This window comes from Anabrus simplex, chromosome 2 (genome assembly GCF_040414725.1).
Source record: "Anabrus simplex isolate iqAnaSimp1 chromosome 2, ASM4041472v1, whole genome shotgun sequence".
Classification (NCBI taxonomy): Eukaryota; Metazoa; Arthropoda; class Insecta; order Orthoptera; family Tettigoniidae; genus Anabrus; species Anabrus simplex.
In genome coordinates this window covers 645,055,612-645,583,648 of record NC_090266.1, presented here as the reverse complement: position 1 = coordinate 645,583,648, position 528,037 = coordinate 645,055,612, and the positions used below count along the sequence as shown (strand labels likewise).

At 40.4% G+C, this 528,037-nt stretch overlaps 2 protein-coding genes across 8 annotated transcripts; both read right to left on the bottom strand.

Moving 5' to 3' along the window:
* Positions 1 to 95,519: 95,519 nt before the first annotated feature.
* LOC136864304 (rho GTPase-activating protein 12) lies at positions 95,520 to 512,994 on the bottom strand. Of its 7 annotated transcripts, XM_067141111.2 has the most exons (16): positions 512,817 to 512,928; positions 506,403 to 506,441; positions 495,769 to 496,813; positions 495,376 to 495,515; positions 444,258 to 444,380; positions 234,571 to 234,672; positions 218,526 to 218,647; positions 203,202 to 203,259; positions 166,721 to 166,855; positions 162,362 to 162,541; positions 160,036 to 160,123; positions 143,315 to 143,449; positions 134,129 to 134,304; positions 112,854 to 112,995; positions 99,296 to 99,401; positions 95,520 to 99,103 (listed from the first exon to the last, which is right to left on the bottom strand). In XM_067141111.2, the coding sequence occupies exons 3-16, from the start codon at positions 496,757 to 496,759 to the stop codon at positions 98,908 to 98,910; spliced, it is 2,694 nt and encodes an 897-aa protein (XP_066997212.2). In that variant the 5' UTR covers positions 496,760 to 496,813; positions 506,403 to 506,441; positions 512,817 to 512,928; the 3' UTR covers positions 95,520 to 98,907. The 7 variants fall into 7 exon arrangements, with proteins under 7 accessions (XP_066997212.2, XP_066997214.2, XP_066997211.2 ...); XM_067141113.2 differs by lacking the exons at positions 506,403 to 506,441; positions 512,817 to 512,928 and adding an exon at positions 512,972 to 512,994; XM_067141110.2 differs by lacking the exon at positions 506,403 to 506,441 and having other exon boundaries at positions 512,817 to 512,939.
* On the bottom strand, positions 255,693 to 258,008 carry LOC136864869 (uncharacterized). Its single transcript, XM_067142297.2, has one exon. The coding sequence runs from the start codon at positions 258,006 to 258,008 to the stop codon at positions 255,693 to 255,695; it is 2,316 nt and encodes a 771-aa protein (XP_066998398.2).
* Positions 512,995 to 528,037: the final 15,043 nt, after the last annotated feature.

The following is a 528,037-nucleotide window of genomic DNA, read 5'->3' as shown; positions in this document are numbered from 1 at the left end:
CCTTTTTCAGTGAAGATATATAGTGAGCAAAGCAGTTCCTCTTAGAATCGATTGCAGGTTCACTCTATTTTAGGTGGATTTTGGATTGAATAAATTTCTTATTTCGTAATGTAATGTCGTTAAGCAATGATCGTAATGTAATATTCCGTCATTTATGCTAATGTTATAAAATGTAGATCGACTTGGTCGAAGTGGACTGGTGAACCAAATTTTCTTGGACCATAACATTCAAGGTCTTTGAGGTTCTAGAAATATCTCGATCCAAGACGGACCTAAGAAGAAAGAATATATATACTATGTATTAGCGTAAGAATAACTAAGTTTAATAGGCATTATTTTCGTTTAAGTAGAAACTCACCCTAAGCACTGTGTTGTCGAGAATGAAGCCGATGAGGAACTGTCTACCGGAAAGGCAGAAAGCAGACTACGAGTATTAGAAGAGGGGCGGAGCATGTTATGTAGGGGAAGGGGGATCGCGATAATGCGAGGTTATTGGTCGGGAGGGCGTGGATTACGGAGGGGATGGTATATGAGCATATTGCGCACCATTTTGTGTACTGGTTGATTTATTGGTCTTTTTAGACTGTTGATCACTGAAATGAGCGTATCAAACAATATCGTGGGTTTTTCGGAAACCTCATTCAGATTATAATTCGGGTTAAAATACTGATCTAATGATATAAAACATTGTTCCGTTATGTCAAGTAAGGGCCCTTTTTCCATTATTTCTACGACGTCAATATCATGGTTGATGTCATGAAAACTGTGTTTATAGTCATTGATGTGTTGTCCTATAGCTGAAAATCTCCTATATTTAATGGCGTTGACGTGCTCATTGTACCTAACCTTAAAGGATCTCCCTGTTTGTCCAATGTATGTACTATTACAGCTGTTACAGTGAAATCTGTATACGCCCGATTTATCATATGGGTTTGGTGCGTTGACCAGTTTAGCGTTATGAAATATGTCGAGATTTCTGTTGTTGGTTTTAAAAGAGATGCTAATCTTATTCTTCAAAATGTTTGTGATTCTATAGACATTAGGGTTAAATGTGAATGTTGAGTAGACTTTTGGTCTAATTATTTCTTTTTGTAGGTTTGATTTCGGTCTGTGCTTGAACTTATAAATTATTCGTTCTATGAAACTACGATTATAGCCGTTATGGGCTGCAATACTACGTATTGTTTTTAGTTCTCTATTTAAGTCTGATTTTGACATGGGAATGCTAAAAGCTCGGTGTATCATACTATTATAGGTTGCTCGCTTTTGGCTGGGTGGGTGTATGGAGTCCTTATGAATGGTTGTAGCGGTGTGTGTTTGTTTTCTATAGATCTTATATTTAAAGGAATGCGGGAGCCGAGTGATTGTTAGATCTAAGAAGTTAAGAGCTCTGTTGTCCTCGGATTCTATTGTAAACTTAATATCTGGATCAATATTATTAAGGTGTGCCAGGGTGGTAGGTGCGTCTGAAAGATGCTGGTCCATAACTATAAACGTATCATCAACAAATCTGATCCACAAGAGAATGTTATTAAATTTCTTATCATTTTCTATTCTAGTATGTTCAAGAAAATCAAGATATATATCAGCCAAAATACCAGACGCTGGTGACCCCATGGCCAGTCCATCTTGTTTGTATATCACTTTGTCGAATGTAAAGTAATTGCTATTAACCAACAGTTTAAGGATGGTCATAAAATCTGCTATTTCTAATTGACTGAGTTTGCTGTAAGTACGTAAGTTTTTTGAAATTATTGGTAGTAATTTTTCTGGTTTTATGTTTGCATACATGTTGATAATATCAAATGAATGCATCGTATAATGGGGTTGCATTTTAAAGTTGTCTAGTTTTTTAACTAATTCTAGAGTGTTCATCGCGGATTTGTTTGCTTGGAAAGTATAGTGTTTTCTTAGGAACTGTTGTACTATCGACCAAACAAATGTACTATTATCTTTAACGCCTAGGAGTTATAAAAGTTTTTAAAGATTGAAAATTGTTATCTGGATGCTCTTTTAACATTTGGTAATATTTAGAAAAACTGACAATAAGCTTTAACTTTAGTCAAATAATTGTATAAAGTCATAATATATCGCATAAAATATGCTACCAATTTTAATATAAGGTTTTATGGTGTATACCAAAAAATTTTTAATAGGCATTGTAAGAATATGTTCATTTTTATATATACATATATGTATGTTGTAAGTTATGTTAATATTGTACTTAGGCCTTGTCACTAAGTTTCCTATGGCTGATGATGGCATACAAATAATGCCGAAACCGGTCCCAATGTTTGAAAGGTAATAAATATGTGATGTGTTAATGACCTCACATTGTTTTTGTATTGAAAAGGTGGACATGACTATCCTCAATTTATAGTGTAAATCTAAATTCAATACGGACCAAAATGAAGTTCTTAACTTTAAAAAAAAAAGAATTCAGCACGACAATTTATAGTTAAAAAAGTGTTTGGTTAAGGTGGACTGAGGCTCACGAGGGGTTTCCCTCAGGACTTTTAACATCCATTGCTGTACTAAGATCTTCGGGTCCAGGTTCAGCGATCCCCAGGGTTACTGAGCTCACCCAAAAGCTAGCCGAAGCCGAACAACATAAAGACACTCATCGGTGCTTTAAAACCAGTTGGGTTTATAAATCCAAACCTCAGTATATGTGTTTGCAATCCATGTTAACGATGTCACTCATCACCACCACCAACACTACTACAACCACTGCTACAGTATTTCTTTCCAGCAACAAGTTCACCGCTCCAGCCCATTACAGGGGTGCCACCTGCCCCAGCACAGAATTTTCACCCACTCATCTCATGATACCTTTGGTGCCTCAGTGTTCATCTACGCCCAGGACTGAAGTCAAACACCAGAACTCCAGCCCGGTCTATGATGACTCATCGCGGAAGAAAGCCCTGGAAGCCACGCCAGCTATTGCATCCGGGGAACAAGGATCTGCCACCAGCCCCTCCAACTCTGAATATCAGCTCTTCAAGGGAATTTCCTTCCATCTCCCTCGCTCGTCGCCATGTCACCAATCCCCACACTCTCCAGAGACCTCTAGTTGGCACCCATAGCTTCCTGATACTGAACCCTACCTCCGCATTCCCCGAAATATTTTTAACACTCTTTCCAGGTTCAACATGCAATGACATGAAATAGCTGACATCCGCCCCACGGCCAACGGGGTGATAGTAAATGTCAACAGGGATGATGCTGTCCACCAACTCTCGTACTCCATTGGAGCTACACTCCTAGGTTCCTCCTCTCCCCTCCACCACCATCAAAACACCACCCCTCCCCAATCACAGCCTTTTTAGTTGTGTCATCCCCGAGGAATATTTAACAGTCTTCACAATTTTATGTATTTGTTCCGGTCAACCAATAGTTGTATTAAATACAGTTGGACTCACACCTGTTACAGTTAAATTTGTCCAAGATTGAAACTATGTGCATTTTAAACAGATTTTGTTGCATTTGTTGATTGAATTTTTATCTCAAGTTATTTATGTTTTTGTATACGTTTTCTTTGTGTTATTTTAGCTGATGATGCCCTCTAGGCTAGCTCAAAACATGTCCTTTGTAGCTTTTTATACAGATCATTTATCACATGGCAAACATGTATTGAACAGGTGAACTTTTTACAATTAAATTATTTTAGAATTATATCTTAGATATTTAAAGTCAACATGGAACCAGAATGAAGTTCATTACTTGTAATAATAATGCTAACCAGGCATATCAAAATGCAAATTTGTTTTTTAAATATTACAATCAAAGTTGCTAAAATCGGCAAAGATATTTTCTTTTTAAAACAATGTCTCAGAGATTACGTGATCCAAAACTTCTTAAGTTGCAATCTCAACAAAAGCAAAAGCACAAGTTGGGAATGAAGAACTCAATCAAAAGTCAACACATACCGTATAAGAAGATAAAGTTTCTTTGTAAAAAGAAATCTAGTCTCATTGCAAAATTGTATGACACTCGTCCCCGAGGAAGCCATCATCACCGAACTGAAGGCAGAGGGCGTTCTGGCAAGGAAAGCCTTCCGCATCAGGAATGCCAGTTTACCTCACCTTTATGGTGAGGATCCTACTCCACACCACCAGGGATGTCGACTGGGTTCTCAGCAACGGAGTGTCTATCTACCGTCGCCATCGCAGAGTGGAACCCTCACGTGCCCCGGCCCCTCAGTCCATCAGATGTGAATGGTGCCTGGTCTACAACCAGCACACTACTACATACTGCACCGCCGAACATCTGGTGTGTGATCACTGCTCTGAGCCGCATCCCACCTTCCGCGTTGTCCCAATGTCCAACGCCCCCCAAATGTAACACCTGTGGGGGAACCCCATCCCACTTACTCCCGCCAATGTAAATCCCGCCTTGCCCCTCCCGAGGATCGTCCCTCTTCCCACTTCCAACCTTAAAAGTCATCATCTGCTTTATCACCATTTCCCTCCTCAACATCCATTATTCCACCGTCCTCCAGTCCTTGCTCAGCTCCAAGCAGCTGCCAACCAGACCTTATACATTGACTTCCAGATATCCCACTCTGGCCTCAACACCCATTTCAACACCCCCCCGAAACATTAGTTTGTTAATGGCCCTAGTCCCTTCCAGAAACCAGTCACCTACGCCCATCTCCATCATCTTCCTCAATATCCAATGTTTCCACTCCAAGCGTCTCCACCTCTAAGCTCTCACCACCCAATACCCCTTACATGTCCTCCTCCTTAATGAAACCATGCTGTGTCCCCATCAGTTTGCCCACCTCCCTGGCTTTACATTTCACCGCACTGACCACCCCCATGACGTAGGCCCCGCTCATCCCTTCCTATTCGTAACCACACCCCACCTCATCCACTTTCCTTCCCCGAATCTATCGCTGTAACCGTTTACTTCCAATCCCGAATCCTTCACCACGCTACCATATACCATCGGTCACACATTCCCTTACCCCTAGACTATCTCACCTATCTCTCAGACACCTTCCCCCACTTCCTGCTCCTCGCTGACCTCAACTTCACCTACCGATCCCACCATGAACTTAATGACCTACAATCTCTTCGTAGTGATAGAGACCGATCCCTCGTCCCCATCCCAGGCCACATCCTCCCCACTCCAACGCCATACTGGATGCCATCATAGCCTACAACTTCCTCGTTCACCTCCTGAAAGTCCAACTCCTATCCAGCATCGGCAGCGATCACCTTCCCATCTTCCTCCAGATTCCTTCCACCAACAACCGCCCTACCCCTCCACCAACAATCCCCATCGTTAATTTTTCAAAAGCAGACTGGCTATCATATCGTACCCATCTGTCTCAAGCCCTAGATAACCCTGCTCTTCCCCTCTCTGACCAACAATCCGTCGACCACCTTAAGACATTCATCCTTTCTGCTATTGCCTCTGCTTCTGATTCTGGTACCCCAACCACACTCAGATACCCCTCACAGCACAGACTTCCAGCACACTTTGTCTGCCTACAGAAGCTCTTCCAGGCCTATCTCCAAGAATTCACGTCCTCCCATGACCCATATTTCATTTGCCTTCACCCCCAAACACTCTGATCCATCCACAAATATCTTGCCGTCCATTCCCGCTGTTCCTGGGCCCAAACCTGCACAACCCTCAATTCTCTTCACACCCATTCCTCTAAATACTGGCAAAAACTCAATAGTCTCCAAGGTTCCAAGTCCAGACCCCTATATCGATTCTCCATCACGGCATAGCTCCAGCGAACACCATGGAAAAACTGAAGATCTTTGCCGAACACTTTCACAACTACTTCAACACACATCTTGATTCCGATTTTGACTGCAGTGACTGAAAACTCTACCTTACCTTAGTCTCCTCCTTGCCACTCATTCCCCTTCACTTCCCATACCCTTTCCAATCACCCCCTACACATGCCCATCACACCATCCGAAATTCAATCTATCCACTCTAAATCCCAGCACACTGCCCCAGGATCTGACAAAATCCGTTACCTTCATATCCGTCAAGCCCCATTACCCCTTCTAACCATCCTGACTACTCTCTATACCTTCATCCTCAGAACCGGCTTTTATCCTATCTCCTGGAAACACACTACCACGCTCCTCTTTCCAAAATCTGACAAACCACTTACCGCACTTGACTCCTATCGCCTCATCATCCTCATCACTGTCCTTGCCAAAATCCTAGACCGTCGTCTCCACCCCCACCTCCAAACTAACCATTTGCTCCCCCTTTGCAATTCGGCCTTGTCCAGATCACTTTGAATGATTTCAACCGCACCTGTCCTACACTCGTCATCACTTTTAACTTCTACATTGCCTTTGACTCCATCTGGCACTGTGCACTCCTGTTCAAACTCCAATTCTTTGCTATTACAATTTCCTACGTCTGGCTCATTTCATTATATCTCTCCAATCGAACCACCCAAATTTCCACCAACCACCAGCTTTCCTCATCCTTCCCCTCAACCTAGGTGTTCCCCAAGGTTCTCCGCTCTCCCCCTCATCTTCATACTGTTCATTGCAGACATTCCCCAACCTCTCCAACAACTTCAACTGTTCCAATTTGCCGATGACACTGCGATCCTCGCTCCTCTCTATTCCGTTCAGTCCATTAACAGCGAAGTCCAACCCTACCTAAATTCCTTCATATCCCGGTGTGATCAGTGCCAACTCAAGCTTAATCCTACCAAAATCCAAGTCATTCTCTTCTGTCGCCGTTGTGGTATGTCCAGAAGCACCCATGATTCCAACCAACTTCAACTCCTCATTCGCGACACCCCTATCCGAACTCAACCCATCCTTAAATACCGTGGCATACATTTCGACCAGCATCTCACCTTCTGCTCCCATTTCCTTCACCTCAAAACTGCCACCCGTGCTCGCCTGGAGCGTCACTTGGTCAGCACCTGGTGGGATCTTAATCCCTCCCTCCTCATCCTCACCTACAAGACTTTTGTTCGACCCCCTGTCATCTACGGCTTTACCGCCTGGGCAGCTGTGTCCCATTGCCAACCTAATCTTCCCCCCCCCCCCCTCATTTCCTTCGAATGTTGTAATGTCCACCATGCGCTCCGCCTTCCGTTCACCTACCATACTTCTGATCTTTATAACATCTTCCCCTTCCCAAAACTAGACACCTTCATCCTCACCCACTTCCAATGAGCCCTAGCCCGACATCATCCCCACCTGAACCATCTCCTCCGTGGTCCACCCCTCCCTCCCCGCACTTCATCCCCCCAACCTAAGATGGTGACTATGCAAAGACTGTGAAGGGAACCCTAAAATCGATTCCTACCTGCCCCTACACATACACTCACACTCCAGGTCTCACTAGGCAATTCCAACAAGCGTGAGGGTCTAGGATATCATCCTTCCTGTTCACCCTCCATATCATCACACTATGTACTTAAATCATTCAGTTCAATTATATGTCTATTGTATATTCTATGTTTTCTTTTCCCTCTCCTTGCAGTATACATCTTATATTATTATCCATTATGAATACATGACTTGCTTATTAAGATCTATTATTTCAGTACCTATTGGAGAATAATTAATTTAGAATATTATAACCCTAATCAAATTAATTATATAACATATATACACTGACTGACAGAGCAAATGCAACGCCAAGGAGGAGTGGTTCGAAAGGGATGAAAGTTGGGGAAAAAACAGAGACGGCACGGACGAATAATTGATGTTTATTTCAAACCGATATGCAGGTTACACAATGCGCACGGCATCGACTCAGTAGGATGTAGGACTAACGCGAGCGGCGATGCACGCAGAAACACGTCGAGGTACAGAGTCAATAAGAGTGCGGATGGTGTCCTGAGGGATGGTTCTCCATTCTCTGTCAACCATTTGCCACAGTTGGTCGTCCGTACGAGGCTGGGGCAGAGTTTGCAAACGGCGTCCAATGAGATCCCACACGTGTTCGATTGGTGAGAGATCCGGAGAGTACGCTGGCCACGGAAGCATCTGTACACCTCGTAGAGCCTGTTGGGAGATGCGATCAGTGTGTGGGCGGGCATTATCCTGCTGAAACAGAGCACTGGGCAGCCCCTGAAGGTACGGGAGTGCCACCGGCCGCAGCACATGCTGCACGTAGCGGTGGGCATTTAACGTGCCTTGAATACGCACTAGAGGTGACGTGGAATCATACGCAATAGCGCCCCAAACCATGATGCCGCGTTGTCTAGCGGTAGGGCGCTCCACAGTTACGGCCGGATTTGACCTTTCTCCACGCCGACGCCACACGCGTCTGCGGTGACTATCACTGACAGAACAGAAGCGTGACTCATCGGAGAACACGACGTTCCGCCATTCCCTCATCCAAGTCGCTCTAGCCCGGCACCATGCCAGGCGTGCACGTCTATGCTGTGGAGTCAATGGTAGTCTTCTGAGCGGACGCCGGGAGTGCAGGCCTCCTTCAACCAATCGACGGGAAATTGTTCTGGTCGATATTGGAACAGCCAGGGTGTCTTGCACATGCTGAAGAATGGCGGTTGACGTGGCGTGCGGGGCTGCAACCGCTTGGCGGCGGATGCGCCGATCCTCACGTGCTGACGTCACTCGGGCTGCGCCTGGACCCCTCGCACGTGCCACATGTCCCTGCGCCAACCATCTTCGCCACAGGCGCTGCACCGTGGACACATTCCTATGGGTATCGGCTGCGATTTGACGAAGCGACCAACCTGCCCTTCTCAGCCCGATCACCATACCCCTCGTAAAGTCGTCTGTCTGCTGGAAATGCCTCCGTTGACGGCGGCCTGGCATTCTTAGCTATACACGTGTCCTGTGGCACACGACAACACGTTCTACAATGACTGTCGGCTGAGAAATCACGGTACGAAGTGGGCCATTCGCCAACGCCGTGTCCCACTTATCGTTCGCTACGTGCGCAGCACAGCGGCGCATTTCACATCATGAGCATGCCTCAGTGACGTCAGTCTACCCTGCAATTGGCATAAAGTTCTGACAACTCCTTCTTGGTATTGCATTTGCTCTGTCAGTCAGTGTATATATATATATATATAAAACATATATATATATAAATTATATAACATTGTACTTGTTAAATAGAAAAGGTTATGTGTATCCATTAATAAGAATGTTTATGTATTGTAAATTATATTATTATTATTATTATTATTATTATTATTATTATTATTATTATTATTATTATTATTATTATTATTATTATTATTATTACCGCGTTTTGATGGTAGGTAGAGGTGTAAGAAGGTGCGGGCATGAATGGGTCTCAAACTACGGAATCAAAGTTAACGTAAAATTTAACAAGGTTATATTTTCTTTTCAATATTAAGTAATAACAAAGAACAGGTACTTAGTAGCCGAAACACAATTTGAAATGTACAATTGCAGGGGTTACAGAGTTTGGGCTTCGAGCCCTGAGTTCACAATTTTTGAGCAACTAGCCCAACTTTCCGATATACAAATTTTAACAAAGGGGCAGAAGACCCCAATCAAACCCTGGAGCACTTGCTCCAAATTACACAGTAAAGCCTCCTCGAGGCACACAACACTCCGTTTCCAAAAGAGCCACTCGCTCTTTCATTTAAGCCTTTCCCAGGCCACACCAAACTCCACCTTCAAGTTGTCCGTCAACGGACATAAACACAGGGGTAAAATACCCAATCTACTGAGGTCTATTAAATGAAAAGCAGGTTAATTAAATGACCTCTAAAACAATTTGGGAGGAGGCGAGCTTGCACTCCTAATACACTTTGATTTTAAGACCTCCTCTGGCTCTTAGGCCACTGATGCAAGGGCTAATCCCATACTACAGAGGTGACTTAGAAAAGAACAATTTGTTTTACATTATCGAAGAATAGGTTGAGAAAAATAAGTTCACCTCAAAACAATATGAGTGGGAGCTCGAGAGGGTTAGCACTCTCTATCCCAGAATGTAGCTTTACAAGAGAATCGAAGAAAAGAGTAGTTACATTTTAGGAAAAGGTTACATGGTAGAACGCTTCGCACCCGCCCCGAGAGTTAAACTGCTGAGCAAGAAAAGAAAGAATTTATTAATCGGCCATTACCTTATTGTTGACCGCTGCAGAAGAAAGAGGCGCTACCCGCCTCCTGCGATGTACTTAATACACTGAAAGATGGAACAGAAGTGGCACGGAGACCCAAAAATCAGCAGTTTATAACCTCTCGTGGAAGGTTCTAGGCGTTAGGGGAATGAAAACACCCGCCCACAATTATTTTATTGGCTAGGACCCCGCAATCGATTCAAGTTGGGGGAAGATACATCTGATTGGATAGAAATTAATTTAAGAAATTCGGGATTGGCTACATGCAAAACAAGGGGAAAGAGAGGGGTATACAGCCAACTTAAGCAAAGAACAAACATTTGAAATAAAAATTTCTTCAACAAAATAGTTCTTTGACTCCGCACTAGGTTGCACTATTGTTGATCTTCAGTAGTGTCCTCTAGAAGAGAAAGTTCACACTTCTTACTTCAAGCTAAACAAAAACACATCAAAAGTGACACAGTTCAAAAACTCAAAATTTTCCACGTGGTGACATCTTTTGAGAAAGTAGAGAATTAATAGAGTAGATAAAGTTCAACCTTCCTCCAGAAGAGGAGTTTCAACTGGCGCAACTTTTAAATAAACGGTGTAGAGGTGTACCGCCCGGTACAGACCTCCCCCCCCAAAAGTTCCTCCAGGGGTGACGCATGAGATCAGTTTGAAACAAAGTCCAAGTAATGATGTTGATATGAAGATAGATAGCAGGAGCATTTACAAGATTTCTTAATTCAGTTTCAAAATGTTGTTGTTGCAGGTGAATGAAAGTCTTTATGTTTGTAGAATTTGAATTTCTGAAGATAAACTTTTACTACTTAAAAGTGAAGAAAATTTTGCAATGTCCACCAATTATTGTTGTTGAATTCCCAAGTGTAATTATTGCTTATGGTGACTGTCCATGTAGTTGATGTAGATTAAGTTGGATGGCCAGACCGGCCGTTGCAGCTTGCGTCCAACGGAGGCCGCTCGGACCCCTCAAGTACCCTGAGATACCGCTCGCCCGCACTATGAGGGGAGCAGAGGTGTTGAAATACGCCGCGCCCGCGGTGAACATATACAGTCTGCGGGCCAGTAGCAGGTCGTGCGCCGCACATCAGCCTTGGCCGGGAGGAGAGCTCCGGCTCGCCGTACACATGTCGTCCTCGCTGGAGAGGAGGGGGCCCATCCCCCTCCCCAGTTGCTGCACGGCGCTGCGCGGCTGCGGGGGCACTGAAACATAAAAGCTCGGCGGCAAAATTGTGTTGGACCATCATCTTTTTTTTTGAGGGCACAGGCATGTAGATTGAGGGGCCAGCGGCGTGGCGATATCCATGGCATTTCATCTAAGCCAGCCACTGTATTTAGTGGAGCAGGAGACGGGAGCGTGGTAATGGCCGTGACAAGGACAGGATGGCAGTTTAACAATCGGGGGAGGTTTACAGAAATGCTTACATATAAAATAAAATAGAAGGAGCAGAATGCCTTAAAAGTGGAACTCAAAAAAAAAATATAACCATCATATTCCTATCAAATTATATGAAGCAAGTTGACACAAAATTTACACCGGTTTCACCTGGGACAGGTGAACCCTAAATATCCTCTCGGTGGCTGGATTGCTTACTAACAATGTAACCGGTGTGAGAAAATCGAGAATGATGCATGGCCCATGGAATCTGGGGGCAAGCTTGCCCGCGGGAACAAAATTTTTGACCATAACCTGGTCACCTACCTTCAAAGGGGTGGATCTCCGTCCACGATCATACCTTTCCCTAACCTTTTCATGAGACACTTTAAGATTGGCTTTAGCCTTCTTCCAAAGATCTTTAATGTTATCCGGATCTATTGTCTCGGGTAGAATGTCATTCAGAGACCAGAGGTTAGAGAGCGGCGAGTTGGGAACAAACTTGAACATCAAAGAAGCTGGAGTAAACTTGTGAGATTCATGAACCGCCGAATTCAAAGCAAAAGCTATCCAATGCAGGGACGTGTCCCACCTGGAATGATCTTCATGATGATAGGCAATAAGTGCAGACCTGAGATTACGGTTAACCCGTTCAGCCAGAGATGGTTGAGGGTAATAAGCAGAAGTAGTTACATGAGAGATGGACAAGTCAAAACAGAATTTACGAAAAAGATTTGATGTGAACGCCTTAGCATTATCAGATACAATATATTGGCACGGACCAAAAGAAGCAAAAATGGAATTTAGACAGGTAATGGTGGACTGAGCGGTAGCCAGCTTAGTCGGAAATAACCAAGAAAATCTGGTAAAACCATCTACACATACAAAGATGAACTTGTTGGCATTACCCTTTGACTGGGGGAAGGGTCCTACATAATCAATATACAGGCGTTCCATGGGGCGCGACGCTTGATGCGAAGACAAAAGGCCTACCTTGGTGGACATGGTGGGTTTACTCAGCAAACATGATTTACAAGCTTTTACAAGTTCACGGATTTCACCGTCCATACCTTTCCAGATGAACATTTCACGAATCTTTTCACGGGTTTTAAAGATTCCAAGATGCCCTCCTAATGGGGTCTCATGATAATACTTGAAGATCATAGGTACCAGAACGGCTGGAACGACAACTTTCATCATCTTATCATGCCTCGATGGGCAACATAGAACACCATTCCTCAGAACATAAGGGACAACCTGTTCCCCAGAAGAAAGTGTTTCCATTATCGGAGCCAGCGTCGGATCTTCACGTTGGTATTTCTCAATATCTCTAAAAAGCATGGGAGCATCTGTTAGGATGGCATTAACCTCGGATAGTATGGACTCGGAAGGTGATGAACTGTCGACCGGTTCGTGGGTCTCGACCTTGTTTGAAAACATACGGCTGAGTCCATCAGCAACAACATTTTCAGTACCTCTGATATGCCTGATATCGAATTGGAAGGCAGAAATACGAATGGCCCAACGGGCTATACGACCAGTACGACGCGGCCTACCTAAGACCCAGCTTAAGGCTTGATTATCTGTTTCCAGGTCGAATTTGACATGTTCCAGATAGAGACGGAACTTCTCTAAGGCGAGTAAGACTGCCAAACCTTCGAGCTCATAGATGGAATACTTGGCTTCTTGAGCCGACAAAGTCCTAGATGCATAGGCGATGGGTCGCCTCCCTAGTTCAGTCTCTTGAAGAAGGACTGCAGCTACTGCTGACGACGACGCGTCCGTTTGGACGATGAATTTCTTTGAGAAATCAGGCATAGCAAGGACAGGGGCATTACAGAGAGCTAATTTCAGATCTTCAAAAGCGGCTTGTTGAGAAGGTCCCCACTCGAATTTGATGCCTTTCCTACGAAGAAGGTTTAAGGGCGCCGCTCTATTAGCAAAGTTAGGAATGAACTTTCTGAAGAAATTCACAATACCAATAAACCTGGCGATGCCTTTAATGTCCTTGTGAGGTTTAAAATCACGGATGGCCTGTGTTCTAGAATGATCGACTGCTACACCATCAGGAGACACAATATGCCCTAGGAAAGACATAGAGGGCTTAGCAAAGGCAACCTTGGACAACTTAACAGTTAACCCAGCCTTACGAAGGCGATTCAGAACTTCTCGCAGATGATCTAGATGTTCTTCGAAGGTCTCCGAAAACACGACGACATCATCCAAGTAGTGATATAAGTATTCAAATTTGATGTCGGAGAAGACCCTATCTAGTAGCCTAGTGAGCACAGCTGCCCCCGTGGGGAGCCCGAAAGGCACGCGGTTGTATTCGTATAAATTCCAGTCCGTGGCAAACGCTGTAAGGTGTTTAGACTCTTCGACCAGGGGAATTTGATTATAGGCCTGATTCAAGTCCAAGATAGTGAAGAACTTGGCCTTACGAAACCATGAAAAACAAGAATGAAGGTCAGGAAGGGGCACAGATTGCAACACCACCTTCCGATTGAGAGCCCTGTAATCAATGACAGGCCTGAAGCCTCCTTGGGGTTTCGGGACTAGAAAAATAGGCGATGAATACGCCGACTTAGAGGGCCTAATAATACCATCCTTCAACATCTGATCGATGATTTCTCTCAGAGCCTTCATTTTAGGTGGAGATAGCCTATAAGGTGGAAAACGGACAGGAATCGAATCCGTGACCTCAATTTTGTATTCAATAAGATCAGTAACACCAAGAGTATCAGTGAATACCTCTGGAAATGACTGACATAATTTACGAATACTATTAGCCTGCTCCTCAGGTAGATGTCTAAGGTCTAACAACATCTCATCCTGGGTAGGCGAAATAGAGAAACATGACACAGAATTACACGTTAATAGTGGGATTTTACAACTAGAAGCAAATTTGAATGTGCACGACCTAGACTGGAGATCGAGCACAAGACCAGTGTGAGAAATAAAGTCCGCTCCCAGTATGATGGGGCAAGACAAGTGCTTAGCCACAAACAGTTTGATTTTCCATGTAAACTTAAAAATACGAATTTTGACCAGTAAAGAACCTAGAATTTCTAATGGAGATGTATTAGCCGAAACATATTTAACAGGAGAAGAGTCATAGACAGGTAATTTACAAACAGATTTCAATTTGGAGTACCATTCAGCCGAAATAATGGAACAAACACTGCCTGAATCTAATAGAGCAGTTATAGGTTCGTTATTTATCTCAATCTTAAGAAAAGGAACAGGTGCGGGGATATCCGCCGCAATCCTAAGATACTCTTTGGGGCATTCAAAAGATGTATTCGAAGACTTATCGTTCCCTGAATTCTCGACCTTTTTGCCAGGGGCTGAGCCTTGGGAAGATGGATTAGTTGACTCAGCCGAAGCCACTAGTCACTTTTGACTGTTGTTGGAAGTTACCCCAGAAGTTGAGCAGGAGGGGGTGCTATTCGAATTGGGACAATTCTTGGAGATATGTGAGAAAGCCCCACATTTAAAACAGCCCTGTGATGAACCAGCTCCATTATTTGCCCTACTAGACTTGATCAGAGGACACTTATTGCGCAGATGGTCAGGCGACCCGCAAGCATAACATTTACGAGGGGTGACTGATCGGCGAGGTGGAGGCCGAGTGTTACTAAAGGAAGGCGGGGGTTCTTTCGCAACACGCAAGGAATCGGCGTATCTAACTCCTTCCGCTGAGACGGCCAATGCTTCAAGTTCCGAGAAAGTTTGCGGGCATGCCGCGAAACACAAATATGACCTGTAGGGTGGGGAGATCCCTTCAACAATAGCTTGCACGATCTGATCCTCAGGGAAGTGGAGAGCAAACACCCTAGTATAAAACTTAATGTCCTGTATGAAATCAGCCAAGTTTTCATCCAAGCGCTGTACCCGATAATAGTATTTCTGAATCAGAGATGACCTCGCGCGGGCAGGAATGAAATTTGCAAGCAAGTGTGCGTGAAAATCTTCAATAGATGACTGTTCAGCAATAGCTCTTACTATTTTATCTGAGAGAACACCAATAGCATAAGGATAGATAATTTGCAAAATTTGACAAGGGGAAAGAGAAAACACAAGGGCGTGATCCTGAAATTCAACTAGAAATCTTAAAAATGAAATTACATCACTGGTGGTGTTAACAGAAAACTTAGAAATACCTCTGAGCAACATTGCCAATGGATGAGGCAAGCTGCTAAACCCGGGTGACATAGTAGGTAAAGGTTTCAATGGTAAGGAAGTTAATTCAGAACGGATGTTACTCAACGATGCACGGCGTTCGGATTCGGTGTCCAATGGGGCCGGGATAGTTTGAGCAGCAACGGTTATCCTATTGACTTCTCCCTTGGGAGGCGCTTCCTCACTACCTGCATTCACTATGGTGGGCTGATCAGATTTGGGAGGGACTTCCCCAGTTAACAATTGAGTGACTTTACTAGACAATTCAGAAATAGTTTCAAGGAGCGTATTAGCTTCCTTCCTCTGAACGTCATTCACCTTTAGAGACAACAGATCATTAACTCTATTTGAAAAGTGATATAGTCTGCCTTGCACACGCTTAATTTGATTAGGAGACGGATCATTTTCATCAAAAAAACTAACTACAGATGCTAGCCCCGAAATATTCTCGACGATCGTGGAAAGAGAGTCATCAATTTCTTTCTCTCCCAAATTGGGGATGGAAATGGGCAAATCAAGGGACTCTCTAAGTTTGTTAGTGTCGATAGCAACCGTGCCTCCAGATTGCACGTTTCTAATAGTTAATTCGTAGATCAACTCCTCTTTGCGCAAATAGTTAAGGAGGAGAACATCGCGAGGGCCGGGCATGATGACGGAAAAATTTTGAACAACCTCAATAAAAAATTTCCAGCAACTGAGAAAATGGTTAGAGTTCGGATCAAAACAGTGTTTAGCCGTCAAAAGGGGCTAAATTGAGACCCATTCAACCACGCTCTGCTACCACTTGTTACCGCGTTTTGATGGTAGGTAGAGGTGTAAGAAGGTGCGGGCATGAATGGGTCTCAAACTACGGAATCAAAGTTAACGTAAAATTTAACAAGGTTATATTTTCTTTTCAATATTAAGTAATAACAAAGAACAGGTACTTAGTAGCCGAAACACAATTTGAAATGTACAATTGCAGGGGTTACAGAGTTTGGGCTTCGAGCCCTGAGTTCACAATTTTTGAGCAACTAGCCCAACTTTCCGATATACAAATTTTAACAAAGGGGCAGAAGACCCCAATCAAACCCTGGAGCACTTGCTCCAAATTACACAGTAAAGCCTCCTCGAGGCACACAACACTCCGTTTCCAAAAGAGCCACTCGCTCTTTCATTTAAGCCTTTCCCAGGCCACACCAAACTCCACCTTCAAGTTGTCCGTCAACGGACATAAACACAGGGGTAAAATACCCAATCTACTGAGGTCTATTAAATGAAAAGCAGGTTAATTAAATGACCTCTAAAACAATTTGGGAGGAGGCGAGCTTGCACTCCTAATACACTTTGATTTTAAGACCTCCTCTGGCTCTTAGGCCACTGATGCAAGGGCTAATCCCATACTACAGAGGTGACTTAGAAAAGAACAATTTGTTTTACATTATCGAAGAATAGGTTGAGAAAAATAAGTTCACCTCAAAACAATATGAGTGGGAGCTCGAGAGGGTTAGCACTCTCTATCCCAGAATGTAGCTTTACAAGAGAATCGAAGAAAAGAGTAGTTACATTTTAGGAAAAGGTTACATGGTAGAACGCTTCGCACCCGCCCCGAGAGTTAAACTGCTGAGCAAGAAAAGAAAGAATTTATTAATCGGCCATTACCTTATTGTTGACCGCTGCAGAAGAAAGAGGCGCTACCCGCCTCCTGCGATGTACTTAATACACTGAAAGATGGAACAGAAGTGGCACGGAGACCCAAAAATCAGCAGTTTATAACCTCTCGTGGAAGGTTCTAGGCGTTAGGGGAATGAAAACACCCGCCCACAATTATTTTATTGGCTAGGACCCCGCAATCGATTCAAGTTGGGGGAAGATACATCTGATTGGATAGAAATTAATTTAAGAAATTCGGGATTGGCTACATGCAAAACAAGGGGAAAGAGAGGGGTATACAGCCAACTTAAGCAAAGAACAAACATTTGAAATAAAAATTTCTTCAACAAAATAGTTCTTTGACTCCGCACTAGGTTGCACTATTGTTGATCTTCAGTAGTGTCCTCTAGAAGAGAAAGTTCACACTTCTTACTTCAAGCTAAACAAAAACACATCAAAAGTGACACAGTTCAAAAACTCAAAATTTTCCACGTGGTGACATCTTCTGAGAAAGTAGAGAATTAATAGAGTAGATAAAGTTCAACCTTCCTCCAGAAGAGGAGTTTCAACTGGCGCAACTTTTAAATAAACGGTGTAGAGGTGTACCGCCCGGTACAATTATTATTATTATTATTATTATTATTATTATTATTATTATTATTATTATTATTATTATTATTATTATTATTATTATTATTATTATTACGTAGGTGGATCAAACGTGGGCACAGCGGAGAAAGGGACAGACACTGCCCACACGTCTGTTAGGCAGATCGCTGTGGTGTCTCGTCTAGTATTGTGTGAATAGCGGCCCAATGCAATGGCGCGTCAACTGGACGTTCACTCCAAATATGAGGTGCGTGCGACAATCCTATTCCTATGGGCCAAAAGGAAGAATTGCACGGACATTCATCGTGAAATTAGTGCTGTGTATGGGGAGCGGGCCATTTCCCGACAAGGTATCGTAAAGTGGTGTCAGCAATTCGAAGCCGCACACACGGATATCACGGACAACCATCGCGAAGGCAGGCCCGCAACCTACAGGACCCGTGCAAAGGTCAACAGTGTGAATGCGATCATTAGACAGAACCGGCGCATTAAACTGAGAGAAATCGTGACGCAGCTGAACATGTCGTATGGCAGTGTGTTCGCCATTGTTCACGATGACCTTGGATATCGTAAGCTGTGTCAAGGAAGGGTCCCACGTCTTCTCACCGATGAGCACAAGGGACAACGTTTCCAATCCTCCCTGGCATTTTTGCAACGCTATGCCGCAGACGGCAACGGGTTTCTGTGGCGAATCGTCACAGGCGACGAAACGTGGGTCCACCACTTCATCCCCGAAACGAAGCGAACATCAATGGAATGGGTGCACCCCTCATCACCACAACGAAAGAAGGCCAAAGTTCAACCTTCAGCCGGTAAGGTTATGACGACAGTGTTCTTTGACATGGAGGGTTTGCTGCACGTGGAATTCATGCCGAAAGGAAGGACGATCAACGCGGCGTTGTATTGTCAAACGTTGCACCGGTTGCGTAAAGCGATTAAAGAGAAGCGCCGGGGGAAAATGAGCGCCGGTGTGATTTTGTTGCACGATAACGCAACACCTCACAAGGCCCGCCAAACGAGAGAACTGCTGCAGCGTTTCAAGTGGGAGGTCTGGCAACATCCACCCTACAGTTCCGACCTAGCGCATGTGACTTTCATCTGTTCGGTAAGCTCAAAACGGAGCTCGGTGGTCGACGTTTCTAGACCGATGAGTAGGTGAAGGCCGTTGTCTCCGAGTGGTTACAGAACGTTGGAGGAAATTTCTATGCTTCCGGCATCGACAAGTTGGTTGTGCGTTCGCAGAAATGTTTGGAGTCTCTTGGAAACTATGTGGAAAAGTGACGTTACAGTGTATGTAGTAATAGTCGTGTTGCTGTTGTATAGGTGTTGTAATAAATGGCCATAATAGGGAAGTGCAACTTATTTTCTGATCTCCCCTCGTATTATTAACGTATCCACACAGATGCACACAAGATGCGGTCAGTTGGTACAATTAATTTTATTCACATATATACACATTAACACACACACATGTAACCTTAATCACAGTCTCACAACAAACACTTGTTGTTGTTGTTGGTGATGGTTTTTGGGCTTTTATCAGAGTAATTTTGCCCAGTCTACAATCCTTTACTTGCTGAATAACACTTCTAAAAATTGAACACTCCAATCTATGAAAAGGCTTCGTTTTGAAGGAACTCACAACACTATATTCTAGGGATGGGCGCGACTGAAGCCTGGAATCGAGAGCGTCGACTCCATCGACGCCGAACACCGGTCTCGGTTCGCATGAAGCCTCTCGACTCCAAGTTAACTTGATGCGCATTGCGGGGCCGCACGGTCGCTTCGCATGAAGCCTCGCGACTCGAAGCAACGACTCTCATTGCGAGGCTGCTTGCGTGTCGAGGCGCGGAAATTAACACGAAACATCATACACATAGAGATCATACATGTTGCTGCTCATTTGGCCATTGGGTTTTTTAAGAGTATTGTAGAGTGAAGTACGGTATCGTTAACGAAGATGACGAGCGTAATGGTGTAGATGAAATAAAATTAAACGCGTCATGTCAGAAAGTATCGGCATAGCTGACCACGTACATTTAATTTCACTTCTTTATTTTTCGTGATCAGGAAATTGATAAACAGATATCGATGGTAAATCATTATGAATTGCACATGAACAATGAAAACAAATCTAATATGGGTAAATCCTCTAACATGATTCGAACATAGATTACACCATTAAAAGCCTCCGTAGCTCAAGCGGCAGCGCGTTGGCCTCTCACCGCTGGATTCCGTGGTATAAATCCCGGTCACTCCACGTGAGATTTGTTTTTAATCGGTTACTCCGATTTTCCCTGTCATCTTCCATTCTAGCAACAATCTTCAACATCATTTCATTTTATCCGTCAGTCATTCATCATTGCCCCAGAGGAGTGCGACAGGCCTCGGCAACCGGTACAATTCCTATCCTCGCCGCAGGATGGGGGCTTCATTCATTCCATTCCTGACCCGGTCACTGACTGGAAAACAGGTTGTAGGTTATCATTATAATTCAAGGACCACGTTAAGTCTTGTTGCATTATTATTATTATTATTAGTAGTAGTAGTAGTATACACAAAAAACCCTTTTCGCTACAGCCCTGGTAGGCCTTGGCCTACCAAGTGACCTCTGCCCTGTTCGAAGGCCAGTAGATTACGACGTGACGTGTGTTCAGCACAACGAATCCTCTCGACCGTTATTCTTGGCTTTCTAGACCCGGTCTCTACCTCAATGTGATCACGAAACATGAGATACAGGTAAAAATCCCTGACCTGGCCGGAATCGATCCCGGGGCCTCCCTAGACTGCGGAGGCGGCTATTATGACGCACAATGTTTGGTAAAATATTTGTTGTAAAATCGTACTCTAAGCATTCGCTTCTTTTTTCCTCTTTTACGCCCCAGACCAGGGGTATTAATCATTTACAATTAAAAACCTAACCCGGCCGAGAATCGAACCCGGGACCGCCGCGTGACAGGCGCACGCGTTGCCCCCCCCCCACACACACACACCGCGGAGCTGAACTCGTTGAGTCAATATTGGCGATAATGTAAAAGTATACTGTCAGATTATTATTACCACTACAATTATCGTCATCATTATCATCATCGTCGCAAAAATAGACCTACAACATTAACCACTAACGATGATAAAATCCCGAAACAATATTTAATGTTTGCTGGCTAATAATCATCTTGTATTCATCGTATCACGAGTTCCTCTTCTTCCTGTTTGGGGGGGGGGGGGAGGTTGGGTCTTTTGAATGTTACCCAGTCACAAATCAGGGGTATAATTATCCTGTGTTTTGTTTAAAAAGTGTCCACACATAACTAATTCAATAATAAACGACTCTCATATTTACCTACATCACTCATATATCTACACGCTTATGTCTGCAAGCTATGAACCTAATCGTAAACAGTTGTCAAAATGTTAATGACAAAAGAATGCAGGAGTGTAAGGCCTTTGGGAAAAAACAAAAGGAGATCGTTTGTTTACAAAATTACATTAGCGTGATCAAGAAACTGGTTTATAAGTTTAAGTATGTCGGAAGAAGGTTCGAATAATAAACAAGAAACACTTGTTGGCAAAGGTATGTGCAATTGTACTAATTGCTTGAATAAGATATGTTGGGAGGAAGAATACAGAGGACATTGGAAAAGCAGATGATTACTATCGCCTTCGGGGTTTCCACATGTACAGTAAGGGAGGTTAGAGATGATAAAACGATATTTATATGATGGGGTTAGTCAGTAGCGTAGCCAGGATTTCAGTTTGGGGGTGGGGGGGGGGGGCATTCATCCAGAATTTTATTTTGATAGGTGTCCAAAATTCCAGAATGTAGGTGGTGTAGAATACCTAAAAAGGAAATGAGTGTCCTTGGATCCAAATAAGAGTGGTGGATTCGTGCGGATTCCGGAAGCTAATATAATCTCCTCTTCTTCTTCCCCCACTATTACACATCTCTGGGGTCGCGGGTGCGAACTGTGTCGCACATGTGGATTGGGCCCTGTTTTACGGCCGGATGTCTTCCCGACCAAATCAAACCCCATGGCACTATAGCCCTTGAAAGGCCTTGGCCTACCAAGCGACCGCTGCTCAGCCCAAAGGCCTGCAGATTACGAGGTGTCGTGTGGTCAGCACGACGAATCCTCTCGGCCGTTATTCTTGGCTTTCTAGACCGGGGCCGCTATCTCACCGTCAGATAGCTCCTCAATTCTAATCACGTAGGCTGAGTGGACCTGCCGGGAATCGAACCCGGGACCTCCGGGTAAGAAGCAGGCACGCTACCCCTACACCACGGGGCCGGCGCCGACGCCAACCCTATATGGAGGGATATAATCACTGTTGTGTCTTTCTTTGGTAGTTGTAGTGTAGTATGTTATCTGAATATGAAGAGGAAAGTGTTGGGACAAACACCCAGTCCCAGAGCCAGGAGAATTAATCAGACGCGATAAACAATGTATATATTTCCAGAATTTAGCTAACAAACTACATTCTAATCGCGCATGGGACCAACTTATAGTTCTGGGAATAGGAAAACGTCAACAGAGACAGACAACTCCTGGCATTCCACTTGACGAACTGAACGATTACTTTAGTAGAATAAATATTCATCCTACCCCAATTAACTGCACCGACTCACCGCCCACCCCTCCAGCAAATCCACCATTCACATTTCACAGTGTAACAGAAAATCAGGTTAAAAAGGCTTTGTACTCGATTAAATCAAAGACTACAGGTGTAGATGATATTCCTATTACTTTTATTCATAACATTATGGGTGCTGACCTGCCTATACTGACGCATATACTGAAATACTGTTTACTAAACGGAACTTTCCCTCCTGTCTGGAAAACAGCCAATATTATACCGGTACCTGAGAGTTTAGATCCACAATCACCCTCTGACTATCGTCCTATGTCCATACTCCCTGCGCTTTTTAAAGCCTTTGAACGTTTAGTATACGAGTAAGTTCTGGAATACCTAAATAAAAATGCTCTTTTTGACCCTTTGCCATCTGGATTTAAGAAGGGTCACAGTACCTCGACAGCACTTTTGAAGGTTACTGAAAACTTCAGGAACGCTATGGACAACCGACTGCTCACTATACTTATTCTTCTTGACTTCAGTAGCGCCTTTGACACTATAGTAATTCCGACTGAAAATGAAAATGAATGAAAACCTACTACCTGTTTTCCAGTCAGTGACCGGGTCAGGGATGTAAGGAATGAATCATATATAGGCTGTTATTACGATGGGGTCGCCACTCCCAAAGTGATATATTACTGAATGATAGATGCTACGAAATGAGAATGGAGAGTGTTGCTGGAATGAAAGATGACAGGGAAAACCGGAGTACCCGGAGAAAAACCTGTCCCGCCTCCACTTTGTCCAGCACAAATCTCACATGGAATGACCGGGATTTGAACCACGGTATCCAGCGGTGAGAGGCCGACGCGCTGCCGTCTGAGCCACGGAGTAATTCCGACTATGATAAAGAAAATGGAACTGCTAAATTTCGACCTGGTTGTGCTTAAGGTTTTTAATTCTTATTTGAGTAACCGTCAACAGCGTGTAACAGTAAACGATAAGGCCTCTAAATGGAAAATAAAACTTAGTGTTGCCCCAAAGGGCAGTATTCTAGGTGCCCTAATTTTCTGTATTTATATCAATGACATACCTTCTGTGACAAGAAATAACACACACCATCTCTATGCTGATGATCTTCAAATATTTCGACACTGTAAGACAAGATATTAACAATGACCACCGACGACTCAGTGTATAGCACAACGAAACTCTCTTATACTAAGCTGCACAAAATCTCAGGCAATCATAATTGGATCACGAAAATTACTGAGTTGCTCAAACAATGTCGCAATCCCGCCTATTCTACTGAATGGTAACATTATTCCCTACAGTAAAACGGTTAAAAATCTCGGCGTAATGATGAATGAAACAGTTGATTGGTCTGATCACACGAAATAAATATGTAAAAAGATTTTTGGAGTTCTTCCCCTTATTTAACGGCAGAGGTATGTATTTCCATTTGAGATACGGGCCAAACTAATACAGACACTCATTCTCCCTATTCTTGATTATCGTGACGTTGTTTTAGTTGACACGACGAGAAATGAAACACTTAAACTTCAACGAGCACTGAATTCCTGCCTGCGATTTATTTACAATATAGGGTACGATGTTCATATCACCCCATACTATCAGGCTGTCTCATGGCTGATGTCTGATAAACGTCGGCAGCTACACACTTTAACGATGGTGTATAGAGTGGTAGCTGAAAGTCAGTCACTGTATATTTCTTCTAAATTCATCTTTTTATCATTTATTTCACAACTTAAATACACGTTCAAGATTCATTCTTTCTATTCCACTGTGCCACACAAATAAAATTAATAGATCATTTGTGGTGACTGTCGCCAGATTATGGAATACCCTGCCAGCTCAGGTCAGAGAAACTAGCTTTTTAAAAATCACGATTTAAGGTCACTGCCGAGACTACCTGCTGAGGACAGTTGACTGAATGGTTGGAGTTTGAATGTGTGCGTGCATGAGGATTAGTCATTTTTAAGAGCTTTTAATATTAATTAGATTTAATATTTAGTTAATAATTTATTTAAATTTATTTTCAATTCTATTAATTTATGTAGTTTTTACTATTTTAAGTATCTCAGTATTTGATTTAAGATTCTGATTAGTATGTGCTTAAGTGTATGAGGGGGCCTGGAGCCCTAACTTCATCACTGTACAGATGCCACTAATAAATAACTAAACAAACAAAATATAAAATATAGAATGTAAAGCGTATGGGTATAGATATTTTGTTAGTTGGTCAAGAAAAATACACATCACAACATACGCTAGGTAGGGCTTACCTTGTCCTATTGGTTTATCTCGCAGCTGTGAGCTTTCATCTGGGAGATAGTAGATTCGAACCCCACTGTCGGCAGCCCTGAAAATGGTTTCCCGTGGTTTCCCATTTTCACACCAAGCAATTGCTGGGGCTGTACCTTAATTATTAAGGCCATGGCCGCTTCCTTCCCACCCCTAGGCATTTCCTATCCCACCGTCGCCATAAGACCTATCTTTGTCGGTGTGACGTAAAGCAAACTGTTAATTACTTTCCCTCGCAAGCCTGGTATACACAATATAGTACCGTAGTATAATGTTACAGCCGCCTCCGTGGTATAGTGGTTAGCGTGATTAGCTGCCACCCCCGGAGGCCCGGGTTCGATTCCCGGCTCTGCCACGAAATTTGAAAAGTGGTACGAGGGCTGGAACGGGGTCCACTCAGCCTCGGGAGGTCAACTGAGTAGAGGTGGGTTCGATTCCCACCTCAGCCATCCTCGAAGTGGTTTTCCGTGGTTTCCCACTTCTCCTCCAGGCGAATGCCGGGATGGTACCTAACTTAAGGCCACGGCCGCTTCCTTCCCTCTTCCTTGCCTATCCCTTCCAATCTTCCCATCCCTCCACAAGGCCCCTGTTCAGCATAGCAGGTGAGGCCGCCTGGGCGAGGTACTGGTCATACTCCCCAGTTGTATCCCCCGACCAAGAGTCTGAAGCTCCAGGACACTGCCCTTGAGGCGGTAGAGGTGGGATCCCTCGCTAAGTCCGAGGGAAAAACCGAACCTGGAGGGTAAACAGATGATGATGATGATGAGTATAAAGTTACAGTTTTTTGATGCTAATATTCGTATGTATATTTTTTATTAACGTGCCAGAAACCAAGGACACAGAGCGGTTGCCATTTCAACACCGTTTTAAGGGCCACCGACCCAAGACGGGATTTGAACCTGTGAACTCTGACTCAGAAGGACAGTGACTCAACCTACTGAGCCACATGAAAATGAGGCGTTTGTGATTATTGTTATAAATAGATGCAGTTAGTATTTTTATAAGGGTTTTATGAGGATCATTTATTAAGGCGTAGGGCCTACAGTTTCCAACTGTCCTAAATGCACGAGGCCGGACAGAAGAACTAGCTGGAAGCTAAAGAGCCTTGCAGGGGTGTCGCTTCCTTCTCTGTTCACTTTTCCAAACCGAACTCCATGGCGTAACAGCCCCGAAGGGCCATCACCTACCAAGCGACCGCTGTTCAGCCCGGAGGCCTGCAGATTACGAGGTGTCGTGTGGTCAGCACGACGAATCCTCTCTACCGTTATTCTTGGCTTTCTAGACCGGGGCCGCCATCTCACCGTCAGATAGCGTGTAGTAACAAAGTGGTTCCTTTTTATAAGAAGACAAATTAAATGAAGATTCTATTTCCTCGCAAACGAAGAACGATATTACCATTTTTACGATCAGTTTCAATAATGCAGCCGGTTTATGTTAAGAGTACAGAAGCTATGATTGTACATGGTAACAATCAAATCCATCAATATCTACTGAAGATCCGTCACCGCACTCGGTAGGACCGGGTTTCTTTTCATATCCACCGGGCGAGTTGGCCGTGCGGTTAGAGGCGCAGAGCTGTGTGCTTGTATCTGGGAGATAGTGGGTTCAAACCCCACTGTCGGCAGCCCTAAAGATGGTTTTTCGTGGTTTCCCATTTTCACACCAGGCAAATGCAGGGCTGTACCTTAATTAAGGCCACGGCCGCTTCCTTCCCGCTCTTAGCACTTTCCTTTCCCATCGTCGTAAAGCAAATTCTAAATCAAAATTTAAAAATATTTTCACAACCCCTTCCGAGGAAAAGTTGTATCCACGCTACTGGCCTGGACTGAAATTATTTTGTGGGTACGCCACTGCATCCACTCACCATTTAAGGTACATGGTAAGCCCGAGGAATGGTTGGATACTCAAAATACACCACCATAAATGAAAGGATTATGTCTCAAAAGTCTATGAAGAAATGTAAGGGACGAGATCTAGTGCTTTAAGTGGAATCCGTTTCAATAGAACGTGACTTCCCATTTTTAAAATGTTTCATGCTTCGACTGCGATTCAAGCCTGGGCCGTCCTGGTGAGAAGATAGAACCACTGGAACTGAGTTATCACGCCCGCCAAATACAATCCTGTCACAGTCTTCCCAACGCTGCAGCTTAAAAATAGCACATCTCTCAACCACGGTACAACCCGAGGATCCCTAGGACATTGTTGTCTCCGGGAACTGATGTGCAAAATCTGACACGATGTTGCAAGCTTGCAACTGTTTCTGCTCGTGGCCCCCGTTATCTCGATGATCACGTTCCGCCCCCTACTGAGTAATCCCTTGCTAATTGTCCTTTTCCTCCTGTCTTGACATTTGTCAACACACTGTTACATCCGAAATACTGAGACCTCTACAGGGAAATGTCCCCGCGCATCACAATCCTAAGTGTTTTCCTTTCATTCAAGCAGTACAAATATGAAGAATTATATATGGCCCTATTGAGCCTTGCTAGTAGATTCTTTGTCGCTACGTTAATGTAACATTTCGGCGTAAAATTTTAAGTTGTTCGTTCCGTACGTAAAACAACGGCTGATCCTCGCTCTAGTTTCGGGAAACATTTTGGGGAGGCCGGCTCCCCTGCCCCCCCCCCCCCTTAACTACGCCAGTGGGGTTGGTGCATGATTAAAACGTAATCGTATAATGTTGATAATATGTCGTCGTGTGTATGAGCCTTTTAGATACCAAGGTTTCAGTGGAATATTTGGTTGTAACTGACAATAGAATTGTCCTTTCGTACGTGAGGTATGTTGCCACATATTCTGCCAAGTTTGCAAAGCGTCACGTTTTAGAATAGGAAAATAATCAGTAAGAGGAGTCTCTATCCTAAGAGGTTCTGAAGGGGAGTTACTAGCTTCTTTCGCGGCAGGATCAGCTTTGTCGTTACTTGGGTGCGCTGAATGTCCATTTATCCATATTAAAGTAAGATAGATACCCGGATTATCGAGTTGATACAGAAGGTGTTTAACATTATATAAATATCCATTATACGACTGTATATTGGTACCGGTACTTAGAGCTTGTAGCACGGTTTGGGAGTCAGTAAAATGTTTACTTTTTTGAAGGAATGTTGTTGGACATATAATAATGCTTGCCTAATTGTAAAGAGTTCAGCTGTAAGGATAGAGACATTATTCTGGAGATGATACTGAAAGCTTGTAAACGTGTTGGAGTAAAAAAAGGCCGCTTCCACGCCTCGCTGGGATTTCGATCCATCTGTATAAATGTTGACATCACATCCGACTGACGAGATTTTGAGCTTCTTATTCGACGAAGTAAATAATGAGGTACTTATCGAGCCATTTGGGGTAATGGATGGGGAAGTAATAATAATATGGGGAATAAAGTTTAAACTATCGTAAGGAAAAGAATGCATTGGCAACTGAGGAGAACGTAGTAATGAGAAGCGAAGAAAATTCATCTCAACATAAGCCTGACATAAAGCAGGAGTTCTTCCGTTTTTTGGAGGGCGTTGGCGATAGTATTCGTGGAGAAGTTGCAGCTTCGGTATGAGGGTGGAACGGGATAGGGCGAGGTGTTTCAGGATATTTTTTTGCAAGCATTAGGCGTCTAATAACAAGGGGACATTCACTTGTTTCGACAAGTAGCGCATTAGTGGGAGTTGTTTTTAGGGCACCGATGCAACGTGTTAAGGCTTGATGTTGGATTACATTGAGTTGAGATAATGTGCTTTCCGACGCTGTATCAATAATATGAGCGCTGTAGTCCAAATATGAGCGTATAGTTGCCCGATAGAGCCCTAACGCAATTGAGGGTTATGCTCCCCACTGACGTCTCGTTACTGTTTTTAGAATTTTGAGATAACTATCTGCTTTTCGTCGTAAGGTCTGTATGTGTTGTTTCCAAGTTAGATTACGATCGAGAAGTATGCCTAAATAGGTATGGTGGGTGGTGAAAGGAATACTGAAGCCATCAAAGGAAATAGGACTATTATCAAATGAGCGTTTGTGTGTGAATACCATTGCAGCGCACTTTGAAATAGAAAGTTGTAGGTCATGTGTGTTGAACCAAGTTAATATTTTGCTCATAACAGTTGCTATTGCTTGTCTGCATTCATCAATGCTTGTATGTGTAACATAGATGAAAAAGTCGTCAGCAAAAGCTAAAACTCTAGCAAACGGTGTTATGATCTGTTCTAAGTTACTCATATATAGGGCAAATAATATGCCGCTTAATATTGCACCTTGAGGCAAGCTATGCGATGTCTGTCGACTCGGAATATGGTATTGTGGTGATTTAATCGTTAATGTGCGATACGAAAATAATTAATGCAACATAAATAAGAATTTGAAAGGAAATCCTTTCGCAGCCAGTTTTTTCCCATAGGAGGTGTAACGGTACCGAATCAGAGGCACCTTTTATATCGAGAAATATAGCAATAGTGCTATGTTTTCTCCAGCGGGATAGCAGAATATCGAGAAGAAGTATATTCATCGGATCTTGGGTATTACGACCTTTTGTGAAGGCATATTGGAATTTGGGAAAAAGATTGTAATAGTCTAACAACCATACTAGTCGCCGTAGTATGATTTTACAAAAGGTTTTGCGTATGCAAGAACTCAGTACTATTCCGCGGAAATTCTCGGGAGTATCGGGAAATTTATGTGGTTTCAGTAGGGGTTTTAAATGAAAATCGTTCCATTGAGTGGGGATATGTGCAGTGTGTAAAATACCATTATAATAATTAAGGAGTAGAAGTTGTGCCTGAGGTGGAAGTAGTCGAAGCATGGTGTAAGTTATGGAATCCGGACTGGGGGAAGAACTGTTTGCAGATAACAGCACAGCTCGTAGTTCATTTAATTGTATTGGTTGTATTAAAGTAGAAAATTGAGGGTGCGTCGTGTAGGAGGGGGACGGGAGTTGAGGTATCGTATAATCTGGCGTGATGGAATTAGAAAGGAACAGAGAATGTCTCGCGTTATAGGTAGTTGTGATTCATGATGAGAGGCTCTTGTAATCATTCGTATAGCATTCCACAAATGGGTCGCCGGTACACGAGAAGTTAATGATGATATGAATGCTCTCCAGGCATCTCTCCTTTTAGTATTAAATATAAGTTTAATTTTAGCGATATGGCGCTTGATATTTAAATAATTTCCTTGCAATAATGATTGACGATAAGTTTTAAATAAAATCTTGCGTTGTTTAATGAGTTCATGACACTCTTTATCCCACCAATGTATAATTTGACGCGGTTGGGGGGAAGACAAAAGTATGGGTTTAAATGGATGATAAGTATTTAGATAATTATTAAGGATTATAAGAAGAGTTGAAAATGAAAGATTATGACCGCGCTCATTTATAAATGAATTATTTAAGTACGCAATGTATGTATCGTTATTAAAATTTCTAAAAGATCGTATGTTACTGGCTTGTTCTACTAATCGCAGCGAGCTTCGTGGTTTACCAATAACATAAGTAACGATAATTGGGAAATGGTCGCTCGTATGAGTATCTGATAAAGTGTGCCAAGTAATCTTTGGGACCACAGATGTACGACATAAAGTTAAGTCTATGACGCTGGGGGGAGATGCGTGAGGGGAGATTCGCGTGGGAGAACCGTCATTAAGGATCGTAAAATTATGCTGTTGAGAAGCAAAAAGGAGATGTGAACCTTTCAGTGTGTCATGTATACTTTCCCATTCTGTATGGTGTCAATTGAGGTCACCAAACTCAATGACATGTGATAAAGAATCAAATTGCGAAAAAAGTGGGACCATTGTGTTGTCGAAATATAAATATCAGGGGGACAGTAAATATTAACTAAATGTGCATCATTATGTATGATGCCAAGAACATAAGTTTGGGGGATTTGATTGTGGATTGGAAAAGGCAGACAGGAAAAGGAGTTGTGTATATATATCGCTACGCCAGCAGAGCAGAGGCCATCTTGTCGTACAATATTATATCCCGGGAGAGAAACGTGGGATTGTGGGGTAAACCATGTTTCTTGAATCATAAGAATATGAGCCAAAGTTTCATGAATAAGTAATTGTAGTTTATGTTTTTAGAAATTACACTCCTAGCATTCCATTGTAGGATATTTATCATATCACGAGTTACCAAGGGAGGAACGTGGAACTATAATTCCAAGCAGTTCCGATAATAGTTGATAGATGGCGTTACTGCATCAGTGGAGTCGACACTGGAGTCGAGAGTGTCGGTTCCAGAGGTAGCAGTCTCGACTCTTCGCGACTCCGTTCGCAGCCCATCCCTACTATATTCCACTATTTCACTATCACAGAATACTCCAAACATATGAGTAACCACCCCAGTGGAATCAGAAGTATCTATATGAATACGATCCAAAAATAACCACATGAAATTTTATAACACCATATTTGCCTCATCCAAAAACGTATTTATGACGTTGATTATATCAGCAGAAGGATTACATAGCAAACAAGAAACACTGGTTGGAAAAACATGCTTAAGGCGCTCTAGACTACTAATCTTTCCACGATGAGACACATATATGGGGCACTGAAAAAGTAGGTGATTCGCGTCTCCATTACTAGAACCACACAAACAGTTTGGTTCCTGTGTCAATGGAACCTAAATTTGTATTGGGGCGTAAGAGCATGATTAAACCTTAACCTGATAATGTTTGTAATATGTCTTCTGGAATATGTACCTCTCGTATACCATGGCTTCACCGGGATAGGGGATAGTTGTCTGTAGTTGATAATAAAAAGTACCTTTGACTTGTGCAGTGTGTTGCCATTCGTCCTGCCATTCATTACGAGCAGAATATTTAATCACAGAAAGATAACCTGACAAAGGAACGATATTATTAGAAAGCGGAACAGGGAGGCGAGAAGCTTGTAAAAGCATATAAAGAAGGCTTTTAACGTAATATACATACCAGTTATGAGATAGAGCATAGGAGGTCAGCGACTGCAAAGCGCTCAGCGCATCCGTGTATATCGTAACTCGTTTATAGTCATGCCGCTGAATAAAATGTAAAGCTTGTTGGGTAGCGAATAATTCCGCGGTAAAGATCAAACAATCACTAGGTAAACCATATTTTTCCTTAATATTTATGGATGGTATACAGAATGCGGTTTCAACTCCATTGGTATGCTTGGCACCGTCTGTGTATAGCCTATATCTATGCTCGGAGGAATACAAGAAAGTTTCAACTTTTTAGCGGGCAAATGATCTGGATCCTGAGCAGGCCCCGATTTCAAGTTGTTAGCGCCCTGGGCAAACAATATTTAGCCGCCCTCCCCCCACCACTCGTTTTTCTGTTCCTCTAAAGAATATAATCGTTTACAAATTAAAGACTACATTTTTCAAGATCATAAGTTTTAAAACACCACATTATGCAAATTAAGTTAATTCTCATAATTCAATTTATCAAGCCAAATGAAGGTAACAGCCAAATAAGAATCATGCTGTTTTTATTTCTATTTAAAAAGCCGTTGGTTCAATTTGATAGTTTGTAAGTAAATCATTTTAGAAATAAGACACATCTAAATTATCATTAATTTATTGTAATATATTTCGATCACATTTAAAAATACAAGTTTTGTTTATAGGCTACTTGTATAATTATAATATGACTTTACGTAAAAGATTTTTTCCTAGCAAACTCTTGAACAGTTTCATCAAAGGTGGTTTTCAAGGTTAAATCTTTTAACTTTTCATTAAGAAGTGTTGCCCTCTTAGCATTTTTTACTCTGCTTAAAACTGAAAAATCCCTTTCTGCAGTATAGTTGGTTATTGGTAAGGTCAAAAACATCCTAATTGGAATTTCAAGGTTGGGAAAAGTACTTGACAAATTGTTTTGTTTAATATAAGAATACACTTAGGCAAGTTTTGGAATCCCTCGAGTTCAACTACATTTGAAAATTTACACACTCATTTACATAATCTTGACTGATGTCTTCAGGGTACAGCGAACTAAGTTTCAAAGCAGTGTTCTTCACTTCTAATGATTCGGATGAGCAAATCAGTAGTAGAGGTAACAGTTGAAATTTGAAAGCTACGACTTCATATGCTTCTTTTCTTATTGCTAAGTTTACTATAAATGTGCCCATTATTTTAAGGAACACATTATTTTTAAAATTTGTTCTTTCATCTAGGTCTACTTCAATCCCACGTGTTTCATCTGCAAATATTTTCCATTTTCTTACCCTTGAGTAGCTTGGAACATCACATCCACCTATTTTCAAAGCAGTTTGCTCATATATGTAAAACTCATCCCTTTTCGCTTTGATGAATCCTTACAGTGTTTTCAATTGTTTTACTCCTCTCTCACTATTAAGATGTTCATACTCCTAGTTTTTAGAACACTTGTCAACTTTTTCCAAAATGTCGTTCCACACAACTGACAGAAAAGTGGTCTCGAAATTCTGAAATTTAGTTTCAAAGTTTTGTGCGTTAAGTCTACAAGCAGGTTTTACACTGGAGTCTTCAGATAGTTGCCTCAACGACTGTCGTATTTCTTACCTTTTACCAAAGCTCTGACAGCGGCTGCTCTTGCAGACCATCTAGTTTCTGATAAAGATTTGACCACTGGCGTACCGTTTCTTGCCAATAATTGCTTCAAAATATTCCACCTCTACGTTGACACAGAAAAGTAATTTTACAACTTTTGGACGAAGCCAAAGAAAACTACTGTGGCAGTGCAGCATTCTGCGGCAGGCGAACCAACAAGATTTAATGAATGTGCTGCACACGGTATGTATTCAGCAAAGGGACTTTGCTGCTTTATTAGGGACTGAAGAGCTGAGTAAGCTCCTAACATATTGGAAGCATTTACATAACTTTGGTCCCTACAAGACTTGATGTTGATTTCAAAAGTCTCAAGACACTGAACTACAGCTATTTCTAGTCCAGCATATGTATGTGATATTCCAGGCAGATGCTTAATGAGTCGTTCTACAGGCTTTGGCTCTGTTTGAGGTACATATCGTAAAACAATAGCCAACTGGTCAGTGTGAGAGCGATAATGCGTCGAATCTACAATGAGAGAGTAGTATCTAGCTTCTTTTACTTCACCAACTACAGTTTTAAGCACACAATTCCCTATTACTTCAATAAATTCATTACATATTTGAGAAGACAGCTTTGAGATGAGCCCTTGACCTTTGTTACCATATTTCCCGATGTGCTGGGCAAGGAAAGGGTCATATTCACTGATTAACTCGAGGCATCCAAGATATAACCATGTGAAGTTGATCAAAAATCCTCATTTGTCTCATTGGAAAGGTAAACCCCTAACTGCCAAAAATCGTACAACAGAAACTATTCTTGAGAATATACTTCGCCAGTAGTTTACCTCTTCTTCATACTGAGTAAACACAATTGTATCCACCTGCATTAACTGTTTTTGTCTGAAGATGAACGTAAGAACATTACGCCTGTGGTCATGAGAATGTTCATGATGTTTCAGTAGTTCGTAGCTGTGTTTCCAGTCAGTAAAACCGGTAGAAAATTAGTTTTTGCATAGTCTGGTTGAAATAAACAGCATTGAATACAGAATACTTTCCCAGTTGACTGTGAATACAATAACCAATCTCATAAAACAACGTCCCCACTAGGAAGAGTACTCTTAAACATGTTTTGAGACATCATTGGGGTAATCACATAAATGGGATTGTAAATAAAGGGTACAGATCTCTGCACATGGTTATGAGGGTATTTAGGGGTTGTAGTAAGGATGTAAAGGAGAGTGCATATAAGTCTCTGTTAAGACCCCAGCTAGAGTATGGTTCCAGTGTATGGGACACTCACCAGGATTACTTGATTCAAGAACTGGAAAAAATCCAAAGAAAAGCAGCTCGATTTGTTCTGGGTGATTTCCGACAAAAGAGTAGCGTTACAAAAATGTTGCAATGTTTGGGTTGGGAAGAATTGAGAGAAAGAAGAAGAGCTGCTCGACTAAGTGGTATGTTCCGAGCTGTCAGCAGAGAGATGGCGTGGAATGACATTAGTAGACGAATAAGTTTGAATGGCGTTTATAAAAGTAAGAAAGATCACAATATGAAGATAAAGTTGGAATTCAAGAGGACAAACAGGGGCAAATATTCATTTATAGGAAGGGGAGTTAGGGATTGGAATAACTTACCAAGGGAGATGTTCAATAAATTTCCAATTTCTTTGAAATCATTTAGGAAAAGTCTAGAAAAGCAACAGATAGGGAATCTGCCACCTGGGCGACTGCCCTAAATGCAGATCAGTATTGATTGATTGATTGATTGATTGATTGATTGATTGATTGATTGAATATTCTTTTACCATCATTGTAAGTTCGCAGAGATTTCGAAAAATCCACCATTACGTTTTGTTTTGGACATTGTCAACTACTGAATTTAATCGGCATTCCAAGTAGCAGGATCATCTATAGAAAATGAATTAGGTAAGGTCACTTCAGGTTGTAATTGTGAAATAGTTCCAAAAGGCTGTTGGACAACTTCAGGCTCATCGTTCAATTTAATACTAACACAGGGCCGATGAGGCTGTGTATCTTGGCCTTGTAAGTCTTCTTATGTAAAGTTAAATGGGACCGATGACGAAGTCGAAGGTTTTATTAAGTCATCATGGCATTCCGATTTCAAGATTGGAGTTGAACGAGTTAAAGTAAAGAACTTCCCCATTTTTGGCACTTTATTAAGTAGTTCAAGTTCGTCACTCGGCTTTTTAGCAGCGCGGTTTTTGTATTCAGCACCACTAAACTTTTTACTCGTGGTTAAATACTGAAACACATGTAAGAATTACACGAGACAATGAGTTGGCTAGGTGAGATTATCAGGTTGATGGTGAGCGGATGTAAACAACAATACGCACATGAACCGTCACGAGCCAATGACGGACAGGGCAGTGGCTGTCTAGACTGACAGGGTTGCCAAGGCACCAACTACAATTGCCCATCCAGCGCCCGCACGAGTTAAACAATACCTTTATTGTTTGCAGTTATTTAATTTTCTTCATAAAATTTTAATGTTGTTGTTGTGTATTCAGCCCGAAGGCTGGTTTGATCCTCTGCAGCTCCACTGTCAGCTGTAATAAATAGCCTAGACGTCACTGAAGAGGCGTACTAGGGAAATGAGGTAGTTTCCCGTTGCTTTCCTCACCGAACCAGCTCTTGCTATTACATATCAGTCTGCCAATCCCACTGAAATGCATGCGCCAACCGACCCTATGAGCGATATTTTCACACCATTCATAACAGGGACTGGCTGCATAAGGAATGGTATTACTAGCATCACTCATACCTCAGTCACTTTCATATTGTCAAAGCCAAGGATGAGACTAAGACAGGCCAATGCAAGTAACAAATTTGATATAGCCCATACCAGAAGACATAGTGCACTGTAAACACTACATCTCGCCAGCAAAGGCCTAAAATTTAAATATATAGATTAAATTCATGTTTTAAAGTTTAGTTTAAAGTGCTTTATATAGGCTAATACACAGTCTAGCTCGAGCGGTCGAGGAGAGAAGTCGTGTAGAGTAGTGCGTGCGGTGAACATGGTTGGCATCGAGCAGTACCGGGCCGCTGTTGGCAAATCGCAGGCGAAGAGGAAGAAGGAGAACAAGAATGGATTGGTGATAAGTAAGGACGGGTTAAAAATGAGTGAAGCGGTGCTGGTAGTGGCAGTGATAGCGGTGCTACTGGTTATTGTGGGGGGGGGGTGGAATTAAACCCAGGCCCAAATACCAGTGAAAAATATATCACAGAGGATTTGGCCGCACTCAGGGTGGTTGTGAGTGAAGTCATGCAGGAGAAATGCCAGTGGGAGAAAGTGCAGGAAATAAAGGACATGATGGAGGAGCAGTGAAAGGAGATAGGCAACATGAAAAAACGGCTGGAAACGAGGACGGAGGAATCAAGCAGAAGAGTTGATAATAATGAGAAAGAAATCGAGTTATTGAGAGGGGAAGTGAAATATTTGAAAGAGGAGATGATGAGGATGAAGAAAGAAGGGGAGGAGTACAAGCAGGAGAGATGGAAGAAAGCCATATTTATATATGGAGTTGAGGAAGATGTGAGGGAGGACAAGATGGAACTGATAGACAAGGTGATCGAAGTTATACGTGATACAATGAAGATAAATTTCAGTAGTATTGACATAGACGATGTAGAGAGAATTGGTAAAACTAAAGGTCGGAGGCCAATTAGGGTAAAAATTTTATCTACCCTAATGGCAGAAATTGTGTTAGGTAACAGTAAGAATTTACAGGGACAGAAAATAAGGGTGAAAAGAGACATGGGAAGAGAAGGAAGTGAAAATATGAGGATCTTGAATAGGCACCTATGGAGAGCGAGGAACCATGGGGCTAAAGGCCAGAATAAGAGCTCTGAGGTTGGAGGTGACAAACGGGCGATGGGTTAGAGTACATTCAGTGACGAAGCTAAAGGAGATGGACGAAAACGAGAGGGTTGAGGGTGGTGAGATGACAAGGCAAGTTGGGAAGAAGAAAGAAGAAAAGAAGAGGAGGAGAGACGTGGCAGGAGAGGAGAGCATCTCAAAAGAGAATGGGCAGTGCAGCCGGGAGACAGAAGATCAAGATAGTGAAGTGGACGGTGGGAGTGAGCAGCAAGAAACTGGGAGAGTAGAGTGTAGTGCTGCAGTGAGCAAGAAAGGACAAGGGAAGGTGGATTCAGAAGTCCAAAATAGTGAGGAGGTGAGTGGGGGTGAGCAGCAAGAATCGGTGAGAGCGGAGTGCAGTGGTGTAGTGAACAAGAAAGGACAAGAGGAGACAGATCGACAGGAAGGTAAAAAAAATTATGAGTAAAGTCAGAAGTAGGAGCTTAAAAGACATATGGGGAAAAGTACGTAAAGGGATGGAAGATACAGAGGGTATGGAACGGTATAGGTTGGTTAAAGAAGGAGGAATGGAGATGAGGGATGAAAGGTCGATAACTACTAGAAGTAAGAATAGAGGGGGAGTCCTAGAAGGGAGGGAGGGAAAGTTATAACTATATTGGAAAATAGGATGTGTGAATATTGAGAGACTAAGGAACAAATTAGGAAACAAGAAAGTTCAGGAAGTAATTGAAAGTTTTGATGTTGTGGCACTCTTGGAGACGTGGCTGGAAACAGGGAGGGAGATTTCATGGAAGGGGTTTGTGATAAAATATAAATATAGAAGAAAAGAGAGGAATAAGGGACGAGCACCAGGAGGGATGATAGTTCTAATTAGGGAAGAAATTAGTGAAAGAGTAGAGGATATAGAGACCGATATGTTGGAAACCATATGGTTGAGATTGAATATGGGAGGGGGTGAGGGAAGGAGGAAGAAAATAAATCTAGCTTTTGTTTACTGCCATCCTAGTAATTCAGCATATGCAAATAAATATTTTTTGAAGAATTATTGGTAGATATTGGTAGGATAAGGGGAATGTTTCCAGGTGAAGAGGATATGTTGTTATTCGGGGAGGATGGAATGTGTTTGTTGGAAAGTAGAAGGAGTGAGGACAAAATTACAAATAGTTATGGAGAGAAGCTCCTAGAGATGTGTGCTGTGGGAAATTTGTATATTCTGAATGGGTGGATAGAGGGTGACAGGACGGGGAAATTGACATATGTTACTGAGAAGGGTGGTAGTGTGATAGATATGGTTTTAAGTTCGGAAGGGATGATTGAGGAGGTTGTAAGAATGGAAATAAGAGACTGGATTGAATCACACCATTTCCCGGTGAGGGTTATGCTGAAAAGGGGGGAAGAGAAGTGTACAATGAAGGAAGATGAGGCAAATGATAAACGAGGAAGTGGTTATAATAAGTATAAATGGACAGAGAAGGTGGGCCGGGATTGGAATAGGGTAGTAAAAGAGGAGTTACAACTTCTGAAGTATGGGTGGGAAGGGGCGTTAGAAGAGAATAATACTGATAAAGCCTTGGAATTGCTGCTACATCCAATAAAGATAATAGCGCAGAAGGCGAAAGCTAGAAAGGGAAATAAGAAAGAGGGAGAGGAATGGTTTAATAGGGAGTGTGAAGGAATGCGGAGAAAGGTGATGGACGCGTTAGGAGAATATAGAAGGAAAGGTGGGAGCCAAGAAAGGGAGTTTTTCTGTAGATTGAGGAAGGAGTATAAAAAGAAAATTTGTGAGACAAAAAAGACGTGGTTAGAGGAACAAATGGAAGCCATAAATAATGACTGCAAGACAAATAATTTTGAGAGAGTTTGGGACAAGATTAATAAAATTATTAAGGGTGGAAGGAATATAGAGAAAACGAGTATTGAGGAAGTGCAATGGGTCAGACACTTTGATGAATTACTAGGGAAAAAGGGGGATGAAAGTTGGAGAGGTTCGGGAGAAGAAGTAATTTGGAGGAATAGGAGAGTGGCAATCTATGACCTGGATAAAGAAATCACAAGGGAGGAAATCCTGAGAGTGATAAGCAGAGCCAGAGCGAAGTCGGCCGGGGGGTGTAATGGTATAAATAACAAGTTTTGGAAGGAAATTACAAAAATGAGATAATGATAGAGGGCATGGTTAAACTATTCAATAAGATATTTGAGGGAGGTAATTACCCTAAGGAATGGGAAACAGGAATTATATGCCCTATATACAAGGGGAAGGGTAGTAGGAACAATGTGAACAGTTATAGAGGTATATCTCTGTTGGATTCTTTGAGTAAAATATATACCGGGGTGTTAGCGAACAGAATAAGCGGGTGGGCGGAAGAAAATGAAATTTTGACAGATTACCAAGGGGGATTTAGGAAAAAGAAAAGAACAGTGGATAATATAATGATAGTAAAGACTATTCTAGAAAAGTATAAGAATATGGCTAGAAGTACGGTTTATGTAGCAGCAATAGATTTTGAGAAAGCTTTTGACAAGGTGAATAGAGAGGCCCTATTAGAGAAATTAGGCAGGCTAGGGATTTCGGAGAAGATGTTGAGGGCAGTGGAAGGAATATGTAGGGTTGTCAGGTTGTTTATTTTATTTATCAACGATATTTTAGATGGGTTTGGGGCAGAAAATTGGGCTGTGCGGGTGATTAATGGTTTAGAGGTACCAGGACTGATATTTGCAGATGATGTGTTATTGATGACGATAACTTCAGGGGCGATGAATAGGGCCTTAAAGTCAGTGACGCTATTTGCGAGGAAATGGGGACTGAGAATTAATGGAAATAAGTCTAAAATATTAGTAGTCCAGGTGGACAAAAGAAGAAAGATAGAAGGTAATTGGGTAATTCTGGGAGAAAGACTGGAACAGGTAAGGAAGTTGGAATATCTAGGAGTTATTTTTAATGATAGAGGAACGTGGAATGACTAGATCAAAAGGGTGAAATATAGAGGATTGGCAGCCTTAGCCTCAGTCAGAAATTTGCTAGCCAAATACCCGGGGATCAGTTATAAAACACTGAGGCTAGTGTTGAGGTCGGTAATTTTTGGGAGGGTATTATACGGCGCAGAAGTTTGGGGGCTGGATGAGAAAAGAGAGGAACTAAGAAGGATTGTTAGTAGTTTTGCTAAGTTAGTAATGGGCTTACCGAGGTGTACAGCAAATGTAGGGGCGGAATTAATGTGTGGGGAAAATTTGGAATCAGAGGGTGTGAAAAGAATAGTTAGATACTGGATGAATTTAAAAAGACAGGAAGGTGGGAGGGTATTACAGGCAGCGTATGAACAGCAATGTAAGAGCATGTATAGGGGTGGATGGTTAGAAAAAATAAAGGGATATTTGGAGAGGATAGGATTAGGACACCTGTGGGGGGAGGTTTGGTCGAAGACAGAAGTGCGAGGGATGAAGATACTGGAAAGGAGAATTAGAGATATCCATAGGCAGAAATTATTGGGGGAAAGCAGACTAAGAAACTCGCTGACTGTTTTGACGAAAATAGAGGAGATAGCAGGGTTGAATATTAGATACGTTGATAGGTCAAAACGGTATGGGATGATGTGGTGGCTTTTAGGTTTGCAAAGGAATACAGGGTGGCTACAGGCGAGGGATAAGACAGGGTGTGTACTTTGCGGAGATGTGAATGATGATTTTCACTTGCTAAGAGACTGTAAGGTAACGAGGGAGATAAGACATGGATTATTGAGTGCCGAGCATCGGGAAATATTGGGGAGAGGGGATGAGAACGCAATCCTGAGATGGATTATTAAACAATGGGAAAAAGGGGGTGAAATGAACAGGTATTTATGTGCGACAAAAAGGCCTGCGAGAGTAAAATGAAGGAGAGTGAGTTAGAGGGTGGGCAGGGAATAGGGGGGTGGAATAGTTATGTATATAAGGGAAGGGGATAGTATGATAAAATTCTAATGGATTAGAGAATATAGGGGTCGAGTACTTAGTTATGTGGAGTTGGGTAATGATACGGGATTGCATGGTCTGTTTGTTTTAAAGTTGGCTGGAATGCAAGTGCTGAAATGCTGAGTGTTGTTGTTTGATTTATTGATTAGGTGTAGGTCAGGAACAATAATGTGACGCAAGTACAGAGCATAATAATGACACTGGATGAGCATGTTTGAACATTGAGTGAGTGACTGCTACAGCTAATGACTGCTAGAAGAATACTATATTATTCTTATTATTATTATCCTTATCATTATTATTATTATTATTATTATTATTATTATTATTATTATTATTATTATTATTCTTTATTATTTATTTTACTCTGCATGTGAACATGTATAGGGGCGAAGTCGCCTGTTATGTTCAATAAATGTATGTATATAGGCTAATAAGATAATTGGAATAAAGTAAAAATAATTTGAGTGTAATGAATTTAAGACGTAATTCACACAGGCCATAATTACTCGATCCGCCAGCCGCCGCCCCTCAAAAACCGGCGTCGTGGGCAAATGCCCAGTTCACCCATTTGTAAATCGGGGCTTGATCCTGAGTACGTATGACAGCAGAATATATGCTGCGGGGAGGCCAGATTATCTGTGGCCGATAACGAAGAACAGAATACGGCAAAGTGTAGGGTATTAAGGTTACGCTTTGCAGTACTGTATCTTATAACTACTTTAAAGTATTAAAGGCATGATATAAAGCAGGCAGTCTTTGCAAACCTTGACGCCGGTTGGAAAAATACTCATAAAGGAGTTGCAATTTCGGGATTAAAGGGTGCCTCGTAAGAGAATAACTGTTTCAAAATCCTTCATAAATAGAGCAAAAAGAATGCCGCTCAGTATATCTCCCTGATGTAGGCCTGTATTCACCTGACGAGGACGTATTGTATATTGTGAAGGTTTGAAAGGCAATGTTCGATATATAAGTAGGTGTCTAAGAATGGTAATAATACCCACAGGTATTTTAAGAGATGCAAGTTTATCCCATAGGATATTCAGAGTACAGAGTCATAGGCCCGTTGGATATCTAGAAAAACTGCAATCGTGCTGTGCTTCCTATGACGGGCTAATAACGAACATATTAAACGCATCATATGAACTTCGTCCCTTGAAAAAGGCATATTGATATTGCGGCGTTAGACCATAATACTCTAATACCCATATAAGCCTCCTAAGTAAAATATTTAAAAATACTTTACGAATACACGGTCCGAAAACTATACTGCGGTAATTGTGCGGTTCAGAGGGTAATTGCCTATTTTTAAGAATGTGTATAAGAAAAAACTCATTCCATGTAGGACGCGTAATAAAAGTACGAAAGATATCATTATACATCTCTAATAATGCTTTCTTGGCTCGAATCGGTAATAGTTTAAACATCTGATACGATACATTATCAGGACCTGGAGATGAATTCGAACAAGTTTGAAAGACCCCTTCTAATTCCTGGTGGTCACGCGGCTGTAGTAGCACTGAAAACCGTGTGTCATGCATTTCTTATAAAGGGACATAATTAGATACGACATAATTGGGAGTCTCACGGACAAGAAAATCTGATGACACCTGTCGTGGAATTGTCATTGGAGGGGCATGTTGCGCAACTCTTGTTAACGCCCGTATAGCATTCCACAAAGTTGTGATAGAAACTTGACGAGTAAGTGAAGATATAAACTCTCGCCAAGCTAAACGTCGCTTTTTATGTAAACTTTTTCGAGTGTATGCTATATAATGTTTAAGCCGGAAATAATTTTGAGGTGTGGAGTGTTGCTTATAATGGTAGAACAAACGTTTGCGAGCTTGCGTCAACAAATGGCATTCTTCGTCCCACCATTTAATTTTCTGAGGTCTCCTATAAGTGGGGGGGGGGGGGAGGATTTTATTATGGGATGATGCAAATTAATATAATGTTGTAAAATTTGAAGTAGTGATTGGTAAGTTAACAGGTTATTAGGTATTCGTCGTAATCTATCTTCAGGCCAGATTATCTGTGGCCGATAACAAACACTTCACTTCGAGGATATCGACAAAGCCGCCATTATTATGAACAACTGAATAACACAGCACATAGAGGTTGCAACCTTGGAACACAAATAAAACAGTTGACTGCATACAAGCATGTCACTTCAATATGGAGACTGTGTTTACGGCATGTCAAACCAACAACTCTCTTCCAACAAAAAACAATAACTAACTTCAGAGACTCATTCCACAACTTTAGGTTTATGTTTACGTAAATGTTACTTTACGTTTAAGTTTCTAGAAAGATACATTACAAAAAATATCTTCGTGGAACTTCTAGTGTGTCCAATACATATATTACAATGTATAGAATATTCTCAATTGTTCTAGTGTCCATACCATTCTGGAAGTTACAGTGTGTTTCACAATTACGGATTACAATGTATATATACAGGTAAGAGTAAATTACATACTATTGATTTACAGGTATTTACATTAACGGAACTGATATCAATGTATATGTACACCATATGTTCCATGACATAACCTCACATATAATACGATCATTCGACAACGTAAATAATAGTAACACTAATACTGAATTGATATGACACTTCACGATCATAAAATAATATTAATAATAGAAAAAATATTCGAGCTCCATTTCTACATTAGTTAACCATGGGTAAGAAAACATTGTTTTCAAGTTATACGTGTCATCGCACTTGCGTCAATATCCCCCCTATAACTTGAAACAATCTCCACAGTTTGTCACACAGGTCGACGCTGCCTTGGACGTAGGTTGTATCTTCTTTCTTCCTCGATGTTGCTGGTTGTGGTCTCCTCCTCTTCTTGATTAGCATGTGCCGTGTCGGGGGTCGGGGTTGCCACCCTGCCAGCCTCTTCCTCGATGATAGTTGATGTGTTCTCCTCCCAATAACCAGATGGTGCTGTGTCATTAGTAGCCTCTCCTCCAGGCTTATTCTGTATGCGCAGCGGTTGGGTGACTCGCCGCAAGTCCGATGCGTGGACCTTGACAGGAGGGTTGGTTTTCAGTAAGTAGACCCCATGGCCCAGCTGTTTATCCACCTCGAAGAGACCTACCCACTTAGGTGCGAGACCTGCGTGAAACACTCCAATCTTATTACTGACTGGGTGGTTACGTCGCAGTACTTGTTGCCTGGTAGGAAGATCTGCATCTCTTCCACATCTGGGTAAGGGATCTCTTTTCAAATAAAAGTGTTTATAAAATCCTCCTTATCAATACAAATCAACTCATCTGTTAGATGAAACAGAGTCTATACATGTTTCAGCCTACTCAAGGTCATCTTCAGTAGCAGAACAATTATTGCATAACACAAGCAAATTAAAAATCTTGGTGAAGTGAAATGACAGTGATCATGATTAATGAATTATTTTATTTGTAATCATTTATTTGTAAAGTGACAACCGTCAATACGGAATGAGATTTATAACTTGCTAAGGGATCTCTTCCCGGCCAAAGCTTGCTTCTCCTTGATGTTCTGCTGCTCCTGCCACTCTGTCTGGGAAACAGTTGCATCATCTTGACCCGAAGTGGATGGTGGACGAATCTCCCGATCCCCAGTGCCGTACAGCTGTCGACCAAGAAACAGCTCTGCTGGGGAATAGCCGGTGACACGGTTGATGTGTCGTCGCAGGGCAAAGAGTGGCTGCGGTATATGACGGTCCCATAGCCGATGTTCTTTGTCTATTAGGTGGACTCGTAGCATCTTTTTCAGTTCCTGGTTCCATCGTTCCGTCGGACTTGCCCTTGGGTTATAGATAGGAGTGGTCCAGAGCTCTACACTCCACTCCGTCATCATATGCTGCCACTTCCTCGACGTGAACTGACTCCCGTTGTCTGACAGAATGCACCGTGGATAACCGTAGCGGCTGAACACCTCGTCTTGTAGCAGGCTGGTGATGTGTCCCGTGGTGGCTTCAGGTACCCGAAAGGCCTCACGCATCTTGTGAAGAGGTCAATGATTACTAGGAGTCCTGTTTTACCCCGTGGTGTTCTGGGGTAAGGACCAATCAAGTCCGGGGCTATGACTTCAAACGGGCGTTGTGGCCGTCTTCCTCGTTGACTGGAATCTGCCTTCCGGTTGCTCGCCTTGGTGCAGGCACAGATGTAGCACCCCTTCACGTAGTCAAGGGTGTCTTTCCGCATGTTGACCCAGAAGAATCTTCGTTGGGTAGACTGATATGTCTCTTCACCTCTTGGGTGTCCGGCTTCCGTGCTGTCGTGGAACTTCTCGAGGATGTCCGTCATGTGCTGTCTGGGGATCACCACTACTGCAGGCATGTCGAAGAGGTGCGACCTGTACATAAGAGTCCTCTGTCAAAACGAAAGTTCTTGAAGCACATATTGATTTCCTTCGGGACAAGTAGACTATCGGTGTTCTGTCTCCTAATCCACTGCGTCATGGTTCTACAGGGCTTAATACCAATATAAATGGTCCATTATTGGACATTATAAATTTTCCAGCTAGCTCATTCTTGGCTGCCAGCGTTTCGCCCTCGTGTGCTAGGGTGGGCTCATCAGTTGGTACCTAGCACACCTACCAATACGCTGGCTAGTGCATACCGTGGAGGCCACTGCGTAGGCTAACTGGAGCCACCGGCAGTGCCAATGCACTAAGAGACTTTGTCTCATCACTAAAAATTGATGCCTGCTTGGCCATCAGATGATATAGATGTTGATTCCCATAGGGAATCTGAAATATTTGTCCTGAATGAGCAAATTTATAATACCAATATAAATGGTCCGTTATTGGACATTATAAATTTTCCAGCTAGCTCATTCTTGGCTGCCAGCGTTTCGCCCTCGTGTGCTAGGGTGGGCTCATCAGTTGGTACCTAGCACACCTACCAATACGCTGGCTAGTGCATACCGTGGAGGCCACTGCGTAGGCTAACTGGAGCCACCGGCAGTGCCAATGCACTAAGAGACTTTGTCTCATCACTAAAAATTGATGCCTGCTTGGCCATCAGATGATATAGATGTTGATTCCCATAGGGAATCTGAAATATTTGTCCTGAATGAGCAAATGTATAATACCAATATAAATGGTCCGTTATTGGACATTATAAATTTTCCAGCTAGCTCATTCTTGGCTGCCAGCGTTTCGCCCTCGTGTGCTAGGGTGGGCTCATCAGTTGGTACCTAGCACACCTACCAATACGCTGGCTAGTGCATACCGTGGAGGCCACTGCGTAGGCTAACTGGAGCCACCGGCAGTGCCAATGCACTAAGAGACTTTGTCTCATCACAAAAAATTGATGCCTGCTTGGCCATCAGATGATATAGATGTTGATTCCCATAGGGAATCTGAAATATTTGTCCTGAATGAGCAAATTTATAATACCAATATAAATGGTCCGTTATTGGACATTATAAATTTTCCAGCTAGCTCATTCTTGGCTGCCAGCGTTTCGCCCTCGTGTGCTAGGGTGGGCTCATCAGTTGGTACCTAGCACACCTACCAATACGCTGGCTAGTGCATACCGTGGAGGCCACTGCGTAGGCTAACTGGAGCCACCGGCAGTGCCAATGCACTAAGAGACTTTGTCTCATCACTAAAAATTGATGCCTGCTTGGCCATCAGATGATATAGATGTTGATTCCCATAGGGAATCTGAAATATTTGTCCTGAATGAGCAAATTTATAATACCAATATAAATGGTCCGTTATTGGACATTATAAATTTTCCAGCTAGCTCATTCTTGGCTGCCAGCGTTTCGCCCTCGTGTGCTAGGGTGGGCTCATCAGTTGGTACCTAGCACACCTACCAATACGCTGGCTAGTGCATACCGTGGAGGCCACTGCGTAGGCTAACTGGAGCCACCGGCAGTGCCAATGCACTAAGAGACTTTGTCTCATCACTAAAAATTGATGCCTGCTTGGCCATCAGATGATATAGATGTTGATTCCCATAGGGAATCTGAAATATTTGTCCTGAATGAGCAAATGTATAATACCAATATAAATGGTCCGTTATTGGACATTATAAATTTTCCAGCTAGCTCATTCTTGGCTGCCAGCGTTTCGCCCTCGTGTGCTAGGGTGGGCTCATCAGTTGGTACCTAGCACACCTACCAATACGCTGGCTAGTGCATACCGTGGAGGCCACTGCGTAGGCTAACTGGAGCCACCGGCAGTGCCAATGCACTAAAAGACTTTGTCTCATCACTAAAAATTGATGCCTGCTTGGCCATCAGATGATATAGATGTTGATTCCCATAGGGAATCTGAAATATTTGTCCTGAATGAGCAAATTTATAATACCAATATAAATGGTCCGTTATTGGACATTATAAATTTTCCAGCTAGCTCATTCTTGGCTGCCAGCGTTTCGCCCTCGTGTGCTAGGGTGGGCTCATCAGTTGGTACCTAGCACACCTACCAATACGCTGGCTAGTGCATACCGTGGAGGCCACTGCGTAGGCTAACTGGAGCCACCGGCAGTGCCAATGCACTAAGAGACTTTGTCTCATCACTAAAAATTGATGCCTGCTTGGCCATCAGATGATATAGATGTTGATTCCCATAGGGAATCTGAAATATTTGTCCTGAATGAGCAAATTTATAATACCAATATAAATGGTCCGTTATTGGACATTATCAATTTTCCAGCTAGCTCATTCTTGGCTGCCAGCGTTTCGCCCTCGTGTGCTAAGGTGGGCTCATCAGTTGGTACCTAGCACACCTACCAATACGCTGGCTAGTGCATACCGTGGAGGCCACTGCGTAGGCTAACTGGAGCCACCGGCAGTGCCAATGCACTAAGAGACTTTGTCTCATCACTAAAAATTGATGCCTGCTTGGCCATCAGATGATATAGATGTTGATTCCCATAGGGAATCTGAAATATTTGTCCTGAATGAGCAAATTTATAATACCAATATAAATGGTCCGTTATTGGACATTATAAATTTTCCAGCTAGCTCATTCTTGGCTGCCAGCGTTTCGCCCTCGTGTGCTAGGGTGGGCTCATCAGTTGGTACCTAGCACACCTACCAATACGCTGGCTAGTGCATACCGTGGAGGCCACTGCGTAGGCTAACTGGAGCCACCGGCAGTGCCAATGCACTAAGAGACTTTGTCTCATCACTAAAAATTGATGCCTGCTTGGCCATCAGATGATATAGATGTTGATTCCCATAGGGAATCTGAAATATTTGTCCTGAATGAGCAAATTTATAATACCATATAACGGACCATTTATATTGGTATTATAAATTTGCTCATTCAGGACAAATATTTCAGATTCCCTATGGGAATCAACATCTATATCATCTGATGGCCAAGCAGGCATCAATTTTTAGTGATGAGACAAAGTCTCTTAGTGCATTGGCACTGCCGGTGGCTCCAGTTAGCCTACGCAGTGGCCTCCACGGTATGCACTAGCCAGCGTATTGGTAGGTGTGCTAGGTACCAACTGATGAGCCCACCCTAGCACACGAGGGCGAAACGCTGGCAGCCAAGAATGAGCTAGCTGGAAAATTTATAATGTCCAATAACGGACCATTTATATTGGTATTATAAATTTGCTCATTCAGGACAAATATTTCAGATTCCCTATGGGAATCAACATCTATATCATCTGATGGCCAAGCAGGCATCAATTTTTAGTGATGAGACAATGTCTCTTAGTGCATTGGCACTGCCGGTGGCTCCAGTTAGCCTACGCAGTGGCCTCCACGGTATGCACTAGCCAGCGTATTGGTAGGTGTGCTAGGTACCAACTGATGAGCCCACCCTAGCACACGAGGGCGAAACGCTGGCAGCCAAGAATGAGCTAGCTGGAAAATTTATAATGTCCAATAACGGACCATTTATATTGGTATTATAAATTTGCTCATTCAGGACAAATATTTCAGATTCCCTATGGGAATCAACATCTATATCATCTGATGGCCAAGCAGGCATCAATTTTTAGTGATGAGACACAGTCTCTTAGTGCATTGGCACTGCCGGTGGCTCCAGTTAGCCTACGCAGTGGCCTCCACGGTATGCACTAGCCAGCGTATTGGTAGGTGTGCTAGGTACCAACTGATGAGCCCACCCTAGCACACGAGGGCGAAACGCTGGCAGCCAAGAATGAGCTAGCTGGAAAATTTATAATGTCCAATAACGGACCATTTATATTGGTATTATAAATTTGCTCATTCAGGACAAATATTTCAGATTCCCTATGGGAATCAACATCTATATCATCTGATGGCCAAGCAGGCATCAATTTTTAGTGATGAGACAAAGTCTCTTAGTGCATTGGCACTGCCGGTGGCTCCAGTTAGCCTACGCAGTGGCCTCCACGGTATGCACTAGCCAGCGTATTGGTAGGTGTGCTAGGTACCAACTGATGAGCCCACTCTAGCACACGAGGGCGAAACGCTGGCAGCCAAGAATGAGCTAGCTGGAAAATTTATAATGTCCAATAACGGACCATTTATATTGGTATTATAAATTTGCTCATTCAGGACAAATATTTCAGATTCCCTATGGGAATCAACATCTATATCATCTGATGGCCAAGCAGGCATCAATTTTTAGTGATGAGACAAAGTCTCTTAGTGCATTGGCACTGCCGGTGGCTCCAGTTAGCCTACGCAGTGGCCTCCACGGTATGCACTAGCCAGCGTATTGGTAGGTGTGCTAGGTACCAACTGATGAGCCCACCTTAGCACACGAGGGCGAAACGCTGGCAGCCAAGAATGAGCTAGCTGGAAAATTGATAATGTCCAATAACGGACCATTTATATTGGTATTATAAATTTGCTCATTCAGGACAAATATTTCAGATTCCCTATGGGAATCAACATCTATATCATCTGATGGCCAAGCAGGCATCAATTTTTAGTGATGAGACAAAGTCTCTTAGTGCATTGGCACTGCCGGTGGCTCCAGTTAGCCTACGCAGTGGCCTCCACGGTATGCACTAGCCAGCGTATTGGTAGGTGTGCTAGGTACCAACTGATGAGCCCACCCTAGCACACGAGGGCGAAACGCTGGCAGCCAAGAATGAGCTAGCTGGAAAATTTATAATGTCCAATAACGGACCATTTATATTGGTATTATAAATTTGCTCATTCAGGACAAATATTTCAGATTCCCTATGGGAATCAACATCTATATCATCTGATGGCCAAGCAGGCATCAATTTTTAGTGATGAGACAAAGTCTTTTAGTGCATTGGCACTGCCGGTGGCTCCAGTTAGCCTACGCAGTGGCCTCCACGGTATGCACTAGCCAGCGTATTGGTAGGTGTGCTAGGTACCAACTGATGAGCCCACCCTAGCACACGAGGGCGAAACGCTGGCAGCCAAGAATGAGCTAGCTGGAAAATTTATAATGTCCAATAACGGACCATTTATATTGGTATTATAAATTTGCTCATTCAGGACAAATATTTCAGATTCCCTATGGGAATCAACATCTATATCATCTGATGGCCAAGCAGGCATCAATTTTTAGTGATGAGACAAAGTCTCTTAGTGCATTGGCACTGCCGGTGGCTCCAGTTAGCCTACGCAGTGGCCTCCACGGTATGCACTAGCCAGCGTATTGGTAGGTGTGCTAGGTACCAACTGATGAGCCCACCCTAGCACACGAGGGCGAAACGCTGGCAGCCAAGAATGAGCTAGCTGGAAAATTTATAATGTCCAATAACGGACCATTTATATTGGTATTATAAATTTGCTCATTCAGGACAAATATTTCAGATTCTCTATGGGAATCAACATCTATATCATCTGATGGCCAAGCAGGCATCAATTTTTAGTGATGAGACAAAGTCTCTTAGTGCATTGGCACTGCCGGTGGCTCCAGTTAGCCTACGCAGTGGCCTCCACGGTATGCACTAGCCAGCGTATTGGTAGGTGTGCTAGGTACCAAATGATGAGCCCACCCTAGCACACGAGGGCGAAACGCTGGCAGCCAAGAATGAGCTAGCTGGAAAATTTATAATGTCCAGTAACGGACCATTTATATTGGTATTATAAATTTGCTCATTCAGGACAAATGTTTCAGATTCCCTATGGGAATCAACATCTATATCATCTACAGGGCTTGTCTTGTTCCTGCCACTGTTTGATCACTCCCAGATCAAGTTCCTTCTTGATGGTCATAAGAACAGGTTCCTTAGGTTCACTCTCGAATTTCTGTAGGAACTCCCTCTCGACAATGGTGCTCCTAGCTTCAGGTTCCATCGCCGGGTGCCTAGATAAGCTGTCTGCCCCTATGTTCGTTGGTCCTGGGACGTGACACATATCGAAACCAAATTCTGCAATTAACAGAATCAGTAGATCAGTTTAGATTTTGAGCCAGACACTGAGTTCAAACATTTGAGAGCAGCGTTATCAGTGTAGAGCTGGAACTTCCCTCCGAGTAGCCTCTGAATTTACCCATGGCCCACACCACGCCCAAGGCTTCCTTCTCGGCAGTACAGTAGCGTAGCTCGGTGGGAGATTTTGAGATATTGAGCCAGAGACCGAGTTCAATCATTTGATAGCGGCGTTATCGGTGTAGAGCTGGAACTTCCTTCCCTCCAAGTAGCCTCTGAATTTGCCCATGGCCCACACCACGCCCAAGACTTCCTTCCTGACAGTACAGTAGCGTAGCTGGTGGGAGATAGCTTCCTGCTAGCATACTCAATTATGTCCCTTCCGCCATCACTCCGCTCCTGGAAGAACAGTGCTCCTAAGCCGGAGTCGCTGGCGTCCATCTGCAGGCACATCTTCCGTTGATGTTCGGGATGGGCTAGACCGCGAGCGTTGCATATTGCAGCCTTAATGCCTTGGAATGCTGCCTCTTCCTTGCTGGCCCATCGGAACGGGCGTTTGTTATGGAGTAGATCGGTGAGTGGTATTGCCTTCTCTTCAAAGTGTGGCACAAAACTGCTATACCATCCGCACAAGCCAAGGAACTGCCATACTTGTCGCTTGGTCCACAGGCGTTCAGCTTCTTCGATAGCTCAATTCCTCTCCAGTTTCCTTTGTAAGACTTCAGAGGTTAGGACATGGCCACGATATTCTACGCGGGACTGGGCGAAGTGGCACTTCTCCAGTTGGCACGTCAGTCCATGAATCTTCAGTCGTTCCGGCACTTTCCTCAGATGTACAAGGTGTTCTTGAAAATTCTTCCTGTGAATTAAAATGTAGTCGTTATAGACTTGGCAAAAATCTCCGACATATCCTGACAATAACTTATCCATCAGTCGCATGAAGGTGGCAGGAGCATTCATCAATCCCAAGGGCATTCCTGCAAACCGGTACAATCTTCTCGGTGACATGAAAGCGTTCATTGGCCTAGAACTTACCTCGACGTCCACTTGCCAGTATCCGGAGTTGAGATCCAGCTTGCTAAACATTCTAGAACCACTTACTTGATTCAGCGAGACTTTCCAGATCAGGCATCGGGTAGGCATCACTAACGGTCTTCTCGTTCAACCTGCTGCGGTCCACACACAGTCGATACTCACCATTCTTCTTCTCCTTCTTCTTCTTCTTCCTCGGTAGGACGTTAGGTGAAGCCCAACATGATGTAGACGGTTCGATGAGACCTTGCCCTTCCATCTACTGAATCTTCTGGATGACGAAGTTGCGCTTATCTGGGTGGATTGGATATGGACATTGCTTGATAGGTGAGGAAGCGCTGAATTCATTGGTGTGTGTTACCGTGGTAGTCCGTCCTATCTTATTGGTGATGACTTCCGAAAAGTCCTTCAAGATGTGTCTCAGCTCCTCTTCTTCACTGGGCCGAAGACGTGTTACCTGGATATCTCCCAGGTTTACGTCAACTTCCGTATCCTTGCGAGTCCGGAGATTTCCATCGTTCCAGGTGACCCACAGACGCCTGTCTTTTCCCAAAAAGACTTCATGAGCTGCATAGTCTAGGATCACCTTGTATTCCACCAGGAAGTCATGACCAAATATGATGACCGGTATCAGGTTCTGAATCATTGCAACATCAATTACGATAGGAATGGTCATGCATTTAGCGGTTAGGTTAGTCTGACCTTGGATGGAATATGTTATCCCGTCCGCTGCTCCCACTGCCCTTCCGAGATGGTGAGACTTCATAGGCGGTAGTGAACTGGCAACAGGTTCGTTGACAAATGAATGGCTTGCATGGCTGTTGAGTATGGCTGAAAAATTCTCGTTGCCAAGCCTTAAGATGATAGCTGGGCGGGGTTGGACTATTCTACTCACTATCTGACCGATCCCTCTCCTACTTGACCAGGGTTGCTCATTTGTCAGTTCCTGAGGCACCTTCATGCTCCCGGTCCCATCCCCCCTTAATCCAGAATGGGCCGGACCTAGTTTCTCCAACGTCGTGATTGGGCACGTGTTCTTGAGGTGTCCCGCCCTTTCACACTGGTAGCACTTCCTAGCTGTACTGGTCTCTTCCGTAACTTTGCTCGTAAGTTCCTCCTCCAGCTGGGTGATGATTCTGCGTAGATCATCAAAGGATCTTGGTTCTGATACTTTCACAAGGCGCCGAATCTTATCGTGGAGTAGCTCTGTGATATCTGGTAAGATCTCCTTTTCGCTCCCTTTCGGATGCAGACGCTTGAAGAGTTGGTACTTCTGTAGGACGAAGGCGCTAGCTGTCATGCCATTGGGTTGTGCCTCAGTCAGTAGCTTCCTTTTCACGGAGCTCTTCAGCCCTTCGGAATTAAACCTAGCGAGGTATTCCCTCTTGAAGTCCGTCCAGTTTAAATTTCATCCCTTCAAGTTGTTTCAGCAAGTAGCGGCTTGCCCCTTTAATCGCGGTGTATTGAGTTGCACGAAGATGTCCTCTGGTAAACTAGTTCTTCCTAATAGGTTGACCGATCCCTCGACGAAGCTAGTCTGGTTCTCCTCCAGTCGCCCGTAGAATTCCGGAAGGCTCTCAATGATCACCTTCGGGTTTAGGTGTCCTGTACTGCCGGTTAGGTTTGAGGAGGTTACAGGTGTGGCGGTATGTCCTGTTTGAGTCAATCTATTTTCCACTGCGTGAAGGATGCTTTCCCTTATATTCTTCACATCTACCTTGATGGTCAAAATCAGGTTTTCTGTCCTTCCTACGTCAGCAGAAATACGGCTTCCAAGATTTCCCTCGACGGCAGATATATGACTTTCAAAATTTCCCTCGATGTTAGAAATCCTCCGCTCAACCTGTTGTTTTATGCCGGGAACCTGGATTTCCACCCTCTCCTTGATGTCCAAGATATCCCCTTCCAGCTGACTTTTGACCTGATGTCCGATATCTGCTGCGTTAATTGATTGGTGGCGCCGCCAATTTGTAATGAAATTTTGTCATTTACGGTTGATATTTTTGATTCTAGGCCCTGTTCCACATTGTAAACCTTTGTGTACACTTATGATATTTGTTCGGTTAAAATTGAATTAGTTCGAGAAATTTCGTCTGAAATTTTGTCTGAAAGTTTGTCATTTACGTCTGAATTTTTTTATTTTGGTCTGCAATTTTTTCATTTAGGCCAGAATTGACGTCTGAAATTTGGTTAGAAAGTTTGCCGTTCTGTTCCGTAATGAGTGCCTGGATCATGGTCATTAAGTTAGAACACATTTTGGTTATATTTACCTCTTCTTCTGTCTCCGAATCTTCATCAACTTCAATGAAAGACTTTTCCGGATCTCCTCCCTTCTCCACGAGATCATCCCGCAGTTGCGTCTGTAGCGATTTCTTCTTCTCGTTCGTCGGGCGTTTCCTCATGGTAAGTTCGTCTTTGAGCTGTTTGAGCGACATATTCCCTAAAATGACTTGCATTTAGAACTACTACACTAGTATTCACTGGTACATTTTTACGTCCTGTTACGGTCGCCAGTTAACGTATCCACACAGATGCACACGAGATGCTGTCAGTTGGTAGAATTAATTTTATTCGCATATATACACAAAAATATAACGTTAATCACAGTATCACTACAAACACTTCACTTCGAGGATATCAACAAAGCCGCCATTATTAAAAACAACTGAATAACACAGCACATAGTGGTTACAACCTTGGAACACAAATAAAACAGTTGACTGCGTACAAGCTTGTCACTTCAATATGGAGACTGCGTTTGCGGCATGTCAAACCAACAACTCTCTTCCAACAACAAACAATAACTGATTTCAGTAACTCGTTCCACAAATTTATATATATCCTGGCCAGGTTTCTAGAAAGATACATTACAAAAATATCTTTGCGAAACTTCTAGAGTGTCTAATATATAGATTACAATGTATAGAATATTCTCAATTGTTCTAGTGTCCATACCATTCTGGAAATTACAGTGTGTTTCACAATTACGGATTACAGTGTATATATACAGGTAAGAATAAATTACATAATATTAAATTACAGGTATTTACATTAACGGAAAATATCAACGTCTATGTACACCATATGTTCCATGACATAACCTCACACGTAATAGTAATACTAATACTAAATTAATGTAACACTTCACGATCGTAAAATAATAATAATAATAATAATAATAATAATAATAATAATAATAATAATAATAATAATAATAATAATAATAATAATAATAATAATAATAATAATAATAATAATAATCGAAAAATAATAATAATATTCGAGCTCGATTTCAAACATTAGTTACGCATGGGTAAGAGAACATTGTTTTCAAGTTATACTTGTCATCGCACTTGCGTCATACTATTTATGAATCTTCACTTATATTAACAAAACAAAAACAAATGTTATGTATTACCCTATTATTCTGCACTTGTATTAAAAACACATTTAAAAAACAAATTATGAAAACAGAAAACTAAAAATAAACAAATATAAAATTTCCCCGGACACCTCCGTCTTCTTCACTTCAAATTTAACTCTTCCTAATGCCATTGCTCCTTCCCCAACCCGCCGAAACTCATGGCCATGGTGTAGGCGTAACCTTCAGGGAGAGGAATGAAAACTTAGGAAAATAAAAAAGCCTCCGTGGCATCCTTGGGTCAGCATTAATCTAACGCCGAAATCAGTGACCGTAAGCATCCCTCTTTGAATACGTTACCTGATAGGTGGAGCTAACATTACCAAGAGGTTTCTACTTTAGGACTGCCATCGTACAACAGAAGAAGAACTGTTTGTCACTTCAATTTAGTGCGGGGCTTCGACCCCTAGTCACCAGTAAACAGCTAAATCTCGGGTTCGGTGACTCCCTGACACGCTAGGGTTCACCCAAAGAGTATATAACGACTGCCCTCAGAGACGGTGATTTTTTACATAGCGTACACAATGGATACCATTTCAACAAACTGTGCCCCCACTTCCACTACTACCACCACCATCACCACCACAAACGCCGCCAGTTCCAACATCAACAGTGCTGCAAACACCACAAGCACCACTGCCCATCGCTCCGTTATGTGCTCCTCCGAAGACCAACAACCTCCTCGTCACCTACTAGTTCAGCCAGCCCCAACACAACGGGACTCTACTCGAGTACAATACAAATATATATGTCCACATCACGCTCCAGAATCTGATCCTCCCAGAAAACTGGCGGTCACTTCTACTACTCCGGGCTCGAATCAAGGTTTACCACAGTTCACCGACAATGTGCCACCAGCAGGACCCTACCAAGGACTACATTCCAACACCGATAATTCCACTACAGCAGCCGACTTCATCAAGGAGCAGCGCTCAATGGAGACAGCACCTCCTCAATCACTGACTTCCCCCCTCTCCCAAGCACCCCGACCGATCTCAAATGCTAGATTCCTTCAACATTACCCCCAGGGCACCCATAGCTTTCTCCTTAAAATCCCAGCCCCCAGTTCCGCTCTTCCCAAGCCATATTCCGCACTCCACATCGATGTTATATGAAGAGAGAAGAGATAGCAGACATCAGACATACCTCCAACGGATATATCAAAAAAGTCAATGGTGAGGAGGCTGCTTCTACACTGGTAAATACCATAGCAGCTGCACAAATAGGTTCATCTTCCCCTTTCCAGTACCTCTCCCAACCCTGCATCAAGACTTCTCCCCCACCCTCCAGATATAGTCTTTTTAGTTGTGTGATCAACGGGGTCGACCCGGAACTCACTGACGATATTATCCTCTACGAACTTAATGGAGAGAACGTCCCAGTACAAAAAGTCTTCTGAATTAGGAATGAGTTTTGGCCGGCCTTCCGGGTTTGCGTCCTCCTCCCTACAACGGCTGATGTGGATAAATTGTTAATACAGGAGTCTCCAATTTTAAACATTACCGATTGGAACCATCCAAGGCCCCCACCTCAGCTAATACGTTATGAACACAGTCTTATATACAATCAACACAGCACCGCTCAATGCTGAGCCCAACAACTGGTCTGTGGGCACTGCGCCCAACCTCGCCCTACCAACCATTGTCCTAACACCCAGGCACCACCTATCTGTAAAACCTGTTCTCAACGTCGCCCACCTCTTCACGCCTATGTAAAGCTCGCTCTCCCCCTCCTGAAAACCGTCCTGAACTTGTTGCTTCCATCAGAATCATCGACCCCCTCCATCCAAATCCCAGTTTGTTCCCCCATCAATAGAAGATATTGTCCGATTTTTTACCCTATCCCTCCTCAACATCTTTCCTTATCACCGCCCCCTCATTCTCATGCACCTTCAAGCTGCCACCAACCAAGTCTTAAACCTCCATCTTCAAACAAGCCACTCTGGTTTAAACTGTCACTTTCAATTCTCCCGCCTCAAATCTCGGATGATGGATAATATAACCCAAAGTAGAAAATACTTCCCTCCCTTCTCCGTCGTTTTCCTCAACGTTCATTCCTTTAGGAAAAAACGCCTTCACATCCAAGCACCCCTACACCAAAATCCCGCTCATGCACTGTTACTCAATGAAACCATGTTCCATCCCTGCCAACCTGCTCACTTACCTGGTTTCACGCTCCGCAGGGCGGACCGCCCAGAATGGGTTGCTCATGGGGTTGCAGCTATCACCGTCCCTACCTCTCTCCCAACGCGTATCCACCTCTAGTATAGACTTCCCGAATCCCTTATCGCAACCATTTATTTCAGATCCAGATTCCTTCATCTAGCCACAATATACAATCGCTTCCACAACCCTCTTCAGACAGACTTCCTCACTTATCTCCATAACTCGTTCCAACATTTCATCCTCCTCGCAGATCTCAATCTACATGGCCAAACAGCCACCGAACTTAATCATATTGACACCTTCCTACACAGCATAGATTCATCATTTACTCCACTCCCAGGACCTTTGCGCCCTTCCTCACAAACCACTCCTGACGCCGTTACCACTTATAATTCCTTTATAAATATCTTACAAGTCTCTTTTCTCCCCAACACAGGGAGTGACCACCTCCCTATATATTCCAAATCCCAATCTATGGGCCCTACACCAACTCCCGCCTGGCGCATCATCACTAATATTTCCAAAGCAAAATGGCCAGGATATACCGTATCCACATTAGCCAATCCCTCAACCAACCACCTCCTCCTTCTCCCACTGACGCAAAATCCGTAGAAACCGTAGCACATTTCATCCATACTACAAAAACCTCAGCCTCCGACGCCCGTATTTCCACCTCCCTTTACACACCCCATGAACCGCGACTCCTGCCTAAATTCCGTCATCTCTAGAAACTATCCCAATACTACCTCTCCGAATTATCCAGAATCCGTGATCCTTACTTTCTCCGGCTCCATCGCCAAACGAGCCGTACAATTACCAATTATCTCCATGCCCACCATCGCCGATCTTGGTCTGACACTTGCACTTCCCTAAACGCTCAACATGCCTCCCCTTCCAAATTTTGGTGTAAGCTCTCTTCTCTTTTCGGCCAACACCACACCCCATCCTACCCCATCCCTCATAATGGCCGATCTCCAAGAAACACCGAGGAAAAACTGGAGACCTTCCCCTCTCACTTTCACAAACACTTTACCCCTACAATCCGTCATTCCATAACCGACCCCACCTTTTATCAAAACCTTCTGTCCTCGCCCTACCTACAACAATCCTCAATACACTCACTCACACCCCACGTCCTAAACAGCGCGATAACAGTCACAGTTGCCCTATCCCGAAATCTAGACACCGCTCCAGGCCCTGATCACATCCACTACCGACACATCCGCCCAGATCCACCTGAAATCCTTATTCTACTCGCCACCTTATATATATTCATTCTCACCTCTGGTTTTATCCCACCAGTTGGAAACGATCCACCATGCTCCTCTTCCCTAAAGCTGGAAAAGACCTGTCAGACCCAGACACATACCGCCCTATTTGTCTTATAACCATCCTCGCAAAAATCCTGGACAAGATTCTAAATCGCCGTATTCACCCCTACCTTCAGTCCCACAACCTTCTACCACCCGCCCAATGTGGTTTTCGTCCCAAACTTTCCACCTCACACCAGCTCCTCCGTCTCACCCAGTTTATTGCCGATAATTTCAACTTAGCCCACCCAGCCCTCTCATTACTTTTGATTTTAACAAAGCTTTCGATTCCGTTTGGCATCCTGCTGTAATTTATATGCTTCATCTCTTCACCCTTCCTCACTCCATCGTCCGATTCTTTGCCTCTTACCTACACAACAGAACCACCTGCATATCCATCCAAGGCCAGCTCACTCAACCTTTCCCGATGTCTCTAGGAGTTCCTCAGGGCACGCCGCCCTCTCCATTGCTTTTCATTCTCTTTGTAGCCGAAATCTCCCAACAACCCTCCTACGTACAGCTCCTCCAATTCGCTGACAATACAGCAGTCCTTGCCCCCCTTTCATCAGTCTAAGCCATGAACCAAATCCTTCAACCCTACCTGAAATTCATTACCTCCTGGTGTAAGCGTTGGCCTCTACGTATCAACCCCTCAAAAACCCAATCCATCTTACTCCGACCCTGTCGTGGCCGCCTCTCCACCACTCAAAATCCCACACATCTATGCCCCAAAATCTCTAAGACCCCCTTCGTCCCCAACCTACTTTGAAGTACCAACGAATCACCATCGACCAACAACCTGCCCTTTCGTCCTCACTTCCTTACTCTTAAATCCAAGGCTGCCCGCAGATCACAGCTGCTTCGCCGACTGGCCGGCAGAAACTGGGGTCTCAACACCAAACTACTCCTCATTACCTATAAAACCTTTATCAGACCCGCCTATGCAGCCATTGTCCATTCCTATACCACCCGCTTTGCTTGGTTCGCATTGCTCCCCATCTCCCACTTCCCACTCTATCGTACCAAAGAACTCTATAACATATTCCCCTTCCCCAAACTTAACACCCACGTCTACCTCCTGTTTCAAAGATTCCTTGATAAAGCCCTGAATCCCAACAACCCTGTCACATCCCCACTTTGGTCACTACCCTTTAAAATCCCTCTACATACCGTATCCCCACTCCACTTTTACCATATCCTCATCCAACCCACATACCGGCCACCCTCCGTAGAGAAGACTGTGTTTGGGTACACTACGCACTCTCTATGCACACCATTAGCTACCAAGTCCATCTCATAGGTCCCTCTTACTCTTCAATATTACAGTCCCCAAAACACCACATCGACCACCTCACAATTGACCATGAAATAGCACTATCTTTTAGCCACACTGAGCAAACATTAGAACCCAAAATATGTTCCAGCCAAAGAGACAAATCCAGCTTCTTGTTATAATTTAATATTCTGTACATATGTTTATAGTCCCACAATTGTATTATATATAGTTAATATAGATGAATGTTTTCTCACCAATTTCTTTACACACATTACATTCTTAGCAGTTTGTAAATTTAATTTCACTTATTAAACTTTTCACCAGTCTTTACGTATACTGAACATTAAATAGCAGATAGTTCCAAATTGTTCTATATATAGCTGCTATAGATGATTTTTTTTATTTTATAACATTCAATATTCTCTTAGCAGGTTGCAGAATTCATTCAATCCTTTCATCACCAATAAAAGTAATTTCATACTTGTATGTAATTATGTGGCAGTAAATTTACTAGATGTACTTATTTAAAACCTCTCATGTATAATACTGCAGAAAGAAAAAGCCTGAATTATCGTATTATTATATTTTTGTGTATATGCATAATCAAACAAAATCTTCAATATGTAAAATGGCAGAAGACAACAAAACTAATTCGGAAATTTTAAGAAAAAGGCTATTGTACAGAACAACGTGTATACCAAGACTCATTAGCCAAGACGTCCACAATCATATCTCCCATTCCTATCACCTTTATTTACTCTCTCTCACATCTAACACGTTACCTTTTACCCCCTACAACTCTCTTGGCCAAAGAGTAGGTGTTCCCTACTAGGTGGCCCACCTCCCACTTCAGGGGAGGAATGGAAGCTTGAATAGATAGATAGATTGCCTCTATGGTATATACTAACCATGCATCTTGGTAGGTGTGCTAGTTACCACCTAACCGGGTGAGTTGGCCGTAAGGTTAGGGGCGCGCAGCTGTGAGCTTTCATCCGGGAGATAGTGGGTTCGAAGCCCACTTCCTTCCCATTCCTAGGCCTTTCTTATCCCATCGTCGCCATAAGACCTATCTGTGTCGGTGCGACGTAAAACAAATAGCAAAAACAAAAAGAAAGTTACCAACTGATGAGCCCAAATTGGCACATTGGGGCGAAACGCTGGTAAGACAAATGCGTTAGCTGGAAATTTATAATGTACAATAAAGGACCAATTATATTGGTACATAACTTCTTTGTCGGAAATCACCCAGAAGAGATCGTGCTGCTTTCCTTTGATTTTTCTTCTTAGTTCTCGTATCAAGTAGTCCTAGTGATACACTGGAACCATACTCTAACTGCTGCCTTACCAGAGACTTATATGCCCTCTCCTTTAGACCCTTACTATAATAGCTAAACGTTCTCATAACGTATGTGACACGTTTGACAGAAGATTACAAATACAAACATTCATGCCTCTAACATCTTCAATTTTGGAGATATAAGCATCCTCATAAAAGGAATTCAAATTCTTTTCCATACCACCCCCATCCCGTTAAGATGATGCCCCCACCCCGCCTCCAAAAATGCATGTTCCTTTATTTTTAAAGGAGTTTCCAAATACAAATTTTCACGTGTGTAATCTTCATTTTTTGAGATATAAGTTTCTTCATAAAAGGAATTACATTTTTTCACTTCCTTTCACACTTCCCCCTTAAGTGAATTTTTCTAAAACAATATGCGTTTCTTTATTTATAAAGGGGCGTCCAAATACCAATTATCACGACTGTAACATCTTCAGTTTCTGAGATATATGTATCCTCATAAAAGGAATTTGTCTTTGTTTCATCCTCCCCCTATCAAGTTGATTCAAGAGATCTGAATTTTTTCTTAACAGCCTCATTAAAATGACCCAGCTCGGTAGCTGCAGTCGCTTAAGTGCGGCCAGTATCCAGTATTCGGGAAATAGTAGGTTCGAACCCCACTGTCGGCAGCCCTGTAAATGATTTTCCGTGGTTTCCCATTTTCACACCAGGCAAATGCTGGAACTGTACACTAATTAAGGCAATGGGCGCTTCCTTCCCACTCCTAGCCCTTTCCTGTCCAATCGTCGCCATAAGACCTATCTGTGTCAGTGCGACGTAAAGCAACTTGCATTAATATGATAACCGCAATGAAGATCATCCCCTATATTTAAAAAAGTGCAGTGTTCCCCATGAAATACTGTCACTCCATCAACACTATAACTCAAACCGAGAGAATTTTTTTCTCTCGATGAAACTTACAACTTGACTTTCATCCCATTTACATTCATACCATTGTCTGCTGTCCACTCACAACAACGTTTAACCCTCTACTGTATACTGTTGTCATTAGGCAAATATATCTAATATAATCAGAAAGAATGCTTTCCCAGCGCTTGCAAACACAACTGTCACGCTGACTGGCCTGTAATTATCTGCTACATGTTTGTCACTCTTTCCTTTGTACACTGGGATTACTACTACAACTCCCCATTCATTTGGTATTGCTCCCTCACGCAAAACAGTAATGAAATAAGTATTGCAGATATGGCACTATATCCCAACCCATACCCTTTAATATATCCCAAGAAATGCTATCACTTCCAGCTGCCTTTCTAGCTTTCAAATTTTGTAACTTTTTATAAATGTCCTTATTATCACAAATAAATTTCAGCAATTCGCCAGTATTAGTCGCCTCGTCTTTTAGAACATTATCTTTATATTGCAAAAATTCAAAAATTGCCCACCGTTGGGCGTCAAATTATGTGACACCCTTAATTATGCAGTGTCATTGCCCCACAGTTGAGTGACAAATAAATGTGACACTTATTCAGTGGTGAAATTTGGTCCTAAATGTTCCATTAATTATTCATATGTGCAACCAATATCATTCATACTACAACAATCATATTTAACCTATTATAATAACAAATATGTACATCATTTCATTGTAATCAAATCAGCTTAACTATTAAGGCAGAATGCCATAAATAAACCTATCATAAGTGGGTTTGACGCATACTCATATAAATTAACTCGTATCATATCCACTCATATTATATTATTATATTATAGCTTAGCTCGGGCAAAACATAATATTCATATCTCATGGGGTAGGTTCACGCGACAGTTTCACCACTAAATCAGAATTGTCGTACTAAGAATAAGAATACCTGAGACAGACAGGCATCTCGTGCAGTGGTAGTAATTAACTATCATAATGAAGGAATGTGGAAGGACTTCCTAACTATAAATAATAATACTCAAATGTAGGATGGCTGGTTTATTCACATTTCATGTTGTATTGTAGTGGAGGCGCAACGTTATATTGTTGAATGATAAGGTGACTGTAATGAAGGTCTTGAATTATAACAATGGCATATTTAAATAATGGCTTTTTTAAAAGAGATAGCAACATGTCCGTAACATACAATCAAATTTATAACTATTTCTAACGTTAGTTCATTTGAAAGTTCGAATAATCTATACATTGATCAAATCACTGAATGATAGTAAGATCCAATGAATATTTTAAAAAACATCATAAGAAAACGATTGAAAATATGCCATAAAATCGTGGTTTAAATGTTCACATCAATCTACGATTTGAAATACAAGTATACATAATATAACTTAATCTTGGCTATAATTGAATTTAACATCATTTGAATTTTGATGTGAGTTAGTTTGAGTTGGTGAATTATCACTTTCTTCGCCCGCGATTCTAAGAAAATTCCTCACGTCAACACTAGTACTCGCCTTCAGGTTATTACATTTAAACAAATATAAGTTAGCAGTACCTCAATGGCAGCAACATCAAGACACTCATAAAATACGAAAAAAGATTTTTTCGATTTTAAAATAACACACTCAGTTCAATGCAGATGTAGATGTCATGAAATTGAAAAGAATTGATTTCGATGGTTGTACCGGGAGGTACACCTTTACGCCACGTTTTTAAATCCGGCGCCTAAAAGAACTCCTCTACTGGAGGAACCGTGAACTTGAAACTAGACCTACTTAAACCTTTACTCAGAAGATGTCACTACAGAAATCTGATGGAATTTTGTTATTTTGAAGTTTCCTGAACTGACTGTATTTCTACTTGTTTTGTTTGCCCTTCATCAAGAAGTTTGGACTTTCTTCAACACATGTCACTGCTACAAAACTATGATCATGCACCCTGGTGCGAAGTGGAAGAACTTTTGATTTGAAGAAGTTTTGTATTCATAAGTTTTTTATTGATTGATGTTCATTTATTTTTGGGTTGGCAATATTTATCTTTCCTTTTCGCCAGTTTTGAATCCAACCAATCAATAATTTCTGTAATTAATTTTCCGCCTATCACCGGCTTCTTCCTCGATTTTGAGTGTAACTTTTAAATTCACCAATAAAGTGAGAGAGTGTGGCTGATTTATTCATGAAAGGTCTCGAACATTCCCCGAGGGTTTATAAACTGCGGATTTTCTCGTCTCTTGGCCTTTTGATCGTCATCTAACTAAGTGTGTGTGTCAAGCAGGAGGCGGGAGGCGCCTCCTTTATCAGGCAGCAGTTCTTCAACAAGCTAATGGCCATCTAACATCTTATTTTTCTGCTAGCTACGCAGTTTAACCCGAGGGAAAGGTTCTAAACTTTAACTATGTAACCAACTTCTTTAAAATGTAAATCTCCTTTGGGCTCATGTAAAAATTTCATAAATCTTTAACTGTAAATCGGGGATAAAGAGTGATGTACCCTCTCGAGCGCCCCTTCATCTTGGTTTGAGGTGACTACATTTATTGCTACTTTTCATTCTGTAATGTGGTAAATTACTTATACGAGTCACCTCCATAGTTTGGGAATAGCCCCTGTTTCATCGGCCTAGTACCCCTTAGGTTTTAATAATGCATATTTAGGAGTGCAAGTACTCGCCTCCATTTAATGTGTGTTTCGGGCCATTTACTTAACCTGTTTCTTTCCGAACGACCCAATAGGTTGAGTACAAGATACCCCTGTTTCAAATTTGTAAATAGTGCCTTATAAAGCCTGCGATTAGTAGATTTTCATGTAATGTGGCCTTGAGTAGGCTTGGGTGAACTGAGAGCACGTTCGCTGTTTTTTAGTGTTGTAAAAGTGCCTCGGCGAGGCTTGATATTGTGTGTTGGGAGCAAGCGTTCCATCTATTGAGGGATTTCTTCCCTTGTGTAAATTTGTGCTCTTTGTAAATGTGAGCTGGGAACTCGAAAATTGCAAAACTAGGGGCTTGTAGCCCAAGAGAGTTAAAGTACTGTAATCTGGGATTTTTCTATTTTTGTCATTGTTATCTCACTAAGTAAGAATTTGTTATCCTGTTGCTTTTCAAAAATATAACCTTCCATTTCAGTTTTAAATTATTTCTTGACATTGTAGTTAGAGCCATTCACCCCGGCACTTTCTTTCACCTCTGCGTTCCACGTGTAACCTTGGAACAAGTGGTAGCAGAGCGTGGTTGAATGGGTCTCTATTAAGCCCCTTTTGTCGGCCTAGATTTTTCTCAGCCGCTGGAATTTTTTTCTTTTCCAAATTTATAAATTTCTGTCATCATGTCCGGCCCTCTCGAAGTCTTTCATCCCGGCTACTTGCCCAAGGAGGAATTGATTTACGAATTATCTATTAGAAATATTCAATCTGGAGGCACGGTTGCGGAAGATACAACCAAACTGAAAGAGTCATGAGAGTTACCAATTTGTATCCCAACCTAGGGAGAGAAGGATATTGATGAGGCTCTCTCCACTATCACTGACAACAACACTGAGCTAGCATCCGTAGTTAGTTTTTTGAAGTTAGTGATCCTTCTGCTAACCAACTTAAGAGAGTGCAGGCAAGACTGTTCCACATTTATAACAGAGTGAGCGATCTGTTGTCTCTAAAATTAAAGGAAAATCATGCTAAAGAGGCGAGTAATTTAATTGATCATCTATCAAGAATGTCCAGTAGAGTTAGTCAATTGTTAACCGGGGCAGCTACCCCAAAAACCGACCAGGCCACCGTTGTAAACATTGTAAGTGAGGAAGATTCTTCCAAGGGTGAAGAAGGTAGAAAATCCGTGTCAACTCATCAAATTTCTGCCCCATTAGGAAATGAGTCTGATCGCCGAACATCCATTCCACCATTCTTTTTAAATAATGCCGTGTCTGAAGTTTCTTCACCCCCTAGGCCGTTACTTACTATGTCACCCGGGTTCAGTAGTTTGCCTCATCGTTTGGCTATGTTGCTTAGGGGAATTTCTAAATTTTCGATTAATTCTACCAATGATGTCATTTCATTCTTAAGATTCTTAGTTGAATTTCAAGATCACGCTCTAGTGTTTCTTCTTTCTCCTTTTCAAATTCTTCAAATTATTTACCCTTATTCCATAGGTGTCCTCTCGGACAAAATAGTCTGAGCCATAGCTGAACAATCCTCTATAGAAGACTTCCATGCACACCTCCTGGCGAATTTCATTCCGGCTCGAGCTGGGTCATCATTAATTCAAAGGTTCTATTACAGAGTACAGCGACTGGATGAAAATCTTGCCGACTTAATCCAGGACATTAAGTTTTATACAAGGGTATTTGCTCTTCATTTCCCAGGAGATCAAATTGTTCAGACCATTGTGGAAGGGATTTCCCCACCCTACAGATCATACTTGTGTTTTGCGTTGCGTCCTCAAACGTTTGCTCAATTAGAGGCTATGGCGGTCTCAGCCGAAGGAGTTAGGTATGCCGATATATTAAGAGTCGCTAAGGAGCCCCCTCCGTCTTCGTTTCGGCCTTCACCTCGCCGAACTTTCACCACCCGCGAATGCTATGCTTGTGGGTCGGAAGATCATCTCCGTAACAAGTGCCCTTTGATTAAATCCAATGGAACAAAGAATGGAGCAGGAACATCCCAAGGCTGTTTTAAATGTGGCTCGTTTTCTCACACCGCCAAGAATTGCCCTAACGCCAATAGCACCCCCTCCTGTTCAACTTTTGGTGCAACCTCCACCAACTCGAATAATCGAAAGTGACTAGTGGCATCGGCTGAGTCGGCAAAGTCATCTTCCCAAGGCTCAGCCCTGGTTAAAACCACCGAAAGCTCGGAACAGGCTAAAAGTACTTCTAAACCCGCATTTGAATTACCTAAAGAATGCCTTAGGATTGCGTCGGAGACCCCCGCACTGGTACCTTTTCTGAAAGTGGAATTGAATAGTGAGCCCGTTACCGCTCTATTAGATTCTGGGAGTGTTTGTTCGATTATTTCGGCTGATTGGTATTCTAAATTAAAGTCTGTTTGTAAATTTTCTGATTATTGTTCGTCTTCCGTTCAATGCGCTTCGGCTAACTCCTCTCCCTTAGACATTTTAGGGTTTATTTTCGCCAAAATTCGTATTTCTAAATTCACCTGGAAAGTTAAATTGTTTGTGGCTAAGCACTTGTCTTGCCCGGTAATACTGGGAGCGGATTTCATGTCTTCTACTGGTCTAGTGCTCCACATTCAGAGCAAGCCGTGCACTTTCAAATTTGCCAAAAATTGTAAAATTCCCTTGCTTAAACGTAATTCTGCATCATGTTCATCTGTTTCGCCTACTCAGGATGAGATGTTGTTAGACCTTAGACATCTACCTGAGGAGCAGGCTGATAGAATTCGTAAGATGTGTCAGTCGTTTCCTGGTGTCTTTTCTGATACTCTTGATGTTACTGACCTTATTGAATACAAGATTGAGGTTACGGACTCGATCCCCGTTAGGTTTCCACCTTATAGGCTATCTCCTTCTAAAATGAAGGCTCTCAAGGAGATCATCGATCAGATGTTAAAGGATGGTATTATTCGAGCCTCTATGTCGGCGTATTCATCACCTATTTTCCTGGTTCCGAAACCCCAAGATGGATTCAGGCCTGTGATTGACTATAGGGCTTTAAATCGGAAGGTGGTGTTACAATCTGTGTCTCTTCCCGACCTTCACTCTTGTTTTTCATGGTTTCGGAAAGCTAAGTTCTTCACCATCTTAGACCTTAATCAGTCGTATAATCAGATCCCTCTAGACGAGGAATCAAAACATCTTACAGGTTTTGCCACGGATTGGGACTTGTATGAGTACAATCGCGTGCCTTTCGTGCTCCCTGCGGGGTCAGCTGTGTTAACGAGACTGCTAGATAGGGTCTTCTCCGACATCAAATTCGAATACTTGTACCATTACTTTGATGATGTCGTCGTATTTTCTGAGACCTTTGAAGAACTCCTTGATCATTTAAAAGAGGTCCTTAATCGCCTGCGTAAGGCAGGGTTAACGGTGAAGTTATCTAAGGTAGCTTTTGCTAAACCTTCCGTGTCATTCCTAGTGCATATTGTGTCGCCCGATGGTGTTTCGATCGATCATTCTAGAACACAGGCCATCCGTGATTACACACCTCCTAAGGACGTCAAAGGTATTGCCAGGTTCATCGGCATGGTGAATTTGTTCAGGAAATTTATTCCTAACTTCGCTAACAGAGCGGCGCCCTTGAACTTACTCCGTAGGAAAGGCGTCAAATTTGAGTGGGGGCCGTCTCAACACGCCGCTTTTGAAAATCTGAAATTAGCCCTTTGCAACGCCCCTGCCCTTGCTATGTCTAATTTCTCGAAGAAATTCATCGTTCAGACCTACGCCTCGTCGTCGGCGGTGGCTGCTGTGCTTCTTCAAGAAACTGAACTTGGAAGGCGACCCATCGCCTATGCGTCTAGGACAGTCTCGGCTCAAGAAGCCAAGTATTCCATCTATGAACTTGAGGGTTTGACAGTCTTATTTGCATTAGAGAAATTCCACCTCTGTCTGCAACATGTTAAGTTCGACCTAGAAACTGATAACCAAGCCTTAAGTTGGGTCTTAGCTAGGCCGCGTCGTACTGGTCGTATAGCCCGATGGGCCATCAGGATTTCTGCCTTCCAGTTTGACGTTAGGCATATAAGAGGATCTGAAAATGTGGTTGCGGATGGACTAAGCCGCATGTTTGCTCATGATGTAGAGACCTCCGAATTGGAAGATAGTTCTTCTCTTCCCACGCCCATACCTTCGGGCAATAATGCCATTCTAAATGACGCCCCCATGTTGTTTAGGGATATCGAATAATATTAACGTGAAGATCCTGTGCTGGCCCCTATTATGGAAACCCTTTCTTCTGGGGAACATGTCGTCCCTTATGTGTTGAGGAATGGGTTTTTATGTTGCCCGTCGAGGCACGATCAAAAGATGAAAGTGGTGGTTCCAGCTGTCCTTGTGCCTATGATCTTCAAGTACTACCATGAGACCCCATTGGGGGGGCATTTAGGCATCTTCAAAACTCGAGAAAATATCCCTGAGATGTTTATCTGGAAAAGGCATGGGCAGTGAAATTCGTGAATTGGTAAAAACTTGTAAATCTTGTTGGCTTAGTAAGCCCACCTTGTCCACTAAGCTAGGTCTATTATCCTCTCATCAAGCGTCGCGCCCCATGGAACGCCTCTATATCGACTACGTAGGACCCTTCCCCAATCAAAGGGAAATGCCAACAAATTCATTCTCGTGTGTGTAGATGGTTTCACAAATTTTCCTCGTTATTTCCGATTAAGCTGGCTACCGCTCAGTCCACCATTTCTTGTTTGAATACCATATTTGCTTCTTTTGGTCCTCGAACATATATAGTTTCTGATAATGCTAAAGCTTTTCCTCCAACCTCTTCCGTAAATTCTGTTTTGACCTGTCTATATCACACGTAACTACATCTCTGGCTGAGCGGGTCAACCGTAATCATAGATCAGATCTTATTGCATTTCATCATGATGATCATTCCAGGTTGGCCTTTGCTTTGAATTCGGCAGTTTACGAGTCTCCTAAGTTCACTCCAGCTTCTTTGATGTTTAAATTTGTGCCTAACACGCCGCTCTCTAACCTTTGGTCACTTAATGATATTCTACCAGAGACAATATATCCCGATAATATTAGAGATCTATGGAAGAAGGCTAAAGCCAATCTTAACGTTTCTCATGAAAACGTTAGGGAAAGATATGATCGTGGACGGAGACCCACCAATTTAAAAGTAGGAGATCAAGTCATGATAAGAAACTTTGTTCCCGCTGGCAAGCTTGCCCCCAGATTTCATGGGCCGTGCATAATATTGGATTTTTTGACTCCGGTTACCTTACTAGTGAGCAATCCAGCCACGGAGAGGATCTTTAGAGTTCACCTGTCTCAGGCGAAACCTGTGTAACGTCATTGTTAGCTTAGCCATCAGCGTTTAACAGCAGTTTGAAGGTTATATATTTTGGGAGGCCTTCTGCCCCAAATTATTTTATTTTGTTATATATGTAAACTGTATGTACGATCTTCCCCTCTGGTTTTCCTGCTGTTCATTCCTGGGTGGCCATTACTAATCCCCGACTCCTGCATATCCACAACATTGGCATAAATAGTCTTTCACGCCGCCCGGCCCTCAGCATCCCCAACAAAGATCGTACCCTCTAATCTCAAGCCACCAACAACACTTTTCTGTCGCCGAGATCTTACTGTTTCAGTGCCCCCGCAGCCATTCGCCGCCGTACTACCACTGAGGTGGGGTACCGGCCCACTCCACTCCCGTGAAGTCAACTTGTGTACGGCGCGTCGGAATCCATCTCCCGTCAAAGCCTGAAGTGCGGCGCCCCTTTCGCCAATTCATCTGGGGACTGGAAGTATATTTCTAATCTGCGGCGTCCTTTCCCACGACTACCTCTCTCATAGTAGCGGGAGAGGTGTATCTCAGGGTACTTGAGGGGTCCGGGCGACCTCAACGGGACATCGGTAGCGGCGGCAGGACTTGCCGTCAAAAATATCAACATGTATTTCACACTCTACTGCAACAAAAACACTTTAGAGCTGGAGTTTAACAAGTTTCTACCCATCAACAAAAACTTAGAAAATTTTCTTCAGAGTATAATAATAATTTTTTCAAAATTCTTCTGGGTCACCCCTTGGAAGGACATTTGGGGGGAGGTCTGTACCGGGAGGTACACCTCTACGCCGCGCATTTAAATCTTGCGTTTGAAAGAAATCCTCTACTGGAGAAACCGTGAACTTGAAACTAGACCTACTTAAACCTTTACTCAGAAGATGTCACTACAGAAATCTGACGAAATTTTGTTATTTTGAAGTTTCCTGAACTGACTGTATTTCTACTTGTTTTGTTTGCCCTTCATCAAGAAGTTTGGACTTTCTTCAACACATGTCACTGCTACAAAACTATGATCATGCACCCTGGTGCGAAGTGGAAGAACTTTTGACTTGAAAAAGTTTTGTATTCATAAGTTTTTTATTGATTGATGTTCACTTATTTTTGGGTTGGCAATATTTATCTTTCCTTTCCACCAGTTTTGAATCCAACCAATCAATAATTTCTGTAATTAATTTTCCGCCTATCACAGGCTTCTTCCTCGATTTTGAGTGTAACTTTTAAATTCACCAATAAAGTGAGAGGGTGTGGCTGATTTATTCATGAAAGGTCTCGAACATTCCCCGAGGGTTTATAAACTGCGGATTTTCTCGTCTCTTGGCCTTTTGATCGTCATCTAACTAAGTGTGTGTGTCAAGCAGGAGTCGGGAGGCGCCTCCTTCATCAGGCAGCAGTTCTTCAGCAAGGTAATGGCCATTTAACATCTTATTGTTTTGCTAGCTCCGCAGTTTAACTCGAGGGAAAGGTTCGAAACTTTAACTATGTAACCAACTTCTTTAAAATATAAATCTTCTTTGGGCTCATGTAAAAATTTCATAAATCTTTAACTGTAAATCTGGGATATAGAGTGATGTACCCTCTCGAGCTCCCCTTCATCTTGATTTGAGGTGACTACGTTTATTGATACTTTTCATTCTGTAATATGGTAAATTACTTTCTTATACGAGTCACCTCCATAGTTTGGGAATGACCCCTGTTTCATCGGCCTAATGCCCCTTAGGTTTTAATAATGCATATTTAGGAGTGCAAGTACTCGCCTCCATTCAATTTGTGTTTCGGGCCATTTACTTAAGCTGTTTCTTTCCGAACGGCCCAATAGGTTGGGTACAAGATACCCCTGTTTTAAATTTGTAAATCGTGCCTTGTAAGGCCTGTGATTAGTAGATTTTCATGTAATGTGGCCTTGAGTAGGCTTGGGAGAACTGAAAGCACGTTCGCTTTTTTCTAGTGTTGTAAAAGTGTCTCGGGGTGGCTTGATATTGTGTGTTGGGAGCATGCACTCCATGTATTGAGGGATTTCTGCCCTTGTGTAAATTTGTGCTTTTTGTAAATGTGTGGTGCGAACTCAAAAATTGCAAAACTAGGGGCTTGTAGCCAAAGAGAATTAAAGTACTGTAATCTGGGATTTTTCTATTTTTGTCATTGTTATCTCACTAAGTGAGAATTTGTTATCTTGTTGCTTTTCAAAAATATAACCTTCCATTTCAGTTTTAAATTATTTCTTAACATTGTAGTTAGACCCATTCACCCCGGCACCTTGTTTCACCTCTGCGTTCCACAGATAACCCCGTAACAATGATAATTTGCAAATGTGATAACATATCAAAGTAAAGAATGAATTACACCAACATGCAAATAAAGTGACAAGAACATGGCAGCAGCTCGTTCCTAGAATGGATAAAGTACATCCCAAATATTGCAATATGTGTGGCGACACTGGATCAAAGATTCTGGATCACTCCACGATGAAAAGCTGAAGTAATTTATCATGCACATGCATAGTATTACAATGATGCTGGTCAGATTCTGGTAGAAAAGTATCTGTAATAAATTACGATTCTAATATTCCATTTTTTCATATCGAAGATTGCTACATTATATCGCTTCATTGCTATAAACGATCTATTCATTTCTATATTCAAAGACTCTATTCAACAAATGCCCCTCTCATAAATTTCAACTCATAATAACATGTAACTTCAATAACACGTAGATTCAGTAACACGCAGGCTCAATAACACACAGGTTCAATAACATCTAGATCCTCAGTGATTCGTGGAGTCTCAATAGTATGTAGCTAGCACTGTCATCGATTCTCCTGTAAATAAAGTTACCGAACAATCCTGCTATAAATCTGCTGCATAACTCTGAAATAGAATTGCTACTCTACACAGCAATACTGGTACAAATAGAATTTAATATCGTGATGTAGGTATATTTGTTATTTCGGAGATCCTGATTTGCCAGACCCATTTAACATCACCGAAGTTAATATTTACTGACGACTAACATCCAGAAATTCAAAATAATGAATGAGATCTAATTAAATTATTAACATTGCGTGTGGCTTTAGATTACTAATTGAACATATACATCATAGGTATCTTTCTTTATGTTTGATGACACGATATCAATCTCTAGGTATCTTTCTTTATGTTTAATGACACGATATCAATCTCATATTTCGAATATTCTTTCTGCTCTGCTCAATGCAATAGAAAAATATGTACACTATATTCAAATAAAACCTGAAAAAATGTTCTAGCTACAAAAAAAATGAAGAAAGGACGTATCTTATGATGAGCCAGCCACCACTGGGATCGGGTGATGTATTATAGTTCATCTTGGCGTTGTCCTGGTGCCTCACATGTTTATTCCATCTTTACGTAGCATACACTATACAAATAAAACTTCGAGTACATTACGCACTGGAACACTATAGTACACATTATCATTGGCCAAGCACATGTACATCAAGAGTTAATTGAGTGAAATATACACGCAGTCGAGAAATTGTATGACTTCAGTCTTCAAAAAATTATCACAGCTAGTAATCCGTTACTGGTCGCGTCTGTCGTAACCGCGGCGATATCTCAATGTGGAACACGGCGATAAATGTATAAAATGTTTCAAAGCTCAGCGTTTGCGTCTGTTCCTTTCCACGTCCAAGGCAAGAGTGTGTTGTATCAACAATGGGCAGTATAAGCTTGCCGCGTTTGTACAACTTCAGTCGTGTCATAATTTGAAAATCAAGTTTCCATACTCAGTTCCTTTAATTATCCATGTGGTGATTATATCATAAATCATGACGTGAATTAAGAAATTGGTAATATTTAATTTCCTCAAATGTTATAATCAATCATTTCATTTTAATAAATTATTATATTGACGTATCGTAGTTCCATCGTATTTCATAGATTATTATAGATGTAAATTATGTTCACCATGAAGCAAAGATTATTATTTCAAATTGATATGAGAAAAATGTCACATTAATTCATGCTGCTTAAAAAAAGGTGTTGAGGTACGAAATATTTTAAAAAAATATTAATACTGTCTCTATAAAGTAATGATAATGGGACAATTTTCTTCATTCATTCATTCATTCATTCATTCATTCATTCATTCATTCATTCATTCATTCATTCATTCATTCATTCATTCATAGGGCTCATGACAATACAGTCTGCTTCTCAGCTAACAGCTGACAGTATTCTTGCCGCAGTTTGTAGTTCTCCTCTAATAATAAACTTTGAATTGATAAGATCTCTTCTTTAGTATATTTATATTGTAGCCAACAGTCAATGCAATCCTCGCCATCGGATTTCTATTCATTCTCACAATCTTCATGTTATTCCATTATCCAACATGTCTTGAATAATGTCTTTAACTTCAGAGTGATATTTTTCAGGAACTGGATATGATATTGCCGTGTAAGGTGTCCAATTATTAATTAATAATTTGTATTCAAAATTTGGGATGCATCCAAGTTTCTTTCCAAAAATGTATTTGTGACGTTCTAAAATTTCAAATAGGGCTTGTTTTTGTTGTGGAGTTCCTTTAAATTGTTGAACCTTTTTATGGATATCCGTGTTATTCTCGTCTACGTCGCAAGTTTTGATCATCTCCTCGATCATAGCGATTATTGGTTTAATTTCATAGCTAGTGTATTCTCTATGTAATCCATTCGTTTGATAGCTATTTTTGACCTAATAACCTAAAAATATCTTGTTTTCCATTTCTTCTTGTTCATCCCTCGACATATCTAAATGGTCTTGGTTTGTTCCCATGTCCGTATTAGTTTTAACGGGTGCAGTTTTTCTTTCTCTTGCGAATCTGATTTCTTCATTTTCAAGATCAATGATACTATTTATTCTGATGAAGTCTGCTCCAAGGATTACATTGTATCTGAGCCGATTCATAACAACAAATGAGTATTCAATCGTGATATCTCCAATAACCAAATTTAAATATGTTTGTGTCGTACATTCAACAGATTTATCGGGTATTATAGGTACCTCTAATCTTTGTTCGTGGTATAGAGAGAATAGGAATTTTACATCTCTTTTTAGTTCTTGAAATAATGTATTCGATATGACGCTAATGCTGGATCCTGTGTCGATTAAGCAAAATAATTTTATCCCTTGGATTCTAGATGAAATGATGGGTAACCCTAATTTTAATTCTTTTCCTTCACATGGTTCTTCAAGTAATTTGTCAGGTACAATTTCTCGATATTCAATCTATGCAATAAACCAACCTTCCGTATTATTGTTTACATTAGTACGTCATTTGCGTATTTGTTGGAGTTTTTTCTTTTCTTCACGCCCTGACCTTTAATAATATGTTCATGCAGTATTGCCTTTGGGTTGAAATTGAAACTAGTCTTGGTGGCTCTACTTTGTTATAACTGTAAACTTTCATTTCCAAGACAGTCAGTTTCTGTGCTTTGGTTCCCCATGGCTTCTTCCCACCTTTGTCGTTCCTCTCTTTCTTTACGTAGTTCTTCCACGTATTTTCTATTCTCTTTACTCCTAATTTTTTCGTTAGAGGGTGGATTGTTAAATCGTACTTGTCATGGGTTCAAATTTCGTGGCTTTTCATTTCTTCTTCTGTAAGGTCTTTGTGGTTCGCGACTCTGATATGGATGATCCCTTCCTGCATTGCTGCGATCTCTCCACGGATGATTTCTCCATTACTAAGGTTGTCTTCTTCTCTCATTCCATCCCCTATATCTTCCATCGGATTCAGTTCCTCTGTTGTTTCCTCGGAGGTTTTGTTCTCTAGTATTTTGTTCAAGGGTTTGGATTACATATTCAGTTCCTCGGGATATTCTACGGTGGTTGTGTGTTGCTGTTGCATCCAGTTGCCTTAACATTGCCTCTCCTTGTCTGCAGATTGCACAATTGCAGCTGCTAACAGTCTCTGGATTTCGGGTGGAAATTGCCGCTCAACAGCGCGGATTAGTTCGATTTCAGAAATTGATGCGTCTGAGTCTTTCATACGATGAAATCGGAGTAGGAAATGATCTGAATATCGCATTTGACCTGTTGTTGGGTACTATTGAGAATATAGTTCAAAATGTAGATCTTGTTGTGTGTCAGGTCCTCAGAATTTATTTATAAATGCTGTTTTGAATTCTTCAAAGTCAACGAAACTGAAACTGAATGCATGGAACCAGATATTGGAGTTTCCTTACAAATATTATTCAACAATTCTCAATTTTCGTTCTTCAGGGATTTTGTTTGCTTTAAAATATGCTTCCATCTCTCTTATGAATCCTTTGGGAGTCAGACCTATGCCTCCTATAATTTATTTGGTCTGTCGTCATACGTTTTGATGATGTTAATGATTTGCGTTCCACTAGGCGTATTAACTGTCCAATACTCATTCCCATTTATGTTGCTATCGTTAACAATGGTAGGTGTCGATATCCTTTCTGCAACTAGACATTTGGTTGTCCTTTATCGGTCTCCTGGTGTCGATATTAGTAATTTGGTAGATTCATTCGAGATCTTAATTCCTTGGATTTCTTTCTGTATGGTCTGAATGTCTATGTTTCGCCGGTCTACTCTATCTAGTATTTCAGATCTATATTGCTCTGCCTCGTCAGTCAGGAGTTTGACTTTGTCATTTGTCTGGTCCCGTGTGATAATCATGTGTGCCTGCATTGATAAATTGGTGATCTCTATGTCTTTAGTTGTCTTCGCGATCTCGCTGTCTGAACGGTCAGCATACTGGCCTTCGGCCGGGTCGGGGATTTTAACCTTAATTGGTTAATTCCAATGGCACGGGGGCTGGGTATATGTTGTTGTCTTCATTATCATTTCATCCTCGTCACGATGTGCAGGTCGCCTACGGGTGTCAGATAGAAAGGCCTGCATCTGGTGAGCCAAACCCGTCCTGGGATATCCCGGCACTAAAAGCCATACGATATTTCATTTCATCTTAGCTATTTGTTCCAGGCCTCCCTACTATTGCTCTAAACTGTCATCTTGCAGTAGGTTCATTCCTTGTTTAATATTATCTATTTCTTCATTGACTTGTCCCTTAATTATCTTAATATTCTGTACTAATTCTTCTTTTAGAATGTTTAATTTTCCATTGATAGTCTCGTTATTGGCGTTAATGCAGTTGTAGCCTCGTTTCTCAGGTTTACGATGTCGTCCTTTAATTGCATAAAGCTCGTTCCTAGTTCAGAGTGCATCTTATACATCTCCGTTGTGACTAAATTCATTGTTTCCTCCTGTAAGTTCTTGCTTGTTCCAGAGCTTCCTCCTGCCTTTTCTGAGTTTCTTCTAGTGGTGTTTGTGCCTGCTCTTGACTGCTTCGTACAATTTGTACTATCTTCCTTTGTGTCTGTTTTTGTGCCTGTTTCTGTACTTCCCCCTGTCTTTTTTTAGCTTCTTTATGTCTTATTTGAGCTTCTTTATGCGCTATTTGAGCTTCTTCTTGGCTTTTCTGTGCTTCCTCTAATTGTTTCTGTGTTTGCTCCTGATTCTCTTTCATCCTCGTAGCTAAGTCTTCGAGAATAACCTTAGGCTGTGCTATCGTAACCATCTTAGTTTGATCGTGTATTTATAAAGTTCAATATGAATACCAAAGTTCAAAGATTCCTGCACAATCTATAGAACTCGGTACGGTACTGATAAACGGCATTGGATGTTTCCAATCCGTACTATACACAATAATTCAGCAAGTCAAAAGTATGGACTAACAAATTTCCTTCTCCTTATACCAATCTTCATTAATACTATTATTAGCCATCTTAAATATTCCTCCCAAATATTATTATTACCTACTGTCGTGATGTAGTCACACTGTTGGGCTTCAAATAAAAGTAAAAATTCAATAGTGAAATTGCCCGGCGTTGGGCGTCAAATTATGTGACACCCTTAAATATGCAGTCAATGCCCCAAGTTGAGTGACAAATAAATGTGACACTTATTCAGTGGTGAAATTGAGGCCTAAATGTTCCATTAATTATTCATATGCACACCCAATATCATTCATCCTACAGCAACCATGTTTAACCTATTATGAATATAACAAATATGTACATCATTTCATTGTAATCAAATCAGCATCATTATTAAGGCAGAATGTCATAATAAATCTATCATAAGTGGGTTTGACGCATGCTCACATACATTATCTCATATCATATCCTCTCATATTATATTACTATATTATATCTTATTATATTATTGCTTAGCTCTGGCAAAACATAAGATTCATACCACATGGGGTACGTTCTCACGACCGTTTCACCACTAAATCAGAATTGTCATAATAACAAGAAGAAGAATACCTGAGACAGACAGGCATCTCGTGCAGTGGTAGTAATTAACTATCATAATGAAGGAATGTGGAAGGATTTCCTAACTATAAATAATAAACTTAAATGTAGGATGGCTGGTTTATTCACATTTCATGTTGTATTATTGTGGAGACATAACATTACATTGTTGATTGGTAAGGTGACTATAATGGCGGTCTTGAATTATAACAATGGCGTATTTAAACAATGGCTTCTTTAAAAAGAGATAGCAACATGTCCGTAACATACAATCAAATTTATAACTATTTCTAACGTTAGTCCATTTGAAAGTCCGAATAATCTATATATTGATTGAATCACTGAATGATAGTAAGATCCAATGAATATTAAAAATCATCATAAGAAAATTATTTAAAATTTGCCATAAAATTGTGGTTAAGTGTTTACATCAATCTATGATTTGAAATACAAGTATACATAATATAACTTAATCTTGGCTATAATTGAATTTAACATCATTTGAAATTTAGATGTGAGTTAGTTTGAGTTGGTGAATTATCATTTTCTTCGCCCGCGATTCTAAGAAAATTCCTCACGTCAACACTAGTACTCGCCTTCAGGTTATTTCATTTAAACAAATATAAGTTAGCAGTACCTCAATGGCAGCAACATCAAGACACTCATAAAATATGAAAAAAGATTTTTCCCTTTTTAAAATAACACACTCAGTTCAATGCAGATGTAGATGTCATGAAATTGAAAAGGGTTGATTTCGATGATAATTTACATCAAAGTAAAGAATGAATTACACCAACATACTAACATGCAATTAAAATGACAAGAACGTGGCATCAGCTCGTTCCTAGAAGGGATAAAGTACATCCCAAATATTGCAATATGTGTAGCCACACTGGGTCAATGATTCTGGATCACTCCACGATGAAAAGCCGAAGTAATTTACCATGAACATGCATAATATTACAATGATGCTGGTCACTGGATCTGGCCAGCTTCTTGTAGAAATATATCTGTAATAAATAACGAGAGGAGAACTTTACACACGGCTTCTAATATTCCTTTGATTCATATCATAGATTGCTACATTCTATCGCTTTTACATTACTTCATTGCTATATTACATTACTTCATTGCTATAAACGATCTATTTATTTCTATATTCAAAGACTCTATTCAACAAATGCCTCTCTCATAAAATATCAAGTCATAATAACATGTAACTTCAATAACACGTAGATTCAGTAACACGTAGACTCAATAACACATAGATTCAATAACATGTAGATCCTCAGTGATACGTAGATTCTCAATAATATGTAGTTAACACTGTCATCGATTCTCCTGTAAATAAAGTTACCGTACAATCCTGCTATAAATCTGCTGCATAACTCTGAAATAGAATTGCTACTCTACACAGCAATACTGGTAAAAATATAATTTAATATCGTGATGTAGGTATAGTTGTTTTTTCGAAGATCCTAATTTGCCTGACCCATTTAACATCACTTAAGTTAATATTTACTGACGACTAACATCCAGAAATTCAAAATAATGAATGAGATCTAATTAAATTATCAACATTGCGTGTGGCTTTAGATTACTAATTGAACATATACATCATAGGTACCTTTATTTATGTCTGATGACACGATATCAATCTCATATTTCGAATATTATTTCTGCTCTGCTCACTGCAATAGAAAAATATGTACAAAATTCAAATAAAACATGTAAAAGAGTTCTAGCTACAAAATAATGAAGTAAGGACTTATGTTATGATGAGCCAGCCACCATCGGGATCAGGTGATGTATTATAGTCTGTTGTACACTCATACGATGATATCTGAATGTGGAAAACGGTGATAAATATATAAAATGTATTAAAGCTCAGTGCTTGCATCTGTTCCTTTCCACATTCACGGCAAGTGTGTGTTGTATTAACGATGGGCAGTATAAGCTTGCCACGTTTGTACAACTTCAATCGTGTCATATTTTGAATATCGAGTTTCCATACTCAGTTCCTTTAATTATCCATGTGGTGATTATATCATAAATCATGATGTGAATTTAGAAATATTATTTCAATTCCACAAGTTTTATAATCAATCATTCCGTTTTAATAAATTATTATATTGACGTATCGTCGTTCCATCGTATTTCAAAGATTATTATAGATGTAAATAATGTTCTCCATGAAGCAAATATTATTATTTCAAATCGATATGAGGAAGATGTCACAATATCTAACTACCTCTACATATTGCTGACTGAATACTTCCACCTTCTCTAAGTCCTTGCATATACAGTATGTGATCAAAAGTATCCGGACACCCACCAAAACATACGTTTTTCATCTTAGGTGCATTGTGCTACCACCTACTGCCAGGTACTCCATAGCAGCGACCTCAGTAGTCATTAGGCAGAATGGGTTGCCTGTGGTGCACGTTGGAGAGTGGACGTGTGACTGTCGGTGCTAGTATATTACTCCGTGTGGTGCGAGTAGGTTCGGGTGTTCAGTGTTTCGTCTTACTTAGCTTCCTTGGGAGCGGTACGAGGTTTTGTATAATATGTCTTAAATTCTAACTCACTCCCCACATCATGGCGGAGTCGAGTGGGGGACAGAGTATGGAGGAGGAGTCTGTAGAAGTTGATATTCATGAGTACTCTATGGAAAATACACTTGTGTTAAATGACCCAACCCCATCGGATCGTAACCGTGCTTCCTCTACTAAGGTTGATGTGTATGCTCTTAAACCTGAAACGCAGACCTACGATGATACCCATAAAGGCCCCTATCTAGTATTTGTGGAGGCCATTGATGTAAGTAAGAAATTGGGCAGTATACATCCCATGGCTTTGGGAAAACTTTTTTATGACCGTAAATTTTCAGGTGTTACTCAAATTGCTCGGCGAGGTCGCCATAGGATTCAAATTGAGTTTCAGACAAGCACAAAAGCTAATAACTTTCTCACCAATCCTATCTTAAAGGAAAAAATCTTAAAGCGTTTATTCCTTCCGCGTCACTATATAAGATCGGAGTTATTCGAGGAGTTGATAAAAATTTGTCCGTAGAGGAAATTTGTCAGGTTGCTGAATCGACCGCCCCTATCGTTGGAGCTCAGAGAATGAACCGTCGCTCCGTTCAGGATGGCCGGGTCAGTTATATTCCAACTGGCACCATTAAACTCACATTTCGTAGCCAGACTTTACCTGCCTTCGTCTCCATTTATCGGGTTCGTACCCAGGTCGACCCATTTGTCTTTCAACCGACTATCTGTCGGCGATGCCAACGATATGGCCATACCAGAAAAAACTGTAGGGCTCAACTCCCTCGATGTGCCAATTGCGCACAAGATCATGAAACTACAGTATGTAAGAATCCTACCAGATTTTGTCTCAATTGTTCTGGGGAGCATTCCGTGGGATCTCTACAATGCCCAGAACATAAACGACAACTGGCTATGAAAAAACAGCAGGCTTTGGAAGTTTCTCCTTTATCCTCCGAGTCCTTTTTTTACCCCAGTGTCCAATAGATTCAGCTCCCTTTTGACCCTACAACAATTTCCTCCACTCCAGAAATCTGCGCCGGTTCTACAGAATCAGCAGCCCAGAAAACGTAAATTTACGGCGGTTGTCGCATCCCCCACTCCGAGTCCGGATAGGTCACCAGGGTATGATGTCCAGGGATATCGTGCACTCCTCAAAATACCTCCCTCGGCTACGACTGCCGTATCTTCGACTGCCTCTGTATCCGGGACGAACACTCCCTTTCCTTCCCAGCAGGCTGTGTCGCCTGCGACCGTAAAGCCAGAAACATCCCGGGCTTCGAACCCGGTTTCGAAATTAATTCCAGCTATTTCCGATAAACTTGGGGCGTATGCTAAGGCAGCTGAGCACGATGTCACATAGTCAAAAAGGCTCCTTACTCTACAGGAGGAAGTTGTGGCTCTTTTACGCAACCTCGAATCTTCTGTTGCTTCACAGAATAGGTCTACCAGGAATGCCGGTAGTAATGTAACCAAATAACACGTATTCCCTCTGATAATGGTTGTATATCTACCTCATATCCTATTCATTCCCAATTTCGCGGTACCACAATATAGACGTGTTCGATTCTCGATATCTAACCGTAGTTACCTTATCCATTTCTTTTCTATCTCCCACCCGGTGTAGTAGTTTCGATACCTTTCTTTCTCCCCTCGGTGTTGACCCGGTCTGTTTGTGATTAGTAGAAAGTCGCCAAGTATCGGTCGCTTTGGCGTGAAGATTAGTCCCCTTGTGTCCTTGTGTTCTTCCTGTGTAGTCGTGTTGTTTCATTCCTTAATTTCCCACCTTTTTTTACACTTTTGACTTTATTTGTCCACCTCCTCCATACTTTGGTTTCTTTGTTCGGTTACGTGGCTGGGTATACCGCTCTCAAGCGAAGCCCATTAAATAATGTAGACAAGACAAGACAAGACAAGACAAGACAAGACAAGACAAGACAAGACAAGGCAGAAAGGGGCGCTCCGCGGAACTCACGCACTTCAAACGTGGTCAGGTGATGGGGTGTCACTTGTGTCAGAAGTCTGTATGCGATATTTCCACAATCCTAAACATCCCCAGGTTGACTGTTTGTGATGTGATAGTGAAGTGGAAACGTGAAGGGAAACATACAGCACGAAAGAGTACAGGCCGACCTCATCTGTTGACTGATAGAGACCACCGACAGTTGAAGAGGATCGTAAAGTGTAATAGGCAGGCATCTATCCAGACCATCACGCAGGAATTCCAAATTGCATTAGGATCCACTCCAAGTACTATGACAGTTCGGCGGGAGGTGAGAACATTTGGATTTCACGGTCGAGCGGCTGCCCATAAGCCACACACCACGCAGGTTAATGCCAAACGACGCCTCGCTTGGTGTAAGGAGCGCAAACATTGGACGATTGAACAGTGGAAAAACGTTGTGTGGAGTGACGAATCATGGTACACAATGTGGCGATCCGATGGAAGGGTGTGGGTATGGCGAATGCCCGGTAAACGTCATCTGCCAGCGTGTGTAGAGCCAACAGTAAAATTCGGAGGCGGTGGTGTTATGGTGTGGTCGTGCTTTTCATGAAGGGGGCTTGCACCCCTTGTTGTTTTGCGTGGCACTATCACAGCACAGGCCTACATTGATGTTTTAAGCACCTTCTTGCTTCCCACCGTTGAAGAGCACTTTGGGAATGGCGATTGCATCTTTCAACACGTTGAGCACCTGTTCATAATGCACGGCCTGTGGCGGGGTGGTTACACAACATAACATCCCTGTTATGGACTGGCCTGCACAGAGTCCCGACCTGAATCCTATAAAACACCTTTGGGATGTTTTGGAACGCCAACTTCGTGTCAGGTCTCACCAACCGACATTGCTACCTCTCCTCAGTGCAGCGCTCCGTGAAGAATGGGCTGCCATTTCCCCAAGCAACCTTCCAGCACCTGATTGAACGTATGCCTGCGAGAGTGGAAGCTGTCATCAAGGCTAAGGGTCAGCCAACACCATGTTGAATTCCAGCATTATCGATGGAGGGTGCCACGAACTTGTACGTCATGTTCAGCCAGGTGTCTGGATATTTTTGATCACATAGTGTACACTACCCTTGTTCATTAATGTTCGCCGGAATGTCCTTCCTGGAACATCAGCGCCCATATGACAGTTTTTAGGGGGGTACGTAGTATTTTTAATATTTTGGAAGATAAATGGCGACTTGTATTCTGTGGTAGAATAACCCACGGTGTTCCCTGCCTGTTGATGGGGAACGGTACTACCGCTTCTACGTAATACTGACTTTTAAATCATTTTCTTGAAAAGAAAACACCTGACTAGACTAGATTTTTGCCTTTCCCTGACAGCTAAGGTGGGGGGGGGGCGGCGGCCCCACCTTGCCCCCGGGCATGGGCGCCCTTGTCCTGCAACCTACTTCTGCCTTAAAGTGTCTAAACATGTCCTTCTATTGGTCCTTAAAATTATATGGCTGCCAATTATGTTTGCCAACATGTCATCCCTAGCTGATTTTTTTTTTTTTGGCTGAATTCAATTTCCTAGTGAGCTCCTTCAATCTCTCCTTACTCCTGCAACCATTCCTAACTCTATTTCTTTCTAATGCGCACTTCTTTCTTAACCTCTTTATTACTCTGTTATAATATAATGGGTCTTTACAACTCCTCACCACTTTTAAAGGTCATCATCATCATCATCTGTTTACCCTCCAGGTTCGGCTTTTCCCTCGGACTCGGCGAGGGATCCCACCTCTACCGCCTCAAGGGCAGTGTCCTGGAGCTTCAGACTCTTGGTCGGGGGATACAACTGGGGAGAATGACCAGTACCTCGCCCAGGCGGCCTCACCTGCTAAGCTTAACAGGGGCCTTGTGGAGGGATGGGAAGATTGGAAGGGATAGGCAAGGAGGAGGGAAGGAAGCGGCCGTGGCCTTAAGTTAGGTACCATCCCGGCATTCGCCTGGAGGAGAAGTGGGAAACCACGGAAAACCACTTCCAGGATGGCTGAGGTGGGAATCAAACCCACCTCTACTCACTTGACCTCACGAGGCTGAGTGGACCCCGTTCCAGCCCTCGTGCCACTTTTCAAATTTCGTGGCAGAGCCGGGAATCGAACCCGGACCTCCGGGGGTGGCAGCTAATCACGCTAACCACTACACCACAGAGGCGGACACCACTTTTAAAGGTACCGGTACAAATTTGTTTTCACATTCCTCAACAATTGCTTTAAACACATCCCATAGTCTGTTTACACTTTTTATTTTTATTTACGATTTTCCATTGATCATAATTACTTTTTAAGAATTGCCCCATTCCCTTCTTATCAGCCATATGACATTGCCTAATAGACCTTACCATCTATCAGTTCAATTTCCCTACAGAGCACATCTGGTTTTATCAGCAACATGTCTAGAATATTTTTCCATTTACTTGGTTCCATCACTTTCTAATTCAGCTGTCCTTCCCATAGTAACTTATTAACAATTTTTGGTCATGAATTCTGACATTCGCATACCTTCCCCAGTTAACATTTGGCAAGTTCAGATCAATGCAAGTGACTAATCTCATGTTTTAATCCGTATTGAAATCTGTTGATATACAATAATAAAGTTTTATTATGAATCCACCTGTTCAATACATTATAATGTTGTCACATTTAAAATAACTTTTTAACTAATGAAGTTATTTTAACCATATATAACTTTTTAACTAATGAAGTTATTTTTCCATATATAACTTTTTAACTAATGAAGTTATTTTAACCATATACAACTTTTTAACTAATGAAGTTATTTTAACCATACATAACTTTTTAACTAATGAAGTTATTTTAACCATATATAACTTTTTAACTAATGAAGTTATTTTCCATATATAACTTTTTAACTAATGAAGTTATTTTAAACCATATATAACTTTTTAACTAATGAAGTTATTTTAACCATACCGGTATATAACTTTTTAACTAATGAAGTTATTTTAAACCATATATAACTTTTTAACTAATAAAGTTATTTTAAATGTGACAACATTATAATGTATTGAACAGGTGGATTCATAATAAAACTTTATTATTGTATAAGTTCAGATCACCCACTGCAATAACGTTCCTTTCTGTGTTGTCCCCACATAGTTGATTATCTTATCAAATAATTCTGCATCAGTGTCAGCACCAGCCTTGCCAGGTCTGTACACTCCAAAAACATCAAGTTGCCCATTGTCTTTAGAGATGAGTCTTACACCTGGAATTTCATGTTCCACATCCTTAACTTTTTCATAGCCTACATATTCTTCTTCCATCAGTATAATTACTCCCTCTCCTATCGTTCCTAACCTGTCTCTATAGTAAACACTCCAGTTCTGTGAGAAAATTTCTAAATCCATAATATCACTTCACAGCCATGATTTAATTCCTATTATAATATATATCTATCAAATACTTAGTTCTATTCCTTCCTTTTCAATACTTCTACATTTTAACACTAACAATTTTATGTCATCCTTACTTGACTTCACACTTCCTGCTCAACTCCATTTACTTGAATGTATCGCCCTTTAACTCTTCTAAACAAATCCCCTAACTTATATGTACCATTGTGGTTCAAGTGAAGGCCATCTCAGCATAGATCCTTATCTTCTATCCACCCATTAGGACCTACAAATGAAAATCCACAGCCTGTTTCAAGTCATTCGACCAGGTCAGGAATGGAATGAATGAAGCCTCCATTTAGCGGCGAGGACATGAAATGTGCCAGCTGTCGAAGCCTGTCGCACTCCTCTGGGGCAATGATAAACGACTGATAGTGAAATGTTAATGGAGAGTGTTGCTGGAATGTAATATGACAGGGAAAACTGGAGTATCCAAAGAAAAACCTGTAGGACCTACAAATCTCACTCCCAATTTCCCACATATCCATTCTATATTCAATTTAAATCCCAAATCACCCTTCATTCAGTATCCCACTGATAACATTCTCTGCTTATTTAAACTTCTTCCGTGCTGCCGTAACCAGATCCCAAACTATGTTAGTACCTATTCTTGCCTGCCTTATGTTACTGGTTCCAATGTGGAAAATTATCACCTTCTCTTTACCCTCCTCATTCCCTTCTATCTCCCTCAACATCTGCCTTAACCTTATTCCTGGAGAACACTCTACCCTGGTTCCCTTTCCTCACATGCCTGACAATTGAGTCACCCATGACCAGAGCCTCAACCCACCCTCATTAGATCCCTTCCACTCCTGGTCTCACTTAATTTCCCTGACGCCTGCAGAACTCACTTCCACCTCCCTTTTCTCCCTCTCACTACCCTGTTTTACCTCCCTCTTCCTATCCTCTACTCCATTCTATGTTTCCATTTCCTTCTGGTCCCTTTCTTCTTGCCCCACCCTTTCAATGTCACACTTCCCTGATCTCCATCTTCCCTCTGCTGATCTATCTGCAGTAACTCATACAGATTCCTCACCGATACCTTTCCTGGGCATTCTCCCTACTTGCTGAGGAAAACCCTTAACCCTCAATGTTTTTGACCTTAAGACATTAGTCCACATGTCTTCCACATCATCTCCCCTTCCTTCCCCTCCCTCTCACCTACCTACCATATCCTGTACATTGATTGAAATAGACCTATCTTCATTTCTGTCCTCTGTTTCAAGTCTAATTATCTCCCTCAAACTTGCTATCTCTTCCCTCAATCAATCAATACTGATCTGCATTTAGGGCAGTCACCCAGGTGACTGATTCCCTATCTGTTGTTATCCTAGCCTTTTCTTAAATGATTTCAATGTGATTGGAAATTTATTGAACATCTCCCTTGGTAAGTTATCCTATAAATGAATATTTGCCCCAATTTGTCCTCTTGAATTCCAACTTTACCTTCATATTGTGATCTTTCCTACTTTTAAAGACGCCACTCAAACTTATTCGTCTACTAATGTCATTCCACGCTATCTCTCCGCTGACAGCTCGGAACATACCACTTACAAGTAACAACTCTCATTATTGTTCCGTATTGAAGATGACGTTAGGCATAGATATCAAGGATAATTTAATAAAAAACCACCTATTCAATACTTTCCACGTTTAATATGGTTATTCTCTACATGATTTTATGTAGACATTTTTGGTCAGGTACATGTTTCACCCATTATTTTGGGCATCTTCAGCCTGTAAACAACCTTTAGGTCAAGGTTTGGGACCTTTTTAACCAATATAAACATACCAATATATACAATATATACATTATATACAATATATACAAACATAAGTTAATACAGTTAAGTTTTTTGGTCCTAATCTATCTAATATGAAAAATGTCCAAAACTAAAATGGATCTTCTTTTTGGTAAAGAGGATTGCATATCGGGGTTTATGTGACCCCTATATCATATTAAGTTCTTGACGTACCGTGTCTGGTGACAGGATGTGTCGTCAACAATAAGTGGAGATTTGAACTGATTGTTGCTTGTAGGTTGGTCAAGATTGAAAATATAAATGTTCAAAAATAAACATTTTAAGTTAACCAGAATAGAACTGCCAAGTTAATTTAATTTAAATTTATATTTTCAATCTTGACCAACCTACAAGCAACAATCAGTTCAAATCTCCACTTATTGTTGACGACACATCCTGTCACCAGACACGGTACGTCAAGAACTTAATATGATATAGGGGTCACATAAACCCCGATATGCAATCCTCTTTACCGAAAAGAAGATCCATTTTAGTTTTGGACATTTTTCATATTAGATAGAATAGGACCAAAAAACTTAACTGTATTAACTTATGTTTGTATATATTGTATATAATGTATATATTGTATATAGTGTATATATTGGTATGTTTATATTGGTTAAAAAGGTCCCAAACCTTGACCTAAAGGTTGTTTACAGGCTGAAGATGCCCAAAATAATGGGTGAAACATGTACCTGACCAAATAAGTCTACATAAAATCATGTAGAGAATAACCACATTAAACGTGGAAAGTATTGAATAGGTGGTTTTTTATTAAATTATCCTTGATATCTATGCCTAACATACCACTTAGTCGAGCAGCTCGTCTTCTTTCTCCCAGTTCTCCCTCATCCTCCTTAGTTTACACTCACACCCATAGTGCTTATACCTGCCTCTCTCAGCCATTCTTTTATATCTTAAAAGGAATACGAAATAATATGGAAATATCAACAGAAGTAAAATAGGGTATTATACGAATAATAGGGTATTATATGAATAGAAATAGGTATATATGTCAGACGAAGCAAATAATATATACTACACTTAAGATTTAACGATGATAATGCAATTGGGAAACAAACTACACTATAATTGTACTAGTTAAACATATCCTATTATAAAATACTAGGAATAAGAGGCTAAGTGTAGAAATGTATAAATACACTAAATACATATAGTTATGGACAAATTCTTCTTCTTCTTCTTCTTATTATTATTATTATTATTATTACTACTACTACTACGGTACTTGCAAACAGAAAAGGCGAGCAAGATACTGTCTCATAAGAATAGTCACGCTACAATTCTAAACTGTAGTTAATCCTATCCTAATTACAATAGAAGTTTAGTAAGAGCCAAATTTTTGGATATATATTTCCCTTATTACACAAATTTCCTATACTACACAAATATTTCACTATAATAAAATAAGCAAGCTAATTTCTAATAAAAACAACTACACTACAATAATTCTAAACTGCATTCAAATGTATTCTAATTACAAAAGGTTATTAGGCCTACCACGCGCAAACAGAAATGAAATTGCCATTAAAAGTGAAATTCAGAATTGCTCAAGGATTACACAACAAAGCTAAATACATAGACAAATTATTATTACTATTTTATCCTACTATGCTCTAATAGAAATGTAAACTGCCATTAGAATGATGAAATATCAAAAGGGTTAAAATATATCCCCATTCAAAAACTGAATAGAAAAAAAAAAAGAACAAACTTTTGAAATTTTGCATATTTGAAAGAATGGTATATTTCATGGGATAAATAATAATTTGGTGTGGCTATTTCTAGCCGAGTGCAGCCCTTGAAAGGCAGACCCTCCGATGAGGGTGGGCGGCATCTGCCATGTGTAGGTAACTATGTGTTATTGTGGTGGAGGATAGTGTTATGTGTGGGTTGCAGGAATGTTGGGGACAGTACAAACGCCCAGCCCCCGGGCCATTGGAATTAACCGATTAAGGTTAAAATCCCGACCCGGTCGGGAATCGAACCCAGGAGCCTCTGAACTGAAGGCCAGTACGCTGCCCATTCAGCCAACGAGTCGGACATTTCTTGGGATAACGTTGATAAACTAATGCATTTAGTAGGGGACATTAACAACACAGATGCTAATCGTATGTGAAAGAAGCATTAAAATAAATGCATTTGAGGAGTTGCTAGTTGATCTAACAAGTGCCAATTTTTAAATAAAAAATGTTTGCATGCTCCTTAAATTATAAATTGAGCATCTGATGGCATAACTCTGTTTACTTTCCAGTTAACCACTAATAACATTTTAAAGGTTTGCTTTAAAATTATGGAAATTTTCTGAAAACATATATGAATACCTTAAAGGGACTAACTAGATTCTAAATATACAGGGTCTCTCTTATAAACTCAGACCGTCCAGTGGCATTTTTACTTTTTTTTTACAAGTTGCTTTGTGTTGCAGTGACACAAATAGGTCTCATGGTGACGATGGGATGGGAAAGGACTAGGAGTACGAAGGAGGTGGCCGTGGCCTTAATTAAGGTACAGCCCCAGCATTTGCCTGGTGTGAAAATGGGAAACCAGGGAAAACCACCTTCAGGGATGCAAGACAGTGGGGTTCGAACCCACTATCTCCCTAATGCTGGATACTGGCCGCACTAAAGCGACTGCAGCTATAGAGCTTGGTGCATTTTTACTTTCGGAGATCTAAGCAGCTGTACGGGAGGCGCACGCATAGTTCTTGACCTTGTAAGGAGCGAGCACATGCTCGACATAGCATCAGTAGCCAGTCAGAATCTCAGCTGTTAACATGGTGAGATAGTTATCATTGCAACACGGTATTTTCATATGTAAAAGTTATTTCAAGTACGAGTCGGCTCGACGGGTACGCGATGCATTTGTTCAGCAACTTCCAATCACCTTCGGCAGCTCAGATTCATGTAATTGTAAATAAATTGGAAACTACTGGCTCAGTGCTCAATAAAAGACATGTGCCCACATGAACAGTTTTAACAGAGGAAAAGCTAGATGACATTGATGCGAATCTTGAAAAATCACCTAATAAATCACTCACAAAATTAGCACAACAAAGTAGGGGGTTTGGTTTCTTCTGCACACAGAGCTACAAAGCTGTTACACATCAAACCGTACAGGTTTACACGGGCCCATTAATTTAAACCTGCTGATCCAGCCATAAGAGTGAGATATTGAGAGTGGTATCTTGCATCATTGAATGATCATTTATTCGAGCCACAGCTTGTGTTCATTTTGGATGAGGCCTGGTTTCATCTTAATGGTTGTGTGAACAGTCATAACTCTCGCTATTGGTGTGCAGAAAAAAGGATGGCACTTCCAGCATCTTTTATAAGGTAAGATTTCGTATAAGATTGTATACACACTTAAATCAGGGCGGCCACGCGCAACGTAAGTTGGGGTGAGGTAGCTGCTGGAGCACAGAGTACAAACACCGTGCGCTCAGTTTGGGATTATAAAAGAGACCCTGTAGACTCCTGTTCAATTCATAACAAAGGTATCATTCACACTCTAAACTAGCCACAGTTATTCTATCACAGCTGCAACTTTCAATCTCCATCCCCTCACTGAACTTCCTATCCCTATTTTTAAAATTTTTTAAATACAATTTGTTTTACGTTGCCCTATCCCTATCCCAACATGTGCCCACCAGATTAGGTCTGAGGACTACTTGGATAAGAAAATCCTGAACCATTTAACCTCACTATCTCCGCCTTGCATTGAAAGAGTCTTAACATCAATCCAGTGCTGCAGTATAATAATTCGTGCTATCAGTTGTATGCCTCAGAGATTTCGGTTTAATACTCGGCTCTGTAAGATATTTAAGATTGGCAGGTGTGCTAGTGTGTAGTGAAGGTAGGTAGAAACCAGAGCAATTGTAAAGATTTCAAACATTCCTTTTTTCTACAACTCTCACAGTTATTTGTGAGCTTGTTTTTGCATTAGACTAGGTTGACTTTCTACATTAATCAGCTTCCACAGATTTTTTTCCTATTTAAAAAATAATGATCATATTTTAGTTAAAATAAACAATTCAACTGATGGGAGTTACACATACACAAACAAAACAATATACACATTAAATGAGGCAGAATATGTTATTTTTAATGACAAAAACTATGAATAAACAACACTGTAAATATTTACTAGGTTGTAAGGATGTTTATCAATGAATGTTTAAAATTACACTTGTGTCTAGAACAGCTCCACAATGCGCAGCCATGCTTCGAAAGCAATATCAGAGATGGTTTCTAAGATGGAAATACTCTAAAAATATCACACGTTATTGACTTGGGCAGTAATAGTGCCATCAAGTTACATGTAACCATAACTAAACACTAATGGCCTGTAGAGTTCGTCGAGTTCATTCCCAATTTTTAATGTCTTGTTAAGGCCTTCTGCAAGCTATGCTCGCAGTGCAACCAGAATGTAATTTCTGACACTACAGGCTATGTTTGCACTTAAGACTGGAATGTAGTGATGGGCAACGCTCTCGCTCGAGACGTCACAGATCTCGAGACTCTCACGAGAATCTCGAGACTGGTTCTCCCGTGCTGCGATATGTGTGACGTCCCAGTAACCACGAGTGTAAACTTAATAGTATACCATAAGCAGTTATTGCGCAAAATAATGTTCTTTTATGGAAACTAGTGAGCCAACAAATTTTATGAAAAGCCTGGAAAAGTACTGCATATTCAGCTATGAACCCCTTAATACCATTAACAAAAATGAAAACAGAATGTCAGTATCTTAAACTGTTCACAACTTAGTTGAGGTGGACATCTTAGCTGAATAGCCCTGTATAATTTGTGAATAACTGTAGATAGGACGTACACCAATCTGGATACTAGAGGCATTCATTATTCAAACTTTAGAAGGGGAAAGATGTGCTTTGCTACATATGCAACCACCATTTCACATAAATGGAACGTGTAATCTAAAATGCCCTAGTTTGCTCCAATTCTTTCAATAAGGGTGACGGGCAACGCTCTCGAGACCGATTCTCCTGTCCTGCGAGCTGTGCGACGTCCCAGTAACTATGAGTGTAAGCTTGATAGTATATCATCAGCATTTCTCATATGGAAATGTGTGTACCGATATATATTGTCAAAAGCCTAGGAAAGCACTGCATGTTGAAGTATGAGCTCCTGAATACCATTAACGAAAGTGAAAACAGAATGTCGGTATATTAAATGGTTCACGAGTTATTTGAGGTGAACATCTTAGCTAAATAACCGTGTAATTTGTTAATAATTCTAGATAGGATGAACACCTACCTGGATACCTCTTGCAATTGTTGTCGAAAGGGTAGCTTCTTGCGATGTAGACCGGGCCGGAGGTGTTCTGTGACGACTCCTCTTCGTTGATATTATGTGTTTTTTAGTGCCGGATCATCCCAGATGTGTTTTTGCCGACGTATTTTACTTCTTTTGAACAAACAACAGAGCAGGCTGTGCTATGTGACATCTCTTCAAAATAACTTACGTCTTAAAGTTGTCGCGTACAATAAGACGCAAATACTCTATATTTACAAAATATTGGTAAACACAAGCAGTGGTCTTAAAGTTGTCGCGTACAATTAGACGCGAATACTCTATATTTGCAAAATATCAGTAAACACAAGCAGTGGTCGTATGATATTTTGAATGTGGGGTCGATGTATACCTACCTGCTGAAAGAACTGGAGCAAACTCAGTCATTTTAGATTACAGGTTTCACTCATGCGTAACGGTGGTTGCATATGCAGCAAGGTGCATCTTGCCATGTCTTGAGTTCGAAATATGCACGCCTCTGAATTAGAGGGTCTAATATCCCGGTAGGTGTACCTACAGTAGCTGTCAGTTTCTGTACTTACCCTACTAATTCATGTATTTACCACTGCATACAATGCCAGAATGTGTATTCTTTATAATTATGTTATACTGCACCAAAATAGACCTCGGTAGAAATGAAAGAAATTAACGCCCTAGACGCTTATTGACTCGTATTTACAGAATGTAGAAGGCCCGTGGTTGGCTATTTGCATACACGGCACAAACAACATTCAATTCCGTTACCTGTAGGCCTACGACATGCTGCTCGCTACACAATGCTCTCAAGATCTCTCGAAATTTCTCGCAAGAAATAGTGCCTGTGCTAGTCTCAAGAAATATCAAGAAATCTTGAGACCTCATCTCAGATGAGCCATTTCTACTGGAATGTGTTCAATTTGCGTAGATTCATAAAGTAAATTACTGAGTTCCTTTTATCCCTTACCCATGGTCATTTTTCCTTATGCTTCACTCACCCAGCAGTGACAGGTTGTTTAAATGTCCTTTTCCCCCCACCATAAACAAAGGACCTACCAAAACAGTAATCTATCTTAACATGTTCTCAAACACTTATTTTCTTGTAAGTTTCAATCCATCTATCTTTTACCTTACTTTGAAAGCCACGTGAGTTAGTCTCTAATGCTTACAAGTTCTAATTAAATATATTGTGACAGTACTGCAAGACTTCTGCAAATCAGAATTTAAAAAAAAGGAAATCATTATAACTACGTTTCAATGGCTTGCAGACATGGCCATAATTCCTGTACATGTAGCGTGAATAATCTTCACCACCATTTTAGACCCTCCGCTAGTGCTCTGTAATATAAGGGTTGAAAGGTGGACAATATAGAGAAAAATCTACTTTGTAATATTCCATTATATTGAAAAAATATAATGCAGTATATATATGTACATACATACAAATTTTCATTCATAATACATATCATCTAATTTCAGTATGGACATAAGGTTAGCACCATCTCTAATGGGAAAATACATAAAGTATTTAAAAAAGAAACATTTTAACAAGAAACTTCATAGAGCTAGGCAAGGAAACGCATGACCAATATCTAACACTAAGATTTTTGTTGCACTTGGATGATTTACTTTCAAGACAACTGATGTTCCTTAATATTTGAAACAAAACTTCACAGAATAAAGTTGTACGGTATTTTAAAGACTTTTTTAGTTCCTAGGCCATGTTTTACTTTCAAATCTACTCCAAACACACAAACAAGGGTCATCTTTTATTTCATGTCATTTGCAAAAAGAAGGAAGTTCCAAGAATACCAAGAGCAAAACAGCCTTAAATAAAGTGCAGACACCAGCATATCAAAGGCATCAAATCCAACTTATATTTTGTAACTACAATTTATTCCTTGATGAAGGAAAGAATTCAAACATTGAATTTCCATTCTGACTACATTAATCATCTGGTTGAATACAATAGAAATGAATCGTCAGTGATATGCTCCTGTCTACATTCTACATTGTATTATTTATATTAAGAAAAGTGAGAGCTACTTATACTTTATTTTAGATCAAAGTACAGGAAAAGTGATTACTGATTCAATTCAAAATTTAATGAAACAAATTTTGTACCAAGACTGAAATAATTCTACAACTAAAGTGGAAGATAATGGAGAAAATGGAAATAAATCTCAAGACATAATTAAATGCTTGTATGTATTAATACTCAATACAAGAAGAAATGGCATGAAGGGAACCTTGTATATAATGGCATGGGATAAAGGACTCAGCAAGGAAATAATACAAGTACTATTCAAAATAAAAAGGAAAGATCTAGGTAAAGACAAATTGTGAAAGATCTATGGAATGAAAGTAAGCAGTTATCACGAGTGAAAAGGATGGTTCAACAGGTGATGGACAGTAAAGCTCCTTTTAGAATTAACCTCTACTACTTTGGCAAGAAGGCAACAAATTGTCGGTGTACATGTCAATACACAAAATTGAAAAGATGTATGTTCACAGTCTTCATTTCATCCCTGAAGTTCATTTGGCTTTAATCCAAGTTCTTTGAGGCAGTAGCCATATAACTGTCACAACATTTAGTAATTATAAAACTCTTGAGTTTTACAACCTACATTCTTTTAAAGTACCATTCACTTTCATGACCAAAAATTCATAAACTTTCTACTTTCTCTCATACTAATATGACCTAACACTTTCTGGCATAATTATATTTAATATTTTCTCTATTTCTGCCCAATATACTGTAACTGTCAGTCACAAAACAAGGATGATCCTTACATACATATCCTGGGAATTACTTTCTAAGTATACACTTTCTATCGGCTGTTTGCTTCTGGATAACTCACAAAGGTTTTTAAAAATATTTCTGAAATATGCCTCTAACAAAATACTTATGAAGTATTCAGATCACAAGATAACAACCAGTGAATGTCACACATGTAAAGATGTACAATGACATGCAACTAAACATACTGGAGGAAACTGAAAATTTTCTCCAGTATCTGTTTAGAGGGATAAATGATTAAATGCCACATCACTAGAAGCCAAACAGCAGACAATAATTAAAACAATGAGGGCTCCAATATGGAGTTAAGAAGAAAACAGAGGGTACAAATGAGAGCCAACCTCTATTATTTTTAAAAGTAATTTATAATATACAATACACAGCTTGCAAATTCCACTTCCAACAGTCACATTGACAAACAATTCTGTTATTCTTTACTGCGACAATGAACAACTATATATACAATACTTTTGGAACAAGGCTTTATGAGTCTAAATAATTTATTACCTTTCTGTCAGATATTCACATCACAGTCAGGGAACACTGTCTTGAGAATATTTATCTAAAGGATATAGGATCTCCTTACACAATACCACTATCACCCCAGAGGTGAAGTCAATCGAGAGCTTGCTATCTAACACCACAATACAAAATTTGACCCTGGTAGTTTAGGATTGTTAAATGTGACAGTTCTATGTCTGTACATTCACCAGAAAATGAAATAAATCCTGCAAAACAAAATACTGACAGTGTTTCCACCTGTCCAATTAATTATACCAAAAAGTACTGTGAAATGAAAATGAATTAATGTCTCTATCTACGTGGAAAATTAAAAAACATAATGATGCTGTGTAATGTTACAATGCTATTGAGATGCTGGAACACATATTTTAGCACAGTAAATAGAGTTAGAAATGGTGTAGTCATCATAAAATGAATTTACCAAAAAGACTTATTCCTCTCTATTAAAAGCATGGTCCCTGAAGCTTGAGCATATATGTTTCATCAACAAATGTCCTCTCAATATGGAAATCAGAACGAACACAGTAATAGTATGTTTTGGGTGCAATTATAGTTTTCTGACTTAAACTAAATAGCATGTCCCTAAGAAGCAAAGCTGCTAGTATACAACTTTGGTCATCACAAATACTGCGAAATCTTATGCCTGCATATTGATCTCCCTCCTTCTCAACATAATATGAGAAAAATATTTTTATAAGAATACCAAACTGCTATATTCCAATGTGGAACATGTGCACTGCATGTAGGGTAGCACTAAAAGGTATAGTGTCATATACTAACGTGAATAATGACTGCAATATATCTCACACTTAACTGAAGTGATATGAGCGAACTAGAAAGTGTATAACTACCTTCAAAATGGACTCACTCAAAAATTCATGTTTCATAACTGTGCTGTGGTTAGAAGTAATACATAAGATGGTACACCTTTTTTAACAACATATCACATCTAAAATTTGAAATAATTCACTTCTGTTGCCTAGCATTCAGTATTTTACCTTAAATTATTATAGTTATTACATGTCAACAAGAAATTATTAAACATTTCATACAATATCACAGTAAATATATATTGATAAATGTCGAATGAAAGTTTCTAAATTGGTAAGAGAAGACTTGCAACAATCGACATACAACCTGGATCTCATAAAGATGAACTCTAATATGTACATGCATTAGAATGTGAAATAATTTAAGATGTTCAACAATTTCAATTTTTCTTACAATGTATATATACATACTATATATATATTAAAAGTACAATAGTTAAATTACAAATAATACAATAGTTAAATTACAATTAATACTTCATTTTATACAGGTTTATCTGAACAATTTATACACATATACTGACAGATATAAATATCAACAATTTATGCATGTCATCCTCAAAGAATGATCAGAGTAAAATTATTTTTATTCATAATATTCCTAATCAGCACATCACTGATATTCAGGAGTGTGGCAATTTGAAATTCTTAAATATTTCATCAAACTGCAGCAAGAAAAATTCAATCACCAAGTTCTGTTGCATGTACTCCAATGCCATATTCTGATGACACTCCTTCTCACGCCATATAAGCGTTGGTCCAAACACGATTGCCAGGTTGGGAATGTGCATCCGATTGTGTTCTTCATACTCGGTAACCCTACAGAAAATGAAAGAGAGTAGAAATTAAAATCAAGAGAACAAACAAATTAGGAGCAAAGTAAATTTATATTACAATCTACATGAAAGTTATGTTTATTCTGTAAATAACCCGCTAAAGAACCACTACAGATCATCACCACACCATCATCTGCAAGTTCAATTACAATTCCTTTTCTCTTTTTCAACTTACTTCCGTAGATGGCGAAGAAGGAATGCTAACGTATCTCTATTTGGATCAGGCAGCTGCTGTACAATGTCTTGGAACATTCGAATTTTCTTTTTCTTGTCGGAGTTCACTAGAACAGATAGAATCCTATCAGTACAATCAAGGAGCATGAAAGACTCAAAATATCTTACGAGTAAATTTAAACAGTGGAGTGAATTTGACACACAATGGTCAGAATTAATTGTTATGTTCATTTGTGATTCCGACTCCAGTTTTCCCGGTCATCTTTCATTCCAGCAACACTCTCCAATATAATTTCATTTCATCTGTCAGTCATTAATTACTGCCCCAGAGAAGTGTGACAGGCTTCGGCAGCCGGCACAATTCCTATCCTCGCTGCATGTTGGGGGCTTCATTCATCCCATTCCTGCCCTGGTCATTGACTGGAAAACAGGTTGTAGGTTTTAAAAAAAGTTTGTGATTCCTGCAGATTACAGGCTTATTCACCATACAATATACTGTAACTAAATTGAATCCGAGAGCATGGAAATATTTATACATAATTTATTTACTTACTGGATAATAATACTACTACTACTACTAATAATAATAATAATAATAATAATAATAATAATAATACAAACAACTAGAGTAACATGTTGTATGCATGCTTGGACAATAACAAGGAGGTTTTCGAAAAGGCTGATCAGCAGGTGAGCAGATACACAATCTTAAAACAATAATAAAATATCACATGTTGAGAAGCCGAACATAGGTGTGTACATTTGTAGACTTCAGAAAGGTATACGACTCCACTGACTGCAATGTGTTGCTTCAAATAATTGCTGAAATGGGAGTCAATGCTAAACTGCTTAGAGGTAATACGAGCAACCCTAACTAATACCATCTCCGAAGTAAAATTCCAAGGATGCTTCTCTGCCCCACTTGAAATCAAAACAGGTGTTAAGCAGGGAGATATACTTTCACCACTCTTGTTCAACTGTGTACTGGAGAAAGTACTACAGAAAGGGTGTCAGATACAAGATGGAAATTTGTTCAGACCTTTAAGGATTGGGCAAAGAAGAATGGAGTGGAAATCGACTGCTTAGCTTTCGCAGATGATATAGCAATATTGACAGAGAATTTTCAAAGAGCAATAGATGAAATTAACCCATTTGGTGGGCGATGTGGCAAGATCTGCAGTTACAAGTCGCCTGCTCAGCAATGAACGCAGATATATCCATCTATTCTAAACTTTCTTTCTCAGCTGCCTGCCTGCAGAGGTTTATTTCTCTCTCAGCAGTATGTTCTGGATGAGTCTGCCCTCTAATATGAATTTTTTCAACTATGTTCTTCCAATACCAACGTGCTATCCATGAGTTGTATCATAAGGTACGCTACTTACCTCTGGGGAAGAACAACTTACACCCTAATGGCTTTGTGTTGAAGCATGACCTCATCGCCTTATCTTCCCTTGGAAGCAATAATATTGCTGCAGAAGGGGTTTCTGGAGATATGATACTAAACAGACCTCTCTGATGACAAATTAGATCTGTGACCTAATTTATTATCCTCAGTTTTGAGTTTTTCCTCCATGACAGGAGTGTGTTTACTGCAAATCATGGAAGTTATACAGCATGTTTTGCTGACTGGACTTAGTGTTTACAGTGCACTAAGTCTTCTGGTATAGGCTAGAGCAATTTTGTTACTTTCATTCATCTGTTTCTGTCTTATCCTTGGCTTTTATGAAAGTGACTGAGGTATGAGCGATGCTAGTAATGCCATTCCTTATGCAGCCAGTTCCCATTATGAATGATGTGAAAATGTTGCTCGTAGGGTCGGTTGTTGCATGCATTTCAGTGGGCTTGGCAGAAAGATATGTAATAACTTCTGGCTCAGTGAGGAAAGCAACGGGAAACTACCTCATTCCTCATTTCCCTAGTACGCCTTTTCAGTGATGCCTAGGCCATCTACGACAGCTGATGGCAGAGCTGTGGAGGATCCAACCAGCCTTCGGGCTGAGGACTGAACATACACATACATCATCATACGCATGAGTTCCGTGATACAGGTGCAAGTCACGATTTCCTTCTAAACTGCAGGAACTAAGGTTAGATTTGATTCTTTTTCTTACATTTCTTCTGCTAAAATGTCTAACCGGAATTACCCGCCCTTACCATTACAGGAGGATGATTTACGGGCCATGATAAACAAAATGTTGGAATTTAGTAGGGAGGATAGTGATCTTAGTGAAGTTAGTTCTGCCAAACGGGATTTTATAAGTGATGGGAATTTAACTGGACCAAGTACTGCAGGCTCAAATGTTTGGAGTTCAGGCCCAGCTGATGAAAATGAGCAGCAGTAGCAAAATAGACAACACGTAATCGATTCCAGTGTAAGTAGCGATTATGACAGTAATAGTATTGACGATATTAGTGATAATATTCAAACGGTGTAACTTCTTCATCAACATGGACTGAAAATGGATAAATACGGTCCTGGCTTTGATCCAATATTCCATCATGGTGTAAAGGGAGAATTTTTAGGGAAAACAAAACTGAGCAAAATATTTTAATTAATTTTTGATGAAGGGATATGCCAGAATATATATATATTTATGCTCAGCAGAAAATCGCTCTTAAAACCCAGCTTAGTAAGATGAATCAAAGAAGCTGAGACCAAGATTGGGTCTCAACAAATAATAAAATTAAGCTCCTTTGGTGGTGCTATTTGAGAATCCAACCAGCCTTTGAGCTGATGACATAACAAACAAAACATGGAGAAGCTTATACTCCTGATGGTACACCTTTTTCAACAACTAATCACATCCAAAAATTGAAAACAATCCATTTCTGTTGCCTAGTATTCAGTATTTTTTACGTTAAGTTATTGTAGTTATTACATGTCAATGAGAAATTAATATACATTTCATACAATATCAGAGTAAATACATATTGGTAAATGTCAAATAGAAGTTTCTAAATTGGTAAGAGGACACTTGCAACAATTGAAATACAAATTATTATTATTATTATTATTATTATTATTATTATTATTATTATTATTATTATTGATTTTACATCCTACAAACTACTTTTACAATTTTCATGGCTATCGAGGTGCTGGCATTTTATCCTGCAGGAATTATTTTTCTTGCTAGTAAATCTACTTACACGAGGCTGATGCGTTTGAGCACATTCAAAACTACCAAACTGAACCAGGATTGAACCCTTCAACAGTCCACTCAGCCTGGCTTGAAGAGACCTGCTCAGTTGAATTTATCTTCTGAGGGTGCAGAGGAAAGTCTTTGCAACATGTAAAAATTCCCTCTGGTTTGCCTCTTTCGCATGGTAAAAATGAAAAAAGTCTATCAGATGTAATTTATTAGTTCGATCTCCATATTGATGATGTACAATGACAATGAAAACTGAAAAGACTGCTCCTTCTAATAAACAAAAACCTTAAAAGAAGCTTTTATTCAGGACTAGTTTCATCCACTTTCATTGGGCCATCTTTAACTTTACAGATAACTTTAAAACATAAAATAGCACACATTAAAAAACTTATGGTATTTAACAACCATACAGTTAAAGGTGACATTATATTTGACAAAAATTTAACGTAAGTTTCAATATGTAGTCCGTTTGAACTTTGTGAATATTTGTATGAATGTAGAAGTCCTTATCAGTATTGATATATATTAATGCACCTGTGTACAGGATATAATTAAACCATACTCTATCTGACTTCTTCATAAAAAACTATTTACATCACAATGCAACAACCTTTCATTTACTTTATAGTTCAAGTTGATCCTTGTGGAAATTTTTGTTTTTACAAGATGCTTTACGTCGCACCGACACAGATATGTCTTATGGTGACGATGGGACAGGAAAGGGCTAGGACTGGGAAGAAAGCGGTAGTGGCCTTAATTAAGATACTGAAATTGTGAAAGATCTCCCTTTACACAGTAAACAAGTCAACATTTCAATATTATCAATATAGCTTCAAGTAATTTTACCATTAAATCCACATACAGAGCAAAGACTATCAACTTTCAGGCATTCAAGGACGTATTTTAAGACTGTATACATAAGGAGACTGTACATGATGTTTATAAACAAGAATAGAAGTTCAGACATATTCAGGTATATTAGTGTACATTACATTCGACAGTAAACTTAAACAGTAGGGGCAAAAGATCCCGAAAGGTCGACACCCCGAACAAACAGCATTAAAAAAAAAAAATCAACAGTCAAAGTAAAATTTTTCACATGGATCAATACGAACTACAGTATAAACTGAATGAAAGATTGTTACATTATTATGTAAATAGAGTTTTATAAAGAAGTCATATAGAATATGGTTTAATTATATCACATACACAGGTGCATTAATATATGTAGTATAGTCATTAAGCTCTGAGACTGTCTGCATGATGGCGCTGTGGTGCAGTATAGCACATAGGTGGGATAGTGGTATACTATCATGTCGGTTAGTCTCTCGTCCCTGCAAGAGACAGGTGAGTGCATGCACTGGAAGCAGACGTACGGTCGTTGTTGTGACGGTGATTTGAATGCGCCTGTTGGACCTAGACATGTCACAGTTTGAGCAACGGGCAAACATCAATTCTGCCAGAAATTAGGCAAAACCTCTGCCGAAACGTTTGACATTATGCAACAGGTTTACGGTGAGGATGCATTGAGTCGCAGTGTCGTGTTTAGGTGGCACCGACATTTTATACAAGGACGGAACAGTTTAGAAGATGATGAGCACACTGATCGGCCACAAACAGTTCGAACGGAATGCAAGATCCAAGAAGTTGCAACGTTGGTGCATGCTAACCGCTTCCAATCGGTAGACGATCTCACAGCAGCATCAGGGGTCAGCCATGGTACTTGCCAAAAAATTCTGACGGATGAACTCAACATGTCTCGTGTTACCCAGCACAGTGTGCCACGAATTCTGTCGCAAGACCAACGTGATGATCACATGACGATTTGCGGTGACCTCATCAGTAGTGCTGACCATGATCCGACGTTCCTCAACCGGATAATAACTGGAGACGAAACATGGCGTTTCCTTTACGATCCGCAACTGAAACGACAATCCGCTACCTGGAAAACGCCATCATCACCACGACAGAAAAAACCACGACAAGACAGGTCAAAAGGCAAGGTGATGCTGGAACTGTTTTTTGATTCTAATGGAATCGTTCACATGGAATTCCTCCCAGATGGTGCAACGGTAAACAAAACCCGCTACAAGGGGATCCTTGGCCGTTTACGCGATGCAATTCGCCGTAAGCCACCTGGGGTTTGGCGTACAAAGAATTGGCTGTTGCTAGATGACAACGCCCCTACACATCGCTCTGTCCTTGTCCAAGAGGAACTTGCAAGGCAACAGGTGACAGTTTTGCCACACCCTCCGTACTCACCTGATCTCGCACCATGCGATTTTTTCTCTTTCCCTGCCTGAAAGCACTCCTACATGGGCGCAGATTTCAGTCATCCGAAGAGGTCATGATGGCCACAAAAGAAGCCACACGGGACCTTCCTGCCAAATGCTTTCAGTGGTGCTTCCAGCAGCTATACCAAGGTTAGCAAACGTGCATAACGGCCAACGGCAACTATTTTGAGGGTGGATGTGATTCTATGTAGGTGTAATGCGGCATCATGTGCAACATACAGAGTCGTGTGGGTGCCTGTCCTCCAGGCGTCAAGTCTCAGAAGTTAATGACTGTACTACATATATCAGTACTGATAAGGACTTCTAGATTCATACAACTTTTTACAAATTTCAAATGGACTACATATTGCAACCCATGTTAAATTTTTATCAAATATGATGTGTCCTTTTACTTTATGGTTGTTAAATAAGTATTTTAATGTGTGCTAATTTATATTTTAAGTTTTTCTCAGGACTAGGAGTGGTAGACCACACCATAAAAAAGGAAAAAGCACTAAAATGGCAGAAAAAGAGACTAAAAAGAGACAAGGTTTCTAAATAATTAATACAGTCAAATGTTTGATGTTCTCAAGTTTCTGCATTGAAAATTGTGATAAATTATATATACAGTATATTTATTTATTTATTTATTTATTTATTTATTTTGTAATCCCCAACCAAAAAAAGGCTGGCGGAGACCAGAAAAAAAGGCCACACATGCCAATTACCAAATGATGATGAATAGTAGCTTTTTTGTCTGATGTTTTAGGCTGTTTCATTTGTTTCTGGTACCGGACGGGATATGGCCTGTTCATTTATTAAATGAGTATAAGTAAATATAAGTAAGGTATTTATTAAATGAAATACTAATGTTTGAGGAACAAAAGTATAATAACAAACTTTTTTTCATCTTTTACATAAAAAGCCATGTCAAGAAATAAGTTTTGTTGCATTACTGAAAGAAGATAGTAAAACAGGGTAATTTATTCCCATGTGATAGAGACAATGCAGCTGAAACTGTATCTCGATAGCTTTGTCGGTTTTCCACAAGAGAGGGGTTTAAACATCTCAGAGCTTTAAACAAATCACAATCTTTCATTGCTTTTTCAATCAAATATTTGCATCTGAAAACATAATGCTCTTTAGCACTGTCCATGAAAACTAAGAATTATTTTTCCAGATGATGTGAAAGTTCATTTTCAATTTTCTGTGAAGGAACAATATCTTTCAGGGGCATCATATTTTAAGTATTAGAAGGTGGAATCTTCTTTTCAAACCTAACTTGTAACTTACGATGATCCTCCAGCTCATCAAACTAGTGAAAAACAGCTACAACAGCTAATTCAGATGCATCTTCACCAAAAGTTTTTTAGATATGCATCATGAACGATATCAACCAATCCACACAAGCTCTTTAATTAAATCTTCATTGAAATGTCTAGTGAACATTCTTATTCACATTTGGTCCATATGAGCCAAGCTAAGCTCCGCCTGTGGATCAGTGGTAGAGTGTTGGCCTCCAAATCCCAAGATAGCAAGTTCAAACCCAGCAGAGGTAGTCAGACTTTTGAAGGGCGGAGAAACGTCCATTAATCACGATATTGGTATGTAAAAGATCTCTGGAGACACACTTGGTGTTTAGCTGACAAAATTCATTAAAAAACTTAGCTACAGATGCCACCCAAGAGGGATTCGGTTTACTGTGACGTCTAGTAAGCCTAGAGTAAAATGGAATGTCGAAACTTGATAAACAAGCAGCCAGATGGCATCAAATAAAAATGCTTGCACATGGTAGCTGAGGCCATTCAATTATCATCATCATCATCATTATCATACGTTTGAGAACAGGTAGGTTTGAATTACTGATGGCAGAGTGAATTTTTCCATGAAGAGTTATGTGCATAACTTTTCCTGATGAAGAATATCTGCAAATGTCTTCAAAGTATTTCACCTCTCCACTCTGACTCTGACCAATAACTCATCAATATCAGAAGCTCCTTTTTGTCGTCAGTTTAGTCAAAACAGACTGAATACAAGGAGGTTCCCACATCATCTGAGATCATCTGTTGAAAATATGATCCCAGTACATCAGTTATTAAATATTGCATCTTCTTAGGGCTTAAAGAAAAATCAGTTGGAACAATCCCACTGCAAGAGGATGCGGAAAAGTTGCAACACGCAGACTTCATAAACCAAATTCTTACAGATACTGTTGCCACATTCTTTGAACTATATTATAGAGTTTAATAACAGGCAGAGAAGAACTACAGCTTGACTCGGTATCTGCACTTTGGATTGTGTCAGAAGAATCACCGGGATTTGCTGTGAATAAAACTATCTGCCTAAACCCTAGAATATCAGAGGCTAATTTTGTATGTTAAGCATAGTCTGAGTGTTGAAGAGCCCCTTGTTTTGGAAATCTTTTTTACACACACAAAGTTTGCAAAATACTTCAGTTCCACTGTGTCTTGATGCCCATGTTGACAACAAATAACCATTTCTCTCGTTTTTAAGTAGCCAACCGATTCTAAAACTGCACTTCCTCATCATTAACATTTTTGTTCACAGATCAGCAGCCAACCATTTCTATATAAATCCTGAAAGAAAAGGAAAAAATAATAGAAAATGAAAAAAAGTACATTACAAAAAAAACTGTTTTAAACCATTCTGTAACTCAAGGTTAGTTTCGTCAGAGTATCACGAAGATCACGCAGAACAATTTCTGTGTTCATTACATGGATATTCTTACCATAAGAAACTTTCATGATGATGATGAGGTTTGTTGTTTAAAGGGGCCTAATAGCTAGGTCATCAGCCCCTAATGGTACGAGGTGAACAAAACTAAAATTAAAACTTCAAAATGTATCCAGTGACTAGAATCTAAAACGAATGATGATGAAAAAAATGATCGTGGAACAAAACAATCAGTGGATCCAATTCACAATGCCTTCATTACTGGGATGATACTCATACCGGCCCCTCATAGTGGTACTAATCACAGGTAATGTAGACCTCATGGTATGTCACACACAATGGCACCACTCTATGGTGTTTTGCATATAAAGGTACTACTCACAAGCAACGAAGACCCGTGGTGTTCCTCACATAGTGGGAACAATCACGGATGCTGGTATTCCGTGGTGTTCCTCACATAGTGGTACTAATCATACGCAATGTAGACCCACAGTGTATCACACATTATGGCAACGCCCAAAGGCAACATAAACCCATGGTGTCCCTCACATAATGGTACTACTACTCTCAGGCAACACAGACCCATGGTTTTACTCACATAGTGATACTAATCACAGGAACCACCCAAGCCCGTGGTGTTTCTCACTTAGTGGCTCTAATCACAGGCAACATAGACCAATGGTGTTTCTCATAAAGTGGTACTACTCATATAACGCAGACCCATTCTGGACACAGTGGAACCGACCGGTGGAATACACACGATGATCATTATCACAAACAATGCCGAGACCCCTAGTGTTTCTCGCATAATGGTACTGCTCCTCGCAAGGTGGTACTAGTCGCAAGTAACGTCGACCCATGGCGTTCCGCATGTAATGGTACTAATCACAAGTATTCTCATGGTTCTAATTTCATCATCCTTTGGTCGATTCTTATGACAGGCTGGGTATAATGTGGGTGTATTCTTCGTCTGTGTCTCCCACCCACAGGGGATATAAGAAACTTCAGAAGAATGTTAGATTTTGATCAACCTTAAATATAATAAGATAAACCACATATCTTTATTCTATTTAGAGAATAACCAAACCAAACCAAACCAAACCAAACCAAACCAAACCAAACCAAACCAAACCAAACCAAACCAAACCAAACCAAACCTCATGGCACAACAGCCCCAGAGGACCATGGCCTACCAAGCGATCGTTGCTCAGCTCAAAGGCCTGCAGACAATGAGGTGTCGTGGTCAGCACGACGAATCCTCTCAGTCGTTATTCCTAGCTCTCTAGTCCAGAGCCGCCATCTTACCATCAGATAGCTTCTCAATTGTAATCATGTAGGCTGAGTGGACCTCAAACCAGTCCTCAGATACAGGTAAAAATCCCTGACCTGGCTGGGAATCAAAGCAGGGGCCTCCGGGTAAAAGGCAGGCAAATTACCCCTACACCGCAGGGCCAGCTATTTAGAGAATAACACCTCACACAATTCTTCTACTGCAACTACATATTTTTTTAAAATTCTTCACCTGAGAAAGGCAGGAAAGCTAGAGAAGAGATTTATTCTGAAAAAAAAAAAAAAGAGACTTGAGAGACTAACCCCCAAAAAAGAGACTGAGAGCTAGAAAAGAGACCAACTCCTAGGCTGCTCTCTATAACGCTGAAGAAGGCCCAATGAGAGGGGCCCAAACTAGTTCTGAATAAAAGGTAATGCTTTTAAGTATATTTTGTGTTGATGAGGAGGAGCAATCTTTTCAATTTTCATTGTCATGTCTATCAGATGACAGGATGTACATGTATGTCCCAAAGTGTATCACCACAGACTGGCAGAGGTTTTAATACAATGGAAATGTGGATGCCAAGGATTATTGTGCCACAAAAATAATTACTTCAAGTGGGACTCCATGTCTGGAAGCCTACAAGATGCAACAAGTTCAGGTTCAGTTCTTGCCATCATTCTCATAATGTTCTGGAAGAAACAGAAGACAGGCACAATCCAGGTATTATCTTTGAAGGAAACTACGATGGATATGGTGGTATCAAGTTGGGATCATGTACACCCCTCCATGTGTTTGACTGTGTCCCTGTAACTAGTGTTGGCTACTGAATGCATGATTCAAAGCAGTGTATCGATTCATTCAAGTGTCGAGTGAATCGATTCACAGGAACGGCGAGCTCACAGCACACGATTCAGCTTAACTCCCAGCGGACAGTGCTGAGTGGCACACTCGCTGGACGTTGATGGGGAGCCGAGCTTCCGCTGCAGCGACACAGTGAATCATGGCACATCGAAAGAATCATGAAGGAGCACGGCTCAGTGAGACACAAGATACACATGGCTCCTTATTGGAACTGGACACTGGCGGAGAGCCAAGCTTCCGCTGCAGCGAGACATACAGTGAGCCATGGCACACCAAAAGAATCGTGAACGAGCACGGCTCAGTGAGACACAAGATACACACGGCTCCTTATCGGAACTGGACACTGGCGGAGAGCCGAGCTTCCGCTGCAGCGAGACATACAGTGAGCCACAGTACACTGAAAGAATCGTATGCTATAATGGACTCTCGAGCTCAGCTTATTTAAAAATAATACCCACTTGCATTCACTGTCCTCTTCTTACAGGGAGGTTTAAATAATAGATGGATTTATTTGTAGTGTTAAAAAGGTAGTCAAAACATAATTCTGAAGAAGTTAGTAATTAGGTAGGCTACTAGGTTATACTATTTATTAGTTGACATTTGACAATTAAACTCGACTCTAGCCTGCCCTACGATTATGAGTCATGCTCATGACCACTCAAAAGTACCTGTTTTATCTTGGGAAGAACGGCTCAGTATTCTCTCAGTTCATATGTCACATCGTTACACAAGACTTCAATCATATGTGGACAGTAAGTGAGCTGACTGACGCAATAACTTAACCAACAGTATGTTGAATCAGAAAACCAGCGGGCTACTGTACATCTCGGGTAGCCTATACAAAATATGACGATTTTAAAAAATCCTCAGCTGATAGAAAAATACATATTTTCAAAAATGACTGAGCGAATTGGACGTGCAATTAGTATCGCGTAGCTATGCGCTTGCATTCGGGGGATGGTGGGTTTGAATCCCACCGTCGGCAGCTGTTAAGATGGTTTTCCGTAGTTTCCCCATTTTCACATCAGGAAATGCTGGGACTGTACCTTAACTAAGGCCATGGCTGCTACCTTCCTAATACTAGACTTTTCCCATCCTGCATCGCCGGAAACCTTTGACTAGCATTTTTTTCTAAGAAAGGAGTTCATAGTATGAAGACCAGATGGCAGCTGCGAGCACTGAATGCTGTTGCTGCTGTCTTACCAGTACGTACTACACGGATGCAGAAGGAGCAGTGACTAACGTGCCGTGAATCGCATCACTATATCGATTCAGTAACGTGAATGGAATCAAATGAATCGATTCAGTAAAATGAATTGAATGTCCCATCACTACCTGTAACAGACCAGGTGTACAGAGATCTTCCAACAGTATGTCAGGCTTTTTAGGGGTGCAAAGGATGTCAAATCCAGTCCACATCAGGTCGAAATGATAAACGATGAGTGGCACCAGAAGAGACATAGCATACCTCAGTCACCGTGATGTTATTGTTGATAAGTTTTAGGAGCTACTGAATGCTGAAAGACATAAGTCTCTAATGAAGATGTGCTTTAGGAGCTTAGGACATTCTAGGCCGGAACATTTTGTTTCTTTCTAACTTGGCGATACTAGGGCTTTCAACCCCCTCCCCACCAAATTCCCCTTCTGTGAATTTTTTGGTGAATTTTTTGCCTAATACTTCGAGCGATTGTTCCTTCACATTTATCTTCTCATTTCAATAGTCACCTTCATTATCTTCCGCATGAATAGGAGCTAATGATCATGTTGTTTTGCAACTTATAAAAGCAATTACCACCACCAGTTAGTACATTCATTACGTGACAGCTGAACAATATTTTTATGCCACTGAAGGACTTAAAATAAGATATGTTTGTTTGTTTGTTTGTTTGTTTGTTTGTTTGTTAGGTCATCAGACCAAAATCTGGTTGGATCCTCAGATAACAACACCAAAGGTTATGCAGTTATAGGGAAACAGCAAAAATTGATAGTGGGGCCAAATGCAGTGTACTAGGCTGGATGAAGAGTGAGGTAGTTAACCATTGCTTTCCTCACTGGACCAGAAAGTGCTACTGCAGCATGATTGAGCTTATGAATAGTAATTTTCATAACATTCAGATGCACTAATTGAGCTCTGAATGTCATTACTCAGCACTGCCATGGGCAGTGCTGAGTAATGACATTAGCAGCTTCCATACTTCACAGCCATTATGTACACATTTCAGACAGAACTAATGATTTCACGGATACCTGAAAGTAAGGGAGACGTATAATAATCACAAATTGAAATAATTCGTTTTTACAATTTGCACGTAGAGAAATTGCTACTTGGTTGCATCTAGCAGCGGTCATTATAATTGTGTTGAGTTGAGCACAGCTTGCCATCCCTCGCAACACCACGTCACACTCCTCACAAAAGACCTGCATTAAAATATTCAAAAATAATTACAGCAATAAAAATTTATACCAAAATACCTTATTTTAGTTCAAAAATGATACTTTCTTGATGTGGTGCACCAAATTTATTTATTTATTTATTTATTTATTTATTTATTTATTTATTTATTTATTTATTTATTTATTTTTATTTATTTATTTATATTAATTTTTTATTATTTATTATTTTATTTTATTATTTTATTTTTGCCTGTTGATTCTCAATTGGCTGTTTCCAATTGGCTGTTTCCAAAGTTGATCTCCATTTCTCCAGTGCATGTTGGAGGGTCACTGGGTCATGACTTATGAGAACCATGACATCTGCATATAAGATATTCCAAGTAGTAGGCTGTTGTATAATCAGCAGTGCTGAGGGCTGATCCCTGATGAACTCCAACTTTCACTTCAAATTCGTCATTAGTACCTGCTGGACATTGCACTTTTGTTGTGATTTAGTCGTATATATATCCACCACAATTTTGATGTAATATTCAGGTATGTTTTGAGATCAAAATACTGTACTTGCCATATGAGTGCTCAAAGGAAACAGCTAAATTTGTTAAGAAAAGAACAAGGCAAATACAACCTTGACTGGAATACAGTAATCAATAAGTAGTTGGGGAATAAGCAAAATTGAGAGGATCCGTATTTGTACTGACCTGACAGCATCATGATCAATGGTACTGGTTGTGGTGGTGGTAAGTGCTTTTCTAGGATAGGCATGTCATTCAGTGGCATGCCATTTTGTTCAAAACAAGCAAACAATTTTCAGAAAATAGAATCAAAATAAGTAGAATAGTAAAGAACAATTAATAGATTTATATTCCATATGAGCATGGATATAAACAAATTAAAAGTTAAAATACATCATACAATCACCAGTTTCAAGTGCAGTGGTGAACAGCTCAAATGGTATTAATGGTTCTTTGAGCTCCCTGAAGAACAACTTCAGAGCACCGGTGAGCACATGGACATCTTCTTCCCTTTCCAGAACCTGTAAATTGTTCTGGTCCACCTAGAACAGATATGAGGAATCTTAATATAACAGAGTTAAGGGTAGGCTCATTAGGAGCCTTCAGAATCACCAAAGTTAGAAGAACAAACTCGTCCACTCCATATGACAATGTTTTGTGTCTGCATAATTAAGATCATCACCTCCCATCATTCTAAATAACCATACCAAGGCCCTAAACATATCCATAATAATATGGTAAAATACCAAGTTAAATTGAAATATTAATCGAGTCCAAGGTGTACAGTAAAAGGTTATAACATTTATAACTGTTAGGTTATGAATGAATAAATAACAGTTCTAAATTAACTGAGTCAAAACTGGAAAGAAATGGCTTCACATATCACAAAAGGTTATAACATTCTCATATTAGAAAACTTTTACGTAAAAATAAAAATAAATTCAGACACAATATTACATCATTATTGCTTATCTAGAACATTTTCCTTTAATTTACTACACAATTAGTAACGTGATGTTTCTAGACACTTGCTTTTTTTTCTTTTTTTTAATCCACAGCTTTGAATACTGTTTATTATGTGTTGCCTGATAAACGTGCCAGTGTGGTTTCTGTACAGGTGAGTGGACTTGTAATTAATTGCAGCAAGAATTCAGAAGTGGCTTAGCTACTGTGTTGGGTACCATACTGAAATATACTGAAATCTGAAAGGTCAGAGGGAGAGGGGCAAGCCAGTAAACTATTTCTGGGATGATCACCAGTAGGATTTTAATTTGCTTCTGTATCCAAGGTTGAGGGCACCCTGTTCCAGTCTCTCTAAAGCATGTTTCTCCACCATCTTTGTTTTGGGGAATCCTAGAAATATTCAACTAAACCTTGGGGAACCCTGGCTATCTGGCATGTATTTAAACCCAGGGCAGAATGTAAAACAGTGTTGTACAATAGGTAAACCAAATGTCAATGGTATATTTTAAATAAAATTTTACAACAGAATTTATCTTATATTCTGTATACAAATGTATTCATTTCAATTTTACAATTTGTAAAAAGTGTTCATAACAAAAGCAGTATTTATGCAATTATACAAAAGCTTTACAAATAAAAAGATTTATATTAATAATGTCTCAGCAAAGCATTTTTTAAAGATTTATTCCCAGTTAAAAAAAGTGAACAGTACTACAAATGTATAATTCTGTTGACAATGACACTTCAATGTGATATTTAGGCTTGTCTCTTGCAGCACAATAAGTTTATTCTTGGCTATAACTTTGATAAGACAAAAGCACATTTTGTTGTTTGGTTTTAGTGTTTGTCAAACATGAAAACGCTTGTTCACGTAAATGTAGAGATGTGAAGAGTTGGAGTTGTTATGTTTAAAACTTTCTGTGAGATGGCAGGAAACTCTTTCTTCACCAACAACCGGAATACATCACCAGACTGGTCACTGAAATTGACAATGCCCAATCACATTTCAGTTTATCCAACTGCTTTCCTTCAAGCAGGTTGAATAAATGATATAAACTGCTTGGGTACTGTATGAAAGGTTTCCTCATCCAATAATGTTTATGACAACAATTTTCAAAAGAAACATTCTTTTAATTCAGTACAACTGTCAAACTATTTTGTTACAATAAATAGTTTTTTTTAATGTTTCAACATGTTTCGATCTTTATGGTATTTTCCTCAGTTAACAGTAAGAAATCATGAAGAATATAAAGTGCTGTTAGCTGAAGATAACCCCATAAGGCTGGAATGTTCTTTGCTGCAGTGGACATTACAAAGTTCTTGCTTGAATGGTTGTCAATTTGGAAGTTGATATAAGAAGCTGTATTTGAATTGCCTGTATAATGAGAGCAATCTAGATAAGAAAGGAAATGTGAGTAAGAACAAAATAGCTACTTAAGAAAAAAAAAGGTGAATAATTGATATATTGCTCACCAATTCTCTTTTAGCCACAGAGTGGGTTTATTCAGTGTTATAGACAAGTGAATGAGAGTGAGCAGGTGATCGCCTTGAATCAGTGTTAGCGGAGGGGAGTGGTGAAGTGGAGGAATGGGAAAGAGTGACATGAGCGAGGACATTTCATTTACAGTATGTTGATGAAGATTTTAGCAATAATTTCTTACATTATGTCTCTAGATGAGGTAATGTAATAATAATATTAATAATAAACATTTCATATAGTCTTAATCTGTAGTAGAACTGTAGAAAATGAAATCCCATTTACATACCTCCTGTAGTTTGAGGTGCTGCTTTTTTATGGCCAAAAGCATAAAATATACAGGTTTTTTTCACTTGAGAAATCTGGTCACCCTATGCTAGCGCACTATGACACAATAGCAGTGGCTGTTGAAGCAAAGTGGAGAAAACAGTCTCTCATTTTACTAACGAAAACTTGATGTTATAAATTTGTAAGCATTCTGTTTCTCATGCTAAATGTATGCAAGTTCAATAGGCTGTATCTTTTTCAGATCATTAATGACTGGCTGATGGCTGTCTTGTATGAACAGGTGTGAACACCAGTTTGTTTGGAAGTATGGTGGCCAGATTTCAATGAAGATGGTCTGGGAAGTCCATGCACACAGAACACATTTGATATCCAAAACAATACTATGGGAATTCTAGGAACTTTTTAAGAAATTAAAGTTTTTCCCTGTAATATTCAGATGATTTAGAAAATTTTGATGGGAATCATACCTCCCAATTCCATGTAGTTCAGGAGTTTTGCGAAGGATAATAATAATAATAATAATAATAATAATAATAATAATAATAATAATAATAATAATAATAATAATAATAATAATAATGTTATTTGCTTTTACGTCCCACTAACTACTTTTTAAGGTCTTCGGAGACGCCGAGGTGCCGGAATTTAGTCCCGCAGGAGTTCTTTTACATGCCAGTAAATCTACCGACACGGGGCTGTCGTATTTGAGCACCTTCAAATACCACCAGACTGAGCCAGGATCGAACATGCCAAGTTGGGGTTAGAAGGCCAGCGCCTAAGCCGTCTGAGTCACTCAGCCCGGGGTTTTGTGAAGGATACACATTAATAATAATAATAATAATAATAATAATAATAATAATAATAATAATAATAATAATAATAACAACAACAATAATAATGTTATTGTTTTTTACGTCCCACGAACAACTTTTTGACAGTTTTTGGAGATGCCGAGGTGCTGGAATTTTGTTCCACAGGAGTTCTTTTACGTGCCAGTAAATCTACCTACACGAGGCTGATGTATCTGAGCACCTTCAATACCACCGGACTGAGCCAGGGTTGAACCTGCCAAGTTGGGGTCAGAAGGCCAGTGTCTCAACCGTCTGAGCCACTCAACCAGGTGATACACATTAGTGTTTAATGCCATATACAGATTATCATGTTAACACTTTATGAAAAAGTTATAAATATTACTATTCTGAAACTTTATAAGGAAAAATGAAATGAAATGGCGTATGGCTGTCAGTGCCGGGAGTGTCCGAGTACAAGTTCGGCTCGCCATGTGCAGGTCTTTTGAATTGACTCCCGTAGGCGACCTGCGTGTCGTGATGAGGATGAAATGATGATGAGGACGACACATACACCCAGACCCCGTACCAGCTAAATTAACTGAGTATGGTTAAAATTCCTGCCGGGACCCCTGTGACCAAAGGCCAGACGCTAATCATTTAGCCATAGAGCCGGACACTTTATAAGAGTTACTTGTTAACACGTTTTTCATTTACATTATTTGACTCTAGGCTAGCTATCCTGCTTATCTAATAGCTGCACTACTTCCACACAAGAGCAGGTGTGATGCAGAGGTTGGTTAGACTGCTCTTACCATTCGCTGTCATCGGCTTTAACTGGTTTCTAAGTAATTAACTTTTTCCAATAATTCACTTCTGTCTGTGGATGTACTTATTTTTAATGGTTGAACAGACCAATTCTAGCATGAAATAAGCGTCCACACATAATGCACAGGACGTGGTTGTGCTGCATGGAGTTTTCGTGCTTCTCTCCTGGCCTCTTCACATCTGCATCGTTCCCCTTCAAACAGATTGACAGCAGCAGGGATGGGCCGGTGCCAAATTGTATGGTCTTGAGGAAGCATGTCCCAGGTTTGCGGATTGAGACCAGTCATCTTCACAGTGTGCTTACGCTGGTCCTTGAAAGGTTTGGTGCCGGAACAAAGTTCACCATACAGGATTTGGCGTGGAAATCTGGTATCACTCATCCAACGGACGTGATCAATCCATCTACGCTGATGATCAATGATGGATTATTCTATGCTCTTGACAAGCACTTTCTCAAGAACAGCAATGTTGGTGACATGGTCTTCCCTTTTGATCCAAAGATGGATCGAAGTTTTTGTTGGTGGAAGCGCTCAAGCTTTTTCAAGTCAGGTTGGTAAAGGTTCCACGTTTCACAGCTATATAGCAATGTTGTGATGACAACATGAGTTTCGTCTTCACGGTCAGGTCTTTATTCATGAACATCTGGTGTGATAGTCGTCCAAATGCTGCATGGGCTGCACTAATTCTCTTCTCCATATCTTGCTCACAGTTAGAGTGCACAGAAAGGATACCACCCAAGTACTAAAAGTGGTCTAATGCTCCAGTGGATTATCTGAGATGGAGATGTTGAAATGTGGAAGGGTTGTGCCAGGTGAAGGTTGGGCGAGGGCCTTGGTCTTTTGAACTTTAATGGTGAGACCAAAACAATCACATGCACTCTTGTAGCAGTTAACTGACTGTTGCAATTCCTCTGGTGTGAGTGTAGGTGATGCAGCATCATCCGCATACAGCATTCTGCTTACCTCTGTAATCTGGGCGAGGCTCCGGGAGCAAAATCTTGCTAGGTTGAAAAGCCCTCCATCGAAACGATACCTAACCTCCACACCTGGGTTGTCTGTAGAAGAGTCTTATTAGCGACGTATACGTCCTCTCCTTTACATCCTTACTACAACCCCTAAATACCCTCATAACCATATTTAAAAAAAATGTAACCATTGCCATTGATGCTTTAACGGCCTGTATTTACAGACATGATACAGGCTTTTGGCCTTATGCCATGTCAAGGAAATAAGGTGAAATTCTTTATGTTTTGCAGTTCTGTATGTAACTATTATTAACAACCTCATTAATGTGATTACTCCAAGGAAGATCCTTCCTTATATTAACACCTAGGTATTTACAGTCATCCCTATGAGGTAATTTCACCCCCATCAACAAAGTGTTTAAAACTGAGAAGACTTTCCCTCTTGGTGAAACTTTTAACCTGAATTCTCACCCTCGTTTACTATCGTACCATTGTATGTTGTACATCTTGCAACATTACTGAGGTAATTTTTCAGTAGCTCACAATCCTGTACATATTTTTTTACATTGTCCACATACAGCCTTATCTCTGATTCCAGTTCGTTACTCATATCATTTATATATAAGAAACTATAAAGGTCCAATAATACTGCTATGTGGAACCCCCTCTCTTAATCAATGGAGAGAGAGAATCAAATAATGTATAACCTCCTCTAATTCTTTGAGTTCTATTTTCTAAAATTGTAGCCACCCATTCAATCACTCTTTTCATCATCAGTCAAATAGCCCTCATTTCTGTCAGTAGTGGAATCATGAAGGTGTTCTTCAAAGAAGCCTTGGATAAGTCAATAGCAATACAGGCATATCTTCAACTTTACTCACTTATGTTGGTTTATATAGACATAGGACCTTCAGATTTACATGGAATCTGAACCACTCAGGTGAAACTTTTCACTCAAGATGTAACTTTTCATTTCAAAAATCCTACATGCTTTGGCCTGGATTTGAACTGCAGCAGACTTGGTAAGAGGCCAGTATTACAACACAAGTTAGGGTATATGTATAACTGAAAACAATTTGTTCATGTATTATAAACTATGTTATGTATTTAAGTTATATCATGGGTATATGGCTCATGTATTACAGGTTAGGCTAGATATGTTTTCCATAACACATGATGCGTTCACCAAGTGAGCTGGCTGTGCATTTAGGGGTGCACAGTTGTGAGTTTGTATTCGGGAGATAGTGGGTTCAAACCCCATTCTCGGCAGCCCTGAAGATGGTTTTCCATGGTTTCCCATTTTCACACCAGGCAAATGCTGCAGCTGTACCTTAATTACGGCCATGGAAACTTTCTTCCCACTCCTAGACCTTTCCTATCCCATTGTCACCATAAGGCCTATCTGTTTCGGTGTGACATACAGCAACTTGTGAAAAAACTTGATGCATTCAGTCATTCAGGAAACTTCTGGTTATATGTACTGTAATGGTTATAGCGTCCACAATGCCAATTTGAGAGAGACTGGTAACATCACCATTTGACTCGCCCATTTGCTCTTCGACTCTGTGGAAGACTCTGTTATCAGGAAAACAGAGAGAAAGTAAACAAAACGTGGATGTGGATGTGGATGTGGACGGTGTAATTACATCAAGAAGTAGGTATACAGTAAGTGTGTACTCGGAAATCCTGACTTACCGAGGTGTAAGTGATTATCAGAATTAATTAATAAATCTTAGAAGCAAAAACGCTACCGGATTATTCTCATTTACTTATCCAGCCAACGCGCAACAATTGGTGTCAGAATCAGGATCAACTCACAGCTAATACTGTAACTTCTACTGAATGATAAAATGGATAACGAACAGTTTCAGGCTCTTCTTAATAAGTTCACCAAACTGTCACCCAAACGTGATGAACGGGGTGGACAATGCAAATTAGAACGGGAAATGTGCTCTCATGTAATAAAAGTAAAGAGTGACATTATGCAGGATGTTCAGTAACTTGTAGAAAAACTGCTTAAAGAAATACCGCTGATTGTAGAGTGTGGGGTTTGAGACCTGAAAGAGGAAGGGAGTGCCCTGCATATGAGAGTGACAGATACAGAGACTCGTGCTAGGCCCACCAGCAACCACAGCGGCTCAAGTGCCACAAAAGTAAAGCCCTTCATGCTTCGAGGGCACCACTTCTTGGAAGACCTTTTGGGCCCAATTTGAAACCGTGTGCAGGTACAACAGTTGGACATTGGAGGAAAGGGCCGTACACCTAATCGCCGGAATATATGGATCAGCAGTGGAAGTGTTACACAGTCTCCAGCCAGGTGCCACCTACAAAGAGATTGTGGGAGAGTTTGACAACTGATGTGGTGACCACCAGCTGGCAGCCGTGTACTGAGTCCAGCTGAGAAAGAGGACCAAGTGCACTAACAAGACACTGCAGGAGTTTGCACAAGATGTAGGGCAGCTAGCCCACAAGGCTCTAGATGGGCTGCCTAAGGACCACATTCAGCGGGAGAAAGCCTATAATTTTATTCACGGGCTTCACGATACTGAGGTCCGTCAAAGACTGACGCTCAGCAGGGAGCACAACCTCTGGGAGGCCCTGATACTAGCCCTGAGGATGGAAGCAGTGAAGGGAACAGTGGCACCATCGCTAAGGATACAAGCCGTAAGAACAAAGACGTGCCGGAGACTCACCCCGTCACAGGAGAACAACGTACACCACCGTTGAGACTCCTACGATATTACCTGTTGGAACTGCGGCGAGCATGACCACCTGCGAGGGAACTGCCGTGTGGAGGCAGCCCCTGGTCAGGAAAACTAATAAAGGCCAACAAGGAGAGGGGCTCGTCGGCGCCATCACTACGGTCCCCTTGCTTCACGTTAAATGTGGTCACCGAGCAGAGTGACGACAGCTTGGTCGCTGACGGGTGGCTCGGAGACAGGCTGTACTGGATCACGATAGACACGGCGCAGCATTAACCATCGCCAGACCGGACATCACTGAGGGAAACTTAGAGAGGGAACCCAACTGCCCCCAGGTGCTGCGAACGGCTTCTTCTTCTTTTTTTGCTACAGATTTAAGTCGCACCGACACAGATATGTCTTATGGCGACGATGGGATAGGAAAGGCCTAGGAAGTGGAAGGAAGCGGCTGTGGCCTTAATTAAGGTACGGGCCCAGCATTTGCCTGGTGTGAAAATGGGAAACCACGGAAAACCATCTTCAGGGCTGCCGACAGTGGGGCTCGAACCCACTATCTCCCGATTACTGGATACTGGCCGAACTCAGATGAAGAAATGAGCAGAATGGTAACAGATGTCAGAGTAATACCCAACGAGAGCCATAACAGTGACCACTGTCTATTAGAAGTGGACCTGAGAAACTTCTATATGCCAAAAGTACAGAACAGGAAAATGCCAAAAATCAACGTATGGGAACTCCAGAAAACAGATAAGAGAACTGAGTATCAGAACCGGATTAAAATCCTGTTACCAAGAAATGAAAGGAAAAATGGAGAGACAGAATGGACCAGACTAAGGGACACATTGGTTAAGGAAGCAACTGAAGTTTGTGGAATGACAAGTATGAAAACAAGGGAGAAGGAAACACCTTGGTGGAATGAAAGAATGAGAGAGCAATCAGGGAAATAAATATCTTGTGGAATGAAAGGGATCAGGAGAAAAATAAACCGGATCTTACTACAGATGAGGCAAAGATCAGAAACCTCGAACAAATATATCGAAATAAGAAACTGGACATTAAAAGAACAGTTACAGAAGTAAAGGACAAGGCATGGAAAATATTCACTCAGAAACTGGAGTAGGACAGCAGAAGCAATAAGAAAATACTGTATAATGTTATCAGAGGTAAAAGAAAATCAATGAATACCATAAAGGCACTTGAAGACATGAGAGAAATCCTGAAGAACCATTTTGACAACCTACTGAATAGACCAGTTCAAGAACAAAATACAGAACCGGAACTTCCTATCACCTGGACAGAAACTGAGACAGCCTTAAAATCTATGCCTAAAGGGGAATCTTCAGGTGCAGATGAAGTGAATGTGGACATGATAAAGGCAGCAGGCATCCAGGGCAAACAATGGCTGCATAGATTACTAAATGCCATATGGATAAACAACAAGATACCTGCAGATTGGAGTAAGGGCCTTATAATTCCCGTTTAAGAAAGGCAGCAGATGGAAACCCACCAACTATAGTGGAATAATCCAGCTGTGTCATGGGCCAAAAATTGTAACTGACCAAAATTTCTTACTAAAAATTATCAACTAATCTAAAATTGATCTTAAATATGGCTTTTATTAAAAAATTTTAAAATCATCATAGAAGATCATAGAAAGGAGATTGAGAACCATTATTGAACCACAGTTAGAGGAGGAGCAATATGGATTCAGAAGTAACAGATCAACAATGGATCTCATTTTTAGCACCCGCATGCTGATGGAAAAGTACTGGGAGAAAGGCAAGAACCTGGTTATTGTATTCCTGGATATAGAAAAAGCCTATGATTGTGTTATACGAGATAAGATCTGGGAGGGCTTGAGGAAAAGAAATGTGCCTGAAGGACTGGTAAGGAAAATTCAGATGTTGTACACATACTGTACTAGTTGTGTACAAATTGGGGAAGGTCGATCATCATGGTTTGAAACCAAGAGTGGAGTTCAGCCAGGAAGTGCACTGTCCCCACTACTGTTCATCACTGTTACGGACAATATAATGAAGAACGTCAAGGAAAAGTTAAGTGAATTGAATGCAGTGGCCTTTGCTGATGATATCATGATTTGGGGTGAAACAGAAGAGGAAGTAAAGACCAGACTCAACATATGGAAATCCTAGTTCCAGGAATATAATCTCAACATCAGTGAGAGCAAGACAGTGGTGATGGCAGTCAACAAAGATAGGCGTTCACACCAGCTAGGGTGTGTGGATAGTTTTCCATACCTTGGAAGAGTAATTTCCAGTGATAATTTGGTCAGAAAGGAAATTACAAACAGAGTGCAAAAGGGATCAGAATTCTACCAACAAGTAAGAACACTTTTATGGGATGATATGATTCTAAAACCGGCCAAACTGATGTTTAACAGCTATTTCATACCAATATTGACTCTTACCATGAAGCGTGCACCCTCGCAAAAAGAGATTCATCAAGACTGCAAGCATCAGAGATGAAATTTCTTAGATCTACCATCCAGAAGACCAAGATGGACAAGTAATGAAATGAGGAGGTGAGGAAAGAACCCATAATAAAGACATCCCTATTACAGCGAATCGGTACATCCAGACTATGGTGGTACGGGCATGTGATGAGGATGGAGCCTACAAGAACAGCCAGAATAAATTTGGAAAGACAGGTGGGGGGGAAAAGGCCTGCAGGAAGACCTAAAACCCGATGGATGGACATGATGAAGGTTGATCTAGTTACCAGAGGATAGACAGTAGGTGATGTTTTCCATGACAAGTTGTATATGGACAAGAAGAAGTGGAAGAGGCTCATTAACAGGTCAAGGCAGAGTGGTCAGTGCGTAGATGGAAAGGCTGCCCATACAGATACTTGTGGAAGTGCTGGAACTGGAACTGTACAATTATAATGATGATGATAGAGGTGGGGAGACAGGGGACCTACAGCGGGAATATTTCTTTTGCTGCTAAACGTTGGATTAAATAAGCTAGAGTTAGCAGGAAAAGGATAAATTGGCAACGGTGCTTGGAGCACTTCCACAAGTATCTGTATGGGCAGCCTTTCCATCTACGCACTGACCACTCCGCCTTGACATAGGTCCTACGCTTCAGAAACTTGGAAGGACGGACAGCTCGCTGTGTACGTCGTCTTCAGGAGTACAATTTCACCACTGAGCAGTGACAAGGAAGGAAGCTCTGCAACGCCGATGTTCTATCCAGAAGACCACGCCCGGAGAACTGTGCCCACTGCCAGAAAGGGGAAAGACAGGCGGGCATCATGGATGTACGAGCAGTGAGGGCCACCGCCGCTGAAGGTTGGGATCGAGCCGCCCTGAGTTGGAGCAGAGGCCCAAATGGAAGGACATCACAAAACTCATTCCATTCAAGGTTATAAATTTTGTTATTGGTTCGGTATTGAATTAAGATTACATATAATTTACAAAGTTTATTCCACCTACTCAATACTGTACAATAATTGCAATGTCTATAAATACATTACAATATGTTATCAGGGGAATAGTTTCAACCCTATGTGCATCATCATCAGCCTAACTAAGAAACACTTATGGATTTGCCGAAGTGCTAAGACAAAATTACATTGTGGAAATAAAATTTTAAAAGAATGAACTGTGTATGTGATGCGATAATGTACATATAAAATGGTGGAGTGATGAAATGTTATAGATAAAATAATGTTGTACTGATCAAAGACAAACAAAATTTTCAGGTTTTGCATCAATTACAATTTTTTTTTTGCTTTACGGCGCACCGACACAGATAGGTCTTATGGCGACGATGGGGCAGGAAAGGGCTAGGAGTGGGAAGGAAGCGGCCGTGGCCTTAATTAAGGTACAGCCCCAGCATTTGCCTGGTGTGAAAATGGGAAACCACGGAAAACCATTTTCAGGGCTGCCGACAGTGGGATTCGAACCTACTATCTCCCGAATACTGGATACTGGGCGCACTTAAGCGACTGCAGCTATCGAGCTCGGTCAATTACAATTAGACTGTAAGAATAGTATCACACAATTTTTTTTTTTTAAATGATGATTAAAATATGCCTTGTTAGTGAGTATTGTAAAATTGCACTTTAAAAGTGTAAAATGCCGGTTGAATGCAAAGTCCAGATACTTCTATTGAGTTCTAAATTTTGAGTGCATCTTCAGGTAGAGAACTGAAAGTTGAACAATGGCACAGAGGGTGTCTGTCTTGGTTGAGGTCCAATATTTCTGATACAGAAATTAAGTGCAGATAAAACCATATGACATTCTTATAATATAATGGATTCTTGCTGAGGTGTGAGGAAAATTCCCAATCCAAGTAGGTCATTCACATTGCGCACAAGGTTCTAATGGTTTAAATTTTAAAGAAATGCAAGAAAAGTTGTTGATGTTACTGTAGTTCAGCTGTTTTGATACAGAGCGGTCTGGAATCGCAGTGAGTTAGGCTGATGCAAGAGGTTCTACAGTGCTTAGGAATGTGGAAGAACTGTACGACACCCCTCCACCCTCAGTCAGATGGCATGGTGGAGCGCTTTGTAAATATCATGGAGGAGCATCTCAGAAAGGTGGTTTTAGCGCAACGGAAGGTCCCATTCTTCTTGATGGCATATCGAGCGTCCACCCATGAGACGACAGGCATGACACCTGCCAACAAGGACTTTGGAAGGGAGCTCCGCCTGCCATGTGATCTAATGTTCAGGTCGGCACCGAACCAGCAGCAGCCAACAATGGACTTTGTGTGGGAGTTGGTGGATCGACTCAACGACATCCGCGATTATGCCTGACAACATCTGAGGGTGGCCAGTGACCAGATGAAAGCCCGCTACGACTTGTTGCCAAACTCGGCGCGTTTCCAGGAAAGCGAACGAGTGTGTGGAAGACCTGTACGACACGCCTCCACCCTCAGTCAGATGGCATGGTGGAGCGCTTTGTAAATATTGTGGAGGAGCAACTCAGAAAGGTGGTTTCGGCGCAACGGAAGGTCCCATTCTTCTTGATGGCACATCGAGCATCCACCCATGAGACGACGGGCATGACACCTGCCAACATGTGGACGAAAGGGAAGTCAGCGAAACTTCAGGCACAATGGGAAGGAGCATATACAATCGTCACCAGGATCAACGACATCGTCTACAGGATCCAGCGGTCTCCCTGAGAGAAGATTATGGTCGCTCTCCTGGATTGCCTGGCGCCGGATCGTGGAGCAACTCAGGGCAAGCAGCCTTAAGGAGGAGGTACTGTAATGGTTATAGCGTCCGCCATTCCAATTTGAGGGGGACTGGTGACGTCAACATTTGGCCCGTCCGTTTACTCTTCGAGTCTGTGGAAGACTCTGTGATTGGGAAAACAGAGAGAAAGTAAACAGTAGAAAGTGACGTGAATGTGGACGGTGTAATTTCGTCAAGAAGTAGATATATAGTAAATGTGTACCCGAAATTCCTCACTGTGTACCGAGGTGTACGTGATTATTAGAATTAATTAATCAATCTTTGAAGTAAAAACACTACCACATTCTTCTCATTTACTTATTCAGCAAACACTAACAGTATACTACTCAATGGAAGTTAGCTTAAGGTTACATCAAGTTTCTCACTGTAAATTACCGCCTACATTTCCCAACCTGCACAGGGAAACCCCCAGTTGCCTGTGCACTGTTAATGTGAGTGAGCTCTGGACTCTTCATGTACCATGGATATGTATAATGTTCTAGATGTTTGTTGATATCTTTAGGTTATATGCCTTAATGACAAATTTGCTTCAAGACTATTCCAGAATAGGAACTTACCAGGACTTTCCGATGTTATTATAGAACCTTCCAGGTATCTTGAAACAATACTACTTTGTAACAAAGTAAAATGATCTAGCGAATATATATACAAGGGAATTTTAAAGAAATGCAAGAAGAAAAGTTGTTGATGTTACTGTAGTACAGCTGTTTTGACACATGGCGGTCTGGGATCGCAGTGAGTTACGAAAGTTGTGTTGTTGATACTGCTATGGCAAATCAATCATTGTTTAGAAGAGTGATGTGTTGACAACTAGTTGTTCATGTAGCGAGCTGTCATAGATCAGTCGTGCCATTCTAGATAGTGCTTCGCACACCAACTGTAAATTAATGCGTATATATTTCAAGAGTTATTGTATTTGTGTTAAGTGAGAGTGTAGGCAGTGATAGTGGTGTTAGTATTTTTAAATCTATCTATCGCTGCAGCTACATTAAATTGGCGACCGTGACAGGACCATTGTGTACAACATAAAGGGTTGAAATTAAGGTTATCGCAGACAGTGAAGAGTGATTTTATGTACTGATTGTGACGACTTTTAAGGCAGTGGAATCATTCAAAGACTTCCCAATCAGCCAGCTAATGGGAGTTATAGGAGTGCAGATTTTCTACCACCATCACAAAATCAGATGTAATTATAAGACTCCAAGAACGGCTGATTGCTTATGGATTAAATCCAGACAAATTTTACATTTAGCAGGATGATGAGGGAGGATCATCAATGTGAGGGGAGGCTGTAAGCATTGAAACTATGTTTACTAACCTAATGTCTGTTGTTCAGGGGTCAAATTCGCAACTCTTGCACCAGATCTCACAAGTGGTACTAATTTCACAAAACCGATTAAAATGGGTTGAGGAAAATATTTTTACTTTCACTGAGGATGTAGGAATTCACCTTTGTAACATGATAGAGGCCATCCTTTCCACTCTCGAGGAAGATGTAGAAGTTTGCTGTGATGATATAATAAAGACCGTTCTACACACCATGGACGACAGGTTATCCCAGATCAGTCTGATAATTTCATCTTCACCGAGCTCGATAGCTGCAATCGCTTAAGTGCGGCCAGTATCTAGTAATCGGGAGATAGTGGGTTCGAGTCCCACTGTTGGCAGCCTTGAAGATGGTTTTCCGTGGTTTCCCATTTTCACACCAGGCAAATGCCGGGGCTGTAACATAATTAAGGCCACGGCTGCTTCCTTCCAACTCCTAGGCCTTTCCTATCCTATCGTCGCCATAGGACTTATCTGTGTCAGTGCGACGTAAAGCAAATAGTTTCATCTTCGAATCTATTAGAAAATCCTGGGTACTTTGATCCTAAGGCTATAAAGGAGAGTCTATCTGAGTTTTACGGGAGATTAGAGATTGGAGGAGAATTCAACTGGTTTCATCAAGGGGGATGTTTTTTTACTAAGGCGAGCTAACTTGCCAGAAGACATTTATGTACAAACTCACACCACAACTGCAAGAGCAAGGTGGAACCCAGTGGAATAATTTGAAGGGTTTGAATTTAAGCTGGAATGATTTTAAGAGTGAGTTTCTTGCGAGATTCGATTCTGATGGTGTGAAAAGTGCTTTGAATAAGAAGCTTGTAACTGATACCTAACCCTGTGGCATGCGAGCAAGTGCATTTGTTATTCAAAAGTATCAACTTATTAAGAGATATTCCGATGAGAATGAAGGCATATTAAAATAATAATCTTACTGATTTTCTGTACCACTAACTACTTTTACGGTTTTCGGAGATGTTGAGGTGCCTGAATTTTGTCCCACAGGAGACCTTTAACGTGCCAGTAAATCTACCAAAATGAGGCTGATGCATTTGAGCACCTTCAAATACCACCGGACTGCAGTGGCGCGCAGTGAACACATAAGTTACCCCAGCTGCAAAAAATGTTTTTGAAATACAAGCAATCATAGCCCATTACACTCTCTACAGTCAACATTACGATTTTATAGGGCTGCATTTTTTGTGGAAAGGTCTACCTGAGAAAGGTCTTTCAAAAATATTTTCAACCACACACTCGCACATATTTCCAAACTGATATTTACGGCAGTGAGGACACCATCATAACTTATACTATAGCAGATTTTAAACAATGTACTTACAGTTTCACCCGGTGATGCTTCGTGATAATATACTCAAGGTTTTCACAAAAACACACTGGGACTAAGTATTTGTTTTTAATGGTGACTTGGGGGCAGGCATACAGAAATATGCTTTACCATATCCAGTACTATAGCAACAACAAGAATGGCTCTGCATTATGTTATACAAAACACAGGCACTTTTATCTTAATGATTAGAAAAAACACAATTTTAAATATGTGTTATTGCAGCAGTTCAGAAACCCAGCTCTCAATATACCTAGTTTTATTTAAAAAATTTACCTGTTATGGATGGTGTACTAAATGATTAGAATAATAACAAGCAAGATTTTATGGAACTTTACTTGAACAATTTCTCTTCAGAAGAAGTTTTAAGACCGGGCGAGTTGGCCATGTGGTTAGGAGCGCACAGCTGTGAGCTCGCATCCGGGAGATAGTGGGTTCGCACCCCACTGTCGGCCGCCTTGAAGATGGTTTTCCATGGTTTCCCATTTTCACACCAGGCAAATGCTGGGGCTGTACCTTAATTAAGGCCACGACCGCTTTCTTCCCATTCTTAGGCTTTTCCTGTCCCATCATCGCCATAAGACCTATCTGTGTCGGTGTGACGTAAAGCAAATAACAACAAACAAACAAAATTAAAGAAAAGCGTTTTAGACTGAAACAAAAATATAACTGTTGGCAATTTAAGCATAAACAAGTTTTAATGTGAACATGTACCTTTTACCTAAATTATATGTCTTAGAGTAAGGTCTCTTTTAGGGATTTTGAAATTTTAATGATCGCTGAAGAAGATAATGCTCTAGTTCTCGAAACATGAATATCAGTATGTATTACGTACAGTAAATATACATATATATAATTGTATATGAAGAGGAATAGCCATAAGATCAGCTGATATAGTTGGGATGGACAGTATGGAACACTCATCGATTTTATAATAACAGACTTAGAATGGGGAAGATACACCATGAATACGAAGATAATCCCCAGTAAAAGTATGGAAGGTGATAATAGATGATTAATTGTGGAATTAAAACAAGTAAAAATCCCTAAAATTGCATTGAGGAAGAAACTAAAGATCAGGATTTGGGAATTGGAGGAGGAGGATAAAAGAATGGCATTCCAAGATTGTATAAAAAGGAAGCTGCCCTACACGGAAATACAAAGTGGAGAAGAAGAGTGGGACAATTTAAGACAGACATTTGTGGAAGTAGCAACTGAGGTATGTGGGAAAACAAAAGCAAAGGTTAAAAGGAAAGGAGACACGGTGGTGGACAGGCAAAATAAAAAAAAGAGGTAAAAGAAATTAACAACGCGAAGAAAGAAATTGATAAGGAAACACAAAAAACGTTTCAAAGGGATGAGAATAAGATAGAAAGGTTACATGTGGAATACAAAAGAATGAGGCTACAAATAAAGAGGAGTATCAAGAAAGAAAAGGAGAAATGTTGGGGAGAGTTTACCAACAAAATTGAACAAGATAGTCGAGGAAATCAGAAACTATTATACAGAGTAATAAAATCAAAAAGAATAAATCATGAAAAGATCAAGGCATTAGAGAGAGAAGAAGGATTCATAGAATATGACGAAAGGGGTCTTCAGAAGGTGATGGCAAAGTATTTTGAAAAACTTTATAATGAGGATTACTGCTCGGAGGAAGAAGGAGATAAGAAAAAGGAAGTAACAGATGGAAAAAAAGAAGAGAACCAGATAACATGGTTGGAACTTAAAAGGGCAGTGAAAGCAATGACCAAAGATAAAGCAAGTGGAAAAGACGAATTCAATGCTGATATGATTAAGGCAGCAGGAAGCATTGGACTACAGTGGCTATACAGAGTCCTCAATGCCATATGGAAGGATGAAAGGATACCTGAAGACTGGCAACAAGGAAGCATTGTGTAACTGTTCAAAAAATGAAATAGGAAGAAATGTGAAAATTTAGAGGTATAACCCTATTATCACATGGGCTAAAAATAATGGAGAGTCATAGATAAAAGACTGATATAATAGAAAAACAGTTAGAGGAAGAACAATATGGCTTTAGTCCAAATAGATCAACAATAGACTTGATATTTACAATGCGAACAATAATGGAAAAACATCTCAAAAGGAACAAGGAAATCATATTTGTATTTTTGGATTCGAAAAACTTACGATACAGTTAAGAGAAAACATGTATGAGAATGCCTACTGAAAAGGAATGTGCCAAAATCATTAATTAAGAAGATAAAAATGTTGTATTATGAGAGTAAAAGCAGTGTACAAGTGGGGAGTGGTGACTCGGAAACATTTTATACAAAGAAACGTCTCAAGCAAAGAAGCGCACTGTCACCATTATTGTTTATTATACTGATGGATGAAATCATAAAACATGTAAAACAGAGTATCAGTAGTGATGAAGTTAATGCTTTGGTATTTGCAGATGATGGGGTGATTTGGGGAAAGGGAGAAAAGGAAGTAAAAAGGAGACTGGTCATTTGGAATGAAAATCTGAAGGAGTTTGGAATGGTAGTTAGTAAAAAGAAAACTGTAGTCATGCACTGTGGAAAAGAGAAAAAGAGAAGCCAAGTGAACATAGACAGAACAGTTAAAGAATGTAGAATAGTTTACGTATCTGGGTAGCATTATTAATGGAAGTAATGAAATCAAAACTGAAATTAATAACAGACTAAGTAAAGGTACAACATTTTATCATCAAGTCAGAGAGCTTTTATGGGATGACAAAGAACCCAAGAGAACGAAATTAACATTATATAAACAGTATTTATTACCAATTGTAACATACGGACTAGAAATGCTGGTAACTAATAAGAGACAAGATAGTAAGATTCAAGCAGTAGAAATTAAATTTCATCGGTTAAAAAGACTAGAAGAGATAGAATTCAAAATATTAAAATCAGAGAAGAGCTAAATATAGAACCGTTAGTACAGAAGATACAGAAAGCAACACTGAGATGGTTTGGACATGTAAAAAGAATGGGAAAGGAATGGGTAGAAAGAAGGGAATTGGAAAGAGAAGTTAAGGGAAAGAGACCAGTTGGAAGACCGAGAAGGTGGATGGATCAGATTTGGAAGGACATTACAGAAGCTGGACTATGTGGTGGAAGTAATGGAGCAGGAAAAGTGGAAGGACAGAAAGGAGTGGAAGAGGCTTGTTAACCACACCCGGGCGACTGGAGTGGGACATTGATGATGATATATTGGCAAGACGGACCTTACTGCTGCTTTGCAGATCAATGGTAAATTACTGTGTATATACCATATTTCTCTGAATCCAAGACGACCCCCACTTCTTCCTCTAAAAAATATCAGGATTAAAAAGTGCTTTGTGAAAGCATATGAATGCCTTTCTTGTACACTGTGCATTTTTAGACTATCTTTGACTTCACGCCAACACTGAACACTGCCTTTAGTTATGCCGTATTTTCCTGCAGCTGCACAAATATTATTTGTTTCAACGAGTGTAATAACCATTCAATTAAACTTGGCATCATAATATCGTAAAGAACCCGCTGCAAATATGCTGGCAATACCTGTTCCACGTCTCTACATTATGACAATCAATTAGGAAAATACTCTCGCTGTGTATAAAACTGTTACTTTTACTACGTGTCAGGTACAACCAGCTGCCGCTAGACACGTCTCGCTTGCCGGCTTCGGTCAACTTCAGCGGCTAGCGATGTGTAATGAAGACGCGGACGTTGAAGGTCGAGTTTATTGCACCATGGTATGGCAATTCTGCCCTTGCGTTTTTCATGCACATACCTCACAATTTCATCTTCGACTTGACGCAAGTGTGATCAACTGATATAATTTTAAAAACAATATTCTCTCACCCATGGGTAAATAATGCAAGTATTGAGCTTGAATTATTATTATTATTATTATTATTATTATTATTATTATTATTATTATTTTACAATTATGAATATGATGATTATTATGACTCGTGATGTGCATCCACTTATTACAGTAGAAGTCCGATAGACCACAGGGCACTTTGATATGTACGTTCACTACACTACTGCACTACTGTAATACGGATCCTAGATCGCAAGAAAAAATACTGTAGCGAAATGAAATGAAATGGTGTATGGCTTTTATTGCCGGGAGTGTCCACGGACATGTTCGGCTTGCCAGGTGCAGGTCTTTTTTTCTGATTTGATGCCCGTAGGCGACCTGCGCGTCATGATGAAGATGAAATGATGATGAAGACAACACATACACCCAGCTCCCATGCCAGTTAAATTAACCGATGATGGTTAAAATTCCCGACCCTGCCAGGAATCGAAACCGGGACCCCTGCGACCAAACAGCCAACAATGCCGATTGTGTCTAACAATACCAGACGCATAGTGGACACTTCTGGGTGATTTTGAATTGCGCCACACACTTTAACCGTCGCAAACGTAAAAAAATAACATTATGTATGTTTATCTGAAGTTAAGGTGAAATAAATAAGTGTACCAACTGACAGCATTTTGTGTGCGTCTTTGTGGATACATCATTGGTGACCGTGGGACAGGACGTAAGATCTTACGAGTGAATACGAGTGTAGCGTGAAATATATCAAAATGCAAGTGATACTAGAAATTTAAAAAAAAAAAATTTTTTGCTAGGGGCTTTACGTCGCACCGACACAGATAGGTCTTATGGCAACGATGGGATAGGAAAGGCCTAGGAATTGGAAGGAAGCAGCCGTGGCCTTAATTAAGGTACAGCCCCTTTGCCTGGTGTGAAAATGGGAAACCACAGAAAACCATTTTCAGGGCTGCCGATAGTGGGATTCGAACCTACTATCTTCCGGATGCAAGCTCACAGCCGCGCGCCTCTACGCGCACGGCCAACTTGTCCGGTGATACTAAAAAATATGTCACTGAAGCAGCTCAAAGACGAACTCACAAAGAGAAATCTCCCGACGAACGGAAAAAAGAAATTGCTGCAGACACGGTTACGGGAAGATCTCGCTGAAGAAGGAGAAGATCCTGAAAAGTTTTTCATCAAAGTCGACGAAGATCCAGATGAAACATCTGAAGATGAGGTAAATATTCCCAAAATGCGTTCTAACTTAACCATGATGCAGCCACTAAATGAGAAAATTTCGGACGTAAATGACATACTTTCAGACAAAATTTCTCAAGCTAACTCAGTTTTAACCGGACAAATATCACAAGTGTACACGCGGGTTTACAAAGTTGAACAGGACCTATAATCGAAAAATTCATGCTCTAACATCCAGAATAACGTATCTTTGACACTAGATGGTTGTAGAATGTTCTTTATATTTTAACTATGTATTAGGCACTCTAGAATTTACGAGAAAAGGTGTTGTGTAACATCATTCTAGAAGCCTGGCCAGGCAACCTATACAAAGAGACAGTCTTGATGGTGGAGCTGAGTTATTGTTTAACAGGAGTTGTTTTGATGAGACGTGTGTAGAAGTTGTGTTTGAAGTATGTGAACTGGTTTTGTAGAGTTGGTAGCTGACATGCAGTGGTTGCACTCTCCTTGTGCTTCGTGATAGGCAGTTGTTAAAAATGGTGGTTTGTGGATGTGTGTGTTTAATGTGAAGTTAAGTTATAAATAAATTAATGTACGAAAATGACAGCATTTAGTGTGCATCTTTGTGAATACATCAATATGAAGTGAGACTACAAATCTGCAGTACATTCTGTACAGTGTTTACTTTAATATATAACAAAACTTGGCTAAACTATACCAGTAAAAGATTCAATTACTAAAACACTTCAATAGATAACACAGAAGATACTTACTTCCAACCGGATTTTCTGAACATGAGACAGATTTCCTGAAGCTCGATACAAACCATCTGTCTTCATATTTTCCTCTTTTCCTTCAATTGCGTTAATGCACAATTGAACAAATTTTGGAATGCGAGGGTGTTCCAAAGGACACACTTTTTCCAAGTGGTTGTCAAACACAGGTTCATCTAAAAGATGGCAAACACTAATAAATATGTAAGAAGGAATAATAAATAAAGCAAAACTCCTGAATTGTTGTTAAATGGAAATATATGGTTTAAATGAAGGACTGATGATATGAACAACATAATACATAGGAGCACAAAATGAAAGAGTCTTACAAGACAAATTTCATAAACAGCGTTCATGGTCTACAATAGGAATTTTATTTATACATGCATTTATGTATTTAACCATGATGAAATTACTAATAATTCTATGCATTTGAGTAGGCAATACTTTTGGTTTATGCACCAATTAATAAAAGCTTTGACGTGGTTGCTTATAAGCACTGTACATTATAAATAAGACAATTAAAATTATTGTTTAGGTCACAATTACAAAGAAACTAGACAAAATAAGGTTAACATTACTTGCAAAGCAATTTTGGAAACAAACTGCACTTAACAGAATTTTAATAATGTTGACAGTATGCACATAAACATAAATTTCCTAGTACTATTTAATGTCCCTGGTTGACTTCAGGAGTGTTTACAGTAATTCATTTACAAATATTTTGCAGCATACAATGTTAAAAGCCATAGTAGTCTATAATAAAAATATATAGTATCTACATCATTATGAGCATGCGGTACAGTAATTGAAATGAAGCGAGACCTGTCATCCACAGTACATTTTGGATAGTGTTTACTTTAATGTCATACACATAAGGTTTGTTCCAACAAGCAGTTTGTGTATGGTTTTGTACTGATTCATGGACTGATGTAAGCGCAAGCATGAGCTAGGTACTCATTGGGAACCGTCGCTACACAGCAGACTGTTGGAACGGTTAGTGTTCGATCAAGAAAAACTACAATGCACGTGTTCACGATTATGCGGGAGATTCGTGAACAGTGCATTTATGAGAATAAATAAACAGTTCTTGTTGTTCTGCTTCTGCTCTTTGATAGATATATTATGGAAAAAACAAGCTTTCTAATCAAATGTGCAATGAGTTGAATTTCTCTCAATTTTATGTGATATAATGGACTGAGTGGGTTCAAACCCCAGTTTCAGCAGCCCTGAATATGGTTTTTCTGTGGTTTTCAATTTTCACACCAGGCAAATGCTGGAAATGTGCCTTAAATAAGGCCATAGTCGCTTCCTTCCCACTCCTAGCCCTTTCATATCCCATTCAATCATACAATCAATCACTATTGATCTGCATTTAGGGCAGTCACCCAGGTGGCAGATTCCCTATCTGTTGTTTTCCTAGCCTTTTCTTAAATGATCGCAAAGAAATTGGAAAATTATTGAACATTTCCCTTGGTAAGATATTCCAATCCCTAACTCCCCTTCCTATAACGAATATTTGCCCCAATTTGTCCTCTTGAATTCCAACTTTATCTTCATATTGTGATCTTTCCTACTTTTAAAGACACCACTCAAACTTATTCATCTACTGATGTCCTCCCACGCCATCTCTCCACTGACAGCTCGGACCATACCACTTAATTGGAATATTGTACTGTACTGATTAGGTGGTCAAATTAATAAATTAACTTATTGTTAATTGTATTGATTAGGTGGTCCAATTAATAAATTAACTTATTGTTATTATTCCAATCAAATATCATCAATACGGTTCAAAAATGATATTTATCACATGTAACATACCACTTAATCGAGCAGCTCGTCTCCTTTCTCCCAAGTCTTCCCAGCCCAAACTTTGCAAAATTTTTGTAAAGCTACTCTTTTGTCGGAAATCACCCAGAACAAATCGAGCTGCTTTTCTTTGGATTTTTTCCAGTTCCTGAATCAGGTAATCCTGGTGAGGGTCCCATACACTGGAACCATACTCTAGTTGGGGTCTTACCAGAGACTTATATGCCCTCTCCTTTACATCCTTACTACAACCCCTAAATACCCTCATAACAATGTGCAGAGATCTGTACCCTTTATTAACAATCATATGTATGTGATTACTCCAATGAAGGTCTTTTCGCCGGGCTGAGTGGCTCAGACGGTTAAGGCGCTGGCCTTCTAACCCCAACTTGGCAGGTTCGATCCTGGCTCAGTCCGGTGGTATTTGAAGGTGCTCAAATACGACAGCCTTGTGTCAGTAGATTTACTGGCACGTAAAGAACTCCTGTGGGACTAAATTCTGGCACCTCGGCGTTTCCGAAGACCGTAAAAGTAGTTAGTGGGATGTAAAGCAAATATTATTATTATTATTATTATTATTATTATTATTATTATTATTATTATTATTATTATTATTATTATTATTATTATTATTAAGGTCTTTTCTTATATTAACACCTAGGTACTTACAATGATCCCCAAAAGGAACTTTCAGCCCATCAACACAGTAATTAAAACTGAGAGGACTTTTCCTATTTGTGAAACTGACAACCTGACTTTTAACCCGTTTATCATCATACCATTGCCCACCGTCCATCTCACAACACTATCGAGGTCACCCTGCAGCCGCACACAATCTTGTAACCTATGACTCACCATAAGACTTATCTGTGTCGGTGCATCGTAAAGCAACTTGTTAGAAATAAAACAACCGTCTGAAGTTTTTGTTTTAATATCATAAAAATGTGTTCACTGACATATCTGCTTCTAGACAGTCTCACATTATAATTAATTTGATGTTCATTCAGTTGGCTTCTGTCTTTGAAGGGGGTTAGTAGATTCGTCTTCAGAGGATAGCCACTGTCACCTAAAAGATAATACAAACAATATTTTTCTTCGAAATTATTGCTAAGAGATGAATTTTTAAATACTCTGCTATCATGCATAGAACCAAGATTACCCAGAAATACATCCAAATTTTTTTGCCTGTGGTCACAAACAGCTTACATCTGAAAATTAAAACTACTATAAATAATCAAATGATGTACCAGTATATTCATTCATTAACAGTGGTTTACTATGGTGACATAGCCTATTTCGATAAATAAAAAAATTAAAAAATATCTCTACGGAATAGTGTCCTTTTCTATTTAGGTATGAGTCAGGATCGCTTGCAGGTTTATCAATTTCAAGGTGATAACCATTTATGGCACCTATGACTCCGGAAATTCATTATCTCTAAAATGTTGCTCGATATTTTTCTTTTTCATCCTCTGTACGCCATGTTATCACTTGTAGAGATAAGTTGCTAATAAAGACTGTCAGCCGTTTGACAATTTTATGCAGAGAGGTCAGAGGAATGTCAGATCTACCTGCTTCTTTTTTAACAAGTTGCTTTATGTTGCACTGACACAGACAGGTCTTATGGTGATTATGGGATAGGAATAGGAAATAAGAAACAGCCCCAGCATTTGCCTGGTATGAAAATGGGAAACAATGGAAAACCATCTTCAGGACTGCCAACAGTGGGGTTCAAACACTCTATCTCCCAAATGCAAGCTCACAGCTGCACGCCCCCTAACTGCACGGCACAACTATCTACAACATCCTGGAAACTTGCAATCTGATGCCCAATGAGCAATAGGAAAATTTGAACCTATTCTGGAAAAGCCAAACTAATGATTATTATTATTGCAACTGCAGAAAACTTGACTCAGTGCAGAAAGTTTTCCATATTGGCCAGACTGATGTTTGTACTGGTCATTTACTTCATATCTTTCTGCATTATTCTCAATGTGTGTGTGTGTGTGCGTGCGTGTGCGTGCGTGCGAGAGATAATATAAAATTTTGGTTACTAAATTATTTATTTCACTACATGTAACTTTTTTCAATTGGTTTTGTGTCGCACCGGCACAGGTCTTGTGGTGACAATGGGACATGAAAGGGCTAGAAGTGGGAAGGAAGCGGTCATGGTCTTAATTAAGGTACAGGCCAACTTGCTCGGTATGTAACTTTTACACATAACTGCAAACAAGTTAAAAAAAATTTTTTTAAAAACCCTGCCCTGGGTTATGGGTGAAGTCCTCAATGGCATCTACGGAGGAGATGAACTCTGGTACGGTGGAGATGCGGAGATGGCGGAAGGGGCAAACACGAAGCGTCTGTACACCAGAGGAGCGGCTACGAAAGGTATCTGTCTCCACGTTGGGGGGGCCTAATTTTGAACCTAGCAGTAGGTATAAAAAGCCTTTGGGTGTGGCGAGCCCATCGTAACAATAGCCTATATGGATAAAGCAGATATGGTGCCTCGGAAAAGGCTAGGACATCCCCTGCTAAAAGCAACGCGCAGCTCTTTGGGTGCTGGGGGAACTGTGAGAAGTGGGCAACCAGCACCAAACTACATCAAGACTGCGACAGTAAATGACCTAACACTGATGGGAAAGACAGAAGAACTGGTTGACTTCATGAAAGAAAAAGATATAGCCATACTTGGACTGTGTGAGACCAAGAAGAGGGGTATGGGAGAGATTCCTCTGAAAGAAGGATACAGGCTGTATTAAAGCAGAGGACCTGAAGCAAAAAATAGAGTGGCCATCATACTTAGAAAAGAAATCCAAGAATATGTGGAATCTAGAAAATGCGTCAGTGATAGGATGATGGTGATGAGATTCCAGTTTGAAAATGGCATGAAAGATCTATTCCACTTGTATGCTCCACAAACGGGTTGCATAGATGAACATCTAGATTACTTTTCAGAGGAAGTGGAGAGAGAGAGATAGAAGATAAGGAACTGCTATCGATGGGAGAACTAAATGCACAAGTTGGAATGGAAGGACAAGGAAAGGAAGATGTTGTAGGGCCCTTTGGATATGGAAATGTAAATCCAGAAGGCGAGTTGTTGCTGGTATTTTGCATGAGGAACCAAATGATTGTTGGAAACACCTGGTTTAGGAAGAAGAATAGTCAGAAGATTACAAGGTATGGATGGGGAGACAGATGAACAAAGACCATGATTGATTATATAATCATCAAAAAAGAACATCAGAAGAAACTTTTACATGTTACAGCCACGCCTGAAGAAGCCTTTGGTGGAGATCATAGAGTGGTGATAGGAAAACTGAAAGTGGGAAAGATTGAAAAACCCCCATTAAGAAGAGAGAAAAGAATAAGTATGGAAGTTGAAGGAGAAAAGAATACAAGAAGAATTTCAAAGGGAAATAATGCCCTTGGTACCCAGGATGGAGATGGGGAATGTTGAAGATGAATGGAAAAGATTTAAGGAAGCACTGGTTGGATGTGCAGAAAAGGTATGTGGTAGAACATCAGGAAATGTGAAAGACAAAGACACACACTGGTGGAATGAAAGGGTAAAGATTAAAGTGAAGGAAGAAAATGACATGAAAAGCATGGAAAACATCTAAGACTGAAGAAAGTAGAAGAATATATGTGGAGGCAAAGAATTTGGCAAAGAAAGTAGTGGAGGAAGGAAAGAGGAAAAGCTGGGCCTTATTCACACAGAAATTGAGAAATGATATGCAGGGCAGCAAGAAATTACTGTATAGTATCTTACGAAACACAAAGAGAGATCAAGTAAACACCAGATTTGTGAAGGATGAAGGCGGCATAATATTAACAAAGCCAGAAGAGATAAGAAATAGATGGAGAGAGTATTTTCAGAAGTTGCTGAACAGGAGAACTAATGATAGTCATTCAATGGACCACCATGAAAGGCAATTAGTTGATGAAGAAATGGATAAAGACATTACAATGAATGAAATTGAAATGGCAATAAGAAGGATGAAGAATGGAAAAACTGCTGGAATAGATGCAATTTCAGTGGAGATGATAAAGGCAGCTGGAGCTGTAGGCCTGCAGTGGACATATCAAGTTCTCAGGATTGTCTGGGAGAATAAGGAGGTCCCTGAGGATTGGCGAAAAGGGATAATCATCCCAATTTTCAAGAAAGGCGATAAGAAAGTATTGAAGAACTACAGGGGAATTACCCTGATATTCCATGTTGCTAAGATAGTGGACAGAATACTGGAAAGTAGCACAAGGTTGAGGGTTGAAAATCAGATACAGGAAAATCAGTTTGGTTTCAGAAGTGGGAGGTCAACAACAGAGCTCATTTTCATTATGAGACAACTAATGGAAAAGCAATGGGAGTATGGGAATGATATGGTGATGACATTCAATGACACTGAAAATGCATATGACAGTGTCCCCAGAACTAAAGTTTGGGACAGTCTGGTGCAAAAAGGAATTGGACAGGGATTAATAAAAATGATCATGGCAATGTACAAGGAATGTTGTAGTTGCATGCAAACTCAAGTTGGTAGGACAAGTTGGTTCAAAATCACTAGTGGGCAGAGACAGGGAAGTGTTCTATCACCAATCCTGTTTACAATAATAATGAATAACATCATGAGAATAGCAAAAGCAGCATATGGAGGAAGAGAAATGAACATGTTGTTATTTGCAGATGATATTGTGATTTGGGGAGAAGAGGGCATGAATGTTCAAGAACAATTGGATGTGGTGAATGGGAAGATCGAAGAATGTGGATTGAAAGTAAGAGTGGAAAAGAGTAAAACTCTTGTTATGACTAAAGGGGAGAAAGAAGGGAAAGGTCAGATTAGACTTGCAGACAAGCCCCTGGAAGTAGCAGAGACGTTCAAATACCTGGGGAATGTATTAATTGAGAATGCTCGACTGGATGCTGAAATTAGTAAGAGGATTCAAGCTGGAAGTGGTTTCTATCATAGTGTAAGAAAAATGTTATGGGACAAAGATGTGCCAATGGAAGCAAAGGAAACTATGTACAAGATGTATTACGTACCCGTAACAGCTTACGGAGCAGAAACTTGGACAATGGCAAAGAAGGATGAGAGTCGAATACAGGCAGCCGAAATGAAATACTTGAGGAGTATTATACAGAAGATTAGAAGAGACAAAATAAAGAATGAGAAAATCCGGGAAGAAATTGGAGTGGAAAAAACGAATGATAGAATAGAGAAGAGCCGATTAAGATGGTTTGGGCACATAAAGCGAATGAGTGATGAAAGAATGTCAGAAAAGGTGATGGAAACGCAAATGCAAGGAAGGAGAGGCCGCGGACGACCACGATCGAGATGGAAGGACACAATCCAACACAGTATTAGAGAAAGAAACCTGGACTGGGACACAGTGTTGGAGGAGGAGTGGTGGAAAGACCGAAGGAATTGGAGAGGAACCATATTTGCCCCTACCCGGCTACAGCTGGATAATGGGAAACAATGATGATGATGATGATGATGATGATGAGTGGGGCATTTTTCTTCTAGAGAGGGAGAGGGAGAGAGAGAGAGAGAGAGAGAGAGAGATTTTGGTTACTAAATTATTTATTTCACTACATGTAACTTTTTTTTTCAATTGGTTTTACATTGCACCGACACAGACATGTCTTATGGTGATGATGGGATATGAAAGGGCTAGGAGTGGGAAGGAAGTGGCCATGGCCTTAATTAAGGTACAGGCCAACTTGCTCGGTATGTAACTTTTAAACGTAATTGCAAACAAGTAAAAAAAAAACTTGCTTAAATAATGTTCATTTTTTGCTTTTGGGATATTGTAATGTATCTACAGATCATCTTCACTGGATTTTGTGTCCACTAAAACATCAGAATCACTTTCAATATCATCATTCATTATTCTTATTTGAATTTAACGTGTCGCCTGCTCCCGCCAGCGGTTGATGACCGATCAGCTACTCACAGCTATAGACCACAATGAACAGCTCACCGTTATTTTGGTGTACATCTCTGACAAACAGTTCTTGTTCTAAACCATGTGCTGCTTTGCTAGTCAGCAAACCGTTTCATGGATGTTCTACAGTCTGTTGGAACGACCAACTCGAAGTCCGTGTTCGATTTTGAAGTTAGTTGGAATGCTCTTCCCTTATTGCGCATGCATCAGACAGTTTGCAAACTGTTTCTGATCGTATTGGAACAAACCTATAATATATACCAGTATAACAAAAGTTGGCAAAAGTAGTAGTAGTAGTAGTAGTAGTAGTAGTAGTAGTAGTAGTAGTAGTAGTAGTAGTAGTAGTAGTAGTAGTAGTAGTAGTAGTAGTAGTAGTAGTAGTAGTAGTAGTAGTAGTAGTAGTAGTAGTAGTAGTAGTAGTAGTAGTAGTAGTAGTAGTAGTAGTAGTAGTAGTAGTAGTAGTAGTAGTAGTAGTAGTAGTAGTAGTAGTAGTAGTAGTAGTAGTAGTAGTAGTAGTAGTAGTAGTAGTAGTAGTAGTAGTAGTAGTAGTAGTAGTAGTAGTAGTAGTAGTAGTAGTAGTAGTAGTAGTAGTAGTAGTAGTAGTAGTAGTAGTAGTAGTAGTAGTAGTAGTAGTAGTAGTAGTAGTAGTAGTAGTAGTAGTAGTAGTAGTAGTAGTAGTAGTAGTAGTAGTAGTAGTAGTAGTAGTAGTAGTAGTAGTAGTAGTAGTAGTAGTAGTAGTAGTAGTAGTAGTAGTAGTAGTAGTAGTAGTAGTAGTAGTAGTAGTAGTAGTAGTAGTAGTAGTAGTAGTAGTAGTAGTAGTAGTAGTAGTAGTAAAAGATTCCATTATTATAAAACTGCAATAAATAACACAAAATATATCTTGGCTTCAAGCAGAGAACCAGAATAGCATGTTTAAAATGTGCTATTTACACTTGAAGGCATTGTGTCGTGTATTGCAGGGTTAAAAAGATATTAGTATCCAATATTCATAGCTTGACAAACAATTCTCAAAACACACTTTTACATGTCTCGCATAATGGATAGCAATCAAAATAATTAAAAATCCTGCCATACACAACACAATGTCTTCAAGTCTAAACAGCACACCTGAAAAATCTGGTCCTGTGTCCCCCTTTTGTGTGTACTCTATTCATGCATGCTTAGATGGTAATTTTTTTTATTTTTATAAATGATCGGGTCTTCAGTCTGCCTAAACTAACTCTGAGTAAATACATTTATAAACTAGCTGGAAGAGAAAACATATGGTATCAGCATTATATCTGCAAAAGAAACAACTTAAAATAGAATGACATGTTTCGTTCTTGAAAGAACACACACATTTATATATATAACAAAAATTACCGGGTAAGCATGCATGGATAGGATATTTCTCAAATACTTCAAGGAAGAACAATCAATGACTGTGAGTACCTTTATAGATCCCCTTTCTGGCCAAAGTCTCTCGGGTTGGGCGACGGTGAAAGAAGCGTTTTAGACGATTACGGATCTTGGTTTGTTCTTCATAACTAGACAGTTGATCTTCTGTGCTGCCTTCATGGTTCTTACCTGTTTAAAAATTTACATTTAGTAACTGCTGTAGTCAAGTGTTAGCACAATCAATTTCTATACATGTAGCCCTAGTCTTAGTCTATATGGAATAGAAATGAAACATTCAAATTTTTCAATTCCACCGGAAGTGTCACATCAATATGGTATTTTTGTAACACCAAATTCATATTGCCAGTGATGTAGCTCCTTTAAAACACTAGATAACATGAGATCTCTGAAGTTAAGCCATATTGGGCGTGATCACCACATGGATGGGTAGCCTGCTGTTGGCTATAGGAGTGGAAAGGAACTGGCCATCCCTACTGCAAGTAAAGTGTAGTTCAGGATGACAGATCTGTGACCTCTGGCATAGCCGGGGTACCATAGGTCGCCAATGTCCAGATTTGGGCAGGACACTTGGATTTTTATTTTAATTCATACTGCATTTGCGAATGTTGCAGTTTCACTGAAACATGCATTCCAAGTTTCTACATCTTAAGAATTATGACATGACTTGGAGATAATTTGACCTAGAACAGGTGAGGAGTAGTGTGATATCATAGAACATATCTGGGCAAGCCTAATCCACTTAACAAGCAACCTGCAAAGTCAGCACACAAGGATACTGAGAGCACTGGTGGATGCTGATTCTCAGACAGATACTGAATATGGCTCATTTGTACTTTAGACTACAGTAAATAATAAATTACAAGATTTTGCTTCTAATTACATTTCTTTCAAATCTGCATGATATAAAAGAGTGACAGACAAATGAATCCTGACCTCCCGCTGTGCCATCTCTCGTAGTTTATGCAAAATAGTGTTGACAGATTTTCTGATGTTGGCAGAATTTCCCGACATATAGATGATTTATGGAACAGTTTCCTACTTCCTGACTAAAGATGAAAATTTCCCAAATTTCCTGCCCCCCCTCCCCCCCTTATGATGACAAGTAAAAACTTACTGTTTAGCAGCTTCAATTTGGCACAACACAATTACGGCTACTTCACTGGTATAATCGATACAATTTCTTCGACTAGGTTCGTGTTAATAATACCAATATAAATGGTCCGTTATTGGACATTATAAATTTTCCAGCTAACTCATTCTTGGTTGCCAGCGTTTCGCCCTCATGTGCTGTCATTCAAGACAGATATTTCAGATTCCGTATGGGAATCAACATCTATATCATCATAGGTTCGTGTTATCGATCACACGTACGCAAATCGATAATTGAATGACGACTCAATGAGAAAGGGGAAATCTGAAAACGCACTTGCTGAAAGAGTTGGTTGTTTTGTGGTTTCAGGTTTGTTTTAGTCTGTTGGTTTTGTTTAATCGAATTCAAGTTCTGCAAAAATTCAGGAAAACAACATTCTGAATATGATATTCATAATGTGATAGATATTGATATACCCTCGTATTAAAAATAGGCCAACAATATCTTGATAAAAGTATATACTAATTTAATTTTCACAACATTTTGTATCTTTCATTAAACAACCAATGATCATTTCATTTAGTATATTATGAATGAGGACTTTCAAACTAAAAAGCATAGGTTTCCCTAATTTTTGGCAAAAATTTAGGAATTTCCTTATTTATGAAATATCCAACAACCTTATTTCCAAACCTATAAATGCTCATGCATGCCCCAGAATGTTTTCAGGTAGAATATTCATTTAAAGCAATGTGCTATAGCTGTTATGTAATAAGAAAATTTTCCAGATTGCAGTGAACAGTATTCTGTAAGAAAGAATTCAGCTCCCAGATGAAACCACCTTTACAGTACTCTGTTTTCAGACTGAATTTGCTGTATGGGAGTGAAAGTAGGGTGGACTCAGGATATCTTATTCATAAGTTTGAACTGATGGACAGGAACGAGAATAATTGTTGGTACAAACAGGTGGGAACAATTACAAGAGGATACTCAAAATGAGGAGATAAAGGCTAAGTAAGGAATAAACTTTAGGAAAGAAGCTACGCAAAAACCAACTTAAGTGGTGGGTCAGGTGAAGTGAATGGAGAATGACAGGTTACCTTGGAGAATAATGGACTCGGCAATGGAGAGCAAGAGAAGTAGATTTTTGCTAGTTGCAATAACACGTCAAAGGTTTTCAGATAGGGATGGTCCAGGATTGGGCAGGTAGCAGATGTGTTCTTAATTACGCTACAGTCCCAGGATCTGCCACGAGTGGAAATGGAAAATCATCTTCAAGGCCGACAATGGAATTCAAACCCACTATTTCCACTATTTGAACCCACTACATCCAATATTTAAACTGCAGCTGAGACATCAAAATCTGTGTTCCTGCATGACAATGAAGACATGTTACTCTTCAATAAGCGCAGTGACCATTGCACATATCTTTTACTTTTTTCAATATGCTTTACGTTGCACTGACATAAACAGGTCTTTCGGCGACTATAGGACAGGAAAGGCCTAGGAGTGGGAAGGAAGCGGCTGTGGCCTTAATTAAGGTACAGCCCAGCATTTTCCTGGTGTGAAAATGGGAAAGCATTGAAAACCCTCTTCAGTGCTCCCAACAGTGGGATTTGAACCCACTATGTCCCAGATGCAAGCTTACAGCTGCGCGCCTCTAACCACACGGCCAATTTGCCTGGTCCTGCACATTTCTTTGACAGCGACAATGGTTAGAAGAAACTTAACAAGTTTTCCTTCATGCATGAATTCTTGACATTTCAGTGGACCTGAATTCCTTAACGTGTTGTTCTTTGCATTACTGATGAATCTCCTCATACATCCTATAATTCCTAACATCACAGAATATGTAAAAATCATACATATTCCTAGGTTTATTACAGTCAGATTTTTCTCAGATGTTTTCTTCTTTTCAGTTGAGGCTATACTTTCATATAATTCATCAAAGTTGGACGGCCACTTTTCTCCTATAAGCTATAGCCATTCTGCCCCCTCGCACCATTTTGATTTCACCAGTTCAGAGGGAAAATAGCCACGACATGCCAAATGATCTGGATTTTGCATAGCAGAGATATGCATCTAGTCTCCAGGATTTGTCAATCTGTGGATTTCTTGCACTCTGTTTCCCCAAAAATATTTCCCAGTTCCTCCATAGGGGAGTTCAACTGAAAATATTGTAACGGTTATAGCGTCCGCCATGCCAAGTTGCTACGCGCCGAGCTCGTCACCCATCGCCCCACCCCCTTAGGCTCGAGCGCGCCAATCGCGAGCAACATTTAAGTGCTGGGCGGGCCCTTCTCTCTTCTGTCCTTGGTCGCGCCGCATGGGACGACGGAAATTACTCGACGATTAATCTGGAGTCTTCCATCTCGCGAGGTTCCTGGAGACATCTAGCATCCGGACTGTTCTGGAAGGCCCAGAGCGGGTATATAAGGAGAGGAGTAACTTGGAGTGACAGTCAGTCAGTCAGTCAGTCAGTGAGAGTTAGACGGAGTTAGTGAGTAAGAGTGAGTGAGAGCGAGTGAGTTCTCTGGAGCGCAGTCAGTGATGGCCTGGGAGAGTGCAGCCTGATGAATTATCTGCCTGTTGGAGCCGAGGACTCATGCCTGTTACCCTGACGTCGTGTGTGTGTGTTCGCGTCCCTTGTGGCTGGCTGCTGGAGAAGAACCTTGGGTGTTCTGGAGCGGCGAAGAAGGGAACACTGTGTGACGACGTGTGTAGTCTGCGAACGGGGTTCGACGGATTGAGTGAACAGCGGATACTATCCCGACCTGCGAGACTGACGTGTAGGCTGTGAACCGTGACAGCGCTAATGAGTGTGACTGAGTGAGTGTAGTGTAAATAATCGGGGACTCTGTGTGTGTGTGTGTGTGTGTGTGTGTGTGTGTGTGTGTGTGTGTGTGTGTGTGTGTGTGTGTGTGTGTGTGTGTGTGTGTCATTGTAGATGGAACATGAGAAACTAAGAGAGAGAGAGAGAGAGAGAGAGAGAGAGAGAGAGAGAGAGCAAACCGTATAAGTATGTAATCGTGTGCTTGTGTAAGTTGTGGCTCGGCTATCGTCTGTGTGTGTGTAAATCTGTAATTGTAGTGCTTAGTTAATAAATCTTAGCAATAGGATGCTACCAGGTGCTGTACTCATTTATTCATTTATTTACCCTGCCAACACGTTACAATATTCTTTATATTCTCTAGTGAAAGTGTAGTCTTAACTAAAGAGGCAAAGTGGCTTCCAATAAGGTAACCCAAGACCTCTAGCCCTGTTACCATTACATTCAATGGAGCTACACATGCCTTGGCTAGCAATAGTTGTATCACCACTCCACTACCTGCCTCAGTTCTCAAATAAGCTACTTCCGCATATGCAGGTAGACTTGCAAAGTATGTAGCAACCTGTAGTTCATATTGATTTCACCACCAGTAGCTAGATGCTGCACCTTTATTTTCCTCAATGATGGTGATGATGATGACAATAATAATGATGTTATGTGCCAGCACCGTGGCAGCCCCTTTCGGTATTTCCAGGAAGGGGCTAGTGACTCAGACGATCTGGGATCTCCCAGCCAACTTGTAGGGTGGGGCCGGCCTTTCCGTGTATTGTTCTCATCGGCTGGCTTACCTGCGAGTTTCTTGGAGATTCAATGGGAATGTTCCGCCTCTAGCCACATCGAGAATCTTCTGGTTCCCATCACCCGAGCTATAAAAAGAAAAGTTAGTCACGGACAGCCAGTCAGAACTGGGCTTCGTGGTGGAGCTGTAGTGAGTGTCGGGCTCTGTGGTGGAGTCTCTGTTGGTGCTGGATTCTGAGTCAGTGGGTTGGGGTTTGATGGCTGGACTGAGGGCAACAGAGGTGTTGGCTGTCACAAGTGTCCCACCGGACTGAACGAGGAACTGTTGTTGTGGTGTCAGTTAGTCCAGTGAGTAGGTGGGCTGGAGACGGTGTACGGAACGGAAGATTGTATACTATCTGAGAGTACTGTGTGTTTGTGTATTTCTGTGGACTGAGGATCACCGTGAGTCAGCGAGGGAAGCTGCTATCGTGAGTGTGAGGGTAAGTGGACCTGTGTTAATATTCGCTGTTATGAGTATCGTCCTGCTGCTGAATACTGTTGAGCTGTTCCTGTCTGGTTGTTCACTGCATGTGAATGTGTGAATTACTGGACTGTCTGTGAAGCCGAACCAACGAACATTCATCGTGTGTCGAGTGGCCCGTAGCCCCGTGTTCAGATCCAGCTGTCTACACACAGCTGCTGTATGAGGTGACTGGACTTGGGGAAGTGAAAGTAAGGATTAATGAGAGAGAGAGAGAGAGAGAGAGAGCAAAATTATGAGTAATAAAACAGACGGACTTTTATTTGTAACAATAACAATAATAATAGTAATAACAATAATAATAGTTTTATGTCCCACTAACTACGTTTATGGTTTTCGGAGATGCCGAGGTGCCAGAATGTAAGCCCGCAGGAGTTCTTTTACGTGCCAGTAAATCTACTGACACAAGGCTGTCGTATTTGAGCACCTTCAAATACCACCGGACTGAGCCAGGATCGAACCTGCCAAGTTGCAATCAGAAGGCCAGCACCTCAACCGTCTGAGCCACTCAGTCCAACAATAAGATTTCTTGATATTGGTTATGAAATTCCCTTGCAAGATCAGGTGGGAATAGTGAATCTGAAGGTAATTTAACTGGATTTTTTGCAGGACTTACATGTCATAAGTTATGAATTTCATTATGATCCGTATTGACAATTGATCACTATCACTTTGATAGGACTTGCATGTTGTGTTTCTTTGCCACAACTTTCCCAATAATATCTTAAATGCCAATAGAAAAAGACAAAGAAAAACTCATTAATTCAAAAATCCTTTGTACTATTGCAAGAATAACCCTCTTTGTAAGTACTTCAAAAGTAACTATCACTAACATACCAAGTCTCTTATTCCACTTGAGGCCTAAAACATTAGTGTAGACTTCAGGAGTTGTTTCACAACTTCAACCAATGTTTTCTTCATTTGGCAGTGTGTGTTTGCCTAATATCTCAGATTTATCTTGGCTTCAGTCAAAAGGCAAGTACTAATGTTGTGAAACTTTTCATGTTCCTCTACAGAATGAAGTGATGTAATACAATTGTCAGCATACAAAGATTTCTTCAATATCTCTGCTACAGCTGCATCCTCTCCACTTATGTTCAACAGCTTCTAAGATGAAAGGGCTGGATGAGATCCCAAATACTATCCTCTTGTGCCTGTTATACTGAAGTTTCTTCTTTGTGTGAACCTCTCAACCCACCATAGAGAAACAGTAAAAAGCCTCTGTGTTCCTCCTGTAATTCAGTCATCTGGAAAATCTTTTGAAAATTATCTGAAATTACTCCAATTGTTTTCTCAAGAAATCTCATTATGACCTCAGGAATTGTTTGGATAAAGTTGGGCTACTTCTCTAAACAGTTATTGAGCAATATTCTCCAAGCTGTACAGAACATACAGGAGTGGCTGAACTACTCAAAGTTGGGCTACTTCTCTAAACAGTTATTGAGCAATATTCTCCAAGCTGTACAGAACATACAGGAGTGGTTGAACTACTCAAAGTTGGGCTACTTCTCTAAACAGTTATTGAGCAATATTCTCCAAGCTGTACAGAACATACAGGAGTGGTTGAACTACTCAAAGTTAGGCTACTTCTCTAAACAGTTATTGAGCAATATTCTCCAAGCTGTACAGAACATACAGGAGTGGTTGAACTACTCAAAGTTGGGCTACTTCTCTAAACAGTTATTAAGCAATATTCTCCTAGCAGAGCATACAGGAGTGGTTGAACTACTCTCTGGTATGGAGAATAATGGCAATTCCTGAGTAATTCCTCTGCTGGTACATCTTCTATGAACTCTTCCAATGCTGAAAAAGGGTTGCTTTCTCCAACTTGCTGACACTCTTCTAAGGTGCAAATCTGATACTGGAAAGCCCAGAATGTCCTTCAGCCCATGGCAGTGCAATCAGATAACAACTGTCTTTATTCCTTTTCAGCATGTTTCCTGGTCTCAAGAAACAACCGACGACTTTACTTTTGTAGGATTCTGAATGCCAAAAGTTTCAGGACTCCATAACTCCATAATCACTATGCACCATTGTAATTGGCACTATTTAACATTACAACAGCTGATGGAATCAACATAACAGAAGGAGTGGATGTTGCGTATTACACGCTGATGCACAGTGGGCCAGGACTGTAATGTATCAAGACAAAATTACAAAATACAACATTTTCCTGTTTCCATTTCTTCCTTTCCATACTGCAGTCAAATAACCAGGGATAATTTACTTTCAACCCTGGTGATGACATATAAACAGATATGGCTAGAAATAACACTCCTTACCTCCCCTTTCTGGAAGAGGCTGTCTGGCTGTTTTAGCAGCAAAATTCGCTGGCCACTAACACAGTATCGGTGGACGATAGTGAATATCTGAAGTAGGGACAAGTAAGTTACAAGTGTGCAACTTCATATTAATTTTATTGAAAGATAACTATTTTCATCACTATTATGTAATATGAAGAGCACGTGAAATTCTAACTTTACAACATTTATAGAGAGTTATAAAAATGTATCCGAACATTCCTGCCTGCAGATTGATACCATAATGTAGAGTAATTCATGAATATTACGGCTAATGTCTCAGTACATGCACTTTCTTGCACTCTTGGTAGAAAAATAACTCTATTCGCAATGGCTCGTGCTCCATCACAACCCATAATAACACACCATGAGCTGTGTTAAGTGTTGTGGGACAAGAAACAGATTTGAAATGAACTAGTGGATTATATATTATCTAAGATGAACATTCAGGACTGCTATTCAGATGTTTTATAGTACCTTAAATTGACATGAGTGTTTTCAAATACAAATTTCAAGGGCGATGGAAACAAAGTTATAAGATGAAAGACGGGGTTTTAAGAAAAATTCTAATTGGCTAGCAAAGGATTTACATATTTCTAAAGAAGTTTACCTCCACTAATCTTCAAACGAATAGTTCAATTTCATCCACCGCCAGATTTAGAAGGCCTAGAAAACTGTTTGGAGATAGCAGATTGAGAAGTAAACGGAGAAGGTAAGATACTATAATACATCATAATTGAATTATGACCAAGGCAGATGGCAAAATATGCAATGCTTTGGCAGCTGCTTCTTTGCAGGTTTGCAACATATGCGGCAGTACATCAAAAACAATTAATGCCATTAATGTAGCGGACTGCATTAGTATTGGCACTATGAATTATTCTTTTGGATTTTCTCCTCTGTATGTCTGGATCCAACTGTTTGAGCGCATTTCACACATTGCATACAGGAACGATATTCGAAAATGGCAAGCAACGAATACTGAACAAAAAACAATGGTTGAAGAGAAAAATCATATAATTCAACAGAGATTTTGATCCAAAATGGGACTGATAATTGATGAACCAAGAGCAGGAGGCAGTGGCACTTCAAACAACAGAAATGCAGTTTGCCTTTTTGTTGTTGTTTAGAACTATGCATTACAGGCTGAAATTACAGGTATCAGTGAAGAACTTTTTCAAACGTTTTCTCACTATATTAAGGACCAGATCAAGTGGTTATGGAGCAAACACTGAGGCTTTCGACAAGTATGCTCTGGAAACTGCAAAATTATAATTAGACATGTATTCATTATTTTACATGCCTCCTTCTGTCCACAAAATTTTAATCCATGGTGCAAATGTAATACAGTTCGTTACAATGCCAACTGGAATGCTATCACAAGAAGACATAGAAGCAAGAAATAAGCACTTCCGAAGGTACAAGTTAGAGCCTTGCATGAAAGTTCTCACAAAGGACTACTATGCAGGATGTTTTTAATCTCCTACTACAAAGTTCTGATCCCAAACTTTCACAGCTAACTACAGTATCAAGGAGCAAGAAGAAGAGAACATTAATATTGGAAGTCCGTTGTATGCTGAAGGAACGAAGAGTAACCAGTGCCACATCTGAGTAGGAAGGTGACATGCACAGTAACGAATGTGATGATGATGATGATGATGATGATGATGAAAGTGACCAGGACAGTGATGAAGATGATGATCTTCCTACAAATGACTAATGTAACAGATATCTATCACAGTTCCAAATAGATAATTTTGGTTGCTTCTAAAATGTAACATTTGTGATGGCTGACAACTGTGCTCAGGGGAATTTGTTGATTTTCTTTCTCTTTTTGTGCGACTTTTATGTTAGCTCGCCTTATTTAATCACGCCATACAATATTAAATCATTATAGTACCTATTCAAACCGTATTTTATGCTAAGTAATTTTGTCCCGTTAGAATTGAATTCTGGCCCACTGTGCAATGACATGGTTTTATGATCAAGTACCGTAAGAGAGAAGATCTACAAACAGCAATAGAACGGCTAGAGGATTGAGCAAAAGAAAATGACTTCAAAATCAACAGAAACAAAACTGTTGTGATGATCAACAGAAAGGGAGGGAGAATGGCAGTCGAAGACATGATAATCCTCCACAGATAGGAACTACAAAGAGTCAACTATTTTCAGTATCTGGGGATAAACCTTGCAGATGATCGGACTATCTTTCAAATTCCATGCTCTAGAGAGTATAATTGCTGCTATACGGGGAATATATAGTATAATGGACCTAGGAAAAGTTTCTCTAACAACAATAATGGAACTATTCAGGGCAAAAGTAATGCCAATAGTCACATATGGCACTGGACTAATATGGGAATACCTTAAAATATCGGAACTCGCAGCAATAGACTCGGTTAAAACAAGATACCTAAAACTAACCTTGGACATCACAAAATCAGCACCATCACGATTAGCCTATGAGCTAGCAAAGGAAACCTTCTTTATTGAGGACATTAAAATTAAAATGCTACTACCATTTTCACTACAGGTGACAGAACACATCCAACAGAGGGAGGAAAATAGAACCGAGATATTTGAAGAGTTCTATGCATCGGATGACATGATAGATAGAAGTTAGGTGGGAAAAGTATGTAGCAGCATAACTATCACATGACTAGCTGTCCATGGATTCCACCACAAGTTCTATAAAAATCCCTATTTCCACCAACCAAATGAAACTGTGTCTTGCAAACTATGCCAGAGAAAATGCAAAAGATATCATCCTGACAAGTGCAAAAATTGTACAAAGTCTTTGAATGAATGTAGTTAAGAATAAAGTAATTTTAAGCACCTTCGTGCATGTCTCCACAAATTAAACAGTTTATCAGATGTTACACCCTTTGTATGACTATTTGGCTGCAATAAACGTATTATTGTAATCATGGGACTGGCCATGCTAGTTTCAGAAGGCTCTTCAAGTCTCTGTCTCTCACCTCCAAGTGTTGACCCATTTCTCAAATAATAATAATAATAATAACAACAACAACAACAACAACACCTTAACCAACACATAAAATTGATAATGATGACTTTTGTTGTTTCAAGGGGCCTAACATCTAGGTCATAGCCCACACAACATATTAGCAATAGCAGTAAGTCAATTTGACAATGGAATAACATTCCCTGTTAATATGTTTGCATACACATCCATTTCAATAAACAACTCAGTCTCAGGATAGCTTTCCCCAATATCTTCTCTTCTTTTCCCTCAGCTCTTCCGTCAGCTCTGTAGAACTCTTTGATAAACAAGGAATGGACGGACAAAATTTCTCTGTATCTTTCACTTAGATTTCATGGAAGCATCCCCCTCAGTTTCTGTACTTTTAAGTTGTACCTTGTAGGTTCACTTTGGAAGTGTGAGTGCCTCAAAACAGGATACCAAACATGCTCTTTAGGCTTTAAAAGATCTTCAATTTTTGTAAGGAAGACAAAATTGAAAATCTGGACCTCATACATTTCTTGCTTTACAACAAAAAGGCAGAGTAACTACTAATTATGTATTTGTTGAGGATCAGTTGAAAAATATTAAACTTCAAAAATACAAAATTGTAATGCCAGGAGCATTTTCTGTGTTGCATGGAAAAATGCAATAAGAATATCTATACAGCAAAAAGTGATTGACCAATATTCTCAACATTTTGTGTGATAATTTCTCTTTTGTAATATAAAGCCATCTCTTTTCAGTTTTGACTCAATTACTTTATAACTGGTAGGTTTTTCAATCTGTCAAAACTAATTTTGAGTAATAAATATGAGACCTGTGGAATATGTCTCTTTCAAAGAAACCTTTACTATGTGGTGTAAAATATTATTGTAGAATATTTTATTTGTATTCCTTTTATCTATCTAAATTTGGAAATGTAACTACTAAATTGTAAAGGGTTATTATTGTTGAGTGATATTTTGTAATGTTCTGGAAATTTTCGTGACACGGACTTTCGGAACAGGGTGTGTCTGCCCCTGTCGATTCTAGAAGCATGTTTTTACTTTTCTTTTCTTTCGGTTTTGTAAACAGTGTAATTAGTAAATTAATTTTATTTTCCTCGGGGTTTGCCTCCAGTAACTTTGTATCACTTGATGCACGCTAGTTTTTCCTCTGCCCTGCATCAGAAGTGTTTTTGGTGTGGAAGCAAGTTTAAATGGCCTCTGTGTCAAGTTGAAGTATTTCCCTTTGTTTCCATTATGTGGTGCGATTGTCTGAAAATGCGTTACCTTTCACTTAATATTGTATTTGTATCATGTGGTTCCTATTAGCCTTAAACGTTGTATTCTGGAAGTTGCATTATGTTAAGGTATCTTTGGTTAGCCTCTTTGACTTAAAAGAAAAGCCCTTGGTTAATTACATCTAATTTGTTGCTTTGAGATATCGTAACTGGATTTTTGAATTGATGGATTTTGTTTCGAATTTTCTTTGTAATGTTTATTTTGAAAAAAAAAAAAAAAATTAACTGATCAAGGGATCACCATTGATTTTTCTTAAAATCTGCAACCTACGTATTCCCATGGCCTGGTGAGGTTCCCACGCCTGCTCCATACCCTTTCCTATAGTCGTCACATTGCCCAACCTGATGTTCCTTTGTTTATACTTGATGCAGTTTATCTGATGTTTTGGTTTATGCTAAAATGCTGTGTAATTTAACTTTTCCTTTTCTTTACTATGTGTTGTGTAACCACTGGAATCCGGTTACAAAATATATAAACTAGAATTAATTAATTAAAATAGAATGAATAGAATTAATAGAATTAATTAATTCATTTCTTTTTCAGGCATAATTCTGTTACCATATGTTTTCTTTTGCAGGTAGTTTATAAATGTATTACTCAAAATTAGTTTTGGCAGACTGATGAACCTAACAGTTATACACATAAAATGTAAAATATTTGATGATTTCTCATAATACTACATGTTAGTCAATAACATTTGGCACTGACAGCTCTAGAAAACTGTAGAAGTTCAAAATTTTGGTCATGACTCCTCTTAACTTGGTTCTAAAAAACTTGAAGAAAAAATGAATCAAGCAATGTAATATGATTGATAACCTCAAAACTAACGAGAGGCACTTACGTAGAATGCAAGCCAGGTAGAAAATATAAAATTAGAAAGAGAGTGGACCATTTCTAGGACTCCAGCAGTTATCTCTCAATCTTAAAATACACTCAACAAATGCAATAGAAATCTGTGTTTAAAATGTACATAGCTTCAAACTTGGACGAATTTAGTTGTAAGTGTGGGTCCAACCGTATTTAATACAACTATTGGTTGACTGGAGGAAATAGCTAAAAATTGTGAAGACTGTTAAATGTTGTTCTATTTGTCATGCTTCTGTAAACGGAGTGAAATTTTGAAAAATCCGTTACATATCTTCACGGAGAATACAAGTATAGCCAGGATTTCCTCTTTCCTCCAGCCCTGTGCTTGTATAGATCAAGTTAGGTCGGTGTTGACCTCCACACTGACTGGCGACCATTCTGAAGTTTTTTCAGTCGCCTCGGTATTAAATATGGTTGGACCCACACTTACAACTAAATTTGTCCAAGTTTGAAGCTACTGTATGTACATTTTAAACACAGATTTCCATTGCATTTGTTGATTGTATTTTATCTCAAGTTTTTTATGTACCACTGTTTTTTGTATATGTCTTTCTTCTTTATGTTATTTTAGCCGATGATGATCTCTAGGCTAGGTCGAAGCATGTCCTAGGTAGCTTTGTAGACAGACCATTTATCAAATGGCAAACGTGTATTGAACAGGTAGATTTTATACAATTAAATTCTCTTAGAATTTTATCTTAGATATTTAAAGTCAATATGGAACTGGAATGAAGTTCATTACTTGTAATGAAATAATTTGTTACACTGTAGGAAGGAAGTGAATTTGCCAGCCAAATAATCTTCTTTTAGGTACTCTTTGTGTATGAGTGTGAAAACTATATAAACACCAGTTATCTAGAGCAACAAATATGAAAATAACAAGAATGATTGCTGGTATAAACAGGATAAGCAATGGCAGGATGGTATACATAATGAAGACCAAGGTAACAAGTTTAAGGTTTTATGTTATCACAGCCACATGCCACCCAAAATTGAAATGTGAAATTTCATTTCTTTAATCTCATGTGCATTGTCTGGAATTCAAACGGTGGCTGCCTTGGTAAGAAGCCAGTGACAATGTCTTTCAGTTATCACACCACATAATGATGAGGTAAAAGCTATATTAGGAAAGAACGAGAAAGATGAAGCTCTGCTTATGAACTGCTTTCAGCAGTACAGCTACACGAGGCAAACAGAAAATGGTAGTTTATGTAAGAGAAGAATGGACTCAGTCATTTAGGGTACAGTGGTGTTCATTAAAATATCGTGGCCAGTAATATTCATTTCAGGCAAGGAAATCAGTACAGCCCTCAGAACTGCCCAGTATACTCTCTCTCTCTGGTCAGATCCATGCTGAGGCACAACACATGGACACACCCAAAGAGCAAGGGGAGATGGAGAGAGTAAATGACAGGAGATCTAACATGAACAAACATGCGCAGAGGGGAAGGTACTTGTTTTCCCACCTGCTCACACGTCAACTTGGCTCACCTTTGAATATGCACTAAAGAGGGGAATGAAGAAGGAACCATACAGGCTTGTGTATCAGTTCACTGGGAGTCAAATTCTCCTATTTCTTTGCAATTCTTTGGTATGAAGGCTAGCTGAAATGTTAGCAGTCTGAAACATGACCTTATTGTCAATTCCCTCTGGTAGCTCAGTTGAAAGAACGGTGGACTGTAGAGGAGAAAACTGAATCAAGGTACAGCAAAGCTAATGCTGTGAGCTTGCAGTTGAAATGAACAGTATTCTGTAAGAAAGAAGTCAGCTCCCAGATGAAACTATCTTTACACCGGACCTGTTTTCAAACCAACTTTGCTGTATGGTAGTGAAAGCTGGGTACACTCAGGATAAGTTAGAAGTAACAGATATGAAAGTAGAGAGAATGATCGCTGGTACAAACAGGTGGGATCAATGGGAAGAGGGTACTTGGAATGAGGAAATAATGGCTAATTTAAGCATGGGCTCAATGGATGAAGCTGTACACAAACTGGCTTCAGTGGTGGGGTCATGTGAAACGAATGGAAGAGGACAGGTTATCTAGGAGAAGAGTGGATTCGGTCAGTGTAGGATAAGAGAAGCAGAGGGAGATCAAGGCAAAGATGGTTAGACTTGGTTTCTAATGATTTAAGGATAAGAAATATGGAACTACATAAGGCCACAGAGCTAGTTACAAACATGGGATTGTGGAGGCGTGTAGAAAATTCACAGAGGCTTGCAGACTGAATGCTGAAAGGCATAACAGTCTACATGATATGTTCAGTATGTATGTATGTAAAGTATTTATATATGTATGTTTGTAAAAATTATGTAATGTATGACTTCAGTCAATTTATTTTATGTACTCTGTATATGCTATGTGAGTTGAGAAAAATATAAGTTGTACTATTGTGGAGTCTTCAGTAAGGAAAAACCCAGTCTCAAAGTGAACAAGGAAGACAGCCTCTTTGAAGGTCTGATAGTTTGAGAAACACTTATTGAACTACAATAGATAGAGCTTCCATTTCTGCATTTTAACAGGCTTTATTTTCTGCTATGGAAACACAAGTGTTCTGCTCTCTGTATAAATTCTAATATATGGTAGTCACAGTCAGTTGTCTTTGTTCTAAACGAGGAGTACTGGGATTCATTTTTTCCAACAGTAGAAACATACTGTAGCCAAGGCTCAGTCTTGAGTTATCTTGGCTCTCTACAATTGGCAGGGGGTTCTCTCAAAATAATTTGTTCCCTACATTATTTATGCAATCACTTGATTACAGCAATCAAAAAATCAATAATCATAAGCTGAAACTGATTCTGCTGAAGGCAATTTAATCTGACAAGAAAGCAGACAAATAAATGCATAATCGAGTTGTTGACAATTACTAATATTAAAGCAGAAATAAACATACCTGAAAAATGTTAGATGACATTACAGAAGAGACACCTAAACTCTGATAATGATGGAATGCTTCAGAGCATGAACTACTCTCTACACACCCCTCCATACGTTAGGTACCATATGTCTTAATATAAGGTGTTAAAAAACTATAAAGGATCTAATAAATTTTCATACAACTCTAAATACAATGTGAGACTAATACAATTTTCTATGATAATTTATTGAACAATTATTTCTTGTACTTACACACACACACAAACCATGAATAACTAAATACTTTGTGTGTCTCTGTTTTCAATACATACTTCTCACAGTACGATTCACCCAATATGTTTTAGAGGTATGTATCATTTTTCATAGTGTCCTGATATCTGTCAAGAGTTCTCACTTCAAAGCAACAGCTGGCCATGTATTGTAACATAGTACCAGGTGGAAGATAGTGTTATCACTGAACTTTGGAATCAATCATTCAATGCACAGTGTTTATATGCAGAAAGCAGATGCACTATCAATGTAATCTTAATACAGCAGCAGCTGTACAGAATACTGTATTTAAAAAAAAAAAAAAAATACTGGTTCAAAATCATAAATTCTTTAGCAACTGTACCATAAACTTTCTTCAGCTTATCCCAGAGATCGCTGGAACCACCCAGGCTCATTTTGGTTTTGGCTGGGGGTTTAAGGCCGGATGCCCTTCCTGACGCCACATGATTCTCAAGATGAAAATCTCGACCCACGATTGGCCGGGATTCAAACCTCAGCCTTCTTGGTGGGAAGCCAGCACCTAAGCCACTGAGCTAACCACGCCCTCCCACAACTGTATCATAACCTTACATAAATATGAATTTTAACAGAAGTTGAAATTTAAAAAACATTTAAAAGAAATATTCCATTAATGAAAATTTTAGAGCTCATTCTGCATCCTACTCACACTACTAAACAGAAATAGGGGGTGAACTGTTAAACTCATCATTCATCATCATACTGTTTATCTGACTGTGATAAGAGTCCAAGTTTCCAGCTGTATGTAAATGTGATATTCACTTATTTTAGGAGTGTGATGTAGCAGTAATATGAATAAACAAAGATTACTTAAGGGACTGATAAGACTTCATTGTATGAGGTAAGATTATCATTGTCTGGAGTGAGCCACTCAATTTTGGCTCCCTGCAATGACCTAAAGACATATCACTCATTCATAAGAAGGGAAATTATTCTGGAAAGGTAAATTCAAAGAAAAATTTGACTTAACTTACTTCTAAGTGATCTTGATCGTACCAGTGATGAACACCTATTCTCTTCACCTGGAGAGTGTGGAGTCAATAATTTAGTAGAGTTCTTGTCCTAAAAAATAGCATTAGTACAAATTATCCATGGCTCAATGTATCTTATTCCTTGTTTAATAATGGGCTTTTTTTTTTTTTTTTTTTTTTTTTTTTTACAGGTATGTTATAATGTCATATTTGTACTGAAGTTGTGTATTTGACAGACTGAAAAGCTTTTAAGTTATATTTGGATGCGAAGCAAGGGAAAAAGCGAGATGAATCCTCTGATTTGGGCATAATAGATTATTCTATATGAAAATGAAAAATGAAAACCTACAACCTGTTTTCCAGTCATTGACCGGGTCAGGGATGAAATGAATGAAGCAGATAAAGGCTATTAGTACGATGGGGTCGCCACTCCCAAAGTGAGATTATTCTATACTTTTACCATAATTATGTGGTCTTACAAAGTACCATTTCATAAAATATCTCAAAATGTAATCTTAATACAGCAGCAGCTGTATTTAAAAAATTAAAATACTGGTTCAAAATCATAAATTATAAAATCATAAACAAGTTTAAAACAACTAGACTCCCCTGGATATTGTAGGGCTATTTCTAGCCAAGTGCAATCCTTGTAATGCAGACCCTCCAATGAGGGTGGGTGGCATCTGCCATGTGTAGGTAACTGCGTGTTATTGTGGTGGAGGATAGTGTTATGTGTGGTGTGCGAGTTGCAGGGATGTTGGGGACAGCACAAACACCCAGCCCCCGGACCATTGGAATTAACCAATGAAGGTTAAAATCCCCGACCCGGCCAAGACTCGAATCCGGGACCCTCTGAACAGAGGGAAATTATTCAGCCAACGAGTCGGACATTATTATTACTATAATTATTATTATAATTATTATTATTATTATCTGAGTGACTCACAGATCAGGACATGAAATACACACATATGGAAGATTAGAATGGTGCAACACTCATGGTAATGTTATGGACTACTGAAGGTGGAGAATGGAGGAGAGAACTACTAAAGGAAAAGTGGAAAGGAGTGGCCAGGTGGGGGCTGTGAAATGTTATCCTACTTTGTTATCTGCATGTACGAAGCATGTCTTTTAAGTAAGTACCGTTTTTAAATACGGCCGCTGCAGCGCTTCCATCGTCGTTCAGAGCATGCACGCTCAGTACGTACATCTGTAGGTTGGCCACAGATGCCATTACAGAAGCATTCACCCATATTTACATTTGTTTGTGCATATTGAAAATGCCTCTGACAATTAACGGTCCCACCGAGTGTGAAGTACGCGCTGTGATTCGTTTTCTAGATGCAAAAGGCATGAAAGCTGTTGAAATTCATTGGCAGATTAGTGAAGTTGTATGGAGAACACACTATGAGTGAAGGAATGGTAAGAAAATGGGTAAGAGAATTTAAAGAAGGCCATACTAATGTTCATGACGAGAAGCGCAGTGGATGACCGTCTGTCATTATTGAAGACTTGGTGCAAGAAGTTAATGCAAAGGTTCAAGAAAACAGATGCTTTGTGATTTTGTCATTAAGTTATAGGTTGTCTGAAATTCCAAGGAGTATTCTTTACGAAATTGTGTCAGTACACTAAGATTATCAGAAGTTGTGCTCATGCTGGATACCGAGATGCTGACAGAGGTGCACAAAACCAAGCACGTAGGCAGGGCTTTGACTTCCCTTGAGCGGTACAGTAATGGAGGTAATGCTTTCCTGAGCTGAATTGTCAATTTGATTGTCCTCCGAATAGTCCTGACCTACCACTTGTTCCTGCACTTGGAAAAAAAAAGCATTTGGGAGGCCAGTGCCACAATAATGATGATGAAATAAAAACAACCGCGCTGCTGTGGTTGTCACATCAGGAGGCAGATTTCTACAAGGATGGAATTCAGATGCTGGTTTCATGATATAACAAGTGCCTTAATATGCTTGGAACTTATGTTGAGAAGTTTAAGGTACATGCTTACATGTAGAAAAATAATTGTTAAAAAAATTGCATTACTTTTTTCCTATATAAAAATGGTACTTACTTAAAAAACATGCCTCATATATATCTTCTAGGTAAGTCACTCTTTCTGTCCCTATTTCTCTTCCAGTACAATTTAATGCCTATATTCCATCACTGTTTACTTAATGAATGTGGACATCTTTGGTTATCAACTATTTTACAGCATCCTTTGAAGTAATCAATTTACATCATTTAAGTCATAAAATACTACAGTATGGCTAGATTGAAGAAAGAGCAACCTACTGTTTGACCATTCTTCATTCACATGGTCCTCACCACTTACCAGGCTTTCAAGTGCTTGTTTAATGGCTGAACACCAGTCACAAGCTAGCTGAGTGTCTTCAGCCTGGCAAAGAACTTGAAGGCCAGCAGTACTGACCAGGAACACATTTTTCCTTTTGGACATCTTATCTCCAGACTCCAGAACTACTTCACTCAATTCCATGACAAGCTCTGGCTGTACCTGAAAATATTCAGTGTGTCTAGTAGGAGTAAAAATGGCCACCCTCCAGAAAATGTTGCTGTCACTTTATTTATTATTTAAAAAAATACAATTTTCTTTACATCACACTGACACAGATTGGTCTCATGGTGATGATCGGATAGGAATGTGTTAGGAGTGGGAAGGAAGCAGCCATGGCCTTAATTAAGGTACAGCCCGAGCATTTGCCTGGTGTGGAAATGGGAAACCACGGGAAACCATCTTCAGGGCTGCCGAGAATAGGGTTTGAACCCACTATCTCCCGAATGGAAGTTCACAGCTACTGTCACTTTGTTTGACGATGATAAGGCTGCTTGTTGTTTAAATGGGTCTAACATCTCGGTCATCGGCCCCTAATGAGACAAAATGTAATGACAATTTAAAAGTCTAATATCATCCACTGACCAGAATTCAAAACGTGATGACGAAGAATGAATGGATAAATATGAATTTAGAACAATCAGTGGATCTGACCCGCAATGCCCCACATTCCCAGAAACTAGCGTAAAACAATATTATTACTGACAAAGTGACTGCTCCTAAAGCACAATCCTGAATCGATGACACTTGTTGTCTAAAGGAGTCCAAAATCCAGGTCATCAGCTCCTCATAATGGTACTTATTGCTATTAAAGTAGAACCATGGTATTTATCATGTTGCGGTACTAATCAAAAGTAGCATAGAGTTGGTATGCCACACATTATGGTACTACCCACAGGTAATGTAATATGCACATGTAACTCTGACCTATGGTGTTTCTCATATTGCAGCGCCACTTACAGGCAACACAAACCTATGCTGTTCCTCACACAGGTGTACTAAACACAAGGACTCATACTAACCCGTGGTGTTCCTCACATAGTGGTACTAATCAGGGGACTGTAAAACCCATCCTGATTCACACTCTTTTGCTACTAATCACAAACCAATTGTGTACCTAACATAGTGGTACTACTCGCAAGTAAAGGCGACCCATGGTGTTCCCTGCATGATGGTACTAATTACAAGTAGTCTCATGGTTCTAATTTGATCATCCTTCGGCCACCCCTTTTAGCCACCTCTTACGGCAGGTAGGTGTGGGTGTATTCTTTGTCTGCATCCCCCACCCACAGGGGGTTGTTTGTTTGGTCGGCGAGAGGTATTTTATTTCACTCAAGTCCGCCGGCAAGCCGGTTAAGACCCCCCTATCCGCCACCTGGGATGCGCCACGTGGGAGTATTACCTCTCCCCCTGCTACGCCAGCCTAGTAGGTTTGTGGGCCACTTTGTTAAGAGGTTGGAAACATTTTGATTATTAGCTTAGTGAGCTACTGCATAACTTGTATTACATTAGTCCCAGTAACACAGGAGTGTCTATTTACATAAATAAAATAAAATGGCTGCTTACTTTTATGTTGAAGGATCCCTTCTCTCTGTGAAATATTCTTGATAAATGAAAGGAAAGACAGCATTTTAAATCAGACTTTAAAACAATTAAATATATCTTGATTGAAGAATAATTTAACATTTCATAAAACTTATTTAACCAATGTGGACATGTGTCTACTGAGGACATGCCCATCATTCCTACAGTCTACCATGTCACTGTTCAATATTCATCTAAATCTTCTGAAAGCTGGAGTGTCCCACAATACTTCTGACCAAAAATGGGTTCTGTGCCTGCTGAGACCATAGGCAGGCTGGCAGGCAGGCATAGTGGAAATAAATTTTTGTAATATATGAGAATTTTAATGGTATGTCAAAAAGGTACCAACATGAAGTCACTGCAATGCAAAATGTAAGTAAAAGTTACCTGAAAATTATCATCATACTCAGAAAACAGGCTTTACAATGGATAAGGCAACTCAACTACCCCAATTCTTGTTTGTTGACTGGGTCAAACTTGTCCGAGGTACAAGACCACAATACTATCAAAGAAGTAGCCTATTATTCCAAGTCAAAATGCATTTTTTTTCTTTAACACTATTATCCCTTTACCTAGCAATATGTATACTCAATTGAATAATTCTCTCAAGTCACATATTCCTTTCTTTTGATTTACTTTATGGAATCAATGGTTTCCCCCTCTACTTCCTTATGTGTCTGTCCTGTGTTCCTAGTCTTTTCCCACCTGCGTTCATCTTCATATTTTTGTCACTACTTTTTTCCAGTGTTTATCCAGCTTTCTTCTTCTCATCTTATCTTATATTGTTCACCAAGACTTAAGATCTGTCAAAATGGGCTGTCAGTGGGTGTTGAAGAATGCTCTCCAGATGAAACTGGGAAGCAGAAATGAGCTCATCAGGGCTGGGAAGAAATGGTTGTTGAAGAACTGGGATTAATGAGGAGAGGATCTATCTATTTGAAGATGGCAGTGTACGAAAATGTGGAGAATGTCCTAGTTTTCAACAAACAAAAGTGTTGAAATGACATGATAATTTTGATACACTGACTGTAAAGGATTCATAAATTTTTGCTTCCATATTTACCTTTACTTTTCTTCAATACACATGGTACTTTTTCCCCTGCAATTACTTTGCTTATTTCATCAGTAGTATAATGAATTTATACCTACTAAAGCAATACAACAGCAAAATGTCTTATATTTGAACACAGATTTTGAAAATTTGTGTTCTCAATTACTGTTTCACAAAATAAATTGTGAGATTAATATCATTAAGTCATTTCTGATGTCAATATATTTTTAAAAATCTAACATGATAAATCTGTAATCTTTCTAATGCTAGTGATGATTTCTACATTATGGATCAAATTTGTTATCAATCATTTTAATTAAGTGTTCACGTGCTCCTGTATACCTGAAAAGAAGCCCCCACTGCCACTAACTACTTTTATAGTTGTTTTGGGGTCTATCTAAGACAATAAAAAAATTAATTAAAAACTTTTAAATTAGAGTTATATTTCTTTTCTCGATTAACTTTTGGTTTCATTTCAAAGACAAACTTTATAGATCAGGTACAAAAGTTCATAAGATAGGGTAATAATTTAAGAATGTTGAATAACAATTAAAAAATTGATTAAAAACCTTGAGCTTGAAGCTCCCTAATTATACAGTACATTTTCCATGAGCGCTGTGGCTCCTTTCAAGAAAGATGTCAAGGATGGGCTTCTGGCTCGAAGTTGCAGAAGCTAATCCTATGCTACTGAGGTGACTAGATGGAGGAAAGTTAAGTTACAAAGGTTACAAAATCATAGTCACCTCAAAATCAAGTTGAGAGGGAATACGAGAGGGTATCACACTCTCTATTCCCTAATTTCAGCTACGTTCTTTTCGGCTTGTTTGAAATTTACATTATAAGTAGAAATTTACATTTTTGGAAATTTAAGGTTATGTTATTAAAGATTGGAAAGCTTCCCCTCGAGCTAGCTTTCAGAGGCTATCACTTAGTTATATAATTGTCGCCATTACCTTAAGCTGATGGAATACTCGATGATGGGCAAGACACCCCCGCCTCTATTAACACACACTCAGTAGACTGGACGATCAATAAGACAAACTGGTCGGAAAATGTGCCAGCTTTTATACCCGAGAGGAAGGTTCCAGAGAGCTCTGGGCTAAAGCCCAACACACCCCCAATTTTCATTGGGTAATTAAATAGCTACAAGACAGATCTTATTGGTTAAAAAATAAATATACAAAATTTTCTATTGGCCAGCATCCAAAGTTGGAGGGAAGAGATAGACACACAATGATGATAAACAATGACACACCCAAAACAAGAAATAAACAACTCAGTTTAGTAAACTTTAAAATAACAAATTACTTTGCAATCTTAATAATCCCTCTTCACACCAGAGGGCATGACATAAGTTTTATAGTAGAGACCTCTGCAGAGAAAAGTCCAAACTTCTTGTACTAGTTGTTGCAACCTTCATATATCAGATGGCATTCTTCAAGGCTTTTCATTTGAAAGAACGGGGCGGGTGTACCTCACGGTACAATATTTTTCGGAGATGCCAAGGTGCACGAAAATTTGGCCCATGAGAGTTGTTGTGCATGCTTATAAATCTATCAACATAAATCCTATTTACAACTCTAACCCCAAGATTAACATACTTTACAGCATAACCAGGAATTAAGGTGAACTAGAAAGAAATTAATGCAGAATCCTCTAGACCACAACATGGGCTCTATTACTAACTAATTATATGATTTACTCACAGATTTTGAATCCTTGTAGAACACCAAAAATTGTTCTCTCAGAACAACATGACCAACTGCCCAGTTCTTTCGGACCTTCTTGCCGTTTTCAGTTATTTTGGTGCGGTTTAGAGGGCCCTCCTTCAAAACACCTGACTGTAAATGATAAAGGAGATATCATAAGACATGAAATAACCTGATCATTTAATTTTAACCACCATCCAATTTAAGGCATGCAGAACTGTAGTTCTCAAAGGTAGCCATGGGGTACAATATAAGAAATGGTAAAAAACAAGTGATAAATCAAGTCCCATATATATAATATGACAGGAGCATGTATAGGAACATGTAATAGGATAAATTCTAGTAGAAATGAGGAAAGGGAAAATATGGACGCATTCAAAAGAGCCGTAAAAGAGGTGGTGGAAGAAGTTGGCCCTTTTGAGCAAATTAAAAATATGATTAAAGAACAAACCAGGGAGTTTGGAAAAATGGAGGTATGGTTAAGAGAAAAAACGGAAGATATAACAGCACAAGTGAGACATAACACCGAAGAAGTTGTAACATTAAGGGAAAAAATAGGACGATTAGAAGAGGAGAACTTGAAGCTGAAAGTAGAAGTGGAAGCCAATACTTTATATCGAAGAAAGAAGTGCTTATTTATATATGGTGTGCCTGAGGAGTTGAGAGAAGACAAAGTACTTACAACTTATAAAGTAGTGGACTTAATACAGGGGAAATTGAAACTTAACTTTAGTGAAGTAGATATAGACGATGTGCAGAGGGTGGGAAAAATTAGGGGCAACAGGCCTATCAACTAGAACTGTTTTCTACGTTGATGGCTGATGCTGTGATAAGAAATGTGAGTAATGTGCAGAGAGAGAAAATATGGATCAAGAGAGACGTGGGATGGGAGGCGATTAGGAACGAGAAAATACTCAGAAAACACAAGATTCGTGCAATAAATCAAGGGTTGAGAGCGACTATTAAAGGGCAGGAACTAGTGGTAGCAGGCAGAAATTGGAAGAGAATCTGGTCTGTAAATAGATTGATTGACTTAGACAGGAGGATAAAAGAAGACGAAGAAAAAGTGAGTAGTGCAACGAAAGGTGGGGAAGTGAGGCGAGATATCAGTAACAGTGTGCAGTGTGAAGAGGGTCAGGGAGAGGTGCCAAGTGAAAATGTGATCATAAACAGTGAAGAAGCCCAGGGAGAGGTGCCAAGTGAAAAGGTAACCATAAACAGTGAAGAAGAAAGGCAGGGGAGTGAAAGCAGCGAAGTAAGAGAAGCACAGGGTAAAAAGGTGACATCAGAGGCAACCAGGGGATGTCTCAATCTGAGTTGGGATAGAGGCATGGGCAGAAGGCTGGGAAACGAACAGAGTTGGAGCAGAGGGAGAAATAGAGACTTAACGGTCATGTGGGGAGCTATGAAAAGTAATGAGGGTATTGTAACAAGAAGCAAAAACAATAATAAAGTGAGTAAATAAGTAATTAAGAGATGGAGGTGTTGTTTGTGGAGTTGGAAGTTATGATGGTATTTATTGGTGGAGGCTGAAATGTGGTGATGGAGAAGTGGTATGTAAGTTAGTTATGATGTGTTATATGAGGTGGAGTTGGTGTTATATTGCTGAAATGTGGTGTTGGAAGTTATTGAGGGCTTGGTATTTATGATTATGTGTTATGATTAAGTTAGGAGATGTTATATTGTTGAAAGGTGGTGTTGGAGAAGTGGTGATATAAGATGGTGGATGGCAGAAGGTGAGTGTTATTGTCGAAGAAGTAGAGGTGGTATAAATGTGGTCTTGGAAAGGGCGGAGACGGATAAGTTATTGAGGGCTATTGCTGAAATGTGGTATTGGAGAAGTGGTGGTATAAGATGGTTGAAATGTGGGAGAAGTGATATGTAGAGTTATTGAGGGCTTGGTATTTATGTTTATGTGTTATGATTAAGTTATGATGTGTCATATTGCTGAAATGAGGTGTTGGAGAAGTGGTGGTATAAAATGGTGGAAGTTATTGAGGACTGTGTTATATTGCTGAAATGTGGTGTTGGAAGTTATTGAGGGCTTGGTATTTATGATTATGTGTTATGATTAAGTTAGGAGGTGTTATATTGTTGAAATGTGGTGTTGGAGAAGTGGTGATAAAAAATGGTGGATGGTAGAAGGTGAGTGTTATTGTCGAACAAGTAGAGGTGGTATATGTTGAAATGTGGTGTTGGAGAAGTATGGAGAAGTGGTGGTGTACTCATGAGTAAGTTGTAAGTGAAGGCAGTTTAGTATTTAATCTGATTATTTATTACTGAATTTTTTTGGATGAAGAGGTGGTATATGAGGTGGAGCTGGTGCTATATTGCTGAAATGTGGTCTTGGAAAGGGCGGAGATGGATAAGTTATTGAGGGCTATTGCTGAAATGTGGTATTGGAGAAGTGGTGGTATAAGATGGTTGAAATGTGGTGATGGAGAAGTGATATGTAGAGTTATTGAGGGCTTGGTATTTATGATCATGTGTTATGATTAAAGTTATGATGTGTCATATTGCTGAAATGAGGTGTTGGAGAAGTGGTGGTATAAAATGGTTGAAGTTATTGAGGACTATTGTTGAAATGTGGTGAGAAGTGGTGTTATTTTGCAAATTTTAGAGTTTGTAAATTTTGATTTGGTGGTGTATCTGAAATGGAAACTGTGTCGAGTACTTAGTTAAGTATGTGGAGTTGGGTAATGATTTGGGATTGCATGAAGGCAAGGTCTTTCTGTTTGTGTTAGAGTTGGTTGGAATGCAAGTGCTGAAATGCTGAGTGGTGTTGTTTGAAGTATTGATTACGTGTAGGTCAGGAACAATAATGTGACGCAAGTGCAGTGCGCAATAAGGACACTTGATGAGCATGTTTGAACATTGAGTAAGTGACTGCTACAGCTAATGACTGCTAGGAATAATGTTATTATATATATATATATATATATATATATATATATATATATATATTATTATTATTATTATTATTATTATTATCTTTATCATTATTTCTCTCTTGATTCTGGGGTTTTAATTCAACGGAATGAGGAGCATGGCACGAGGTTCTGAGGATGACTGCTGTGGTGACTCTATTTTGGGGGTTGTACGTTTCCGGAGTATCCAACGAACCTCATGGCATGCCCAGGGGATACGGTAATTCCTTTCCTTACCCTTTTTTGTGATAGGAGTTGTCCATTATTATTATTATTATTATTATTATTATTATTATTATTATTATTATTATTATTATTATTATTGAGATTTGATTATTTTATTTATTGTTGTGAACATGGTGGCTTACGATTAGGAGTGGAATGGTGAGAGGGAAAGCATTGTAATCTGGTTGGATTTTGGGGCCTTCAGGAGGTCTCCACGGGAAGGGCCGGTCGAGTCATCATTGGGTTGGCGGCCTTCTTCTCACCAGGGGTGATGATTCGGCCGGACGGTAGGTTATTATGTGGTGTTTGTTCTGTTTGTGTTTGTTTATATGGTGGAGTGTAGTGGCTTAGGTTGGATTATTTTATTGTGAACATGTATTTGGGGCTGAACGCCTGTTATGTTCATGAATAAATACTTCTATATATACTTCTATGTAATAGGATAAACAGAATGACAAGCTGGGGAGTGAAGAGGAGTAAACCAAGTGAGTTGGCTGCTCTGCTTGAGTCACATACTGTAGCAGTAAGCTTGCATTAGGGAAATAGCAGGTCAAATCCTACTGTCTGCAGCCCAAAAGATGGTTTTTGGTGGTTTTCCATTTTCAAACTAGGCAAATGCTGGGGCCGTATGTTAACTAACACCACAGCCACTACCTCCCCTTATCCTTGCATTGCTGAAAACCTTTGATGTGTTGGTGCAACTCAAAACCACTAGGGGTGGGGGAAAGAAAAAGAGAATAAGTAACAGAAAGAGGAGACCAGGACAAAAATGAAAATGCAAAAAAGACAAAGAAAATCTCTGGATCCATTATTGGAATCCTGTTCTCCTGTGTGTGTCCTGAATTTACAGTAATTTACCACTTGCTTCACCTTCATCTTTTTGTTTCCTCCCTTTTGCAGTGTACATGCTTCTTTCTTCTTATCCTACAATTTCCACATCAGGACACAACATCTGTCAAAGGGTTTTGAAACCTGTCCTTTTGATGAGGCTGGGAAACAGAAATAAGCCTGTAGGGAGCTAAGGAGAAATGGATGTAGAAGGAAGGTTAAAAGAGGTACTTAAGATATTTAGCACTCATGTTACTTATACTCTAACGCAGGGCCTCTCAAACGCCCAAACTCTCACGCGTGCAAACCGAGGCGCAGAGGTTCCGTGCACAGTGCATCGGTCTGACTCGACTCAAATGGGCTTGACTTGGATGGTGTAGTGTGCTGAGAGCAACCAAGCGTTCGGTGGTAGACGGCTCATTTATCAGTGAAATAGATAAGCGCAAGACAACAACATAATCATGGAGCAACCTGTTTCGACAAAAGCAAACACTTCCGTAAGTATTTCAATCGAACTGCGACTTTCGTACTTCTTTTCTCAGTCGTGACGATAAAGCCAAATGCTTAATCTGTGGACTTTAATTACATGATAATTAAAAAGATCTATTCTTCAATACAAAGGCTTTGCTCGAATTCTATGATAATTTGTCGAAGGAAAATTTCCTAAGCTGCATCGAGAAGCAGCTAAGATTATTTCTATGTTTGGTTCCACATGCATATGTGAGAGTTTTTTTTTTCTGTTTTGACTTGTATGAAAACTAAATTGCGTGCGAGTATTTCTTTCTTTCTTTCTTTCTTTCTTTCTTTCTTTCTTTCTTAATCTGCTTACCCTCCAGGGTTGGTTTTTCCCTCGGACTCAGTGAGGGATCCCACCTCTACCGCTTCAAGGGCAGTGTCCTGGAGCACAAGACATTGGGTCAGGGGATACAACTGGGGAGAATGACCAGTACCTCGCCCAGGCAGCCTCACCTGCTATGCTGAACAGAGGCCTTGGTGGGGAATGGGAAGTTTGGAAGGGATAGACAAGAAAAAGGGAAGGAAGCAGCCGTGGCCTTAGGTTAGGTACCATCCTGGCATTTGCCTGGAGAAGTGGAAAACCACGAAAAACTACTTCCAGGATGGCTGAGGTGGGAAACAAACCCACCTCTACTCAACTGACCTCCCGAGGCTGGGTGAACCCCATTCCAGCCCTCGTACCACTTTTCAAATTTTGTGGCAAAGCCGGGAATCAAACCCGGGCCTCCGGGGGTGGCAGCTAATCACACTAACCACTATACCACAGAGACGGAATTCAATTATTTCTGATTGTAATTTAAAGAACGCTCTCATAATTGCTGTCAGTCGATCCCTTGTTACAGATATTACTGGTATAACTGCAAAGAAAAAGGAAAAGAAGAGCTAGAGAAGATAAATTGTTTGCTCAAACCAAATTGAGTGTTTTAACACCGGTAACATTGTCCAATACAATAGAATGTCTCCGCTCAACGCATATAAACATTTCGCAGTGAGGGGAGAATCAGTGGGGAAGGTGAAAAAGGCAGAGACAGGCCGAAGGGGTGAGACAGATGTACGGAAAGAGGAGTGGGGGTTTGCACTCTGGTCAACCTAGTGAAGTCGTCTCCTGCACCTTGCGCTGTGCAGTGCACGGGTGCATGCACCCTGAGAGGCCCTGCTCTAATGGTTTTCGCTGATTCATAAAGAATGAAGTCATCTCTTGTACCGATTCACTAGTATTGTTATCACATGTTGTCATTTCGAAGGATGACAGCTCAGTGATATTATTGCTGGCTTTCCACCAAGTGACTGCAGTTTGAATCCCAGTCAACATATGCAAGATATTTGAAATAAAAAGTTATGTTCTTATGGTTTGGAATCCATGTAAAACTGGAGGCCCCGTGGCTATGATCACAATATCAACTGTCATAGGTAAGACATCCTAACTCTTGTAAAACCTACAATTATTATGTTTAATATAATTTAATTATCTTTTATTAAATGTTAAATATGACTAATACATGGTTTCCCTGTAAATATGTGTTATAAATTTATAAAACCTCAAATACGTATTGTGTATAAGTTTAACCTCAAAATCTATATAGTCAAAAGCTGTAGAAAACTCTATAATGTTTGTATATTAGGTGTATTCTGCTATAATTTAGTAGATATGAAGGATTCTGGAAACTTACTGTAAGGTATATGATACATATATATATATATATATATTTGTAAGGAGCACTCGAATGAGGGAAATAAAGAGACTAAGAAGGAGGTGCAGGTTGGAAAGAAATAGAGTTAGAAATGGCTGTGGAAATAAGGAGAAATTGAAGGAACTTACTAGGAAATTGAATATAGCAAAGAAGTCAGCTAAGGATAACATGATGGCAAGCATAATTGGTGGCCATACTAATTTTAGTGAAAAATGGAAGAGTATGTATAGGTACTTTAAGGCAGAAACAGGTTCCAAGGAGGACATTCCAGGAATCATTAATAAACAAGGGGAGTGTGTATGCAAGGATCTTCAAAAGTCAGAAGTATTCAGCTAGCAGTATGTAAAGATTGTTGGTTACAAGGATAATGTCCAGGATTCCAGCAAGATATAGCCGATATCCTGGATTCATTAGGTCAAATGGACTGTATCGCGATTGACCTGTCTAAGGCATTTGATAGGGTAGATCATGGGAGACTACTGGCAAAAATGAGTGCAATTGGACTTGACAAAAGAGTGACTGAATGGGTGGCTATATTTCTAGAAAATAGATCTCAGAAAATTAGAGTAGGTGAAGCTTTATCTGTCCCTGTAAAAATTAAAGAGCGGAATTTCTCAAGGCAGTATTATTGGACCTTCATGTTTTCTTATATATATCAATGATATGTGTAAAGAAGTTGAATCAGAGATAAGGCTTTTCGCAGAAGATGTGATTCTGTACAGAGAAATAAATAAGTTACAAGATTGTGAGCAACTGCAAAATGACCTCGATAATGTTGTGAGATGGACAGTAGGCAATGGTATGATGATAAACGGGGATAAAAGTCAGGTTGTGAGTTTCACAAATAGGAAAAGTCCTCTCACTTTTAATTACTGCATTCATGGGGTGAAAGTTACCTTTGGGGATCATTGTAAATACCTAGGTATTAATATAAGAAAAGATCTTCATTGGGGTAATCACATAAATGGAATTGTAAATAAAGGGTACAGATCTCTGCACATGGTTATGAGAGTCTTTAGGGGTTGTAGTAAGGATGTAAAGGAGAGAGCATATTTGTCTCTGGTGAAATCCCAACTAGAGTATAGTTCCAGTGTATGGGACCCTTACCAGGATTACTTGATTCAGAAACTGGAAAAAATCCAAAGAAAAGCAGCTCTATTTGTTCTGGGCAGTTTCCGACAAAAGAGTAACGTTTACAAAAATGTTGCAAAGTTTGGACTGGGAAGACTTGGGAAAAAGGAGACGAGCTGCTCGACTAAGTGGTATGTTCCGAGCTGTCAGTGGAGAGATGGCATGGGAGGACATCAGTAGACGAATAAGTTTGGATGGTGTCTTTAAAAGTAGGAAAGATCACAATATGAAGATAAAGTTAGAATTCAAGAGGACAAATTGGGGCAAGTATTCGTTTACAGGAAGGGGAGTTAGGGATTGGAATAACTTACCAAGGGAGATGTTCAATAAATTTCCAATTTCTTTGCAATCATTTAAGAAAAGGCTAGGAAAACAACAGATAGGGAATCTGCCACCTGGGCGATTGCCCTAAATGCAGATCAGTAGTGATTGATTGATTGATTGATTGATTGATTGATTGATTGATTGATTGAGTATTAAGTTTGTTGTGTTAATTTACATTTTGCTGTATTCTGTTAAGAGTTTTTAGTCTGTTTTTGCACTTTAGCAGATGGTAGCGATCGCACTTTTCCTCACACAGTGTACAAACACAGTCATTTGTTGGGTTGCGGAGTTTTTTCTTTGCGCATATTTTGTGGTGGAAGCCATGTATCGTATATCGTGTTATGACATGTCTTTGTTCTTGAAGTTGTTTGGTCCAGTTACAATCGATCATGGCGACATTGCCGTGGAATTCGGGGACTATTTCAGTACGTTTCTTAAGAAGTGTTTTCTGAAATTCTTGGAATGGGCCAGTAGATGGCAGTGGTAGATTGAGTCGTAGATCTTCAATGAAGTAGGTTTCCCGTGCCAGTACGTAAACAAGTCTGGAAGGGTGCCAGTTTACCTACTCCTAGGGCCTTCTTGAGGAATCTTTCTTTGACTCTTTCTATCCTCTCCAAGTCACCGATTGTCAGCTTGTCCCATTGTTATTTAGATTCCGTATGTGACAATTGGGGTTATTGCGGTCTTGAATAAAGTCACCGCTGTGTTAAGAGATAACATAACCGGGCGAGTTGGCCGTGCGCGTAGAGGCGCGTGGTTGTGAGCTTGCATCCGGGAGATAGTAGGTTCGAATCCCACTATCGGCAGCCCTGAAGATGGTTTTCCGTGGTTTCCCATTTTCACACCAGGCAAATGCTGGGGCTGTACCTTAATTAAGGCCACGGCCGCTTCCTTCCAACTCCTAGGCCTTTCCTATCCCATCGTCGCCATAAGACCTATCTGTGTCGGTGCGACGTAAAGCCCCTAGCAAAAAAAAAAAGAGATAACATAGATATATTCTTGATATTGTGAATGGATCTGATTGCTGCTGTCGTTCCGTCTATGACGTGGTTATTGAAGGATGTCATGCTCGTTCGGAACGTGATGCCCGCGTATTTGAATTTCTTGACTATTCCTAGTGTTTTATTTTTTTAATGATACAGCGTCGTCCTTGGCCATCTTCCCACCTTTTCTGAACACCATCTGTACTGTCTTTTCCTGGTTAATTTCAAATTTGTTATCCGAAGCCCAAGCTTCTAACTTCATCATTGTCGTCTGTAATTCTGCCTTTGAGCTCGATCCCAGTGCCATATCATCAGCGTACATTATTAGAGTAGTCTCAGGAAAGTCTGTCATTATTTGTGTGATATCTGCCGTTGCTACGTTGAATAGTAGCGAACTTAGGGGGTCTCCTTGGGGTACCCCATTTGTTTGAATTACTTTCCCTGTTGAGGATGCTCCATCTTCAATTTTGATTAGGCTGTAGTCTAGTATGGTCTCAATGATTCTCACGAGCGTGTTGTCACCAATCATTTGTTTTAATTTTCCTATCAAGGTATCTCTGTTGATAAGATCAAAAGCCTTCTCATAGACAACAAAGACAACATAGTACTTCCCTTTTGGTTGCCTCAGTGCCTCTTCTACTTTTTCTTTTAGGTATTCTGCGGCTTGTAACATGCTTTTTCCTTTGTGGAAGCCTAGTTGCCATTCTGGTATGAATGGGTCTATTTCGTTATTCAGGTGATTCGCTACAATAGTTGCAAATGCTTTCTATAGATTGCTTTCTAGAGTTATACCTCTATATGAGTTGGGGTTGTCAGTTTCTCCTTTTCCTTTGTAGAGTATCTTCAGCGTTGCCGTTCTCTATTCACCAAACTTCCAATATTTTGTCTAATTTTAGACATTTGTTGAATAGTTCTGTCCAAAGCTGTCGTAAATAGTCTTGAGTACTTTTTAAGTGTTCTATATATATGTTGACCGGCCCTGCTGTCTTCCCCTTTTATCCTTTACTGATTGCCATCTGTACTCCCCCCATGGTTAGTCTAATTTCGTGTTCTGGATTGACAGAGTGGTCTACGGTGTCGCATGTTTCCCTGCTGTCTCTGTTTAGAAGCACTGAGAAGTGTTTTTCCCATGTTTCCATTGGTATTTCCCATGCTCTGCACGCTTACTTTTTCTTGAGGGCAGCGAATGGGTCTATTTCTGCTTCGACTACAAGCTTCTGGGCTTCTGCTTCCAGATATTCAGCTCGCTTTTCTTTTAGAAGTTTTCTGTGATTCCTTCTTTTGATGGAGTATGCTTCCAAGTAATCAGCGGTCTTCATTTTTCTGAGTGAGTATAATGTATGTAAAATGTATTTTCGTCTATATAGCACTGTCTGTCAAAACATTTTTGTGCTCTCCTTTCTTTTGCAGGCAAAGCGGCTTCCTGTACCAGATTTGCAGCAATTTCTACTGCTTCATCTAGGTGTCCTCGAGCTACAAGTGCTCTTGCTTTTTGTATATTCGGGTGGTCTTGCAGTTTCGTTCTATCAATATTTCTTGAAAGCATGATGCCCTCATCATCGGGGATTAGCGATTTCTGTGTTTCTTTGCGTTCAATTTGTATGCAGATGGGTATATGTTTTCTGATTGGTGTTGACCCTGAGGACCATAGACCTTCCTGCTTCTTTATTATAAATCTTTCTCCTCTGTAGAATACAAGATCGATTGCGCTGGAGCCATTTGGAGCAAAGTATGTTTTAAGAACTTTTTTATCATTGTGAAAACCTCTTCTCTCAGGATTTGGATAGCTATCTCTGATTTTGCATTCGGCTTGTCTATCCTGCAGTTGAGGTCACCCATGATTATCACTTTTTTCACAGTATTTACTTTCCCTGTAGCATTAGGTACTGATTCTACTACATCTTCTATTGGATTATCTGGTGAGGTTTATTACCTGGTAAGGATTATTATCCAGATACATGTAGAGACAATAGGAATGTTGGAGAGATTTCCATGTGTATTGGTAAACAGTAATCGAAAGTTCGAGCTGGATCCATTACTGGGATACTCCATTCGACTAGCTGGTCGATCAATGTTTTGAGTGTGTTCCATTTGAGTGTTGTAAGAACCCTTCCAGAAATCGATAATTCTAGACGGTTGATTGAACAGTATATACAGTGGCGATCAAAATAACAGAGCCACCTCTATTGACGGGATTAAGAACTAGGATATCTATTACTTCGCAAAATCTCCACGAGTACTGTGTTGTCAGTCCCTTTTAGCTAACATCAGGGAAGACGTCGCTGCTATCTGTAGTCATGCAAAAGGAAGCGTATGAGCTAGACGTGCGAAAAGAGGCATAAAGGTAAGAATATTATGGGTCAAAATAATAGAGCCGTTTTACAGAAGTTCCGTTCAAATTGATTTTTGCAGTTGTTTTGGGGGCTAGCGATATTATTTGTCAACAAACCTCCACTCAATATTATTTTGTATGTAAATTGACGTTTGGTTTTGTTTACATTCTTCTAGATGGGTTATGAATTTCATTTTGTTGGTCCGTACTGAACTGAGAATAACATATGAATAGTAACACAGTAAGGTTTCCACCTATTCAGTACTAATATGTATTTACAATGTTATAAATTACATGGAACTAGTTTCGACCCGCCTAGGGGTCATCATCAGCCATATTAAAGCATACATAAGTATTTTGTCGAATCCTAAAAACATGTTATTTTTAACTGTAATAATCATATGGATTTTATAATTTATAAAGTGAAGTTTGGTAATGAGATGAGAAATGTTAGTATGGTACAGGTGAGTAGTAAATAATAATATATGTACAAACAAGTTTGGAACAAAGTACTAGTGGGGTGCTTAGAGTTGTAAAATATAACCTCGTGGATGTCAGTAGTCCTCGTACTAAAGAAACAATGTAAAATGACACATATAAACATATATACAAGTATGTACAAAGTCTGGAGAGTAAAGAGTGATACTCTTTTAATGTTGAGTTGGCTTGACACTGATCACTTAAGCGGAGAAATTAGGTATTTGGTGTATTAAATCTGTGTTGGTCAGTTGCGTTGTTGGTTGTTGGACGTGAAGTTGTTTTTGAATTTCTGGTTGAGAAGAAGGTGGAAACTGCGCGTGGATATATTGATTCTCAGTTCTTAGCGGAAACCAAATTGGACCTGTTTAAATGGAGAAAGTCAGTAAAAACAAAAATGGAGATAGGAAAAGGTTAACATAAAGTGAAAGGACGCTTACCTCGCGCTGCGGTGTGTGTAGTATAGCTGATGATGTGCGATTGGTGGCGGGGAGAGAAGTGTGGGCAGAGAGGAGGGCAGGCGCGTGCGGGTTAGGAGGGGGTTAGGAAGAGTGGGGGTGGCTTGGGGTGAGGTGGGGGTGGGGAGCTTTTAAGGCGGGGCTGAAGGGTGCGGGAAAAAGGGTAATTGTCTCGGAAAAGTACCTTTGATTAGACTTAGGATTGAGTTTTGGTTGGCTGCATTATTGTTTCTGAGGAAAGTGATGAATAGATCGAAGAGTATGTTGGGTTTCTCTGAAATTTCATTGAGATTGTGACTGGCGTTGAAGTATTGGTCTAGGTGTATGTAGTAATTTTCCATTATGTTGAGTAAAGGGCCCTTGTTTGCTAATTCGAAGATGTCCATGTCCTGTTCGATATTGGTGAAATTATGGTTATAATCATGCATGTGTTGGCCGATGGCTGAAAACCTGTTGTATTTTATTGCATTAGTGTGTTCGTGGTATCTGGTATTGAAGTTTCTACCGGTTTGTCCGATGTAGGATTTTTCACAGGTGTTGCATTTGATCCTGTAAACTCCTGATTTTACAAAACTGCTGGTCTTGTTGATGTGTGAAGTATTGTGTAAGACGTTCGTGTTCTTATTGTTGGTTTTGAAGGCTATTTTAACGCCTTGTTTCTTGAAGGTATTGGTTAACTTGTAGATATCATTGTTGAACGTGAAGGTGGAGAATGTTAGAGGTTTAGTCACTTCTTTTTTGAGGGTAGTTTTAGGGCGATGTTTTTGTTTATTGATTATCCTTTCTATAAAATGATTGCTGAAGCCGTTGTATTTTGCAATTCCGCGAATTGTGTTAAGTTCGTTCTTTAGATCTTTCTTGGACATAGGTATGCTGAAGGCTCGGTGAACTAGGTTGTTGTATGTGGCTCGTTTGTGGGACTGGGGGTGCACTGAATCTTGGCGAATGGTGGAGGCTGTTTGAGTAGGTTTTCTGAATATTTTATAACTGAAAGAATCTGAGTTTCTAGTGATAGTTAAATCTAGGAAGTTGATTTTTTGATTTGATTCGGATTCTAGTGTGAATTTGATATGAGAATCAATAGTGTTGAGTTTTAAGAGGGTGGTGGAGGCATTAATTGATTGCTCATTCATGATTACGAAGACATCGTCAACATATCTGGCCCAAAAGAGAATGTTTTCAAATTCATTGTCAATTTTGGTGTGTTCGAGGAAGTCCAGGTATATTTCTGCTAAGATGCCTGAGGCCGGTGATCCCATTGCCAAACCATCTTGTTGATATATAACATTGTCGAAAGTGAAGAAGTTGTTGTTGATGATTAGTTTTAATACTGTGATAAAGTCTTGTGTCTCTAGTTTGCTTAAGTGGCTGTTTTTGTTTAAATTGTTTTTAATTATTGGAATTAATTTTGATACTTGTATGCTTGGGTACATGTTTACAATATCGAAAGAGTGGATGGAGTAATCCGGTTGCAAATTGAAATTGTTAAGTTTTTCTACTAGCTCTGATGTGTTTTTAATGGACTTTTTGGATAAAAATTGATAATTTTTTTTCTTAGGAAACGTTGGATGAATTGTGATAATTTGTATAAGGGGCTTGGTCTATAGTTGATAATTGGGCGGATGGGAACTCCAGCTTTGTGTATCTTGGGGAGAGCTTTAGCGGTGGGGAGTCCTGGGTTCATATGTATGAGTTTGGATTTTTCCTGTTCAGTGAATAAAAATGAAGTGTTTTTTAGAGTTTGTTTAAGTACTCTTTGAATTTTTTGGGTGGGGTCCTTTTTGATTATAGAAAATGAGCTGTCTGTGAAAAAGTTTTTTGTTTTTTCAATATATGCTTTTTTATCCATGATAACTGTTGCATTGCCTTTGTCAGCTTTGGTTACGATGAGTTCGTTGTCTTTGATTTTCTTTTTGAGGGCGTATATGCGTTTTTGTTCAGCTATTTTGTCTCTATTATTGAGCTTATTTGCGGGGTTGGTTAGGTTGGAGAGGATATTGTTCAGTTTCCTTTTAACATCGGTTCTAACCTCATTTTGCGTATCTTCCGGCATTTTGCTAATGGCTAGCTCCGATTCTGTGATCATAGTAGCGGCTATGTTGAGGCTGTTCAAATTGGGCCAGTTGTGTTTCGGTCCTTTGGATAAAGTTGAGTGTTCAATATCACTTAAGGGCGTGTTTGATAGATTTACGACCGCTGGATGAAGCTGCGAACAATCGAACGTGTTTCTGTTGGAGTTTCTAGTTTGAAGGTTATGTAGTTGGGAGTTCTTTAACCTGTTGAGTTTATTCTCCAAGTTTGACTGTTTTCTGGCTAGTTCGTGGAATAATTTGTTCTCTACTTGTTGGTAGAAAAGTGTCCATTGTGCGTTTGAAAGTAGTTTAGTCGCTGCGAGGTGAGCGTCATATAATTTCTGATTCAAAAAAGATTTCTTTCTGTGCAAGAATTTAATTTCGTCTCTTAACCATATTTTGTTGGTTTTGTTTTGAGTTTTGATGGTTTGAGGTGAAATCCGATGTTTCTTTTTATTGCTTCTTAGAAAATTAGGTGTCAAGTTAAGTGATATACATTGTTTTAGGAAGTCGACGTCTTTGCGTAGTTTGGCTATCTTTAATTTTAGGCCTAGATATTGAAAGGCTTTCTGTTTTGCCTGGTAGGCTACATCATCAAGGGTTATGAATTTCATTTTGTTGGTCCGTACTGAACTGAGAATAACATATGAATAGTAACACAGTAAGGTTTCCACCTATTCAGTACTAATATGTATTTACAATGTTATAAATTACATGGAACTAGTTTCGACCCGCGGCGGGTTACCCCACGAAGTACTAATGCACTCCTATGCAGAAACGACTGTTCCTGTAAATTTCATAAGACTGAGATCAAGTACAAAATATTTGTGTCAATTGGCTCTATTTTATTGACCATGTGGTCTGGTATTCCTTTGAATATTATTGATTAGTTCGAGTTGTGTTATCTATATAACTGACTGTGGTACAATGTGACTCTGTTGTAATGGTTCCTGTACAACGTAAAATTTTGTTTCCATCATAGTACAAACATGTCTAGTAATAAATTTGCACTTAATTCTTAACCACTGCCAGGTGGCTCTATTATTTTGACCACCACTGTATATTGAGCTGTCAGTCAGTGAGGTAGTCAGTTCAAGAGAGTGTGTGTTATAGTGAGCGAGTCAGTGTTCTTGATATCTGTACTTGTAAGAATCGACTTCAGGGTACTCAGCTATTAAGTGTTCTAGCGTCACTTGCTATTGTGTGTAATTGTGTGTTGTGACTTACAATGACAATAAAGTAGTTTACACAAAGAAGTGAACATGTTCTTGTGTGATATTTATTTACATCAAATAAAATCGCATTTGAGAGCAATACAACATTCATCCCTTCATTTCATATTCCCTGTTATTCCATCTAAAACATTCCTCTACTTATCCTAGTTACTTCAGAGGTCACTTGATCCATCCTAGCTCATTTTAGATTTTGACCAGTGGTTTAATGCCAGATGCCATGTGATTATTCAGGTGAAAATTCCATCATAGGACACAATGAACCTGGGCTTGTACAGCTAAACCACTGCAGTAATCATATTTGCTGTTCCATTAACCAATCTAATCAATGTATGTATGTACAGTCTTCAGGCCTAAGGCTGGTTGGATCCTAAACAACTCCACCATCATTTGTCATACACGGCCTAGCCATCACTGAAGAGGCGTGCTAGGGAAATGAGGAGTGAGGTAGTTTCCGGTTGCTTCCCTCACCAAGCCAGAAGTTGCTATTACATATCAGTCTGCCAAGCCCACTGAAATGCATGCACCAACTGACCCTATGAGCAACATTTTCACACCATTCATAGCAGAGACTGGCTGCAGAAGGAATGGCATTACTAGCATTGCTCATACCTCAGTCACTTTCATATTGTCAAAGCCAAGGATAAGACAGAGGCAGATCAATGAAAGTAATAAAATTGCTCTAGCCTATACCAGAAGATATAGTGCACTGTAAACACTAGGTCCTGCCAGCAAAGGCATATCTGATCAATAGCTGATGTATTTATCTTTCTGGTAATTTATACATTTACTAATTTCTGAATAGTTTACTTCAGCAAGCTGCTCAAAATTGAGCAGAAATATTCTACCGTTCTACAAATTACTAGACTAGCAATGTATCATCCAACCCAGTATCACTCCTTGCTGAGACCATTTATTACCATATTTATTTTGTATGATAGATGGATCTGATATGGGAATTCTTTTCATTACAGCCTATTCAGCTGCAGCTATTACAGAAATTTCACTAATACCAGAGTCTCACTTTTGGTGTGAGGCGAACTTCCAAAATATAGAGGAGCAAACAAAAATAGTACATTTTAAGTTATAAAATAGATTTTATTGAACAAAAAATTTTCCAATATGATTTGATACAGTACCTTTTAAAAACTAAATGGGTTAAGTAAAAAGGTCTTTTGTAGCGGTCTAGAGGGCGCTATATCATGTGCTGCAGCACAAGACAAAAGGTTATGACATTTGCTTAAAAATGGAGATAATAAAAATAGTTTTCCACCATAATTATTTAAGATATCTAGCAGTTTAATATATTTTTTGAAAAATCTTCTAGTGGCAATTTCCTATATGTTTACAGAAAACTGATTATTTAAATTAAGAAAAGGCCATCCTAGTGTCATTTTTCATTTAATAGTTTGTTTCTTTGTATATATTACACCTGTATGTGAATTTCATTAATTTACAACTTTCACAATAATATGAATTTTGCAAAGTTAGGTGGTTATAGCCAAAATATCTTTCATTGAGTATCTAATATCAAAATATATTTTTTGCATTTTGGTAATGTTAGTGAAATAGGGGACCAGGTGACATATTTTGAAATTTATATATATATTTTTATACAACTGGCTTTACGTTACACTAACACAGGCAGGTCTTATGGCGACGATGGAACAGGAGAGGGCTAGGGGTGGGAAGGTAACAGCCAAGGCCTTAATTAAGTTACAGCCCAAGCACTTCCCTGCTGTGAAAATGGGAAACCACAGAACACCATCTTCAGGGCTGCCCACAGGGGCGTTCGAACCCACTATCTCCCAAATGCAAGCTCACAACTGCACACCCCTAAATGCACAGCCAACTCGTTTGGTTTTTCATTATCACTTTCCCTTTCAAGTCTATATGTTACCAGTTTTTTTTTTTTTTTTTTTTTAATGTAGAGGAGGAGTTTCTTTTTTCTTTTACAGTTTTGGAATAATTACCTACCTAATGTTGCCATCTGACATAATATTTTAAGGAATAATTTGAGATTTCAGTATAAATATATTCACTAATACATACTTCTTAAAATGGAAAAAAAAAAAAAAAATTGCTCCTATAGAAAACTTCATTATAAAAGGGTTAATATTTCATAAATTATGTACACAAATAAATGAACAGATCTTATTTTTCAGCAAATTTAAGTATCAGATTATGTCTACTTACAATAGTAAATAGCTGCATAAATCTGTTAAAAATCCCTTCATCCTCACACTCCAATAAACTACAACGATGAGCGATTGAATTAGAGAAACCTGACTAGTTGCGTGTAGCACCCCTTTTCACCCTGATGACGATGGCAATGTGGCTTGGCAGGGACTCCACAAGATACAGAAAGCGTGGGAAGTCATGCTGTTCCATGACCACTGCACAGCCTCCTGTAATGCACACAGATTGTTTGGACAACATCCTAGACGTGCTCAATAGGGCAGAGGTCGGATGACCTTAGGGACCAGGCAATCATCCTCATGTCCATGGAGTGTTCATTGAATCAATCAGTCATTGTTTAGGAGTGACTGGATGGTGCATTGTCTACAGGTCTCCTGCAGTGTGCTAGAGGTGAACGAATGGGTGGACATAATCTGACAGAAGGTTCTTGTATTTTCTGAAGGTGAGGGGCACTGTTAGATGTACCAGGGGTCCAATTTCATCCTATGTGAACAGTCCCCATATAATGATATAACCACTTCTGGCCTGAACTATACTCTGCTGACAAGAAGAATCCATTAGATTACTTGGAGATGCACTCGTACCTCCCATTGGCATGTACAAACTAGTACCATGACTTATTTGTCCTGCCAATCTTTCTCTAAGCTTTGAGCATTCAATGGTGGTGTTCCTGTGCCACTGTTATTCTTTGTGTCTTGTGACGTGTGGTGAGCAGTGGGAAGGTGACTTCTGTACCTCCCTGTGAGGAGGTGGTCCTAGGCAGTATTGTTGCTGGCACTTTGTTGTTATCCAGCTTTGAATTCAAGAGCAATATATTGCACTATCTGCTCTTACCAATAATTCAACGGTGATGCCTATCATCAACACGATTCACTCCTTGGCAGTTGACCCTGGCTATGGTGGTTTTGCCCAAATCTACATATTCATGGTACACTCTGGACATGATGGACCATGGAAAGCACATTTTCTACATTACTTTGGAGATGGAATAGCCCATATGTATGGCACCGACAGCCTGGTCATGATCAAATGCACCAAAATCTTGTGTCTTAACCATCCTGTGTTCAACTGTTACTGACACAGCCAGTATGAGATCTGAGGACATTGCAGTCGTATATCATGCTGAACTATTACATTCGCCAGGCCAAGCCAGCACCATTTTGTCAAAACAGCAGCTATCTTTAATTCAATTGCTCATGAGTGTATAACACTTAACTCAAATGTATTTTACAAAAACATTTATTATTGTTATTTATATATTTTACAATATGTTTTCAAAAAATTGTGGGTCTGTTAAAATGTTAGATTAAAATCCAACAGACACGAGATCACAATTAAAACTATCATTATTAATAAGTAGCAAGTTAACTGGTAGTTGAAATAATGTGAAGGTGAGACTTTATTTTTTTTCCTCCATTTATGACAAAGATGATCCTTTAGATGGAGAAAACAAACAGAACTAAAATGATTATGATAGGAAAAAGGTGCCCCACGTCTGCCACGTCTGTTGGATTTCCCCTCAAAATTTCTGTGCCTCTGAATGTGTACTAAACCTGTTGAGTTTCCCCTGTGTTAGAGGTTCTCTTTGCAAGCCTTATTTTCGTGTTTCTGAGTCAGGATTTAGCCTTTTGATAATTGGCTGGCTTAGGCAAGAGTTTTGCCAGTACAATTACTGAAAGGAAAATTACAAATGATGAAATAATTTGTTTTAGTAACCATGAACTATTTAAAAATAATTTAAAAATAATTAATTTTAATTTATAAACATGAGCACGACAGGTATGTGGTACAAAATCTAGTATGACACTGAAGAATTAGAGACTACAAACTGAGTGTGGAAAAGTAGGCTGGACTTGCGCACTTGGTTCGATCCTGACTAATTGCCTCAGTGGCGGGCAGGTAGGGCCCTACTCAGTGACGTCACTTACGACTGTGCCAGGATAACTTGGCCCTCCCAAAGCTAGTGGTTTCTGTATCAGCTGTCAAGTGCTCCCACAGTCACCTCACAGGTGGCACCCGATTGGAGGCTGTGAAATACCTCCGCTGCTTGCCCTTGTAACCTGGCAATCAGGTGTACAGCTTTCTCCTCCAGCGTCCAACTGCTGTGTACGCAGATGGTCTCAAGCTAGGTCCGGAACATCCTCTAGGAAGTGGTCCTGTGATCTCATTTCAGACCTCCCTAATGGCTCCTTACATAAAGCAGACCGAACAAACTTCAGTAGTTCGGTTCTACCAGCGATCGAGATGGTTCAGTTCTGTGAGTGACAGTGCTGTGGAGTGAATGCAGTGGAGCACTGCGAGTGCTGTTGTCTGTGAACTGATGGTGAATGCAGAACAGTGCATCTGAGCGACAAGGGACAGTGAACGAAGACCGCCGTGAGTGTACGGAATCATGTTCAGAATTGTGAGACTGTGTTGTGCACACACAAACTGTGAACTGTGAGGGCACGATAGTTGTACAGTGAGTTTAATTGTGAACTGTCCTACGGCCCAAGTGACAGTCGCAGAAGTGTGTGTAGTGTAATTGTTTTAGTTTGTAAGTGTCAGAGTGAATAATCAGTGTGACTGAACCATGAGAATAGAGTGAGGGCGTGAACTGTACAATTGTGTGCCTACGTAGTTGTATAATTACGTAATTATTAGAGTTAATAAATCCTAGAGCAAATCCTACCAGTTGTGTATTCTGTATTTACGCAAATAACCCCCGCATATTAAAAAAAAAAAAAAAAAAAGAATTGAGGCACCAAATTGGGGTGTGGGTTTTATTTGTGTCAATGTTGGCAACACGCTCCTGGCTCACCTAGTTTTCGATATTGGGTGTACAATTATGCTTTGTATAACCGCAGATGGAAGAAAACTGCCCTATATGCCATATTTAAACAGAAAACATTTCAGACTTTTAATTTAAAACTGCCTTCACATTAAAAAAATATTATTTTACACATTATTTAAATTCAAAATTTCTCTGTGTCAAGACTGAATGCGTCTTCCGGGACATGCAGGGATAGCTTTCTGCACTTTCACTCACTTCGGTGTGTTGACAGTTTCATAGCTGCTAAGTTCGAGCAAAATCGTAATTCTTCTGTATTCAGAGTTTTAAGGAACGCTACAGCATCGGGTAACAGGCAGTGCGTGAAGAAGCAGAATCCGCGAACACTGGTGATTCTCTTTGGCGATGCCGACAGTTGGCGAGTCGTACCAACACAGATAGGTCTTATCGCAACGATGGGATAGGAAAGGCCTAGGAATGGGAAGGAAGAGGCCGTGGCCTTAATTAAGGTACAGCCCCAGAATTTGCCTGGTGTGAAAATGGGAAACCATGGAAAACCATCTTCAGGGCTGCCGACAGTGGAATTTGAATCCACTATCTCCCAGATGCAAGCTCACAGCCGCGCGCCCCTAACCGCACAGCCAACTTCCCTGGTAGTTGGCGAAAAAGCATGGCTCATAATTATAATCAATTTGTACGCAACGAACAATATTGTCAATGCCAATGAAACTGCATTGGTTTTTTTATGCCTAGCTCAAACAGAAAAGGACATGGGGTCACTGTAATGTGTTGCAATGCAGACGGAAGCGAAAGACTTCCTCCCCTTGACATAGGAAAGTTTGATAAGCCACGATGTTTTAAGGGCATCAGGTACTTTCCGTGCAAATACAAGGCATCTAAAAATGCATACAGTACAATAATCAAATTAATAAAGTACATGCACAGGGTAGCCAGCGTAGACTTCTCATCTTTGAAATTTTTTCTTTTTTTCTTTCGTTGCGTGAGGTTATGTTTGTCAGTGAGTTATCCAAGTAAATGCACCTTGTTGGATACATTTTGGAAATAGTTCTTTTCCATTGCATTTGAAAGGTTTAAACTCTGAATCAATGTTAATTGCATGCAGTAACGGATATTAGAATATTTTTTGATGCGGCAATGGTTGGAATGTCTAAAGTACAAGTTGGCGGTAAATTCAAAATCACGTAATTTGAAGTCCGATTTATGCGTCCCAACAACTTTGAATTAACGAGGTTTTACCATATCGCCAAACTAATATCCGAGTACACCGGTGTGTCTGTTTCAACTGTTTACATTGCACGGAAAAGAATTATCCACCACCGGTCGTGTTAATTTCTGCGTAAAGAAAGGACCGTATGTGAAAAGTGTTTTAGACATGGTGTGTAACGAATTTGTAAGTAATTTAGGAGAGGATACTAGTGATGCAACAGATAACAAATTTTTTGACCTACAGGGAATCGAGCCTACTGCAAGTTAAATAATTTTCAAGGCAAATATATTTTTAGAGCAGTGATAATATATTTCTCAAAATATGTTCAAGCAAAGCAGCTATATACGTAAATTTACACGTTCATATTTGTGTAAAGACCACGTGGACCTTGCGGAGTGATACAAAATGTTTGTGCATGCCTATGTTACTCTTTCAATAGAAGGAATTTTAGTCCATTTAAATTTTTCAAAACGAGCCTTCCTAAAACTAAGGTGCGGGGATTATTCATCGGCGGGGATTATTTGCGTAAATACGGTATTTACTTATTCCGCCAATATGTTACAACTGGTGTTAGAAGTGCAATAAATTGGTAGTGTATATTGCAGTCTGTATTGATCTCTAGTGAGCTGGCAAAATGGATACTGAACAGCTTCAGCTTCTTCACAATAAGATTACAAGTTAATTCAAGAATGAACTAATCCAGTCAAAATGAACTTAAAAAGTGAACTTAAATAGGACCGACCTGAATGTAGGATCATGAGCAAATTCAAATCTAAAGGAAATTAAGAGTAGACATTCTTAATTAGAATGGGGAGCGTGCTCTCTCGAAACAAAGTTAAAGAGTGACATTATGCAGGATGTAAATGCACTAGTTGAAAAGCTATTTAAAGCAATACTGCAGGTTGTGGAATCCAGAGTTCTAGGCTGAGGGAGAAATTGAGTGCTGTACATGGAAGAATGATGGCTATGGAGACTTGCAAGAAGCAGACCGGCAGTGATGGCGGCTCCAACATCATTAAGGTGCTGTGCTACGATGGGACCACTTCCTAGAGGATGTTCCGGACCTAGCTTGAGACCATCTGCGTACACAGCAGTTGGACGCTGGAGGAGAAAGCTGTACACCTGATTGCCAGGTTACAAGGGCAAGCAGCGGAGGTATTTCACAGCCTCCAATCGGGTGCCACCTGTGAGGTGACTGTGGGAGCACTTGACAGCTGATACAGAAACCACTAGCAGCAGCCGCTTACTGAGTCCGTCTAAGGAAGAGGAGCCACTATGCCAATGAGATACTACAGGAATTCACTGGCTAGGTGGAACAGCTAGCCCTCAAGGCTCTGGACAAGCTGCCTCAAGATCATATCCAATGCAAGGCAATCTATATTTTCATCGATGAGCTTCGTGATGCAGAGATCAATCAAAGGCTGATGCTTAGCGTGGAGCATAACCTCAGGGAGGGCCCTGACAACTGCCCTGAGAATGGTGAAAGTGAAGGGAACCAAGGCACCGGCATCAACGATAAGTGCCGTGATGAGGGAGAATGCACCGGAGGCTCCCCCAGTAATAGGAGAGCTACGCACACCACCGCCGAAGCCCCCACAAAATCACGTACTGGAAATGCAGCAAGCGCAGCCATCTGCAGAGGAACTGCTATGTGGAGGTGGCCCCTGATAAGGAAACAATCAAGGGCCAATAAAGAGAAGGGCTCATCGGCACTGTTACTAACATCCCCTCACTTCACATTACAAGAGGTCTCCAAGCGGAACGATGACAGCTTGATCGCTGATGGGTGGCATGAGACAGATCGTGCGGGATCACGACAGGCATGGGGACCACTTTAATCATCACCAGGCCAGACATCGCCAGAAAGGGGAGCCTGACTGCCCCTATGAGCTGCGAACAGCTTCGGCCTGAAGGAGGTGCTACTCAACCTGATGCTGGGAGAGCAACACCTACAAGTCTGGGCCTTCGTGCTGCCATTACAGATGAGGTCATCTTGGGACAACGACAAGCTACAGGCGTACGAGGCACTGTCGACATCAAACAATGTATGCTGTGGCTTGAGAGGCAAGGGATAATGCTTTGATGCCCAAGAGCACAACCCTGAGTAGCGAGATCAACCCTACCCATGAAGAGGTGATTACCTGCCAACAGCGAGGTAATGGTGATGGCATGGCTGGAGGGACCCATACTAAGAGATAGTGTGCTCATGGAACCTGGACTGACGGCCATCAGACAAGGACTTTACTTGGCCAGGATGCTCATTCCAGTATGAAGCCGAGTGCTGGTACGAATCCTGAATTCGACATTGCGGGATCATATGATACCCAGCAGGACCAGGCTTGGGACATGTGAGCCAGTGACGTGTGTCATACCAGTGGACGATGAAGATACACATGCCCCAGAAGCAGATGAAGGTTCTGACAAGCTCTGGAAGGTTGTTTCCAATGTCTGGAAGCATCTGGAGGCAGGATAAATCACAGAGCTAAAAGAACTATTCCACGAATTCTGGGACTCTTCAGTGTTACAGAAGGTGACAACAGAAGGACAGACTGGGTGTACCATCGCATAAACACTGGCGACGCCATCCCAAACTGGCAACTAACTTGTAGGGTACCCGTGGCAAAGAAGGTGAAATTCAATTGGAAGCTGGTTGACATGAAACACGGGGAGTCATAGAAGAGTCAAACAGCCCATGGACATCACCAGTGGTCCTGGTGAAGAACAAGAATAAGAATAAGAAGAGGGCGAGCAATGTTTCTGCATCGATTACCGCACATTGAATTATGTTACGAAGAAGGACGGCTTTGTGTCACCCCGGACACATGATACCCTTTGTTGATATTTAGAGATGATACCCTGGATATGCTATCAGGAGCTCAGTGGTTTTTAACCTTGGATTCAAGTCTGGGTACTGGCAAGTGGCGCTCCACCTAAGAGACACAGAGGAGACAGCGTTCTCTGCCAGCCAAGGGCTGTACCAGTTCACCACAGTGCCCTTCAGCATCTGCAATGCGCCAGAGACCTTTGAGTGACTGAGTAAAATGCTGTCTAAAGCCGAGTGGAATTACTGTGTGACAAGTCAGAAACTACTGGCCATTGTGAAGACCTTGGAACACTTCCACAAGTACCTGTATGAGCAGCCATTCTGCCTGCACACCAACCACTCCACTCTGACCTGGCGTCTGTACTGAGAGGGCTAATGCATGATGCCTGTCTCATGAAACCTGGAGGGGCAGACAGCTCTCTGGATACAATGCCTCCAAGAGGACGACTTCACCACCACGCACCAACAAGGAAGGAGACACTGCAACACCGATGCTCTGTCCAGAAGGCTATGTTCCAAGAGCTGTGCACCTGCCAGGAGGTGGAGAGGCAGGTGGGCACTGTGGGTATCCAGGACATGAGGGCTGCCGCTGAAGGCTGGGATAGAGCCATCCTAAGGAGGGAACAGCTGAAGGACGACGACATCGGGTAGATTCTGTGGGCCATGTAGACATTCCTCAAAACCAGCAACAAACTGCTAACCTACAAGTGGGAGCCTACCGACAGCAAGAAGCAGATTGCCCAGCTGATAATCCTCCGAAGTATGAGGAAAGAAGTGGTGACCGAGTGCATGAGGGCACCGCTGCCAGCCACCAGAGAGTGAACAAATCTTTAGACCCTCCCTGACAGCGTTACTACTGGGAGCATTTGAGAAATTATGTCAAGAGGACGTGTCAGATGTGTGACACCTGTGCTACGAACCTAGACCCACGTATCAGGAGTACGAGTAAGTTGCTGCTATACAATGTAGGAGCACCTTTTGAGAGAATTGCCATTGATATCACTGGGTTATTTCCAAAAAGCCGATGTCAGGAATCGCTATCTACTCCTGACCAAGGATTACTTCACCAAGTGGCCAGAGGTCTAAGTTATCCCTGACCAAGATGCATTGACAGTAGCCGACGTCCCAGTGATGAACTTCTACTGCTAGTTTGGTGCACTGAAGGAACTACACAGCAACCAGGGCAGGAACTTAGGAGTTGAGGCCGCTGCAAGAGGTTTTACAACGTCTGGATGTTTGGAAGACCTGCATGATGCATCCTCACCCTCAGTTGATCGGCAGGGTGGAGTATTTCAAAAAGACCACCGAGGAGCACTAGAGGGACTGGGATTATAAGGTCCTTCCTAATATCTTATCGTGCGTCCACCTATGAGATGATGGGCGTGACACCTGCCAACATGGAAGGGAGTTAAGCCAGCCATGCGACCTGATGTTTGGATTGGCACCAGACAGGAGCCGCCAGCAATAGACTGTATGTGGGAGATGGTGGACCAGCTCAATGATAACATTATTTATTGTAATTAAGGGATTTTCCACCTTTTCAATACATTTATTGTTGTTTTGTCTATATCAAGAACAAACACATATTTAGAACAACATTTGAAAAGTATCTGTTTCGTCTCTCTATATGACTATGACCGACAAACTTTGAGGGTAGTCAATGACAGGATGAAAGCCTGCTACAACATGCTAGTGAACTCTGTGGGCTTCCAGGAAGGCTGCCTGCACCACTCCAGTCTTGTGAACCTCTTCCTTGCCACATCAGTTCTTTTTTACACTCATCATCATACAATAAGTTTTGTTCATTTTCCCTTCTCTTTCTTGGAAGGGTCAGAAGGCCAGCGCCTCTCAGCCTGGCTTTTGTTCAATATTTTAGTTATTATTCCTAACATCTGACTTATTACTTAGCCCTTTCCAGAATTCATAAGTAACTCCCCTAATAGCACCTGATCTATTCCCTTTCCTTTTTCTAATACTTCATCCATAGTTATTGGATCGCCTAGTACAGGCAGTGTTCTCTACATGTATAAGTGTATCAGTCTCAGCTTTGTTTGTTTTCCATGTACCTTTACGCCCTAGATACCACTTGAAATGCACTAACCACATACAGAAGGATCTCTGGACCTAAGGATAGATTTCTGCAGGAAGAAGTACGAAGATTTAATGATTGAAAATAGAAAGAACTGGCAGGCCAAAGAGGTACAATTTAAGTAGGTATTATAAAGAAAACTAAACTGAGAAAGTATGGAACAGAATAAACATAATTTGTAAAGAAAACTAAACAAAAGTAGTAAGCAAGCTACTGATCTTTCAACCATTCTTATAGTTTCATTTAAGTTATTATTGTCCATCATATTCTCAATACCTAACTCCAAATTTTTTAAATGTTTTGACTCATAATAATACCTAAATTCATCTCTATGTTCCCCTCTCCATCTACTATATACCAGAGTTGCTCAGCTGGATGCTCATCGAGGCTAGCCCAGTGCGGGCGGGTCTGACGTAAATGTGGGCAGCTTACGTAGCAACCATATGTCACAGTGAAGTGAGAGAGCAAACACACTTCGGCTTTGAAGGGGAGTGGAGTAGTGATGTGCGACTGTATGAAGCTCCCCTCCTCTGCTCAGCAAAATGTTGACTGCGGTAGAGATTTATAAAAATTTAATAAATGAAAACACTATAATGGCAAGAAAACCATCCTTTTAAAGATATTCTGGTTTAATTTATACTGCACTCGATATAAACAGTCAGTCTTATTTTCTTATATTTATACATTCAAAGAAAACTCGCATGTTATTTATTTTATTTTTTTACAATTTACAAAGATACAGGGTTTGAGCGTACAGGATACAATTTACAATTCCTTGAATAAGAATGAGAGTATTTCCATCAAAAAAGTTCAATTCCTATTATTCATTCAGCAAAACGTAATATATTTTCATAATTCAACAAGTTTTCTGCTTGATTTTGCACAGTGTTGTAGTGTTATGTGTCTTTCCCTGTCCACTGAATTTCTGAAAATAGTATTTAATATTTATCAGGAGTCTGATGATAATACCGAGGAGTTTCATCATATACTATCCAAGATTAAAGCATAACAATGTAAACGCATCTACGTAATAGATACAGTATGTCTTCAAATAAATAACCTAACTGATGTTATTGCCCATAAGCATGATTGGATTGTTTGTGAGTTTATCAGATAATTTCAACCGAAGCAACCACAAGCCACAGTTTATCCACCTGTACTCCATATTATGTTAAGAAATGGTTTTAAAGCACCTCTTAAAATATAACAGTGAAAGTTATAATTCATTACGTACAGTACAAAAAGTATTTGAACTTGTAGCCCTAACTCTTTATTGTGAAAATGGAAATTCTCAGCCAGTTTCTAGTCATTTGACCAGATTAGGAATAGAATGAATGAAGCCCCCATATAGCGGCGAGAATAGGAATTGTGCTGGCTGCCGATGCTTGTCGCACTCCTCTGGGGGCAATGATTAATCTGTTTTGTCCAGCACAAATCTCACATGGAAGGACCGAGATTTGAACCACAGAACCCAGCAGTGAGAGGCCGGTACGCTGCTTTGTGATCCACCGGAGACTCTTAACTCTTTACTGTATCTGGTCAAACTACATCAAAATCAAAATCTCTTTATTTGCAAATGAGGTGTCTACCTCGGTGGCAAATGGTACACTAAAATACATTACTGTCAAGCACTAAATTTTAAATTAACAGGAGACGAAGAAAATTTTCCTAGAATACAATATTATACAATTTACGCTAATAATTTTTTCTATTAAACACACACATCATCCTTAATAAATTTATATTGTTTACAAAATTCTACTTATAATATCTTACAAACATAGTTAACTCATATACAGTACGGTATGTGAAATTACTTCTAATAATACTATACAACTGGTATAAGATTAAAATTAACATTGAATTTATTTACATATTTATATTTTACCCATTTTGGAACCTAAGTAGCATAACGACCTGCTGCGTCTTAACCAGAGCCCCTTTTGCCACCACTTTTCAGAGTTCCTCAAGGGCCTTCACAGCTACCGTAGCGGTCCCAGGGCCCTCGAAGTCCCCACTGTACTTCACCCCTACAGGCAGTCCCCCTACTTGGGCTGTCCAAACTCCTTAGACCAGGGGATGGAATTAATTTAATCACACACATTTATTATTTACAATATCCTGCACTGGTCGAATGCCCTCTAACATTTCATTTATTATCTCTGTTGTTGTTTATTCTCTTCTTGAATATCTGTACAGATTTTGGAAAAGGATCAAACATTACCCCTGGTAAACTGTTCCACTCCTTCACGCCCTTCCCAATGAAAGAAAATTTACCCCAATCGCTTCTGCTAAAATTCCTTCTAATTTTGTACTTGTGGTCAGTTCTACCAATATAATTATTTTCCAACCGAAGCCTCTCACGGATATCTCCCCATGCTTCTTCTCCTGTATAGGCTCTATATAATCCTATAAGTCTAGTTTTCTCCCTTCTCTTACTTAAAGTTTCCCACCCAAGTTCCTTTAACATTTCTGATACACTACTCTTTCTCCTGAAATCCCCTGTTACAAACCTTGCTGCTTTCCTCTGCACACCATCTAGTTCTTTTATTAGGTATTCTTGGTGAGGATCCCAAACACTGTTTGCATATTCCAATAATGGACGAACCATACTTAAGTAACTTTTTTCTTTTAATTCTTTGTTGCATCCTTTAAGTAGCCGCATTATGACATGTAACGATCTGTATGCTTTCCCAACAATGTTATCAACATGACCCTTCCAGTGCAAATTACTTTCAAATCTCACACCTAAGTATTTGCACTTGCCATCTTTTGGGATAACTACCTCATCCAAAGTATATTCAAATTCAGTTTTAAAGCTCCTGTTTGTAAATGTTGTAACAGTTGATTTGTCTCCATTAATCTTCATATCATTTTCTTCAACCCATTCTTGGATACTGTCAAGGTCCCTTTGTAATTCTGAACAATCCTCAATGTTATTTATTTCCCTATAAACAATTATGTCATCTGCATACAATCTTATTTTCGATGTTATATTGTTCCCTAAATCATTTGCGTATATTAAGAAAAGTAACGGACCGATTATACTACCCTGTGCAATTCCCTTCCAGACTTTCTCTTCCTGTGATATATTATTTCCTACTTTGACTTTCTGAACCCTTGAATTTAGAAATGTTCGTATCCAACGTATAACCCTTACATCCAATCCTATTCCCTCCAATTTCTTTAATAATATTCCATGTTCCACTCTATCAAAGGCTTTGGAAAGATCTATGGCTATGCAATCTAACTGGCCTCCTGAATCTAACTGATCTGATATGTCCTGCTGAAATCCCACCAGTTGTGCTTCGCAAGAAAATTTCTTTCTAAATCCATACTGGCTCCTCATGAACCAATTTTTATCATCACATATCCCTCTGATGTACTTTGCTATTAACCTCTCCAGTATTTTACAAACTATACTGGTCAGGCTGATTGGTCTGTAGTTCTCTGGTTTCCTTTTATCACCCTTTCCTTTATAAATTGGTATTATTATAGATTCCTTCCATTCCTTTGGTATCACACTATTATTTATGACATAGTCAAAGAGAAATTTTAAATAAGGCACTATATACCACCCCATTGTCTTTAATACCTCCCCAGTAATTTGATCACTTCCTGCTGCTTTTCCTTGCTGAAGCAGTTGGATTTCTCTGAAAATATCTTCATTTGTGAATGAGACGCTTCTTGTTTCCCTCTGTGTCTCTCCCTCTCTATCTTCTGTTACGGTTTCCAAGTCCTGACAATCTTCTACTGAATCTCGGAATTCCCTACTAAAGAGGTTTGCTTTCTCAGTATCTGTTAAATAGTGTTCACCCCCTTCTCCCACCATTGTAGGAATTTGGATTCCTTTTCCTTTTTGATTCCTAATATATGAAAACAGCTTTTTCCATTTCCCTTTGTGGTCATTACCCTCTTGAAGAATGCCATTCATATAATTCTCTTTTGCTTCCTTTTTCACTCTATTCAGTTCCCTCATTAGCTGTTTTCTAGTTTCTCTATTCTCCCTACCTTCTTTGATTTTCCTGTTTACTATTCTACATTTTCTTTTTAATTTTCTTATTTCCCTTGTGTAATAAACAGGGTCTGAGGTCATTTTACCCTTCTTAACAGGTACAAATCTCTTCTCTCCTTCCCAAATGATTCCTTTAAATTTAGCCCAAAGTGTATCCACATTATTCCCTTCACTTATCCAACAACTGAATTGTGATTTAAGGTAAGTCCCAAATTCATCAACTTTAGTTTTTCTGTATAATTTCTTGTCTTTTGTGACCCTCTTATTAAGCATTTTTGGTACGAGTCCTACATCCATTATTACAGCCTTATGGTCACCTATTCCTTCAATTACCTCAGTTTTATCAACAATTCCCCATGGTTTAACCAAGAATACATCTAGCAAGTTATTGAGACGAGTTGGTTCTTGTACTACTTGTGTAAATCCTCCCTCCCAAATTAACTTATTTGCCAGTTTCTGTTCATGGGCTTCACTTGCAGCTCCATTCCATTCAACTTCAGGCAAGTTTAGATCTCCCCCAATTATTACCGTATCATTATTGTTTTTATGAGTATAATCTATTATTTTCTCAAATATTTCCATGTCTCTTTCCTCTCTTCCAGGCCTATATGTTCCTATAATTCCCACCTCCTTCATATTATCACAAACTAATTTTATTCCTAATATTTCATCCCTTTCATCAGTAAACCATTCATGCGAACAATAAGTTTCCTTCACCAGAATAAATACCCCTCCTCCCTTTTTATCTCCTCAGTCTCTACGATAGACTGTATACCCTTCTGGAAATACTTCTGTATTACCCACCCCTTCTCTCAACCACGATTCCACTCCTATCACCACATCCGTCTCATAAGATTCCATCAATGTACCGAATTTTAATTGTTTATTTACTACACTCTGACAGTTTACCAAGAGCAATCTCAGACCTCCTTTCTCCCTAAAACTTGACTGTTGCAATTGGGTAACATTTGACTTATGAGTTGAGAACTTCCCTGGAACCCAGATCCTTGTACATAGATCTTGATTTAAGGGTCTGGGTTTTCTGGCAAGTTTCCCTGTATGTGCCAGTTTAGTGGTATGGCTTTTCTTAAGTACAGATTAGTTTGCAAATCTCTGTTGATAATTGTAGCAATTTGTCTACAGAGAGTTGCTTTTCCATAGTCCGTCTCGTTGGCCGAATGGTCAGCGTACTGGCCTTCGGTTCAGAGGGTCCCGGGTTCGATTCCCGGCCGGGTCGGGGATTTTAATCGCTTCTGATTAATTCTTCTGGCTCGGGGACTGGGTGTATATGTCCGTTCCAACACTCTCTTCATCATATTCAGACAACATACTACACTACCAACCACCACAGAAACACGCAATAGTGCTTACATCCCATCCATAGAGGGTTGGCGTCAGGAAGGGCATCCGGCCGTAAAACAGGGCCAAATCCACACGTGCGACGCAGTTCGCACCCGCGACCCCACAGGTGTGGGAAAAGCGGCAGGAAAAGAAGAAAGAAAAGAAGAAGAGTTGCTTTTCCATTACCATTTAGATGTAACCCATGTCTAGTGAACATTTGCCTGCCAAGACCTAAAGTATCTACTACATAGACATTTCTAAAACTCTTACATAATCTCTTGATTGTTATATTTACATCATGTACAGCTTTGTTCACACATGAGTCCTCTAAAAGGTCATACCTGGGTGGCACATTTACTACAATTACTTTTGAGTCAGGTAGTTTGGAAATCTTACCTCTGAGAGTCGTAATTAGTTCCTCACCTTCATTTGCAGCAATGTCATTTGTACCACTCACAATCACCACATAATTGTCCTTCTCTAACACAGGATCACAACTTGAAAGGACGTCTTCAGTTTTGGCACCTGGTTTTATTAGTCCTAAAACCTCAGTCTCTGGATTCTGCAGCTCATCCTTGATGCCTTCTGCCATACCCCGCCCTTGACTGTCTGCGTAGAGATGAATCTTTGGCGATCTTGACTTTCGGTTGGTTTTCTTCTTCTGTAGCTTACCTCCACTGGATTTAAAATTATTTGGAAAACTTGGCGTGTCTTCTTCTGGAACTTGCTGCAATAACTGAAATCTATTTTGGCACTGCAAAGAGTTTTTTCCCGGTTTTAAGTTGTACGTAGTTTCTCCCATATGTTTAACATTAGGTCTAAAATGGCCACGCGTCACTTCCGTCCACGGCGATCTTTCTTCTACAATGTCTTCTTTATCTTCCAGTTTCTTTATTCTGTCCTTTAAGCTTTCATTTTCATGTTTCAGAGCGTGTAAGTCCTCTTGTAGCACTCCTAAAATCTTAATTATAGTTTCGTAAGTCTCTCTTTCTTGTTGTTCTGCCTCACTATCAGTTTGTTTACACTCGGGACACAGCCACTCACTTTCTTCAATATCAGTCCTATTTACAATATTTGCACAACGAAAATGGTACCATTCATCACACTTACGACACAGAATCCCATTTTTAACTACTCTTCTGCATTTGTCACATTTTTCACTGCATCATACACCATTATCTACTACGGATATCACAGACTCACACACAGTAGTCGCCATCTTGGTCTCTCATGAACTGATATGAACAGAATTAACTTATTTCTTATAATGTAAATTGAACATGATGTGGATTTCTGCCCTCTTTCTTTCATTATATTCTGCCTCCATTACAAAATTGGGTACCACCACAGTGATCGATAGTGACTGGGAGAACTTAGCTCAACCTTCATGGTCTGTGATATAACCACATCACTGTGACTGAAAAGCATACACACATCGTCAGCCTGCCCGCCCACTTACAAAGCTGTGCGCCCGCAGGACGAAATGCCCATCGCGAGCACTCTGATCTATACCTTACCAACTGTTTGTATACATTATTAGTTTGTTGTTTTTCTTTTGATTTTCCTTCATCTGTCAGTAATAGAATAACAATTGAGAAATGATGAGACACTGCTTAGTTCTTTATGTCTTTAATATAATTTGTGATATCTGAAGCCAGCTCATTTCAGTTTCAATTAAGTTAATTTAGAACTGTTAGGTTCTTCAGTCTGCCAAAATTAATTTATAAACTACCTGAAAAAAACATATGGTAACAGAATTATATCTGAAAAAGAAACATCTTAATTAAAATAGAATATGTTTCGTTCTTGAAAGAACATCATTAGATTCTATCAGCCACACTCAAAAATATTAAGAAATATAGAAACATTTATATTTATTTCTGTTTAAATCCTTAAAAACTTGTAATATGGAACTTACGTTAATGAAGTCCTCATTTTTCTCCACTCTAGCATAAAATGCTAGTTGTTGCAATACCAGTACTCTGTTGGTGCGAGTCCAGCTCGCTAGTCAGTTTGTTAACCTTCTGCCATGCCATGCCCCACTGGTGAGGACTTCATTAAGATAGTCAGATTTCATGTTTTAAGGATTTAAACAGAAATAAATATAAACGTTTATACTTTTCTAAATATTTCTGAGTGTGATTTGATATAATCTGATGATGTTCTTTCAAAAACGAAACACACCAGTCTATTTTAATTAACACATTGAAGACCATGTCTTAAGGTGGCATATGAGCATGCAGACTGCCATATTTTGAAGGTTTTAAAAAATTGTAGAAAATAGTAGGTAGGCTGCAATTTTAACATATTTATATCATCAAAAAATTAAAAGTGCCTATTTTACAGATTAAAAAGTTGCATTAAGATCTACTGAATACTTTTCACATTACACATTTTCCAACGGTATGCCTTTTACAACAACAACAAGAAAAAGTCTGACAACAAATTCTTACACATAATGAGCTTAAGTGTGGATTAGTTTTAAGCATTCAGGTACACAAAGTGCTACAGAACACATTGGACACCACCAGCATGTCTCCTTTCTCATTACTTCCCATTTTCTGCTTTTCCTTTATCTGCAAAGACTTTACAAGTGCACGTTGGTTGTGCTTTCTTTTCTCTTGGAGGAATCCTCTCATCAAAATGCTGTCCTAGCAATCTGTTGGAGGCTGTACTTGATCCTAGTTGCTGGTGAACTCTGTTCCAGATTTTACTACAAGAGCTTCACCTAACTCAACCATGAACTGTTGTAGGTGGCAATTTTTTCTCGTACTCGCATCCTGCATTTCCCGGTACAACACAAATGCATTTGTGAATGCCATAATAAACATATGGAAGAACAGTTTTTTCTACCATTTCAGTTGCTTTCTTCCAAAGGGATAATATGCTATCATTTGTTCACTCCTGTCTACCCTTGTTTTATTCATATTGTATTCAAGAACAGCATTTAGTTTGGATTTAATTTTAGGGCCTTCTCTTGTGTGAACAACAACATCAGAAGAGGTCACCTTGTGTCATTCCACTTCAAACGAAGAAGATTATTTCTGTGCATAAATACTAATTCGTCTCTCTGTATCTTCTTCTGAACAATGATATTCTGAGGCACCTCCTTTATGTTGGGCATACGAGTTCCTACAGCTTTTGTCTTCCTTTCCCATAAAAAGTTACAAACTGCAGGGGAGCTATAATATCTGTCCATGTAAACAGTATGACCTTTGTCCAAGTAGTTTGCTAGAAGTGGAATAATACCAGTATCTGTAGCACCTTTTCCAGAATAGACTTCCATTTTCAAAAGAAGATCTACCAGAGTGGCCTTGTCAACATCATGACACCGGGCATAGCATCTCACTTAGGCATATGACATTGCTAATTGGACCCTGGAGGACTAGTGACATGTAGCTTGGTCCATTGAGTCACTGTTCCAGTTGTTTGAAGCTGATGGTAGGGTTTGGATACAGCACAGGCCCTGTGAAGCCATGCACCCTACTTGTCAATAAGGCACCAGACAGGCTGGTGTTAGTTCCATACTGGTGTGGGGTATGTTTACATGGCAAGGGCTGGATATTGACACAAGTGTGATAAACTGATATAACCTGAAAACAATATTCTCTCACACATGGGTAAATAACCCAAGTATCAAGCTCAAATTATTATTATTATTATTATTTTATGATTATGATTGTTATTATGACTTACAATGTATGGCTATGAAGTTTATCCATCCATTTAGTATTAGTATTATTATTATTTATGCAGTCGAATGATCACATTGTTTGTGAGGTTATGTCATGAAATGTGCTGTATATAGACATTTACATGAGTTCAGTTAATATAAGAACCTGTAATTAATAGTATATAATTTATTATTACCTGTATATATGATGTGAAATCTGTTACACTATTGTATAACACATTGTAATATCCAGAATGGCACTAGGTAAGACGAGATGATCGTAGAATATTCTTTACAACTATGTTGTTAGGCACTCGAGAACTTACTAGAAGGTATTTTGTAACATATCTTTCTAGAAGCCTGGCCAAACTTACAGGTCCAGGAATTGGTTTGAGGAATATTCTGGAGAATTTCCATGACTACCGTAGCCATTGCATTAGTCTGATATGAACCCTGCGAAGCACTTTTGGGAAGTGGTGGTGAGGTCCATTCATACCCATGACCCTACACCTACAAACGGCAGGAAGCTGTGGGTAGCTATCCTAACGGCATGAGTTAGAAACTCTCCACAAGTGTTTCTTCCATTAGTGGATTTGATGCCATGACAAGTTGCTGCACTTGACTGAGCTAGATGAGGGCCTACATGATACCAGATTCCTATCCCATGACCTTTTTGGCATGTCAGCGTGATATATGTATTGTCCTTGTGCCTGCAAAAATCGCTATATCAACTTTGGCAGGTATGGTTCTGTCATCCATGGTTTAATACTGTGAGAGTTACCTCAATGAATGCTCGTTCTTAGATATATGTAGTATGGGTCAGTATTTCTCCGATATCATTATCATCGCACAGTGGTTCTCGCAGGTGCAACGGTGATATATAAACTACTATCCTAGATTTAGTCCCGGTCTAGAAAGCCAAGAATAACGGCCGAGAGGATCTGTCATGCTGACCACATGACACCTTGTAATCTGCAGGCCTTTGGGTTGAGCAGCGGTCGCTTAGTAGGCCATGACCTTTCAGGGCTGTTGCGCCATGGGGTTTGGTTTGGTTTGGTTTGGTTCATAGATTTAGTACATAACTACTTCTCATTCACTCTGTTCCTTCAATAGTTACAAAATACAAAACAACACGTGACTAACCTGGTCTAGCAGAAAGTTTCTTGGTATGGAAGATGATCTATTTGAGCTCTCTCTCTGCCTGGAAAAGAGAAGAAGAAAGTCAAATGTTTTTAAATTATCACAGCTGGTCACCAATGAGTCAAAAATTTCAGAGATTAGGATCATAAATGTTTGAAAGACAGAACAACACATTACTGAAACAGCAAGATAACCTAAGAAAGTCTAGATATTGTACCTGTCTATTGTGGCTGTAATTACAAAGGAATTATCATTATTGTATTGACAAGCTCAATGAACTTGAAATACATTTGAATGACCTGGTCAAACACCTGGTAGCGAGACTCTGAGAGCGAGCAAGTCATCCGCCCGTGCTGATAAGAAGAGGAGGAGATTATTTCTCTCTCTATCTCTCTCTCTCTCTCTCTCTCTCTCTTTCTCCATCAACCAGTACAGGACTTGACTGAAAGTCAGCTGACCTGAAGACGGGGGTAACCATGAGCAGAGCTACGTTTTCAAATCGAAAGTTTCTGAATATTCCAAAGTGAAATAAATTTAACCAATAAACATTTACATAGGGAATGTTAACCAACTAGCAGTAGTAATTTATGGATACAACTAAAAGACAAAGTTTTTATATACAATGCGAGGGGTTGTATGACCTCTCTATTCTACATAATTCTTAGCTGGAAATTAATGTTCTTATTGAGCTGTGGAAAAATGTTTACCAAGGCAACATTTTTTTCTTTTCGTGACGATGAAACAGTTCAAGTTAGAACCCTCTTGCAGTAAATTTCTAGTAATTTCAAAATGGAAGTCTGTATAATTGTATCAAGAATAGTTCTATCCAAGCAACAACTACAATTCAGTGGAGTGCCGAATGAAGAAAGCCGTGCTTAACTCACCATATCAGCAAGGACAGTCTAGGCAGAGAACTTTGCAGCGACTGAACCCAGCTCCATTTGTCAGCTAAATGTTTTCTAGTCTATGTAATTAGTAACCAGAAAGTCTGTGTCGTGGGAAATTTAAGACATAAATGCAGCACATTGTAATATCTTTCTAGGAATTCAAGTTAAGTACCGTATTTTGTTAACCAGAAACTGTACTAGGAACAATTGTGGTGTGCTCCATACTAATATTTGTGTTAGTTTTTGGCAACCAATTTTCAAGGAAATTGGTACCATGATGGAAATTCAATGAGGACTGTATTCAACTCAACTAGCCTAGGATCAATGCTGGATAGATATAGTGAGTGCATTTGTAGTCGGCACGGCCAACTAAATCAGATTTATTCATTTTTTTTTTTTTTGCTAGTTGCTTTACGTCGCACCGACACAGATAGGTCTTACGGCGACGATGGGGCAGGGAAGGGCTAGGAGTGGGAAGGAAGCGGCCGTGGCCTTAATTAAGGTACAGCCCCAGCATTTGCCTGGTGTGAAAATGGGAAACCACGGAAAACCATTTTCAGGGCTGCCGACAGTGGGGTTCGAACCTACTATCTCCCGAATACTGGATACTGGCCGCACTTAAGCGACTGCAGCTATCGAGCTCGATTAAATCCGATTTACACAGCCCGTGCAATGAAGCAGTCTATCCAAGTACAAGGATGAGGTCATCTGCCAACCTGATAATCTAGGCAGAGGGAATCCAGCTCCATCAACCAAAATTAAGTACCATTTTGTAATTTATTTATTTCCTTTCCATACATACAGTAAAAGTATGATCTATCTAATTCAGTAGATATTTTCTATTCAAATAGTAGCAGTATTGATTCTTTTCTTACTCTATTTTGGTGTTAGTTAAATAGTGTAAATCTATCTTTGATTTGAGTGCTCATTCTGTCTTCAAGAAAAGAACCACTAGGACATCTGTGATTAATAATAATTCCATTTAATAATAAATTCAAGCCCCATTACTAATTCTCAAATTTAATGGAATATTTCAATATCAGAAGGTGGCAACGTTTTGTAGGATAACTACATACTTCAGTACACGAATTCCTAAGTCAGTGTTCTTCTAATCTAATCCTATTATAGGAAGGAAACTCAACTGATAATAAACATACAGTAATGGTAAGGTGGAAATCAAATTGGGAAGTTTAAAATAGTTTCTTGAGCCAATAAAAATACGTAGTATTTTTTATAAAACTACTGTACATGTAAATGCTCAGTTCTCTGTTGTAAGATACAGAATGATAGTAATCCATTTTTATGAACTGAAGGCAAAAGGTACGCAGCAAATGATAATGATTTGACTACGTACTGTCATGTGAGCAAGAGTTAGTTGTTAGGTTTAATAACTGTTCAAACAGGGGCTGAACAATTGTCAATGCATTGATTAAATGTTAATCCCGGTTAAAAGAATTATTATTGATAGCATTGTGTAATTATACTTCTTCCTAATAATTAATGGAGTTCATTGAAATAGGTAAAGAAATTCAGCCAAGTGATTTCTTATTTCATTTAATCATAAAGTTCATTAGTGAATGGTGAGCAGAGGAAAAACAAGTAGGATCATTACTATATTTAACAACAATTAAGACTAATAATTTCAATGATAATACTCAACAGGTAAGTTATATAAAGGAAAGCACTTAGAAGTTGTGTAGTTCATGCATGTGTAGTGTAGTTTATGATGATGTGTGATCATATTTCTGTCATTTCATGATGTTTTATGCAGATTTCTTAAGCACTGTGTACCCTATTTAACCAAAATAGTGTGATAAAATTATTAATTATTTTCCAATTAGTTAAGTTCAACATAGTCAAATAAATTATACTTTGATCTAGGGAAAGTAAAGAACAGCCAAAGAAATATCAAACCATGTGACAGAAATAATGTTATAATTTATAAGAAGGTAATTTACTTTATCCAGTGGTAGAATAAGAAGGTTCTAAACTAGACTAATAATCTAGATCATTAATCATGCATTAGAGTTGATTCTTCTTAATAACACTAATGAAAATGGTGTAGGACATTTAACGATTAAATTACACTCTAAAAATCAGAATGAGAATTAAAGTGGCGATTAAAAATCCATTAAACTGAAGTGGAATCTTAACATGCCAATTCTTGAATTGAATAAGAATGTATTTCTTAATTCTTAAGTAATTAAACCACTATAATGTAAATAAGATACTGTGAATAGTTAGTTACAAGAAGTGGAATGTTTGATACCTAAGTCAGTTATTAGTGTACATTGTGCATAAGAAAGCAATGTAACTATCTTAAAGATAATGGTGTTAAAATTTAACAACTGTAAAAGGATATTAACTTAAATCAAGTCAATTAAATATGACACATGGTTGAAATGTACATTTATTCAGACTTGATGTATGAAAGAATGTAATTTGACCACATGGAGGTGTTATTTTTGTCAAGGTTAGACACATTAATTAGTTATTCCAACTAATGAAAGCTATTTCTGGTTGAATTTTAGTTTTCTTTAAGCAGTATGAGGACAACTATGAAGGAGATGCATCAAATTCTGTCCAATCAATTTCCTATTTGTATAAAATCCACAGGAAGTGAAGCTTTCAGAGTTTGTTAAATTCATGATCAAAAGTTTACCCAGAGAAGAATATTACTGATTTTGTGTTTGTTGTAATAAAAGTCCACGAGTGTTGTATATTTTTCTTTCATTTATGCCATGAGCCTACTTTGTCTCATATCCCCATTGTTGCATAAATTTTAATAGATGTCCCAAAATGGCAAAATTGACCTCACGAGTATACCACACCCAGAGTGCCTTGTGTTCGCCTGACTGAGGAATCCATCTCTCTAAAAAAAATAGCCAAAGGAATACTCACGAAAGTGAGATTCAGCACCTCCAATACTGAGGTTATAACTTTATCCAAGTTAAAATCATGAATAAACCAATTACACCGAGAAGAATAAATTAATATTGCCATCAAATTAAATTACCATGTGCCACATGAATAAGAGCGATAAATCCAAGAATGCCACAAAAGTACGGATACCAAATCCAATTTAGCTACATTTGCCACATCATCGGCCCAAAGTACGATCAAATATTAAATCCCCATGCTTTGTTGAGCCCTTTCGTTGCTTAGCGCCAAATAAATTGATCACCAAAACAACTAGACCATAGGCCCTGTAAGTTAAAGAATTCACCTCTTTTCACCCTGCTAAATTAATTTCTGACTACACTTTTTGCTTCAGCACTTAATGAATCTGACAGGAGTCTACTCATTCATCACGGAATGCAAGGACCACATTAGCTGCGAGGTTACAATATGCTGGATTCTTTAAAAAAAAAAAAAAACACCACTCACTAATTACAAATCCCTAAAGCTTCGAACAAGTTAGCCTGATGTTTTAAAGTGACCATTTATCTTAGTGTACTTTTAGCTTTTCAGTCAGTCAAACACACAAGTTCAAAATATAATATACCGGGTGGTTCACCAGCCCCTTATTCTTTTCTGAGGTAGGTAACCCAACTAACGCATATATCACAGTCATTAAAAAAACATTAGTACCTGTTCCTTTATGGCCTTAGTACAACTACACTGTTTATATAAGTTTATATAATGCTCGTGAATATGGTAGAAATCATTAGTGGCAGTGTTATATCTATTATTTAAACTATAATGAATGTGTAAAACAATCACAGCTGTGAATAACACTTTCTTACATTTGGACAGGAAGTGTATATAAGGACTACAACACGCTACCTATGCACCACGGCTCTCGGTAGCTAAGGTGGCTAAATCATGCATCACTGCTATTGTATCAGCCCAGCTGTCTGGTAGTAGGTTCGATTCACAGGCTGATACATTTTTTTCTCCATAAATGCTGTTTGCAGTGACTGTAATATGACCACATGTCATTCTGGTCCATAGAATACCGAGCTCGATAGCTGCAGTGCTTAAGTGCGGCCAGTATCCAGTATTCGGAAGATAGTAGGTTCGAACCCCACTGTTGGCAGCCCTGAAAATGGTTTTCCGTGGTTTCCCATTTTCACACCAGGCAAATGCTGGGGGTGTACCTTAATTAAGGCCACGACCGCTTCCTTCCAACTTCTAGCCCTTCCCTCTCCCATCGTCGCCATAAGACCTATCTGTGTCGGTGCGACGTTAAGCAACTAGCAAAAAAGAAAAGTTCCATAGAATGAATATTTATTTGGTCCTGAAAAGGACCATTTTTATCAGATGTTAAGTAGCCAGGTTTGACTACGACATGATGGTTTGTAGGTAGGAAGTAGGATACCCTACATAATCAGTGTAACAAGTGTTCGAAATGTTGACCACCGTAGTTTATGCAGATTTCTGCATGACATTTTAAAGACATTCTAAGTGTGGCCAGTATCCAGTATTCGGGAGATAGTGGGGCTCGAACCCCACTGTCAGCATCCCTGAAGATGGTTTTCTGTGGTTTTCCATTTTCACACCAGGCAAATGAAGGGGCTGTGCCTTTCACGGTTGCTTCCTTCCCACTCCTAGTCCTTTCCTGTCCCATCGTCTCCATTAAGACCTATCTGTGTCAGTGCTACTTAAAGCAGCTTGAAAGAAGAAAAAAGACACTCTTGCACTTTGTAACATGTGAGGTGTAACAGCTTGGCACGCCTTGGTGATCAGTTGCCGAAGGTGACCAGGATCGTCAGGCTCCTGTGCATACACTACCTGCTTTAACCCTGGAACCGGCAAGCAGTTTACCTGCAAGCGGCAAGCATTTAGAAAAGTTTTGCAAGCAACTTTTAAAAATTTCATAAAAATGTTGTTTTCCAATTTATTTTTATGTATAACATGTCATTTTATTCAGAAAAGGATGAAGAATACTATAGTAGGAAATAAAGCTTACCAATTTTGTATCCTGAAGCAGTATGGGGGAAGTATCTAACACACGCTAAGAATTCCAAAATAATCCGAAAGTTCTGGACAACGTGTACGTAAAAACTAATATTATATGACAATTTTATTATATACAAAATTTTCACAATTTTATGCTGATTAAAAATATGTAGAAAGGTTTCACTACATTGAAATATTGTAAAGTAAAATAGAACTGAAATAACACAACCACATCGCACCAAAACGTGAGTCTACTTAGTCAGATTCATCCTCGCTACCTTTGGGGTGGCTCCTCTTTCTTCCTGCTTTAATAGGCCTCCAAAATGTTCTAATTTATGGAAGTACCATTTATGGACACCACAATTACATCTTGGGCACCAGAAGTGGGTGCGTGACTTTTTCCTGCAGTCGAACACACAGGGCACAACCGCAGTTTCTTCCTTGGGAGGCGTACCAGCTGATGTCCCATTTCTCCTGAAGGTCCAGGTGGAATGTTTTGAAGAGTTTCTTCATCTAAAAGACCTTCGACAATACTAATCATAAATTCCTCATGTTCAAGGGGTTCGTCGGTGTTCAAACTATAGAGTATGTAGGCATGAAAAATTACCATTACCAACAGGTTATAGAATATTTCTTTCCAGTCGAAACGTTTTAGTGACATGACTTTAGAAAAATATGGAAATATTTGCGATTTTGAAGCGCACCACTATTTTTCAATATTATTATTAGGGTTTAGACCCATATTTATAACTAGAGACATGATTTTTTTCATTTTTGATACTGTAACGTCAACCCATCTTTGCAAACAAGAATGCGGACCCATATTTCCGTAATTCGTTTTATTTCGAATAATTTCCTGTGCGTATTTATTAGTTTCACTCACTAAAAGATTCCAGATAGCATTGGAGAAAAACAAATTGAAATGTGTTAGAGGAGGACTGTTTCTCGGAGGGCGATTTCGTACACCTGCGTTTCGAACCTTGAACTTCTCTTCCACTTTTATTTTTGGCTCTGGAGGATAAACTCTTGTCCACTTCGGTTCTGTTTGTTCAAATGCATTACCGTCATTATCATTATTATCATCAGTGGCTGGTTCATTGTTTTCCACATCATCATCAATATCAGTGTCAACATCACTTAGCCTAGGCTCATATAACTCGCCACTACCTGACGAATTATTGTCAAAATCATTGTCAATTCCTTCTAAAAGTACGTCACTATCACCTTCGCCGTCCAGATCAAACAAAAATTTACGAATTTCACTACTTCCTGACAATTCACTAATTTTGCACCACGAAAGGAAATACATATCGGACAACCACAGCAAGCACAACAGAAGGACGCTCTGCAAAGAGTTCTAGTTTTTCCAAGTGTATGCCGCACACACTGTCACACTAAACTACTTCAAAATTGTGCTGTATTTATAAAGTAGAGTTTCCTCTTCAACATGATGCAAGATATGTCATAATGATGTTGAATGTCAAGGCGCTATCTCGAAATTAGTCAGCGCTGGCGTAATGCATCTCGATAGCGACTCTGCCGGTTGAGTAACAGGGAAATGAGTCGCGATCGCGACGACTGCCGGTTCCAGGGTTAAGTGATCTCACAGGAAGAAGTCAAGTGGGGTTAGATCAGGTGATCTGGTGGGCCAGTGAATGGGTCCGCCCCTTCCTATCCATTTATTTGGACATGAAGCATGAAGATAGTTCCAGACAACTACTGATCCATGAGGTGGAGGCCTGTCCTGTTGAAACCACATTCATAATCGCTCGCGGAGTGGTGCATTCTCCAGCAACTGTGGGAGTTCATTTTGAAGGAAATGAAGGTAGTATGCTCCCATTAGATGTCCGTCAAAGAAATATGGTCCGATGAGATAGTCACCCAAGATCCCACACCAGACATTTACCCCGCCCCCCTCCCCTCCTGCACTTGAAATAGGCCCTGTCTTACACAATGGGGATTATCCACGCTCCAATAGTGCATATTGTGCTTATGCACGACACCATTGTTGTGAAATTGTGGTTTGTCTGAAAACAGAACTATTGACCATAAAGGCTGCATTATTGATCACTCTGTGTAATGCCCACTGACAAAATGTTACTTTAGCATCAAAATCACGTCCAGGGAGCTGTCTGGTGTAACTGCAGATGGTATGGTGAAATTTATTGTTATGCAGTATACGCATGACTGATGACCGGCTGATGTTAGCCTGTTCTGCAAGTGGCCCTGTATTAATATGAGGATTATTATGTCAGCGTTGAAAACAGCCTCTTCATTTGGACCAGATGTTATAGGAGCATCTCTAATGGAAGTTATCCTTCCAAGCGCCCCTGTCAACCACAATCCTTGTTCAAAGTTTCGGAACATGTTGGTAGTCGTAGTAGTCTTCTATCAGGAAAACGCTTGTGATAGAGACATTGCGAATGAACTGCGTTTTGCCTTGCTTCCCCATAAATGAACAACATATCAACGTACTAGTCACTGGAATACACTGTGAGTGAATGAATATGTGCTGTGATGTGACCTCGTAGGTGTGGATTATTATTTGTGCGCGCTGGACTGGGGAGGTTGTGGATTCGAATCCCATGCTGGCAGTCCTCGGTTTCCCATTTTCACCACCAGGCAAATGCCAGGACGGTACCTTCCCAATCCTTACCCCACCCATCCTTAAGGGAAAGACACCAAATCAGAGCGAATACCTTAAAACCAATTGAAAAAAAAAAAAAAAAAAAACTGATTATTATTGTATCCCCGCTAAAATGGAGCATCTCTGTTGTTCAAAAAATTTGCCTTACGCTGGATTCGAACCACTACGCTGCCGATAGTCACACACCTTGTGTTCCAGCCCTTAACCGATTCGGCCATGAAGACAACATATGTTTTTTTTTTGTTTTTTTTTGCTAGTTGCTTTACGTCGCACCGACACAGAGAGGTCTTATGGCGACGATGGGACGGGAAAGGGCTAGGAGTGGGAAGGAAGTGGCCGTGGCCTTAATTGAGGTACAGCCCCAGCATTTGCCTGGTGTGAAAATGGGAAACCACGGAAAACCATTTTCAGGGCTGCCGACAGTGGGGTTCGAACCTACTATCTCCCAAATACTGGATACTGGCCACACTTAAGCGACTGCAGCTGTCGAGCTCGGTAACATATATGTTAATTGCTAGAGGTTTAGCACTTACTGTATGTATGGCTGTTTCACCTCGAAAGTTAATATCCGTGTTGAAGTCTTCAATGATGTTTTACAATGTTCATTTACCTTCTTTACATTACCGAATATGTGGCATATCCTATTAATTCAATCATATTACAGGTACCCGTTTCATTTCAAGGCGCAATAAATCACACGTTTGCAGTATGGTCCTTCGTATTCGGCGCAGAATTGTGCATAGTAGTTTTCCCTTTGCTAAGTCCATGGATCAATTGACAGTGATGACACTTGGGTAGCAGAGAGCCTTATCGACCATAAGGAGAAATTTCAAGTTATTTGGTGTTCATAAAACTAAATTATAAGGATCTTTAGGTTATACGCATTATTTGGGTTGCCTATCAGTGAAAAATAAGGGGCTGGTGAACCACTCGGTATATAACATTACACCTGTAAAATATACACACTATAAAACAACATTTTCAAAAACCAAGGTATAAAACTAGCCTTTAGAATGAACAACACACTGCAAAGACACATCAGTGAATGGAACTTTAAAAAAAAAAGTCTCCAAATCAGGAGTTTATGAACTCAAATGTCAAGAACCAAGCTGCAACGCCACACATATATATGCCAAACAAAACATGATTTCCACACCAGGTACAAAGAACAGAAAAATGCAACTAGATACAATCGGCATTCAGCCTTCGGAGAACACACATGATAACTCACACCATTTCACTGACAATGGCACAGATCTAAAAGCCTTACACATCGAAAATAGAAATAAATCTTTGAACATTAAAGAGGCTATCAAAATTTACATCGCAAAACAAGAAAAAGCCATTCAAACCAACCTCAATGAACACACACATTTAAATAATTCACCTCTTTTCACCCGATTAAATTAATTTCTGACTACATTTTTTTTGCTTTAGCGCTAAATGAATTCAACAGGAGTCTACTCTGACTTAAATGTCTGGAATGTGGATTAGGATATTCTTATCTATGGTAAATTTCCTGAATTTACGCAGCATCTTCGCCAACCAAGACTTTTTATAGGTTATAATTTATCACTAAAAATAAGGTCTTAAATGTTACATTTAATTCAATTCCATACTTTAATTCATCAAAATCATTAACATACATTTACTGCCTAATACACAAAAGTGCATTATAAGATGAAGAGCCCCCCTCCCTCTCCCCTCTCCATTATACAGAACCAATGCACATGCATTCCCCTCTCCATGAAACAGTTATTGCCTACAAAATTTCTTCTCACTCCCCCCCCCCACAGAGACCAAAACTGGCAATAAACAAGTGATGTCAGTCCAGACACAGTTGCTGAAGATAATGGATGACAGCATCTAAGATAAGTACAAGAAAATTTCCATAATTTACTAAAGTGACAGTTTGTTCACATTTGTTCATAGCATGACTAGTTCATAATCTATGATTACTTTAAGCAATGTAAACAATATTGTACATATATCCACATGATTTAAAGTGACTTGATAGAATATGAGGATGTTCATGTAGAACAAAACATGTCATTCTTTATTTAATAGTGTGTTTTTTGTATGATTTAGTGTTATACTGTATATTAACTCCACCATTGTCCAGTCCCTAGTCTGGAATGGGAAAGGAGGAGGGTTAGCTGGCTTGGCAACCAGCTGTAAAAACTGCTAATGCCGAGTGTCGAGCAGCGGTAAATAACTCAAACCCCCATAGAGGCCAACGGCCTCGGGCGGATGAGCCCCTTTGGGTGGGGTGATGGTCCCCTCAGTGTAGGAAATGACACTGGAACCCATCATCTTTGTTTTAGGCCCAACGACAGTACGGACGGAAGAAGAAGTCATGGTACTAGAACCTGCACGTCGCATTTCATATGTGCCGCAGGGTATAGTTCCGAGAACATAGTGTGTGGGTCACTTCCTTGCAAGCTGCGATCCACCTTAAACAAGATACCGCTTGGGGCACTTTTTCCTGCTGTCACGCCCTTCAACTCAAGTCCAACGGCGATGGGATAAGGATGGTGGAGGTAGGTTTTCGGGTTGCTTGAAACTGGAAGCCTTTAGTTCGGACCTGCACATTGGCAGCAGATATGTGATGGTCATCTTTCTGAGACCCCGTGACTATTCAGGAATTTGGTCCTGCATCTGTGTTTGGGCAGGCCTATTTAGGATCACTGCTGCCCATCCTGAATGGGGAAGGCCCTAGAAAATTTGGGCTAAACATCGGTAGTCACACTTTCAGCTGGCTGGGAGGCCGCACCCAGCGGGTCACCCCTTATGGGATTGAAAAACGAAGATTACCAAAACTTTGAATATAGGAACCTGGAATGTTTGAACCCTACTTGATTTGAAAGACAATAACAGACCTGAGAGAAGAACAGCGCTTGTCACCCATGAGCTTCGACGAATGAACATTGAAACCAAACTGTCCAGCGAAGGTAAACTTACAGAGTTCAGCTCAGGTTACACAATCTTCTGGAAGGGAAAAGATGAGAGAGAACACCGCGTTCATGGTGTTAAATTCACTGTAAAGACCACATTGGTGAATGATTATCAAACTGTCAGCGAAAGAATTATGACTCTCCAAATTCCAGTCTCTGGAGCTAAATCCATGACCCTCATCTCTGCATATGCTCCCACCTTGGATGCTGATGTAGAAGCTAAAGACCAATTCTACAACCTGCTGAGCGCTACCATCACCGAAGTACCACCAAGAGACAAGCTCTTACTACTTGGTTATTTTAATGCCAGAGTTTGTAAAGATCACCAATTATGGAGCAATGTGATGGGAAAACATGGACTTGGCAACTGTAATGCCAATGGTCTGCTGCTCCTTGGTTTATGTGCTGAACATGAACTCTTCATTACCAATACTCAGTTCCGCCTGCCTAATCGCTACAAGACCTTTTGGATGCATCCTCACTCAGAGCACTCACACATCCTTGACTGGGATGCATCCTCGCTCAGAGCACTGGCACATCCTTGACTATGTCATCACCAGGCAATGTGATAAAAAAAAAGATGTCCTTGTTACAAGGACCGCAAAAAATGTTGACGATTGCTGGACAGATCATAAGCTCCTTTTTTGCCGGTTGAGAATCCCACACAAACTGGCTAGTCATCCAGTCAGCAGTGATAGTACAAATCAGGAGTGGGTCATACTTCAGAAGTCCATCACTGTGTCAGCTGAGGAAACAACTGATTTTGTGAGGAAAAAAAGACAAGGCTGGCTTGATGAAAATAATGAAGAAGTGTCTGAAGTGTCTGATCAATGCCTAATGGGAAGCCCATCTATCCTATCTACAAGATCCGTCTTCCAATGTGAAGAAATCACATTTCTAGGAAATTAAAGAAAAATGTCAGGCACAAATTAGGGAAATCAAGAATAACTGGTGGCAACAAAAATCTGAAGAACTGCAATGACTATCTGATGCCCAAATGACCTGAAGAACTTCTATGCTGGCATAAAGGAGATATATGGTCCAATTCGATCTTCATCGGAGTTATTGAAGACTGCTGACAACTCCATCATTTTAACTGATAATGGAGAAATTTTAGTGTGTTGGAAGGAACATTTCTCTGCGCTTCTAAATCATGCCTCCAATATTGCTGAGGACTTTCTTCATAATGTCCCTCAGCAGCCCCAACAACCATGGATGGCAGTTCCACCTACATACAGAGATTTCATCAAAGCACTCAATCAATTAAAACCAAGAAAGGCTCCTGTTCCTGATAACATCCCTTTGAAACTGATACAAAATAGAGGTATACCCCTGAAGACTACACTTTTCACACTCATCCTCTTGATTTGGGAAACTCGAGAAGTACCTGACGACTTGAAGAATGCTACCATCATCACTATATTCAAGAAAGGCAATCGTAGTGTACGTGGGAACTACCGTGGTATATTGCTTTTTTCAACTGCAGGTAACATTCTCGCAAGAATTCTATTAAACTGGCTCCAAGTTATCTTAGAGAGGATTTTGCCTGAGTCTCAATGTGGTTTCCGAACCTCCAGAGGCACAACTGATGTGATCTTCTGTGCTAGACAACTCCAGGAAAAATGCAGAGAGCAACAGCAGCCTCTGTATTTAGTTTTCTATGGTCTGGAAAAAGCCTATGATTCAGTACCAAGATCTGCTATGTGGAATGTATTGAGACATTTTGGATGTCCTGAACATTATGTGGAATTGGTTCAAGCTCTTCATGATGGCATGTCTGCACAGATTCTTCATGGTAACACAGTATCAGATTCATTCCCAATCACTCATGGATTGAAACAAGGCTGTGTGCTTGCTCCTACACTCTTTGCACTGTACATGGCCACCATGCTGCATGAATCATCTGCAAACAACTTAGGCATGGAGATTAAATTTTATTTTGATGGAGGCCTTTTCAATCTGGCAAGACTTTGCTCACAAAGACGTACTCTGGTTACCCGGGTGACAGAACTGCAGTATGCCGATGACACCGCATGTCCTGCCCTAACACCTGCAGATCTACAACAGTCAGTCAACTGCTTTAAAACTGCATGCGATCACTTTGGTCTTGCCATTAATGTGAAAGAAAAAAAAAGGTACTTGCACAGCCTGCCCCAGGATGAACTCTTCCTGAGTTCAGTATCTCCATCTTAGATACAACACTGGAGCAGGTTGATCACTTTTCATATCTTGGAAGCATCTTGTCTAAACGGTGTACCTGCGAACAAGATGTTGATAAAAGAATTGGGGCTGCTCATGCAGCATTCGGACGGTTAATGCACAGAGTCTTCATGAATAATGACCTAAAACTGCATATCAAACTCATGGTGACCAAAGCTGTTGTAATTTCTACGCTTCTGTATGGCTGTGAAACTTGGACACTCTCTTGCCGTGATATCAAAAAACATGAGCACTTCCACCAACAAAAACTGAGATACAGTACATCTTGAATATTAATTGGGAGGACTATGTGACCAACACTGCAGTTCTCAACAAAGTGCAGTTAAATAGCATTGAGGCAACAATCATCGCTCATCAACTGAGATGGTTAGGCTATGTTCACCGCATGAGTGATACCAGGCGTCCCTGCCAAATTCTTTATGATGAACTTTGCTCTGGCGGTAGACCTCGTGGAGACCCTATTAAGCGTTCTAAGGACCAGCTGAAACACATCATGAAGACAACTGGTATAAATATACAAAGATGGGAGGAATGTGCTGTGGACCGTTCACTGTGGCGGAATACTACATCCACCGCTGTCAACTTGTTTGAAAGAGAACACCGCAGACATCAAGAGGCCAAGCGACAAGCAAGAAAGCTTCATCAATTACAACCCCACCCCCCTCCATCCACTCAATGTGATTTGTGTGGGCGTATGTTTTATGGCAAGATTGGTCTGTTCAGTCATTGCAAACACATGCATAAACTGAGTTGAACCACTCACTTTATGCAGGAAGAAGTTATATATACTCGGATAGAGTTACAGCCGACGATGGTACTGTACATTGTATTTAACCAAGGCACAAGTGTCATGCACCCGCACGACAGTTCTGCAGTGAGATTTGCAGAACCCCAAAAATTTATGCAACTTACTGGCATAACTGTACTGGGGCAAGATTACACTTGCGCCTTGTTCAAATAAGTTTGCATTCTAACCTATTTGTGCCTATAATTACTATCTTTAGTCATTACTGTGTGTTATGTACACAAGATCTAGGTTCAAGCAATCACGTGCAGTTGTGTGCAGGATATGATCTTGGATAGAAGAGTTAATTTTTTGTGATAAGACCTATTGGGTACCATGATTACTTTAATTGTTTTTTTTTTTGGAACTGTTTATTTTAAAGTTCCAAACCTTCAATGAACTTTTAAGTATGACTTAAAATTAAGTCAATGTTACCTTACAAACAAAGAAACCCCATGGTGCTACAGCACTGATAAGCTTCAGCCTGCTAAGTGACCACTACTAGGCCCGAGCAAGAGAGAAAGAAAACTCACAGATTCCACAATACATGTATTATTATTATTATTGTGGTAAAGTTTACCATGCATTTACTTCTCTCTTCTGATTTTCTTGCATACAAAGAACACTTAATTTAGTACTCATAGTATTAAAAGTCAGTTGATAATGTTTATAATATATTTAAAGGTTTCCACGAAGTACAGTCTCATCTCAAGACTTTATTTACAATACTTTCAGAATATACTGTCAAGGAGATATTAACAGATACAGTTTTCCAGTTTTGGTTCGACTGAATCCTTAATACAGAGATCATTAACAACACAATAAGACAAAAGGGACTAATATATGAAACAGAAGGACATAGCAACTTCAGCAACAACATGTTTTTTTTTTCCAAATCAAAAATTAATTTTTCCAGTAGAAGAAATCACTTACTTTTTGTCTGTTACCAGCAGAGATCGAGCTTTTGTAATTCTGGAAGTAGATCTCTTCTCTCCTTCCTTAACACGCAGTAATGGATCAACCGGCACATCAAGAGCAGATTTCTTCACAGAAACCTACAGATGAATAAAATATAAGCAGTTATCATTTGGTTCTACAATTGCATCAGGTGCCTAGGAACTTGGAAAAGAAAAAAGATATATATATACATCAACCAAGCAATTTCCTGCAATAAGAGTACAAAATCTAGAGAAAAGCCTCAGATACTATACACACTGACAGTACAAAGATTAAACCTTCTTTGAGGACAAAGCTACAGCTAATGTGTAATAGGCATTGTTCTTTTAAGGATTAATGCTACTCTAAACAATAAAAGACAAATTCAAGGATAATCTGATGGAGTAGGTAGCAAGAGAACAAGTTTAAACATGTAACTGCATTACTCTAAATAATCTATAATAAAAACAAAAATATTCAACAATCAGTATGACCAAATAAAATTTACAAACATGAGAAACCAGTTGTTAATAGCATAATAAAATGACAGGAATTTTCTGTAGTACCTCGAACATTGACTGGTGGCTGCTGCAAGATGGATGGTGTGTGAGTTACATTCAGTGAATATAACAAAATACCTTTGAGGAGGTAAATTCACAGGTCTTACAGAGACTTTGTACACATTCAAGTCATAATAATACAACAAAATTGTTTCACATTTCCATATTGAACACTCCCACTCTTTCTAAACTTACTCACTTGAATGCACAATTTGGTAAAAAGAAAAGGAGGTCTATATTAAAGATATCCTAAAATCTCATCTAGAGGTAAATAATAATACAGTGCCCAGAAAAAGTCTTGCATATTATGATTTCACATGCTATGTCATGGTACTTCAAACATGTTTACAGTATACACTGAAGGCCAATGTCCAAGACAGATAGCAATAGTAAACCTCCAGTAACCATTTGTTACTTCCTGAACAAATATCTATTTGTCTAATAGGAGGTATCATAAATTATGATTTTCATTTCTGTGTTGATGTATAACTTATATAATAGGAATTATTTGAGGGATGTTCCACCATTCAACAAAATTCATATTATTTATTAAGTGAAAACTGATTTTGATTCCCTTGGAATCATCATCAGTTCACAGTAAATAAACAAATAAATTAACCCTTTATAGGGCAAAAGACTGGGGGTATGAAAAAAATATATTTTATTGTTAATTTGTACATGAAATATATGTATGACTAGGGATGTACAACTAGTTTATGGATTTACACCTTATTTCATAAAATATGGGGTGGGAAATTATTATCCTACTGACCGTTCCAGATAGGTAATGTTTGTGTGTGGGCAGTGGGATAATAATTTCCCACTTAAAGATATTTATGATAATGCGCTCATTACGTATTAATTACTTTATTGACATCAACATAATACAATAACATAGCCCATGGAATAAAAAATGATAATGAAATCTCTCAAACCTAATTTAGTTTGGATGTAGAAAACTTTGAAAATACTGTTTATGATTTGTGATATGGTTCAAAGCATGATTTACATAACGCAACATGTTACTGCGTTCCTCCTCCTGCTCGGTACTACACTGTGCACAGCGACGATATGCTTTTATGAGCTCAAGCTGCCGATATCTGATAATCTCACCGTATTTTCGTTCATTGCTTGTCCATCAGACCTGTTTGTCCACCTTCTACGCCCGTTCGCTGGAGAATAACCAGGGCGTTTCTTGCTCGAAAATGACCGTATCAGTTCATTTACTAGTTGTGACCTAAACTTCAGGTGTGACGTACCTTTTGTTTTCTTCTCTTTCATTTCTGCTTTGTACACTATGTATGAATTGACAATCATACTGTCCAGGAAGTAATAAAAATCTTGAGCTGCTATCTTCTACACTTCTTGACCTGCCAATAAAAGATAACATGAACCTATAAGACACTATGTATAGGAATTCCAAGCATAATACGTTGTGTGGGTTGACCATTGTTTTTGCTTACCAGAGTTCCTGGACACGGCCTTCACCATCAGAGCCTCCACCTTCTTCCGAGTCCACAGCTTGTTCTTCGGATATTTCATCCAGCCAGACTTCAATCTTTGCTTCCATGTTCAGAGCAGTAGTAATCAGCCTACTACAATTAGTTCCAAAATAATACTGTATAAAATTATTATTATTATTATTATTATTATTATTATTATTATTATTATTATTATTATTACCGAGCTACTATTAGAGGAAACATGCTTTACTTATGTTTACGATTTCAAGCTACTTATTAGGAGAACTAAATAGCACAAATATAGTCCAACCAAAATTAGGACTTGAGCTTACATAAAACCCAAGTACTGACTAAGTGCAAATGACTATAACATCTTTGTCTGTCGTCATATGGGGAAGCTTAAAACAGTTTTAGAATATCGAATTGTAGTAAGTTTGAAAAATATATGAATAATTTTGAAATAGCATCTTACTAAGTTGCAGAGAAACTCTGAAATTACCATTGATTCTGTTATTTGTATTCTGATTGATACAATGGATGGATCATTATTATATCTGTGGCAAAATAGATTTTCTCCTTGAATAAAACATGATAAACTGCATCTCCGAAGTATATACTAACCTTTAGAAGTATTCTGTCTTCAGTATTCCACACCTTCTTACTATAAACATCGTTTCATTGCATCTCAACACAATGAGACTGCCACTGCACGCGCGCTAGGAACCACTGGGATATATACTTCCCACCTAGTGATCTAGGTGGTAGTAGCGATCAGGTTATTAAGTTTGAAATGAAACTGTGCAGCCCTTTTACACTGGCAAGTGGAACTGCATGTTCTGAAACAGCCGGAAAGATAATCTCCCTAAAACCGTTACATATATACGAGGTGGGAAGATAATATCCCAAAGACCTATAAAGAGTTAAAAGATCTTAACAACAATCAAAATGAAATCTCCCTTTAAATATACAGTGACCACTCTGGGACGCAGGTAATTTGATAACATTAACCGATTGACAATAGCAGCCAAAAAATTGATAGGTAGCCTACAGGACCTAGGACCTAGGGAAGGTTTTCATTCCCATCCCCGGAGGGGAGGGGCAGGCCACCTAGAAGGTAATGCCTTCTCTCTGGGCAGGTAGCCTACAGTATTTATTCATAACCTACATGCACTACTATGAAACACTGATTCATAACCTACATGCACTACAATGAAACGGATACCAGTACACAGCACTGCAATACAGTTAACTGTTTTCAGCTATGTAAAATAGTCTCTAATTGTTGTTTGCTTCTGGTTGTCACTCAAAAGTCCATTAATTAATCTTTCATATTCATAATGTGTTGGAAGTCCAATGACTTATGCTGAACACCTCATCACAAGATATCTAGCGCCTGTCACATTTCAGCATTCGTTGGTGTTCGGGAAGTTTCGGCAACATCGTCATCATCAGTATCACTATCTTCTGCTCCGTGTTCTTCACCTCTCATATCTAATTCTGCGGAAGTAAATGCCTCACATATGTCGTCTTCTGTCTGTTTTGCATCAGTAATGATGCCCTCATCTATGTTCATCTATTACTGAAATTCATCTTCCGTTAAGCCTGTTGGACAAAGTTCAATATTCTCCTCTACTTCTGGTAACTCTCTTAAAAATCCCCCATGTCCAAAACAGTTCCTTATTGTATGTGCTGAGACAACATCCCATGACATGGCTAGAAGATGCAGGGCATCGAGAAGGCTGGCTGTTTTGGCAAGGACGTTGGCGCTAGTTTTATGTGAGTCCTCTGTTTTCTTTTTTTTTTTTTTGCTAGTTGCTTTACGTCGCACCGACACAGATAGGTCTTATGGCGACGATGGGACAGGGAAGGGCTAGGAGTGGGAAGGAGGCGGCCGTGGCCTTAATTAAGGTACAGCCCCAGCATTTGCCTGGTGTGAAAATGGGAAACCACAGAAAACCATTTTCAGGGCTGCCGACAGTGGGGTTCGAACCTACTATCTCCCGAATACTGGACACTGGCCGCACTTAAGCGACTGTAGCTATCAAGCTCGGTCCTCTGTTTTCTAAGATTCTTGTGTGCATTTCATGGCGATAATATGCTTTCATGGTGTGAATGATCCCTTGATTGCATGGCTGAATTAATAAAGTCATATTCGCCGGTAAGAAAACCACATTGATGTTCTTCAGCCCACAATTCACAAAGTGCGCTGCACAGTTGTCAACCACCTAAATTATTTCACGGTCAAGCCTATTATCCCACATCAGTAGCCATCAGGGCAGTCATCCATGCATTAAAGTTGGAATGATAGTCCACTGGACTAGTTCATTGAGAGATCATTAGGGAAAACTTCAATACACACGAGATGCCAAATGGGTCATGGCATTGCCTGCATGGCAATTTTTAAGATCTATTACACTTTTCCCAATCACTAACAGTCTTTTCTTTATAGCAGACATACTCACACAGCATAACTGTTATGATATAGATGTTGATTCCCATAGGGAACCTAGAATATTTGTCCTGATGGCCAGGCAGGCATCTATTTTTGGAAATGAGACATAGCTCTCATAGTGCACTGGCACTGCTGGTGGCTTCAAGTAGCCTATGCAGTGGCCTCCACGGTATGCACTAGCCTTGCGTCTTGGGTGGTGTGCTAAGTCCCAACTGATGAGCCTAACTTAGCACACGAGGGCGAAACACAGGCAACCAAGAATGAGTTAGCTGGAAAATTTATAATGTCCAATAACGGACCATTATATTGGTATTAGCATAACTGTTACTCGTTCCTTGGAGGTTTTACAGCCTTTAGGACTTTCATTTTTGAACAAGTGTGTTCAGGCAAGGCGCGATACTACAGTGCAGTCTCATCAGCATTATGCAAACACTCGTGAGGGAATTCAGAAGCAATTTTAGGCCACTCTTCTATCCACCTCCCAGCAGGGACAGAATCAGCGTCCTTCTGCTCACCATGCATCCGTTTGTACATTAGATTTTCTCGTTTCTTCCAAGACAGGCGCCATGTAAAAAAGGGTTTTTAAAAGTTCAGAGTGTTTTCTTTGTATGCACTCTACTCGCATACTTCAGAACAAAATCCTTGAAAACAAATGTGATAACATAAACCGAATTCATGATCACAATAAATGGAAATTTTTTCAATGTGTCAGTATTTGTCCGTACGGGACTTCATAAAGGTGATTATATAATTCAGTTGATAACATTATCCGTGATTACAATAAATGGCGTCTACTGTTTTTACAATGGTTGACATGGGTTATGCGACATAAAACACATTAGTATTTACAGAACGTCGTGGGATCCAGGTCACAGATGACTGCAGTGCGTTTGTACAAAGTTGAACAGAGCTTTAAGATAATGCATAAAAACTTAAGTTGAGGAATACTGTGAGGTTCTGATTTGTTACTGTGGATATAAGAAACATATGTTAAAATGTTCAAATATTTGTAGTTGAATCGTCAATGGAGCATGTATCACACTTGACGATCTTGTAAAGTGTCTATGTTAATACAATTTGCAGTTAAAACGATTAGCTGAGGAGTTGGGGGAACATTCTTCGTTGTTTTGTAACATCTGCTTGGTTGTTGAAACTGTCACTGTTATTGTTGTTGAAATAAAAGTTGAATGATGGTATGGCCGAACACACACATCAGTTCTCATTTTTTTCTTTCTTCTCCTTCCTCAGACATCCACCGTTTACGATAGTGTGCCATACAACCAAGGCCATACCATCATTCAACTTTTACTTCAACAACAATAACAGCAATAGTTTCAACAATCAAGCAGATGTTACAAAACAATGAAGGAAGTTCCCCCAACTCCTCAGCTAATCATTTTAACTGCACATTGTATTAACATAGACACTTTATAGAAGATCGTCAAGTTTGATTTCTTGTTTTTACCCTCCATCGACAATTCAACTACGAATATTTGAACATTTTAACATATGTTTCTTATATCAATAGTAACAAATCAGAACCTCACAGTATTCCTCAACTTCAAGTTTTTATGCATTATCTTAAAGCTCTGTTCAACATTGTACAAACGCACTGCAGTCATCTATGACCTGGATCACAGGACGTTATGTAAATATTAATGTGTTTTATGTCTTTCATGCAGTCTTGACTCAAGGAGTTCTAATTTATCCTTTGTCAGTCCCAGATCACGGACTAAATCATTTAGATCTAGCTGAGTGAACAGAAGAGGGCCCTCATCTGTGCGTACTTCAAATTCAGTATCATCCGTCTCTGCACGGTATCTGTGTTGTCACTGTCGTCCATATCTGATGTCTGCAGAGAGTGTAGTTTAGCTATATCCCGGCTATGTGGAACAGGACAAATCGCTGAGTGAATGTTGTTCTGATACTCAACTCTTCTTGTTTTTCTTATTGAAACCTGTAACCTTACAAGAGCAGAAGTATTAGTCGTTGGTATGATTCTGTTGTTCCCCTCAAACCAAAGGGATACCAAATGGTAATGACTTCTTGTTTACTGCCACCCACCATCGTAAATCTTCTACACATACAACACACACGAGCTGTGGAGCCCATGCTTTATTGACGTCGCCCAGCTTCACTCTGAAATACGCATCATAGACCTTTCTCACGAAGGCAGTAATGTTTCTTCGGTCTTTTCTCAACACAAGTTCACCACAAATATAACGTTCTATAAATATTAATGTGTTTTATGTCATATAACCCATGTCAATCATTGTAAATATATTTAAAGGCAGATTTCATGTTGATTGTTGTTAAGATCCCTTGATTTATTTATTTAGTGTGAACTGATGATGATTCCAAGGGTTTTCACTTAATAAATATTATGTTTATCATACCTGCCAACTTTTACGGTCCATGTGTAAAATTTTTGGAAATTGCAGCATTTTATGGTTTTACGGATGGACGGTGTCATTTTACGACTTCGTGGACAAAAAATTGAAACATTAACATTCGATAATCACTCCACTTCTGTACAATCGATTGTTTGCTTGGGTCGAAGCATGCTTGGTCTTGGTCGAAGGCAAGTCCACGATAGTCGATAACTCATTCTTTGATGTGATTGGTATTTTTAACCGTGTGATGTTTGTGTCGTTATTGGAAGTTAATTTAAAGCCGGGATAACAGTTCTTCCATGTGAATCTTAGGTGTTGACAGGCTCTGCTTCACAAATCCTTTGTTCCACTCCGTTCACTTTTTGTGATTTAACCTATATTCTTTTACCACGTGATTGTTGTTCTTTGTTGGCATCGTAAGGTTATGACATATTTTAATGAAATGTTCGAGTTTTTGTGTTATAACTTCGTGCTTCGCAGTTTCCTGTATTCGTTGGACTAATTACACTCATTCCAGTGATGGTATACTGCTATTAGCGAAGCCCATTAAATTATAAAGAAGAAGAATTACATTCGTTCCACGTGTGTACATTTTTTACCATGTGCATATTCTTTGTTCATGAGGTTGGCGTCGTGTTCATTTAGTGGTTTAAGACTTTGTGTGCTTTGGCATGTTTTAATGAAGTGTTTAACTGCCTTGAGTGTTTCTGTTATAATTTTATGTGACGTTCAGTGATCCGGGTTCCTTTTGATGTTTCAATGGATATAGATATATTTTTTCTCAGACATTTTTATATGCTATATTCCTATTGTAGATAATCATGAATAAATCCAACAAGAAACAGTACTACCAGACATTTAAAGAATCATATTCTGTTGATTTTCCATGCATACTAAAATCAAGAAAGGGAGAAAAATTTGCCTTTTGCACGGTATGTGGGTGTGATATTAATATTGCACATAGTGGAAGAAACGATTTAAGTAATCATGTGAAGTGCGGTAAACATGTAAGTTACATTAAATCGAAGGAAGATAACAAGAAAATCAGCACCTTTTCTGCAAAGTCTGGAAACGTTGACAGTGACATAATTAGGGCCGAGTGTCTGTTTACTTCCTTTTTGGTGGAACACAATGTGCCTTTAAGTGCGGCTGATCATGCTGGTGCTTTATTTAAGATGATGTTTCCCAGATCGGAAGTTGCAAAGAAATACAGTTGTGGTCGTATGAAAACGACATGCATTGTAAATAAAATGGCAAAAAATGCATCTTCTGAAGTTGTTGAGTGCCTTCAGAACGGATCATTTTCTTTGGCAACGGATGGAAGCAATGATATGAATGCCAAGTTGCATCCTATTGTTGTTACCTTCTACGATATTCCACGGGAAAAAGTAGTGAGCACTGTGCTATCCACACCAGCGTTAGAGGGGGACTCAACAGGGCGAAACATAAGTAACCTGATGTTATCACAGCTGAATTCTCATAACATACCAATTGAAAACTATGTGGCTTTCTGCTCTGACAATGCTCCTGTTATGATAGTACAAAAATATGGGATTTCAGCAGTTCTGAAGGAAGTTCAACCAGGTATTGCCATCATAGGTTGCATTTGCCACCTGATTAATCTAACAGCTGAAAAAGGTGCTGGAAGATTACCACTTAAAGTGGATGAGATCCTTGTTGATATATTTTATTTCTTAGAGAAGAGTGTTGAAAGGAAAGAACGCCTTCAGAAATTTCAGAACTTGCACAATAAAGAGGCAAAGAAAATACTAGGTGGTTATCCTTAGGCTGATGTTTGGAGACTATGGGACCAGTGGGATCCGCTTCTTTCTTTCTTCAAGGAGGAAGTAATATTATGTACCCAAAACATTTCCACAAGCTTGACATCTTTCAGAATACCTAGAGTTGAACAAAGTGGATCCAAAGAGTATCAGAAGAAGATAATTCCTGATTCTGCTACTACACATGCCCCAGCATATTCTTCTAAATGTGACAAACCCATCCTGAAGAGCAAGACTTCTGATACAACATGTGAGGAAAAATTGTTTATGTTCCTATCCTCAAACTTGAACAAGGCCTTTTGCACTTTCCTTCCTTGACTACTCCTGTATTTGACAAATTCAATGTTGCCCTTCAGACTTCTTCCCCACAAGTTCACTTTTTATTAGAACTTCTAATGGATTTGCTAAAGCAGTTGTTCACCAGGTTTGTTAAGCCCAAAATTGTCAAAAGCTCCTCATTGCTTAAAGATGAGTACAACTTCATTCAAAATCAAAGAAGTGATGATGAGTTAGTTATTGGCATTCAGACTTCAAACATAGTGAATGATCTCCAGGATACAGATAAATCCCTTTTCTTTTCATCAGTGAGAAACTACTTTTGTACTGCCTGTGACTACATCATCAACAAGTTTCCACTCAAGGATGATGTGTTAAAGCATGCTCAAGAGTCTAGGTTAGACAAAATTGAAGATGCACAGTTTTCTTCCATTCGTTCTTTTTTTTTGGAAAAGTTTCCTATCATGTTATGCAAGGAAGAGAATGAAACTACAGATGAGGTGGTGAATGAGCTTCAGAGGCAGTTCACAGCTCTTCAGGTAGATGACACTTTGGTTGCAAATCAAAATGCTGTGAGCGATTCCAGTTGGGCACAAATATCAAGAATTCGTGGAGCCGATGGACTTCTTAAGTATAATCGAATTTCTAGGGTAATGCTCTCTATTTTCACCATTCCCCATAGCAATGCAGAATGTGAACGTGTTTTCAGCCTTGTGAAGTAAAATAGAATAGAGTTCAGATCATCCATGTCCAATGAATCCCTGGAGTCTATTTCTATTTTGAAGACCAGGAGTTCTGGTCCTTGTTATGACAAAAAATATTTTCTCAAGACGTTTAGCAGAAAGCTAAAAAGACCACAACTATGACTTTAAAGACGAACTAGCGTGTGATTTGCAGTGTGTATTATATTCTTTCTTGCCTGTGTTATGTTAAACAAGTTTGTAAAGCCTTTTTCAATTATTACATATCTGCTTAATTTATCAGGGAAGTCCTGTTATGTATGCTCTAAACTAATATTCACCATGCCTGCTGCTGTTTAACATGGATTTCTTCTTGATTGTTATTTCTTGATTGTTATTTTCATCTACAAATCATTGGCCTATGATGTAAGTAGATTTGATTTCACTGAAATATCCTGTTTAAAGCATGAATTATTGTATTTTGTAGCCCAGAAGTATTATTATTTTTGTCAAGCCGGGGTATGTCGAAAATCCTTAGATTTTTTCGTTGCGCATGAGTTTTACTGATAGCTTATTTCAAAAGTTGGCAGGCATGTATGTATTATATATTGTGTTGAATGGTGGAACATCCCTCAATTAATTCCTATTATATAATAGGAGGTATTGTTATGTTGGTCAGTTTAACAACATCACTTGTAAGGTCGATGGTGTATACACAGCATGTGTACGACTGAGGCACACATGACAGGAGTACTAATTTCTGCTACTGAACAAATTAAAATTGTGACACTGTTGCAAGAAGGATGGTGAGAAGTGGATGACACACCTCATGTTGGAGTGAGTTAGAGTTTGGTAAAAGTTCAGGAAGACAGAAATGGTTGCTGATAGACAACGGGGGTGGATGATCAGTATTGTTTGCTTTCAGCATGCTGTAGACCCACTGCTACTCCCACATCATTCTGCCAGGATCTTTGGAGGGACACCGGAGTGAATGTATCAGATCAGACAGTACAAAATCGGTTGCACAATGAATGACAGATATCAAGAAGGCCACTGTCACAAGCTCCTTTTAAACTACACAATAGGGCAACTCATGTGAAGTGGGCAACAACTTATAGTCATGGCATCAAGAACAGTGAAAGTTTTTTTCTGATGAAGTCACTATCATTATCTAGATGCAATAGCTAATCATCTTAGTATCTTCGTCCCTATATTATTCAGTCAATGTTCTGCCTTTTTTGCAGGCAATCAATACTTGGTACCATAGAGTGCAACAGGAGCATTAGAATTTGGAGATGGTCCAGAGAGAGATGGAACAAGCCCTTCATCTCGTAGCGCATCAGCAGCAATGGGGGTCTGTCATGTTTTGGGGTGTGATCATGTTTGATGTATACCTCTAATTTCTATCTCCAGAGTAAGAGGACTGGTCTGGTATATAGAGAAAACATCCTGTTAGATAATTTGCTGCCATTGTAGACGAGGACTTTACACTAGTGGGTGACTTACGACCATCGAACCAGAGTGGTCAATCAGTTCCTTGAGACACATAGCATACAGTGGCATGCACATTCTGCTGACATAAACTGTGTTGTACATACATAGCATGAAGTGAGGAGAGCAACTGATGATTGTCCTAATCCTCCTGCTAACATTCATCAGCTGGCCAAAGCTGTTATCCAAGAGTTGGATAATCTGTCTCAAAACAAGTTGGATTCTTTGGTGGTGAGTATGCCTCGATGTGTTCAAACATGACTGAGGGCTTGAGGTGGCTACACATAGTATTGAATTGCCACACAATAAGCGATAATTTTGTTTAAAAAATCTCACTATAATAACTTTATTCTTTTGTTGCATTTCTGTTGCTTTTGCATACCTGACAGCATATTGTTGTTCTTTGATATACCCTTCATATACACACAGCAAAATGAAAAGTGCACTACACAAGAATGTGCAAAACTTTTTTGAGCACTGTAATAATAATAATAATAATAATAATAATAATAATAATAATAATAATAATAATAATAATAATAATATAATTATTGTTGTACCAGAGGTACACCTTCTCCGTTCATTTGAACTGCGCGGTTGCTAGAAGGCCATCTGGGTTATGAATCTGAAACTGTGTATTTGAAGAAGTTTGGCCCTTTAATCTTCGGATGTCTCTACTATCGACTTATGTGCCCCCTCTGGCGGGAGGACGGACAATTATTTTTTTTAGGGAATTTAATTTTGTCTAAGTTGGTAAACCTTACGTGTTTGTAAATTGCTTTTTTTATGTGCTAAGGTTATCAGCACTGCTAATGCTTCCTTCTTCCATATGTTATGGACCAAACAGACATTTTTGTAAATATTTTTGTAGCCAATTAAAATTGGGGGTGTATACAGACAGGCATTCTGCCTAGAGAGTTCTGGAACTTCCCCCTCTGCTATATAAGCTGGGCGCTTTTGGGCCATTGTGTCTTCTTCATCGCTCCAGTCAAGAGTGCATACAGTTTTATGTGGAGGCAGGGGCAGCTTTGCCCATCGTTGGAAGGCCCACCAGCTCAAGGTAATGGCAGACATCTTTTAAAAATGCAATAGCTCCAGAAAGTTAACTTGAGGGGAAGGTTTCAAAATTCTTTCTTAATGTAAATTCCCAAAGTTTAATATCATTGTTTAAATGTAAATTTTCAGGCAAGTCTAAGGACTCTATTCAAATCCCTGCTGGGAAAGATATAACTTAGGGAATTAAGAGTGTTCACCCTCTATTAATTCCAATTCAACTTGGTATGGGGGCGACTATGATATTCTAAAACTCTAAATTTTTAACTCTATTTTGGAACTTAATATTTTGCCATCTAGTCACCCTCTGCAGCATAGGCTTAGCCTCTGTAACTTCGGGCCATAAGCCCATATAGGATTTTAAGTGTTTTTCAAAGTGTATTTCAAAAGGAGTGCATGTGTTTTGCCTCCTAGCATTTTGTTCATGGCTGATTCTCTTCAACCTTTTTTCTTTGTATATTTAGGCCATTTAGAATGGGCACTTATTGCCCCTGTTTAAATTCTAATTATTCATAGATGATTGTGGATCAGATTGTCGAGCAGAAATGACAGCAAACACTGTTTATGAAGTCATCTAGTGTTAAAGTTGGATAAGAAACTTGTGCCTTTGAGAGGCTGGACTGTAGTAAATTTTGGAGCTCATTCTCCTAAAGTATAATTGAGTGGAGCAATTATGCTCTTTGATATAGTGTACCTTTAGAGGGATAACGCTCATTCTTTGTCAATTTTGTACCTGATCTGGACTTATAATCCAACCTTATTATATGAGCTGACGAACTCCTGAATTGTTATTATTGTTACTTACTCAGATTATCTATCAAATTTTAAAATTAAAAACAGAAAAAGGATAAGGAATAAAATTTCAAAATTCAGTGTTTTAAACTATACTCTGATCTTTTCTGTCCACCCATTCACCCCGGCACCTTCTTACACCACTGGAAACCACAATATTTCAATAATAATAATAATAATAATAATAATAATAATAATAATAATAATAATAATAATAATAATAATAATAATAATAATAATAATAATACAAACTTCACCATGATCATCACATTCATCAACATATGTTCTGCCCAGTGGCAGGGTCTACTATGTGGCTCTGCAGGTATCATTTCATTCAGTCATGGGCCATGTCAGGGTGTGAATTTACTCTTTTGATGTTGCTATGTTGCAAATCAGTTGACCTTTGCAATGGTATTTGCTTCTACTTACAACAGATGTCTAAATTAGTAGAATGTCACGCTATACAGTACCTCCTCGAACTGACCCAATGCCAATGGATGATGGTCGGATAGATCTTTGATTTCAGAGGATCTTTCATCCAGTAATCCCAGGCAACATTTGTTGTTCATCATTTATTGGCGTTGAAAACACAACTCAACCTAGAGGCGATGGCTAATCATCTCAACATCTTTGTCTCCATATTATGCAGTCAATATTCTGCCTGTTCTTTTTTTTTTTTTTTTTGCAGACAATCAATGTTTAGTACCATAGAGTGCAACAGGGTGGATGATGGTAGGATAGATCTTTGATTTCAGAGGATCTTTCATCCAGTAATCCCAGGCAACATTTGTTGTTCATCATTTCATCCTTACTTACTTACTTATCCGGCGCTACAGCCCTGTGTGAGTCTTGGCCTCTTCTACGATAGTCCACCATCTGCTTCGATCCTGAGCGGCTGGTCTCCATGGACGGATGTTCATTGCCCTCAGGTCGGCTTCAGCTTCATCGCTCCATCTATTACGGGGCCTTCCTTGTCGCCGTCTTTTATCTATTCGGGATTTAACTACTTTCCTTGGCATTCGATCTTCCTCCATTCTTTACACATGGCCAAGCCATCGCAGTCTCTGTGCCTTAATAAATCTAACTATATCCTCCTGGTCTAATATGCTCTGTATTTCAGCATTCGTCCTTATCCTTCAACCATTCTGGTCTTGAATTGGGCCATATATTCGTCTAATAATCTTTCTTTCAAATATTTTTAATTTATTTGCATCATCATCTAAAAGGTTCCAAACTTCTGAGCCATATGTCACTACAGGTCTAATAAGGGTCTTATACATTTTGAATTTTGTAGGTTTAGACAATAGACGAGATTTAAATAATGTAAGATTTGCATAATAGGCCCTGTTTCCAGCTATTATTCTACGATATATCTCCTCACTTATTCTGTTATTGTTTGTCAACATGGTTCCCTAATACTCAACTTCGTACATTCTCAAAACTATGCCCATTTATTTTCAAATTATCTTGACTTCTTCCCCCCTCTATAACAGTCACATGCATATACTTAGATTTACTGTCATTCACCACCAATCCTATCCGTTTTCCTGCTTCCTCCATTTCAAGAAACATTTCCTTCAAATATCCATCATTCCTGGCCATTAACACTACATCATATGCATACACACAAATTTGTTTAGATTTATATACAATATTTCCGGTATCCATAATTTTTTCAAGGACTTGGTTAATTGCCAGATTAAACAAAGTAGCTGCGAGTGCATCACCTTGTCTGACTCCTGTATTAAGAGCAAACTCGTTTCCAATTCTTCCATCCATCATCACCTTTGCCCTTACTTCTCCCAAAGTGATTCTGAACATCCTAATCAGTTTCTGTGGTATTCCTATTGTCTCCATATATTCATAAGCTTATCCTTGTATATACTGTCAAATGCTTGTCTAAAATCTACAAACAACATATGTAGATCTATGTTATGCTCATAGCATTTTTCCATCGTTTGACGTACCACGAATATTTGGCCTACTGTGCTCCTATTTCGCCTGAAGCCACATTGTGCTTTATCCAATCTCTCTTCAGCATATGGAGTCAGATATTGTAATAGGATATTTGAAAATACTTTATAGATGATATTCAGTAATGTAATTCCCCTATAATCATCATTTCATCCATGCTGCATTAATCCTTGCATTCATCTCTTTGGTCAATTGGACATCGTCAGCAACCGCAGACCCAAGATACTTCAACTTCGTTGCTCGCGGCAGGTCCTTCTCATCAATTTGGAAACAAGCTCATAGTTTTACATGATTGATCATGTAGTGATCATAAGCAGGGGATCTTCAGTTTTACATGAAATACAAACCAGATGGACGTGACTTCTCATTTAAAACTTTCCACATGCACTGGCCAGAATTCTATCTTGGACTGCCTTTGTAAAAAGCCATTGATGATGCTACTTCACTATCATGCCTCAGTAATCAACTTGGATTGTTTCTTTTTTTTTTTGTGGGTATGACACATATTCAGTTTTATTTTTGTTTAGTCACAGCTCATGTTGCAACAACCGACCGTTCCATTCTAGAGTTTGGTGTTTTCAGCAGCTGGCATTATGTCGTCAGTGTACAGAAGGATCTGGTGTATCGGTTGATGTAGCTCTGTAGTAACAGTGTCCATCGCAGGATGAACAGAAGTGGTAATAGGGTGAAGCCCTAGTACTGTAGATGCTTGTACAGCACCTTGCATATAGTTTTTTGACACTGGCATAAAGAAGCTGCATCCAACTAACGAGGTACTCTGGAAGACTGGGATATTAAAAACTGGGCTAATAAAGATCATATGTAAAAATCATAACATTTCTGAAGTTATATAGAAAGTAAATAATGTTTCACTCACCCTAGTTTTCAAGACAAGTGTTCTCAACATAAAATTTTCAGCTTCAATACTGGTGTTATTATGATAGTTTGGTCCCTTCAAGGGGTTTTACTAATTAACTCACTATAATCTACCTACATAATAAAACAGGCAAGATACAGCTATATTATGAAAACATTCAATAGTTTTCTTAAAATAACTCTGTCTTTACATAGATTAAAAGAAAATTCATACACAAAATGTGCCATAGCAGACATCTGAAAAAACTTACCTCACTATCATCAACACTGACTTTTGGCAGGGTCCATGAAGATTCCACGCTGTTTTCTTCAAAGAAATATACTCGTCCTTCATGATCAGTAGATGAAAACCACTGTAACACAAAGAAATCGGCACACTTCATAAAAAGATAATGTATGTTGAGCATTCAGCCCGAAGGCTGCTTTGATCCTCAACAGCTCTGCCGTCAGCTGCCATAAACGGCTTAGGATTCACTAAAGAGGCACAGTAGGGAAATGAGGCATGAGGTAGTTTCTCATTGCTTTCCTCACTGAGCCAGAAGTTGCTATTACATATCAGTCTGCCAAGGCCACTAAAATGCACACACCGTTATGGAGGAAAAAGTATATTTCAGTCATGAAAATTGGTTCAACTCTCGCAGGCTGGCTGGGCCAGAAGCAAGTGCGAAGCGCATGCATAGAGACAAATCTTAGTGTTGCTGCTGGTAACAGTCAGCTGTGTGCCTGTGTAGTTTCTCATAATGGTTTATACCTAAGGTTAGCTTTACCATTCTGCTAGTTGAGGCTGTATTAACATACAGATACATTTCAAGTTTAGTATATTTACAATATTTTGAACAACTGCACATGAATATCACTGAGACATGAGTAGTAGTGGGAAGTCCAAGCCTGGTGGTGCAAAATATTTTAAAAAATGGCAGAAAGAGAAGGAGGCTAGGGATGGTGAATTAACGAAAGAGGCAGGGAAAATAACAGCTTTTATTAATTTAAAAAGAAAATTAAATAAAGAAGGTGAAGCAAGTAGTAGCAGTGTTTGTCTGGGCCTTTCTCTTTGACTTACGGCCATGGCTGCTTCCTTCCCATTCCTAGGTCTTTCCTGCCCTATCGTCACCATAAGCCCTATCTATGTCGGTGCAATGTAAAAAAATAAATAAAAAGAACATTTATGTTAAAACCTGTGTCCACCCTTGCAATAATTGTTGAAATGTTGCAACTTCTATTAATGAATTACTCCTCCATGTGGTTCTTCTCTCCTCAATGGTCCACCTACGATTGTGACATCATGCAATACATTGGCAATGGCATTGTACCTGCTGGCTTGTTTACTGTAACTTTCCATTACATCACGTTTCGGTGATGTCATGGGTCTTCCTGGAGTTGTAATTATAGCTTAATAATAATAATAATAATAATAATAATAATAATAATAATAATAATAATAATAATAATAATAATAATAATAATAATAATAATAATAATAATAATAATAATAATAATAATAATAATAATAATAATAATAATAATAATAATAATAATAATAATAATAATAATAATAATAATAATAATAATAATAATAATAATAATAATAATAATAATAATAATAATAATAATAATAATAATAATAATAATAATAATAATAATAATAATAATAATAATAATAATAATAATAATAATAATAATAATAATAATAATAATAATAATAATAATAATAATAATAATAATAATAATAATAATAATAATAATAATAATAATAATAATAATAATAATAATAATAATAATAATAATAATAATAATAAACAGAAACACACAACTGTCACCTCACGTTGAGCAGAGTCAGCGTAAAGGGGAGGTTGATGATCTCACTGCATGTGGTATGAAGACAGGTAACTTACTGCCCTCATGCTCACGCTTCGTCTGATGGCAAGTTAGAATAGTATATCCACTTCATCAGATTCTGATGAGCTTTAAATTGCTTGTGCTGTTCCTGTTGCCATGAATACTGTCGGCTGCAAAATATTATCTTGGGCATCTATGACTGAGTTTTAATGAATTATAACGGGTAAACACCAAATATATCACCAGAGATCTTTTACATGCCAATATAATACAACATAGAATGTCGAATGGACTTTGTTCCGCTCTTCAAAAATCCCATTAAGTCTGCTGGGTTTGAACCCGTACCTTGGGATCTGGAGACCTACACTCTACCACTGATCCACGGAGGGAGCTTTCGAGAAGCCACCTGCACTGAACAGAAGTTAGCTGTATGCTTAAGTATATTATTATTATTATTATTATTATTATTATTATTATTATTATAGATTGTTATGAAAATATCTTAAAGGGTGTTTAATGAATATTAGAAACTTAATAAATTACGTAATTATAATGGAGTTCAAAATGTTGTGCTTTACTGAATGTAGATTGATTTATTTAAGCAGAGTTTTGACTCACCACCACCAGCAGGATGTCCCATGAACCATGCCAGTTAGACACCGACGAGCGATGAACCGACAGCGTAGGACACAAATCCAACTACGAGCTTTTTAACTGCAACAACTTTAATATACACTATTGGAACTGGAATTACCGCCGCTGCTGGCACCAGACTTGCCCTCCAATGGATACTTGTTAAAGGATTTAAAGTGTACTCATTCCGATTATGGGGCCTCAGATGAGTCTCGTATCGTTATTTTTCGTCACTACCTCCCTGTGCCGGGAGTGGGTAATTTGCGCGCCTGCTGCCTTCCTTGGATGTGGTAGCCATTTCTCAGGCTCCCTCTCCGGAATCGAACCCTGATTCTCTGTTACCCGTTACAACCATGGTAGGCGCAGAACCTACCATCGACAGTTGATAAGGCAGACATTACTGGTGAATCTTCTAGGTGCGCATGATTATTGATGTTATTCTAGTTGGCTTTTCTGCAATGTGAATTTCTATTTACTCCTTTATATATAATTTTTTTATTACTTTTGATGTGTAATATTTTAATATCTGTGCTGATGGCAAGTGTGTGATTTTATAGAATTTTATGTTCTTTCAAGAATGTGACAAGTTATTCTATTTTAATTGTTTCTTTATCAGGTATAATCTGTTATTGTTTTCCTTTTTCAGGTATTTTCTAAATTTTATTTATTCATAAAGCAGTTTTGACACACTGAAGAAGCTAACAGTTTTCTTTTTTAAACACGATGGTCAACTTGCCATTGTGTGTGTTGAAAACTGGTAGAAGTCTGGCCTGGTATAATTCAGACCTTGAATTTTATTTCAAATACTGGTAATGTCATAATCAATCAATCACTACTGATCTGCATTTAGGACAGTTGCCCAGGTGGCAGATTCCCTATCTATTGTTTTCCTAGCCTTTTCTTAAATTATTGCAAAGAAATTGGAAATTTATTGAACTCCCTTGGCAAGTTATTCCAATCCCTAACTCGTGTGGTCAGCACAACACATCCTCTCGGCTGTTATTCTGGGCTTCCGAGACCGGGGCCGTCATCTCACCGTCAGATAGCTCCTCAATCCTAACTACGTAGGCTGACTGGACTTCGAACCAGCCCTCAGGTCGAGAGAAAAATCCCTGACCTGGCCGGGAATCGAACCCGGGGCTTCAGGGCGAGAGGCAGGCACGCTACCCCTACACCATGGGGCCGGCTTTAAAAACACCACTCAATCTTATTCATCATTCCACACCATATCTCCACTGACAGCTCGGAACATACCAGTGAAAAAGCTAACCTAGAAAGGAAGCTTCCATGCCATGGGAGAAACTAAAGTCATTTGAAATGGCATTTATGGCCATATTATGGTGAACCATACTAGAAATGTTCAACACAACATCTAAGCTTCAGGATGAAACTCTGTATATGAGGAAAGTTCTAATGTATTATAGCTCTCTCTGAATTAATTTTACAAGATAATTTTGTTTCCTTAGAAAGCCTGGCAAAGAGAAAAATATGGTCTTCAAGAACACATAGCAGATATGCAAAGGAAGAACTTTAGCTCCTGATGAATCCAGAAATGGACAAGTTTTGTTGAACGGCTCCATAAACATCCACATAAACACATTTAGGCCTACTGCCATCCTCGATGTACTGAGGACTGAGTTGAGAAAACACGCTGAAAAATATCACCATTTTCAAAGTACACTTGGATTTCTTGAAGAAATAAAGTTCCAAAAAAGTCTGATGTTTAACACAGTTTTTTCTTCAGTGTTCATTTTCCAGGAACAATGTTACGTGCAAACATTGATCTATTAAAGAGGACTCGAGATAACTTTAAAAAAAAATTAAATTCACTAATATTTCTGCCCTTTTTTGAAATAACCATGACAAAACATTTATTCATAGATAGATTTTAAGAGAAATGAGTTTTACAAGTTACAACTCACGAATTATGATGAAGCAAATGAAACCATTTCCCTTCTTGCTTTTTGTCAAGCAAATACATCATTACCATCATCATAGTTAATTGTTGGTAACAATAGTGAACATTCCAACAACTTATCCCTAATCATACCCTTGTTTTAAATTTATTTTTTACAACTGTTAGGTTCTTCAGTCTGCCAAAACTAATTTTGAGTAATAAATTTATAAACTACCTGATAAAGAAACACATAAGGTAAGGGTATTATACTTCAAAAAGAAATAACTAAGTTGTTTAATCTGAGAACGGTAGCTGTGGGTCACTATGACCCTGCGCACTTATATTTCTGTTAGTCCCATCTCCACCAATGGTAACACTGCAGCGTCCCTCTCACTTCCTTCCTAACTCTCATCCCTCTACACAATGCAATAGTCACCAGTAAGTTCAAACTTACGAGTTGACGAGGATAGTAGCAAAATAAATGAATAAATAAATAGTTTGAGGCAATCACGACCCACTGCGAGCGTGGGAAGAAAATTCAATAGATGGCCCCTAAGAGAATTCTTTCATTTTATGGACATTACAGCTATAAATGCATTCATTGTCTATGCTTGGAATAACAAAGACAGGCATCTCATAAGGTGGCAGTTCCTGATACAACTTGCCAAGGAACTGACCCTTCCTTGCGTGAGATACCGTTTGCAGCCTGGAAATCTTAGCCATAAGTGAAGATCAGAAATAATTCACATCCTGAAAGAAGAGTATCCAATCCCTGAAGAACCTGAAATAGACGAGCACTGTGCCCCAGAACTGGGAACAAAAGTTACCAAACCTGTGCGATCTGCATGAAGTGCATGTGTAGAAACCATGGGGAACTGACCTGCCTAGGCTCCTGGAGAGTGCCTAAAGTAGTGCCTTAGTGCAGTAAGAAACTGTTTTTGTGTAAACTTGCGTATCATCTCCGTTTTTTTTGTAAAATCATCACTTGATTTTGAAGTTCGTTAAGTTTAGTTCATTTTCCCAGATTTATGGCACAGCAAAAGTTCATGTGAAAAACATTGAAAATTTTAGTATGATGTCCATTTGAAAACGAACTTATGTATGGTCTATATTAACCTAGAAAACATTCCAGTGTAATCTTTTTTGTGTTTTTTCAATATTCGAGTAAATATAGTGAATTTTTGGAACATTTACTATTTTTTGTAATTATTTTTCAATAAATTTGTATCTGAATTATAAAGACATAAATAAAGGTATGAGCATTTTTATATTATAAACACTCTGTTAAAGGATATGCAAAAAGAGATTTTACAGAATGTGAGATTTTATATAAAGCAAATCAAATAATAATTTGTGGGTCAAAGTGACCCAACGTGACCATATCAAGATGCACCAAAGGCGCTACCATTGTCGGGTTAAATTTATTACTGAAAATTAGTTTTGATAACAGTTAAAAATTAACCGAGTCAAAACCAAAACGATATTACCAAATAAAGAACTAAAAAAATATCATACTGTGTCAAATTTCACCTCTCCCCTTGGTATCTTCATCAGTTAGTGTGTCCAAGGTTCTTGCCAGGAATTATTACCTGTTCCAGGACCTGTACTTTTAACAAATTAGGCTGTGTGTTGTTCTTTAAGGGTCCCAGGTGTACATTTCCTTTGCCTTGGTCCACATTTGATTTCACTGTCCACTGCCTTCCACCTTAACAAAATTTCTCTCACAGAATGAAAAAGCATAACGATTGTTGAACATGCCCCATTCACCAATAATATTTTTCACCCTAATATGCCCACCGTATCCCTACCAACCTTGACATGTGAGCCCTCAAGGCAGAATTCTCAGAGTGCTCCTCAACATTTAATAGCACACTTATCAAACACACTGACAGGGATATGAAAATAGCTTCCCACTGCATAGTGCGTTTGTAATGGGTTCCCATGTCTGGAGACCACTGGTCGGTTTAAAAGTAAGTTCAAATCTAGAGCATCCACGTAAGGCTACCAAACAACATCAGTGTCAAACAACATGAGTGTCCAGGACTGTCTTCCTTGTGTCCTTAGCTTCATGGTAATCAAAGCCAATAGAAAGGCATTACCCCGACGGGCACTCATCTCACAGTGCAATATAATGATCCTGGGGCAGATAATATCTGCATCAGAGCTAGGTGGTTTCCATAGATGTGCAAAGTGAACCAAAATCAACCAAAACAATCAGAATTGCCTCATGGAATATCAGACCAATGACTGGTAAGAGTTTGGTACTGGAGGAAGAAACAAGATGCACATAAAATGATATCATGCGTGTCCAGGAGATAAAATGGCAAAAACATGGCAAACAAAGACTCTTGAATTCTAAGACCAAAGCTTTCAAACTCCACTACTATGGTGCTGAAAATTGCAAAAACATTGTAGGCATAATCCTTTCAAGCGAAATGCAAATCATAAGGTCAGTGACCAGGTATCAGGTTAGTGATACAAAAAGGAAGTATGGATTACTGTCACTGCATCCAATCCCCACATCAAACGGGACGCTGCTGAGAAGGCGGCTTTCTGGGTGGACCTGGAGAATCTGTTAAAGGGAAAACCAATTTTTTTTATTTGTTTAATGTCCCGCTAACTACTTTTATCGTTTTTGGAATTTTCCCGCAGGTGCCGGAATTTTGTCCTGCTAGATTTCTTTCACATGCAGGTAAATCTACTGACATGAGGCTGATGTATTTGAGCACCTTCAAATACCATAGTACTGAGCCAGGATCGAACCTGGCAACTTGGGCTCAGACAGCCAGTGCCTTAACTATTCGGGGAGAACCGTTCTTCCTTGGAGGTGACGGGAACGCTGAGTGATCAAATCGTGAAGATGAGAGTTGACAAGGTGGCTATGGTTTCGGGGAAAGAAATAAGGAAGGGTTAAGAGATCATTCAATCCGGCAAAGCTCATGATTTGGCTATCCTGAATATATGCTTCAAGAAATAACCTCAACATCTGGTGACCTACAGTAGTGAAGAAAACGACAGCCAGATTATTTAACACCTGTGTTCACAAGAAATGAAAGGCACCCTGAAGGACTGCAAAATCGTACTAGGGGAACCAGTTGCAATACAACATTTATTCCTGTAGTTGGAAATATGCATCAAACACCATGAAAAGCAAAATGGCAAATCAATCAGATTGGAGAAGATCAAATGATTTATGATGAGAAATCCAGAAAATGCACAGTTCATGGGCAGAGTGGTGGAGTATTTGAACAATTGCATTATGGTTACCGATGAATTAGGATCATCTGTGGGAAGCATAATTGTATAAATAACCTATAAAAGTGCAGAAGAAATAAGCTTTCTAAAAGTGAAAATTTTACTGAAATCAGCCAAGTCTATCCTGAGATTACCCTTCATATACAAACTCACAAACTTTCTCTCTCGATAATATTAGTATGGATTGCAACAGGACATATGATTTGGATGCACTGTAGAACCTTATTTATCCGGCTGAAACAGGACCAGGTCCGATTTGGATAACCGAAAAATCTGATAATCCAGGAAAATTTGGTAACAAAATAAATAATAAAATATATTTTTACTGCTCATTTCTTATACTTTTACAATATTATTAGCAATGCAAACCAAAAGACTATGTCTACGCCAATGGAATAACTGCATTGACAGAAACTTATTGATTCAAAACTGGGTTTCCCCAAAGGGATAAATTATTTTCTTTCAAAGTTAATTTGGGTTCACGTACCCATGTTTATTTTTCATAGACAAGCATTACAAGGAAGCACTCTTACAACAATTGTTTTAGATGAAGATGATTTGGTCAACAAGAATTCTACACCATTGATTTTAATTATAGCTGAAAATAATTCCAGAACATTTCAGAATACAGTACGATCTCCATAATCTGGCTGCTCAGTAGTCAGGCACATCCAGTAATCCGGTCTTATTTTCTAGCTGGAACAACTAGATTTGAATGCGACTAATTGTAGTGTGGTGTTCAAAACCATCCACTATCTTCTTTGTTGCCTTTCACTTGGATTATTGTTACAACACACGCTATATGCTGTGGTTCTGTGTTTCTTGTGCAGCCGCATATTTTTGTGAGTGTGTTAAGTATCAACCGTGGTTTGAACAATGCCGAACTTGGAGAAATGCAAGCATAAAACATTATCATTAGGTGAAAAGGTGCTTGTTGTTTAAAGGGGCCTAACATCTCGGTCATCAACCCTAGATGAAAAGTATGATATACATACAGTACATACAATATCAAATTAAGTTTGCATAAATGAATATCTCTGAATATGTAGTTTTTTTTAAAACTATAAAATCAGATGTTATAGCATACAATTTCAATAATCCAGTTTTTCCAGTAATCCAGCACCCATCGAGTTCCGAGAGGGTTGGATTACTGGGATTGTTCTGTATTTCAGATTAAAGAATTTCTGCCTTTCATTGAAATCCTCTATTCAAAGGATCGCTAATTTTAGATTTTAAATGATTAATTTAACATACATACATCCTCATTATAGAATGTTATGCCTTTCAGCATTCAGTCTGCAAGCCTCTGTGAATTTACCAATCACCACCACAATCTTCTATTTGTAACTAGTTCTGTGGCCTCATATAGTTCTATATCTCTTATCTTTAAATCGTTGGAAATTGAGTCGAACTGTTGTTGTCTTGGTCTCCCTCTACCCCTCCATAACAGAGTCCATTATTTTCCTAGGTAACCTATCCTCTTCCATTCACTTTACTGCACCTTGAATCAATCTCAGTTACTATACTACCATCCTGGGAGAACACACATCCTAAATACTTGAAACTATCTACCTGTCCCAGCTTTGTATTCCCAATCTGCCATTCAATTCTCTTGGTTTTCTTACCTACTGACATCAATTTGGTCTTAGAAAGATTAATTTTCATACCATACTCATTGCACCTATTTTCAAGTTCCAAGATATTAGACTACAGGCTTTCGGCACAGTCTGCCATTAAGATCAGGTCGTCAGCATGGGCTAGACTGCTTACTACATTTTCACCTAAGTGAATCCCTCCCTGCCACTTAATACCTTAATGCCTTGTCTAACCCCTGTAAGTATCCTGAACCAAGAACACATTCTGCTGTCAATTCACACTGCAGCCCAACTGTCAACATAAATGCCTCATTCTACTGTCAATTCGCACTGCAGCCCAATTGTCAACATAAATGCCTTTGATTGATTTTAATAATCTACCGTTAATGCCAAAGTCTCCCAGTACTGCGAACCTTTTCCTTCGGTACTCTGTCACATGCCTTCTCTAGATCTATGAAACATAAACATAACTGGCAATTCCTCTCATAGTATTTTTCGATTACCTAACACATACTGAAAATCTGATCCTGACAGTCCCTCTGTGGTCTGAAACCACACTGGTTTTCATCCAGCTTCCTCAGAGTAAGATTAATTTATAAATATTTTCTACATACTGTAATTATTCTTGATAAACTCGATAGCCAAATAAACAAAATCCAGTTAAACAGGATTCTGCTACTAAAAGTTGAAAAATCCTCTTTCCTGATGAGGAATCATAAAGTAATAATGTTTGACCAAGGAGGAATAACTAAACTTTATACTGGCGCTTGAATTAGTTCTAATTCTGTAATTCATAATGACTTGTGACTTGAACATTTGACTCTAAACAAGTACAGTATTTTTCCTATTGTAATCTACTTTAATCTCATTCATTAATGCATTAACATAACAAGAAATGAACAACATCATTACCCTGTTTGAGGTGAATGAAACTCTCCAAGGTTTGTTTAGAAGTTCCCTGATTAATTTAGAAATATTAACTTGGGCCTTTCACTCAACCAATACCTGATAAAATTTATGGCAGGTTATCAATATGAATTCCGAAATTATTTTGCTCCTTCAAATTTGGGTTTTGCAACTGATTTTGTTGTCAATTTTTTTAATATCTGGAGATATTCATACCTTTTTTGAGGTATCTCTGTTCACATAAAATGACTGGCCCACCTCAATCTATTTTCTACCATTCACTTTCATTGAACTAATATAATAAGAATGTACTCTCTGTTCATACACACTTCTTTTTCTACCCTTCTTTCATCTCATGATTAATTTCAAGTGTAAAATTAATTTAGAAATTTTTTACTACATATGCATAAATAAATATCTCTGAATATGTATAGTGTATGTTTTTACTATAAAAGCAGAAGTAATAGCCTACAAATTCCAATAATCCGGCTTTTTCAATAATCCAGCACCCCTCCAGTTTGAAGTTTTGTCTGTCTGCCTCTCTGGATGTCAGTCATTCGGCTTGGACTGAATATTTGCAAAAACTGCTAACTAATTTTTCAAAAAACTTATTGACATTAAAGTAGAGACATCCAAAATTTCCCTGCACTTATTTTTATCTCATTTCATTAAGCAGGAGCTGAGAAATAAAATTTTTAACCTTGGCAACACTGCCTCTCAGGCAGAGAGAAACGAACAATGAGTCGGTAACTTCCCTGACAAGCCACTGATACCATGCCCAGGTCCACTGTATGTTTCTTGTTAGCAATTAGCGGTTGTGTTTGGTACTTCCTTGTCTTCTGCTTGTTTCATGGAATCCAAAGCCATCTGAGTTTTCCATACTACACATGTTCTAAGACCTCAGTTTTACTGGTGTATCACTTGGAGGTGCCAGGCAGTATTAGAGTTTTTTCCCGATCATGGTGTTATATGCCCACTTTCAGTGATTTTCTATGGATTGATGGTTTTTCTACACTCGTATTCTCTTCTTTCTGAAAATAATCAAGTTCTATAATCAAATCAACAGAAACAACCATGTTCCAACATTCCTAAATGATATTTTGTTATAGTTACCAGTGTTTATCAGTTCTATAAATGGCCACAACATTAATTTCCACCCATGCAAAGTCACTGATGAAAGTAAGTTAGTACATAAATCTCACCATTGCACCATTTGTAAAAAAAAAAAAAATTGAAATAAAATAAAATAACAAATAAATAAATAAATAAATAAATAAATAAATAAATAAATAAATAAATAAATAAATAAATAAATAAATAAATAAAGTGGGAGTCTCCATCCTCAGAAGAAAAATTAAACACCAATGAAAACTAGAAAACCTGTATTCTCAATTGCTAGTAAATTATAGTACTTGTGTACTTATAATTCATAGAATACCACCTGGGAGGACATTCCTTCCACACACAATTATGAATGTATCGAAACAACATGGCATACATCTCCGTTGGTTTTCCTTTATGCAGCAAATTCTTGATCATCCTGTTTAATGGAGATCATCATCATCATCATCATCATCATCATCATCATCATCAGCATCATCTGGGTATCCTTCCAGCAGGCCGGGTAGGACTTTTGTGGACAATATGCCTCCATCGGTTCCTGTCATTATAGAGTTCCTCTCCTTTCACATCCTGCAGTATTGTTCCTTTCTCAATTAGGTCTGCATTTATTTGGTCCAGCCACCTTCTTCTGGGATGTCCAACAGGTCTCCTTCCAGGTATTGCCATTTCCAAGTATTGTTTGGGGATTCTAGTCTCTTCCATCCTTTGCACATGCCCAAACCATTTCAACCATGCAATGCATAGTTTTTCTTCCATCGTACAGGTCACTAGCATGTCATTTCTAATGCACTCATTTCTAATTCTGTCTTTTCTTGTTTTCTGCATAGCAGATCATAAAAATTTCAGTTCACATGCTTGCAGTTTGCCGATGTCTCTTTTCAATAACACACACACGGCTCCAGCCCATATGCTATGATTGGCTGGAGGTAAGATTTGAACATTGTTTGTTTGGCTTTTACTGGAACTGTTTTGTCCCACACTAGATTTCGTACCTGATAGAAGAACAAGGAACCTTTTGTCACTCTGTTCTGGATTTCAAATTTAGCACTCCCCTGGTTCGATACAAAACTTCCAAGATAGCTGAAGCTCTCAACACATTCAATTCTCTCTCCATGAAGTTTGAGGTCACATTTGCTGGGTGTTCTACTCAATTTCATTGCTACTGTTTTCTTCTTACTCACAGTTAACTTACATTCCTTAAATTTGTTGACCCAGCAATCTAATTTCCTTTGGACTTCTTGCTCTGTTTCTCCCCAAATGGCAACATCATCTGCAAACACTAATGCATTCAAATCTTCAGGTTCTGCACAGTCAGCAGCCCTGAAGATGGTTTTCCCATGGTTTCATATTTTCACACCAGGAAAATGCTGGGGCTGTACCTTAATTAAGGCCACGGCCGCTTCCTTCCCATTCCTAGGCCTTTCCTGTCCCATCGTCGCCATAAGACCTATCTGTGTCAGTGCGATGTAAAGCAAATAGCAAGAAGGTTCTGCAGCTTTAATTTCTTTAATGATTACATCCATGAGTGCAAGGAAAAGTAGTGGAGATAGTGCACTGCCTTGTTGTACACCTCTTGGTTTGGAACCATTCAGATCTACCATTCCCTATTTGTACACTACTTTCACAGTTTTCATATAGCAATTGGATCTTATGAATTAGAGAACTTGGAGCCCCTAGTTTATGCAGGCATTCCCATATTTTGCTCCTTGGAACACTGTCATAGGCTTTTTCTATATCTAGGAACACTACTATCAGATCTTTCCCTTTTTCCCAGTGCTTTTCCATTAGTTGTCTAACAGCAAAAATTAGGTCTATTGTTGCTCTGTTGCCTCTGAAGCCGTATTGTTCTTCTTCAAACTGATGTTTTATCCTCGTATGATCTTTTCCAATATCTTGAAGCAGTGTGGTAGCAGGGTAATGGAGATCAGAGTTCCCATTTCAGTGCTTTGGTGTGCGTGATAACAGGTTCTGCGACCGCCTTGTCTTCACTCACCTCTACCAAACACACTATATCTGCATCCTACGAAAATGATTTGGCGAAGATATAGACAGGAAATCGGCCGTGGACATGTTACGAAGTTAGAGTCATTGATAATTTCCACTCATGGCATGTAAAACATCAAAATCATTTATGCTAAGGAACAGAAATGGGCCTTTGCCCACTGCTTTGTATATGTGGAAATCAGTTTTGTGGCAATTTATATAGAACCAAATACCAGAAACTATATCAAAATACTGTTTTAGTAATATTAGAACATGCTGGCTTATGTTGATTTGTTGATAGAAGTTAAATACTTCAGAAAGAAAAGAGCTGGAGTGTAAAGAAAATACTGACCCATAAAAGAATCACTGAATGTGAGCTTACAACACCACAATTGCCAAGAAATGCTATGTAACATGTCAGATATATTCACAATGTTTATGTATATCTATGAAAAGAGTAGGGCTATATGGAAATGCTAAAGCAGCTCTGATTGGAATATGAAAATGGAACTTGTAGAATATCTCCTGGTAGACTTTCAACATTCAGAAAACAATGTAACAGAACTAAGTTTAGCAATATCCGCAATGGAGAGGCAAAATATGGCAATGTCCCATCAACAGCTCAGGTTCACTCAATTTTACAGGATATGATAACACGGCCAAGTTAAAGTATGCTTTCTTCATTTTCATGATATCTGGAAGCTGCTCGAAAGGAATGGCGTTTCTGAGAAATTCTCTACTGATGTCATCTAGACAGAAGCCAGATCCATACTACTTTATCTATCCTGGCCCCTACTCCACCTAACCTCCTTAATACAGTATATTAATCACTAATCTGCAGTTATAGTCTGTGCTCTTTACATCATGTACAGACATACATAATACTTTTTTTAAAATAACATATAGTGAAGTAAAGTTTCCTTAAGTGATGATATCAGTCTTATACTACAAATGATAAAATATATGAATACAACCTCCATCACATCATGTCACATATTTATTTAAGACTGACTACAGCATAATTAGTCAGTCACCTCTTATGCTGAAGGTTATGGGATAAGATCTCAGAGTCAGATAGCAATTTAAAAAATGCTTAAATTCTGTCAAAATTTAGTGGCCTTAAGATCAAGAAGACCCTCTGTTCATGTCGGCAAGGAGAGCGAACATACAAATAGTCTCACCCCCCCATGTATTCAATGTTCAGAATGTTAGTGCCACATCTGAACACTCCTCTTTGCCAGCACTATATGTCTGACTGGAAATAATTGCATCACTGAATGTGATTGCATACGATCAAGTATGTGACTGAAATTAGTTCCATTTTAGAAAAGCAACTTAGCATCACTGCCTTTGTGCTTATTAAAGCAAGGGATACACATTTCACATTTCTTTCATGTAAGTTACCCCTTATTGTTATTAGCCTAGATGAAAACTGCTTATGGCTACCATCAACTAGTCAGAAGTTATTTGAGGTGAATAACTTAGGTAGTCCACCCTGTATTTAACAAACATAAATTAAAATATTTTTTGTTCCTTCTAATATATCTTTTCACAATATGAAATGGTAATAATCTGTAAATAGTGAAACAATCACTTTATCAGAATAAGTAACTTAACAGTATTTACAAAAAATTAATGAAATCTTTATAATATAATTGGTTTTATATCCTACTAACTACTCTTACAGTTGTGTCCCATGGGAGTTTGTTTATGTGCCGGTTCATCTACCGACACAGGGTTGATGTATTGGAGCACTTTCAAATACCAACAGACTAAGCCAGGATCGAATCTCCCTAATTGTGCTCAGAAAGTAAGCGCCTTAACTGTATGAGCCACTCAGTCTGGCAAATGAAATCTTTATGAGGACATTTAACAATGAATTTTCATTTCAGTAAATTCTGTGATAATTATGGCCTGGATAATTATGTATTTACATTTTTTTCTATTAACACTAAGATACGATATTTGTGATATGTTGGCGTTTCATGCCTAATACTACCTAAAAAACACAAGTTTTAAAGTTCATATATTTAAATATTTTACTCGTAATTACATTTTCTCACATATTTCACTTATAAGTACAGTACATATATCATTACATATTTGTTAACATTTGAACATTTTCAGGAGTCAACTTCCTGACCATCAAACAAATATTCGTTAATCTTGAAAGATCTTTTTACTTAGATATGAAGCAACAGAAACAAGCAAACAATATTATTTTTATGAGAAGAGCCACAAAAGGGTATAGGGATTGTTAAATGCAATAAAATTACAAGGGAAAAAGTGTGAAAGCTAAAGTTCATTTCACAAGGCAAACAAAATTCTCAAACAAGTCTACGAGAACAGCTGAAACAAAACGTCACTGTAGAATTTAATATATGCAGGTTAGCTGTTAAGTGTATTATTTAAATTGCCAAACTAAGATCTTGAGTATTCAAAAATCATGATATCAATGTTCCAACAAAGATCCTTGTATATAATCCAGTTGTAGTTTCCAGCTTACTGTATGGATCTAAATCCTTGACGTTACAGACAACATATTAAAAAGCTGGAACAATATCACTAGCAAAATTTAAGGAGAATTCTGCATATAGCCTGGCAAGACAGATGCACAATGTCAATGTATTTGAAGAGGCACAGACCACCAGTATAGACATTAATGTTAACAACTGGGAGACCTTAGTCCTGAATTTTTCATCCTGGAGATCATTAGTTTATCACGGCATACTACTTTTTGAAGAAGACCGTAGGCGAATAGCAAATAATAAGAGGCAAAGTAGAAAAGAAAAAAGAGTGAAACAGGAGAACAGTGGCTGCTCTCCTGGGACTATCTGCCATCTCTGCAGCGAATTGTGTGCCTCCCATATTGGGCTGTACAATCACCAATGGACTCACAGATGAAGAGGAGTTCTGCTTGGAAGACCAACCTACATGTTTTCAAGTCTTTTGCTATTGTATTTGTATTGTATTGTTTGTTGTTTAAATGATGTACTGTGGAAATCTGATAAATTGTTCTAGATCTTCCTTACTTTCTATAGTTTAGCGGGCCAGTCGAGGTGTACAGCAGAACAGCTGCAGTGTCAAGGTGAAGATCAGCAACTTACTCTCTCTCACTCCTACTAACCGATGCTCGAGTGGTTTGTCCAACCTCAGGTAGCGTTTGTTTTTATTGATCTTGAGACAAGATAGACCAAACAAATTTTAGTCAATTATTCAGACTGGAGTGAACAGCAAAACTGTAGAGTGACTTTAGCAATTTCAAGGTATTTTCTACTACAAGATGCCAAAGGCAAGAACCTTGCAATACATAAGGTATTTCATAAGAGAATTTGAACATTTTACTATAGGTGGAAAATAACTTTTTTTACCAGGTTTGTTAGAAAAATGTGTCCTGTGAACAACAGTTTCAAGTTTTGCAACTATTATACATGTCACATAATCAGGCCTGTGCTTTGAAAACCAAATCTCCAAAGCAGATGCTGCTGACTCAATCTCAAGCTGCGAATTATCCAAGACATCAACAATCTCAGTTTGCAAGGGATCTGTGTCGTGCTATGATTTGTGCCGATATACCCAGTCAGAAAATTAAAAATCCAATGCTGTGTGAGTTTCTTGAAAAATATACACATGAAGTTGTGCCAGATGAATCTACAATCTATTTGCTTTACGTCGCACCGACACAGATAGGTCTTATGGCGACAATGGGATAGGAAAGGCCTAGGAATGGGAAGGAAGCGGCCGTGGCCTTAATTAAGGTACAGCCCAGCATTTGCCTGGTGTGAAAATGGGAAACCACGGAAAACCATCTTCCGAGCTGCCAACAGTGGGGTTCGAACCCACTATCTCCAGATTACTGGATACTGGCCGCACTTAAGCGACTACAGCTATCGAGCTCGGTAATCTACAATCTGAAAGAACTATATGCATAACTTATAAATGGAAAAAATCAATTCTATTCATTTGGAAATCGGTGATGGTCCCATCTGAATGTCAATTGACAAAGCAACTGATGTACAAGTGAGATATTGGAAATGTGATAGTAGGAGTGTTGAAAGATACTGAGGGGACTAAACCTGTGTTGTTAACTTGTGAGGTGCTACTGAAATGCCACCACCAGACCACTGTAAAGGTCTTCACTGGTGCAATGGGACTTTCGTGGCCTGAAAGAAACGCAGTAGCACTATAAATGTGCAAATCTTTGGGAACTTTGCAAGTTTTTTATCCCAAACTGTTGCATCTTACATGTCTTGTGCATGCCTAGCAGAACTGGATCAATCTAAATTTCCTGGTGTTCATACCAGAGCTGATCAATTCAAAGAGCTTTTTCCTGAGCTCATGCTTCCTCTTCAGCCATTTTTAATGAGATGGGGGAGCTTGGATTCATGCTGTAGGCTACTATGCAAAGAATTTTGGTTTTGTGAAACAAGTTCTGAAGCATTTTGATTCCGAAGATGCAGTTTCTGTGAAAACAACTGACGAAAAGTTTAACAATGTACATCTTGACTGATTTTGCTACATCCAATGCCACTTGTTATGCCTTGCTATTAAATCTTTGGAGATGTTATCTTCAAAACTATCAGACAGCATTGGTGTTGCTCGCTTAGTGGCTCAGTAGCTCAGACGGTTGAGGTGCTTGCCTTCTGAGCCCAACGTGGCAGGTTCGATCCTGGCTCAGTCCAGTGGTATTTGAAAGTGCTCAAATACATCAGCCTTGTGGCGGTAGATTTACTGGTACGTACAAGAACACCTGCTCTACTAAATTTCGGCACCTCGGCATCTCCAAAAACCATAAAAGTAGTTAGTTAGTGGGATGTAAAGCCAATAATACTATTATTAAAATGACTACTCCCAACCAAAGTTTGCATGTCACATTAATGTTTTCATGATTTTCAGGATAATTAATTCAAAATATTTATTCAAATAGAAGAATGAAAATTTCATAACCTCTTCCTTGTCACAAGTTTATTCCAGCTTCATTCTCGACCACGTAACCCCTGTGAGTGGCAGATGGTAGAATAACATCTACAGTATCCCCTGTCTGACATAAGTGGCAATTAAAAAGGGGACCAGAGACTCTCAACTTGTGAGCGTGGGTTGGCAACCACAGTTCAGGTAAGTGAATATGGCATTGCTCCCACTTACTTAGACTCCTCGGATTCATCTTTCTTATCTGACCTTCGTTGGTCAACTTGTGTTCTTTCCCGACTACAGCAGTATTAGGTTGTCGAGGCCTAAGGAGTTTTTTTACTTTCACGCCCTTCATGGCCCTTTCCTTTCTTTTGTTGATACCTTCATTCTTCAAAGTGTTGGAACCCTTCCATTTTCCATCTGATTAGTGTTATAGAGGATGGTTTCCTAGCTGTACTTCCTCTTAAAACAATCACCGCCGTGCGCGTAGAGGCGCGCGGCTGTGAGCTTGCATCCGGGAGATAGTAGGTTCGAATCCCACTATCGGCAGCCCTGAAAATGGTTTTCCGTGGTTTCCCATTTTCACACCAGGCAAATGCTGCGGCTGTACCTTAATTAAGGCCACGGCCGCTTCCTTCCAACTCCTAGGCCTTTCCTATCCCATCGTCGCCATAAGACCTATCTGTGTCGGTGCGACGTAAAGCCCATAGCAAAAAACAATCACCAACACCGCCATCTAGACCACTTTGTACATGATTATCTACTATAAATCTCAACCAGTAGCCTCAACAACCTGCGAGTAAATGAACGAGTCTTGCCAAGCTCTCGATGTGAAAAATTACTAGATTGTAACGATTACTAAAATTTAAAAACTACATTTTGTGAAAAATGATGATTATGAGTAAAAATTACTAAAAACAATAATTACAAGTAACTCAATTACTTCCCAACTCTGTATATATGTACACATATTATATTACATAATTATCTGGGCCCTAATGATGATGGTGATGATGATGATGCTTGCTGCTTTAAGTGGCCAAACGTCAAGGTTGTCAGCTCCCTATTAAAATCTTGCAATTGTTTAAACCTTATCAGCAATAAACGAATATATAAACTTATCCCGTACAGTACTGCATAATTCGTTCCGGCAACATGCTTGTAATCCAAAGCGCTCGTATATCAAAGCAAGTTTTCCCATAAGAAACAATTGAAACGCGGATGATTCGTCCACAACACAAAAATATTTATTCGCATACCATTTCTAAAACAGAATATAACGTAAAACAAATTAAAGCGCACTTTACCTTACCACTGAATCATTGTTGGTGTGAGTGAGACGAGAGATGACATGAGAAAAGTTACTGTGTAGAACGAATTTCACGAACGGAATCAATGCTATCTGTTGGCTCACTGGAATTGTTTTCTTTTCGTGCAACTTTAACGAGGAACCTGTCCAATGACTGTTGCTTTTGCCTCTTTTTGAGGATTTCACAAAAATGTGACCTTGCATTGTCATTGAACTGGTTCATTGCTCGCATTGTTACAGCCGTATTCGGATGGTGTTTCTCTACAAAATTGTGCACTGTTTCCCACATTTTGCACTTCTCCTGAATCTCAGTTGAAGTGAGAGATTCCATTGACTTTTTTCTCTTCCTCTTCCCCGGACGAGATCTCCTCCATAATATCCTCCTGTTGTTCGCGATGCAGGTCCATCAGTTCGTTGGTGGTCAGTTCCTGGCTATGTTCTCCCACCAGCTCTTGAATGTCCACGTCATTCACCTCCAGCCCCATAGTCTTCCCTAAGGACACAATTTCATCAACAATCGGCAGCTCACTGTCACCAACAATCCCCTCAAAGTCATGTCCTAAAACAGAGTCAGGCCACAGCTTTCAGTGTTCTCTTGGTGACTCCATCCCCGGCTTTTTCAATAATCTTCAGGCAGTTCACGATGGGGAAATGATTTCTCCCAAACTCGCGGAGGGTAAGGTTTATTCCTTCAGTCACTTCGAAACATTGCTGAAATAGTGTTTTGGTTTATAGCTTCTTGAAGTTCGAAATGACTTGCTGATCCATAGGCTGGAGTAGTGTTGGGAGGAAGGAACTTACCCTTAACGAACTTGAATTCCTCCAGTAAGTCGTCCTCAAGGCCTCAAAGCCTGGAGGATGAGCAGGAGCATTGTCCATAATCAGCAAGACTTTGAGCAGCGGATTATTTTCTGAAAGGTATTTCTTCACTACAGGACCAAAGACCACGTTCATCCATTCAACAAAGGCACAGGAGAGGGGAAAACGTAGGCGCATGTGACGCTCGTATTGCGGAACCTCACTCGCTTATCAAGTTACAATTTATTTAAAATGTTTGCTCGTCTTGCAAAACACTCGTAGATCAAGTTACTTGCATTCCGAGGTTTCAATGTACATGAAATCAACAACACTACTGCACCACAAGTCATATACAATACCTGTTTATATGCACTGGGATAAACATGGATAAGTAAGAGGTGTGACAGCACAACTAACTTTACTCTTCAGGTGGTTCAAGCATTTCCAAATTATATTGTGTTAATATCGTGTTCTTTACCCATGCAGTTTTATGAAATTGTTATAGGCCAATAACTCGCATACTGTTTATGAAATATTTTACTGAATATCTATAGATCAAGATGTGATGATGACAGATTGCAAAAAGCAGGAAACAAATCCTGCATCATCATCATCATCATCATCATCATCATCATCATCATCATCACCATCATCATCACTATTTAAAGGTCTAGTATATGTTGCTTCCTATATATATATATAACAGACACATAAATGTCATTATGTAGCTAAAGCTAAAATGATCTGTGTTAATGGAAACAACGGGTCATATGTTATTATACTATAATTCCAATATATGAAGATATAAGTTAGGCTATTATTCATTAATTTAAATTCCACAATGACAAGAAATTAGAACTAATGAAAATATGGTTATTAACCTTGGGGATGTCAAAATTAATATTTAATGCATTTACCACAATTGAGTTTTGTACGTTGAAGCATATTGATAAAATTTAAAAAATCACTTTGTCTACAAAATTGAAACTTCAAGAGTATCTTTAACAACGCTTTGGATGGAGATTTTAAAATACTTTTCCACTGACTTTTATAATGGGTGTAGTCAAACAGTTCCTTAAACAGTAACACAAAGGTGGAATGTCATAATGAAGCAGTCAAGCAATAAAATTAATTCTCAATAACATAATGAATAAAGAATATACAGAAATACGATACCTCATCAGACTGTAAACAGTCATCGCCTTGTGAGAAGAAACCAGACCGCTGAAGCTCATTCTTCCAGGCAGCTATATCACTCGACCCACTTCCTTTACGACTTCTATCTAATGAATTATATGATGGATAGATGTCCTCATAAATATTAGAGGCAAAATCTTGTAGAGAAACAACAGGTCTGATTCGCTCCTTTCCAGTTCTTTCAACTGAATTACTAATCTCATCTCCTTCTCCTTTACTTTCAGAACAGGGAGGAAATTCAAAGGACGACACTGGTATTGCTTGAGGCACTGCAACTTCTAGCAGAGAAGAATGTGAATAAGAATCATTCTCAAGAATCGTAGTTGCCACAGGCTCTCCGCATGTCACACTGACATTACTGTCAGAACCTAAGTCACATTTATTAGGCACTATAATATTTTCAGCTGAAGACATACTTATTAGTTGCTTAGTAGAACATAAGTCTGGATATTCAGCACATGAGCAGGCTTTATCTTTTTTAATGGTTGTTTCTGTGAATAGCAGATTATACTGACTGTCAACCAATAATGTTTCACCATCATCTGGAACACCTACAACAGACTTTCTTTCTAGGGTACAGGTATGTGCATTATGACAGTCATGCAAGTTAACTGTTTCAATTTCATGCAGTGTTTTTACTCCAACAGAAATTGCTTGACCAGGTGAAGAATCAACAACCACATTATTTTTCTCTTTTTTCTTTCTTCTCAATGGTGGAATTGGTGGCTTTGTGCCATCATCAAATATGTCATTAATATTGAAATTGTAATGCTCTTTCACTTCCAATGCAGCAGTATCGTTTAAAAAGACATCCGTTTCATCTGACTTGGATATGGGTGATAAGAAAACATCATCTGAAATATTTGAGTTAGCTTCACTTACTGGCTTCTCCTTTCTATTGGGGATCCACTGGGATTTGTAACACTCGAGGGTCTCAGTTATCAAATTATCTGCATTGTTGCACAATAACAGAAACTCTACATCTTGATTTTCCTGGCATTCCACAAATTCACTATTTCTACTGGCATAGCTGTCTTCCATTCCTTGAAGACAGTGCATTATATTTTCAAGATCATGTAGAACATCATCACACTTGTTATTCAGAGGATTTGCAGTATTACACTGATTTGATCCCTCACTCAAAGAAAAGTCCCTGTTATTATCAGTAGCAGTGAAGAGTGCCTGGCATGATGGTTCATTTACACACACTGTACTGGTGCTACCATCAGTACTTTTAATTTCATTCATAAACGACTCACTTTTAACAACCAAAACCACTGAAATATCACTATTTGAACTTTCACTGTTGCTCCTACAAGCCAAACTTGGAGCTGTGGATTTACCTTCTGTCTTAAGAGAATAATGTGCTTGTCTGTCACTTATGTTACTTTCTGGTACCGGTATCTTATCACTTTCGAAAATACCGCATTTTAAACATTCCACCTCGCTACTCTGCGGGCAAAAAGCATCCAATTCATTATTGAGAGTACGCCCCAGCTCCTCCAGGACACTCTGACACAACTTCCTGAATCTCGCCTCCCTCTCTCTATAACAATCTCCCCTACACTGCCACTTTACTCCTCCTACAGTAACGGCGGTGTAACAAGGATTTGCAGTCCATGACTGGTGCACTCCACCACCTGTGGTGCCGTCTATTTCCTCGCCCAAACTAAAAGCACTGACAGTCGAATCGAGTTCTTTTGACTGATACGGGATATCTTCGTCGCATTCCGTATGTTCTATTTGAGGTGTAGTAAAAGGGATAATCTCGGTCGAGTTGTGGTTCTCTTGGTCCAACACCACGCCCCTGTCGTCAACGACAACATCCGCTGAGCTCAGATCCGGTTCTACTATCTGCTGTCCTGATAAAACGTACAAGTCACCACTAGTGTCAGAATCTCGTTCATCTGCGGTCTCTAACTCGACTGAATATCTGGACTCACCCCTCCCCAAATGCCACTTATCGGTAGAGGTATTTTCGCACTCCACGCGCAATTTTAAACCCGTAAGGTCGTCCGAATCGTTCGCATGTCTCAATTCAACTAGCCACAATGCTACGTCCGATGATAACTTTCCTGATATGCTGTGGTCTGTAAGTGGGCTATCACGAAGACGACACGGCAAGGCGACTGGTAGCCACCAACTATATTTCTTCCGAATCTGCTTTTCGAATTCTACGTCTTCAAAAATAGTCTCTCCCACGACATCGTTACAGGAAGTTCTTAAGGGAGTAACTGAGATAGCCATATCTAATTTTTCTTTAACAGTAATTGGTACTGACGCTCAATACGAATGTACGCTCAACGGAACTGTAAAGGGATACATGGCGATAAACGCAGAAAACCGCAACTTCCGTGCACTTTTCACTGTAACCGAACAAACACCACGCCTGATACCTTAAGAAGCAAAGCAGCACTTGTCCTGCACACAGCATAACAGCTCAGTAAGTCGATAATCAAGGACCTGATACTAAATAAACAATGAATACCAGAAAGCGAAATTAATCCACTTGAACAGTAGTAGAGCGAGAGGACAGACTACATTCAATTGCCTGGTCTCCACACACACGCACGACGGCACACAACGCACGCTCACACACTGCTCCCACCAACTAGGCAGCGAGCAGCTACGTACTTTTAACAAGAATATTTCCACCACTTGACTTCACTTACAGATGACTAATACTCACACCGCAGAAAACTACCCAATGTCGTAACAATCAAGCGACAACAGGAATATTACTGACGTTAACATTAAAGTCTAGACATGAAGTAGACCTAGGCCTAATAATTGGTAATTGTAATTAAACTTACCCCAGTTATTTCTGGGGTAGCTAGAGCCAACCAGATTCATTTTGGTTTAATGATTAAGGTCTTATGCCCTTCCTGACACCACGTGATATCTGAGATGGATTTCTATTGTCATCATATGAAACTATGATTAAAATAAAAATCCCAGAGTTTAGAGTACCGTATGAATCAAATCACGATGGGTGGAAAACCTCAGATGAAATCGATGAGCTGGTATTGCAGACGCAAGAGAAATACTGTGTGTGAGATAGAGAGAGAGAGAGAGAGAAAGAGGGGAAGGGAGGACTGCTGTTTTCAGGGGCCTAACATCGAAGACTATCTGTGGGCGTGTATGTGCAAAGCGCAGTTGACCTCCACGGAGACCGTGAGAACAGGAAGTGGTTCTCTTCAGCTCGATCCAGAATTTTTCAATGATGTTGAGAAAGCCCAACCGTCATATTTCGAGGATTCTGTACGAGACCGATATACCTTTTTTTTTTACAATTGGATTTACGTCGCACCGACACAGATAGGTCATATGGCGACGATAGGAGAGGAAAGGGCTAGGAATCGAAAGGAATCATAATAATAATGTTATTTGCTTTACGTCCCACTAACTACTCTTTTACGGTTTTCGGAGACGCAGAGGTGCCGGAATTTAGTCTCGCAGGAGTTCTTTTACGTGCCAGTAAATCTACCGACACGAGGCTGACGTATTTGAGCACATTTAAATACCACCGGACTGAGCCAGGATCGAACCTGCCAAGTTGGGGTCAGAAGGCCAGCGCTTCAACCGTCGGAGCCACTCAGGTCGGTTCAAAGGGAATCACCCGTGGCCTTTAAGGTACAGCCCCAGCACTTTCTTGGTGTAAAAATTGGAACCCACGGAAAACCATATTCAGGGCTGTCGACAGTGGGGTTCGAACCCACTATCTCCCGAATACTGGATACTGGCCGCACTTAAGCGACTGCAGCTATCGAGCTCGGTAACCGATATATCAGGCTGTGAAATTCACATTTCTCATTTCTTTTTTCTTTGCAGCAACACCACCATCATAATTTCAGAACCAACTATGCATCAAAACAATGTGTAATAATAAAAATGTATCAATCTCTTATCCCGTATTCATTAATGATACTCACGGCAGTATGCGTATTGCACTGCTCGAAGAGATCGACAGGCTTTGATCCTCTATGACACGCGTGCCACTACGCGACACGGGAACACGACTTCTTGGCACGCCGCGCCGCACAACACACTAACACATTTTAATGTTTTTAACATGTAATAAAAAGGTCGGCCTCCTCTGTGGTGTAGTGGTTAATGTGATTAGCTGCCACCCCCGGAGGCCCAGGTTCGATTTCCGGCTCCGTCACGAAATTTAAAAAGTGGTACGAGGGCTGTAATTGGGTCCACTCAGCCTCGGAAGGTCAACTTAGTAGAGAGATGTTCGATTCCCACCACAGCCATCTTCGAAGTGGTTTTCCGTGGTTTCCCACTTTTCCTCCAGACAAATGCCAGGATGGTACCTAACTTAAGGCCACGGCCGCTTCCTTCCCTCTTCCTTGTCTATCCCTTCCGATCTTCCAATCATCCCAGTACCAATCAGCATAGCAGGTGAGGGGGCCTGGGCGAGGTACTGCCCCTCCTACCCTGTTGAATCCCACGACCTAAAGTCTCACGCTCCAGTATACTGCCCTTGAGGCGGTAGAGGTGGGATCCCTCGCTGATTCCAAGGGGAAAACCAACCGTGGATGTTAAGAAAGAAAGAAAGAAAGAAAGAAAGAAAGAAAGAAAGAAAGAAAGAATAAATAGGTCGAAAATCTCCCAACATAGCATATTTTAACATTTCGCTTTAATAAAGGTCCGTCAATTTATTCTACGGCCATAATTTTTATAAATTTTATTAGGTTAAAGCAAAAATATATGTTAATCTTAAAATTGGCCTGTGCTTTGTAATGTAATTTTCAGTGATATTTGCAAAATAAAATCACAAAACATTCAGTCAGATGGATTTATATGAAGTCAAATGGGAGGGGGGTGTTGATAAATTTAACGGAAATCAACCGGTGGCAAACTAGACAGTAAAAAACAATAAACACAACCTTAAATGACACGCTAGTCGGAAAAGGTTTGCCATCCCTGGCCTATAGCTTTCCCTGCTGACAATCTGAATCAGGGAAGAACACTGGACTATTCCCCTAAACTAACCGATAATATTCTCAGCTCGACTGAATCACTTTAATTTACTGATAACAGGTTATATTAATATTTTCGCTGTATTACTGACGTTAAAATTAAAGTCTAGGCATGAAGTAGGCCTATGCCTAATTATATTACTCTCGTTATTTCTGGGTCTGCCAAACGACCGCTGCTCAGGCCGAGGGCCTGCAGATTTCAGGGTGTGGTGCGATTAGCACAACGAATCCTCTCGGCCGTTATGTTCGGCTTTCTACACCAGGGCCGCTATATCACCGCCAGATAGGTCTTCAATTGTAATCACGAAGGCTGAGTGGACCTCGAATCTCAGATCAAGGTAAAAATTCCTGACCTGGTCAGGAATCGAAACCGGGGATTCCAGGTAAGAGGCAGGCACGCTACCCCTAAATCGCGGGAACGGTCCCCTTTCCTCTACAGAGCAAAAGCATTAACGCAAATTACAACACATATACGCTAAATCATTATTGTGTTATGAAACACAAATCTTTAGTAGGTACTTACTTCATGTTTGCACAGCACTCTTTTTCTGCACTGAAATACGATCTACTGCAACAGTTAGGTCGAAATCACGAACAATGGATCAATTTACATGGACCCTTAGTAGATCATCCAGTATCTCCATCTTCAGCGAGTTTCTGTAATATGTTTTGAGAACTGAAGCCTCTGGAGGGGTGGAAGGTACAGGCTTCAAATATCCGTACCTCAGCAATTGGTGGGGTAGAGTGGTTAGCTCTACGTCCGGCTGCCTGGTACTTTTGGTACCGAGCTCGATAGCTGCAGTCGCTTAAGTGCGGCCAGTACCCAGTAATCGGGAGATAGTGGGTTCGAGTCCCACTGTCGGCAGCCCTGAAGATGGTTTTCCGTGGTTTCCCATTTTCACACCAGGCAAATGCCGGGGCTGTACCTTAATTAAGGCCACGGCCGCTTCCTTCCAATTCCTAGGCCTTTCCTATCCCATCGTCGCCGTTAGACATATCTGTGTCGGTGCGACGTAAAGCAAAATAAAAAGAAAGGTACTTTTGGTGTAGGCTGAGTGAACCTCAGGAGCATGTGCGCCTCCGGAAGTGAAAATAGCGTTTCTTAAATTTTTCGACTTCCTGACGAGGAATCGAACCCACGTCCTTTCGGGTAAACCGAGCACGCCTTTACCGCTTCGGCCAGGCAGCTTACTGGTAGAATAGCATAAATGTGAGAGACCGAACGATTTGGCTATGCGGTTCGGATCACGTCGCTGAGAGCTTGGATTCGGGGAATGGTGGATTCGAACCAATACCATAGGCAGTCCTAAAGATGGTTTTCCATGGTTTCCCATATTCACACAAAGCAACATACCACGCCCGCCCCCTTCCCAGTTCTAGCCCTTTTCAATCCCATCTTCAGCTAAAGACCTAACTGAGTCGGTGCGACGTTAAAACACTTACAAAAAACATACATATATCTTCAATATATACTGCTTTGCCTTTCAGCGTTCAGTCTGCAAGCCTCTGTGAATTTACTACACGCCTCCACAATTCTCGATTTTTAACTAGTTCTGAGACAACGTTTCCATCCACACCTCTTAACTTTAAATCATCAGAGACTGAGCCTAATCATCGTGGTCTTGGCCTCCCTCTACTTCTCTTATCCTCCATAACCGAGTCCATTATTCCCTTAGGTAGCCTATCCTCTTCCATTCGCCTCACATGTCCCCACCAACGAAGCCAGTTTATGCGTACCACTTCATCCATCGAGTTCATCTCTAACCAAGCTTTTATCTCCTCATTCCGAGTACCCTCTTACCATTGTTCCCACGTGTTTGTACCACCGATCACTTTCGCTACTTTCAAGTCTGTTACTTCTGGCTTATGAATAAGATATCCTGAGTCCACCCAGCTTTCACTCCAGTACAGCAAAGTTGGTCTGAAAACAGACCAGTGTAAAGATAGTTTTGTATGGGAGCCGACTTCATTCTCACAGAATACTACTGATCGCAACTACGAGCTCACTGGATTAGCTTTGCTGAAGCTTGATTCAATCTTTCTTACTATACTGCCGTCTTGGGAGAATACACATGTTAAATACCGGTACTTGAAATGATCTACCTGTTCCAGTGTGGTATACCCAACCTGACATTCAATTGTTTTTCTTCTTCTTTCCGATGTGGCCTGCTAAGGACCACGTGCCAATTTCAATTCAGTTCTTCATTCTTTGTTGTTTTCTCTTCTGCTCCTTCCAATATTCTTTCATTCATTCACTAGGCTGTTTTCTTCTCTCCTCGGATCACTTCGCACCAGGCTTCTTGTTCAATCTTCCTTGGAATACTTCCATACTTACTACCCTCTTTCTAAAAATTTCTCTGTCCAAAGTTTCTTCTTCTCTTATATTATTTCTTCCTAAATCTTTCTTTATTTCTTGAATCCAGCTAGTTGTTGCTTTTTTGTCCCAAAGGTACTTGAAAATCATTTTTGTTAATGTGGAATCATCCATTCTGTAAATATGTCCGAAAAATTGCAATCTCCTTTTTCTTATGGTTTCTGATATGTTTTCCATGTTCCTGTATATTTTATCATTAGATCTTAATTTCCATACTTCTGTTGTTTTAACAGGGCCTAAGATTTTTCTCATTATTCTCCTTTCTAGTACCTCAAGTTTATCTAATCTATAGTACCAGGCATTCACTTGCATATACAGTAAGCATTCCGGTTTCAAATCTGTAGTGTAGTGCCTTATTTTAAGATTTTTAGACAGGCACTTTTTGTTATTAAAAACTTTGTGATACCATATGCTCCTTCTATCCTGTGTACCCTTTCTTCTACTGCAGATTTGTCTAATCCATTTTCTTGAATTATTTCTTCCAGATATTTGAATGTCGTTACTCTTTCTTTACTCTTTAGTCTTAATAGGCTAATTTGCATATCATACTCACTGCACCTATTTTTCAAGTACCAAGAGATTAGACTACAGGCTCTCAGCATAATCTGCCAGTATGAAAATATGACCAAATCATCGGTACGGTATAGGCCAAACTGCTTACGACATTTCCGCCTAACTGAATCCCTCCCTGTCACTTTATACCATTCAGTAGATGATCCATGTAAACTATGAACAACAAAGGTGAAAGATCACATACAGCGTTGTCTAATCCCTGTAAAGTCTTCGAACCAAGAACTCATTCCACCACCAATTCTCACTGCAGCACAATTGTCAACATAAATGCATGACTGCTTTTACTACTCTACCATTAATCCCATAATCCGTCAATACGGCCAACATCTTTTCCCTCGGTACTCTGTCGTATGCCTTCCCTAGATCTACGAAACATAAACTTAACTGTCTATTACTCTCGTAGCATTTTTCAATTACATATTGTATGCTGAAAACCTGATCCCGACAGCCTCTCTGTGGTCTGAAACCACACTGGTTTTCATCAAACTTGCTTTCAACCACTCATCGCACTCTCTCTTCCAAAATGTCAGTGAAAACCTTGCCTGGTATACTGATCAATGAAATATCTCGATAGTTGTTGCAATCCTTTCTGTTCCCTTGCTTATAGACAGGTGCAATTAATTACTGCTTTCGGCTAGTCAGAAGGTACTTTACTAACATTCTAAGCTAATCTTGTTAATCTATGAAGCGATGGCATCCCTGCCTTCCCATTATATTTCACCGTTTCAAGTCTAATTTCATTTATTCCTGCTGCTTTATGACAATGGAGTTTATTTACCATTCTTTCCAATTCCTCAAGCATAACATTATTGTCCTCCTCCCCATAAACTCGGTTGTTCGCCACGTCAACAGAAATAATTCCCTTTACGCTAAAAAAATTTCGAAATATTCCTTCCACTAATTCAGTGATTCCACATCTACTATGAGGTCACATGATTTACCCAAAACACTATTCTTTTCCTTTTTCCCTCCCTTTGTAAGATTTTGTTATTACTGTCCAGAAAGGTTTCCCTGCCGCTTGACTCAGCCTCTCCAGATCATTACAGAAACGTTCCCATGATTTTTTCTTGCATTCAACAATTATTTCATTCGCTCTGTTTTTTCATCTTCGTACAAATCGCTGTCTGCATCAGTCCTTGTTGAGAGCCATTTCTGATATGCCTTCTATTCGCGTTTATAAACTGTTTTCATTTTATCAATCCACCAAGATGTTCGCTTTTTCCCCATCTTTACCCAATGCAGTTACTAGACATTTCCTTGCTGTTTCTATTACAGCATCCCTGTATGCCACCCATTCTCTTTCTATATCCTGAACCTGGTTACTGTCTACCGTTTGGAACTTTTCACAAATCATATCCATTTACTTCTCTCTAATTTCCTTTCCCTGGATATTTTCTAACCTTATTCGTCTGCGGACAGACTTCACCTTGTCTATCCCAGACCTAGAGATACTTAGCTCACTATAGATTAAATAGGGGTCTGTATAATAGAAAAATCCCCGGAATACCCTCACATTCCTAACATATTTTCTGAATTGAAAGTCAGTTAAGACATAGCCTATTATGGATCTGGTGCCCCTATTCTCCCATTGCATAAGCCCCATTAATACTGATAGCTCCCATCGAGACCCATTTCATCCGCCAAGTTGTTTCTAAGGAGCCCCTCGCCTGTCAAATGGAAGTGAGATTCCGTTACTCCCGTAGACCCGAGGCTTTTTTTAAACGTTCAGAGCGTGCTCGTAAAAAAATCTTTGAGCAGGATGCTACCCAACTTACACAAAGCTCCAGTGAGAATATCTCCTCTAACAAGTTAGGGACCACTGGTGGATTGTTAAGTCCTAGTCGCCTGAGCACAAGAAAGCACAAGCTTATGGAAGAAAGAAAGTATAACTGGCTGAGTCAGCAAAGAGGATGCACCTGTGCTAGGAGTAGGCCTATGTGATATTCGGGTACGGGGAGATAACGAGGAAGAGAGAGGAGATTATAAAGTGTACTTGACGGGTGTTAGAAAGGGAAGGACAGAGTATGGGGTAGGGCTGTTTATCAGGAATACCATTGCACGCAACATAGTTTCTGTTAGGCACGTGAATGAGCGAATGATGTGGGTAGATTTGTCAGTGGGAGGAATTAGGACGAGAACTGTCTCAGTGTATTCACCATGTGAGGGTGCAGATGAGGATGAAGTTGACAAGTTTTATGAAGCTTGAGTGACATTGTGGTCAGGGTCAACAGCAAGGATAGAATAGTTCTAATGGGCGATTTCAGTGCGAGAGTTGGAAATGGAAGTGCAGGATACGAAAGGGTGATTGGTAAATGTGGGGAAGATATGGAAGCTAACAGGAATGTGAAGCGTTTGCTGGACTTCTGTGCTAGTATGGGTTTAGCAGTTACGAATACATTCTTCAAGCATAAGACTATTCACCGCTACACATGGGAGGCTAGGGGTACCAGATCCATAATAGACTATATCTTAACCGACTTCAAATTCAGGAAATCTGTTAGGAATGTACGAGTTTTTCGGGAATTTTTCGATGATACAGACCACTATCTGATCTGTAGTAAACTAAGTATCACTAGGCCTAGGGTAGAGAAAGTGAAATCTGTCTGCAAACGAATAAGGGTAGACAATCTCCAGGACGAGGAAATTAGACAGAAGTACATGGATATGATTAGTGAGAAGTTTCGAATAGTAGACAGTAAGCAGGTTCAGGATATAGAAAGTGAATGGGTGGCATACAGGGATGCTGTAGTAGAAACAGCTAGGGAATGCCTAGGAACAACTGTGTGTAAAGATGGGTAAAGGCGAACATCTTGGTGGAATGATGAAGTGAGAGCAGCTTGTAAACGTAAAAAGAAGGCTTATCAGAAATGGCTCCAAACAAGGGACGAGGCAGACAGGGGTTTGTACGTAGATGAAAGAAACAGAGCGAAACAAATAGTTGTTGAATCCAAAAAGAAGTCGAGGGAAGATTTTGGTAATAACCTGGAAAGGCTAGGTCAAGCAGTGGGGAAACCTTTCTGGACAGTAATAAAGAATCTTAGGAAGGGAGGGAAAGAAGAAATGAACAGTGTTTTGAGTAATTCAGGTGAACTCATAATAGATCCCAGGGAATCACTGGAGAGGTGGAAGGAATATTTTGAACATCTTCTCAACGTTAAAGGAAATCTTCCTGGTGGTGTTGCGAACAGCCAAGCTCATGGGGAGGAGGAAAATGATGTTGGTGAAATTACGCTTGAGGAAGTGGAGAGGATGGTAAATAAACTCCATTGTCATAAAGCAGCAGGAATAGATGAAATCAGACCTGAAATGGTGAAGTATAGTGGGAAGGCGGGGATGAAATGGCATCACAGAGTCGTAAGATTAGCATGGAGTGGTGGTAAGGTACCTTCAGATTGGACAAAAGCAGTAATTGCTCCTATCTATAAGCAAGGGAACAGGAAGGATTGCAACAACTATCGAGGTATCTCATAGATTAGTATACCAGGCAAAGTATTCACTGGCATCCTGGAAGGGAGGGTGCGATCAATAGTTGAGACGAAGTTGGATGAAAGCCAGTGTGGTTTCAGACCACAGAGAGGCTGTCAGGATTCGATTTTCAGTATGCGCCAGGTAATTGAGAAATGCTACGAGAGGAATAGGCAGTTGTGTTTATGTTTCGTAGATCTAGAGAAAGCATATGACAGGGTGTGTGTATGTATGTATGTATGTATGTATGTATGTATGTATGTATGTATGTATGTATGTATGTATGTATGTATGTATGTATGTATGTATGTATGTATGTATGTATACTCTGTACTTCGTAATTACACAGTTTCGATTTCTGAGTAGAAAGAATTAAGAAATGCGTGCACAGGGATGAAAAAACAAATAAGCTTGTCGTATTACACGACTGCTGATATCGTGATCACAGCCACAGGACTTCCAGCCTTATGTGGAATCTGAACTTCTTCTTCTTCTTCTTCTTCTTCTTCTTCTTCTTCTTCTTCTTCTTCTTCTTCTTCTTCTTCTTCTACCACTTTTCCTCATCTGTGGGGTCGCGGGTGCGAACTGTGTCTCACATGTGGATTTGGTCCCTTTTACGGCCGGATACCCTTCCTGATGCCAATCCTATATGGAGTGACGTAATTACTATTGCGTGTTTCTGTGCTGGTTGGTAGTGTAGTGTGTTGTCTGACTATGAAGAGGAAAGGGTTGGGACAAACACAAACACTCAGTCCTCAAGCCTGAAGAATTAATCAGATGCGATTAAACTCCCCGTTCCAGCCGGGAATTTAACCCGGGACCCTGTGAACCGAAGGCCTCAACCATTCAGCCAATAAGTCAGACTATGTGGAATTTGAACCATAGCGACGTAACTTTTTTTGTTTCCAAAACTGCACATGCACCGGCCGGGATTCGAACCGCAGCCGCCTTGGTGAGAAGCCAGCGACTAAGCCACATAAAGTTTCCGGCAAACAAACAAACACGTGCGATTTTTTCTTCAAGTTAACGCGGGAAAATCTTTATATAAACTACATGCGTTAGGCCTACATACATAGTTGATTACGATTATACAATGTTATTTGTTTAACGTTTCTTCAATTGCTATACATGTTTACATATGGCAGTGTGTCAAGGATTTGTCCCGCATGAATTCTTTACCAAGTCGGAAGCCAAGGACAAAGAGTTCACATTTAGACATCTTCAAATGCCACCGACCTCAGCCAGGATCACGCCCGCAATCTTGGGAACGGGCGGACATAAGCTGGCCGAAAGCGCCACTGAGCTGATTAGGCGCTATGCTCCTATAGTGAATGTAGCGGAATCAAATCCTTCACACATTCTAAGAACTACGCTAGTAGTTTTACTGGGACGTTAAACAACTTCTTTTCAGGGCAAGATTCCGGAAGTCCACCTTAAGACAAGACCGTGCTACTTCCGTAGTATTAATTAACTTAATTCACCGTCGCCTAAATTGTAGAGGACCAGAGGTATTGGTAGATTAATGTGAGAAATACAGCAGACTTGATGTCACATAGTTTAGTGATGGCAGTGCATCATTTCAAACCAAAGATCCTACTATTGCCGAAAGCACACTACCTATTTCAGAAGTTCTTAGTACAGTAAAATGATTTTAGGTTTTGATCAAATAAACAAACTGTTGCTTTGGGCAACATATGTGACACCATACATAGCATGGCATGCAGAGTAAACGTCAAAAGAAGTTTTTTTTTTGCTAGGGGCTTTACGTCGCACCGACACAGATAGGTCTTATGGCGACGATAGGATGGGAAAGGCCTAGGAGTTGGAAGGAAGCGGCCGTGGCCTTAATTAAGGTACAGCCCCAGCATTTGCCTGGTGTGAAAATGGGAAACCACGGAAAACCATCTTCAGGGCTGCCGATAGTGGGATTCGAACCTACTATCTCCCGGATCAAAAGAAGTTTTCTTGCGTCTATATCTCTTATATCTACTTTGAATGACCTAATCCAGGAATGAAGGGTTTTTAACAAAACTAAATATATTCACGTTTTGGATAATTTATTCTCCCAGATCTCTTTACGTGGTAGTTTATTCAACCATCTTAATACGCACTAGACCCCTATGAGTGAACATTCTTGAACAATCCTAGGAAAAATCCAAGGAAAACCGATAAATATGCGAACAGTACACACGCGCAAATACGTGAGCTTTCATCGCAGTTGGTCTAGAACAGAGGTGCTCGGCAGGGTGCCCAGTGAGGCTAGCCCAGTGCGACCGAGCTGGCGTGACGTAAATGCGGGCAGCTTGCGTAACAAGCACAAGCCACAGTGAAGCAGAGAGCGAACACACTTCGCAGGAAAGCGAGGGAGCATTGAGGTTCCATTGTGATTACGAAATTCTCCTCCAATACTCACCGAAGTGCTGATTGGGATGCATTATTATTTAAAATAAAACTTCATAATCGCAACAACAAAAACAGGCCTTTTCAAGATATTTCGGTTTGATTTATACTGCGCTTGATATAAACAGCTAGCTGCAGTCGCTTAAGTGCGGCCAGTATCCAGTAATCGGGAGATAGTGATTTCGAACCCCACTGTCGGCAGCCCTGAATATGGTTTTCCGTGGTTTCCCATGTTCACACCAGGCAAATGCTGGGGCTGTACCTTAATTAAGGCCACGGCCGCTTCCTTCCCATCCTAGGCCTTTCACTTTCCGCATGAGCTACATGCTTATAATCCATGCCAACAGTTTCAAATAGTATACTTCCGAACCAAAATTTCAAGTTACATGTTTACCCGATAATTTGTTCGACTGCTAGGGGCTTAAATGTAATCACTGTATTTCTTATGGCACTAGGCATTCTGTTTAATTTCACTTTCCGCATCAATCATTGGCAATTAACTTTATGATGTAATTTTTGAAGTGTCAAATGCAGACTTTCAGCCGTAAGAGGCCACGAAATCTATGTAAAACTCACTGTAATTTAATTTAGATGCAAAGTATGAATGGTTGCACTGAATCCCAAAGACTACTGAATGTTCTGAGTTATAACAATTGCATGTGTGAACCCCATTAATTGGTAATTAACAATTCTAATATTTTAGTTATCCAATTTCAGTCATTAATTTATATTCAAAGTTCATGTTAATGAATGATTATTCAGTTGCACAAGCAGAGAATATTGTAGAGTGACATGATTGTCTAGAAACGACGTAGTTAACTAGGGTAAAAAAATATTTAATTAGTTACATTCGGTGAATTAATTAGTGATGACAACTTTGAGCCTCCATAATTAAATCAGTGTAGTTGATTTAGAGAATGAACTGTTGTTTTTTGTATGCTTACTATGAGTTGATGATGGTTACACTTGTTATACAAATGCTTAAGTCAGATTTATATTTTATTTGAATTCCAATTTGTTTAGTGTTTAATCATTTTTATTGGCCATTTCTGTTTTAAATAAAACACATTCAAATCTCAGTCTAGGCCAGTGTTTCCTTTATTTCGGTAGAATAATGCCTAGTAGTCCCGTATCCTCCTATCACATCGCACTTGACAGTCTACTGAACAAGACCACCCCTGGAGAGAAGATACGTCTGCGGTGAACATATTTTATTACAGGGCAGCCGTGGCGGATCCAGAAAGAAGGAATCACCGCAGAGGAAGATGTGCAAAGGATGCAATATCTTGACGGGAAAGGCATTCAGTCAAAATTTAATAGTAATTTGCTGGGCCCTTATTGGGTAGCAAGATTCTTAGCACGACACAAAGAGCACATTAGCATTCGATTAGGCAATAAGATAAAGAGGGCTATAGCAGGTGTTCATCATTCTACTTCGTCCAATTTTCACGATGAACTCACAAAACATTGACTGGAATTATGATGGAAGCAATCTCAGTGATGACGCCCGGAAAAATAGCTACAACTGTAAATATGTTAATAATAATCTCTCTTTGAGTTTAACGCACGCAGCATTTTTCATCCAGGTAGAAAAGAATGTATTCTCGCTTCGCTCTCAAGCCTAAATCCCTCTATAGTTTGTATCAGTGAAACATGGCTTTCAGACACAATGACTCAGAAGTGCTAACAGATTCTTTTGTCCTGTTCCGCAAGGACCGAATCCTAACCACAGGAGGCGGAGTTCTTATTGCTGCAAAACCAGAGTGTAATCTAACTAGACGTCCCGAGTTGGAGACGACCGCTGAATCTGTGTGGGTAGCAAGTACGTGAGGTAGTAATAAATTCCTCATCGGATCAGTGTATCGTGCTCCGAAATCCTCGCAAACGATGAACGATACCTTCCTCTCCTTTCTGGATCGCGTGCAACAAGAAAATAATAATTACGACGCAATTATATTGCCGGTGACTTGAATCTCGAAATGACTTGGTCTAGAAATGCCACCCCAGTGCCAAACAATCCTCTTGCTAATAGTTTTCTCTCCACCTTCTACGACATTTTTCTCCACCATTTACCGAGTGTTTCAAGCGACTCGTATTACTCAAAATTCCCGTTCCACGCTAGACCTGTTCCTTACTCACTATCCATCATCCGTCCAATCCCTGGACATAATAGCTGGATTTTGTGATCACCAAGTTTTAATTACAAGTTTGACCGGCAGAAAACCCTACCTAAAACTCCATTCCAGAACAATATATATTTTTCCCCGCACCAACTGGAAGGATCTTTCCTGTTTTCTATAAAAAAAAACTTCCCATTCCCTTACGTCCTTTACCGGCGATATAAATATCAACGAGATCTGCAAAACCTGGAAAAAAAGTATTTTTAATGCTTCCATCAAGTTGTGCCGAAAGTTTCATCTCTAACAAGCGAAAAACGCCATGGATCACTAAAGAGATAACATCAGGTATTCGAAAGAGAAATTGTTTATACAGGAAATGAAAGGAAAATCCAAATGGCAGTAGGTGGGAGAAGTACAGACTGATGATGATGATGCTTGTTGTTTTAAGGGGCCTAACATCTAGGTCATCGGCTCCTGATGGTACGAAATGAGATGACAAAAATAAAAATCCAAAATCCTCCACTGGCCAGAATTCAAAGCGTGAGGACGAAAAATGAACGGATGGATATGAAGTGAAAACAATCAGTGAAGTGAAATAAATAGGCAGATGCGCCTACAGTTCGCGAAAAAGTATTGTGAAAAGGCAATGGACTTTTGGAACACCATTATTTTTTCTGATGAAACGAAGTTTACACAGTTTGGAACTGGTAGAAGCAGCAAGGTATGGCGGAAGCCAGTCACCGAACGTGAATCTCAATACGTAATCCCCACGGTAAAACATGGAGAAGCGAGTGTTATGGTTTGGGGCTGCATGGCTGCAAATGGAGTGGGGTACCTGCCATTTACTGATGGTATTATGGATGCCAGGATGTACATAGATGTGTTGCGCCATAAATTAAACAGCAGTGCACGCAAGCCTCATCTGGAAGGAGTCTTCCACTTCCAACGGGACAATGATCCTAAGCATTGTGCCAAGATAACCAGTGAATGGTTCTTGTACAACGCCCCAAGAAGACTTCTCACTCCACCGTAGAGTCCAGGTCTCAATCCCATAGAGAACCTGTGGGACCATCTAGGCAAAGAAGTGCAAAATCGCCACCCTACTAGTAAAGAATATCTTAAGGAGATACCCTCAGATGCACGGTCCAACATATCTGAAGCGTACACCGAACGTTTAGTTAACTCAGTGCCAAGACATCTGGAACAGATCATCAAAGCTAAATGCATGCATAAAAAGTATTAAGACTGTGTTTGAACAAAGACTTCGGAAAGTGTTTGAATTATCTACTAGTGTACGAATACTTTTTGTTGTGTTAAAAGAAGAGTTTATTTGTTTATTATGTTGAGCGCTGTAAATCTCATAGCAAATGTACAGATAGGTGTCTTTTCTTTATGCATATGTCTCACTGAATGTGTTTATATTACTTCATGGTGCTTAATATACAAGGTATACATTAAAATGTTGGTGTACGAATACTTTCTGTGGCTACTGTACTCTTTCACTGAAATATCATACCAAGCTTTGTCTTAATACAATTATGGGAAATGGGAGAGAAATTGAATGGGATAAAATGGCGTATAAAAATAAAAGACAGAGACAATGCTTACATTTAAAAGACATACACATGAAGAATATTCTTCACAATACAAAAAGGAAAAGATAGGGGAGTTGTAATAAATAAACAAAAGGTATTCCCATATCATCATAGTAAAATGTTTTAAAGAAAAAAGGAGTGCATTTTGTGAGAAAGAAGTAAATAAAGAAAATGAACGCTTCCTGCACACGAAAATAATTGTATTTGTATAAAATGAAAAACAGAGTATAATCTGAAATAATGCATTAGTTTTCTACAAAAATAATAATTTTACAGCCATTCAAATAATTGGAAGAAATTAAACAGGAGAAAACGGAAACTGTGTGGTTCTTCATTATTTTGTTAATAGAAAAGGTTTTCCATTTCTGGCTTCAAAATAGCTGTCTTGCCCCCTAGTTGCCTTCTTAGGTTGCCCCGATTCTTTGTGAGTTTTAAGGCCCTCCGTGCCCTCTTACTGGTACCTTCTTATCTAAAACCAAACTGTGTCATCTAGTAAGACGGTAGAATAAAAGAACTGAAAACGTATGATGATGATGATGATGATGATGATGTTTGTTGTTTATAGGAGCCTAACAGCTAGGTCATCGCCCCTAATCGTACGAGATGCAACGAAATGAAACGATAATTAAAACTTAAAAATGTATCCACTGACTAAAATATACAATGAATGACGAAAAAATGACCATGAATCCAAAGTAATCAGTGGATCCAATTCATAATGCCTTCTTTTCTGAGATGATGCTTGTTATAAAAAGGGGTCCAAAATCCACTAGTAAAGCAATCACTAATAACGCAGAATAATGGTGTTCCTCCTATAGAGGTACTAATCAGAGGTAAAGTGAACTCATGGTGTTCCTAACCACAGGTAATGCAGACCCATGGTATTTCACACATAAGGGCACCACTCACAAGCAACGCAGACCCATGGTGTTCCTCACATAGTGGGACTAATCACGGGCGCCGGTGTTCCCGTGGTGTTCCTCACACAGTGGAACTAATCACAGGCAACGTATACTGTTGGTGCCGTTCACCTGGTGGTACTAATCAGAGGTAATGAAAACCCACGGCGTATCACACATTATGGTACCATCCACAGGCAACAAAGACCCAAGGCGTTCCTCACACAATGGTACTACTCTCAAGCAACGCAGACCCATGGTGTTCCTCATATAGCGGTACTAATCACGGGCAACAGCCAAACCCGTGGTGTTCATCACATAGCGGTACTAAGCAGAGACGACGTAGACCCGTGGTGTTCTTCATATAGTATTGGTAATACTCATAGGTAACGCAGACCAATTCTGAACACAGGGGAACCGACACATTCCAGCGCAGCGTACGGCAACTTTTCTCGCACGGACATTAGTCCGTGGAGCCGAGTGCCCGCCACCCCGCCTCGGTGGGATACACACGATGGTACTAACCACAGGCAACGCACAGACCCGCAGTGTTCCTCACATAAGGGTACTACTCCTAGGTAAAGTAGATTCATGGTGCTCCTCACGTGATGGTACTAATCGCAAGTTACGTCGACCCATGGTGTTCCTCACGTAATGGTATTAATCACCGGTAGACTTCTTACGATAGTCAGGGGATACCGTGGATGTATTCTTTGTCTGCGTCCCTCACCCACATGTGAAACAGGGAGAGAGAGAGAGAGAGAGAGCGAAGAAGAAGAAGAAGAAGAAAGAAGGCATCCGACACTTCGAAAAATGAAGTACTGGACAAAGACAAGGGTCGTTAAGGGCGTGAAAATGAAAGACTCCCTAGCCCTCGAATACTCTAATACCGTCGGGGTCGGAAAAGAACAAGTGTTGACCACGGGAGGTCGAACAGGAAATATGAATGTGAGGAGCCTGGCACAAGTAAGTGGAAGCGCAGTGCCAGGATTCATCTAAGGGCCCCGTGATCGCTAACCCGCGTTTCCAAGTCGAGAGCCCTGGGGCCCCCTTTACTCACCTCTTACGACAGGCAGGGGATACCGTGGGTGTTTTTCATCTGCGTCCCCCCACCCACAGGAGGTCTGAAAACTTATAACAGTCGCCATCTACTGAAGCATTTTAACGTATGTATGTAACTCCATTGTTTTAGCAGTTTGGAAACACTGAATTACATGAGATATCTGTATTCATGCGAGACTGATCATGATCAGTATTCGAATGGCCCGAGGTGCTGTGTGCTATTAGGTATTGCTGAAAATACGTTTCAGGTCCAGAAGTTATTCAAAGGGGAAAACGTGCTAAGTAGGTCAATCTTTTCTTTTTCACGAACTGCCATGTGGTATAAAAATATTCCTTCTTATTAGGACCATTTTTTCTACATTTATACAGCCGTTGAATTTTAAATAACTGCTGAGTTTATTTCCCATATGGTGTATTATTATTAATTTAATAATATATCTTATCCTCAACAACTACAGTAAAAATAACCTGGCATTAAATACTTATGATCATCAAACTAGGGTGTTTGAAGAACCGTTCCTGTGGAGTTACTGTCAGCGTTGATCAAACACTTGAATGGCATACGCAATGGGGCGGGATTATATCGTGCACATTTCTTCACAATTAAATTACAGTTAATTAATTGTTTTTCTTCATTAGGAGATGCCAGTATAGTCAGAATGTTTAACCATAGAACCATCTTAATCGGTTCAAAAAAAAATGGAACTGGGAGTGACCCCTGAGTTTGTAACGTCACAAGCCACACCTCCTGGAAGACGAACACATGTGACGTGGCCTCGCTCGTTTCTCCGTCATCCTCAGGGTTGGCCAAAATGTACACCCAAACGCTACCCGTTTTCCTTTCCACCCGAATTCTTCTGCTCACGAGTATACAAGGATAGCCAAACGGAGCCACTATCTATTCAAAGCAATGTTGTTCTAAGGGGTCCCGCTACAACAGGAGCAATCATGGATGGTTTGACACTTCTACATTCAATGATTGGTTTGAGAAAGCACTCATCCTTCGTGCAAAATTAATAGGGGAACGAAAAGTATTAAAATTTGGGACAATCTTCCATCCCATTACAGTTGCGACGTCTTGAAGACCTGCAGAGAAAATAACATATCGTTTGTGTGCCTCCTAGCCAATTTAACATATAGTCAGAAACATTTTGTTCGTACAGCTGGAGTGTGAAGTTGGCTCTTTTGTGAAATACATACATATTTGTTCGCACTTTTCTGACAGGAAAATGATAAAATGTATGACCACCTCAGAAAACACAAAAGCTGAACTTTCTTTACAACTTTGCTATTCGTACACTTAATTCTAGGAATTATTCCAAATACAAAACATCAACACCTTCACAAAATTAGTATCGTGTGACATATCCTTTTTCGTCAATATGAGGGCGATTCAAAAGTAAGTTACACTAGCTCGTCGCGAGGGCACGCTGTGTGTCGTGACCGTGACCAATGCGGAGCAGGCTACAGAAACTGTTGGCACGTCCGATAGGAAGGTTGGTGTGGTATCCCGTCGTGTCGTGAGTGCAGAGCGGGCTAGGCTCAATGGCGCGTCGACTGGATGTTCACTCCAAATTGGAGGTGCGCGCAACGATCAGACGTCTATGGGTTAAACGGCTCAGTTCCACGGACATTCATCGTGAAATCACTGTTGTATATGGTGAGCGTGCAATTTCTCGTCCAGGCATTGTAAAGCGGTGTAAGCAATTTGACGCCGGACAAACGGATCACACGGAGGAATATCGCGATGGCAGGCCCGCAACGTCTAGTACCGTTGCAAATGTTGACCGTGTGGATGGGATCATTAGACAGAATCGGCGCATAACACTGTAGGAAACTGCCACCATGCTGAACATTTCGTATGGAGGTGTGTTCTCCATTGTTCATCAGAACTTTGAATTTCGTAAACTGTCACAGATGGGTCCCACGTCTGCTCACCGAAGTTCACAAGAGACAACGTTTCCAATCGTCACTGGCATGTTTGCAACGGTATTCTGTGGAGAGCAACGAGTTTCTGCGGCGAATCATCACAGGGGATGAAACGTGGGTCTATCACTCCCCCCCAACAAAGAGAACACATCGATGGAATGGTTACACACCACATCACCACCACGAAAGTAGGCCAAGGTCCAACCTTAACAGGAAAGGTAATGGGGACAGTGTTCTTTGACATGGAGGGTGTGGTGCACGTAGAATGTAGGTATGTCGAATGGCACGACAATCAACTAGGCTTCGTATTGTCAAACGTGAACCGGTTGCGTAAGGCGAACACAGAAAAGCGACGGAGAAAATTGAGAGCCGGTGTGATTTTATTGCACGACAACGCAACACCTCACACGGCCCACCAAATGTCCGGACTGCTGCAGGGATTCAAGTGGGAGGTATGGTAACATCCTCGATACAGTCCAGATTCAGCGCCATGCGGTTATCATGTGTTCGGTAAGATGGAAAAGGATCTCGGTGGACGATTCCGAAACGATGAGGAGAGGAAAGCAGCTGTCTCCAGGTGGATACACAGCGCTGGAGGGGTTCCTAAGCATCCGGAATCGTAAAGCTGGTTGACCGTCCCGAGAAATATTTACAGTCTCTTGGGGACTATGTGGAAAAGCGAACTTACACTGTATATTGTCATTGTCTTGTTACCTATGTGTAGCTGGTTTCATAAATGGCCATAACTTGGAAATGTAACTTATTTTTGATTCGCCCTCGTAACTTCCTCGCATTTTCTTCGCTTAGAAGTATCTTACATTGCTGTGGACTGTTATTTCATTGTTCTGTAAAGACTCCTCGGAGATCCGATACGGATATACTCTTGCAGCTTCTGACTTTCCTTTTCAAAATCGGCCATTAATGTTCAATTGGATTTAAATCCGCTTACTGAGGAGTTTTGAGTAGATGGGAAGCGTTCCAAATCAGCCAGGTTTTTACAAGTTCCGAAGTATATTTAGGGACATTATCATGAAACATGTAAATACCGTGAAATCCCATTTTTGGGCACCCTCTTTTAAGTTTTCGCCAGTATGTCCTTATGCACAGTTTTGTCCATTCTTTCCTCAATGAAATGCAAATTTCCCTCTCCCTGAGAGGACATACAGCCACATAAAATAATGGAACCACCTCCGTGTTTCATTCTTGGGATAGCATTTTCTTTACGGTAGGCTGTGTTAGGCATTCTCTAAACTTTGTAGCTTCCATCCGAATCAAAAAGATGTATTTTTGTCTCATTGGACCATACAACTCGATCTCAAAAGTCATGCATGACGTTATGAAACATGTTCATTTGCGAACGTCATTATTGAAAGTCTTCTTGCACTGAACTCTGCTACCTCAGCCATTTCTCCACAAAACACGACGTATAGTCTGGTTAGAAAGTTCATTTCCCGCACTGTGTTGTACAAGACTACGCAGTTTTGGTACACTTAACATAGGATCACATCTGATTTGATTCAAAATGTACCTTTCACCCCTTTCACTTAATTTTTTTTATGTTGGTTTTCGTCTCAAAGTTTTCCACGTGCCCTTATATTTGAATCTATTGCCGTTATACTGCATTGCTGAATGCGTTTTACCAACAGTCGTACTTATTTCCCTTATTGATTTCCCCTTAAGAGCAAACTGGACAATTATTTTCCTCAGGTCGTATAAGAGCTCTCTTCTCTTCACCATCTCGCACCAATGCTTCAATGGAGTGGAAGTAAGCTAAAGGTAGGGCTTATATATAACAGGACAGCTTAATACTGAGAGGTGGGACTAACTTGTAAGTGTACGAACAGAAAAGAGATCATGTATCAAAACAGACATCATCATACTTCATCACAGTCTTACCAGAAAAGTGGAAACATATATAAAGACAGAACCAAAAAGTATACGGACACCGCAATCTTCTTAGGTCGTTTACTCGTAGAATTGCATTCATTATACATGTAAACTTCAATACACTATCATACAAAATATCAGGCACATATACCTTCATGAAGTACTGATGAAGGTAAGGAAAACATAACTAACTACTTTAATAAAAAACAGGTAAATCAATAATGGTCCCTTTCTCACGCGTCAAACGTACTCGGACACTGACTGTTCTAGTAAAAAAACACCACTTTGTTATACTACACTGTTATTTCAGTACTTTGTTCGATATTATTTAGCTCCAATTATCTCTCTCAGTCTGCGTTGCAAGGAGTTCACGTAATTGCAGTTCTTGAATGGGACCCCATTCCTTCCGCACTGGCTCGTAGTTCTTGTTTAAGAATGTTCAGGTATATTCTGTGGTTCATTACACTGTCATTAATGTGCAGCTTCCCTACACCGAATGCACCCATGTAGCCCAACGAACATACAGAGCTATCTCCCATGTTTAACGGTTGGAAAGATGTTCTGAGGCTCCAGTTCAGTGTTCGCTTTCCTCCATATCTTCGGCTTTCCAACTGACCAAACTCGTTGAATTTTCACATCAGTATATATCACCTTCAAAGCAAATTCCAGTCGCTTTATCCCGTTCGTTTCATTCACCCAGAACTTCTTCCGTCCGACTCGACCATGGTACTCTTCAGGATTACAAACACGCCGCACTATACACGCAGAAACGGTGACACCTATGTTCTGTAGTTCACAATGGAGTATGGTGGGATCAAGACTTGGGCTACCACTAGACTTAGGTTACCTCTTTTCGATGGTTGGTTTAGTGAACGTCAAGCCTTCAGCGTCTTGAGCTGCAGCCAATAGCCAACGGAGTAGCCTGCTGTGTTGTCATGGCTGCTTCACAAGCTGCTGCCCTGGCCTCTGCTACTGCCAATGCTCAACCCCTGATCAGTGGAGATGGTAGCCTAAGGTTTAGCAAATTAAAGCCCGGCTTTGTGGCTAAATGGATAGAATGCTTGCTGTTGGTACGATGGCCCCGGTTCAATTTTCAGAATCAACCCCCTCATACTGTTAATTTCCCTGGCTTGGGGACTGGGTGTTTATGACGTCTTCGGCATTCATTTCATCCTCATTAGGTCATCACCAAGCCTATACAGATGGCATGCACCATTATTATTATTATTATTATTATTATTATTATTATTATTATTATTATTATTATGAAAAAAATTGTTGAACTTTACAGCGGTCGCACGCATCGTTTACTGGTTAACTAGCTTCTTCGGGAGATGAGTGGTAGTGTCCGACCCAAGATGACGGGTTCGATTCCAACCAACAAAAAAGAACACTAAACCTGAAAGATTGCATTTCATTTTAGCAGATCTACCAATAAAAAGAAAACTATATTGGTCCTATAACAGCAGCCCTGCAGTGACTTCCTACAAGGATGTAGAAGTAAACTGGAGTGAAATACCAGCACTCTGTTATCTATATAATTAAGTCAGAAGTATGAAGTGAGGAAGTATATACGATGAGTAACGCATGGTTGATAGTTAGCAGTAGCGATCAGACGGATCGAAGCCTAACAGATCTATCCACTCAGTCCTTGCTTCTAACCGATATACAGCAGCAAGCCGCGCGAGGTGAGTCGAGGGGAGAGGGACGACAGTCAGAGCTGCAATATCAGTCTCCGATGCCTTGCTCTCATATACGTGCGACGTTTTTTCGCACTGCTTTCAAGTTTTTTAAATGGAACAATATGTCGGATGCTTACATTATAACGTGCTTTAGACTTCCATCATTCTCAATTGAGGTTTGGGCTTCACTGATAACCTTGGTAGCCCTCAGTGTATGCCACTGGTAGTTCAGCTGCAATCTTAGAGCATTGAGATGGGTTTTTTTTTTATTAGATCGGCGGATAACATGCTCATCGTATGGTGTGAGGCTTTGCGGTCGTCCCGATCTTGGGCTGTTTTGGACAGATTTGTCCCTGCCAAATTTGTCTATTACATCGTAAAAAGTTGAACGAGGTCTATTAACAATCTGGCTTACCTCATTCAATGATTTTAATTAATTATATAGCCTTATAATAAATGTTCTTTCATACTGTGTCGTCTCTTTGTGCCTCATTCCATATTTGCTTATTTCTGCTGCTGATTTCACTGCTGTCAACCTGCTGCAACATGTCACACTACAACTCCTGAGGTTCGATATGGTTCTGAAACACGGGAGTGACGGTACAACACTCATTTGTTTCTCTCCTTCATTACGTGTCCGAATACATTTGGAGCATGGAACAGGCCATCTTCTCCAACTGGTGTTTAGTACAAGGTGTACAACTTTGCTTCCGCCGTTTTGTCCCCAACATTGGAGGCTTTAATGAAACAGATTACTTACACATGTATCATTCAAAGTAGTGTCCATCGCTGGCCACGACCTTCTCCAATCTTTCGGGCAGTGTTCGAATCCCTGTCGAAAACATTGTTCATCTTTTGAAGCGATCCACGAATCGATCCAATTTGTGACTTCTTCATGAGATCGGAAGTGCCGGTCAGCCAGGCCATGCGCCACTGATCGAAACAGGTGATAATCAGAGGGAGCAATGTCTGGAGAATACAGCGGGTGGGGTAGGACGTCCCAACATACCCAGGTATGTTTTGGCCTCTTTTGCAACGTGGGGTCGAGCGTTGTCGTGTTGCAAAATCACTTTATCGTGCCTCTCGCTGTATTGCGGCTGTTTGTCTTTCAATGCTCTGCTAAAACGCATTAATTGCGTTCGATAACGAGCACCTGTGATTGTTTCACCGGGGTTTAACACCTCATAGTACACGACGCCGAGCTGGTCCCACCAAATGCAGAGCATGATCTTGGAGCCGTGAATATTCGTTTTTGCCGCCGACGTTGAACCATGGCCGGGATATCCCCATGATTTTTTGCGTTTAGGGTTATCGTAATGAACCCATTTTTCGTCCCCGTTCAACGTCTCTTGGTTTCAACTCATACGGGACCCAAGTTCTTTCTGAATCATGCCCATGGTCTTGAGATGTTTTGAAATGGCTTGCTGTGTCACTCCCACTGATCGTGCCAATTCTCCTTGAGTTTGACGCGAGTCTTCACTCAGCAATGTCTCCAATTCTGCATCTTCGAAAACTTTCTCTCTTCCACCACTATGCCGGTCTTCGACGTTAAAATCACCGTTCTTGAAGCGTTGAAACCACTCACGACACATTCGTCCACTAATAGCGTCCTCATCATACGTACGTGAGTGCATTCGATGAGACTCAGCCGCTGTTTTCTTCATATTGAAACAAAACAGTAACACCTCCCGCAAATGCCGAGAATTTGGCTCGTACACTGCCATGCTCAATCGAGAACAACTTTATGATGCAGACACACATCGACTAAGTTTGAATGGGGTTATGTTGACCGAGGTCCAAGCTAACTGCCTGACGTCTGCGATCTGTTTCGTTCGACCGCTACGTGCCGTTGTCGCCATCCATCGGCAAACGGCGGAAGCAAAGTTGTACACCTTGTATATGACACATGAAAGGGACTGGTACAGAAATCCTGCTTGTTTTAGGAAGTAAGCTCACTAGTAATACATCTGACATTCCAAATTTCACTTCCTACCCATAGGAACAGAAGTATTACCTTTTATACTGAAAACGTTGAAGTATCCGAATACTTCTGTTTCTCCCTGTATAATTATTTCACAAATCAGCCGACTTGTATTCACATTCCAGCTATACAAACAAAACTGTTACTGAATGTATCGCTACCAAATTCTCGATGTTTCATTCTTTGCACCATTCAAGGAATATTGGAAGGAACTTCTCACTGACAAAGGAAGCTTTCGTACCTTCCTATGACAATCATGACGATACCTCCCAGGGCGTACAATCAAGAGACCAAAGTAACTGGTATGGATTGCGGCATTTCACAATCACTTGCAACCGCCAAAACACGGTTTATGAACGTAAGGACGCGATTTGAATTTCACGCGGTCGGCTCGGTTTCGAGGTGTGCAGGATATATATTTTTCTTTTCATCTCCATATTCTCTTTCTCTTCATTTGACAGGAAACGGCACTGCTATTCATTAACATGTACTGATTTCTACAACAAAATATGCTGCATATTATTCCACTAATTACAAAACAAAAATGAGTCCATGTTCAATTAAATGTCTAATACATGAAGCATTTGTTTGAAGATTTCTGAACCGGGAGATTTGGCCGTGAGGTTAGGGGCGCGCGGCTGAGAGCTTTCATGCGGGAGATAGTGGGTTCAAACCCCACTGTCGGCAGCCTTGAATATGGTTTTCCGTGGTTTCCCCATTTTCACACCAGGCAAATGCTGGGGCTGTACCTTAATTAAGGCCACGGCCGCTTCCTTCCCATTTCTAGGCCTTTCCTATCCCATCGTCGCCATAAGACCTATCTGTGTTGGTGCGACGTAAAGCAAATAGCAAAAAAAAAAAAAAAATTCTGAATCTTCACATTCCTTACTTCGCACGGACAAAGAAGAACACAGAAAAAACACAAAATATAACGAAGGGAGAAAATAAGAAGGAAGCTTGACCACCTCGAACCCGATAAGCTCGCGTGGAAGAGACGGAATATCGAGTGCGGTACTATATTTACACATAAACCGGCAACAGTATGCAGGCTATGAAATTTAAAGGGCCATTTTCTTCGCTCAAAAGGACAAATGGCACAAACCCTCGAACACGTATATGTTTATTTTTGACGTACACATTTGGACATAAGTGTTCACACAGCAGTGGAGATATTTGGTATACGCACATACTGGCAACAGTAATTGCTTTTCAAAATAGATATGTAACAGAAATAAATTTCGTTTATAACTGCATTTTTAGTTACAGAATACACAAACTTAAAAGAACTGCTTTGCTAAAAAATAAAGATGCGCGCGTGTATGTGTGACATAAAATTTCCCACAAGAAGTTAAAATACACGTTTGTTACAATTTATGTACGGTTTAGTAACGTGTGTGCATTCACTTGTTGCGTATAACACTTCTTAATATGTTGGGCATTGAACCTACTAATTTTCTTGTGACTTCTTCACCAATAGCATTTCCTTCTTGTAGAAGAAATTCTTTCAGCTGGTTTTTGATGGATGTGTGGTGTTTTCTGATTTGTCGTTCGAGTTCATCCCATAGATGTTCAAATGGGATTAAGGTCGGGGGACTGGGGAGGGTTTTTTTTTTGCAATTGGCTTTACGTCGCACCGACACAGATAGGTCTTACGGCGACGATGAATCAGGAAAGGGCTAGGAGTGGGAAGGAAGCGGCCGTGGCCTTAATTAAGGCACAGCCCCAGCATTTGCCTGGTGTGAAAATGGGAAACCACGGAAAACCATCTTCAGGGCTGCCGACAGTGGGGTTCGAACCCACTATCTCCCGAATACAGGATACTGGCCGCACTTAAGCGACTTCAGCTATCGAGCTTGGTAAGGGGGGAGGGGTTTACAGGCTATGAGGTGTATCATAAACAATCTAATGAAAATGAATGAATGAATGAAAACCTACAACCTGTTTTCCAGTCATTGACCGGGTCAGGGATGGAATGAATGAAGCAGATGTAGGCTATTAGTACGATACATACATACATACATACATACATACATACATACATACATACATACATTTAACGGGAAGGGTGGGAGGGGCTAGAGGGGGCTGAGTGCAGGCGAAGAGATTTTCAAGGTCTGTAAGTAAGGGCATAATTGCGAGTAAATGTTTGCTCACCTGCGTCTAAAGTCTCACACCTTTGACAAATAATACCGAGTGCTCTATCACGCATAATGCACTGCGATAGGCATGAGCTAACTGATCTGTTTCGTTCGAGTACAATTCATCCTGGTACCATCCGACCCAATCGAAGATTATTCTGTATTTCTGAATAATGTACTGTTTTACGGAGACCAAAGTGTTCCAGATTTAACAAGCAAACTGTTTTTGATGGAAAAACTTTGAAACTGTCTGATGTCTATCAATAACAAAATTCTACACGAGCATGCTGGAATTAAATGTTATTGGTTTTACGTCCCACTAACTTCGTTTTACGATCTTAGGAGGCACCGAGGTGCCAGAATTTTCCCTGCAGGAGTTATTTTACGTGCCGGTAAATCTACCGACATGAGTCTAGCGTATTTGAGAACCTCCAAATATCACCAGACTGAGCCGGGATCGAACACGCCTACTTGGGCTCAGAAAGCCAGCGCTTCTACCGTCGAATTCACTCAACCTGACTGTTGGGAATTTACTTATTTATATGAATTTACTCCGGCCATCTCTTCTGAACTACCGGTATACCTGGAAAATATCAACATGAAATTATTTTAAACCTATGGCAATGAAAATTTTATCGAAGGCAGAATAAACTGATATCATAGATATCACATTGAGAGTCTAATAATCAATTATTTTTCATTATAAAGAGAATCAAACTATTTACTTCATTTAAGGAACACCTTATCAGCAGCACGGGTATAGATTACTTCCCAGAGACGGCGTGATAAGAACAACCGTATCCTGTTCCTGTACGTTCACCGCTAAGTTATCGGATCATCAAAGGATATGTTTCAATTATATACCTCGTATTAAGTTCAATTCTGCTAATAAAACACCTTTCTACCATAGAAACATGCACTCATAGTGATTACTTATTGAAAATGTAAATTTACAGAATGTGAATTTTAAATCTGCCTTTAATAACTTCCATAGCATTCGACCACAAATTAGGACAATAACCTAGACGACAAGAAATTGAATTTTGCAATTTTAATGGGGTTTCTTTGTAATTAGCTTTACGTCGCACCGACACAGATAGGTCTTATGTCGACGATGGGATAGAAAAGGCCCAGGAGCGGGAAGGAAGCGGCCGTGGCCTAGTGTCAAAATAGGAAACCACGGAAAACCATTTTCAGGGCTGGCGACAGTAGGGTTCGAACCCACTATCTCCCGAATACTGGCCACACTTAAGCGACTGCAGCTATCGAGCTCGGTTTAATGGCATCTTGTATGTTAAAGAGTGTCTTTCTGAAATAGGCAAGAAATTTGAAAAATCTCGACTGGCCTCACGGTGTCGCAAATTTTTTTCAATAAAATTTTGTTACGGCTAAAATATACCAGATCCCAGCATTACAAGACCGACTATCCAATGGAATTTTACACAATCTTCTATTCACTAGTAATGCCACTAGATATAGATGAGTCTCCGACACTGAAGCACCCTTAAATTCAAAGCGACTGTACCATTACTCGGTCATTTTTGCCGTGAGCAGAGGTGGTGAGATACTTCCATTAACTACTGCCAGTGTGTATCCGTCAATAGCAGGCTAATAATATTACTGCACCCTCTGTAGCGATTACACTGTCGGCTAGCGAGGACATCTAAATATATGGACTCGGTCACTGACTGTCAACTGTGACTTATTCTCGCAGACCGTTGTTGCTAGAACAAAGAAGTTACAAAATTATTTTTCGATCAAAGTTGTTCGCATATTTTCTTACTAACATTTCTTCCTAAAACAAGTATTAAACAGAAGGAAGTAAGATTGGGCCTGCGTGGCTCGGGCGGCAGCGCGCCGGCCTCTTACCGCTGGGTCCCGTGGTTAAAATCCCGGTCACTCCATGTGAGATTCGTGCTGGAGAAAGCGGAGGCGGGACAGGTTTTTCCCCGGGTACTCTGGTTTTCCCTGTCATCATTCATTCCAGCAACACTCTCCAATGTCATTTCATTTCATCTGTCAGTCATTAATCATTGCCCCAGAGGAGTGGGGCACAATTCCTATCCTCGCCGCTAGATGGGGGTTTCACGTATTCCATTCCTGACCCGGCCGTGTGACTAGAAACAGGCTGTGGATTTTCAAGGAAGTAAAATAACTTGTTTGTATTTTCACTAACCCATAACGCTCCAACTCAAAGAAGTAGTTGTGAATATATACCGAAAAATCCAGACTTTCAGACTGTAAACCAGGCATGTTAAAAGGCCCGGTTTCACAGTAAACGCTTAAGCCTTGGATCGGGCTTAAGCGGGAGCTTAAACTCTGGACGAGTTTCACAGTGGGGAGTGCAAATGGTAAGCCGAGCTTATCTGTGACTGACTAAGGGCCGTTTTCCCCAAATGAGTTTAAACTAGGATAATTTTAATCTGGTTAAAGTCTGAGTTTAAACTAACATTCATTTTCCCCATATTGGTTTAAACTTTGTATCAAGTTTAAACCTGGCTCAGAGTTAAACCTTCTATATTGTTGGTTTAAACTGCTGTTTATATTCAACTTTCTTGACATTTTATTAACGTATCTGTGATTTTCCTAATAGAAGGGTTAGTTTTGACTACCAGTACTGCAGCACTTTAATGAAAAACGTACTAAAATTATAACCTAGTATTAGCATTAGAAAAATGGGAGAATTTATTGAAGTCTTTGGTTAAATAGGAAATAATTTTGATGTGCAAGAGAGGTTAAGAAGCCGCGTTCCAACAAAAGTTTACAATGTTGGAAAATCGGATGTAACGGGAGTTCTTTGATGGATTTATAATTCATAAGCGAACAGCAAGGATTGTCTAGTATCGAAGAAGGATTCATTTAAAACGTCAACTGCACGAAATAATGCTATTTCGCTAGAAGCAATGATTCTGGTTGCTTTAAGATATGATGCAGCAGGCATTTTTTTCATTAACAACGGGGACCACAGACCTTAAATTGCAGTCTCCTTATAATATTATATACTGTAAAATACTGTTCGTGGTATGAATACTGTAATGTGAAGCATAAAAATATTCCTACTTAAGTCGTGTAATACGTCCGCTCTTCATGCGGTACCTGGTGGCTGTGGTCGCTAAAGCGTGAAGTCAGTATCGTCCGAATCCGTGACAAGGCGGTTCGAATCTAATTTGTCGAAAATATTTTTACCATCAGAATGTTGACCGGCACGGTAGGAGAGGCGGTGGTATACAATTTCTAATCGCTAGATTATATATTTGTAGGATCAGAAAAACAATAAAGTATTTCATGCTTGCTAGTAAACTTGTAATAGAATAGATTATAGTTAAGAATGTTTCATCGTATCTATTGCCAGCATACCAGCAATAGAAATATTAATGCTATAGGGAGAAGAGTATTATGCATACAGTACGACATATCGCGAACTTGGTTATGTTATAAACGAATATGGAATCAAGTCATACATCTCCAAATTATACATCCTCAGTGGTCTGTCTGCTGGATCCAAGGTTTGTGAGATTGATCCCGGCCGAGGGCGATGGATTTTGATAGGAGATAGATCCCGAGCATGCTTGGAATTTTACTTGAAATTCACATAAATGTTGATTTTCTGAGGAAAGGAATACCGTAGGCCTATTGCTGAAAGACCAGGATTTTAATATTTTAACGTTCCCGTGTGTTCCGTAAGACAATACAGACATCAAAAGACACGTATTAGGCCCACGGTACTTGTTTATGGTAAAACATGACAGAGAAAAATAAGAAATAAAAGTGCGTTCCAATAAATTGTAGACAGCAATAGGTAGAATTATATGATACAACACTTCGCACAAATGTAAACAATTTATTTATCAGTAAAGCTAATATCCCGCCGAATTTGTTCTTTATTCACTACGTACGATAGCATTAATTCGCCACAAACAGCTGATATTATTACAAAAATGTCGGTCATTGAATTACTTGGCTCTGATTGGCCAATTCCAATCGACCATGCCTTCGACTATTCCTTCAGTGCAGCCAACGTTAGCGCCAACGACAGCTCGCCCGTTTAAACTAAACGAGTGTCAGAAATTGGTGGAGAAAATGGACGCAACTTTAAACTAGGTACTAAAGTTAAACGGGTTTAATTTATACCAGGTTTAACTCGATTTGGAGAAAATGGCCCTAAGCTGTATGAAACTGAGGTTTAAGCTAAGGATTCAGTTCAGATGGTAGAGCGCTGGCCTTCTTATAGCCCAACTTGGCAGGTTCGATTCTGTCTCAGTCCTGTGGTGAAGGTGCTCAAATTCATAGTTAGTGGGACGTAAAACCAATAACATTAACATTAAATAACTTATATTTCTGAATATATTTCGAGGCTCGTGAAATAATACAGTTTCCGTGTTCCGATATACAGTAAAAGAGACAAAAATGTCGGTCGGTCACTTGCTTTCTTGGCTTACGCTGCGTGAACCATCAACGATAGACCCCAAGTGTAAGTGTACGAATTGTAGAGCATAGAAACCTCGACAAAAAAGTCCGCGATGGTATATACCTATTTCCAACCGTTTGCCCTCTAGAAGCGATTTTATGCTATACTCAGCAGTAAAATATATAACTCCTTAACATTAAATATTTCGATATTATCCTCGAATTCCTCATCGAAATAAATTGTTTGACCTCCTCCAGTATTTTACAAGGATTACAATAACCTTGTCAGGACATTATTTGCATGAATGGTTCAGAAGTTATGGCCATTTTAGACTGTCGCGGTAATACGTGTCAGCAGGACGGGCGAGTGACCTTTTTAAACTTTATTTTTGTTATGGAATCACATTTTCCGTTCATTTTTCTAAATTATCTTGGCTGATAAACGATGTATAACCTACAAGTCAATCAATCATAGGCTACGGATGTAAACAAAGATGAGAATTGAATCATTGCGCATGCGCAAGCATTACCAACTTCGGAGATGTTCAGCTTAGTAAAGCTGCACATGGTCCCCCTACTGTGAAACTCGTAGTGTTTAAGCCAAAGAGTAAGCCTTGCTTAAGCGGCGTGCGTGGCTTACTAAAGCTTCGGCTTAAACTCAAACTGTGAAACCGGGCCTAAGGTAGCAAGCTGACTGACAGCTCTGCGTGCATGAGAAACAGCTGTTACGAGCGCTAGCCCAGGACTTTTATCAGATAGCGTAAGCCTGGAGGAGTGTATATTACAAGTTCCTCACTACGATACGCCGTGCAATACATGTAAATATTGTTTCATATCAGGACATACATATTTAAATATATTAAACACGGCGTTTGCATACAATGCGCGGAACAGCATGCTTTGTAATCACCGTATACCAGGAAAACAAACAATTACTTTAAAAGTTGCCATGAAGTAAGAGGTACGAAATAAAAGACATCTTTAGGGGCTTGAGATGCTCAACTATCCTATGAATAATTATGAAGCAGAATAATGCTGAATAGTATGCGGCTTATGTATCGCTCCTGTTGCAAAACGTCATGTTTTTTTACAGGCTTCGATAAAAAGTAGCATCTCCCCAAGAAAGCATGTTTGTACAAAAGTACACAAATACACACACACAATAACAAATGACTGTGTCAATCATTATGCCACAGCCATCATGGGTAGAACAAAACAGGTAACTGGAACCTTTTATCAATAAACACACGCAGGTAGAGGGTGTATAATTTAAAACTTCGTAGCAGAGTACCGACTGTAACGGACTCCTCACTTTACCGGCACCTACTGCTATGGAAATCGCCATGCACATAACCTTTTTTTTCCTACTATTAATATGGACTTACCCTCATCTTGATATAACCCGTACTTTCTCTGCAACTGGGACTTACATACTTCAGTGAATTTGGACATCACATACCTTACATGAACTCCACTCTATCCATCTACGATCAGCTATAAACTGACTTCCTTCTCGCCTGTTGACGTCATACGACATCGCCCGGTTTGTTGCGCATGCTGCAGTAACCTCTGGAATCTTCCAGTCATATTTCTTATTTCCCCTCTACTCTACCGTATAAATACCTGGCCTTTCTCTAGATATTTTGAGATGGACTTTGGCCTGTGTGGAGGGAGGAACATCTAACGTCTTCTCCGTCCCTAGGGACATGTGCCCAGGAGTGTCTATTTTCGGGCAGTACTACCTGTTTCATGATGAGGTATGACAAACTGTTAATTTCTTTCTTGTAAATACTTCTAGTTGCATCGGGACCTACATTCCTTTGAAATTCTGACAGGGAGCATGGCATTTCCAGGCCGAGATTTCACTCGTCTTTTCAATATTTAAAGCCTCTATTGACGAACCTAGTGACTACTTTGTTTCTAACTGGTGCGTGTGGTATATTTGCAACTCCGCGACTTCTACACACACTCGTATCTAATCAGTGCTTCGCCATTTGTGTTTCTGAATGTCTTGAAACTCGTTCATTTGAACTATATAGTGATTTACGACTGCATAACAGCGTTACTTAGTGTCAATTCGGGTGGTAACTGAAGTGTTATGACTTGCATATTACTTTCGGACTTTATTTCGAAGATTTCCTGCTGGTATACTATGATTTTGTAACTGTGAACATCTTTTTTTATTCTTGTTGTTACTCTGGGTTTCTCTTCTTATAGCCGTATTTATCCTTTCCTTGTTTGTCCCTTTCCATTCCTGCTTTATTCTCTCTCATTTGCTTTCTTTCTCTTGGATATCTTATTTTTGTGTAATAGATTCGTATTTTGTATATGTGGTTGGGAAAATTCCATATTTGTATATTCTTCTTTTCATGTAAATTTCTAGAGTTTCGATTTAATTATTTCAATATATCTGTTTCCAAATTTGATCATGGTTTCTCATCTATTTTCACCTGTCATGTCCCTTATTTCTCCTCACACTCTCCTTTAATTTTCTAATGTTATTAAGCACTGTTTCCACTGCGCTATGTGTTGTTACTCTGGAATGCTTGTTAGATTCTGATTACCACGGCCTCATTTCTCAATTCGGCATTTACTTCACGGCGTGAATATTACAACCTACTGATTTGAAACTATACGGTGTCATCGATACATTGAGATCTCCCCATGGCACTATTATATATAATATATGCATATAACCCCCCCCCCCACCGACGGATTACACGACGCACAGGAGGGTACAACACTAGTTAACACACTCCATACATTACAGATGAAGACTCGGCGGAGTGTGATGCTCTTTCCTTTTTCTTTTCTGTTTAGTTCACGGAAGTACCGATAGGAGCGTCTTTAGGTGCTAGCACTGTTACGAATGTATTGCGGGGAGAGGTTACGTAAATTGGCCTGGTTTTTCAAAAATAGTGTACAGCTACTAAAGTACCTTCTTTCATTGCCGTACGGGCAGTATGCACCGCGGCCATAGGAAAAGAAGCCTCTCATGACAGACTGGCCTGGATGTGCAAATTTATTTATATATTCACGAAGCACAAGATACAGCTACAGTGAGAAAATTTCACTTCTACTGTTAACAGACTAGGCAATTATAATAAGAGTAAACTTTCATGATAAAATATAACATAACAGAAGATAACAAGATACTGTAAGGTACACAGCCTACTAATAACAACTGTCCGAATCAAAAACCATGAGAATGTCCATGTTCAGAGCCAAGTCGTCGTGGGTCAAGATGGTGGTATAATCACTTCACATCAACTTATCCTTAAGAGACCGTTTACACCCCTCTCGAATATACTTTTACTTGATGATATATCAAGCTCTTGTTTCCTGTTAATATTGTTAGAGAGAGTTGGGAGGGGGATTGTGAAAGATCGTTGAAGTGATGAGTGTTGGCAATGTGGAGATAGTCTTTGGTTCAGATGGAGCGGGAAGGAACACGGAGAGAGAAGGGTGAGACAAGATGTTCCGAGCGGTTATGCCCATTTAAGATCCCGTGAAGGAAACTCAGGTCAGTTACCTGTCGCCTGATGTGCAGCGGTGACACATTTATTGCCCTTAATACCTGCTGCGTACACAGATTTCTGAGCGTGGGGTTTCTATTGTAGCGACGGAGGACACTGCTCTGTGAAACTTGTTAATAATGGTGGGGGAGGTTGTTGTCCAAATTGGAGAACAGTAGTTCAAGAGAGGTTGAATGATCGTGAGGAAGAAGTGACGAAGAGCAGTGGGATCAGAAATTTCTGTGAATCGGTAGAGAATGCCTAGTAATTTCATAGCCTTGGTTGTATATGTTATTTTGTGCTTCTTGAATTGTAATTTTGTATCGAATACTACACCTAAGTCACGCTGTTGCGTAACTACGGCGATGAGCTTGTCGAGTAGGTAATATGATGGCGGTAGAGGAGATTTACGTAGTGTTATGGTCATGTGGCTGCATTTTTTTGGATTTAGGATAAGTTTCCAAGTACGGCATCAGTTCGAGAGGACGTTAAGTGAGGACTGTAGAAAAGCTGCATCTGCTGGATTCCTGATCTCCCTAAATATCTTGCAGTCGTCAGTAAAAAGTAGGGTATTTGCTGTTTCGTTGAGTTTGGACGGCAGATCGTCCATAAACAACTAAAACAGCAAGGGGCCAAGAACACTTCCTTGTGGGACAGCTGAGGTGACTGGTAGCCATAAGGATGCAGTACCTGATATTACTACTCTCTGCCAACGGTTATGTAGGAAGTCAGCAAGACGGGTAAGAAGACTGCCATGTATATTAAATCGTTCAGAGAGTATATGGAGCAGCAGAGGATGGTCTACAGCAGGGCCTCTCAAACGCCCAAAACCTCACGCGTGCAGATCGAGGCGCAAGAGCTCCGTGCACTGTGCACCGGTGCCGCTCGGCATGGCTCGGATCAACGCTTCGTCTCTGGGCTACTCGGCTAAGCTCGGCTCTACTCGGCTCAACTCATCCCGGATTTGGAACGCTACGGCGCAAGTGCGGCAGAGCGAGACAGGTGTGAGGAAAGAGAAAGCGAGCGCTATTGCTCCAAATCGAGGAGTGGAGGGTCTGCACTCTGGTCAACCAAGCCAAGTCGTCTTTTGCACCGTGCACAGAGCATGCACCACGCGCATGCACCCTGAGAGGCCCTGGTCTACAGAATCGAAAGCTTTCGAAATGTCTACGTAGCAGATATAAAGCTGTGATTTAGCTGCAATGGAATGTGACGCAAAACTATGCAGAGTGGCCAGGTTTGTTAGACAAGAGTCACCCGGTAGAAGACCATGCTGATTAGTTGAGTTATAGGGCATAGTGCATGAGAGGAGACACTGGTGTATATTTTTTTCAGAGATAAAGGATAGTTTGGGGAGAACAGAAATTGGTCGGTATGATGAAACATTAAATTTGTTGCCTGATTTGAGAAGTGGGACAATATTTGCCTGTTCTTAGGCAATAGGGAAATAGCCCACGGAAAAACATCTGTTAAACAATTTAGAGAGAGGGACGCAAAGGATGCTGGCAGTTTTTTTTTTTTAAGGAAAAGAGGACCTATAGTGTCGGGACAGGTAGTTTTGTTGGTACGAAGAGTTTGAAGAAGGTTATGAACTTCACTTGGTGTGGTAGTTATGCTTGATAGGGTTCTGTTTGAAACTGTACCTACGTGAGGGAGCGGTTGCTTTTGTGAGTGAGGTGAGAAGTTGGAGATGAAATACCTGTTAAAGAGTTCATTGCGATCGGCGCCGTCTGCTCTTGCATCGTTGTGGTTCACGCTGACAGGAATCCGCTCCGTCCATCTCCGTGTGTTGTTGAGACTCCAGTAGCGCTTGGGACTGCTGCGGACGTTTTCAGTGACTGTGTCTACGTGTGCCTTTTAGTCTCTTCTGACCATAAACCTCGCGTGGCGGCGGATTTTAACGAAGGTATTGTGAGTGTGTGGATTCGGGAAGACTTTCCACAGGCGCCAAGCTCTCTTCTTATTATTTAGTATCAGTAAGGTCTCTTGTGATATCCAGTGTTGACATTTGCTGGAGTAGCCCGTTGTGCAGGTACGAAGTCTTTAATTGCAGCTTGCAGCCAGTCATACAGCAGGTCAAGAGCCGATTCGGTATCAGCTATTTCGAGAAGGCTCCAAGGAAGGCATTCCAGGGCACGATAAATTGCAGGCCAGTCGGCACGGCGCCAGATGTAGGTAGGGCGGGAAGATGTCCTGCTGTGAGGCTTTGATGAGGGGTGGGGTAGGAGGGACTGGTGGTCGCAGAGGAAAATGTTTCTGCTTGGGGTTATTGTTTTTAAGTTCTAATGAGGAGAGGATGTGGTCCAGGGTGTTGGATCCACGGGTTGGGTACATATTAAACTATTTGTCCTCCGAGGCCATTAATAAAACTGTCTATAAAGTATGTGTCACATTTGTTAGCTGACAGTCCGGTAGATGTAGAAGACCACTTTATAGACAAGTTAAAGTCGCCTATTAAAATTACTTCACCGTGAGGGAGAGCTGCAATGACTGAGTCCAGGAACTGTTCAAGGTCACAGAATGGGCTGTTTGGTGGTCTATAGAAACATCTCACAAGTACAGGGCGTCGAGGAAAGAGTAGCTCCACCCACACTAACACATAGTTCCGTTCGAGATCTGTCCTTCGTTTACACAGTAACGCACTGTTCACTGCTAGCATTACTCCACCACCCACAGTAGAGCGATCTCGGCGAAATATGCTGTAATTAGCGCCGAGAGGTAGTTCACTGTCACTAGCCCACGAAAGCCATGTTTAAGTTAAGTCCGATCACGTAAACTTCTCTTAAGTCTGGCAGGGATAGTTCACAGCCAGACAGCTTATTATTTAGGCTTTGCACGTTCTGACAATAGATCTGTTTTCAATTCACAAGTGGTGGGACCGGGGTTTAAATGGATATCTCCCGTCGGTAGTAGGAGGCAAAACAAGCACCTAATCGCTGAGCGACCAGGCCTAGGTTCGTTCGGCTCAGAGCAAATAGGGTGGCGCCTGCAAATATAGGTTATATCATAAAAGAGAGTTTTTAATTGTGTTTTCATTCTGCGTCGGTTGGCAACGGAAGCTGTGAGTTTTGAATTATGGGAATGACGTCATGTCGGCCAATGGCAGTACTATTAGCAGGTCGACTAATGGACAAAGGCGCGTGAAATATTTCATTATAGGTTATAAAAAGACAACGATAGAGGGGAGTTCATACACTACACCCGGACAACTGGAGATGGTCAACGACGACGACGACGATGATGATGATGATGATGATGATGATGATGATGATGATGATAAAAGTAAATGTGCTTTACGGGCAAGTGTGTTGAATGTTATATGGTGGAGTGTGCTAACTAGACGGCTACCCATGGGAGCACAGAGAAGCGGTAACAGCGAGCACAGTGCCCGTATGGCGAGTGGACGTCATCGTCTCAAATACAGTAATCGGCATGATTACACCTACAGACACTAAACGACCGGGCGAGTTGGCCGTGCAGTTAGAGGCGCGCAGTTGTGAGCTTCAATCCAGGAGATAGTGGGTTCGAACCCCACTTCCACTGTCGGTAGCCATGAAAATGGTTTTCCGTGGTTTCCCATTTTTACACCTGGCAAATGCTAGGGCTGTACCGTAATTAAGGTCACGGCAGCTTCCTTCCCACTCCTAGGCCTATTCTATCCCATCGTCGCCATAAGACTTATCTGTGTCGGTGCGATGTAAAGCAACTTGTAAAAAAAAGGGACACTAAACGAAACTGAATTCACCAGCTATATACATGCTCAGTGTAAATAAATAAATAAATAAATAAATAAATAAATAAATAAATAAATAAATAAATAAACTAGTAAATGAAACTGAACTCACCACTGAATTAGACGGGTAAGATCGTAAATGCAATAATTTTCTTTCATTAAGAGCTGACCACGGTGCGAAATCAGAAAGAAATGGAGGTGGGGGAAGAATCACAGGGTTTTACTACTATGGTTTATTTCAGGCAGTACCCGGCGGGGGAGGGGGTATATAATTCCCCAGGAAGTAAATTACCCCCTCCCCAGATGTTTTTGTTTTTGTTTTTTTGCTATTTTGCTTTACGTCGCACCGACACAGATAGGTCTTATGGCGACGATGGGAGAGGAAAGGCCTAGGAAGTGGAAGGAAGCGGCCGTGGCCTTAATTAAGGTACAGCCCCGGCATTTGCCTGGTGTGAAAATGGGAAACCACGGAAAACCATCTTCAGGGCTGCCGACAGTGGGGCTCGAACCCACTATCTCCCGATTACTGGATACTGGCCGCACTTAAGCGACTGCAGCTATCGAGCTCGGTCCCAGATCTATTTGTTTGAATTCTGTTGATAAAAAGAATGATAAACAGCGGATAGTTATTCCGCTTGTACACTCCTTCAGTGAATATTGTCTTATTGGCTACCTATCGGAAACACACCCTCTCCAAGGAGTACAGGAGTGGTGCAAGCTCGAGTTACTTAGAGCGATGACAAGACAGGCGGGCTTCAAGCAATTTATATCTTTGCCCGGGTTTCAGACGGACTTGGCAGAGTGAAACATGAAGAATAGGCCGCAGATTCGGAGTTGCTACCGCTACGTTGCTTTATTGCTCAAGGTCTGGCAGTCATTCTATTATTTCTATATTATATGATGTTTTTATGCACATATGCACAGGAAAAACATTAATTTCAGCAATACAGTATATGTGTTCTACATTTTCCTCATTATTTTATAATTAAATAATCCACCCGGGCAAATTTAGTGGGAAGGAACCTTTGAGATAAAACCGTCGGTGGGGGACACCCCGCCCACGATTTCTCACCCTGGTGCTTACGAATATGAAATACCAGTTTACGGACGAGTTTCCTTCTAACCTCTCCTGTGGGAAAGCTGTTCTCCGTCGCTGTCTTTTTTAATTAGTTACCGAACCACTACTATGCCACTTCTGAACGTAGTGCATGTACCGTTTTGATAGTACTGTAGAACTGGGAAACTGTCTACGGAAGTTTTGAAGGACCCTTTCAACTGGTTTTTTCATCTTGTGCAAATAACACTCGACCAAATATATTCTGTGCTCTAATAATGCACTTAACCATCGCGACAATAACCTCATAACAAACTTTAAAATTCTAAATGTTACTAGCGAACTGCTGCTTCAGATGTTAAGGCTTTTTTTCACGCCAAGCTTCACATAAGCCATATGGCGCTCGCTTGGGGATTTCCGCGGCCTGTGAGCAGAAGTGCGAAGTCTTAAATTATACTCCCTGTATTTCTAGACAGGCAATGCGCTTACAGCAGACAAGGTTTGACACCCGTGCTGTAAACGATGTTTGATGGAAATATGTAAATGTTTAAGCCATAAAGCAGATAATTTCGAGATTATTGATGCTAAGTCTTGGTTGAGACTGGAACTATCAACGGCAGTTAAGGTACGAAAGAAATACGTCTTAGAATTGTTTATTGAATCGTTTTATAAATATATGTCTACACTTCCATTTATTTTATCAATAATTACTGTTTCAGTCACTTAAATACTCTAAGCAGTTTACTATTTAATACATTCGCACACCGATATCTCCTAAAGGACACATAATTTGATCAATTTTACCAGCTATTACACTAATCTTTATTGCTCTCGAACAAGCCTCTTCACTTATTCAAATTTTCCATTGGGGTGAATGTGATTGAGATCCTTATTGCTCTCAAACGAGCCTTTTCACTTATTCAAATTTTCCACTGGGAGGAATGTGATTGAGTAGACCTAAAAAGGTAAACCCTTTCCTTAACATTGTGACAATGCGAAATAAATATGAATTATGATAATCGCTATTTAAAGGAGCCAAATATCGAGATTACCGGTCCAAAAGTATGAAAATCTGATGCCAATAATTCAGTCCAGACTGACATATATAGGCTTATTGGATATATATTTCTGCTTCTTGTTCTCTGTTTCCTTCATATGTGCTCTGGTCTGTCACCAGTATTACAATAAACATGCAACTGGAAGTTTTGAAGGCATTTCTGTTGAAAAAGATTATTCTTATTCCATATTATGGCTTGAGTACTTTCATTCAGATATTCATTCATACGTAAATGAAATACTCGGTATCTCAATACCCATAGTATGATGAAAATCTAGCGACGAACATTAAGGATGAAAAATAAAAAACAAAAGATAAAAAAATGAGTAACAACTATTATTAGTGGAATGCAGACAAGCACAAATAACTAATTGGAATTTTCAGTCCAAGGAAAACAACCAAAAATGGAATACATATTAAATTAAATGTATAATATGGACAGATATATCCGTTCATACTAAACATTATCACCTGTCAATACATCAGTAGCCATTAAAATTGCAACGTCAGGAAGGACACATTTGATCCGACATGTGTACAATTTGAAGATTATAGAGGGTGATAATATGATTAGTCACGCAGCACAGCTTCGTTATAGACCTATGTCAATTTGCTATTAGCTATAGCATTCAAATTCGTTCACAATTAAACTTCGATCTCATATCACCTTCCTCTCAAGAAATGTCCCTAGATCCGCTGGTCGGACATGTCTGAGCTTCCTCCTTTAAAGGCTAGGAGAAGGAGGTTCACAGAATTACATTCTCGTAAAACAGTGCTGGGGCCTACAACTCCTTACACGTGAATCGTATGCAAGACAGGCAAAGGAGGCAGCTCGATATCGGATTTTGTGGCCGCGAGCATCAAAAGAAAGGTGTTCCCTCACTCGGGACTAACACTGATTTCAGCATGCAGAGGTATATAGGATATACATCCTGTGACAATAAAGTTCGGTAAATGAAGTCAGAACGGTCGATCCGACAACACTGGCGACACACAACGCTGCACCTGAGTAGCAACAGGTTTTGACCACCTGCTCCCAACGTTGTTCCGTTGAGCATCGTGTGTGTGCCGTGTAAGACCTGCTTGACACAGTGCGCGTTTAGCGCGTTGGTTCTGAACTGCGAACAGGAACATGAACGACCAAAAGATCAATGTACAATTTTGTTTTAAGCTTGGCAAAACACCGAAAGAAACGCATGCGATGCTGGTTACGTGTTTATGAAGTTCAAGCACTGTCCTTGAAGTGTGTGTACGAGTGGTTCGCCCGTTTTCGAGGAGGTCTGGAAAGTGCTTCTGACAACTCCCGTAGCGGAAGACCGGCGACCGCAGTCAGTGACGAAAACACTGAGAAGGTGAGGACATCAATCACGAACGATCGGCGATTAACTGTGCGCATGATAGCGGATGAACTGCAGATTAACCGGAAGTCCGTGCGACAAATCGTTACCCAGAAGTTAGGGAAGAGAAAAACGTGTTCTGGTCTTGTGCCACATCGCTTGACTAACAATCAGAAGCAGGCACGTTTAGAGGCTTTACAGGATTTTGTCGAAACGGCGGATACAATACCAAATTTCTTGAACTGTATTGTCACTGAGGATGAAACCTGGTGTCTCAGGTACGACCCTGAAACGAAACGGCAAAGCATAGAATGGCGTTCTCCGGGATTCCCTCGTCGGAAAAAGGTCAGAACCGAAAACTCACGCATCAAACTCGCTTTGAAAGTAAAGGGATTTGACGATATTACTCACATCCAACGAAACGTGACGAGGCTTTTGAACACCATCCCAAAGGAAGCCTTCTTGCAAAGTTTCCAGGACATGTATCGCCGATCTCAGCAGTGCATAGTTATGGCAGGGGGCTATTTCGAAGGACAGTAAGGTCACTGTCGTGCATTGTTCATCTATGTTGATAGTACAGGACTATTCATCGAACTTTATTGTCACAGGTTGTACATCCCAACAGCGCTCTGCATACAAATCTAGTTTTTCGGCAACCGGAACAAATAAAGAGTCCTAGGCGCATCTCGCAGGTTACTGATATAGTCATCACAGTGAGCTAAAAATTATCTTTTTTTCTGCTGCTTTGCTATCGCCGTTTTGAATACTCTGAAAGTTAAAATTGTCGAACAATTTTAAAATTTAAGGAAAATGATCAGCCCTTCAAGCCCTTCCATGTGTGTTTCTAGACATAATTGCAGTGTACTAGCGACGTATGCACTGAGCAGCAGAGCAGTAAACTTTACATTAATCGTCTGCAGTTTGTAGTTAACGTGATCTCCCCGTAGTTTATTCGCTAATTGCAGACCTTCATTTTGTAGGTTCTGGAGAAGCATAATGTGGTTCCAAAATGTGTGTTCATCTGTCATACTGATACATAATTTTATTGTCATCCAGGGTATTTCGGACTAGTTTAAACATGTGGCATGGGTCAAGGAAAAAACAAATCGGATAATTTGTCACAGAATGAGGAAAAAATGACAATAAACCATCCTGCTTGATGTTGCATCCTAACTGATTAGCCATGCTTATATGGGGGTGACTCACCTAAAATTTGCACCCCAAATATTTCTGAAATGGAAGGTGCTATTGGTGATCTGTTTTCATAGAAATGAAATGTATCCAAAGGCTTATAATTGTAGCCCATACGGATTTTAATATTTATCATAATGTGTATTTATTTTAGAGTAATTTTTTTCAGATGGAACATGGCCTATTGGCATTAAAAGGATAAAATTAGAGTAAATTATAATGTCGATGGTGTTCTTTCTCAGTTTTCTAATACAAGTAGTTCACTAGCTATCGTAGCTTGAAAATTGTAAATACCGGCAGTTGTTTGATCCATGGGTCAGCACAAACTTAATAAAATAAGTGCTTAAACATTTTTTTTTGGATTCTGAAGAAGAAAGAGAATTGACCTTCAAAAGTTGTGTTCAAAATTAAGACCACCAGCTTCAATACAAGCTTCCAGTCTGCCATGTAAAGACTGATACACGTGTTCTAGAATTAAATCAGAAATTTCAACGCAGGCAGCAATAATACATCGTTTCATATCATCTGGTGTAGTCGGCATGTCCTTGTAAACAGTGTAGAAAATATCTAAAGGGGTCAAATCAGGTGAACGGGCCGGCTAAACTACAGGTCCCCTTCGTCCAATCGAACGATTCGGAAACAATCGGTGAAGATAAGCTGTAGTGCGTCGTACACAATACGGTGGACACCAATCATGCTGATACCACTTGTTTCATCTGGTCTGCAGTGGAACGTTTTCTTTCATCTGTAGAAGCTGGCCTGTTAAGAAGTTGAGATTCTTTTGAGAATCTGGTGCACCTTCTATGAAAAAAAGGCCTATGGAGCTGATGGTTCACTACAACACACCACACATTTACACTCCATGGACGCGGACGTTCCACCTAACGAAGCGACGAAGCCAATGGGGACTGTTCACAAACCAATAGTGCACGTTTCGGAGGATTACTTGGCCATAAATTGTAAGTGCAGCTTCATCACTAAATTAGATACATGATAAATCTGGTATATCTTGCCTTAATGCCCACACATAAAAGTTAACACGATTCTCAAAATCGTTTCCATGCACCTCTTGATGGAGAGAGATGATACGGATGGAACATAGGGCGATGAAGAATGTGTAATTCACTTGCCAAACTCATGCCACTTCCTCGTGCGATTACACGGGAACTAATGTGCGGATCTCCAGCAACAACTGCTAGAACGTTAATTTCACCCTCATCACCAGTCCCTGCTGCTTGACCTAGCCTTTCCAGGTTATTAACAAAATCTTCCCACGACTTCTTCTTGGATTCAACAACTATTTGTTTCACTCTGTTTCTTTCAACTACGTACAATTCCCTCTTTGCATCAGCCCTTGTTTGGAGCCACTTCTGATAATCTTTCTTTTTTACATTTATACGCTGCACTCACTTCATCATTCCACCAATATGTTCGCTTTTGCCAATCTTTACACACAGTTGTTCCTCAGCATTCCTTTGCTGTTGCTACTACAGCATCCCTGTATACCACCCATTCTCTTTCTATATCGTGAACCTACTTTCTTTCCATTGTTCGGAACTTCCCACTTATTATATCCATGTACTTTTTTCCAATTTTCTACCTTTATTCAATTGCAGACACACTTCACTTTCTCTATCCTAGGCCTAGATATAGGCCTACTTAGTTCACTACAGATCAGATAGTGGTTTGTTTCACCGAAAAATTCCCGAAAACCACGAACATTCCTAACAGATTTTCTGAATTCGAAGTCGATTAAGATATAGTCTATTATGGACCTGGGACCCCTAACCTCCTATATGTAGCGGTGAATAATCTTATGCTTATTCCTATTAACTTCCATATCTTCCCCACATTTACCAATCACCCTTCCGTATCCTTCAGTTCTATTTCCAAATCTCGCATTGAAAGCGCCCATTAGCACTATCCTACCCTTGCTATTGACCCCCGACTACGATGTCACTCAATGCTTGATAAAACAATCTTCATCCTCATTTGCACTCTTACATGGTGAATACAATGAGACAATTCTCATCCTAATTCCTCCAACTGCCAAATTTACCCACATCATTCGCTCGTTTTTGTGCCTAATAATTTACTCTGTCGCGTGCAATTGTATTCCTGATGAACAACCAACCCCAGACTCTACCCTTCACTTGTTAACACCCGTCCAGAAGCATCCTCTTTGATGACTCAGCCAGGTCTACTTTTTTCCATAAGCCCCATTAATATTGATACTTCCCCATCGAATTCCATTTCGTTCGCCAAGTTGATTCCAAGGAGTCCCTCGCCTGTCAAATTGGAGTGGGATTCCATTACTCCCATAGGTCCGAGGCTTGCTTAAAATATTCTGAGGTCGATAAATTCATGAAGCAGGATGCTACTCTATTTAAACATAGTCCAAGTGAGGATCTCTCGTCTAACGGGTTAAGGACCAACGGGGCACTGTATAGCTCTAGCCTCCTGAGCACAACGTAGGCCTTGACTCAGAATATGTCCGAGGTGTCCACTCCAATTCCGTAGCAACTGGTAATCCCGAATCTCAGGACCACTTACTAGGCCACTCAGCGTGGTTCACGAACTAATACAGTAACCCACGCCATGAACCATTCTCTCAAACTTCCTAATGTTTACCATTCTTGTTAAAAAGTTTTTAAAATCTATTTTTCTGCATTTAGAGTAGTCGCCCAAGTGGCAGATTCGCTATCTGTTGTGTTCCTAGTTTTTTCTTAAACGAATGCAAAGAAATTGGAAATTTATTTGAACATTTCCCTTGGTAAGTTATTCCAATCACTAACTCCTCTTCTTCCTATAACGAATATTTGCCCCAATTTGTCCTCTAGAATTGCAGCTTTATCTTCATCATGTGATCTTTCCTACTTTTAAAGACACCACTCAAACTTATCCGTCTACGGATGTCATTCCACGCCATCTCTCGACTGACAGCTCGGAACATACCAGACGAGCAATTCGTCTCCTTTCTCCCAAGTCTCCCCCGCGCAAACTTTGCAACATTTTTTGTAACGCTACTCTTTTGTCAGAAATCATCCAGAACAAATCGAGCTGCTTTTCTTTGGATTTTTTTCCAGTTCTTGAATCAAGTAATCCTGGTGAGGGTCCCGTACACTGGAACCATACTCTAGTTGGGGTCTTACCAGATAATTATATGCTCCCTCCTTTACATCCTTACTACAACCCCTAAATATCCTCATAACCATGTCCAGAGATCTGTATTCTTTATTTACAATCATATTTATGTGATTACCCCAAAGAAAAGATTTCCTTATATTAATATCTAGTTATCTACAATAAAATTGTATCCAAAAGGAACTTTCACCCTCTCAATGTAGTAATTAAAACTGTGAGGACATTTCCTGTTGTGAAACTCACAACCTGATTTTAAACCCGTTTATCATCATGCCATTGCCTACTGTCCATCTCACAATATTATCGAGGCCATTCTGCAGTTGTTGACAATCTTTTTAATTTTTATTACTCCATACATATAACACCATCCGCAAAAAGCCTTATCTCTGATTCCACTTCTTTACTCATATCGTTTATATATAAGAAAACAAAGGTCCAAAAATACTGCTTCGAGGAATTACCCTCTTAATTGTTACAGGCGCAGGTAAAGCTTCGCCTACTCTAATTCTCTGAGTTCTATTTTCTAGAAATATAGCCACCCATTCAGTCACTCTTTTATCTAGTCCAATTGCATTCATTTTTGCTAGTAGTTTCCCGTGATCTACCCTACCAAATGCCTTAGGTAGGTCAATCGCGATACAATCCATTTGACAGGATATCTGCTATATCTTGCTGAATCCTAAAAGTTGAGCTTCAGTGGAATAACCTTTGCCAAGCCCGAACTGCCTTCTATAGAACCAGTAATTAATTTCGAAAACATGTCTGATATAATCAGAAAGAATGCTTACATGCAATGCATGTCAAACTTACTGGCCTGTAATTTTCAATTTTATGTCTATCACCCTTTCCGTTATACACAGGGGCTACTATAACAACTCTGCATTCAGTTGGTATAGCTCCTTCATGCAAATAATAATAAAATAAGTACTACTGATATGGTACTATATCAAACCCATTTTCATTAGTATATCCCCCGAAACCTTATCAATACCAGCTGCTTTCCTAGTTTTCAACCTTTGTATCTTATTGTAAATGTCATTGTTATCATAGGTAAATTTTAATACTTCTTTAGTGTTAATCATCCCCTCTATCTGGACATTATTCTTGTAACCAACAATCTTTACATACTGCTGACTGAATACTTCTGCGTTTTGAAGATCCTCGCATACACACTCCCCTTGTTCATTAATGATTTCTGGAAGGTCCTTCTTGGAACCTGTTTCAGCCTTAAAGTACCTATACATACCCTTCCATTTTTCACTAAAATTTGTATGACCGCCAATTATTCCTGCCATCATGTTATCCTTAGCTGACTTCTTTGCTAGATTCAATTTCCTAGTAAGTTCCTTCAATTTCTCCTTACTTCCACAGCCATTTCTAACTCAATTTCTTTCCAACCTGCACCTCCTTAGTCTCTTTACTTCTCTGTTATAATATAATGGGTCTTTACCATTCCTTACCACTTTGAAAGGTACAAACCTCTTTTCAGATTACTCAACAATTGCTTTTAAACCATCCGAGTGTGTTACATTTTTATTTACCTTTTTCCACCGATAATAGCAGAATTCCAACAAAAATATTAAAATTTATATTTTTCTGGGGGACGGGGTAATTAACTTACAAGGGAATTATATACCCCTCTACCCCGCTGGATACTGCCTGAAATAAACACTAGTTTTTAAGCCCTATGATCCTTCTCCTACCCCACCATTTCTCTCTGATTTTGCTAGATTCTCCAGATTTCGCGTCCTGTAAAATAACACAATTTCAATAATTACTAAAATCTGTGCATGGGCTACACATGAGCCCTTGGTTAAACGTTATGTCTGTGAAAACAGCACATCAATAACACCTTCTATTTCAGAAATATTTGGGGTGCGTGTTTTAGGGCATTCACCCTGGATGACCCTATACCTAGTAACCTTGGCATCATTAAAAATTCGCAAGCCACTTGTCTGTTATCATCACAATCTGTGTCCGGCTCCATGGCTAAATGGTTAGCATGCTGGCCTTTGATCACATGGCTCTATTCTCGGTAGGGTCGGGAAATGTAACCATAATTGGTTAATTCCGCTGGCTCGGGGGCTGTGTGTATGTGTCGTCTTCATCATCACTTCATCCTCATCACGACGCGCAGGTCGCCTACGGGCGTGAAATCAAAAGACCTGCATCTGGCGAGCCGAACTTGTCCTCGGACACTCCAGGCACTAAACGCCATACGCCATTTCATTTTTATCACAATCAGTTACAGACACCTAATCGACGTATCCTGTGGTTTTTCGTCCATCCCACTCAACACTAGCACAACATACAAGAGGAAAATCATTGTTAGCCTTTTCTTTCAAAGCGGAAAGTGCTTCCGGACAGAATCCTGGAGATGCATCTACAGATGCGTCCCATTTAGCAAGAGTTCTACGGTGGGGTAATTAATTTTATGTGCTGTTACTCTTATTTAAGCGTTTGTGTGCTGATGTTCACTCCACGAGCCGAAACATGTCCATGTTTGTTTGATGAATGATCGTTTTAGATTATAATATTGTGTATTGATTAGATGGTTAATATATATGGTGAGATTCAGCAGCTCCTTCCAATATCGTTTGCTGCAGCCCAACTAACGTGAACATGGTTATAGGGGTGCTATTCCCCTGCAGGCGTACTCTATGGTACTAATGTTCAGTGAGCACATTTTGCACACGATTCTGAACCCTAGCGAAACGTTCTATCATCCGTTCGCAAAACACGACGCCTTGAAATCATGTAGCAACGTCCTTTTACCATGTAAGTATGTTAATGTGTCGTGCCTCGTGACCGGGTGTAACGAAGAGGGGAATCAATGCATAAAACTACGTAACAGTGCAGTAATTAATGTCTTAAACACCGAACCGGATGGCGTATGTACTCTGCTCACGTCGTACTACCAGCATGTTTCCAGCAGTGTAGGGTAGCGGATGTGGTTAGGCGTTCGCCTGGCAATCGACGGAAAGTGTGGTTCGAATCCTGCATCGTTCAAATATTTTTTCATCGGTATGATGTCTGAATACGTAAACACAGGCCCACGTTTGCCACATTCAAATAGTAGAATGACGCTGTTATTCATCTTGTGCCTTGCGCATACTCCGCTGGTTAGGGTCTGAATGTACTGTAATGTCCGCTGTCATTCGGCATGCTTTCCACAGAGGAATACGTTGACATGCTCCTCATTTATGGGGAGGCAAGACGAGATGCGTGCGAGGCACTACGTCTGTACCAGGAACGGTATCCCGTCTGGCGTCACCATCTGCTACGACATTCAGCCAAGTTGAAAGATGCCTAAGGACAACAGGCGTGATTTCCAACCAGTCACCAGTCCACGATAGGCTCGTTACATCTGGTGGAACAGAAGAGGCCGTTCTGGAGGCAGCTAGTAATAACCCATGTACCGGGCGGTACACCTCCACGCCGCTAATTTAAAATGTGCGCCAGTTGAAACTCCTCTGCTGGAGGAAGTCTGAACTTTATCGAGGGTATTAATTTTCAAGTTTCTCAGAAGATGTCACTACTTGGAAAGTTTGGAGTTTTTGAACTGTGCCACTTTTGATGTATTTTTGTTTTACCGGTAGTAAGAAGTGTGAACTTTCTCTTCTAGAGGACACTACTGAAAAACTACAATGGTGCACCCTAGTGCGATGTGAAAGAACTGTTTTTTGGAGAAATTTTTATTTCAAAAGTTTGTTTCTTGTTAAATTTCTTTCTGTTATTGTTTAAGTTGGCTGTATACCCCTCTCTTTCCCCTTGCTTTGTATTTAGCCAATCCCGAATTTCTTTAATTAATTTCTGACCAATCTGATGTATCTTCCCCCAACTTTGATATGCTGCTTATCCCTAACCAATAAAGTGATTGTGGGCGGGTGTTTTCTTCCCTAAAACGCCTCGAACTTTCCGCGAGAGTATATAAACTGCTGATTTTAGGGGCTCGGTGCCACTTCTGTTCCATCTTTTAGTGTGTAAAGTACATAGCAGGGGGCGGGAAGCGCCTCTTTCTTCGGGCAGCAGCTCAATAACCAGGTAATGGCCTTTTAATATCTTCTTTTCTTGCTAGCTCAGCAGTTTAACTCTCGGGGCGGGTCCGAAGAGTTTCCACCATGTAACCTTTTCCTAAAATGTAACTACTCTTAGCGTCTATTCTCTTTTAAAGCTACATATTGGGATAGAGAGTGCTTAAACCTCTCGAGCTCCCACTCATATTGCTTTGAGTTGAACTTATTTCTCACAACCGATTCTTCCTTAATGTAATGTAAATTGTTCTTTTCTAAAGTCACCTCTGTAGTATGGGATTAGCCCTTGCATCAGTGGCCTAGAGCCAAATTAGGTTTTGAAACAAATACATTAGGAGTGCAGATCGCCTCCTCTCAAATTGTTATTTTAGAGGTCATGTAATTAACCTTTTTCACTTAATAGACCTCAGTAGGTTGGGTATGTTACCCCTGTGTCTATGTCCTGAGAGGACAACTTGAAGGTGGAGTTTGGTGTTGCCTTTGAGAGGCTTAAAGTTTGAGAGCGTGTGACTCTTTCTTGAAAATTGAGTGTTGTATGCCTCGAGGAGGCTTTTCTGTGTAATTTGGAGCAAGTGCTCCTGAACATGAATGGGGTTTTCTGCCCCTCTGGTAAAACTTATTTTGGAGTAAAGTTGGGCTAATTGCCCTAGAAGTGTGAATTCGGGGCTCAAAGCCCAAATACTGAAAATACTGTAATTGCACCTTTTGTTGCCTTGCTACTCTGTACCTGCCGTACTTGTTATTTCTTAATTTTGAAAAGAGAATATAACCTTCTTAAATTTTACATTAACTTTAATTTCGTAGTTTGAGACCCGTTCACACCCGCACCTTCTTTCACCTCTAACTACCACGGCAAACTCCGTAACAAGTGGTAGCAGAGCGTGGTTGAATGGGTCTCAATTTAGCCCCTTTCGACGGCTAAACATTGCCTTGATTCGAACTCTAACAATTGTCTCAGTTGCTGGAATTTTTTTAAATTTTCCTTTTTCAAAATTGTTCTGTCATCATGCCCGGCCCTCGCGATGTTCTCCATCTTAACTATTTGCGCAAGGAGGAGTTGATCTATGAGTTAACTATCAGAAATGTGCAATCTGGAGGCACGGTTGCAGTAGACACAAACAGGCTTAGAGAGTCCCTTGATTTGCCCATTTCCATCCCCACTTTGGGAGAGAAAGAAATTGACGACTCTCTTTCCACGATCACCGAGAATACTACTGGGCTAGCATCGGTAGTTAGTTTTTTGATGAAAATGATCCTTCTCCTAATCAAATTAAGCTTGTGCAAGCCAGGCTATATCATTTTTCAAATAGAGTTAACGATCTGTTGTCTCTAAAATTGAATGACGTTCAGAGGAAGGAAGCTAGTACGTTGCTTGAAAGTATTTCTGAATTATCTAGCAAGGTCACTCAATTGTTGACTGGGGAAGTTCCTCCCAAAATTGATCAACCCACCCCGATGAATGCAGGTAGCGAGGAAGAGCCTCCTAAGGGAGAAGTCAATAGGATAACCGTTGCTGCTCAAACTATCTCTGCCCCATTGGACAACGAGTCTGAACGCCGTAACTCATTGAATAATGTACGTTCTGAATTAACTTCTTTGCCACTTAAACCCTTACCGACTATGTCACCTGGGTTCAGCAGTTTGCCTCATCCATTGGCAATGTTGCGCAGAGGTATCTCGAAGTTTTCTGTCAACACCACCAGTGAAGTTATTTCCTTCTTAAGGTTTTTAGTTGAATTTCAGGATCATGCCCTTGTTTTTTCTCTTTCTCCGTGTCAAATTTTGCAAATCATCTATCCTTATGCAATTGGTATTCTCTCTGACAAAATAGTAAGAGCCATAGCCGAACAGTCATCTATTGAAGATTTTCATGCACACTTACTTGCAAATTTTATTCCCGCCCGCGCGAGGTCATCTCTGATTCAGAAGTACTATTATCGAGTACAGAGATTGGATGAAAATCTGGCTGATTTCATACAAGACATTAAGTTTTATACTAGGGTGTTCACTCTTCATTTTCCTGAAGATCAGATTGTACAGGCTATTGTAGAAGGAATTTCACCATCCTATAGGTCATATTTGTGTTTCGCGGCGTGCCCGCAAACTTTCTCTGAACTTGAAGCGTTGGCCGTCTCAGCGGAAGGAGTGAGATACGCTGATTCCTTGCGTGTCGCGAAAGAACCCCCGCCTTCTTTTAGTAATACTCGGCCTCCACCTCGCCGATCAGTTACACCTCGTAAATGTTATGCTTGCGGGTCGCCTGACCATCTTCGCAATAAGTGTCCACTGATCAAGTCTAGTAGGGCAAATAATGGAGCTGGTTCATCACAAGGCTGTTTTAAATGTGGGGCTTTCTCACATATCGCCAAGAATTGCCCAAACTCAAATAGCACCCCCTCCTGCTCAACTTCTGGTGCAAATTCCACCAATGCCAATAATAAAATGTGACTAGCGGCTTCGGCTGAGTCGACTAATTCTGCTTCCCAAGGCTCAGCCCCTGGCAAAAAGGTCGTAAATTCAGGGAACGTTCAATTTGCAAATCCATCTTTTGAATGCCCCAAAGAGTGTCTTAGGATTGCGGCGGATACCCACGCACCTGTTCCTTTTCTTAAGATTGAGTTAAATAACGAGCCTATAACCGCTCTATTAGATTCAGGCAGTGTTTGTTCAATTATTTCGGACCAATGGTATTCAAAATTGAAGTCTGTTTGTAATTTACCTGACTATGGCTCATCTACTGTTCAATATGTTTCGGCTAATTCATCTCCATTAGAAATTCTAGGTTCTGTACAGGTCAAAATTCGTATTTTTAAATTTACATGGAAAACCAAACTGTTTGTGGCTAAGCACTTGTCTTGCCCCATCATACTGGGAGCGGACTTCATTTCTCACACTGGTCTTGTGCTCGATCTTCAGAGTAGGTCGTGCACTTTCAAATTTGGTTCCAATTGTAAAATCCCCTTGTTAAAATGTAATTCTGCATCATGTTCATCTATTTCGCCTACCCAGGATGAGATGTTGTTAGACCTTAGACATCTACCTGAGGAGCAGGCTGATAGTATTCGTAAGTTGTGTCAATCGTTTCCAGAGATGTTCTCTGATACTCTTGGTGTTACTGACCTTATTGAATACAAAATTGAGGTCACGGATTCGATTCCTGTCCGTTTTTCACCTTATAGGCTATCTCCACCTAAGATGAAGGCTCAGAAAGAAATCATCGATCAGATGTTGAAGGATGGTATTATTAGGCCCTCTAAGTCGGCGTATTCTTCGCCTATTTTTCTAGTCCCGAAACCCCAAGGGGGCTTCAGGCCTGTCATTGATTATAGGGCTCTCAATCGGAAGGTGGTGTTACAATCTGTGCCCCTTCCTGACCTTCATTCTTGTTTTTCATGGTTTCGTAAGGCCAAGTTCTTTACTATCTTGGACCTGAATCAGGCCTACAATCAAATTCCCCTTGCGGAAGAGTCTAAACATCTTACAGCGTTTGCCACGGACTGGAATTTATACGAATACAACCGCGTGCCTTTCGGGCTCCCCACGGGAGCAACTGTACTCACTAGGCTGCTAGATAGGGTCTTCTCCGACATCAAATTTGAGTACTTGTATCACTACTTGGATGATGTCGTCGTATTTTCGGAGACCTTTGAAGAACATCTGGATCATCTGCGAGAAGTTCTCAATCGCCTTCGTAAAGCTGGGTTAACTGTCAAGTTGTCCAAGGTTGCCTTTGCTAAGCCCGCTATGTCATTCTTAGGGCATATTGTGTCACCTGATGGTGTTGCCGTCGATCATTCTAGAACACAGGCCATCCGTGATTTTAAACCTCCCAAGGACATTAAAGGTATCGCCAGGTTCATTGGTATGGTGAATTTCTTCAGGATGTTTATTCCTAACTTCGCTAATAGAGCGGCGCCCTTGAACCTTCTTCGTAGGAAAGGCATCAAATTCGAGTGGGGACCTTCTCAACAAGCCGCTTTTGAAGATCTTAAATTAGCTCTCTGTAATGCCCCTGTACTTGCTATGCCTGATTTCTCAAAGAAATTCATCGTCCAAACCGACGCGTCGTCGTCAGCAGTAGCTGCAGTCCTTCTTCAAGAGACTGAACTAGGGAGGCGACCCATCGCCTATGCATCTAGGACCTTGTCGGCTCAAGAAGCCAAGTATTCCATCTATGAGCTCGAAGGTTTGGCAGTCTTATTTGCCTTGGAAAAGTTCCGTCTCTACCTGGAACATGTCAAATTCGACTTGGAGACAGATAATCAAGCCTTAAGCTGGGTCTTAGGTACGCCGCGTCGTACTGGTCGTATAGCCCGTTGGGCCATCCGTATTTCTGCCTTCCAATTCGATGTCAGGCATGTCCGAGGTACCGAAAATGTTGTCGCTGATGGACTCAGCCGTATGTTTTCCAACGACATCGAGACCCATGAACCGGTCGACAGTTCATCACCTCCCGAGTCCATACTATCTGATGTTAATGCCATCTTAACAGATGCTCCCATGCTCTTTAGGGATATCGAGAAATACCAACGTGAAGATCCGACGCTGGCTCCGATAATGGAAACCCTTTCTTCTGGGGATCATGTCGTCCCTTATGTTCTGAGGAATGGTGTTTTATGTTGCCCATCCAGGCATGATAAGATGATGAAGGTTGTCGTTCCAGCGGTTCTTGTACCTATGATCTTCAAGTATTATCATGAAACCCCATTAGGAGGGCATCTAGGCATCTTTAAAACTCGTGAGAAGATTCGTGAAATGTTCATCTGGAAGGGTATGGACGGTGAAATCCGTGAACTAGTAAAAGCTTGTAAATCTTGTTTGCTTAGTAAACCAACTATGTCCACCAAGGTAGGCCTTTTGTCTTCGCATCAAGCGTCGCGCCCCATGGAACGCCTGTATATTGATTATGTAGGACCCTTCCCCCAGTCAAAGGGAAATGCCAACAAGTTCATCTTCGTATGCGTAGATGGTTTTACAAGATTTTCCTGGTTATTTCCGACTAAGCTGGCTACCGCTCAGTCCACCATTACTTGCCTAAATTCTATTTTTGCTTCTTTTGGTCCGTGCCAATTCATTGTGTCTGATAATGCTAAGGCGTTTACATCAAATCTTTTTCGTAAATTCTGTTTTGACTTGTCCATCTCTCATGTGACGACTTCGGCTTATTACCCTCAACCATCTCTGGCTGAACGGGTTAATCGTAATCTCAGGTCCGCGCTTATTGCCTATCATCATGAAGATCATTCTAGGTGGGACACGTCCCTGCATTGGTTAGCTTTTGCTTTGAATTCGGCGGTTCATGAATCTCACAAATTTACTCCAGCTGCTTTGATGTTCAAGTTCGTTCCCAACACGCCGCTCTCTAACCTCTGGTCTCTGAGTGACATTCTACCTGAGACAATAGATCCGGATAATATCAAAGATCTTTGGAAGAAGGCTAAAGCCAATCTTAAAGTATCTCATGAAAAGGTTAGGGAAAGATATGATCGTGGACGGAGACCCACCAATTTGAAGGTAGGCGACCAAGTGATGGTCAAGAATTTTGTTCCCGCGGGCAAGCTTGCCCCCAGATTTCATGGGCCGTGCATAATTCTCGATTTCCTTACTCCGGTTACGTTGTTATTAAGCAACCCAGCCACCGAGAGGATATTTAGGGTTCACCTGTCGCAGGTGAAACCAGTGTAAATTGGTGTCAACTTGCTTTATATAATTTGAAAGGATTATGAAGGTTATATTTTTTTGAGTTTTCACTTTTAAGGCATTCTGCCCCTTCTATAATATTTTGTTTTATATGTAAGCATTTTTGTAAACCTCCCCCGATTAGTTAAACTGCCATTCTGTCCTTACCACGGCCATTACCACGCTCCCGTCTCCTGCTCCACTACACACAGTGGCTCGCATCTGAAATGAATTGCTGCACGCTGCTGGCCCCTCAACCTCTCCACAATGAATGTACCCTACTATTATTCTGGTCCAACAAAAATTCTGCCGCCTAACTTTAATGTTTCAGTGCCCCCGCAGCCGCGCGGGACTGCGCCGCGTCTGGGATAGAGGAAGGGCCCCCTCGACCCCAGCGAGGACGACATGTGCACGGCGAGCCGGAGCTCTCCTCCCGGCCAAGGCTGATGTGCGGCGCACGACCTGCTACTGGCCCGCAGCCTGTATATGTTCACCGCGGGCGCGGCATGCTTCTACACCTCTGCTCCCCTCATAGTGCGGGCGAGCGGTATCTCAGGGTACTTGAGGGGCCCGGGCGGCCTCCTCTGAACGCAAGCAGTGGCGGCTGGTCTGGCCGTTAAAATCATCAACGTTTGAAGTACATATCCAGCTATATGGACATTCCAGTTCAACTTTACTACCTTTTCTTGGAAATTCAACAGCAATATTTGGCGGACTTTGAAAATTTTCCTCAACTTTAAAAACTAAAGTTATCCTTCTGAATTCAACTTCTACAAACATAAAGACTTTACTTCACCTGTTACAACAAAAATTTTGAAACTGAATCAAACCAAATGAAGAAAATCTTATAAATACTTCTGCAATTAATCTCCATATCAACATCAAAACTTGGACCTTATTTTCAAACAAAAGTTTATGTTCTTCTGTGTTACCCCTTGGAGGAACTTTTTTTGGGGGGGGGGAGGTCTGTACCGGGCGGTACACCTCCACGCCGCTAATTTAAAATGTGCGCCAGTTGAAACTCCTCTGCTGGAGGAAGTCTGAACTTTATCGAGGGTATTAATTTTCAAGTTTCTCAGAAGATGTCACTACTTGGAAAGTTTGGAGTTTTTGAACTGTGCCACTTTTGATGTATTTTTGTTTTACCGGTAGTAAGAAGTGTGAACTTTCTCTTCTAGAGGACACTACTGAAAAACTACAATGGTGCACCCTAGTGCGATGTGAAAGAACTGTTTTTTGGAGAAATTTTTATTTCAAAAGTTTGTTTCTTGTTAAATTTCTTTCTGTTATTGTTTAAGTTGGCTGTATACCCCTCCCTTTCCCCTTGCTTTGTATTTAGCCAATCCCGAATTTCTTTAATTAATTTCTGACCAATCTGATGTATCTTCCCCCAACTTGGATATGCTGCTTATCCCTAACCAATAAAGTGATTGTGGGCGGATGTTTTCTTCCCTAAAACGCCTCGAACTTTCCGCGAGAGTATATAAACTGCTGATTTTAGGGGCTCGGTGCCACTTCTGTTCCATCTTTTAGTGTGTAAAGTACATAGCAGGGGGCGGGAAGCGCCTCTTTCTTCGGGCAGCAGCTCAATAACCAGGTAATGGCCTTTTAATATCTTCTTTTCTTGCTAGCTCAGCAGTTTAACTCTCGGGGCGGGTCCGAAGAGTTTCCACCATGTAACCTTTTCCTAAAATGTAACTACTCTTAGCGTCTATTCTCTTTTAAAGCTACATATTGGGATAGAGAGTGCTTAACCCTCTCGAGCTCCCACTCATATTGCTTTGAGGTGAACTTATTTCTCACAACCGATTCTTCCTTAATGTAATGTAAATTGTTCTTTTCTAAAGTCACCTCTGTAGTATGGGATTAGCCCTTGCATCAGTGGCCTAGAGCCAAATTAGGTTTTGAAACAAATACATTAGGAGTGCAGATCGCCTCCTCTCAAATTGTTATTTTAGAGGTCATGTAATTAACCTTTTTCACTTAATAGACCTCAGTAGGTTGGGTATGTTACCCCTGTGTCTATGTCCTGAGAGGACAACTTGAAGGTGGAGTTTGGTGTGGCCTTTGAGAGGCTTAAAGTTTGAGAGCGTGTGACTCTTTCTTGAAAATTGAGTGTTGTATGCCTCGAGGAGGCTTTTCTGTGTAATTTGGAGCAAGTGCTCCTGAACATGAATGGGGTTTTCTGCCCCTCTGGTAAAACTTATTTTGGAGTAAAGTTGGGCTAATTGCCCTAGAAGTGTGAATTCGGGGCTCGAAGCCCAAATACTGAAAATACTGTAATTGCACCATTTGTTGCCTTGCTACTCTGTACCTGCCGTACTTGTTATTTCTTAATTTTGAAAAGAGAATATAACCTTCTTAAATTTTACATTAACTTTAATTTCGTAGTTTGAGACCCGTTCACACCCGCACCTTCTTTCACCTCTAACTACCACGGAAAACTCCGTAACAACCCACACATCATTACAAGGGCGAATGCACGACAGGTGAACAAAAGCCAGCCGTCCGTATGGCGAACACTGCATGAAGATAAATTTCACTCATACCATCTTGAGCTACATCAAGAGCTCCATGAGCGGGATTTTGAAGCTCGAATGAATTTCTGTCCTTGGCTATTGGGCAGGCTGGACAATGATGCAGCATTGGTATCGCATGTCTTGTTCTCAGACGAATCGCGCTTCCACAATAATGGGAACATCCAATCATCTCAACATGCACTACTGGAGTCCGGACAATCCTCATTGGGTGCGACAGGCGGCCCATCAAGTACGATGGGGAGTGAATGTTTAGTGTGAGATCTTGGGGGATCGCCTGATTGGACCTTATTTCATTGAGGGCCATTGGGCCCACGCTACATGCACTTCCTTCTCCTGGAACTCCCACTGCTGCTGGAGGATGTGCCCTTGCACGATCGTTTGACGATGAGGTTGCAGCAGGATGGAGCTCCACCATATTCGACTTTGCCCATCCGTAACCATCTGAACGAGGAACTGCCAGGAAAATGGATAGGACGAGGAGGCCCTGTTTCTTGGCCCGCAAGATCACCGGATTTAACGTCGTTAGACTATTTCTTGTTGGGACATTTATAGAATGTCGTTTACACTCAAGCGCCAGAAAACCCCGACCAGCTCCGGCGACTCATCACGGACGCCTGCCGGGCAATTACACCTGGAATGCTTCAGCGCGCAAGACGATCTTTCGGACACCGAGCCCCAATGTGCATGAACCAAAACGGTCATCACATCGAGCATTTTTTTTTGCTAGGGGCTTTACGTCGCGCCGACACAGAGAGGTCTTATGGCGACGATGGGATAGGAAAGGCCTAGGAGTTGGAAGGAAGCGGCCGTGGCCTTAATTAAGGTACAGCCCCAGCATTTGCCTGGTGTGAAAATGGGAAACCACGGAAAACCATTTTCAGGGTTGCCGATAGTGGGATTCGAACCTACTATCTCCCGGATGCAAGCTCACAGCCGCGCGCCTCTACGCGCACGGCCAACTCGCCCGGTTATCGAGCATTTGCTGCGATAAACATTGTCAGGGCAGTTGGTTTCCTATTATTTCCGGTCTGTATGTGTCCGGCCTGCTAACTATTCGGCCCTTCTTAGGTCCACTAACAAATTGATTCACACACACAATTTGCATGAGAGCGGGTATTGAACTTACAGTACATTGCGTGCGGTACGTATTAAACAAATATTTCAAATATTTGTAATCTTCGCCCCGGACTCGAACCTCCCACCAGTCTTGTAAGCCCGCTCCACCAAGCCTTTACCAACTACACTACGGTTCCCTACGGCACACTGGGCAGCTTTAGCAAGTATTAGGTTTACTTCGGTCATAATATCAATTTAGTGTTTCGCCAGCGTGCCAGGTTCATATGATCTAGAAGGCACAAGCATGTCTTCCAGTGTTTAATACGAGTATAACATTACAGCGTCCTATCATGGTGAGGCGGTAAATACCGAGATATCCGGTTGTGTTGTCTGAGCATACCGGCAGGGCAGATGTTTTCAGGACGGAATGCATATTGTGGGTCGCATAAAACTACATAGGAATGGGACTTTCATGCCACATGCTTGAAGCCAGGCATGTGGCGTTCGCCCTTGGAAAGGAACCTTTTATACTTTCATATTAGTCGAGCAGGTACAATGGCAGAGTTTACAACTAAAGTATTCGCAGCAGCATACCTCTGCGAGATAATGGCGAAAAAAGAAGAGGAAAAGGCGTTTTAGTGTTCATCCTCTGAACATTCAAAGATATATGATAAGAGCTTTCGAAACCCTCTACACTGACCTACGAGAAGACGAAACACAATTTTTAATTATTTTAGGATGACCCCAAAATCATTCGATGAATTATTTGGAAAAATAGAATGTCAGTTCATTGTCCTTTGTCGATTCATGTATACTGCTGACTAGTCACTTCACATTTAAAACTATTCGGTACTTGCTGATTCCCAAGAATGTGTAGATTCATCTAGGGAAATAGATGATGACCGGCGTTGATGTGGATGATTATTAAGTGAATATGGAATTGACCCGAAGCAGACAAAGTTGTATAAGTTTGGTTTGGGAGGACATAACTCAAGTGGGACTGACCCGAATTGGGTGTGCATTATATGAATCTTTCTTCATACGTAGGGATGATAACTCTGCAGACTTACTCCAACGCCTTATTCCGAAGATCTCGGTTTTTGTATTCTTCGTTACTTGGATCCCATAATACCGATAAGGTCTCACCAGACAGAACGCGGCCTGGCGCCGCTCTTCACAACGGCCTGGAGATGTCAGGCAGAGGGTGGCCTAACAACGGATAGTCAACGTAGTTATTAGCTCTGTTATTTGCAATAATTAAAACATTCCGAAGGAGGAAAAGGGTTCACAAAATTAACAAAAAACGTGAAAATTTGGGGGAATACCACAGACAATGTCGTGAACTTCAGTCCCATTAAGATAGATTTTTCATTTATTTTCGCATGTCTAAACAGTGCTTCGAAGAGCTGTTTCATTTACTTGAACAAAGAATTAGGAAAATTACGACTAACTGGAGGAGACCTATATCCGCAAGATGTAAAGTACAAAATAATATTAAAATTAAATAAAATGAGACTTTAAACTGAAAAATAATATTCAAACTGAATGATTCTGACCACATTAAAAAACACAAAATTACACACTACTACAAATCGAAAACTCAGATATCATTTAACGTATTGTTCGCATTTTCGTAAACTGATTTCAAAATTTCGAAATTTGTATTTGTACTTCGGCTGAGAGTAATGTCATTGGGTTGCATAGAGTAGACAACTTCGTCAGTTGCAAAAGCTGCTTGAGGACTGTATGGAGTGAAATGTTCGGGTAATATTGAACTGTTACTCGACATGCCACTGTGTTGAGTGTATGCTGATACTGAATGTGAAGGGGACATAGATTTTTCCGCGATATCTGCGAGTTCAGCGTCTGCATATAATTGTGTCAGTTTCACTTTTAATGTAGCCTCATTCCTTGGCGAAAAACTTTTAAATGTTTCTGCATAACTTAAGAAAATGTGTTCATCGGCGTCGTATTTGTGTTGTTTTTCAATCTTATTTCGCAAATAGTTGATTACTTTTGTCACGTCATCAGTCGGTTCGTTATGTTGTTTCTTCTGCCTTTAGGGGTCGATGACCTTAGATGTTAGGCCCCTTTAAACAACAAACGTCATCATCATCATCATCATCATCATCACCTTCTGCCTTTTTCGTTGTGGCGACACCACTTCTGAAGATGTGTACGGAATTGCGATGCCATCTATTGGTTCACTGGGCCTTTGGTCTATGCAGTCTACTGAAATTTCATTGGAGGCAGGCTTGTCAACATTCGCCGTTCTCGGACGTTCTTCCAGAGTATGGTCCAAGAATTTCATAAAGTCGGCCTATGGCCACTTTTTACATCTTATCGCCCCATGACCGGTAGAACCTTTATTTAACTTTTTGTATTTAACATACACATCTCTCATGCTCTTCCATTTGGTTTTCACAGCTGCAGCTGACACAAATAAAAAACACTTGCAGGAAAGTACCCGTAGTTGGAAATAGGCCTAACTTGTTTTGTGTGTGTGTATTGTATGTCATGTTATTTATTTTGTTCTTTTCGTTGTTTTATTTGTACTGCATTATACAAAGTATAATATTTTTTCACATACTTAGCTACAGGTGACTCATTCCAAACGATATCATTTTCATTTCGGGTCGGCCGTTCAACAGTCTCCGGAATTGTAGAGGAGGTATGCAAAGAAATTTGGAATGTTTTGCAGCCCTAGTACGTGCCTACGCCAACAGAAGAATTGTAGAAACGAGCTGAGATTGGATACAGGGAAACATTGAATTTTCCTAATTGTGTAGGCAGTACTGACGGCAAACATATACAAATTAAGTGCCCTCCTAATAGTAGCTGAAGGTATTTCTGTTACAAACACATATATTCCATAGTTTTGCTCGCAGTCGTCGATCCCTTTTATACATTTCTTGTAGCTGATATAGGTAGTTACGGACGACAAAGTGATAGTGGTATTTTATGAGCATTCCACTTTTTATTCTGCGTTTATTGATGGAAAAACAATTCTACCTCCAAAACCATTACCTGGCGGGAACATTCCTGTTCCTCATGTACTAACTGGTGATGGAGGTTTCGGTTTGCACACATATTTAATGCGACCTTCCTCAAAAATTGCCATCATTGACGATGTTAGAAAGAAAGTTTTTAATAAACATCTTAGCAAAGCTCGACGTGTCGTCGAAAACGTATTTGGAATATTAACGCAGAAATGACGATTTTTAGGCCTATAGAAGCTAAGGTGGATACTGCTGTACACGTTGAAAAAGCAGCTTCTTGTTTATACAATTATATTTTACACCATCAATCCGATTTCAGCACTGAACCACTTGAGCGTTCGGTAGACGAACCAACCCGCGCATTAGTGTCCAGTAGACCTACAAATCGTAGAGGAAATAATGCTGCGTTTGAAGTCCGAGATCATTTTGTTAATTACTTTAACAGCGAGGCGAGTCGCTGAGAGAAGACAAGAGTATTTGGAGTCTTCTCTGCGTCTCTTAACACATCATTACGCTATCAATGTGCAATAATAAATTTACTTTGTGTGTACATTGTAATAGACTATGCTAAAATATACAAATATTTGAGTTACTTACTGTCTTGTTTTAATTCAACACCATTATCTCTCCATGCCTCCATCTTCTTCACCACATTTTTATAGTCTGGAATCCATATCAAAAAGAAAAACATACTTCTTAACTTCCTCTATCAGTTTCTCGGTATCAATTTTGTGTTAATATCGCTGGCCGTCGCGTTCGAACTGTGTTCCAATTCACATGCTTGGCATGTGGCATGTAACTATAAAAAGGAGCCTTGGGGGCGTGGAGTCTAATGTCCGTGCAAATGAGCGCAGTCCAGGTGAACAACCTTTGCCCTTACCGCACTGTTTCACAAATAATTCCTTATAAATGCCTGAAATATCAGCACGCAGAACAGAACACTCACGTGTAATGAAACTTATTGATTTCAGGTCGCGAAATAAAGTTTTCATAGTTGACCCCTTTATTTTGATTCTAACATTCCTTCTTCGTAAATTTTTAATGATAATTCTCGTACGTCTCAATGAAGCCCCCATCTACCTTATTATTAATTTCAAAGTGAATATTATGGGAGTATGATAGGAGTATGTTGTATTCACATCTCTTCCTGAAATAAAATAGGACATGTTTTCATCTTTTGCAACTGAACCTTGGAAGCTGATAGCTGTAAGTAGCTGTGATAGGCAGGGAATACGTTCAGAACAGCATTCCTTCTCACACTCGGCCCGGATAAATACGTATCATTTACTTGGTCAGGGCTAGAGTGCTCCGTACAAATAAGATTACTCGTATTAACATCAGGTGTCCAGTTATTCCTAACTGCATTCGTCTACAGGGGCCCGACGGTCTGGATGCTTAGGGAACCTACACCAATCCATATGTTAAAACAATGAAGTTCTCTCCATGAGAAAATAAACATGCGTGTCTACCTTTAATATGTACTAGCCTACGAGAAGAAAACTTACCAATGAAAAGCAATGCATTTTCTTTGTTCCTGTCACTTCTACTGTTGCACACATACACACAACAAAGACCTATCATAAATAACGGTTACTCGATGAATACAAACTTATGACTAGCAACTAGCACGCACTGCACCCCCAGCAAGCCGTGATGCTAACCAATATGTCTGTCGGTTGCAAGTGGTCCCGTTTGACCTGACTAAGTGCTACTCAATTATTCTTCTTACCTCCCTAACCCCGGCCCATACTTGGCCTTAAAGTAATTTCGGCTCCTCGTCCCGAGGCAGCGCAGTACTTTTCAGGCACACCTCCAAAGGAGGTGAGCTGCATGTACCATTTTAACCATACACCAGCTCTCCTGTTATTCTTAAATTTGTACGGACTCCTCAGCGTAACGGTTAGCACTATTAGCTGCCATTCTCGAAGGCCCGGGATCGATTCTCGATACTGGTAGGAATTTAAGAATGGTTCTCCACGAACAACTCACGAACAGACCTCGATTTATGGCAGGAAGCGTTCTCGCACAGTGATCAACTTCGAACTGGTCTTCTACCGTAGACTAGACGTAACTGGCAAAAATGTCGGTATATCATCTCGCCTTTAACGTGCTCTCTGCATGTAAAACATCCCCCACAGTTACCTCGCCTCCACCAAATTTCACTGTGGGCATTATACAAGGTGGCATGCTGACATTTGCTGAACCCAAACCTTCCCATTTGACTGCCACATGTTACAGCTTGATTCAGGACTCCAAATCGCGCGTTTCCAGTCGTCCTCGGACCGGTGGCGGCGCTCTTCACATCACCGAACACAGCACTTAGTGTTCACTGGCTAAATATGCGGTTTATAGGCGGGTGCCTAAGCCTTGTATCTTCCCGTAACAGTCACAATATGTGCCACTGCGGAATTCACGAGGGATGGCATCACACGTCATGCGATTTCCTCATACCAATGTCAATAATCAACGGCCCCTGTCTGTCAGTACATGTGGCCTGCTCGGCCATGATTTTGTCTTCTCGTTTTCACCTCACAATCACGTCCCCGACAGTCGCTTTAGGTAACATGAGAAGGGAAGGAATAGCCCTGAATGATTGCTTACTGATGTGGCAACAAAACAATACGTCCGAAGTCACTAAGCTCCCTTGGTCTACCGATTCTACATGTAGGCCTGCTAAGCTCTTATTTACTACAACTTTAGTTTTAGGTACACTTATTGCCACTACATCTACTTCGTGATTAGGGGTATGAATAGGACTGCAGATTAATCTACTATCCTTTATTCCCCTAATAACTGATACAAAAAATATTATATCAACAGAAGCTTCCTTGAAATACAGTATGTGTCTCTGTTATTCGTACATAGTTCAATTTCTTATCAAGTCACGTATATTCACATTAACGATTGAAAAAGTGACATAAAACGTACATTACGGGTAAAAACATGGTTTGTCAATGACAATTCGTTAGTGAAAACCATACTTATTTACATAGAGGCAAGAAGATTTGATATTAATATGCCGGCATCGACAAACGGGTGTATCAGTTGTATTCGTACACATGGACAGGATGATGCCCACCGTTTGGCTGCGATGCACGGAAAAGTCTCAGTGACGGCAATCACGGCATACGACTGGTCAAGTGCGATAGTCTCCTTCCTAGTGTATCCGTGGTGGACATCGGTAGGAGTGGAGATTTAAGTACGGAGCTCAAGAACACTATACTTAAACTGGTAATTAAAGGACTTTCATTACGAAAGATTGAACAGCTGGTCAATAGAACACATTCTAGTGTGCAATATGTGGTTGATACATTTAAATACAAAGGCACTATTAAGAACACGCTAAGGAAACCCAAGAGAAAGTGTTCAACTGAAAGGAAAAAACGGCCTGTTTTTCGGCTTATAAAGTCAGATTCCAAATTAAGTGCACCAGTATTGAGACAACTCACGGAGGAACGAACTGGAAAGAAGATCAGCAACTCCACCATCCGTCGGATCCAGTATCGGCATGGGTACTATGGAAGAATTCCTCGGAAAAGGCCATATGTAAGTATAAAAAAACAGACGGCTTATACTGACATTCGCTAAGGAGCATATACATAAGGAGAAATAATTCTGAAATGATGTTATCTGGTCTGATGAGACAAAAAAACCTTTCTTGGGTCAGATAGCATTCACAGAATATGGAGAAAAATTGGTACAGACAATGTGGCGAATACACTCCCAACCGTAAAATACGGTGGTGGGTCTGTAATGTTTTGGGGCTGTATGTCAGCCAGAGATGTGCGTAACATCGACGGAATAATGAACAAGGAGGGCTATAATGCAATCCCGTGGGCAAACGTTAAACAGAGTGCCGAAAATATGAGGATGCCACCTGTTTATATATTGCAGCATAATAATAAACCAAAATACACTGCTGATGTTGAAAAGACATGGTTGATCTGTAACATTCCTAAGCAGCTTAGAACACCTTCCCAGTCTCCGGATTAAAACCCCATCGAACATCTTTGGGCTACGTTGAAGAGGAATCTCCGCAGGCGTACGAAGGAGGAACTTAAAAGTGTGGTTCTTCAGGAATGGCAGAAAATCAGCCCCGAGATGTGCAAGAAATTAGTGTATTTTATGCGGCGATGATGTCAGGCAATTAAGAAGTCTTGGGGACATTCCACTAGACACTAACATGTTCCAGGAACCCTTTATTTGTTTGTTTATTTCAAGTGTTCAGTTTGCTTGTACGAATAGGAATGATACAAGATTATGGGCGCGCTTTTCTTTATTAGAAGCTGTATGTTTGGTTAACATGATTGCAGACAGATACAGTAGATATATGTTTTCTGAAGGCTTTGTTGAATGTATGTTGAGTGAATAAAATCCTTTTCAGTTTATTATTTTCTGCCAGTGTGGTGAAGTACTAAAGCAAACAGCCCGTACGAATAGAATAGGTACATACTGTACTTCCTCGTCCAAGCCCTAGCTTCGGCTGTAATAGTTACAGAAAATTATCATTAACAAAAAAAAGATCTTACGACGGTGGCATACAAACTGATAACAAAACCAAGTCGAATATAACATGTATTATCGATTATAGGACAGATTACTCTGAAAAGACTAAAACACCGCCAAATTCTTTGAGTTTCAAGAACATAACTATTACTCCCCTACCTCGTAGCACCGAACAGCATCGACTACTACAAAATGTTTTCATTCCTCCCCTGAAGGGGGAGGCGGATCACGTAGACGGTGACGCCGTTTCTCAAGCCAGGAGATTTGTATCAGAGAAGTGCGGAGGTGAGTGGGTTGGCGGCCATGGTCTATACTAGAAACTGTTCCGGCATTCGTCTTAGTGCAGGGGAATGGAAAACCATTCTCAGGACTGCCCACGGTGGGGACCTGCCCTTCTCCGTCTCCAGAATGCAGAGGCGTAGAGCCACGGTGGAACCGTGGCCACTTGAGGGCCGAGGCCCACTCTGCATCCGTCGACGACACAGCATTGACAACAAGGAAAGGTTTTCGGGGAGGGGCGGGACACCTAGAAGGTAACGCCTTCTCTTAGGCCAGGAGATTCGGCGGATTTGGACAGCATCAAGTCCTCAGTCACCTTTTATAGCAGCAGCGGCGGTCGTAACGTCATCTGGGCTCTAGTTTACGTACAGTGGCTGACATAAGTATTCATACAGCCTGATATCGACACGAAATTACTACTTGCCTTATGTACACAGTTCAGATCACCACTAGACATTTAAACGAAACAACGCGAATAAACAGAAAATGTTTGTAAATAATAACGAAGTACGTCATTAGTATGAATTAACCCAGACCCCAATGACATACAGTGACTCGCATAATTATTCAGACAGACGTGATTTATTATATTTACCTTTGTACTGGTGATTTCAGTAATAATACAGCACTGGTATAAATCAAATACAAGTTTCTGTAAGGAATATAAAAACTGAACGTCCATCATTTGTCTAACGAACTCTGTCAATGAAAATATAATTAAAAAACAAAATCAAAGCCAAACCCAATATTGCACAAAAATATTCGGACACTTTTCTTTTTCATCATGATCCTAAGTGTTCGGTATCTGGTAGGCTTTCTTTTCATTTTAATTACTTCCCCGAGTCGACTTGGCATGCTCTCCACTAATTTCGGGGAGTATCTCCCGGATGCAAGCTCACAGCTAGCATTTAGGACGGACGTAAAACAAATAACATTATTATTATTATTTTCAGTGCAATACAGATACAAAGCTAACTGATCTGATGACATGGCCACGAGGTAATCAGGTTTGTTTACAATATGATTGGTTCATACTGAATGTGTTCAAGTGGAAGAGATTTTATTATCTATTAGTTATTTTGTATATTCAGTAATGTTACAATATTACTTCTATTAGCAATTTGGTTGTGTCTGCACCAACAGGCGTGTGTTTGGTAGCCGGAACTCCGATTGCAAAACAATAACAAACAAAAATATTTGAAGAGAAGATTCGAACCACCATAAAACGTAGCGGAGGATAATACCCAACGACGCTATTAAGCCAACTGAGCCACGCTGACAGCTCGCGTTCAACGTTTACTAATCATTTCTGTTTCTACAGTATTTGTCCTGGCTGAGGTCCAATTGAAGTGTGCCTCGAGATGCATCGAGATAGTGACGTCAGGCTCGAATATCTCAAACGAGAGTTATGCCCATCCCTACGTGCTCCTCGAAGATGTATCGAGAGTAGTGACGTCAGTCACGAGTATCTCGAACGAGAGTTTTGCCCATCACTTGACACGGCACTAACTCACTGAATGTTTACGTTCACACTCGCCGTCGCTCTTCTAGACATGACCTCTGCACGACAACTGACTTGTGTCCGAATAATTTTGTTGAAGTACGTTAAATACGGTCTGAGTTTCCAGGGTCACTGGTTCTCTCCCGTTTACTAAAAATACACATTTCAACGTCGTGCTAAATCAATCAAAGTGGGTTCCGTCAGAAACTAGTTTGCGTGTACAATATTTCCTCTGAACCATAGGGCCAGTGTGTAGCAATGATAATAATAATAATAATAATAATAATAATAATAATAATAATAATAATAATAATAATAATAATAATAATAATAATAATAATGTTATTTGCTTTACGTCCCACTAACTACTTTCACGGTTTTCGGAGACGCCGAGGTGCCGGAATTTAGTCCCGCAGGAGTTCTTTTAGGTGCCAGTAAATCTACCGACACGAGGCTGATGTATTTGAGCACCTTCAAATACCACCGGACTGAGCCAGGATCGAACCTGCCACGTTGGGGTCGGAAGGCCAGCGCCTCAACCGTCTAAGCCACTCAGCCCGGCCCAATGAGTAGCAAAGGCTATAATTAACGTATCCGAATAATTATGTGAGTCACTGTAAGTATTCATACACCTAGTTTGTCCTTCAACTGTACGGGCAGTTGATACGTCCCCAACCTCGTTGTACGTCCCCCTCTCTACACAGTGCCCAGCATTTGTTGACTAGACGTCGATAAGCAGTGCACAGCATTGGTACAGAGTACAAGCTGGTATTATTATCCGAATGGGGCGCAAGACCACGGAAACTAAGGTTGCTGAGAGAGAGGTCATGGTACGGCTTCATAATCAAAATAAATCATATCCCGAAATCGCAAATGGCGGTATGTAGAAGCCGTGCTACTGTCCTAAGTGTCATACAGCGATTTAAAATAAACAGAACCCTTGCAAACAGCGAAAGATCAGGCCGACCATACAAACTTATGACTCGATAAAGGAGAATGGCTGTGAAAACAGTCACGAAGAATCCGAAGACATGAGCGACGGAAATAAAGGCCCATATAGAAGAATATTATGGTAAACAAGTCGCAAGTAGAACCATCATAAGAATCCTTCATCGCGCGGAGTATAAAGCTAGGGTCTCCAGAAAGAAACCCTACTTTAGTAAGAAAAAAAAAATAACGCAGCCAGATTGCAGTTAGCCAACGAATATGTAGGAAAAGTTAACTGATTTTGGAACTGTATGTTATTTAGTGTCGATAGTAAATTTAATATATTTCACAATGATGGACGAGTGATGATCCAGAGAAAGCCAAATACTGAGCTGGACATTAAAATATCCAGGCTGCTGTAAAGCATGGAGGAGGTGGAGTAATGGTATGGGGCTACAGGCTGTAACGGTTCAAATCCCGTTACAAGATAATATGTATATTATTATTATTATTATTATTATTATTATTATTATTATTATTATTATTATGTCCGTATTATTATTATTTTATCTATGAGATTACTATTATTTTGTTATAATTATTATTTATAATTGAGTGTATGCATATATACGTATATGTAGATTAACATTAAATACCTGTACAGTGAGAGTTTCGATGTATCAGATGTTGGATATGATGATGTTATATTTTGCACTACTGGCGATTCTGCCAAGTCATTGCTACGTCATGGCTACGTCATCGTGAGCTTTTAGCAATTCGCTCAGAGAGTCGGCCGCCCCAGGGGATTTCCATTACATGCAACGGTTTGAGGCGTTGTGGGAGTATGTCATTGTTATTTCTGGAGATTACGCAGCTGTGTCAACCAACGTCTATAAAAGGTGGGTGCATATTGTAGCGTCAGTCAAGCTCAGGATATCCCCGCATTCTCCGTTGTGCGGATGCGGGCAGGGAATAGGCCAGCCAAGGGCAACCTATTCCTAGTTGCAGTGGCGGACACCCCAGACGCGGACAATCTGCGGAAAATGCGGATGCTCGCGAACATGCTGGTGTCGGTCGAGCCATACCGCCCCCCAGCCACTGGCCCCCAATGTGGAGTGTGTCAGAGGCATGGCCATCCAGGGGCGGCGTGCCGACTGGAGCCCAGATGCCGCAGATGCGCCGCCTCCCACTTGTCCCGCGACTGCCCCCACGGCAACGACCCCGCGTACTCTAAGTGCGCTAACTGCGGGGGAAAACACGCGGCCAACTTTAAAGACTGTCCTAGCCGCAAGGACTACGAAGCCGCCCATCAAGGCAAAGGGCCAAAGGGTAATAAGCGTGGCAACCCTAAGGCCCAAGCAGGCCCCTCAGGCACAGGCGCTTCACGCAAGAAGAACCCAGGCCCATCAGGTACAAAGGACCCTTCAGGTCTCGCAGGCCCGTCAGGCACAACGGGCCAAAAGCAAGGTCCTTCAGACAACCAGCGCCCATCAGGCGGAGGCATTTTAAATTTCAAGCCCGTACGGACGGTAGGCAAGAAAAACCACGGGCCCTCAGCCCAACCAGCCCCCACCACCGTCCGAGCTAAGACCTCAAGTAAGAACAACAAGAAGGCCCAGCCCCAAGAAACCAAACAAAGGCAGGTTAAGTCCACGCCAGCACTTCCCGAGCTACTAGAAGGCCCACCCCAGGCCAGCTCCACCCCCCGCAGAGAACCTGCCGATAGTCAGCCGGCATCCGCACCACCACCCCCCTCGCCCTCACCCCTTACCACACCAATCTCACCAACAACACAGCTACAGGCACAACAGCCAGCGGGGAACATGGCAGTAAAGGCGTTCAGGGAAAGGATAGAAGAAATCCTGAAAACCTTCTTTCCGAACCTGAACCTGTCGGTAGCCATAACCACTGGGGTTATGATGGCCAACATGCTCCCCTACCCCTGGCTAAGGGACCTGGCTAATGCAATCTCCGAACTCCTAACCCTGGATGGCTGAACAACCCAACGAAGATAATAATAATAATAATAATAATAATAATAATAATAACAATAACACGCAGGAGCTTCGAGTTCTAATATGGAATTGCCAGGGCGTCAGGTCCAGGAAATATGAACTCGAAGCCTTCCTAGCCGCGAACTCAATACACGTAGCTCTCCTAACAGAGACCTTCCTCCCTCCGGGGAGGAAGTTCACTATAAGAGGCTACAAAATGCACAGAAGCGATAAGGCTAACAAAGTTGGAGGAGTGGCAGTCCTGGTAAGGAAGGACATCAAGCACATGGAGGTAGACATACCAGAGCTGGTCACGCTAGAGGCATGTGGAATAGCCCTACCAGTGCAGGGAACACTCATAAATGTAATAGCAGCATACTCCAGACCGACAAGCCTTAACACTCAGGACATAGAAACAGTACTAGGGCTAAATCGAAACACAGTGCTAGGAGGCGACTTAAACTCGAAACACGCCACCTGGGGATGCCTGAAACCAAACCCAGCAGGCACAAGGCTGTATGACCACATGCTATCCCAGGACTATGTGGTAACAGCCCCCAGTGAGCCCACGTTCCTAGCACCGAACGATCACGTATCCGACATACTTGACATAGCCCTATTGCGACATATTCCTCAAAGGCATAGCATTAAGGTAGTGAACGACCTGGGGTCGAGGCACCAACCAGTGATATTTACACTAGATGCGAACCCAGAGGAATATGAGAAAAACCCCAGACGCCGGCTCAACTATAAAGCAGCCAACTGGGGCAAATTCGAACGCAAGCTAGACACACTCCTACAGGGAAGCGAAGGCATGCTAATAGACAGCACAGCCCAAATTGACGAAGCAGTCAAAACCCTCGTAGAAGCAATTCAAACAGCCACAACTGCGAGCATACCGCTAAGCAAACACAGAGAAACACCTCTTTTCGAGATTCCAGCGCACATTAAAGAGTTAATACGCAGGCGCAACAGTCACAGGCGTAACTGGGCTCGACATCACAGAGACGAAGACCGCGAGATGAAAAACGAATTAAACACGGAAATACAAAAGCAACTACTCGAATACAGGTCGGAAAAGTGGAACAACCACCTCAAACTTTTCGATACCAACACCAGGCCAGTGTGGAACTTAGCGAGACACTTCACGCGAGAACCACACAACATCCCTACCATCAAGGGACCTAACGGCCCGGTATACGAGAACCGTGACAAAGCCGAAATCATAGCGGACTCCATAGAGGCGGCTTTCACCCCAAACGAAATACCATCTGACCCAGCCTTCATCAGGCAAACTGAGGCAAAGGTAGCAGAATTCCTTGAAAACGCACCTAAGCCGGAGGTTAAGAGGACAAATATACACGAAATTAAGTGGATTATAGGTCATCTTAACTCCAAGAAGGCGCCAGGCCCAGACGAGATCCAGAACATAATAATTAAGAAATTAACTCACAAAGCCCTAACACTACTTACCAGCATCTTCAATGCAATGTTCAGACTACAATACTACCCTGAACAATGGAAAAGGGCTAGGATCCTCGTATTTGGAAAACCAGGCAAAGACAAGTCAGACCCCAACAACTACAGACCCATCAGCCTTCTGGACGCCCTCAGTAAAGTATTCGAGAAAATACTACTGAAAAGGTTAATAGGGCATATCAAGGAAAAAGGCATAATTCGCAACGAGCAGTTTGGCTTTAGGAACGCACATTCTGCCCCACAACTGCTCACTCGATTCATAGAACAAGCCACCATAGGTCTCAACAAACGAAGAGACACAGGAACGGTTTTCCTTGATATCCAGAAAGCATTTGACAAAGTCTGGCACGAAGGCCTACTAGCGAAACTAATAGACCACGAATTCCACCCAGGCTATATAAGACTTATTAAATCTTATCTGGAGGGCCGAGAGTTCAAAGTAGACGTACATAACACGCTGTCAAGTACTCGCAGGATTAGAGCGGGCGTAGCCCAAGGGTCCCTTATCGGCCCAATCCTCTTCGTCCTGTATACAAACGACATGCCTACGACAGAACTCACTACCACACACCTCTACGCTGATGACACCGCTATCTCAGTTCAACATCCACAACTAGCGTGCGCTCGAAAGAGGCTCCAAGTAGCACTAAGAACTCTCGAGCCTTGGCTAACGAAATGGCGCATCAAGGTCAATGTTGACAAGTGCCAAGCAGTGCTGTTCACTAAGAAGAACAGACTCACACGCAAACCAGTCAACATAAAAGCGCTAAAGCTTTTCAACGAAGATATAGTGTGGCATGACAAAGTCAAATACCTAGGAGTAGTCCTAGACAGAAAGCTCACCATGCTACACCACATCAATGATATACAAAGAAAAGCACACATACGACTTAACCAGCTATATCCTATACTGAACAAAAAGTCCAGTATTAAAACGGAAGTAGCCATAAACATGTATAAGGCCTTAATCAGACCAATAATCATGTATGCAGCCCCAGCGTGGGGGTTCACTGCAATGACGAACCTGGATAAGCTGGAATTAATACAAAATAAATGCCTACGAGCAGCGACCAGACTCCCTTTCGACACGCCAATACGCCAACTACGCAGTATTGCGAAAGTCAGCTCAATAAGGCACCAAATACGTAAACAGACACTAAACATGTACAGAAAGTCATGGAGTAATAAGATCAACCCGTTAATAAGCGGGATCGGACGCTACGACGTTGATCTGTACAAAAAGTATCCTACACCGAAAAACATTCTGTTCAGCCACAGGGTTGGGTGGGCGAGGGGCCGATAGCCAACCCACTCCCGCCAAGCTGACACCTATATACCACATACACCCACACACTGCAGACACCTATGTAAATATGTAAATATGTTTCAGCTGTCCTAGACCCAGGGACCAGGCGAGGAAGATTGACAAAAAGTACAACTTAAGAAGACGACGGCAACGCAGCCAGACGGCCAAGGACGTGTCAATCCACCCCCGCCCCCTACAGAGACATGGGAGCGGAACACCAGCCCGCGCCCTATAAACAGCACTAATATCTATCTGTTATCTCTTTCCTATCTAGGTTGTAAGCTGGACATGAGAGCAGGCAAACAGCCGGCACTCCAATGAGAACTTGTATATACATATGCTATTAATAATCTTAGTTTTAGATCTGCAGTGACAAGTGTGTTCAAACAACACCGCATAGAGGGACATCGACAGGAGGAAGAAGATAGCCCCTTGCATGCAAGGCTTGGCTCTAATTCCCCCCTCTCCAAAAGGAGACTTGGCACCAGGGACTGCTGGCTGCTGGACAATGGGACGAACCTGTGGCCCAAAGCCCAGACGCTAGCAGACCCGAGCCGACCCGGCAGTGACAAGAAGGACTGATCCCCATAATAACAAAAATTGCAAGGAATTGGTTTATGTTTTGTGCATGTTACCTGTTCCTAACTAACATAACCTCTGGTCTTCCAGCCCACATCCTTGCATGTGCTATCAAAAGATGTCAGGTTTTACATGTAGGCTCTTTCTTCTTTCTGCCTATGTGGTTTTTCCCTGACCCTTCAATACCATACCTTAACACTATCCAACCAATACAAACTTTGCCGTGGTAGCGAGTCTGACTCGGAAACCGGCAGATACTCCTTGTATCACTTCCCACTCTACCCAGCTATCTCTTTTCTACTTAGAAATTAATAGCATGTCGGAGGCCATGTAGATTGAGTCGATGGTCACGGCGGGGGAGCGGGCTACGGGGGCCCCCCGTAAAAAAAAAAAAAAAGTAGCGTCAGTCATTAGTTAAACGGAAGCTGAACAGTGAAGAAGTCTACTAGATGAAGAGGCCTCAATCGGTCAGTCAAGGAGTGTGAACGAGAGATGGAGAAGACTCAGTGAGCCATTAATCATTGGTCATTGAGAGAGTGAGACCAAAGGTTGGTCGGTCACTTAGTTGAAGACACGGACGCAAGGGCTTACAATGGAGTCAGAGAGGGCAACCCTGAACCTGCCATGAGGTGATACCATATTGACTTACAAAGAAGTCAGATGATATGGAGAAGAAGCAGTCACAAGGATGTATCACCAAGTTAGGCGTGACACATCTACAGTAAACACCAGATCAAAGGAATACGTCGTAATTATACTCAAAGTGTTGAAGGTACAGTCAAGTGAATCAGCGAGGGAAATATTTCGTATAAATTGTTAAATGTCCGGTCAAGAAGAATTCAAATTCATGCCTAGTTTCTTTCATTTGCAACGTCATAATTTCATATTCTAATCTGTTTTATCGCAACAAGACTCGCTATTTTTTGATATATTATTTAAAGAATATATATTGTTCTATCAAACGAATTCATAGTTTTATTTCATTGACAGTAAAATATCTTAACCTCAAAATTAATGGGGAAACCGAACGCCAATCTCCTTTTCCCAGAATTTATATGGTATGTTGTCAAAAGTAAGCTTATTACCCCACACCCTAGAGATAGTCAAGAGTCTCATTCTATTATTGCTGCACTGAGTGGTAGCTGGCGCCCTTCAAATAACGTATGTGTAAGTAAGCAGGTAACAAGTAAGTGTGAGTACAAGGTCCGACGAGTGTGTATTTTATTTAATGAATATTAATTTTCAGATTTTCCATTTTAAATGCAGATATTTCATATTTTTCAAGTTAAATGCAGTTTTATAATATTTGTAAAATTAGTCAGCGACTTAGGAACAACTATCACAAGGCGTAGGAGAACTCGTTTTCATTGATGGAATTATGGACAGATTTGGTTACCTGAATATACTGAAGGGAACTGGGCATTGGGGACAATCTCTATTTCCAACAAGATAATGACCTCAAACATACTGCGGAAATTGTCCGTCTCTTGCTGCTCTATCACACAAAACGTCCGCCTCCGTAGTGTAACGGTTAGCACTATTAGCTGCCATCCTCGGTGGCCTGGGCTCGATTCCCGGTACTGCCAGAAATTTAAGAATGGCAGGAGGGTTGGCATGTAGTTGAAATGGTACATGCAGCTCACCTCCATTGGGGTGTGCCTGAAAAGAGCTGCACCACCTCAGGATGAGGACACGAGTTAAATTTATCACACAAAACACACTTTGAAATCCCTAGCTCTATCCCCAGATCTCAACCCAATCGAGCATTTGTGGAACGAGCTGGGGAAAGAGTAAGGATGAATGATATTACCAGCAAACAAAGGATAAAAGAACTGTCGCTATAAGAATGGAACATAACTGGTTCCGAAATAACGAGGAAATTGGTATATTCCATGCCAAAACGGCTTACACAAGTCATCCATAAGAAGAGAATTCATACAACGTATTAAGAAACGATTTGGTGCAGGTAAGCCTACGTATGTCCCGCACTGAATACATAGAGATGTACGGACACTTTCGATGTAGAGTTATTTAAAGCCTTTATATGAACGAGAAGTTATGCCACTAACCGGCATTGCCTTTGTAGAAACAAGACTTTACGTCTCATCTAAGCAATAGCTACCGCAAATTTATTCGATATGGTGCACTGCAGTGGTCTACAATCCTACGGCGTCATTAATCCACAGTATATACGATGTCCTCGAAAAAGGTTCCAATATTTACAGAGGAGGCAGCACGAACCAAACGAAGAAAAAACAGGTTCTATAAACATTGGTCGCAAACCAAATATCTTCGGAGTTATGGTCCGCTACCACTACTGACAATGATCACGATGTTCCAATAATTTACGGAGGGTCGTGTGGAACAAAAGACGGAAATATGTTCCTATCTAAATATTGGCCGTAAACCTACTAGCATGTTGTGTTATGGTCTTCTTATGTAGGATGGGCATATCTTGCACTCCGAGCACTGTCACGAAACAAATGCGAAACCACAGTATATAGACAATTGATGAAATACATCGCGCGTGTGCATTTGTACTGTATCAAGTAAGAACGAAACATGCTAGTCAACGTATAGTATTCCACTGCGTACTTACGGACCGTATTGCCCTCACATTCAGATAGGTTATTTTCGTCAGCTGTACACTAGTGTTCAAATGGCGCATATTTTGTTGTGACACTGCAGTGCTGTAATTTGTTTTCTCGTCTTTCTTCTCTGACCTTACAGCACGTAATGGAAGCCTATTATTCAACATGGGAAATGGCCAGTATGATCTGTTAATGGCAAGCAAATGGAAGCAATCTAAGGGCACGTGATCGGTATGCTAAAATCCAACACGCCGTACATCATCTGTAAATTTGTTTAGTACCTGTTCCAACGCCTTTTGGAAACGGGATCCTTTGAACCACGAACAAGCGATCGTGGCAGACCTCGAACATTCGTTTTCTTTTTATTTTCTTTTTTTCAATTTGCTTTACGTCGCACCGACACAGACAGGTCTTATGGCGACGATGGGATAGGAAAGGGCTAGAAGTGGCCTTAATTAAGGTACAGTCCCACCATTTGTCTGGTGTGAAAGTGGGAAACCATCTTCAGGGCTGCCGACAGTGGGGGTCGAACCCACTGTCTACCGAATGCAAGCTGACAGCTACGTGACTCAAACCGCGCAGCCACTTACTCGGTAGAGCACGAACAATTCGCACACCACCTGATATGGAGCAATGGAGATTGGAACAGTGGAAGACAATCCTGGTTCGACTGTCCGAAGAATAGCCACAGCTGAAGGCATTGCTAAAAGTGTTGTCTGGACAGTCTTCTACGAACAGTTGCGCTATCCGTAGCATGTGCAGCGCGTCCAAGCTCTGCCACACGATCGGCCCGCAAGATTGCACTTCTGAAAGGATTGCTTCAAACATGTTCCCATGATCTGCATTTCACAGCGAAGGGTTTGCTTATGGACAGGGCCGGTTTCAGGAGAGACGGTAGCGTCAATTTTCATCATGCCCACGTATGGGCCGATTCAAATTCGCATGTAATGGAAGATAATAATAATAATAATAATAATAATAATAATAATAATAATAATAATAATAATAATAATAATAATAATAATAATAATAATTTGCTTTATGTCCCACTCACAACTTAACGGTTTTCGGAGACGCCGAGTTGCCGGGAATTTAGTCCCGCAGGAGTTAATTTACGTGCCAATAAATCTACCGACACGAGGCTGACATATTTGAGCATCTTCAAATACCACCAGACTGAGCCTGGATCGAACCTGCCAAGTTGGGGTCAGAAGGCTAGCGCCTCAACCGCCTGAGTCACTCAGCCCGGCATGAATGAGAAAAAACACCAGCCCAAATTTAGTATCAACGTATGAACAGGCATTCTCGGTAACAGACTGATAGGTCCCTACGTTCTACACAACCGAATGAATGGTCCTACGAATCCTACCTTCCTTCGGGACCAATTACCTGTGTTGCTGGAGAATGTCTTACTACAGGAACAACTGCAAATGTGGTACATGCATGATGGGGTAGGGCGATTTTCATCGTAGGGTTGGAGGACACCTAATACGGGTCATCCATGACCGATGGATTGGTCGGAGAGGACCAATACCTTGGCCTGCCCGTTCGCCTGAACTTAATCCTTTAGATTCGTGGCTTAGGGGACATGTAAAGGCAATTGTGTACACCGCCCCCAAAAATAATGTGGATACACTACGAGAACGTCTGTTCAATGTTTGTGATGCAATCTGTCAACAGCCAGGGGTGTTGCAACGAATGCGTGATTCCATGCGTCACAGGGGCTGCATTGCAATGGATGGAGGTCACATCAAGCACACGTTGTGAATAGTTGAACTGATGGTAGTGGTAACGGACAATAACTCATCTGGTTTGCGACCGATGATTATAGGACACTTTTCCTTCACTTGTTGCGTGCTGCCTCGTCTGTAAATGTTGGAACCTTTTTCTAGGGCACCTGTATAATGCGCTATCTTCCAGCATCGCTTCTAAAAAGCCATGATGCCCACCCACACTTCTTTGTTGTGTTATTGATGTAGATCAGTATCTGCATTTTCGATTCCGTACCAACAGTCTCCAATATGATGGTCTTGTATCTCTTGAAATACGCTGAATATTGTTTTTGATCTGTCGGTCCAATGAGTTGCTGTACCGCATTAAAAATGCTGTCTACGGTAGCTATACGATTCTATAAATATTACAGCAGGTCGCAAAACGGTTACTTATCACTTGCACCGAAAATCTACTTACGAAGTGGTATAATGTTATTGGTTTTACGTCTCGATGATGGTGATGATGATGATGATGCTTGTTGTTTAAAGGGGCCTAACATCGAGGTCATCGGCCCCTAATGGTACGAAATGAAATGGCAACAAAAGGTTCAAAATCATCCACCGACCAAAATGTCATGAAGAATGAATGGATGGACATGAACCCGAAAAAAAGACCAGTGGATCCGACTCAAAAAAGTCACAAATCATAGTATTACTGACCAAGGGACCACTTATAAAGCATAATCCTGAATCGAGGATGCTTGATGTCTAAAGGGGTCCAAAATCCAGGTCTAAGGCCCCTCAGAATGGTACATGTCGCGAATGGTATCTGTCATGTTGGGGTACTAATCAAAAGTAGCGAAGAATCACGGTGTTCCACACAAGATGGTACTACTCACAAGTATTGTACTTCGTACAGGTAACGCAGACCTATGGTGTTTCTCTCACAATGGCGCCACTCATAGCCAACGCAAAAAGATGAGGTTCCTCACCTAGGTGTACTAGTCACGGGTACCAGTATTCCCGTGGTGTTCCTCACATAGCGGGTACTAATCACAGGCAACGCAGACGCACGGTGTCGCTCATATAGTGGTACAACTCACAGGCAACGCCCAGACCCGCGGTGTTGCTCACATGGGTACGACGCACGGGTACTGGAAACCAACACGAGAACCTACTCTTTGCTGCTACTAATCACAAACCTATTTCGTACCAAATATAGTGGTACTACTAGCAAGCACAGGCAACCCATGGTGTTCACCGTGTGATGGTACGAATCAAAAGTAGTTTCATGGTTCTAATTCAATCATCCCTTCGTCGCCCCTTTTAGTCGCCTCTCACTACAGGCAGGGGACACCGTGGGTATATTATTCAGCTGCGTCCCCCACCCACAGGGGGTAGAGTGAAAAAAAGGAAGAAGAAAGGAGGGATCCGTCACTTCGAAAGATGAAGTAACGGACGAAGAAAGGCAAGGGCCACGAAGGGTGTGAAAATGAGAGACTCCCTAGGCCTCGAATGCTCTAATGCCATCGGGGTCGGAAAAGAACAAGAATTGACCAAGGGAGGTCGGACAGGACAGACGAAAGTGAGGAGCCTGGCACAAGTAAGTGGAAGCAATGCACAGACTCAGCTAAGGGCCGCTCCCAAGTTGAGAGCCCCTTGGGTCCCTTTTAGTCGCCTCTTATGACAAGCAGGGATACCGTGGGTGTATTCTACATGTGCGTCCCTCACCCGCAGGGGGTAGTGTGTTTGGTCCGCGAGAGGTATTTTATTTCCCTCAAGTCCGCCGGCAAGCCGGTCCCCCCTATCCGCCACCTGGGACGCGCCACGTGGGAGTATCACCTCTCCCCCTGCTACGCCAGCGTAGTAGGTTCGTGGGGTTTTACATCTCACCAACTAGTTTTATGGTTTTCGGAGACGTCGAGGTACCGGAATTTAGTCCTGCAGGAGTTCTTTTACATGTCAGTAAATCTACCGACACGAGGCTGACTGACGTATTTCAGCACCTTCAAACACCACCGGACTGAGCCAGGATAGAACCTGCCAAGTTGGGGTCAGAAGGCCAGCGCCTCAAACGAAGCGTATACAGGGTTATTCAGCTAAGGTGAAAACCTACAACCTGCTTACCAGTCTTTGACCGGGTCAGGGATGTAATGAATGAAGCATATATAGGCTATTAGTATGATGGGGTCGCCACTCCCAAAGTGATTTATTAATGACTGATAGATGCTATGAAATGATAATGGAGAGTTTTGCTGGAATGAAAGATGACAGGGAAAACCGGAGTACCCGGAGAAATACCTGTCCAGCCTCTGCTTTGTCCAGCACAAATCTCACATGGAGTGACCGGGATTTGAAACCACGGCATCCAGCGGTGAGAGGCCGACGTGCTGCCGTCTAAGCCACGGAGGCTTCAGCTAAGTTGTCCACCCCAAATATCATCTGAACCGTTAAAGATATAGACATTCGGTTTTAAAAGTCTTAAATTGGATTAAGGGGCTCTAAAACACTGCCTAATTTCTCTCCATCACGTACGTAATTACCGAGAAACCGGTAACAACTTGGCGTTTTTAAATGGAAGTATACCAATTTCACCCAATACGACAACTGAAAATCGAGCGACAAGTTCAGTGATGTGCTTATTTTTCAAATCCTACAAGTACTTTTTGAGATACTGAAGAGTTTCTTATGTGTAGGCGTTAAGACAGCGATGCGCCACTTGCTGTGATATCCAGTGCTTGCTGCGTGCCTCACGTCGTGTTGGTAAACACACACAGCTCGTCCTTATCTCGAGCGGGCGCGGAGAATTGTACAGCATTTCGGAGCTATAAAACTTATGTCTCATTGGCGCTGAATCGAAAAAAGACGACATAACGCAGTGAAATCCTAATATTCAAGTGCTTTATTGTCCTTCTCATGAGTACAGAGTGCATGAAATGCAATCACCAACTTCAGTAACCAACGAATGACGTCATTGTTGGGCTCTTTGGTCTTTTTTAAAGCCAACTTGTAAGATCGATGTACTTTAGGAACAGACAGTGGTGGAGTTGGGAATAAATTGCAGCTGGTATGATAACATGCACCCCTGTTTAGGTGAAATGTTTCAGGTATTTTTATATTTTAGAAGCACTGTTTATTCTCCCACTTTTCAACCACCTCCATCTCGCAGGGAAATGTACCTTCGCTCAAAAAGTGGTTGAGTGCATGGTATTATTCAAGTCTCTCCTAGGCACAAACTACCTCGCCTGGTGTACATGTTTCTGGAAAACAACGCATGTTCGAATACACCGAGCGAGATGGTTTAACGCAGGCACATATGTGCGAGGTGATGCTGAGATGTGTTCCGTCCATTTTTGCATCCATTCTTTCCAAAGACCATGTCATTCATTAGATTTTGGAATTAATTTCATGCACTGTACTCATGAGGACAATAAAGTACTTGCCCAAGTATTACAATTTTACTGTGTTATCTCGTCTCTTTTAGATTCAACGTCAGTGAAACAAAAGTTCTGTAACTCCAAAATGCTGTACATCATACTGTTATTCCTCCGTTTCTGCTTGAGTCATGCAACATGCCCTCGACATCATAGCAAATGGCACATCGCTTTCTAATGCCTAAACATATGACACCCTTTAATACCTCAAAAAGTACTCGTCGGTTTTTCAAAATAAGCATATCACTGAACATGTCGCACAATTCTTAGTTGTTCTGTTGGGTGATATTAGTATAGTCCCATTAAAAACAAAGTTGCTACCGGTTTCTCGGTAATTACGTACGCGATGGAGACGAATTGGGCAGTTATACACTTGCTACAACAAGTATTGGCACACCCTACGTTTCCCCAAAATATGTGTATAAAAGAAAATGACATGTGTAACCCTTACTATAATTTATACCGGGCGAGTTGGCCGTGCGCGTAGAGGCGCGCGGCTGTGAGCTTGCATCCGGGAGATAGTAGGTTCGAATCCCACTATCGGCAGCCCTGAAGATGGTTTTCCGTGGTTTCCCATTTTCACAGCAGGCAAATGCTGGGGCTGTACCTTAATTAAGGCCACGACCGCTTCCTTCCAACTCCTAGGCCTTTCCTATCCCATCGTCGCCATAAGACCTATCTATGTCGGTGCGACGTAAAGCCCCTAGCAAAAAAAAAAAAAACTATAATTTACAACCAAACTAAAATGCACTGCCATCACAACAATAAAACAAAAGAAGTATGTAGTTACACAAGGACATCCACTTTAACACTGCAAAGCAAGTATTGGCACAGTATACTACGAAACACAGTAGTTGTTCGTGCGTACGTTTCAGTATCGTGTATGCAAGCCATTAATACGAATGGCAGCCTCCAGACGTTTCGGCATTGAATGCGCCAACTTCCTCGCCGTTTCAGGTACAATTGCCGACCATCCATCTTGTAGAACCCGCTTCAGTTCTTTTTTACCAGATGGACGGCGCTTGGCCTTTTCTCTTCCAAGATGATCCCTCAAATGCTCGATGGGATTCAAATCGGGGCTCTGTGGTGGAGTAAGAAGTTTTCAGGGGGAATTATGCAGTAACCACTCTCGAGTTTCTAAAGCAGTGTGTTTGGGGTCGTTATCCTGTTGGAATGGACGACCCCACTCAGGCCGAGCATGTGTACACTGTTGGACAAATAATCCCGCAACACACCAATGTATTTGTAATGATCCATACGTCCTTCAATAAAGTCCAGCTTTCCAGTTCCCGAGGATGCCATGCACCCCCGAACAATAACATGCTCACCACCATGCTTTACTGATGACACTGGGTATTGTTGGTGTAATTCGGTGTTAGGTTTTCGCCATACTTTGTCCGCCAGAACCAAACAGGTTGAACTTCGACTTGTCTGAGAATATGACAGTGTCCCAGAATTCCAGCGCTTTTCCACAAAATTCCTTGGCAAACGCAAGACGTTTTTTTTCCTATTTGTCTCCGAGATATATGGTTTCTTTTGTGGGGATCTGCCATGTAAATCGGCGCTATGCCAGACATTCCGTACTGTATGTGCACTTACCGGCTTGTTAGATGTTGTGGCGACGTCCGCAGCGAACGAGGCAGCACTTCTTGTCGATTTTTTTGGACTAAAATTACGATGCACCGTCTCTTTCGTTGTGCGAGTATTCGTGGGCAACCTGATCTGGCTTTGTTTTCTGTAGAACCATGTTTCTTATATTTGTGTATAATAGATCGCACAGTGGAGAAACTGATAGTAAGCATTTTAAAGATCTCTCTGTAACTTCTGTCTTGTGAGTGTAGTAACACAATGTTCTCTCGAACGGCAGATGAATGTTGTTCTTTCTTTGGTCCGATGTTGACAGTACCGGTACTGAGCACTACCGCATTACCGTCAGACTGACTGGTAAACGAGCTTTAGTGACGATACAGAAACATGACCTTGTGTTCCATGCTGTTTACACCACCGAGGGGTACGTGGGCTCCACTGTGCCAATAATTATTTGGCGGTTCTAATACTGTATTTTCCTTTGGAAATTGCTCGTTGCTCGTGTCCCTGCATAATATCGTACGTAATATTGTTGAGGTGGTCAATTTAGCTGAATAACCCTGTAGTAAAAACGTTTCCGTACATTGCCCTTCAGTGTACTTTCACAAAATTTCCTATATACAAAACACATCACAACACAACGCATGGTGTTGTGATGGTACATATATCAAACCTTCGAACTGTATTCAGAAAGAAAAGATATTACTGTCATTATTTGTATTAATATTATTTCACTTGTATATTTATACTTAATATTTTATGCTGGAGAGAGCCTCCGTGGCTCAGACGGCAGCGCGTCGGCTTCTCACCGCTGGATACCGTGGTTCAAATCCCGGTCACTCCATGTGAGATTTGTGCTGGACAAAGCGGAGGCGGGGCAGGTTTTTCTCCGGGTACTCCGGTTTTCCCTGTCATCTTTTATTCCAGCAACACTCTCCATTCTCATTTCATAGCATCTATCAGCCATTAATAAATCACTTTGGGAGTGGCGACCCCATCGTACTAATAGCCTATATCTGCTTCATTCATACCATTCCTGACCCGGTCAATGACTGGAAAACAGGTTGCAGGTTTTCATTCATTTTATGCTGGAATGTCTTCATATGTGGTATGATTAATTTGTTTTGTACAAGCGGATGGAAAAACAGTGCTATTTACAACTCGGAAAGTTGCGTGAGTCATGCGGATAGCCCAGAGTCCAATGAGGTGGCCTTGTTGTTATTGCCATGGGACCCGGAAGAGATTCGGGGCGTGGCCTGGTATGGCAAGAGGATCTTCCACTCGTGATTGGATGGCCAGGGATCAATCTCGACGTATCATGTGATAGAAGGGGGAAGCTGAGGTCTATTTAGGCATGTGAGAAAACGACGGAGGACTGGACTTAAAACGGCGGAAGAGAGGAGATGTAACTCTTGTGAAACATGCTCGTCTTAAAATCTTTGGTGGGACGTGAGAGGAGATGTGACTTTTGTGAAAGAGACTTGACTTCAAATTTTGGTGAAACATGTCTTGCCATAAAACTTTTGTGGAACGTGGTTGACGTGAAATTTTGTGTAATGTGATGTGTGGTACTGACCTACAAACTGTGGAGTGCATAGGCACTTGGTATTTTATCACTTGTGGCGGTTTGGTTTCTTATATGTTAGTGAGAACTATGGGCTGCTATATGTCAGACATTCCATCACTTATGTTCTGGAACAAGCGTGTGTTGCTCGAGTGAAAGTATCTTTAAACCAAGTATTAGAATCAATGACTACAGAATTATAAAGGTATAGTATCTGTGTGATATAACAAGTGCCAATTATGCGTATATGCAAGTTGTATTGATACACAGAGACAGTGAAGTGTATTTATGTACATATATGTGCTTTATAATTAATGTTCAACGGATTGACTGCATATGGTAGCTTGGTCCTCGCTTTTCGTTTCCCACTGTTTTTGTTATTGTTATAAATATTGAGTCTTCCAGCAGTATTTTGTGAGTGTATTTTATGTATAATTTGGTGTGTTGATTAGGTGTTCCTACACGGATATTATTCAGAACACAGTTATTGTAGAATCAGCGGAGTTATTGATGAACCTAGGTGCAGTTCCTACCTATTTAGACGTTTTCAGAAGGTTAGGTAAGGCCTGAAGCAGATGCACCAGTACGCAGCTTTATGAACTCGCCTTAGGAGAGAGAATTATCATGCTTTATTAAAATCTGAGGGATCCATTCTGGTGAACTCTGGCACCCATACTACGGAAATTTCGATCAATTATTTTATTAATTTATTTCAATTATTTTACTATTATATTTCAGTTAATTTATATATAATTAAGATTCAGTGTAGCTATAAAAGTTCAATAATTGGTCCAATGAAATTACTTGTAACATCTCCAAATATAACGCATATTATGAACGAAATAAAATAACAAAGCATGTATTACCGATTATAAGGCAAAATAATTCTCCGTTCACTGAATTTTACGTCACTGAGCTTCACTTCAGATCACATTCTTCACAGTTTTAGTGATCCGTCGGGCCTCCTTTAGCCTTGATGATACCGCTCATTCTCTTGAGCATACCTGAGACTAGTTTTAGAGTTGTTTTAGGCTCGATTTATTCCATTCTTCTAGCAATGCCAACTTTAACTATTCCTTGTTCCTGATGTCATGAGCCGTCAATCTCCTTTTTAGTTCCCCCCATAGATGTTCTATGGGGTTCATTTCGGTTGATTGTGGGGGTGTATGAAGTTGTCTTCTGGTGTAAAGCAACTATAGCTTCACATTCAACACTGTATGCTTAGTGTCATTATCGTTCTGAAAGACAAATGATACTCTCAAACTGAGTTTTGCGGCACTCGCGTGAAGATTCTGTTTCAGAATGTCCAGATACTGCCGCCAGTCCATGTTTCCTTTTACAAACACCACCTCCACCATGTTTCACTCCTAGTGTAAGATATTGGCTCCGCAACTGTTGATTTGGTCTCCGCCACACCATAACTCTGTCACCCGAGCCGAATATCCCAAAGATGCTTTCGTCCCCAAATATCACTGAATCCCAGAAGGCCTGCGGTTTGTTAATATGGTATTTTGCGAAGGCTAATCGCTTCTGTCCGCTGACCATACTGACATAGGGCTTTTCCCGAGAAACCCTACAATTATATCCAGCTTTATAAATTATATTACGGATAGTTTGTGCTACTACATTTATTCCGTAATCCCTTTTAAGCATGGCAGCCAACTGTAAGGCACTCATCTTCGGATTTTGCCTTTTACACCTAAAAACGGCGCGTTTGTGGCTAGTTTCTAGTTTCACTGATCGTCCCGAACGACACCTGTTTTCCACAGATATTGTCTGACGGTATTTTTCTAGCACATACTGCACAGAAGACGGTGGTTTCTTAACAGTTTCGGCTATTTTCCTTATGGACTGTCCCTTCGTTCATAACTGCACAATTAACTTTAAAATAGGAAGTGGTATTTCCATCCTGACGAACCTTATGCACTACGCTGCTCTGCATATAGACAACTGAATCTCTTTACCGACTGTTGTTTGAATTTCAAACAAGTAATGAGCATGATTATAGGAACAAGCGCTATGTGTACGGAGACATATTTGACGGTCAAACAGTGCTCTGGGAAGTAGTCCCATGTTTATCTGTACATGCAGTGAGATAACCTCGCCGTTATATGTGAAGACTAGCAAGATACCCTTGCTTCGCTACGGTATTACACTGAAATTTATAATTGAATGCTTATTGTTTTGGATATATAATCCGCCGAAATTCGCGATCCGACTCGTTTTCTGCGAGAATCCGCCAAAATTCGCGATCTGACTCGTTTTCTAATAGATTACGGCAAGTTTCCTCCCATTTTTCAATTTTTCTTTCCAGCAATCGATTTCGTACTTCCCGGGGTAGGTCCAGGTATTCCACCCGGTCAGTTGGGTCCCTAAATCTTTGCCATCTTTTCCTATAAGCATTTTTAATATGGATCAAATTCTTCAGGAGATCCGGCTTGGTGTCGTCTTGGGTGCCTTGGCGGTACTGAACCCGCCGCCGGACTGCGTTCTTAGTCATTACCCGTCCAGGACCCGTTTCCAGCGCGGTCCGCACATTTGACGACGGTCCAGAACATTATTATTATTATTATTATTATTATTATTATTATTATTATTATTATTATTATTATTATTGCCGGCTGCCGAAGCACTCCTCTGGGACAATGGTCGATTAATGACAAATAAAATTAAATACTGGACAGTGTTGCTGGAATGAATTATGACAGGAAAAATCGGAGTAAACGGAGAAAAACCTGTCCCACCTCCGCTTTGTCCAGCACGAATGTCACATGAAGTGACCGGGGTTTGAACCACGGAACCCAGCTGTGAGAGGCCGGCGCGCTGCCGCCTGAGCAACGGAGGCTCCTCATAAGTACAATTTGAACAGTAAAATCAATTGGTCTCACCTCCTCTTACACCCCACGGCCGTTAAGTTTATTAACACCCCCCTCTCAAAAAAATTAAAAGAAGGCGTGTTTTTTTATGTTTAAAGGAGATTCCAAACACCAATGTTCACGTCTATTACCTTCAGTTTTGAGATATAAGTATCCCCATAAAAATAATTCACTTTCTTTCACTTCCTTTCACACTCCCCCCCCCCCCCAAGTGAATTATCCGGCAAAAAATACTGTTTCTTTAATAGTAAAGGATATTCTAAATACCAATTATCACGACTCTAACTTCTTCAGTTTTTGATTTATGTGTCCTCATGAAAGGAATTCAACTTTTTTTTCACTCCCGCCCCCCATGACGGGATCCTCCCAAAACGCGTTTTTCTTTGTTTTTAAAGGAGATCCAAATGCCAATGGTCACGTCTGTAACAACTTTAGTTTTTATTAGATGTATGTATTCTCATACAATTAAGTCAATTAATTTTTCAATACTTTCACCCCCTTCCCCCTCTTCATTGGATTTTCCGAGAATACGTGTTTTTTTTTTACTTTTAAAGCAGATTCCAAATATCAAATTTCACGTCTGTAGCATCTTCATTTTTGAGATATCAGTAGCCTAATTAAAATAATTCATCACCATTTTCAGTCACTTTTACCCCCTCCACCCAAATTTTATTTCCGAAAACCAAAAATACACGTTTCTTTATTTTTAATAGAGATTAAAAACCATTTTTTTACTTCTGTAACGTGTTGAGTTTTTTGAGATACTGTAGAAACTCTCATTTTAAAATTTCACCCCTTTTTAGTTCCCCTTAAATGGAGTTTCCAAAAACAAATCACCAATGTTTCTTTACATTTACAGGAGATTCCAAATACACATTTTTTACGTCTGTAACATTTTACGTTTCTCAGATATTCTGTATATATAGTTTTTCAAACAATTCACCCCAATTTGTCACTCCTGTTTAACCGCCATTAATTGGATTTTCCAAAAACAAAAAATACGTGTTTCTTTATTTTTAAAGAAATCCCATATACAAATTTTCAGTTCTGTAATTTCTTCAGTTTCTGAGATGTATGTATCCTCATTAAAAGCATTCAACCCATTATTCACACTTTTAGACCCCTCCTATTGCGATTTACGGAAAACAAAAAAATATGTGTTCCTTTATTTTTAAAGGAGATTCTAAATACCATTTTTTTACATCTGTATACTTTTAAAGCTTTAAGATGTAGACACACTCATTTAAAAATTCACCCCCCTTTTCACACCCCCCATTATTTGGATTTTCCAAAAACGAAAAAATACCTGTTTCTTCATTTTTAAAGTAGATCCCAAATACCAATTTTTAGGTCTGTAATATCTTCAGGTTCTGAAATATAAGTAGCCTCATTAAAAGCATTCAACCCATTTTTCACCCTTTTCCACCCTTCCTATTGGGATTTTCTGAAAAAAAAACCTGTTTCTTTATTTTTAAAGGAGATTCTAAATACCAATTTTTACATCTACAATCTGTAAAAGTTTTGAGATATAGATACACTCATTTTAAAAATTCAGTCCCTTTTCACCCCCCGCCCCATTAATTGGATTTTCCAAAAACAAAAAGTACGTGTTTCTTTATTCTTAAAGGAGATCCCAAACACTAATTTTCAGGTCTGTAATATCTTCAGGTTGTAAAATATAAGTAGCCTCATTAAAGGCATTCAACCCTTTTTTCACCCTTTTCCACCCTTCCTATTGGGATTTTCCGAAAAAAAAATACGTGTTTCTTTATTTTTAAAGGAGATTTTTAATACCAATTTTTACATCTATAAACTTTAAAAGTTTTGAGACACAGGTACACTCATTTTTAAAATTCAACCCCTTTTCACCCACCCCCCATTAATTGGATTTTCCAAAAACGAAAAAATACCTGTTCCTTTATTTTTAAAGGAGATCCCAAGCACCAATTTTCAGGTCTGTGATATCTTCAGTTTCTGAGATATAAGTAGCCTCATTAAAGGCATGCAATTCCTTCTTCACCCCTTTTCACCCCTCCTATTGGAATTTTCCGAAAACAAAACAAAATACGTGTTTCTTAATTTTAAATGACCGAGCTCGATAGCTGCAGTCGCTTAAGTGCGGCCAGTATCCAGTATTCGGGAGATAGTAGGTTCGAACCCCACTGTCGGCAGCCCTGAAGATGGTTTTCCGTGGTTTCCCATTTTCACACCAGGCAAATGCTGGGGCTGTACCTTAATTAAGGCCACGGCCGCTTCCTTCCACTTCCTAGCCCTTCCCTGTCCCATCGTCGCCATAAGACCTATCTGAGTCGGTGCGACGTAAAGCAAAAAAAAAAAAAAATTAAATGATGATTCTAAATACCATTTTTACATCTGTAAACTTTAAAAGTTTTGAGATATAGATGCACTCATTTTAAAAATTCCACCCCCTTTTCACCCTCCCATTAATTGTTTTTTCTAAAAACAAAAAATACGTCTTTGTTTATTTTTAAAAGAGATCAAAAGTACCAATTTTCAGGTCTGTAATATCTTCAGTTTCTAAGATATAAGTACCGGTATCCTGATTAAAGGCATTCACCCACTTTTTCACCATTTTTCACCCCTGCCATTGGGATTTTCCGAAAACAAAAAAATACGTGTTTCTTTATTTTTAAAGGAGATTCTAAATACCAATGTTTACATCTATAAACTTTTAAAGTTTTGAGATATAGATACACTCATTTTAAAATTTCACCCCCCTTTTCACCCCCTTAGCGACGGAATATCCAAAAACCCTCTATTAGCGAGCATCTACACCTTAATATGAATATATTCCCAAAATTTCATTTCTTTATGTCCAGTAGTTTTGGCTCGGCGATGATGAATCAGTCAGTCAGTCAGGACAAGCTATTATATATATATTGATAAACTGCACACGTAGATAACTTTTTATTAAACAACTTCAAATCCATGTAATACGCATTTGCGCAATACCGTATACATTCGAAATCAAGTGGAAGCTAGTGTACGGAGAGTTATTTTACTCACTGTGCGTCCAGAACCGAACACTGAGGAGGGCATATTTGCGAAAGTGACTTAAAGGAACGGGTGACCCCATTCCCTCCCCCATAAACAGGTAGCCATATTCCGTCCCACGAATATTTGACCTTGAAAGCCATAGTTCAATTGCCTCCCGAATCGAGCTGTAACGCCTGATAGCTGGCAGCCGAATTCGAGTGCAATTTTCCCTCTCACTTACAAATTGTGGACCGGCATGAATACAAATTACTATTATTCGTATCGATTTTGTACATGGTGTGGTTAAAAGTTGTGTTCCTCGCTTAAAATATAAAATGTTTCAATAATATTCGGAAATAAATGCACTTTGAACACTGCAAAATGCGACAGCTTTGACATACTAGGAGATGAGATACTTCGCCTCTGTCGAAGCCACTGATAAGCGACTGAAGTTTACTAATTTTGATAATAGTCTTAGTTGACCTTAGTTCTGCAGTTTGATTCATAGCAGACTTTATTTTTATATCTGTGTCAACCTGTAGTTTCTAGACTTCAATAAAAGTTATTTTTTTACAATTTGCTTTACGTCGCACCGACACAGATAGGTCTTTTTTTTTTGCTAGGGGTTTTACGTCGCACCGACACAGATAGGTATTGTGGCGACGATGGGATAGGAAAGGCCTAGGAGTTGGAAGGAAGCGGCCGTGGCCTTAATTAAGGTACAGCCCCAGCATTTGCCTGGTGTGAAAATGGGAAACCACGGAAAACCATCTTCAGGGCTGCCGATAGTGGGATTCGAACCTACTATCTCCCGGATGCAAGCGCACAGCCGCGCGCCTCTACGCGCACGGCCAACTCGCCCAGTACAGATAGGTCTTATGGCGACGTCGAGACTGGAAAGGGCTATGAGTGGGAAGGAATTGGCCCTGGGGTTCGAAAACACTACTTCCCGAATGCAAGCTGACAGCTACGTGGCCTAAACCACGCAACCACTTTCATAAAAAGTATAAATATCTGGGTGTGGTGAATAAAAACATGAATTAATCTTCGAATGAAAATGGTAGTTTGTTTCACAGCATATTTTAACCAATATAGGTAAATGGCGCAAATACTGCATCTTCAGCTATATAACTGTGATATATATATAATCTCAAAAATTCTATTAGTTTGTTGGAAAATGACATAATGGAAATAAATACATCTGCAAAACAGTCTCCTACTAAACTCGGATCTAGTAAACTTAGCCCATATAATCATCTTAAAACTTTCCAACATGAGAGGAAGGATTTCGGAATCAAGTTGTCAGGCTAATAGTCTGTATTGTTAAGAAAAAACACTGTGCGTTTTATTACTCTAATTTATTTCAGGCTGACTCAATAAATGCACACCCACACCCACACCCACACACACCCACACTCTCTCTCTCTCTCTCTCTCTCTCTCTCTCTCTCTCTCTCTCTCTTTCAGCCATGTATCACCACACTCCCTAATTGCTGTCTATTTGCAAGTCTCTCTTCCTTTTACACAGCAGGCGGTTCGGCCCGTTGTTATTACCCGGGGATGGCTATAATCATTCCTTTCACTTCTCTACGTCCAGTCACCCCATACAGCAACTGCGTGCCGACCGCTGGGTATGAACACAGGACTACTGGCTACACAACACAAGGTGACTGTTGCTTTGTTCGATTCCAGAGGCAGTCCAGTAATTCACACTCAAACACAGCGAACAAATAAACAACAACAGTTTAACAGTGTTAAACAGCTGGACATTACTCCTCACAACACGATTATTAGCACAGTTCTAATTACACTCATGACAGCTGCTCCGGTCACCGCCTCTACGACAATCCTCAGTCCACAGAAGTACACAAACACACAGTACTCTCAGATAGTACACAATCTTCCGTTCCGTCCGCTGTCTTCCGTCCAGCTACTCAATGGACACTCCCAACACAACAACCAAGGCTCCTCCTTCAGACCTCGGCGGGAGAGTAGCGACAGCCAACGCCTCTGTCGCCCTCAGCCCTGCCACCGACGCCCAACACACCGAGTCTCACACTGACTACAGCACTGTGTCCCACACTGACTCCGAGTATAACACTAACTAAACTACGGAGTCCAACACTGACTGCGTGCCCAGCACCGACACTGCCTGACTGTCCGCGGCTAGCCTCCCTTTTTATAGCTCGGGTGATGTGAACCAGAATATTCACGATGTGGCTAAAGGCGGAACAATCTTTCTGCACCTCTAAAAAACTCACAGGTAAGCCAGCCGACGAGAACAATACACGGAAATGTCAGCCATGCTCTCCAGGCCGGCTGACTCACTGGGGTATTTTTCTCCACCGTGCCAACCCTAAATGAAGGCGGCAGACAAAGACATCAGCATTTTGAAATATTGCTTGCATTGCACTGTCTACAGCAATTTCGAAGTCCGCAACTATGTCAGTGGTATTAAAGTTTAAGTCTAACTTACTACACTCATCCACTAAACGTGAGCAAGCTATTATTTCATACGTAGCACAGGATTTATTATACAGAAACATAACCTTTAATGGTATATAACAGCCATTCTCAGAAACACGCAGGATGAATAACAGTAGAAATGTTTCGTACATCAGCGGGAAGTTCCATCAATGTATACACGCGTCATATCATAGAGTAAATTAAGATTTTCTTGAATGAATGAATGAATGAATGAATGAATGAATGAATGAATCAGTCAATCAATCACTACTGATCTGCATTTAGGGCAGTCGCCCAGGTCGCAGATTCCCTATCTGTTGTTTTCCTAGCCTTTTCTTAAATGATCGCAAAGAAACTGGAAAATTATTGAACATTTCCCTTAGTAAGTTATTCCAATCCCAAACTCCCCTTCCTATAAACGAATATTTGCCCCAATTTTTGCCCTCTTGAATTCCAACTTTATCTTCATATTGTGATCTTTCCTAATTTTAAAGACACCACTCAAACTTATTCGTCTACTGATGTCCTCCCACACCATCTCTCCTCTGACAGCTCGGAACATACCATTTCATCGAGCAGCTCGCCTCCTTTCTCCCATATCTTCCCAGCCCAAACTTTGCAACATTTTTGTAACGCTACTCTTTTGTCGGAAATCAACCAGAACAAACAACTAAAACAACAAAAACTAAAACAACAACACAAAACACAACAATTAAAACAACTAAAAATCACAATGTTCTCTTGAGATTAACTGACTAGCAGAAAACAATCTCCATTTGCAGTTGCAATATTCGAAAAGCATTTGTGTATTTTTTGGAGTAGGCGGCCGAATTGACCTACGAACTGTATACATCCCTTTCCTAATGCAGCTGGAGTGCATATGAGGGAAACTGGAAGTGAGATTTCTAGATCCTAATGGGTGGGTAGGAGACAGGGATCTGCGCTCAGATGGCCTTCACTTAAACCGCAGTGATACATATAAGTTAGGAAACTTGTTTAGAAGGGTTATAGGCAGGTACATTTAGGGAAACGGGGTGGCCTAGGGAGGGGTGTTAAGCGAACAGGGAACTGGAAATCAAGTAGGAATGACATAAAAATGTTAGTGCTCAATTGTAGAAGCATTGTAAACAAAGGAATCGAATTAAGTAATTTAATAGATATATACTTAAGGATATTGTAATAGGAATTGAATCATGGCTGAGAAATGATATAATGGACGCAGAAATATTCTCACGGAACTGGAGTGTGTATTGTCGAGATAGGATAGGAATGGTAGGACGGGGAGTATTCATTCTGGTGAAAGAAGAATTTGTAAGCTACGAAAATGTTAAGGATGAAAAACATGAAATTCTGGATGTAAGGCTCATCTCTAAAGATAATAGGCAACTTGATGTCTTTGGAGTGTACAGACCGGGAAAGGGTAGCGCTGACGCTGATTCAGAATTATTTGATAAGATAATCAGCTATGTGGGAAACGATAACGAAAGGAACGTGATTTACCAAATGTCAATTGGGAAGGTAATGCGAACGACAGGAAGCATGAACAACAAATGCCAAATAAGTTTATATGGGAAGAACATCTGATTCAAAAAGTGATGGAACCAACTAGAGGGAAGAATTTTTTGGATGTGGTGCTAATAAAACAAGATGAGTTCTATAGAGAAACCGAAGTAATAGATGGTATTAGTGATCATGAAGCTGTTTTTGTTGTAGTTAAAACTAAATGTGAAAGAAAGGAAGGTATTAAAATTACGACTATTAGGCAGTACCATGTGGCTGATAAAAAAGGCATGAGGGAGTTTTTAAAAAGTAACTATGATCGCTGGAAAATGGTAAATAAAAATGTAAAGAGACTCTGGGATGGGTTTAAAGCAATTGTTGAGGAATGTGAAAATAGGTTTTTACCTTTAAAGGTGGTAAGGAATGGTAAAGATCCACTATATTATCACAGAGAAGTAAGGAGACTAAGAAGGAGTTGCAGGTTGGAATGAAATAAGAGTTAGAAATTGTTATGGAAGTACTGTAAGGAGAAATTGAAGGAACTTACTAGGAAATTGAATCTAGCAAAGAAGTCAGCTAAGGATAACATGATGGCGAGCATAATTGGGGGTCATATAAATTTTAGTGAAAAATGGAAGGGTATGTATAGGTACTTTACGGCAGAAACAGGTTCAAAGAAGGACATTTCAGGAATCATTAATTAACAAGGGGAGTGTGTATGCGAGGATCTCCAAAAGGCAGAAGTATTCAGTCAGCAGTATGTAAAGAATGTTGGTTACAAGGATAATGTCCAGATAGGGGATGTGAGTAAAGTATTAAAATGTACCTATGGTAACAATGACATTTACAGTAAGATACCAAATTTGAAAACTAGAAAAGCAGCTGGAATTGATAAGATTTCTGGGGATATACTAAAGGCAATGGGTTGGGATATACTACCATATCTGAAATACTTATTTGATTATTGTTTGCTTGAAGGAGCTGTACCAAATGAATGGAGAGTTGCTATAGTAGCCCCTGTGTATAAATGAAAGGGTGATAGACATAAAGCTGAAAATTACACGCTAGTCAGTTTGACATGCATTGCATGTAAGCTTTGGGAATGCATTCTTTCTGATTATTATAGACATGTTTGTGAAATTAATAACTGGTTTGGCAGAAGGCAGTTTGGGTTTAGGAAAGGTTATTCCACTGAAGCTCAGCTCGTAGGATTTCAGCAAGATATAGCAAATATCCTGGATTCAGGAAGCCAAATGGACTGTATTGCGATTGACCTATCTAAGGCATTTGATAGGGTAGATCATGGAAGACTACTGGCAAAAATGAGTGCTACTGGACTAGAAAAAAGAGTGACCGAATAGGTGGCTACATTTCTAGAAAACAGAACTCAGAGAATTAGAGTAGGCGAAGCTTTATCAGACCCTGTAATAATTAAGAAGGGAATTCCTCAAGGCAGTATTATTGGACCTTTATGTTTTCTTATATATATCAATGATATGTGTAAAGAAGTGATCTCAGAGATAAGGCTGTTTGCAGATGATGTTCTTTTGTACAGAATAATAAATAAGTTACAAGACTGTGAGCGGCTGCAGGGTGACCTCGATAGTGTTGTGAGACGGACGGTGGGCAATGGTATGATGAAATAAATGAAATGGCGTATGGCTTTTAGTGCCGGGAGTGTCCGAGGACAAGTTCGGCTCGCCAGGTGCAGGTCTTTTGACTTGACTCCCGTAGGCGACCTGCGCGTCGTGATGAGGATGAAATGATGATGAAGACGACACATACACCCAGCCCCTCTGCCAGCAAAATTAACCAATTATGGTTAAAATTCCCGACCCTGCAGAGAATCGAACCCGGGACCCCTGTGACTAAAGGCCAGCACGTTAACAATTTAGCCATGGAGCTGGACAATGGTATGATGATAAACGAGGTAAAAGTAAGGTTGTGAGTTTCACAAATAGGAAAAGTCCTCTCAGTTTTAAGTACTGTGTTGAAAGTTCATTTTGGGGATCATTGTAAGTACCTAGGTGTTAATATAAGAAAAGACCTTCATTGAGGTAATCACATAAATATGATTGTTAATAAAGGGTACAGATCTCTGCACATGGTTATGATGAGTGTATTTAGGGGTTGTAGTAAGGATGTAAAGGAGAGGGCATATAAGTCTCTGGTAAGTCCCCAACTAGAGTATGGTTCCAGTGTATAGGACCCTCACCAGGATTACTTGATTCAAGAACTGGAAGAAATCCTGGGTGATTTCCGACAAAAGAGTAGCGTTACAAAAATGTTGCAAAGTTTGGGCTGGGAAGACTTGGGAGAAAGGAGACGAGCTGCTCGATTAAGTGGTATGTTCCGAGCTGTCAGTGGAGAGATTGCGTGGGAGGACATCAGTAGACGAATAAGTTTGAGTGGTGTCTTTAAAAGTAGGAAAGATCACAATATGAATATAAAGTTGGAATTCAAAAGGACAAATTGGGGCAAATATTCGTTTATAGGAATGGGAGTTATGTGTTGGAATAACTTACCAAGGGAAATGTTCAATAATTTTTCCAATTTCTTTGCGATCATTTAAGAAAAGGCTAGGAAAACAACAGATAGGGAATCTGCCACCTGGGCGACTGCCCTGAATGCAGATCAGTAGTGATTGATTGATTTCAGTTGTAAATAATAATAATAATAATAATAATAATAATAATAATAATAATAATAATAATAATAATAATAATAATAATGTTATAATTTTACATTCCACTAACTATTTTGACGGTTTTCGAAGACGCTGTGATGCCAGAATTTTGTCCTGCAGGAGTTCTTTTACATGCCAGTAAATCTACCGACACGAGGCTGACGTATTTGAGCACCTTCAGTTACCACCGGGCTGAGCCAGGATCGAACCTGCCAAGTTTGTGTCTAGGCCAGCGTCTTAACCGTCTGAGGCACTCAGCCCGGCATAGCAGTCATCGACAGTGATATCTTAGAAGAACTTACCTCATTATATGCAATTTTCCATGGGCCCTATGAAATATATATTTTTTTTCTAGTAGCTTTACGTCGCACCGACAGATAGGTATTATGGCGGCAATGGGATAGGAAAGGCCTAGGAGTTGGAAGGAAGCGACCGTGGCCTTAATTAAGTATATTCCCAACATTTGCCTGGTTTGAAAATGGGAAACCACGGAAAACCATCTTCAGGGCTGCCGACAGTGGGATTCGAACCCACTATCTCCTGGATGCAAACTCACAGCCGCGCGCCAACTCGCCCGGTCTCTGATATATCCTCAATGGCTTTGAGTTATAGCAGAGTTTCGAATTATGCCTCGATTTAAAATATAAAGTTTATGGCAATTATGATTATGATCAACATTTCTCTCTATCATTATTTGTTGGCAGAGAGAAAATACTCGAAGCAGTTTTGATGAAACACTTGCAATTTTTTCTGGCACATGTACCTCTTTTAATATGGCCGAAATCGACATTCAGCCTATTAAGTAGTGTTACGTACATGTAGCACGCGTTGAAGAAATGTGAAGTACAGAACAAAAATGGCCAATCGGACACTAGTGGAATCCGAACCCACAACCTCCCGATTTCTAGGGACTTACCACATTATATGTAATTTTTTCATCGGCCCTCTGATATATCCTCAATAGCTTTGCGTGTCCGGTTGGCCAATTTTGTTCTATACTTAACATCTCTTCACCACGCACTACATGTATGTAACACGACCTAATAGGTTTAAAGTCGATTTCGCTTACAATGCGGTCGTGAAAACTCAATATTCATTGACTTTGCCCACAACGGGTGACTTGCACGCACTCTACAGTGTGATTGCAGTAGTGCCAGACCTGTGACTTGGATCTTTTCCAACAGAACAAGGATGAGCTAGGCCACCACAGCTCAACTGGTAGAGCAACCGACGCGAAATCGGGAGGTTGTGGGTTCGGATCCCATTGGTGACCGGTTGGCCATTTTTGTTCTGCACTTAACATCTCTTCAACACGCACTACATGTACGTAACACGACCTAATAGCGTGAAGGTCGATTTCGATTACAATATAGTCGGGAAAATTCAATATTCATTTTAATACGACCTTTCAGTCTCTTTAATAAACTGAAATTAAAACAGTTATTTAAAACTAAATAATTTCTTTTCTCTCTTACAACTTTAAACTAGACCAGATATTGCACAAACAGGTCTACTGGTGTCTAGTAATGTTGTGAATGACTAACCTCCAGATATTTACTTCACACGCACCACGACGTTCTTAGGTAATTCATAAACGCTGTGACACACACACACACACACACACACACACACACACACACACACACACACACACACACACACACACAAATAAATAAATAAATAAATAAATAAATAAATAAATAAATAAATAAAATGTGCAAGTGGTGACGGAAGGGAACCTCCCGATGTTGACTTCACACGTACACAAATTAAATGAGCAAGTCGTGACGGGAGGGAACCGGGCTATTGAATTGGAGGGAGGTGGGTTGTTCAAGTTTCTAAATAAAATGCGAATGTGAGGAAAGTGATTGTTTTGTTGTTGTTGTTTTTCTGCTATTGGCTTTACGTCGCGCCGACAAGGATAGGTCTCATGGCGACGATGGGATAGGAAAGGCCTAGGAGTTGGAAGGAAGCAGCCGTGGCCTTAATTAAGGTACAATCCTAGCATTTTCCTGATGTGAAAATGGAAAACCATATTAAGGGCTGCCGACAGTGGGATTCGAACCCACTATCTCCCGGATGCAAGCTCACAGCCGCGCGCCCCTAACAGCACGGCCAACACGCCCGGTGCTGTTGCTGTTGTTGTTACCTTCGGAACTTTTCCCTTTGGGAGGGAATAGCGCTGTGAAATGTGGTCTTGGGAGGGAACTGACCCACAACTTAAAGAACATCCCTCGTTTCCGTTTCCTTAGGTGCTTATTACGGCGACTGCACGCACAACTGGACCGTTTATATATGTGTTAACATAAACTAGTTTATGTTCAGGGCAAATATCGCAGTACGTTGAACAATGGCTTCAACCAAGGTAACTCATTCTTTCTTGCTCTCTCGTAGTGAAAAGACGTGTCGTGCTGAAAGTCCGTACGTACCCAAAGTGCAGTAATATGGCGCAAATGCAACATTACGGATACATTTCTAACAGGATGGAACACTCCAGCAACTGCAAGGACCGAGGTGTTTACAGCACTCAACATGTAAGTACAGTGCACCAGGAAATTTTCTCCACAGCATGCCTATAGTCGCGGCCACCAAATTAGGCGGGTCAGAGAAATTAGGCTGTTGCCAAGGTTATGTAGCAACTGGCGAAGAAATATCTAACTGAACACACAATTTCGGAGCGTGAGGCGGATTGTTCTCTCTCAAGCTCCTGATGTTACTTCACACAATGATTCAAAACAAATTATACTACGACTTCAGAAAAGACTGCTGATTTCAGTGGTATAACTATTTTTCATATAAACCACTTTAAATAATTATTAAAAATAAAATCTTGAGGGAGTAAATTTAACTCCGCAGAATCATGTATTGAAAATTTCAGTAAGCGGCCAAGTTTTTATTTCTGCAGCCAATAAAATGTCTGCGGGAAAAATGTAAAAATTTGCCAGGCTTATATTTTTTATCTGAAACATATTTCCGTGAGTCTTGTAGTTTGCCTGGAAAATGGCTCGAAAAGCGATCATGTAAATGTCGCTACCTGAGGCAGTTCGGGGCGCGCGCGCCAGCACAAGGTGCTAGGTTTACATTAATTTACAATGAATTAAGAATCGGTTTCTAGCTACAAGGCAGTCTAAGATTTCTTAGTCACTGTCATCACTCATCTCACTATCTGTCGAGTCGTTATTTGCATTGATGACGAATGGCTCCATGCTTTCGTCCATTACTATTTCCTTGGCCCAATCGTCTGCTTGAAGATTTTCCGGGCGATTGAAGCAGTTTTCCCAATCTTCAGCAGTCACACGGTCGATGGCTTCTGACGTAAGTTTCTCTACGTCCTTTATTTTGAATGTCTTGTTTCTCCCTGCCACTTCTCTCTCGACTTGAGCCCAAATCAATTCAATTGGGTTGTATTGGCAGTGGTAGGGTGGCAACCTTACTACTTCATGGCCCCAAGAGAGAACTAATTCATCAAGTTTTTCTTTGGAGATGAAAGTATTTTTTGGTTGGTTGAATATTTCGCTTCATTAACACATCTCTGGACTGAACGAAGGCTAACATTACACACTGTTGCAGTAAATTCTTGGCTTTTCTTGAAGTTCACAGTCTACAAAGTACTTGATTCGGCCAACTTCTGCACGTATTGCAATACATTCACTATTACGGATTTTGTCTGGCTGGCTAAATCCTTCTTCTTAAGCCCTTCCAACCGATGACGCTTCAGAAGAGTTTCTTGTTCTTTTCTCGCACTTACTTCGTCCTCTTTAGATGATAGACCCGAAGAAACACCAGGCTGAACACATTCACTATCCATCTTTAACAGCACTTACGGTGCGAGCTCAGCAGCTGCATGACAGGGAATGACTCGGGTTAAGGTGGCCTGGAGCGGATGGGCTTCAACTAGACAGCACTGCACTATCAGCGTTCCCAATCCTTGCTCGGAGGTAAGCGACTGTCGACCATCTGTCGCTTCGCCGTTCCCATATCTGACGACAGCGCAGTTTTCCTCACCCGCCTAATTTGGTGGCCGCGACAATAGTTGTGGTCTGCTGTCACAGAAGACATCAAGTTGGCGGCGGCATCCAGACCAGGTCATTGGCACAGCCTTGAATGGCAAAGCCTATATGAAGGGCAGAGAGTCTTGGGAAGATTGGAGAACAGTGAACAGTGCAGTTTGTGTACGTTTAGAATATTTCATTTTGCCACTGGTTGAACGTCGCATTAACAAATCGAAGGTTCTAAGCGATGGAAGGATGGGAAGGTAGTGTTGGTGGCCTTAATTAAGGTACAACGCAGCATTTACCTGGTGCTGAAATCTATATGGTCTGAAACCCTGGTTAGCCGATTCGAGTCCCGTTGGTCGAAAAAACTTTTCACAATCAGAATGTTGGCCAGCAGGGTAGCGGAGGTGGAGGTACACAATTTCTAATCCCAAGATTGCGTGCCAAACCTCTCCGCAGTGAGGGAAATTGAAGCTGTTGATTCGTTCGTCGGATGGAGACGTTAAGCTTTGAGAAGACCCCTTGGTGGTTTTCGAAAGGAGTAGGTTATATGCCGGCACCGGGTTTCACCCTCTCCCTACCTCATCATCATCATCCCATATCCAGACGCGCAGGTCGCCTATGGATGTCAAATAGAAAGACCTGCACCAGACGAGCCGAACATGTCCTTGGATACTCCCGGCACTGAAAGCCATACGAAAGATAGATTACACTACGTAAAAAAATGTTTGCGTTTATTTCTTTGTGTTTCAATGTATAAAACCAACGTGGTGAACGCGATTATGTCGTTAGTTATTTTCAAACGTTGATACTTTTTAAATATTTTAACGTTTCTTAAATTGTGAATTTACCACTTTGGCAATCGTAGTTGATCCAGGCGATCAACACTAGATCGATCTAATGTGATGTTCCAACTTTAATGGTATACATATCGAAGGGTTCAATGTATCGACTACTTTAAAAGGCCAACTGCATCGATAAATATATCGATATATTTCACAAAATCTTTTCCTGTCGTTTGTGAATGTAGATGCAGCTCTTTGGTTATAAGTAACGTTGATTGTTGTCTTTACCGTAAAATGTCAACACCCAGAAGTCTTAAATTGTCAGCAGACACGTTTTGTTATATTTGTGGACGTTACATTGGATCTAAACAAGTGAAGCATAACATTTTGCCCGGTACGAAGTTCTGTGAGGCATCCCGCGACGTTCAACCAGTGGCAAAATGAAATATTCTAAACGTACACACACTGCACTGTTCACTGTTCTCCAATCTTCCCAAAACTCTCTGCCCTTCACATAGGCTTTGTGCATGTTCAAGACCAACAGGTTACATGTTACATGGGCTCGACATATGGCAGCTGTCAGCCTACTTTAGAAAGTAGAAGAATATGTACGCAATTTGCATTTCCCCGAATACGGCGAGAGCCAACAAATCATTACGACAACTGTTATTTTTGCACAGTGGATATTACAAGTTACAAAAGTACCAAGAGTAGAAAAAAAAATATTCCAAATCCTAGCACACCGTCATCTATTGCTCCAACACCACATAGTGAAGCGCTGCCAATTCCATCACCGCCAAAACAGACTACAAGTGAAAAGAACGTAAAGACGAATTTAAGAGATGACTGATTTCAGTTTTAGTGATGCTAGCAATTGGGAACCACAGCTCTTTACTCAACCGAAATTGAATGACTTTGTTACGGACTTGCAACTAACCAAATCAAAGGCTGAACTTCTTGCATCCCGTCTGAAGCAATATAACTCGCTCGATAAATCCTGTAAAATAACAAAATATATAGGAAGTGAGGATTTTGCATGCTTCTACCAAATGTACGGAAATATTTGTTCTTGTAGTGATGTTAATGGTCTCTTCGAACACATTAAGATTCCTCATGAACCAGATCAATGGCATATATTTATAGATAGTTCAAGTAGAAGTCTCAAAGCTGTCCTACTGCACAATGGGAACAAGTTTCCTTCCATGCCAGTAGCTCATTCTGAACAACTTAACGAGAATTATGACATTATGAAGCTGCTCTTGAAAAACCTAAAATATGGGTGTTACAAATGGAACGTTTGTGGTGATTTTAAGATTTTGGAATTTCTTCTGGGGCTTCAAGGTGGCTACAACAAATATTCTTGCTTCCTCTGCCTGTGGGATAGCAAAGCAGATGGTCAGCATTACACCAGGAAAGAATGGCCAAGAAGAAAATAACTCTTTCCAGGTGCACACAACTTACGAAATGAGCCCCTTGTGTCCAGAGAGAAAATTCTGTTACCACCACTCCATATCATACTTGAAATTGCTAAACAATTTATTAATGGTTTAGATAGCAACAGTGAGGCTCTGAGCCTCATCAGACAAACGTTTCCCAAGTTATCTGAAGCAAAAGTAAACGGTGGAATTTTCACCGGACGTCAGATTCGTGTGATGATAAAATCAGAAGAAATGCTTGATGCAATGATTCTTGATGAACGGAATGCTTGGGATGCTTTTGGAATGGTAGTGCAACAGTTTTTGGGCAACAATAGAACTGAGAATAACATGAAACTGATAGAGATGATGATGATGCTTGTTGTTTAAAAGGGCCTAACATCTAGGTCACCGGCCCCTAATGGTAAGAAATGAGACGAAATGTAATAACAAATTAAACGTCCAAAATCCTCCACTGACCAAAATTCAAAACGTGAGGACGAAGAATGAATGGATAGATATGAATTTAAAACAATCAGTGGATCCGACCCGCAATGCCTCACATTCACAGAAACTGACGTAAAACAATAGTATTACTAACCAAGGGACTGCTTCTATAGCATAATACTGAATCGATGATGCTTGTAGTCTAAAAAAGTCGAAAATCCAAGTCATCGGCCTCTCATAATGGTACTTATCGCTAGGAAAGTACAACCATGGTATTTGTCATGTTGCGATACTAATCAAAAATAGCGTAGCCTCGCGGTATTCCACACATTATGGTACTACTCACAGGTAATGAAATTCGCACATGTAATACAGACCTATGGTGTTTCGCACATTGCGGCGCCATTTACAGGCAACGCAAACCTATGGTATTCATCACATACGTGTACTAACCACAGGGACTCGCACTATCCGGAGGTGTTCCTCATACAGTGGGTACTAATCATAGGCAAGCCAGAACCATGGTGTCGCTCACCCATGGTGTCGTTCCTAAAGTGGTACTAATCACAGGTACTGTAAAAGCCAGCAACGCACTCTGTTGCTACTAATCACAAACCTATTTTGTACCTAAAATAGTGGTACTACGCGCAAGTAAAAGTGACCCATGGTGTTCCCCGCGTAGTGGTACTAATCACAAGTAGTTTCATGGTTCTAATACAATCATCCCTTGGTCGCCCCTTTTAGTCGCCTCTTACGACAGGCAGGGGATACCGTAGGTGTATTCTTCGTCTGCGTACCCCACCTACAGGGGGTTGTGTGTTTGGTCCGCGAGAGGTATTTTATTTCCCTCAAGTCCGCCGGCAAGCCGGTTAGGACCCCCCCTATCCGCCACCTGGGACTCGCCACGTGGGAGTATCACCTCTCCCCCTGCTACGCCAGCGTAGTAGGTTCGTGGAACTGATAGAGAATTTGATTCAGAGTTATCATGTACTTGGATGACAAATGTTTTCTCATATTGATTTATTTAGGCCAAATTTAGAAGCTGTAAGTGAAGAACACGGTGAACGCTTTCACCAGCATATTCACTGCATAGAAAGAAAGTATCAGGAACGTTGGACGGTGATATGATAAGAGACTATGTGCGGTGTACAGTATGAGCAAAGGGGTCAGAAGAACATAAGAGGAAAAGCCGTTCTAATGTACATTTTTGAATGTCACCATTGTTGTATGAAGATTCAGTGTTATTCAATATGTTTGCACTTATTTCCAACAAATCTTTGGGTACTGTATGTTAGATTCCTTCTGTAGGACTCTAATTGTATTACTGTAAACAAGCATGCAAAATTAGACGCTTTTAAGAAAATTGAAAAATTCAATATCACATCCAAAATATAAACACCAGAAAAAGTATTTATATTTTCATAATCAGCATCACCAAATTAAGCAATAAACACACAAAAATAAGACAAACAAAAACTTCGTCAAATTTTGTTACGTGGTGATTTTCTGTGTTTTGTGTGTTTCTGATCTCCCTGTGCTTCGCCATGCTCCTGTCTCTCCCAATGAAAGGACGATAGGTTGCTAGTTGTTTTACGTCGCACCGACACAGATAGGCCTTACGGCGACGATGGGACAGGAAAGGGCTAGGAGTGGGAAGGAAGCGGCCGTGGCCTTAATTAAGGTACAGCCCCAGCATTTGCCTGGTGTGAAAATGGGAAACCACGGAAAACCATTTTCAGGGCTGCCGACAGTGGAGTTCGAACCTACTATCTCCCGAATACTGGATACTGGCCGCAGTTAAGCAACGATAGGTTGCCATGCTTCCTGAAATTCTGTGTACGTTTCCTTACTACTTCTTTCTGGTGACGTTTATTTAATTCTTTTTTTTTTTTTTTTTTTTTTTGCTAGTGGATTTACATCGCACCGACACAGATAGGTCTTATGGCGACGATGGGATAGGAAAGGCTTAGGAGTTGCCAGGAAGCGGCCGTGGCCTTAAGCTACAACCCCAGCATTTGCCTGGTGTGAAAATTAATTTAAATTTGGGGGCGCTGAATGTCTATTATCAGAACAACCAGAGTCTGAAAAATAAATTAACTGTGTACTCAGCGATTCTGAATTTAACGAGTTTGATATTTTATGTTTCACTGAAACATGGTTATCGGAATATTCTCGAGTGCTGAACTTCCATTTTCATCTAACTTTTCAGTGTTTTTCAAAAATAGAGGCAAACGTGTTGGTGAGGTTATGAATGCAGGTAGTATTAACCTAAAGGATTGTCAAAGACCCGACCTAGAAACTGAGTGTGAGGCAACCTGGGTTGAGGTAACGACTCCTAGAAGGAAAGACAATATATCTCAACTAAATAATAATTTTTAAGTTTTTCACCTACATTATTAAACCCCGCAATCCTTTTTATAGGAACCCGACTAGATCAAACATCTTGAGCTACTTGGAAATGTCCGACTCGTTGACTGAACGGTCAGCGTGCTGGCCTTCGGATCAGAGGGTCTCAGGTTCGATTCCCGACCGGGTCGGGGATTTTAACCCTCATTGGTTACTTCCAATGGCCCGGGGGCTGGGTGTATGTGCTGTCTCCAACAGCCCTGCAACTCAAACACCACACTATTCTACACCTACACATGGCAGATGCCGTCCACCCTCATCGGAGGGTCTGCCTAATAAGGGCTGCACTCGGCTAGAAATAGCCACACGAAATGAATGAATGAATGAATGAATGAATGAATGAATGAATGAATGAATTAATTAATTACCTGGGAATACTTGACCTGAGAAGCCGTTTACAGTTTTGCGACCTTTGCTATTTACTGTAACCGTTCATGACATCGTCATATGTATATAGAGACATCCTGTATAGAGAATATGCCGTTTTCCGCGCAGTTCTACGTTAAATAGCCGCCAAACGAGGATATTCTTGACGGTTCCGGGACTCGAGCTGCTCGCCGTTGAGTCGCGCGCACCTACTCTCGTTGCGCGCAATTGGAAAAAGGAGGGAGTAAAAACGCTTGTAAGTGGAGTTCGCTCTCTCTCTGAGCGAGAGAACTGGAACAAGAAAGATGTCACATGACTGAGAAGTGAGGTCACGAAACAGCCTCAAAGAAGGCGTCTCAACATATAAGACGATAACACCCCACGTATTCCCCTAAATATCTAGTGGTACCAATGCGTAGCTTTCAACTGTTTCGAGGGTATTAAATCAATAACTCGGAAATACTTGATGGATAATTTCGAGTTACGACTTTGATGAATGAGGAGATTTTATGCGGACTTGTCATGCAGGGAACCATTTTACATAATAAGAATAATAGGAAGTACGCAGATAGTTGATGGCACGAAGAGAGTGAAACCAGATGCCCGACTCTGACAGGACCAGGAAAACTGAAAAATCCCCGGAGTCAAGCTCCACCTACTGAGAATTGATACTGACGCTTTGATGATTGCGGACGAACCCGCGAAGGACTCGGAACGAAAATTGATCAGTGGAAAGAGGGATGTACAGGCTTTAATTTGATATCAAATTCAACGTTTAAATATACCGTCCAACAGACCGTTGCTTGACAAGGGGGCGTGGACTGATTCCCCCTCCAAAAAATAAGGCTTCCCACTATAAAGGCGAGTGGCAAAAAGGGAGTATACACAATATATACAGTGCATTCGGTCTAATCAGCAGACTCGGTTTTTAGTAAACATTCAGTTTCAATATTCAGTGTTTCACATTGTGAAGGTTCTTATTGAACAGTGTTGTGTAGTGGTAAATGACACCACATAGTGAGTGACAGTGCGCTGAGTACCAGATATTCGTTACGTCTTTAATTCAGTTTGTTATGACTCGTATGTGATAAGAAAAAAATTTCTTCAATTATGTGTCAGAGCGACACGGGATTGTAAAAAAGGAGGTGGTCGATTAAAGTAAATTATTACGTGTGTAGCTATGAAATTGATCTGAGTTAGTGTGGTGGATTATGCCAAATTATACGAATTATATAAATGAGGTTAAATGAAGGAAGTAATTAAATACAAAGGTAGTTCAGTAACAGTGTTACAGTAAGGCTTGAACCAACGATAACAGTGAGCGGCTTATCAGCTATCATTTTAGTAGATCGGGCGGCACTCTCCGTATTCTCTTAAACGCAGTGAATTGTACATCTATCAATGACTAGTGAAATGGAGTGGGTCGATTAATGACCAGTAAAAAAAATATTAATACCTAACATAACATTCATGTTCTGTGATAGTGACCGGCTAGTGTGTGACGCTCCGAGATTAAATTATTTGTGGAGAACTGGAGTAAGCAAATGAAAGTATCGATATCGGGCTTCAGGACAAATACCGATATAGGGCTAGGATACTTGAGTTTATAAGCATCCTTAGTCATAACAGAGTTATAATGCATGACACAATTACTGCATTTATGACAAATTAGTTCTTCCTCATTTGCATATTTGACCTTCGAGAGCTTCGAGTTTGAAGAGGACCGGTGAGCGGTCCGCTGTACAGTCACTCCAACGCAGCAGAAAATACTCTATAGCTTCCGACGCCAGACGAGGATTCAACCAACATGCAGGTGAACCGACATAAGACGACTCTGGGGGCCATCGCAAGCGAAGACGTCCTGATGGCAGCTTAAAACCCTGGCTGTACTCCCTGAGGAAAGCTGATTGCAGACATCTGAGTGTTGAGTACATTTGAACTTATTATCGTGATAGTTCAAGTCACAATTCATATAAACAAGTAACTTGCAAGTAAATACTTTGAATATTATTTGACTATAACGAAGTTTCAGAGGGATTATAGTTTTTGTAAGATTTTTTGTGAGACGTGACGTAAATGTAAAGGGATAAATTTCGTAGTATGATTCATTCGTCTTGAAGTTACAATTAAATGCTATGATTCATCATAAGAGTTCCCGATTATTTTTTTATTGCACGTCACTTACTGGTAGAAACTCTTCCTGTCTAGATTTAAGACTGCAAACTCCACGACAACAGAGGTCAACTGTGGGGGTGTAAGTGAATCATGTAGATCGCGATTAGCCGTGATTTTTTTCTCCCTATCTGAAGATTGCTGTAGGATCTTCCATTTAAGCTTGCATGTTTTCGGGATATGAGGAATGAGAAGACCTGATGTGTAAGTTCGTAATTTTGAGAGTGTAGTGATGTTAAATATATGAGTTCCCCTGTTGAATATATATAATTAGGGCGATGTAGAATGCCGCCTTGAGAACAAGATAATTGAGGCCAAATATAGGCTAGTATATGATGTTACGCTGATAATGTTAATGAATCGCAGAGAGAGAGAGAGTGTGTGTTTTTGCGATGATATGAATATTTAAGAATAGCACGTAAAGTCCGGTACTTTGCTCTGTAGGGGAGAAGGGCGGGCTGTCTCGGCTGACTCGCCTGACAGCTTTATGAAGGAATAGTGAGGGGAGACCTCAAACGAAGTTTGTTGACCACTTTGTAAGGAGATACATTAAGTTCGTTCTTTTCTTTCCGTAGTATAACGAAGACATGCATACATCAAGAAATTGACATCGTCGTAAAGATCTCAGATTTGATAAATGAATGAAATCCTCCCATCTTTCTGTTATTTTTTTAATTAAAATAAAAACCGTTATAGGGTTTTCAGGTTGTTATACCCTCACACGCCGAAGTCCGTGGGTTTGAGTCCCAGATTCTGGCGAGGATTGTTGCTCACCCGTGGCAAATGAGATGGGCCATGCAAGATACTGTTCTTTCCATGGAAATGAAGTGCAGAATGTTATATTATTTCTTCAAGTGAATGTTTATTATACGTCATATAATGTAATATACTGGTTGTTGAGTTGCTAGATGTATCGTTTTTTAGGGACACCGTTGAAATGGAATGTCGCGTGTTATATTAACGCATAGGCAATCCCAATGAAACAGGTGTTATGAGGGAGTTAGTACTCCGCACGATAAATTTGACGAGTTCATTAACGTAGACAATGTGACATAACTATCATGTGTTTAAAATGCGCTCAAGAATTTTGTAGTAAACCTCAATTAACATGATCTGAATAAATTGAATGAAATAATTCATGCCGTAAAGAAGATTATGCCTTTGTGAAAGATATGAATAAAGTGTTTTAATATGATATATGATAAGATCTTCCGTGTGCTAAATAGTTCTGAAAGGGGACGCCCTTACGATGTATTTTCAATGATTTGAAGGTTATGAAGTGATAAATGCTAATCTGAGAGAGACAGAAAAGGACATTCAAAGCTCAAACCTAATTTATGAATTAATGTTATTGCATATGTAAATATTCCGGCATATATGTGTGTAGCTTGTTTCCTTAGCTAATTAAAGGTGTTTGTGCAAAAATAGATGATTTTTTCTTCTCATTAGTAGTGTATTCGTATTCCTCTGATATCCGAGACTCTTTCCCCCTACTTAGAATTAAACAGTTTAAGCCCCTTTCCGGACATACCACGTACCCAAGCTCTTGAGCCAGCCGAGGAAAGACTCAAGTAGGGGTGATGGTCTTCGATTCCAGGGACTGTTCGAGGGTCTCGTCAAATAAATCCTTTCAGCCACTTCATAAGCCAATTAAGATAAATTGTTATGCACTGGAACCCTGGACAGGTGCATTACATAAAATAATATGTGATATTGACATTTTCACACGCTATGTGTCCTTCAAACTCAAAATTAAAAGATTCCTTTGAATTCCTCTCCAGCTTTCCATTTTCTTCCTGTCTCTCCAAACCATGCCCTCTATTTTTGTTATTTCTCTTAGCCGATCCTTGCCAGTTATTGTCATTATTCTTGTTACTTTGTTATTGTTTGTTAACTTTACTGTTGATAATATTGGTGTTTATTCGATTGTTATCTTATTAATACTTATCTACATATTGTTATAGGCTATTATTGGTGTAAAATGGCCCACCATGGATTGTATTTAATAAGTAATTAAATAAATTACAGAAACGAAATAGAACAAACCATGAAAGAAGCAAGGACAGAAGAAGAAGTGTATCATTAGACCTCCTCCATATCGCACCACCACCACCACCACCACCACCACCGATGAGAAAATACAGACAGTTAAGAAAGGGCTGGAGACCTTTGGATAACACTTATGCACTCGTTCCTAGCACATGAAATGAACTTCATCCCTCTCTTTCTGATTGCAGTGTGGTCTTTTAATGAGAACACAAGTTATCGCAACAATCAAGAAAGCTGATGGCATCGACTGTGGCAAAGCCAATTCCCGAAGTTGATCAAGTGGAGAGTCCGACTCAGTTACAGTGAATACTCAAAAATGTACTACTACTACTACTACTACTACTACTACTACTACTAATAATAATAATAATAATAATAATAATAATAATAATAATCAAGAAAGCTGATACCACCGACTGTGGCAAAGCCAATTCCCGAAGTTAATCAAGTGGAGAGTCCGACTCAGTCACAGCGGATACTCAAAAATGTAATAGTAGTAATAATAATAATAATGATGGATTTATGTCCCACTACTACATTTGCATCGTTTTCGGAGACGCTGAGGTACCGCAATTTTGTCCAGCGGAGTTCGTTTACGTGCCAGTAAATTTACCAACACGAGGCTCACGTATTTTCCCACTTTTAATACCACTGGACGGAGCCATAATCGAACCAGCGAAATTGGGCTTAGAAGGTCAAAACACTATCGCCCGAGTTACTCAGCCCGGCTGAAAAGTTTATGTTATAAAACTGTCATAAGAAACAAACCAACAGAAATGTGTGAATCATTATCGGAGAATTATGGATCGAACGACACAGACTAGAGCGAAGAATGATTTTGAATTCAAATAAGTTTATGCAAGTCGCACGACATAAGCGAGTGCACTTCAATTCTAACGTGCAGCTACGATTTGCTATGAATTTGATTTGACACTTTAAATAGTAGCACGGCTTGTATATACTACATTTGCGACTTCAGAATATGATTTATTTTGATTATGAAGCCGTACCATAATATCTCTCTCAGCAACCCTAGTCTCTTTGGTCTTGTGCACCATTCGGATAACAATACCAACTTGAGCAACCCTAGTCTCTTTGGTCTTGCGCACCATTCGGATAACAATACCAACTTGCACTTGTACCGGTGCTGTGCACTGCTCATCGACGTCTTAACAACTGCTCGGTACTGAATAGGGGGGGGGGGGATGTATCCACTGCCTGTACAGTTGAAGGACAAACCAGGTGTATGAATAAATATGTCACTGAGTTAATCCAGAGTAATGACGTATTTCATTATTATTTGAAGGGTCGGGGGGAAAAAACAGGTAAGTCACTTTTTCATCGAAACTGAGATATTGTTACAGCCTGCTTCAGAGTGATCATGCCCATCTAGTGAGTGGTCGAAAATTGAAAAATAGCACGCGAGCCAGGAGAAATTAGCACTCAAAGTTTCGCTGTTACGGGAAAGAACTAGGGAAGTCCAGCACAAAAGTTGCTTTTTCTCAAGTTGTACAAATATTGACTCTCCTGCTTTTTTCCCCTGACCCTTCATTTACAAAAAATTTCCGTTTATTCACATTGTGTCGTTTACGATGCTTATTGAGGAAGCATCTCCGTTTAAGTTTTATGATCTGAACTATGTACAAAAGACAAGTAGTAATTTCGTGTCGATATCAACCTGTATGAATACTTATGTCCTCCACTGTAGGTTCTATTAAAATAATCTACATTAATAACTTGGCAAGCACTGCCGTATGAAGGATTGATATATTTTTCTTTAAAATATGGACAGATATCAAATTTGGTCGCAGGAAATTAAGATGAAGGAAAATAACCTTCACCAAGAACTTAGTAAGGCAATTCGTATTTAATTTTAAGACACACATTTAAAGACATGCTCTTTTACTGAAATATCATACCATGCTTTTTCTAAATATAAATATGGGAAATGGGAGAGAAATTAAATGGGATAAAATGACGTATAATAATAAATAAATAGACAATGATTGCATTTGAAAGACATGCAAATGAAGAATATTATTCACAATCCAAAAAAGATAGGCGAGTTGTAATAAATAAAAATAAGATATTCTCATAACATCTTAGTAATATGTCTTCAAGAAACAAAGGAGTGCATTTTGTAAGAAAAAAGTAAATAAATGAAATGAACGTTTCCTGCACACGACAATAATTCTATTTGTATAAAATGAAAAGTATAGTATAATCTTAAATAGAGCACTAGTTTTTCACAAAATAATAATTTTCTAGCCATTCAAATGATTGGAGGAAACTAACAAGGGAAAGATGGAAACAAGGTTTCTTCATTACTTTCTTAATAACAAACGATTTTCATATCTGACTTCTAAAAGAGCTATCTTGTCCTCTAGTTGCTTCTCAAGTTGCCCCGATTTTCTGGCAGTTTTAAGGACCACCGTACCCTCTTCCTGGTATCATCTTATCTAAAACCAAACTGTGTATTCTAGTAAGACGGTAGAGTAAAAGCACTGGAAGCTTTTAAGAGTTTCTAAAAAGTAACTATGATCGGTGGAAAACGGTAAATAAAAATGTGAACAGACTCTGGGATGGGTTTAAAGCAATTGTTGAGGTGAGCTCTTGCCTGGTGTGAAAATGGGAAACCACGGAAAACCATCTTCAGGGCTGCCGACAGTGGAATTCGAAACCACTATCTCTCGAGTGCAAGCTCACAGCTGCGCGCCCTTAACCCCACGGCCACTTCGCCCGGTACAATTAAATGGAAGTACGGCATGATTTTGTAATTAAAACTCATTTTGTATTTAAATACACACTAAGAAACTAGAAGACATTAAAGAGACTGCCAGACTGACGAATGCGCGCGGCAAGCAGGTGAATTATAACTCAGTGGCCACGACCTTGGCAACAAACAAAAAAAACCAAAAAAAAATTGTACCCCTACTACCCTTCCTCACAGCTTATGCAAAGTCTCCACTACTTGCCGTAGTGCTATACAAATTGGCTAGCCGCGACGAACAGCATATTGTGCGTATTTCCGTCAATAATTATGTTAATAATTGAAGAAAGTAAACGAAGGAATTAGCAGATAAGATAACAAGGTTTGTACAAACAGCTTTTTAAAAATAATTCCTAGTTCCAGCTGGCTAAAGTGGAATAGAAATGTAATGTTTACTCCGCAAAGTGGGGGGGGGGGCGACTGTCCCTCCTCACCTCACCCCCTAATCGCCGCTACTGTTTGTAGACACGCCAAAGATGCAGAAAAGGAAATCTAATAACTTATTAATTTACACACGTGTAGACATTCCACTCCATAAGAGCATAAGAGTTGCATGTATGAAACAAAAACTAATACTGTTCGGTGAAGTATGTGTGTAGAAGGTTGCATTCCGACTGTACCATATCAATATGTGGCTGGGAAGCGTGATCAGTCTTAAGCGAAATAACGGATAGGAAATGCATTGTCACATTCCCGGTTTTGGCATAGAAGCGACGATATACTGTAGTATTAAAATATCCCTTCTTATCATGACCATTTTTCTACCTTTATAAAGCCGTTGAATTTTAAGAGTTTATTGATGATGATGATGATGATGATGCTGTTTGTTGTTTAAAGGGGCCTAACAGCTAGGTCATCGGCCCCTAATGGTACGAAATGAGACGAAATGTAATGAGAATTTAAAAATTCGAAATCATCCACTGACCAGAATAAAAAAAACGTGATGATGAAGAATGGAAAGATATGAATTTAAAACAATCAGTGGATCCGACCCAGAAACTATCATAAACACTAGTATTACTGACCAAGGTTCTGCTTCTAAAGCACAATCCTGAATCGAGGATGCTTGTTGTCTAAAGGGGTAAAAAATCCAGGTCAACGGCCCTCATAATGGTACGTATCGCTAGTAAAGTAGAACAATGGTATTTGTCATGTTGCGGTACTAATCAAAATTAGCGCAGACTCACGGTGTTCCATGCGTTATGGTACTACTCACATGTATTGTACTTCGCACAGGTAACGATGATGATTGATGTTTGTTTAAAGGGGCCTAACATCGAGGTCATCGGTCCCTAATGGTACGAAATGAGACGAAATGAAATAACAACTAAAATTCCAAAATCCTCCACTGACCATAATTCAAAGCATGAGGACGAAGAATGAATGGATGGACGGAGATGAATTTAAAACGATCAGTGGATCCGACCCACAGTGCCTCACATGCACAGCAGCTGGCACAAAACAATCGTATTACCGACCAATGGACTGCTCCTATAGCACGATGCTGAATCGATAATGCATATAGTCGAAACGGGTCCGAAATCCAGATCATCAGCTCCTCATAATGGTATTTATCGCTATGAAAGTAGAACCATGCTATGTGTAATGTTGCGGTACTAATCAAAAGTAGCGGAGACTAGCGGTATTCCACACATTATGGTACTATTCACAGGTAGTGTAATGCGCACATGTAACACAGACCTATGGTGTTTCGCACATTCCGGCGCGATTTGCAAGCAACGCAAACCTATGGCGTTCCTCACATTAGTGGACTAACCACAGGAACCCGTACTATCCCGTGGAATTCCTCACATAGTGGGAACTGAGCATAGGTAAGGCAGAACCATGGTGTCGCTAATCCCATGGTATCGTCATATAAGGGTACGAATCACAGGTAATGTAGGACCCACCTCATGATTCACAAATTGTCGCTACTAATCACAAACCTATTGCGTACCTAACATAGTGGTACTACGTGCAAGTAAATGCAACCCATGATGTTCCCTGCGTGATGGTACTAATTACAAGTAGTTTCATGGTTCTAATTGGATCATCCCTTGGTCGCCCCGTTTAGTCGCCTCTTACGACAGGGAGGGGATACCATGGGTGAATTCTTCGTCTGCCTCCCCCACCCACAGGGGGTGTGTGTTTGGTCCGCGAGAGGTATTTTATTTTCTTCAAGTCCGCCGGCAAGCCGGTTAGGACCCCACTATACGCCACCTGGGACGCGCTACATGGGAGTATCACCACTCCCCCTGCTTCGCCTGCGTAGCAGGTTCGTGGCACAGGTAACGCACATAATGGCGCCGCTCATAGGCAACGCAAACCCATGATGTTCCTCACCTAGGTGTACTAATCACGGGCGCCGGTATTCCCGTGGTGTTCCTCATATATTGGGTACAAATCACAGGCAAGGCAGACCCACGGGGTCGCTCATATAGTGGTAAAAATGAAATGGCGTATGGCTTTGTGCCGGGAGTGTCCGAGGAGACAAGTTCGGCTCACCAGATGCAGCTCTTTTGATTTGACACCCGTACACCCAGCCCCCGTGCCAACGAAATTAACCAATTATGGTTAAAATTCCCGACCCCGCCGGGAATCGAACCCGGGTCCCCTGTGACCAAAGGCCAGCACGCAACCCATTTAGCCATGGAGTCGGACCATATAGCGGTACTAATCACAGACAACGCCCAGACCCGTGGTGTTGCTCGCAATGGTACTAATCACGGTTACTGGAGAACCCACACAGACTCACCTTCTGTTGCTACTAATCACAAACCTATTGTGTACCTAACATAGTGGTACAACTCGCAAGTAAAGGATAAATATATTGATATTTACTGAAGAACATTACAGGCTTTCGGCCCAAATACATTTTCCCGATATAAATAAAAAAATAAAAAATATGAACTACATCTACCACGTGGACGCAAAATAAAAATAAACTTCTACAATGCGGACGCTCACAAGGGCAGAAACCGGGCCACAAGCAAGCGCCATCCTCTACACAGCTGACAAAGCTATATCCTCATCATTCCGTCTGATTACAGGCTACTCGCGCGCTGGAAACCAGTACCCCAGGCGCCCCGTCCCTTTCTCCCTCTCGACCTCCATCTATTCACCTTTGTCAACAACCTTTGGGATAGGCCCACCCTATCCCTCCCTCTTCTTAAAAAATACAAAGTCTACTATATGGATGCTCACATGGGCGGAGACCAATCATCATGTGGGCGTCACCCCTATACAAAGTTTACTATGTGGACACTCCCATGGGCGGAAACCAATCCTCATCCTCATGTGAGCGCCCCCTCCGCCTATGACTAACTTATTCTAAACTCCTCTACCGTAATTCTTACACTAGTATTCGGGAGATAGTGGGCTCGAACCCCACTGTCGGCAGCCCTGAAAATGGTTTTCCGTGGTTTTCCATTTCACACCAGGCTGTACCTTAATTAAGGCCACGGCCGCTTCCTTCCCGGTCCTAGCCCTTTCCTGTCCCATCGTCGCCATAAGACCTATCTGTGTCGGTGCGACGTAAAGCCAATAGCAAAAAAATTCTTACACATACTTACTTACTCATGACCTTCAGACCTGCCCTATATTATTCAGTCCTCTTAAAATCAACATTTCCTCCTCAGCAGAACACTGCTTTCCAGCTCCGGTTATTTAGCAATCTGTTATCAGCAGCGCATGTCATTCTTGTTACCTAATCGCCGTATTCACCTACTGACTTAGCAATTCTTAATATGCACTAACCTACTTCTAGGTATATTCCAGATCACTTGTGATTCAACAGTTGAATCATGTTTTTCCTTATCTAACTAACTTACTACTACTACTACTACGACTATGTCTTGCCATATCATTATAAACATGACCTGTCTCTTTTACTTGCACCTTCCAAATTACAATATCTTGCTACTTCCCTACTCATACTTACATTTCACACACCTTTCACATTCACCATGTAACTCCACGTTTAACAATGAGATATAACAGAACCTACTAACTTTTTGTCTTTAACTTAACTAACTTTCACTCACACTTCACATACATTTGTAACCATACTTTTCCTACTTAACTGCACTAATCAACTCTACACGTACAAATCCATATCTCTAAAAATTTTACTTATCACTCATAAACACTCCTCAAATTCATTCTCACTTTGCTCTCTTAACTCTTTAAACTTTCTTTCTATGAACTTTCCTCTTAACTTTATTTCACAAACTCTCCTTACCGCACATAAATACCTGTTTAATTCACCTCCGTTCTCCCATTCTTTGATAATCCAGCCTACGATTTTTGCTCATCCCCTTTTCCTAATAAATCCCGATCATTGGCACTCAAAAGTTCATTTCTTACCTTGCCCGCATCTTTACATTTACCTATTAAGTGTAGATCATTGCCTGACATCCTACACTATGTCTTATATTTACCCTTTGTCCATCCCTTATTCTTGTATATCCCCATCAGCCGCCACAGTAATCCTCCTCTGTTTAACCTATCTACATTCCTAATATTTAACCCTGTCACTTCCATTACTTACTTAAAAATCTAAGCGATCCTCTGTTCCTGCACTCTTCTAACAATGTCTGCTTTGTATATCTCTAATCCTCCTCGAAAGCACCCCCTGACCCCTAATTTCTTTCTTTCAAGCCTCTTCCCACATGTACCCCAATCCCACCAAGTATAATTTAATTTTGTCTACCCAGCACCCCCTTGTACATGTTTTTCTTTTGTTGTTTGTACGCCGCCTGGAGCACCATCCCTCCTTCCCCTCTTTTCAACCCCATCCAGTATTTGACTACTCTTTTCAGACATTCAACCTCTATTTCTTCCCCGCACATTAATTCCACCCCAGCATTCGCTGTGCACTGAGGAAGGCCCATCACTGCCTTACCAAATTTACCAATAATTTGTCTTAAGTCAACTCTCTTTTCCTCCAGCCCCCATACTTCCGCCACATACATTATCCTACCGAATACTACCGATCTTAAGACTAACCTCAAGGTTCTATAGCTAATTCCCAGAAATTTGGCCACTAAAATTTTGATTGAGGCTAAGACTGACATCCCCTTACCCCTCGCTCTTTTGATTTGATCATCCCATGTCCCTTTTCTATTTAATTTTTTTTTTGCTAGGGGCTTTACGTCGCACCGACACAGATAGGTCTTATGGCGACGATGGGATAGGAAAGGCCTAGGAATGGGAAGGAAGCGGCCGTGGCCTTAAGTAAGGTACAGCCCCAGCATTTGCCTGGTGTGAAAATGGGAAACCACGGAAAACCATCTTCAGGGCTGCCGATAGTGGATTCGAACCTATCTCCCGGATGCAAGCTCACAGCCGCGCGCCTCTACGCGCACGGCCAACTCGCCCGGTTTCTATTTAAAAACACTCCTAGATATTCTAATTTAATTGTTCCAACATATCTCCATGTACCATCCAAATCATTTCTTTTTCCTTACCTGTTTGTTTCTGCGTTACTAACACTTTAGATTTGTTCCCGTTAATTTTCAAGCCCATTGCTTTGCATATTCTGACACTGCATTTAAACTTTGCTGCATTCCACCTGCGGTTAATGTCAGCAAAATCACATCGTCTGCAAAATCAATCCCGGTATCTCCAACCATTAAGCACCGGGGCCACCCATTTATTCCCGCCGTGTCCATCCAAAATATCATTGATACATAAAATAAACAATATCGGGAATAATTTACATCCTTGTTTTAAACCCACCTTGAACTCTAAGGGCCTACTCAACCTGTTTTCCTCCAGTTTAACACAGCACCTGACCTCCTTATATATCGCTTCCAATGCACGTATCATCGTCCCCGAAACCCCCAACCTATCCAATTTTTCTACTAACGCCCTTCTATTTACCTTATCAAACGCGTTTTCAAAATCAATTGCCGCCACAAACACTTTGCCTCTTCCCATACTCGTATGTTTCTCTAAAATCGTCTTCACTATCATTATATTGTCTACCGTTCGTTTTCTAAAGCCCCCCTGGTAATCTGACAAAACCGAGTTCTTTTCTGCCCAGTCACTTAACCTATTAGCTAAAACTCCTGTATACATTTTACTTAGGGAATCTAACAGAGATATACCCCTATAATTATTCGGGCTGTTTTCTGTTACCTTTCTTGTATATTGGACAGACAATTCCTGTTTCCCATTCTTTAGGGTACTTACCCCCATCAAAAATATTGTTAAATAATTTTACTATGCCCTCTTTCATCGTCCCAATTTTCCTTACTTCTTTCCAAAACCTATTGCTGATACTATTGCATCCTCCCGCTGACCTACCCCTGATTTTACCTATCACTCCCAAGAATTATTTTGAAATGTCTTTGTCCAGTTCGAATATTGATACCCCCTATCTCTCCAGATAACTTCTTCCCCATCTCTCTATACAATTCCTCCCCCCTCCCCCGAGTAATTCACTAAATTATTTCACCCACTGCTCATCCTCAATACTTGGTTTCTCAAATTTCCTTCCACCCTTGACTATCATGTTTATTCTCTCCCAATTTTTTCCATTTTATTCGTTCTACACTCTTTATTTATCGCTTCCGTTTGTTCTTGCATCCATGACTATTTTCGCTCACTGATTTTCCTTTCATAGTCTTTCCTTAAATTACAGAAAACTTCTCTTTCTGTACTCCCACCTTTTTTCTATACCCTCCTAATGCACCCATAACCCTATTTCGCATTTCCTCACACTCCTTATTGTACCAGCCTTCCCCCTCTCTCTTTTTTCTCCTGCCTCTGTCAATCTGTGCTATCCTCATGATTGGGTGTAAAATCAGTTCCAAAGCTCTATCTATGTTGTTCCCCAATGCAACCTCCCATCCATACCTTACTAATTGTAACTCTTCTTTTATTATCTTATCCAATTCCCGTTCTGCTTTCTCTGTCCATCTATATTTAATATACCCTCTCCCTAGTTCATCATTCTTCTTAACCTCTCTCTTTTTGTGCCTCCCTTCCCTCTTTTTTACAGTAACAACACCCACACTGGAAAATGATGTGATTCAATCCAATCTCCTACCACCATCCATAAAATTTCCTCTAACATATCTTCTGAGCTTATTACTATGTCAATCACGCTTCCTCTCTGCTCTGTAACATAAGTCAGTTTCTCAATCATGCCCTCTCCAAACCCCGAAAGTGGACTGTAAACCCATCAAAACACCCACAAATATTTTTTCGGCCGGGTAGCGCCACAACTTTAACAACGCACCCAGCCGACGCAAAAAAGCAAATGTATACCATCTCTCTCGGTGATATTGACCCAGCGATCCCGGTAGAAGACGTAATTAAGGGACTCCGTTCAACCGGCGTCCACGCCGCCATCAGAACAAGAGAAAACGGCGTACTCAACAGGGAAATCATCTTATTCTACCCATCACTGGAAGACCATAATAAGGCTATGGAAAATGGTGTCTATTTCCGAGAACTGGAGTACCTCATAATGGAGACCTCAGCGAAGATGCTTGCCGAAATATTGTTAGAACAGGAACAACAGCCGCCCCCTCCCTCCACCTCCCTAACCACCACCACAACTACCACCACCACCACTACTACTACCTCCATTCAAGCCACCTCCAACACTCCTACTATCATCACAGTAACAACCCACCCCTCTCCCCTGATGACATACCACCCACCCCCCGCTCAGGACCAGCAGGAAGTACCACCGACAATAACGCCGCCACCACCACTCAGCCAGAACACCACATATAGCTGTGTCGCCTGCGGAGTGGAACCAAGCCTACCAATAGCAGTAATACTTCAAGAGCTCCAGCAGGCAGGACTCCCGGTGCTGAGAGCCTTCAGTATACGAAGCGACGACGGACCAACATACCTAGCACGCTTACACGTGCCTACGCCCGAAGACGTCCAGCAACTCATCAACCAAGGGGTATATCTCAACGGTCGTCACCGCCGGATTGAACCGTCCCGCTCCCCTCTCCAAACCCCTAATCGACCTAACTTACCCCGTCACCGCATACGCTCCCGGCCACCACCCTCTATTCAACCACCAAGACCACACTTCTGCCTACCACCATCGCCACCCAGCTACTATCCACCACCCCCACCTAGAAACCTCCCACCACCCCCACCTAGCAACTGCCCACCACCCCCACCTAGCAACTGCCCACCACCCCCCTCCTTCGCCTAACTTCCTAAACCTCCTGCTTACCTCCCTAGCAAACTTTTCATCTTCGTACCACATCCTAGCACTCCACCTCCTATCACAACCCAGCGCAACCCCTCAGTATGTAACCTGGTTGTAAAAACATTACGTACTTTGCATAAAACACTATGTATCTTGTAAAACCATTATGTATCTTGTAACCCATGTATATACTTCTTATTAATAAAGCACTAGAGAACAGTACTGCCTTAGCCAAGAGGCCAAATCCCCTAACAAATTCAACACCGTAAATTTCCCTTTTACAACTCCAACAAATCCCCAAACCCCGCCAAATCTCCTGGCCAGAGAGAAGGCGTAACCATCTAGTTGGCCCGCCCCTTCCCCGGCAAGGGGAATGAAAACTTTCCCCTTGGTCCCAATCATGTCGTCCTCCTTCCATCCATTTAGAATATATACATTTCCCGCTGCACACATTTCTAAGAGTTTATCTCCATAACTGTGTATGCCTTTATCTTCACTTCTTCTACTTTTCCACATTGCCCCTCCTTCTCTACTGTACACTGGGCTGTTCCCCTATTCTCGCATTCCAGTCTCCAAATAACAACATACTATCTTCTTCTGCAAACTTCTCTCTTATCATACTAATATCCATCAATAGCTCTTCAAAAATGTTTATTTGTGTATAACGAACTCCTACGGTGGCAATATGCAAAAGCTAAACTTCTTAACCCTCCCCATATTAAATCTTATATAGATCACTTCTTGCATCTCTGTCTCAATATCCTCTACTAGTCCACTAATTTCTTCCTTTATTAGAACCACTATTCCTCCTGGGGTTCGTCCCTTATTCCTCTCCTTTCTTTTGTATTTATGCATCTCTGTCTCAATATCCTCTACTAGTCCACTAATTTCTTCCTTTATTAGAACCACTATTCCTCCTGGCGTTCGTCCCTTATTCCTCTCCTTTCTTTTGTATTTATATTTAACCACAAACCCTTCCATGTTATCTCCTTCCCTACTTCAAGCCATGTCACCAAGAATGCCACAATATCGTAACTTTCCACTATTTCTTTAACTTTTTTATTGCATAATTTGCCTAATAGCCCTCCAATATTCACAAATCCTATATTCCAATTTTGTTATAACTTACCCTGCGCCCTTCCAGATTACCTCCTCTATTATTACTACTTGTTAATATAGCCCCCTCACTCCTTGACTCCATTTCTCCTTTTCTTAACATTTTTTTCATTCTCTTCCCTCTTTATCCTCCAAATCTTTATACCTTTTACCCCACAAGTCTTTTAGACTCATACGTCTTCCTTTGTTCATAGCTGCTTTTCCTTTCTGTTCATCATGCATCTCACCTCCTTTATTGTTCCCTTGTCCACTGCACTCTGCTCTTAACGATTCCTGAGACTCTCCCTCTCTCACCACTTCCCGACTCACTTCTTCCAAATCCGCACTGCGATGCCCACTTCCTCCTGGATTGTTCTCCTCACTAACCTCCACTCGATCCATAATTCGTTCTGCGACCTTCCATCTTGCCTTGTCATCACTTCCACCTACGTTCTGTCATGATCGTCCATCACTTTCTTATTTGGCCACCGACAAATCTCTAAACCATTTTCCATTTGACACCACTAGCCTCTGCCCCCTTATGTGTGCTTTCAGCCCTTGCTGTCTCGCCCTCCAAAGATGCCTCTTCAAAGTTTTCATATTTTCACTCCCTTTTTGAACCAGAATTTCTGTCTTTGTAAGTTGTTGGCGTTTTCTAACAACATTTCTGCCATTAAAGTAGAAAATAACTTTACGCCAATTGGTCTGCGTCCTTTAGCTTTACCCACTCTTTCCACATCGTCTATATCCACTTCACTAAAATTTATCTTCATCTTGTTCTGTATGACCTCCACCACCTTACAAATTATGTCCACCTTGTCTTCCTTCTCATCTTCTTGAACGCCATATACAAATATGGATTTCTTCATCCTCTCCTGGTTGCACACTTCTGCTTCCTTTTTCATCTTCCACACCTCCTCTACTAGATATTGTACTTGTTTTTCTATCTGCTTTACGTCGCACCGACACAGATAGGTCTTATGTCGACGATGGGATAGGAAAGGCCTGGGAAGTGGAAGGAAGCGGCCGTGGCCTTAATTAAGGTACAGCCCTGGCATTTGCCTGGTGTGAAAATGGTAAATGACGGAAAACCATCTTCAGAGTTGCCCCACTGCCCACTGCCCCACTCTACCCTCTTTATCCTCCAAACGTTTATACCTTTTACCCCACAAGCCCCACTGTCGGCAGCCCTGAAGATGGTTTTCCGTGGTTTCCGATTTTCACACCAGGCAAATGCCAGGGCTGTACCTTAATTAAGGCCACGGTCGCTTCCTTCCAATTCCTAGGCCTTTCCTATACCATCGTCGCCATAAGACCCATCTGTGTCGGTGCGACGTAAAGCAAAAAAAGTAAAAATATTTTACTTTCCCTCTTAACAGCTCTACTCCTTTCTCATTACTACACGTTCTGTTCATCGATTCTTTTGTCTTTGCTTCTATCCATTTCTTCATATTCCCTGTCTCCTTTGATTGCTCTTTCAACATATCCTTTATTTCTTTCATCTGGTCCTAAGGGCAGGTTTTTTTGCATGACTTCCCTCACTATCTCCTTGAATGCCGCCAAATCTTCCCAACTGAAGTTGCCAATGGTATTCGGGCCGAGGTTCATTTCCACCCCCCACCCCCAAATGACCAGAAGCACAGCTATCACTACTGCTACCAGCACCGCCTCACCCATTTTTCCCAGCTCTTCTCTTTCCTCCAATCCATTCTTGGATTTCTTCTCCTGCTCACTGCCACCTCCCAATCGCGGCCCGGTACTGTTCCACTCCCACCATACTTCACGGCACGCACTACACAACACGTCCACGCTCACCGCTTGCTCAAGCTAGACTGTCGCAAGTAAAGGCGACCCATGGTGTTCTCCGTGTGATGGTACTAATCAAATGTAGTTTCATGGTTCTAATACAATCGTCCCTTGGTCGCCCCTTTTAGCCGCCTCTTATGACAGGCAGGGGATAACGTGGGTGTATTCTTCGTCTGCGCCCCCACCCACAGGGGGTCTGAGTTTATTTCCCATACGGTGTATTATTATTATTATTATTATTATTATTATTATTATTATTATATCCTTAACAACCAAAGTAAAAAATAACCTGGCATTAAATAATTATAATCACCAGAGACGTAAGGGTGTTTGGAAAACCGTTCCTATGGAGTTATTGTTAGCGCTGATCAAACATTCAAAATATGTCATACGTATTGGGGCGGGATTACATCGTGCACATTTCTTCACAACTAAATTACAAGTAATTGTTTTCCTTGATTAGGAGAAGCCAGTATAGCCAGAATGTTTAATTATAAACACATCTTAATCAGTTCCCGAGAAAAGTTTATTGGGAGTGACCCCTAAAGCAGACCCTACACGGTCAATAAAACTGTCAGTATCGAAAAATATTGACAGTAATACTGATCGCGTGTGGACTGGAATGATGGGATGAAGGCCAATACTGAAGCAGATCCGGATTTCCTGATCTGCGAGCATCAGTACTGTAGAGTGGTGGGGATACTGACAGTTATACTGACCGTGTGAGTGCGTTCGTCATTATTTCTGTCAGTATCAACGGAGCAGCGATGGATGACAAATGCGTTTCTCACCGAGGCCAAGTAGAGGTGCTTGTGGAACCGCCAAGTAGGCCTATCGCAAAAGTTTATCGAGCTATATGAAACGCAACACAATACTTCACATGTTTCCACAACTGCTGTACTGATGGGAACTGGTACATTATAGCGGAAAACTTTAGGCCTAATTAATCTTCTAAATTTATACCAGTTGCAAGATACCTCAATGTCACCGCTAATTTCTCTCTGCCACCGATAAACAGGTCCGCATGTTTGTATTTTGCCTTAGTAGAAAAGGCTCTACCACTCCTAGCAATTTCGCAAAAATAGGCCTACCTCACTCATTCGGAGATAGTTCTGATAATCTTCTACTTCGATATTATTGTATTTCCCTCAACAACTTCGTATGAGTCCGCCTCTGTGGTGCCGTGGTTAGTGTGATTACCCGGGTTCGATTCCCGGCTCTGCCACGAAATTTGAAAAGTGGTACAAGGTCTGGAACGGGGTCCACTCAGCCTCGGGAGGTCAAATGAGTAGAGGTGGGTTCGATTCCCACCTCAGCCATTCTGGAAGTGGTTTCCCACCTAACTTAAGGCCACGACCGCTTCCTTGTATATCCCTTCCAATCTTTCCATCACTCACCAAGGCCCCTGTTCAGCATAGCAAGCGAGGCCGCTGGGAGAGGTACTGGTCATCCTCCCCAGTTGTATGTCCCGACCCAATATCTCACGCTCCAGGACACTGTCATTGAGGAGGTAGAGGTGGGATCCCTCTGAATCCGAAGGAAAAACCAACCCTGGAGGGTAAACAGATTAAGAAGAGGAAGAACTTCATATGAGAATACTCTTCTCTTCTCGTTTACGTTTAACACTGCGTTTTGTGCAGACTACTAGTATGGTAGCTACACATACCCGTCTTTTACGATCCATTTTGATAAAATACTGCAATTTCAAATTATATTGACGGTTATAGACTTTTTATTTGTAAGGTGAGAATACCGCAATGGTAAGAAAGTGCACTGGTACTGACCAAAATATTGACAGTAATAATGATCGTGTAAGGTCGCTACAATATTGATGCGTACTGTCAGTATTATTGACTCAGTATTACTGATCAGTATTACTGACCGTGTAGGGTCTGCTTAAGTGCGTAACGTTACAGGCCACACCTCCTGGAAGACGCAGACATGTGACGTTGCCTGGCTTACTTCTCCTTTATCCTCAGGGTTGGCCAAAATCTACGCCCAAACGTTATATGTTTTCCTTTCCACCCGGAATTCTTGTGATCACGAGTATACAGAGAATATTTAACAGTGCATGATACATCCAGAATGTAATTCAACCCGTTTTGTTGTCATTCATGGAACAGCAGAGTGATGTGCTATATCGACAGGATAATACCTACACAAAGCTCGTGCAACTCGAGGCTTTCTCCAAGATATTCCTCAAATCGCCAGTCCAGTTCGACTGCCAGACTTGTTCCACAATTGAATATGTGTGGGACAGGATTGCTATCTTACCTGGCCTTCAGCACCAGTGATAACCCTCGTTAGATGACACCATCAGATGGAAGACTCCGTCACAATATACTGGTTGGGTGTTAGCTAGGGGGTACGTGTACACAGGGAAGTATGTTAGAAGAGCATTGCATTTGGTAAATTTATTGGTATTTTATGTATATAGCAAAGATCGGAGAATTGTAAACGGATTTTCAAGTGAAGTATTCCTAGGTATTTCAAGATATTAGATTTAGTTGAGTTCCTAAAAACAGGATTGCGAGCTTTCACAACGAAGTTCAAAAACTTTAAAATTATTTAGTTGAGGTATACTTGTCGTAGCAGATGAGGAACAAATAGGGGAACAAAAGGCAATAATGGGGGCGAACATACGAAACGAACTCCATTGCGCAGGATAACATTCGTCACTTCCACTTATAGTTTTCATCGAAGAGCTGCGCCCTGCAATGCTGCTGGAGGAGAACACACGAATTACTCAAACGGTCTTTCGAGATTTACCTATGATAACAATGACATTTACAGTAAGATACAAAAGTTGAAAACTAGAAAAGCAGCTGGAATTGGTAAGAATTCTGGGGATACACTAAAGGCAATGGGTTGGGATATAGTACCATATCTGAAATACTTATTTGATTATTGTTTGGTTGAAGGAGCTATACCAAATGAATGGAGAGTTGCTATAGTAGCCCTTGTGTATAAAGGAAAGGGTGATAGACATAAAGCTGAAAATTACAGGCTAGTCAGTTTGACATGCATTGCATGTAAGCTTTGGGAAAGCATTCTTTCTGATTATATTAGACATGTATGCGAAATTAATAACTGGTTTGACAGAAGGCAGTTTGGGTTTAGGAAGGGTTATTCCACAGAAGCTCAGTTTGTAGGATTTCAGCAAGATATAGCAGATATCCTGGATTCAGGAGGCCAAATGGACTGTATTGTGATTGACCTATCTAAGGCATTTGATAGGGTAGATCATGGAAGACTACTGGCAAAAATGAATGCTATTGGACTAGAAAAAAAGAGTGACCGAATGAGTGGCTATATTTCTAGAAAACAGAACTCAGAGAATTAGAGTAGGCGAAGCTTTATCAGACCCTGTAATAATTAAGAAGGGAATTCCTCAAGGCAGTATTATTGGACCTTTATGTTTTCTTATATATATATCAATGATATGTGTAAAGAAGTGGAATCAGAGATAAGGCTGTTTGCAGATGATGTTATTCTCTACAGAGTAATAAATAAGTTACAAGATTGTGAGGGTGACCGCGACAGTGTTGTGAGATGGACGGTGGGCAATGGTATGATGATAAACGGGGTTAAAAGTGAGGTTGTGAGTTTCACAAATAGGAAAATTCCTCTCAGTTTTAATTACTGCGTTGATGGGGTGAACGTTCCTTTTGGGGATCATTGTAAGTACCTAGGTGTTAATATAAGAAAAGACCTTCATTGAGGTAATCACATAAATATGATTGTTAATAAAGGGTAAAGATCTCTGCACATGGTTATGATGAGGGTATTTAGGGGTTGTAGTAAGGATGTAAAGGAGAGGGCATATAAGTCTCTGGTAAGACCCCAACTAGAGTATGGTTCCAGTGTATGGGACCCTTACCAGGATTACTTGATTCAGGAACTGGACATCAGTAGACGAATAAGTTTCAGTGGTGTCTTTAAAAGTAGGAAAGATCACAATATGAAGATAAAGTTGGAATTCAAAAGGACAAATTGGGGTAAATATTCGTTTATAGGAAGGCGAGTTAGGAATTGGAATAACTTGCCACAGGAAATGTTCAATAATTTTCCAACTTCTTTGCGATCATTTAAGAAAAGGCTAGGAAAACAACAGATAGGGAATCTGCCACCTGGGCGACTGCCCTAAATGCAGATCAGTAGTGACTGATTGATATTTCATCCACACGAGTATGGCCTGGACTGATTAGTTGGTTGCTGTACAGTATGTGTCCGACTCCTTGGCTGAAAGGTCAGCGCAGAGGTCTTCGGTTCAGAAAGTCCTAGTTTCGATTTCCGACCGAGCAAAGAATTTGGGTCACATCTGGTACCTCCGGATCAGAGACTGGGTGCTAGTCTTAATAACTCCTCTCCATTTACACACACTACACCACTCTCTTCCTCTTCTGCCGCTTTTCCCACACATGTGGGTTTGCGGGTGCGAACTGTCGCACATGTGGGCTTGGCCCTGTTTAACGGCCGGATGCCCTTCATGACGCCAATCCTATGTGAAGAGATGTAATCACTATTGCGCGTTTCTTTAGTGGTTGATAGACACACCACACTACAATGAAAATCCTCAGCCTGTTTCCAGTCATTCGACCGGGTCAGGATTGGAATGAATGAAGCCCCCATCTAGCGGCGAGGATAGGAATTATGCCGGCTGCCGAAGCCTGTCACACTCCTCTGGGGCAATGATTAATGAATGACAGACGAAATTAAATGATATTGGAGAGTGTTGCTGGAATGAAATATGACAGGGAAAACAGGAATTCCCGGAGAAAAACTGTCCCGCCTCCGCTTTGTCCAGCACAAAACTCACATGGGGTGACCGGGATTTGAACCACGGAACCCAGCGGTGAGAGGCCGGCGCGCTGCCGCCTGAGCCACGGAGACTCTTACACCACACTATAATAATAATAATAATAATAATAATAATAATAATAATAATAATAATAATAATAATAATAATAATAATGCTATTAAGTCCCACTATTTTCATGGTTTTTGGAGACGCCGAGATGCCGGGATGTAGACTCGCAGGCGTTCTTTTACGCACCAGTAAATTTAACGACACGAGGCTGACTTATGTGAGCACCTTCAAATACCGCAGGACTGAGCCAGGATAGAATCCGCTTTGAGCTCAGAAGGCCAGCGCTCTACCATCCGATCTACTCTGTCCAAATCATACCACACAACTAGTACTACCTACTACATTAACACATAATCGTCTAATGCATTCCTCCCCATAAGAATACTGTCGAGATAGTCATCCGGCCGTAAAACTGGGCCTAAGTTCACATATGCCGATTCCAAGTAAATTGGAAGTGCCTGAGTTGAGCATACACGGCCAGGAAGGAAAGATAAACATAACAACAATTTACCAATTTACGTATATTTGAAATGTTTTGTGAATCACTTCATATATTCTAATGTTGTAAGGCAAAAAATGCCTGGGTTTTAACATACTATCGATAGTATCTCGAAGTAACGACAACTATAAAGGAAAGGTAATCTGGCAAGGGGAGAGATGGTTATGGACTTGCAACACAAAAATGGGAGGCATTGTGATTTTGGTGCAATAGGACACGTCCATTAACTGGTTTTATAACACAGAGAGATAACGAGCTTTCGAGAGTTGGTATTTGTCACAGATTTTAAGGATGTGCTAGTCGCCCACATAACAATTATTATCAGAAGTTAAATGTTTGGTTTTTATTAAGCAAGGCTAGTTAAAACCTGAGAATGTCATTTATAAACCAACGTTCTACTAGTAGCCTGGGGAATATTTACTTGAAACACAAATACGTTAATGAATTCACTATTATGAGTAGTAAAAGGAGCAAAAGCATTAAGAGACTATCAAGTTTACAAAAGATTTACTTGCTTATTACAAAATATATACTCTACTCTAACAGACAATACATTTTCAGCGTCAACATACACACTCTTAGCCAAGACAGGACGGGATATTTTCGAGTTACAGTCACACAGACCACCAAAACGAATACACAATTCCACTGTACAAAAGAAACCTACTACTAGCTGCCGAGGTTCAATGTTTCGTTGCCAGGTATACGGCTGAATGCTAGCAGTCGCTACAACCCACACCACTGTCTGCAACAAAGATGCCAACCGAACCAACATTACTCCACACAATCATTATGGAAAAGCATGATTTACATTAACATAGAAGACAAGAAATGAAACCATCAATTTTACAAACAGTGACCCCAAACAAGGAAACGGTTTTGAAATAAAAGAACATTAGGAAGAAAGCAGTGTTCACATAAGCAAAAACCAGCAAGACTAGCAAAGCAAACTATACAAAGCAGCAAGACAAGGAACAAAACAAAAACACAGCTATAATGCATTCATATATTAAAAAAGTAGTTTGTTCGCAAAGGACTCTTCGACTATTTTCCTCCCTACCGCCCTTCCAACGCAATTTGTAATCAACAGACCACCAAATTCAAGTTGGACATGAATCAATTAAAGGATATTTATAAGTTCAATAAAATAACTAATGTTAATATTATTATATGAGTGTCGGCAAAATTTTAAGCAAAGGGAGTATGAAATGAACATGATACAAACATATTAGAGCAGTACAGCTGAGCATCGTAAGTTCGGTCTTTGTGCTGATAATTGCATCTTTTACCCACTACCGTATCGTTTAAACAGTGTTTAGAATTCAGTAATTTATTTATTTACAAGAAGAACTAGAACAGTACTTCAATAAAAATGAATAATACATTTACCATTCATGTCCGACTTGAATAGGAAATGGTGTTGACTACAATTTGGCAAGGAATGGCATGGGATGGAAGGAAAAGCAAACGAGAGCCTTTCCAAGAGGATTCAACCCACAGACTCCCGGAATATCCATGCAACGAAATAAATTGCAGCTAAGAAAGCAGAAGCATCACCAAAACATAACTAATGTGCGACAGCTGAAGTTAGTACGATTGTAGTTTTTCATGGAAACATGTATAATATATGAAGCTCTGAGGGTTGTACAGGAATGTATACATACATGTTACTAGTAATATGAACTTCTCTCCAGGTCACACTGCAATTCAATCTGCTGTTTGTGAACCATGCTGTAGCAAACGCATTATGGGCTGATGATTAGTGTCAACGATACAAAAGTTTAGTAGAATATCATTCATCACAATAAAAAGAAAGAAACGAAGAGGAGTAACATCGGTCTGGAGAGGAAAGTAAAATTTATCACGCCCAGCTACGAAGTTCTGGCCGTATTAAAATTTAGGTCTTAATTTCTTAATGCACAGAGACTCACAGAACACGAACAACTATTTTAATTTGATTTATACACATGGAACAACCAACCAACCAACCAACCAACCAACCAACCAACCAACCAACCAACCAACCAACCAACCAACCAACCAACCAAACAAACAAACAAACAAACAAACAGGCACACACATTACATCACTAGGATATAGCTATCAGCTTCATTTATTGACAACACACAAGTTCCGAATCTATCCGCCAGAATGTGCAGAAAGGAAGACCTATGTGAGGTGAAGCAAGAAACTAACTGGCTAGTTTCAAGGACAGCTCCGGTCCCCTTGGTAGCACACTGACTTGTTTCATTCTATTTATTTCCGACAAGCCGAAACTCTTTTTTTTTTTGCGTTGCACCGACACAGATACTGTAGGTCTTATGGCGACGATGGGACAGGAAAGGCCTAGGAATGTAAAGGAAGCGGCCGTGGCCTTAAGTAAGATACAGCCCCAACATTTGACTGGTGTGAAAATGGGAAACTACGGAAAACCATCTTACGGGCTGCCGACAGTGTGGTTCGAACCCACTATCTCCCGGATGCGAGCTCACAGCTGCGCGCTCCCAACCGCACGGCCAACTCGCCCGACTCGCCCGGTCAAGCCGAAATTACCGAAAGCTAAAGTTTATCTACATTTTTATGATACGTCTCTGTCTGCTGTCTCATGCCAAGCGCCCAGAGTCAAACACTACCTTCAAGACAGCCTCTCCGCTGTCGAACAGTGGTGAATCAAAATTTTGGTAAATTTGTCATGCGACGTTATTTACAAAACGAAGGGCTAGACTTGAACGTGGTCAGAAGTTCTTTAGAGAACTTATCAGATGGTCTCCGAGTGCCAAGTACGTGGGTGTCACCCTGGACTGAGGACTAGCGTATCGCCAACATACTCCCCGAATTTCGGCCGCTGCCCACAGAAGGGTATCACAACATTTTTTTTGCAAGTTGCTTTACGTCGCACCGACACAGAGAGGTCTTAAGGCGACGGTGGGACAGGAAAGGGCTAGGAGTGGGAAGGAAGCGGCCGTGGCCTTAAGGTACAGCCCCAGCATTCGCCTGGTGTGAAAATGGGAAACCACGGAAAACCATCTTCAGGGCTGCCGACAGTGGGGTTCGAACCCACTATCTCCCGAATACTGGATACTGGCCGCACTTAAGCGACTGCAGCTATCGAGCTCGGTAGTATCACAACTATTCCCATTACTGAATGCTAAGAATAGCCCTACTACAGGTAACAAGCTCCTTCTATACACTACAATGATGAGGCCTTACTAGAGTTTACCTGTTCTATATGGGGCATTGTCGCTGCCAGTCGCCTGAACAGGGTGCAAGTTGTTGAAAACCGGGCACTTCACCTTGTCACAGGGGAGGATAGGGACACATAATGGCGATATCCACAATGAATATCAAATTATGATCATATGGGAGAGAAGGAAGAAAATTGCTACCAAATTATTAATAGACTGCCCAACATAGAAAACTCACTCATCCACCAGATAAGTACGAAACCCAAGGCCTCGAACACAAGATGTCAAAAGTCATCCTGTCGTAAAACTAGCGCATAGCTCTAGGCCACACACTGGTTGGCCGTGATCTCACCTACTCTCACGTCATCCCAATCGTCAGTAAACAATGCCATTTGCTTGACGTCGCACCGACAGAAATAGGTATTATGGCGACGATGGGATAGGGAAGGGCTAGGCGTCGGAAGGAAGTGACCGTGGAATTAATTAAGGTACAGCCTGGCATGACAATGGTAAACCACGGAAAACCACCCTCAGGGCTGCCGACAGTGGGGTTCGAACCCACTATCTCCCGAATGCAAGGTCACAGCTGCGCTACCCTAATCGCACGGCCCACTCGCTCGGTAGCAAACAATACAAGCCAGGAAATAAAATAATTTAGACATAACTCTCAAGAACGGTACCAGTCCAAAGGCCACAAATTTCGTGGCTTTGCGGCTAGCGCCACAACACCGACGAAATAATATGGAGGGATGGACTGCCTGCTGCCAGAACTGGTTATCAAATTTACAAAGTTAGCATAAATGGAACTACAGTATAATCCACGGCATATAAATTATGGGCACTGGCCAACAGCAAGGTAGGGCAACTTCTTGCACGAAGTGATGATGATTGTTTAAAGGGGCCTAACAGCTAGGTCATCGGCCCCTAACGGTACGAGATGCAACGAAATGAACCAAACGATAACTTAAACTTCAAAATGTATCCAGTGACTAGAATCTAAAACGAACGATGATGAAAAAACGACCATGAAACCAAAACAACCAGTAGATCCAATTCATAATGCCGTATTTTCTGAGATGGTGCTGGTTGCCCGAAGGGGTCCTAAATCCAGATCACTGGCCCCTCATAATAGTACTAATCAAATGCAACGTATGCGCATAGCGTTCCTCGCATGGTGGTACTAATCACAAGTAATGTAGACCCACGGTATGTCACACATAATGGCACCACTCACAGGTAACATATAAGGGTACTACTCACAAGCAACGCACGCAGGCTCATGGTGTTCCTCACTTAGTGGGACTGATCACTGGCGCCGGCTAGATCCGTGGTGTTCCTCACACAGTGGTACTAATCACAGGCCACGTATACTCATGGTGTTGCTCACATAGTGGTACTAATCACAGGCAACGCCCAGACCCGTGGTTTCTCACACAATGGCGCTAATCATAGGTAACGCAGGCCCATGGTGTTCCTCACATACTGGTATTAAACACAGGCAACGTAAACACATGGTGTTCCGCATATAGTGGTACTAGTCACGGGTACTGTGAACCCATAGTGACCCACCCACAATGATACTAATCACAGACTCGTGGCGTTCTTCACATAGTGGTACTAATAATGTTATTGGCTTTACGTCTCACTACTATTACGGTTTTCGGAGACGCCGAGGTGCCAGAATTTAGTCCCGCAGGAGTTCTTTAACGTGTCAGTGAATCTACCGACATGAGGCTGACGTATTTGCATAGTGGTACTAATCGCAAGTAAGGTCGACCCATGGTGTTCCTCGCATAATGGTACTAATCACAAGTAATCTCATGTTTCCAATTCAATCATCCCTTGGTCGCTTCTTACGACAGGCAAGGGGATACCGTAGGTGAATTCTTCGTCTGCGTCCCCCACCCACAGGGGGTCTTGCACGAAGTACACTGTACTATGCGCGCTGGGAATACTATACATTATTCTGATAATGCAGACCAGAAGAGTCTTCACAATGTGCGAGACAGAAAGGAAATTGGTACTGTAGTGTTGTCTAAATTCAAGGGGTGAAAAGTCGTGTTGAAGGATTTTAATGGCATTATGAAATCATGAAAGCTACAAGCTTACCTGATAATGATATATAACATGTACATAATTTTATTATAATTTTATTAATCAGAAGGCACCTTTGTACAAACCAAAAATAAAAGAAGCGCATAACCTAATCACCAGCAACAAATAATAAAACTATCGGTTCCCTGCACCAAAGTCGTGAAAGCCAAACAAAAAGACGGAGGAGTCGTGATATTAACCACATGCCTGTCCAATATCACAGGCATTTACGAAGTAATTGAACCAGCTTTTTTTTAAATCTTTTCAATCTTTCTTCTCAAGTTCGTGACCAAGTAGGTAGGCACTATTACTATTCATTGGTAACATATCGTCTACCTATATAAACCTGCTCTAGAAAGTTCTGAAGGAATGCACTTAATCTCTTACAGCAAGATATGCGACGAAATACAGATAGCACTAGGCTACCTTGTATCAATGATTGAACAACGAAGATATTCACTGACTAGCGACTCTTAATCGTTAATGGAACAGTGGACCGCGTCCTTCCACACCTCATACACACCTCCACTGTCCCGCTTGAGCTGTTGCTGTCCAATTCCGAGAAAAAGATTTACGTCGCCTAATCTCCAACGTAGCTGTCCCGTGAAGCCACACCTTGCAATAGGACTTCTTATACTGTAGATACCATATTGATATTAACCTTCCGGCTCAGTTGTTGACGCAGACGTGACACATTTCCGAAGTTGTTAACGGCTGTGTAGTTCCCAACTACCGTACAAAATAAATTACGTACAGGATCCAATATGGAGACTTTCAGCTTCCAAACTTTACCATATAAGTAAATTAATATGTAAATAATAATAATAATAATAATAATAATAATAATAATAATAATAATAATAATAATAATAATAATAATAATAATAATAATAATAATGCGTTGTGATAAATACAGAGTGTAACAATAAGGCAGGCCAAACTTTCAGGAAACATTCCTCACATGTACAAGAAGAAAATATGTTATATGGACATGGGTCCGGAAACATGGACATGAGTTCCATGTTAGAACTCTTAGTCTGCAACTCTACATACTACATTAATCACGGGAAACACACAGCAACAGAACGTACCAGCATACCACATGAAACTTTCTTACATGGAATGCTTAAAATGCCCTCCGTTAGCATTGATACATGAATCAACCGCTGCCGCATTGGATCCTTGATGTCGTATCGTGGTAGCCGAGTGATGTTACGCAACAACTTGTTCCGATGATGAACATGAAACACAACTCTCTTCCTGGATATTTTGTGCTTACGTTCCAGATGTCAAAAGCCACGCAGATACCACCAAGAAGTCCAAGGACTGACTCACAAATCGTGAAGATATTGGACAGGCACGTGGTTAATGTCACGACTCCTCCGTTTGTTGTTTGGCTTTCACGACTTTGGTGCAGGGAACAGAAGCCAGGCACAATCTGAAAAATCATGAATGTCTTCTAAACCAAAACACGACTTAAGGTCAATGCAGACCATTAACAGTTTTCGGCCTGCCAAGACAAGTGCTGTTCAACCATATGACATGCAAACATTAGCGAGTACACATTAAAGCGCGACCACTTCTTCAGACGTACTGGCCCGACCGTGTTCGACGTCTCTTATTTCACGCAGCCTTCCTGTTGACCTCACGAGGTTGAGGCAACAGCAAGTCCAGCAATAAAATGCTTAGACGAACCAGGAATCGAATCTGTAGCCTCCGGATGAGAGCCGAAGAAACTAACCTTCTACCATGGGAACACTGCAAATATAGTGTCTAATACTGACGTGAAACGCTAGCTTTTCATAATTTAATTTTTTAAACGAAAATTTACAAATAAAACTAGCTTAGAATGATATCTCTCGCCAGTTTGACGAACACACCTTATTTCAATCACACGCTATATTAAGTCCAGATCGTAAGTAATTTAAGGACCGGACGAGTTGGCCATGCGGTTAGCGGCGCGCGGCTTGCATCCGGGAGATAGTGGGTTCGAATCCCACTGTCGGCAGCCCTGAAGATGGTTTTTCCATGGTTTCCCATTTTCACACCAGGCAAACGCTGGGCCTGTACCTTCATTAAGACCACGGCCGCTTCCTTTCAACTCCTAGGCCTTTCGTATCCCATCGTCGCCATAAGACCTATCTGTGTCGGAGCGACTAGGATAAAAGTAATTTTAGGAAGATATGGACAAGACAAGAAAAAATAAATAAATGATGTGGCACAGAGTAACTCCACTTAATGAGAACGGACATCTGCCCTTCCTGCTGATATCACATGCGCAACGCCAGCTGACAGTATCCATATATTAAGACTAATTAGCAGGGTTCAAAAGGTTCTCGTTGGCATGTGACCACAATGTGAGTCAGTCATCAACTTTTAAGGGTTTCTACCTCACGACAGCTGTCGATGATACTGTGTGTAGTGAAGCTGAAGGCAATAAATATTAATAACAAGGGCAGTTGTGTGCCAAAATTGTAAGATGTTCTCCATGCTAATCGCTTTCTGAAATGGCAACAGAAATTCCAGGGAAAGACAGAAGCGTACTGATTATCCCCAGCTTCAACTGCTAGGTCAAATTATTACCGTATTGCGAAAATGGGGGCACCACCTTCACGTAACTTTTTAGTTTACAGCAAGTAAAAGAAAATTTTGAATTTCTTGAGGTGTATGGAAAGAGAAAACTCCATTACGGTATATGACAACCTGTGAGGAAAAACTCGTTTTGGTTTTAAGTTCAACGACTACGGGGAAACTTGTGGAAAGTGGCTTAGTTAGAAAGGCAGTGTTAGTAGTATGAATTATCATTTGAAACATGTCCATCCGTTAGTGCAATTGAAACATCTGCTCCTCAGGCTTGTTCATCTAAGTCGAACATGATTAAAATCGTGGATGAAAAAATATTTACCACGAGTCTTTCCGTAAATTCTCACTGGATTAAAAATGCCGTCCGTCCGTCCGTCCATCCATTCAAACTGTCCAGCTCTTAAATGTTAATTCATTGAATCATGTGTGTAAGGAATGTGCCGATATGTTTATTGACGAGTGTCTTAATGTGATGATACAATGTTTTTTTTAATGAGAAAAAAGACAAATCTAGACGTAGAACTTCAGGCAGGAATGCTAAAGCTAAAAAAAGTAATGCATAAAATGAAAGACCAAACCCTTTCACAACAGTTCATTTCACAACTTGATTATATGTTTTAATAATAATAATGTTATTTGCATTACATCCCACTAACTACTTTTACGGTCTTCGGAGACGCCGAGGTACCGGAATTTAGTCCCGCAGGAGTTCTTTTACGCGCCAGTAAATCTACTGACACGAGGCTGTCGTATTTGAGCACCTTCAAATACCACCGGACTAAGCCAGAATCGAACCTGTCATGCCATTCAGCCCGGCGATTATATGTTTACATTCTGTCTTTAAATAATAACCTGTTAAACAATTCTTCATTCGTTTATCTACAATTGCTTTACTAACTTTGAAGTTAATATCTCAATAATACTTTCTTTCTAGACGTAATTTATTTATCCATTTCCGTATATGCTTTTCCATTTATATTTAAATTTAGCGCGAATTTCCAGGTCACGCCACTAGGAGCGCCACTTGCGAATTGTCTCCCATTTTAACAAGGCTAAATCCGGAAGTGTCGCGTACTGTCTCTACTGTATTTGGTTCACCTAGATACGACAACAATCATAAAAATTATGTGTACCACATTTACCGGTACTCAAATGAATTTAACTTGAAAGGATTCTCCAACCACAACGCAAAGCGAACTTCTTCCCGCGATTACAAACACCTGTCCAGAAATACTAGCGAAATCTTCAGGCATGGTAATACAATACTAATTTCTGGAAGGCTGCTTGTTGTTTAAAGGGGCCTAACATCGAGGTCATCGGCCCCTAATGGTACGAAATGAAATAACAAAAAGTTCAAATTCATCCACTGACCAAAATAAAATAAAACGTCATGAAGAATGAATGGATGGACATGAACTCAACAAAAAACAAAAACAAACAAAAAACAGTGAATCAGAATCAAAAAAGATCGTAAATAATATGATTACTGACCAAGGGACCACTTATAAAGCACAATGATGCTTGATGTCTAAAGGGGTGCAAAATCTACGTCTATAAGGCCCCACAGAATGGTACATGTCGCGAGTAAAGTAGAACAATGGCATTCGTCATGTTGGGGTACTAATCAAAAGTAGCGAAGACTCACGGTGTTCCACAGAAGATGAAGGATTGCACTTCGTACAGAGAACGCAGACCTATGGTGTTTCTCACACAATGGCGCCACTCAGAGCCAACGCAAACCGATAAGGTTCCCAACCTAGATGTACTAACCACGGGCGCCGGTATTCCCCTGGTGTTCCTCACATAGTGGGTACTAATCACAGGCAACGCAGACCCACGGTGCAGCTCATATAGCGGTACAACTCACAGGCTACGCCCAGACCCGCGGTGTTGCTCACATGGGTACGACGCACGGGTACTGGAAACCCCCAGGCCAGCCTCTTTACTGCAACTAATCACAAACCTATTTCGTACCAATTTAGTGGTACTACTCGCAAGTACAGGCAACCCATGGTGTTCCCCGCATGATGGTACGAATCAAGAGTAGTTTCATGGTTCTAATTCAATCATCCCTTGGTCGCCCCTTGTAGTCGCCTCTTACGACAGGCAGGGGATACCGCGGGTGTATTCTACATTGCGTCCCCCACCCGCAGGGGGTAGTGCGTTTGGTCCGCGAGAGGTATTTTATTTCCCTCAAGTCCGCCGGCAAGCCGGTTAGGACCCCCCTATCCGCCACCTGGGACGCGCCACGTGGGAGTATCACCTCTCCCCCTGCTACGCCAGCGTGGTACGTTCGTGGCGGCTAACAGTAATACGGGAGGTAGCGGACCCTTGTGGTCAACTGTAATATGTACTACCTCTGGTTAGGGAGTGGTTGCAGACGGAAAGACACATACCTTACTGTGCTCCTCGCTTATGGGGATATCTGTGCATAAAGCGGACGTCACTTGCATGCGCATGCGTATAGTCTCCAGGATCGCAGCACAAAATCCAGTGTGCTCCCTGCATTGTCAGTCAAAACGATCAACCATCATTGTAACGGAACTTCGATATAAGTCGAAAGGTTTTGATAGATTGATGAAATCAGGTCGAAACAAAGGAAATAATTTTGAATTATCCATGAATATGTGAATATGCATGAGAACCTGGCGTCCACGTGCTAATGTGATCTTCAGAACCCATCGTTACTGGTCAGTACACAGCAGAAAAGTGCTAATATTCACTGGACGGCGCGTACCACAGAGAATCAAGGATATCATAGAGCTCTGCTGTGCCCACGCTGCAGGTTTCCGGCAGAAGAAAGAGAAAACGCTCATTATCAGTGAACCTGGATACCGGCCAAGAACGGACAGGGGACAGGAAGAGCCTACGATAAACGGAGGGATCCCTGTTCACCTTGTGATAGTAGGCTACATATATCACACCATTGCACTGTATTTAGAAGTGAGAGATATTATTGTCAGTATTTGATTTATTATTATTATTATTATTATTATTATTATTATTATTATTATTATTTTCATCATCAGTATTTCAGTTGTATATTTTGTCATTAATATTTGTAAGCTGGGAGGTCTCCATATGTGGTATGAGTAATTTGTTTTGTACAAACTGATGGGAAAATCATTGCTATCAGGTAATTCGTATGACTCATGTGTATATCCCAAAGTCTGATCGGGTGGACTTGTCGATGCAGTCGGAAACTTCCCATGACTCATGTGAAACACCCCAGAGTCTGTTATTATCTTGGGGACAGGAAGAAGCTCAGGGCGTGGTCTTGCCAAGAGGACCTACTCATGATTGGCTGGCCAGGATCAATCTACATGTATTATCTGAGAGGACGGGGGAAGCGGAGGTCTATATAAGCTTGTGTGATCACAGCGGAAGGGCACTGGATATACGGTAGTGGAGTGACACTGCTGCACTATACTGGACTGGACTTCAAACGTTTGTGGAACATAGTATTTATAAGTTTGTGGAACGTGGCTGACCTGCAAACTGTGGAGTGCTTAGGCACTGGGTGTAGTATCACTTGTGGCTGCCTGGTGTTATATGTTGTTGAAAGCTATTTCAGACTTTCCATAATTTATGTTCAGAAACGACAAGCGTGTGTTGCTCAAATGAATAGATATTTAAAACTAGTGTTAGAGTCAGTGAACACAGTAGTATGAGGTACAGTATCTGTGTGATATAAGAAGTGCCAATTAAGAGAATCTACAAGTCGTGTTGATACACAGAGACAGTGAAGGGTACTTATCTACATATATGTGCATTGTTCAACAGACTAACTGCAAATGGTGGCTTAGTCCTCGTTTTGGTATTCCCACTGTTTTCATTGTTGTTGTAAATATGGAGTCTTCTAGCACCATTTCGTGTGTGTATTATATGTATATTTTGGTGTGTTGATGAGGTGCTCATGTACGGATTTTATTGAGAATAAAGTTATTTTAGAATCAGTGGAGTTATTGATGAACCTAGGTGCAGTTCCTACCTACTTAGTCGTTTTCAGGAGGTTGGATATGGCCTGTAGCAGATGCACCAGTACGCAGCTTTTATGTACACGCCCTGGGAGAGAAAGAATTATCATAATGCTCTATTAAACTTCGAGGGATCGATTCTGGTGAACTCTGGCACCCATACTACGGACATTTCGATCAATTATTTTTTATTAATTTAATTTATTTCAAGTATTTCATTGAGTTTTTGAGTAATTTTAATTAAGTTTATTTTTTATTATTTACAATTAATTACAACCTTAGGCCCGGTATGAGATGCAGCATGATTTCAAGTCGTCGAATAAACCAAGGAGGTACTTTACTTGGTAGTCTTTTTTCTTTTTTATAATTTGCTTTACGTCCCTCCGACACAGATAGGTCGATGACGATGGGACTGGAAAGGGCTAGGAGTGGGAAGAAAGAAGCCATGGCATTAATTAAGGTATAGCCCCAGCACATGCCTGGTGTGAAAATAGGAAACCACGGAAAAAATCTTCAGGGCTACCGATAGTGGGGTTCGAATCCACTATCTTCCTGATGCAAGCTTACAACTACGGGCCCCAACTTGGTCGTCTAACAAGACAATGAAACGAAGGTACATCAAACGATCTACGAGGGTTGGGGCAAACGTCATGGCAACTATTTTTTTCTTGAAGGTACCAGTCCGGTTTGAAAATGTGACATACACAGACGAAAGGACAAGGTGTTAACTACATGTGTGGACAATGAATAGCACTGAAATATCGTTATACAGTAATATATTACGGTAATATGCATGGCAATATGGCCTTCCCGGTGCAAAAGAATGACAACAGTGTACACATAAAGTTGACATGACATACCTGGGCCTAAATACCCTCAAGGTAGTCCCCTGCTACTGACACCATACGCTGCCAACGACGTGGGAGGCGCTGAATACCATCTGCCTCAGCATTTGCCGCACCCTGTGTAAATCGTGTCATCTGTTGGCGCACAGCATTAGCAATGTCCTCTCGTGTTGCAAACCGCCTACCACGTAGTGATTCCTTAATCTTTCGAATGCGATTAAAGTCACAGAGCGTAATGTCGGGAGAGTACAGTGGGTGCTCCAATTCTTCCCATCCCCAACGTCGCAGTACCTGCCCTACACACACTGCTTTATGTGGTTTTGCATTGTCGTGCAGGATTATTGCACTGTCCACAAGATCCGGACGTTTCTACCGAACGCGACGTCGTACCTGTCGCACCAGGAAGTCCCTGTAGTACTGTGCGGTCACTGTTCTGCCATGTGGAACAAAGTGGCAATCAATTACACCCCTGACGTCATACGCGACGATCACCATCAATTTGACTGGGGAAGGATTCTGATGGACCTTCTGCCTCCTTGGTATTCCAGCATGTCGCCACTCCGCAGACTGACGTTTCAGTTCTGGTTCGTATGCCCTGCCCAAAATTCATCCATGGCGATTATTCGTGACAAGAACTGATCGCCGTCCTGTTGCCAGCGTGCAAGGTGGTCGGAGCATATTGCATAGCGCACCCACCTTTGAACTTCCGTCAGTGCATGCGATACCCACCGCGATGCGATTTTGCGCAGTTGCAGCTCATTACGCAATATCCTGTGGGCGGTGCGTTCCTCGATGCCACTTGCCCTCTCTAACTCCAGTAGCGTCCATCGTCTGCCTTCATCCAGGAGCTGCTCGATGACGGCATGTGCTACGTCGGTCCGCACAGTGACAGGTCGTCCCGAACGTTACTCATCACTGGTTGACACACGTCCTTGCTGAAACTTTCCTACCCACCGTGCTACCGTACGGTATAGTGGGGCATTATTCTCAAGGGCTTCCACTAATTCACTGTGACATTCTATCGCATTTCTCCCTCGGAGAACGGCTATTTTGGTGTAAGAGCACTGCTCAACAGGGATTACTTCCACCTCGCACGACACTCACCAACTGACTTATTTCACAGCCCTCGCTGCGCTACTACCAGCTATCACAGAGCCATTTGTTGTTCTGCATGCACACTATGCCTGCAGAACTACCACACGACACATATAAGTTTGTGATCCGTTCACATATCTACAAGAAAAAAAATAGTTGCCTTGAAAACCTACAACCTGTTTTCCAGTCATTGACCGGGTCAGGGATGTAATGAATGAAACATATATAGGCTGTTATCACAATGGGGTCGCCACTCCCAAGGTGATTTATTAATGAGTGATAAATGCTATGAAATGATAATGGAGAGTGTTGCTGGAGTGAAAGATGACAGGGAAAACCGGAGTACCCGGAGAAAAACCTGTCCCGCCTCCGCTTTGTCCAGCACAAATCTCACATGGAGTCACCGGGATTTGAACCACGGTATCCAGCGGTGAGAGGCCGACGCGCTGCCGTCTGAGCCACGGAGGCTTCCTCGTAATCACAGAATAGAAATTAAATCAATTATTTGATATGCGGAATATTTAAGTCCCTTGCCTTAACCATACATGTTTTTCAAATCGACCAAATTTCAATCAATCGAGTAAAACTAAATAGTTGATTCGATTAAATATTTTGATCATTCCACAGCATTAGTGAAAAGACCAGCGTAGAGTTATTCGTTTCCTGGCACGGATATACAGACATGGACAAAAGTATTCATACCCCAACCCATCCAAAACCAAATACTTTATTGCTGGACCAATACGGAGTACAGATCAAAATTACAAACCCAAACGTATACATTGTACAGCAGTGGTCATTACAAAGCACAAAATAAACTGGAAGTAAATAACAGTACATAACAAAGCAACAAATTCGTACTCCATGACACTACTTGCCTGGACATAAGTATTCATACCGTATCACAAAAGAGTTCCCAACTCAGTGAAGAAACAGATATTATCGACTCGATCAGTAGCGCGTTTGTTTGCCTACTTCTTTTAACCCCTGGGCATTGGGAACTCCAGTTTCCGTGTTAGTTCATATGAAATGTTTCCCCATTCATGTCGCAGTAACTGTTTCAAGTGTGTTTTACTTGTTATGTGGTGTTTTCTTAGTCTGGACTCCAATTCACTCCATAGTTCAATGGGTTTGGTATCCGGCGATTGGAGAGGTGTTTTTAATGTGTGCGGCGTATTGTAGAGTACCCACAAATAAACAATTTCCGCCGTATGTTTGGGGGTCATTGTCGTGTAGGAAGTAAAACCATTAGCAATCCCGAGCTCTTCGGAGCTTTTGCGGACGTTTTCTTTCAGGATGTTGAAATATTGAAATCTGTCCGTAAATACCAACTCCCCGACACCTGAGGCGGCCACTGAGCCCCACACCATAACCTCACCCCCGCCGTGCTTCACAGTGGTAACAAGGTTCTGTTCATCGAGCTCTGTGTTATGGCGTCTCCAAACTAAAATGCATTCATCACTTCGGAAAATATTAAATTTACTCTCATCTGTAATCATCACTGTCGACCAAAACGCATTATCTTTCGCCACATGTTCCTTTGCAAATTATAGTCTCTTCCGTTGTTTCACTTTCGTTATGTGCGGTTTCTTTCTTGGGACCCTAGATCGATACCCAGCACGATGAAGGACCCTCCTTACTGTTTTGTTTGACACTGCATGATGGAAATATTCTGCCAGCTGCGATGCTACTGCCGAAGATGTAATGTCTGGTTGTTTTTAATTGTGGTTACTATGAACCTTTCTTCTCGTGCGGTCAGTTTCTTCGGACGTCCACTTCTTTTCTTGCTTATAAGAACATCCTGTCCTTTTAACCTTTGTATGATGCTTTGCACAGTTGGTTTACTTCTTCCAATGATGTTTCTGATCTCGGAATACGATTTTCCTTGGTGGTGAAGGCGTAAAGTAAGTCGTCCCTCTTCAACAGACGTTTCGTTGGTTTTCCTCGCCATTGAACTAGAACCGTCTATGACCAGTTGATCAGTCCGTCTCTGTCTTCATCTACTACACAACTAATGCCACGGAACAACACAGGTTCCTCTTTACTCATTCAAACCCCATTTTTACACGTAAGGTATGAATACTTATGTCCAGACAAATAGTGTCATGGAGTAGGCATTTGTTGCTTTTTTTATGTACTGTTATTTACTTCCAGTTCATTTTGTGCTTTGTACTGACCACTGCTGAACAAGGTATACGTTTGGGTTTGTAATTTTGACCTGTATTCCGTATTGGTCCAGCAATAAAGCATTTTATATTGGATGGCTAGGGGTATGAATACTTTTGTCCATGTCTGTATTAACGGTTGACATTACGATATGACATCAGCCTGTGCTTCGAGCCTTCGTGTGACTCTTGTGGTTGCATATTCACTGCCCAGTCTAAAAGGACTGCCATGCTAGAGTAATGAAACGAAGGGCTGAATTACGGGTTCTGTGACTCGCCACTTCTATAGGGTATGGTGTCTACTTTCGCCATACGCTAACAAACTTATTAACTCTCAAATTTTCCCATCAACTGTGTCAGTAGTACCGGCCATATCCTTGCTTGAAGGTGCCTCGCAATACACGAGGTCACGTCGCGTGGTAACGTCGATCAAAACTGCCAATTCAATGAACTTCTGTTTGCTAATATGAAATATGGACATCACTCTTAAAAACAGGAGTGAACTTTCTGGCAAATTTCTCTTTAGTGCAAATTAGGAAATATTAATTTGGCATAATGTACACTGACTGACAGAGCAAATGCAACACCAAGAAGGAGTGGTTCGAAAGGGATGAAAGTTGGGGAAAAAACAGAGACGGCACGGACTAATAATTGATGTTTATTTCAAACCGATATGCAGGTTACACAATGCGCACGGCATCGACTCAGTAGGATGTAGGACCACCGCGAGCGGCGATGCACGCAGAAACACGTCGAGGTATAGAGTCAATAAGAGTGCGGATGGTGTCCTGAGGGATGGTTCTCCATTCTCTGTCAACCATTTGCCACAGTTGGTCGTCCGTACGAGGCTGGGGCAGAGTTTGCAAACGGCGTCCAATGAGATCCCACACGTGTTCGATTGGTGAGAGATCCGGAGAGTACGCTGGCCACGGAAGCATCTGTACACCTCGTAGAGCCTGTTGGGAGATGCGAGCAGTGTGTGGGCGGGCATTATCCTGCTGAAACAGAGCATTGGGCAGCCCCTGAAGGTACGGGAGTGCCACCGGCCGCAGCACATGCTGCACGTAGCGGTGGGCATTTAACGTGCCTTGAATACGCACTAGAGGTGACGTGGAATCATACGCAATAGCGCCCCAAACCATGATGCCGCGTTGTCTAGCGGTACGGCGCTCCACAGTTACTGCCGGATTTGACCTTTCTCCACGCCGATGCCACACTCGTCTGCGGTGACTATCACTGACAGAACAGAAGCGTGACTCATTCCCTCATCCAAGTAGCTCTAGCCCGGCACCATGCCAGGCGTGCACGTCTATGCTGTGGAGTCAATGGTAGTCTTCTGAGCGGACGCCGGGAGTGCAGGCCTCCTTCAACCAATCGACGGGAAATTGTTCTGGTCGATATTGGAACAGCCAGGGTGTCTTGCACATGCTGAAGAATGGCGGTTGACGTGGCGTGCGGGGCTGCCACCGCTTGGCGGCGGATGCGCCGATCCTCGCGTGCTGACGTCACTCGGGCTGCGCCTGGACCCCTCGCACGTGCCACATGTCCCTGCGCCAACCATCTTCGCCACAGGCGCTGCACCGTGGACACATCCCTATGGGTATCGGCTGCGATTTGACGAAGCGACCAACCTGCCCTTCTCAGCCCGATCACCATACCCCTCGTAAAGTCGTCTGTCTGCTGGAAATGCCTCCGTTGACGGCGGCCTGGCATTCTTAGCTATACACGTGTCCTGTGGCACACGACAACACGTTCTACAATGACTGTCGGCTGAGAAATCACGGTACGAAGTGGGCCATTCGCCAACGCCGTGTCCCATTTATCGTTCGCTACGTGCGCAGCACAGCGGCGCATTTCACATCATGAGCATACTTCAGTGACGTCAGTCTACCCTGCAATTGGCATAAAGTTCTGACCACTCCTTCTTGGAGTTGCATTTGCTCTGTCAGTCAGTGTATGTATTTCCTCACACAGCATTGATAGGTTTTCGGCAACGCCGGGATGAACTAAGCTAGGACTGGGATAGTAGCGGTCGAAGTTTAACTGACGTATGACGTATAGGACAGGGCTAAGAATGGGTAGGAAGCGACCTTGCATCCTGGCGTGAAAATAGGAAACCAAGGAAAACCAACTTCAGGGCTGCCAGCAGAGGGGTTCGAACCCACTGTATCCTGAATGCAAGCTCACAGCTACATGACCAAACCGCGTAGCCAACTCGCTCGGTGAATTACTTCATCAATTCGTAAAGCTATCTTGATGTCGAAAATGTGAGTGTGGCAACAACTTGAAACAATGCAAATGATAACAAAAAGGGCCTATCACACTTATTATACCATTCTATGAGTTGTTAGAATAAGAAAAATAGGTATTTTCTATTGGGGACGCAAGCAATAGTGGATTTATTTCCCTATGATAGGCAAACATACTGTCGAAAAGAGAAAATAATGTAGGAAATTCGTGGTACCAGTTAAAAATCGATTATGATCTGTTGTCACCTGGGGCAGAGATGTAGGTGGAGTTCTGTTAGCGACATGAAGAATGAAAATGTACCAGTTTCTTCTGCACAAGCAGGAACCGAACGAAACATTTCCCACAACCCTGATGGATATACTTAGAGGAATACACTGGTGAGTATAAAATATGTCCTTCAACATTCATTTGCAGGTCTTTGATCACCTGTACACAGCTAGCACTGCAATCAAACTGCTCTAATTCATCGCTGGACCTGCTAAAGTGAGTACCTTTCTCTAATTCGTTTCTTCTAACCTCTACTGCTGACTCTACGAAGGTTCCAGAGTTTTCAAATATTGTTGGTTATATGCCAGGTATCCCTCACTGGGCTCATTAACCAAGTTTGTCCTCATTATTAGCGCTTTCCGACCACAGTTCACATCCACTACCAAAATCAATCATCCTAGCTATTTTCTTAATAGTTCCATCCAGTTTATATACACAGACGAACATAAATGTTCACACAGAGGCTCATTAACCCATTAATCAGTATAAGATAGGCACTGTAGCAAACTGCGTACGTTGTTCGATCCATCATGAATTGTAACGATACATTATGCATAAAACGCTAAGTTACGCACAGTAAAATCCTGATCATACACGAAGAGACGAGGAAAATAAGGTCGGGCATTGATGGTATGCCTGGACAGAAGTCTACACACACCGATGGAAGCTATCCACAAAACACAGTAGTACGCATTGGTCCTGAATTGAACATTGAAGAGTGAACACAGTTACGAGCCTTGTTTACATTAGAAGTGGATACCAGTGATTCACAGCGGAATGGGGAAAATTAGGAAGGAAACTACAATTGAAGAAAGAAAAATAATAGTAACTCTGCATGAAGAAGGCAAATCATAAGCCGAAATTGCACAAATCATTAAACGAAGCAGATACATAGTGTGCAGGATCATTAAGAAGTACAAAACTTAAAAAACATTGAGAAATAAAGGGAGAAGTGGGCGTTCCCGTAAGCTTACTCTGAGAGAAGAGAAGACTGTAATTAGGATCTTCCGAAATTGCTGCAGAACTTCAGGAGTACCATGGTAAACAGGTACAAGACCATTCGTAGAACTCTTCATAGAGCTGGATGTCATGCCCGAAGTCCCACGAGGAAGCCCAGTAAACAAAAAGAAGAGATTGGCATTTGCTCAAGAGTACATAATGAAGGATGACGACTTCTAGAAAAGAATTATTTTTTCAGATGAAAGCAAATTTAATTGTTTTCGCCATGATGGAATAATGTCGATGTGGAGGAAAATGAATACAGAGTTTGAAACAGCCTATCTCCAGGCTACAGTTAAACACGGTGGAGGAGGTGTTATGGTGTGGGGGTGTGGGGGTGCAAGGCGGCTTCAGATGTTGGAGACCTAGTGTTTATAGATGGAACAATGGACCAGATTAAAAAGTGTTATTCGCAACAAGGGAATGCACACATATTACTAAACCATGCACAAATGGTGACAAACGTGTAGTTTAAGTTGTTGTGGGAACATTTATGTCCACCCATAAAAATACTAGAAGACTATTTTTACTTTTTATTTTTAGCAAAGCAGTTCTTTTAAGTTTGTGTATACTGTAACTAAATATCGAGTTATCAACGAAATATATTTCTGTTAAATATCTATTTTTAAAAACAATTACTATTGCCGATATGTGCATATGTCAAATGTCTCCACTGCTGTGTGAACACCTATGTCCGTCAGTGTATTTATTCCACTATGAATTCCATACAGGGAAGATGAAATGAAATGGCGTATGGCTTTTAGTGCCGGGAGTGTTCGAGGACGTGTTCGGCTCGCCAGGTGCAGGTCTTTTGATTTGACATCCGTAGGCGACCTGCGCGTCGTGATGAAGATGAAATGATGATGAAGACGACACATACACCCAGCCCTCGTGCCAGCGAAATTAACCAATGATGGTTACAATTCCCCCACCCTACCGGGAATCGAACCCGGAGCCCCTGTGACCAAAGGCCAGCAGGCTAACCATTTAGCCATGGAGCCGGATACAGCGAAGATAATCTGAGTCTTGAACAATGTTAAGATAGTTATTTTCAGGGGAAAAAAAGTTCTGCGAACCGTAGCTACAGCTCATTGAATTTTAGTTTTATTACAGTTGGATGCTGCATCTTGCACACTAATATTATTCTGGGAACCCAACGCAAAGACTCGAAACGGTTCTCTTATTGCATTAGGATGCTTCCCTATGCCAAATCAAGCAGCTAATATATTTTCCTTGTCAATCATGCTTTCACTTGTTATAATTCTTGCTATGTATACACTTCCTGATTCCCCGAGTTCTGATAAATACGTATGGTAAACAAATCTGTGGTATTACAACTAGACGAGTTGTAATCCAACCAGCGAGATGAACGGAAGTGTAGTGCTGAGTATGTGACAAGAGTGTGAACGTATAAGAAAAATGGGAGTGTCAATCCAGAAATATCAGTATGCTATAGACTAGGGAGGTGGCATTGCAAGATGAATGCAAAGTATATCCAATAGTCCCTATAGTCTAACATCGCGAGCTCCAGAGAAAAGTGGCATAAGTCATTACCGATGATTGCTGACATTGGCGCCTTTCTCCATTCAAAACCACAACGAAATTACTATTGCCAATAATCATTTTCCATGGATATTTCACTAGGTTTACATTAACCTTAACTTATATCACTATTCTCACAGCAATATATGACCTAAACCAACTGAAACAGAAAATAATCTGAATTTGGCCAAATATGGACTTACATCACTCTTCTCTGGGACTCATGATATAATGCAAGTGAAATTAACATAGGTCGTGTTGATGGTGCTGTTAGTGGTCGGTGGGATCGAATTAAACCCTGGCCCAGGGGCTGCCATGGGAGGACACCGAGACGAATGCCAAGTGTACAAGACCAGGGAGTTATTAATGCACCAGAATAAGGAAATTAAGGACATGAAGACGTCTTTTAAAACAGAACTGAGTAACATCAAGGTGAACTTGTTGCAAAATACGACGGAAATTGATGAAATTAAGAACCAAGTATTCTATTTAGAAGAATGGATAAGGAAACTTGAATTAAAGGAACAGACACGAGATAGGGAAGATCGGAAGAGGAACATAATCATATTTAGATTGGAAGATTCAGGTAAAGAAGTTTTAAAGATATACTGGACGAAGTTTGTGTATTCTGTAACTAAACAGTTATAAACGAATATATTTCTGTTAAATGTATATTTAAAAAAGAAATTACTATTGCCAATATGTGCATATGTCAAATGTCTCCACTGCTGTGTGAACATTTAAGTCCGCCTATGTATCTAACAGGTGATGATGGAGCTGTTGGGAATCAATCCACCCTTCGGGTTGAAAAGTCGACATACATACATACATACATACATATGCACAACGAAGCGAATTTTTTCCTCACATTATCACACATTAACAACATACGTTAGGGAGGTGCGGCAAGCATATGGTCTCAGAACCATGGCTCCTTGAAGGGAAGGGGCACGATAAGACGCTCATAAAGATTTTAATGTCCTACCGTTGTCGACTATACATAGCACGAAGAGGACATGTGAAAACTATTTCATCCAAACGGCTCTACAATCTCAAGTTTAGTTACAGTAAGTTATAAGGAATGCACTGCACACATAGGGAGAGAGCTTGTTCATGTCAACGAACAGAGAAATCTACAAGGCCGGACGAAAGAAGGCATTTAACAAAGGCTTGCTTTATACACTATACCCAGACAGAGACAACAAGCAAGTTGCTGGTTGAATGGGGAGGGAAGCGGGAAGGGAGTGGGAGTGAACTGCTACAATTACCAAGCTCTCACACAACTCATTCAATTCAATGAGGAAATGACTTCCCCTACTTGTCCAACACTGGGGCACAAACAACTCCACATCTGTTCACCGCAAGGACAAACCATGACTGATACCTCCTATATAAGTACGTGTCGAACAGGCCACATTCATCTCATTACGGATCGGATGTTGCTGTTTTCTGCATGTTTTGTACCTAGGATCGCTCTGGAAAATTTCCATAACGTTGTATTTCTGGATATCCACATGGAATGCCATCTTTGAACAAATGACTCACAGTTATGTTTGTTGCCAGTAAGTTCTCGCACATACAGTGGCTCAAAAAAGCACTCGTGTTTCCAAAGACTTCAAATTTGAGGAGACATGACTGGCAGAAAAGGAAATGTAATGGGTACATAACTACACAATTATTTATTCTAACGAAAGTAAAAAATATACGTAAAATAAATAGAGGTTTCCTCAATAGGAATGAAAATAAAGAAACACGGATACATTATTTCACCCCAATCAATGCACGTAGGACTTCTGAAATGTCACGTTCGTGTGGTTCAGATTCCACGCAAAACCATTTTTTTTACAATTTACTTTACGACGCACCGACACAGATAGGTCTTATGGCGACAATGGGATAGGAAAGGCCTAGGAGTGGGAAGGAAGCGGCGTGGCTTTAAATAAGGTACAGCCCTAGCATGTGGGTGAAAATTTGAAACCACAATAAACCATCTTCAGGACTACCGACAGTGGAAGTGAGGTTCAAACTCACTATCTGCTGAATGCAAGCTCACAGCTGCGCGCCCCTAAACGCCGGCAAACTCGCCCGGTCCACGTAAAAATAGATGCCCCCATGGCTATGATCACAATCCCAACAGTCACGTAAAACTACAAGCTTGCTTGCTTTATATTATTTCACTCAAAACAACTACCGGTTATCTGCAATATATAAAAACATTCATGCAAGCCTTCATTTTTTCAGATTTAATAGGTACGGTACCTGGAAGAGGGTCCTTTCTTCTTTATCATTTCCTATAACCCTCCCGAGATTTGATTAGTTTTTCGGTTGGTTCTGTTGATATCTTCCTCCATTCTTGTCATAATGACTTCCTCAGATTTTTTTTCCTAAGATGAAGTTCTTTCTTCTTGAAAATGTATCAATGAGATTCTGGCGGTGTCGCTATTCAGTGTAGCGTGTTGGACAACAACCACGAGTAGTTTAGGCTCATTCTGTCGGGTGAGGACGACGTCACCAGCGTAAACGATATCGTTGACACTCTCAGAAAGATGAGACTTCAGAATGTTAATGTATAGTTTGTAGTCCATGGTATCAATGATAAAACAAAGGGGCCTATAGACGTGCAATATTATTGCGCAACATCGGGGTTTGTGCAATATAATTGATAGTGTGTATTTAATATTGAAGGGTTGTGCAATATATAGTATGAAATGAAAAAAGTTTGAAATATATAGCGCAAATCGCAAAATACTGTGCCGTGTGTTGGCAATATTGTGCAATATCCCGTCCTCCCGCCAGTTGGTATCAACAAGTGGGGGAGAACGTATCGTGCTGGCAGACAAACCGGTGGTGAAAAAGTTTATTTTGGTTTTTATCGAAGTGTACCATGTCCTTCCGGCTCTATGGGACGTAAAGAGCAAAGATTACAGCAATCGCGTTAAAAAACGTGAAAAGAACGAGGTGCTTATTGAGAAATATCGCGAAAAATACTCAAACACCGACAAGCAAGAAGTAATTTTTTTAAAATCAGTTCTCTGCGCACAAACTTCCGGAAGGAAGTGAAGTGGCTTCGTGATACAGAAAAAAGTATTCACCAAACAAAATACCGGCATGGACTGACTATATAATGCCACGCATATTGTACGTCTATGACCGCTTTGCACAATATATTGCACAACCATCAATATTATCTCCACACGATTCTATTTATTGCACAAACCCGATTGTTGTGCAATAAAATTGTAAGTCTGTGGGCAGCTAACAATATACTGTACAATCCATTTTGCGCAATAATATTGCACGTCTATGGGCCCCTTAACTCTCCTACACTATTAGGACTCATACACCCTCACACAAGCCCTGAAACCTAACCATGTTTAATTGCAGCTGTGAGAGTCTTCGTGCCTATAGCTCATTCCATGTTAAGAAAACAGTATCGCTCTTTTGACAACAGGGTTGCCATACGAACGGCTCTGCTCAACATCATCACGGAAAAACGGCGCCACATAAATTAGTGAAATTCAGTGTTTAATTTCAAGACTTTTTTTTTTGCAATCTGCTTTACATAGCACCGACACAGATAGGTCTTATAGCGACGATGGGATAGGAAAGGGCTGGGAGTGGGAAGGAAGCGGTCGTGACCTTCATTCAGGCATTAAGGCAATTGCCTGGTATGAAAATGGGAAACCACGAAAAACCATTTTCAGGGCTGCCGACGGTGGGGTTCGAACCCACTATCTCCCGGATGCAAGCTCACAGCTGCGCGCCCCTAACCTCACGGCCAACTCACCCGGTAATTTCAAGACAAAAAGCGGAAGACACTAAGCTGCAAATTTATTATTGGTAAAGCTTTCATCGACTGAAAGCTGGTGTATTGGTTGTCCGCAGTCCGTTCTTCAATTATTCATTGTTTGACCAGAATCGTATCTACTGTTCAAAGGTTAAACCTATTTTTAATCTGTGGTAAACTTCGGCACATAAAAAATCCCAGCATTGAAGTGTAAGGCAAACTGGGAGAAAATAGACAAATCAGTTTTATGGGCTCGAGGGATGAGGGATGCATTTAATTGCGTTTAATAAATTTCTCCAGGCTAGAAGTCAGACGCAACAAATAAATACTGTAGATAACTCTACAACAGATCACAGTATTAATGTTAAAGAAATAAATCACACACGTAGGCTTATCGCATTATTCTCACTCAGCCAAAAAACACACACGCAACAAATAAATACTGTTAGATGAAATGAAATGGCGTATGGCTTTTAGTGCCGGGAGTGTCCGAGGACATGTTCGGCTCGCTAGGTGCAGGTATTTTGATTTGACTCCCGTAAGCAACCTGCGCGTCGTGATGGGGATGAAATGATGATGAAGACGACACATACACCCAGTCCCCGTGCCAGCGAAATTAACCGATGATGGTTAAAATTCCCGACCCTATCGGGAATCGAACCCGGGACCCCTGTGACCAAAGACCAGCACGCTAACCATTTAGCCATGGAGCCGGACACTGTTAGATGACCTCACTACAGAAGTGAGCTGCCGGCGGTTCACAGAGTGAGGGACTACACGAAGCTTGTACCAGAGCAGCACAAAAGAAGGAAAATGAAGGAAGGCAACGAAGCGATAGCTGATTTTGCCATTGTGCTTCCTCCCTACAAATGTATTTATGAAAATGTTATGTAGTTATTTTAATAATTCACGGGCAAAAATGTCTCATCCTTTTTATTTATCTTTCATAATACATTACAAAGTACAGTACAATATCCCTTAACCACGAAGAATTATAGGTAACTCGGAAGGGGTGTGTTCACTCGTAGGTCCATAAGAGCCGTACTGTTTTCTTAACGTGGAATGAACTATAGTCACTGTTCGTTCTCCGCCACATTATTACTCACCCATCTGAACTGAAAAGGTTGAATTTACTTTCATGGTAAATATGACCCCTCTCTAGTAATCAAAGCATCGTTTTTTTATATTCCCTAGCGTAACACAGTCCTTTTCGTCTGTCTGACCGATTAGGTTATTTCTTCGGGCTATTCAGCCCCTATATCCAGCTTTATGAAGCATATTTCGTATGGTTTGTACTGTAACATGTACCTACTGAAGATGAATACTCGTTTGACATCAGAGTCAACATGCTAAACAACGTTCATGTTCTAACTGAAAACAACAGACCATATTACCGCATTAGACTTAAACAGAGTATGAACAGCACATATTGGCAGTAATTCTTCGTTCGGCACACTGTATTGGCAGTAATACACTATGTTCATGAAAACTGCGACATCACGAACGAGTCACAAGAACAGAAATATATGTAGGGGAACATGGGGCGGAATGGAACCACGGGGCGGAACGGAACTCTGCCTTTAAATCCCCTACTCATTACTGCACTCTTACGAAAGTTTCAGGAACTATTCTCCTGAAGGCCAGAAAACAGTTGGCAGCAATTCTAGAGATCTCCATGTGTTCGGTCTTGGTTAAGTTACGGTGTGCCTCGTGTTATTCCTACATTTCTAACTTCTGGAACATTTTCTTTTCAAGGTAAGCATTCAGATTTTGCAGAACTATGTTTATTCGTAGTTCTTCTTCAAAGTACATATTATTTACTACAACCTTTCATCATATATTTCGTATATTTCAAATATAATTTTTGCTGGTGGCTTGTTGAATATAACCTTACATCACGGGGCAGAATGGACCACGGTTCCGTTGTGCCCCGGTTCCATTCTGCCCCATAGTTCCATTGTGACCCATCCCCGTTCTCAGCACCTGTTTAGCTGTGCTTGTTCTCATGTTATTTAAAGTGTTAGCCTAATTACTGTAGTACAGGTTAATACCTTCAAATTCAATGGGGTTTAATTCGTTATTGTTTTATTACAGATGGTCAGAAATTACTCAAGAAAAACAGACCGGCAAAACTGGTCTTCGGAGAGTATGGAACTGGCAGTAGCAGCAGTGGTAAAGAAAGGGATAGGGTTAAGAAGGCCGCACAGCAATTTCAAGTTCCCAAAACTACACTGCAGAAATACGTGAAGAAAAAAATAGAAGATGACAAACACCATGTAGACAAATGTGCGAGTAAATTTCGAATTGTGTTCACTTCAGAACAAGAACAAGACGTTGTGGAGTACATCAAATTGGTGGAGTCCATTCTTTTTGGTTTGACACTTAATGATTGCCGCGCTGTAGCGTACCAATTGGCCGAAAGGAACCACATTGAACATCCATTCAACAAAATAAAACAACTGGCAGGTATAGACTGGATGCAAAATTTTCTTTCAAGCCATTCAGAATTAAGCCTTCGAAAACCTGAAGCAACTTCTGGTGCCCGAGCAATGGGTTTTAATCAATCAAATGTTCAGAACTTCTTTGACCTCCTCTTTGAATGTTGTGAGAAATACAATCTGAGAGCTGATCGTATTTTTAACTGTGATGAGACTGGAATAACAGTGAACCCTAAGGGACATTCAAAAGTAATTGCTCCGAAGGGAAAAAGGCAAGTCGGTGTCATAACGTCTTCTGAGAGAGGAGAAACAGTCACAGCAGAGATATGCTTTTCTGCAGCTGATGCCTATATGCCACCAATGCTGATATTTCCGAGGAAAAAGAAACGAAAGGAATTTGAACTGGGTCTGCTCCTCTGGTGGGTGGGCAGAATGCTATGAAACAGGCTGGATCACCACTGAGATCTGAAGTTTTTGAATTGTGAATTTCATTTGTGACTTTTGCCGGTGATTTAATTCATTATTGAGTCAGATTTGTTATTTCTGTAAAGAACATTAGAATAATGGATAATAACGATACTTCAGATTGACATGAAATAGAGAAAACTACATAAAAGTGAGGAAAGTTTGACATTTCCATCCATGGTTCCATTCTACCCCGATGCTTGGGGCAGAATGGTCCATTCGGAATATATTATTTTATGCCAAGTTTTACTACTTACATTTATTATCTCTGTTATTTTTTACTTGTTTTCTGTTGCATGATATGTTGTGAAATAAGAGCAATAACTTTGTCTTGTTTAATTACATCGCTGAACCAATCACACTGTGTTAAAATTTTAAGGTTCCGTTCCGCCCCACGTTCCCCCTACATACCGTACTGTATTACCAAACCAATACTGATATACACGAATGATTAAAATTCCAGACTAATACATTTGAAAACATCAGTATTTTGTGAAACCTCCATGAGCTGCAGTGAGAGATGCTATACGTCGTGGCACTGATCTCTATGATTTACAATTGGCTTTACGTCGCACCGACACGGATAGGTCTTAATGCGACGATGGGATAGGAAAGGGCTAGGAGTTGGAAGTAGCCGTGGCCTTAATTAAGGTAGAGCCCCAGCATTTGCCTGGTGTGAAAATGGAATGAAAAACATCTTCAGGGCTGCCGACAGTGGGGCCCGAACCCACTATCTCTTGAATGCAAGTTCACAGCTGCGCGCCCCTAACCGCACGGCCAACTCACTTGGTGACACTGACTTCCATAAGGTGCAATGAGAGCTGCTAGACGTCGTGACATTGAATCAAAGAGGCCTTGGATGTCTTCCTGGGGAATTGCCCGCTAGGCTGCGTGTATGCGAGTCCACAGTTCATTGATGCTGACTGCTGGAAGACTTTGATGGGCTAGTGCTGTCGACCTATCATATTCCATACATGTTCAATAGGCGATTCCGACGAACGGGCGAGCCACGGATGAAGCCGTACCTGTTGTGATTCTAAGAAAGCTTGAGTGCTGTTGACAACATGTGCTCGGGCGCCGTCCTGCTGGAATACAGCTTCAGCAGTGTGCTGAAGGAAGAGCATGGCTGCCTCTACAACTTCTCTGATGTACTGGTTGCTGGAGAGATCACCCTCAACATGTGGCAGCCGGGCCCCACACCATCATGTCTGTCGTTCGGCTAGTAGGATACTGGATGGCACCTCTCACAACAATATCGTTTAATGCGTACACAGCCATCATTTTAGTCCAAGTTGAAGTACGACTCGACCGAAAACACGTGTTGCCAATCTGCACGACACTGTGTGTTTGAGAGCCCATTGTAGCCTCAGACGTCGACAATTCAGAGGCAAGGGAATCTGCGGCAATGCAGTGCGTGCAACCAAAGGTATCCTTTACCTTTTTATACATACTAGTATAAAACTTGCCATAATTGGGAGATTGTGTACGTATGCTCTTTTTCTGGCATCACAATGGCATTGGTAGCATCGATGGAAGTCTGAAGTTGTAGCTTACAAGACCATTAATATAATACATGAAATGACTATATTACGACATGTTAAAATTATATTTTCCTACCAAAAGCGCGTGGCAGTAACGAGAAATATGATGAAGCTTAACTAAGTCGACAGAGAATGAGGGCGATTTCCGAATTTATTGTACGGTACAGTTCCTGGTCCGAAGGTGTGCGAAATTCTCCCGGCTTCTCAGGTGCATATTGTATCTCTGACCACTGGCGTGGCGCCCTGACGCCGATGATACCTCCCTTAATATCTGCCCTATAGAGAAGAGTAAAATGGCTCATTAGTTTTTCTCGTTACCTACCCACTTTGATGTGACATGCACGAAATGTCCCACGGGATTTGGACTAAAAATACAATTCTTCGTTATCATCTGCATTGCTATCCGCCGAACGATAAATACGCAGGCCCCTCCATGGGTTAAAGGAACTGAAATAACATATTCTTAAACGTCTCTTATAGACTATACAGTCTTTTGGTAGACCTAATTTTAACGAAAATATGAGAAATCTTCCTATAAATACCGAGACATCATATGCACATAACACAATGCTGAGTGAGGAGATTCCAAATACATAGTTTGGTTGAAATAAGTCCAGCAGTTTTCCACTTTTAGGAACAGACAGACAGACAGACAGACAGACAGACAGACAGACAGACAGACAGACAGACAGACAGACAGACACCAAATGGAAAAGTTGTACCGCATCTTTCCTCGGTGTTCAGTTCCATTTGGTGGGGTTAATTTTCAAGCCGAGCAAAATATTATGCATCCTCTTATTTTCTCCTGTTATGGATCCTTCAAATAACCGTAGGTCCGTTAGGGTGCCCATTACTGGCTGCAGAGCATGATGCCCATAGAAAATAGTAATTTTCTCCATCATTTGAAGAGTAAGCTGAATTATCCTGAATGAGCAGACTCTAAATATGAGGTTTGGTCAAGGTATAACCAGAAGTGTGTGAGAAAACTGAAAAGTAAAACTGTTCTTGCCTTCCTATAAACCCTCCAGTCTATTGAGTGATTTTTAAATGATATGCACATTGCAACCTGCTACTGGATGAGTACACACTAAATATGAAGCGTGGTCGAGATATAATCAATAGTGTATGGGGAAATGGAACATAACTCTTCTGGTCTTTGTATACCCCCCCCCCCCCCCCCATTCAGTGGTTCCTAAATGATATGCATATTGAAACCAGCTCCTGGATGAGTAAACTCTTAATATGAAGTTTGGCCAAGATGTAATCATTAGTGTAGGAGAAAACTGAGAAAAACTTTTCTGGTCTTCATATAAACCCCCAGTCCATTCAGTGATTTTTAAATGATATGCATATTGAAACCTGCTCCTGGATGAGTAGACTCTAAATATGAAGTTTGGACAAGATCTATTCAGCCGTTTACCCATGATGGTGGAACAAACAAACAAACAAACAAGCAAGCAATCAAGCACACACGACAGCTAAAAACTACTGATACAATTCTGAGTTGACCCAAAATAGATAAATATATCAAAATATGGCAAAATGAATTCAATTACAGACAGCAGACCCCCTACAATTTTATTTATAAGACAACCTGGAACTCTCAAACAACTCTTTAAATAATCTCGCAAAGGACGAGTGGGTTTCATACGGATCTACGAATTGTGAATGAACATTAGTGGTAGAATAGAATAATTAGGTCTGTTCTTTGCTACTTTACATTCTTAACAGACTTTAAGCTTAGACAAGTGTTGCTTCTTTGACTATTTAAACCACACTGACTCCACGACACAGGATTCTAAGCCAACGTAGCAGCTCAGTAAACCCTTCTGTCCAGTAGCTCACCTTCGAAGTCTGTATCACCAGACAGACTTCCACGACTGCTGGTCATCAGATTCCTGGATGACTCAGTACTTAAACTAATGTTCCAAGAAAAACCTTTGCTACTAGTAGTTTTTGCATTACCGAGTCATTTCCTATGACCAATAAATGTCATGTAATAGAAAAGAAAAATGTCATCTTCGTTTCTTATACTACACTTCTCACTGCACGCAAAATTTAGTAAATAATTTATGAATCGTATTAGAACTTGGAAATTTAATTCACTCATCAGAAATTTAATACTATTGCTACTTATTTTGCGTCGCACCAACCCAGACTGTTCTTATGGCAATGACGGAATAGGAAAGAGCTAGGACTGTGAAGGGAAGTGACCGTGCCCTTAATTAAAATACAGCTCCAGTATTTACCTGTTGTGAAACTGGAAAACCACGCAAAACCATCTTAAAGGCTGTGGACAATCTAGTTCGAATCCAATACCTTCAAAATGCAAGCCGACAGCTACATGACCCACAGAATGTAGCCAACTCACTCAGTAAATTTAATACAGTAAGTCAAAACTAACAGGTTACACCTGACCAATATTTTCAAAATTCCCCTTTTCTGGATTTGAATGAATATATATATATATTTTATGGCATGATTTACAGTAGCAAATAAACATGAAATTCACCTGACCTTAAATCTGGTGATTATGACTTACAGGAACAACAGTTTAACACTGAATCCAAACCACAAGATTATGGTAATTCATTTTTAAAATTTTGCATGCATTATCTGGAATCTAAATATAGAAATATAGCAATCTGCTGCAAGTGATGCGCAGTTCCTTGGACACTGGGGGAACTATGAAAAATGGGGGACCAGTAGCCAACATCATGAAGGTGGGCATAATCAACCTTATGACCCTGCCAGGAAAGGCAGAAAAAGTGGTGGATTTTATGAAGAAAGGGGGTATAGAAATGATGAGGTTGAGCAAAGTTAAATGGAGGGGAAAAGGAAAGAAGAGAATGAGGAAAGGATATACACTACCCTGGAATGTTGGCAGAGAGGCAGAAAATGGAGTAGGTCTGATAATTTCAAAACAGCTGGAAGAGTATGAGGATATTGTAGAGTACATCAGCAACAGGATAATGAAAAATTACACTGAGAATGAGGAACTAAGTGAAGAACTTCATACAAGTGTATGTACTGCAGACAGGGATCAAAGAGGAGGATATTGAGGAATTCCTGGAGAAAGTAAAAAAAGGAGATAACTGATGTAGAAGTAATTACCATGGGAGACTTAAATGCACAGGTGGGAAATGAAAGACAAGGGAAAGAAGAAGTAATCGGACCATATGGATATGGGAAAAGGAATGAAGGAGAGAAACTAGTTGAGTTTTGTGAGAGGGATGGAATGATTGTGGGCAATACATGGTTTCAAAAGAAAAACAGCAGGAAAATTAATAATAATGTTATTATTTTTACGTCCCACTAACTACTTTTGACGGTTTTCGGAGAAGCCGAAGTGTCGGGATTTTGTCCCACAGGAGTCCTTTTACATGCCGGTAAATCTACCGATACGAGGCTGACATATTTGAGCACCTTCAAATACCATCGGACTGAGCCAGGATCGAACCTGCCAACCTGGAGACAGAAAGCCAGCGCCTCAACCGCCTGAGCCACTCAGCCCGATAGCAGGAAAATTACAAGATATGGCTGGGGTAACAGAAGAATAAAATCTGTAATTGATTACTTTCTGGTGGAAAGGGCAAATCACAGATACTGATGGATGTAATAGCTTTACCAGGAGAAGCATTTGATGGAGATCATAAGAGTTGTGATAGCAAAAATGAGTGTGGGAAAAATGGAAAAATTAAAGGTGATAAGAGATAGTAAAATAAACATGTCAAAATTAAAAGATAAGAATGTCCAGAAGGAATTTTTGGAGAAGTTGAAACAACAAATTCCAGTTAGTGAAGTAGGAAATGTGGAAAATGACTGGTCCAACTTCAAAAGGGCATTTGTAAATGGGGCCAGAGAGAGCTGGTGATAGAACATTAACGAGAGTGAAAGAAAGAGCCACACTGTGGTGAAATGAGAAGGTGTGAGAAGCAGTGAAAGAAAAGAAGAAAGCGTGGCAAGAATGGAATGGAGATAAAAAAGAAGAAAGCAAAAGGAAGTATTGTGATAATAAAATAAAATATAAGGAACTGTTAAAAGAAGAAAAGTTGGGAAGAATTTACACAACAGGTAGAAACTGATGGAGTTGGCAGTAAAAGAATACTGTATGGAATTATACAAAGTAATAGGAAAGAAAGAGTTTATACAAAGCTGATGAAAGAGGAAGGTGGAGAGTCACCAGAAGAAATAAAGAGAAGATGGAAGGAGTATTTTGATAAACTGCTGAATGAGGGAAATTGTGCAGAGGAGACGGTAGCAATACGATGAGATGACTCAACAGTAGAAGATGATATAACCATGCTAGAGGTGGAATTAGCAATCAGTAAAATGAAAATGGGGAAGGCACCAGGATGGATAAAATTAGTGTGGAAATGATACATGTCGCTGGACATGTTGGACTACAATGAGTGTACAGATTGTTAAATTGCATATGGAGACAGAAAAGTGAGCCAGAAGACTGGGAAAGGGAATAATAATACCAGTCTTTAAGTAGGGGGACAAAAAAAACATGATAACTAGGGAGCAGATTTTTATGTAATTACATAGTTTTTGTGTGCATGTTTTAACACAAGTTACAACATTTATTATTCCTACTGTGCATCCCCTAGCATTAAAACCTAATCTTATTTCGCATAAAAACACAATTTTTTAATGTATATACATATTTTAAGAAAATCCATAATAAGCACATAAATCTGGGACTGAGGAATTCCTAACAAAATACATTAATTCTGAGCCTTCAGCTGAATCCACATTAAGGAAAAACTATCTTCCAAATGGTTACGAAGAAACTTTATGAAGAATTCGGGCAGTATGTGATAGCGAAAAACTGTGGGTGAATACTGACGAAACCACTGGTTCAAGTAGCAGAAAAGTAGGAAATGCTGTAGTTGGTGTATTGAAGAATGACAAAACTGCTTGTTAACATTCTTATTTGTTAGTGTGTAAAGAAATGCCCGTTGCAAACCATATCACTGTAGCTAGGTTGTTTAATGAAGCCATGCACTTACTTTGGCCAAAAGGTATAAAATATGACAATGTATTGCTTCTACTTACCGATAGTGCAGCTTACATGAAAAAAGCAGCCGAAGGCCTTTCTGTAAGTTTTCCTAAAATGGTACAGGTAACCTTGCGTAGTTCATGCTCTACACAGGTTATGTGAAACTGTAAGGGCTCGGTATATTAAAGTGGATAAATCAGTGTCTAATGGCAAAAAAGTCTTTGTAAAAGCACCCTCAAGAATTGATCTGTTTAAAGATAAAAACACACGTCTTCTACCTGAAAAATCCACTAACCTGTTGTCCGAAACAGTTAAGGAAGTGCATGCTGTTGAAAATGAATTAGATTCACTCTCAGCTTTGCAGGTACAGGGACTGTTAAAGGTCAAATATCAAAATTTGTTCTGTAAAAACAGAAGGTTTAAGAAAATGTGCGAAGTTGCTCAAGTATTGGAGGATGCTCATGTTGGTGAAATTGAAGGCGTTACTGTTGGTGACATTCGTCTCTAACTATACCTGTCTAACATCCTGTGATGTGGAATGATCGTTTTTGCAGTTCAAGGCGTTCTTCAGAGATAATCGGCATGTATTTGTGATGGGCAACTTGGATGTCCTTTGCTGTTCACTGCAATTGTGAGACTATTTCTAGCAACTAACACTCCAGCATGTGATTGGTGAGTATGAACTGGTACAATTCTTTTTTCAAAGATGATAGGTTATTTTTGCCATACTTAATGAAAACATTGCCATTTTTAAATACTATAATATCTAGTCAAGCCCATCACAAAATTAATATACCGTAATGTACTTTTCAATATACAGACATCTATTTGCCTTAACGAGCAAGTTTGGTAGCACCATATTTTAATACAAAACTTTATATGTATTTACCACTTGGAACGCGAGTGGTTAGTTGATATTTAAAGCAGAATATTTTACAATTTTTATCAAATATTTTAAGCTTTTTAGCACATGAAAAAATAAATATTTTTTTACTTTTTTAGCACACAAAAATCCACTCCCTAGTGATAACTAAGGAATCATACTCATATCACAAGTGGCAAATTTACTGGAAAGAAAATCAGAGAGGAGAATGAGAAGAAAGGTAGAGGGAGAGTTGCAAGAGGAACAATATGGCTTTAGAAGTGGGAGATCTATAGTGGACCCAATCTTCAGCATGAGGCAATTAATTGAAAAGAATTGGGAATATGGAAAGGATCTGGTCATGACATTCATAGATCTAACAATGACATATGATAGTATTCCCATGGAGAAGGTATGGGAAACAATGGTCAAAAAGAGCCTGGACATCAATCAATCAATCAATCAATCAATCAATCAATCAATCAATCAATCAATCAATCAATCAATCAATCAATCAATCAATCACCTGCATATCGGCAGTTGCCCAGGTGGCAGATTCCCTATCAATTGTTTACCTCATATTTACATTTATTTATTTTTATTTACCTTTATTTCCATTTCCCTTGATAATTTATTCCAATCCCTTACTCCTCATCCTATAAATGAATATTAGCCCCAATCTGTCCTCGTGAATTCCAACTTTATCTTCATATTATGATCTTTCAAACTTTTAAAATCTCCAATCAAGGTTATTCTTCCACTTATATCATTCCACACCAACTCACCACTGACAGCTTGAAACATACTGCATATTGCAAGTAATGAAAATCATTGCGAATCTGTACTGAAAGTAATCATGTGATAAATGTAAGAAATTTATTTCTCTTCCACCTATTCAATACAACTCAATATGTTAAAGTTAGAGTTAAATTCTCTTTGAAATAAGAATTGGTACATGTTTCGCCCTTTTCTATGGGGCGTCATCAGCCGTAGCATTACCTCAAACCATATCAGGTATCTGCTTAAAATTGATCTAAAATCTACTACAAAATTGAATACATTAAAAAACTTCCAAACCACATCAGGTACCTGGTTAAAATTGATCTAAAATGAATACATTAAAAACTTCACTTAAAAAAACGTCATTATGTGAGTAACTTGATTTAGGTACAAGTGAAAATTACAATATTGATGGCCTTGAGACAGGGTCAATGTTGAATATGAATGAAAGTTTAAAAATATTGTTACAAAATGATGAAAGTGAGTATAGAACAATACAAATTATTATATACAAACTAATAAGGAAATGTATACCAACACTGTGCCATTTTTCATATTTCAAAAACCTCTCACACAACAAGACAACAGCCCAACAATATTAAAGAGCTTGTATACATTGGACAGCTTAACATTAATAACTTATACCACAGTTTGACAGCCCCTTTCAACTAGTAAACTAACATCTGAACACACTAACAACAGAAGCACACCATCAACATAGAAATATTGTTCAACAGAAGAAGATAATCAATGACACTTCAGCAGTCCTCATTAAATTGTTAACTAACTACTCAACATAGGTTCTCGAGTAGAATTACAATATGAAAGCAACATCTTTCTGTGCTAGGCACACTATCAACACAGAATATTGCTCAACGGAAGAAGATGGTCTAATGACATTTCAACAGCCTCATTAATTTGTTCTCTAGTAAATTGTTCAACATACGTGCTCAAGTAAATCTACGACATAAATATAACGTATTTCTGGGCTAGTTACAAACTAAAAAAATTAGAACTTATTTGCTTTCTTTTGAATAAGACTATACCAAGTACACATGCCAAGGTCCAATATTTTTAAAAAATGGCACAGTGTTGGAATGCATTTCCTTATTAGTTTGTATATAATCATTTGTATTGTTCTATACTCACTTTCATCATTTTGTAACAATATTTTTAAACTTTCATTCATATTCAATATTGACCATGGCTTAAGGCCATCAATATTGTAATTTTCAATTGTACCTAAATCAAGTTACTAATATAATGATGGCTTTTTTAAGTGAAGCTTTTTAATGTATTCATTTTTGTAGTAGATTTTAGATCAATTTTAACCAGGTACCTGATATGGTTTGGAACTTTTTTAACATATTCAATTTTGCAGTAGATTTTAGATCAATTTTAACCAGGTACCTGATATGGTTTGAGGTAATGATACGGCTGATGGTGCCCCATAGGAATGGGTGAAACATGTACCAATTCTTATTTTAATGAGGATTTAACTCTAACATATTGAGTTATATTGAATACTAGCTGATGTACCCGTGCTTCGCTACGGGATTCTCAGAAAGACTGACTTGGTGGTTTTCCTAACTGAATTCAACATAGGTCATTACAAAAACGTCAGTAGGAATGTAGCGATTGAAAGGAATGTTATCATATAAAATACTCGATCAAACGAAAAAAAACCGCACACTTTCTTACTTTCAACGAAGAGTACTACGGTGCCGATCTAAGAGTCCAAAGTTCCAGAGGTGGAAAAACCAGGTCGACCGGGCGAGTTGGCCGTGCGCGTAGAGGCGCGCGGCTGTGAGCTTGCATCCGGGAGATAGTAGGTTCGAATCCCACTATCGGCAGCCTTGAAAATGGTTTTCCGTGGTTTCCCATTTTCACACCAGGCAAATGCTGGGGCTGTACCTTAATTAAGGCCATGGCCGCTTCCTTCCAACTCCTAGGCCTTTCCTATCCCATCGTCGCCATAAGACCTATCTGTGTCGGTGCGACGTTAAGCCACTAGCAAAAAAATGACCAGGTCGAAGACTGACGTGAACACTCCTCTGTCATTATTCCATTAAATATGCACACTACTCATTCCAGTCAGTGCCTCAGAGTAGGGAATGAATAGCTCGAATATTATGATGAACCAGTGTGTTACGTACCAGATATATCATAAAATGTATGAACCAGAGGATTGGCATGCTAGAGAAGAAAGTTATCTTACTCCCCAGCTACTACCCGCCAATATACAGGCAGGCTGTTACAGTCGGTACGACCAGGCGAGTTGCCTGTGTGGTTAGGGGCACGCAGCTGTGAGCTTGCATCCGGGAGATAGTGGATTCGAACCCCACTGCCGGCAACCCTGAAGACGGTATTCGGGCGATAGTGGCTTCGAACCCCACTGTCGGCAGCCCTGACGATGGTATTCCGTGGTTTCTCATTTTCACACTGGGCAAATGCCGGGACTGTACCTTAATTAAAGCCATGGCCGCTTCCTTCCACTTCCTAGACCTTTCCTATCCCATCGTCGCCATAAGACCAACCTGTGTCGGTGCGACGTCAAGCAAATTTTAAAAAAACCTCGGTACGCTGCAGTAATCCTATCTATCGGGGATGAGAGGAAACAGAAGACAAAAAGCACATCACAACAAACAATGGTCAATGTAATGTTATTGTTGATAAAGTTTATGAGCTTTCTATATTGCAGGTCTTCACATTAGTTTTCTTTCGACTCTGTGATATTAGGGTGTCTTACAAAATTATTTATACCTAGACTGTAGTTCCTTATTCTCAGACTTTACATACCAATTTTCACTAAATTCTGTTTACCCATTTTCTCGTGACTCGACGCTGATTTGGACTCAGTAACAAAAATCCAAATTCATAAATATCTCCGATTATAAGCGGTACGGTAACAATGTATAAGACATAAGTGATCGGAAATTTAATAACTTCTTACATAACTACTACTAACTTACTACATAACTAAAGTTGTGTTAGTTATGTAGTAACGATACAAACACTAATAACATGAATGACTTATTTGAGAATTACATTTCAGACCTTCCCCTAAATTACCACTTCACTCAGCGTGAATAAAATAATTTCTAGCCTAGATTGCAGCGGTTCATCACCCGACATTACATAGCGATTTTCATTAAATTCTCTTCAGCCGTTTTCTATTGATGCGTGTACAATCAGACAGACAGACAGACAGACAGACAGACAGACAGACAGACAGACAGACAGACAGACAGACAGACAGACAGACAGACAGACAGACAGACAGACAGACAGACAGACAGACAGACAGAAATTCCGGAAAAGTATAAAATGCATTTTCTTGTTACTGTGGACATGACCGATACAGAAATACCATTCTTTTCAAATTCTGAGCAATGTACAGACAAAACTCTTATTTTATATATATAGATATAGATTACATTTCAGTCCTTCCCCTGAACTACCATTTCACTCAGTGTAAGAAAATTATTGATAGCCTAGATTAAAGGGACATATTCCCCAAATTTGCATACCAGTTTTCGTGAAGATACGACCACTAATAAAATAAATATTTGACAATTAAATTTTAGGCCTTCCCCTAAACTACCATTTCGCTCAGCGTGATTAAAATAATTTATTGCCTAGATTGTAGCGGTTCATCACCCGACTTTACATTCCGATTTTCATTAAATTCTCCTCAGCCGTTTTCTCGTGATGCGTGTACAAACGTACATACAGACAGTCAGTCAGACAGACAGACAGACAGAAATTACGGAAAAGTGAAAAATGCATTTTCTTGTTACTGTGGACATGACCGATACAGAAATACCATTCTTTTCAAATTTTGAGTAATGTACAGACAAAACTCTTATTTTGTATATATAGATAATAGATTACATTTCAGGCCTTCCCCTAAACTACCATTTCGTTCAGTGTGAAGAACATTATTGATAGCCTAGATTATAGCGTCCTATTCTCCGACATTGCATACCAATTTTCGTGAAGATACGACCACTAATAAAATAAATATTTCACAATTAAATTTTAGGCCTTCCCCTAAATTACCATTTTTCTCTGCGTGTAGAGCCTATATTGAAGCGACTTATTTCCCATCTTTGTCTAGCGATTTTCATTAAGACACGACCACTAATAATATAAATATTTGAGAATTAAATTTCAGGCCTTCCCCTAAACTATCATTTCATTCAGCGTGATTAAAATAATTTATAGCCTAGATTGTGGCAGTTCATCACCCGACTTTACATTCCGATTTTCATTAAATTCTCTTCAGCCGTTTTCTCGTGATGCGTGTACATGCATACAGACAGACAGACAGACAGACAGACAGACAGACAGACAGACAGACAGACAGACAGACAGACAGACAGACAGACAGACAGACAGACAGACAGACAGAAATTACGGAAAAGTGAAAAATGCATTTTCTTGTTACTGTGAACATGACCGATACAGAAATACCATTCTTTTCAAATTCTGAGTAATGTACAGACAAAACTCTTATTTTATATATATAGATTGCATTTCAGGCCTTCCCCTAAACTACCATTTCGTTCACTGTGAATAACATTATTGATAGCCTAGATTATAGCGTCCTATTCTCCGACATTGCATACCAATTTTCGTGAAGATACGACCACTAATAAAATAAATATTTCACAATTAAATTTTAGGCCTTCCCCTAAACCACCATTTTTCTCAGCGTGTATAGCCTATATTGTAGCGACTTATTTCCCATCTTTGTCTAGCGATTTTCATTAAGACACGACCACTAATAACATAAATATTTGAGAATTAAATTTCAGGCCTTCCCCTAAACTACCATTTCACTCAGCGTGATTAAAATAATTTATAGTCTAGATTGTAGCGGTTCATCACCCGACTTTACATTCCGATTTTCATTAAATTCTCTTCAGCCGTTTTCTCGTGATGCGTGTAGAGACAGACAGACAGACAGACAGACAGACAGACAGACAGACAGACAGACAGACAGACAGACAGACAGACAGACAGACAGACAGACAGACAGACAGACATTACGGAAAAGTAAAAAATGCTTTTTCTTGTTACTGTGGACATGACCGATACAGAAATACCATTCTCTTCAAATTCTGAGCAATGTACAGACAAAACTCTTATTTTATATATATAGATGTGGAAGAGAAATAAATTTCTTACATTTATCATTTAAAAAAAACATACCGCATAGTTGAGCATCTCGTCTCCTTACTCCCAAGTCTTCCCAACCCAAACTTCGCAAATTTTAGTAACACTTTGTAGGAAATCACCCAGAACAAATCGTGGTGCTTTCCTTTGAATTTTTTCTAGTTCTCGTATCAAGTAGTCGTGATGAAGGTCCCATCACTGGAGCCATACTCTAACTGCTGTCTTACCAGACTTACACCCCCCTCTCCTTTACATCCTTACTACAGTCCCTAAATACTTTCATAACCATGTGAAGAGATCTGTAACCTTTCTCTTTTTTTTTTTTTTTTTTTTTTTTGTTTTTTTGCTACTTGCTTCATGTCGCACCGACACAGATAGGTCTTATGGCGACGATGGGATAGGAAAGGCCTAGGAGTTGGAAGGAAGCGGCCATGGCCTTAATTAAGGTACAGCCCCACGGAAAACCATTTTCAGGGCTGTCGATAGTGGGATTCGAACCTACTATCTCCCGGATGCAAGCTCTCAGCTGCGCGCCTCTACGCGCACAGCCAACTCGCCCGGTATAACCTTTCTTAACTACCTCATTAATATGATTACCCCAACGAAGATCATTCCTTATATTAACACCTAGGTACTTACATTGTTCCCCATGAGATACTATCACCCCATCAACACAATAATTAAAACTGAGACGACCTCTTGGTCAAACTTACATCTTAAATTTTCATCCCATTTACATTCATACCATTGTCTGCTGTCCATCTCACTACATTGTTTAAGTCCCCTGCAGTTGCTCATAATCCTGCAAATCATTCACTACTCTATACAGTATAACACCATCTGCAAATATCCTTATCTGTGATTCCAGATATTTGCTCACATCATTTATACAGGGTAAACAAAAAATGCCGCACTTGGAGGTCGGCATGCAATTCCTCATCCCACTGCAAGATAAAAGTTTCTATAGACAAATCGGATCTGGTGCCGTTGGAAAACAAGTCGAAAATGAGAAGCTGGCTACACTGTCACATCCTGCAGCACATCGGAATGTAATTGAGAAACATGTATAATCCCGCTCTACCATATCCGCTGTCGCAGCTCACTGAGTAGACTGCTGGGTTATCAAACCCACATGCACCATGGAGCTACGGCTCGAATCTACGTCAGGTTTCTTTTCCTTTTGTGTGTGTGACGTCAGGTCCCTAGTTCCTGTCATGTAATGACATGACAATAGTCGAACACATGACAGTGTGATCCATTCGACTGAATGCACAAGTCGAGTAACCACGCAGTGCACAACCATAACTGGTCCTGTCAAGTGCATGTAGGCCGGCTTCCTGATGGAGCACACAAACGGTTAATACGCCAATATGCTATTAGTATTGGGTGCATCTGATGACCAAGCTTCTGCTGCTGCTCGTGAGTATGCAGCACAGTACCCTCAAAGGCGCCACCCCGATAAGAATATTTTTTGTCGCCTTGAGCAACGCCTGCAAGAAACTGGTAATCTTCGTCCACAAGTAGTGGACAGAGGTCGTCCAAGGATTAGACGTACTCCACAAACAGAGGACAACATTCTTGAAGCTGTTCACCAATCACCTCAGTGAAGTACCCGTGATATGGCAAGGCAGTTCCAGGTATCTCAAACACTGGTTGTTAACGTGTTGCATGACGAAAAACTGCATCCATATCATTACACGTTAACTCAACACCAGCGGCCAGAAGACTGCATTCAACGAGTACAGTTCTGTGAATGCCTTTTGGAACAAGTTGAAGATAACGAACATTTTATAACGAATGTGATATGGAGTGATGAATGTAGCTTCACTCAGGAAGGTATTTTCAACCATCACAACAGTCATTATTGGTCTGACCACAATCCACATGTCACCCATGAACGTGGCTTTCAGGCACGCTTTGGCATAAACCTGTGGGCTGGAATCGTTGGAGGAGTGATTTTAGGCCCTTACCTATTGCTGGACAAGTTGAATGTGCCCTGCTATCGTACGTTTCTGGGCAATACTTTGCCTGATGCTTTAGAAAACGTTCCACTTGGTGTTTGGCGACAGCTATGGTTTCAGCATGATGGTGCACCGCCACACTTTGGAATGACTGTGCGTAACTGGTTAAATGAAGAGTTTCCAGGGAAATGGATTGGTCATGGAGGTCCAATGTTCTGGCCTCCACGTTCCCCGGACCTTAATCGACTGGATTTTTATTTGTGGAGACACTTAAAGGAACATGTTTATAGTACTCCACCCATGGATGTACAAGACCTAATAGCTCGCGTGCATGCTGCATCGGCAATGGTGGATGCAGGTGTGTTGCATAGGGTCCGGCAAAGTATGCACCAGCGAGTGGCGAAGTATTTGCAAATGCAAGGTGGTCGCTTTGGACATCTGCTGTGAAGTGAACGTTGCTCCTAAGTGTACGTACTGGCTCTGTGAAGATAAGACTGGACGTCACACGTACACTATGGAATTATTGTGTGTAGCATAATGGGCAATCCAGTGTAGCCTGCCTACTGTCTTCTGTTTCCTTGTACCACATTGGATAGAGACGATGTTACTGTATCCACTATTGTGTTCTATGTATTGGCTTTATTTGTGCCATGGACAAAACAAAGTGGTCGCTTACGTCCGTAAGAAGTTCATGTTATGTTTGAATGTTTAAATAATGGTAACTGTAATGGTAAAGCAGAACATAGTGTATTGCATAGTGGAGGTGTACACTGGATACAATTTTATACATTTACTGGAAAAAAAAAAAAAAATTGGCGCGAATGCGACTTGAACATCGGCGCGTCCACACAACCGGCATTTATGGCATTACCTTGTCTCACTGAGCTAATGAGACAGCTCCAGCGGAGCGCTGAGTTCATGCGACCTGTGCTTGGCCACGCTGCATGCCGTTACAGTGTTGCCAGAGCCTCGTTTCTTAACTTGCATTTCTATTAAACCTATTGGTGGGACTAGATTTTGCAAGATAAACTTTTGTCATGAATTTCGACGAGGAACTTCATGATGACCTCCTCGTGCAGCATTTTTTTTTTGTTCACCCTGTATATATAAGAAGACATAAAGGTCCAATAATACTGCCCCCCCCCAATCATGACAGGATCAAGTAATGCTTCACCTACTCTAATTCACTGAGTTCTATTTTCTAGAAATGCAGCCACTCATTCAATCACTCTTTTGTCTAGTCTAACTGCCCTCATTTTTGTTATAATCTCCCATAATCTACCCTATCAATTTTTTTTTTTTTTTTTTTTGCTAGTTGCTTTACGTCGCGCCGACACAGATAGGTCTTATGGCGACGATGGGACAGGGAAGGGCTAGGAGTGGGAAGGAAGCGGCCGTGGCCTTAATTAAGGTAAAGCCCCAGCATTTGCCTGGTGTGAAAATGGGAAACCACGGAAAACCATTTTCAGAGCTGCCGACAGTGGGGTTCGAACCTACTATCTCCCGAATACTGGATACTGGCCGCACTTAAGCGACTGCAGCTATCGAGCTCGGTAATCTACCCTATCAAAAGCCTTGGATAGGTCAATAGCGATACAGACCATTTTACCTCCTAAATCTAAATTATCTGCTATATATGCTGGAATCCTACAAGTTGAGCTTCAGTCTGCCTTCTAACAAACCAGTTCTTTATTTTGCAAACATATCTAATATAATCAGAAAAAATTCTTTCCCATAGCATACAAACTACACATGTCAAGCTGACTGGCTTTCTTTTTGTCACCCTTTACCTTGTACACAGGGCCCTGTTTCATAAAACTAACTAATAATATTACCTAATAATATTAGAACTCATAAAAATAATTATTAGTTAACCAAATTCTGTTTCATAAAGATTTACACATGACTAATAAAATATCTTCATTAATAATATTAGTTCATTAGTCAGCTGATACAAATGGAGGTTAGAATCGGTCTGTTGTATATGTTCTTGGTTTGGGTTTGTTCCTAGCAGTAGGCTAATGCTTGACTACAACCACCTATTAATCCACATGTTCAAAAGGCTCACTTGATATTTTTATAGCTGTGACTTCAATACATATGAAAATGGATAAAGGAAGTGAAAATAATGTGAGAGAAGAAAATTTCTTCGCAGAAAGTGATTGAGTTAAAGCGTCAACTATTCGCCGCCTTTTGCACACTAACTCTCCTTGTTCCTTTCGCTTTTTTATTTCATGTGCTCTTAAAAATCTCTGTTGAGATGGACTAGCAAAATCTTTGTTTACTACCCCCTGTTGGTGGGGGCGGTAGAATAATAGCCACGGTATCCCCTGCATGTCGTAAGAGGTGACTAAAAGGTGTCCCAGGGCTCTCAACTTGGGAGTGTGTCTTGGCGAACATGGAGCACTGAGATGAGTCCTGCCATTGCTTCAACTTACTTGTGCCAGGCTCATTTTCATCTACCCTTCCAACCTCCCTTGTTCAACTCTTGTTCTTTTCCGACCCTGGCATTACTAGGTTGTGAGGCCAAAAGAGTCTTTCATTTTCACGCCCTTCATGGCCCTTCTCTTTCTTTGGCCATATACCTTCATTTTTCAAAATGTCAGATCCTTTCCACTTTTCTATCTGATTAGTGTTATTATAGATGATGGTTGGCTAGTTGTAGCCTACTTCCTCTTATAACAATAATCACCAACATCTTGGTTTACTGGTGATATAAGCCAAGATTTTAAAAGATACTTGGAGTGTCCGAGCAGAACTGCACTATAGGAACACAATGATAATGTGTATCACTACCAACCGGTGGAGTGCAATGCGAAGCTGCTATTTTAAGGTTATTCTTCATTCCTTGCAGTGGAACGTTCTATTACCTACCAATCTATCAAGCAAATACTCAAAAGTTATGTAATCTAACCTAAATCTCCAATTGTACCGGTATTCATATGTTTGTTACATGTCAGTACAGGCTATTTTTGACATAATATTTATTGAACAGTGAATACCTACACTCGTTCCTTATCACTATTTGAATCAGAGTCGACCATTTCAGTGATCTTCATGATTTTATGCCAAAATATTAAAATACTGCTCACTTTGGTTTCACTAATAATATGAATTATGAGTCAAAATACACTCACGGAAATAATCCTAATAATATGAGTAACTTTTATTAGTCATGCTGTCTATGAAACAATTTACTAATATTATTAGCAACATCTACTAATAATTTTGACTCATAAACCAATAACTAATATTATTAACTAATAATTTTATGAAACATAATACTAATATTATTAGTTAATATTATTGGTTTCTTACTAATAATATTAGTGAAAGATGTTTTATGAAACAGGGCCCTGGGGTTACTATTGTAACTCTCCATTCATTTAGTATAGCTCCTTCATGCAAACAGTAATCAAATGAGTATTTCAGATATCCCCCACCAAGCTCGACAGTTGCAGTCGCTTAAGTGTGGCCAGTATCCAGTAATCAGGAGGAGATAGTGGGTTCGAGTCCCACTGTTGGCAGCCCTGAAGATGGTTTTCCGTGGTTTCCCCACCAGGCAAATGTCGGGACTGTACCTTAATTAAGGCCACGACCGCTTCCTTCCAATTCCTAGGCCTTTCCTATCCCATTGTTGCCATAAGACCTATCTGTGTTAGTGCAACGTAAAGCAAATAGCAAAAAAAAAAAAAAAAAAAAAAAAAAAAAAAAAAATATATATATATCCCCAGAAATCTTATCAACCCCAGCTTCCTTTCTAGCTTTAAACTTTTGTATCTTTTTATAAATGTCTTTATCGTCATAGGTGAATTTCAGTATTTCACCAAACTGTGGAAATGGTGCAAGCAATGTACAAAAACTGTATCAGGTACAAGAACAACCTGATGCACTGAACAAGAAAATTGAAAATTATGGTATGAAAATCAGTGCACATAGAAAAGCAAGCTATGGTGATATCAAGAGGAGAAAAACAAGGAAAAGGCACTGTGAAAACTGGTTGTTAAAGCCTTGAAGTTGTTTTTAGGCAGTGAATTAATGCAGAATAAAAGGCTGAATATGGAGATAAGCAAGACGGGGCAATGGGGCAATGCATTCTACCCGAGTGTAAAAAACCTTGTCTGGAATAAGGAAGTTTGAAGAGATAATGTACAAAATGTATTATGCACCCATACTGACCTCAGCAGGTGAGACCTGAACAATGACAAGTAGGGAGGAGAGTAGAATTCAAGCCAGCGAAATGAAATACCTAAAAAGTATGATAGGAAAGACAAGGAAAGACAGATTGAGGAAGAAGATGTGAGAAATGAGGTAAGAATGGAAAACCTACATGAGAGAATTGATATTAGTAAACTAAGATGGTTTAGGCATATACAAAGGATGGAGGAGGAAGGAATACCAAAACAGATGATGGAGATGAAAATTGAGTGAAAGAGCGAGAGGGAGATATAGAACAAGATGGATCAATTTTATATAGAGAAGTGCAAGGAGAAGAAACCTGGACTGGGTCAAAATGATGGAAGAGGAATGGTGGAAGGAGAGAGGAAGCTGCAGAAGTGCTATAAATGCCTTGACCCAGCAGGAGCTGTATAAGGGGAACAGAGGAGGATGATCCACTTGCAGATCTCTTCTCAGAACTTTACATCAATTGACACATAAGTTGTACCAAATACACATAATCAAAGAATTCACAATCAGAAATGGTATAAGTACTCCTTCAAGTTTAGCAGCAACCCCTGTTCTTGAAATATGCCTGATATTAAATCTGGTGAACGTGACTCACAGCACCAATAGCTTAACACCAAATCCGAACCATAAGATTGTGGTCATTCATAAAAAAAGAAATATTCACTATATGAGGGTTCAACATAGATGCCACAGTAAAAAAACTAGTAACAATGTTCCAGAACTATCAGTCGTGCTCAACATAAGATTCAACTTACATACTTAAATTTCTACTGATAGTGCATGTTTATGCCATTGTTTATACTGTATTTGTTACAACTCCATATTGATTTACTGACAAACAGGACATTCTTTTAAAACATATGTACAAAGAGAGCCAGCTATGCAGTACACGCCTCATAGCCGTATGCTTGCATTCAGGAGATGGTGGATTCAAACCCGATCATCGGAATTGCTGAAATAGTTTTCCGTGGATTATAATTTCCACACCAGGTAAATGCTTGAGTTGAACCATAAATAAGGCCACAGTTGATTCCTTCCCAGTTATAGTTCTTTGCTATTGAATCATTGCTGTAAACTGTAAGTGTTCGTCCAGTGTTAAATGACTAGCGCCTATAAAACTTCAGGACGTAGCATCAATCATTTTCAACTGACTGAGAACTAAGGAAATGTGAACCAAATGATTCATACACTGACTGACAGAGCAAATGCAACACCAAGAAGGAGTGGTTCGAAAGGGATGAAAGTTGGGGAAAAAACAGAGACGGCACGGACGAATAATTGATGTTTATTTCAAACCGATATGCAGGTTACACAATGCGCACGGCATCGACTCAGTAGGATGTAGGACCACCGCGAGCGGCGATGCACGCAGAAACACGTCGAGGTACAGAGTCAATAAGAGTGCGGATGGTGTCCTGAGGGATGGTTCTCCATTCTCTGTCAACCATTTGCCACAGTTGGTCGTCCGTACGAGGCTGGGGCAGAGTTTGCAAACGGCGTCCAATGAGATCCCACACGTGTTCGATTGGTGAGAGATCCGGAGAGTACGCTGGCCACGGAAGCATCTGTACACCTCGTAGAGCCTGTTGGGAGATGCGAGCAGTGTGTGGGCGGGCATTATCCTGCTGAAACAGAGCATTGGGCAGCCCCTGAAGGTACGGGAGTGCCACCGGCCGCAGCACATGCTGCACGTAGCGGTGGGCATTTAACGTGCCTTGATTACGCACTAGAGGTGACGTGGAATCATACGCAATAGCGCCCCAAACCATGATGCCGCGTTGTCTAGCGGTAGGGCGCTCCACAGTTACTGCCGGATTTGACCTTTCTCCACGCCGACGCCACACTCGTCTGCGGTGACTATCACTGACAGAACAGAAGCGTGACTCATCGGAGAACACGACGTTCCGCCATTCCCTCATCCAAGTCGCTCTAGCCCGGCACCATGCCAGGCGTGCACGTCTATGCTGTGGAGTCAATGGTAGTCTTCTGAGCGGACGCCGGGAGTGCAGGCCTCCTTCAACCAATCGACGGGAAATTGTTCTGGTCGATATTGGAACAGCCAGGGTGTCTTGCACATGCTGAAGAATGGCGGTTGACGTGGCGTGCGGGGCTGCCACCGCTTGGCGGCGGATGCGCCGAGCCTCGCGTGCTGACGTCACTCGGGCTGCGCCTGGACCCCTCGCACGTGCCACATGTCCCTGCGCCAACCATCTTCGCCACAGGCGCTGCACCGTGGACACATCCCTATGGGTATCGGCTGCGATTTGACGAAGCGACCAACCTGCCCTTCTCAGCCCGATCACCATACCCCTCGTAAAGTCGTCTGTCTGCTGGAAATGCCTCCGTTGACGGCGGCCTGGCATTCTTAGCTATACACGTGTCCTGTGGCACACGACAACACGTTCTACAATGACTGTCGGCTGAGAAATCACGGTACGAAGTGGGCCATTCGTCAACGCCGTGTCCCATTTATCGTTCGCTACGTGTGCAGCACAGCGGCGCATTTCACATCATGAGCATACCTCAGTGACGTCAGTCTACCCTGCAATTGGTATAAAGTTCTGACCACTCCTTCTTGGTGTTGCATTTGCTCTGTCAGTCAGTGTATTATATATACATAACACTGCAAGATCGAGTTGAAAAATTCATAGAAAGTACACAAAAGAAAACAGACAATTTGATATTAATTTACATGATAATCTCACAAGGGGTAACTGGGATTTGGACCTCAGAACCCAAAGGTGAGTGGCCGGCTGCATGAACTACAGAAGCTCTCCTGATTGGGTGGAATATGTTCAAAAATACCGTAGTTGTGCTAATTCTGTTGTAGATCAACATTACGAAGAGCTTGTAACAGCAACTAGAAGGGAGATTGGTCGATAAATGCTTAGATGGTTAGCAGCTTTACTCGATTTCATGATGTAAAACAGTACTCAATTTTAGTGTACCGGTACCGGTTCGTGATAAACTACCCAGCTACAAATACCCACTTCCTATGTTGACCTCTTCACATCATCATCATCATCATCATCCACACTTGTCTCACCTAATAGCAGGGTCCGCTGCCTCCATTTGCTTACTGTTCACCAACAAGAGAGACCAGCATGTTTATTGTCCCAGTTAAGAATATCTTCAAAAGTAACTTCTGGCACCTCTATAGATTATCAACAGTGAAATGTACAAACTCTCGCACTACCAATAGGGGGGTCTTAGAAACCCATCGAATTACATTTTTGTGTTCTGTAACCATATCCACCAATATAAAAGTATGAAATGCACGGTTACTATCAGTTACAATAATTGGAGCAACAAAATGTCATAAGGAATTAAATATATCCTTTGCTGAACAATTTGTATTCACTTATTGCTCAGGGGCCTCAGAGGCCCTCCGGTTGGTAATAAATACTAAGGAACAATTTTGGAAACATATAAAGAAAGATATTTTGTAATTTTTGAGAATTTAATACTACATATTCATCAACTTTTCTGAAGTGAACCACTTTTTGCAGTTAGCTCTTTTGCTGCCACTGAAAGGTAAATATGTTCAAGTGTGATATACATGATAGCTCTCTTGAAAGTGCGACTGTATAAGTTCTGAAAGAATCTGATTTAGAACAAAGTGAAATAGAAGATAATGAAATGCATCAACATTAAAGTGGTGCCTTTTTAACTACCTCATGTATGCAAATATCAGGTAACTTGAATAAGTGAAGTTAAATTTATGGGCCTCTATGCACGTCCCCACTTGCAATGTATAAAAACAAAAATGATCATGGTATGGTCAGGATTAAATGCATGATAACTTCCCAAGTTTATGGGGTTCAGTAGAATGAGATATGCATATCGGGCATGCTGGGACATTGGTCTAGTCATTTGGCTCCCAACTCAATTGTCCAACATTTGAATACCAACAACTTCAGTTAGTATTTTCAACAGGACCAGTGACAGGAAAACCATAGTCAAGTCATAAACTGTGCCTGTATAGAGATGCCAAGGTGTCAAAAGTTTGCCTATGAAGAGATTATTTACTGGGACAATAGAAGTACAGGTCTATCATTGTGACAACCTTAAACTGTGTCCGGTAAAGACCTCTTCAAATGCAATATACGTTAAATGTACAGCATTATTACCAATATTTTCTATGTCTATTCAAATAAATCATTAATGAACAGTCCAACACAGAGAACAAACAAAATGTTAACAAGTACCTACTTTAGCTGTTTATTAAATAATATATACAGTTCAAATTCCAAATTAAAAGCTATTTACATTTCTTAAACTAATACTTTTCTACAAACAAAAAGCAAGCAAGCATGTAAATTTTCACGATTGCTGATATTGTGACACCGGCAACAGGACATTCAGTTTTAAATGGAATCTAAACCAGAGAGGTGTGATTTTTCATTTTAATAATTCCACATACACTTCAAATAATGAATATCAGGAGTTGGGTCAATTTCAAATAATTTCCCACCAACATTGTAACCATACATAAACAACACTTAAGTATTAAACTGTAACCATACATAAACAACACTTAAGTATTAAAACACACACTAAATTAAACAAATATTAGATGAACAAACATTAGTCAATTTGACAGAAATATATACAAGAAATCACAAGGAGCATCCAAAAAGTTTGGTGAATGATACTACTGTATAACACAAACCAGGAACGATTTAGCTGGAAAATTTATATTGCCCAGTAAAGGACCAACTATAATGCTATTATAAATTTACTCATTCAGGACAAATATCTCAGGTTCCCTGTGGAAATCAACATCTGTATCATCTGATGGCCAAGCAGGCATCAATTTTTGAAAATGAGATGAAGTCTCTCACAGTGCATTGGCACTGCTGGTGGCTCCAAGTAGCCTACGCAGTGGCCTCCATGGTATGCACTAGCCATGCGTCTTGGTAGATGTGCTATTTACCAGCTGACAAGCCCAACTTAGCACACTGCGGCAAAACGCTGGCAACCAAGAATGAATTACCTGGAAAATTTATAATGTAATGGACCAACTACACTGACTTAGCAAATGTCATGGGATAGTACCTAATAGTGTGTGGGGTCTCCTCTGGCCCTGCGAACTGCAGTGAGACGCCGTGGAAGTGAGTCGACAAGTCCCTGGTAGTCCTCTGGACGCAGCTGACACCAAATCGTTTGCAGAGCGGCCGCCAATGCTGGTCTGTTCGTGGGTGCAGGATCCATGGCACGGAGCCTGTGTTCCAGAACATCCCAGATATGCTCGATAGGGTTCATATCGGGGCTCCTGGGTGGCCATGGCAGTCGTTGGACCTCTGTTGCATGCTCCTGGAACCATTCCCGGGCGACGTGGGAGCGATGTGGCGGCGCGTTATCGTCTTGAAACCCTCCAGAACCGTCTGGGCGCTGGAAGGCCAAAAATGGGTGGAGATGGTCTCCAAGCAGCTCAACATACCGTGTACCATTCAAAGTCCCTTCCAGAACAACTAGAGGGCCCATTCCATACCAGGAAAGTGCACCCCAGACTATAACAGAGACATCAGCGGCCTGGACCACACCTTCGAGGCAGGTGGGATCCATCGCTTCATGTGGTCTGCGCCATACACGGTGCCTCCCATCGGCATGGTGCAGTTGAAATCATGATTCGTCCGACCATACCACGTTACGCCATTGTTCCAGTGTCCATCCCTGGTGACTGGCGACAAATGCACGTCGTTGTGCCCAATGACGTTGGGTTAACAGTGGCACCAGTCTGCGGTGCCGGCTCCCATACCCCACAGAACATATGTTCCTACAGATAGTCTACTGGGAGATGTGTCTAGCACGGCCTGTGTTGAATTGAGCTGTGATTTGTTGCACGGTTGCCCGTCTGTCACTATTGACAATCCGTCTCAGATGTCGCCGGTCACAGTCATCAAGGGTGGCTGGACGGCCGGTCGTTCGTCTGTTGTGGACGGTGACACCCGCAATCAACCATTCGCGATACACACTGGACACGGTTGATCGTGTGAAGCCGAATTTCCGCACCACTTCCGAAATCGCACTTTCCACCCGTCGGGCACCGACCACCATACCCCGTTTCGAACGGTGTCAGCTCACGATGACGTTCCATGTTACACCTGTCACATGCACAGTCACTGCTCACAAGGTCTCCTATACAACTGCCGCTGGCACAGGGGGCGTGTGGTGCGCAGACAACACACCTGCACATCAGTGCTCCGCTATCCCATGACATTTGCTCAGTCAGTGTATATTGGTATTATAAATTTACTCACTTAGGACAAATATTGCAGGTTAACTATGGGAATCAACATCTGTATCATCTGATGGCCAAGCACGCATCAATTTTTGAAAATGAAACAAAGTCTCTCATAGTGCATTGGCACTGTCGGTGGTTCCAAGTAGCCTATGCAGTGGCCCCTATGGTATGCATTAGCCATGTGTCTTGGTAGGTGTGCTATTTACCAACTAACGAGCCCAACTTAGCACACTGGGGTGAAATGCTGGCAGCCAGGAATGAATTACCTGGAAAATTTATAATGTCCAGTAATGGACCAACTATATTAGTATTATGCCACTGATTGTCGCTTGGCCTCTCGGTCGAACTGGTAACACCAGCTCTCATCGCCAGTGATGATGGTTTTCAGAAAAGATGGATCTCGGCCACATGTGTCAATGAAATCTCCAGCAATTCCCATCTGTGTTGCCTTCTGCTTGTCAGTTAATGCGCGCGGCATAAACGCAGAACAGATCTTCAGCTTATCCAAATTGTTGTGAATGATGGTGTTCACAATGTCTTTGCTAATCCATAACTCCTTCTCAAAGACAGTTGCCGATTTTGTGCCAGCAATCTGTCGCACTTGCTCAACGGTTTTCGTACTTCTGCTTGCTGATGGTCAACCCAAACGTCGCACTTCATCAAAAGTTTCTTGTCCATCCCGAAAGCATTTGAACCAGTCGTAAACACATTCTCTGCTTACAGTTTCTGTTCCACACACTTGCACCAACATTGCATATGTCTCCTTTGCAGTTTTTCCCAATTTGTAACAAAACTTGATGTTATGTATTGCTTCATTGCACTATGACACGAGTCTTTTCTTTCTTTCTTCCTTTTTTATTTTTATAATTAGCTTAACATCGCACCGAAACAGATAGGTTTTATGGTGACGATGAGACAGAAAAGGGCTAGGAGCCGGAAGAAAGCGGCCGTGCCATAATTAAGATACAGCCCCAGCACTTGCCTGGTGTGAAAACTGGAAACCAGAAACCATGGAAAACCATTTTCAGAGCTGTCAACAGTGGGGTTCAAAACCACTATCTCCTGAATGCAAGCTCACAGCTACGCGACCCTAACCGCACGGCCAACTTGCTCGACGACACAAGTCTTCATACACACTCCATTCGACTGGCCACAGCAGAATAACCTGCTTCAGCTCCACGTGTTGAAAGCTACGTGGTGCTTCTTGAGATGTCGTTTCATTCGCATGCGGGCAGAGTTACCAGATGCTGCAAATGCGACATTGGTCCATTCACCACACGTTTTAGACACACTTTGTATTCTGCTTCATAACAGGTTCACTTAAAAAATACTATGCATATTCCAAATTAAAACTTACCCTTGCTTGTGAAACCTCACTGATGTAACACTGCTCTCCAGATACTTCATCATATGATTTTCTCCACCCAGCAGGTAGGGGCACACTGTCAACATCATCACAGCTGCTACAGATAACGTCTTCCTAATAACAAAAAGCAGTAATCTCCAATTTAAATAAGAGAGAAATATTCACTGACGTTATTAAAAACATCCTTCATAAATATTTCTTTCAGTCTACAGTACATGTGCACACCCTAAAAATGTAAACAAATGTAAAAGTACAACCCTATACCAATCAACTTTCTTACAGCTTTCTATGACCTTTTCCTCCATCAATTCACATTTGAAGCTTTTTGAATTAGAGATCTCTCGCTCAACCCTCAATTTTATCCTAACACACTCCCCCTCCTCAATTCAGTCTCTACAGGTTATTCCTGGTTTCTGTGATCAATTCCTACTGGCAATATTTACCCACAAAACACCCAACCCAAAATTAAAAAACAAAACATTTTACAACAGTCTACCTGTCATTACACATTCACTCACTGATAATGTTGACATGAAAACTGGCAAGGCAAGGAACAATTTTTTTTTTTTTTTTTTTTAGTGTATCAATGAAGTGATCCCTAAAGTTACCATTAAAAATAAGAAAAAAGCACCTTGAATTTCAAGGGAAACTATATCCAGGATAAGAAAGATAAATCAACTCTATAATCTGGAAACAGCCCAACGGACAACAAATGAGAAAAATATAGGCTGGCTAGAGTCAGTACCAAATCTGCAAGCCGTGAAGCTTACAGTACATATATGGACAAATTATGCATCAATGCCAAGAAAATGAGGGAATTTACTGAACAAAGGTGTCAACACTGCAACAAAGAACTTTAAATACAAATCGCAAGACACAGCTAAGTGGTTTAGCAGGAAATTCAAAAATAACTTCTCCTTATTGTCAACACTGAAGGTATGTTTCTACCAAGGTCAGCCTCCCCTCTTTTCCCCCAAGCCAGTCTATATTTCTCAGAACGGGAGGTACAAGGCAACCTACAGAAAACCCACTCGCATGCTGCAACAGGCCCAGACTCGATACCTGCTCAGATTCTCCACTACTGTGCCCTTGTACAACCTGTCCATTTAACACAGGAACTCTGCTGCAGAAATGGAAACATGCTTGTTGTTCCTGTGTTCAAACATGACGACATGGAAGACACGGATAACTTCCATCCTATTTCGCTAACGTCTGGCATCTGTAAATGTACGGAACATGTGGTTGCTAAGAACGTACTGGAATTCCTTAATGAATGCAACCTGTTAAATCAAAGTTTGTTAGCTTCAACCATTGTGGCTGGGGTTAACTCCCAATGAGTAACCACGGGAACCTGCCCCCTTCAGAGTTTGTCCCCGGGTGGCGGATAGGGGGTTGCCATAGGAATGATCTTTGGATCCGCGGACCAACAGGTAGCCCAATTCCTGGGGGTTTTAAAATACTGGGACACCCTCTCTCCAGGGCACATGAATATGGAGGGCCCTGACACCGGGGTAATGTGCCCAACGGCAAAACAGGCGGAAGAGGATCCATTTCCAATGTTACGGCTGTGGAAGCGGAAGAGGATAAAGCCAGACGGACTGGCTATAAAGGCGCTACTCAACTAATTTGGAGTCTGCGGCAGTCCATTGCAGTTTTGGAGCTTGCTACTGCCTGTCTCATACTACGTGTGCCGCGGTGAAAGGCTCTGAAATCATAGTGTGTGGGCCTCCTCCCTGCAAGTTGAGGTCCTCTACCTTAAACAAAGTCATGCTTGTGGTATCTTCTCCTGCTACTCCTACAAAGTCCAACGACGATGGGATAAGGATGGTGGAAGCAGATTTAGGGTGAAATCGGGAGCTTCTAGTCTAGACCAGCACGTTAGCGGCAGATGTGTGATAGTCGCCTTTCCTGAAACTTAATGGCTACTCAGGGATCCGATCCTGCACCTGTGTCTGGGCAGGCCAATTTAGGATCACTGCTGCCCATCCCGAATGGGGAAGGCCCTAGAAAATATGGGCTAAACATTGGTAGCCACACTGATATCCTGGCTGGGATACTGCCCCCAGAGGGACATCCCAATTTTGCAGTCGTAAACATGAGAGAACTTTGCTTATAGGATCGTGGAATATTAGAACTTTACTAGCAGTAATACCAGACCTGAAAGATGAACGGCTGCTCTTGTTACTCACGAGCTAGCAAGACTTAACATCGATGTTGCTGCATTAAGTGAAACTAGATTGCTGAATGAGGGAAAACTTACTGAATCTAGTTCAGGCTATACCATATTCTGGAAAGGGCAAAATAAGGTGAACATCAAATTCATGGTGTTGGATTTTTTTTTTTGGCTAGGGGCTTTACGTCGCACCGACACAGATAGGTCTTATGGCGACGATGAGACAGGAAAGGCCTAGGAGTTGGAAGCGGCCGTGGCCTTAATTAAGGTACAGACCCAGCATTTGCCTGGTGTGAAAATGGGAAACCACGGAAAACCATCTTCAGGGCTGCCGATAGTGGGATTTGAACCTACTATCTCCCGGATGTAAGCTCACAGCCACGCGCCTCTACGCGCACGGCCAACTCGCCCGGTGGTGGTGTTGGATTTGCAGTGAAAACTAAACTGGTAAACATGCTTAGGTTAACCATTTAACTGGGATTGACGCCTAAAGGCGTCAACAGCTGTCGCACGAGCATTGGGTTTGACGCCGTTAGGCGTTCTTGTAATTCGAAATGTGTTCTTACATAGGGTTAGCTGCCTATAGGTGTCTGGCTATTCTTAATCACTTCTTCCATCTACTATCATAATTTAAAACGAATTCCATTCATATTAGACGTGATTATTGCTGCCCTATTCATTTCTATCTGGTCTCATGCCAAACGGGTAGTTCGCGCCTAGGTGGCAGTCCGACAGCTGTCATGTTGCCTCGTACGGTCCACGCCAAATTTTTCGTAAAGAATTTATTTGTGTATATGTACATTGAAATTACTAAATTTGTGAGTTGTTGTTGTTGTCATCGTCGTCGTTACGATACAGTTGTTCTGCAAATTCCATTGTCCATGTTCTGATAACTTTTTGTAAATTGGTCTGTGTATGGTGGTAAACTGTACCGTGTGACGTGAACATAGCTTGGTTAGTAAAGACGTTGAATTATCTGAGAGCCCACCGACTGGAAGTAGGAATCACTCAAGAAAACGTTGTGTTGTGTGCCTGTCAAACCAGAGGCGACGGGAAACTGTCTACTGCTGTGAGGAATGTGACGTGGCACTTTGTGCTTGCCCGTGCTTCCGTATTTACCACATTGTGCGCAATTTCTGAATGACCTATGAACCAGAAAGTATGTAGAACCTATTGATGCATATCTGAAAACTTGAAAAATAATGAACGGAACACTTTTTATATTCACTTTTGTATGAACACACTGTGTATATGTGTATATATTTACGGGTTTACAAGAAAATGGTAATAACATAATGCTATTGAATTTCTACTACATCACTAATAATTTAAATAAATGAAGTAAAACATATTTTTCTGTTGAGTATTTACACCTGCCGCACGCTACTGTATGCATTCCAAAAGTGCACGTTGCGCTGAATAATTACCCACTGGCTGGTTGACATTATGGAACTATTCCCCAGTTAAGGGGTTAAGACCTACTGCAGTTAACCCTGGAGTTGTCACATGGGTTTTGTCAATATCAGTGGTCGCACCGGGTCTTTCAGACCCATCTTTTCTCAGTGTTTTACTAGTAGATTTTTATACTTTATTTTTAATTACAGTATTATAGGACACTGTTTAGTTTATTTTAATGCAGTTTACATGACTACAATATTTAACTATCCTGTTTCTTAACCAAAAAGTGTATTTTTATAATTACACTGAAAAACTGATGATTTACTGTTAACTTGTGAAAGGTAAAACATGGTAAGAGTAAAATGTAATTTAAATAATTTTTCTCACTTTTTCCTGCATTTACCTGCACAAAGCAATATTTTCATCTATTTTCTACACAGTCTTAATAAAACATACTTTTGAGAATTTTACACTTGAACTATTGGCACAAAAATATGGATTTTTTTAGGTATGTGTGAATTATGTGTCATAATTCATAAAATGAAAATCAAATTAGTTTTAGAAACACATCCAAGTACAGGAAAACATCACTTTAATCAATTTCTATGCACATTCTGCAGCCTAGTTGTCCATGTTCTCCGCAAATGAAATATTGGCACTTGGGGCAGATGAAGGATGTCTTCCTGTCTTTGTTTGTTGTGCAGAAATGACATCTCTTTATATTCCTGGGAACTTCTGTGGCAGGTGCTTGCACAGGATAGTTATACCTAGAATTGTAGCTTCATCCATTGTTATATAGAAGAAAATGTGTACTAAACTAACAATGCGACGTTTGACAACAAATACTAACATTAACAGTCGCACCGATTCTGCGAGACACTGAACAGCCTGTACGCTCAAAATTTCCAAGCCAACTGTGAGCGGGCTACTGTGTTTGGTTGAAAGTCGGGAGCCAAGAAGCTACCAGGGAGACGGAAGCGTTTGGTGCATTCCAACAACAGGAACACCAATAAGTATGTCCGCCCGGGTCTCGTGGACCCATCGCGACCACTCCAGGGTTAATGAAAGACTCATGACCCTCGCATAACACTCTCTGGAGATAAATTCATCATGCTCACCTCTGCTTACTTTGGACAGCTCTGCAAATTCAAAGAATCAATTCTACCATCAACTGAATACAATACTTTCCAAAGTGCCCACCATGGATAAATTATTACTTGGTAACTTCAATGCTAGAGTGGGTAGAGATAATCGGCTATGGGGTAATGTCACGGGCAATCAAGGCATAGGAAACTGTAATCAATCAATCAATACTGATCTGTATTTAGGGCAGTCGCCCAGGTGGCAGATTCCCTATCTGTTGTTTTCCTAGCCTTTTCTTAAATTATTTCAATGACATTGGAAATTTATTGAACATCTCCCTTGGTAAGTTATTCCAATCACTAACTCCCCTTCTTATAAATGAATATTTGCCCCAATTTGTCCTCTTGTATTCCAACTTTATCTTCATATTGTGATCTTTCCTACTTTTAAAGACGCCACTCAAACTTATTCGTCTACTAATGCCATTCCACGCCATTTCTCCACAGACAGCTCGGAACATACCACTCATTGCAAGTAATGAAAATAATTTTCTCCGTATTGAAAGAATCTTAATTTATAATAATATAAGAAATTTATTTTAACTCAACCTATTCAATACAGTACAAGATGTTAACATATTAGTTACACATCGTTAAAAATAGTTGAAACATGTTTCGCCCCTTCTGTGGGGCATCATCAGTCATATCAAATACCTCAAAATTCTACCAGACGTCTGGTTGGAAATTATAAAAATATGTTGCATGAGTGAATACATTAAAAAACATTTACAAGATCGTATCATTAACAAAATATCAAATTGATTAAAAAACATTACACTAGTGAACACATTGGTGAATTTTCACTCAAAACAGGGCCGTCATATGTACAGTATTGACAATAATGGTAGTCGATACCTCGAACCTCCATTACTCGAATTTTCAGTATCTTGAAGTAACTTAAATTTCCCAGCCGTTTGTCCTATTCTTCACGTGTATTTATTTCTCTATTACTCAAAATTTCGTTATAGGAATTTCTTGGTTTCTTGAAGCAAACATTTCCTCCCTTGGAGCAAAAAATACTCTAACTCGAATTTTGTGCAACATTAACTGTGCAATACGGCATTTGTGTTTTGTGAGGGACAGTTAACAAATAAAGAAGGGGTTACAGTGAAGCCGGGAACTAGTATGACGGGAACCGGAAAACCCGAGCTTCTAGTGATCGGAAAATCGGCAAAGCCTCCCTGTTTCTCGGGTGTCAATTACCAGTCACATACGAAAGCAAGCCAAGAAGTCGCGGATGACAAGCTCAATTTACGAAACTCAGCTGCGTGGTATTGACGAGAAGTTTCAACGTGAAGGGAGGAAAGGTTAGCCGCAAACAGAAGAGACCAACGGATTTTTTTTCCAAAGGTGTTAGCGGAGCTATGGTTCTTATACAAGGGTTGGGGCAAAAATCATGGCAACTATTTTTTTCTTGAAGATACCAGTCCGGTTGGAAAATGTGACATATACAGACAAAAGGACAAGGTGTTAACTACATGTGTGAACAATGAATAGCACTGAAATATCGTAACACACTAATTTATTATGGTAGTATAAGGGCAATATGGCCTTCCCGGTGCAAAAGAATGATAACACAGTACACATAAAGTTGACATGACAAACCTGGGCCTAAAGACCCTCAAAGTAGTCCCCTGCTACTGATACCATACGCTGCCAACGATGTGGGAGGCGCTGAATACCATCTGCCTCAGCATTTGCTGCACCATGTGTGAATCGGGTCACCTGTTGGCTCACAACTTTAGCAATGTCCTCTCGTGTTGCAAACCGCCTACCGAATGAGATCAAAGTCACAGGGCGAAATGTCGGGAGAGTACGGTGGGTAATCCAATTCTTCCCATCCTCAACGTCGCAGTAGCTGCCCTACACTCTCTGCTTTATGTGGTTGTGCATTGTGCAGGATTATTGCACTGTCCACAAGATCCGGATGTTCACTGTGACATTCCATCGCATTTCTCCCTCGGAGAATGGCTATTTTGATGTAAGCGTGCTGCTCAACATGGGTTACGTCCATCTCGCATGACACTCGCCAACTGACTGATTTCACAGCCCTCGCTGTGCTACTACCAGCTATCACACAGCCATCGGTTGTTCTGCATACACGCTATGCCTGCAGAACTTCCACAAGACACATATACGTTTGTGATCCGTTCACATATCTACAAGAAAAAATATAGTTGCCATGACTTTTGCCCCAATTCTCGTATCACTAACGTACGTACTGTATCCTGTCTTCTAAAAAGTTACTATAATAAGAGTTATAATTAAAGAGAGCCATAAAACAAGAGTTTCTTCGTATAGATACTTTTAATTGCTGTTAAAATAATGTAGGCCTATTCAGTAAAAGACCGTAGATACATATGATTCAATTATGTGCTATACATGCTCAAACCTCCTCTGCGAACCATGTGACCTTGCCGCGGTGGGGAGGCTTGCGTGTCCCAATGACGCAGATAGCCAAGCCGCAGGTGCAACCATATCGGATGGGTATCTGTTGAGAGACCAGACTAACGAATGGTTCATCGAAAGGGGGGTAGCAGCCTTTCGGTAGTTGCAAGGGCGGCAGTCTAGATGATTGACTGATACGGCCTTGTAATAATACTCAACATGGCTTAGCTGTGTTGATACTGCTACACGGCTGAAAGCAACGGGAAACTACAGCCGTAACTACCTCCCGAGGACATGCAGCTCTCTCTGTATGAATGATGTACTGATGATGGCTTCCTCCCGGGTAAAATATTCCGGAGGTAAACTAGTCCCCCATTCGGATCTCCGGGTGGGGACTACACGAGAGGGGGCGATCATCAGGAAGATGGATACTGACATTCTGCAAGTCGGAGCGTGGAATGTTAGAAGTTTGAATCGTTGTGGTAGGTTAGAGAATCTGAAAAGGGAGATGGATAAGCTAAATCTAGATGTAGTTGGTATAAGTGAAGTACGTTGGCAGGAAGAACAGGATTTTTGGTCAGGCGACTACCAAATTATCAACACGAAATCAAACAGGGGAAATGCAGGAGTTGGTTTAAAAATGAATAAGAAAATAGGGCAGCGGATAAGCTACTACGACCAGCATAGTGAAAGAATTATTGTCATCAAGATAGACACCAAACCAATGCCCACCACAATAGTGCAGGTCTATATTACTACTAGTTCAGCGGATGATGAAGGAATCGAGGAGATAGAAGATTTAATACAATATGTAAAAGGTGACGACAATCTAATTGTGATGGGAGACTGGAATGCAGTGATAGGCCAAGGAAGAGAAGGTAGTACAGTAGGAGAATTTGGAGTGGGACAAAGGAACGAAAGAGGAAGTCGGCTGGTTGAATTCTGCACTGATCATAATTTAGTCCTTGCCAATACTTGGTTCAAACACCACAAACGACGGCTGTATACGTGGACGAGACCTGGAGACACTGGAAGGTATCAAATAGACTTCATTATGATTAGGCAGAGATTCAGAAACCAGGTGTTGGATTGCAAAACATTCCCAGGAGCAGACGTGGACTCTGACCACAACTTGTTGGTCATGAAATGCCACCTGAAGTTGAAGAAATTGAAGAAAGGAAAGAATGCAAAAAGATGGGATCTAGACAAGTTGAAAGAAAAGAGTGTCAGGGATTGTTTCAAGGAACATGTTGCACAAGGACTAAATGAAAAGGCTGAAGGAAACACTATAGAGGAAGAGTGGAGAGTCATGAAAAATGAAGTCAGTAGGGCTGCTGAAGAAATGTTAGGAAGGAAGAAAAGATCAACTAAGAATCAGTGGATAACTCAGGAGATACTAGACCTGATTGATGAACGACGAAAATATAAGAATGCTAGAAATGAAGAGGGCAGAAAAGAATACAGGCGATTAAAGAATCAAGTGGATAGAAAATGCAAGGTAGCTAAGAAAGAATGGCTGAAGGAGAAGTGCAAGGATGTCGAAGGCTGTATGGTCCTGGGAAAGGTAGATGCTGCATACAGGAAAATCAAGGAAACCTTTGGAGAAAGGAAATCTAGGTGCATGAATATTAAGAGCTCAGATGGAAAGCCACTTCTAGGGAAAGAAGACAAGGCAGAAAGATGGCAGGAGCATATCCAACAGTTGTATCAAGGTAACGATGTAGATAATTTGGTTCTGGAACATGAAGAGGCTGTTGATGCTGATGAAATGGGAGACCCAATTTTGAGGTCAGAGTTTGACAGAGCTGTGAGTGACCTAAATAGGAACAAGGCACCTGGAATTGATGATATTCCCTCTGAATTACTGACTGCCTTAGGAGAAACCAGCATTGTAAGGTTATTTCATTTAGTGTGCAGGATGTATGAGACAGGAGAAGTCCCATCCGATTTTCGGCAGAATGTTGTTATACCTATTCCCAAGAAAGCCGGTGCTGACAGGTGTGAAAACTACCGCACCATTAGTTTAGTATCTCATGCCTGCAAAATTTTAACATGTATTATTTACAGAAGAATGGAAAAACAAGTTGAAGCTGAGTTGGGAGAAGATCAATTTGACTTCAGAAGAAATGTAGGAACACGTGAAGCAATCCTGACTTTACGCCTGATCTTAGAGGATCGAATCAAGAAGGACAAGCCCACGTACATGGCATTTGTAGATCCAGAAAAGGCATTCGATAATGTTGATTGGAACAAGCTATTTATGATTCTGAAGATGATAAGGATCAGATACCGAGAACGAAGAATTATCTACAATCTGTATAAAAATCAGTCTGCAGTGATAAGAATCGAGGGCTTTGAAAAAGAAGCAGCAATCCAGAAAGGAGTGAGGCAAAGCTGCAGTTTGTCCCCTCTCCTTTTCAATGTTTACATAGAACAGGCAGTAAAGGAAATCAAAGAGAAATTTGGAAAGGGAATCACAGTCAAGGAGAGGAAATCAAAACCTTGAGATTTGCCGATGATATTGTTATTTTATCTGAGACTGCAGAAGATCTCGAGAAGTTGCTGAATGGTATGGATGAAGTCTTGGGTAAGGAGTACAAGATGAAAATAAATAAGTCTAAAACAAAAGTAATGGAGTGCAGTCGAACGAAGGCAGGTGATGTAGAAAATATTAGATTAGGAAACGAAGTCTTAAAGGAAGTAGATGAATATTGTTACTTGGGTAGTAAAATAACTAACGATGGCAGAAGTAAGGAGGGCATAAAATGCAGACTAGCACAAGCAAGGAAGAGCTTTCTTAAGAAAAGAAATTTGCTCACTTCAAACATTGATATCGGAATTAGAAAGATGTTTTTGAAGACTTTCGTGTGGAGCGTGGCATTGTATGGAAGTGAAACATGGGCGATAACTAGCTCAGAAAGAAAGAGAATAGAAGCTTTTGAAATACGGTGTTACAGAAGAATGCTGAAGGTGAGATGGATAGATCGAATCACGAATGAAGAGATACTGAATCGAATTGGTGAGGGGAGATCGATTTGGCTAAATTTGATGAGAAGAAGAGATAGAATGATAGGACACATCTTAAGACACCCAGGACTTGTTCAGCTGGTTTTTGAAGGAAGTGTAGGTGGTAAGAACGGTAGGGGTAGACCAAGGTATGAATATGACAAACAGATTAGAGCAGATGTAGGATGCAATAGTTACGTAGAAAGGAAAAAGGTTAGCACAAGATAGGGTGGCATGGAGAGCTGCATCAAACCAGTCTATAGACTGATGACTCAAACACACATGCTCAGAAACGGTATTCTCTATATCTCGAAATTTCGACAACTCGAAATAAAATTTATCTCCCGAGGTGATTGGAGATATCAAGGTTCCACTGTATTTATATCACACCGACACACGCAACAAAACGCATAATAGTTTCCTTTATTAGACTGTAAAATGAACGGAAATTTAATTTTATAGGTATCTCTGAAATACTTTGAGATAACGTTTGTTATGTTTTTTGGCCATAACGTGAAGAGAAAATACCAGAAACTGTCACCGACACAACTCCCTGAAATACATTCAAATCATAAAAATCATAAAGAATGAACAAAAGTGCACTGAAATACGCAAAACTACCACATACAAAACAGATCGGTATGTCTCATACATAATTAACATATGACTTTGACACGGGGAAAAAGCACAGAACCGCTAGAAAAAACACGTGGCCTACAACTCCAACGAAATGACGCACAGAAACGCTGTTAATAGTGAGCAAACCACACAATAAGAAACTCATTTTTTTCGTCCCGATTAACTGAGTCGCTAGCATGGGCTAGCCTCTCTCGCTTGTAGGACGACTGCTGTCCTGAATCCCCAGCCGTAAAGCACACATGCTGCTGTAGCGAACAGGAAACACGATACCCGAAGGGGGCGGACGATACACTCGCGAAATAAAGCGTCAAATACATATGCTTAAAAATGTGGTTGGGTAAATTATACAATCACATAAGAATTTATCCTTTATCCTAGGGGAAGAGTATTGACCGTCTGTCTGTCACGCCATCAGCCCAGAGGCTGGTTGGATCCTCAAATAGCACCACCAAAGATTATGCGGTTATAAGGAAACCCCAAAAACCAATGGTAGCAACAAAATGAGGCATACTAGGCAGATGAGGAGTGAGGTAGTTTGCCATTGCTTTCCCCACTGGGTCAGAAAGTACTATTGCAGCAAGACTGACCCTATGAGCAACACCTTTCATAACACTCAGATGCACTAGTCGTGCTCTGAATGTCAGTACTCAGCACTACCCATACCCCAGCAGCTTCCATACTGTCACAGCCATGGATGTTGACTGGGACTTCGGTGGAAGCTACACTTTACTCTGGCCTGTGCCAAGAGATGGATGCAAAAGTACTGTATCCATCAAGAAATGACAGCAGGCAGTCGTACTGGAGGTTATATTGCTCAAAAATAAGAAGAATAAAAAATAAATCAGAAAATCAGAAGACAAGTTAAAAAAACGGAAAGTTTCCGGGTAAATCGGAAGGGTTGGCAGGTATGTGTGACCCTCTCATACTGATTCTGATGGTTCCGCCAGCTTTCGCTTCGAATGCTAGCACTGTACCGCATCCATGGAGCCATCTGGTGACGAATGAACGTACCATTTCCACTTCTATTACAACATCTAAATTCAAACACTTCATTGTTTGAGAAGCCTTTCTCGTGGAGAGGCGAGATTTTCTTCTGATGACGCACAGCACAGTTCTCTGCGAAACATAAAGAATTTCACCTTATTTTCTTGATACAGCATAAGCCCAAAAGCCTATGACATGTCTATAAGTGCGGGCTGTGAAAGCATCAATGGCAACATCCAACGTAGTTGCTTATGTTTGTGGGTGTATACTGTGTTCTGTAATCAATAAATTTTTGAGAATGTGCATTTGTGTTTGTATCTTACACAATGAGAATTGACGCAAATAAGGTGTTAGAGGTTTTACACCAGACTGAATTACAGTCTTTGGTGTTAAGAGTTTTTACATCAGACTGAATCACAGTCTTCATCACGTGACGTACACGAGGTGGAAAGATAAATTTCCAACATTATTTTTCAGTTTGATCAAGAAACTTGAAGATGCCACCATCACTGAAATCCTGGAGGATGAAGAACTGGTGCAAATGCCTTCCAAGGAAACTACTGATGCCAAGCCTCTTTATGAACCTTTGAATAAATGATGTATCTAGAGAATATGTTCTTTTTGATTATGTCAAGAAGGTAACTGAAGCTAAAAAAAAAAAAAACGAAGGATGGCCAACGAAAACAATCACGCATCACTTCAGGAAGGACAAGGATAGCAGCTGTCTCGTTATCAGAGGTATTATGAACAACAAAGAACCAAACATGAGAAACACAAGGTCATATAAGAGTACATATGGTCTAATTTTCAAGAGGCAAGGAATAATATAAAGCGGTGGGCATACATGAAAGCTAGAGCATTTGGATTGACTGATTTCAAAGCTGGATCAACCTGGATTTGAAATTTCAAGGCAGTTTACAAGATTGTTAGTCGCATCACTACGCACTTGGTAACTTACAAACGTGCTCAATTACAAAAAGAGATTCTGTGACTGCATTTGTAATTGAATTCACTGACAGGATTATTCCCAATTATTCATCAGCTGAAATTTGAATACTGACCAATCTGGATTTTATTATTCTAGTATTGGTGAAAGACACACAATTGTCAGAGTGAAATCAGCATCTGGAATATCACATTCATATACGGTACAATTCTACCCCCTGTTATCCATGGATGGTAAACTTCTCTCTCTGCTTCTTATTGTCTTACATGAACCAAGTGGCACATATGGTCCCCTTGTGCAATAGAATATGATCCATCCTCAAGGGTTATGAACTTCATGTTGTTGGTCCGTACTGAACTGAGATAACATATAAATTATAAACAGGAAAGTTTTCCACCTATTCAATACATAGTTGTCAACTATGTATTGAATGTACTGACTGATTTCAAAGCTGGATCGACCTGGATTTGAAATTTCAAGGCAGTTTACAAGATGTTAGTCGCATCATTATGCACTTGGTAACTTACAAACATGCTCAATTACAAAAAGAGATTCTACGACTGCATTTGTAATTGAATTCACTGCCAACTATGTATTGAATAGGTGGAAAACTCTCCTGATTATAATTTATATGTCATGATCCGACCTCCAATCATTTGATATAACTTGCTCAAAATTAGGTTAAGTGGACAAGAATTTTCTTGAACAATGGCAGGGAAAATGTCTCTCTCCCAATATTGAATCAAAATGCTGTCTGATTCTATATTGGTTTTCACTCCAACAAAATCTGTTTATAATTCCGAATAGACACATACAGGTAACAACCATTACACCTGGTACAACTCCCCTTGTTCAAACCTTGGATGTAAACTTTTTTTGTCAGTGGAAGAAGTTCGCCAAATCTTTTCTCGAGGAAGTTTGTTTGACAACATTGATACTGATCTCCAGAGCCATAACGCTATTATCAATTACCAGTTGAATGTCATGCCTTTCATGCTCCTAACAATGTTATCTGGGACACTAAAGATTTGAGTTCCTCAATGCCCAAACTGTACAAATGCACCATTCATCCAATTGTTGTTTACATTTGTGCTTAACAGATTTCCATATAAAGACCCACAAACATGTTTAAGTATATGTAACGACAGCTAAAATTAACAGAATAACAATTATTTATAGCCAAATTTCCTGTCGTATTCTTTGTTTGCCCACCCCTTAGTCCTGTTTCTTAATACAGGGTCGGGGATGAGGGGTAAGATGAATTTATAAGGCATGTTTTTTATGACCAATTGCTCTTCCTGATGCCAACCTCAGTTGAGGAGCTAATGAAGATGAAAGAAACTGGGTAAGGAGGTGAAAAGAATAAGCTATGGCCTATGAATTGGAAGTGTCCTAGCATTTACCTGGAAGTGACAATGGGAAACCACTGAAAAACATTCTCGGGACAGCTGACAGTGAGGTTCAAACCAACATACCTCCCAAATGCAAAGTTTTTTTTCATAGCCATGGCGCATTAATGCCCATACACTCTGCTTGGTTGCCGTATTTATTAGTATACTGTACCGGTTATGACCTGTACATAAGTATTTTTTGAGCATAAGTTACGTTTATTTACCACGCGTAATGTTCCGAGCGCGCCTGGTTTGTTTACCAGCAGCGAGGACCAGCTAGCGAGTGTATGACGACTGTGAGCTGTGACGTAGCCACAGGGGCTAGCTAGACCGCCCGCTCGTCTCAACACGTGTTACTAGCCTTGACTGGTATTTTCTGGATTCCATGTCACTTGTTCTAGAGAGTTCGATGGAGAAAATTTTGAAATTTCTATAATAATGATGCTAGCGAATCGAGCGATGTGTCATCTTGTTTGGGATCACCTAAACGTCCCAATGCTCGAGTTTCAAGCAAATCCATCGAGGGATTCGGGAGATATTCAATCAAACCGTATTATGACGTAGACATCCCGGATTGAATAAAAGGAGGACCTACTGTAGCCTATTCACACAGTCTCAGCTGAGTAGTCAGCGGGGACACTCTTGCTGCTACTATCTTCGTGGAACTCTGTCATTATACAAGTGTGGGAAGACGATTCTTCCAAGCACTATAAAGTGGACTCATAAGACTTCGAGTGTTGTAGAAAATTTTCTAAGTCTTCGTAATTGAACTTAGAATATTTACAAGTGTTCATTGAATGGACTTGTATTGTTTACGTGCCTTCGAGACTGAAACTTTTCTAAGTGTTCACTAAATGGACTTGTATTATTTACGCATCTTCGAAGCTGGAATTTTTCTAAGTGTTCACTGAATGGACTTGTATTATTTTCATGTGTTCGAAATCAGAACTTTTCTACGTGATCATTGAATGGACTTGTATTATTTACGAGTATTCGAGATTGGAATTTTTCTAAGTGTTCGTGAAATGGACTTGTATTATTTACGTGGAATATTTGCGACTGTTGAGGAACTCATCCTTCTAATAGACAGTGATTGATTAACATTGCTAGTGATAAACTTTAACTTTCCAACGGCTTTAAACGAAGTTAGGATTTCACTTACATTTACTCAAAGACTTGTACATTTGCCAGTGTTGGTTTAAAAGACTTATAAATTTCGTCAGTGAATTTATTTATGTGGAAGGACTTGTGTTTTCGTCAGTGGTCACTCAAAGACTTTATGAATTTCACCAGTGATTAACTTTAAATATATTCAAACTTCCAAGTGAATGGACTTGTGTTTTCATTCGAGTTTAGGCAAAGACTTGCACCTTCGCCAGTAATGAACTTTGAGTTTAACTATAATTTCACAAGAAGGGACTTGTATTTTTCGTTGCCAAAGTTATTCAGGGACGAGGATTTTCCTAGTGATGAACTCTAAATTATTAATACCACTCATATCGTTTTAGGAGTGTTGGAAGTCTTGATGTACAATTATCAAGAACTCTACTTATAAGTTGATCATCCAAGGTTTTCATGGACTCAGTGCTACTAGTGACCTTGGGAACATCAATCCTCTCAGTCTCATTGGGCTGAGGTTGTACATGACTATCTACAACATCGCCTGGATCACCGGGGTTCAACCCGGGCCTCAGAGTTCGAGACATCTCTACTTGCTGTCAATCCAGACAGTCCAGCTGCCTCTGTCTGGAGTATCTGGAGTCCCTGGAATCCCTGGAGTCTTCTGGAACGTGCTTCAACCAGCTTGGCTTGGTGAGCTGGAGAACCCGAGCCATGCTATTGGAATACGAGGAAGACAATCCATTTCTACTTAGAGGTGATGTGCAAATTCATGACTTATTTGAATAAACTCTTGTGCAATCGGAGTCAAAGTTTTTCTGTAGATAGGACCCTACCTCCTGTACCGAGCCCTAGCTACAATGAATCCAGTTTTTCGCCCTGAGAACTATATTCATGCTACTTTAAAATTTAATCTGAGAGTCGGGCTCTTTTACTGGTACAATACTAATATCTATCTAGGCTCATAAACAAGTATAATTATTGCTATGGGCAGCTGAAATTGGTTCAAGAAGCCTCGTTTACAGCTGAACTTTCCATTGTATTTGATTTTATACAATTATCAGAGAGGCAATTCACCAATGTTCCTTGTGAGACCAATCACATGGCAAGTGCTGTATAAAGAATACAACTGGACCTGAAACCGAAATAGTGACACTATTCCGCATTTCTTCAATCAATAAATACACGTGACAAATTCCTTCTTATTGTTGCAATTTATATTCTGACTACTGTATTTTCTGTTGGTGGTTAACCATACAATGAACATTTTACCTTTTCAGTAACACTGTAAACATTGCTGATGGTACTCTTCTTCCAAGCTAATCACGGCTAAATGGTTAGGATGCTGGCCTTTGGTCCAAGGTGTCACGAATTTGATTCCCAGCCGGGTCAGGTATTTTAACCTTCATTGGTTAATTCTTCTGGCTCGAGGGGCTAGGAATTTGTGCTGTCTTCAACATTAGAATTCATCTTTTAGGTAGGGCCTCATCCTCATAGACGCGTAGCTCACCTACAGGGCATCAACTTGAAAGCCACCATTAGTTCAGGTCCTGGTGCTTTATTTTCTTAATCTGGTCCATTCATTGTAATCTGGGTCCTCCTCAGCCTCTCCTTCCCTTTACTTGTAATTTCATATGTTGTTATTGCATTCTTTCTTCATCAGTCCCATTTTTAAATTTTTATCACTCAACTGTTCCGCTTCCAATTCCTTCCACAAGTCTTCGTTTTCACTCTATCTTTAACCACCCGTGGTTTATGGGTAGAGTGAAAATGTTCACTAAGACTACGTGTAAGTAAGGTGAGCACTTTGCTTCAGAGATTTTTTTTTCATGATTCACTCTCACAATGACTTTAGAAAGCCTGGTACCTAAAGGAATGATAATTCCCTCTTCCACCTGGCAGACCAGGGACTCCTTGGAAACAAATCGGTGAATGTAACAGAAAATGATCAGCATCAAAGAGACTCATGGAAAAATTAGAACAGGCTTAGTCAGCAAAGAGGATGTGCCTAAGCATGTTAAGAGATAATGATGTTCGGATAACAGGAGATAATTTTTTTTTTTTTTTTTTTTTTTTTTTTTTTCGTGTGGCTATTTCTAGCCGAGTGCAGCCCTTGTAGGCAGACCCTCCGGTGAGGGTGGGCGGCATCTGCCATGTGTAGGTAACTGCGTGTTATTGTGGTGGAGGATAGTGTAATGTGTGGTGTGTGAGTTGCAGGGATGTTGGGGACAGCACAAACACCCAGCCCCCGGGCCATTGGAATTAACCAATGAAGATTAAAATCCCCGACCCGGCCGGGAATCGAACCCGGGACCCTCTGAACCGAAGGCCAGTACGCTGACCATTCAGCCAACGAGTCGGACACAGGAGATAATGAGGAAGAGAGATTATAATGTGTTCTTAGCAGGTGTTAAAAAGGAAAGGGCAGAGTGTGGAGTGGGATTGTTCATTAGGAAAACCATAGCACACAACACAGTTTCAGAATAAGAATGACAATAGCACAAACAAAAAATCAAAAGATAATCGGCATGTCAAACACAATAAATCATCAAGACAATACATCTCAATGAGAACATTCGATAGACAACAGTGTGGATTTTGTCATCTGGATTATAACTGTGAGAATTACGCGGTGAAAGGACCATGGATTCAATGTTGGGACTGCAATACGTGGTATCATGAAATATGTGTTGGGGAAGGGAAGAAAGGAAAGAGATTTTTGAGTATGGAAAATGTGAGTGATCCAAATTGTACCTTGTTTGATCAGAATTGTACCACCAGCGGTACAATTGTGATCAAGGACAGGCCCTTCTGTTTTGTACAATTTTTACAATGAGGGTTTATTTAAGTATTATTATTAATCATGTGTGCCATAGTTTAAGGTGGCTACGTCATTGTCAATGTAAAAGAAAGCTGGTAGCACTGCAAATGAAGTGCGAGTGTACGATTAATTAAATATTGATAAAACATGTACCACCTTACCCTATACCTGCCAAGGAGTTCACAGGTATTTTAGAAAAGAGGGTGAAGTTAATGATGGAAAGGAAGGGGACAGGAAACCAGTGCATTTTCACACCATAAGAGGGCTATCAGGACAAGATTTTCGGGATAAATCATATAAAAAAGGGCTAAAAAAGGAATATATACTTATACTCATGCTCATAGATCTAGAGAAGGCATATGGTAGAGTATTAAGGGGAGAAAAAAAATGTTGGTTGTACTGAGCAATTATCAGATCAGGGGTAGATTGTTACATGTAATGAAAGGTATTTGTGTTAACAATCAAATCACAGCAAAGATTGATAGTTGTAGTAACAGGGGTTAGACAAGGTGTATAATCTTTCACCCTTATTGTTCATAGTTGACATGGAACAATATAAAATGGTAGGAACGGTTTCAGTTGGTTGGAAATGTAGTATTCAGTTTGGTCCATTTTGATGATTTGGTCTTATTGAAAGAATGAGATAAAAGCCTGTAATCTTAACATCCAGCAGCATGAAAATATATGCAGCAAGTATGATATTATTATGTGCTCAAATGATTGTCAGTCTTATCGCAACCCCTCAGGTATTTCCTGTAAGGGATGACTAAGCAAGTTTGAGGGACCTCCCAGCCCACCCGAGGACATGCTGCGGCCCCTCCTCTATTGTTCCCTTCCCTGCATTTTCTGGAAGGTACAACGGGAATGTTCCATCTCTAGCTGAACCCTGAATATTCTTGTAACCCATCATCGAGGTATAAATACAAGGCCGCAGTGAGTGAAGGGTGGCTGTTGTGTCGGAGTATCGAGTGAGTACCTGGACTAAAGACGGCGTACGGAACGTAAGACTATGTACTGCCTGAGAGTACAGCACGCGTGTGTACTTCTGTGGACTGAAGTTTGTCGTAGAGTCGGCGATCAGGACAGCTATCGTGAGTGTAAGTAGATCAGTGTTAGTGGTCATTTTGTGATGAGTACTGTCCTGCTGTTTAGCACTGTTTTGTTGCTGTTCAATTGTTCGCTGTGACTGTGTAAATGACTGGAATCTAATTTTTTTATTATTCTTTTTTTTATAATATGTTTTATGTTGCACCAACACAGTTAGGTCTTATGGCGACGATGGGATAGGAGAGGCCCAGGAGTGGGAAGGAAGCAGCCGTGACCTTAATTCAGGTACAGCCCCAGCATTTGCCTGATGTGAAAATGTGAAACCACAAAAAAACCATCTTCAGGGCTGCCAACAGTGGGGTTCGAACCCAGTATCTCCCGGATGCTGAATATAATCAAGAAACAGTCATCGTGTGTTGTGTGGCCCGTAGCCCTGCGTTCAAATCTAGCTGTCTGCACGCATCCGCGGTGTAGGGTGACTGGACTTGTTAGTGCAAGTGAAATGTTCAGAATGTTCAAAAGATAAGTCAGAAGACGGCGTGGACTCCGTAGAAGAAGAAGAGGAACTAGCAGAAAGTAAATTATAAGTAAGAAAAGGGTTTGGAGCGGAAAAATTAAGGGGAGTGGAAGAAGAAGTGTCGGATTGATAAGGAGAAAAATTGTCGGAAAAGTAAGCCATAATAAGAAAACAAGCAAAAGGCCAAAGAGTGTAGAAAAGAAGAGACGGGAATCGAACCTGAGGTAGTCTGCTACCATACTATGTAGTGAGGGAGGACCTCTGCTATCATACTATAATATAGCGCTACCATAACAGTCGGGGTGGTAGCGTGTTTAGACAAAAGTACAAGTAACGATAAATAATCAGAAGTACGCAGAGGAATATGCAAAGATATATGGCGATACAGTAGAGAGCTCAGCGTACTAGAATAATAATAATAGTAATAATAATAATAATAATAATAATAATAATAATAATAAATGATGATGAGGAGTAGTATAAATCAAGGAAAATCGCGCAGTAAGGAAGAAGCTAGGCCAATAACAATGCGAAATAGAATATATATTTAACAACAAGATAAATAATTGCAAGTAGAAGAAAAATCCAAAGGGTGTGCCACATTTACAAATAATTATCCAATGGTACATAAAAGGAAAGCCTGTTGAATAAATTGGAAGTGTACAATATACATCGAAACTGAACCCTGAAAGAGAAAAAGCATGAAAGGGAGGGGGAAGGGAAGTAGGATGAGTATTAGGACGGGGAAAGGATTTTCTTCACCGGGTATTGCTGAAGTTTAGTAATAGCATAGATCTAGGATGACATCTGAAAATAATTTACAATCGTCCGTAGCGCAGTGCATGAATAGAAGCAGTCTAAGTTATGAGTTTTTAAAGGGAAGCATAACCACTCGACAGAAGAAAGTATTACAGCAGGCAATAGCCCGAATGAAAGTTTTGTGTCCAAATGCAGATAAATATTATAAGTCTTGCTCACCGAGTCGCTGTAGATAGAGTCCAGATGAAATTGACATGATTACAATAAGCACTGTATTAGTGTGTGGTCCACCACTCCGCCACGAAGCCCGACTCAACGGTGGAAAGGCGGACAGAGCAATATATAGTAGAAAAGAAGATTCCAGAAAAAGAATGCAGGCTACAAGCCAGTGAGTTCTAGAAACATAATGTCACGTGGTTACACAGCACACAGGCAGAGCGAAGGGCAGCGAAGATGACGTAATCAGTCAAGTAGACGACAGGTGAGCGAGGTGCATGGTGCGGCAAGAAGGAAGTAGAAGCGAGCAGCAGTGAACAAGGTAGGAATATGTAGAGTAGATTCGGCGATCGTAATAACTTGTTAGTGCAAGTGAAATGCCTGTCAATCAGGCTTATAGCATTCTTCAGGTAAAGACTGTCCAGCTGAAGTCCTGCTGTGACAGACTTGTTAATATGCAGCAATTTGTAAGTGTGGCCATTCATAGTTGAATACAATTGTGTATGTGTGTACTGTATATGGGCGAGTGCATTTATTAGGTCATCATGAAATAAATTAGAGCAATCAGACAGTGTTATATTTGTAACAATATGAAAATTAACATTTCCAAGACAAAAGTGATGTCAGTTGGGAAGAAACCTAAAAGGACTTAATGTCAAGTAGAGAATATGAAAGTGGAACATGTAAATCATTAAAAGTGCTTAATATGAGTTTTCTCTTAGGAGAGAAGCATAGTAGGTGCAATCAAATCAACGTGTAGCAAAGCTAGTGTGGCTATTTCTAGCCAGGTGCACCCCTTGTAGGGCAGATCATCCGATGAGGGTGGACGGCATCTGCCATGTGGAGGTAACTGCATGTTATTGTGGTGGAGGATAGTGTTATGTGTGGTGTGTGAGTTGCAGGGATGTTGAGGACAGCACAAACACCCAGCCCCCGAGCCCCTGGAATTAACCAATGAAGGCTAAAATCCGCAACCCGGCCGGGAATTGAACCCGGGACCCTCTGAACTGAAGGCCAGTACGCTGACCATTCAGCCAACGAGTCGGACAGCTAATGCAGTGAGATGTTAGTTGGAATCAATGGAATTCTGGAAGAAAGAAATGAGCTCTTCAGACCAACTTCACTGTAGAGGAGTGAAACCTTGTTCATACGTTGGAAGTAATGGACAAGAAGGTAGCAAGAATGATTCCGAGTAAAAACAGGTGAGAACAATGACAGAAGGGTACTCAGAAAGAGGAGATAAAGGCTATGTTAGGAATAAACTCAATGGATGAAGCTCTATATACAAATCTGCTATGGTGGTGTAGTCATGTGAGGCAAATGAAGGAGACCAAGGCAACGATGGTTAGCCTCCGCTTTTAATGATTTAATGATAAAAGGTGTGGAACTAAACAAAGCCAAAGAGCTAGTTGCAAACGGAGAATTATGGAGGAGCATAGTTAATTCACAGCCTTGCAGGATAAATGCTGAAAGACTCAGTAATTTAATTGCATGTGACTATTGCTAGCCTAGTGCAGGCCGTGTAAGGCAGACACTCCAACAAGGGTAGGCGACATCTGTCATTTATAGAAAAAAGTGTGTGTTACTGTTGTGGGGGATAGTGTTGCATGTAGAGTATGCGTTTCATGGATGGTGGGGATAGCAAAACTACCCAGTCCCCAAGCCAAGGGAATTTATCATAAAATCCCTGACCTGGACAGGAATTCAACCCAGGGCCCTCAGAACTGAAGACCACTAGCCCAGGAGCCAGACAGTCTATAATAAAGGTGTATGTATGTATTTTTTTCCTTAATTTTGGCAACATGAGATAGACCAAGAGGTCTTTGATACTCTATTTTATATTTACTCACCCTTTGGATTATCCTGCTTAAAATGTCAATACTGTAATAGACCACAAATACGTGCAGAAGAAATGGTGAGCATAGAGAGCTCTATGAACATATGCTACAGTATATTACCTATCTGTAAAAGGTAGCCCTCAATACACATCTTTGTTGTTATAGTTCGCAGTAATAAAATTCCTGAAACCATATTTTGAGATTAATCACATAACTTCTATCAAAATGAATTGTCTATTCACCTCAATTATCTCATTAATATAAAAATGCCTTTTACAGTATACAATTTGCATGAAAAGTTGAGGAATTATAGCTGTTCTAGTGAAATCACAGGAACAGTTCAAATATTGCATGGACAGAAAGGTGCAAGCTAACAGGCATGTGGCTGGTAGGGCTTTGGAAAAATGCTGCACTGAGCTACACACATACAGCAGGAAAACAACAAAAGTAGTCAATAAGGATATCTTATAAGGCCTACCATAATTTCAAAATTGTACCAATGCCAAGCTGAGACAATTCGGCAGTGGAACGGTATTTTAAAGTCACTACAGATATGAAATGTTTACACATTTAACTGTAATCAACATCCACTTACCAAACTAAAGTGTAGAACAAAAATACACTCAGTGACAAAAAAAGTTGAGCTCCTAGAAGGAGAAGAGAAAATGAAATGTATTGTCATTTTATTTAGGTGATCACAGAATCAAGTGAAAAGTACAAAGAAGCTGGCAGTACGAGCACACTGCTGGCCCCTTGTCAGTAGGATGCTGTACCCACACGGGCCTGGATTCATGTAGCGATTAGGTTAGGAAGGGTGTCGTACAGGTGTTTTATCTTCTCCAGAGGTAAGCTGGCCTACAACTGTTGAAACTGGTCCCTGATGTCCTGGATACTGGCAATGGGGTGGAGTTGGCGTCTGAGCTGGTCCCACATGTTCTATCGGGAACAGATTGGGGCATCTTGGTAAACAAGGGGAGTACCTCAACATCATGCATTCTGTTCATAGAGACATATGCTGTGTATGGACGAGGGTTGTCCTGTTGAAAGACGGTACCAGGATACTGTCTCATGACAGGCAACACATGAGGACACAGGATGTCCGTGACGTACCGTTGAGTTTCCCTGAATCACTACTAGAGGTGACTGGAAATCATATGCAATGGCTCCCCACACAATGACGCCAGGAGTGACACCAGTTGTGTTGCTCCAAAACATCGGCAGAATGTATCCTCTCCTCTTGGCATCACTATACTCACAACAATGATTATCTGAGGTAGTGCTAAAACGAGATTCATTGCTGAAAAGGGTTCATCACGAATCATCAGGAGTTTATGCTTTCCGGGTATGGCAGCACTCTAAACCAGCCACCTACACATGGGGTGCTGAATGAGTAGTCCGGCAGCTGCTAGCCACTGACCAATGGTGCAGGATGTCACGGGTTGTTGCAGCAAGTTCATTTCTTACATCTGGATGGCAAGTGCAGTTGTAAAGGGGTTATGAAGTGCTTGGTGCACCATACGGCGATCCTCTCTGGTCTGACTTGGTCGATCAGTACCATGACGACACGTGTGGTTACCCTCACATTACCAATCTGGCCAACATCGGGCCAATGTCACATCTGAACGCCCCACATGCCTGGATATTACACAATTCGACCAGCCAACCACATGCACATCTACAAAGAGGCCCCTTTCAAAATCAGTCAAGTGCCAGTAATGTTTTCTCGTGTGAGCATGCAACATTCTCTTGTGGCCTTTCACAGTGCTCACTAACCATCTTACACTACGCACACCCCTTATTTACCCCATCAGGCCAAATAACACGGTCACGTGATGACAGTACTAATGCACTCTGGTGACTGTTCTAGCTGTCACAGATCATTGCAACTCTAATCATTTACATACCCGTCAATGATACACACGTGTACGAAATTACACCAACATCGGACCATTCCTTCCATGTGCTTAACTTTTTAAAATTTTTATCAGTGAGTGTATATTTGGTACAGACCACACTTTTCCAAGACACCGTCCCTCCTTATTGAGAATGTCAGAGCGGGTCCATAGTTTGTGCTATCACTGACCTTGAAATGCTTTCAGCACTGTAAAATTCACTTTTGTTCACAATTTAATCATTGGCAGTGGAAGCAAGCTGCTAGTATGACATGCAGAAAATTTTACCACACACGGCTTGCATATTATCCACCTGAGTAGCAAAGTGATAAGGCCATGGTCTTAACTGTTTTCAGTGCAGTCCACCAAATCATTCCAATTACTTTGCATAAGATATTATTCCTGGCAAACACTTTTACTTTTGTACTGAGGCAGTGATGTTTGAATTATAGCATTGTGTCCAAAGTGACACCTAGATATTTTGGTGTAGGGCAATGTGCCAGGTGAACTTCTCTGTACGAGACCAGAAGCTTCCTTTGTGCTTGCCTGTTCCTGAGGTGGAAACAACAAACCTGAGTTTTACTGGGATTTGGTTTGAGTTGGTTCTATTAATAATAAGTTCAGGCTCTTAAGGTATGTATTCACGTTTGAAATTGCGATTTAGGTCAAAATAATCAATATTTAGCTTTTGATGTCAAATGAAAGCCTGGAATTTCTAGTTTCCAAATATGTAAGTATCATTGGCCTGAGACATATAGAACTGCCGTAAATTGCATTTAAATGGACCACTGCATTCATGATTTATTTGCTCTGGGGGCGTGGTCTGGTGCTAACATTCACTAGCTTTCCATACTCAAGCAGTTTTTTCCACATAATTACATTTCAATACATCGCACTGGTGTTTCCCCATGTAGTACCTTTGTGAACCAAAAGATAGCAGTGGTTGTCACATGATATATCTCTGGAGAAGGAATGTTGAATCTTGCATAAATGCTGTGCAATCCAATTATGAATGCCACGTGCTGTGTTATTTGTGTTTATATCGAGTAACTAACTTCTGCTAAGTGAATAATGGGCAGTAATAGACATAGTGGCTATAAAAGAAAGCGCCGTTGCTATGGAAATAAGTATACAATGAATAAAAAAAATATTACTGAGACAGTAGTCCAAAATGAGAACAATAAAAATCAACTTCCCAATGTCAGTAGTGCTTCCGAGTCAAAAACTTTCTACTTCGCATTATGACAGTAATTGTGGTGATTCTCAAGTATTTTTAACATTACATTTAGTGTGTAATGTGTAGAAAAACTGTTATCTGAAATGTGGATAAATATCATTGAAAAACGTCTGTAAACAGAGGTTAGGTTGAGCATTTTTTTTTTGTTAGTTTGGTGTGTAGTAATAGTGATTTTCAATCTGAACCTCAGTGTACATCAAGGGGAAATTGTCAGATTATAAAATTAATAGAAGACTTGTGTATGGGATGCGCTTCAATGGGTGTGGTGGAAGTGAAGCAAGAAAATTTTCGAATATTTTGAATTTACCTCCACCGCCCGCACCTGCAGTATATACTGAACATGTCAAGATTCTGGCTGAAGTTACCACTGAAAGTATCTCAGAGGAAGAAAACGACTCAAAGAGGACAAAATACTACAATAAGAGGGACCTACTTATGCATCAAACCAAACCAAACCCACTGGCACTAGAGCCCTTGAAGGGCCTTGGCCTACCAAGCGACCGCTGCTCAGCCCGAAGGCCTGCGGATTTCGAGGTGTCGTGTGGTTAGCATGAAGAATCCTCTCTGGCATTATTCTTGGCTTCCTAGACCGGGACCGCTATCTCACCGTCAGGTAGCTCCTCAATTCTAATCACGTAGGCTGAGTGGACCTCGAACCAACCCTCAGGTCCAGGTAAAAATCCCTGATCTGGCCGGGAATGGAACCCGGGGCCTCCGGGTAAGAGGTAGGCACACTACCCCTACACCACGGGGCCGGCACTTATGCCTCAGGAGGGTTTTAATTAGCCAAAGTAAGCAATTTCAATCCCGAAATAAACTTCCAAGATTCAAGTTCAATTTTCCACACAGTGAATTTCTCCAGATTTTTCATAATTCAAAAAATCATAACGTCTTCAAATTTTAAGTTATAGAATACATTGATATGTCAAATTGAAGCTTATTAAAAGTAGAATGTTCTGAACTAAACATAATAATAAATAAGACTATAATAAAAAGGTACCAAATGAAAAAACAAATCTAAATATTCTAAAATTTTGACCGCCATGAAAAATATATTATAAAAAATATGATATCAGTGAATTATTAAATTCTGTTTAGTTCATCACATTATATACATTATTAGGATGAATTATGCGCAAAAATAATTGGAATTGAACTATTTTCCAGAAAGCTATGATTTTTGGAAATTTATGCAAAATTTCGGAGTTATTGTCAATTATTTAGGAAACGGTACCTTAAGTGTGAAATTTTTATAGTGTAAATATATTCCGTAAATGCAAGTATTTCATTGTAAAAATTTCAAAAACATTGATAAAATAGTATAGATTTTGGTCCGAAACGTGAATACATACCTTAAGTGCCTGAGTTAGTCTCTGCTCAAACTATTCAAAAATTATCTTGAAATGACAGTGCAAGATGATCAAACATATAAAACTACTGTTTTCTAGAGAGAGAGGTTAGTTAGTGAAGATGTTCAAGAGTACAGGGGCCAGGATACTGAATCTGTGTAAGACCATTCTTCTGAAACCGCCAACCACTGCATGGGCCCTGGAACTTCACAATGAACCTTCGGTTTCTGAGACGGCTATATATCATGCAAGTAAGACAGAAGTATTTCGTGAGGCGGTACAGTCTGAATACCACTAGCCACCACAGTGTCACATGCTAGAGTGAGGTCTATAAAGGCCACTCCCATAACTTTCAACTCAAGACAAGCCTTTATATGCTGTGTCAAATTTCATATTTGCAACATACAATATTTCCCAGGTCTAAATCCAGCTTATTGTGGAAAGAGGAGAGGATCAATTGCTTTGGATAATCTGGAATACATCATTCTTTCAAAAATGTATAGATGGCATTGGAGAGAGATAAGTCTATAACTCCTAGGGTCATTGGAGATTTTCCTGGTTTCAAGATAGCTATTAAGGTATTATGGAATTCTACCAAATGTTCGGGATGTGGTAAGAAGCATGGCAGTTACTGAATGAAATGAAATGTCGTATGGCTTTTAGTGCCGGGAGTGTCCGAGGTCAAGTTCGGCTCGCCAGGTGCAGGTCTTTTGATATGATTCCCATAGGCGACCTGCGCGTCGTGATGATGATGAAATGATGATGAAGACGACGCACACACCCAGCCCCCATGCCAGCGAAATTAACCAATGGTGGTTAAAATTCCCGACCCTGCCGGGAATCGAACCCGGGACCCCTGTGACCAAAGACCAGCACGCTAACCATTTAGCCATGGAGCCAAACTAGTTGCTGTATACAGATGTTGTCCACATCAGAAGCCTTACTAGATATGCAATAATAAATGGCAAAGTCAAGTTCATTGAAGCGAAACATTCTGGAAAGGGTTTGTATTTTGAACTTTAATGAACTGGATATTGCTGTTTTGGCTTTATCAATTCGTCCTCCAGGTCTGCAAATTGTCAGGAATGTTTTGGCTATTTGGGTAGGTAAGACATTTGCATGAGAATGGCCATTAATTGGATCATTATTCAGCCTCCTGAGCAGTCTCCAGGCCTAGTCACTGCTTTAGGATAAGTCAAGCTCTTCCACGAGTGTTTTCCATACCTCTCTCAACAACAGACATTGTTGCAAGTAGAATTTATCCTGCAGTGGAAGTTTTGTCACTTCCAAGAATTTTCCTCAAAGAATTTGAGCCAAAGAATTTAGCCTTTGTTTCTGGCATAATTTTCTGACCATAATTCATCCTGAAGTCATGAGTGATTGACAACTGGAAGCATGGCTTCACATCTTGGACAAATCTATCATAGTGGTCTGATGAAGGATTGAGGTTCCCCTGTCTCTTATCGACTTTTTATCTAATTAGAAATTCAGAAAAAGAAAGAAAAAAAAACAAGGAGCAGACATGGATTCTGATCAAAACTTGTTGGTCATGAAATGTCATCTGAAGTTGAAGAAATTGAAGAAAGGAATGCAAGGAGATGGGATCTAGACAAGTTGAAAGAAAAGAGTGTAAGGGATTGTTTCAAGGTATGTGCTGCACAAGGGAAAATGAAAAGGAGGAAGGAAACACAAGAAAGGAAGAATGGATAGTCATGAAGAATGAAGTCTGCAGGTCTGCTGAAGAAAAGATAGGAAGAAAGGAAAGATCAACTAAGAATCAATGGATAACTCGGAAGATACTAGACCTGACTGATGGATGAATAGCAAATCTACAAAAATGCAAAAAAAATGAGGAGGGCAGAAAAGAATACAGGTGAGGGGATAGAAAGTGCAGGACAGCTATGGAAGAATGGCTGAAAGAGAAGTGCAAGGATGTTGAAGGTTGTATGGTCCTACGAATGGTATAAGCTGCATATAGGAAAATCAAGGAAACCTTTTGAAAAAGGAAAACTAGGTGTATGAACATTAAGCTCAGATGGAAAAACCACTTCTAGGGAAAGAAGACAAGACAGAAAGAAGGCAGGAACATATCCAACAGTTGTACCAAGGTAAAGTAGATTATATGGTTGTGGAGCAAGAAGAGGCTATTGATGCTGATAAAATGGGAGAGTCAAGTTTAAGGTCAGAATTTGACAGAGATATGGGAGACATAAATAGGTGGTGATGATGATGATGATGCTTGTTGTTTAAAGAGGCCTAACATCTAAGGTCATCAGCCCCTATACATAAATAGGAACAAGGCACCTGGAGTTGATGACATACCCTCAGAATTATTTCAGTATTTATTAATGAACAAAACAGGCTTCCAGCCCAGATACATGTTCATAAAGCAATAATCCTATTAAATATAATAATAATAATAATAATAATAATAATAATAATAATAATAATAATAATAATAATAATAATAATAATAATAATAATAATAAAAAACACGAATCTACCTACAAAACAACTAATCTAGCCCTACTTTGACCTTCCATTCACAACATGACCGTCACAACAGATAGTTCTGAAAAAAAAAAAGAAAGAAAAAAAAACGATGACATTACGTTACAACAGATTCCGCTCCATTCCTTGTATGCACAGTTGCTTACTTCGCAATCCTTGTTCCTTAACCTACTTATCCTGGATTTAAAGTACACCAAATGACAACAATCGCATACTGACTTGCAATCTCGGAATTGGTACGGCCTCTACATTTCGGGTATACCATATTACTGTATTTACTTACTCAATTACTTCTCGTTCCCACTTCACCTCCAGGCTCGAATTCTACATCCTTCACTATGTACACATCACCAGCACTTCACTTACTGCTGAAATTACCTAACAAACTCAAACCACTGGATACTGTTATACAAGACCCCCATAAACATCATAAACACCCGCCCCCATTCAAAACACATACCCCCTTATCCCTCCAAGCTATACTCACCATCATCTCCCTATGAATCTCCTTCTTCCATTTTTCTCACACACGCATTTTTAACCGCACATAAGTACCTGTTCAATTCTCCCCCGTCTTGCCATTCTTTAATAATCCACCTTATAATACCCCGCTCGACCCCTATTCCTAACATTTTCTGATGTTTGGCACCCAATAGACTATTTCCGATCTTACTTGTTTCTTCACAATCACTTAATAAGTGAAAATCGTTGTTCTCTGCCCCACAAAGTATACATACTGACTTATCTCTGCCTTTCAACCATCCCATATTTTTATTAATCCCCATTATCCACCATATCAACCCTCTCCTGTTTAACCTCTCAACGTATCTAATATTTATCCCCGTTACTGCTTCTACTTTATTAAAAACCCTAAGAGAAATTCTTACACTACTTTCAGCCAATAATTTCTGCCTATACATATCTTTAATTCTCCTAGACAGCACCTTCATCCCTCTAGCTTCTGTCTTCGTCCACACCTCTTCCCACATGTACCCCAAACCTATCATCTCCAAATATCCCTTAATTTTTTCTAGCCAGTCTCCCTTATACATACTCTTCCGTTGTTGTTCATACGCGGCCTGTAATACCCTCCCCCCTTCCTGTCTTTTTTAATTCATCCAATATCTAACTATTCTTTTCACACACTCAGATTCCAAATCCTCCCTACACATTAATTACGCCCCTGCATTAGCTGTGCACAGCGGCAGCCCAATCACTATCTTACCAAAATTACTAATAATTCGTCTTAATTCACCTCTTTTCTCATCCAACCCCCATACTTCCGTGCCATACAATACCCTACCGAAAATCACCGATCTTAACACTAACCTCAAGGTTTTATAACTGATACCCGGATATTTAGCTAGCATTTTTTTAACTGAGGCTAGGGCTGCCAAACCTCTGCTTTTCGCCCTACTAATCTGATCGTTCCAAGTTCCTTTACTGTTAATAATGACTCCTAAATATTCCAACTTCCTTACTAACCCTTGTTCCAACCTTTCTCCCTGCAGGACCCATTTCCCGTCCTCCCCTCTTCCTTTGTTTACCTGGGCCACTAGCATTTTAGATTTATTCCCATTAATTCTCAAGTCCCATTTCTTCACGAAAAGTGACACTGCATTTAAAGCTCTCTGCATCCCCCCAGAAGTTAGTCATCAATATCACATCATCAGCAAAATCAATCCTGGCACCTCCAATCCATTAATTACCGGCACAGCCCAATTGCTATCCCCATGCCCATCCAAGATATCATTAATAAAATAAACAATATTGGCGATAACTTGCACCCTTGCTTTAAACCTACCTTAGACTCTAAGGGTCTGCTCAGCCTGTCTCCCAATTTTACACAGAACCTGACCACCCTATATATCCCCTCCACTGCCCTCATCATCTTCTCCGAAACCCCCAACCTACCCAATTTCTCCAATAGAGCCCCTCTATTCACCTTATCGAACGCCTTTTCAAAGTCAATTGCTGTCACATACACCTTACTTCTTGACAGGCTCCTATACTTCTCCAAAACTGTTTTCACTATCATTATATCATCCACTGTTCTTTTCTTTTTTCTGTATCCCCCTTGGTAATCTGTCAATACTTCATTTCTTTCGGCTCATTCACTTAACCTATTTGCTAACACCCCCGTGTAAATTTTACTTAAGGAATCTAACAGAGATATTCCTCTATAATTATTCATACTGTTTTTGCTACCCTTTCCCTTATATATTGGATATACAATTCCTGTTTCCCATTCCTTCGGGTACTTCCCCTCATCAAAAATCTTATTGAATAGTTTAACTATGCCCTCTATCATTGTCACATTTTTGCTAATTTATTTCCAAAACTTATTACTGATCCCATTACAACCCCCTGCCAACCTGCCCCTGATTCTTCTTATCACTCTGAAGGTTTCTTCCCTTGTACTTTCCTTGTCCAGTTCATAATTTGCCACTCTCCTATTCCTCCAAATTACATCTTTCCCTGTCCCTCTTCACCGTTCTTCCCCCTTACCACCGAGTAATTCGCCAAAATACCTCACCCACTGAACTTCCCCAATGCTCATTCTCTCTATACTCCTTCCACCCTTAATTATTCTATTAATCCTTTCCCATACTTTTTCAATGCTGTTAGTCTTACAACCTTTATTTATGGCTTCAGTTTGTTCCTCTAACCATGCCTTTTTTACCTCACAAATTTTCTTTTTATACTCCTTCCTCAACTTACAGAAAACCTCCCTTTCTGCACTCCCACCTTTCTTTCTATACTCTCCTAATGCACCCAGCACCCTCCTCCGCATTCCTTCACACTCTCTATTAAACCATTCTTCACCTTTCTTTTTCCTCCTTCTACATTCTACCTTCTGTGCTATCATCTTTATTGGATGTAGCAGCAATTCCAAGGCTTTGTCAGTATTATTCTCCTCTAACGCACCTTCCCAACCATATTTCAGAAATTGTAATTCCTCTTTTGCTACCCTATCACAATCCCATCCCACTTTCTCTGACCATTTATACTTGTTATATCCACTCCCTTGTTTATCCTTTGTCTCAGCTTCCTTCATTTTATGCTTCTCTTCCCCCCTTTTCAACATAACCCACACTGGGAAATGGTGTGATTTGATCCAGTCTCCTACTTCCATCCTTACAATATCCTCCAACACTCCTTCCGAGCTTAAAACCATATCTATCACACTACCTCCCTTCTCGGTAACATAGGTCAATTTCCCCGTACTGTCACCCTCCATCCATCCATTCAGAATATACAAATTTCCTTCAGCGCACATCTCTAGGAGCTTCTCCCCATAACTGTTTATAATTTTAACTACTTCTACTTTTCAACATACACTTTCCATCCTCCCTACTATATACTGGGTCTGTTCCCCTATTCTCGCGTTCCAATCTCCGAATAACAACATATCCTCTTCTCCTGCAAACTTCTCTCTTATCATACTAATATCCACCAATAGCTCTTAAAAAAGATATATGCATATGCTGAACTACTAGGATGGCAATATACGAACGCTAGATTTATTTTCTTCACCCTTCCCTCTACCCCTCCCATATTCAATCTCAACCATATGGTTTCTTTCATATCTGTCTCTATATCCTCCACCAGTTCACTAATTTATTCATAATTATATTCTGCACTTTACGTACGATTTATATTATATAGATGATATGATATATATTTTTTTAAGTGTGGTAACTTTTGTTAATGGTATTACTGTTACTATTGTCCATATTATCATATTATTGTCATCAGTAGTTATTATTAAGTGTTCTAGGTTAAGACTGGTTAAGTGTAAGAAAGGGAGTACATCCCTAACTTTGCCAGGATAAATAAAACATATTACTTACTTACTTACTAATTAGTACTATCATCCCTCCTGGTGCGCGTCCCTCTCCTTTCGTCTATATTTATATCTAATCACAAACCCCTTCCATGAGATCTCCCTCCCTGTTTCCAGCCACGTGTCCAAGAGCGCCACAACATCGAAACATTCTGTTACTTCCCGAACTTTCTTATTTCCTAATTTGCTTATTAGTCCCTCAATATTCGCACATCCTATTTTCCAATATAGTTATAACTTTCCCTCCCTCCCTTCTAAGTTTCCTCCTTTAATCTTACTCCTTGTAGTTCTCGCCCCCTCATACCCTATCTCCATTCCTCCTTTTTTTTACCAACCTATTCCGTTCCATGCCCTCCGTATCCTCCATCCCTTTGCATACTTTACCCCAAAGGTCTTTTAAACTCCTACTTCTTCCTTTGCTTATAACTGCTTTACCTTCCTGTCGATCAGTCTTCTCGTGTCCTTTCTTGCTCACTAAACTACTGCACTCTGCTCTCGCCATCTCTTGCCGCTCACCCTCACTCACCCCTTCGCTGTTCTGATCTTCTGTATCCACACTGCACTGTCCATTCTCACCTGAGTTGATCGCCTCTCCTTCCTCGGCTCCACTCCTCGTTGTTACTTCTTTCTTCCTTCCATCTTGCCTTGTCATCTCTCCTCCCTCGGAACTAACGCGTTCGTCCATCTCCTTCAGCTTCACCACTGAGTGCTCCCTAACCCATCTTCCGTTTGTCACCACCAACCTCTGACCTCTTATTCGAGCCTTTAGTCCCTGATGTCTCGCTTTCCACAGGTGTCTGTTCAGAATATTCATATTTTCGCTTCCTTCCTTTCCCATTTCTCTTTTCACCCCTACTTTCTGGCCCTGTAAATTGTTACTGTTTCTTATCACAATTTCCGCCATTAGGTTTGAGAAAAATTTTACCCTAATTGGCCTCCGTCCTTTAGTTTTTCCCACTCTCTCCACATCGTCTATGTCCACTTCACTGAAGTTTATCTTCATCCTATCCCATATGATCTCTACCACCTTGCATATCAGATCGAACTTGCCTTCCCCCTCACCTTCTTCCACACCATATATAAATATGGCTTTCTTCATACTCTCCTGCCTGTACCCCTCCGCTTCTCTCTTCATCACCTCCTCTTCCAAGATGTTTCAGTTTCCCTCTTAATAACTCTATTTCCTTCTCATTGTTGCCCACTCTCCTGTTTGATTCCTCAGTCTTCTCCATTGTGAATAGAATGACTGAATAGTGCAACCTGTGACCCCAAAACAATCTAAGCTGCAAATGATGAAGTTTATTTATACCTATATCTTGGGTCAATTATTGCTGACAATGGCCTACTTATCAGAGGGAATGCAACAATTGCTGCACCCCAGATGAAATGGTGAACAATGAGAGGCATCACCAGCATCACAGGATGAAAATCCATCTCAAATAGAAGATCTATTACACGATCATCTGTCCTGTCACACCTGACTGGACTGTTAGCAGACTACAGTGAAACCTCATTAGTGCGTTCCTCATTAACATATTTTCCTGCTTAGCACATCATAAATTCGAAGTTATGATTCTCTTCATATTAAATCTATATAAAAAATACCTCACTTGTCATGTCACAAATTTTCGCTATTACCGCTTAGTATGATCACATTTTTCCTAGACATGAAAATGTTACTGTATTTTTCATCCCTTCTGAAAGAAACTCGATTTCCAACTCGGGTAGGAGCCGTCGTCACAGCTGCGTGATTACGGAAAAAGGCCTTCCTGAACTTCAAAGGATAAATTCACTTTCATAGAGCAAGCCATTAGCCTTAGAGATGTTCAGTTTTGCTTGCCGGTTAGCAGTGAGATTAATGAATAGCAGAATGAGCATGTTTGCGCTTGTATTTTGCATTCTATTCAGAAGGTAGAAATGTATCTTGTGTTGAGTGGTACAGTAAAGTGTAGCTAATATTTGTCGCATGATACGGTAGCCTATATCTGGATTAGGAACATAATCGTGTAAAACTGACTAGCATGGTGCACATTCCTCTTGTGATAGCCTAGTTATGAATATGGAAAATATTGTAAAATTCCTTAATAATGAAGACAAAATTAAGATCTGTCAGAAAGTGGACTGACATAAGCGCGCAGAGGTCGCGAATGCTGAAACTCGCACCTTCGAGTTTCGACTCTATCACTCAAGTTGGTCAAAGTTTTGTTCAATTCAAAATGGTGGCCGAAGTCATTCCTCGCAGTTGCACATGGTTGAGTGAAACCTGAAAGTCATCGTCTAAGAGTGTGACCAGAAAATAATGTTTAATAACCCACTGCTCAAAAATAAAGGGCTCCTACTAACATTTGTTTTCGAAAGAGTGTGATCTGCAATAATACTTCAATATTTTTGTTGGCCCCTGTGCACATGTTTTCATATTTGTTGTCTGGTGTCTTCACACCTTTCAGTGTACCAGTATTTTATAATCCTGAGCAAAAAAGGTCTTCATATTTGTTCTCTCGTGTTTTTTACACCTTTTAATACTTTTCTCTCATCTTTAGAAACAGTAGATAGGCCTATAGTTTTCACCGTTTCCACGGATACACGATGTAAAATGCCCTCATGTCAGAGAATTATATCTAGTGTTTCCATATCACTGTTGGATAGTTTTTATTCGTATATTCATTAGTATGTTTTCTCGCTTAACAAGTTCTTTTTCCTTGTCCCCTGCAGAAACGTCTTAGTGAGGTTTCACTGTATTAAGGAGGCAGGAAATCAAATAAGTGTCATGGTGGCAAAGATGTCAGATGATTCAGGAGAAAAAATAGAAAAACTGACTATGATGGTTTGGACACGTCCAGTGAGCAGAAGCCAAGATGACAAATGAACTTAACACTGGAAATCATTTGCTATTTGCTTTACGTCGCACCGACAGATAGGTCTTATGGCGACGATGGGATAGGGAAGGCCTAGGAGTGGGAAGGAAGCGGCCAGTGCCTTAATTAGTGACATAATGCATGAAAGTACTAGTATTTTGCAAAATACTATTGAAGACTATGAGAATTTAATAAAATACTGCTAAAAATTCGAGCGTTAATTACTTGTAAAAACTAGGATAATTCAGCAAAATACTGGTGAAAAGCATGAAAATTTAGTAAAATACTCAAAAACGACACTAATTTAGTGACATTCTGTGAAGATTTGACAGGATGGCCCCTCAATAAGTGCTGAAGCCCACCCTCCTGACAATGCGCGGTAGCAGAAAAGAGAAGAAATTGAGGTAAATCTGGGACTGATGAGGAGAGAGACTATCTATTTGAAGAAGACAGTGTATGAAGATTTGGAGATTGTCTTTGTCCTTTTGTTTTTCTTTCTATTGCTCCCTCTCCCCCCAATGACCTGCCAATGTGTTATCCTGTTGTGTGTTCCTGTCTTTCTACACTACAAAGGTTGGAACTTAAATAGTGGCAATTATTTATTTACAACAGATTCAAAAGAGTTACATTTTAGCAACCTTTACTGTCCTTCATTGTAGTCACCAGCGTTGTGTATAACCCGTTGCCAGCGATGTGGAAGTTGTGGAAGTCGTAGTATACCTTTAGCAGAGCCTGTTCTGTTGATGGTGCGAATGGAGCGGTCTACTGCCTGTCGAATCTCTGCAACGGTTCTGAAGTGAATGCCACAAAGGGGTTCCTTCATTTTCGGAATCAAATCGAAGTCACAAGGACTTAAGTCCGGGGAGTATGGTGGATGGTACAGTACTTCACAGTCCCATCGACCGAACAAATCAGCTACAGCTTGCGCTGTGTGCGCCCGAGCATTGTCGTGCAAAATGATGGGTGGATTCTGCAGAAAATGTTGCTGCTTCTTTCTCAAAGCTGGTCGCAGGTGGTGCTCCAAAAACGAACAGTAATACTGTGCACTGACGGTCTGCCGTGGAGGAATGTAATGCGTTAGGATAACACCATCACAGTCGTACATGAGGATCACCATAACTTTCACCGTTGTACTGGGGCTCCGACGAATTTCAACTTTCGTGGTGACCCATAACGATGCCATTCGTTCAATTGGCGTTTCAGTATTGGCTCGTACGATTTGGCCCATGTCTCATCCAGGGTTATGATACGGCGTAAGAAAGTCTCTCCTTTGCGCTCATAGTGCTCCACGTGCATCTTATCAGCGTCGTAACGCAACCATTTGTGCATTTCCGTCAAATAATGCGGAACCCATCATGATGCAATTTTTCGCATGCCCAGGCGTTCCTTCAGGATGTGAAGCACAGTTGTATGCGCTAATCTGGTTCCTTGGGCGAACTCACAAATCGTCTGGTTTCGATCACTGTCCAGTAACGCAGCAACTTCTTCTTCACTGACGCTCGTAGGACGACCTACCCAATGAATGTCCGCCACAGTTTGCCGACCATCGTTGAAGGCTTTTACCCAACATGCCACTGTTCTGTAAGGCAATGCAGATTCCCCGCAAGCCTCTTGAAGATTGTCGTGCTGTACGACCTCTGGCACATTCAATCTTGATCCAACTCCGTTGATCCTGTTTGGAAAACATAGTGACGTTACGTTAGACCGCTAGCTTACAAGTGACTGTGTTTCTCTCGCTTGTGCGCACGCAGGTGGTGTGGGAAGGGCGAGTCCATTTGTTCTGAGGTAAGGTAGGTATGTAACCAACGTGTGCTATCAGTGACAATATTAGATTCCGTTGCATAGCGTCTCCACAGTAGTGTTGTCATTATTTAAGTTCCAACCCTCGTATATACGGCTCGCCGGGCTGAGTAACTCGGGCGGTAGAGCGCTGGCCTCCTGAACTCAAGTTAGCAGCCCAATCCTGGCTCACGAGGGAATGGTACGAAGTTGGACAGTGAATTTTGATTTAATTTTTACACATTCATGAAGGTCTTTTTAAGCTGAAACACGCAGTGGGTGTCTAATTTTTCGCTGGTCTTTTTTAAGGGGGTATTTGGGAGCTCAAAGTTCGTGGTGCGCTCCCTGTATTGTACAGTACATGCTGGCACGCATCAGTGCTCACCGCCAGCGGCTGCCCTGCCTCGCCTTCCCTCTCCTCTCCTTCGGTTCCCCCCTGTCCCCCTACCACATACGGCTGCCAACAGTTGTGTATATGGGATGGCAAGCCCTAATCTGTTCGGTCAAGTTCTCCACGACTGATGGCTATTCCACATACAAAGTATAGATAAGAAAAGTGTTTTTCCACCAATCAATACACAATTTATTTTAAATAGATTAAACTAGTACCGGTTTCGGCTCTTTAACATCGGGATGTCTAATACAATAACAACTTGTGAATTGTCTAATGGCTGGAAACAAATCATGTACTAGCTGATGATGGCCGTTAAAGAGCCGAAACCGGTACTAGTTTAATCTATTTAAAATAAATTGTGTATTGATTGGTGGAAAAACACTTTTCTTATCTATACTTTGAATCTGTCAATACGGAAAATGAAATTTATAAATAATAATATTCCTCATACAGGCGATCGCATTGGATTCTTTACTTTGATATGGCTGCTTGCAACATTATTGCAGCTCTTATGCCTATGGTGTTAATATTCAGGAAGCTACAGAGCTTTCTGACGAAGAGCAAATCATGTATATACAAATAAAGATAACGTTTGATGCAATTTTAGAGGGAAAATGCGAATTTATTCAGGAGGAAGAAGCCCTTTTCGTTGATTCAGAAGACGAAGACGACGTTGAGGAGAGGACAACATCACCGAAGAAATTCAAACACGGAGATGAGTTTAACGAAGATAACAAGTCTTGTGATGGCCGAGGAAGACCCTGTAAGTCAGTGGAAGATTATGATTCCGAATCATTGTTGGACATGTATAAAAAAAATAAAGGAATGAAGACCTATGTATGCTGTACGGAAGTATAAGAAGACTCGGAGACAAATTTATGGGATCGTCAACCAAGTTGAACACAATGGAGAAATTAGGAAATGTGCAATGGTTCGAGCTTATGTGAAAAAAGAGTTCACCAAAGCAAGGATGTGTTATTTATATGTCACAAAATCGGACGTTGAGCGCTGGATTGGTGAGGGTAGAGAGTTGTATCGCCCCAAACACTCTCTCCAAAGTGATTCATACCTGACAAACCTTAAAAGGCGTTTGAAAATTTGGTTCCAAAAAGTAACCAAACTAGTCAGTAAAACGTTTAAAACAGACGAAGAAGTATGACACGAAGTGGCTAAAAAGTTTGTAACATTCGTTAATGAAATGCAAGAAAATAAAGAGATCCTGCATGCCAATATCTGGAATTCGGACAAGTCCCGATTTGAGTACGAAATGGTAACACAGATAAGTAATGATTTTCGTGGTGTGAAAGACGTTCTTGCTACGCTTGTTTGCCGAAATAGTTTTAAGCACTCCCACACAATGCAATGTCACATTTCTAAAGCTGGAGAAATCGGACATTTGTTTTTCATAATTTTCTAAGAAATTAATGAAAAGTTTGGACCTAGAGTACAAGAAAGTATCAAAGCCTACATGGATGCCTTTAAATATGTCGTCATTGATAGTTCACCTTCCAGGGAAATGGGGAAAGGGCATATGCGTAACTGGTTTCAAAACGTTTTCCATCCGCAATTACAGGAAGACGGAAGAAATCTTCTCCGCGTGGATTCATTCAGTGGCCAGGGCAAAAATGCACAACTTGAATCCCTGATGAACAGACATGTACAAATTGAATACTACCGAAAGGAGCTACGTATCTTTGCCAGCCGTGTGATGTTGGACTCTTCAGACAAATAAAATGTTTAGTCCGTGAATGGAAAACATTTGCCGGGTAAGGAATTTACACGGCCAGTCAAAATTAAAACCCAACAACAGACTTTTCATTATAATTAATCAAATACTAGTGCATTACCAATAACAAGCTGATTGTTTTGTACTAATGCTGAAATATGGTTGGAAAGCGGGTGGTTATTCCATTAATGACAATATACCACAATTTTTTACTGTCTTGCAAACAAATTTTAATGATTTGACTGATAAAAAGTATGCTCGAAATGATTGTACCAATTTTTCGTTTATAAGGTGAGCACATTGTTGTCTTGTGTTTTGTTATTCACATTCTTTGTTAGATTTTCACTATCATGCCATGCACAATGAACCGACGCCAGACTGTGTTAGAATAAAGTCATTTTTTCAACACTTCGAATGTCATGATGATGCAGATGATATTTGATTATGTATTATTTGTATGTTAGGTAGTGATTTGTAAACAATTTTTATTGTCAATTTATTCCATAATGAATTAATCTTTGTAAATAAAATGTCCCAACTAACGTCAGTCTTCACCCGTAATTTCATGTACACAATTGTAGGCAGCCGTATGTGGTGGGGGAAAGAGGAGAACTGAAAGAGTGGAAAGGGAAGGCGAGGCAAGACAGCTGCTGGCTGTGAGCGCTGACGTGTGCCATGTTTTGTACAATTCATTATGCTCACTGCCAGCTTTGAGCTCCCAAATGCCCCCCTTAAAGAGGACCAGCGAAAAATTAGACTTCCACTACCTGTTTCAGCTTAAAAAGACCTTCACGAATATGTAAAAATCAAATAAAAATTCGCCATCCGACTTCATACCGTTCCCTCGTCAGTCCAGTGGGATTTGAAGGCGGCCAAATACGTCGGCCTTGTGTCAGCAATTTTAATGGCACATAAAAGAACTTCTGCAGGACTAAATTTCAGCACCGTGGCATCTCCGAAAACCATAAAAGTAGTTAGTGGGACATAAAAGCAATAACATTATATATGGCTTGATTTGCTCTTGTTTGTTTCCATTACATACTTATGATGGTAGATAATGTAAATAATATAGGCCCCATACAAGTAGCAGTACTAATGGTATCAACAAACTGAAATGATTTCATTGCCATTCAGCCATTAACCCACTGGCATGCTAATTTTAATGTACTGAACATATGTGTACATTTCTTCATGCGTAAGATACAGTTTTACACTACTAAGTTTTTTGTTTTTTGCTAGTTGCTTTACGTTGCACTGACACAGATAAGTCTTATGGTAACGATGGGATAGGGAAGGGCTAGGAGTGGGAAGGAAGCGGCCGTGGCCTTAATTAAGGTACAGCCCCAGCATTTGCCTGGTGTGAAAATGGGAAACCAGGGAATAGCATTTTCAGGGCTGCCGACAGTGGGGTTCGAACCTACTATCTTCTGAATACTGGCCGCATTCAAGCGACTGCAGCTATCGAGCTCGGTACTAAGTTTTATAACTGTAATCCAAAACATACTGAATTTTAAACATACCTATGTTTGATGTGATGATAAAGTGCAGCCTGAACAAAAATTTAAAAGTTTTTAGTGGTGTGAAACACCCTAAAACACTCCAGGAAATGCATAGCCACCAAACACTTTTCACACTCGTATATCTTTGCACTTTTTTCCTCGCCAGCCTTGCATGCAACAGTCACAGCATGGAGTCTTTCTTTTAGGGTTTGGGGGTATCAACCTTGCAAAATGGTTGTTTTGGTAGCTATCTCATTTTATAAAGAGTCATGAATTACGTGATGAAAATTGTCTATAGGGAGGTATCTGGAGGGAGGTCCTGTTTATGATGCGATTTATTCCTGAATTTCCTGTAAAACCGTATTTGGATGGTTTATCGCCTATTTTACTCCATTCCACAATCCTCCTTTAGTCTTTTTGAAGGCAGGTGGGGCTTCATTATCACTGTTGCATTCAAGCAAGCCCTAATGCTCATGCAAACTTTTTGTCATGCTGCTATTACTTTCACTGCTATTAGATAAAATTGTATCACTTTCTGAAACTATATCACTGCCCGATTCACCCTGGCTATCCTGTAATATATGTTCAATTTAATTCCATGGAATTCAAGGTTTATTAGGGTTGGCCATTTCTCCTGACTACCAAGCATGGAATCACCCTACTTTGAGAATGAATGAATTTCTGTTACATGATACAATCTATGATGTTCATCCCAACACCAAGAAAGAGAGTAGATTCCCAGCTTTCAAACGATATACCGCATGCCATGTCATTAGTGATGGGAAGTGATTTGCAAACCTGCTACTAAATCACTGCTAGTGTGAAATCACATTTTAACCTGCTAGCGGGTTGGCCAGACTAGCAGGTCTTAACTGCGATTGTGATGTTTCGCAGGCGGCAAGGCCAATAGCAGCAGCCAGTAGCAGTTAGCAGTTAAGAAAGCAGTAGCAGATAACCTAATCAAGTACGGCAGCACTGCGCTGCGAGAAATCGATAAACTAACGTGATCAACCAGCGTGAAACGTGCAGCAAAGCCAATAGTAGCAGCCAGTAGCATTTAGCAGACTAGCAGTTAAGAAAGCAGTAGCAACTAATCTAAATCAGTAATCACAGCATCACACTCACAAGTCCAAGTCTAACTTTGACCCACAACTGATCAACCAGCGTGAAACGCGCAGCAAGGCCAATAGCAGCAGCCAGTAGCATTTGCCCGACTAGCAGTTAAGAAAGCAGTAGCAACTAATCTAAATCAGTAATCACAGCATCACACAAGTCCAAGTCTAACTGTGACTCACACCACAGTCGCAGTTGCGGCTGCGCTGTGATTGTAAACACCTATTGTCGACATTGTCATACGATCACAAGAAGGGAACGTGAATAGAATCTGCGGCCGTGAAAGCCATCTTGCCCATTTTTTAAAAGGAGCTATTGTCGTGTTGTGGGATTTATAACCTCCCTACCAGTGATTTATTTTAGTCTTCTCATTATCTCATTCAGTTTATTGGGTTGTGGCTTGTGGTTGTAGGTCTAAAAGTGAAAAATTGTGATGGTAGCAGTTGAGTTGACTAAGTATTTTAATCAGTGATTTGTAACGTTGTAGGCATAATATTTTGCCTACTGTTTTTGTTTTTACACTATTGTACAGTAGTATAAGTATTCGGTACTAAAATTAGTGGTATTGCTAATAAGAGAAGTAGCAGCAGGCGAACTCTGAGTGAGTTTTGGGCATTTTATCAGAATAGTCTTTACCTCCTCCTGTCCGACTCCTTGGCTGAGTGGTCAGCATTGAGGCCTTCGGTTCAGAGGGGTCCCGGGTTCGATTCCCGGCCGGTTGAGGATTTAAATCCCGTCATATTAATTCTTCTTGTATCCGGGAGATAGTGGGTTCGAACCCCACTGTCGGCAGCCCTGAAGATGGTTTTCCGTGGTTTCCCATTTTCACACCAGGCAAATGCTGGGCCTGTACCTCAATTAAGGCCACGGCCATTTCCTTCCCACTCCTAGGCCTTTCCTGACCCATCGTTGCCATGAGACCTATCTGTGTCGGTGCGACGTAAAGCAAATAGCAAAAAATATTCTTCTGGCTCGGGGACTGGGTGTTTGTGTTTGTCCCAACACTTTCCTCTTCATATTCACACAACATGCTACACTACCAACCACCACAGAAACACACAAATTACATCCCTCCATATAGAATTGCGTCAGGAAGGGCATCCGGCCGTAAAACAGGGCCAAATTCACATGTGCGACACAGTTCGCACCCACGACCCCACAGGTGCGGGAAAAGTGTCAGAAGAAGAAGAAGTCATTTTCTCCTCCTCACTCCCTGATTTTCTTTCTTAATGAGCAGCTCTATAATTCAAATGTCCGCCTCCGTAGCGTAACGGTTAGTGTTATTGGCTGCCGTCCTCGGGAGCCCGGGTTCGATTCCCGGAACTGCCAGAAATTTAAGACTGGGAGGAGGGCTGGTATGTCGTTGAAATGGTAAATGCAGCTCACCTCCATCGGGGGTGTGCCTGAAAAGAGCTGCACCACCTCGGAATGAGGACACGAGTTTACTTTTTTTAATAATTCAAATGTAATTATACCAATGATTTTGATAAAAGACTACTGGTTAACCCTCAAATCTATAAGAGTTTTTTCTGTACATTGCTCAGAATTTAAAAAGGATGGTATTTCTGTATCAGTCATGTCCACAGTAACAAGGAAATGCACTTTTTAATTTTTCGTAATGTCTGTCTGTATTACAGCATCACACTCAAAGGTCTAACTGTGACCCACACCAAAGTCGCAGTTGCATGTATATACACGCATCACGAGAAAACCACTGAAGAGAATTTAATGAAAATCGGTATACAAAGTCGGGGAATAAGTAGCTACAATCTAGGCCATAAATAACTTTATTCACGCTAAGTGAAATGGTAGTTCGAGGGAAGGCCTAACATTTAATTCTCATATATTTATGTTATTAGTGGTCGTATCTTAATGGAAATCGGTAAGAAAAGCCGGGGAATAAGTCGCTACAATCTAGGCTATAAATAATTGTATTCATGTTGAGAATAATGGTAGTTTAGGGGAAGGCCTAAAATTCAATTCTCAAATATTTATTAGTGGTCCTATCTTAATGAAAATCGGTATGCAAAATCGGGGAATAAGTCGCTATAATCTAGGCCATAAATAATTTTACTCCCGCTGAATGAAATGGTAGTTTAGGGGAAGGCCTACAATTTAATTCTCAAATATTTATGTTAATAGTGGTTGTATCGATAAATACGGCATAACTAAAGTTATATAGTGTTAAATTTCCGATCATTTATGTCTTATATATTGTTACCGTACCGGCTATGATCACAGATATATTCATGAATTTGGATTTTTGTTACTAAGTCTATATCAGCGCCGAGTCACAAGAAAATAGGTAAACAGAATTTAATGAAAATTGGTATGTAAAGTCGGAGAATAAGGAACTACAGTCTACGCTATAAATAATTTTATAAGACGCCCTAATATAGCAGAGTCGAAAAAAAAAAACTAAATGTGAAGGGCTACAATATAGAAAGCTCATAAAATTGATCAACAATATCATTACATTTGACCATTGTTTGTTGTGACGTGCTTTGTGTCTTCTGTTGCCATCCATCTCCGATAGATAGGATTGCTGCTGCGTACCGAGTATTTTTTAAAATTTGTTTTACGTCGCAACGAAACAGATAGGTCTTATGGCGACGATGGGATATGAAAAGGCTAGGAGTGTGAAGGAAGCGTTCTTGGCCTTAATTAAGGTACAGCCCCAGCATTTGTCTGGTGTGAAAAATGGGTTGCCGATAGTAGGGTTCGAATCCACTATCTCCCGGATGCAAACTCACAGCTGCACACCCCTAACCACACGGCCAACTCGCCCGGTCGTACCGAGTGTAACAACCTACCTGAATATTGGCGGGAAGTAGCTGGGGAGTTATATAACTTTCTTCTTTAGCATGCTATTTCTCTGGTTCATAAATTTTCTGATGCTACTGGTACATAACACACTGGTTCATCATAGCATTCGAGCTGTTCAATCCCTACTCTGAGGCACTGACTCGAATGAGCAGTGTGCATATTTAACGGAATAATGGCAGAGGAGTCTTCACGGATGTCTACGGCCTGGTGATTCCAGCTCTGGAACTTTGGACTGTTAGATCAGCACCGTAGTACTGTTCGTTAAAAGTGAGAAAATCTGCAGTTTTTCATTTGATCGAGTATTTTATATGATAATGTTGCTTTTAATCGCTACATTCCTACTGACTTTTTTGTAATGACCTATGTTGACTTCTGTTAGGAAAACCACAAATGCAGTCTTTCTGAAAATCCCATAGGGAAGCACGGGGACATCAACTAGCAATTATAAAAAAATAGTCCTTGTTTATTCGTACGGTGGCGTACTTTTTGAAAAAAGGTAATGTATATAACTTTTAAAAATATGATTCTGAAAATGAGTATTTGTTTCCAGTGTTAGCACGAGTTCGCCCATGTACTGAATGCTGCACAACATCGTACTCCTCGGTAGGCCTACTCCTGTAGGCCGCAGAGTGATGATGGTCATATTTCGAGTGGCCTTGTATCCTAGGTAGCGTTGGCTGAATCACAGTTAATCACAGTTAAAACTCACTGCTACTTCAAAATAGCAATCACAGTTTGACCTGTGAGTGTAAAATCAATGCTGGCCACACCACTACATGTCATCTATGGACAGAAGGCTTGAACGAATTGCAGAAAGCTACCATATCATAGACTACCTGTTGAGCGTCTATGTGTGAATGATCACTGCGCATTCAACCGCCTAGTAGGAGGCTACGAACGCCAATGAGTAAAGTGGAAGTTAATTCCAAGTCACAACCGCCCTGTGCTGCAGTTTCAAGTTGTAGGTAATAGAGAGTTGCAAAAGAGGCAATATATCTAGTGCATGCTCTGCAGGTCAGGGAGCGAATAGTAGGTAACAGATACAGTCGAACATACAAACTTCCAGTGGTTACCCCCAATATCTTGCAAGCTGCATAGGATATCAACAGGTCGTGCAAATTGCATAGGATACCAACAGTTGTGTATGAACATTTCTCCCCTATAAAACTGGGTGATGCAGGAGGAAATTCACGTTTTGGCTTTCGAAGTAAGTTATGTACATATTATACAGACTGTGCACTATCATATTTTGTTTTATTTTTACCTGAACTTACAAACTTGCTTTAACGATGCAAAAATTCTTGAACTGGTCAAGTATGCATCTGCATGACACAAACAAAGGACATGTTGCCTATAGCACACAGCGACAGGACCTCTGTCACAGCCACCAGTCACTGCAAGTCATGCCTAGAATTAAAAGCATGTTCTCTACAATGTTATGAATTTTGAAGTCTTTTGAACTTACTGTGGGTATTTGCTTGTTCGAATAAAATGAAGAGGAATAAATTCTCTGGATGCTTCAAAGTGTTGAGATGAAGCTGAGCCACCTAATGACCTCACTGAGTGTGGATGCCTATACTGCTGAAGAAGCTGGGAATCAGTAAACAAGCTTTTTGGAGGCCAAGAAAAACTGAGATTTCCGAATACATAGCCCGTCAAAGAAGACAGTAGCATGTGACGTTGTGGAGTTTGTCTTTTAATGTTTTCATATTTGTCTTTCTCTTGTTCATTCAGCCTACATTAGCCTGCCATTGTCTTTATTCTTTTGTGTATTTCTAAAAGCAAGAAGCAAGCTTGTACTTTTACACGACTTAATCTTGTGATCACAGCCAAGTGACCTTGACTTTTACAAGGAATGTGAATAACAACGATGAGGCTTGGCTATTCCCCCTCCACTACGTATTTCCATCTGGATGACTGATAACTTGAGCTAATGTGATCTCTGTAAACAAAGGAACTGAACATCAAAGTTTATTCAAACAGTGCTCGGCTAAGTGACTCAGACGGTACAGCACTGACTTTCAAAGTCCAAGTTCGCAGGTACGGTGATGCAACAATGAATTTAATTTTCTAGACTTTATTTAGAAACTATTATTTACGTAATATTGTTAGGGATGGTGGATTTTATCACTTTGAAATCAGAAATTTCCATTTCGATTTGTACATTTAGAATTTTGTATTCTTTATACATTTGTAATTTAGTGTTTTATAGAGTTTTGAAGAAAAGCATAGAATCTGAGTTCATTCTGATACATTCTCATCATATTAAATCTATATAAAAAATACCTCACTTGTCACGTCACGTCATATAAAAATCACATTTGCATAGAGCAAGGAGTAAAATAAAAATTCTTGAACTATAATAAAATTATACATTCATTTTACAGTCTGAAGATGAATGTTGAAGATGAATGGAAAAGATTTAAGGAAGCAATGGTTGGATGTGCAGAAAAGGTATGTGCTAGAACATCAGGAAATATGAAAGACAAAGAGACACTGGTGGAATGACAGGGTAAAGAATAAAGTGAAGGAAAAGAAAATGGCATGGAAAACATCTAGGACTGAAGAAAGTAGAAGAAAATATGTCCAGGCAAAGAATTTCGCCAAGAAAATAGTGAAGGAAGAAAGGAGGAAAAGCTGGGCCGTATTCACACAGAAATTGAGAGATGATATGCAGGGCAGCAAGAAATTATTGTATGGTATCTTAAGAAATAAAAAGAGAGATCAAGTAAACCCCAAATTTGTGAAGGATGAAGGCGGCATAATATTAACAAAGCCAGAAGAAATAAGAAATAGATGGAGAGAGTATTTTCAGAAGTTGCTGAACAGGAGAACTAATGACAGTCATTCAATGGACCACCAGAAAAGGCAATTATTTTTTTGCAAGTTGATTTACGTCGCACCAACACAGATAGGTCTAAAGGCGACGATGGGACAGGGAAGGGCTAGTAGTGGGAAGGAAGCGGCCGTGGCCTTAATTAAGGTACAGCCCCAGCATTTGCCTGGTGTGAAAATGGGAAACCACGGAAAACCATTTCCAGGGCTGGCGACAGTGGGGTTCGAACCTACTATCTCCCGAATACTGGATACTGGCCGCGCTTAAGCGACTGCAGCTATCGAGCTCGGTAAAAAAAAGGCAATTAGTACATGAAGAAACAGATAAAGAAATTACAATGAATGAAATTGAAATGGCAGTAAGAAAGATGAAGAATGGAAAAAACTGCTGGAATAGATAAAATTTCAGCGGAGATGATAAAGGTAGCTGGAGCTGTAGGCCTGCAGTGGACATATCGAGTTCTCAGGACTGTCTGGGAGAATGAGGAGGACCCTGAGGATTGGCAAAAAGGAATAATCATCCCGATCTTCAAGAAAGGCGATAAGAAAGTATTGAAGAACTACAGGGGAATTACTCTGATATCCCATGTTGCAAAGAAAATGGAGAGGATACTGGAATGTAGGATAAGGTTGAGGGTTGAAAATCAGATACAAGAAAATCAGTTTGGTTTCAGAAGTGGAAGGTCAACAACAGAGTCCATTTTCATTATGAGACAACTAATGGAAAAGCAATGGGAGTTTTGGAATGATATGACGATGACATTCCTTGACATTGAAAAAGCATATGACAGTGTCCCCAGGACTAAAGTTTGAGACAGTCTGGTGCAAAAAAAAAAAATTGGACAGGGATTAATAAAAATGATCATGGGAATGTACAAGGAATGTTGTACTTGCGTGCAAACACAAGTTGGCAGGACAAGTTGGTTCAAAATCACTAGTGGGCTGAGACAGGGAAGTGTTCTATCACCAATCCTGTTTACAATAGTAATGGATACATCATGAAAACAGCAAAAGCAGCATAGGGAGGAAGAGAAATGAACATGTTGTTATTTGCAGATGATATCGTGATTTGGGGAAAAGACACCATGAAGGTTCAAGAACATTTGTATGTGGTGAATGGAAAGGTTGAAGAATGTTGATTGAAAATAAGTGTCAAAAAAAGTAAAACTCTTGTTATGACTAGAGGGGAGAAGGAAGGGAAACGTCAGATTAGACTTGCAGACAAGCCCCTGGAAGTAGTGGAGACGTTCAAATACCTAGGGAGTGAATTAATGGAGAACGTTCGACTGGATGCTGAAATTAATAAGAGGATTCGAGCTGGAAGCTGTTTCTATCATAGTGTAAGAAACATGTTACAGGACAAAGATGTGCCAATGGAAGCAAAGGAAACTATGCACAAGATGTATTACATACCCATAACAACTTAAGGAGCAGAAACTTGGTCAGTGACAAAGAAGGAAGAGAGTCGAATACAGGCAGCCAAAATGAAGTTCTTGAGGAGTATGATACAGAAGGGTAGAAGAGACAAAATAAGGAATGAGAAAATCCGGGAAGATATTGGAGTGAAAAAAATGAATGATAGAATAGAGAAGAGCCGATTAAGGTGGTTTGGGCACATAAAGTGAATAAGTGATGAAAGAATGCCAAAAAAAGATGATGGAAATACAAATGCAAGGAAGGAGAGGCCGCAGACAACCATGACAGATGGAAGGACACAATCCAATGCAGTATTAGAGAAGGAAACCTGGACTGGGACACAGTGTTGGAGGAGAAGCGGTGGAAAGACCGAAGAAAGTGGAGAGGAACCATATTTGCCCCTACCCGGCTACAGCTGGATAATGGGAAATGATGATGATGATAGTCTGAAGTATAACATTTTTAAAAAAATGAATACTGATGCAAAATCAGAGTAAAGAGAAATTAACTTGAAGACATGTACATGAATCAGTGACACAGTTAACAGAAATCGCACCGAGCTCGATAGCTGCAGTCGCTTAAGTGCAGCCAGTATCCAGTATTCGGGAGATAGTAGGTTCGAACCCCACTATCGGCAGCCCTGAAAATGGTTTTCCATGGTTACCTTAATTAAGGCCACGGCCACTTCCTTCCCACTCCTAGCCCTTCCTTGTCCCATTGTCGCCATAAGACCTATCTGTGCCGGTGCGACGTAAAGCAACTAGCAAAAAAAAAAAAATAATAATATATATATAAATCGTAGAACATACCCGAACACTTTGTTCTGTTCGTGTTCTGCTATCACTTACAATTAAATTAAATTTACTGAAAATTCTTCAACATCTGCAATCTTGGTAGAACTTCAGATACATCACAGAGCTCCTTGGGCAAACTTTGGGTATCTGAGCTTGACAGCCAACAAGCGTGCACAAATTCCTCACTTTAAGTTTCCAGAAGAAGAATAAAAAACATGAATAAAAGTTTATTTGAAAAATGGCTGATTTTGCATTTCAGTAATCAATTTTGCGTTCTGAGCAAATTTTTCATTTTACTGCACTTTTGAAATGCATTAAAAAGTGGTTTAAAGGTAGTGAAGAAGCAAATGCAAAAGAATGGGCCTCAACATTAGTATTTTGTGTAATATTGCTATTGAAAAATATCACCACTGTAAATCTAGTAATGTTACTGTTACTGTACTTTGTTATGGTGATAAGGTTGACAAGTAATTTGTTATATATTTTGATGTAGAATACAAATATACCTAATTATGTGGTTTAGTGGTTACAACATTACTAATTTGGAGGGAAAGAATTCATAAAAATTATAAAATATCAAAGTGCTACAATCAAATACACAGTACAGTAAATACATGCATTTATAGTACATTACATATATATTTATACTTACATGAATTGTGTTCCTTGGGTCGTAATCTGTAGTATCATGCCCACTCAACAGTTCAGATGATCTGAATGATGCTCCACTGTCACTGACTCCATCTTCATGCAAACATTCGTCTAATGATTCTGTAGATTCTCTGCTTTGTGCTGGAACATTATTAGGGTAAGCTTATGTTATAAAAAGAATTCTCAGGTGCCAAACTAGAAGCATCCGGTACAAACATATGTTGATGTATTTGATTTGATATCCCTTCAACATTTCTGGTCTCATCAAACATATGTTGTCAATCTGCCTCTCATTTGCATTATAAGGTCACATCTTATTAAAATCAACAGTGACTTCCCCAGAATGAGGCTGAACTATATTCCTTTATTAAGCTGATGACAGAAATTCCCTTACCTTCCCATGAAGATGAAAGGTGAGATATCCTGGGCTTCCTGAGCGAAAAATTCTTTAGACCAACATCTCGCCCAGATTCAAAACTCCTGGAATAAGATAACTTATTTCTTCCTGCAACATTTGCCCCTCTTGGATATGTCCTCATTTCTTTATCACCTTGGATTTCTGAGGCAAGAGGATCACATTGAGAAGATTCTATATCTTTATGCTTATACGCTGAAATGGACTTAAATTTCTGTAATAATTTTTCCAAGGAGCTTGAAGGTGTTTTGGTTTTCTCTCGTTCCACATTAGATTCAGACTGGTTTGCATCAAGGTCTTTAATTTCCTCAAACTCGCAAATTGAAGAGATTCCTACATCAGCATATTCACTCGCAGAACACTTTTCAGACAATAATTCAGGGGTTTTATTCCTATTAACCATGAAAGGAGATGAATCACGCTTTAATATTTCATGATCACAGCATATAACATTTTCCTCTGAACTTGTATCAAATTCTTCACTACGGAATTTATCATAGTATTTATCCCTGTATCCCTCATGATACAAAACACTAGAAACATCATCACTGTCTGAAACTGAATGTGATGTAACTACCTTAGCATCAAAATCACTTCCGTTAACAAGAAAACTATCACCCAATGTCCAATCAAAATTGTACTTTCCTTCCTTCAAAACTGATTCTGGAGATATGCACCGTTTTGAAATACTATTACAGTTGACCGGCAGATACTGTGGAGTATTTTCTGTATAACTGTGTCTCTTTCTATCCTTTGGTACAGATTTGGACTTATTAATTTCTGTGACATAAGACGCAGGCACATAAAATGGCCGCTCTGAAGAATTCCGTATAACTTGCCACCAATCAGCATTTGTTTTGTTCAACAAGAAGAGCTTTTCACCTCTTACTATCTGTATCTTCCTTTTATCTTTTGTGTCATACTCAAAGTCGTACACCACCCTCAGATGTACGTCCGGGATATCCATCATGTTAATACCATCCCTTCAACCGGAGACATTCTTCAATCAGGTACTTCAGACCATCTGCAACAAAGACAGAAAGAAAGAAAGAAAGAAAGATGATATAATTACATGAAGATAATTGAAACAATATTATATCAGAGAGCTGAATAAACCTAGACCTGGCAAATCATTCAGCAATAAAATACGGAAACATTTACAATCTATCCCAAAATAATTAATGAACACTCCTTCGCATACCTCTTCCTTTCACTTCCTCAGTCAGTTGGTTCAATATCACTTTAACTTTCTGGACCTTATAACCATACAGTGTTTTTACTAGGTTGTTGAAAAGGTTAAAATAATGTTAAGTCACAATATGGAGGCTTCTATTTACATGTAAGTCTTTGACTGGTTGCTTGGAGTAGTTGTACTAGGAGTTGAAGGACCAAATCCTATGGCAGTCAGTTGGCATTTTGAGTGCTTCTATGTGATATCCAGCTCACACAATCTACTGGCACATTAAAGAATCCTTTTTCAGGATAAAATTAGTGTGTCCATTAATCAATAGTAACTGAAGAGTTGTTAAACACACACACACCATTATTATTATTATTATTATTATTATTATTAAATTATTACAATTGGCTTTATGTTGCACCAACACAGATAGGTCTTATGGCGACGATGCGAAAGGGAAGGGCTAGGAGTGGGGAGGAAGTGGCCGTGTCCTTAATTAAGGTACAGCCCCAGCATTTGCCTGGTGTGAAAATGGGAAACCACGAAAACCATCTTCAGGGCTGCCAACAGTGGGGTTGGAGCCCACTATCTCCCAGGTGCAAGCTCACAGCTGCATGCCCCTAACCGCATGGCATTATTTTTATTACTGAATACTTTAAGGTGATTGATGAGATTATATGCAATTTACGATAGTTTCAATTCCCAGCACCATGGGATGAGGACATAGCATTAGCTAAAGTGAGGCAATATATATTTCACAAAATTTGCAGAGGTGCATTCCCAAAATTTTCTAATTAATACATTACTGGAACAAGGTACCATGTTCTAACACCGTTTATAGTGCAAAGCAATTTATTATTAAATGGACAATGACTCCATTACACACCTGTCTCAATGAGTCAGATGATCGTTTACTCTCTCATAAATATTATAGCTAAACCTCAATTAAGCAAGTTACAAGCTTTGCAGTTCTGGAAATGTCAATTTTTTTTCTTTGGCTAATGGTTTACCTGGCACCAAATAAGACAGGTTGTATAATGGCCATGACCTTAATTGAGGTACTGCCCCAGCATTTGCCAGGTGTGAAAACGGGAAACCATGAAAACCTCCTTAAGGGCTGCCGACAGTGAGGTTCAACCCCACCATCTACTGAACACAAGCTCACAACTATGTGATCCAACAGCCAACTTACCTGGTATAACAAACTGTTCAGATCATATGCAGTTTCCAGTGCAGTAGTCTAGGAACAGTTATATATCTCGCATCATAAAAAGATGTGTACCAACAGTTATGAGATTGATCATAAAGCTGCCTTGAGAAGGCCTATTCTTGCATATCTCACCTAATAAAGTGATGGGTACCAACATTTATGAGATTGATCGTAAAGCTGCCTTGAGAAGGCCTACTCTTGCACTTCTTTATCCTTGCTACCTTTAAGTCAGTTTTGTTTTTAAAACTAAACAGTTCCAAATTGTATCCACTGACACTGCCTTTCCAGTTCAGTAAATTCATACCATGCATCCAGGATGGTAACAGATTTGGTAAGGTCTGCAGCAGACAAGTGAGTGTTGAGTTTTGTTATGAGCTGTCTCAGTATAAGCACACGCAGTCTATACTGACTTTTGGAAATATGTATTATTCTTTAAAGAAGCAGATAAGCAAGATGATGCACTTTAAGGTAAGAACAACAATTAAACCTATTTTACTTTCAATTCAGGATGGGAGGTCACACTGACCAGGAAATATATAACACTGCTATTTTTCATCCTCCCTTTTTGCTTTAAAAGAAACCCTCACCTAACCACAATGAATTCTACTTGATATCTTCCAGTGCCTCCAAGTCTTGTTCAAATACAAATGCAGTCTACACCATTGATAAATTATGAGCAGTGTAGAATTCTACTACCAGGCTTTCTTTTTCACTCCTTTGTCCATATTCATATTCACCTTCCACATTACTTTCTTTTATAATAATATAATGTTATTTGCTTTACATCCCACTAACTACTTTTATGGTTTTTGGAGACGCTGAGGTATCAGAATTTAGTCCCGCAGGAGTTCTTTTACGTGCCAGTAAATCTACCGACACAAGGCTGATGTACTTGAGCACCTTCAAATACCACAGGACTGAGCCAGGATCGATCGAACCTGCCAAGTTGGGGTCAGAAAGCCAGTGCCTCAACCGTCTGAGCCACTCAGCCCGGCACCTTCTCTTTTCCAGCTTACCACTGCATTTCAGTCTCCCATAAAAATTAGGTTTTCATCTCCTTTTATATATCATATTTAACTTCTATTTTAGTACATTATTTTGATTTCTTCATTATTATCAGTACATGACAGTTACACAGAGGAGTTGCATGTCCTTGGGAGTTACGGTTGTAGTTTCCCATTGCTTTCAGCCAACATGCACCAAAATCATTACTAAATCATGCTGGGTATAAATCCCCAGGTTCAACTCCCAGCCAGGTCAAGGAATTTTACCTGGATCTGGGGGCTGGTTTGAGGTGCAATCAGTGTATGTGAAAACTGAAGAGCTACATGACTGTGAGATCCTGGCCCTGATCTAGAAAGCCAAGAATGGCTGAGAGGATTCACTCATTCAGACGGCTGCCTTTGAAACTTCTAAAGTTAGCTGTCCACTTTCAATGAACCTTTCGATGGTCACGTCTCTTGATGGTAGAACTTCCACACTGGCCCTGCTAGCTACGTGTTCCACTGTAATGTGCTTCAGCTCACTGTGGCATGATTTCTTTTGCTGCTAGTGGTTTGGTTACTTCCAATCAACTATTGCAAACTTGTTTTGGGAATTCCTACATCACAGAGACTTACAGTAATTCCTACATGCCATTTCAACAATGGCATAAAGGACTGGACCTTGTTTAGATACACGGTATTGGCTATCCCTACGGTCTAAATTTTCCAGCATACCATTAAAGATATTCACGAGGATATAAGTGCAAAATTACACCTAAAGGAAATAAACACTGGTGAGCTACATGGTACCTAACAGGGAAAATTAAGTCATGCATAAAATATATAGTGACATTATTATACAATAAATACCAGTAAGAAAGCATTTTTGAGAAGACATTTTTGCTAATAAATTTACTGGAGTGTTCAAGAACCCTATTCAGAATAAAATCCTGGATTTCTATTAGCATGTAGTAGTAGTAGTAGTAGTAGTAGTAGTATATCACAATTTCAGAGCAGGAAGATCCTGTGCTGAACAGATAATCAATCTGACGACAGTCCTGAGATACCAAGCGATGAAAAGCAGAGAGAGGGTATACACCTTCATAGACTTCAAGAAGGCATACCACTCAATAGACTATCACTGATCTGAGAACTGCTCTGTGTTTCCTTCTATTTGTTAATGATCTGCCATCACAAATCCACTCTAGAAACTTTCTGTTGTATGCTGATGATCTTAAAGTCTACAGGATAATCGAAAAAATGAGTGACTGTGAATTGTAACAGTTTGATATAAATAATATTAGTAATTGGTGAAAAAAGTGGCATTTAACCCCATATATCTCAAAGTGCAGCGCAATATCCTTCATGAGAAAATTGTGAAGTAATGTATTCAAGTATCATATAAAGAGCCAAGAAGTGAAATATGTTACAAAAATTAATGATCTTGGTGTTCATTTTAGTAAGCAAAATGTTTTATCTTTCAATGAGCATGTGTTAAAAATTGTCAACAAGGCATTTAAAAAATTAGGCTCCCTCAAACAAAATTGCAAGTGTTTTAAATCCGTTGTATCATTGAAAACCCTGTATTTCTTACACATACGGTCCAGTCTGAAGTTCTTACAAATTTAGATTTAGACATAATGAAGTCTATGGATACGAAGAAGTCATATGGTCCAGAACCAAGAAGTCATGTGGTCTAGACTACATTCCAGGAATTGTTATGTGAGTGTGCTGAGAAGCTGGCAATCCTACTAGCCACGATAATAAACTTCAAGATCCCTTCACAACAATATTAGTTAATGCCTTAGAGCGAGTACAGATCAGATTCTCAAAATGGATCAATAAAAAAGTGTTTGTGTATCAAGCCATTATCGACAGACTATGATCTGTTTGGGGCAAAAGATCTTTGTAGGTCGACACTCCAAGCAAAAAAAAAAAATCTGTTTGGTACAAAGATGCATATTGAGTCACTTAGAACTAGACGCAGGAATGTTAACACACATCTCATACACAAATGTATTGAAAATTTCCTTGAATGTCCTAATTTACACCAACTGCAACCAATTCATGCTCCTTTCTGTAACAGCTGACAGGCTTTCATTTAAGCAGGTGCAGAAACTCTTGGTTTATGCAGGCCCCAAGATTGCTGAATGAAATTAGCAGGACGGTGGATGTATTCCACTCGTAAGCTAGTGAAATTCGTGGACATCGTTTGAATGCCTCATAAAGAACTCCTTGTATCCTGTTTTGCATATTCGGTAACTGAAAGTTACATTTCGTCGTTGCCGGGACAAAACCTCCTATGTGATAATATTTTTGGAGATATACTGACCCATAGCACATACATTATGAAGAGCGAGAATGCCTTGACAATATTCACACAATATTGCACCTTAGTTAACAGAACCTTACCGGCCAAAGTTCTAAGCTAAAATATTTCACATAGGAGGTTTTGTCCCAGCAGCGACGACTTCCATTTTTTAATTTATCGGTCATTTCAAAAGTATAAATTGTACACTGCTTTATTATTATTATTATTATTATTATTATTATTATTAATTGTTAGTATTATTTGAATTTATTATATAATCTGTAACTGCAGCATTAATGATTCTGTTGATAAATAAACAAATCAAATCAAATAAGGCAGACCAGGAGGGGACGGGTTCTAATGAGGTGGGAGGGGTTGGATGTCTCTATTGTTAAGCAGGTGGAGAAAGTGTGTTAAGGAAAGAGAACCAGGGTGGTGTGGAATTAGGAATTAGGTTAATGCAGATGTTGAGGAAAGTAAAAGGGAAGGAGGAGACTAAGGAGAAGCCGGTAGTTATTCACGCTAATAAAAAACAACTACAACAAAAACAATGTAAGGCAAGCAGGAATAGATACCAACATATTTGGGATGTGTGGGATCTGGTTATGACAGCACAGGATAAGTTTAAGGGAGCAGATCAGTAGGATACTGTGTAGTAGTGATACTGATTGGATGGTGATCAAGGATTCAAGTGAGACTATGGAGTGGGTATTTGGGGAAACTGGGAGTGAGATTTGTAGACCCTAACGGGTGGAGAGGGATATGCGCTCAGATGACCTTCACTTGAACCACAGTGGTACCTATAAGTAAGGAGATTACTTAAGAAGGGTTACTGGGAGGTATATTCAGGGAAATGGAGTGACTACGGAGCGGTGATAAGATTACAGGAAGCTGGAGGTCAATTAAGGATAACATAAAATAGTTAGTGTCAAACTGTAAAAAATTGTAAGGAATGGGATAGAATTAAGCAATTCAGAATATATATATTTACAGACATTGGAACTGAAGTTGAATCATGGCTGAGAAATGACATTAGGGATGCAGAAATTAATCTCACAGAACTGGAGTATTTGATTGAAATGCAACACTGGAGTATTTGTCGTAGAGACGGAATAGATTCGACAGGGGGGAGAGTACTCATACCGATGAAAGAAGAATTTGTACATACATACCTCATTATAGACCATTATGGCTTTCTGCGTTCAGTCTGCACACCTCTGTGAATTTACTACACGTCATCACAATACTCTGTTTGCAACTAGTGCTGTGGATTCATTTAGTTCTATAGGGCCTACCTCTTATATTTGAATTGTTAGAAACTGAGTCTAACCATCGTAGTCTTGGTCTACCTCTACTTCTCTTACCCTCCATAACAGAGTCCATTATTCTCCTAGGTAACATATCTTGCTCCATTCGCCTCACATGACCCCACCACCAAAGCCGGTTTATACTTACAGCTTCATCCATCAAATTAATTCCTAACTTAGCCTTTATTTCCTCATTCTGAGTACCCTCCTGCCACTGTTCCCATTTGTTTGTACCAGCAATCATTCTTGCTACTTTCATGTCTGTTACTTCTAACTAATGAATAAGATATCCAGAGTCCACCCAGCTTTCGCTCCCGTAAAGCAAAGTTGGTCTGAAAACAGACCGATGTAAAGATAGTTTTGTCCAGGAGCTGACTTCCTTCTTACAGAATACTGTTGATCAACACTGCGAGCTCACTGCATTAGCTTCACTGCACTTTGATTCAATCTCATTTATTATATTACTAAACTGGAGGAACACATATCCTAAATACTTGAAATTATCTCCCTGTTCCAGCTCTGTATCACCAATCTGGCATTTGATTCTGCTGAATTTCTTACCTACTGACACCAATGTAGTCTTCAAAAGGCTAATTTTCATACAACATTCATTGCACCTATTTTCAAGTTGCAAGATATTAGACTACTGGCTTTTGACACAATCTGCCAATAAGACCAAGTCATCAGCATAGGCCAGACTGCTTACTAAATTTCCACCTAACTGAATCCCTCCCTGCCACTTTATACCTTTCAGCAGATGATCCATGTAAACTACAAACAACAAAGGTGAAAGATTACAGCCTTGTCTAATCCCTGTAAGTACCCTGAACCAAGATCTCCTACTATCAATTCTCACCGCAGCCCAACTGTCAACATACATGCCTTTGATAGATTTTAATAATCTACCCCTAATCCCATAGTCCCCCAGAATGGTGAACATCTTTTCCCTCAGTACCCTGCCATATGCTTTCTCTAGATCTACTAAACAACACAACTGTCTATTCCTCTCCTTACATTTTTCAATTACCTGGCACATACTGAAAATCTAAATTTGTAAGCAACAAAAAAGTTAAGGATGAAAAACATAAAAATTCTAAAAGATAACAGGCAACTTGATCTTTCTGATGTGTACAGACCTGGGAGGGGTGATGCTGATGTCGAATGATCTCATAAGATAATCAGCTATGTCGGGAGCAGTACAGAAAGGAACATGATTATAGTGGGTGATAGTGATTTACCAAATGACAGAAAACATGACCAACAAATGCTAAATAAGTTAAACTGGGAAGGACAACCGAGTCAGAAAGTAATGGAAGTAACAAGAGGGAAGAATATTTTGGATATGGTGCTGACTGAACCAGATGAGCTGTATAGAGAAACTGAAGTGCCAGATGGTATAAGTGATCAAGAAGCTGTTTTAGTCATAGTTAAAAGTAAATGTAATCGAAAGGACGATTGTAAACGTTGGACTATTAAGCAGTACCACATGGCTAATAAGAGAGGCACGAGGGAGTTTAAAAATAACCATCCAAGTGGTATGAATCGTTAATAATGACACATTTATGCCTTTGTGAAATGATAAAGTCGTTATTAATGAATCATTCTTTTAGAGCCATGTTGCAGGGCAACCATTTAATGAATATCGTCGAACTTTGCACTAATCGATAGTTCAGTTCATTGGCTATTTCGTGTTGATAACAGTAACAAAAGCATTTATCATCTGTCCTGTAGCAGAACTAGTAAAAAATATTGGAAAATAATATTTTTCAATCTTCTGGACATCGCTGTATTTGATGCATTTGTTTCGTATTCTAAGAATACAGATAAGCTTATAGATTGAGATGAGTTTATGGACTGCATTGTATTAGATTTAGCAGATGGAGTTCAGCCTGAACTTCCAAGACTCAGCCAAAAAAAAAGAAAGAAAAAAAAAGAGAAAGACTATGCATAGTTTGTTCGGAAGATCCTGCCATAAAAAACAAAGCGAAGCAACTTCTGGTGCCCTAAGTGTAATTGTGGCGTTCATCCTACTTGCTACCATAAGTTGGGGCTATTCTTTACAGAGTCCATCCATTGTAATCCAATCAATCACTACTGATCTGCGTTTAGGGCAGTCGCACAGGTGGTGGATTTCCTATCTGTTGTTTTCCTAGCCTTCTCTTAAATGATTTCAAAGATATTGGAAATTTATTGAACATCTCCCTTGGTTATTCCAAGCCCCAGTTTGTCATCTTGAATTCCAACTTTATGCTCATATTGTGATCTTTCCTACTTTTAAGGACACTACACAAACTTATTCGTCTACTAATGTCATTCCACGCCATCTCTCTACTGACAGCTTGGAACATACCACTTATACAAGAAAATAACAAAGGTATTTTATTGGTCCACCTATTCAATACTATCCACTTTTATGTGGTTACATTTATATATAGCTATAGTTTTATGGTACGTTTCGCCCTTTCTAGAGGGCGAGTATACAAAGTTTGTCAATAGAGAGTTATAAAATAAGGCGTTAGCTGGAATCGCTGCTAAGGATATCATAAAGGTGAAACGAAGATAACCGTGTAGTCACATTGGATGCAAGGCCCTTTGTCACTCGTTATATTATTTACAAAAGCAATAACTACGTATTTCACAAGTCACAAAAATTTATATTCTTGTACAAATGCAATCATCTTTATTCAGTTTAAACACACAAACTTTAACTTAAGGTAAGATCTTTTGTGACTTTCTTGGAATTACATATTCGAGAATATACAAGTTCGTCACGTTCTAGAAAGATGGAGATCTAGTTTTAGTTTCAGATGCACGGTTTTGGACTGATGTTGAGATAGTTTTAATGTATTGTTATCACAGAATTAATGTAGTGTTGTCCATATTATAAATAACTTTGTATACAAGTTTTAGCTTTACAATTTTAATTATCGAGCTTCTTGTTTCATATTTTATGTAATACTAGCAATTACCCGTGGCTTCGCTCGCGTGGATTTCGTAATTTGATCAAAGTAATCATTCCTCGGCATTACTAAGATATTGTCAGAAAATTCCTAAAGTAAAAAAACTCACCCCAGAAATTCCATGTAAACCATGTTTGTGGTATTACCTTTTGGGGCTAAGACGACCATGCGACATAGAACTGCACATGTGAGAAACAGTCTTCTCTCAAGTCAAAAAAATAAATATGTTTCTTTATTTTTAAAGGTGATTCCAAATACTAATTCCCACATCTATAACATCTTCAGTTTTTGAGATATACATAAGTATCCCCATAAAAAGAATTCAACCCCTTAACCAGTCCTTCCCCCACACCCACCCCCATCTAAGTGTATTTTCCAAAAACAAAAATACATGTTTCTTTATTTCTAAAGGAGATTCCAAATACCAATTTTCATGTATGTAACATTTTCAGTTTTTAAGATATAAGTATCCTCATAAAAAATAATTCAACTATTTTTCACTTCTTTTCACCCCTCCCCCCGTTAAGTGCCTTTTCCAAAAACAAAAAGGTACATGTTCCTGTATTTTTCAAGGATTTCCCAAATACCAAGTTTCTTGTCTCTATCATGTTAAGTTTTTGATATATAATGCAGATATACCGGTACTCATTTTTAAAATTTACCTGCTTTTCCAATTCTTTTCAGCCCCTTAACTGGATTTTCTGAAAGCAAAAAATACGTGTTTCATTACTTTTAAGGAGATTCCAAACACCAGTTTTCGTGTCTGTACATCTGTAACACCTTCAGTTTTTGTGATAAATGTATACTCATAAAAATAATTCAACTTCTTTTTCTTCTTCACTTCTTTCCACCCCTCTCCCGCCTTAAGTGGACTTCACTAAATTTTTTACACTATTGAGAATCTTCCACCGTTTTGATACTTTATTTTGCCTTTTTGGCAAATTTTTTATTTATATGTCAACAGTACATGTAACACCAATATAAATGGTCCATTATTGGACATTATAAACTTTCTCATTCTTGGTTGCCAGCGTTTCGCCCTCGTGTGCTAGGGTGGGCTCATCAGTTGGTACCTAGCACACCTACCAATACGCTGGCTAGTGCATACCGTGGAGGCCACTGCGTAGGCTAACTGGAGCCACCGGCAGTGCCAATGCACTAAGAGACTTTGTCTCATCACTAAAAATTGATGCCTGCTTGGCCATCAGATGATATAGATGTTGATTCCCATAGGGAATCTGAAATATTTGTCCTGAATGAGCAAATTTATAACACCAATATAAATGGTCCATTATTGGACATTATAAACTTTCCAGCTAGCTCATTCTTGGTTGCCAGCGTTTCGCCCTCGTGTGCTAGGGTGGGCTCATCAGTTGGTACCTAGCACACCTACCAATACGCTGGCTAGTGCATACCGTGGAGGCCACTGCGTAGGCTAACTGGAGCCACCGGCAGTGCCAATGCACTAAGAGACTTTGTCTCATCACTAAAAATTGATGCCTGCTTGGCCATCAGATGATATAGATGTTGATTCCCATAGGGAATCTGAAATATTTGTCCTGAATGAGCAAATTTATAACACCAATATAAATGGTCCATTATTGGACATTATAAACTTTCCAGCTAGCTCATTCTTGGTTGCCAGCGTTTCGCCCTCGTGTGCTAGGGTGGGCTCATCACTGCGTAGGCTAACTGGAGCCACCGGCAGTGCCAATGCACTAAGAGACTTTGTCTCATCACTAAAAATTGATGCCTGCTTGGCCATCAGATGATATAGATGTTGATTCCCATAGGGTGGCCTCCACGGTATGCACTAGCCAGCGTATTGGTAGGTGTGCTAGGTACCAACTGATGAGCCCACCCTAGCACACGAGGGCGAAACGCTGGCAACCAAGAATGAGCTAGCTGGAAAGTTTATAATGTCCAATAATGGACCATTTATATTGGTGTTATAAATTTGCTCATTCAGGACAAATATTTCAGATTCCCTATGGGAATCAACATCTATATCAACAGTACATGTTTCGTTCCTTATTTAGGAACATCCTCAGCTGTTATAGTGGCTTAGGTGAATGGTTAAGATTTTAAACACATAGATTTACAAATACATTGATTCACTTAAAAACTAAATACGAATTAAGATAGATGATATTAAAGACAATTCAGACCCTAATCTTTCTCTCTCTTTTTCCTGGTAGTTTTGTGATCTTGCCTACTTTCAACTTTGCTATTACAATTCTATGGTAACCCCTAAAGGCTTCCTCAGGCATAGCTTTAACATCCATAAGATCTTTTCAATGTCCTTTTTCCACTAATATGTAATCAATCAACACTTTCGTTATTCTATCTCCCCCTACATACACTGGTAATAATCTGACTATTTTGCTTCCTGAACCATGGGTTTCCTATTATTAGTTGGTCCCTCTGGCAGAAGTCCATTAACATATTCCCTTCTTGATTCTTGTTGCCAAATCCATATGGCCCCAGAATCTCTTCTCTTCCCACTTGTGTGTTCAGATCTCCTATTATAACAAATCCATATGGCCCCAGAATCTCTTCTCTTCCCACTTGTGTGTTCAGATCTCCTATTATAAGTACTCCCTTGTCTTCTATGTATGTCTCCACTTCTACAAGGAAATTTTCTGTATCGTATTGTTTTCTACATTTCCAGGTGCTTGGAACAGATCTCGTGTTCCTGTCTCAAACTCTATCCTTGCTAAGATCATTCTGTCATTGATCTTCTTCACCTCCTCCACATATTCGAGGATATCCTTTCTAATGATTAATGATCATTCCTACTCTGTTTACTGAATCCTATTCTCACTGTAAAACAGCCTCTACCCTTCCTTGAATTTCCTTTCCCCTCTTCTTCTCCAATTTGTTTGACTATGACCAAGGATAGCTGTGTCGTTCTCTTTCATGAACTCTGTCAGCTTTTTGATCTTGTCTGTCAGGGTCAGGATGTTCACTGTCCCAATTCGGATATATTGTGATACTGGTTGCCTACTTCCCATCCCCCAGTACCTGAGGAACTGTGCGTTGCTTGCAAAGGAAGCCCTAGCATTTTCTGAGGCCGCACCATATCTGCCCTTATTTTTAGGCTGTTATTACGATGGGCTCACCACTCACAAAGGCATTTTGGAGCTGCTGCCTGCACGTGACAAGGCCACTCCTAACATGGAGTACAGACACCTTCTGCAGCCATCCCTAACCCTGGGACAGACACTGCTTGATGGGTTCCAATGTCATTTCCTACACTGAGGAGACAATCACCCCGCCTAAGAGAACTCGTACACCCACAACCGTCGGCCCTCTTAGGGGGGTTGAGTTATTTCTCACCGCCCGATACTTGGCACAGAGTCACTGGTTGAATGATCTACTCTATTACTGTAGCGGACTGCACTATGATAATATGATAATTTTTTTTTTTTTTTTTTTTTAAATACAAAAGTTAGAAGCTAGGAAAGCAGCTGGAATTGAGAAGATTTCAGGAGATATACTGAAGACAATCGGTTGGGATATAGGACTATATCTGCCTCTGTGGATCCGTGGTAGAGTGTCGGCCTCCGGATCCCAAAATAGTGGGTTCAAACCCGGCAGAGGTAGTCGGATTTTTGAAGGGCGGAAAAAAGTCCATTGGACACTCCATGTCGTACGATGTCGGCATGTAAAAGATCTCTGGTGATACATTTGGTATTTACCCAACAAAATTAATTCAATCTCAGCCATAGACGCCCAAGAGAGATTCAGTTTACTCTAGGTCCGTTAGATGGCAGACGGAGTAAACCGGAACGTCGAAATTGACGAGCAGACAGCCAGATGGCGTCAAATCGAAATGTCTGCAAACGGTAGCTAAGGCCATACGATTATTATTATTACCTGAAATACTTATTTGATTACTGTTTGCATTAAGGAGCTATACCAAATGAATGGAGAGTTGCTAGAGTAGCCACAGTGTACACAGGAAAGGGTGATAAACATAAAGCATATGTTTATAGGCTTAGCTTGACATGTTGCACATAAGCTCAGGGAAAGCATTCTTTCCGATTATATTAGACACATTTGAGAAAACTGTAAACTGGAGGCAGTTCGGTTTTAAGAAAGGTTATTCCAGCGAGGCTTCAACTTGTAGGATTCCAGCAATATATAACAGATATTTTAGATTCAGATAAAATAGTCTTATCGCTACTGTCCTATCCAAGGCTTGTGGTAAGTGTAGGTCGGGGGAGACTACAGACAAAAATGAGGGCTACTGAACTAGATAAAAGTGTGATCGAATGGGTGGCTACATTTCTAGAAATATAACTCAGAGAATTAGACTAGGTGAAGCATTATCTGATTCTGTAATGATAAAGAGGGGATTATACAAGGCAGTATTATCAGACTTTTGTTTTCTTATATGTATAATATAGAACTCAAATCAAAGATAAGGCTTTCTGGGGATGATGTTATAGCCTACTTGCATCTGCACATGCGCTGTATAGCCAGGCCAGTAAGATGTGGACTGCCCAGCAGAAAGCTTAATTTAGTTTTCTCTCAGATACAATAAATGGAACAAGAAACCGGGGTCCATGTTATTTTCTTGCAAGATGGGGCACCGCTACATTTCAAAGCAAATATAAGCAACACACTGAATGCTCAGTATCCGAGTGGTTGGATAGGTAGTGCTGGCCCTATTTACCTGGCCACCTAGAAGCCCCGATCTCAAGAATCTGATTATCGATTCGATTTCTGCCATTCCATTGAGGCAGATATAGAAATTTATTAAGGTATGTAAAAAATCCCTCCCATCTTCCCCCTTCATTTTAAGACCATAATCTCCTCAATATGTTTGTTTATCCTACTACTTGAAGCAGCAATTTTTTTTTTTTTTTTTTAATATGGGTATTCCTTTATGATGACCCGGTAAATAGCATTATCATCAATTTTTAGTGAAGAGCAACATGGCAATTCTCACATGTTTATCTTTAATAATATAATGTTATTTGCTTTACGTCCCACTAACTACTTTTACGGTCTTTGGAGATGCCGAGGTGCCAGAATTTTGTCCCGCAGGAGTTCTTTTACGTGCCATTAAATCTACAGACACGAGGCTGTCGTATTTGAGCACCTTCAAATACCACTGGACTGAGCCAGGATCGAACCTGCCAAGTTGGGATTAGAAGGCCAGCGCCTTAACCGTCTGAGCCACTCAGCCCGGCTTGTTTATCTTTAAATAATGCAGTGCAGGATAAATTGGGAGTCTTGTAATAATAATGTTATAGTATTTTACGTTACACTAACTACTTTTACGGTTTGCGGAGACGCCGAGGTGCCGGAATTTTGCCCACAGGAGTTCTTTTACATGCTAGTGAATCTACTGACGTGAAGCTGAAGTATTAGACGAGATGCTCAATTGTGTGATATGTTTTGAGCTCAGTGGAGAGTTCGCGAGGAATGACCTAAGTAAACGAATACACTTGAGCAGAGCTTTTAAAAGCAGGATAGATCATAACGTGAAGATAAAGATGGAATTCTAGAGGACAAATTGGGCAAATATTCATTTGCATGACTAGGAGTAAGGGATTGTAATAAATTATCAAGGGAAATGTTCAATAAATTTCCACGTTCTTTGAAAATGTTTTTAAAGAAAAGCTAGGTAAACAATTGACAGGGACTCTGCCACTTAGGCGACAGCCCTAATTGCAGATCACTGATGAATGAATGAATGATTGATTTACTGACCTTCAAATACCACCTGACAGAGCCAGGATCAAACCTGTCAAGTTGGGCTCAGAAGGCCAATGTTCTACCGTCCACGCAACTCAACCCGACAGGTACCGTAATGTTGTTTTATAATAATGTTATTTTATTTACGTCCCACTAACTACTTTTACGGTTTTCGGAGGGTAATGTTGTTTTAGCCCTTAATATACTACAGCCATCACCATTAGGAGAGCATGACGCCGAGTACGATCGTCCCTGGATTTTCACCTGGGCAGCCATAGTCTGAATTCTAGCCAATGTACGTGGAACTTCAAAATAAAATGTCACACCCTGTGGTTCATCTTTCATGTTTGCTTACTTTTCCGCGAATAACAGCTTACTGCTAGTTAGAAAGGTTCATAACTAGGGGCTTTTGCCATTAAAATAATTATGACACCACCACCATACCACTATCTGCATCCCGTAACATTCAATATCAACCAACGTCTCAAATGTTACCTCACGTACAGCAATTTCTAACTTCTTATAAAATTTGCTACGGAAGAATAGAAGAACTACACAAATCCAGTGCAGAGAGAGAGAGAGAGATAGGGGCTTTTGCCATTAAAATAATTATGACACCACCACCATACCACTATCTGCATCCCGTAACATTCAATATCAACCAACGTCTCAAATGTTACCTCACATACAGCAATTTCTAACTTCTTATAAAATTTACTAAGGAAGAATAGAAGAACTACACAAATCCAGTGCAGAGAGAGAGAGAGAGAGAACATCGTGTGAGGTACGATGGTATTTGACTGGTACCTAACAACAATAACTACAGTACACTTTGATGACAAAAACTGCCCAGAACATTAAATGGCAGCAGAAACAATAGAATACCTTTAATCTAATGATATTATCTTGCAGGTCTGCAGCCCTCATTACCAAATTCCACCAGAATATATTCGTATTCCCATTTACGCATTTTGCAAACAAACTGGAAAAAAGGGAAATAAGTGCTACAGTGCAATGACAGAAGTCATGCATGTCACTAGATTCATACTAGTCTTCTAAAACCAATAATGTCCGTAATACATAATAATAAACGATGTGAGATAAATAAAGTTAAAAGTGATATTAAAGAGCATTTGAATTCTTCGCATATCAACTCAACACGCAGATACCTTGAAGAATGAAGTATATCCCAGTACCTATGGGCATCACGAACCATAAAAGTTTTAAGCACGGGTATTTTACACCAATTCTATGCCAACCTGTTAAAACACTCCCCACAACACACACATTAACCTAGTTGTAAAATTATGTCAACTTTGTTCATACATCTTCTAACAATCTATTCAACTCAATGAAGGTATCCTTACCTCACGAATTAATAAAAGACGTAAATAACAACAAAACAAGATAACAGCAAAATTTTAATCATAACACACGTACTTCATATTCAAAGATAAATTCGAGACCAAGAATAATTTTATCGTCACGAGTATTCCATGGAAAACATAGAAAACAGGCTCACCAACATCTCCTTAAAATTCCAATAATCCACCTCAGTTCGTTCTTTTCCCCATGTAAACTAAAATAAATCATTATTTTCTCTATCCCTCCGGCATAAACATAAACATGACCCAGAGATGTGTATTTTGGGAGTTGGAGTCACTCGAGAGAAATTCGCGGTAATTTTTATCGTACGAGCTTGGTGGCTCTGGTTGTAGGTAACGTCATTGCAACCAGGGGCCTATTCCACAAAAGTATGGTCTTGTACATTACAAGTTACTAGTGTGGGTTCTTGTAATGTATGGAGTTGTACATTTCTGTTCCACAAAAGATTAAAAGTCTCTTGTATATTACCAGTGAATAGTTACAAGTTTTACAAGTGACGACATATCAATAAACATACTACGTCATAGCATGAATCAGTTGTTTATCCTCGTATTTCATTCGTTAAATTAGGTTATACTTGCCGCATTTATCGTAATATCGTATTTTAAAGTAACTTATGCAGCTAAGATTCAAAGAACTAATATTCCTGTGAATTTCTTAATGCTACGATGTTATTTTTCAGTTTATTTCTTTGATGATAGAAAATTACTCCGTTATTCTCACCCATTATGTTCTTCCGTGATCCTTGCATATGTTCCACGATAGGTGATATAGGCTACCTTGGTCTGTCATTAGGAATCATTTGCCGCTAATAACGATATTCGGCCGCCAAACATAATTGCAAACAGAGCATGAATTGTTAAAATGATGTCAAGAGAACCGAAGTTATTCATTTTGAAGGAAATAGAAAGAAGGAAAGATGTTTGTTTTGGTGCATTCAGCGAGAGTCTGAAAAAGCAAGTCAAAATAAATGATTGGATGGAAATATTTGACTTGGGAAAAGCTCATGGAGCTTTTGAGGGGAAAAGTTGGACGTATGGAAGAGATATTCTGCTCATTAATGATTCCAGGAATGTCCTTTTACGAACATGTTTGTTCAGTATTTTCAGGCCAACGAACAATTTGAGGAAATTTTATATCATTTATTGCAGCTACCACAGAATGACCACCATTTCCTAGCCAATGTAGTGATGTTAGTAACCGTTGTTTAGCAGAGAGAGATTTATTTCTGTTCGTAGGATGTTTTAACCTATGGCCATTATCTATCAAAAGTTCTTCCACTTGTATTGTGCTTAAGCTAAAACGTTCATTGTATTAAAATACAGTGTTAAACTGGAAGTTTATTCTTTCCCTGTACAGATGGTTTATTTTCATCACTATGTCTACTGCTAGACCACATATTTATCAAAATGTACCGGTATCTGAAATAAGCATATTTAAATAGCACTAGTACATTTATGTATTAATGTCCTTTCACTGGTAGAGAATTCTTCCCAATTGACTAGTAAGTTACAAGTACTAGTACTTTTGTGGAACACACCCATAAAAATTCACTGGTAATTTGTAAGTATGGAGTAGTAAAGTACAACTGTAGAAAATTCTTTTGTGGAACAGAAACTCTGGTATTTGTACAAGTTACTAGAGAATTTACTTGTAATGTACAAGACCATACTTTTGTGGAATAGGCCCTCGATTGATCAGGTGTTGAGTATTGGCGATGGCAGAGGCCAGGGCAGTAGCTTGTGAAGCAGCCTTGCCAACACAGCAGGCTTCTCCGTTGGCTGTTGGATGCAGCTCAAAATGCTTAAGGCTTGATGTTCCCTATACCAACTATCGAAAAGGGGTAGCCTAAGTCTAGTGGTAGCCCACGTCTTGATACCAGCATACGCCACTGCTATCTACACCAGCGCCGCGTAGTTTAGGAACATATCAACCAGCAGAAGTCGTCACACTATGCATTTCTATTTGTCCTGATGCAACGCGTCAATGTATAGAGTGGCTATTCGACCGCCATATTTGAATCTACTTGAACACCGCGTCCACCATATTTTTAGCGATAGAAGCAAGTGGGCGTGGCGATCGAGCTACAACTCGTTGGTGATTGTGAACACAAAGTGCACGAAACATTATGGTCACATTTTCTTCATTATGAAAGTACTCAAAGGAGCTTAATGTATTCTGCAAGTGCATACATAATTATGTATTAAACAAAGAAGAGGAATCAACGAATTTCTAGTACTGTTCCGTAATTACAAAAGGAATCAGTTTAGGCCTAAACTGTCATTCAGCACTACAACACATAGAGAATGAAAACAATAGAAGAGAAATTACTGAAAGTACGAAATACATACACTCTAAATGTACATTAGCTGCAATGAACTTATTACCAGTATTAAATGTACATTAGGCCAGTCCAACGTGCTAGAAAGATGACTCCTCTTTAACTCGTTGTGTCTGTCAATAACCGACTCGTAAATGTATTTTTAATTTTACAAAATACGGAATTATTTGTATTTATACCTGGGTAATGTACTTTATTTCTTCTTCGCAAATAAAACTGCCGTTTCATGTTCATTTTAAAAGTACTCATGAAGAATGGTTTTATATTTAAATCTCTTAAACGGACACAGGCCTATCTTTTAAAACATTATAAATTCCCTGGTCGTGATTTAGGTGGTTTATTACAAAGGCAACCTTCTGTCTCTCATGCAGTCAAAGTTGTGAAATGTGCCGCACATTAGGACTGGGGGAAAGGGAAATGTTCAATAAAATTCCAAGTTCTTTGAAAACATTTAACAAATGGTTAGGTATACTATTGATAGGGAATCTGTCACCAGGGCGATCTAACACCTTCACTCCAGTGCATCTTTGAAGATACTTATGGAATAAGGTGGCAGTAGCATGAGCATATGACATGCCGAAAGCAACAAATACTGATTCTTCCAGCAAGTTGTTTCACTTTGTCAACCAGCAACCGTTTATTTCTCCATGAAACTTTTTAAATTTTGGAGAAATCACTCTCACTCCAACACTAGCGACGCACACTTTCACATCCTTGTCACAATTTGAATATGGTCAGTAGCAAAATTTGGTACTCTTACCGTGCTTACCCGAGTCCTACACATGCTATCTATATACCACCAACCTTACAAGTGATGGTGTTGAACTGATGGTCAAGACAAATGCCTATCGAACAAATATCGGCCCTGATCTGGGGTTAGAGTCTCAGTGTATCTCAGATATTGGCCTACAGTACATACTGTATATACGTCCGAGGCACCATGGCATATACCATGTTAAATCAATGTAAAACCATTTCCAGCAATGTATATAAATTCCTTCATTTATAGTTCTTTCCGATGGGTACATTTATTTCCATGCGATACAGATCATGATGAACCAGTCCAACTACTGGTTTGAAAGCTGTGGAGACCTGAATTTCAATCAATCAATCAATCAATCAATCAATCAATCATTAATTTGCATTGAGGGCAGTTTCAAATCAAATCAAAAAATCAAATCAAAATCTCTTTATTTGCAAATGAGGTGTCTACCTCGGTGGCAAATGGTACACTAAAATACATTATTGTCAAGCACTAAATTTAAATTAACAAGAGACGAAGAAAATTTTCCTAGAATACAATATTATACAATTTACGCTAATAATTTGTTCTATTAAACACACACATCATCCTTAATAAATTTATATTGTTTACAAAATTCTACTTATAATATCTTACAAACATAGTCAACTCATATACAGTATGTGAAATTACTTCTAATAATAATATACAACTGGTATAAGATTAAAATTAACATTGAATTTATTTACGTATTTATATTTCACCCATTTTGGAGCCTAAGTAGCATGACGACCTGCTGCGTCTTAACCAGAGCCCCTTTTGCCACCACTTTTCAGAGTTCCTGAAGGGCCTTCACAGCTACCGTAGCGGTCCCAGGGCCCTCGAAGTCCCCACTGTACTTCACCCCTACAGGCACTCCCCTACTTGGGCTGTCCAAACTCCATAGACCAGGGGATGGAATTAATTTAATCACACACATTTTTTCTTTACAATATCCTGCACTGGTCGAATGCCCTCTAACATTTCATTTATTTTCTCTGTTGTTGTTTATTCTCTTCTTGAATATCTGTACAGATTTTGGAAAAGGATCAAACACTACCCCTGGTAAACTGTTCCACTCCTTCACGCCCTTCCCAATGAATGAAAATTTACCCCAATCGCTTCTGCTAAAATTCCTTCTAATTTTGTACTTGTGGTCAGTTCTACCAATATAATTATTTTCCAGATGAAGCCTCTCACGGATATCTCTCCATGCTTCTTCTCCTGTATAGGCTCTATATAATCCTATAAGTCTAGTTTTCTCCCTTCTCTTACTTAAAGTTTCCCACCCAAGTTCCTTTAACATTTCTGATACACTACTCTTTCTATGTGGAGTGAGGGCATATGATTCTGCTGGTGGTGATTCATCTCTTGGATGGGGAAGTCAGGCTTGCACAGACACCTTGATGTTATTCGATAGAAGTAAGATATGTGCCGACACCGGGTTTCATCCTCTACCTACCTTCGTCATATCCAGATACACAGGTCGCCCATGAGCCTAAGCTATAAAGTTCTGCCTGCTTCTGGCCTCTCCAGAGACCACATAACATTATGTAATGGATGATAATTGTTTCCATTTTCATCCCCAGTGAAAGCATGGTGCCTTTATAATAATCAACTAATAAAATATGACTGTTTCCTTCCTACTACTTACCCTAGTAATTTCAAATGCCAAACCACTTAAGCCGAAGTCATCAGACTGGTGGCCATAATTGTAACATAATATTCATAATTTCACATTTTACAGCTGTGTACCGGTACTGTTTATTGTAGGGACTAGGGACATGCTGCTCATTTTGAGCAGTGCCTGTTGGCTCAGTTATGACATAACTGTTTTCCGCTCACCTTTGCAGCTGCCATTCAAATCTTGAGCCAATGACATGTAAGATTTTCAATGAAACTCTGGCTTGATAATCTTAAAATCATGAGATTTTGAGTCGTGTGAAACTTTTACATTTTCTGTGCTGATTAATATGCTTTTTTAGTGTAATGTATTAAGGAGAAAGTGAGTCAGTCAACTTGTGTTCTTAAAACTAATGCATCTGTCTGCATTTATATAGAAATATTGTTAATAAAAAGATGACCGGGCGAGTTGGCCGTGCTCGTAGAGGCGCGCGGCTGTGAGCTTGCATCCGGGAGATAGTAGGTTCGAATCCCACTATCGGCAGCCCTGAAGATGGTTTTCCGTGGTTTCCCATTTTCACACCAGGCAAATGCTGGGGCTGTACCTTAATTAAGGCCACGGCCGCTTCCTTCCAACTCCTAGGCCTTTCCTATCCCATCGTCGCCATAAGACCTATCTGTGTCGGTGCGACGTAAAGCCCCTAGAAAAAAAAAATAAAAAAAAAAAGATGCAATTATATTTGGTACACCTATCTAGTACTTCAACAAGATACTGCTAGTTTTACATAAAGAATGTCACAGAGACAGTCAATGTTCAAGCAAGAAGTACTTTTCAGAAAGAGGAAGATTTTTCTTGCAAAATTGTTCCAAGACAGGTGTTAGGTGGACTGTGAACTTATTTCAAAATAAAGTGCGAATTACAACCGTGGTAAAATGGCTGGAACCTAATGAATGAAGAATATCAACTTTAATCCTGATTTAGAAACTGTGAAACAGCTGACAGCCCACCCACAAGCACAAGTATTTTAATGTCCTAAAATAAATGGGCGTGGTGATGAATCAAGGACACAAGATCTAGGAAATATGAACAGTACACAGTTTTCTTTGTTAGGAAATCACTAAAGTGTCTAATATATTTTTAGAAAGGCAGTAACAACACAAAATTGCTTATTACATTAATAAAAAATCATGATACACTAACCAAAAATGTTAGGGATATTTTCAGTTTATCTGCCAATGTTACATTTATGCTGTATTTATGGTTAGATTCTGAAATGCGTTGTGAAGAATATTCAGTAAAAATTGTGACTGGCAATGGATTTAAGTATTTATAAAGCAAGTGCATTGCCCAGCTCCATGACTAAATAGTTAGCATGGTCCAAAGGGTTCCGGGTTTGATTCCTAGATGGGCCGGGGTGTCGGAGGATGGGCATGTGTGTGCCGTCATAGGTAAGGCTCCATTCTCGCAGACACGCTAATCGCCTATCAGGCATCAAGTCAAAATACCTGCATCAGGCCTCTTCGGAGGCCAAACAACATAATTGTAATTAATACGTACATTGTTTAAATCGTGGCAACCCTGCCTACTTCACAGCTAGGGACATTTAACTCAGAAATGGTAAACAAATCTAGTACACATTTTCTGCTAGTGGCTTTACGTCGCACCGACACAGATAGATCTTATGGCGAAAATGGAATAGGGAAGGCTTAGGAGTTGGAAGTGGCCGTGGCCAGCATTTGTCTGGTGTGAAAATGGGAAACCACGGAAAACCATCTTCAGTGCTGCCGACAGTGAGATTCGAATCTACTGTCTCCCGGATGCAAGCTCACAGCCGCGCGCCCCTAATCGTACGGCCAACTCGCCCGGTAATCCAGTACACTAGAACTGAAGTGGTGTACAAGCAAACTTGTCAGTGTGACTCGCTTCTATGAACTGAAATAACTCGTCCTACACTGTCTATGGCAGATCGCATCAACACACTAGATAAGCTGACGATAACACTGTTGACGTGAATGAAAGTGTTGGTTCCAAGTTGTGTAAAAAAAGTTCCAAGACACCCATTCAGTAACAGATGGGCATTGCGCAGACCATTCATGCAAGAATACCACCACCTCAAGAGCAATATATATATGAATTTAAGCACGGAAACACCATATACACACAGCTGCTACTCCGTGGTACGAGCTGTGAGACAACAAAAGAGTCATTGTAAGTACCCAAATGGTGCACAAGGGACTCAATGGTGGGGAACTAATCACGATAACCCTTCAGGACTCCTCCACACGGTGGATTGCATTCGATGGGCTAGAGCACATCAGACTTGGGTACAAGATCAATTATCCAGAACGTAGTTCACAGATGAAGTGAGAATTGGTTTACACCCTGATGATACCTCCCCGCGTGAATGGGGGGCAAGAACGAAACGTTACAATGAATCGTTCTCGGTAGAATGTCACCAACATCTTGGAGGTTCGGCGAAATCCTGGACAGGCATTGTTTCACCACTGGTTCACATTGAACGTGACGGCTGATGTGTACCAAAGCAACACTCTCCGACCCATAACGAGTCATTTTGCAGAGATTGCAGGAGATATATTTACTCTATAAAACGAAATGCTTGTCCACATTGTGCAGCAGCTGTGAACATAGCTGGAAGGATATGTTATCTGCAGAATGGACCGGCCAGCATCTTCCCTGGACATGATCCGCATAGAGCATGCGTGGACCCTTTTTAAAATAGAAATTTCAAACCATCTACATCCACCACTAACGATTCAGGTCCTAAAAGATGCTGTCATCAACGCGTGGGATTGTTTGCCTCAAGAAATGTTCAATAATTTGGTACTAAACATGTCCCGCTGTATTCAAGAGTGCCACACGGTTCGTAGAGAACAAACACGCTATTGACTTGTGGATGCATTAAAACTGTCTTTAATTTGTGGGGTTTAGTTACATACGAAGTGTTTTTTCACACTGAATCCTAAGTTATTTGCCATGTTTTGTTGTACTTACTATTCTAAGTTTCACATGAAGCAAGCAATATGATATCGGTTCTACTTGAAAGCAACAGAATCTGGTATGACTGAATGGGTATATATTTTTACAGGGGCATTAACAATACAATATATTGTAACAGAAGCGCCCGTACTTTAGTTCAGTGGAGAGCATGGATTGACGCCAGGGTGTATACCGTCCATGTTCGGAGAGTAGGAGAGAGATGGGTAGTAATAATAAGTTTTCCTCTCGGCACCATGGCACCAGTTCATCCCACGGTGGTTGACGACCTTCGAATTTCGGCTGAGACTAGAACCTGAGAATCTGATGTCCGGTGGTGTCTGCGTGCAGCGTGGAATATTTAAATTAGCTTTTATTCCACCGAAATCACATGAAGGGAGTAGAGAAATGTGTGGACTTCGCACGGAATGTCAATAGAATATGATACGATACTTCTCTACCGCACTGCACTAGAGATTGTGACATGACACTGTTCGTATAATTCACAAGTTCCACGGTTAATAGGGTTGGACGCAAGCACTTCGAAGAAATTACTGGGCCAGTTGGCCGTGCGCGTAGAGGCGCACGGCTGTGAGCTTGTATCCGGGAGATCGTGGGTTCGAATCCCACTGTCGGCAGCCCTGAAGATGGTTTTCCGTGGTTTCCCATTTTCACACCAGGCAAATGCTGGGGCTGTATCTTAATTAAGGCTACGGCCGCTTCCTTCCAACTCCTAGGCATTTCCTATCCCATCGTCTCCATGAGACCTATCTGTGTCGGTGCGATGTAAAGCCCGTAGCAAAAAAGTTGAAACTTGTGTTTATTTAAAAATCGACAAATGATATCACCTTTTATAGACGAACAGTTGAGATTTTGAATGTCCAGGTAGAGGTAGGGAGAGACATAGTGCGTCGGCGTCCGTGATGTCCTACGTTGTCGAACTCCTTCCCCCTCACCATAGACCTCCTCTCGGCACCATGGCACCACTTCATCCCACGGCGGTAGACGACCTTCGAAGTTCGGCTGAGACTAGAACCTGAGAATCTGATGTCCGGTGGTGTCTGCGTGCAGCGTGGAATATTTAAATTAGCTTTTATTCCACAGAAATCCCATGAAGGGAGTAGAGAAATGTGTGGACTTCGCACGCAATGTCAATAGAATATACGACACTTCTCTACCGCACTGCTCTAGAGATTGTGACATGACACTGTTCGTAAAATTCACAAGTTCCACGGTTAATAGGGTTGGACGCAAGCACTTCGAAGAAATTCAAATTTAGTATCACAGTTTGTGACGATGAGAAAAATTAGCAGACTTCAAAATAAGAAAGTAATTACCGTCTGATGCACTCGCCGACGAACTCGAAATTAATGGGGTAACACAATGATCTGGAACCTTCTATGACTTTAAGGTTCAGTCTTACGAAATGAAATGAACCATTACTTTGGCACAGTCCAATGAAGAGAAATAAATTAAGTCACTAGGGCACAATCTCACGTAATGCTTGAACACGACAAAATTAATGTACAGTTCTATAAATGCAAGTTAGAGCACACACAATCTTATGGACAAAAATAACGTTCTTTCACGTAGGCATAGTCTTATGAAATGAGAAGCACAGTTTTATGGAAAGAAATTAAGTTTTCACTGAGGCACAGTCTTTATGAAATGAGTTAAGCACAGTCCTCGAAAAGAAAGTAAGTTTTACTGAGGCACAGTCTTTATGAACTGGGACGCACAGTCTTCCGAAAAACACAGTCATTTGAGAAAAGTCCAGGCGGAACAGACCCGTAAAAGAAATTAAGGTACAGTCTTTGCGAACTGAAATGAAATTCGTTAGTCACATCGTGATTGTTTAAAATATCAATCATCTAAGACCTTTCAGTTCGACACTTTACGAAGCCGATTCTATCAATCTTGTATTGCTGTCTGTACAGATTAGTCACTATAATTCGCCTCCTTCAATCTCACAAGATGTTCAAGTCCTAAGATCGCACTTCTAACACTTAGAAAATTTAACTGAATCACTCACGCCCTGTTATCGGCACTCAGCCGGACAGAGTAACGATCTCGAGTACAATTTCCACAGCTGGCCCGCACGACGTGGCATCTGGGATACGAATACACACACTGAATTCTACTGAGCCATCACGCTTCTTTTATACGCGTGAGTCGGACTGCGAGGTCTCTTCAGTCTTTAATAACTCGGCTATTCTTCCTCCGATTTTCTATAAATTTGGTACATTATTATCTGTTATAAGGATCTATATGATGATGTGGTTAAAACTTTGATCGGGCATTCCATTCTGGAGATAACGAAATGGAAGCAATAGAATGTTCGATCATGACGTCACTTGGCTTTGGCTGGTTCCCCGCAGCGAGCGATCTCCTGCCTCGCTGTCACATTCGCTCCCGCAGCGCTCAGTGGTCTTTTTTAAATCATAGTAGACGGGTGTTAGCGCAAGTTGCGTAAGAAATACTTTGACGGCGAATGTCGACAGGGCATTCCCGTTTCATCACATACATTATAATTAATTACAAAAGCAATTGGAATACACTGGCTTTAAGTACATGCAGCATTACCATATTTACAGACAATGAAAATATTACAGTAAACATGAAAGTATCAAATATACACACACTAAATTTACAAACAAAAATTACATTACACTTACCAATAACCAACTGTTAAATGCACACGGGGAGCGAGCATTTAAATTACATTTTCTCCCAAAAATAATATAAAAACAGTAATGTACAGCATTATTTTCTACTTATTATGGACTTACAACTAGTGAAGTTACTTTGATTTTAAACATGATTCTTCACTAGAAAATTAAGTAAAGGCAATATTTCAATCAAACGAGCATGTTTTCAGTTACACCTAGCTTTTCGGTAAGTCTTTTAGACTGCATTTGGATGATTACATTGTGGCAATGCATTGCCTGGTGTCCATGCTGCTTGAAAGTTCTGCTCTTGTTTAATGAGTGAAGCTAATACAGGAAGCAGGAAAAGGAAAAAAGGACTGAGCAAGTTGGCCATGCGATTAAGGGCGCGCAGCTGTGAGCTTGCAATCGGGAGGTAGTGGGTTCAAACCTTACTGACGGCACTCCACAAGATGGTTGTCTCTGGTTTCCCATTTTAACACCAGGCAAATGCTGGGGATATACCTTAATTAAGGCCACGGCCGCTTCCTTCCCACTCCTAGCACTTTCCTGTTCCATCGTCGCCATAAGACCTATTTGTGTCGGTGTGATATAAAGGCAATCTAAAAAAGAAAATGTCAAGTAGTGACAGAGAGCTACAATAGCCAGTTATTCAGCTCCTCGCGGTTGCAATGTTCTTCATTCCCTGCAAGCATTCTGGTAGAACTTTATACTGCAGCCTACGGGATGTAAATACATGAGATACACCAGAGGGTGGTCGAAAACAACATGAACCGGGAATATGAGCATTTGAGTGTTGGTCAACGTGATAAGTATTTTGAAAAAAATAATGCATTATCTCACGTCGTCCTTTTATCAGCTGTTGAACGTAGTCAATCAGATCATTTCGCAGCCGAATTCAAATGGGCTATGCGAGGCAGTGTTGCTAAAATTGCACGTGACTTGATACTGCTTTAAAGCAACAATCGAAGAAAAAATTCGCCAGGGGCAGAATTAGACCATGAAACACCGAACGTACAGTATCGCCCATAGCAAGTATGCTAAAGTGACACCAGCTGAATCCATGGTGTGTTTGTTTTTGATGCTGATTTCTCGTCATCTGACCTGAGGTGCAATAGAAAATGTTCGTTAAGCAGTCGTAGCATGCGTACAGTGGACATGGACTCGCACTGTAATACTAACCTAGTCAGTGTCGACCGCCGTCCAGCTTCGGCAATGATTCATTAATTGATAGATAGATATATATTTATTTCAATAATTACCGGTAATTACAACGAGCCAAAGGCTCATACAGAGGAATTGTACAATGAATAATATAGTCAATGGCGGATCTACAAACTCTGATACTTACAATGATATAATCAGATGACTTAAACACTAAAAGTAGAGACATCAATACAGAAAGTGTAAAAAATAGAAATAAAATACCATTCTATAGTTCCTAATTATACTAAGATACTTAAACTATTTAGTACTACAAGTGAGTAACAATGCAACAGGATTGACAAAGCGGTGCGAGTGATTGTTTTAAACATTACATATTTATATTTATATTTATATTTATATTTATATTTATATTTATATTTATATTTATATTTATATTTCACCTATGAAGTATCTATTCCATAGATTTTCCTTTGCCTTTCGTTTGAAAGTGATTAAAATAGGAACAATTTTTTACGTAAGCAGGAAGTATGTTGTATGCTTGAATTGCTGAGAATTTACAACTGTTCTTCCCATATTTTGAGGAGTGGATGCGATACAAGGCCAAATCATCTGCATGTTTAGTTTGATACCTGTGGTTGTTTGAATTGGTCATTAAAGTAGTGTTATGAAGTATTATGATGTTTCTTTTTATTTTATACATTAGTATGACAGAATTAAGCTCTGTAATTATGATGAGAGGTGGAATTTTGGTCTGAGTGTACAGGTCTTTTACTGGGGTGTATAATGGTAAGTTAAATATGTTCCTTATTGCCCTGTTCTGTATCACTATTTGTTCATTCAGGGAAGACTTTATACAATGTGACCAAATTACGCATAAGTACTGCAATTGGCTATGTACTAGTGAATAATAAATTTGTAGTAGGAGGTGTTTAGGGATTAAATATCTAAGTCTTTTTAGTAACCCTGCAACTGGGGCGATTTTCTTAGTTATGTATTCAACATGGTCATTCCAGGTCAGGTTCTCATCAATAATTAATCCAAGGTATTTCACTTTATTTACTTTTTCTATTTCCGTATCATTTATCACTATTTGAGTGAAGGATTTTTTGGTTTGAAATAAGCATGTATTTAGTTTTCTGCAGATTCATTGTCAATTTTTACACTGGAACCAGTGTAAGAGAGTGAGCATGTCCTGCTGCATGTTTTCTAAAACTGTGTCCTTACTTTTGCCCGTATGGAAGATATTGGTGTCATCAGCGTATAATGTGATATAGCCATTTAGATTACATGAAGAAATGTCATTTATATAAATGAGAAATAAAATAGGACCTAGTATGAAACCTCGTGGGACACCTTGGGTTACATAGTTGGCAGAGCTCGAGTATTATCTGCGCACTTTTTAGCGATAGATCTACACCCTAGTGCTGAATCGGTCGACTTCGGTTATCTTCGAGATTCGTATTGGCAACCTTTGAAACACAAACTAAGAATCGCTTATGATCGCTGTGCGACATCTGGCGTACAGTTTACGTACTCGTACTGTTGTTGTTTACACAGCAAAGCCAAACTATAGAATTCATGCTAGGAACAAGTTTCGCATCGAGAAATGTTATATAGTATTACATATTGTGTGTGTGACACAGTTGTTGGCGTAAGATAATAAAGGTTTAGAAAATCCATATTGATCGATCATATTATCGATTCAATTCAGATTTAATTTCCATTCAGTTGGCTGTATTTCCGGAACCGGCAGTGCTCCTTCCTTACTCCTCAACCCAGTACCAAAATCTATCACTAAAAAGTGCGCGTACAATAGTTATTCACGGTAACAAGTTGCTTTCGCTCTGTTAAGTAATTTCTAAACCAATTCAGCGCAAGGCCACGAATTCCAGCCTTTTCCAATTTGCTTAAAAGAATACTATGGTCAACAGTATCAAAAGCTTTGGTAAGATCAATGAATAAGCCTGCTGCAATGTTGTTGTTGTCTACAGTGGATTGTAACATTGTAATGAGATCAACAGTAGCTACTTCTGTACTAGATCTCTCTCTGAACCCATATTGCCCCTTATAGAAGAAATTCTTTTTGTTTAGAAAAGCCAAAAGTATTTTCTTCACAACTGTTTCTATAATTTTGGAAACGATTGATAAAATCGAAATTGGCCTATAATCACTTGGATTTAATCTATTCCCTCCCTTAAACACAGGGATCACTTTAGCTATCTTTAGTTTATTGGGTATTATACCGGTAGTCAGGGACTCATTAATGATCTCTACGAGTACACCTATTATAGAGTCCTTTGCGTTTTTTATAGTGAGGTAGTAATGTCATCTATACCGCAACTATTCATACTTTTAAGGTTAGATATGATTGACTTAACTTCTGCTACATCCGTTGGGTACAGGTAAAGGGATTCAAGACTAGTAAATTCACTGAAAGACACCGCATTATGTTCAGGAATACTTAGAGCTAGGTTCTTGGCAATGTTTATAAAAAAGAAGTTGAATGAGTTACACAGGACCTGTTTATCAGCTATTACTTTCCCTTCAATTTCAAGCGTGGTACACGAGACCTTCGTTATTTTTTTTATTATGAATGATTTCGTTCACTAATTTCCATGTCTGTTTTGGATTGTTATTATGAAATTTGAAAAGGTTTGAGTAGTAGTCATGTTTGAGTCTTCTTTTTAAGTTAGTTACTGTATTTCTACACCTGCAGTATTCTTGTCTCAGAAGCATGTTATTCTTGTGAGTAGGATGTTTGAGTTTTGTATGCAAGCAGTCTCGTCTCTTTATAAGGGTAAGAAGATCATTAGTAACCCAAGGAATTTTCCTATGTTTGTTTATGCCCTTTAATGTTGTATTGTGTTTATTAGGACAGCTCGTGTAATTGTCCTTTTGTCGTATTTGGTTAATGAAAGAATCATACAATATATCTATTTGGCAACTGTTCGCATGGTATGTATCTGACACCACTGTTCATGTAGGTATTGCTCGATTCATTCTCCTTACACATACTAGGTATTGCAGAAATATTGAAGTGAGGAGATGTTAGGTGAGTGTTTTGGTTTGGCCATAGCATGTCAAAAACTAAAATATTATGGTCACTTAAGTCATTATATTAATTTGATTCTGTATAGCATAATTCAGAATTATTCACTGGTATGTGGTCAAGTAAGGTGCTAGCAGAGTCACTTATTCGGGTTGGATATGTTCTATTGCACTGAGCAAAACCATAGCAAGTTAGAAAATTGAGATACTTTCTTTTTAATTGGTCAGTGGATAAAACATCAATATTGACATCACCTAGGAACAAACACAGCTTCTTAAGACTATTAAGCTGACTGAGTAGGCTAATTGTTCTAGAGAACTCAGGAATGGAGTGGCACAATTCCGGTTAGGATTGTATCCGACAATAATGTTAATGTGATTGCAACCTTTCCTTTTGAACTGATATCTGTAAATCTCAATCCACAACAAGGTATGATTCAACTCACATTTTGATATCAGTTTACTTTTCAACTATGCGATACGTAAATACCCACTTCATCTCCCTCTCTACCATCTCTGTGAGCAAATACACAATCATAATTCCTTAGATTATAGAATTTAGCTTCATTGCTAGTTATCCA

Coding starts and splice junctions, on each gene's coding strand:
- LOC136864304 (XM_067141113.2), bottom strand. CDS start 496,759: ATGATGGATATCCCGGACGTACATCTGAGGGTGGTGTACGACTTTGAG. Junction 166,856..203,201: donor GAAACTTTCTGCTAGACCAG/GTTAGTCACGTG, acceptor TATCATTTACAG/TCAGGTGTTTTGAAGGAGGG. Junction 99,104..99,295: donor CTTCTTCGCCATCTACGGAA/GTAAGTTGAAAA, acceptor CATTTTCTGTAG/GGTTACCGAGTATGAAGAAC.
- LOC136864869 (XM_067142297.2), bottom strand. CDS start 258,008: ATGGCTATCTCAGTTACTCCCTTAAGAACTTCCTGTAACGATGTCGTG.